Source organism: Lepidochelys kempii, chromosome 16 (genome assembly GCF_965140285.1).
Source record: "Lepidochelys kempii isolate rLepKem1 chromosome 16, rLepKem1.hap1, whole genome shotgun sequence".
NCBI classification, from domain to species: Eukaryota; Metazoa; Chordata; order Testudines; family Cheloniidae; genus Lepidochelys; species Lepidochelys kempii.
Window position 1 is genome coordinate 24,301,649 of NC_136395.1, and position 434,362 is coordinate 24,736,010.

Here is a 434,362-nt window from a genome sequence, read left to right on the forward strand (position 1 = left end):
TGGTTTTGACTTTATGATGCTCGGTCCCGCAATGGAGTGGGCTGTGGTTCCAAGCTACGGCATTTCAACTTATGACGCAATTTTCAGGAACCAATTGTGTCGTAAGTCCGAGGACGCCTGTATTTAGCTGGCTGCAGTTATCCCAGTGATGGGCTGTAAATTCAAAAGAGAAAACAAGCCTGCAGAGTTTTATTATGTACTCTCCATGCTTGTAGTACCACCTCAGGTGCATTTTCTTATCCAGTCTCCCTATAGTCCACAAAAAGAAAGGGAGGACTTGTGGCACCTTAGAGACTAACAAATTTATTTGAGCATAGGCTTTCGTGAGCTACAGCTCACTTCATCGGATGCATACATATAGTCTAGGATACTAGTGCAGAATGCGGGACAAGCTGAAATTCTAGCCAAAGGTTTGAAAGAATCAATGACACTAATGAATTGAAAGAGTGGGTATTTTCCTTCCTTGACTTACAATCTAATTTTTAGAGACAGAGACTCGGTGGGTAATCAGGACCCTGCAATAGTTCTTGGGAAAGAGAAGAGGCCAAAGAGCTAGAGCAGGCAACATATGCATGTCTGAACCCTGATCTACCGGGGTCACAGATGGGTTATGGGAGATTTCGGTATATTTTCCTCCTTTTTTTTTTTTTTAACTTTCTCCCTGCCTTGGAAGAAACTGGACAAGCTCAAATCTTTTCAGCTGTCCAGAGATTGCAAGATAAATCCTTTCCCCTTAAAATTACCTTCTGATATGTCAGGACAAGGAGAAAAATCTCTGTCAGGCAAGGAAACTATTGCAGTTCAAAGGTAGCTTCCTTAATTCCTTCTCATAAATTGGTTAAACTCAATAGGAAGCCTCACCCCAATAATGACGACAGAACCATCTTGGCAACATGTCACACATACTGATGATGAGGAGAGAGGGGATAATGGCTGAAACAAGGAGTAACACAGTTCCAGAGTCTCTGCAGACAAAATCCCAGGAATACTTAATTGACTAGCATGGTGCTGGGCACATTAGAAGTGCACTGAGGAACATATGTGCAGTGCTCCCATGTTCTCTTTGATAATATTGTAGTCAGATGCTTTGGCGTTCTTGGATGGTTAGGATGTGACCCCAGTCTGTAGTACGAGACACCTTTAGCTCATGCTTGGAACCACCTTTAATTCACTTGCTCTACTCTTTTGGTTGCACTGCTCTAGGAAAACTGCCAGTTGGGTTTCTCTCTGCTTCACGTGGCTCTGTTGACAGGAGATAGCCAACATCAGTTGTGTCAGATGGTGTTATCATTCACGCTAGGGCAGTGGCTGCGCAGACCTGAAGCATTTGCTGCTTTTTCCAGTGGAAAAATGTCTCATGACAGGTACGATAAAAAATTAAGAGCACATTCCTGCCCTCTCTGGCCTCTTCTTCAGAGAAGATTCAGAGCAGGCTGCACTGCAGGGACAGGAGGACGGTGAAGAAATTTGGCAGCATGTGACCTCCAGAAGAAGAAAGGGGAGTGTCCATGTACCAGCAATGCAGACACAGGTAAGTAACCGTTTTCATGTTCTCTCCACAGGTACTAATGCAGAGAGTGGACTATATGATACATCTGAGGGAAGGGAACAGAAGGAGACTCTGCCGATTGGAAGGCATAAGATGCACTGTCCTAGGGTTGGGGGTTCCATGACCACTGCTCCCAAGAGAAGGAGGCGGGTGGTGGTGGTCGGGGACTCTCTCCTCAGGGCGACTGAATCATCTATCTGCCGCCCTGACCGGGAAAACCGAGAAGTCTGCTGCTTAACCAGGAACTAGGATTCACAATGTGACGGAGAGACTGCCGAGACTCAACAAGCCCTCAGATCGCTACCCCTTCCTGCTTCTCCACGTGGGCACCAATGATACTGCCAAGAATGACCTTGAGCAGATCACTGCAGACTACATGGCTCTGGGAAGAAGGATAAAGGAGTTTGAGGTGCAAGTGGTGTTCTTGTCCATCCTCCCCATGGAAGGAAAAGGCCTGGGTAGAGACCGTTGAATTGTGGAAGTCAACGAATGGCTACGCAGGTGGTATCGGAGAGAAGGCTTTGGATTCTTTGACCATGGGATGGTGTTCCAAGAAGGAGGAGTGCTAGGCAGAGACGGGCTCTACCTAACGAAGAGAGGGAAGAGCATCTTCGCAAGCAGGCTGGCTAACCTAGTGAGGAGGCTTTAAACTAGGTTCACCGGAGGAAGGAGACCAAAGCTCTGAGGTAAGTGGGGAAGTGGGATACCGGGAGGAAGCATGAGAGGGGAGGGCTTCTGCCTCATACTAAGAAAGCAAGACAAACAGCAAGTTATCTCAAGTGCCTATACACAAATGCAAGAAGCCTGGGAAACAAGCAGGGAGAACTGGAAGTTCTGGCACAGTCAAGGAATTATGATGTGATTGGAATAACAGAGACTTGGTGGGATAATTCACATGACTGGAGTACTGCCATGGATGGATATAAACTGTTCAGGAAGAACAGGCAGGGCAGAAAAGGTGGGGGAGTTGCATTGTATTTAAGGGAGCAGTATGACTGCTCAGAGCTCCGGTATGAAACTGCAGAAAAACCTGAGTCTCTGGATTAAGTTTAGAAGCGTGAGCAACAAGGATGATGTCGTGGTGGGAGTCTGCTATAGACCACCGGCCCACGGAGATGAGGTGTACAAGGCTTTCTTCCAGCAACCCATGGAAGTTACTAGATCGCAGGCCCTGGTTCTCATGGGAGACTTCAATCACCCTGATATCAGCTGGGAGAGCAATACAGCAGTGCACACACAATCCAGAAAGTTTTTGGAAAGTGTAGGAGACAATTTCCTGGTGCAAATGCTGGAGGAACCAACTAGGGGCAGAGCTCTTCTTGACCTGCTGCTCACAAACCGGGAAGAATTAGTAGGGGAAGCAAAAGTGGATGGGTACCTGGGAGGCAGTGACCATGAGATGGTCGAGTTCAGGATCTTGACACAGGGAAGAAAGGAGAGCTGCAGAATACGGACCCTGGACTTCAGAAAAGCAGACTTTGACTCCCTCAGGGAACTGATGGGAAGGATCCCCTGGGAGAATAACATGAGGGGGAAAGGAGTCCAGGAGAGCTAGCTGTATTTTAAAGAATCCTTATTGAGGTTACAGGGACAAACCATCCCGATGTGTAGAAAGAATAGTAAATATGGCAGGCGGCCGGCTTGGCTTAACAGTGAAATCCTTGCTGATCTTAACCACAAAAAAGAAGCTTACAAGAAGTGGAAGATTGGACAAATGACCAGGGAAGAGTATAAAAATATTGCTTGGGCATGCAGGCATGAAATCAGGAAAGCCAAATCACATCTGGAGTTGCAGCTAGCAAGAGATGTTAAGAGTAACAAGAGAGGTTTCTTCAGGTATGTTGGCAACAAGAAGAAAGTCAAGGAAAGTGTGGGCCCATTACCGAATGAGGGAGGCAAATTAGTGACAGAGGATGTGGAAAAAGCTAATGTACTCAATGATTTTTTTGCCTCTGTCTTCACAAACAAGGTCAGCTCCCAGACTACTGCACTGGGCAGCACAGCATGGGGAGGAGGTGACCAGCCTTCTGTGGAGAAAGAAGTGGTTCGGGACTATTTAGAAAAGCTGGACTAGCACAAGTCCATGGGGCCGGATGCGTTGCATCCAAGAGTGCTAAAGGAGTTGGCGGATGTGATTGCAGAGCCATTGGCCATTATCTTTGAAAACTCATGGCAATCGGGGGAAGTCCCGGAGGACTGGAAAAAGGCTAATATAGTGCCCATCTTTAAAAAAGGGAAGAAGGAGGATCCTGGGAACTACAGGCCAGTCAGCCTCACCTCAGTCCATGGAAAAATCATAGAGCAGGTCCTCAAGGAATCAATTCTGAAGCACTTAGAGAAGAGGAAAGTGATCAGGAACAGTCAGCATGGATTCACCAAAGACAAGTCATGCCTGACTAATCTAACTGCCTTCTATGATGAGATAACTGGTTCTGTGGATGAGGGGAAAGCAGTGGACGTGTTGTTCCTTGACTTTAGCAAAGCTTTTGACACAGTCTCCCACAGTATTCTTGCCAGCAAGTTAAAGAAGTATGGGCTGGATGAATGGACTAAAGATGGATAGAAAGTTGGCTAGATTGTCCGGCTCAACGGGTAGTGATCAATGGCTCCATGTCTAGTTGGCAGCCGGTATCAAGTGGAGTGCCCCAAGGGTCGGTCCTGGGGCCGGTTTTGTTCAATATCTTCATAAATGATCTGGAGGATGGTGTGGATTGCACCCTCAGCAAGTTTGCAGATGACACTAAACTGGGAGGAGAGGTAGATACGCTGGAGGGTAGGGATAGGATACAGAGGGACCTAGACAAATTAGAGGATTGGGCCAAAAGAAATCTGATGAGGTTCAACAAGGACAAGTGCAGAGTCCTGCACTTAGGACAGAAGAATCACATGCACCGCAACAGACTAGGGGCCGAATGGCTCGGCAGCAGTTCTGCAGAAAAGGACCTAGGGGTTACAGTGGACAAGAAGCTGGATATGCGTCAACAGTGTGCCCTTGTTGCCAAGAAGGCCAATGGCATTTTGGGATGTAAAAGTAGGGGCATTGCCAGCAGATTGAGGGACGTGATCATCCCCTCTATTCGACATTGGTGAGGCCTCATCTGGAGTACTGTGTCCAGTTTTGGGCCCCACACTACAAGAAGGAAAAATTGGAAAACATCCAGTGGAGGGCAACAAAAATGATTAGGGGACTAGAACACATGACTTAGGAGGAGAGGCTGAGGGAACTGGGATTGTTTAGTCTGCAGAAGAGAAGAATGAGGGGGGATTTGATAGCTGCTTTCAACTACCTGAGAGGTGGTTCCAGAGAGGATGGTTCTAGACTATTCTCAGTGGTGGAAGAGGACAGGACAAGGAGTAATGGTCTCAAGTTGCAGTGAGGGAGGTTTAGGCTGGATATTAGGAAAAACTTTTTCACTAGGAGGGTGGTGAAACACTGGAATGCGTTACCTAGGGAGGTGGTGGAATCTCCTTCCTTAGAAGTTTTTAAGGTCAAGCTTGACAAAGCCCTAGCTGGGATGATTTAGTTGAAGATTGGTCCTGCTTTGAGCAGGGGGTTGGACTAGATGACCTCCTGAGGTCCCTTCCAATCCTGATATTCTATGATTCTTGAGGAGTTGCATAGGATGTCAAAATGTCAGGATTCATTTTTTAAATCTCTGGCCTGTCGTGTGTTGCTGTCTCTGACTAGCCTATATCTGAAGTCTAAAGAAATCTAAATTCCTCCATTTGGGTGAGGATGTACTTCCAATATTCCCATAGCTACTGGATGCTTATATTTGTCTTTCTCTCCCTCTCTTGGTGGCAGCATTGTGATATATCAGCTTTCTGTGTCTCTGCACTGGGTCTGTCTGCAGTAGCAGCTGTCTTCTGTGTGTGGCTTCTTGTGGTGGTTCGACACTGGCTTTACCAGTTAGAGGAGTCCCCCATCCAGTAGTTGGACTCTCTCTGCATCCTGCATGTGTTGCAACTGAGACGCAGACAGATTCCCATGGTATGTAGACAGCAGCAGGATGAGATGAGCAAAAATGGAAACTCCTGTTGTATTTAGGAGGTAGCAATGCTAAGCCCTTCTTTCTTATGCAGTATTTGTGTCCTGACAACCTAATAGTCTCACAACCTTGTATAAACCTAACAGAACATTGCTTATTGATATTTATTGTTTCACCTCCTTCTGGGGCAGCTGGTACTGCTTTGTGTCTGAGTGAAACACATATGTCTATGACCTGCTCCAAAGAGAGGGCAAAGGAGTGTAGACTACTACCAGTTAAAGAAGTTGTCCTATAGCTCATGGTAGCTGAAGGACCAGGGATTTAGGCCCAGCTCCCCAGAGGTGTCTTTGTGATCTCTAGACTAATTGTGACCCTTCTCTGTAATACATTGGCTCATTGCAGTTCGAACAGCATTAACCTCATCTCTTCTGCGACCAGAGCTTGCTTATCTAGCATTCCCCACCGTTGTTCCTTATTCCTGCATTTGGACTTTCAGACTTCAACTGCAAAGTCAAGATCTTCATGGCATGGTTCTTCCAAGTTGCCATTTTGTCAGGCTTTGTCAGGGCTTTATCCAGGCTTCCATGAAAATTCTAATGCTTTAAAAACTTGAACCTCAAAATTCTGCAACCCGTTCTTGCAGCAAATCTAAACTTTAGCAGGAAGAAGCCCCTCTTGGGGTTAGTTACCTTTGACCTGGCACCTCTGCAATAGGAACGGGAAGCTGGTTGAGGATGCAGTGGGGAGCTTACTGTAGGCAGCTGCAGAGTTACAGGTCTCGCCAACACTGAAGGTTAGAGTTAGCTCAAACTGCAGTTCCATTATAGTTGTCACTGCTGAAGTTACTGTTGTTCCAGCCTTATGGTGATTGAAAAGAGATCAACTGTTTTATTATGTAGTGGTCATTTTACAGCATAGGCTACAATTAGGATGGGGAGCAGAGCTTGCCTGTTAAGAGCATTTCCAGCTCCCCACACCCTTTGCATTCTACAGACAGTGCCATAACAAATGGTGGAGAGGATTATAGCCACCATCTACAGCCCCTTCCAGTCTCTTGGGCTTCACTTTATTACACTCTTGTACAACATGCCATTGGATCTGAGGATCTCCCAGCACCATACAAACAGTAATGAATACAGCCTCCCACCTCCCCTGTGACACAGGCTTTATTATACCCGCTCTACAGATGGATAAACAAAACTTGAAGTGATGTACCCAAGTGCAAAGCAAATCAATGCCAAGGCTTTGATTAGAATCCAGTCCCTTGCTCTCACCACTAGCCCACACACTCTTAATGGCCAACATAGTTCCCTAGCCACTAAAACTTTCCCGATAAGTTCTAAAACCTCTCTATCAACTGCAATGAGGTTGAGAAGCTATCACACACACAAACCATATATATATATATTTAACTAGGAGTTGTGGTGATCTGCTTTAATTTTTCAGTTAGAATCTAGACACTACACACCAAATATATAGTGTGTAATGTTGTACTGTGTGTTAAACCAGAACTCAGCAGAACCAAATAAAGTGATATGTTTCTTTATGCTCAGCAATTGTATTATTTGGAGGGCAAATAGAAATGATTATTTCACCAAATGCGGTTGTCTCTGACAACTTGTTTGGTGAACAAAGTAACATTGGCTTGATAACTGGGTAAATTTGGCACAAATTATGATGAAATAACTACATTTCTTGTAAAGGGAACCCTCTTCAAGGGGGATATTGATGTACACTGTAAATCTCACTAATGCAGCACTGCTTCCAAGAGTTTTTAATTGAGTTTTCTTTAAAACTGTCAAGATGGCTCTTTAGTCCATGACGTACATTGCACAAAGGCAAGCAATAAACATTGTGCTTGTATTATCATATAATCAGCTACTTGGCATCCAGTATGCTGCATGAAACAAACGTTGCATCTTATTTCTGTTGCTTCAGTGAGACAATTTAATATCCAGGGCATCTGTTCTCATTATTCCTAGCTGAAGTAACATGAAGACCCCACAAGAAACTGCACCATAAGGGGATTATATCTTGAAGTTCCTTGACAGGTAAATTGCTTTATGGTTTCCCTATAGGGCTAATTTTTTGCCATATTTTCAAACTTGTTGAGCAGGAAGCCTTTATTTTAGGGTTACTACAGCCAAGTGTTTTACTTAAAACAATTAGAGATTCTTTCCTGCTTTACAGTTTTACATAATGACGAGGGGAGTTTGCCAAATGCATAAAATTGAATAATCTGACTGGGGTGCTGTGCTGTTCTCTCTTAGTTGTTTTTTAATCAGTGTATGTCAATCAGGAACTGTTGTTTTATCTATAATGTGCTATCCACGTGACATGTCCCTGAAAGTTGGCTCTTTTTTACCCTCTGATACCCTACCTTGTACTGTAGTCCCATCAGATTTCATACAGTAAGCAGACTTGGGCTGTGTCAGTGTTCGACGGGAGGCCTCCAAGAAACACCCATGGTACTGGGGAAATTCAGTATATGAGAGTTTTCGCTCAGAGTCAATAGTAAACCAATGCCTGATATTATAGGGAATCTGCTGGAGCTGCTGTCTCTTGCAGAAATGTGAAGCGGAGCTCCTGACCTCTCATGCTGCACTTAAAGATCCCATGGCGTTTTCTTGGGACACATTTCCTGTGTCCTGTCTGAATTCCAGTTTGGGTAATTGTGCCAGACTTCTCTAGATTCCTCTGGCGGTATCACTTGAATTCAGTGTCCTCACTCGTCTCCTGCCCTAAAGAGCCGAGATGCTCCTCTGTGCCGTTAAGCAATTGCTACACTTCACCCCAGGTTGGCGAAGTGATTCCTGTATAGCTTGTACTGAATTAAATCTGTAAAGCATTATGGGATCTCCTGGAATGACAGGCACTCTGTCAACGTACTGTACCGTGCTATATTTTCACTTTAGTACCTGTAGCCTGACTGGAGCAGAGGTGTAAATAGCAGTGTGGAATATGGCCAGCCCACTGTCTCCTTCCCTCCCAGGGCAAATCTGCCATTACCCACAATAGACTCCTTTACCTCCAGCAAAACTCCCATGGAGCCAGTGAGTATTTTGGCTGGGCAAGGAGTGTAAGATCCTACCCAAATTGATTACAACCCAGCAGGGCGGCTGGAGAGAGTTGCTGGTGTGTTTCATAAAGGGCTTGATGAGGAACAAATTGTGGAGAAGTGTACCCTCCCTAACATGGAGCCCGGACCTAGGATGAGGGCAGAGGCTGTGTCCCTGCCACACAGACATTCCTCTTGTTGTGTATTGTTTTGTTTGTTAAGCACCCACATTATACAGTGCTGAATTCATTATTCATAGAGCACCTTTTTGCACAGAAATTCATCTTGATCAGCTTTCCCAAGCCATGTATTATCACCTCACAGCCAATCTCCTGCTTTAAATACTGTCAAGGTTCCTCCCCCACTCTGAACTCTAGGGTACGGATGTGGGGACCTGCATGAAAAACCTCCTAAGCTTATCTTTACCAGCTTAGGTCAAAACTTCCCCAAGGTACAAAATATTACACCCGTTGTCTTTGGACTGGCCACTACCACCACCAAACTAATACTGGTTACTGGGGAAGAGCTGTTTGGACGCGTCCTTCCCCCCAAGATACTTCCCAAAACCTTGCACCCCACTTCCTGGGCAAGGTTTGGTAAAAAGCCTCACCAATTTGCCTAGGTGACTACAGACCCAGACCCTTGGATCTTAAGAACAATGAACAATCCTCCCAACACTTGCACCCCCCCTTTCCTGGGAAATGTTGGATAAAAAGCCTCACCCATTTGCATAGGTGACCACAGACCCAAACCCTTGGATCTGAGAACAATGAAAAAGCATTCAGTTTTTTACAAGAAGACTTTTAATAAAAAATAGAAGTAAATAGAAATAAAGAAATCCCCTCTGTAAAATCAGGATGGTAGATATCTTACAGGGTAATTAGATTCAAAAACATAGAGAACCCCTCTAGGCAAAACCTTAAGTTACAAAAAAGATACACAGACAGAAATAGTTATTCTATTCAGCACAATTCTTTTCTCAGCCATTTAAAGAAATCATAATCTAACACATACCTAGCTAGATTACTTACTAAAAGTTTTAAGGCTACATTCCTGGTCTATCCCTGGCAGAAACCAGCATATAGACAGACACACAGACCCTTTGTTTCTCTCCCTCCTCCCAGCTTTTGAAAGTATCTTGTCTCCTCATTGGTCATTTTGGTCAGGTGCCAGCGAGGTTACCTTTAGCTTCTTAACCCTTTACAGGTGAGAGGAGCTTTCCCCTGGCCAGGAGGAATTTCAAAGGGGTTTACCCTTCCCTTTATATTTATGACAAATACCTTTCGGTCTCTTCTATTCCTCTGAAAAAACAGTCTGGCACGTTGGAAGATTTCAGGATATTTTCATTGTTCAAAATAGACTGTGTGTGAAATGTATAAAAGATTCCAGCTTAGTAAAAGGAATTTGCTTCTGTTTAATGAAGCTGAATTTTCCACAGCTGGTTTGAATTTAGTAATGAGACCGATTCTGTGCAGATGAATCTAGAAAGTGATGATTGGCTCAGCCACTTTGGGATAACAGAAGTTCCTCAACAGGTTTCAGAGTAACAGCTGTGTTAGTCTGTATTCGCAAAAAGTTCCTCAACTACTGCCTCCTGTTAAGCTGAAGGAACAGCTATTTTAAGTGGATGCTGCCCTTTTGGTGGCCAGCAGAGGGCACTCTTGTCAAGGACCAGCTGGCCAGCAGCATGATCCTGCATTTTTCCCCCAGACTCAATTCCTGTTGTCTTAACTGGGAGTTTTGCATTGTGTAGAGATTTCAAGATCAAGCCCCTGGGCTGTGACATGCCCAGGATTCGTTTCATTCTGTACACTTTTTGTCAGAAAAGGGCTAAATTTTCTGAGTCCGAACAGAAAATTCTCCATCCACCTGCCTTACCAGATGAACAGATTTGCTTGATGCACAAAAAAGTGGCCAAAAACAGAATAGCTGCCAAACAGGTAGAGACAGAAAAAGTTTGGGTGGGTTATTGCTGGGTGAATTAACACACTGACTCCTTCTCTACCATGTTTCAAGTCTCTATCTGCATGCCACTGATAGCCATCTTCAAATACCATTGCTTCCCTGGTCATGATTACTTCTTTGCATAGCACTTAACAGATGAGACGGTATCCCTGTCCCAAAGACTTCCTGACCTAGGTGAACACCGTGATTGCAATGGAGGAGAGCTAACAGTTACTGAGGGATAAGGAAAAATTATGCTGAGGCAGCAATGAGAACTTGAGATTTTTTTGGCTAGTAACACCTGCAGCCTGTGGAGGTTCCAAAGCAGCGTTGGGTTTGCTGCTGTGTTTTGGTGTGGAGGTGGGATGGGGTTTACAGACCCAGCATTAAAGTAAAAAGAGTGGTGGAGAAGTGTTGGGCCGAGAAGCATGCTGGGCCTGCGCCCTCTGGAGGGCCTGCTTAAAAGGGAGTTCTGGCTGGAGGAGCATGGAGGAGAGACGCTGCCACCGCTGAGGCTGAGGCAGGGGAAGGACCAGGACTGAGCAGGATTCAGCTGGGATCCCCCTAACTAAACGGGGGAACTGAACTCTGAGGGACAGCTGAGAAGCATCCCACCCCCCAGCTGGAGCCCCCTGAACTACAAAGACTGTGTAAGCAGAAGGCTGGGGCCAGACTCCAAACTGAGGGGAAAATAGGAAATGGTCCAGGGGAGTGATCTGGAGTGGCAGCCAGAAGGCACTGGGACCTGGTTAACAGGGAAGGCCCAGGTCCCCCTCTCCTTGCCCTGGCCTCCTGAGAGAGCCTGGACGACTCTGGGGTGTGTGATGGTGGGGGTGACCAACTGTGGCTTGCCCGCCAGGCCCCTGTACTACCGGGAAGAGCTACCTCCAAGGTTTGGGGAGAGAGTTCATCTGTGGCCTGACCACTAGGCCTGCTGGCCTCCAAACAAAGCCATGACAGACGAATTAGGATGTTAATGCCCATTCTCTTACAGCAGATGGCGCTACGTTTCCTCCTCCCTTTCCCCGCCATGCCTAAAACCTATTTTCTCTAATCCACTGGCTCCGTGAAGAACAGTAACCTGCAAAAGTAGTTTGCTTTAGCGGTTTGATCTTGTTCCTCATGAAGTCATCAGTACAACTCCTACTGACTTTAATGTGCGCAGGACTGAGCCAGGATCATACCTGAGATGAAATAGCTCTGCTGTCCTTCCCATATTTCTCTCTTTGAGACTAAATCCTAATGGAAAGGCTTTTTGAACTTTCCTCTGCTAGAGTCCTCATGCATTTGGAAAGAATCCTCTTTTCCATTGCTCAGCATATAGGATCCTTCTTTGGCTCTTTCCTTCAGTAGTTTAAAAATAGCCCCAAAGAGGCCGAACAGACTGAGAGGCCCCAGTGCTGAAGCAGTTAGTATCGTGCCAACACTTCCATTATAAACTGCCTTTCTTGGGGTTTTATTACTCAGCTGCAAGTAGTTTGTTGTTGTAAACAAGGTGTCCACTCAGGAGTAAATTGCTTTGAAACTTGTTTTAAGGACTCCATTTGCCCATTTTTGAGCTATTATAAGGCAGGGGGAGGAAAAGGCCTGAATAGTTTGGCTGAGTTTTAGCCCTCATGTACTGCAGAGAAGCATATTATTTTTCTCTGAAATTATGCTGCTGCCAATATCTAAAGGATCCCGGTACATTTGGCTCCTGTGCTTAATATTTCTTTCTGTTGCAGTTGCACACTAATAAAAAACTAGAAAAACTGCATGCCCCATCTGAATCCAAGCGCCCTTCCTAGTGGTATGTACTAAGATGGACTTTTAAACACCCCTGGACATTGAGCTCCCTGGTGTACTCACCAACCAGTGTGAGGATACATGGATATTCAAGCTAATATCTGGCAAGTGAGAATTTTAATGCAGGAAATACAGCTTAGGGTGCTCCTTGCTGACAGTGTATCAATATTCCAGGCATGTGCAGTGGAATCTTCAAATGGCTTCCTTTGTGCACTCTGCAGAGGGCTTAGGTGACAGAGATGGGGTGAAATTTACCCCTTCCTGAGGGCCAGTACATGGCCTATGAATTACGATATTGCTCTAATTAGGGCATATGAGAGGCATTAGTGGTACACAGGCTTTGTGCTGGCCCTCTGAACAGGAGCAATGCGAGAGTTACTTATTTGGCTACTGACAACTGTGCTCAAACTATTGTTGTGGGTTTCCCTGGGGCGTTATTCTCTTTCTCATACCATTGGCTGCAGGAGGAAACAGCAGCACAGATGTACCTAGTTTTTGCTGAAGCCCCATGTAAATCCTGCGTTAGTCTCTCCTAGCAGTCTAGTTCCTTTCCCTGTGTATATATCCCTGTACTCAGCTTTTACTATAGAGCCCATTGTAGGTGGATGGATGAACTATTCAGTATCTATTCTATCTTGGTTTATTTAGCCAAGGTGCATGGTACCAACTGAGCAGAAATTAGCTTACGAGGCTCTGGTAAATCCTATTGCGTGACATTGACAATCACGCCTATGTTACATTTGCACCTACAGATTTCAACTTCTTGCTATAGCCATTTACATTTAATGTAAAATATTAGCTACATGATACCATCTGCTGTTCACCACTCCACACTTGAACAGTTTACAGGCTTTCATTATTTACACGTTGTCAGATAGGGTTTGCACTAAGAACACCAGTAATCTGCTATTCCCCTGGACTGTATGGTATAATTTCATATTAATTTCCCACATTTCTACTCTACATTAACAGCTTCCCAAGGAGTAACATTGACATTGGCTGGAGCAACATCAAGTGGATACCCCTTTTGGCTGAACTTCTTATGCAGCAAGCAGGAAACTGAAGTAAAAATGTAAGTGCAAAACATGAACAAGAGAAGGAATCCGTTCTTGGAGGAAACTCAGTGGTCTGAACTTTCATGTTGTGGGGAGAGGGGAAAGAGCTCAGAAGACTTTTCGTACTTCTGTTTGTTATAATACTCTCTACATGATCATCTCATCCATTGGAAGGTCTTCATTCTCCTTGTATGTGTCACTTCCTATGTAGCCAGTGACTTCAGGAGGGGAAAGTCAGGAATGATGATCAGTTAGAGCTGGTTGGAAAATAGAAAAACAATTTTTGAACATTTTAAAAGTTGCTTCCCTTGCACATGGATTGCAGCAATTTAATTTTTTGCTATTTTTTGACTGACTCTTCAGAATTTTGAATCTTCATTTTCTCCCACTTCTTCCCCCTTTTTCCCTTAGGATAATAGTGTATAATGTCCAGGGTTTGTTCATTTTTTCACTTTTTCCACTTTGGAAAAGCTACAAAGGGGCAAAGTGATAGCACAAAATCCTGGCCCCATTGAAGTCAATGGGCGTTTTGCCATTGACTTTAATAGGGCCAGGTTTCTACTCTCAGGATTTTATTTTTCATTTTGCTATTCTTTACTTCTTCCAAAGTTGAGAAAGTTTTGAAAAACTGGAGTGGAAAAGGGAAAAAAAGTAGCAAGAAACCTCCCGACCCCAGGGATCATTCTTTTGTGTTCAGTGGCAAAAAAAGGGAGCAGAAAAGAGGAAGGAAAATATCCAAAAACAGATAAAATTTTATAACTGAAATACAAATTTGTATTTCAAATGAAACTTCTCATTTTAAAATTTCTTGTAGAAAAAATTTGAAATAATTTTCAACAAAATGCCAGTTTTCAGCAGGAAAGTTTTTTCAGTTGAAAAACTTCGACTAGCTCCGTTATCGACAATGACATCCTGTTAACAGGATCTCAGGGATCTCAACTTGTGAGTACAAGATCCTTGTAAAATACAATCTAATGCTACTTTCACTCATGTTTAGCCTTAAAAGGTCTTCAGCATAACACATCAAAAGCTATAAACTGAACTAATTGTTTCTGCTTTTTTATTTTATTCTATGCAGAATACTGCACCCACCACCTGGATCTTAATGCCTGTTTATTACACATCTGTCCTTCCTTTGTTTCTCTGCCACTCAGTGGTTGCTTCCTCAATCCCTGACCACTCCTACTGTGAAAATAAAAATGAGCTTTAGGGTAAGATTTTCAAAAGTACTCAGTATTGGCCTACCTCTGCACCCTCCAAAGCCCTTGTTATTGAGTAAAATGCTTTGTGTTCGAAAAGCCAGAAATCATTTTTTCTACCACCCTGTAAAGCAGAATTGCTGTGCTAACTCTGTTTTACTGTATTGCCCAGTGCTACCCAGAACAGACTTAAGCTGCCTAGCTTGTTTTTGTAAACATTCAATTTCCTCTCTCTTAAACAATGGGAGAATCTGGGTTTAATTAGCTAGGGAAGAAGGTCTATCTCATACACTGAATAGATGCCTACCTATAAGAGTAACCAGGGTACTCTGAATGTTACTGAGTTAAATACATTTACCACATTAAAACAACATAAGCGCAGGAGGCATGATTTTCTGATGCTCGCTGAAGGGCTTATTACTGTAAGCAATGGCTTGTAAGTACAAAGAGGAATAATCAAATGAAATGGCCCCCATGTACAGTTCAGTACCTATCATAGGAACAACTGACAATGTTAAAAGGACTTTAATAGTATTCTTGTCAGCAGCAACAACCTACATACATTTGTGGCTATGATCAGATCTCACATATCCCGGATCCTAATAGGAAGTGAAAATTTCTCTCTCAACACTTCACATGCACCATTATTCAAAATGTAGGCAGGAATTGTTCCTGTAAGTAGAACAGCATAAACACCAGGTGTGCAGCTAGCCTCAGGAAGTAGTGGGCATTCCCCTAACATCATGCCCCAGGACAGGTGGAGGACACCTGGCAACACCTCCTGGTAGACCATCAACATCTGCATGAGTGTTGTGCTGACAGCAACAGTGTGAAGTCCACATCGGTCTTTCAGGACCTAGGGAGGAGCCCTAGAGTTCTCACCAGTGGTGAGATTCTGTGCAGCACCCAACACACAGTCCAGGGGGAGGAAGTGCTACAATGGCTTTAAGCCACCTTTTTGCCTTTCTGATTCTGGGCTGCTCTGACGGCTGGAGTGTGACCCCTGGCTTAGCTACAGCAATGTCCCCGGCTACCCTGTGTCTGGTTTACTGCCATGTGCAATAGATTGCCTTAGTAACAAGTTAAAATTCATCTTTGTGGCATGCCTAGTAGAGGGTCAGGGTCACTACCTATCTTCTATGTGGGGGAAAAGAGCAGAAAAGGGGATGTAACAGGAGGTGCAGGACACGGAAAGAGTGAAGAATGTGACTTCAATTAAGTATCAATTTGCCAGTGAATAAGCATAGTATTTTGAAAGGCAACCATATATTTAAAATCAATTGTCATATGAGAAGCAATTATCCCATTAAATCTAAGTGTTTTAAACGCAATATTTTCTTGGTTTTCTAGTAATCAGGTACTTATCACAAAGCTTTAGCAATTAGGTGACAGATGAATATAGTAGCAACACGGAATGCTTTTCCAAGTGCATTTATACTGTCTCCTTTGTACTGTCTCCTTACCCAAGTGTTCTCCTCTCACTTCAGGATATATATTTTGACAGGCGTTTAACCTGTTCTTAAAACTTTCCAGTGATGAAGTTGGGGGGGGGGGGGAGCTTCCTACAACCTCCCTAGGTAACTTGTCACCCACAATTATCCTTAGACTTAGAAAGATTTTCCTAATATGTAACTTAAATCTCCCTTGCTGCAAACTAAGCCAAACACTTTAAAACAATGTCTATTGTCAATGGCTTGTCAGGGCCAAGTGTGTGTACAGAGCTTACAGCTGTGTAACTGAGTGCTGCAGTCACCATTCCCAGATGTTTGTTAGATTAACCCCTTTGGTTGTGTCTAGTGTTTTTTTTAATTAGTTCATTGGGCAGCTTTCATCCTGAAGTGGCAATTGTAAAGCAATATGTAAGGAGGGGCTAGCTGCTCTCCAGACTCCACACACACATCAGCCTAAGAGAGCCAGTGACACATCTGGCCATCTTTTCCCTTCCCTGCTCTTCTTCTCTTAGCCTTTAGAGGGAGTCAGTTGTCCTACTGCTGGACACCCCTGGTGCTCCCCAGCTTAACAGTTCTTCTCATTACTCACTTCTGCAGCTCTGTCAGCCAGATGTCTGAAGCACGTGGAGAAAAATGATGATAAATCTTGGGTGACTGGTATTTCCAGAGGAATCCAAGTGATTCCTTGGCATTTGTACACACACACACACACACACACTCAGTTACGTGGCTCTTTTAAACTCCTTAGCAGGATGATAGAGAGTCTATGTTCTTGTCAGTGTCTTCTCACAAACACTGAAATGGGCACACCTCACTCTCAGTTTCATCATGTTTCAGGAAGAAAATGTAGGAAGTTCATTTAAAGTTTTTACTCTTTCCAGTGTAAATAAGCTCAACTTTGAACAAAAGGTGGCTTTGAAATGAGAGGTTTGACATTTTGAATTTTTGCATGTTCTCATTGCCACAAGAGCCATGATGTCAAATGTCAGCAAACACTGATATTCAAGGGACACAAAATGAAACAGCAAAAACATTTATGCAAAAATTAGTGGATTTTCATCCTCTGCTCCGAAAAATCTTCCTACTCGTTCGCTTTAAACTCATGGAGGAAAAAATATACCATAGAGGAAAGGGACAAAGTGCATGGGCAGTCTGACTGCGTCCTTACATGCACATTCTGTCTGTCAGGGTGAGCATATGTCTCAGTGTCCAGTGATCAAAAAAGAAGCATTTCCTTATGCCACTAAGTACATGAGCAGGTGCTTCCTAAATGATGGCATGAAGCCACCTTGCATGTCCTGAAATTGCTTTGTGATTCAGAGCACAATACAACGTGGGCTTCACCGGGGCGAGGCACTGGCAAGCTTGAATTTGGCCCCCAGCTGGGCCTGGCCAAAAGTAATTTTGAGTCAGGAACAACAGTGTTCACAGCTTGTGCGACAGGAGGTAAGGAGAAAGGACTTAAAAAGAAAAAATAATTTCAGTGGGTGAGTTGTCACAAGCTATAATAATCCGAACAACAAGCACAGCCCAGTTAAACTGATTTGGACAAATTTTCCCAGCAGGTTTATTCCTGCTTTAATGGCCATCATTCACTGTCAGCAAACTCCATCTCCTTAAAACAGATATAATTATTGAGGTGTAATGTCAAATCTGACAAGCAGCATTTCACATCAAGCACCATCTCTAACTCCCATACGCTCCCTTCACCGACTGTCCTTCAACAGCAGGTCCCTAGCAAGCCTTTTCTATTACATGCCTGAGCCCATTTACTCTGTTGCAATTCCATCAACTTCAGTGAAGAGGCTCTGGTGCACCAGGGGCAGAGTTTGGACCACCCATACTGTACTTCCATTACTGGATTTCATGTATGTAATGCCTCCCTAATGGGAACTGCTCCCTCTGGGAAAGTACCACTTCCTGGGCAGCAGTGCTCAGTGTGAAGCAGGAGCACCATGTGGGAGCTCTTCAGAAGAAGTCTGGTTCCAAAATGAAGAATGAGTGACGTGGGGGATCTCTAGGGACAAGCTAATGGTTACAGTCTGTATTGGGGCTAGAGGATTAGGTACATAACTTGGAGATTCAGAAAAGCAGGATTTACGTATATATGGCTGGAATCAGTTTAACCCCAGGATCAGATGTCCATCGCCTCCTTGCCACCATGTTCATCAGCTATATTTTGGAGAGTTTATATCCTAATTTATTGTAAATCGAATACGACATGTTAACTTAAATAACATTCACTTCGTAATTGAGAATTGCTTGACGTACTTAATGTCATAAAGATCCAAGTTAGTGCAGCTTAGCTCTTTTTAATACAGTTTTTAAGAGCTCATTGATTTTTACATAAGTACAAATTCTCCTTCGGCAAGTCACATCGTACTTCATGCAGCTTCAGCCCAGCATCAAGTTGTAACTTGGAGAGGTAACTAATCATCAATTAGTCCCATGCTTGCAGTTTTAAAAAATGTTTCCAGAACTAGGCCCTGACTGGGTAAAGCACTTAAGCATATGCTAAAGTCTCATTGTCCTCAGTGTGATAACAGCATGTGCTTAGCTGAACTGGGGTCCTGATGAGAGGGGAGTGAGAGGCGGATCCTCACTGGTGTAAATTAGCATTGGTCTGCTGGCTTAGGCAGTGACCTTCAGTGTCCCCTTCAGTGATCCCCAGCAAATAGAACCATGGAGTGCTGAACAAGAGCAATGGGAGCAGGATCAAACCATGAATGAATCCTCACCAGCCCACTGTGGGGTTGGGAATTAAATATTGATGTACCCATTTTACGGTTAGGCACAGAGAGGGGAAGGGACACACCCAAGGCTGCGTAGCATGTGACTGTGGAGGCAGAACCCAGGAGTCCTGAATCCCAGCCCTGCCCCCAATCCCTTCTAAATGCTGAAGACATGTAATGAACCCAAATAATGCGTACACAGAATAACATTCTTGCTGCACACAAACAAAGCAAAGAAGGGTGATCTTCTGTTAAAGCCATTAAGCCAACCCTCCTTTTTTTTTTAATGTGTCTCTTTGGGGCTAGGAATTGCCAAACAGGGGTGGTTCTATGCTTCCTAAAAAATATCCTGAGCCCTTAAGGAGAGAGTTAAGCTGGAATTCTCATGCCTTCTGCTCGGTTTAACCACTCTGCTGCAGGATTGTGCTGTGTTAATTATCCAGGTGAAACTTTCAAATCATAGAGCTGAATGAATTGCTTTTGGATGTACTTACTCTTCACAGGGCCCAGTACACCTAGAGCTGGAGGATCTAAGACAGGAAGGTTGTTCCTAGCTGCTAATGGCATGTTTCCACCAGTCAGAACTCATTAGCCGCCTGTTCTGTGTTTGACAGTGTATTTGGGTGCATTAATAGTTTTCAAAATCAGCCTTAATGCTGGGTAATCATTGGAGCTGAAAAGAAAATGCACCATCTCACTGGTTTCAGAGTAACAGCCGTGTTAGTCTGTATTTGCAAAAAGAAAAGGAGTACTTGTGGAACCTTAGAGACTAACCAATTTATTTGAGCATAAGCTTTCGTGAGCTACAGCTCACTTCATCGGCTGCACACTGTGGAAAATACAGAAGATTTTTTTATACGCACAGACCATGAAAAAATGGGTGTAGGAAGAATCTGCCGCTCTCATCTGAGCAGGCCTACATTTTTTCATACTTCCAACACTTGCAACAAGGAAGCTGTACAGTATGTCCTTCCCACTAGGACACAGGCTGTACGAGGATAGTGGGATGTTGTGGGAGCTGCTTTGAAGCAGGGATAAAATGTTGCCTCCGTTGTACCAATGCCTGGCCCCAAAATATTACAGCAAAAGGCATTTTGTTATAGGTGTGTGTAGTCAGCTTCCCTGATGGAGAATTGCAAATAACTGCATCTGTGCTGGGTTTCCTCATCACTGCAACCTAAGCAGCAAGGGATGCCCTCAGTATCGTCTGCATCACACAACTTCAGTTCCAGCTCAGGGATGGGATCCACAGGTAGTTCCCCTCTGAGATTCTCTCTTGAATCACAAGTGAAAGGGAGCTCGGGTGTCTTCCACTGAGGTTCTTTGCAACCTCACTACACAGTTCAGCCCAATGGTGCTTCTCTGCTTTGTGAGGTGCCCAACATTACACTGGAACAAAGCCAGTGTCATTCAGTCCTTTGTTCAAATGACCACTAAATGCACTTACCAAAGAAATTGGGGGTAGGAGTAGGGGGAGAGAGTGTAGGACTCCTGTTATACTGGCAGGCAACATGGAGATCTGCTTGTATCTGGAGAGCATTTTAATGGCTATAACCTTGATCAGCTGAGCCAAACAAAGACTCTGATCCCTGTAGTGCTATGAAACGTCATTATCAGAAAGAACTTGAGATAAAAAGGGCATTAAATGTTTATTTTTATGGATGGTCTTTGGAGCTAGATGTTTTCTGAGCTGTACACTCTGCCTTTGCCTCCTTGTCAGGTCTTCTGTGGCCATCCCCTGCCATCTCGCTGTGTTGGGTAAACCAAGTCAATCAGGATGTACCGTTGTTAGCTTCTTGGCATTGTCTTAATGAGGAGGCAGCGTGCTCCAGTGCATTGAATGCTGGACTGACAGTCAAGACCTGGCTTTTATTCCACTGACTTGCTAGATGTCACAACCTTAAACAAGTAATTTTAACATCTCTGCCTCCAATGTGTATCCCCCTTTGTACAATGCTTTGAGAGCTGTCGGCGGAAAGCACTATGCCAACCGACTGCAATTATTTTATTTCTATATAGTACTGTGCCCGCATATCTATTCAGGGGACACCATCACAGGGCCTAATAACATCAGTCACACTATCAGAGGCTCGTTCACCTGCACATCCACCAATGTGATATATGCCATCATGTGCCAGCAATGCCCCTCTGCCATGTACATTGGTCAAACTGGACAGTCTCTACGTAAAAGAATAAATGGACACAAATCAGATGTCAAGAATTATAACATTCATAAACCAGTCGGAGAACACTTCAATCTCTCTGGTCACGCAATCACCGACATGAAGGTCACTATCTTACAACAAAAAAACTTCAAATCCAGACTCCAGCGAGAAACTGCTGAATTGGAATTCATTTGCAAATTGGATACTATTAATTTAGGCTTAAATAGAGACTGGGAGTGGCTAAGTCATTATGCAAGGTAGCCTATTTCCCCTTGCTTTTTCCTACCCCTCCCCCCAGACATTCTGGTTAAACTTGGATTTAAACTTGGAGAGTGGTCAGTTTGGATGAGCTATTGCCAGCAGGAGAGTGAGTTTGTGTGTGTGTGTTTCGGGGGCAGGGGGGGGAGAAAGCCTGGATCTGTGCTGGAAATGACCCACCTTGATTACCATGCACATTGTAGGGAGAGTGGTCACTTTGGATGAGCTATTACCAGCAGGAGAGTGAGTTTGTGTGTGTATGGGGATGGGGGGGGGGGGGTGAGAAAACCTGGATTTGTGCTCGAAATAGCCCACCTTGATTATCATGCACGTTGTAGGGAGAGTGGTCACTTTGGATAAGCTATTACCAGCAGGAGAGTGAGTTTGTGTGTGTGGTTTTTGGAGGGGGGTGAGGGGGTGAGAGAACCTGGATTTGTGCAGGAAATGGCCCACCTTGATTATCATACACATTGTGAAGAGAGTGGTCACTTTGGATGGGCTATTACCAGCAGGAGAGTGAGTTTGTGGGGGGGCGGAGGGTGAGAAAACCTGGATTTGTGCTGGAAATGGCCCAACTTGATGATCACTTTAGATAAGCTATTATCAGCAGGACAGTGGGGTGGGAGGGGGTATTGTTTCATGGTCTCTATGTGTATATAATGTCTACTGCAGTTTCCACGGTATGCATCCGATGAAGTGAGCTGTAGCTCACGAAAGCTCATGCTCAAATAAATTGGTTAGTCTCTAAGGTGCCACAAGTACTCCTTTTCTTTTTGCAAAGACAGACTAACACGGCTGTTACTCTGAAACCTGTCAGTACTGTAATAAAGATCAGTGGGCAGTGTCACTTGGTTGCACCAAGCTGTTGTGTGGTTCAGTATGGCTGCAATAAACCACAAGTCCTCTTTGTCACTATGTAGGTGCAGATGAGTTTCTACAGTGAATGAATGTGTAGGGGCGTGTTGGATAATAGTTCTTCAGGTGGTGCTGTCAGTGTGATTCAAAATTGACTTCTAGAGACTGCAAAGTGGTTAGTTCTATCTCTATGGTCCATTTCATCCTTAGTCTTTCTTCATGTGATGTGTGGTTGAGTTAGAAATTGGTCTCTTACTATAAACGCTTACCCAAGCATTCCATAGCAATGTCCCCAAACGAGTTGAAGCATACAGTGAGGTCACCTGTGTTTAGAGCCATTGCTGTAGAGTAGTGTAGGGTTCCTGAAATGTTGAGCGTGCACTCTCTTCTGCTCTACTTCTGTTTCCTTCCCACATCCCAGTCAGCCCTCACCTAATCCGCAGTCTGTAAGGTACCCATCAGAAGTACCCGTGCTTCGTCTTTCTATTAAAGGCGTGGGAGTGATGCAAAACTCTGGACAGATTTGGAAACGACTTCCTCTGTTATGAAGAGAGGATTTTCTTCAGATCCCCACAAGAGGGAGTTTAAGCCTTTTCCAGGAAGAAGATAAAGGGATAACATTAATTTAAAGTGTTCCATGTAATGGAGCAGTAATTAATGTCTGCAATACTCTGTTAAAGGGCCAAATGACTGGGTTGTCCATTATCACAAGTCCTAAGCTGACAGTGTCATTAGATGCTCACACAGATGCTGTACATTAGCATGGGGCTCTTTCTGAAATGCTGCCATCCTGGTTTTGCTCACTTTTGGGGGGGCTCCATAATCCCCTCATTGTGCTTGCAGGGCCCCATGAACATTTATAGGGGGCAGTGCACTGTGGGGAGATGTGACCTTCTGGTGTGCACACAGGAGCCTCTTAGGGTGACCAGATAGAAATTATGAAAAATCAGGACAGAGGGTGGGGAATAATAGGTGCCTATATAAGAAAAAGGCCCAAATATCGGAACTGTCCCTATAAAATTGGGACATCTGGTCACCCTAGAGCCTGTTGGAATGTTCTTCCATTGTGCTATAGCTCTGGGAGTGCTGTGGACTGTAGTTTGTGTGGGAAGGACCAAATCACTACTCAGACATCTGCTCATTCACCACTTACTTCATCATGTAGCCGGTAGAGGGAGCCCGGACCTCCTCCTCCTCTTCTCTGAAATAACCACACATTAATTCCTTCACTGTTGGTCCACCACTGCATCGGCTGTGCTGCTGTTCTGTTCCCAGTCCACTGAAGTCAATTGACTTGCCACTTTCCCTTGCAGAGAGCCAAATGAATCATGTCGTAAATGATCTAAAATGGTTCCTGGACGAGACTGGATGGCTGAGGGAATTGTCAGTGGAATAGGATTCCTTTAGATTCTGGGCGGGTAGGGTTAAACCCCACCAAGATTAACAGGGACTGAAATTTTTCACTTGCTAGCTGTTTGGTAGCCTCTGTGTGCAATGAGTTTGGTGGATCTCAGTCCAGAGAAGATGTGTCAATATCATGAAATACGTCATCACACTTGATGCTAATTGGCTTCCTTTGTGGCACGGCGTCAGAGAGGGCAAGGACTGAATGGGCTTGGGGGACTAAACTCCTGTCTCAGGGTAACCAGTCTGCATCAGCAATGAGACATGTCAGCAAGTCAGTGTAAGGGAAGCTTGCCACACAACTTCCTCTGCTGTACCTGTTTTGTGATGAACAGGGGACTTTCATCTCCAGGCCCGTTCATTTGGTAGCTTTTATAAGACTTGCAGCCATTTGTCCACACCGTCAGACAATTTAAAACGCACTCATCTGTTAGGCCAAAATGGGGCTATTGGTTTTGGTCCTGTGTATCAATTTACCCTCGGTAGCATGTTGCCTAGTGGGCCTTGTAAGCACCCTTCCTACAACACGGAGGCTCCTCAGCAGCTAAAATGAGGGAGTAGAGGCATTCCTGGGCTAATGTGAAATCTAACTTTTCTTGATCCTGGCTTTCATCTAACGATGCCTGGCTGGAGTGGAATGCCCAACCAATTCTCCTTGCAAATTACTCTAGCAATCTACTTTCTACCAGCTCTGGCGAAGTGCATTACACAGACTGAGTACATATGTGATATCAGCATCTAGTTCGAAAATAATAATCATGTACCTGAAATGACACCTGGCACCCCAGGCCTGCTGTCATGTGCCAAATCTTTGGTTTTGCACCCACCTGTAGTGTGTGATGCTTAGGGAAATGATCTGGCCTTGTGTGTGAGGAACGGGCAAATATCTAACATAATAGAATATGGGCCCCTCCTCAGGTGCTCCTGGCCGAAATGGTTGGCAAAGCTCCATGGTACTGGAGTTGAAATGGCAGTTCTGAACTTGGCAGTGCTGAAGAGTCATTGCTTCTGGCTATGCCGATTTAGCCTTTTGCATGACCTTTGGACAAGCAATGGGAGGTGGAGAGCAAAGGAGCATGCAACCAAGGCCCCCCCCCATTCCCCACTACTGTAGTAGCAAGTGAGAAATCTGACGCTAGACCAGCTAAATGGTGACCCTTGATAGGTCTGACTCTGAGTAGCTCTGCAGGTGACCCACCAGGAAATACAAGCCTGAGAGGAAAGTGCTCAAACTTGTAATGCTATAGGCGGGGCCTCTCTAAAGTTCTCCTGGTGATAGTCTTGAGCTTCCAAATGCTAAGAAACCTCGCCTAACACCAGCAACTCCTGAACTTGTGCACTGCAGGCAGTTTGCCTATGCCACATGTTGGGCAGGTGTGTGTCTTTCATCTGCAGGCAAGAGGGAATTGTTCCAGCGGCTTGGCTCAGTGAGAGGGAAAACAAGTATGAATATCAGTGACCTTGTGGCCTTGCACTGACAAACCAAGTAAATGATGTTGATTGAGGCTGAAAGGCTCTGCTGTGTAGGAGCCAGCCATGGGCTTACTTTTCACCCTTTACCTGTGGCTGCTCCCTTCTCCTGGGGTTCCCTGTGACTCTTGAAATGCTTGGGAGGGTGAATGGGGCAAGGGCAGGCTCTGAAATTGACTGTGAAAACAGAAGTTACCCCCTCAATTAAAATGTAATTTTTGGAGTCTACAAATAGCGTGGCAGAGTGGGGCATCACGCCAGCTTCTCCATGTTTGAGCTGCAAGTTGCTGAAGTGAAAATAGAAAAATTAAAGAACTGTGACTCTTATTGAAACTGTGAGAGATTTCTCCTGGAGATGAAAGTAAGGAATACAGAGAGAGGCCTGTCTCTATCAAACTTCTCTGAAGCTGTCGATTCAAAAAGGGGGTTGCATTAATAGAAGCTAGCGGCTTTTAATCTATTCTAAGACTGCACTTTTATGAAAAACCTTGTGGCTGAATTATACATTCACTTACCCTTAACCAGAAAATCCATTAGAGGCATATGGGCCATGGAACAGATCTTAATTTAAGATCAGATAAAAGAGAGTCCAAGGCAAAGGCACCCAGAGCATGTGGCAAAAGCTTAGAAAACTAAGTTGGAGGGATCCAATTAAGGGCTTTCAAAAAGATGTGAAATATTGAAGTTAACGATTTAAGGGCTGAAGGAAAGCTGTGATAAAATGATCGTGTTGCTGGTGCCAAGAAGGGGGTAGTTGGGCGGGCTGGGGAAGCTGCCACCTCCAAGAGACCTGCAGCGAAGAGGGGAAATCATCAAATGGACCCTCTGCTGGAACCACATGTGAGTCTGGAAGCAGAGCCCTGTGTTTAGTTATACCCTGAACAGGCATTCCTGCTGCCAAGGGATAATGCTGACTTCTGGGAGCAACGCAGTGATGGGGGCCCTTCTCTTTCCACCTTCAACTCCGGGGTCATGGACAAGGGTTTCTATCCCAAGTAACTGTGCACTGTTTTGGTATACGTGACGGCCTGCAACCTCAGGCTCTGTCACATGGAGACAAATGCTACCACTTGAAACAAAGTGTCCTCACTGTTTAACCCCCTGTTTATTGTCAAGTTAGGCGAATGGCTATTGCATGTCAGCTATGTCCCCAGTAAGGAGCTAAACCATATTGCTTCAAGCCTAAGGATTACGAAAGAGGCTTGCTGCTGTTATATATTGGTAAATCAGGCCCTCATAACATCTGCTGCACTGGAGAAGAGGGGGACCAGATACAGGGAACTCAAGCAAAAGGGTCTGCACACAACACATCTGCACTCCTTGGGACTTTCAGCCTTGCAGGGTAGAATGGTCTTACAGGGAGATCTGCAAGTACGCAGCTCCACAGCGAAGTTGGGGGGTCGGGGGCAGAGCTGCTGCAGAGAGGCCGTGGGGAGGTTCATCAGTTTGAGTTCGTGTCCTCGCTCTGTCTCATTGCTATACTGTTGTGGGGTGTCCGTCTGCTTCATAGCAGCGAGAGGGAAAGATTTCCGCACAGCACACTCGCTCTCCTTGTTGGAATCTCCACAGAGGTTCAAGATCAAATGGGCTGTGGAGACTCTGCTCAGAAGTGGGCTCTTCAGGTAACTACAGACACATGGTAGCAGGGTGACGAAAGGGAGGCTCACCTAGCTTCTGCCCATATTCCCCTCTCTGGGGGTGTCCGTCCAGCCCCTTTCACTAGCAGGAAAACTCACCATCATGAAGTTAAATGAATAGCTGAATTATCCCTATTGTAACTGGTTTCCACTCATTCCTTAGAGGGCTCTGCAAATATCTCCATTTCTTTCTATGCTGGCTGCAAAGCTTGATGCTTTTATTCAACTTCTTATAACTCTAAACCCCAGCGTGGGTGGCATTGTCCATCTCCTCAGCACCTGGAGTTGCACAGAAACCACCCTTTTATCAGGAGGGGGAGTCGAGAATGTATTTTTTTCCCTGTTAACCGTCCAAATAAAAGTGGGGTTTTAAAGGCTCTAAGGGATTGGAATCTAACTCAGTGGGAAGCTACTGTAAGCAGCAGAAAAGAGTCATCTCTGCTTTGAGAACCGATTGTACGACTACAATGGGCAATGCTTAAATGACCACTTCGGAACATTTAGAGAAAGGGAGAAAGGAAATGCCATGGAACTGAAGTTATTAATTAAAAATGTGGAGCGGTGATTTCTTGCTGACTGCTCTCAATTGCCCTTCGCTGGCATTGCAGTAGCTGGACGGCAGTTAAAATGCATTTTAAAATTAAAGGAACTCATTGAATAATTCTTTCCCCTTTGTCTGCATGCCAAAATTGGAGACTGCAAAGGAAGGTGTGTCTGACAGAAAGAGAGAGAATACATGGTGGTGTGGCACGGTCTGAAAGTTTTTCCCATCTGAGTTTGGAATGGTAGCATTACCATGAGTGAGTGATTCAGGGCATGCTGAACAAGTACCGGTACAGCCTTTATAGCACACAACATGGTAAATCACCTGTTCTGTACGAGAGCCATTTTACAGAGGAACCAGGCTGTCTTGAGCCCAACTGGAAATGCTTTGGTTGAAGAGGAAAATTATAGCCAATATATATATTAGAAAACTCAAAGGTGACCTAAAATAGGGTTTCTAAATATAATGTTGCTGTGGTAAAACCCGACACCTGGGGACCTAGCAGGGTTAGAAGTTAGTGCTGTGTATCCGATTAGCAAGCTAGGAGCCTGCCCATACCTCGAGTATAAAGTTCCAACTTCTAGCCTTGCTGGCTCACAAGGTACCTGATCTTAGACCTGGCGCTGGTGCAAGACTCAATGGGTACATTTATGCTGCAAAAACCCCCAACAAACCTGCAGCAGCTAGTTTTAGAGCCCAGGTCAGTTGACTCGGGCTCATGGAGCTCTTGCTATGGGGCTAAAACTAGCAGTGTAGACATTTCCACGCAGGTTGGAGCCGAGACTCCAAGACCCATCCCTCACACAAGGTTTCAGACCCCGGGCTTCAGCCCAAGGTGGAACACTGCTATTTTTAGCCCTGTAGTGCAAGCCCTGCAAGCCCAAGTCAGTTGACCCGGGCTCTGAGACTTGTTGCCATGGGGGGTTTTGCAGTGCAGACATACCCAGTGTTTCCAGGCCAGTCAAACATAAGTTATTGGGCTTAGTACAGGAGTAACTGGATGACATTCTCTGGTCTGTGTTATACAAGGGTGTAACATCCCCCAGGGTACAATCTGGACTGTTGAATCGCTGTGTCCCTTTAACTCTCCGGTCCAAGGTGCCTTTTTCACTGCTTTGCTAGTGAAAAGTAGATCTGTCCAGGCTCTGATCACTCCCAGCCATTAGCATGTAAAGTCACGCCCAGCTAAGTTACATGAATGCTCTCCCAGTCATTCATGAATTACATCTAGGGCAACACCCACAAATTCTTAGTCCCAGCCTTGCACCTGAGAAATGTACATCTTGCACTGTCAAATGCTCTACTGAACAATGTAAGCTTATTAATAGTCCATCCTTTCGTCAGAGGAAATGAATATGCACCACACTTTGTTAACCTGGGCAGAGATTCCCCAAACAGTTCAATCAAACATACTGGTTCTGGTAAAAAAGCAAAACAAGTTTATTAATTAGAGAAAGATAGGTTTTAAATGATGGCAAGTGTTAAGGCATAAATGTCAGCATTGGTTACAAAGGAAATAAAATGATAAAACTGCAATCTAATTCCTAACCTTTACCAAGCTAAATACGATTTGAAAGCAAAAAGATTTATCTCACCCAAAAACTTACAGCAGTCTGTGCTAGCTGGGAAGCATTCCAGACAGGACCCTTCCCCATCGTTTAATGATGCTCCTCTTGTCTTTCAAGTGATCTTGCTGCTGTGAATAGAATAAGGGGAGGGAGAGGTGGCCTTTCCCCCCTTTCTTATATTCTGATGCTTTGTACTGGAAAATCTTTCCTAGGTCATGCGGTCAACAGTTCCATTGCATAAATGCTCTGCCACCAGTCCTTCAGGTGAATTGTAAATACTTTGTTTATAACTCCCCTCCTGGTGAATCTCCAATTAAATGGATAATGGCCTTTAAGCACCTAGCTGGTGTGGCCTTTGTCTTTGAAAAAATGTTCTCCCCAGAACTACAGTATCTTTCAGAAAAAATCATAAGTAAAATCTCCTAGCTCCACATACAATGTGGATACACACATTTTAACAGGACAATGATGTTCAGTAGATTATGAGTGTTTAAATGATACCTCACAAGGCATACTTTGTACAAAATATATCATAACAATATAAAAGAGGTGGACATGGGGTACAGGATGTCACATGGGGTACAGCGTGTCACAAGGGGGTCAGACTAGATAACAAATGGTCCCTTCAGGCCTAAAATCCATTAATGAATCTAGGCCGGGATCTTGAGCTAGGGTAATTGTGGCTAAACAGGGAGTTTAACTTTTCAGTGTGCGCCAAATTGTAAAGCTCAGCTGTGGAGCTGAACTGTCAGTGTTCAGGACATTTTAGAATCCATCCAGGCTTTTGAGTTTGGGCCATCTATAATAGTCTGGTGCTGCCAATCTGGTACCTTACAACAGCATTACGCTTTCTTTCTATAAACAAATCCCAGTTCCCCATGCCTGTTGCTGGCTCTGGTGCCAAGCAGGAGAATGTTCTGAAAGAGCCTTTTAGTCAGCTCTATGAATACAAATATTGAAATCTGAAGCAGTGTGTTCCTTGGGCTTAGAGAACAGCCAGTACATATTTTGTAGTAAGAGTTTCTGAGATTTGTCCAAAGAGTCTGTACCCTAGCAGTCAGTGTAACTCACCATCTTTTCTCATTGTTCAAGAGCAAGCTCCAACCCATGAGTTAATTGAAGCTGAATGAACTCTGATGTATTCATGCCAAATACTATAAAAGGGAATATTGAATGGTTCCATGGAGAGGCCCCTGGGCTCAGTGTTCTTTACGGAGATGCAGATGCACTCCTGCGTGTATCTGCAGCATGGTAACTTCTATCTGAGCTTTGTTCAGCAGGGGGAGAAGTGAGAATGGGGGTAAGGGGATTCCTGAAATTAGTGATCACTATTTGAAAGGTGTGATTGTATTAAATGATGGTATTTATAATGTGCTGTGTGTGTAAGCCTGCTTAGATACCCGCTGACAAAGGTTGGTGTCCTGTGTATGTATTCAGCCTGGTTTATGCTTCATTGTGCTAATCCATTGTGCAACACAGGAGGTGGTGGAGAAAGAAAATGGTATTGTTATGCATGACTCAGACCATAACATGGATGGGGGCAGCCTAGAAGGGTTGAAGCAGCCAGTGCATGTGCTGATTCCTCTCTTGGCATCATAAATGAAGGCTGTTCCCACATTTCATTGGCAAAAACCCCAGGCGAGAGTACGGTAATGCGGCCTGCCTTCCTTTGGAGTGACTCCCCTTTCCAATTCAGGGGACGTGTCTGGTATAAGAGCTGTAATCATCACTATTGGCAGTGGCCCATCATGTGTCATTTCAGACTGTGGAAAGTCCTTGTCTGGGGAATGTTGGAGCTAGATGTTTGGAGATGGATTCAGGGGATGGGGGAAAGTGGCTTGCCCTTTAACCCTCTCATAAATCAGTCCGATGACAGGATTTGCTTCATTACTGTGCTGAAAACCTGCCCTGTTTTGTTTTTTCTGAAGATCTTACTCTGAAACCGTAGAGCCTTGAGAGACCACAGCCCTTATAAAATCAAAATGCCAGAGGATCCCATGGTGATAGCAGGACCCCAGCAGAGTTTAGAACAATTCCCGCAGTACAACTTCATTGTAATTAGCTTTAAAAAGGCATTGCCTAGTCTGGAGAACAGACTGCACCTATTCAATGAAAAACGTATTACAGACTGTACCATGTAAGGCTCCCAAAGGTAAGATGCCTACCCAGAGCCATTTAAACATAGAGAGAAACATATTATTCACTGTAGACCAGAGTTTTCCATGGTAACCACTCCAACTTACTGTTTTCTAAAGATTCATGTAACTTAAGCAGTAATGAGCATTACAGTCCCCTCAATACACTAATATCATTCACATTGGTATTCAATATGTATGAAGAATAAGTAATTATTCATTCACATATACACAGACAGACATATATATCAATGTTATGGGGAGCTGGTAGCAATCCCTATATTTAGATTGCTTAACACTTTTTCCAATCAAAAAGATTTTTGCCCCCTTTTCATGAGAAGTTCTAACACTTCCATTGCGTGCAGCAGGCCTTTGTAATTCAGCAAGGAAAAGGCCCTGGGGCCGGAAAAGTGCCTTTTTTTTGTCCCATGAAATTCTGTTCAGACTTTGCTGAATTGCAGACTGCTGAAAAATGGCTACTTCCCTTTTCTCGCTTGTGTTGCAGTGTGCCCAAATAACCGAAAATAATCCTTCTACTCAAAGGCTGGACCAACACAACTGCCAAAGCAGCAGGAGGTGTAGTAGCACATGCTGCTCTAGGAATCCCATGAGGAGACAGCCCAGCTGCTGCCTGAGCAGCTGTAGCAGGAAGAGGTGGGCCCCGGGCTTTTCCCCAGCAATTCCCCTGAACCCCAGTGGTCCATCCATCTCTCTGGGGGCATCACATGGGGGAAAATACCTCCCATTTCCTGGAGTGGGTCAGAGCAAGACTAGGTTGGGCTTCATCCACCCACCCATCCACAGACCCAGCACATGGCTACATCTCCCCTCTGACGTAACAGCCTGCTCTGGCTGCTGGCTAATGTAGCAAGTCCTGAAACTCAAGTAGTAGAAGACTGCTGAAGCTTCAGGGTTCAAGCCATAATTATGAGGTGGTGGGGAGTTGGGGAGGCTTACAGTTGCATATAGCTGAATTAGTTTTTACCATTTTCCTTTCCTCAGAAAGACAAGGGACACTGTTCTGTGGGTGTCCGGCTTGTGAAGTTAGAAAATGCAAGGAGAGATGAGCACCAACTAGTCTATGGTCTGAGCTTGCTGGTGTTTCTGTGCCACTGGTCACCAGTGATATTTCACTGTGGAGCGATTTCTAATGAGGATGGGGTCAGATTCTTTCACAGCACAGCCATTGTTTGAAATCCAGGTCCAATGATAGCTGAGGCTGAACCTGAGTTCAGCTGAGGCTGAACCAGGAGCCCATGATGGACAACCCTCAGTGACACATAATGAAGCCGGGTGGAAGTGTCATTTGGGGAACTCAAACCAAAGGGACCTATCACAGTTTCATACCCAGTTCAATGACAGCCAGTCATGGCATTGAAATCTCCAAGCCCTAGTAGTGCTTCTAGTGCCCTAGTGTCTTTCTGAGGATCCTGAGGAAGCTGTGAAAAACACACAGGCCATCAAAGATCACATACTTAATCTCGGCACCCTCTTGGATGATGTGGAGATCACTTGGGGTGGTATAAGTAATGCTATATTGCTGGCTGCAACTGAAACAATCAGCTTCAGACAGTTGTACAAGAAACCTTAGCTTTCTGAAGAGGACTTTGATATATTAGCAAAAAAGACGGAAGCATGCAAGCAGGGAGGTGTCGAAGAATGTAAATTGCCGAAAGGCACTTTCCAGGCCATTGCAAAACATAAACATGAGATCTACATCAACTCCCTGGTTGACAAAGCAGAGGATGGCCTAAGGCACAACAATCTGTGTCCTGCCTACAGAGCTATCAAATGTCTGGCTGGCAGCCATAAACAGCCTTCTAACATCCCCATCATGAAACCAGACGACTCCCTGCTCGTCAACAGACAAGGTCCCAATTAGATGGAAAACACATTATGAAAGCATGCTGAACCATGCACCTGTTGACAACTCTCCAGGGTTATATGACCTGGCAGACCACCTGGCTGCAGACCCGGGGATGAATATTGATCCTTCATCACTTGAGGAAGTACAAAAGGCCATCCAAAAGTTACAGAACGGATGTGCTGCTGGACCTGATGGTATTCTACCAAAGCTATTCAAAGGTGCCTTGGAATCAGTGAGCATTGGCCTGCATCAATTGTTCTTAAAAGTGAGGGTATCAGGCAGAATAGCAGCAGAATGGAAAGACGGCATCATAGTGTCCCTGTACAAGGGCAATGGTTCTCAAACTGAGTGTGGCAACTACAGCCAATCTCATTGCTATCAGTCCCTGGAAAAGTCTTCACTCATGTCCTGCTTGGTAGGATGCAGCCACTCCTTAATAGACATCATCTCCACTGCAATCAGGTTCCCTGCTGGGCAGCTGACTACAGACGTTGTCCTTACCCTCCTGACTGGCTGAGCTGCACTGAAATTTAATCTCCAACTTCATGTATTATATACTGACAACAAAGTGGCTTCTGATTCGGTTGACAAGTCAGCATTGTGACTTGAACTGAAAGAAGTTGGTGTCCCAGATGTTCTGTCGAATCTACTGTGTGATCTTCACTCTAGAACCAGTGGAAGAGTGCACATTGGTTCATGGCTTTTGACATGTTTCTACAACATCGTGTGTACAGCTGGGATACATTCTCATTGGGCACTATTCTGTTGAGCTTATTGACTGGATATTAGATCTTGCCACTTCATGTGCTGGAGTCATGTTTGGTCGAGAAGTATTCACTGACCAAGTCTACACCAACAATACCGCCTTGAGAGGGGAGAAGTCAGAGAATTACAGCTCCATCTTCCACGGTCTTGAAGAATCCACCCATCCTATGGGATTGAACCCCTCAGGGCAGAATCCCAGGTTCCAGAACCTTGGAAGTAGGCCACCAGACCCCTGGTGCAGGTGGGGTTGAGTACTGTGGAGAGTGTTGATGAGTTCCTCTATGTAAGCTGTAAGCAGAGTTCAGAAGGCTGCGGCAAACCAGATGTCCCTCAACGAACCGGTCTTGCTGCCTCCTGCACGAAGTCAGTGTCTCATTTATGGATACAAAAGGGTCTTTGCGCTGAGGCAAAGTTCAGAAGCTATCGAACCTGTTTACTGCCTGTAGTGCTATACAGGTCAGAAACCCACACTCTTTGACAGGCAGACTCGGAGCAGCTAGCGTCATTCTGTATGCTCTGTCAGCACCTAATCCTGAGCATAAAGTGGTTCGACTTTGTGAAGAATGCCATAATCTCGCAGAGATCTGAGCTTTCTTCCATAGCTCATCATATTGAAAAGCAGCATTGCATACTCTTCAGCCAGGTTGCTGGGATGGACAAAACACTCCAGCACACTGTGTTCTCAAATTCTCCATTGCTGTGCAAAGGGGTTCCTGATAATGCCTGGGATTACCTGATAATGCCCACAGGGCTGCCCCAGAGATTCCTGTATTCGCAGGATTCAGCCAGATCTAGGAACTGCACTCTACAGTGCCATCAACTGTGGTCATTCTGGCTGGCTCAACGGTCCTCAGTAGGCTATGCGTGTTTGATTCTGCTGCGATTTTCCTTTTATTAAAAAGATCCCTAGGAAACTAAATACAAAAATCTGCATTAAGAGTATTAACTGAGGTTACAAAAAGAAAAGGAGTACTTGTGGCACCTTAGAGACTAACCAATTTATTTGAGCATAAGCTTTCGTGAGCTACAGCTCACTTCATCGGATGCATACTGTGGAAAGTGTAGAAGATCTTATTATATACACACAAAGAATGAAAAAAGAGTTTGTGTGTGGGGTGGGGTGAGAAAAACTGGATTTGTGCTGGAAATGGCCCAACTTGATTATCATACACATTGTAAGGAGAGTGATCACTTTAGATAAGCTATTACCAGCAGGAGAGTGGGGTGGGAGGAGGTATTGTTTCATGGTCTCTGTGTGTATATAATAAGATCTTCTACACTTTCCACAGTATGCATCCGATGAAGTGAGCTGTAGCTCATGAAAGCTTATGCTCAAATAAATTGGTTAATCTCTAAGGTGCCACAAGTACTCCTTTTCTTTTTGTGAATATAGACTAACACAGCTGTTACTCTGAAACCTGAGATTACAAAGTCAATCATTCAAAAGTTAGGAAATACCCGATTTACAGTTGCCTATGTAACCTTAATTTGGCCTCCCACGTGTATATGTATTTGAAATTACATGATCACTTTTTTTTTTCCATGGGACCGCCATCTCATTCACTGCACCACATGGGACCTGCTCTGGGGACAGAGCAGAGTTGTGTACTAAGGAGTCAGTTGTTTATATGACCCCTGTCTCACTTGTTTCAGAAATACGAAGGTGTGTAGTGAATGAGGCAGGATTGCAGAAGGAGAAAGGATGGTCCGTTTTGCACAGGTGCTAAGCACTCACAGCTGCAAATGAAGTCAATAGGGGCTGTGCTTTGAACATAAAGTACTATCAATTGTGAAGTACGCTTAAATTGGGCAGCCGAAATTGCTTGACTTTATTCTCTCTGTGCCTCAGTTCCCCATCTGTAAAATGGGGGTGATTTTCCCCCCACCTCACTTCATGGAGAAGTTGTGAAGATAAATTATTTAATGTTTGCAAAACACTCAGTACTATAATGAGGTGTGCCATATAACAGCCCATGAGGAAATTAAGAATTCTCTATTCAGATCTGGGTTTGAACAGTGTGCAGTAAATGAAACCTGTGTCCTGTGATGGGGTGTGTACCCCACACCTGCAATGATAGGGCTCAGGCGGGCCTGAGAGGCCAATTATGCTACCTGGCTGCACCTGAAGAGTGGACCAGGCTTAATTTAAAGATGAAACCAGTGATGCCTGTAGAGAAAGGAAGCATAGGTTAAAGGAGCTCGCAGGGAGAGAAGGAAATTTCTCTCTGGGTAGTAGAGAGCAGAGGAACTTCAGGAGGGAGTTTAGACCCTGGTTCTGATAGGAGAGGGTAGCAGGGGTGAAAAAGACTCCTGAAGTGGGCTTGAGAGAAGGCCAACCCCCATGCAGATGGCCTAGGGGGTAGATGGGAATTGAGGATCCAGACTAGGGGCAAGATTCCAGGGAGGTAACTCCTGGGAATCAGTGCTCTGCAGAGGACAGAGCTGGGGAGCACCCAGGATGGGCTCAAGTTCAAGCCCAGGGAAGGGGCAGAAGTTGCTTTTGATGTTTAATTTTGCTTTTGAGTTTGGTTGAGAGCCTCCAGGGAGAAGCCCTGAGGCCACTGCTCTGACAGAAAAGCGGAACAGAAGAGGAGCCCTGGAGGATGGATGGATGACGAGTGTTTGTGTGAAACATGTGCTTGGAAGTTTGATACTATGGAAGGGGAGAGCCTTCAAAGTGGCCTGGTTGGAGTGTTGAGTCAAAGGAAGAGGCAGACCCCCCCATAGGCCAGCGTTGGCTGTTCCTAGGAGGTGTTAGAGAAGGTGCCTGTCGTGCTGCACTCAGCCATGCGCGGCTGTGCCGGCAGCGAGTCCATCTTTCTACAATCCATACACTGAACAAGGAGGAGAAAATAAAATATTAAATAGCTGCTCATTAAGTGATCACTGTCCATTCTGTGCACCATATGAAGCATGGTACTGTGGGGGGGGGGAATAGTATGTTGTCATGTAATTAAAGACCTTATCATCATGAATATGCACAAGGGGACCCAATTAAGGTTGTGTAGGCAACCTTAATAATTTTGGTATTTTTTTTACTTTGGGTTTGCAACCTCACTAAGGTTCTTTTAATGCAGGTTTTTGTGAGTGTGTATAATATAGATATATAAAAAACATGGAGCAAATCTATGGCTGCTTAATGCTCCTCAGTGCCTCAGTTGTTCCTATGCTGTTCAAACTTCACCCCAACAGAGCTAGAAATCTGATCTTCCTCCAAAGGAAGAAGCCCTAACAACTAAGTTAAAGGAGATTCTCCTTTATTGGACAGCAGTGTAGAGACTATGGCACAGAGATGGGCAGATTTAATTCCATGTAAGAGTGCACTAGGGTACATACAGAGTTGCTAGTACATTATAGCATTTTATATCACTGTTGTAAGTTACTTTTATAACAAGAAGTATGTCATTTGTTCAAATGTTTTATCAACCTTGTGTGAAATGTGTGCTCCACATATCTCAGATGGTGAGAGGTAGTTTGATATTATAGTTAGAATTGGAAAACATTCTTACCATTAGAGTAGTATCCTTTTTTCCCCCTGTAGCCCTCTTCTCCCTCTTCATCCTGCTTGGAAATTATACGGTACCTCTATATAACTGAGATAACATTTCCGAGCATTTCAATGGGCAATGATGTTATCAAGGGCTGCAGTGCTGCTTCCTACATTACATTGCTAAGCAACATACAGTCTAGCAGCATGTTATCCACCTGCAGTTGGGAAGACGGCAAGCTCTTTTATCTAATCAAATCTCTTTCTAGTGGTGGGCTTCCTTTCCTGTCACATAAGAATCAGTTTGTTTCACAATAGAAGTCAGGATTTGCAGTAACAGTAAAAAAAAAAATCCCAAATAGGTGGTGGGGATTTCATATTTCCTTTTTATTCTTCCGAATGACTTGGTAAATGAAATTCAAATGGCTTTAGATACATTAATAATCCTTCCCCTCAACCCCCATGAAGCTGGTAAGTAGTATTTTCACTTACAGATGGGGCAACTTCCACTGACTTTGATGGGAGCTGTACTTGTTGAAGGCACCAATTCAGCAAAATCCGTAAGCATCTGCATAACTTTAAGCTGATGAGTAGACTCATTAGCTTTAGGTGATCTACTCACATGTTTAAACTTATGCACATGCCTAAGTACCTTGCGGAATTGGTGCCAAACGGAGGGCAGAGATGGGCCCTTGGACTGTATATCCGGAGCAACGTACGTGGTTGTCTACTGTATCTATGTCTATACACACTATTGTATCTGATGAGGTGAATCCTTAATTATCTCATTTATTTCAAATTGCTCAATTTCAAACCATTATAATTGTGAATCTGAAAATATCTGATCTCTGATAGTTTGTGAATCAACATATCATGTTGGATAGCAGAGAGCCTTCTCCCCAGCCTCCCTTATCTCTAAAGGAACATAGATGGCCATTTCAGTGCAATTCCTGTGACCGTCTCTTTGTTCCAATGTTAATTATTTTTCATGCTTCTTTTTAATCTCTGCATTCTAAGAGACACTGTCTGTCCAAACTACTTAAGATGCTTCACTGGATCACAAGAGAGAAATGGTTGTTATCTTTGCAGATCTAATAAGACCTTTCCTATCAGAGGTTTGGCATTGCCTTTTAAACACCATTAATAGCAGCTGTGATTACCATGCCTAGGTACATAAAACCTTCGAATTGCTGCTATCAAGGGCTGTTAAACATTTTTTTTATTACCATTAGCCTCTCCAATGGACATCAAAAGGGGCTTCAAATAATTAATCTCCTATTTTAAGGACCTGGAGAGCAAGGTCGTCATCAGTGTTATTTAGGGTAATAACATCATGTGTGTAAACAACAAGGAGGGAGAGGAACTAGTTCGGGTGTTTCAAAGGTTTACAGCTAAGAACAGCTGTGCTGACCCTAAGCAAAGGAAATATTGGGGCTAACTTGAGATCTGTTTCTCATCAGGGACATCTCTTCAATTGAGGAACAGTCTCTATGGCTAGTTGTGGACACCATGATTGGAGCCATTGTGAATTCTGCTCCTTCAATAGCCAGAGGGATCATGACTGAGTGATGCAGGAGCTCCCTTTCTCTCTGGATGTCACAGTGCTTAATGCCTGGTGGCTAACCAAGGAGTGAGAAGCAAGGTCCAAACCCAGACCTCTGTCCCTTTCCTTTCTCCATTCCCATGTTCTATCTCATTAAAGGAAGAGAGAGGTTTTCTGGAGTTCTAAGCATCTGTAAGAGTTTGAGGATGACTGGCTCTCTAGGAGGCATGAGGCGGAAAACATAGACTTTGTGGATAAATAATAGTGCACATGGGGGTGAAAGAGAGTAGCTCAGTGTGTGATAAATTGGTTTCATTTGAACAGGGAAGGAGATTGGCTGATCATGCTAAATACGAGGCAATTTCCTTTGAAATTAGCAGATGGAGTGGGAAAGGGATACAAAAAGGGAGAAAAGACCGAGAGGCTAATGATGAATGCTGCAGACTGGAAACAAAATGTTGCTAAAACATCATGAGGAAATGAAGACTCAGTGCAGAAGTGGAAATGTGATCGTTGGTCCATGAAGGCAGGGCGAGGCTGCGAAGCTTTGAGCCCATGTGCTGTGTTCCAAGGGTGGACATAATGTACAAGGGTGAGTGAGGGTCACAGACTGGGCAGCAAGTGAGGGAGGATGGGGACTAATCACTGACACAGAAGCATCTCCAAGTGAGGAGCAAAGACGAGCTAGTTTAATATACCTCTGAAATGATGTCAAATGATGGAGCTGAGCTTCGGAAGCCGCTAGGCAGGATAAGAAGGGGAATCCGGGCATTTTTAAAGCAGATAAGAGCTTTCTGCCAAAAAGAAAGGGGGAAAGAAGAATTTAGAGCTCATTTAATGGGGACTTCAGGTTATGTTGTCAAAGCTAGACAAGGAATTCGTGTGTGTGTGTGTGTGCACGGGGGGGCAGTATTGCACTGGGCAGATAATCCAGGACTCTTGCCTTGGAACAGCCAACAGGATTAGGTAGTTGGAGCTAACATCTAGCAATGAGCTGGACTTGATCATTCCAATTCGATACACCACAATTATATCAGATTTGCGGTATTCACAGGAACATGTTTGCATGGACGTGGCATAGAATAGTCAATGACAGAGGTCTATTTGCAAAAATGTAATTTGCTTGTAAGGTGTGTAGTGTGTACCTTTCTAATGGTAAGACTACTGAGGATAACAGCCTACTGCTGCTGGTTAATGGAGGCACTCCTTTAGCTCAAGTAGTAGAAGTCTATGCTTTAGTACAAGAAGTCCCTGGTTCAGAGCCGCCCCCGTGACTTATGGTAAAAAGTGTTTTGTAAGTGTCATGAGGTGAGTATATATGGCACAACCATACAGATACCCTATGTAGGTGTGAGCACACACACACAGAGAATAGTGGCCTGCAGAGCAGACATTGTAACATATATATGCACCATGCATGCTGATCTCTGCATGAAAGTTAGCTATCTGTTTACTACAAGCCTTTGGTACAGTGGAGGTCTAACAAAGAGGATGTGGAAGAATGAATGGGGAGAAGTTGACAAGAATCAACTCAAAAAGAAAATCAGTTTTTGGAAAATGAGGAGGTGTTGCATATAAAACCCTAGATGGGGACAATGCACTCTATTATCATTGAAACAAAATAAAATTATCAAAACAACAAAAGCAGAAGGCACTGTGGTTCACCAGGGACCATAAGGGACAGAAATAAAGAACATGCAAATGAGAGCATTATTAAATAAAAGTGAAGGCAGCTTAAAAATAATTAGAAAAGCCAAAATGCAAAATGAGCATCAAGCAGAGCAAGAATTTCCAGCTAAGGTATATTAGAAAGGGTCCGTAAGCGCAGCTCCTGGGCAGCTAGTGAGCAAGATTTGTCATCGCTGTTGAAGAAAGATATGGGGGAGGCTGGAAATGAAGGCTCAAGAATGACTGGAGGTATTAATTATTTTTTGCATCAGTCTTGCAGTGGAGAGGGAGAGCATTTGCCAGCATCAGGAAGCAGATTTTGGTGAGAATTGAAAGCAATACTGTGCAGATCCCACAGATATTATTTATGCGCTCAGGAGCTTTGAAAACAGATAAGGAAACAGAACTTGAAACCGATAAGGCCAAATTCTGGTCCCACTGACCTCAGTAGCAAAATTCCCATTGGTTTCATCAGGACCAGGCTTTGGCCCCATATCTCAGTGCTGAGTGAAAGGAAGGAGAAACTGGAGAAGTTTCAGTAGCTATTTACTTACCTGTTCACTGAGAAGCCTATTTTTATTGAGCTGTGTAAAGGGCCAGCCCAGCCTAAACCTTACTGTGATTCAACAGGGGCACAGGCCTTTGCTGGTCTTCTGCAGCACATGGATGAATTTCACTCCTAGTTATAGGGCAGATGCAATCCCCACAACCAGATCCAGACTAGGCAGCTGGCCCTCACTCCAAAACGGGCCAAACCAGATCCAGCTAGCCTCACTCTCTGGAGGAGTTTGTACTTAGGGTGGAAATGTGCAGTTGCAGCCCATCTGTCATGGGGTGAGCTGCACCTGGAAGGGGTTAGAGCCCCAAGCTCTGGCTGGTGCCTGAGTCAGGTGACCCAGGGTCACGTGATGACAATTTGAAGATGGTCCCGCCTATAAAATGGGCGGCCCGGTCCCACAGAAAGGGAGAGTTGCAGGCAGTAGAAAAGCTCTCCTGCAGCAGAACCAGGAGGGTGACTGGCTGTGGAAGCTTGCTATGATTTAGGCTGATCCTTGGGGGAGAGAGCTGTGAAGAGGCCTGCAGGGTGTTCTAGGAGGCTATCCATGGTGAGGGTGGCCCAGGGAAAACAGTCTAGGAGAGTCAGGAAGCTTTCAGCTGGAGCCCTGATCCAAGAGCCAAAAGGTTTTGGGGTGAGAAGCCCTGCTGTGAGGGCTAAGGAACTGTCTGAGCCCGGCAAAGGGCTAAGGGATTGTTTGGTTCAGAGAAGAGCCAGCCGGTAGCAGGAAAGGGAGGGAACCTGCAGCCTTGTTCTGCTAAGCCTCATGCTGCAAATCACACAAGCCACCTGTTAAGAGGAACTTGCATAGAATGACATGTGCCTGTAAGGGCCAAAGGAAGCGATTAGATCATGGAACCAAAATGGCTTTAAAAAACAGCCCCCACGAGGGAGAATGTTACTGAAAATGCTGGGTGTGTACAAACCGATTCACTGAAGGAGGAACTGCGGTGCAGATGCCTGTCCTAGCAGATTATGCTGAGCTGACTCTAGACATGGAGGAGGTTACCACAGCGTGTTCGGGCGTGGGAGGATTCAGTGTGCTTTCTGGAGGTGAAATGCCTCCCAGGGCTTCAACTAGGCAGCTTGATTCTGTCCCACTCTCAAAGCAGAGCTGTGGTTAAAAACATAAGAACGGCCTAAGATGATATCCGCCTTTCATCTTAAGCAACCCATTCATAAGAATGGCCCTACTGCATCAGACCAAAGGTCCATCTAGCCCAGTATCCTGTCTTCCGACAGTGGCCAATGCCAGGTGCCCCAGAGGGAATGTACAGAACAGGGAATCATCAAGTCATCCTTCCCCTGTCACCCATTCCCAGCTTCTGGCAAACAGAGGTTAGGGACACCATTCCTGTCCATCCTGGCTAATAGGCATTGATGGACCTATCCTCCATGAACTTATCTAGTTCTTTTTCAACCCTGTTATGGTCTTGGCCTTCACAACATCCTCTGGCAAGGAGTTCCACAGGTTGACTGTGCATTGTGTGAAGAAATACTTCCTTTTGTTTTTTTTAAACCTGCTACCTATTAATTTCATTTGACAACCCCTAGATCTTGTGTTATGAGGAGGAATAAATAACACTTCCTTATTTACTTTCTCCACACCTGTCATGATTTTATAGACCTCTATCATATCCCCCTTAGTCATCTCTTTTCCAGGTTGAAAAGTCCCAGTCTTATTAATTTCTCCTCATATGGCAGCCATTCCATACCCCTAATAATTTTTGTTGCCCTTTTCTGAACCTTTTCCAATTTCAATATATCTTTTTTGAGATGGGGTGACCACATCTCCACACAGTATTCAAGATGTGGGTGTACCAGGGATTTATATAGAGGCAATATGATATTTTCTGTCTTATTATCTATCCCTTTCTTAATGATTCCTAACATTCTCTTTGCATTTTTGACTGCCACTGCTCCATGAGTGGATGTTTAGAGAGAACTATCCACAATGACTCCAAGATCTCTTTCTTGAGTGGTAACAGTTAATTTGGACCCCATCATTTTATATGTATAGTTGGGATTATTTTTTCCAATGTGCATTACTTTGCATTTATAAACATTGAATTTCATCTGCCATTTTGTTACCTAGTCACCTAGTTTTGAGAGGTCCTTTTGTAACTCTTCGCAGAGTCTGCCTGGGACTTAACTATCTTGAGCAATTTTGTATCATCTGCAAATTTTGCCCCCTCACTGTTTATCCCTTTTTCCAGATCATTTATGAATATGCTGAATAGGACTGTACAGTACAGACCCCTGGGGGACACCACTATTTACCTCTCTTCATTCTGATCTATCTTTTAACCAGTTACCAATCCATGAGAGGACCTTCCCTCTGATCCCATGACAGCTTACTTTGCTTAAGAGCCTTGGTGAGGGACCTTGTCAAAGGCTTTCTGAAAATCTAAGTACACTATATTCATTGGATCCCCCTTGTCCAGATGCATGTTGACTACCCTCAAAGAATTTTAGTAGGTTGGTGAGGCATGATTTCCCTTTACAAAAACCATGTTGACTTCCCCAACAAATTATGTTCATTGATGTGTCTGACAATTTTGTTCTTTACTATAGTTTCAACCAGTTTCCTGGTACTGAAGTCAGGCTTACTGGTCTGTAATTGCCAAGATCACCTAAAAATTGGGGTCACATTAGCTATCCTCCAGTCATTTGGTACAGAAACTGATTAAAACAATAGGTTACAGACTACAGTTAGTAGTTCTGGAATTTCACATTTGAGTTAAAAGCTGTAAGAGAGCCCACAGTCTGCGTTGGAGTCTGGAGAAATATCCAGGCTTCGGGGTGACTCTCTGCACCTTTTCTCCTTCGCTAGGTCTGGAGGACAGTCAGCACACAGCATACAAATGGCCAACTCCCCCTCTGTGACATGTTCATTGCCTGGCTCTTACACACTAGCAGCTGGTAAAGGAATGCTGCACTTCAGTGGGGTAGGTTAAAGCCCCCACATAATTGTTTTAAAGATTTTCTCTGTGATTCCTTGCCCCCCTTTTCCCCCTACTGGGTTTAATAGTCGTGATGATTAAGCAATTGTGTGAACTTTTGCAAAATGGCTATGAGGGCATTGTAGAAAGTAATTGCAAAACAGCTGAAAGGCAGGGTCGAGGAAGAGGGCATGCACAACCAGTCAGGGTCATCTCCTGTAAGAGTCCATTCTCAGATGAAGAGAGCTGACAGTCTCAGTCGAAATAAACCCTTCACCCTTGCAAAGGGAAACATCCCATAGGGGGCGCAGGGAGAGTAAAAAATCAGGAATCTGGGTGGGAAAGGGGCAAAACTCCTCCAAGGAATATTTTCTCTCATTGTCCTGCTTTTTGTGCCATCCAAGTTAACTTTCTCTTGATGAGCTGTTCCTGTGTCTCTTTGGCAGCCACGCTCACAGTGAGGTTTTTAAAATCAGAACCACTGGGGTGGGGTGGGGGGGGGGAAGGGAACTAAGTGAGAAATCAAACTTGATTAGGTGCAAAATTCTTGGTATGTAAAGAGACCTGCTTTAATAGAGAAAGGAACCCGAGACACTCTCTGGGATTCACTGTAGGTGACACGCAGACAAAGAGGCCATGGAGAGCTGTTGCAGGCACAAGGAGCAGGAGATGAGAGAGAACTGAATTAATTCTGAGAGGTACAATCAGTGGAGGATTGGTGAGCCCCCAGGCGCTGACAGGGGAAAGAAGGAAGGAAGGAGGAAGAACTGAAGAGCACAAAAGTGCAACTTCCTTGGAAATGGCATGTGCCCCCATGTGCTAGGGTGCTGTGCTGCTCCAGAGGTCGTCTTTTGGATGAACCATAAAACAAAAATCCTGACCGCTTCTGGTCATTAAAGTTCCCAGGACGTTTCTTGTTAGGATTCAAGTGTTAGATACACTCCAGTGTGACTAGTTATATTTTTGCCTTCCTAAATTTCCCCTCTTCTTCAGTTGAGTGTGGGGGTAGTCTTCATTTCCCGGGCTAGGTTGTAGTGTGCTTTTGTGCAAGGAAACAAGCATCTGAAAAGTCCTTTGGAATCCAAAAAGGTGTTATCCATGTCAGACGGTTGGCCAAACCCCGTAGTCCTTACTGAGTCAGTACTCCTACTGGCCTATAGAACTGGATCCAATAGTCTGATTATTCTACTATTCCTAAACTAGAAAGAGCATAGGAAAAGTGACTGTGAAATCAAATGTAACAGACAACAAAGGGAGAGAACGACAGAGGTACATCTGAAAAAAAGGCATTGTAGAACTATTTTGTGTGAAATGATCTGGAAACGTGAGATTTCATCTCTCTCTCCCGCGTGCATTTCTTTCCTTTAGTGCCCAAGCAATAACGAAGCAACAAACAGAAAAGCTATTTTGAGATCTTCGCTTCTTGGTCTGGGGATGTCACATAAAGCGAGACAAATATGGAACCACGTAGCCCAAAAAGGCTACTGAAGTGAAGAGCATCGTTGATCCGGAAGGACAACTGGCCGAATTCCTAAATAAAGAGAGAGGGATCCACAGGAAATGGCAAATGGAGCAGAGAACAGCTCAGTGCAAGCAACAGCAGCCTATGAGGTTTCAGAACACATCTAATTCTAGGTGAGGTGGCATGTCCATAAATATTGTGTTGGATTTTTCCTCCATAAACAATGTGTGTTTGTATATGTGTCTATTGAACTTGCATATGTAAAGCTATATTTCCTTTCATTAGCAAATTCTCTAGCTGTGTGCCCTATCTTGCAGGGACCCAAGACTCCAGATGGGAAGAAATCTAGATGCAAGTTTTCTCTTCCAGTCCCACATCTGAATTGCCAACTCAGCCCCCACTCAAAATGCAAGACCCCAAGTAAGATACTTGCATTGCTTGTATCAAAGGCCCATTTTGGGTGATGTAAGTAATCAGTCGCAAACAAATCAGAAAACCTCTTATGAAGGATATTAGAACAAATCTACACAAATGAATTGTCTGCCCAGAGACCTGGGCACCCTGATGCCAATTGGAGAAACAAAAACAATAATTAGCACTTGCCCCATAACAGGAAACAAACATACAGTTACAATGACAAGCCTATGTCTGGAGGAGGGAAGAGAAGATGAAATGGAAGGGGATTTATATAATATACCCTCCCACAGGGCTATTTCTCCTACATTTGTTGCTCTTATGATGTATGAATTGGCTTGGCTGGACAGTTATTCTAGCCTGAACCTTCACCCAAAACTCAGACTGAACCTCTGCCTAACTTCAAAGAAACTTCAGTTAACTTTCTGTTTCCACTGTTGGATGGAAGCACCAAATCCCAGGCACAGCTGTTCTCATGGCTATTCCAGCCCAATGCAGGCACAAAGTAACCAGCGCTCTTCATCACAGAGCATGCTCTGATGATACCTCTAACCCAGTTCTGGGAGCCCCTTGTGGTTCTGGTAAGTATCCAAATACATGGATGGGTGCCTCTGTGGACTGTGAACCTTCCCTTGCTATTTATTGTTCATGCTTTCATTACCATTATCCCATTACCTCAATGGCTGCTGTGTTTATCTAGTCATCCTGTTGTCAAACAGCAACCCATCCATTAGGGCTGTCTATCCCTCAAGCAAACATGAATTTGTTGCTGATGGATTCTGAGTGTGGGGAAAGCTGCTGCAGATTTTTTTAAATGTCTTCCTGTTCCAAGGAGATAAATGCAGAAAAATAGTTAGGAATCTGTAAAGTCAAGTAAGGTGAAATCTCAACAGACAGCTTACTAAATTGTGCACAGCTCTCTGCATGTTGCAAATCTTTTGTTATCTTTGCCCAGGAGTCCGTTTGGTTTTATTTTCCTCCCTAAAATTGCCACTAGGACTCCGCCAAAGGCATTCAAAGATATTTACGTCAGTATTGATGTGTACAGTATCAAGAGATAACATTTCCCTCCAGCTGTCCTGGCTTTAACTCTGCCCCCACAGCATTATTCATTTCCCCATCTTAGAGATGGAACTTGTTTCTCCTCAGCTACATCCAACTGTTTTGTGGCATCCTGCACAGCATATATTTAATGTCCAGTCCTCCCAAAGCTGTAACGGCATTTCTCACTCATGCTTTCCATGAGCCTGTATCTCTGAGGGATGAGGCTGCCATGAGAATTAGTACTTTGGCACATTAGTACTTGCTCAAAGCTTCTGATGAGAAAATCTGAGTCCCTGACAGAGCCTGGTACTTGATCTCTCGTTGTTTACTCTGTCTCTTGGTCTACCTGAAGTGCACTTCTGAGGTTGAATCATTTCAGGGCCTTCTTTCTCTCCGGACTCGGAAGATGAAAGATGGCGCAGGGAGGTACGTGCCAGTTTGTGGGTGTGATAGATACCAAACCTCTCTGCTCCAAAGGGAATATTTATAAACTACATCTTGCACTGACTAGCAGAAGAAACCTCATAGAACATATAAAGAGTAAGACATGCTAGAGCCTGACTTCTTTCACACAGATGCAGCCATGCTGTCTCTCCACTGCAGGGCTTTCTTCTTTTCACCCACCCAATCAAACAAATGCCTCTATGATGCCATCTTTCCAGGAGAAGATGGACTTGGCTGTGTTCTGGGTGGAGAAATGTCACCTCAGCTCCAGAAGGGGTTCTACCATGGTGTCATCACCCAGCTCAGAGAAATCTAAGTCATGTTACCTTCATCCTCATTTTTGTGCCTCTCACAGCTGTTGATTTAACAGCACCATGCCTTCCATCTCTCTAGCTGAAGGATCCATGCAGGGCAGCTGCTCCTTTGACTATGCAATGCACATTCCCATCAGGGGACCCAGCTGCACAGGATTTCATGGTGGGCTCAGGCACTGCATTGAACAGCCCAGCAGCCACAACGGAGGACCCTTGAGAGCCCTTGACGAGTAACTGTTCCTTCGACACATATGGTCACATTCATACACCTAATACTAAGAGTGAGCACTGCCGGGCTCAGACATTTTGCTGTATGGAGAGACTCAGCAAGCCCTTGCCTCTAAGACTAGGGCTTTCCAAAATTCCTAGGTGTACCTGATCCCAGACACGTGCCTAAGCTGCCATCAGTCCCCACTGGGGCAGCAGGACTCTTCCTCCAGCTAAAGTAACCACAGGCACTTTGTGTCCCAATTTGTCCCCGAGTCATGATCCAAACACTTATAACAGACAGTGATCAGGCAGGAGTCAGCCAAAGTGGGGCTTTGGTGTAAGGATTGCGGGGGGGTGGGGGTGGGGGGTGGGTTGAGATCACCCCTATTCCTCTCACCCAGGGGAAGAGCAGTAGCAGCTTACTGGGAGGAGGCCCTTGCTGTCACCTCTGGCTTTGAGAAGTTGCCAGGTGATGTCAATGCTTTTGCCCACTCAGTTCGGGGAACCCTATAGCTGCTTTCTCTGTGGATTGTTATGCAGCCCTTACAAAAGAGAAGGCTATGATGACACCCCGGTAACCTTGGCAAAGTGTTTTGTTAAGTAGTTCTGTGCTTCGCTGGGTTTTCAGCTCATATGCATTCATCACTCCCTCCTACGTATGAATTTACATTTCTAAGCAAGACTGTGCGGTGGCGGGCAGTGGTAGCATCATGCTGATCTTTTACACTGGCTAATGATTGAATCAAACACCAGGCAAAGAACTGTACTGCGCTCTCACTACAGAAGAGGAGAACCAAATCAGAGCTTTTTCCTCACTCCTTTCTCCTGATCACAGAATCATAGAATCACAGAATATCAGGGTTGGAAGGGACCTCAGGAGCTCATCTAGTCCAACCCCCTGCTCAAAGCAGGACCAATCCCCAATTAAATCATCCCGGCCAGGGCTTTATCAAGCCTGACCTTAAAAACTTCTAAGGAAGGAGATTCCACCACCTCCCTAGGTAACGCATTCCAGTGTTTCACCACCCTCCTAGTGAAAAAGTTTTTCCTAATATCCAACCTAAATCTCCCCCACTGCAACTGAGACCATTACTCCTTGTCCTGTCCTCTTCTACCACCGAGAATAGTCTAGATCCATCCCCTTTGGAACCACCTTTCAGGTAGTTGAAAGCAGCTATCAAATCTCCCCTCATTCTTCTCTTCCGCAGACTAAACAATCCCAGTTCCCTCAGCCTCTCCTCGTAAGTCATGTGTTCCAGTCCCCTAATCATTTTTGTTGCCCTCCGCTGGACTCTCTCCAATTTTTCCACATCCTTCTTGTAGTGTGGGGCCCAAAATTGGACACAGTACTCCAGATGAGGCCTCACCAATGTCAAATAGAGGGGAACGATCACGTCCCTCGATCTGCTCGCTATGCCCCTACTTATACAGCCCAAAATGCCATTGGCCTTCTTGGCAACAAGGGCACACTGTTGACTCATATCCAGCTTCTCGTCCACTGTCACCCCTAGGTCCTTTTCTGCAGAACTGCTGCCGAGCCATTCGGTCCCTAGTCTGTAGTGGCGCATGGGATTCTTCCGTCCTAAGTGCAGGACTCTGCACTTGTCCTTGTTGAACCTGATGCAGCCTGATGTTTTCTCCTTGTTTTCAGTAATAGCGAGCTCTCCATTCCTGCCCTTTTCCTCACACATGCTGCAGCTGGGCATGGGGTGGCACGCTGAGAATAGACTGGCAGCACTCGGTGTCCGTGCATGTACTAACACCGCAAGTGCAATTGCAGCCCAGTACCCAGCACATCAGTTCTCCATGTGGGATTCTTACTGCAGCGGGTCTCAAGGACGAGCACTTAGTTATAGGCTACCTGCTTCAGCAGAAGCACCTGGCTGACATCAGTGTTACCATGGGCAAAACTCACGCGTGGGTAATGGGTCTTAATTCATTACTGCTGGCAAGTGCCTTGGAATCCTTACCTGGCTGGTGCAATAGCTGTGGAAAATAACATTACACTTCACTCTGTTAATGCCTTTCTACCTGGAGTGCTGTCTCTGTAATAGTGCATCTTGTGGTACAGGAATACCTGTTCTAGTCACATAATTGAGCTGAAACAGCAGAACCGCAGCCCCAATTACTCTTCTGTTATAAAAATAGATTGAGAGATTCCAGTGCCAAGAAACAATATTTACATAATGCATCTTTTAATCTATCATCTGGGGACCACTATAAAAGACCCTCTCTCATTATACACCGTAGACCATTACACTTATACTGTACCCAGTGTATACTGCACTTAGGAGTGTCTAGCGATTAAAGCACAGGGACTGGGAGTAAGGATTCCTGGATCTGAAATTAAGGTCATGTGTGTGACCTTGGACAACTCACTTCACTTTTGTGCCTCAGTTCCCCAACTGAAATGGGGATATTTACCCAGCGTGCAGGGGATTTGCGAGGCTTAATTAATGCTTGTAACACATTGTGGGGTCCTTGGATTATTAATTAGACATGTGTACCTCATAATAGTAGAATGATCAGTTACCAGGTGAAATATAAAACTACCACCACCTACCTTGAGGTGTCTGTTCATGTCTGGAGGAGGAGAGGCTGTCACCAGAGCCCTGGTGCCTCTGTGCATTTGTACATACACATGTTCCCTGGTAACCTTTTCCTATAGCTCTTGTAAGAGGCAGGCAGTAAAGAAAAGGCAATTCTCATAGAACTTACCATCTTTTATGTCACAGATCTACCTACTAAATGTGACCTTTAGGGACTCTACATAATATATCGAGCACTGGACCAAATTAATCCCTGCTCTAAATCCACTGAGCGCAAAGGAATTCCACTGGGGTCAGTTTGGTCTCCTATTAGTAATATGCTACTTTACACTTACAGTACATAGTGCTTCTCAACTGTAGAGCTCAAAGTGCCATACCAAGAGGGGCAAGCGCTGTTATCCCATGTGACTGGTGAGGAAACCGAGCCACAGAGGTGAAGTGACCGGCAAGTCAGTGGCAGCTCTGCAAAGGAAACCCATCTCTCTTGATTCCTCGTGCCAGGGCCTTGGTGTGAAATGATGACTAGGAGGAGCAGTGACTTATCCGTTAATGAAGATGTCTGGCTTTGTTATGGAGAGAAATGTGAGTTAACCAGTAAGTGACTACACATTCCTTCTTATTAATCAGTTACAGGGGACTGTCTCATGCTCATATGTGACTGGACTACAATACAAAAAAGGGTGAAAAACCGCATGCAGACATTAGGTGATTATACCTAATTTCCTTCATTCAGGTACTCTGTCTCAAACTGGCCTTCTAGGGAAGGGAACAGATATTCTGATTAGGCCTAGCTGGAATACATTTAATTTCTATTTCTTTCCAACCATTTCAAAACTCTTTCCCTGCCCAGTCAGCTAGCCAAACACCAGGCTGGGTGTTGTACAGAAGCTCCTAGGTATTCCGGAGAATACACTAACTAGGCCTCTGTTCTCGCACTCATTATTACGTGTGTGTGGCTCCTTTCCTAGCATTCAGTCCAGAAAAGCCTCTGACCATGTAGGCTATTTGACTGTGTGAAAATCACTTCCCTTCTTCATTTTTGCAGTTTCTCCATCCACTGCCTGAGTAATTAATCTCCCTGGTGATCAAAGTTCCAGACTTCCAACTGGCACCTTATCTTCAAAATCATGGCATGAGCTCGTTTTCCTAACTGCCCTAGGTCTTTAGCTGTGCTTTAAATTAAGAGCACCTGACAACTGCTCCAAACTGTGTCTGCTGAATTGGCCAAAATATTGACATCATTCCTCTTGGCAGATAGAGGATTAACCCTTGCTAGGACCACCGCTAGGGATGTGTAAAATGAGAATCAACTCAGTTCTCAAATAGAATTTTGCTGGTGTCTAGCTAACCATTACTTTTCACTGTCCCCTTCTCTGCATTGCCATGCTCTGGATCGCAGTGAAAGCAACGACACATGGTGACCGAGGCTCTATTCGAGATACGTCAGGCCTTGCCAGAAGTGGGAAATACTATTGTTAACATCAGTTTTCTGCTTCCAGCCCTCATTTGCTGACTGGTGGGGATCAGCTAAGCAGCCCAACTTTTAGGGTATGTCTCTACAAACAGCTCGACTGCAGCCAGCTGGTATGTGCATGTACCCTGCTCTAGCCTGCTGCACTCTGACTGTCCCTGTGGGCTCCGCTGCTGCACACTAACAGTTCGTTAATGTGCTTTGAGCTAGTTCCATTTCTTATTTGAATCAAACCTGAATTTAGAACTTCTTCATTTTACTTCATATGCACCAATTACTGATGAATTTTGCTTTCCCCTTGCCATAAACCCTGGTATTTTTCTATTCCATGCCCTCCTCCAGGCCTCTGCAATGGCTTTGACGAATGATATGTTCATCCTTGAAAACACACAAGTTCAGTTCAGCAACTAGAAAGCTTCTTTATAATTTTAAGAGAAGAAATTGACTTTTCTCCCAGTCTTCCTTTGCTTTATAGTCACATAACCACCTGCAATGATAACCAATGACTAAATTCCTTAGAAATCTAGGCCAGGACTGGCCAAACCCAGCCCACACCTGTTGGCCAGTGTGGTGTGGGGTGGTGTATCTGCTATACTTTTCTCTTCCCAGCATTAGTGCCTGAAGAGTACTTGGGAACTGTGTGTGAGAAAGCAGGACACGGGGTAATGGCTTTCCCAGCATTCACACTCTCTCCCTGTGGCTTGAGTGCAATGAAAACACATAGGGCACAACAGGACAGAGGGAGAGATTAGATTTTACAGAAGAGGGCACTCCAGTGAAACATAGCGTACGTGACCATTTTTCACACACCAGGTTTGGAGCAGGGCTGAGCCTGTTTGTTCTGCTTTAAACAAAGGGATGGGAACAGTTTCTTGGTCTTGGCCAATCTCATGCTCACAGCTTTCATTGATTCAGGCTGTGCAGCAGCATCCAGATTGGCTGCCATGCTTTTTGATGTCTAATAGCCTCTGGCTACACGTACATGGGCTGCCTTTGGCATTCAAGCTGCAGTGAAAGCACAGAGCAGTCAGGTCCTTAGTCAACAGCCAAGGGGTCTTTTTCCTAGAGAAGTTTGGTCAGTAAGGGTCAGGGCCAAGACTACTCCAGAAATTGATCTTCAGAAGTCATGGTGTCTATTCCCATGGTACCTGCTCAGCTGCCAAAGAAACTCAGGAATCCATATCACTCTATCCTCAGACAAGTTCACAGGCTCCCCATTCATTCCAGGATCCAGTTCAAAATCCCCCTCCTTGTCTTTGCTTTTCCTTTCTATGCTCCACGAACTAACCTAGAACTAGCTTCCTCTCTGTCCATTCCCACGCAACTTTGTCACGGTTGGTGCAATCCCATGCAACTTTGTCACGGTGTGTGCAAGAGTCTTCTCTCCATCTGCTGCCATTTGGTAGCCTCCCTGTATCCCTCTGCCTCATGATCTTTCCATTTGCTTTCATACATCAGCTAAAATCATCTCCCTTGACTTTACCATGTAAGTTCTTGCTACCTCTCTCCTATAAGTTATTGTTTAGTTCTGCCAAACCTGTTGGGGTGAGGTGAATGCAAAACACTCTGCCAAGTAAAGCTGCATTGTATGTGGGGCATTTTACTGGCTGAGCACACCCACTGTGACTACATGGGCAATGGAGAGTGCGACTCCAGGTTCTGCTGCCAGCTCCTGGGCTCTGAGCTCCATGGGGGAGAAGAGACAGGGCATTGCAAGGCTGAATAACTTTTGGATCCTGATGTAGGCGGCAGAGCTGGGAAAGCCCCATAGAAACTTCACAGCCAAAACTCCATAAATCATGCTTTGCTGTAGAGTGGGGCCCTAGATAATTAAAAGCTTTGTTGGGAAATTTCCTCCATGCAGTTAAAGCATCAGTAGATTTTTTTGAAGTCACATCCTTGTCAGAATATCTTGTACCTGTCCTGTTCAAAGCAGGAGTTCGGTGGGTGCTCCAAGGTTGCATTTTGGGGGGTCACCATTGTCTCAGGTACAGTACTTTGCTGCTCATGCAATTTAGGGGAGCGGGGTAGCATGTTGCAGCTGCATTCCTAGAACCTGGGCTGGGTGTAAGGAGAGCATTTGGGTCTGCTCCATTGTGATATTTTCTCAATTACAGTGTGGAGTGGACATTACCCCGGCTTCAGGTAGTTATAGAGGAGAGATGAATCCAAGCTGTGAAGTCCTGATCTTCCCTTATCCAGATTCGGGAGAAAAGGGGGGATGGATCCAGGGGTTTGATTCAGTCTCAATTCCGTAATACATCAAAGAAACTCATCATTAACTAATGGCTCCGGTTCTGCCTTCTTTGCCTTGGCACCGGTCAGCCCTTTGGGTCTTCTTAAATCTCAGTCTGTGGGCTTGGGGCTGGTTTATTCCTGTGTCACTGCAGTGAGAGCAGGGTCTGGGCATGTCCCTTCAAAAAGGGAACAAAATATCTCTGTGTCTCCAAAAAGCAGTTGGGTGCACTGTACATCAGTGCTGCTGCACCATGGACGATCTTGGAGTGGGAGTCGTTCCTCCCTCTGAGCTACGGGCCTGCTCGAGCGCTGCTGAGGGACCCTATGAGCTCCGGGACAGTGCTGGTCACGATGGTCTGAAGAAGAGAGGATTTCACACTGTGACTGTTGTGGGGCTGGACAGAATGTGCTGGTGATTGATGTAGGGACTGTGGAGGGGTCTGTCTGCAGACGCTGGTTAGGGAGAGATGGGGACTCCATGGATCCCCAAGCCTCTCCCAACCCCTTCCCCAAGCCTCTCCCAACCCCTTCCCCAACCAGCCTCAGGATTTGTCAGGGCAGTGTGGAGAGGGCCAACAGACATGTCAGTCGAATTAATACCCCTCTTCTGTCATGGATATGCAGGCCAGGATTTGGTCCTGACGACACACAGCAGGTAGAGGAGAGTTAAGAGGCAGAGTGGCATGTTCCCATAGGTGCAGGGATACTTTCCAGAGGAGGTGGACTGGGGGAAGGTGGAGAGAGGGAGGTTGCGTGGTCTACGTCAGTGAGTGGGAGAAGTAGAAAAGAGTAGTAAGGAGGGAAGCTGTGAGGAACATAGGAAATGTGAGAGGTTGGAGCGAGACTATGGGGTTTGCAGTAACATTATTTAGACCAAGGCAGAGATCATTAGCTAATAGGGACCATATGCTGTGTGAAGCTTATCAACAATAAGTGGGAATGTGAGGGGAGTTTTTGCTAATATGGCATAAGCCATGAGAACAGCAATGAAATGCTTCTCTGCAGGGTACAATTACAGTACAGTCATACCAACCTAGTACATACAGAGCCATGTGTTTTTCTCCCTTCAGCTAGCCATTCATTTGTACGCCTACAGCATCCAACAGGACTCGATAGCTTGGAAGCACTGGTTATATGATTGTACAGCACGTGCTACTGAGGATTGCACCCCACAGAAGCATTCAAACCTAGGGAGCACACAGTATTTATCCAGTTTCAGAGTGCCACAGCTGCAGCCTTACCAATTCCCGAGGGCACTAAATCAACTATAGACATGTAGAGACATCCTTGCCCTAGATGTAGGCAGAAGCCTTAAAACAAGAGGATGCTTGATGTCTCAGTGGGAATTTGAATTCTAGGATCCAAATAAAATGGACCCTGAAACTCTGGGATTACAGAATTGCTCCAGGTCGAATCGCTGCAGGATCCGTTGGCTGAAATTGCAGTGTGGTTTGGGCAGCATGAAATTAGCTCTCTGCCAAGCAGCTTGGTACACACACGTTAGTTTTTTTATGTTAATATCGTTTTTCAGAGGAGGTCTTCAGGGCCAGTGAACCACATGTAACTCCCAAACAGACAGCAGGGTCCACGTAGCCCTTGTACCAAAATAAAAATACTTTGCATTTTCCCTGGCATCATTCATCCAAAGAGCTTGAAGCACTTTACCAACATTACTGTTGAAACTTCCCAGTGTCACTGTGAGATAGGTATTATAGTACCCATATTACTGATTGCCTCTCTGTGCCTCAGTTTTCCAATGTGAAATGTCTGAGGTCTCACAGTGGCTCATTGGTACAGCCAGTATCAGAGAGTTCTGACTTACAGTCCTGTGATCTAACCACTAGACAGCACTGCCTCAGTTGAGACAGGCTGCAGTTGCACTGGACTAGCTTGCTGCATGATTTGAGCATAGCCTCTGCTCACTTCCAATCCTCTTTGCAGAGCCAATTTAGGAGCAGCTGCTGGCTTGCCAGGGGAGGTGAATATAGGTCACTGTAGAAGGTCCCTGCTGCAGCTTGTAGCAACTGCCCAGTGCTGTCGTTTAGTTCCCTCCCTTCTCGACAGTGGCTGCTCTATTCATCCTGCAAACAGCCTCCTTCCTTTCCAAGGCAGCACATGGACACGGGGGAATGGCAGAGTTCATTATAAACGGAGTCAGGGAGCAGGCTATCGCTGGATGAGATCCAGTATTCCAAAAGATTGGAGCGGGGCACTCAATTTGTGTTTGAGTGGCAGGGGCTGGGCGCTGGCATTCCTCAAACCCTGCAGACCTTTCCAGTGGGTTTTGGTGTGATTCTCTGCCGCGCACACAGTCCTGTAGCAAACCCCACTGACTTTTTATTGTATCAGTCGTTTTCTTTATGCAGCAACATGAATTGGAAAACGCTCGCGGGTCCTGGTCTGAACGTGCTCCACTCTCTGCCAGCTCAGCCTAGTGATGCTGCTTTAACTTAGTCCGAGGTGGGGAGGGAGGAAGGGAGGGAGCGAGGGGGGAGAAAAAGGTTACTGCTACTTTAAATATAATGCATTAAGAGAATGCTGGAAAAGGGCCTGCATGCTGTAATACCCAGCCATCTAGTTGGAAAAGCAGCCAGATGTAATACAAAAGAAGAAACACAGCCTCTTATGGATGCAGCACTAATTCATAAATCAGGTGAATCAGCTTAGGCAACTGCTGTGTTTTTATGCCTCTGCTGCATGGAGAACTGCATGTTGGATGCTTTTATTTGAAGTAATGGAGCCAGATAATCCCTTGGACCAAGACAACTCCCGTGGTAAGGAGTAGAAAACATACAAAAGAACAGGGAGGAAGAGTGTCTGAGATACACATCCTACTTCAGGCAGAGGGTTAAGCATGTGTTTTTTACTATCGTCTGCATGGATCAGGTGGAGAGGATGGGGTAATGTACTTCACTTTATCTTAGAAATCACTGTTTATGGGGAGGAAATGTTGGAGATAAACACACAGTCTGCTGAAAAGTGCAGGATACTGTAAGAAGCAATAGATCAAGCATAATCCGTGCTTTTTCTTATCAGCCTGTGTCCTAGACACTTTGCAGATAGAAGAGGAACTTACACACTACATTATGCAGTTTGGAGGAATTTTTGCCAATAAGAAAAGAATGCAACTTTGTACCTTCTGTTCTGTCAAACGGAGCATTCACAAACTCTATCTGCAGGAAGCTTTGCTAAAGGCAGTGCAGTGGGTAATTTAGTTAGGAAGATAAATTTAGATGGAGACCAGAGGAATTTACCCAGGAATTAAAGTCTATGGTTAAAACTGCAACCATTCCCTGGATTTATAGGATCCCACAGGCTGCATGTTATTGTGACTGGTACCTTGGAAGGAAGATGATCTGCGTAACATTGGGGTGAAGTTGTTTGCCACTGCAAACCCTTTTTCTCCTTTTAATAGAATGGATGGGTTGCTTTGAGCACTATGATTTATTTGCCATTTTTTTTAAGTTGTGTTTTTAAGATAGTGATTTTAGAATAAACTCATTGCAGGTTTTTAAATGTGCATTTGGTACCTTTCTGGATACACTTTGAACCCTTCACTCTCTGCTCTTTGCAAAAATATGGTTCAAAGGCTAACTGCAGATTTTTCTGGGTGTGCTCCCTGGGGAAAACTGAGTCCTCGAGAGATACCCAGCTGCAGTATTAATACCACAGTGGCCCTTCAATGCTGTGGAAGGAATGTAGTTAAGGGAATGAGGTAACATTTAAACTATGCAAGCAGTCGGCTGGCCAGATTTGGGTGGGCAGTGGTGCTTTATTTGGGGCTCCGTGCCACACTGAAGTTGGCTGGTCTAAAATAGTCAGGGACTGACTACAGGGATATTTCAAGTGATGATGATTGCACTTAAAAATTAAAAGAGAGAATCATGCTTTTCCCTTTTGATATTCTGGACTCTTTCCTTTCACTTGACTGAGACTCTCTGGTTGCAGGGGTACAACACCTTAATAAACTTAACCTTCCATCCCATTGGGACATAGAACTGAATCCAAGTTTCCTTCCTTATAGTGGGGAGTTTGAAGATTATAGAAATAATACTGCAGATTTTGGTCTGTTACTGAAAGTACCACAAGTCTTCTTGCTTTCCCAATGTTGGAATCTGGGCTTCAAGAACCACAAAGAGAATGTCCCTAATTCTACAGGAAATATGACTTTAGCTCTGCTTTTTCAGATAATGTCAAATATGAATTTCTTACATAATAGCTCCCTAAATATAGAATGAATATAGTGAGATGAACAATATTCTCATTCTTCTTTCTGGAGACATGTAAAGTGTTTTTGTCAAGTTCCAAAGAAACTTGTTTTGCGACTGAATATTTGAACAAGGAAGCAGGCACAGGGAAGTGTTCACAAATTGAGGAATTAGGGACTGTTAAGCATTCATGGCACCATACAAGAATGCCTCCAGAGAGAATCCTAGACTGACAAAAAAAATTAACCACTTCTTTTGCTTAAATTATTTCCAGTTACTGTGACTTAAACTGTCCTGGCTGTAGGATAAAGCCAATGGGGTAAGCCATGGTCTCGGTTATGAGATCAGGGACAGGAGATTGTTGGTTTCCCCAGCTGTGGGAGTGACACACAAACTATTTACCAGGACTTATGGGGTAGTTAGTTATTGTGACATACCATGCATTACTCTGCATGAACTCCATCAATAGCGACTCCTCAAAGGCCTGCTAGCAGAGTGCTTGGGAAGAAAGATTTCTCTCCTTTGAGCAGTTTTTCTTGTAGCCATGGTTTCTTGGAAAGGCTCCTTTATCCCTTTCATTCTCAAAAACCAACTGAGCTGCTATAAATTTACTCAGACTCTGAAAACAAATGTGTTCCCCTTGCTCATGTGACACTTAGTGCCCCAGGAAGCGTCATAATTTGGACCCCTGTCTGCCTCTATCCAGTAAAGAAAAGGAGTACTTGTGGCACCTTAGAGACTAACCAATTTATTTGAGCATTCAGCTTATGCTCAAATAAATTGGTTAGTCTCTAAGGTGCCACAAGTACTCCTTTTCTTTTTGCGAATACAGACTAACACGGCTGTTACTCTGAAACCTATCCAGTAAAGACGTCTCCTTTGGCACCAAAAACGTTAATAGAAAACCCTTTCATCCCTGGAAAAAGGGAAGCTATTTTACTGTTTTTGAACCACCCAGTAGTCTTTATCAGATGAGTGTTAACTGTCTGGAGCACTTTAGAATTCCAGGTGAAGCCAAAGTCACTTCATGATTTAGTCATTTGTTTCCTTCCCAATAAATGGATCATTAATGGCAGGAAAAGCCAATTTGAAGAATACATGGGAAAAATATCTTCTTGAATTGATCTTTCTTTCCTGCAGCCTTGTCGTTCCCTGGCAGTGCTAGGGTGAGTTAATTTAGTAGGGCCTGGTTGGGATTGTTCAGCACTGAGGAGTCTGCTCTCTCTTTCCTCTCCCACAAATCAAAGCTGCTTTTGAACAAATTAGGCTACTGGCTTCTCAATGAAGAGTCATTACAGGTATATCGTTCCTTGTAATTGAAACTTCTGAGAAGGGATTGTCCATTGTGATAATGCCCTCAGAAAGGAGCGTGTTAAGCTGCTCCAGCATAAGAGAGTGAGTGGAATAAAATAGAAACTAGTGAGTAACCCAAGTTACTTATGTCTGAATTTCCTCTACTCTTCTCCATTCAGCTGTAGGACTTGCTGTACTTTGAACATATGGTTGATACCATCTCTGTGGTTTGTGTAGATGGTCATAGAGTGCTGTAACCTGTTTCTTACATTAGCGTCCAAAATCCTACCCGTGTGGCTAGGTGACCTGAAAGTGCAGGTCTCTGAAAAACACACACACACATGCCACACAGACCTGCCTTTTCTCTCTGGAACTTGGGAACCTCAAGGAGGATTTCGTTGTTGTCATTTGCTTTTGGTTGCTAGTTCTAGCTTTTAAACATGCTGAAATGGTTTTCTGCTTCTTATGCAAAGAACTCTGCTTGGAACACACATTGTCCTAGGAATGTGCTGATTCTGAAACCATAACCCTAAATTGTCTGTTTGCCAGAGATGCCAGGTCAGTGTTGCAGCTCCCTCTCTTGGGGAGATTGGCTGCCTGCAGCTACACGCATGAGTTGCTGAAGCTTTCCGTATGTTATAGCGATGCCATTGTTTGCAAAGTATCTGAACCTTGTACATTCATTGCAGCTTCTGATTCTGTGAGTAACAGTTTATGAGGCTACACTGGATAGTGGTACACTGGTTTCATCTCTCTGAATTTGGTGTCTTGTGAGTCTTGGCAGTATTTCTTTGTGTGTTACTAATTGTGTTTTTAAATATGTTACAATTACATATTTTTACAAGTACATTTTAAACAGACTTGTGGGCAAAATTCAGCCATTGGATTCAGTGGAATGAGACCCACTTACACCCTGGATGAATGTGGCCCATAGACTTAAATATAAGCCCACAAAGCCTGGAAAGTCAGACTACCACAATCACTGTTCCTAGGTATTGAAGCACACACTATCTATTGCTTTTCTTAGCCCCCTGAAATACACACGCACCTGGGCGTACTACCTGACTAACAGGCTTGACTGAACTTTTCTGCTATTCTTAATTTAACTTAGACTCTTCAAGCCTTTCATGTATTCCTGTCCCAGGTGACACTCTGTGATGCATCAGTAGAGCTGGAGGTGTGCTCAAAGACTGGAAAAGCAGAGGTTGTTGCTGGTCAGGACCAACATGGAAACCTGTGAAGGACTGGAATAGCAGGGAATCTGGGATACTGTTGGTGAAGACTGAGATGTGTTTGGCAGAGCTGAGTGGGGGATTGAGACTGAAACAGAAGGAGGTGTTGAGTTTTAAGGCTGACGTGTATTTGGCAGAGCATTGGATTTGGGGGAAGTTTGCCCAGTGTCCCCCTACCCAGTGCCAGATGTAAGCCAGCACTCCTGGCCCTTCAACTTTGTGGACGCTGAACTCACTTGCACGTTTTAGAAAAGGTAAATGTGTTATTGACTCTGATGTGATCCGCTGGAGGTGATTGATTTGGAGAGCTGGGGTGAGCTGCCAATGAAGCGAGCACATGTGAGAGCGAAAGGAGGATGGATTGTTCTGATTAAAGCCCTTTTAAAGTGTGTGTGGGAGGATGGCAGAGCAGCAGGTGGGCCCAGGCATCTCCTTCTCAGGGGGAACTTTCTGCTGATGGGCTTCCAAGGACAGAGCAGAGAGGAAGTGAGCAGAACTGGAGATTTCCCCCCAGAATCGCACTGTCAAGCATCTGAGAGTGAGGGAGAAAGAAAGAGGGACCAACACACTCATCCCCAGAACAATACGTTTAAGCCCACACTGGTTTTTGTTCTGTGTGGTGTGTGGGGGGGAGTGATAAAGGTTGGCAGCGTAAACTCCTCCTCATCTACCAGCAACTGAGAATTTGCAAGCCCCAAAATAACTTGTTTAATTTGTATCATTGTGATGAACTAAACTCACTCTGGAGCAACCCTTCCTCAGCTCTGAATTTCCTGGCTCTGGGGAAATTGCATGCAGCCTCTAAATATTATGTTTTTTGTGTTCTATATGCACTTGTCTAGATGTGCTTGTTGTGCTGTTTCCTGTAGGGGCTGCCATCCTGGGATGTTGCATAGGGAAGCAACATTATTGTTGTTATAGAACATTTGTTTATAGCACCCTGAATATGGATGATGGTTTTCAGAGAGAACAAAGACATGCCCCCTGCTCTGAGGAGTAGGTTAGATTTAGATAACGACACAGCGAGAAAGGCCATTAGATGGAGGGGAGGGGAAAGACTACACAGAATAAGGTTGTGAGTTTGTTTTTACACAGCGCACCTTCGTGTTTGGTCCTTTGTTGGCTTTTTTTCTTTCTTCTAAATAATGAGTTAGGAGCCTGGCATTGTCAGAGAATGTGGGCGGAAAGGTGGAGTTAGAAGTTGGATTTGAGGGAGATTATTATATATGCACATGCACGTTCCATGGGATCTATTAACAACGGTGCTATAATTGTCTCTGTGTGGCACAGTATTCAACTTTGTTCTGCATGAAAGCTGGTTTGTTGTTATAGGGTTGCTTATGGGCACTGGACTGTGTATGCTGGTTTGATATGGAGGCTTGTTCACAAATGTGAGGCTGCTGGCTAAGATTTTTTTAAAGGGGATAAAAGCACTGAAATATTGTTCATGGGCAAAACCCCATGTCCAGGACTGTATGCTCTTTTCAAAATGCTATAAGAAAACATAGTTATGTGAAATTTGGGGCTTCTGATCTTTGACCGTGTCCTTTGAACATGCCCTATATAATGAAAGCTTAGGGCTCAGCTTTTGTGTAGAATGGACATTGGAAAGGAACATTCTTAGGAGCTAAATCCCTTTCTTATATATTTTTAGAAGTTCAGTTCTGAGTATTACCTACAGGGCTGAGAGAAAAATGGGAAAAAGAAATGAGGGATGGCAGCTGAAAGAATAAGCATGTTACACTAATATTGAGTGATTAAATAGTGCTGTAATCGACACAGATCATTAACAATTGATCCCCCCTTCCATTTATAATCTCTGCTTCTGTTTGTTTGCAGTGGACTCTTTTTTGCACAAAACATTAAATATTGCAGGAGAGATTTACTGAAGGTATTTCTGGGAAAATTTGTTATCAAAGTGCATGGTTTGCTGATGTTACATTATCAAAAGCATTACAAGATTTAGCTATGTTTTTCTGAAGAGCCATCTTTAAACTATTAAAACATTATAACATCGACGGGTTCACATTTTCAAGGCTGAGGCAAGCAGAGAACAATGAAGAGTTGCGACAGTTATGCACGGTTTCCTTCTGTTCAGGTTCTAATACCGCGTACATCATCTGTTGCCTCTGAGTACTAGGAGAGGTAAAGAATCATATGCATGAGGGTAGGAGAACTGGAGCAGAGGAAGTGAAGACACAGTTTAATACTGGGAAGTCAAATGAGCAGAGATGCCTGGATGGAGGTAGATTAGTGTTATGTGCACAAGGGGAACTGGTATACAACCATTGTTTAGAGAGAGTGAGAGCTGTAATCATCATTACTTCACCTGGCCACAGCCCCAAATTGGTCCATCTGTAGTGTCCCAGTATACTGGTTCCTTCTTAATGTAAGGCCCAATCTTACAAAGTCTTAGTGTCCCCAACTTCCATCCAAGAGAATGGGAGACAAAGGTCCTCAGTGCCCACAGGATCAGGCTCCTCCAGGCACTAAAACACAGCAGTAGCCAAAGTAACTGTTTTACTGAGCAACTCTGCATGGCTGTGAGATTTTTACATGAAAGCAATATCAATTGATTATCATCAGCAGCATGGTGTGTATGGAGAGGAAATACATGTGAAAAAGGCTGGCTTATAGAAATGTCAGGTTTGCACTCAGGGGCAAGATTGAAAGGGTTAAAATAAATCCCACGGAAAAGTATTCTAAATCCTGAAAAGAGGCCAGTACAAGAGAGATGCTGGGTGTTTGCCGACAGAAAAGACTGGTGATAAATTTAAATGCCATCACCATGTCCTGGCTGGGGGAATGTTTGTGATTGTCTGAAATAGCTGCAGCCTGGCCACTAACAGGTGTGTGTTTCTGGACTAATACTAGCCTGCTGTCCTACATTGCTTGCTGAGCAGCCAACAAGTTAACAGGCCAGTTTGGACTTACTCCAAAGAAACAAACCAGGTATGTGGCAAATAATAGAGGCCAGTGAATATTTTGGGAGAGCAATCATAAGTAATTGGTCTGAAATGTCTGTGAGAGTATGAAAAGTAGAACAAAATCCAAGGCATTCAAAAAGACAGGAGGATGTAATTGGAATCCTTTATTGTCCCCAAATTCCAGTTGGCAACAAAGAGAGGGATTTTAAAAAGATATGAGCAATACCTGCTAATTTCAGTATAATTTACAGTATGTGGTAAAACTGAAAGATCCATAGTAGTTTTATCAAAGAAGCAGAGAACTCCTGGGAAGCATAAGAGACCAGGAGTTAGGGAGATTACATAAATAAAACATAGTGTATGTGTGTGTGTATGTATATCTATATATAGCTGTATAGCTCTATATATCTATATCTATATCTAATCTATATCTATATTTATATATATAATGCCTCCAACGCCTTTACAGAATTATAAACAGCAATTAAACAGAGGGATTACTTCCCTTCACACACCACTGAAATGTAGCTACCTAGGAGTGGGATGCAGTAACCATTATAACAGCACCCTTGGCAGATTATGAACAAGAAACAAAGGAACACTACATATGTTAAAGCAATGAGGGAAAATGGGTGGATAGAATATAATCACCCAACTGGGACTGGCTAGCAGCCTTGCTCTTCCTGGAAAAACGCCAATGGATCTTTAGTAACTAGGACTGGTCCAGGCCTCAGTTTTATATGGCATCCAGAAGACAGCCACTCCAGCAGCCTGGGCATTGCTTCAATTCTGACGCAGAGGGAAGAGCACCACTACTGAGGCCCCCACAACAGTTACTACAGCACATGTTTCCTACCCCCGCAGCAGGTGGTGGCCCTGGATTCAAAATCCCAGCATGGAAGAGGAGAGCATCCCCTACTGGCTGTTATGTGGATTATTGATTACTAGAGCCGCACTTATGTGAACAAAACCAACAAAATAAATTCCAGTAATCAAAAGGAAAAACCAATCAGTTGGTCTCCACCATCCAAATCAGCTACTAATGTTAGCTAAGTGTGTGTGTTGTAGGTGGACGTTGAATGGAAAGGCTCCTCCAGAACAATGGTGCAGAGAGTGAGTGAGTGAGTGAAGGCCTGAGATGTCAAACGTTCTTGTTCATGTGTCTTTGCTAAATGAGAGAAGATGGGGATTTTCTGGGAACCAAAGATGCAGAGGAAATAAAAAGCCCACAGCTGACACTCCTAGGTCTTATTTATAGATCAGAAGCTTTTCAACTGATAAGGCACCAGGTGCAGACAACACTGACAGAAACCGGAGAAGCTGCAGTAGAAATTTTTACGAGTCCTCGGTCAGGAGAGAGCCCTGAAGCCTGGCAAAAGGCCAGAAAAGTGTTATTTTTAAGGAAGGGCATGGATATATGAGATGATTAAAGACCTTCAGACCTTTTAATCGAGGGTTATCATCATGTACTGCACATAGCGAAAATATTGGACAACAGCCCCCTTCTCCACAGATGGCCTGAACGGCTGAATGCGGCTGATGGTTTTACTTCCATCTCTGGCAAATGTGCTGTACACCGGGGATATCAAGCAAATAAATACTGCTTAGCTCCAGACAGTGCACCATGAGATTCTTTATCATGTTTGATTAGGGTGTTTGCCAAGGAGGTTTCTGAGCACAGGAGCTGGGTTATCATGTGGGTTGGAATGTTACAGTAACAATGTTTTCCACTTAGCCTTGCTCCCATCCAAGCATCTGCAAGGGCATTAATGGCTTTAGCTGCAAAACACCCCTGGTGAGGAGGAGATTAGCCATATCAGCTTCATGTTACAGATGGGGATCGGAGGCTACTCAAGGGGCTTGCTGAAGGCTGCTCAATGAATCAGTGACAGAAGCAGCAGTCCGTTCTCCTGACTCCCTGTCCTGTATCCTCTCCATGCACCATGCGGCATCTATAGCTAGGCAGCTTTGCAGATAGGGAATCAGACAGAGCAGGTGTTTGCTGGAGCTCCACACAGGTTTAAGGGGCAGGAGGGTGAAATCACAAAGGGGTTTGTTGGAAAATGTGACTAATGGGCAATGAAGACTGGCAGGAATCAGGTGGGATTTGAGGCACAAGTCAACAGCTCTGCATCATACAAGAGATAAAAGGTAAGGCAGGACTAGGCCACAAAGGGCCTTAAAAGTGAAGACAAGTAGCTTGTGTTGGGAGGAGGTGGGAGAGAGACACAAAGTGGGGGTGACATGGAGCAACTAGCCAGGAAGATGTTTGCAGCAGTGTTTTGAATGGATTTAAGTGGGAGAAGGTTTGCTTTTGTTGTGGCTGTGAAAGAAGAGATTGAAATTGTTGACACATCAGAGGGCATGGATGAGCAGTTGCTTTCAGTTGGCTAGAGAAGGGAAGGAAAGTAGACATGAATAAATATGGAGTATATGGGAACTCTCACAGCAAGCAGTGGTCAGAATGGTAGAGCACCAACTGTGAATGGTGAAAAGTTACTGACCAAGGTCTGCAAGGCCCTCTTGCAGTGAATAACTGTACTGCCCAGTAATGTGTGATGACTTACAGAGCAGCTGTGTCCCCAAAGGCTCTGCAGAGTTAGATTGGACTGTTAAGAGTTATATCATCCATAGGTTTCAGAGTAACAGCCATGTTAGTCTGTATTCGCAAAAAGAAAAGGAGTACTTGTGGCACCTTAGAGACTAACCAATTTATTTGAGCATAAGCTTTCGTGAGCTACAGCTCACTTCATTGGATGCACTCATCCATAAGAGTAGATACATGGAGATGAGGTTCAGTGAGTTTTCAGCGGGGAATTGAAATCAGGTGGAGAGTTGATAGGGAAGGGAGATACAAGAGAGCTGTTCATGTGGCAGGGCTGATCACTGGGAAGCTCTCCCACCAGCAGTGGGAAGACTGGAGGGGACAGAGCTGAGGGTTGTGCTAGACAAACGGAGGGGCTAGGGTGGGGGTGGAAGGAGAGCATGGGATGGTCTGGGAGGCAGATGGGAGCAAGCTCAAAAAACAGACCTGGTAGGAGAGGGTGGGTTTTTTTAGCAGAAAACTTTAAGGTTTTGCCAAAAAAATCAAAAAATGAAAATTTTTGGTGGAAAAATTCAGTGTTTGGGTTTTATATTGACAAAAAGTCAAAGACTTCTGCAGGAAGCAGAAACTCCCCATGAAGAATTGCTTCTTGTCAAAATGCAAAACATCTTAGATGGGAAATTTTTGACCAGCCTTATGAAAGATAACAATATCCAACTGGGTCTCGGAAGGAATGGGGAGCCCGCAAGAGGTGCCCCAGGATGGAAGGTGAGGTGGTCTCTTGTCAAGCTGTGTATGAAGCTTGGCGTTGTCATCCTGGAGTTGAGACACTTCATTTATATCTCCCAGTTGGCCATCATTGCGTAATGTGATCAAGTGTCTCCCTTTGAGCCAATGGCCGAGCATGCAGTCTAACCCAAGCCTTGACCTAGAAAAGTGCCCTGCCTGACTATCTGTTACTTACATCATGGTAATAAATGCCTTGTTTTCAAATGTACAAATGATGCTAGAACAGTGATACTCAGACCTCAGTGGTTCAGGATCCAAATTAGCAATCAACATTACCCAAAAGCACCACAGTCGTGTGAATTCATTGTTTCATTGACTGTAGTACTATAGATTCATATTTAAACAGTATGACGGGGAAACATTTAGTTATATATATTTGCACAGCCAAAATGACTGATTGGTTAACAACTTGGATTGCTTGATAATTAAATCACACCATGTTTTAATATCATGTGCTGCAAAGAGTCACAGAAGACAAATTATAGAGCCACTTGCAGCTAAAGAGCCTCAGTCCGAGTATCACTGTGCTAGAACATTAAATAATGAGGAACGGTGCAATCAAAGATGAATTTAAATCCTTTAAGTACCTGGGATAAAAGTACCTGGGCCTCAGGTGTGTGGCGGGGATGCATTCTCATCACAGCACTTTTCTGCTGAGCTATCAATTGGATTGTAGGACTTGCCACTACATATGTTGGAATCAGGGTTGGTGAAGAAATGCTTACCAACCAAAACTACACCGACAATGCCGCTTTGCTTGTGGAGAAGTTAGAGAATTTCAGCCCTGTCCTCCAGGGTCTCTAAGATGTTGTTCGCAAATGGAGTTGAATGCTTCATTGGAGAAGACCAGGGTCCAGAACCTAGGAGCTGGGCCACCAGAACCCCTGAGGTCAAATACCATGGAGGGTGTTGATGAGTTCATCCACCTGGGCTGTAAACCGAGTTCTTTGACTAATACGTCTCATGGCCTCCTGCATGAAGTTCTTGTCTTGCTTATGGATGCAAAAATGTCTTTGTGTTGAAACAAAGTTCAGGATCTATCAAACCTGCGTACCACCTGTATTGCTACATGGGTTAGAAACCTGGACTGTCTTATTGGCAGTGGCCACGGGCATTCCATGTGTGCTGTCGGTACCAAATCCTGGGCTTAAAGTGGTTTGACGAAATGTCACAGTCTTGCAGAGATTTAGCGTCCCTTTAATACTCAGTGTATTCAACAGTGGCATGGCCTGGGTAGGGGTGGGAGTGGAGACAAAATCACTCCAGCACACCGTGCTCTCAAGCTCTCCATTGAAGCGTGAAAGAGTGCACACTCTGACCCTACCTGATGTACCTTTGGGGTTGCCCCAGAGATTTGTGGATTTGCAGAATTGAGCCAGATCAGGGAGCTTCACTACATGACGCCTAGTGCTACGCCATCAATTGTGGTCACTCTGTGGTGGAATGGCCCTCAGCAGACTATGTGCGTTTGGTGTTAATAGATGGCAGAAGTAGTATATTATAGATAAATGGAGGGGTGAGAACCTTGGAGCAAAAGAGGAGAGACTCTGATGAAGGGAGAGGGACCACGCTAACGATTCTGCCCGGGAAGGAGACTACATGCTCGTGGTTTTATATGATGTGGCCAGGAAGCAGCTGACAAGGGGAGAGGCAGGATGTTAGGCTGAATTAATCATGACTTATATTATAAAACAAAAGAGATTGTTGCAGGGCACTGGCTGTTCCTAACCTGGAGTTCTAAATGCTACCATCCTTACTCAGGCAAATGCACCCTGAATTGATCATGTTTGCTAGCTGAGATAATGCAAATGATGAAAGATGGATGGAGAAATCTTTGCTAGAGAGCATAAAATCGGCAAAGGGCAAATTCCCAAAGATGTGAATCTTGCAATGCAGTTCTTTTCTAAACACCTGCTTAGTGAGCCAGGGAATGAATTTCAGGTGACTGTCATTAATAACAGAGACCTTTTTGTCTGGGACAGACGCTGTTGGGGCAGATTTTCAGTGGATCTGCGGAACTGCCCTTGTAAAAAGTCCCCATCGGATTCAATCGTTAGCATTACTTGTCAGCTCCTAATGCCCATGAGACTCCCCATTGAAGTCAGTGGTGAAAGTCAGATTTAATAGGCCACAGACAGACCTGGCATCAGCAAGTTAATCTCCCATGGAAGGCTCTCGTCCAAGTTCAGTGGGGAATTGAATCAAACACTGGTATTAGTCACGCTCCAAGTAGCCATGGTATGCCACTTAATGACACCTGTGATGGCCTATCTGGCTACTTTTTACAGCGACATACGGGACGTATTTACTTTGAAGGAAGTGCAGGAGAAAGGGCATCAGAGGGTTGGAAGGGATCAGAATCTGACCCCATACATCAAATTAACTCCTCCACATCAGGGAGGCATCTCTCTAGAGCCCACAAACCTGCCTTGTCTCAGATCCAGAGTGTGGGACCTTACAATTTTTTTCAGCTAATTTTTGTTACAAGCACATTGTTAACTGCAGCTGAAAACTCTGCTGCTGCAGGCCTTGTGCAGAAGCACATTACACAGCTGAATGGAGGTTGCTAAATGTGTACAAAATACAAGGTCGTGTGTTTTATAGATGAAACAGTCTACAGCCGAGCGCAGTGATTTGTTTGAATTGGTAGCAAAGTGAGTGTGTGTGCTCAGTTAAATCAGGTGGCAGGGTTTGGAGCCTTTTCTTGCTAACTCTTAGTGTCTGTTATTAATCCTTAACCTTTCGCATTATATCACAATTGAAAACATTCTTGATCTAGGTCTGAGATGCTTGTGGATATGCCAGAGCCATTCGTGAGACACAGAGGTCTCGGTGTTAAACTCAGAAAACGAAGATCATCCATTCATTCGAAAATGAAAGATTGGGTGTGTTTGAGGAGTGAGGATGGAAGTGGTTGGTCTGGGGCACTGGGAATGGAAAGCAAGGTCTTTCACCTTACTTGTGAAATCCAGCCTAGACCAGCAGTGATTATCATTTGTCTGACAGTGTGAAATAAGGTGGTACAGTAGGTCAGTCGGTCCCGTTCTCATTGGCCAGGTATGCACAGCAGAAGGAATCCCCACAAAAGACACCTCTCTAGCTAGAATCAACAGGGCCTCAAGCACTGGATGGATGGCCCTCAATACTGTAATCCTTCTGTCCTCTGGCAGTGAGGTCACTGAGTCCTTGTTGATGTACATAGGTGAGATGGTGCATTTAGGAGGCAACCTGTGCTGTACCTGTTTGGTGGACTTCAGACATGCTGGCTGCAAATCCAGGCCCCTTCGCCTGCACTAAATGCACTTTAAAAATATGTAACAATGTAAAGTAGACACAGAAAGTGGACAGCATCCTCCTGCTTTGCTGTGTCAGACAGACTTTACAAGCCATATCTCAAAATCCTTCACAGTGTTAAAATACAAATTACAGCAGAGGGGGTGAGACATGCTGAATCGCAGACATGGGAGATGTTTTCAGCTGAGATTTGCAAACAGCTGTGGAGTCAGTGAAATGCAGAGTGGCAGGGCCCCTGTTCTAGATGCTACAGAGGAGGTGGATCTTACACCATTAGTAGGGAACCTGCATGAAGAGCCTGGGGCAGGAGGAGGGGAGGAGTGAAGAGAGCCAAGGTCTGTGAGGTTGCAAATCCTTGGAGATCTTCGCAAATCCTTGCAAATCTCCTCTGTGTCAGTCTACTGTTTTCTCCATTAATATAGGACACATTCAGCTTGGATTGTTGGGCCAATGCAGCACAGCCATCAGTGAGATGAATTCGCATTTCCTCCAAGTCAGATATCAAGTTGCAATTTTTCTCCTCTTTTAAATTGTGCAGCATTTTACCTTAACAGGCAATACAAGTCCTGGCCAAAGAATGTGTCCATAAAGTATTCACTGCTCAACAGAAACCAGCTGAGCTCTCTGGATGTAATGTGGGTGGACACAAATGACAGTAATCATCCTTAGTGCCTTGATTAGTTTACAGCTTCTGCCTGTTGGATGCACATGTGCCTTTTGTCTGTGGGGCTCTCCACGCAGAGCGGAGGATGCTGCCTTGGGGGTGGGGGCGGTGGCTTTCAGCCGCAGATATTTTCCCTGCAGTTTTTATTGGAGTAGGTCCGATAACTGAAAAATTGATATTCTGGTTCGGCAAAAATTGTTTTTGAAATCTTTAGTTGTAAAGATGCAGCCTACCAATACATGATGGGACAGGAGTATCAAAATTTGTCTGTTCTTCTTCGAGTGCAGGTCCCACATGGTTTAAACCCTTGGCCCCGAGCAATGCCCCAGAGCCGAGGGAAGGAAAGGGATAGGGTAGATCCATGGTCCCTAACCAAAATTGTAACTCTAAACTATGCTGAACTAAGAACTGAAACCTAAACTAAACCTAACAAAAAAGCTCAGGGAAGCACTTGTGAGGCAAGCAAACGCTGTTCCAACAACCGTCACGGGCGGTAAGAAGGAACTGAAGGGGGGCTGGTCGGCAGGGTCATATATTGAGCACCGTAAAGTCGCCACTTGAGGGGGCTCCACGGCCGACCTGACGGGTGCTGCAAAGGGAAAACTTTCTGACGATCATGCATGCAGTGCGCGCATACCTGATTGGAATGGACATGAACAACACATCTCAAAGAGCAACAGTTACAAGAAGGTGAGTAACTGGTTTTTTTTAGGTCTGACCACATTGGTGAGCTGCCCTGGAATGCCACTACTTGCATTCTTCCTCCTAAGCATCCACTGTGGCTCCACGGCTTTTCTATTTAAACATGTTGAGCTTTCCATTTAATTTCTAGAAGAGTTTGTGTGATCTAGAAAGAACTCTGAGCTGCTCTGACTGAATCTTCTTCCCTTGAAGAAGAGAGAGGACCTCATGGCATTAAAACTAAATTATATCAAGGTACCTTTGTTATTAGCAAAATGATTTCATATGATTAGTAGCTATGGCCATGAATCCTCCCTACCAGACCAACTTCAGCTGACTTACTCGAGACAAATAGCTGTACAGGAATTGTGGGCTCATTTAATCACTTCTTTATGGAAAGTGAGTATAGTAATTACATTAATGTTTCAACAAGAAATCACCTCTTGTGATCTTGGACTGAAGTGACCTAAACTTGGAACATGCATTGTGAACATTACCTGGTCTGAAGCACCAAAGCTTCCAAGAGCTGGTTTTGTTGTTTGGCTTTTTACCAAGGACTTGCCACATTCTTCATTTAGTGTGGTGATGAAGTGTGCAAGATAATCACAATCTCCTTACTTTCATTATAAAACTTTACTTGAATTGTCATAATGAAAGCTACAGGAAATTACAAATGCTTGAAGCACATGGCCTTGCACAGTGATTCAGAGAGTAATTTCAAACAGCTTGATATTTTGCTACATAATAAAAAACGCTTTCATGAGGGTATGATTCTCTGTAAACTTCTCTCCCAGCTGATGGGCTTTTGCATAAAGTGTTGTCTGATTAGAGCTCTGCTCCCAGGGTTTGTGTTTCTGAAATAACTGATTCTGCAAGCTGATCCACATGAGACCCTTTTGCTTGTTAAGTTCATGGGTGCTCTGGATGAGCATGTGGGTCTGTGCGTTTTGCATCAACTTGCCAGATAGGGACCTAAGCAGTGATGACACATTTCCTCTATTCCCAGGGCCTGATTGTGCAAGCCTTCATGCACAGCTCTGTAGCTGGAACTTCCACAGTCAGTGAGTATCCATGTCATTTGTTTTAAATTAAAGTTGATATTCTCCCATAATTATCTCACTCCAGGAACTGGGGCTGTAAGAAAAACAGCAAATATCAGAGGTGGCAATGTTGTGTTAAACTTCTGCTCCACTCAAACATCTCTAGAGAAAGCACATAGGTCTGTTACTGGAGAACCCTCTCTATACGAAAGATACACCAGTCCCTGTGTATACAGATCCAGGGAAAGTGCCATGTCCCTAATGTGATCCAGGGCTGCAGCCCCAAAAGTGACAGCATCATCAGCACCAGTGTGTTGGTTATCCTCCTCACTTCCCCTGAATTCATGACGTTTTTGTGCAGAGCTAGGTGGCTGCTCTTTTAGAACTCACTAGTGGGTTGAATGTAGCAGCTGCTGTGAATAGAAATGGTCGGAAGTTCCTTCCAAAATGAAGTTTCACCAAAAAAAGGAGGAAAATGTCCAAGCGATGTCAGTTTTCCTCCAGCTACCATTCTTTTTTCTGTTGCATCTGATGAAGTGAGCTGTAGCTCACGAAAGCTCATGCTCAAATAAATTGGTTAGTCTCTAAGGTGCCACAAGTACTCCTTTTCTTTTTTCTGTGTATTCTTTTTTCTGCATACTGCCCCTTTAAATGCCTGCCCTGGGGCTGTAGGGCAGTTCAAGGCGGCAGTTGCAGAAGGAGTCATGCACACACTGTGCTGTTTCTCATGAAGGCTTGCATTTATTTGGTGTTTGTTTTTTCCTTAACCCAGAGAGAGTGCACACTGTGTGGCGGTTAGGTGGTAAAAGGCTCCTTTGCATGGTTAAAACCCAAACAGCAGCTAAATCTAGATTTGGCCATTTGCAAACATAGAAGTATTTGGGTGTTTTGGAGGAAGGAGACCATTGTTTTATTATTTCCAGAGAGGAAAAAATAGGTATGTGACCTAAAATAAACAAACAAAAAAGCTCACAATATTTTTCTCGCCATGCAAGTGGTCCTGTATTTTACAAAAGTGCTATTACAGCATTACTCATGGCAGAAAGAGAATCCCTAAAGATTTTGCGTGGTTCTTGTGTCAGAAAGGAATGCCCAGGATCAATTTACAGCTATAGCCAGAAATCTGAAAATGTCCAGGGAGATCCTGGGAGGAAGCAGGCTTCCCACCCCAAACAACTTCACTGATTTTTAGCGGATTCCACTCATCGCACTGCAAAAATAGAATTTCTGCAGGGACCTTATACACCTTTATACACCTGTTATTTCCTTGTAACCGCTTCTGCCGTAAGAATCTAGAGAATTTCAATAATGTTTTGGAAGGGTCGTGAGGGTGTTATTGTCTGCAAGGGTGAAACCTGCCTCTAGAGTGGAAGTCTGTTTCCATGAGGAACTTTTTGCTTTGTTTAGCAAGTCATCCTTTACTACTCAGCTGCAGCTGTCAGCACAAGCGAGGAATTTAGTTTCACAGCTGTATCCCAAACTGATCACTGGGTGAGGTAGGGTCTGAGTTGGTTCACAAATGAAACCCTGCAGCTGAGAATATTCTTGAGTCCATTTGTCCTGTTGTTGGGTAGTTGCACCACCAGTTGTGTTCTGCCCTCGTCTGTGTGGCACACAAGATTTTTTTTTGTAGATTGTTCCCAAAGTACTAACTAGAAACTCCTTAAGGAGCTTCAGCTGAATGTTTGTAGTGAGAGCAAGGCTTTGTTAATTCATTAGCTCATCCGTTGTATTTGTTCTTTTATTAGTATTGTATTTTATAATATCTATAGTCAATCTTAAACAAGATTGAAGGAAGCATTGATCTGCCCAAGAGAGACTGTTTTGCAAATAATGCTGCTGCCTTTTCATGTATCTTGTTCTGCTTTGTAAAAATGGAGAGAGAGAGAGTTAAGCCTCAATCCTGCTAACATTTATACTTGTGCCTCATGGTAAACACATGAGTAATCTCACTGAGTTCAAGGGAAGCACTTGTGTGTGCAGTTGAGCATGTGTTTAAGTGTTTGCAGGACTGGGACCGGTAGGAAGCCTCTCTTGCTACTTAAAGCGAGTCTGTGACTTCCCAGGCTTTTTGGAAGTAGTTCCTGAATGCGGTGGGTGGAACAAAATGCACAGGTGATGCACTTACTGTGACTTGACTAACTCAAGAGTCAGTTGAGAAACTACAGCGAAAGCCTGGGGAAATGTGCTGGCTGTTTGGGATTTACAAAAAGAAAACAGGTGCGTTTGTTATCTTGAAGTCTGCACAGAACCCACCCAGCATTGTTGAACTGGCAGCTTGTACCTCTAAACTAGGGAGAAAAGGGGGGGGGTGCTTTTACTTTGCATGCTTATTCACTTTCTGCAGTCATTCATCTGCTCGGTCTCTGATATGGTTTTCAATAGCTAGAGTCTGGGAAGTGCTTGGCTTTTGAGTGCTGCTCTCTGATTGGCCCAGGGAGAGCTGCTGCTGGAGTATAATGTGTGAATACCATCTGCTGTGAGAGGTTGAGAGGCTCAGTGAATTTTGCTTGGAGAGGCACCTTTAGCCAGGAATACAAACAAGGGGAACAAGCTTTTCTTTCTCCTTTCTGATCCAGTCTCTCAGCGGGGGCTGGATTTTTCTTTTCCTCTCACTGCGAAACTTTTCTGCTTCGCTGGAAGAGTGAGGAGCTTGCACCTCTTGTTCCCTGCCTGGGATTCTTGCTCGTCTACGGAGTGGGGGAACCAATACAAGGCTGCATGTCCTTAAAACTTGTTGTTTTTTTGGCTCCAGCTCTCAACATGAAATGGCTGAGTTACTATGGGATGTTAGTTCCAAACATCTGACTTGCTTTTAAAGGTAAGTGATTGGGGACCTCTGTATTTTAATACTAGCACCCCCCTCATGCATGAGATTTTTTCTGTTTGGGGGGGAAAGCCCCCCATATGTAAATGGACAGTTGCCTGTGGCAATGGCTGAGTTGATCAGATAGTGTGTGTTGTCTCAGAACTTGTGTAATCAGCTCTGTGAAATCAGCAGGACTGGAGTGATTGCTAGCTTTGTTTTGCAGTTTTGCTCTCTTGCATAGGAATTATTGTCCTGAAGGTCTTAAAAAAAACCCAAACCTTTCACTAGTGAAACAATAGTGACTGCTGATCATTATGTATGTTCAGTGTCAATGCAAAGAAAAGTGTCTCAAGACTTTGCTTTCCTTATTTTAACAAAAAAATGTTATGATATTTACAAACAAAACATACCAGTAGGCATTAAAAAGGCTGGATTTTCAATAGCCCACGTTTGAAATCAAACAGAATCAACTTTACCCTGACTTGAAGAGGGTGGAATCTGATTTATTTTTTTTAGCCTTTAAAATGCTGAATAATGATGACCTGCTAGTGTGGACTGATAATCGCAAAAGATCAAACTGCAGCCATCTCCCTTTGCCTGAAACCACAGGCTTGACCCTAACCTGGGGGTGGAGGTAATAGCAGTCCAGACAGGCCCCCGGTGTGCTAAGCATGCTGCTTCAGCTCTGCATAGTGCTGCCAGATTTATTGTTTTACACTCTAATTAGTGATCTTTCTTTATGAAGGTAGAGTTCAACCAATCACTTGTGTCAGGCACAAGGCAAGGTCAGCTAAGGGAGTGTTTGAAATATTGACCTTTCATAAAATCCCTACATTCCTCCTGTAACTAGATTATGCAGTGTTACTGTCATCGGTCTCTAGTAAAGGCTTTAAATGGCAACCTGCAAAACACTGATAGCATGTACTTCTAATACATCAGGTTTGCTGCAGGCTTTAGTGTAACTTTTTTCTTCTGACAAAATGCCATTTTCTAACTACTCTTCCTTGCCACTATGTTACACTTTGCCCTGTGTTTTAAGCTGACCTTGTCAGAGTAACGTTCATCCATCGCTATATATTTTAAGAGAAACTCTGAAATAAATATTAAAGCTTATGAGATGGGGGAACAAGGGGTTTATATATTTGAGACTTGCTCCAAACTACACTTTTCGGAGAGTCCCTTTTGTAACAAACAAGGAGGGGGAAATCCCTTACATCCAAGCACCCCCCTTGGACACAAGTCTTTTGAATGCCAAACGTTTTTAATGCAGTGGGTCACAGGCTGCAGTTTCAATTTTGACAGTTTTTAACTTTTACACTAAAAAAATTTTTAATTCTTTGAGTGGCTCTGCATATTCCCACTTACGGGTAATGGTCAAAGGTGCTCTGGTCAGCATATTACTCCAAGGTCAAATCTGCAGGTGAATCTCAGAACTCTGGTTACAAGTGAATGACTTTTTTTATTTTGAAACAAAATTGACCCCAGATCAGTACTGAGGATCTGGATCCTAGGACCCCACTAGGTGGGGTGGGTCCGAGCTCGACCCCTACTGTGACATGGGTCCAAGCCCTGTCGTTTTGCAGTGTGGACGCAACTGAAGATCTGTGTAAGCACAGCTGTGAACCCAGGTCCAGCCACTGTAAGCCCAGGTTTACAGTGCAGTGTGAATGCTCAAGCACACATTTGGAAATAAGCTCAGGTGCCACAGAGCTGGGTCCACAATGCAGGGTAGTCACACCCTGGATGACTTGCCCAAGATCCCACTTGGAGCATGTGCCACGCAGAGGACTTGAACCTGTGTCTCCTGAGTACTAGGCTAATGCCCTAACTACTGCGCCATCATTCTGGCGTCATTGCTGTCCTCTCCTTCTAATTTTTCCCAAAGAAATCTTCCTTCTGGGAGTAAACCTGCCATTTATCTGTATGAAATGCCTGTAAAAATGGTCAATCTCAGAGGGTATTTATTTACTGGTCGATTGATTGCAGACTGACGCTCTTGCCTGGTTGGAGACAAAATTTTGTCAATTTCACCACAGGAAGCCATGTTGTCTGGTTAAAATGACAAGCTTGCCCATGCTCACCAAAATGCACATTTGTCATAGGTGTATGTTCTCAAAGCGAAGCTCAACAACTGTCATATGTACCTACCCCTCCATCACTGTTCTGGCCTGGTTAGTTACCATATCCTCCTGGGGACCTTCTTGTCACTTAAACCACAAAGAACGTGAGTCCCGCTATGCAATGTTTGGGGCCAGGAGCCGGGATCAGTACATGGCACTGATTTGCCGCTTAGGTTTCGATATTTGTAGCCCCAAGCCTGAGTGTTCATACATTTGCCTTGACATGACTACTATCTCTATAGATCTATCACTGCTATTTATATCTGGCTTTTTCTATAATCCAGTATTTTGTTGCCAAGAAGTTAAGAATTTAATAGCTGCTATTTTTGAGGGACTCTCAAAAATGTGTTTATGCTTTTGGGACTTCCTCTGCTCAATCTATATCAGTATGTAACAGGACAGATGCAGTTCCTCATCTCGTAATGTGCATCACCTGTGCTCCTGCTCCAACAATGAAGTTAACAAAAGATGGTCATGTTGCCTCTATTGAAACTCAAAGGTGGGTGCAGAAATCCAGTGTGTTTTCAAAGCAGGAAAAACACAAAATAGGTAGGACGAGAGATGTTGAGAGACAGGGGACACTAGTGGCAAGCACAATGAACTGGGACTCAGAAGAGTCCTGGGTTCTGTTGCCATCTGACTTGGATGAATCACTTCCCCCTTCTGTATCCCTGTTTTCCCTTGCAGCCATTGTCTTATCTTATTAAATAGTATCTCTCCAAAGAGCCTAGAATGTGTAACTATGGCTTTCACAGTGACTAGCACAATGGGGCCTGAATCTTAGCTGGCCCCTCTGGACACAACCAGAAGGATTTATTTATGTTGCTTACAGCCTTCTGAAGGGGTTTCTCCAAACAATGATGGCTTGATGTTTGTTTTTAAGATAAATTATGAAAAGATACCTTTTCTAGCTCTGGGCTGTAAAATAATAATAAAACAGTTTTAATTTAAAGTTGGGCTTTTTTTAGTAAGGTAGGAATAACTTTGATTAAACTTCCCAGAGTAACTTGTTTAGCCGGCTGCATTAAAATCAAACTTGATCCAAACTTGAGAGCTTTTGTCTGCTGTTTTTGGAAGGGTTTTTTGGTACTTTTCAAACCAGAACATAATGCTTTGTTCTGTAGTCTGAGAGCTAGATGGGATTGGTATTGGTTCCAAGGCACTGACCATGTTTGTACTCTGCCTTCTGTTCCTGCCTGGATGCCCTTTGTGATTGGCACTGTCAGAAATGGAAGGCATCTATCTAAGCTCTAAAGGCTGTATCTGGGTGTTGTGCCAAGAGCAACAATGGAAGATTAACCAGCAAACCGTGTTAGTGACCCTCTCGACCATGAACTGGAGACTTACACACCCTTTATGGGGTAGAATTAATTTAGACTCCAGAGTGCTTATTTCTGGGCCTCGCTTAACCAAGATTATCAGTTGCCAGACTAGTGTGATGATGGCCAGGGATGGGAGGTGATGCATAGAAGGGTAATTCCATGAAGGCTGTGGGCTGAACCTGAAGTACAGTGCAGAATGGAAAGCCACTAAATTGCAAAGTGCTTCTCTGAGGATAGGATTTTTAAACTTGTTAAGTAAGACCAGATTGCTCAGGGAAACTGTACTGTGTGCATCAGAACCATCTTTAAGTGGAAGATGTGGAAGGTAGAGTGCAAAGCGTACAAAAATGAGGGTGTTTCAAGGGTTTCTTATTCAAACTCTTTCCAATGTGCTTAGTGCTCCGATCACCATCTGCACAGCTGCAAAACATGATGACGTTCATGAAAAGAGGCTTCCCTGTCTTTAAATTACACAAGTTATACTTTCTGTAACACAGAATTTAAGACAAAACTACCATTCCCTGCAAACAAGATGCATTATGTAACTGCAGTCTTTGTTCATGTATCTACCTGAACTAAGTTGAAATGGTTCTATGACCGTATCGTAGGAGCTAAGCTTATGGAATTAGGTCAAACAACTTGCCGCTGGGCTGCTGCAGAGAGCATGTAGAGGCGAAGTATCTAAAGAGGGCGGCCTTTGAAATACCCCCGTGTCTCAGTGGAGAGGGAGGATATGGGTGTGGGCTAGTCTTATTCTCGAATTGAAATATGCAGTGTGGCTGCTGCCTGTATCTATACCATATGGGTTTTCACAGAGTAGAATTCTCATGATAGTATTAATTGGGGAAAATAGTGGTGATTATTGGATTCAAAATGAAATGGACTGGTGGTGTTGTGCATGACCAGTGGTTTTCCTGTGGTTTAATTGTGGGGGTGGGGAGGGGAAATGCAGGGAACTGAGGAGGCAAGGAATTTGCTTTTAAAGAAAAGCCCCTCCTACGAAAGATCCTTATCTTGGGTAGTATAGTTTCCTCAATTGCGTGTATAATTTGGCACGGTGATTTTATCAAACAACCAGTTTTAGCTCTCAAAGCAAAGGATTGAGAAAAATCTTTGGCAGGTGGCAGAAGACTTAAGTAAATTTCCCTCTGAGATTGCTGAGCAAAGCCATAGTGATGGAAGTTCTAGGTAAGAGGTTGTCTAAACAGTCTGACCTGCAGAGCACTGCTGGCTCTGCAAAGAGATTCCCCCAGGCAGAGAGGGCAGGTTTGTAGCTTCATGGTCTGTCCGCCATAACAGCTTGTTAGAGCTGAGGAGCTCCATCTCAACTGCAGTGAGCAAGTCTCTCTAAAAGTCTCAAGCCTTCAAGTGGACATCGTGAGCTCACTGGGCCTGGAAGAAGAGCAGTCTGAGTTCTGCTAGCAACTACAGGAAGCAGCGGGGTCTGCAAGGGAAGGGGCATCCAATGTGAGCTCGTTATTGTCATGAGCTTATTCCCACAATTTAGGAAAAGCCCATTGGCAATATGAGAGAAGCTTCACATACAACTGTGATAACAACAAAACTGGGAAAGGGACCGAGCAGGGAATGGAGGAAGCATGTGGAGCAAGCCCACAAACAGCTTATTTAAATACTTTTAGTTTTGGTCAAGGAGGGTGATAAATCTTGATGAGCCTCAGTGCTAGTCAGTCATTATATTAAGATTAGATTTGAAGCCCCAGGCTCCCTGTTTGCAGGTGGGAATTACTCTTTTGGTTTTTGTGGCTGCAAAATGACCAAAGTTGAGTAGTTGCCTCTATCTATTGTGCAACCTGTTTTGTGCCTGCGATCAGGAAGTCAGAGGTGCAGCAGAAATGTGAATGCAAATGGTCAATGAGGGCTTCACCCCCTTAAAAATGTTCCCCTTTTGTTTTGATTTTTGGGGAGTTGGGATGGACAAAGAAGGTGCAGGGGTGTTGTGTTTCTGAGTGCTTCCTCACCAAGGACCATGAATAGTTAAGGCACATTAATAAGGCTTTTCCTCAGTGACAGACGCATCTTAACAGATGCGGATAAGCCCTCAAAAGCTGCATAGCAGCTCTGTTCTCCAGACTCTTAGAACTTGTAGAATGATGCTGCTCTCTTGAGCTGTCCTCTCTTTCTGGAGGTCCTTTGGCATTTCTGCTTCATACCTGGCTGGATCCTGGAAGAATAGAAGTGTGAGAGAATTAAACTGGAAAAAGTTGTTGGGTTTTTTTCTTCAAAATTTCAGATTTTCATCTGAACTGAACCAGCTTGAAGCTCCCTCATCTTCATTTCACCCCTGAGATTACTCACTTGCGTGGGTTTGTGGTTGCAATCACAGTCTCTGGGCTTAATTGTGATCATGCTCACTGGTTTTATGTGGACGTAACTCTACTGACCTTAGTGGGGTTCTGCTCATTTTTACACTAGTGTAAATGAGAGAATCGGCGGCTTGGTGTTGTTTATCTTGGTGCTATTCCATCTGCCCAGCAACTGCTCCAAGATGCTAGCCTCAAATATAACACAAACAATAAGAAATCAAAGCATGGAACTTTAATGTTTAAAGCCACCTCTTTGGATTCCACACCTCTGCACAGACATCAATAGCTTATCTGGAGAGGTGTGCTACTTCAGCTCCTCCCTCCGATACAGCTAGGGTTACTGCCACTGGGCAACAGTCCAGCTGAAGAAGACCTCTTGTGAGAGTGTTTAAATGTTCATGCCTGTCTCAGCAGTTACTACTTTATGTTGGGTTGCCAGTCCTACAGCTGTTTTGTACCAGGCCCTACTGGGTTTGGAAAGCATTTGTGTGTGAGGTGAGTTATTAGGGGAAAGCATTTATATTCTCATTGTGTTTGAGGCTCAAAAGGCAAGGGGGGGGAGAAGTGCTGTGAGCTTAATTCAGTAGTCAGTCAGGAGCAGAACTACAAAGCATCTACCCAGATAGTAAAAAAAACCCCAATCTATGTATCCTACTTCAGGGAAAGGAACCATAATTAAAAGCAATTACAGAATCTCAGGATTTAATTATTAAATTCCACACTATAGATGTTGCTTACTTCCCAACTACACACTCTGTATTCTGTGCAAAGCTTTACTTTCCCCTTGGATGTATTCCCAACATGTGCAACCACTCCCCTCTCTTTCCCCACCATCCCTTCCTCTGCGTGTGCACATTTGAATGTGAGACACTGAATCATTTGTAATACGAGGTTTGAAGTTTTGTCTGCATTTCATTTGTCTCCTTTTTGATAGGAGGCATTATCATTCTGAAGGGACATTATTGCCATGTTGACTGTCCCTTGCATTGTGTTGCCATAAATATGAGCGCTGTCTGGAAAAACAGAACCAGTCAGACTCATGCAGACCTCTCCGAAATGCATATTTCCCTTGTTGAGATCTTCAGATACAATTCTAATCTTGTGACTTCTTCAAGCCCTGGGGCACTTTGTCTGTCTGCATGAAGCTTAACATTCCAGCACCTCTCTATAAAGATGGCACCACTTAAGCTAGTATCCCATTTTACAAACGGGAAGCCGTCCCCCTTTTCTTGTATTGTGCTGAGACAGGACTGTGCCTTTCTCACTAAGAAGGGGGGCACATGAAGGACTGCAGAGTTGTGCTTTCTCCTGTTTACTATGAAATAAATGTGGGATGTGTTTTTCCTTGCAGAAACTCAGTTCCTGAGCAGTCCAAAGATTTAGAATACTTTTATCTTTACTCTAGTCTCTTCCTTTTGCTGTGTTTTTAGCTGGGAAAAAGGTCTGCTTGGGTATAATTTTAAAGCCCGACCTGGCACAGCTAGCCCAAACTTGACCAAGAGCGTCGAGGCCTTTTCAGACCCAACCTGATCCGGACCCAATACTTTCCCTGGCCCCACCACCTGATGGGGACTTGGCCTGGTGGGGGCTTCCTGTGCCTTGTGTTGGCATCCATCTCCAGCTGTCTCCTGCTTTTGAGGTCAGTATATCAGCAGCTCTGTGTCCTGCTCACGCTATCTGCCCCCTGCTTCGCTGCACTGTGCATGCTGTGGAGTGAAATGTGCTGCAACTTGTCAGCAAACTTACTCTGCAGTGCATATGGTACAGTGAGGTGGCAGTGGCTGGCAGGAGTGGGGCATGCAGCTGCTGTGCCAACCCCCTGGGCAGGAGGAGGTCATCAGAGACAACCAAATCTGAGCCTGAGCCAGAGCCGGAGAGGATCAGGTTGTTTTCTGACCTGACTCAAACGCGACACTTGTAGTCGGTCCCGATCATGTTGCAAGGCTGTAAGCTGAGATGGTTTCTTACTTTAAGGTCCTCTAAGGCCTTTACACTGATAGCTCCTTTCAGCTAAAGTATAGTTGTTTGCCCAAAAGTACAGCAAGAGATTTTATTTTATGTAATTCACGCTGAAGATTTTCAGAGTACCCTAGGAGAGTTGTGGAACGTTATAAATTACGCAGATCCTTCAGACTGTCTAAGATATGTGTTGAAAATATTGAAACTTTGTCAGTAAATCATTTCTATTCAGTCCTGGTATTTCAGTATCATGCTCCTTGAAATGAGTAGCATCAGGAAATGTCCTTAAATATTTAAAGCTCCTTACATATGTACATATTTTGGTATAGGATGGAGATGAAATATAAATCAAAAACCAACATACAAACATTCCCAGTTGGATAATAATTAGCTTCTTTCCACTGTACAGAACTTAGATCCAAGCAGAAATAACATAAGGGCCATTTGAAAATACTGTAATATTTGAGGGTTAAAAGCCCATCTCCTGATGCTATGATGTATTCATTCTGCTTGATGTTCTGTCCTGATATAGTACTTCTCTCCATCCTGAATACTTTAATAGTTACAATGACATCCATTTTTACAGCCTGACAATAAGGGACTAACTGATAAGTGTCAACTTTTTTTTGGTTAAAAAAAAAGTTGTCATCCATTTGTCAGTTTCTAATCTCTCCCTTGTTCAAGGAGCACTGAAAAGTGTCTAACTCTTCAACCATTTCTTCTTTTATTACCTGTAAATCGCCATGGGAATACTATCGGTCTCTAAATTGTTGAATGTATTTATTCTGAGCCCTCCCTACCATCTTCCTTGCTAGGTGTATGGTTCTAATAATTCACTGCTTTAAGACTGCTCTTGGGGAGGAGGATTTAAATCCCACTTTAGTATCTAAAATTTTGTTGTGAATTTTTTTCACTTCTGTTTGGACTTTTGGTCATGGGAGAATCTCAGATTGTTCAGTAGCTTGCTTGTCTCCTTTTTCAAAGAGATTTTCAGTCTAGCTGATGATTGTTCTAGATGAAATTAAATTGTTTTAAAAAAAAAAAGAGAACAAATAGCAAATCTCCATACGAGCAGAATGTGTCTCGCCTCACGATCTTATGTCTTAACTCCTTTCACAACTTCAACTTCCAACTGACAGACTTCTTACATTTTAGGAGGTGGTTTGCAGGAAACAAACATGGCTCCCTGTAGTTTGGGTAAACATCCCAACTTCTCTACTCAAGATTTACAGAAGAATCTAAACAGGCACAAAAATAATCTGACACTCTCCCCCCCCACCCCGAAGACAGGGAGGAATGGAACAGGGGGTATAAATAGGAGTAATAGGATGACATTAAGAATAGGGAAAATGAGACTTGAGTATCAAATAAAATCCCTGGCATGGAGCAAGTGCTCTTAGTCTAATAGTCTCCTGTGATAAGTGGTGGAGATTTCTCTCCAAGACCAGACAAAGCACTAGAGAAAATATTGCTGAGAATAATCCTGCACTGGCACAGGGTTGTACTAGGTGGCCTACTGGGGCTTTTTCATCCTTAGTTTCTGTGGTCCTACGGGTTTCAAGACACACCTGCAGTATATAGTAAGAGGGACTTAGGAAACTAAAGCAGTGTAGAAGATACCGAAAGCCCTTATCTGACGTTAAAAAGGGAATACATAGGGAATTCTGACTTAATAAAGCCTAGTTGAGCATAGACTATCCCAACAATCTGTTCAGTCATGACTGAGCAATGTTGGAAGATACCTAGGGAGAGGTAATAGACTAGAAGTGTAATAAATCATGGAGTATTGCACAAAACACATGTTGAGTATTTATGATATAAGTAGAGTGACCAGATAGCAAGGGTGAAAAATCAGGACAGGAAGTGGGCAGTAATAGGCATCTATATAAGACACAGCCCCAAATATCAGGACTGTCCTGATAAGATCTGGACATTTGGTCGCCCTAGATATAAGCATAGCCACGGAGTGTGTAAAGAGCAGGCATTGACAGAAGTGAGGGCAGCTCCAAGTGTGTTGACACCAGTGAACACTGAATGTCAATAGTTTTTAGAATACAGATATCTGCACAAGATTTAGTGCCTCTCTGCACCTTTTGATCTTGTGAACCTGGACTGAAACCTGGTCTCCTCAGGCTGTGTTTGAGCTTATCCGTACCTGGTCATGGCTGAGGTATCGCCAGCCCAACTCCCCCCCCCCCCAAAGCAGAAGTCCTTTGGAAGAGGAAAACCCTAAGACTCCCTCTTTGTATTGACCCTACTGTTTGACACCAGTGGGGTGGCAGAGCAGAGGATATTAGTCTCTCCTCCTCCCCCCCCCCTTTCTCCAATTCCCATAAACTTTCCATCTGGTTTTGTCTCCAACCAGCTCAACAAACCCACCTTTCAGTAAAGTTCTTCTTCTAAAAGTGTGCCTGCTGTTTGCAGTACAGATGTTTTCAGATCCAAGATGTGCTTTAAAATCCTTAGGACTGGCTGCTAAAAATTGCTGTTCCCCTGTGGCTGAACTAAGCTTGTTTTTACATGTTAATGGAGTGATGCCATCAATGCACGTGCACACACCTCTCTCCCTCCCCACCCTTTTGAGCCCAATTTTGCAAATGAATGATTTACAGACGTTTTCATTGGCTTAATTTGAAGGGCTGGAGCTGAGTGGTGAGTCGAATTCCTAGTTAACTCCTGATAATCCAGGGTCATTCTTTTGCTCTTGCCCTTTTTTGTCCTTGTGGGGGAACTTGTAGAAACTTTAAAGAAGCAACAGTCCTTAATTAAAGCCAGTTATTTATCTTGGTTGTCAACAGTTTGAAGCCCAAATGTTGGGGACCTCAATATTAGAGCAATGTAATGAGGGCACTCTGTCAGTGTTGTTGGATCAAGATTGAGTCATTTGAGGGCTCAGTATGACTCTAGGGCTTTAATTTGTGACAGGCAGAGTAATAAAAGGGGGCGCAGGGAAATGTATATCTTCAAATAATGGATCTGAAGGCAGACTGAAGCTGAGCTACAAATAATTAAATCTTCTGGGCACAAAAGGACACCAATGGTTAGTCTGTTGGCAGTTTCTAAACAGTTCATAATTGTTGGGCTTTCAGTGTAATTGGCTTTTACCTGTTGGCGACCAGGCAGAAGCCCTGCCAAAGCCTAGTGTGAGACGTGTGCTGTGGCTCTGGAAAATGCACATGGCTTGTGAGTCTTGCAGCTGCTTTGGTTGTCCAAGAGAGAGGCTGCAGGGTGTTCTCGTGGGGAACAGTGTTTGCAATTAACATTCTGAATGAAGTCCTTAGATTAGTGGGGTAACATTGGTGTCTTATTTCCATTAAGATTGTAAGCTCTTTGGGGGCAGGCTCTGTCTCTTCTTTTGCAATTTGTACAGTGCCTAGCACAGTGGGACACCAATTCTGATGAGGGCCTTTGATTGTTACTACAATACAAAGAATGTTGGTGACTCTGATGGGTGCTGAGGTTGCTCAGCACCCTTCTGGAACAGGCCCTCACTTTTTGTTTTTTAAGCTAGTCAGAATGCAGCATGTCAGTAGCGGTGTGAAGCACATCTTGTGCTTCCTTGCTGCCAATGTGCATCAGACCCAGTGATTATATCCACCTTGATCACTGCATCTGATAGAAGTGAAGCCCCTAGGATGAGTTGTCACAGGATTAATGTCATCTGCCTCTTTATTCTCTGTTTCCCATAAATGCCTTGACACTGATCTAGCACCAGGAGACCATTATCATGCCACAAAGGGCTGTTTCGTTGGCATTGCTCATCCTGACTGTTTGAAAATGTTACAGACGTGTCAATAAAGCCAGAGCGATAGCGATGCAGCTTTAGCATTGGGACCAAGATCAAAATTAGAAAGTGGGCTGGTGGAAAGTTTAGTCATGAGAGAGAAACCGAAAACTCTGTTAGCTGAGCCTTTTAAAATTGGTGCAAAACTTGTACGCAGAAGATCATCATCAAGCCCACACTGAAACCCAGGTGTTGTAGGTTTTTTCCCTCCTCTATCTTCTCAAAGTTTATAATCAAACCAAACCAGAATGAAATTCTTTGAGCACATCCATCTTTTGCATGTTGGACTGAACACTCTTTGTTGCTGATCTGTGTTTTTCACAGACCTCCTTTAAGGTGTCTTCATGCTGCATTTGTGAAATATTACATACCTAATGTCCTACCCTCAAATACAAATACTGCATTTCTAATGCACACAAATGACTAGAAAATTACTGAAACTCAGAATGAAGATTCCTTCACGTCACTGCCTGCAGCAAGATGCTTCAATGTGAGAGTTTTTCTTGCATCTAATTGCTGGGGAAAATAAGGGTTTATACCATTACAAAAATACTGTTTTTGTTGAGACTGCAACTCTTCTGGGGTCCCCCATTTTTGATCCTTTAATTTTTTTCTAAAGCAATCTTGGTTTGGGCCAAATAGCAATTCGAGCTTCCTCTGACCTTCACTGTTCTCCACTGCCCAGCATGACACTTTAGGGATTTTGTTCATTCCATATACAGCAGAACCTCAGGGCTACAAATGCCTTGGGAATGGAGATTGTTTGTGATGCTGAAATGTTTGTAACTGAACAAAATGTTATGGTGGTTTGTTCGCACGTTTACAGCTGAACAATGACTGGCTACAGCTTTGAAACTTTACTATGCAGAAAAAAATGCTGCTTTTAACCATCTTAATTTAAATGAAACAAGCACAGAAACACGTTCCTTTCTCTGTCAAATCTTTTTTAACTTTCCCTTTATTTTTTTAGTAGTTTACATTAATATGGTACTGTACTGTATTTGTGTTTTTGTGTGTCTGCTGTTGCCTGATTGGGTACTTCCAGTCCCAAATGAGGGGTGTGGTTGACCAGTCAGTTTGTAGCTCTGGTGCTCATAACTCTGAGGTTCTGCTGTAACAATATGGGGAGGGTGAGTTGAAAGGAGAAACCAGGTGTTAGGGTGCAGGAGGCTGAATGTGTAACCAGCTGTGCGGGTCTAGGACGGTGTGTGGAGATGCAGTGCTATTCTGCTGACTCTTCCTGGTACCCAGACCAGGTCAGTCTCATTAGCTCCATTCAAGAACTGATGTGAGAGAGAGCTTGCTGGAAGGAGAGGAGGAAGCCCAGTCAACTCATTCAGAAGTTGGGGAAGAGGTAAGATATGAGAGGTACAGACCGTCCTATCTTAGGGCTTTATTAGCTCAGGCAATAAAAAAGGCAAATCCCAAGAAGAGGGGATAAGTTTGAACAATATGACTTTTGTGTGCCCTGTGACGGAAATGGGATGGGGACACCACCCCTTTACAGGTGGCATTTCAGCTACTGGGCTTGGTCTGCTTCTGGTTGATGAGTTTATTGGACTCCGCCGAGGTTCCTGATTGGTTTTCTCTCATAGCATTCAGTAGCGGTCGCAGGCTTAGTGCTCGAGAGAAGCAGTATTCCAGCGAAGATGCACTGGTTCAGCCACACTGGAGAAACCTGATTGGTACCTGGCTCTAACTAGTGCTGTCAGTCAGTGCCTCATTTTCATGATCAGTAAAATTCACACCTTCAAATTTAAATCTCCATTTGTCATTGATGCAGACTAGTACATGGCAGATTTTATTTCATTCCCCAGATTTATTCCTTTAATGGTGTCAGATAACCAATCTGCTTTAGTGTTTGAGGTGATGGTTCTTTTATTTTAATTCCTTTAGCAGGAAACTGGCTTTAAACATCCTTGCTATCAAATCCAGCCCAGTGCCCAGCAAATTTATTCCTTTCACGTAATTATTTTTATGTCAAGTGGGCTTCACCGCTTGGTGTGCAAATCAAGATTTGCTTAGAATTTATTCTGTGCTAACTGTGATCTGTGAAGTGATGACAAGAGTGTGTTTTGCAAAGCAGCCTGTCCAGCATGGGCTTGGAAACCTTAAAGTAATTGCTGTTCAGGATCATAAGCCATATGATGCATTTGAGAACAGCTATCAAGTTTTATAGCCATCACTATAATCCCCTTGTTCTTTTCAGGTATTTGCATTGCTTGCTTGTGTTCTATGCAAACGGCAGAGAAAACAAGCACCTAGTTAATGCTGGAGAGCACATCAGCCCTATTGATGTAGTTCTGGGTGGTAAATGTATCTGCTGTTGTGACTAGGGCAAACAATTTTGTGAAAGCCGCAGAGAAACGGCCCATAAAGCGCAATGCCAATGTTCAGGACTGTGTCAGAACTAGCAAGGGCCAAACTTCAAAACATTCAGAGAATCAATCAAAGGTCTGGGTGCTTCGTCCAGCTACTCGCTGGCAGAAACTTGCCACTCAGGTAGATAGTAGTGTCACCACAGCAATGTGGGCGGTGGGATGGGCTAGCTGCCTGAGCAAAATCCATCCAAGACCTTCATTACATACACAAGTGGCTGGCCCAGTGGTTCTCAAACCTTTGTATTGGTGACCCCTTTCACACCACAAGCCTCTGAGTGTGGAACCCCCCCATTATAAAAAAGTGGTTTTTTAATTTATATTTACCATTATAAATGCTGGATGCAAAGTAGGGTTTGGGGTGGAGGCTGACAGCTTGTGACCCCCCCCATGTAATAACCTCGTGACCCCCGAGGGGTCCTGACCCCCCCCAGTTTGAGAACCCCTGGGCTAGCCCATCCTGCTGCCCCTGCCGGTGTGGCTATGCGGCTGGCTTTTAGTGCTGTAGCTTGATCAGAGTTGGAATGTACGTCTGCCCAAGCTGAGAGCACATCTCCAGCTCTAGTAGAGATGTACCCACAGCATAATGATCTGAGTGCGGGCCTTGGAGTCAGGAACTCCTGAACTCTAACAATAGCTCCTTCTCTGGCTTTGGACAAGTCAGTTACCCTTTCCTGCCTCTGATTCCCCGTCTGTAAGGTGACACAAAAAGGTATCTTATTTGGGGGTTGGTTTGTAATGTATTCAGTCCTCCAGGTGCTATAGAAAAGCACAGTATCATTAGAAGTGATGTTTCTGGTTCTTCCTTGCCTACACCCCACGCAGGAACACATGGTGGGATTTTCCATAGCACTCGGCTTTGCCTAGCTCTGCTCCTGTTGAAGTCCTCTCCCTTATTTGTCTAGTACAAGTGGAGTTTTACCATTCTCTTCATCTGAGAGCAGAGTTAAGCCAGTGCGGAGCGCTCTGGAAAATCCCACCCAAAATACCTGAAGTAAAACTTAAATCTGTCATCGAAGCTTAGCCTTTACATTTTAAAAGCAAGCTGTGATTTTTTTTTTTAAAGTTAGAATAAGTCGCACTTGTGGCTAGGGTTGCCAGGTGACTGGGCTGTTAAGTCTGGTTGGCAGTGCAGGCAGGCTCCCTATCTGGCTCAGCGCAGCTCCCAGGAAGCAGCCAGCATGTCCCTCCAGCTCCTAGGCATAGGGGTGGCCATAGGGGCTCCTCATGGTGCCCTCACCCCGAGTCTCTACTCTACAGCTCTGACTGGCTGGGAACCCCTTCCACACTCTGAACCCCTCGGTCCCAGCCCAGAGCCCCCTCCTGCACCCCAAACCTCTCATCCCCAGAGCCCACACTCCCAGCTCGGATCCTCACCCTTTCCCACACCCTGAACCCCCTCATTGCTGACCCTACCCCAGAGCCCACATCCCCAGTTGGAGTCTTCACCCCTCCCCATGTACCAACCCCTTGCCCCAGTCCTGATCTCCCTCCTGCCCTCCAAACCCCTTGGTCCTAGCCTGGAGCACCCTCCTACACCCCAAATCCCTCAGCCCTAGCCAGAGCCCTCACTCTCTTCCAAACCCCAACATCCTGCCCCAGCCTGTAAAAATGAGTGAGTGAAGTTGGGGGAGAGCGGTCAATGGAGGGAGGTGGGATGGAATGAGCGAGGGCAGGGCCTTGGGGAAGTGTTGTGGCAAGGGTGTTCAGTTTTCTGCAATTAGAAAGTTGGCAGCCCTAGTTGCGGCAGTTCATTGACAAAGGTTCTAATCTGGCAAGCTGATCCGCTGCCTCTTCAAGACTGTGCGGGTGGGCGGGATCGCGGCTTAAAGTTGCGCCTATGCATCTCAGGCTATATAGTTACTGTCTGTCCCTTCGGTGCTATCCTGGACTCGCCATGGAGAGTTAGAGGCTGCCAGAATAAAAATAATATTTTAAACCATTTGTAGCTTTTGCTACTGTCACTGTAAGTTATTAAAAGAGAATTTAAAAGCATAACTTTTCATTAGTTTGACTGTCTCATTTTTTTGGGCTCTACACTGTTCAGTTTTCCTTCCTTGCTCTCATAAAACTGTTATTTATTCGTTTGTTTTGTTTTGGGTTCACACCACTATGGAAGGGTTTAAATTCTCCTTTAAAAACTGTTCATTTGTTTTCCATGTAAGGAAAATGTCAGGAGAAGATTAGCTTGTACTGGGCTTCGTAAAAATTGTGTAGCACTTCAGCATTGGGCTGAGGCTCTGAGAGTGATATTCCGTTAAGGACAAATTGGCAGCCTTAAGTCTGAATTTCCTTGCTTTTGCTAGCTCAGTTCTAGTCCAATGTAATGATGATAAAAGCCTTTGAAGGCTGTGGATATGTATCTTTGTACACATCATCTTAACCATTTAGTTAAGCATTTTCCAGACTGCATGTCAATCTTCTATAACCGAGTAAATTTGGCTGCACTTTCCTATTCTCCAGCAGTACTGACTTTTCCCTCCTTAGAATAGTACAAATGGGTTCTGTCTCTTCAATGGCCCATACTGTCTTTGGGAAGACTATGTATTTTTCTTAGGGAATCCATTTAGAATTACTTGATAAATCCCACTTCATCCCCTGGATATCCAGCCTAATTAGTATAATTTGCATCTCGTGGTAAAAAACCGTGATTGCACTGGGTGATTATAACAGTCTGTTGGTTTTAGTTCTATGTCTCAGACTCCTAGCCGAGTTCTCAGTCCCTTCATGAGGTCCACAGCTGCCCCCTTCTATTTCTTCCACTAGTCAAGGCAGAAAAAACACCCTGCTGGGAGTGTTCTGTTTTCAGCGTGCAGCTTGCTTGGCTGCTGAATGATTCTTTTGCTTTCCCAGTTTACCTCTTCTCTGATGCTTTCTTTTTAAGTTCAATCAGTGCTGCTGAAAGGGCTGGACTGATGCCTGGAAGTTTAAATCCCTGATCCACAAACTGGTGGACAGCATTGGCATGGTGTCTGTTTTCATGCAAGAGAATATTGGTGGCTCACCTCCATTCCCTCCCATCCAGACTTCCCCACAGGGGAGGGGAATGCAGCTAGCTTCAGGTCAGGACCCAGCATCTTGCTGCTTTGTGTGTAGTTTAGGGCCGCATTGTAGAATGCATGGAATTACCCCCTTTGTCTTCATGAGACTGGTGCTTATCATGGGAAGAGGTCGGCCACGATCTAAGGTCATGTCTATGCTACAAATATAGTCCGATTTTCCAGAAGTCGATTTTTGGGAACAGATTGTATGAAGTAGAGTGCATGCGTCCACAGTTAGCACATTAATTCGGCGGTGTGCGTCCACAGGACTGGCAAATGTCAACGTTCTGAGCAGTGCACTGTGGGTAGCTATCCCACAGTCCCTGCTGCCCATTGGAATTCTGGGCTGAGCTCCCAATGCCTGATGGGGCCAAAAATTTGTTGCAGGTGGTTATGGGTAAATGTCATCAGTCAACCCTCCTTCCATGAAAGCAACAGCAGACAATCATTTCACACCCCTTTCTCTGGATTGCCTGAGCAGATGCCATAGCACAGCAAGCATGGAGCCCGTTCAGCTCACCGCAGCAGTTATGACCATTGTAAACACTTTGAGCATTATCATTCAGTTTATGCAGAACCAGCCCCTGAAAAACCAGGTGAGGAGGCGACGGAAGCTCAGTGATGAGGACATGAACACAGATTTCTCTAAAACTGCAGTCCCTAGCAATTTGGAGATCACGGTGTTACTGGGGCAGGCTCATGCCGTGGAACGCCGATTCTGGGCCCGGGAAACAAACACAGACTGGTGGGACTGCATAGTGTTGCAGATTTGGGATGATTCCCAGTGGCTCTGGAACTTTCGCATGCGTAAGGGCACGTTCATGGAATTTTGACTTGCTTTCCCCTGCCCTGAAGCGCTAGAATACCAAGATGAGAGCAGCCCTCACAGTTCACAAGCGAGTGGCAATAACCCTGTGGAAGCTTGCAACGCCAGACAGCTACCGGTCAGTCAATCAATTTGGAATGGGCAAATCTACTGCGGGGGCTGCTGTGATGCAAGTAGCCAACGCAATCATTGAGGTGCTAATATCAAGGGTAGTGACCCTGGGAAATGTGCAGGTCATAGTGGATGGGCTTTGTTGGAATGGGATTCCCTAACTGTGGTGGGGCCATAGACGGAACCCATATTCCTATCTTGGGACTGGACCACCAGGGCAGCCAGTACATAAACCGCAAGGGGTACTTTTCAATGGTGCTGCAAGCACTGGTGGATCACAAAGGACGTTTCACCAACATCAACGTGGGATGGCTGGGAAAGGTTCATGACACTTGCATCTTCAGGAACTCTGGTCTGTTTAAATGGCTGCAGGAAAGGATTTACTTCCCAGACCAGAAAATAACTGTTGGATGTTGAAATGCCTATAGTTATCCTTGGGGACCCAGCCTTCCCCTTAATGCCCTGGCTCATGAAGCTGGACACAGGCACCCTGGACAGTAGTAAGGAGCTGTTCAACTATAGGCTGAGCAAGTGCCGAATGGTGGTAGTGTGCATTTGGACGTATAAAGGGTCGCTGGCGCAGTTTACTGACTCGCTCAGACCTCAGTGAAACCAATATTCCCATTGTTATTGCTGCTTGCTGTGTGCTCCACAATCTTTGTGAAAGTAAGGGGGAGACGTTTATGGTGGGGTGGGAGGTTGAGGCAAATAGCTTGGCTGCTGAATACGTGCAGCCAGACACTAGGTTGGTTAGAAGAGCACAGCAGGAAGCGCGGCGCATCAGAGAAGCTTTAAAAACCAGCTTCATGACTGGCCAGGATACTGTGTGACACTTCTGTTTTGTTTCTTCTTGATGAAAACCCGCCCACTTGGTTGCCTTTAAATTTGCTGTAAGCCACCTGCCCTCCCCCCTTCGATCACAGCTTGATTGCAAAGGAAATAACTCACAAGATAGCCCGGGTGGGGTGGGGGAGGAGGGAAGGAAAAGGCCACTTTAAAACTTCTTGAATGACAGCCTTCTGTTGCTTGGGCTGTCCATTGGGGTGGAGTGGTTGGGTGCCCGGAGCTTCCTCCCCTTCCCCCCTCCCCCTGCATTCTTGGGCGTCTGGGTGAGGAGGCAATGGAACTTGAGGAGGAGGGAGGGCGGTTAAACAGGGGCTGCAGCAGCAGTCTGTGATCCTACTGCCGTTCATGAACCTCCACCAGACGCTGAAGGATGTCTGTTTGATCCCGCAGTAGCCCCAGCGTTGCCTCATGCCGCCTCTGATCTTCCTGCCGCCACCTCTCCTCATCGGCCACTTTCCTGTACTCTGCTATTGTGTCCCTCCACACCATTCTGCTGAGCTCTGTCAGTGCCGGACAACTTCATGAGCTCAGAGAACCTGTCGTCACGCGTGCGTTTTTTTTTTTTTTTTTTTTTTTGCCGCCTTATCTGAGATCGCCTTTGGGACAGAGGAGGGAGGCTTGAAACATTTGCAGCTGCTGGAGGAAAATAGGGAGTGAAGTATTTTAAGATACATTTTACAGAACAATGGCTATACTCTTTCACGGTGAACAACACTATTCACATTACATAGCACATGTGATTTTTGGTACAAGGCTGCATTTTGCATCTTATATTGAGAGCCTGCGGCTTTGGTGTTAGATCACACATGCAGTGCTGGGCAACAGAATTTGGCTTGCAGGTAATCCATAGTCTTTTGGCTTCTGCATCCTTCATAATTGCAGCACCCTCCTCTCCCCTACCAGGCAAAGCATGTTGAGTTAGCCATTTAGTGCTGTGGTTTTCCTGTTAACGTGCAGTAGCGGAAATCAAACTAACCCCAGTTCTCTGGGATGATTGCTTTACCCCTCCCCCCACCGCATGGCTGGTATCAGGGAAGATCCCTGCCAGCCAAATGCAAACAGCTCAGCGCCAATGCCCTCCAGCCCCCCCACTGCATGCCTAACTGTGGGGAGGATTTCTTTTTAGCCATAGGCAAACAGCCCAGTAGGAACGGCCACCTCTGAATGTCCCCTTAATTAAATTCCCCTATTTCAACCAGGTTACCATGAACGATATCACTCTCCTGAGGATAACACAAAGAGATAAAGAACGGATGTTGCTTGAATGCCAGCAAATGCCGGGACCATATGCTGCCAGGCTTTGTCATGCAGTGATACCAGATTACTTGCTACTAGCATGGCGTGGTAAAGTGTCCTACCATGGAGGACAGAGTAAGGCTGCTGTCCCCAGAAACCTTCTGCAAAGGTTTTTAGAGTACCTCCAGGAGAGCTTCATGGAGATGTCCCTGGAGGATTTCTGCTCCATCCCCAGACACGTTAACAGACTTTTCCAGTAGCTGTACTGGCCACAAATGCATCCCAAGTCCTCAGGGCTACTTAATCATTAAAAAACGCTTGCTTGTATAATATGTATTGTATTTTAAAAAGGTCCCTTCTCCGGCTTCGTTGGTTTGGGAGGATATTTCAGTCAAGGTGATTAAAAAGATCCTAGCTGTTGAGGAGAACAGTGTGCTGTGTGCTCTCCTCAAGCTCCTTGTTGTCATCCTCTTCCCCACCCGCAAAATCCTCAGGCATGGCAGAGAGTACCCCATCATCGGAGTCCACGGACAGGGGTGGGGTAGTGGTGGCGGCCCCCCACACTCGCAGAATTGCATGCAGCTCAGCATAGAAGCGGCATGTCTGGGGCTCTGTCCTGGAGCGTCCGTTTGATTCTTTGGTTTTCTGGTACGCTTGTCTGAGCTCCTTAAGTTTCATGAGGCACTGCGTTGTGTCCCTGCTGTAGCCTCTGTCCCTCATGGCCTCGGAGTTTTTTTTGAAAAGTTTTGGCATTTCGTCTTTTGGAACGTAGTTCTGATAGCATGGATTCCTCTCCCCATACAGTGATTGGATCCAATACCTCCCGTTTGGCCCATGCTGGAGCTCTTTTTCGATTCTGGGACTGCATGGTCACCTGTGCTGATGAGCTCGCCTGGCCAAACAGGAAATGAGATTCAAAAGTTCCCAGGGCTTTTCCTGTACACCTGGCCAGTGCATCTGAGTTCAGAGCACTGTCCAGAGCGGTCACAATGGTGCACTGTGGGATAGCTCCCAGAGGCCAATACCTTCGAATTGCGTCCACCTTAACCCTAAGTGGAAACAGCGATGTCGATTTCAGCGCTAATCCCCTCTTTGGGGAGGAGTACAAAAATCGGTTTTAAGAGCCCTAAGAGCTGAAGAAATGGCTTCGTTATGTGGACGGGTGCAGGGTTAATTCAATTTAACACTAAATCCGAAATAAACTTGTAGTGTGGACTGGGCCTAAGGTTGTCTAGATTTTTGGTGTTCTCTGGTATGCAATTTGAAGGGGATCTCCCAGGGAAGTGCCTAGGACAAGACATTTCAGCACTGAATTCAGCATGGAGGTTGCGGGGCCTGCTACAGGTTATAAAAGCAAAAGGTCCTGTGAAAGAGTGAGAGTCGGGGAGGGAGGTATGGGACCTTTAATTGGTAGGGTAGGCACCTGGAGAACTTTTCCTCTTGCTGATTCCAGGCTCTCATTAGATTTGCCAGGTTCTTCCTGGCCTGACCAGCAGCAGTGAATACTAGAAACTCCTCTCAGATTACAGCTCTGCAGACTCAAGAGGTTTGGATCAATATCCAGACGTTTGGGCTGCTTTGCTGAACCACCAAACTTGAGTGATTCTCCTGTCACAAATCTGGGGAAGTGACAATTCTTCAGATAGAAATATATATATTTTAGCAACAATTGTTGTTGCAGCCTACAGATCCTGGACAAACACTTCAGACCAGCAGTAGTCCCAGCATGCAGATCAGAGCTGGCACAGTTGATCTTCTCCAGGAGCACTGCTGGCCATTTCTTTGAAGTCATATTCTGGAAAAAAGAGTCTTGATAATAACAGCAGTGTGAATCAGTTGGACATGTTTTCAAGGCTTCCTGTATTTCGAGTAATTAATGCCATGTTTCATTAGTAATGAAAGCAGGGGCTGTTCCTCCTCCCCCCCACGTCCCAATGCTGGAGCAGTAAAGTGTGACTCGGCAGACCATTAAATCCTGCTGTAACATTACTTTTGCAATTTATCACCTGTCGGTATTGCTTATGCAATGTATAAAACAAGTTTATTGGTATTGAGCCAATGGCATTCTAAAGCCCTGTATTCGTTATCTATTGAAGATATGTAGCTTCAGACAAGTAACTGTTTTTTGCAAACAGCCAGCTGGAAATCTCTGCTGTCGCATCTCTCCTTCGATGCGATCTGAATACATGAAGTCCCCTTTCTGCGGGTCTGAACTGCATAAAAGTGATTTTAATGAAGAAACATGTGTGTTTCAGCCTTTCGATCCAGTAACCAAAGGCTTTTATAGCCTTCCAACAAACTTGTAATTACCCAACTATTGCACTTCTTGAATGCAGGGTTTAACCGTTGTACAGGTGGGCTGTTTATCCGTGTGACTGTTATCTCATGTCCTTAGTCAAAGAGAATGCTAACACAAGATTAAACCTGATTTGGAAGAAAATGACTTCGCTTTTGATCTTTGTGCAATTTATCTGACTGCCATTCAGATCCTAGCCTTAGAGGGTCTTTGTTAAGTTAGTTTAGGCACAAATTCAGATTTTGTTAGATGATGGTTGTTTACTTTACAATAGTGATCACTCTGTGATAGGGTCTGTTCAAAGCAGAGACTGCATCTTCCTTTATGTTTGAAGAGTTTGTAGTCTTAAGTGAGACCAAGTAGCCGTCCCATCTGAGAAGGGGCTGCAGGATCAAAGCCTTCATTGAGCCAAATCCTGGAATACTGATTCAAACAAAATTCCCACAAAAGTCAAGGAAGAATTATGTGAATTGGACTATTCTAAATAGAAGTATTTTCATTGATACAAAATAAAAAATCAGTTTTTCCATTACACAGCCCCTTCTTCTTCCCCGGGGGTTTCTCTTATTCACTTGAGTGTTGTAGTCCAGGTTGTGACATTGCACTCTACATGATTTTATAAAAATATGCTAATGAGTATAAATATAATGTAACTGGAATATGCTTCATGCAAAATTTCTCTTGTAAGGTATCAAAGCTTATAATCTACTGAGTGTGGTCATCCTATTTGTATGCATGTATCACTTTTGTATCTGAAACTAGAGATCTGAAATATAACTCTGAGGGCCTATTGTAATTTATGCAAAGTGTGGGCTATTAATGGTGGTTTGGAATCTTAATGGCTCCCATTAACTAGGACAATTACCTGTAGATGGCTCTGTTTTACTTGTAAGTCTTCCTGTATACCTGAGGGCTGGCAAGTAGGTAAAGAACTCTTAGTGACATGTGATCATGTCACCTGAACTGGAATCCATCTTTAAACTGGTGCTTTTCCATTGAGAAGGAGGGGTGGGAACCCAGAGGGACAAAGGATTTCCACCTTATGCAAAAGATAAGTAAGTGGATGGAACGGAACAAAGGGGGCGGCAATCATGAGAAATCCCCTAGCTACCAGCTGAGCTGGAACAAGGGCTGTATCGGGGAAAGGATTGTGCCCAGACTAGGAAGGCATCCAGTCTGTGAAAGAAACTTATTGAAACATCTCTGAGGTTGAGATTTTATCTGTATTCAGATTTATTACTGTACTAGACTTAAACTTGCATGTTCTATTTTATTTTGCTTGGTAATTCACTTTGTTCTGTCTGTTACTACCTGGAACCACTTAAATCCTACTTTCTGTATTTAATAAAATCACTTTTTACTTATTAATTAACCCAGAGTATGTATTAATACCTGTGGGAGGGGGCGGGCAAACAGCTGTGCCTATCTCTCTACCAGTGTTATAGAGGGCGAACAATTTGAGTTTACCCTGTATAAGCTTTATACAGGGTAAAATGGATTTATTTGGGGTTTCGACCCCATTGGGAGTTGGGCATCTGAGTGTCAAAGACAGGAACACTTCTTAAGCTGCTTTTAGTTAAGTCTGCAGCTTTGGGGCATGTGGTTCAGACCCTGGGTCTGTGTTGGAGTAGACTGCTCTGTCTGGCTCAAAAAGACAGGGTGCTGGAGTCCCAAGCTGGCAGGGAAAGCAGGGGCAAAAGTAGTCTCAGCACATCAGTTGGCAGTTTCCCAAGGGGTTTTCTGTGATCCAACACAGGTCTTATTGTGCATTTTCTTCTTTTTAAAATAGATGTTTTGACCTGTATTAATAGTGGCAAGTGACCATCTTGTGCCATATGTTGATGTTAACTGCACCTTTCATTTACTTGGCAATTCTTTCTGTTGGTTTATAGTTGAAATAGGCATTTTATCTCATTGCTCTGGACTGAGCTCTGTAATAGCAGTAGATGATATTCTGTTAGCAGATAGAATCAGTGGTTCTCAAACTTTTTTGTATTGGTGACCCCTTTGACACAGCAGGCTTCTGAGTGAGACAGTCCCTGCCCCCCCGCCCCCCCCCCCCAAAAAAAAGTTTAAAAAGAATTTAACACCATTATAAATTCTGGAGGAGAAGCAGGATTTGGGTGGAGGCTGACAGCTTGCGACCCCCACGTAATAACCTGATGACCTCCAGTTTGACAATCCCTGAGAAAGGAGTGACTTTTACAGTAGCTTATTGCCAATGAAAAGTTACCCTTTTTTGTTCTGTTTTCAGTTTGGTGGTAATTGGAAACCAAATGACAAGAGCCCTGTGCTAGTGCAGGAGAACCATGAAGTTTGGTAAAAATCCCCCACTTTTGAAGGAAACAAGTTTGCCCCACGGTGCCTTACATCTGAGGCCCAAACTGAATTGACTCCCTTCATTTAAAGTCAAACAGTGAGTTGGACTGCTTGTGCCCACTTTCTATTCAAGCCCTTGTTTCCTACTCAAATAGCATACAGATCCTGAATTCAGGTTTCAGAGTAACAGCCGTGTTAGTCTGTATTCGCAAAAAGAAAAGGAGTACTTGTGGCACCTTAGAGACTAACCAATTTATTTGAGCATGAGCTTTCGTGAGCTACAGCTCACTTCATCGGATCCTGAATTGAGGAACTCTTGCCATGGGGAGAGCAAGACTTTCATATCCGCCACTGGTTCCTACAGTAGTGAATGTTTTGAGCTGCATCTTGCATCTGATTAGTGTCCTCTTTATACTAATGAGGGTAGAAACAACAGTGCATAGCCAGGATTGGAGGTGGAGCATAGAATATCACCTGTGTATAGGAATGCTGAGATTGAAGCTGACACTCAGATACCAGCAGTGGTGTGATACTGAGCCTCTGTGCTCATGAAAAGGTCGCCATGATTTTTATTCTTGAGGAGACAGTAGATAAAGAGACTAGAGTACATGGATTCCATGTGCAATTATGATCTATACTTATGGCATTTATCTTCTCATTTTGGTATATCACCATAGTCCAGAACCTTACATTCCCATTGCACCTTTTATTCCAGAGCACTTCACAAACTACATCCAAATCACTCACCCGCTGCTGAAATGTTCAGTTGTTTGCATGAGCAACGACAGCACAGCTTAGGAAAGAAAGTAAAATGAACAACATATCCACCTGAAACTGCAGAGAGAATTAAGGAGGCGGAATGTAAAAGTGGGAGCTGGGTTTTGGCTGGGGTGTTGGAGTTACACGTCCAATTTGTACACAAAGTTCTATGGGATCAGGTGTACAAAAGCTTTTTCTTTTCTTTGTTTCAATTAAGAGTTAAAGATCTCAGATCATTAATGGTATCTATGCACAGGCTTAAATATGACCAGGGACAACAGGGTGAAAACCAAACCCTGTGTATATAATTTCTTCCTTAATTTACCTGCTGGGAGCTGCACTCCAGATGCCCTGTGTTCCTTGACCCAGCTTCCCAAACAGAGCATTTTCCAGCACTCTGTGGGTTGTGGTTTTCCATCTGGGTTCCAGTCAGAGTGAACCTTGAAGCTGTGCACAACTTGTCGGCTTTGATTCCCAGGGTTCTTCCAGACACTTGCATCATATTCCATTTGCATCAGTTTCTGGCTGCAGCTGGTGAAACTGCTGCTTATGTGTTTTTGCTTGAGAATGGACTTGACAAAGCTGGCTCTTTATGTCCAGAGAGTACCATTCAGTTTTGGGAACGTGCGTATTTTAAAATCAGTTATTTACTGAGCTTGTCCTTTCTGTTTTGAGTTTGCCCAAAATACCAGTGCCTGTTGAGATTCATTACAGGTGGCTGGCTGCCTGCAGACCTCGGAGATTTGCCTTCCTCCTGCACTGCCTGGTGAGGACCCTAGCCATGCACACTTGGCTGCACCAAATCACCATTCATCACCGTACTTTTTTACATGGTGGGTTTGGCTCCACAGGCCAAATGCCAAGTGGTAATGAGAAATCCCCTATTAATCAGCATCTGTCTCCTGCTCTATTTCTCAAGGTGCAGATATACCCCATTAGCCTGTTGAGTGTGTGCAGCTGGCCCCCATGGGGCCAAACACAGTTCTAATTGATTATCTGAATTGCTCTGCTGTAAAGGTCCCACAGTTACAGCTCAAGTTCTGCTGAGTTATTGCACAGCTTTCGGCCTCAGGATTTTACTGATTGCAGAGAATAAATTTGCTGTGCTTTATAGAGCACGGAGGAGCATATTTTCTAAATTGTAATTTTCTTAATAAATTGTTTTAAGATTGTGCTCCGGTAAACCCCAGGAAATTAATGAGAGCAATTCCAGTATAGAGATTAGGATTGTACCTTTCTGATAACAGCACAATTTTCTAAATTGGGCTGGGGGAATGTTTTGGGTTTGCAGAGAGCTTGGATGCGGCCATACAGTCATTCACCTCCACCAGTGTTTCTTGGTCACTGGTCCCAGTTGCCTGTGGGATCAGCCCCCTCCCAATGGGAATCAGCAGGGATTTTACTGTTTCTCTACACATCGTTATATGAAAATAAATCCTATGCCCCGATGATCCCCCTTTGCTTGTGTGGGACAATGGAAAGGGAGGGAGTGTTGCTTCTATAGCATCACTGGCTCTCCCTGAAACCTTGTGGATGCACCGTGGGGATCTGACTTCCAGGGTTTTTAGACAGATTCTCCATATGGCTGTCTCCTGCTTCCATGTACATGAGAGTTCCCTTCCCATAATTCTCTAAACCCCTTCTCTGTGAGAGGGTGTTTCCCAGGAGACTGTGAGATGACCCCTTCCCCTCGTGGGTGTGAATGATTCATTATATGTACCTAGAGTCACACTAGCATACATTTAGGTGGATAAGACCTATTGGGTTCAATCTAATCCAAACTCTGCTCTTTTCAGGTTAGGTTTTTTTCCCCATTTGGGGGACACTTTTTTTTTTTCTTTATTGAGTTGAACTTTTAAATGTGCTGAGCATTTTCCTCTCCTTTCCCTTCCCCTGGTAGAGGGGTACAATTGGCGAATTTCCCCCGTCCTCCACTGCAGAGGGAGTAAAATGTTTGCTTCAGTTCAGTGTCTACTTGGCAGTTGCTGCTATCTTGCCCTGTAACATTTGTTACAGCACGTCCCTCTGAAGGGAAAGCAGTGGCAAAATCTGGCCTAAATAGACCAAAGGCAAGAAATAATAACTTGGCATTTCTAGATAAGTGTGTTACTTATACACTTATCTAGAAATAGTGTGTTATATTACTGTCGAGGGATCCCAGGCATAGACCACACCACCAGGGTTCTTAGCCCTTTACAAACACACAACGTAAAAACAGTTCAGCATGCTTTGTATTCAAAACATTTAGTAAACATTCGCTAATGGACCCTCACAACCTACCTGTGCAGTAAACAAAATTATCCCTACATTACACAGAGCAAAATGGAGGCAGGGAGTTTTATCATGTACCTGAGATCAGAGCGAGAGTTGGTTTCAAAGGTGGGGATTCCTGGCTCTCTGTTCTGTGCTCAGAGTAGTAGCTCACCTGGTGGGAGGGGGAGAGAAGGCTAAGTCTGAGGATGTTGTCACATGTGTCTACTGAACCTGAAGGAGTGAGAAAAAGACTGTTACAGAATATCCAGAAATCCTGCTGTATAAGTCTGAGTGGATTTCTTTTCAACTGCTAACTTTCAAGCAAATCAGAGGTGCTTGCTGCATCCGAAAAGAGACTTTATAGTCAGCAGGTGGCTTTTAAATATTCTTTCTAGTTGCCTTCAGTCCTCCAGCTTCCAAACAATTTCAAGTAGGAAATATACTAAAGTGACCCATGCAGAATTCAGTGCTCATCCAGCTGCCAGTGGGGATCTGAGTCCGAGAGAGATGAGAGCTCTTCCCCATGTCTCTATTTTCTTTAAATAAAACTACTCATTCAAAGAAGTTCCTCTCTTGGTTGAAGTGAGGCTTTTATGCCTGATGACAAACTTTGGAATCAAATTTCACAGCGATGAGGAAATACTTACAGAGGAAATTGAATGGCTAAAATGCAGGGATTGAGTAGCGGCATTTTGCATGGAGCATAGTCGGATTATTGCCCTGGCGCAGTTAAGACTAAAATAGGAATAATAGCCACCCGATTCAGCATTTTTTCTCTTAGATGGCTTCCTTGGTGTTCTTTTCAGGGGTGCTATCACACACACGCACACCCCTTTTTGTGTGCTGATTTTTAATTCTCGCATAGTGCTGCATTATTTTTATTTGTTTGTGTGGCCCCAGCAGTGTGCTAGATGACCTGAACATTCACATCACTGTTTTAACTGAAAATAGCACATCAGTCTGCCGTCAGGTACGTTTCAGCTGAATAACTCCTGCATTGTCTGTTTTGGTACTTGGAGTGAATCTTCCAAGGTCACTTCTGTATGATAAAACAATAAGAAAGGAGCTTGTAGGGTAAACTACGCTGTGGTTCATACTGTTCCTTTCATCCATTGCCATTGAAACAGCAGCACAGAAGCAGCATGCAAGTGCTTGTAGAGTAACCGTGAGCGTGTCGTTAAATGCGGAGTGAGGCAGGATAAATGGACCATCTCTGGTTAGCAACACCTTAATAAGGCATTGACCATATCAAGCATCCCATTAAATGGCAGCATCTCCGCATGTTTTAGCCTCTGTACTACGCTTGTCTCTGCAGTAACTGGAGAGAGCATGTCATCCTCGGAGAGGGAATGATACTGGTGTCTATTGGGGCTATCACTTACTGTGAAGACACTGAACAAATGAAGCTGAATGGACTGACTTGGAGGGCTGACTCAGAGATTTTCCTCTGCAACTCATCTGATCTGCTAATCCCAGATCTCATCCTGCCTCAGGTGTGACCTGATTTCTTCATTGTTCTCTAGCCCATTCCTTGTACACCTCAAACGCCGGATTGCTCCACACCCCATTGCCATCTCCTCACAGAGGGTGCTAAATATTTTTCCCACGCTACCCTGCACGATCTCCAACAGCCTTCTCCCACCTCCTGGGATTCTTGATGCTCTTCAGATTCTATCTCCAGACTCTTCTGTGGTCCGACTCCTAACTGCCAATCAGATCCTACTTCTCATGCCTCCCAGCTTCCCCATGTTCAGCCTTTCTCCAAGTTAGTGACTTTTTTTTGTACCCTCTGCCGCTGCCCTCTGGTACCGGTATTTTGCTGTCTAGACTCTAACCAGCTGTGATCATTTGTTGATGTTTTTCTACATGAAAGACTGAATTAGGGAAGGAATCTGCAGCAACGAGACATCTTGCTGGTGGAAGCTCTGAAGGTAGAAATGGTGGGAGAAATAGAGCTGCCCCAGTTGAGACAGCTGTGTTGTTCATGGTTCCAACTGCTTCCCGAAGGAGCAGTTTGCAAGACGTCCAAGTTTATGCTGAGTTGACTTTGATGCTGTTGGGACATAGCATTGCGTGATGATGTAGGTGCTTAATGGCGTAGTGGTGAGCCTGGTGTGAAACCCTAGAGAGGGGAATGTAGTCTGGCTATTCAGCAGCGGGGTTGTTGCGTCCCATAGGATCAAAGAACGGTTACAATTAATGATTGTCACGCTTCCTGAGGCTTGTCATTTGGTTAGCATCCGAATCTTATCAGAAGGATCAAAACATCTTGAAATGAAAGACCCAGACTGCGAGTCTCACCAGACCCAGCCTTTCCTCTGGTATTTTGGCACTCGTGGTTCTGGTCCTGCCTAGAAACCTGAACAGGGAGGGGAACTATCTGAGCCTTCATTTCAGTTCATGGTCAGCGCAGAGCAGGATTGGGGAATGTTAGTTTACTTACTGGGTCCTTACTGATGAGACCCCCTCTGCTGGTCTAACCCGAAACGCTGTATAGAGCGGCTCTGGTGATTGATGAGCTTTCCTAGTGGTAATTACAGATGAGGAACAGCAACCAACTAGTTTTGCCTCACACACGTATGAATTATTGCAAGGCGTCCTCTGTAGGCTGGCCAGCAGATCCCTCTAAAATGGAGAGAAGCTGAGCATGGGGCTGCTTGCCTGTTCTTGCCTTATCCCAGCCTCTGAGCAAGCCGGTCTCTGTCTAAATCAATCCTTGTGTGGGGAATTGAGGCAGTGGAGATATGAAGCCTGCCCATAGCCGCATGAAAGATGTGTCATGGTTACAATTTAGGGGGCTGTGCTCAAGCAGCTCTCCTGAATTCCTCAGTCCCACCAGCCCTTGGGGAGGGGAGTGTGGCGCCCATACTTGGCTATGTGGAACTTCTTGCTGTTAACATCCAGTTGAGCCCTGGTGGTCTGGCTCCGAGCTAAACCGACAGGCTGGGTGTTTATGCTCTCTGCGTGTTGTAAAGGGATTGAACAGTGGCGGGCTTGGCAGATATTTTTGATATGAGACCATTAAAATAATTTGGCTGCCAACCATGCTGAATGTTGCCAGATTGTATAAGAACCTGTGACTTTTCTGGGCTAGACCTACTCTGGGGATGGGAATTTGTCAGAGAGAGTAGGGAGGTCTAGTCCAAACATGGAAGTCAGGAATGCACCATTTCTAATCTGTGCTCTTAATATTTCCTCCTGTATGTGGTTTGGGGGAAAAGCCACTTAGCCTTCCTGCCTCCCTATGCTAAGAGGGGTTAATGGTATGTCACAGAGTGTTTGTGTGGTGAGAATGAAATGTGTCCAGTATTATCATCATCAAATCTCTAGTCTTAAACAAATCCTGTATTTGTTCTCTTTGCTGGGATATCAGTAGTCCTGGGTTATTTTTTTTATGTTCTTCCACATAAGATTTCTCAGAGATATTTTAAAGGGGCTTACCAAGTTTCTGTGTCGTTGAGTGTATATCCAAAGTCCCAGCTACCAGTTCAGCATGCAATCCATTTGATTGGGCTATATTCATGGGGGCCTTTGCATTCCATTGCTTCAGTCCAACACCCTGATTAATTCCTTAACAGGACATGGTCCTGATTCTGGGATCATAAAATCAACCTGCTTTTAATGTTCTAGTTTTGTTCCAACATCCGCATATATAACTTAATTTAATTGATGCATCTGGGACTGAATTATGGGAAAAAAATCTAAACAAATGCAGCTCTTAGCCTCCGTCATACATCTGTGTTAATCTGTGCACATGTGCTGCAAACAAGATAGCACTCTTGGACAGATTTGTTTGTTTCCATGTGAGCCAAATGCTAATTTTTTTTACTTTTTTTTTTTTTGGTTAATTATTCAGTCCTAGAAGAATTGACTTTGAAATCCCACCGGGCTGAGATAAGACTTAAATCCCTGTTATCTGCTGTTCTACAGAGCGGTCAGTTTATGGCCTGAATGTGGTGGTGAGCTTTGATATAAGCCCAGTGTTGTTTTAATAGTTGGCAGTAGTGGTCAGACTCTGGTTCTCCTTAATGATCCTTAGAAAAATCTACAGGCTTCAATTATTGGGTTCTCATGGACTTTTCCCCATCCTTTCACTTTGTACCTCTGGAGTCTGTCTTACAGTTTCGGTTTAATTCAGCCCTAGTATAGCAAAGGCAAAACAAGTGAGTTGCTTTAAGCTCTGTGCATTGCAGAGGCTTTGTCCTCCTGCACTATGTATGGTGCTGTGTGACTCTGCTGTCTAGTGGCTGGCCAGTAAAAAGGATGCCGCTTCCTATGCGAACACCAATCCCAGCTAAGGGAGCTCGCCTGTAGCTAAAGTACTGGGTGCGGGTGGTCTTTAAAATGGAAGGACCTAGGTTCTAGCCCTTGCGCGCTGTGTGTGTGTGTGATTATAACAGAAATTGTGTGCATTTGTCTGATGTACATGCATTCGTTACACTCTCTCCAGGAAACCCAAGTGTCACTTTCTTTATGGAACCAAGAAATTTAGTTTTCGGGGGGAAATGTCCGTGTCCAGAGACCGCATAAAAGAAGAACTCCTGGGGTCCCAAGTGCCGCTCGGCTGGTTTGGTTGCTGTGCTCCAGTGGCCAACCAGCAAAATTTCTCCAGATTTTGGGTTCTGATGTGATTGTGTGGAGGCTCCTAAGAGCCAGAGTGCCATTCATGTGCAGGTGAGGTAAACGGACTTTACTCGAAGGGAATCTTCCCAGCATGCTGGTTTGGATTACTCCATTTCTGGCTGTACACAGCTCCTCGGCCACATTGCAGTGGTGTTGGCATAAACTCCTCTTGCCAGCCTGTAACAACATCACTCGCTAACAGAGACGGCAACAATTAGCATTCTTTTTTCAAAAAGCGAAACAAACAAAACCAAACCCCTGCCCACTCTTGTCTTGGACAGAAGGGAAACCAAATAAATTTAATACTGCAGAAGAAAGGCAAGAAATGTGGTTGCCATGGAAACTCCAGAGTATAAGCAGAAACTTTCCTGCAAAAAGAACTTAAAATGAGAGACTTGAGTGCAAAGCGTTGGTGGGAAGCTATCAGCCTCCCCCGCCCTTCTCCTTCTCCTGGGCCAAGATAGTGAGTCTGTTGCCCCTCTCGGCCGTCTCTGCCATGGTGTGGCTGGGAAAACCGGCTCCGTGCAGCCGGAGTTCGCAGTGAGGACGGCAGCATGGAGCACTAGGGTCTATGCCCCCACAAGCTCTGCGACAAGGCAGCAGCTGCCGAAAGGCGCGCTGTGTACGGATCAGCTTAGTTGCTCTTCTCATCGTGGGGGGGGGAGCTGTCTGCATCCCTGCCGGTTCGGGAGTTAGTCCAGCGGTGGGGGGTGGCGAAGGACTGTCTGCCTGCTGTTCTTCCTAATAATACCGTGCCCTTCTCTAGCACAATCAATCCAAGGTTCTCAAAGTACGTTGCAAACATTTCAGCCCCAGAACGCCCTGTGAACCAGAGTACTGCTGTTGGAGATGGGGAAACTGTGGCACAAAGACTTGCCTAAGGTCCCACTGTGAATCCATATCCGGGTCAAGAGTGGAATTCGGGAGTTTTGGACTTCAAGTCCTGTAATCTCCTCCCCATATCGCACGTCATCCCCTTTTAGTTTGGCCATAGGACTTGGCTGTTTGTCAGGTTGGTGGGGCGCTTGGCGTGCATTTGGAAACACAGGGTACTTTTAACCTTTTTGACCTGTAAGCAATATTGTAGCTAAGTGGTCTGCCTGTAGTTAGTGTGTTACTGTCGGCCATGTGCTGCTAGGGCCTGTAACCTTTGGGTTAGCTATTATCGAGGCTCCAAACATACTTCAGGGAAGATATTTCATATCCCCCCTTTTATTTTGGGGCTACAGTGTGTGCCCAGGTGGTGGTGTGTGGAGGTGAGGAATTGATGTTGGTGAAAAGGTTTTGAGAAGGGAAGCAAATCCTCAGTACTACAAAAACAGGTGGCCAACCATTTGTCACCTATTGGGGTACCCTCAAAGCAGAGGAACCTAGTCCTTGTCTCCTGTAGTTTTCTTCAGCAGCTGTTGGTGTCTGTTCTTAAACTATTTGCTTAGAGGGTACATCTACATAGCAAAGAAAACCCTGCGGCTAGCCTGTGTCAGGCAAGTTGGGCTAGCAGGGCTTGGGCTGAGGGGCTGTTTCATTGCTGTGTAGACTTCCATGCTTGGACGGGAGCCCAGGCTCTGAGAGCCTGGGGTACAGCCTGAGCCCAGAAGTCTATAGAGCAATGAAACAGCCCCTCAGACCAAGTCCTGCTAGCCTGAGTTGGCCGGCACTGACCAGCTGTGGGTTTTTCTTTGCTGTGTAGATATACTCAGACCTGGATGAGGTGAATATATGTTCAATAATAACTTAAATATAGCCCAATCTCCCCCACTCAGCACCCTTCCCCTACCCAACAAGTCAGTCTAGTCACGTGATCCCATTCACAGATCTTGCTCAGAGTCGTCTCTCAGCTGTGCCCTCCAATAATTGCAATATTAGAATATTAGGTCTTTCTGTTTATATGATGAAGTTTTGATTTCTCTGAGGGGAAAGGAACAATGGAACAAATATATTATTAAAAAGCTGTGTGCTGTACTTTGAAAAATGAGTAAATTTATTTCATGGGCTATAAATCACTGGTCTGCAAAACAAAATATCTAAATAAGTTCTGGGCTATTACTTATTCATGTGGTTGGGGAAAAAATCAATATCAATGCCGGTTTTGAAATCTGCTGATGTGTGGATAGCCAAGATCAAATGAAGTAAAAAGGAAAAGTGGGATTAGCCCAGGGTATTGGATTTGGAGACCATTGGTGTGAAGGATGTTTTTGGGAGAGAAATAAATGCAATAAACCTTGTGTAGTCTCTCAGGGGAGCAAGCTGCCTGCCGCAACCCCAATTCAGTAACAGGAGGAACCCCCAAAAGACTCCACAATGCCCTGCTGCTGCTGAAGCTACTTACCTTTGCTGCTGTGCCCTGGAATGCACCATGCTGATAGAATCCCGAGTAAGGAGGAAAAGTTGCCATTGGTGGCAGAGGAACCTGGAAAAGGTTGGTGGTTTTTTCTGGCTCAGCGTCCCTGAATTTGCAGGTTTAGCCAAATGCCACCTCAGTCTTTTTTGGTGCAATGCACCTTATTTCCAGCACCTTCTCAAGTGACTTCTGGTTCCAGCCATGTTAAAAATGCTCTGAGAACACCTTTTTGCTAGGGCTGTTTAGTGAACCAGTGTGCGAATGTGAAAACGAAATACAGTAATAAACGGACAATAAACTTGTAAAAAGAAAAGGAGTACTTGTGGCACCTTAGAGACTAACCAATTTATTTGTATTCGTATGCATCCGATGAAGGGAGCTGTAGCTCACGAAAGCTTATGCTCAAATAAATTGGTTAGTCTCTAAGGTGCCACAAGTACTCCTTTTCTTTTTGCAAATACAGACTAACACGGCTGTTACCCTGAAATAAATTTGTAGGGGTTCACTTAGTTTTAAGGGCATGAGGGGCCATTAGTTTATTCCATTCACGTACAAGTGAAGATGGACACCCTCTTTCGCAGTGTGGTTATAGCTGATAACACAGGCTGCTTCCAAACTCCCTCACTGGTACTACTGTATGACCCTGAAAGCTGTGGAATTGGTGTATGTGCTTCCAGCCTTTACGTTCATTCTACGTTTCTATTCGTCCGTTTACAAGTATTGTTCATCTGTTGTGCAGGTTCCCATCACCTATTTTAATGACTGCACACGGAGTCCCTGTGTCGAACTGTTTGTCCTTAAGACATTGTCGACCAGCCTGTCAGTAGGAACTGGTGTCTTGTTAAATTGGCAAAAAGCTATTGGTCCATATGCAGAATGAGAACCCTTTCCAAAGGGCTGGTTCTGAGGGGGGGTTGAGCATCTGCATCTCCCCTTGCTTCAGCACGAGAAGGGGCAACTGAGGGTCAGGCCAGAAGGGAGGTGATGGGGAAACACGCTGATTTTTCCATTACTAATAAACTTTAAACTTCCAACATTAGAAGACTAAGATTTTAAAATAGAATCTTGGGGGACTAAATGGCTCCAAGAAATGTCCCCCGGATGTAGAACTTTTACCTCTAGGTCTCTGGTTCCAGTTTGAAACTGTAGGCAGTAACCCAAATTCGTGACTGTCTGGGGACTGTTGAAAGGCCTGCTTGGAGCAAGATGGGGACGACGTGTGCCTTTGTGTTCGATGGATTTGGCAATGTCCGCACAGAGGCTGACGCCTGAATGGGTTATGGAACCTCGGCTTTGCCAGTGGTCCCTCTAAGTCAAGGTTGGGGCATGTTGGCCGAGTTGGGTGGGGACAGCTTATGCTGATGCTCTCGTGCTGCGCTTCTGTTCATAGAGACCCTCTGTTCCAGGGCTGTGAATCCACCGTTGTTCATCAGTACGAAATTCAGAGAACCATTAAAATGTCATTTGCTCCGTTGCCGAGGGCTGTCGGAGACCAGTATGCAGCCTGATGTGCTCTACAAACCGTGCAACTGGCTAAAACAATAGCACCCCAGTATTGTGCTAATTCCCCCATTTCTGTAAACCCCAGGCTGAACAAACCTATGTCACTTACTAAATGGAAACCTCCTGTCTAGGGGCAAAGAGACCACACAGCAGCCAGGCCAAAGGAAACCATGCTTATGCAAAAGCCAGTAGCAATTGCTCCTACCTTCTGCTGCCTAAGTTTGGTTTCTGCTCTAAGAAGGAGATGGCTCTAGGAATGAAAATGGTCAGACATTAGAGGCCTGAATGGTGCAGTATCTTTCCTGCATCTGGTCTTCCTGCTTAGTTAGAACAGAAATGAAATGGGACAGACTGTGATCCAATAGCAATGGAGAGTTGAGAAAACCAGCTCCATTTGGGGTTCTGTGACAAAGGACTCGAGCCTGTGAAGCTTGTCAAGGGATGGATTAAAATCAGCATTTCAAGAGCCTCTTTCCTCCAATTTTCTGCACTTTTCAGAGCTGTCTCAGCCATATCCTGGCATATTAGAGCACATCCACTTCGCTGGATAAATACAGGGTAACGTATATTACACATTGAATCGTGTGACAAAACACTGTCAATGTACCTGCCAACCTGGCTACACCTGTACTGCATACAGTGTACCTGGCTGGCACAGCTTTGCTGACACAGCGTTCAGACCAATTATAGTTTGCTGCCATCCCTACGTTTGTGCTACAATGTGAAAATTCAGCATATTGCATTCAGAAATTTAAATGTGGTGGGGAGGGAATGGTCTTCATTTGAAAACAGGCTTGTTTTGAGGGGGAGAGCTTTACATTTTGTACTTTGGCAGGGGGAATATATATATTTAGCCTTGGACTGGATGGCTAAAATGTAAAATTTCTGTGGTTTCCTGATTTTGCTGGGAATGTTTTACACAGTCCTAGTTTATTACTTATTTGTAGTGTGTCTGAAACATGCAGTTATATGATTGGCCTGCTGCACGCATGTCTTTGGCAGATAAATGATATTCTAACCTCTTGGCAAGTTTTGCTGACATGTTACCATGCAATAAAGGCATTTATCATTTGTCTGAGACAATTGAAATGTAGCCATGTGCAGCAGCATCTGTCAAAGTTGCAAACTAGCTCGGTTAGCAGTTTCCTGCTACGTTTTGGTGTGAGCAAGTCAATGGTAAAGATGTAATCAGACGGAGGGAACAAAAAATGAATATGGTGCTGATTTAAAAGGCAAGGTATAGAATTAAATATGGAGAGCAAGTCTTACTGTGTCGGGGGAGACGTTCCCCCACTCGATGGCTGCTCCTCCATGCTCCCACTGGGCTGCATAAGGGAGGGCAAGAGAGCAGCAGTTGCTGATGTCTCAGCCCAGCCCAGGTGTGGAAGTGACCTGGATGCAGGGAGCCCTGGTGTGTGTGTTCGGGGGGGGGGGAGTGCGTGTGAGACAGTTTGTGTCGTGTTGAGGGAAGTGTGTATGAGTATGCTGTCTCTTTAAGAAAGCCCTCAGGGTCAGGGGCCTGAAGGCTTGTGTTCAGACATAAGCCGCCGGCAGCAGCATGCCCAGATTCCCCATCACCCCAGCTCAGTGGAAATCAGGTGCGAGGGGGGAAACAACCCATCAGCGCTCTTCTCCCCCCCCCCCCCCCCCCGCAGTAGACAGGAGGATGCTCCCAGTGACTGTCTGGAGTGGCCAGAGGCGGCTCCGGGGGGCGGGGACAGGAACAACAGTGTCACCTGGTACGGACAGCTGGTTGTCCAACTGCCCCCTGCGGCTCGGGTCTCTTTCTCCCCCCGCCGCCCCTCCCCATGCTGCTGCTCGCCCGCCTACCTGCCTGCCGCCTCCATCAGCCCAGCTGACTCTTGGCAGGTCAGGTGGGAATCCAAACCCTGTGCACCCACCCTCTTTGGCCGGCCTTGCTTAGAGAGCAGTGCATGAACCCTTAGGGCTACATCCTGCAAGATGCTGAGCACCATGGCCCCAGTCCAGTGTGAACTGATTAAAGTGATGCACATGGGTAAGGCCCTACCAAATTCACAGCTGTGAAAAACACATTGCAGACTCTGAAACCTGGTCTCCCCTGTGAAATCTGGCTATTGTAGGAGGGCCTTCTGTGCTGCCTTCAGAGCTGGGCGGCCAGAGAGCAGTGGCTTCTGGCCAGGGGCCCAGCCCTGAAGGCAGTGCCGCGAGAAGCGAGGGTAGCATGGTATGGGGGGCAGGGCTGGCCTTATGGGTGGGTGACAGCCCAGGGCGCTGTGGTCACAACCTAAGTTCCCTCTAAGCTGCGCAGTCGCGCAGCAGGTTATCAAGGGCCGTGCAGTCGCGCAGCAGGGAGAGGCGCCTCTCCTGGCCCTGGGGCTGCTGTGGCGAGAGAGGGCTAGGGGGAGTCCTCTCTCCCCACCACAGCCCTGGGACCGCCTGCACCCAAGCCCCTCATCCCACGCCCACCCCAGAACCTGCACCCCAACCCTCTGCCCCAGTTGTGAATCCCCTCTGCCCCACCCCGCCACACATCAGCTCCATGTTGGTGCACATAACAAAATTCATTACACACATGGATGTAAAAAATTAGAGGGCACATTGGTCACAACTCCCCCACCACCCTTTAGCTCCCGAGCGCTGGGCCCAGAGCCAGGGACAGGCTGGACTGGGGTGCCCCAGCTGGGAACTCCTGTTGTCCACTGGGCTCTAGCTGCTAGTCCTGGCCAGGCTGGGGAGGGATGGGACTTCCTTTTCTCCTGCAAGGGCTGCTACCAGGGCTGGGTCAGACCCACCTCCAGGAACCTCCCCTGGGTGCAGGAAGCTCCACAGCTGCTGGCTGGGAACCCAGCTCTGCTGGTAGCATCATCACCAGCAGCAGCAGGCAGAAGTGAGGGTGGCAATACTGTGACCTCCAATAGCCTTGTGACTATTTGGGGACAGCTCTGGTCTAACAGTGGATTAGATATGCATGCTTGGGACTTGGGAGCTTGCTGATGGCCTTAGGCGGCTCAGCTCCCCTCCCCTCTGTGTGTCTGAGTTTCCCCCTCAGTGAGATTGGGAGAAAGAACAAGGAGTACTTATGGCACCTTAGAGACTAACAAATTTAGTTGAGCATAAGCTTTCGTGGGCTAAAACCCACTTCATTGGATGCATGCAGTGGAAAATACAGTAGGAAGATACACCCCCACACACACACACAACATGAAAAAATGGGTGTTGCCATACACACTATAACAAGTGATCAATTAAGGTGAGCTATTACCAGCAGGAGAAAAAAACCTTTTTTAGTGGAAATTAGGATGGCCCATTTCCAACAGTTGACAAGAAGGTGTGAGTAACGGTGGGGAAGGGGAGAGATAAGCATGGGTGAATAGTTTTACTTTGTGTAATGACCCATCCACTCCCAGTCTTTATTCAAGCCTAATTTAATGGTGTCCAGTTTGCAAATTAATTCCAATTCAGCAGTCTCTCGTTGGAGTCTGTTTTACAGGTTTGTTTTGTTGTAATATTGCGACTTTCAGTCTGTAATCGAGTGACCAGGGAGATTGAAGTGTTCTCCGACTGGTTTTTGAATGTTATAATTCTTGACATCTGATTTGTGTCCATTTATTCTTTTACGTAGAGACTGTCTGGTTTGGCCAATGTACATGGCAGAGGGGCATTGCTGGCACATGATGGCAAATATCACATTGGTGGATGTGCAGGTGAACGAGCCTCTGATAGTGTGGGTGATGTGATTTAATTTATTTAATGTATTTTAAGTCTCTGTAAAGTGCACTGAGATCAGGGCATGGAGGTGGCTATCTACAGCAGTGCGGAGTGTGACCATTTGGTGTTTGCAAAAAGAAAAGGAGTACTTGTGGCACCTTAGAGACTAACAAATTTATTTGAGCATAAGCTTTCGTGAGCATCCGATGAAGTGAGTTGTAGCTCCTTTTCTTTTTACGGATACAGACTAACAGGGCTGCCACTCTGAAACCTGTCATTCGGTGTTTGTTTCTTTAATGCCTCAGGGCATCCTTGATTCAGCTCAAATAAGGAGTGAGAGCTCCACTGCTGGTAGCATTTTCATTCCTGAATTCTGGAATTTTTTAAGGTCCTTCTTTTAGCTCCCCAAAAGGCTCTGAGGCATTTTCTACAAAGGGGAAAAAAGCTCTCAGAAAAATAAACCACTACAAATATTTTGGCTTTATTCAGGTTCTTGCAGAACCCAAATGTGAGTGTGTCTGGAAACCAGATTCTGTGTCTGAGCCAAGCTTTCTGGAAGAAATACATTGCTGCAAACCAGAACAATAGGGAACCCCAGTGTGATTTTTTTTTTTTTATTCGAGCGTTTCAAGGATTAAACACCTGAATATTCCTGCAGGGGGCAGCAGAGCTGCAACAAATGGCCACAGCAAGCTGCAGGGCAGGGGCAGGCAACCTATGGCACGCCTACCAAAGGCGGCACGCACACTGATTGTCAGTGGCACTCTCACTGCCCGGGTCCTGGCCACCGGTCTAGGGGGCTCTGCATTTTAACTTAATTTTAAATGAAGCTTCTTAAACATTTTAAAAACATTTTTACTTTACATACAACAATAGTTTAATTATATATTATAGACTTATAGAAAGAGACCTTCTAAAAATGTTAAAATGTGTTACTGGCACGCGAAACCTTAAATTAGAGTGAATGAATGAAGACTCGGCCCACCACTTCTGAAAGCTTGCTGACCCCTGCTGTAGGGGAAAGAAATCACTGCTGGGCTGAGAGGCAATACAGCTGTCCCCATGTCTCAGCTTGGGATGGCATTCGTCCGCAAGGGCCTGTGTGTTTTTTGTTTTCTCTCCACTGCATATGGAATTTCAAATGAGGCGGCAAACCACGTGGAGGGCTGGTTACGTGAAAGTGTGTGTGCTGCTGACACGGAGCCAGGGCCCACCAAAGAGTACGGCTCGGAAAGACTGCGCCCCTTGACCGTGAGGCCGCAGCTTAGGAACTACGGGGTCGTGCGCCTGGGGGGGTATTAAAGACGCCGTAAAGAATCAGTGGAGCATTAGCAAGAACCTTCTCTGAAGCTGCTTGAAAGCCCCTTGCATGTCCATCTGACCATTCTCTCATTATACATGAGCATCACACAATCATGCTCATAGCATTTTCACTTGGATACAGTCTTCATCACCTCTGTACTTGCCATGGGATCGGCAGTGCCTCTCCTGAGTGCTTGGGACAGGCCAGGACTGTGGGGTTTTCTCCATTGCAAAATGGTAACATAGTTTACAGTCGAGCTCAAAACATCAAGTTAGAGGACACCATGTCAGTCGCAACTTAGCAGTCAGGGTGGAACAGGGCTGATCAAGTTTTTGTACAACTTTGTTTTTAGAGGGCCGAAATCAACTTGGCTGCCATTCGTCAGTGTTTTTTAGGGTTTCCCTGGCAATATTGCAACTCTGTATTTTAAAATCCATTTTAACTTTGTAGGTGCTGTGAAATAAGTTGTCCAGCCATTCCTGGTTGGTGCAGGGTCAGGAATTCTGCAGGAAACATTGGGCACATTGCTTTGAGTTTTGGGGCAAAAGTCTGAGGCTCTTCTTGGTTTTATCTGAATCTGTTTGTCCATTCTTAGTTACAATAGCCAGGTTAATGTGTGGTCTCTGTAAGGGAACCAGCCAAAGAGGGACCCAGGCAGAAGTGGCTGCAGGTTTGAACTTCAGGTTTAACTGTCCTTCACTGCCCCATAATTGCAAAAATCTTCATCGGTTAAGTAGAGTTTTCAAAGGGTCCTTTTTTGTGGCTACCAGGCTGCTCTTTGAAGTGTAGATGCTTTGCCTGAAGTTGTCCTGCTGCTCTGGAGTGCTTAGCAATGTGGATTTTGTGTCACAGGCGGTCACTTGGGCTGGCTAGACAAATTTGGACCCAGGGGGTTGGGGTGGGCTTAGGTGACTAGCCTGAGCCACTGGCAGTGTTGCAGAGTTCACACCACTCGTTTTAGTGCACTAGCTTGAGTGGAACTAGTGTGAGTCTGCCTAGCTGAGCTCAGAGGCATACTCTCACATGGGTATGTGCCACAAAGCTTGGGACACCTGTTTCCATACAGATCCTTCCTTTGCAGGATGACAGCTCAACACCATTTACGTAACAGCTGTCAGGGCAGAGAAATGGGATGAAAGAGAAATTTCCTTGGATTTTCATTCTTTTCTCCCCAAGTGGGGCAGAGCCCCAGTTTCCTCAGAGGTAGCTTCCCTGGATGCACATTTGTCCTTGCATTGCCTACCATTTTGTCTTCTTTGTTGTTGGCATCCTTTCGTCTGCCAGAGACTGTGGGAATTGCAGCCTCTGATGTGGATGGTTTGCAATGTCTCATGTGACTGAATAGTACAGTACTGACGATGAAATCCTTCAGACTCCTCAACTTCTGTGGACAACAGGTTCACATCCACTGGAGAACAATAAATGCAGGGAATCAGTTGAGCAGCACCAAGAAGGGGTAGGTAACCCAAGCTGCAGCTGGAGGAGAGCGCGTTAGCCTCTTTGAGCCTCTTTTATCCAAAGAGCTCGCAGCGCTTTCAGTGTTAGCTGAGGCTGCAGAAAGCCCATAGGGGCAGGGTAAGTATTCTGTCCACTTACCCTTGGACAAACTGAGATACAGAGCATTTAAGTGACTTGCCCGAAGTCAAATGGCAAACCAGCGGCAGACGGGATTCGAACCCAGATGACTCTCATCCCTTCATCTAACCAGCAGACCATGCGCCCTCCATGTAATGTCCTCTCCTACTGTCTAAAGTTAGTGAGAGGCTCCTTCGTGGGAGTTGGGGAAACAGAAGCACTTAGAGCTGTTCCCTTTGCCTGGTGTATTGGAATGTCTGGACTCCGTTGCAGTGAGCAACCTGTTCTTTCAGATTTATCCATGTTGGCTAGACTGCTCCTCCTTTAAACTGAGTTGCTATGCCGTCTGAACTCTTGGCTGGGGAAGAGCTGTACCTCTGACCCTCCAAAGTTCTGTTTGGAGAAAAAGGTCCTTCGTACAAATAGCTGAACGGGAACTTCTTCTTGAGGTGAATGGGGCTTGGAGGGGCTGGTGGTTGTTGCATTTAGCTTGGCACGGTAAGCATGGTTTCTGCTCTCTGTGGGGCTGTCTGGAGAAGGAGGAAGATTTGCTGATTATTAACACTCCTTGATTAGCCGCAAAAGATGAATGCGGTCTGTCTGATCCTCTCCTCTATGGGATACTAGGAGTGTGGCCTTCCTCGTGCTCCCTACCTCTGCTGGACACACCAGCAAGAGCTCCCTGTACTAGTGAGCCTGCATGCTCACTAGCTTCCCATGGTGTAAACCACACTAGCACCAGCTAAGGCACTGGGCTTGCCAGATCAATTTGTTCTAGTGATCTGCACCATCCGAGCCCTATGTGCAGTCTGAGTATAAATGGTTCCTGCGGCTTTCCAAACTGAGTTTCAGAAAGCAGGAGGAGTATTTTTCAGCTTGCATTTTGCACTAGATGCTCAGACTTCAATCTCTTAATCCTAGGGTCTCCCTCAATCTCCTGCATTGTCAGGGAGTTGGAACTGAAAATTTCCGAATGGAAAACGTGGTCTTGTCAGGTACTTCCTTAAACCCCTAACCCCATCATCTGGATGAGCATTATTCTGAGCACTGCTCCAGCTCAGCAGCCACGCTTGTTTAACAGTCTCTGAACAATCCAATAGCTCCAGGCAAAGGTCAAAGTATAAATACTCTCTCGCCCCATCCTCCCCGCAAACTGCTCCTGGAAGGGACCCGGGACTACATTGGGGATTCTTTGACCTTGTGTGGTCTTAGTCCAGGTTTTATCCTCTACTGGTTATGTGGAGGCCTGTGCACAACAGTTTAGTCAGTCTCTGTCCACTTTCCCGCGAGCAGATGCACACATCATAAAAGTCTCCACCAAGAGTAGCACTGTGGCCTTTTCTGCTGTCTACCTCTGGGCACCAGGTAGTGAAACTGGTTCTGAAAGTGGGCTGTGAATAGAAGATCCAGCTGCCCCATTCATACTGGAAGATTTGGCCAGTCTGGCGACTTTTGTCGTCTTGTATTGAGGCTTCCTGCATGTCCTTCCTCATTTCAGAGCAGCTGGTTAGGTCTAGTCTCCAGGCTGTGTTTCTGCACAGCCCCCCCCACCAGGGAGAATTTCAGGGGTTAGCTCAGAGCTACACGGCAGAGCATGACTCTGACATTCTACTCCCTGGATACCCATGCAACTCCTGTGGGAGAAAAAAGGTTGAAATGACCAGTGCTTTTGCAGGGCAAGCTTGCTTGCCTCAGTATTCTCCCTGCATATTCTGTTCCCTCTCTCTTGTGCATGTTCTCCCTTCCGCATGTTCTCCCTTCCATGCTGCTCATGCTTCCCGCATCAACCCCCTTCTTCCCACCATTGGGTGAGGAGACTGTTGGAGTTGAGTAGCATCAGGCATCTCAGAAATAGTTTTACCCTCCTTGTCCTTAGGCCAACAAAATAGGAAGGAAAAGGCTCTGTTTTCTGTGCAGTCTCCTCTTGGCCTGGCATATCGTTCACTTCAATAATAAAGTGTTTCCTTTCATTCTCAAACAGTCAGGCCCTTGCCAGAGTCATAATTGTTCACAGATGACTCATTTTGGCTGCAGGATCAAAACTAGGGAAAAGTGCTGTTTGCACAGTCTTTGAAATGTACGAGATGGGAAGAGATGTTCACGCTTCATATTCGTACCATATGTTGTTTCCACATTTCAGTAGAGCCTTTGCATTTCAAAAGAAATGCCAGTCCTGTCCTGGGGATGACTTAGTAGGAAAGAAATGGCCAGAGCTGTGAGCAAGCCTGCTAAGCAGAGACCAAAATTGCATATGTGCTCTCTCCTATGTGGAACGCTCCAGCATTGGCTGGCTGGGAAGCTGGACTGTAGTGGAGATGATCTAATACAGTAGAACCTCAGTGCTATGAACACCTTGGGAATGTAGGTGGTTCGTAACTGTGAACAACGCATTACGGTGGTTCTTTCAGAAGTTTATAACTGAACATTGACTTAGTACAGCTTTGAAATATTACTATGCAGAAGAAAAATGCTGCTTTTAGCCATCTTAATTTAAATGAAACAAGAACAGAAACCCTTTTTCCTTACCTTGTCAAATCTTTTTTTTAAACTTTATTTTTTTAGTAGTTGGCATTTAATACGGTACAGTACTGTATTTGCTTGTGTGTGTTTGCTGCTGCCTGATTGCGTACTTCCAATTCCAAACGAGGTGTGTGGTTGACCAGTCAGTTTGTAACTCTGTTTATAACTCTGAGGTTCTACTGTAGATTTTTTTTTCTCTCCCTCTCCTTCCCTCTGATGTGAGAGTCGGTCTCTTCCACTGTCTGAAATGCTGCAGGCCCCCAGCTGTGATTTTAATCAAAGCCAAGTTAAACTTTTCTTTCTGTATATTTGTAGAAGCTGTTTTGAAATCTTGAGTCGTAGCAAGTGTTTGCACTTTCTTTTCTGTCATGGAAATAAAATGAACATGTGTAGAACCCTCATTGTGCAGCGGGCACTGGCCAAAAGTGGTTACTAGCTGGCAACTGTTTGGTCCAGGTTAGTGAGTTTCAGCCCCGTTCTTAGTGGACAGGTGCTTGTCTCACACAAATCTATTGGTGCAGTCTCAGTGGAGAGGCTGTGGAGATGGAGTTCTGCTTTCACTCTTGGAAATGGTCACTTAAGTTGAGGTAATGGCATGATGCCCGCACTGTTGCCTGTTGCGCATCTGTTCTGTAGCCAGGGTGATGGGTTGTATGAAGTTGACAGCTGTCCACATGGCAGTGTCCCCAGGCCATCAAACAAGCATCAGACCACTGGCCCCAGCCACTTACAGCTTGGTGTCAGGGAGAAGCCAGTTATCCCATAACTGTCCCCGTAGGGGCTGTGTGGCTCTTTGTGGGTAGCATCCTCTCTTGGAGACAGGATCTTGACATAGATCATTGGTCTGATCCAGTAGGGAAGTCCCTATGTTCTATAGGTACAGACCTGGCTTGGTAGAATTAGTGACCTAGCAGCGGGAGGCTTTATATCTCTCTGCCTGTCCCCTGAGACATCTGCTTCCCACAAGCAAAAAAACGGTTGGATCCTCACTAGTGTCACCCAGCCAATCTTGTGACCTGGTCGATGCTACTTGCCTATTTCCTGTTTGTTGTTCCTTCCCCTCTGCTCTAATGCTTCCCTCTGCGTGCTTCACTCCCTGTTCAAATTGCACTTGGCCATAAGCAGTGCATCAAGGTCAGGCAGTGACCCTTTGGAGCCAGCTTGTAATCATTAGAGTGTAAAGGCTTGTGAGCCTTGCTGAGTCTGCCTGTCGCACTGTTTTTAGTTCATCAAGAATAATTGCAAAAGCTCCCATTTTAAATAATTTTGAATGGACAGCACTTTGCTGAAGGAGTGACTGTACTTGCCTTGTAATAGACCAAAATATTCACCAACATTAAATTTCAGCCCTTTCAGATTAGTGTATCATTTCAACTAATGAATGGTACAAACCATGCAAGGCAGATCACCAATGAGAGCGGTCACACTTAGGCACTAAGAAAAGCGAGATTGGTTGGCAAGCTGTCGTCAGGTGGCTGTTGGCAGGCGGTTGAAGGAAGGAGGTGGCCAGAGGGAGAAATAATGGGACACTACTGAGCAAAGGAAACTGCTGAATACTGGGAACCAGCGAGGCCTGCTGCACTAGGGAGTAGTCATCCCAAGGGCAGTGGTGTGGGGGAAATTGCTTTGGGTGGATGAAAATGGGGCTGGATGTAGCTCTACAGAACACAGTGGAAGAGTTGGTGGGGTAGCTCTTCTCCATCTCTAACTTTTAAGGAGCTATTGAGAAAATCAGTGCAGTGGACATGTGATAGGTGTTCCCTTGCTGCTGTAGGGGGAGGCTTGTATAGGCACCTAGATTAAAAAAAAAAAAAAAAAAGAAAAGAAAAAAAAAAAGCTCTGTCTGGATTTCAGCTGACCGTCTGCTACCAGCTGGGCAAAGCACTGCACTGACACCTGGCAAGAGCAACTTGATGACCTGCCAGGTTTTTTCTATTTATGACTTTTATGACTATATTGGGGGAAATGAATTCGCTCTGTTCACGTCTCCTCAGTGGTGCCCCAGTCTGTGAGAGTTTGTTCTGGTAGCCCTAGCCTTGCGATCACGTGCTGGACCAGAAGAACCCTTATTCTGGGGGAGGTGAGATGTAAATTGTTGCTGTATATTAATTTTAATTTAACATTCTAATGTTTCACCTCTTGTGTTACTGATTAACTGTTCGTTATTCTCTCCAGATTGAGGCTAGCTGTTCAATTTTTGCATTTCGCTGCACTAGGACGGTGAAACAAGATTGATTGCTTTCCCTTTCCACTTCCGCTCTGGCACTGCGCTGTTGTGTTTCCATCGTCCCCACTATCTGGGAAGGCTTTAAATCAAAACAAACAAACCAAGTTTCATTGAAATTTAAAAACTGATGAAAATGTTTCCATTTGGTTTCATAAAACTTTTTAAAATCATGCCTACATTTCAGGTCTAATCTTATTAATGGGGTGCCCCTTTACAAATGTCTGTTTTCCAAGAGACGTGGTCTCATCAGACTGCCGGAGTGTTGGTAGGGTTAAAAGATTTGAGTTTGTTTGCAAAAAAAGATTCCCAGAAGTGTAATGTGATGCCTAGAAGCAAATAAAACCTGGCCCTGAATACAACAGACTCTGTCTGCAGGGTAGCTTGTAAATTATGTGGCAGGGAAGGGGAAAAAGCCATTTATCACATGAAAAATTAAGTTTGTATTGTGTACATAAGCCAATGATTTGTTACATAAATGTGAGATCATTATCAGGCATTTACACATGAATTGGATGTGTCTAATCTATTAATTAATCAGTAAGTAAATTTTACACAGTATATGTAAACAACTTAATCTTTCATTTCACTTTGAAACTGGCATTCATGGTGATGTGTGATGTTAACATGAGATTAAACACGCAGGAGAAGCTGATTCATGTTGCTGTGTGCCCTTTCGCTGTACTTGAGAAACTCTACACAATCAGGAGATGGGTGTGAAAGTGGAGACTTGTATTCCAACACCACTAGCTTCCCTGGATTAATAGAGGTTATTTATGCAGGGAGCAAATCCTTAAACTTCCCCAGAACACCTGTGAACTTTTTTTTTTTAAAACCCTTAGCATTTAAACAGAGTGGATTTCCAAGCAGACAAGGATAGCAATGCCCTGCAGCAACTTGCAGAAAGGTTGATCGTTTTTCCTGATCTTTCATCACACTGTGTGGGGAAACCACTATGGGAGCACTCAGAACTAGCTGAGAGATTTCTGCTAATAACAATGAATACATTTGTCATCTAGTGTCTGTAATGCAGAATTTTAACAAATTGCTCATTCCCTGCAGCAACCTGATAGCAAGGTTAGCACTGAGATACAAAGTAAAAAGACTATTTTTAAGGGACTGTTTTTCATTATTATTTATTACATGATTTTCCACATCAAGGTTAGTGCGGAGAAAACAGTTCTGATTATTAGATTCCTCACCTGGATGGGGCGTGACTGTTGTACTAGGAGTTTGCAGATCACAAAGTTCAGAAGGAAGAGTCGAATTCTTGTCTGAACAGCACTGGCAGGGATTGGCATGTTGACGTGTCACTGGCACGAACACTGATAACTAGCACTGTTGGCATTTAATAGTAGAAGAGGTGTGTGTTTTGTTTTTGTGGGTTTTTTTGTTTTTGTTTTTTTTAATCTACCAGAACGGAAGTTCCTCACACATCCTCTTTCTCTCACTTCTGAATGTTTGTTATTCCTTCGAAAAAAGGGCAGTCCTGCCAGCTCAGTCTCACTGCTGTTTTGGTCTGGTTTGAGCCTAAGCACCCCTGTGCTCAGGAGTCTTGTTCCATTGCTTGTCATTGGGAGTAGCATGATGAAATAAGTGACGATGCATCGTGCAGGCATAAAGGAATCTATTCAGATACAATAGCTGACCCAACCCCGACATGAAATGTACAAACTTTTGTGCTGAACCTTGTTTGATGGTGGGCTTCTAGTGAAATCTGGAACTCAGTGCCTTTCAGCTGCTTCGGAGTTTTATTGTGCATGTTTCACAGCGCTTTGGCTCAGAGGTCTCTGGAGGGAAGCACTGGTGTGTATCCAGCTGACCAAACCTTTTGAGCTTTTTTCCTCTTGTTAACTTCAGGTTTTGTCCTGGCCATTGAGAAACTTTCACTGACTCATTCTTCCACTCGGCCACCCCTCGCGCATACTTATGCTACAGCATCACATCGTTCCACGTTAGGGCTCACTGGGCATCTGAGCAGCACAGCAACCATGTTCCACCTGGATGTCCCCAGAACGCACCCAGGAGGAGGAGGAGGAGGAGACCTGTGAAGTTAGAGGGCCTGCAGAGCCAGGCCTCTGGTGGTGCCTTTGAGAGCTGCTCAGAAAAGAGTGACTATATCTTGTGAAAAATTTCAAATGCAATTATGATTTTTCATTTTGTTTGACAGTTTGAGACATTTTAAAAAAAAATGTTATAAATGAAAATTTTCAGAATTTTGAGCACTTGTTTTGGTGGGAACAAAAGCACTTTCTCCCCCGACCATCTCCCCCCTTTTCTCCCCCAGTGGAAAAGTGGTGGGTGAGAAAGCAAGAAAGTCTGGTTTATTTGATGGTTTTTTTCACTGAAATTAAAACAAAATTTTTAATTGCAAAACAAAAATGTTTGATTAAACCAAAATTGCTTTGGTGAATATTTTTGTTTTGGTTACAAAGGATTTTTCCATCAAAAGAAATTTCAGTGGAAAAATGTTGATCGATTCTAGGCCCCATATGGAGGACATCTGGGTTGATAGTCTCAAAAAGGCTGGGAAAGTTTCTTTGTTGTCCTATTTCTTCCCATAGTTGTAAATAACGTATTTCTGAGCAGCACCATTACAAGAATGAGGAAGTAAGTTGTCTCTGAATACCCCTGGCAACTTTCTTCAGTCTCCTGTTCAGAGTCTCTGGAGTATCCGTCTTTTGCATCGGTAGCAAGCAATATACTCGGTGTGTATTATGGTTTCTTTTGTGCTTAGTGAAAAGTAGGGTTGGTGTCATGTATTAGAAAGAATTCTTTATGCCTGGATCCTTCTGCTTAGAGACAGTCTGTTTTACTATGTTAGCTAGTCACCCCTGTCAATAGCAATGTTAGCTTAGCTGGGCTGCAGGAATGAGTAAGAGTTTCAGTGAATTGAGTGCACTGCAAACCTCTTGGCTCAAATTGCAGAGGTCACAATGGGTTCCTGCTTTAATTTTGTCATGGAGAAGGAAACGGCAGATACCTGGAAGCCCAGAGCTATAGGTTCCCCATTAGCCATTCAAAGGATCATTGTTTTATTTTAGTAATAACTTCTTGGTAGAGAATGATCAGACTTAAATAAAGCCCTAGAGCAGCCACTTGTGGAAACCAAAAGGGCCAGGAAATTGTGCACACAGCAAATCTGCAGACTTTCCACTTTTTGTAATATTGCAAAAAAAATTATTCAATGTTTTCTCTGCAGTAGGATATTTTCTATGGTAGTTTGCTTCAGACCAGAGGTTTATTGTTCTTTGCTTCTGGCAAGAGCTCTACATGAGAAATAAAAACTTCTTGAACGAAATTCTACAATAAGACATTGCACATGTTTCAGCTTCATGAAGGTCGATTGGACTCAAACACACAGATCTTAAGGTAGACATTTTATTCCTGTCAGTAATGGTCAGGATACAAACCACGTTATCTGAGTCCAGCTTCATATGGTGTTAGAAATGCATAGCTAAATTACTCTAGATTTCAATTTTATCATTTAATCCACATCTCTCCTGGCTGGAGTCAGAAGTTGAACAAACCTGTTTGGGACTTTAGCTCTATTGTTTTGTTGGGAAATCGTCAGGAAATATGTCCCTGTTTTGAGGTCAACCTCTGTTGCTCTCCAATTCTTTGGCAGGCACAGAGTTTATTAGGTTGCCAAGGAAATATCTCTGGTTGGGTTCTCAGACACGCTGACTCTCCTCAGTGTTACTGTAACCTGTCTGGTTACTGAGTGACGCTTCCTCTGTGGATCATTGTGGTGGTGTTTACCATGCAGTGAATAACGTTTGTCAACTCTTCTGTTTACCTGTCGCATCAACTTTAATGGAGCTGGTATGTCACATTGATTGAACTCCTTGCTTGGGAAGGAAGTCTGTGAAATACAGAAACAAAAGGTCGCGTTTACAAAATTAACTCTCTGGTGGAGGAGCAAATTGTCAGCTGGTGAGATCAGGCAGCTTGGGCGTCAGGACTCCTGGGTTCCACCTGCAGTCTTGCCACTTCCTTTTTTTGTGGAACATTGATAACTCACTTAGCCACGTCTTTCAAATGTTTGGAGTTGGGGGTGGGTAGGGGGGTTGTGGGTGATCCTGATTTCTGAAAATCAGGCCACTATTACTTAGATGGATGTAGGTGCCTAAATTTAGGCACCTGAGTTTAAAAATATTGGGGTTATAACCTGTCTGGAGAATGGGAAAGATGTTATGAAGCTTAATTAATGTTAAAAAAGCCCTTTGGGGTCGTTGGATGAAAGGCAGTCTGCAAGTGCTTGGCATCATAATGATTTTTTTTTTTCCATTATGAAAGGATTGTCTGGAGAAGAAGGCTCTAGACTAGGACTCAGAAGATCTGGGATCCTGGTGTGACCTTGGTCAAGTCACTTTGTTCCTGAATATTTCACCTGTAAAATGGGGATGATAATTCCTGACTCCCACCATGGACCTGTCTGGTTTAGATAGATTGTAAGCTCTTTAGGGCAGGGACTGTCTGTCTGCATGTACACAGCATAGCGTGACCTTGATCTTGTTCAGGGCCTTTAGGTGCTACCACGCTAACAATAATAAATAATTAATGATAAAACCCGTATAATGAGTGTCAAAGTACAGAACAGCACAACAGGTGCCATGGTTGAAATCCTGCTAGCAATAGCCCCAGTGATTAAACGGTGAGCAATAAATGCTACGTCTGAATTTCAAGTAAAGGATTCAGGTTTTCATGTCCTTTTCTCAACCCTCGTGTAGTATTGCTGTGCAACTATAGACCGGCTGCCATGTTCCACCCTAGAGGTGACTGCATTTCAGTGGGTGTGTGTGTGTGTGTGGCCTGTAAAGGTTTTATTTATCTATTTTTTTTGGTTCTAGAGCTCATAAGAAAATGGTAATTATTTTCCATAAAACATTTCAAAAGAAACAAAAATGATTTTTTTCCCCTCACGGTTTGTTGTGTGGAAACTTTCCTTTTCAGTTTTTCCAACAATATAAAGTCTGAAAAACTGGATGGGGGGAGGAGGTTGGTTGAACAACAAGAACATTTTGAAAGAAAATACGTTCTTCTGCAAAAATGTTTGAGAGACGAGATTGTTTCAGTATCTAATCTATCAGCTGGAAACTTTCACCTGGATGGGGACTGAATAGAGTTGATAGAAAGGCCCTACAGTGCTGTAAGTGTAAGTTGCACCTGCTGTTTTATTATATTTGGCATCTGATGGTTCTAGCCCATCTGCGACATTGGACACATTTTGCAGAACAGCCCTAATTACTTCCTCAGCATTTGGCTTAATATTATGATTTAATTAGCGAGTGTGTTCTGAGATGGGAGAGGGCACAAGAAATTAGTCTGACAAGGCTTTTCTTCTTATGTTATTATATTCCTCTTGAAGCATGGATGTGGATGGGTGAGAGCCCACCATGTAAGCCCAGCAGGCGAACTCTTCACATGGGAACGTCCTTGGGAGATGGGGGCACAGATGCTAAAGTTCAGGGAGTGTATCAGTAAAGGAAACACTGACAGCGTCTCCCGCCAACATAGCGTGGTGTAGACACTGCGTTAAGTTGATGTAAGTTGCATCTCTCTGAAGGGGCGGGGTTCACACCCCTGAGCGATGTAACTTGCATCAACTTAAGAGATAGTGTAGACGAGTCCTAAGGGTGGAACAGAAGCTCATTTTATCACACTCTATTAAACTGGACAAATATAGTCATGGTACGAAATTACTCATTAAAGCATTACTTTTTAAAAACAGGAGTAAAAAGAATGACTTACAAATCTGAAAAAGTTCCAGCTGATGATCTTTGTCCTGGGTTTCTTGAAATAAATTCTTCTTCAACATCTGTAAGTCATCAGTTTTGTCCAGGGGTACATGTAAAATCATATACCTATTGAGCTGTGATTGTCCACACTGGGGATCAAGGCCATTGCTTAATGTGGTGTAGAGCAGTGGCTCTCACCTTTCCAGACTACTGTACACCTTCCAGGAGTCTGATCTGTCTTGCATACCCCCAAGTTACACCTCACTTAAAAACTACTTGCTTTCAAAATCAGACCTAAAAATATAAAAATGCCACAGCACGCTATTTTGAAAAATTGCGAACTTTCTCATTTTTACTGTATAATTATAAAATCAATTGGAATATAAATATTGTACATACATTTCAATGTACAGTATATAGAACAGAATAAACAAGTCATTGTCTGTATGAAATTTTAGTTTGTATGAACTTCGCTAGTGTTTATGTAGCCTGTTGTAAAACTAGACAAATATCTAGATAAGTTGATGTACCCCCCGGAAAGCCCTCTGCATACCCCCAGGGGTATGTGTACCCCTGGTTGAGAACCACTGGTGTAGACCCCTGAAAGTGCTCTCGCTTACAATATTCGTTGCCGATATGACCAAATCATTTTTAGTAACTTTTACCACTTCAGGAAACAGCTGGTGTTCAGTCTGGTTGAATGAACTGAGACTTCTGAATTGACTTCAGTGATCTTTCTGTAAGCTGACAGTTGGCTTGCAACAGATGAAGCTGAATAATCATGGCTGAAATCGATACCATACACTTGAAACACATCTTGAACTTGAGTCTGTGTTATGCTTAGAGTTGTTATGGGAGTTTCAAGATTTTGAATAATGTTGTAGTCTTTCTGTTTAGATCTTTATTGAATACTGGACATTGTAAAAACCAGTGACATCAAAGGAGAGGTATTTATAATATTCCTTTGCTGAATTTGGGTAGCTGGGTTCTATTTCCCTATGTGAAATTCTTGGGAATTTCTCTCTTCCCTGGAAGCCCAGACATTCTGACTATATCCAGCATTGAATTTTTCTGGCAGATTTGCTCCCAGAGTAAATTGTAGCTTTCATCTGATGTCATTTTCATACAAAATTGGCCTTCTGTGGTTGAAATGCCTGAGCCTTGCAGAGTTTTGGATAGATTGTCTACCATGTTTAGGACTTTCAACCTAGTTCAGTACAAAAGAGCTAGTTCAACTCTTCCATTTGAGCTGTTATTCCACCAATGAGAGCTCTCATTTCAGGCTCTTTGGTTGCATCCTTTGGTGTCTCCCAAGTTGCATGTGGTGCAAGGGAGTTTCAGAAATTGAAGCCAATGCTTCTGGATAGAAAGACCATCTTGTTGGACAGAGTACATAGATGCCTGATGCTGTACTGACCACTTCATGTTTTATGTCCTGAAATATAGCCCTTTGTTTGTTTACCAAATGACAAAATTAAATCAACCAGTTTCAAGAGCATCTCTAAGGATAGCATTTTTAAGAGCAGCCTAGCACACCAAATTCAAAGCGTGCCCAAAGCAGTGAGTGTATCTAGCTCATAGTTTCGGTTGTTAGCCTGGTTGCTACACCTGAAATTAAGTCTGTCAAGTTAGTGGTGCCATCATAATATTCTCCATGACAATTGCTGATGCTCAAATTTAGACACAATGCATCTTTAATTAGTGAGTTGGTAGCCCCTGCTGAGGTACAGGCTACATTATACTATCCAATGAATATTCATGTCGTCATCAACATACAGCAGGCATAACACCATTTTCTCCTTGTTGGAGAAGTGTGTTTGTTTAATCTACCAAAATTGCAGACCACTTTCCAGAAATGTTCTCAGATATCTTTCTTGCAGCTTTAAGAACCTTTATCTCATTTTGAAAAACTGGACGTGTAAATTTGTCATGACTCATTTTCATCCACTCTGAAATCAGGATCATATTCTGCCTCCAAACAAAGCAGTTGAATAAAGTTGCAGTGAACCTCTCCACTTCAGGATGTATTTTCAGCTTGTTCAGACTCATAGACGTTAAGGTCAGAAGGGACCCTTATGATCATCTAGTCTGACCTCCTGCATAATGCAGGCCACAGAATCTCGCCCACCCACTCATGCAATAAACCTCTCACCTATGTCTGAGCTTTTGAAGTCCTCAAATCGTGGTTTAAAGACTTCAAGATGCAGAGACTCCTCCAGCAAGTGACCCATGCCCCATGCTGCAGAGGAAGGCAAAAACCCCCCAGGGCCTCTTCCAATCTGCCCTGGAGGAAAATTCCTTCCCAAATATGGTGATAGCTAAACCCTGAGCATGTGGGCAAGACTCACCAGCCAGACACCCAGGAAGGAACTCTCTGTAGTAACTCGGATCCCACCCCATCTAACATCCCATCACAGGCCATTGGGCCTATTTACCATGAGTAGTTAAAGATCAATTAGTTGAGTTAAAGATCCCAAGTCCCTGTCTGGCAAGATAACCTATACATTACTAGAGTTTTCATTAGGAGTTGCCTGCTTTCTTCTCTCTACTGAATGTACTTAAAACTTAGACATGGTCTACATCTAAAACTCAGGTCAACCCAGCTATATTGCTCACCCTTAGTCTTAGTAGGTCACCAACGTTCTTAGTGGCCTTTTGAAGAATATCGGCTACTTCATGGTGAAATGAAGAAGCTTGGTGCCTCAAATTTGTCTCCAGCCTTTTTCTGATTAGAGAATCCAGACTGAGTGGAAACTTCATCCGGGTGCTTAGTCAAAAGTAGTTTGTGCCTAACAGTTGTGTAACAGTAGAAACCAAAAAGAAAAAGAGTACTAGTGGCACCTTAGAGACTAACCAATTTATTTGAGCATAAGCTTTCGTGCGCTACAGCTCACTTGCATCCGATGAAGTGAGCTGTAGCTCACAAAAGCTTATGCTCAAATAAATTGGTTAGTCTCTAAGGTGCCACTAGTACTCCTTTTTACTGGAAAACCAGTTGCTTTGACCTTTTTTTATATGTAACCCCCTGGGTTCTTTTCTCACTCAGATCCTCTGATAAGGAAAAGACTACAAAGAGGTGACCGTTGGAGGGCCTTTGACCCCCCCTTCCCCCCCCCGAACATGATGGTTCTGCCAAAGAATCATGGGCTTCCTGATGTCTGGCCTTCCCCATCCTTTTGTGGGGGGGAAAACGCCCATGGAACTGCGGCAGTGGGAAGAGAAAAGAAAAGACCACCCTATCAGGAGGCTGTGGGAATCAGCCCTAAAGGAGTGGCAGCTAGCTGGCCCTATCTTGGTCTCTGAGAAAGGGACTCAGAAGTCTTTGTGCACAATGGTGAGGCAGAGCAGGATAAGAAGAGCCTCGCAAATGTGCGGGTATTCGCTTTGTATCCGTGTACCATTTCTGCAGATAGCAGCACGGATGCGGATACAAATGTATCCATGCAGGGCTCTGATGATAAGAGCTGGGCGGGCAGCTGTGGAGAACTGCGGCACGGATCCTCCACCTGCCTTGGGTGGGGGGACTGGGGGGCAGGGACACTGGGTGGGGGGCTCCTCCTAATTGCTTCCCTCACCCCCAATTTTTTTGTCCCTGAAAACACAATGATTAATGCTACTGTGGCCATGTAATAGCACAAGAGGCTGAGGCGGAGGTAGGCAGTGTATCTATGTTTTAATGATCCTTGACCTCTAGATTATTGGTTCCACACGGATTGTAACATCACTGAAACTTATCTCGATCTCACAACTATGGACAGTAGTCCAAGAAAAAATTTGTGGGTCTCAGTTCAGTTCTTGGTGGACAGGTGTCAACATAAAAAATGAAGTTCACCACAGTTAGTACTAATTTTCTCTCTATAGGTAGTCTAAGAACTGACTGGGCATGGAATCTGAAGTACTCTCATATCCTTGCCTATAAGGATCCCGCCAACCATGGTTGAGGCACAGTGGCGAGGCACGAAGAATAAAGGTGGAGAGGGCCTTTCCATAGACAGAGAACCAGATGAGAAAGATGATGGCTCTCCCCTGAAGCCCTGTGGGAAAGGAAGAAGGCTAACTGCTGAAGCGGTCTCCAGAGAATAGATTCTGGAGAACAGTGATTATTTTCCAGGCATAAACAAGTAGGCGAATGATAAAAGAAAAACTACAGCCACTGGAGATCGGTGTCTGCCAGCTGCCATGGACATAAGTCTCTCTGAACTGGTAGAAACCTCAGGCAACTGCACGCTGCTCTTGCTCTCAAAACAAACAAACAAATCTTCGTGCTTCTCTGCTTCCATCACAGAACTGACTTTGGTGCTGACCCAACATTTCTGCAGACCCTGTAAGTTTTTTTTGTTTTGTTTTGCAAAGCAGTGAAATAAATCCTGACTTATAAAGCTGTACAGAAAATACGACAGGTCTGATGGAAAATCTCATACACTGCTGAGGCCTAGGCAAATACGGGTGGCCAAATTCTGCTCTAAATTTCATCAGTGTAAACCTAGCTCACGGTTGTACGTGATTGATAGGATGCTACCATTTGATTACAGTTCAGTGGTCTCCATTGCTATGAGTTGGATCTCAGCCCAGTGAACAGGTCTCCATATCACAAATATCCGCACCACATTTGGCCCCAGTTGACACCCCCCCCCATTAGGAGCTTGAGCTTGTCTCTCTTGGAGGTGGTCCCTTCAGATCTGGTTGTGGCACCCTGGCAGAGATCTGGGCAGAAAGCTTGCATTCCCACTGCCTATGTTATTTTGGAGATAAGTAAAAGATTTTTTTCTCCAGGGCTGTTAATCTGGCTGCTTTTGCAAGCACTAGAGTCTTTCACACAATTGAGCACTTGTGTCAGGACATGGCTTTCAAAAGGGAAAAAAGAAATAGCTCTGGAATAATTGGAAATGTCCAAACCAGTCTCTTACCTCCCAGCTGGGTCATTCATTTTGTTACCGGCTGCTCTGTAGCCATCTGTACTTAATGCCTTCAAAACCTTTATTGAAGTGAGTGAGACAGACCGAGAGGCAGGCTGGCTAAACTTTAATAAAACTCCAGGCTATTTATGTTCTTATTATAAGACTCCCTTCTCTTGTCAGGATAGTTTATAGCCCCTCATTAACTCTTCCTATTTTATGGTCACCTGCATGAACATCTTAGGTACTGGAGGGGGAAATAGGAAAAAACTAAATACAGAACAGATGCTTAAGTGCACATGAATGGATGCAGAACCATCACCACACACCACCTGATCACTTCCACCTGTTCAGAGTTTAGCAAGATCACCAAGTATCTCTCCTTCACTCCATCCCAGGTCGATCAAAGATGTCAGCTGGTTCTGGTTAAACAAGAACAAAGTTGCTGAACCTTACCCTTTTGGACCCTCTGAATTTGGGTAAACTTCTTAAAATAATTTCTCACTTTAAATGTTCATTTTCCATCTATGCCTTCTGATTGAGAGATGCCAGAGACATAAATGAGATATGGGAAAGGCTGTTGTGGCATTTTTAGCTTGACCAAAACCTAGGTCCTATTAATCCTGCTGGAGGAGGGTCTCTTCTGAAACGTCCTGCTCACCATATAGAGACCTGAACATTCAGCTGCTGCTCTGAACCAAATCTCCAAACTGAGCCTCCAAATAGTTTGAGATTTCCCCATTGCTAATTTAAATATGTGCCTCTCTCTCCTTTGAATTGAAAACACAAACCAGTCCAAGAGGAGTCGAAGTTCTTGTGGAAAATGTTTTAGTAGTTTGTTTGCCATTCAGATGGGTGAAAACAAACCGTGTCACTCCTGGGTAGCAGGAGTTGGGTAGAAGTAAAGCAACTGTGGCCTTTTTCTTTCTCCTGATCTGCTGTGTGAATTTGGTCAGTGATTGGTGCAGCTGGGTGGAAGCCAGGCAATGGAATGTTGCTCCGTTGTTGCATCTTGCAGAGGGGGGAGAGATTAGAGTCATCTGTTGTCCAGCTGTGACTTTGCCTACTTGACCTAAACTTGTCATTGCCAGGTTGATTGGTTCATTTCAGCACCATCTAAAAGTTAGTATAGAATTCCTTAGGCATGGCCTCAAAACCAGGCCTGGACTTCAGCAAAGACTAAGACGTGCTGTTTGTCATGGACTGGACTGAAGGGCCTTTCTAAACAGAGAAGTAAAATATGCCTTTGCTGCTCAGTATTTAGATAAGATGGATATAAACTATGTAAAATCCTAATGTTTCTCATGCCCAGCTTAATCAGGGAAATTTTGCAAATGTTGGAAGTAGGTGGGCAGGTGGTGGTGGCTGAGACCATCTGGGGTGGAATTAAAGATTTTTGTTTTCTTTAAGTGAATGTAGTGCTAGCGAAAGGTGGTGAATCAAGAGCCCTGCAGAGTGGCAGCCTCTGCCTATCACCAGAACAGGCATGGCACAGGTAAGACAAGCTTCCACGCTTTCCCAGAGATGGCCAAGTCATGGCCAGGGTGGCTTTGTCCCTCTACCTTTTCTCTCCCTGATCTCCTCACTGATATTGCCAATAGGTACATTTCTTGCAAGAGACTGGGAAAGTTAGCAAAGCCAGCCACAGCGCAGGCAGGCCCTCTGAAAATGTCACTAGCCAGTAACCCATCCAGCAGTCAGATTTTTCCGGCTTTTCAATTAGCTTGGAGTGCAAATTCAGGTTTCCATAGAAGAAAGGGCTAGTGTATTAATTCCTTGGCCTACAGCAATTCCATCCTTCTTAAATCCTCCCTGCCACTCTTCTCTCAGAACATTTCCATGCCTGCAGCTGCAGGGGCTTCTCTGGGTGCCTGGATGAGGGGTTCTGGATAACGCACCTCTTAGCTGAGCTTTTTAAACTGGAGACTTGGGAATCCATCCAGTTGGCCTTTTGTGACGAAGCGGGACTGTTCTTAGTGTTTCCTCTGAATATTGTGGGGGTGCCTCAGTTTCCCCTATGCAGTTCTTAAGTATCTAGGTGGTGGGATAAGGGTGTATGATCATTGCAGAGCCCTAGAGGGCAGGTGTGTGCAGGGGTCTGGACACAGAATGGCCGACACCCTGTTTCCTGGCAACTGATGGCCTGGCCCTTCGCCCCTGCAAGGTGAGAGCTAAAGGATTGGAGAACAAAGGAATCAGGTGCCCTCCTGGCCCGGGAAAGGGACAAAGCCCAGAGGAGGAGGGGCTGGAGAGAGTTTCAGTTAGGGGCTGGCTGGGGATGAGGAGTGAAGTGCAGACGTGGTTGTCTGACTCACTGCCTCCCCCAAAATGGACCCAGCTGAGGGGTCCTGTTCTCTGCACCTACAAGCTCTGTGTTAGACCATGTTCCTGTCGTCTAATAAACCTTCTGTTTTACTGGCTGGCTGAGAGTCCTGTCTGACTGCGAAGTTGGGGGGCAGGACCCTCTGGCTTCCCCAAGACCCTGCTTGAGCGGATTGGCTGTGGGACGCGCACGGAGGGGCAGAGGATGCTGAATGCTCCGAGGTCAGACCCAGGAAGGTGGAAGCTGTGTGAGCTGTGTGTCCTGCAGACAGCTTGCTCCCAGAGAGGAGACTTCCCCAGAGTCCTGCCTGGCTTCGTGGGGAGCAGTTCCAGAGCATCGCCCAGGGACTCCTTGACACCTTTATTTTTTTCTCTCGCTGTGATTTAAAGTGTTAATTCTGCCCATTCAGATGTAATTTTTGAGCTCTATGAGCCAGAGACAGAATCTCATGTGCTGCCGGAATCTGAATGGTAACTGGGTCTTTTTCTTTAACTCGTGCGACATGCTATAATTTAGTTTGAATGTTGAAAGGAAAAGGGCCTCCAGGAGAGTCCAGTGCTCTGTTCGCTTGAGTTCTAATTAAAGTGATCCCCTCTCAAGTTTCACTTTGTTTTCTGGGGCTTTCACTCCATGATGATAAACATGTGTCCCATGGCAAGGAACTCATTACACCCTTTCCCGATCTCCTCTTTCACAAAGCCCTAGGAACCTCCTGTTATAGATCCTGCTGGCTGAAGCTTCACCCTCAGAAAGATGTAGTGGCCAGAGGCAGGTACAAGCTTGATTAGCACCCTGGGTTGCGCAGCCATCCCCTAGCAGGAAGCTTTGCTTTTTCCAGTGTGGCTCAGGCAGATATTGCTGTCCAATGAAGACGATCCAGTCCAGGATTTCTTCCAGCCTTTTCTTCATATTTCAAGAGCCCAGGCCAACTCTGGCTTCCTATTCCAACTCCAACAGGCTTATCGTTTTGGGGGCTGGAATTGTTCGTACAGTGCATCTTGCCTGCTGCGAGTTCTGCCTCTGCTCAGACATGTGCTCTGTGCTGGGTTTGGGGTTTTTTTTATTTTAAATGTCAAACTTGAAGAGCTCCCTTTCTTTTTCTCCCCCCTTCTACTCTAAAGAATCGGACTCCTGTTAATTAGACGCTGGAAGTGTTGCTGCTTTGACGGGAGGGGGGAGTGAGTGAGCGTGCGTGTGTGCCTGTGTGACACATATAGATACAAAAATGTCAGTGAACAGCAGGAAAAGTTCTGGGAGACCGTCTTACTACTATCGACTGCTCCGGAGGTCGCGACTTCAGAGACAGCGAAGCAGATCCCGGAGCCGGAACAGGCCACTTAGCAGGGGTAATTGCAACCAAAATTCCATTTAATTGAAAGTGCAAGACCTAAGTCGTATTGCTTAAGAGGCAAGTCTATTACTGTAGATGATAAAGACCAGTGTAAATGCTCCTTAGTGTACCTGTGTGCTGCAAAGTTTACAGTGAACTTTAGAAAGGATCTATTGATTGTTCAATGCTGTGCTCAGGTAAGGGGGGAGAAGACTGTCTAGTGGTGGTATGGATCTGGGAGTCAGGATGCCTGAGTTCTATTCCCTACTTTGATGTTAAAATGCTGTGACTTCCATCAGGCAAGTCCCTTTGACTCTGTCCTCAGTTTCCTTACCTTTAAAATGAGGACAAGAGAACTTCCCCAGCATACTAGGACATTTTGAGGCCTAATTGATGTTGTGAAGCACTTTGATATCCTTAAATGAAAGATGCTATTGAAGTCCAAAGAACTATTGTTATAATTTGCTGCTCTTCATCAGCTGGGCCCCTGGAGGGTCTAAAAAATTGTGATTGGATATAAGGGCTTGTGCTCCCAAGCCCGCTGGTGAAAGGCAGTGGGGCTTGTGTGTTCATAAGCCACTTTGGCGATCTTGAAAAATCGCACTGTAACCGAATGTATTTGTCCTGCGCAGCAGGAGCGGGGCCCGTGGAGCGATGGGTTTTTGGACGTACCCATTCGGGCCGTCCATTCGTTCCACTCCAGGCAGCTACTGACCCAGTTGCGTTTTTTTTAAAAATAAGCTGCTCTGGCTTTTCTCTTGCGAGGTGAAACTAGTATTTGCTGCTGCTCATGCCTAAAGTTAAAGCACTCGGAGAAGTGACTGTCCTTTTTTTTTTAGTGTCTTGGTCATTTTGCAGTTGTAATATCTTTCCGTAAAAGTAGGGAGGGGGTTGTGTGACACCCTTCCCAAAGCATTCCTTAAAAAGAAGGGTAATGTTGTTGTGTGAGTAAGAGGATCTGTCAGAAGCCAGCCACCTAGGGCCAGATCCTGCTCTCTAGGACACCGGTATGAATCCAGACCTATGCTGGCTTCACTGGCATTAGCCCAGATTTACACCAGCATACCTGAGAGCAGAATCTGGCTCCAAAAGCTCTAGCTAGGTTGCAGTGTTGTCTTTCTCCCTTCACTGATAACACACACTGTTCTGTAGGTTTCAGAGTAACAGCCGTGTTAGTCTGTATTCGCAAAAAGAAAAGGAGGACTTGTGGCACCTTAGAGACTAACCAATTTATTAGAGCATAAGCTTTCGTGAGCTACAGCTCACTTCCTCAGATGCATATCGTGGATGATATGCATCTGAGGAAGTGAGCTGTAGCTCACGAAAGCTTATGCTCTAATAAATTGGTTAGTCTCTAAGGTGCCACAAGTCCTCCTTTTCTTTTTGTTCTGTAGGGAGGCTCATTTCAGTGTTTTGAATCATCACTTGGAAATATTAAGGAAGCTAAATCAGTCCCCGAATTTCAGCTTTTCGAATAAGCAGATAGTGTATTTCTCTTTCCACAGTGTTTCTGTTTTGCCTGGCAGGGAAGAGTGTGTGTTTGCAGGCTCACAGGCATGTGGCTGTTCCTTCTTCCCCTTTATCTGTGTCTCATTCACAACCAAAATGTTTTCCTGTCACTTGAGCTGCTGTGACAAATGAGATGTGTTCGTTGCTGTAACTCGTTACAGCATGGACTTACCACCATCACAAGTGTTGGATCCAGACTGAACTATTTACTGGGGACATGTAAGCAGATTGGGTTGAAGTGGGATGATGATAGCATCGAATGGGACTGGGTTAGCTCTTTTCTATAGCACTGCTCATCTGTAGCTCTCCCAGCACATTTCAAAAGTGAGTGAGAATTCTCCTCCTCGCCACACGCAGAAACCCCGGCACAGAGAGGTGCAGTGACTAGCCCCATGTCACACACAGTAGGTCAGCACGAGAGTGGGGACTAGAACTCACAACCCGCGACTCTCCCAGCCAAGTGCCCTGTACGCTGGTCTGGGATGGGTAACAGAAGTGCTAGAATGCCACGGGACAGACGGCTTTCTTGAGACTTCTGGCCTACTTGGTGGACTTCATGATGATGAGCAGGCAACTTCATGAGGCGGGGAGTTCCAGGCTAGCTTTCCTGGACATGAACATGAGGATGAGGTGCTGAGCATTCAGATGCTCGCCATTAGCTGGTGTGAATAGATGCAGCTGCACCATAGGATTGTTCATCAGTTCCCTTTGATTTCTCATTTATAAGAATCCCGGTTGTAGTAAAATTGTGCTGGCTCTCAGCGGTCTGGTCCACCCGAGTTCCCACAAGTCTCAGAAGGAAGACAATGGGTGGGTGACTATGCGGTTTTCTAAAGCATCTGTCGTACAAACTGTGTTTGAACTTTACAGAGTTCAATAATGTATAAATGCGGCTGGGGAGAGCAAGTTTTACCTTCCCCAGTGCTGAGCTGTCATGATGCCGAGTATCTCGTGCTGCAGCGAGTCACCCTGGGGGCAAGGTTGTCATAGGTTCATTAGCACTGTCCTCCTGTTACGGGAAGGAGCTAGCTCCAGCAGCCTGCACAGTTGGCTGTTTATAGAATCATAGACTATCAGGGTTGGGACCTCAGGAGGTCATCTAGTCCAACCCACTGCTCAAAGCAGGACTAATGCCCAATTTTTGGCCCAGATCCCTAAATGGCCACCTCAAGAATTGAACTCACAACCATGGGTTTAGCAGGCCAATGCTCAAACCACTGAACTATAGCTGTTGTGTGTCTGCTGGGCAGCAGGCTTGTGCTTTACCATCTGCATCACCCACAGGCTTTTGTTGTCTCTCTAGATGCCTTAACGGCATCATGGCTGTAGCAAGTAGCTGGATCAGCAATGACACATACACCCTGAAACACTCCAGTGCATCCAGGGAGTCCTTCGGTGGAGCGGGGGTTGGTTTTGCTTTGGACAGGAAGCAGTGGGGATCAGCCAGCTGTTACATGTTCCCCAGGAAGGGGGAGTTCTCTGCGGGCACCAGTTTCCTGCCTTTCCGGCCTGAGTCACTCACCATTGTCCACTTTGCTCCGCTCCTGATGCTGGGCGGGCATAGGTGCTGCCACCTGCTACTGGTTTGGTTCTTATTTCTAAAAAGCCGTAATGGGCGCATGGGAGCAGGACCGTGTTCAGCCACGCACTTCAGAGCAACGGGGTCTCTTGAAATGAAGAAAAGTTTGTATTTGTTTCCCACTTCCCCCCACCAGCTCCCATAGGGCGTTGGCTCTAACACCAGCCCTTTATGCCTTTCCCTCTGCCTTCCTTCCTGATGAGCTGCACTGCTGGGCCCTGGGGCATGGCTGCTGCCTGCCTGCCAGCCATGTGTGTGGAGTTTAACTTCAGACGACTAGTGAGGCTGTGGGCTGGGAACAGTTGTGGTGTGGGCTGGAGGTCTTGCAGCTGAAGGGAGATGGTGGGCACTGGCTGGTGAGGCTGAGATATTAGAAGGTTGCAGAGAACTGAGCCTCTGGTAGGGGTGGAGAGAGAGAGACACCAACACCCCCCACCCAAATGCTCAGCTGCGCTCTATCTCTGAAAGACTACAGGGATGGAGTTTGCATTTTCTAAGAAAGCACTTGAGGAATATGCGGAGCCGGGGGGAAATGACTTCTTCGTGACTAGGAAGGCAGGACGCGGTGCAGCATGGACTCTTGTACTGGCGAAGCAGGGCTGACAGCTGTTTGGAAAGGCAGCCAGCTTTCAGACATCCCGGCCAGATGATAACGTGTGAGAGCAGGTGATCTCTTGCAGCTTCCCACAGGGACGGGGCTGGTAGCGACTTCAGCAAAGGGTGCTGCTGCTGGCCCTGTGTAAGCAGGGCTGGCACTTCTAGATTCTGGGAAGGGTAACCCCTTGCCAAGGCTGGGACGGTCAAGGGAGGAGATGGGCTGTTTAGAGTGGTCCAGGTGGGGTATGGGGATGGCGTTAAGCGATGGACAACTCAAGCCAAACATCTGGAAACGTTTCAGCATGAGTGAGAGATCTGCTAGACTGTGGAATAATCTCCCAAAGCAAGTGGTGGGAGGCCCACAGGCTGGATGGTGCACTAGGCACTGTGCTATAGGGAATAATCCTACGCTAGTCTGGCTGCCGAATGCACTAGATGTAACCCAGGAGGCTATTCCACCTGCATGGTGTCTCCCTGTGCCACCAGTATAGTCACTGTTCCTCTGCCTACCTCAGGAGGGGCTGGAAGCAACTGCCTCTAGAAGTCACTTGAGGAACTGCCCCTTCATCATGCTCCTTTCTCCTCCCCCAGGTCTGAGCAACCCCCACAGTGATGCTGGCACCTGCCTCCTCAAAGGAAATGTCCATTGCAAACAGCAGCATAGAAACGCTGAGCGTAAGGGTATCTCTACACAGTAACTGGGAGCGTGCTTTCCAGCTCGGGTGGACAGACATGTAACTCTGCTTGAGCCAGCAGGCTAAAAACAGCAGTGTAACATTGGCAGCAGCTCTGGCTAGCCTCCAGAGTACAAGCCAGCCCTGATGCCTGGGTATGTACTTACGCTGGCTGGAGCAGAGCTAGTGTCTGTCTATCTCTGTAGCTTGCAGCTGTGGTGTAGTCGTAACCTAAGCATGACCGGGTTAGAATACTCTCCTCCAGAGAACCCAGCCTGGAGTATCTGTTAACGGGGCCAGGCATGCTCTGAAGAGGGCTGCGTCTCATTAAGAATCTGACCTCTCCTTGCATGTGAGAGCATCTGTGGAGGGGCTTTGGGACCAGGTATCTTATCACCGTGAGTAGTTCCTGTATTTGGTGACTCATTAACTTTCAGCCATGGCCGCTCTGAGCTGTGTCATAGAGCCCAGCTTCTCTAAGTCAATAAAGAGAGCTCTCCGGGAATTCCCAGGCTCCCTTCTGCTAGAGCGCTGCTCTCCAGAGTTTGCATCACTCAGCCTGGTGCCTCTGGCTGGGGACTCATCACAAGTGTAGAAGTGGGTGGTTAGAAGGATTCCAGCTGAGCATAGCCCTTCGCCCCAACAAAGCAGCATCCTTGCCACGTTGGGCTAATTTCGTCCCCATCTTCACCCCATGGACCTGACTGAGTTTGGGCTTGTGCGTATCTCGACGTGGCCCTTCTCTTCCGCGTAGACGGCTGCTCCCCGCCCAAAAGGTCTGAACTTGTGGTGCATCGTTTACCTGCCCCATGCCCCCGTCACTGCTAAAATAATGGTAAGTCCAATCAATCAGCAGCACAGAGCTGTCCAAACTGCCCCCCTTGTGTCCTTCCTGCCCTCTTTCGGTCTTGCCACCCAGTGGGATGCGGATTCATGGTGTTGGGATCCTTGGCCTCACTTTGGGCTTCAGTCGTGCACACAAGCCACTCCTCGCCCTGCGGCTTCCCCCCATAAGAACGTTGTTCCTGAAACGTGTGTTGTGTTGTCCATCTTGGCTAGTCGTCCTATAGATTGAGGGAGCCACTTTCTAGATCAGACTGAGGACCGGAAGTGGTGTTGGGTAGGGTGAGAATGTTGCTGCCTCCTGACTCCATGTCTAGCTGATGCCCACTCTCCAACCTCGTAACCTGCAGGATGCACTTCTGTTCCAGAGAAGGGCATTGTTTGCTGTGACGCCAGGCTGTGCCACAGCGGCTAAGAGCTCCGGAACTGCATCCCAGCAGTGGTGAGGTTGCGTTTCATGCTCCAGTGTGCTGCTAACTCCATTCTCTGAGTTTGAGGGTTTCCCCTAGCTCGCCCCTGTGCATATGATACACACATCAGTTTGGTACCATTGGCAAGCTGTGCTTTGGAGAGGCCCAGAGCTGGAATAGCTAGGGGTGTTACGCGCATGGGGCACTATCCGAGCTGGTGGCAGGGGAGCTCAGGCTGCCCTGGAATAGCAGGGGATGCAGTAGGTTGGCATGGGGGAAGCCAGTGCACTTGCGGTCTGCACTGTGCTCAAGCCAGTGCTATTTAATTGCTGCTTAAACCAAAAGGCCGCTTTCTCCCCTGTGATTTAAGCTGAGTTTGAAGGATGATGTCTGAAATCTCCAGGCTCTGTTTACCACAGGGATTCTGGACAAGCTGAACATATATTAGTTAAAAACCTCTGAAATTCTCTTTTCTTCCTTGGGCCATCTGTTCTGTGTGGCGTTGTGGGTAAATATGTGAAGAATCCATCCTGTCATTATTACACCAGGTGATCATGTACCTGTAATGGAAGGTTCTTGAGGGTCTGGGGTAAGGGAGGAAAAACTCCCTACAAAAGCAGCACCTGGTTGTAGCCTCTGGCACTTTGATCTCTAGCATTCTTCCTAGCATGTCTGCGTTTACTTAATTAGGGTCCAGAATAGAGGAACAGGTGTTGTCCAGCAAGTCTTGCAAAAGGATGCAAATTCACTGCCTTCCCATAGTAACTTCATTGTGGAAGCAATGCCTGTGGGTCCAGAGTTGAGGCTGAGCTGAGTTTTACATTTAATGCAGAGATTCAACCGCTTTGTTATGCATGAAGAATACAATGTGTCCTCCCCAAAATTACAGCAGTTATTCCTTGAGTACAGAATTTATTTATTTTGGAGAATTTACAAGCAGTTAATTATTTTGTGGTTTAAAATTCATTTGGTCCCCTAAGAAGTTTGCACCTGGATTGGGGTATTTTTTTTTATCCCAAATGATCTTTAATAACGGAATAACACAGGTATTTCACATTTCCCTTATTGTTAAAACTCACTGAACCCTTGTGCACAGGCTATATTTAAAGACTTTTTTAGAGTTCAGAATAATTTTCCCCATTATTTTTCATAACTGAGTTTCTTCAGCGGGGGCTGCTAAATAATGTTCCAGAATCTAGAACAAAGAGCTCCATGTGCACCTGCCCTCTTTCCTAATGACTTCCATCTCCCATTGTTCTCAGTGGTACTGAGGCCGCAGGCTGCTTAAATTCTCACTGGAAATAGTGAGAGGTAGTGGCCATTTTGAAAGTGGTCACCTTAACTGAGTGCAGGTGCATTAAGAGCAGTGGGAGGGGACAGCCACTTTGACAGGTGATTCTTGGTAGCTCTGACTTCTAGAGGACCCCCTCTCTCATTCCTGCCTCCTGATAGTGGAGGTCACAAACAGGAGGAAAGAATCTGCTCAAACTAGAAGATGGCCTTAAAGAAATGTTTTCAGATGTACCAGAATATTTTGAGATTTAAAACAGAAACAAAAATGCAGGTGCTGCTGCCTCCAGAGGTGGATGGGTGAGAGCAACCGTGGGACTGTATATGCCTCATATGAGGGCTGTGCAAAGCCTTCTCCGTGGTAAGAGATACAAGCAAATTTCCCTTTGCTTAATTTCATTCTGTTTCTCCTAGTTGATCCTTTTTGAAAACATCCCCTGACTTTATTATCCAAGGGCATCCTCTCCTCAGACTTCCTTAGGCAGTTCTGTAACCCCTGTGAGTTGTTCCCTCTGCGTCACCTCTTATGTTACTTTTCCCCGGTGAACTTAATGCGACCTGCATTCTGGATCGTCATAATTTTTGCCTTCTGGTGCCCTTCTCTTCTCTTTGCAAACTGCCCCTTGTCACTGTGGCTTCCTGCTGCAGAACTTGAAACCCTGCCTTCTAAAGTGAGAGCCTAACTTCGTGACCCAGTTGCCACGATGTGATGAAAGGCTTAAAAGTGGGCTGGCATTGGTGGGAGCTCCCAGACATCAAGTTCTTATTTCATCAGTCTCTCTTCCATCCCATCCCTGAGTGCCTTTACAATTGTAAGCTGTCTGTGGGCACTGAAGACTTGGCGGAGTTCTCTCCTCTCTCAGGATTGCAGTAGGTCCCTCACATGAGTCCACTGTGTTGTTTGTTTTCTTTCCTGCTGCTGTTTTCTGCAGATGACCAGTTAGCGCCAAAGCCCCGGGAGTTTCAGAACATTGTTAGTATAACCTTTCTTTTGAAAGGTTGGTGTTCCTGATGCTTCTGCTTGTGTCAGCTCCTTGGTCTAGATGTCTTGTCTGCTATATATATTTATCACAAATGCTTTTCAGGCTGCTTCACAAAAAGACTTTTTTCATTAAATAGGCTCTTTCCCTCCCCCCATCCCCTTCCTTTGAAGACTGCTGTGAAGAGACAACCGTCTGATCTTCAGCAAAGACCTGTACTTGGGCACACCAAACAGTGAGATCTTGGAAGCTACGGCCAGCTTCTCTGCTTTCTGTCTTAGCACAGGCTGTTCAAATAAGTATCACTGTAATGTCATGAAAAGGGCCAGAATTTAAAGCCTCAAAGTGCCCTTCCCCTGAAGGACCCACAGTTTGGAGTCTGGTAAGAAGAATCTGTAAATAGCTTCAAACAGAATCCTAAAGGGAAAAGCCTAAGCGACACAAGAGGTTAGCTGCTGTATGATCACTAGCATATCATAGAGGTTAAAGTTATCTATACTGTCTTCACCAGCCAGTACAGGATTGCTCCTTACAATTTAATTTTCTAGTGCTTTGGTTTAATATTACATGCAAGGTTGCCAACCCTCCAGGAATTAATCTTTGTCATGTGATGGAATCTCCAGGAATTCCTCCAACCGAAGTCGGCAACCCTAATTACATGTCCCAAATGGTGGAACTTCCACAATGTTTTGTAGGAAACTCTGCTGTGGCCTAGGAGATCTCACTGTTAAGAAGTTTTTGATATTTGACCCAAATTTTCCCTGTTAATTTCTTCTGATTATTCCTAGCTAAGCCCATTCGCAATGGCCTGTTAGCAACCAATCTAAGAGTCTAAGAATATTTGGAGCTCTTCATGGATATGACATGATTAGATCACCCTAACTGCAGGAGTTTGTGATCAACTTGAAAATCATCTGTTTTGTGCCATGACTCACATGCTCTAAGATGTAGAATTTCAGAGGAGGAAGTAATGTTTAGTGGTTAGCAGAAGGGCCTTGGTGTCAGAATGTCTGGTAAGTATCTGAGCCTAGCTTTTCTGCTGGGTAAGGTCCGATCGGTACTGGCCTACCTCAGAGGGACATTCCATATATTACTTGATTATGACAAAGAGCTTTGAGATCCACGGATGGAAAGAGTTAGGTGTGTTCAGCGTATGTACCTTCCTGCATATTGCCCCCATGCTCACAACTCCCTCCTGACTCTTGTTGCCGAGCCACAGCCTATTTCTTCATTCAAATCTCTCCTGAAAGCTCCAGGCCTGCTGTGGGGCCCAGGATCAATAAATCATGTGTAGTCCTTCTCGTGCTTGGCTAAAAAATAGCTATCACAACCCTTAATGGTACACTGGTCTATAATGAGCTGCCATATGACTGTGTTACTTTAGTCCTTCCCTCTCCTTATCATTTCCCCCTCTGGAGTGTGTCACCCTTACTCTTTGGGTTGCATCCTGTATTTTAGAGCATAAGCTCCTCAGGGCAGGGACCAAGTCTCTCTGCTAAGCACAGCGCATACTGTAGGTGCTTTGGATTGCTTAAGAATACTCTATTGTCCAAATAAGTTAATTCTACAGCAATGTGTAGGAGCTGGAAATACCCAGTGTGGTCCTTGCAAACTGAAAGGTGCCCCCATGTTTAGCTAACTCGTTGAGACAGGTGAGACCTGGAAACAAAATGTTTGCCACCCTCAGTTCCTGTTTCGCCATTGTTCCCTGATGCATATCCTACTACATTTGAGAAGACAAGAAGTGATCTCTCTGTTCCAGCACATCTTCCTCTATGGATGACTCACTCTTACGAAGTGGCACAGCCCGTGCGGTGGGAGGTCAGGTCTAGAAACAGAGCGAGTGTGATGAGGTACTGCTGCTCAACACTCTGCCTGGATTATATTTACACTCCAAAGCAGCACTAAGCAGATTGTCTCCTTCCTGCAGGACTTTTGGTGGCTCCCAGTAGGAGGTAGATCAGCAAAAGCCAAACTTTGCCCAATCGCAGGCCAGGCCAGCAACCTGCCAGAATGCTGAGAGCTGGACAGACTTGCAAAGAAATTACAAATAGTAGTAAAATGAGGATGGCTGCAACCTGCTCCATCGGGACTATAAAGATGCAGCCTTCAGCAGCTGCAGGGCCCCGCATAAAATGCCCTATCTTGGTCTGAGCAGAAAACCAAGCCAGGAGGGAGTATGGTATACTGGGAGCTGAGGCCTCCATAGGCCACATCCCCATCTTAAAGTGAGGGGGTCTCCTGGCAGTGACCCACAACTCTGTGGGGTGCTGCATTTACCAGCCATCTGTTGATGATTGTGAAACCACAAATTACTATCTGGGGATACAGGGAGAGCTGCAGGGCCTGAAATTACTTTTAACTTCTCTTTTGTTGTAATTGAGTAGAATTCAAGTTGTTGGTGGCCCTTTAAATGATTTGCTCCATGGGCGAGGTAGCAGCAGAGCTGGGAGTACAGGCTGGTAATTGTGACACCCACTGACCATTTCCCCTCTCGCTTTCTTTCACTAAGAGGCCAATCCTGCATCTCAGAACCTTTGTTCAACCTTTTAAAAAAGCTATTAACGAAGCACATTTTGTGCTTGGGGCGGGGAATCTAGATTTCTGGTTTTAGGTGTTAGCGATATGTGTTTTTTTTTTTTTTTTTCCAGAGTAGTGTCCTTAAGTATCAGGAAAAGGAGAACTTCCTCCTCAGCAGATGTTCATAATTTGTGAGAGTGATCTTTGCTTTGCTTTTCAAGTTTGCCTTGTGGCATTTTCCAGCCGAACCCTTTCTCTAGTGGTGTTTTCTTTGGACTTGTTAACAGTGTGGGTGACAGCTGCCCATGCAAAAGACCTGAAAAAGTTTTCAAGCTCTGCTGTTTGCAGAAAATGTCCTCTGGCAGCCCAGGTATTTTTAGTTGTGTTCTTGCTGAGGCTCTGCAATATTTGTTCAATACTTAACTGTCCAATAAAAAATTGGCACGAGTGAATAGATTAGGAAGCAGCATACAACAGTGGCATTTTTGCTCATGGATTGCTTTTAACATGAAAACAATGGGCACAGAAATCTCAATAGATGTCTAACGAACAAAAATTGAGAGTGAATCGAGTGTCCTTGAAGGCAAAGGCTATCTAGAACTGTGCAGAGGCAGGTATTGCTCGAGCTTCCCTTATGTAACTCTGCTGCTGTTCCTCAGCCCGACCTGCAGCCTCCTTCCCTCTCCAGTTCTAGGGTCTCGCATGCAGCTTTGAGGCACCTGTTGCTAACTTGCAGTAACCCCTTCAGAGTGATGTCAGTGATCCAGAAATGTTAAAAATCGGCCCGCGTGTTCTTCTATGTGGCAGTAGATTCCTGCTGATTTGGACTTGTGAGGCCAGCCCTTTGGCTTGGTGACTAGCGAACTCAAAAGCCGGAGTCATTGTGGATACCAAGAATGAGTCTCGAGAGAAGGTTGTGGCCTCTTTGATATATGCATGTCTCCTGTTACTAAGGAGACAACTGTAGCATAATAGGATCTTCCAATGTCCCTGCACATCTCCCTCCCATCACACTGAGCAGCGGTGTCTGTATCCCCTGGGATGGGAACTCCTGACCATCCAGGTGATGAATGGTAACCATAGAGCCACACGGCCACCTACGGTGTCCAGTACCCAAGGAAGTTAAAACATAAAGCTGTGCACAATATGAAACTTTGTGATGTCAGCAGGTTGTGAGGTGTTGGGGCTTTGGGGGCATTTTACTTGCCTTTGACAGGCTGAGTGAACTCCTCAGCTCTCTTTATTTTGCTTTTCTCCCCTTCTCTTAACTGACGAGATCTCACTGTTGTTGGGCTTCATTTATTCCTTCCTGGCTGCCCTTTGGTCCTGATGTGTTGACACGGATGTTAAATTGAAAAGAGAAAGCTGTGAAACTGGTGATTTGAGATTTCCAGGGCATGGGGCTTTGATGGAAAGATAAGAGGGGATGGGAGGGAAAAGGGAGGAAAGGAAAGACAGGAACACTACAGGGAATACTCTGCTTGTAGGAGAGGTTTATGCAGGGCCACACAGCCAGCTTCACTTAGCGTCAGCTGCTGTCTGTGATAGCATGTAAGGGCTGAGCAGGTGATTGCAGGTCAGACCTCTGAGTGCTGGAAGGAAGGAGAATTGGCAGAAGAATCTGGAAATTTGAGGAAGTGGAAAAAACTTGGCTTTTCTGGCACTCTGAGTGTGGGTTATGTGTCCATAAGAGGGTCTGTGGTGCAGCCAACAAATATTAAACCCTGACCAAAATATCTGCATGTGTAACTAAAATGCACTTAAAATAACAGTCCTTTGCTCTTCTGTAGCACCTTTCCTCTGAGGATCACAAAACACTTTACAGGCTCTAATTAATGAGGTCTGACAACAGGTAGGTAGGACTTGGCATTTTACAGTGTGAACCCAGCCAAAGACATTAAGTGACTGGCAAAAAGTCCCACAGGTGGTCAGTGGCAGAGCAAGGTGAATCCATTTAGAATCCAAACCCACCAAATATTATGGGACTTGTGGTAAAATTGCAAGAGTTGGCAACACTATTTAGGAGCATTTCAGGAAATGACTGCTCTGGGCTGCATGCTGGGAGAGTTAGCCACTATGGTGTTAGACACTCATGCTGTGCCATGCCAAAATGTTCAGGAAAGCTGATAGATAGTTACATATCTAAATACCAGGTCTCAGTGCTCTGAGTCAAGAAGCGCCCAATAATTGGGGACACACACTGAACCGCACACTTTCTAAGACTGCCTCTGATCTATTTTTGAGGGGTGTTTTGGTTTTTTTGGGTCCCTTTTGTTCATCTCTTGTAACTTCAGTCAGTTCTGCATAATAATATTGCTAAGACAGGCTGGTAACATCAGGCAGGGAATGACTGGCAGAAGCAGATCCTGTTGTCTTAAAGCCCTTGTTAATAAAGGAGGAGGATAGAGACATGCAGAGAGTCTGGGTTTTCTAAGCAGAATGGTTTCCAGAAGATTGTTACACAGTGTGGACTATGAAGCATCAGCAGCTCTTTAATGATCTTTATTAAACTAGAGTAAGTTCATCTTCTTACAGCTCTGGCAGGCAACACAGCTTACACACAGAGCTGTCTTTAAAGCAACACTGTTTTTTACATTTGTGTTGCTCTTGGAAGCTGTTCTGTGTTCCCAACACCTTAGGTTATTGCACTGAAGGCATTCTGTAATCCTCTAATTTACTCTGGACTCAGCAGAGACCCTGGAACGAGGCTGATCAGTTTTCTTTTGGTTCGTAGTTACTTATGCTTTCAGGCTCTCAGACACTGTCTTGGGGTTGTTGCTTGGCTGCCCAACCTGCAGGGGAAAGTTTTTAAAGGTAGATTTTCATTTAAATCTTACGTTTAAAAAAAGATGATATGACTGCTCATTTCATTGTGTTTTGCAATCTAAATACTGGTCCTAAATTAAGGTGTCTCATGAGCCTTTGAAGATCATCATACTCAGAATGAGGCCAGCTTTTTAAAATGGTGAGTTCACCCCAAGTGTAGCACAAACGAGGACCTGAAAGCCTCTTCTCCATAAGTTCATAGGAACAAAGCCCATGATAGGCCATCCATAGGAAAGTCAGAGCTTTCTTGCCATGTACACAGCGTGGAAGTTACAGACCTGAGTGAATGATACTGGCCAGGTATGTTTTCAAATGCCCTTAGTTTTGTATCCAAGTTTATCTAGAATGACCTACTGGAAGCTTGAACCTGGAATCCAGTTCTGACTGTTGTTTTTCCCCACTGCACGCATGTGCACATTCGTCTATTGTAGGCTTGCTCAGGAGTGCTAAGCTGCATATGCTGCTTTGTTATGGGAGGCTTGCTTGTGAGTGCTGGGCTGCTGGTGCTGGTGTTGGATAATTATTTTTGAATGACTGTGGAAGCATTTATTTTGGAAAAACGTGTCATACGCAGAAGTGTATAGACTTTGTGAGCAGCGAACAGAGTAGAAGATGACAGGTCAAAGTTTAGACTAATTAACACCAAGGATTCTTTTTCAATGTCATTTTATTTTTTTCCAAGTACTTTGTGTTTCTTTTTCTAGAAGCCAGTCTGCTCTAAGTGCTAGTTTCCTATGTACATCATGTTCTTACACATTGGTTTATGACAGTATTCTACATGAGTGCGTTTTTCTTAGCAGCCGAGGTCAAGCCTGAGCTTGTTCTGAAGTATCCAAATGTGGCAGCAGTGGGTGGATTGCTGTAAAAGTCAGTGTCTGAACTGAAATTACAAGATGCTCCCTAAACTTCCAAGTTGCTATGGTAACAAGCAACAGTCATTCTTCATGATTAAGCGGCTTCCGTCCGTGGTAACTGAACTAGCCGTTTTTAATGAAAGATTTTTTCCTTTTGCATCTTTAACAATCAAAGGTTAGATGGGAGAGAGCTGTGGTCTGGCATTTGTGTATAAAATGAGAATGTCTATGTTTCCATTTAAATAATATTTGTGCTTCCGGAGCCATCACCTGAATGTAGGGCGAATGCCAGGGCACTATTTCAAACAGTGAGGGGTGTTAGATTGTGGATTAATCTCCTCCAGGATATTCGTCACTTCACTGAAGGCTCAAGGCGCTAGTCCTAGTTTCCTGTGTGTAATGCTTGTTTGCAACGGATGGATTTTTCCAAAAACAGGAGGCAACTGGCCATGGATGATCTGTTGCAGCAGTACCTGAAGCCACATACCACCTTCTGTATATCTTCCTATAAACCCTCCACCAAACCCCAAATTGTCATTTGTGTCTATGTAGTCAGAGTTCCATTGCTGTAGAAGTAATGATCCATGTGACAAATAGGATTCTGATTTCAGAAAGGGAAAGAAACTCTAAAAAAACAAACAAACAAAAAAAACCCCTGTGTTTTTGTTGGTGTTACACCTTTTTTTGTGCTAAGGAAGTTGTATGAGAAGAGCAAACATACAGAAACAGGGAAATAAATGGCAGTATAAATGTGCAATGAAGTGTAGAAAATTAAGGGAAGCTAGATACATCCAGGAAAAATTCATGGCATGAAGGGCTAAGGACAAATAAAAATTTTGAAAGTATATTTAAGGAGAAAAATACTAGCAATGGAATGGACCCATTACTAGACTGAGAAAATGCCTTACAGTGAGAGACTTAAATAGTTCAATTTGTTTAGCTTATCTAAAAAGATGGAGAGGTGACTTGATTACAGTGTACTGGGTAAAAAAGGACTCTTCAGCTTAGCAGAGAAAGGCCCAACAAAAACGAATGGCAGGAAGCTGAAGCCAGACAAATTGCATATAAAAATAAGGTGTTACTTTTTTTAACAGTGAGGGTGAATAACCATTGGAACAAACTTAGCAGACAAGTGTTGGGTTCCCCATCTCTTGAGGTCTTCAGATCAAAAGTTGATGCCAATCTTGCAGTTGTTTTAGCCAATTACAAATTATTAGGGCTGTCGATTAATAGCAGTTAACTTACGCGATTAACTCAAAAAAAAATGAATTGCGATTAAAAAAAATGAATCACGATTAATCACCGTTTTAATCGCACTGTTAATAGAATACCAACTGAAATTCAATATTTTGGATGTTTTTCTACATTTTTAAATACGTTGATTTCAATTGCAACACAGAATACGAAGTGTACAGTGCTCACTTTATATTATTTTTTATTACAAATATCTGCATTGTAAAAACGGCCAATGGGAGTGCGGAGCTGGTGCTCGGGTTTGCAGACTATTATTAAAGCTGCATGTACTATGTGAGCTTCAGATCTTAATGTTTGGTCTCTTGTGCAGATGGATATGAAGAGAGAGATGTAGTGTGAGTGACCTCATTTACTTCTCTAATGAAGTGCTGTCAATCGAACATCTGTTTCTTTGCTGTTGAAAATCAAATCTGATGAATCCCACTTATAAAATATGCATTTGTTTTATTTATTTAATTAATTTATTTTACATGTTGCCAGCACAGACCTGCTATAGCAGTAGGAGCACGACAGCTAAAAATGGGCCAGTAATTCAACCGTGCAAAGGTTCCTGTCCCTCTCTTGCTGTTACGTCCAGTACAAAGCAAACAATCTGTCCAAACCTCTCAGTAGTTAACCTCTCTGAGCCAGCTGTTTCAAAGGGGTTGGGGGGAGAGGAGGAGGAACGCTTATGGGAGACTGATGAGAATCATGTTCCTTGTTTGGTTTTTTTTTTTTTTTTTTTTGCATCTGCAATCTCATTTGGAGATTCCAATGTGGCACCCAAGCTCAGCAGAATTGCCCCAGCACGGAGGATTAGTTGTAAACAGAGACTTTATAACACTTAATGCAAACACCTTACAAACTGCCTTCTCATTAGAGCTCTGAGTGCCTAGGATCCTGGGGTGGGGCAGGGATGACAAGTGGTTTTAACAATAAATAAGAGCTAGAGAAAAGTTGAAATGAGAACCAGCCTGAACTTCCTCCTGAAACACAATCCTGGACCTATTATAAATTTGAAAAATTTTGATAATTCACATCTCCCTGTTTTTAGTTTTCCACCCGTCTCTGTGCTTGCTGGCTGCAGCTGAGACTGGACGTGAGTAGGTCAAAATACTAAAACTAATACTGAAACAATGGTTCATCCTTGAAATCTTGAGATTCAAGCTCAATTACTTAACTCCAATGGTTGTAATGAATCAGTAGACTTCAGTGTCAGCCATACAGCAGCCACGAGAGAGCAGTTTTGTCACACATGAGCTTCGTCCCCCAGCCACTGTCTCACAATGCTCGGCTAGTTTATAGGTAAAGGCTGGATAAGCATTCAAACTATATCACTGTCTGACTAGTGTATATATGCCACCACTGCCATATACACTTCCGAAGTGTATGAGACTGCAGCCCTCAGAGGATACAAGCCATGCTACTACTGCAGCTCACAGGGATTCCTCGTCAGCTCTGGTGGAAGAGACTTGTTTTTGGTGCCCTGTTCCCGCTGGTGCATGCAGCAGTAAAGCTGATTACCATAATGTCTGTATGCAGCCACGGATTATAGCTACCATAAAGGCTCCTTCTTTGTCTTCTCTTGTGTTTGTGAACACGCAGCTGTGCTAGTTAAGTGCTTTGAGAACGCAGCACGTTCCCAATTTTGAATCTTTACTGAGATGTTAAGAGTGATGGATGACTCTAATTTAAATCTCCCCAGAGCTGACTTCTTGTTCTCCAAACTACGTGTAGCTTGTCTTTATCATCACGTAGGAGAGGGTTGATGTTTCACTTTACTTTACTACCCCTCCCAGTTCAACCAGAATATTAGCAGCCTGCCCTGTTTGGACCCCAATCAGGCTTGAATTTCATAGTGTTCTGATGTATTTTTTAAAGCTGTGCTTCATTCACATTTCAATGTTACCCTGGGGGAAAACGGCCTTTGATGATATGCTGCTAGGAGAAGCTGAATTTGTTCTCTAGGCATTGCATCAGAGCAAGATAAATATACATATTTTACTTTGGCGACTGAGCAATAAAGAGTAAAACACCTCTAATCTCTATAGCTTAAAAACACAAGGCAGAGTAAAAGCAGAGTTCTTCTTAAGCGGTTGTGAATGTGTATTCTGCTCTGGCTCAATCGGAGTGGACAGCATTTCTGTACCCACATCTTGAAGACCAACAGTTACAGAACTGGTAAGTAACAGGTTTTTTCGTATTGATGGCTGTTGAACCAGCCCAATTTGCATATTACTTACTGAAAATTGAACCTTTATTTTTTGGTGTCTCCAACATTCTCTTTCCCTGGTGCAGAATCTGATGCTGAGGTTCGGGCTGGGGACTGTTTCTCTTGTACTCAGATCTGTTTTCCCCATTTTGTACTGCAGGGAAATCAAGTTGTAGGTTTCCTCTCTCCTCCTGCTTGGCTCTGCCTAAGGTCCCACCTCTCTCTCTTGTTTGATTTTTTTCCCCTCTCTCCTCCTCCTCCTGATTGCTCCACAGGGTATTCTTCCCTGATGCATGGGTGTCTGATCCTCTTCTTGTTAAAGTAAGTGGCAAAACTCCCATTGGCTTCAGGTGAGAGCGGAATCTGCCCACAAATGGCTATCAGGAGAGAGGCAGCGCTTCCTCTTGGGCCTTGTGATGGGACAGCGACTCACCGCTGCAGCGCCTCCTGCTGGTTGTCCAGGGAATTAGCTCTTTTCAGCCAGGAGTGCCCTCTCCTGGTCAGTGTCTCGCCTGCTGCTGCTGGCCCCGTGCCCCTCCCAGACCCAGATGCCCTTCTAGATTAGGGTTCTGCCCCCTGGCAATACCCCCTCAGTCTGGAGCTCCCCTCCCAGGGGAGCCCCCTATCCCTCCCTTGCCTCAGTGGCTACTGTCAGTCATCGTCTAGCCCCCGCTCCTTGGGGCAGACTGCAGTCTGTACCACTCATCATCGGGAAGGGGGGTTGGACCAGCTGCCTCTGTCTAGGTCTGGGCTGCTCCTCTGCAGCCTTAGTACCCTTTTGTGGGCCTTTACCTCGGCCTGCAGCCTGGGACTCTGCTAGGCTGGAGCTCCCCAGCTCCCTCTGCTCTTTCCCAGCTCTGCTCTGCCCTCTGCCTCAGCTTCCCAGGCAGCCAGGTCCTCCCTTCTCCATGTAGCTAGAGAGAGTGTCTCCCTCAGCTCCTCGCTAACAGCCCTCTTATAGGGCCAGCTGTGGCCTGATTGGGAGGTGGCCCCACCTGTGACTACTTCCCCCAATCGGCCTAGCTTTCCTCCGCCTATAGCCCTCTCTTAAGGCTGTTTTAAGCCCTTTGAGGCATGGCAGGGTGACCACCCTGCCACAGGCCATCATCCTAGTCAGTATGAGATCATCACGGGTGCAGTACAGCCATGACTATAGGCGGTGTTCCTACCCCTGAGTGGCAGTGGGCAGGGAGAGGGATCCTCAGGGGATGGAAAGGACAGTGCAACAGAATGTCACAAGTCCCCTTTTTAACTTTAGCAAAGCTTAGCTACTTCTTTGAGTGCTTGCACACATCCATGCCACGTTCGGGTTGTTCTCACCCCGCACACACAGTCGCCGAAAATTTCCCCCTCAGTGGTACCCGTTGGGTCAGCTCTAGCGCCCTCTGGGGCCGCATGCTCATGGCTCAGTATAAGGGGACCGGCCAACCCCGCACCCTCACAGTTCCTTCTTACCGACCTGGAACTGCTCCTCTTTGTTTTAACAGGCAATTTTCAGTGATTCTCACAGTTTCTCCATCCCTTTCTTTTCTTTTCCCTTTCACCAGGTTTGGTTAGGCAGCAGGAAGCCATCTACTAGAGCTACCTACCTCGCCAAGTGGAAATGTTTCTCCATTTGGTCATCCTATCAAGGCCTCCCACCTGCTAGGTCACCTCTCCAGACTGTGCTGGAGTATCTGCTTCATCTGAAACAGCAAGGCCTAGCTATTTCGTCTATTAAAGTGCACCTACTGGTCATTTCAGCCTTCCACCTTCCAGTGGATGGTCAGTCAGTTTTTTTGCATGAAATGGCCATTTTGTTCCTCAAGGGCTATACCTACAGATCCAGGAACCCATTCCCTCGTGGGACTTCAACTGCTGGCATCAATGACTTTCTGGTAGCATTTAGTTAGGCCAGGAGGGTCTCAGAAATCAGTGCCCTTACGTTAGGACACCCGTCTCTTCCCCCTCCTTCCCCATGGTGTTCTTTACGGACAAAGTACAACTTTGCCCCCCCCCCCATGTTCCTCGTTTCTCGAAAGGTCGTTTCGCAGTTTCATAGTAATCAAGTTATTTTCCTGCCAGTTTTCTTGTCGAAACCACACAAGAATAGGGAGGAGCAGTGTCTCCACATGCTGGATGTTAGGCATGCCCTAGTTTTCTATATAGAAAGGGTCAAGTTGTTCTGTAAAGCAACACAGCTCTTTGTGGCAGTAGCAGATAGGATGAAAGGTCAGCCCGTTTCGGCTCAGAGAATTTCATCCTGGATCACTTCCTGCATTCGTACTTGCTATGAGCAGGTGGGTGTCATACCACCTGCCATTCTAGGAGAGCACAAGCTTCCTCAGTGGAGTTCTTGGCCAGCTCCCAATCCAGAATATTTGCAGAGCGGCGACCTGGTCATCAGTGCACACTTTTTCTTCCCACTGTGCCATCACCCAGCAAACTAGGAATGATGCAAGGTTTGGTAGGGGAGTTTGCAATCCGCATATTCATGAACTCCAAGCCCACCTCCTAGGGTATTGCTTGGGAAGCACCGAACATGGAATGGATACGTGCAAGCACTCGAAGAAGAAAAGACCGTTATTAACCTTCTGTAACTGTTGTCGTTTGAGATGTGTTGCTCATGTCAATTCCATGACCCACCCTCCTATCCCTTTGTTGGAGTTAGTCCGCAAGAAGGAACTGAGAGTGTAGGGGGTTGGCCGGTCTCCTTTTACTGCATTATGAGTGCGTGGCACCAGAGGGTGTTTAGAGCTGACTTGGTGGGTACCACTGAGGGAAAAAATTCCGGCAACTCTGCATGCGGTGTGCACACACCTTACATGGAATGGATATGTGCAATGTATCTTGCAGAACAACCGTTACAGAAAGGTTAGTGTGTGAGAGCCTGGCTTTTGTGAAGCTTTTCAGTAATGATGTGCCAAATGCAAACTAGAACACAATGTAAATAGGTATAAATAAAATTCTAAGGAACTCCCAAAGCCAATGTGTTTTATATCTCCTTCTTTCTCCTACTACAGAATGCCCTCCTTCTGTTTGCTGATGTCTGCCCCACAGCCACACATCCTCCTGTTCTCTGTTGGAATTTTTTGTTGTGTTCTTGAGCTATCAGTTACTGTGTTCTTGTGTCAGTTAGCAAAGAAGCTTTAGCTCCCTCTTGTGAGACAGCTGAATTACTGCGGTGTCATAGCACTGGTCCCTTTGCCCCATTTTTGGGTGATAGCAGGTATTCGTAGTATTTCCACTTCTGTAGGGTGCTGGGAATCGCAAAACCAATTAGGAAAGAACTCCCTGCCAAAACTGGGCAGCCAGTGCCCAGCAAAGGAGAAGAAATAAGGCAAGCAGGTCCCATCTGTAGGCTGCCTATAATAAGAATCTACATTTGTTGGTGAAAACAGCTCTCCTGCTTGGTGATATTAGAATAGCGGGATAGCTAGTTGTCAAGATTACTGAGCAGTAACATTGCCTATACCTCAGGAGCTATGTGACTAGGGTTGAGAGGCAACTCCATGTTCGAGACAAATCCCAGTATCACACCAGCATACGGAGTTTTGTATACTACACAGATCTTTCCTTGTCTTCAACTGGTATCTTGTTACCTCCAATACCAAGGTAAGGTACACCAGCTGAGTACTCAGAAAGATCTATGAACATGCCCAGGGCACTAGGTGTGTGGGCCAGTGTTACTTCAGTTCCTTGTAACAAAAATAGGCTCCCTTTTCCCAGGGATCCTTCACGTTCAGTGACGAGCTGATGGAAAATAATTTTGCCAAAGAATTTCTGTGAATTTTGTCTTTCCCTTTTCCAGCCAGGTCTAATCAGGGCCTTGTCTTTACACTCCTAACTCAGCTACCGTTCTCCCAGCTGCAGAAAACTGGGCGGGACTCGGGCACCCTTCAATTACACTTTAATAGCCAGCTGGGGACTCCCCCTGCCTAGCTGAATGTGCTGTCTCGTGTAACTCTCTCAGCCACTGCAAGAGGGGACTGAGCTCTGGGTCAGGAATTGAACCTGGAGGTCCTACTAGACCATACAGAGCACGAACTGCTAGTCAACACAGGCAGCTCTTAACTTGTTAATTCTAACTCATTTGTGTCACAGAGCATCATGGACAGTGGGTGAGTGTCTGTATAAATGGGGGTGTCAGACAATGGCCCGACTTTGTTCTTGTCCTATCGGAATGGTTATGTGAAAAGTGTAGTTTTTTAAAAGGCATAGTGCTGCAAAATGCATCATTAATTGTTCTGAAAATTATAGTGAAAGGATGAGAATGTGAAAGATGAAACCTCTATGTGAGTCATTAAATGGACTGGGAGTGAGGTGCCGACTCCAGCAGAGAAGAGAGACAAGATTATAGGATATGAGCTGCTTGTGCTTTACAAAAGCCCATTTTACATCTTAAGATTCCCAGAGGCGAAAAGAAATAATTTTATTCTAATATAAAAAGTGGCAGTGAACTTTCCAGGAAAGGCTTTAATTATCCCTGGGAATATCCATTCTGGATGTTTGTTAGCAGCAACTTCAGCTAAATCTAATTTTCAAGGGGAGTCCTTAACTGATCTAAACCACAATGATTTTCAACAATTTTATATAAAAATCGATATTACTGCCCAATAAAGGGTTCAACTTGTAGCTAATTTTGTGTGGAATGAGGGTTACAATGTTGCTTTAGGGGATCTAGTGGAATACACCAATGGACTGTTAGGGCAATGAGTGGTGTGTGCCCATAGATCTCTAGGGGCTCAGGCAAGGAAGCTCACCTTGCATCCATACAATATTTCTAGTCCTGGAATATGCAGTTTAGAAATTGATTGAAACGGGCAGATCTTGATAACAGCACTTTTGAAATCCTTCATGAGCTCTTAGTTGATCCTTATCCATTAGAGTTCAAACATTTTGAGAGTCTCTGCCTCCCATATGAAATTATTCCCGAATCTTGAAGGAGAGAGTTGACCCAACACATACATACTCATTTCCGTCTTCATTTTACTCCCAGGGCATTCTGTCCATTTTAAAACTTCTCATGCATTTTTCCTCTACTGCCCTAACAACCCTTCTTAGCTATGTCTTTAACATCCATCACCCCCCAGGTCACACTTTAAGCTTATCTGGAGTCCTGGGGACCCTTAAAGCTCTCTGGGAGTCTCTCTGGGTTGTCTCCCAACCCCTCTTCAACTTGTAGATTCTTATTCAGGATCACACTGATGCTAGAGACATCTTCTCTCAAGGGGTCCCTTTCAACCAACAAATGGTTATCTGAGCCACTCTGAGTATATTCATTCTTTCTACGTTTGCTGCCTCCTCTCTCCTGTTGTGGTTGGGTTAAAGAGCCATTAAATGGTGCAGAAATTAGTTGAAGAACATGTGAGTTCATTAAGGTGAAGAGATTAATTCAGCTGCGTGTAATTAAACAGCACGAACAAGAGACAGGTAATTCCAGTTCCCCCTGGTTTCACAGAAACTCCACCCCTTTAAATCTCCAAAGCAGGTCATGGAGTATCAAAACATTCTGCCAAGGGGACAAAATAATGACGCATTGGGTAACCATAACAAACTTTTTCATTGGCTGATCATATCCGGAGGGCAAGAAAGAGGGTGTTTAACTCTTTTTCATGGGCATTGTATAGACTGTATTTCCCATGTCCATTTCCAGTCCTAATGGACTTCAGTAGTTCTTCAGTATTTCCAGGTGACCTGCTGGAGTTTTTTTATCCTCTAAAGTCTCCATTCCTTAAAGCACTTCAGCATTAGAGTCCTGGCAAAGACATCTCTCCGCTCCCTACCTCCTGCTGTGCCTCTCCAGCCAGCATTCCAGTCATATTTCACTTTCTTCCTGTAGAAGATGATGAAGTCATCAGCTCTGCATCTCATCTTATTCCTGACTTGTTCGGAGTGTCATGGCATAGGGATTGCTAACAAGCACCGTTTCCTTTTGGTGAGTTAAGGGAGATGATTCTTATTGCTAACTTTATGGGCGTGCATTCAGATTTTGTGCCTCCTTTTCTTGTTTGAAGTCAGAACAGTTTCATATCAGAAAGTCCAAGTGAGAACTTGCTGGAAGTCTCTGCTGGTCGGTTAGTAATTCCAGCTTTTCCTTTGTTCTTACGATCTGTCTCTTCCATCGGCTGGCTCCTGGAACCTTGTTCAGCATGAATTATATGGGGCTTTCAGGGAAGTGAACTGAGAATGTTACACTTGCTCAAGTAGAAGTAGTCAGTACATTTCATTCCTAACAGTGAGAGGGTAATTCTGATGACCTCTTCTTGGACTAGCTGTGACCTACAGGAACAGGTGATGCTACTGTAAAATAAGACTTGTTAAGTGGAAAGTGAACAGTATTAATATTGGTGCCATGTGTTACACGCGCTGTTTTGAGTAATTTGAATGACCGTTAAGAAAGCAGCCTTCTTGAGTGGGCTGAGCAGGAGCCTGGGACCCCAGAGCTGCTGACATGGTCAGTTTTGCTGCTGACTTCCTGTAAGCCTTGGGTAAATAGTTTAACTACTCTATGGTTTTTTCTCCATCTGAAAATTGGGGATATAAAAACTGTGATGAGGATTAGTTAATTTCCTAATTCAAACACCAGGGATTAACCAATCAAATTAACAGTTAACAAATCAAATCCATTTGTTACAGTCTAGAAATAATCTTCAGACGTAGCCATGTTCCTGACGATCCTAAATTAATTAATGTTTATGAAGTACTAAGTATTTTTAATTATTATTATTTAGAATATTTATTAGCATCATCCTAATACTGTGGGTAGTAAGCTTGGCGTGACAGTAAATGTTCCTACCTCCACTGCTTAGAAAAGTTTCACACACATGGGGAGGCAGATCATTTTATTTATATATATTTAAGAACCTGGGATAAATGTTTTCCAGTCTATTTTTAATGAATTTCAAGGAAGTTAGTTTTATTTTAGATTATCTTCCCCGGCAGTGTTGCAAAGCCAAGCACATCACAGCCTTGGGCTAATGGAGAATGTAGGAGAACCAGAAAGTTGTTGTCCATTTGTATCTGCCTTAACTAGCCCACAAAAGCTTATGCCCAAATACATGCTTCCCCAACATAATGCCACATTGTTTCTCTCTGTTATTAAAAGGCTTTTTGCTACACTCAGACTATATGTGCTTGCGAGAGGGGAAGTATTGCCTCTTGGAGGTGCCCAGCGGGGGTGGTATATATTTGTCCCAGGTCACTGGGTGGGGGCTTGAGCCGGTTTTGCATTGTTATTGGAATGGAACCCCTAGTTATTGAACCCGGCCCTTGTTGCTGCCAATTCTGACAAGCAGAAGGGTTACACGTCTTTCTAAACACTGTGTCACAGGTGGACTGCTCCATTGTGAGGTAGCTAGATAATAAATGTATCCTGAAGTACTGTTTTATCTATGTTACCCTGGGAATTGGAAGAGTTGCCAGTTTATTCCCAAAGTCAAGCTTTTCTCATGCTTGAAAAAAGCCACTGAGTTGGCCAACATAATATTTTTTTACTATTTAAATTTGTCTTGTCTAGATGTGCAGAGATTTACATACTTAATACCTTTTTGTATTGAGGAATTATTGTATTAAAGAATAATTTTAGGAGGTTCTGGAACTGACCAGAAAGGGGAATACTTTTCTTTTGATCTCCTTCAGAGTAATTTTTAAAAACTCCCTAAGTGTTTTCAGTGTAGTACTTTTTGCACTGGCCACTTGAGTAAGTTAATATTTTATATTGCAAAAATACCTTCAGGAGTTTGTTGCTCTGCTTTAGTGTCAACCGTCCCACCCCCACCCCCATTCTGCAGTCCTTCCTCACACTCGTATTACTCTCGGTTGCACAATTGAGTTCTTTGTGGATGTGGATGGATTTGATGCTTGTGGAGAATGGACTCGAGAGAACCCAGGCATATTTGTGTAAACTTCCCTCCCCCTGACTGGATTCCTGCCAATGCACCTTAGTCTATACCTGCAATAATCCTAAATTGCTGCTTTTTTATGCTGGGTCTCTGAGTAGAGCCTTCCAATTGTGCTGAATGGGCCAGATTGGGAGTGGGGTGGGATAGCTCAGTGGTTTGAGCATTGGCCTGTTAAACCCAGGATTGTGAGTTCAGTCCTTGAGGGGGCCATTTAGGGATATGGGGCAAAAATTGGGGATTGGTTCTGCTTTGAGCAGGGGGTTGGACTAGATGATCTCCTGAGGTCCCTTCCAACCCTGATATTCTATGATTCTATGATTTGTTAGTCTGTAAGGTGCCACAAGGACGCCTTGTTGTTTTTGCTGATACAGGCTAACACGGCTGCTACTCTGAAACCTGCCTTCACTATGACAGTCATTATCACTGCTCCATAATTACAGCGGCACATAGCCCCAATCAAAGATCAGGCTCTGACCCAGAGATTTGACAGTATAGGTTTATGACAGGATGTCCCAGGTGGACGGGGAGGGAGGTGAGGGAGAAGGAGCTCAAGGTGACAGCAAAAGGAGCATATTTTTGCATAAGATGCAGTAGAAGTGAAACTGATGATGAGTAAAGTGGTCTCGCTCTCTCTGTTTCTGCTGAGAAACAAGCAGAAAAAAGAAGCAAGGCCATCAGTGGCAAAAAGGAAATTAAATGAATAATCTGAGGTGGGGTAGCAACAAAATTCATTTTTGCCTCCTGTGATTTGTATCCCTCTTCTGATCCATCAAAGCGTTTGTAAGGGAACAGCAATACTGCGTGTTTGTTAAGTCTGGCCCAACTTCCCAAGAGCAAGGGCAGAAAATCCGCCTGCTACTCATTCACATGCTTCCCAGCCACTTTAGCCTGGCTCGTACAAGGAAGGTTGGTGAAAACATGAGGGAACATGGAAGCCATCGCTTTCTTTGCTATCCGTGTTTGTTTTGCCCACTGGCATCTCTGCTGTGTGATAATGTGGCTTTATCAATTACACCTAAGGAGTCGTCGTTCAGATCCAGTTTGCCTGCACGTATAATCCTCCTTTGTAGACTGTTACTTCAGTGATTTCTCAGGTCATGCGTGTCATAAAGGAGAGATTTGGCGGCTTTAAGTTAATAACCTGCTGAAGACTTTTGGACAGCAAATAGTGTCCAGAGATACTGTGTGTCTAAGCCCCCAAATCACCTCGGATCTAGAGCCAATAAATGGTCAAATGAAGGTATAATCCAAGTATTTCTATGAGCTGAAGGCTGATATCCAATTTACATAGAAACTCAGCAGCTAGTGAGGAGCGGGTGGCATTTGATAATACTAAGTACTTCTGTAAATGCCACTCTGGTTAGCTGCCTGTAATAACACACTCCTCTTCCACAGAATCTTTCATTTTAGGACCTAAAACAATTTACAGACTTTAATGAAACCCCATAACACTGCTCTGAGATGGGCAAGTATTAAACCTATTTTACAGACTGAGAACCTAAGCAACAAAGTACTTAAAGGTCCAGGGTCACCCCGTGAGTCTGTGACAGAGCTGAGAATAGGATCTAGGAATCCTCCTTTGTCTTGTGTGCTAAGACTTCACTCCTATAGAAAGGAATAACAGAACTGCTTCATCCCCCCCACCCCCAAGTCAAATCACTAGAACCCAGGCCATCCCTAAGGGCTGTTCCGTTTCCAGATGGGCAGACAAAATAGAAGGAACTTTCAGTAGAAGTAAGAAGGAGAGAGGTAAAGTCAAAGATTGACTCTGTCTTCCTACAGCCTGCCTGTCTTTGCTGTAGGCAGGGAGGCAAATGTAACCATGCACTTCATATGGACAGGTGCTGGTGACAGTGGCTCATTTATGGGCAGAGGTAATAGCCCTGCCAAACACCCGTGGTATGGGTGAGTAAGAAACATGCAAGGCTTTCCTGATCAGTAGTTCTTGGGCTAGCACTGAGGATGGGAGAGGGGCAAATCCAAGCCTTAATTTGTTGTTCCTCTCCACCACATACAATTGGTTTTGCTATAATCTTCTGACAGAAAGAAGGATCCTAATCTGTCTGGGGGCGATTATCTCCTTCCAACAAAACCCCTCCCTCCCATTGCTGTATTTAGCCTCTTCACAGAGATCCAGGGGGTGCATTTGCTGTGATACAAACAGAGCTCTGAATGCGTCAAAACTGGAAACTTGGCTGCAAACCCCTTTTGAAATTGGAGCTGGAGAATAATGTGATCCTAACCCATCTGTATGTTTTGATTCTGGGCTCAGATCAGAAGATGGAAGTGGTCTGTGTTCTGGTTTTGGATTGTATGCAACTGAAATCTTGGGGTAAGATCTTGTGAGAACAGCTCATGAGACTTCAGTGCAAACAAATCTGGCTCCAAACCCTAGTCCTGAATGGACTTCGAGCCTGACTCCCGAGTTCTTGTTTCAACCTACCCCAGATCCAAACACAGTCTTCTTGGCCCACCTCTAATCTGCTTCCTTTACTCCTCAGAATTCTGCCCTGTGCGATTAGAAGATGAAGCAGATTCAGAGGCTATAAAGAAAAAGGCAGACAATTGTGCAACTTGATCTGAAAAGCCACCATGGTGCAAGTCAAAAGTGTTGTGACATTTACATAGAGCAACTGGTGCTATCCCTTTGAGCTATAGGCTCTGGCAGTGTTTGGCTCTGCATTGGACGGGGAGGAGAGGGCAAGGGATTTCTTGCCGCTTTTTTAATTTAGTCGTCCTACTCTTGTTCTCCAGCCATGTACATGAGAAGAATTGTTAATCTGCCTGTTCATAGTTCTGATAATTAAAAATGCAAAGCAGCCTGTTTGTTTCCATGTCATCTTGAACCCACTTTGGAAACCACTATAATCAAGTGGCTTCTTTATGACAATCCAAAAAAGGAGTCTGATCAAAGGAATCATGTGAGAGCTTTCGTGCAAAAGGGGATAACACCAAAAGACTTAAAAAGAAAAGGAGTACTTGTGGCACCTTAGAGACTAACCAGTTTATTTGAGCATGAGCTTTCGTGAGCTACAGCTCACTTCATCGGATGCATGCCGTGGAAACTGTAGCAGACTTTATATATACACAGAGAATATGAAAAAATACCTCCTCCCACCCCACTGTCCAGCTGGTAATAGCTTATCTAAAGTGATCACCAGGTGGGCCATTTCCAGCACAAATCCAGCACAAAACCAAAAGACTTGATTGCTTCCTTGAGAAGCAAGAGGCAACATTCTTCAAAGAAGGCAGCTAGCTAATTGGAAGTCTTGGCTACAGATTCTGAGAGCAGTGAATTAGCTGCTCCTGGGATTTGGCTGAAGACACAGGTTGCATGGCCAAAGCTCAGGAGCTCCATATGGGCACCCCCACCAATGAAGATGTCACTGAGCAGGCATTTTATCCAGTTCAGGAGGAGACTCTCACAATCCTGCAGTAGTTTAATATGCGGCTCAGCGAGTGCCCTCTGGAGTTACGGCCCCAGCTGATGGCAGCCTATGGCAAAAGCAAGGAGAGAATCCTTGCCAAGGCTGAGCCTTTGCCAAGACCTGATTGCAGCAAATTGCAGATCGCAGGTGTGGTAAAAGCTGAGAATTGGCAAACAAAGCACCTCTAAGTTACACTAGTTACACGAGGCACGCTTTTTTCAGACATTCAAAAGTATAGGTTGTCCCAGCTTTAAATTTCTTTGCATGCTAATTTGCAAAGCCCTCCCCATAACACAGTATACCCCAGTAATTTGCCTTTGCAGCAAGTTTAAGCTACCTGTTGTTCCCAACCATGGTCTCAGCAACGTCATCATATTGGTGAGCGGACCTGTTGCTTGTGAAATATGGTATTTGAACAATATTCACAAATGTTTAAGCATTATGATTAGTTTCTTTAGTTTATCTTATGTTGGACGGGGGAGGGGGAAGAGCTGGTTTTCTGTAGATTCTGGAATCTACTTGTTTTTGCATGGATCCTGTGCTTAGGAAATGCCACAAAAACTCATTGAGATCCTCTCCTCTTTCAAAAGTGGTGAAGCACTGGGGGTTTCTCCAGGCCAGTGACATTGATTAGCAGAGTCACACGAAGGACGTTAAGTGGTTCTTTAACGATAAACAATAGGGAGCAATTGGGATAATATACGTTGCAAGCCCCCAAAGGATGTGAATAAATCAGAGCCCTGGAGATCCTAGGTCCTAATAAAATAAGAAGTCTGAGCTTCTAGTTTAGCATCCACTCCCTTGTGCTATTCAGTACCCAATGGACCTTCATTTGAGAGGCACTAGACACTGTCATCGCTGCAATTGGAGGCGTGACTGTCGCCTCGCCCAGGGGCAGCCTGGGAGCTCCCTGGTGTCTCCTGGCAGTTGGAGCCCTGTGTAGGTTTGAAGAGGAGGCTCTGTCCTGCTAGCAGTGGGACACTTGTCTGAGTAGATGTGCAGAAGGGCGGGGAGGCCACTTTGTTCATGATCTGGGACCGTGGAGTTGGGACGTTCGGGTTCTGTGCTCCGGCTGCTTTACTGCAGGCTGCCTGTGTGATTTCAGGCAGGTCCCCTTTATTCTAGTTTCCTGATCTATAAGGTGGAGCTGATGTGTTTTTTCTCATAGATATCTTGCAAGGCTCCACTAGTCAGGCTGTGAGAGCACTGCGAGATCTGCAGGTTAAAGAGAAGGACAGACTATTATTATTGCTCAAAACTAAGAGCCCGGGTGAAAAGGTGTGGAACCAGTGTAAGGAATTGGCCCCATCGTGTGGCACTCTGATAATACGACCACTTCCCTGAATCCCACTGTGCTTTTGGATTATGGATTGTGCATTTAACTGAAAAAACACATTTTGAAACTAACTCTGTGCCCTAATCTGTAGCCTTCCTTCTGAGATTCCCCAAGCGCTTTATAGATACTCATGAATTTAGCCTCCTCACTCCCTGCTCTCCCGCCCCACTTACTGATTTTCAGTTCTGTTCTTTAGCCCTAAGAGCAGGCTTGCTTTCTGCCTTAGGAGTGTCAAAGCAGCATGTGCATGGATCGCTGATTTGTGTACAGTTTGTATTTAGCTGCTCTGCATTTCCTTTTTACGCATCTGCAGAATGGGAATAATGATGGCTCCCTCGTGGGTCTGTTCTGGAGTTTAACGAACGTAGAGAAGGCACTTTGAGATCCTGAAATGGGAAGGTTCTATAGGAAATGCCAGTCATTGTAAGCAGAAAAGCCCTGCTGTTTAACCATGCACCTTGGTGACTGTGAGAAATGCGAGTGGTTAGAGTGGGCTTGTTAAGTCAGCTCATTTGCAAGTGTATCTCAAAGAAGAAAGCTGCACCTGCAGTGGCCTGCCCCCATCCTGCTGCTGCTCTGGCGTTGGGTGTGTGGTTTTAATTGTCCTTTGTTTTCTGTGCCCTTTGCAGAGTCCCCCCCAGAGAGGGCCGGGCAGCGGCGCAGCATGCCCAGCGGGGTCATGGAGAAAAATCCCAGCATGGAGCCCACCACCACAACGCCATTCCGTGTCACGGTAAATGTCTCTCGCCACCTTCATTACCTCTCTGGGGTTTGACCATGTCAGGGTTCCCTCCCCACTCTGAACTCTAGGGTATAGATGTCAGGACCCGCATGAAAAGCCCCCTAAGCTTATTTTTACCAGTTTAGGTTAAAAACTTTCCCAAGGCACAAATTGTGTCTTGTCCTTGAACAGTATGCTGCCACCACCAAGTGATTTAGACAAAAAACAGGGAAAGGACCACTTGGAATGCCGATTTCCCCAAAATATCCCCCCAAGCTCTTAAGCCTCCCCAGGAAAGGGGGTGTGAGAATAAACAAGATGAGCACAGACCAGCCTTGGATTTTTAAGATCCAAAAAACCCAATCAGATTCTTAAAAAACAGAACTTTATTAGAAGAACAAAAAAAGAGAAGAGAACTCCTCTGTAAGATCAGAATAGAAGATAATTTTACAGGCAGTCAGATTCAAAACATAGAGAATTCCTCTAGGCAAAACCTTAAGTTACAAAAGGACCAAAACCAAGAATACTCATTTCCTCCAGCACAGCGAATTTCACAAGCCAAAACAAAAAAAACCTAATGCATTTTCTAGCTAGATTACTTACTAACATTACGGGAGTTGGAGGGCTTGCATCCTTGATTTGTTCCCAGCAAAGATATCACACAGACACACACACACACAAGCCTTTTTCCATCCCCTCCAGATTTGAAAGTATTTTGTCCCCTCATTGGTCGTTTTGGGTCAGGTGCCAGTCAGGTTACCTGAGCTTCTTAACCCTTTACAGGTAAAAGGACTTTATAGCACTGTATACAGAAAGGTGGTTACCCTTCCCTTTATATTTATGACAGACCAAGAGGAGAGTTTATCTGTCGCTGTTTGTGCTTAGAGATGAGGGCCATGTTTGCTTCGATTGCTTATTTTTACATAAAGGTGCAGATGCTAGTAGCTATTATTAGAATACACAGCTGTAAAGACCTTCTCAGTAACCTTCTAAGATTTAATTTAAATCAGGGACTGTCTTTCTTTAGATTTTTATGTTGTTTCCCAGTGACGTCTGTGGAAGCACAGACTCTTGGTGTTGCCTTGAAGATAAGGTCTGAGATCTTCATTTTGTCTTACGTTAGAATTTGCACAGAGGTGTTTGTTACTGCTCCCCTCCTTGTCCTGACTGAGTCAGCTCTTCTCCATAGCATCCCATACATAGGTGTTCTGAACAGATTGCATTATGTTCCGCCTACAGGCTGAGCTTTCTGAAAGAATAATATGAAAGCCCAATAATTATATGGGTCAGGAACAAGCTCTGTTGACAAATGGGAGGTACAACCATGGAAGCAAAATAAACCATTTTAAAACTAGGCTGTAATGATCCAGCCAAGAGAAGCCATTTTTTTAAAAGTATCCTCATCCTGGCCCCATCTGTAGTTAATGAAACAGAGCGTGTATGTTGGGGAATGCAGGATTCATAATCAATTGAGGGCACCAAGGTCTTTGGAGTAACCTTCAATAGCAATAATTTACGAGGAAAATCTCTTCACAGCTCTCTCTGCAGAAAGTGTAAGCTTAAAGTGTAACTAGCTAGAAACTGATACACCAGATCTGTGCACTGGCCAAGGCACTTAAAGGGGCACATTTTCAAGAGTGGGGTGTGTGTTGTGCCCAGAGAATAAAGCTGCACATCGTATTTGTATGTATGAGACAGGCATGTACTCTAGGAGCTGGCTTTCACAGTATGTTTCTGCATTTTCTCTGTGTGGTCACACATACTATACAGGACCAGACACTACGAGCACTCAGATTGTATGCAGGGGCGGGACATGGTAAGCCCAGATATGCAGGGCCAGAATTTCAAAGGAAGTACAATGGGTACAATCTCAAAAATGCGAGCACACCCAGTTCACTTTCAGAAATCCCCACTGATTCATAGCAATTATCTTTGAGAACTCCTGGAGGACAAGTGAGGTCCCATGGACTGGAGAACAATAAACATAGTACCTCTCTTTAAAAAGGGGAAGAAAGAGAACCCAGAGAATTACAGACCAATCAACCTAACTTCAATATCTGGGAAGATACTGGAACAAACTATGAAACAATCAGTTTGTAAGCACCTAGAGCAGGGGTCAGCAACCTATGGCACGCGAGCCAATTTTTAATGGCATGCTGCTGTTTGCCAGACCTGGGCAGACAGCAGCGTGCCACTAAAAATCCGGCCTGGCCCGGCCCGCTCTTTTCCGCCCACCGCTCTCTCCTTGCAGGGCAGGCAAGCTTCCCTCTCCCCCGGCCTCTTCTCCTCCCCCCCCCCCCCCCCGGCCGCTGGATTCCTGTCTCTCCTTCTCTCCCTCCCTGCGGCCGATCAGCTGACAGTCCTTGCTAGGAGGGGGAGAGGTAAAAGCGGAGCTGCAGCGTGCTCTCTGTTCCGGGGACCTTGGGGAAGGGGGTGGAATCAGGGCATATCCCCTCCAGGCCCCTGCTGTGAGCTGCTCAGGGCGGGGTCTGGGAGCACCCCCACGACCCCAGCCCTCTGCCCTGACTACTGCACCCCCCACACGTACCCAGCCCCCCTACACCCCATGTCCTGACTCTTGTACCCCCCACATCCCCACTCCCACCCCTTGCACCAAATGGGAGCTCCTGCACCCCTCGCACCAAATGGGAGCTGCCCAGGTAAGCGCTCCACACCCAAACCTCCTGCCCAACTCTGAGCCCCCTCCCTCATTCTAGCTCCTGGCCAGACCCTGCACCCCAACCCCCAGCCTGCTCCTTCACCCCCAGCCCTGTTCTCAGCACACTCCCACCCTCATCTCAGTGCAGAGAGGAAGAGAATGGCTAGAACCAGGGAGAAGGTAGGTACCTACTCTATGTGGACAGGGCCGGGACTCCAGACCGGCAGCAGGCTGAGCGGGGCCAGCAGCCGGGACCTTGGCTGGCAGGAGCTGGGGAACAGAACCCCAGACCGACAGTGGGCTGAGCCACTCAGCCCACTGCCGGTCTGGGGTCCTGGCCGCCGGCCCCCTCAGCCCACTGCCGGCCAAGGTGAACGGAACCCCAGGCCAGCAACCGGCTGAGCGGGCTGGCGGCATAAGATCAGCATTTTAATTTAATTTTAAATGAAGCTTCTTAAACATTTTGAAAACCTTGTTTACATACAACAGTAGTTTAGTTATATAATATACAGACTTATAGAGAGAGACCTTCTAAAAAATGTTAAAATGTATGACTGGCACGCGAAACCTTAAATTTAAGTGAATAAATGAAGACTCGGCCCACCACTGTTGAAAGGTTGCCGACCCCGACCTAGAGGATAATAGGGTTATAAAGAATAGCCAGCATGGATTTGTCAAGAACAAATCATGCCAACCCACCCTAATTTAGTTTGACAGGTTCCTGGCCTAGTGAATGGGGGGAAGCCATAGATGTGAAATACCTTGATTTTTAAGTAAAGCTTTTGACACAGTCCCACATGACATTCTCATAAGTAAACTAGGGAAATGTGGTCTAGGTGAAACTACTATAAGATGGGTGCACAATTGGGTGAAAGATATTACTCAGAATAGTTACCAATGATTTACTGTCAAACTGGGAGGGCACAACTGGTGGATCCCACAGGTGTCAATCCTGGGTCCAGTACTATTCAATACAATGGAGTGGAGAGTATGCTTCTAAAAAATTTAGATGATGCTAAGCTAGGAGGAGTTACAAGCACTTTGGAGGACAAAATTAGAACTTGACAAATTTACCACAAGGACAAAATTACCTTGACGAATTAGAGAATTGGTCTGAACTTAAGATGAAATTCAATAAAGACAAGTACAAAGTACTTCACTTAGGAAGGCAAAAATCAAATGCACAATTACAAAATGGGGTCTAACTGGCCATGTGGTCATACTGCTGGAAAGGATCTGGGGGTTGTAGTGGATCACAAATTGAATGAGTCAACAATGTGACACGATTGTGAAAATGGTCAATATTTTGCTGGGTGTATTAACAGGTGTGTCGTCACGTAAGATGCGGGAGATAATTGTCCCGCTCTACGTGGCACAGGTTGGGCCTCTGCTGGAGCACTGTGTCCAGTTCTGGCACCACATGTTAAGAAAGATGTGGATAAACTGGAGAGCCCAGAGGAGAGGAACAAATTTTATCAAAGGTTTAGAAAACCTGGGCTCTGAGGAAAGGTTTAAAAAAATTGGGAAGTTCAGTCTTGAGAAAAGAAGACTGAGGGGAACCTGGTGATGCTCTCCATGCATGTTAAAGGCTGTTGTAAAGAGGACGTCCTCAATTATTCTCCATGTGCAGTGAAGGGAGGACAAGAAGTAATTGGCTTAATCTGCAACAGTGGAGATTTAGGTTCGATATTGGCAAAAGCTTTCTAACTCTAAGGCTAGTTCAGCTCTGGAATAGGCTTCCAAAGGAGGTTATGGAATCTCCATCATTGGAGGCTTTGAAGAACAGGTTAGAAAAAACCCCTGTCAGGGTGATCTAGGTTTACTTGGTCCTGCCTCAGTGCAGGTGACTGGACTTCTCGAGGTCTCTTCCAGTCCTACATTTCTATGATTCTGTGCTGCACTGGAAGCTGTTTGTCTATGGAGCCCATTTTGCACGTGTAAATCATAGTTGTGTGAGCGCATGTGGACCTTTTTGGGTCTGCATACTCTAGAGTTGTCATTTATGTTAGTACATAAATATGCATGGCCATGTTCATCTGTACTGTGCTATTTATAAACTAGTTACTCACGGGAGTAAGGAGTGGTGATAAGAGCAGCAATTAGGAGACAGGAGAACTGGGTTCACTTTCCTAGCATTGCCACTGACTTGCTCTGTAACTTTTTGGGCCAGTCACTTAACCTCATTGTGTTAGGTTCTCTGACTGTAAAATTAGAACAATGGGGCAGACAGTTGTTAAGCTCTTTAAGATCCTCCTGTCAGATGAAAGGCATTCGGTAAGGGGACAATCCTATTCATGCATGTGTGCAATGTTGTGCATATCCGCAAACTGCATAAGACACAGTGACGTATATTATTTAGTTGTGTATTCACACACGGCAGTATAAAATATCCAAAGCAATGCATGTTAATGCCAGTGGCACCATTAAGTCATTTATATTTCATCTGTCTGTAACCAAATTCAGCTGCTGCAAATTCCTCAAGTTTATCAAACTCATTAAAAAAATTCCATTTACAAAGTATCTTCCTTCTAAATGGCCAAGAAAGCCTGAAAACAACAAAAAAATGAGAGAACGTTCCAGACTTCAAATACCAAATTTAAACTAATTGATTCTAATCTCTTTAGAGTCATACTGCCTTAGTAACTGATCTGTACATAGCCCTGAATCCAGAGTGTAAAACTGCCTCCTCTCTGGAGGAGATCCCGCAAAGACAGGTCCTAAATCTAAACCAGTCAATCCTTTCTACGTCATGGATACATTGGAACAAGTAAACAGAGCTAGAGGAATCTCAGGATATGTCTTCACTGTACCCGGGAGGTATGATTACAACACCTGTAGACATACTTTGATCTAACTAGATCAAAGCTAGCTTGAAGAATAATAGCAGTGAAGCTGTAGAAGCACGGGCGTTGGCCACACAAGTCTGTACCTGGGTCCTGGGAGGGTGGGGCTAGTAGATCAAAGCTAACTTGGGTATGTCTACACTTACTACACTTCCTGGTTTGTAGCGTAAACATAACCTTAGACACCAGCTAATTTATGTTAATGTTAAAATCTGAAGCAAAATCAGTAACCACCAGGCTGCCGCATCTAAACGCTCTTTTTCTTCGGGGGGCGGGGGGGGAGTTCTCAATTTGCTGATCTGATCTCTTATTAGGAGTAGAGCCTAATTTTGTCTGTTCTGATGCTGGACTTCTAAATAAATGTTTAGACTTTGGGTGTTGTGCAAAATGCTTTTGCCACAAATCCCTACAGCACTGCAGAGGCCTCATAGGAAAGTCTTGGGGAAACTCAAAGATTTTGCCGATTCCATAGATTGTGTTTCTCTTTTGCTCTTTTGTTACTTGTATTATTGGAAGCAAACAGAACCTCTTGTTGCTGCTCCTACTGCCTCTACCCCAGCTGAAGCCCTAATCTTTGATTTGTAGCACCCATTGGGCACAGTAAAGATCACTTATTGTCACACCCAGGAGGATGAGCTCAGGTGAAGGGGGAATGAGCCCATTGGGAGCAGAACTCCTGTGCAGAAATTCTGCTTCCATCTGCATGTCCTTACGCTCAGGCTCATCATCCTCCCCTTCAAGGCTCTGCACGACTCCGCCCCTGTCTACATCTCTTCTTTCATCTTTTCCTACATCCCACTTCTCTCCTTACGCTCCTCGGCATCCTCTCTGCTAATTGCTCCCTTTGTCTTCATCTCCTTAGGCCATTTATTTTATCCCTTCCTTCTTTCAAATTCTTCTTTAAAACCTAGTACTTGCAAAGCCACCTACGTTGTTTCCCTTGCCCACTGTATCCCTGCACTATACTGCTGGCCTGGTTATCGCTGGGCGGGAGCTCTTGGAAACCTGGACCTTGTCTTTTTGTGTATTCTGTAAAGTACTGTGTTCTACATAATTAATTAACGGCAAATAATGAGGAGTGTGAAATACTAAACAACAGGGTGTGGGATGTTTGTTAGCATTTGCTAGGAGGCATGAGCAATTGTTAGCATCTGTGAAAATTATATTGTTAAAGGCACCAGGATGGTGTGTTCCATACTCTATCAGTGTCTGTGTACAGAGAGATTGCCATGTGTGAAAACACTCACTCTCTCTAGATCTGGTTCTCTCTGCAGTAACTTTTGGCATAAGTGATGTCCATCTTGCTTCTGTGCCACGAGGAGAACTAATTTCTTCTCAAAGACCTGCAAATCCATTCCTCTAATCATCCACCTTCTTGCTGGATGCAGGCTGCACTGGCAAAAAGTAAGGCTTATTAATCAACTTGCTGAACCATCTCTGTAAACTTGGGACATGTCCTGCAGAAGAAGGAAATAGTGTTCCCAAGAAATGGGAAGACCAGCCAGATAACCAGGTTTCTTCTTCTTTTTTTATTCTAGAGTTTTTAAAATGGCATTGATGAGTTTTATGCGCTTGTACCTGCTCTGCATTAAGGAAGCTGAGGGAGAGAATCTGAATCCATTAGGATATTTGTAGCCAAACCCAGCAACCTCCTCTGTCAGCATTGGTCTGATTTCAGCAGCTTTTTTTGGAATGGACATTATTAGGGTGGACATATTTATCAAGGGATGCTTCTACATGATTGATGATCATGTGGGTGCCAAAAGCATCAGTGGTGTGATGATGTGACCAAGGATGGACATAGACTCATAGACTGAACATCCAGCTTGACCATCTTAAGGCCCTGGCTAGAGATCAATCTTGGTGGTGTTTGATCTGCAAAGATGCTAAGTCCCTCTGGGTTTTGCCTTGATGAATATGATGATGTAGGAGAAATCTTTTCACTTATTCATGGTTGGTAGAAGTAAAGCTCTATTTCTCCTCTTTCTTGTTCAAATGGAGTACATCTACTGTATGTTTCCAGAGGAGTGACTGCAGTCTTTAGCCGATGCGATTGCCTGTATGAGATGTGGTGGCTTGCTACCAAAACCAACCTGTGCTCCAAAGTCCATATGAAATTTTAAAAAGCGTAGTCGGTAAATACCCCCTTGCTAGCGAGAAGTTTGGCATTTGTCTTCTGCATTACACAGTACACTATCATCTAACTTCTGTTTCTTCTCAGCCCTTGGAATGTGACTTCCATTAATATGAATGGCTTCATTACCTGCATAGTTTTTCTGACTTCCCAGATTTTAGAAGATATGAGAGAGGAGAAATATATTCTTCCTCATCTTCCTTCATTAACCAGAAGAGGAGCATTAGCAGTCAGTCCACTCCTGCCACTGGGAATAGTAATTAGTGCTTTAGTTTAGTGGTAATGGGATTATTACTTTTGAGTCTGCTGCTGTAGGTTTTGATGTTGTAAGCTTTTCATATTTTACAGCCGATTGTTCTTCCCTGACATCTCCATCATTGTGCTCTGGAGTCTCCAAGGGCCCAATGGGCTCAGGAGCCATTAAATTCAGAGGCTTGGGCTCTGTTGCATTTTCTGTTGCTTGTGTTCATTTGCAATGCGAAGCGATGCAGCATGGAAATGCCCCCTCTCAATGTAAAGATCTGCCAACCTGCCTGAGATTGGAAGTGGTGGAGGCTCTGTTGTGGCTCGTGCAACGTGTGATGAATGAAAGGCTGGGGGAAGCTGGTTCGAGTCTTGGAAGTTCTGAGCACCCACAGCGCCTATTGATGTTGGGGACCTTTTGAAAATCAAGCCTGTAATGTCTCCTCCATGTGTCCGTTTTCCCAACTGTCTCAGAGAGAAAAAAACTAGTTGACCTAATGGATCTCTTTCATCCCTGGTCTTTATGCTTGTCTGAGTCTGTGCATATATGTCTGCAGCATCCACAGAGTTAACTGCACCCAAAATCATAGCAAAATCCTGTACTGCACAGTGACATTTTTCTTTCCACCTTATAATGTCAATATGATTTTAATAGAGCATCTCAAATGTGAAAAACCCTCTCACCCAGGACGATCCATATGCTGCAAAACTCTTAATTTCCTTCTTTGTTACTCATCTCCCCAACACTGTGTGCTATGGGAGCAGAGGGCAATCTGATGTCGTCTTACGAACCATGATCTGAAAAGCTTTGCCTTATCTAAGGCTCATTTGCTGCACATTGGTGTGTCCCTCAGAACTAATGCAATTCCAAATCTGTCAGGGCAGATTTGTGCAGTGTAGGCTGTAGAGATGAGTACAAACCTCTCCCCCAGGACTGTTGAGTTCCCAAAGTACATCTAGTATGTTAAAAATAGTCTTACTGCTTGCATCTGATTCCTTGGAGACTGGAGCTTGGATGGCTCTTAATGGCCAAGAGTCTCCTGAATACTCCAGTGAAGCCAGTGAGAAATGCAGTCTGCAGTGTCCTAATGATTGAAAGTGGCATGTGGTTACAGAAATAAGATCACAGAATTTGTTACACTGGGTATACTCTTGAACCAAGTCCCGCATCCTATCTCTGGCCAGCATCTGATTTTAAAAACCAACCAACCATCATGTACATTACCCAGCCAATTACGCAGTGCCGTATGTGGAGTTGGGGATTCCTTCTTGTCCACTGCAGTGATTAGCTAATGCCCAGAAGCATGAGATTTGATTGCATTATCTCAGCATACAAAGGGTGAATCCAGGCCCTGCTGAAGTCACTGGGAGTTTTTTGCATTATCTGACATGCTCAGGTACCCATGGAGGTTACAGACTCTGATAGCTCCCCCAATTAGCTGAAGAAAACCACAAAGTTGAATGGTGTTGATGAACCCTTCTCTGTTTAGTGTGTGGGTGGTGACAACAGACTCCTAGGAGGAGGAATTGTAACCAGCATGTCCACCATGAAAAAACCGTCTAAGGACAGGTCTGTTGTGCTCATGTGCAGGTGCTCCTTTATCAGCCAGTTGACAAAACAAAATAATAGGGGCTGAAGGGATTGGTCATTATTTAGTCGTCATTTCAAATCCAACCCAGCTTTGTAGTGACCAAGAGTTGTTCCCATCTGATGGCAGGTTGGTAGTGGGCAGGGGTTGATATTACAGAGCCTCTTGCCACAGTTGGCAGGAACTGCTGCTGCTTTTGACAGCCCCAGCAAACGAGCCGAGGGCTGAAGAGAGACAGACTAGACTCCTCCTTCCTCCCTAGATTGGGTTTTTGGAGTCACTGCTTAGATGAGTTATCAGGCAGGAGGTGAGTGAAGCCTGCGGTTGCCTTCAATGTACCTGTTCTGTGGCTAGAGAGAGGCCTTGGCCAAAGTCAAATTTTCCTGCATAGAATCCAGACAGCTTAGCGGGTGGAGGGTTTGACACTGAAACCTGTGGTGGTGTTTAATAAACCAGCCAAGCAAAGGACCTGGAACCCGAGGAACTCCACTAGAAATGAGATACTCTGCTTCTGCAGGGACATTGTGAGTCAGGGCAGAATAAGTCAGAGTGTAATTACATCAATCCCATCTCATTAGGATACTGCCATCTATTGGTCACTTTTATTAGAGCTTGGTTTTATTAAATTCTCTCTCTGCCTGCCTGCGTGTTCCTGGACAGGCAGCTGCCCTGGTGGGGAGAAGGTCTGACCTGCTGAATAGTTTCTGTGGCAGTGAGAGAGTGGGCCAAGGAATTGGAATGATTTCTCACTGCTCAGTGACTTTGTGCTGAGGCTCACTTTCTGACAGGGTAAATTAATAGGTCAGATATGTAATCTGGGAAGCTTTCAAAAGGGGTTTGAAAGCAACTCCATTAAAGTACATACTCTGCTTCCCTGATGGGGCTGGATGAAGGGTCCTCTCTCCTCTAGGCTGAATATCCTGCATCTCTATAGACACTCTCACCCTGTGCCCTCCTCTACACTCCCCCACACCTCAAAACCCTGCTGTTGGATTTAGGTTTCCCTCAACATTCACTGTGCTGTTCCCCCATTCAGAACTGTGCCTGAATGTGATTCTCTGATATGAGAAGTCTGACTTGGAGTCAGTTCTTGTAGACTCTGCTGAAAGGAAAAATATCAGGCAGCATCTTCGAGGCAAAGAGCTGCTCCTAAATCACAAGCCCAAATGAAGCCTCATTGGTTGTAGAAACAAAATATTTAGTCTGCAGGCCAGGAGCTTGGTGGAACATCCTCAGGGCGTGAAGAGGTTGGAAATGGACAGGGATCTCTTAGCAGAGCTCACTGGTGTAAGTGCAGCTTGTGCTAATGACTGTGTGCTGACCAGTACTGTCTCATTGTTTTCTTGTGCTCTCCGCCTGCTTGTATCCATCTGTTGTTGTTTTGTCCTATACTTAGATTGCAAACTTTTGGGGGCAGGGACAGTCTTTAGTTCTGTGTCTGTACAGTGCCTAACACAGCAGGGTCCTGGTCTGTGACTGGAGCTCCTACCTGCTACCGTAATACAAATAAATAACATTCAATTAATGACTTTTAAATTTGGGGTTGACTGAACGGGAACTCCAGTTACTCTAAAGATCCCCCTGTGAAGTTTTTCTGAATCCCCGTAGGAGCTGTTCGGAGAGCCCAGTTTGAGGTGCTTTGCCCTAAGAGGACATCTTGCTCTTCCCATTTTGAATTTCATTCAAAAAGGGGCTCCAGCAGTTCAAACTTTCTGTGCCACTCAGATCCCTTTGCAATGAAGTAATTGCAGTCACAAATAAACCTCCCCAGGATTCTTTGCTTTTTGACCTGTTCACATCTTTAACCTGTCTCTTTATGCTGATTGGGTCCAGATGAGCTGGACGTGCAGCAGCATCTGAAATGCATTGTGGTAGGAGTAGTTTAAAATTTTTACTTCCTCCTAGCTGGCTTAATACCCCGTGATAAATGAAATATTTCATTAAGTGCTAATGGCAGCGTTCCACTAAATAGAAACTCTTGGGGAGATGAAATAAGCTCTCACCTATCCTTCTCCTCCCTTCAACATAATCTTAAATGTCGGGTCCTGATTCAAGCTGGCTGCTATTGACTAGATATTAAAGAATTTTTTAAAGTTTTTTCCAATGCATAATGTACACTATTTGCCATTTAGTTTCTATTAATTTTTCAAAATGCACTCAGGTAAATTATACTTCAATAGCTCAACTTTCTTTGGAGAATTTTCCTTCTGATATTGTGAGGCGAGCTGACTGGAATGAACTGGTGCTTCCCTCTGCATGAGCACCCTATCTCTAATTGAAATGTAATTGTTTACTAAACCATTCCAACTAGAAGGGAAAATTACTATCATTTTGGTCTGTGGCTGCATACATTAGAGCACCCCTTTTACTGGGGATAGAATTTAAGGAGAATAGGAACATTATCACAGATGATATATAAACAGAAAGCTATTATCATTAAACTGTCAACTGCAACTGAATTTGGATAACGAGTGTTAGCAGCGGCAAGAAATTATATGTAAATTACTTTGAGGATTTATCTGTGGATTCAGTCACAGTTTTCTGGAATGGGACACACTCTGAGGCTGTGGCTTTTGCGGCATCTCTGGGTTGGGAAGCAAAAGTGTGGTCATCCTGATGACCATTTGTGGTCATTTAAAGTCCAAGTGACACTGTTTTGCAAGAGTTAGGTGTGTTAAACTTGCTATCTGAATCCTCCTTAGGTGATTATAACAATATTATGCATTGCACTTAAATGGCATCTTTCATCACAGGTTCTGCAAGCTGTCTACAGAGTAGATATGTATCATCATCCATGATTTACAGTTGGGGAAACTGAGGCCGCATGCAGTTAAGGAATTTGGCCACGGTCACCCAGAAAAGTCAGAAATAGGTCTCCTGAATTTAATTTCCTAATGTCTAACTTCCAGTCCCAGACTAACCACTAGTTTTAGCTGCTTCTAATTATATCTTGCTTCTCTGAATTCCAGCTACAGTTTCTAGAGGATTTAGTATTCTTCTCAAACTCCGTACTGGCCTGTGAAAATGAATGAGTGGAAAATCTGGCCTCCCAGTTGTTGTTCCCAGACCAGACATGCCCCAGCTTCCTTCACCTCTCTTCTGGTGGCCGGTGTCTTCAAACTTTCCGACTTGTTAATAAACCCTGAACTCTTCTCCTTATCTCTTGAAATCTACTCCATTCATATAAATCTGTAGGCATATTGCACAGCTACTGCTCATCACCTGGTGTGTGTGTGTGTGCACTTTTACAATATACAGGTCAAAGGCAAAAGTTAGGTTTTGTTTCAAAACTTACAAAAATTGATATTAAATAGAAGTTAAGACATTTTCCTCATTTAATGCTGGCATGAGAATCAGAAAATGCAACAGACCAGTCTAGAAACACCGTCCTTTGAGTGAAGTGCAAAACCGCCTCCAACTGAAGAACTAACTAGGTAATTTTACTTTTTATCATCTGTGGTGTAAGTAACAGGGAAAGAATCTTATTAAAAAATGCATCAGGTGATTGATTTGAATCTTGCCACGTACCTGTAAAATTCTAGAAAGTAAACTTCTGGTTTCTTGCAGCTCTGGGAGCACTGGCCTCCAGCAGGGTTCAGGGTATGTGGAACTGTCAGATTTCAGCACCGGGCTGCTGCTGAATCCACTGTGGATTTATTCTGTGCATCAAACAGGAGACAGCAATGACAGGATAAAAGACATTGTGTTATGACCTGTTTCACTGGAAGGATGTTGCATGGCAGAGTGTGGATTTTTTTTTCCTCCTGTTTGAACTGACTGTGTTCCAGGGAGGTCTCCTCATCGGGGCTTGCAGTTGTCCAAAGGAAGCTTTCACAGAAAGGAAAAGACCCTAGGGCATACTGATGGAGCCAGCTTAATTCACAGAACAGGGCCTATATTTTTAAAACATTAGTAACCCCTTGTTGTGGGGGGCCGGAGATGTATGTATGTTGATTTGGGGATGACATCCCTGGAGTCTGGCTTGTGGGGATTGAAAGTGGCTCAGCACTGTTAGCATCTAGTGGCTCTTTGGTGGTCTACATCAAATGAGTTAACAGTCTCGGGTCAGTGCCTGCTGGATAGGGATCCACATCACATGCTAACAGACCTGTAGGCTGGCTTATTTATCTGCAGCCCTGGAAGCCTCAGCCCTGAGGCTAAAAGGAGAAAGGTCATGCTCACCAATCTGCCCGCTCCCACCCACGAGTTGGGGTTGAAACTCATTGCGGAGGACAACGTGTGACTCTTGGTTTGCTGCTTTCTCTGCTGTTTGGTTGATGGATTCACAGGGCTTCAGTCACATTTGTCTGTTTAAATTTTTTCTCACAACTGATTTGGCTTGAAAGTATCATGTGTGTATATATTACTGGTTTGGACTTTATTTTGTTTGACCATAACAAATGGAATCAAAGCAATCACTCTCTATCTAACCTATGAGCCCGCATCCTCAAAGGAAAGCTGCACAACGCTTTCAAAAGACAAGCCTGGGAGCTTAAATACGTAACTCTGCTGGACACTAACAATCATGGTTTGAACAGACACTGAGTTTGATTTATTACAATAATCTGGAACCCACTAGCCCCCTCTTCTTGTCCTGTGACTGCAGAGGTGTTAACGGACCACTCTACCTTGAATGGTTTCAGAGTAGCAGCTGTGTTCATCTGTATCTGCAAGAAGAAAAGGAGTACTTGTGGCACCTTAGATGCTCAAATAAATTGGTTAGTCTCTAAGGTGCCACAAGTACTCCTTTTTCTTTCTAGCTTGAATGGTTCCTTACAATATATGTTAACTACTTATGCTAAACAATCTGTTCCACCTTGCATTTTGCTGGGACTCTGGGAGTTCCTTTCCCAGACCTGCCGGAGAGCTCTGTGTGTCTCGAAAGTCTGCCACTCTCCCCAGCAGAAGTTGGTCTGATAAAAGATGTTACCTCCCCCTCTTCCCCTTTTCTCTCTAAATGTCATCTAGTCATGTGCACTTGTACCTCCGCTGCCACTGATTGTTAGTTCTGTGATCAATTCCTCTTTATCTGTCAAGACGAGGTCTCCTATGGTATTCCTCTGTGTTGAATGCATCACTGTTTGAGTTCGGAAATTGTCATCTATAATGTTAAGAAATTCCAAGGATGTTTTAATACTGGCCGCATGAGACCTGCAGCATGTGTCATGCAGACTGAGTCTCTCCCCTTCCCCCCCCCCCCCGATTACACAGCTTTTCCCCCCTACACATTATAGATATTGCTGTAGCTCACGAAAGCTCATGCTCAAATAAATTGGTTAGTCTCTAAGGTGCCACAAGTACTCCTTTAGATATTCACTGAAGAAGCTCATCGTCCTGTTCCCTAGTGTGATTTGGTGGTCTGTAGCAGACACCAACCAGTGCCCTGTCTTGTGCTTGTTTTCTATTGTTCCATGATTTAAGGTACGACATTGATCCGTCTATTACACCCCCGGTCCTGCTGAGATGGATTGTTCAGACAAATCGGAGGTGTGTGGACTGCGAGACTGTGGCTGGGCAGCAGCCCCCATCTGCAGAAGTTTGAACTTTTGGAACGGCAGCAAAAGATCGATGAATGGACGTGGCTGATCCAGGCCAGTGGGGCTATAAAACTGCAGTGTGGATGTTTCAGGTTCAGGCTACAGCCTAGGCTCTGAAACCCTGCAAGGAGAGAGGGTCTCAGATCCCTGACTCTAGTCTGAGCCCAAATGTCTTCATTGCTATTTTAGCCCCGCAGCCTGAGCCAAAAAGCCTCGACCACCAAGGTGATGCCCACACAAAAGCCTGGGGCAACTGACCTTTGTGTGGGCATTACCTTTGGGGTTGAATGTTTGTTTTGTCTCCTGCAGGGAGATCAAAGGCTGGAATCCATCCAGAAGAACTCAGTAGAAGAACTCAGTAGCCTGCACTCTGCTCTCTCCTGGAAAGTCATCGGCTATGGGCAGATGCCGGGGAGAGGATCTTGTGCTGCTCCGATGACATTTGTCCATCCGCCTTCAAACACCTCCCCTCCCCCACCCCCTTGTCAAAACTGTTACAGCCATGCCAGAAATACCAGCTGTTGCTGATAAATTACCTTTCAATGGAAAGAGTCCATGGGGAGAGTATTTCAAAGTTAGGGTATCAGTAGGGCTAATAGGAAGTGTTAGTTCACATTTCACTCTTTTGATCAGTGTATATTGAATCATAATCCACAATAATATTATTTGGCACTTCTGTGGCACCTTTCATCCAAGGCTCTCAAAGTGCTTTGGAAGACGAATGAATTCAGCCTTACCACCCTGATGAGATTGTTAAACAAAGTTATATGTATTTTACAGATGGGGAAACTGAGGCACAGAGACTTTCCCCACGGTCATGCAAACTGTCTGTGGAAGAGCTGGGACTCGATATCAAGGCTTGCAGATGCCTGTTTTAACCAGGAGAACTAATTTACACAGTGATTTGAAAATTAATTAAAACGGGAAAAACTCTCCCAGAGAATAGGATTTTTTTTTTATTTTTGTGATGGTTCTCGGTTTATTATGCGCTTCATTTGTATCCGGTCTGATATTCTTTTTGACTTCCAAAGCTGCAGGGGATGTTTAATTCCCCTCCAAACCATACCAACCCCCTCCCCCAAATACCAATTCATGGACATGTTTTTAAATGTCCTAACAATAATTTGATTCATATCCGGGTTTTTTTAAAACGTGTGGTTTCATTTCCAAACTATAATTTAAGTGGTTTTGTTCTCTCTTGCTCTTTCTTTCTCTCTCTCTCTCTCTCTCTTTCCATTCAAACTTGAAAGAAAGAAAAATGAAACCTTTCTTTCTATATTGATGGGATTTTACACTTTCCCCTGCAGTCCTGGAAACCCAAAAGCAACCACTTTAAGTAATGCATGAGAACCAGAAAGTGAAACTGCCCAGGCTAGTTTCATTTCTATAAGGTAAATGAAGTGCAAAAAGTAAACAAATAGTATGAATGTTGATTTCTTCAAACTGAAAGCGTTTGAATATCCTATAATATCAACTGGATATTGTCCCTTTACCAATAATCAAGAAATAAAGTTTAAAGAATTATTCAGAAAACATCAGCGGCACAGTAAGGTCATCCGCTTCCTCGGCAACACTTTATAGCAGTGACATGTTTTCTGAAGACCTTTTTGAAGTCCTGTTGGATGGATTCGGTAACTTGCGAAGCCCTCAGTCTCTGAACTTTTCCCATTAGGAAAGAGTTTATTTTTCCCTCACGTTCCTATTAGTTGGGGCGTACGCTGAACTGCCGCCTTTGCTACAGCAGTCACTGGTAGTTCTGGCTGAGGACACCGCTTGGCTGTACTTTTCATGCTGAATCTAAAGATGATGCCTGTTGTCTGTATCTAAATTCTAAACCTGTTCCTGCCGTACTAAGACTGAACACTTGTCTTTCTAACAGCAGCAATTGCATCATGTCATAGGCTGTGATCTCTTTGACTTTCATTGGGTAAGGTGGCTAATGCTGGGTCTGTCCGCTCTCAGGAAAGTCCGGGCTCTGCAGCAAACGATAGTGAAAGGGGAGCTCTTCCCTTGAAGGGCATGTCTACGCTGTGATTGCAGCAGGCATAGGCATGCCTGAGTTAGCTTTGATCTAGCTAGCTTGCTAAAAATAACAGGGAAGCCCTGATGGAATTGGCTGCCTCTCCGAATACATACCAAGTATCCCATGCTACCACCCATGCAGCTGCACTGATATTTTGAGAGAGCTAGCCCAAGCAAAGCTAGCTCAGATGTGTCTACGCGTGTTGCAATCACACCTCCTGACTGCAGTGAAGACATACCTTGAGTCAGTACTGATCCAGGGTCCTAGCTCTAGGCCACTGTGATGCTGGAAGTGTCATAAAACTTGACCCACTTCCTAAGCATTCATGATCACGTCAGGCCCTGCAGCACTTTCCCCATGTCTAGGGCTGCAAAGTTAAAGCATCACCAGCACGTCTTTTTCTGGTCTTTTTCCCTCCAGATCCCAATGGAACTGGTGCTCCTTAGCTTGGGAGATGTGGGGAGACCTTATCTCCAAGTGGTGACACTGCTGAGCCAAACCCAGCACATTTATTTGAGGCAGTGGGCCCAGTTCTGATCACTTACCCAGGTTTTGCACTAGTGTAACTCTAATGACTTCAATGGTGTTACTCCAGATTTACATGGGAATTGGGCCCCGTGTCTCCTGAACACCAAGGAAAGGCCAGACAGATCCTTTTCACTCAGTTCCTTTAGCACTCCCAGTCGAGTAACTTTTTATTGCGCCTTCGTGTGTGTGTATGCATTAAAGTGACATTGATTTCTGCATACTATTTCGAACTCCAGTTGCCATGGGAACAGGATTCACTTTCCCCTTTATATTGTGTCTTTCCCCAGCTCTGCCCTCTGAAGATGCGAGCTGTATTTCTCCTCCTCTCCCTTTTTTCTAGAGAGCACAGATAATGGTGGCTGAGACCTCAGGGATAATTTGACAAAATGATGATACGAGCCGTAATGCCTTTGGTGATGCACTTGTGTGGGCCCTGGAGCTCTGCCAGCAGTCAGCCTGTCTGTATCTTGCTCCATAATTACACTGGGTCATATCTTACCTGTGACATTCTTCACAACATGAAGGAAATTAGTTCAGACACTAATCACGTCTTTATTTCCCAAATATCTCTGAAGTGATGTATGCCACCTATTGTGCTAAATGCAACCCTGCAGCCCAGATCTCTGGATTGCATCTGTCTGTCTCTAGCCATAGGAGAGGCACTTGGCCTTTCCCATTGCTAGAGCCAACCACGTCCTAAAGCCTTTACTTGCAATCCTTGGGAGCTGTGACCAGATTAAGACTTCAGGCTGCAGTGGTTATGGTTAGGGAAAACCTGTGCAGGTCCATGTCAAACTCCAGAGAGCCTCCGGAGGTTCTTAGTGACTGTCCCTTCACCTTGCCGCTTTGGGAGAGCGATTAGAGCCTGCGGTACTTGACAGCCTGCTCATGCCACAGGTTGTTTTTTTAGGGACAACAGGTACTCTAGTGGCAGGCAGTGCCCAGGGCCAGTTTGTATGGACATGGGGGGCTGTGGGCATGGGCGGAGACCAGGGCCAGGTTTATTTCTTCGTAGTGTTAGATGATAATAGATTATACAGTTTAGATTGTAAACTCTTTAGGTAGAGACCTTGTGTTCTGACCTGGCTGGGAAGCAGCATATGCACCTGTGGTCAGCGCGCTAGCTTGGGAGTTGGTAGACCCAGGGTCAATTTCCTGCTCTATCACAGACTTCCTTTATGACCTCGTGCCTCAGTTTCCCCTCTGTAAACTGAGGATGATCGTACTTGGACACTATAGTACAGGGGCCATATTTAGACAGTGATAATTCACACTTCATCCTAGAATCTCAAAGTTCTTTACAAGTATTAATTAAACCTCCCACTAATCCTGTGAAGTAGCAGAAGTAGCATCCCTATTTTACAGAGCGGGAAAACCAAGGTATAACGAAAGCCTTCTAATCAGTAAGGTAGCCAGCTCTCACTGATGACAGCGAGGGCCATTTTCCCATGGTGGTTTTCTGATTGCAGCCTGACTTTAAATGCAGCTCTCTTTGATAATTAGCCAGTGAGTCGAGAACAGTTAAGATAAAAATAAATGAAAGGTAAATCACCTTGACAGATTTGAGTTTCCTGCTGGGTAACAAAATCCTGCTTTAAATGTATCAAATCCACTGCTAATGATTAGGTAGAATATAATCACTGCCGAAACCTAACAGTCTCTGCATCTCCTCCTACCCCTCTCAAAATCTCTGCTGTTGTTTTGCAGAGATTAAAAAGAGCAATAACTCCATTTCGGTTTTCTAATATTTTGGGAGCTAGTGGGAAAATCTGGTCAGTGTGTGTAGTGGATCTTCCTTATACCACTTGCAAGCTTTCAAAGTGAATGTCTTGGATAACATAATTAATTGAAAAGAAAATTGTAGTTATTATGGCTTATTGTTGACTCACAGTACACTCGTCCTTACCCTAACCAGGAGGAGGTGATAGAGGAGACGATACAAGGGTCAAACACAGAGCAAAGTTAGGAGAAAAGCAGGTAGAATGCAGGGTCGGAGTTAGTTTTTATTTGCATTTAAATGACTTATTAGATTTAAATATTTGTGGTTCAAGTGTGAAAGTGTATCATGAGATTTCCTATATTAATTTGTGTGTGTGTATCTCTAGATCTGATATGTATGGTAATGTGCATATATGTTGTCCATACATATTTCTTGTTCCCTACCCTTGTTTTAACTATGGCTGGAGCTATCTATTTTATGGATTTGCAAAACCACTTGGAGCTTTTGCACTTTTTATTCCTATCATTTAAAACCAATAGGTTTCCCCCCTGCCCCCAGATTGGGGTTTTTGTTTTGTTTTTTAATTTAAAAAACCCAAACTTCCCTACCCAGTCAGTAGCCTGTGCTGTGTGGTGTAAAAGCTAGGAGGCTAGCATACCCTGTATGTGTTATATGTACTATGTTTGTTCTTTCATTGGAATTTTTCTTTCCCCTTCTCTGCTCTTTTTTTCAAAGTCTCTTCTAAGCAGAATGTGACTTAACTGACATTTGGATTGAACTATTCAGTGATTTTTAGTATTGCCTTGAAATCACTCCTCTGAGTTCTCCATGCCTAATAAGTATTTTCATGATGTCTGGCCAGGATTAAGTGCCGGGAAAGGTAGATAGTTGGAGATGTACAGGGCTGGTATTCTGTCTGAATTACATGGAGTTCACCTTACCTTTGCGACAGTTAACATTTTTGTTTGATTGGAAATTAGCTGAAACACTAATATTGCAATTCGATTTTCATAAATCTGGCAAATGTGTTTGGAGCCACCAGCATCTGTCTGAGAATTGAGCTTCCCATTTGAATGAGGAACTTTTACTGCAAAATTGCATAACCATGATCCCTTGCATACAAAGGATGACAATACTGCTTTCTAAAATGTACGGTCCTAGCAGCTGCTTTTGTACCAATCGTGTTACTAAAAAGCACAGAGGATTTGTCAATAAAAGTCAAACAATTAAAGTGCTGGTGCTGCCCTATAAACTTGAAATCAGTTGGCAAGACCGTAAAAGCGTGGGTCCCAGTCCCACTCTTACATTTTCAAGACAGAACTGGGCAGGAAGTAGCCTGATGACTAGATATAGCATGAAATCTGCATGCTGTTCAGACCATAAATCAAGACAGAGGAAGAGCCTATAAAATGTGCTCCTGAAACGTTTTCTTTTTTTCTCATACAGTGAAAGTGGACTTTAAAGGAGAACATTCATGTAAACAGATTTATGGAGACAGTCCTCTTGTCTCCCGTATGGGTTTTATTGCACAGTTTGTGGAGTTCCGTGTATCCAGGCTTGGAAAGATTAGATTTTTATCAGTAAATGTTGATAAACATCGATACACGGATAGACCATGCCTAAAATGCTGCAGCTGCACCATTGTCATATTTTAGTATAGACACTACAGGAATGGGAGGGGTTTCCCGTCGCTGGAGGTAATCCACCTCCCCAAGAGACAGTAGCTAGGTCAACGGAAGAATTCTTCCATCAACCTAGCACTATCTATACCAGGAGTGAGGTCGGCTTAACTGTGTCGCTCAGGGGTGTGGAGTTTTCACTGCCCGAGAGACGTAGCTCTTGGTGTAGACCACCCTCAGAATAGTGCTGCTTGAGAACTTCTTAGAGTCAAAATCTAGTGATTTAGTCTTGAATTAGGCTTGTTACAAATGCACTAACAAAAGCATTGTAGAAACAGGTACGATTGTTGATTTAAAGATATTTACTATGTACACTTTGACATGTGGTGTTGACAATTGGTGCTAACTGTCTATAAAGCTTTAACTTTTTGGATTAGATCTTTAAATAATTGCTCCCCTCCGCAATTTCGTGCACCTGTGGAAATATAAATAGAGAAAAAAATCTAAAAAAGACTTACCAACGAATGTTGATGTTATCCATCAAAATATAAAAATTGAATTCTGCCAAGGCTATGTAGATAACGTCTGGTGACCATTTTTGTAAGTGGCGGTGTTGTCTAGTTAATAGTGCCCCAGACTGAGAACCAAGCAGTCATGAGTTATAAAGCTGGCTCTGCTGCCAACCTGCTGTGTAGCCTTGGGAAAGTCATTTAACCTCTGTATGATTCAGTTACGCAGGGATAATATTTATCCACCACACAAGGTTATTGTGAGCCTTGATTAGCTTACATTGGCACATTGCTTTGAGAGGTGCATTGCTACATGAGTGCAACATATTTGTTGTTGAATCCTAGAACTATAAATACAGGAAGAACCTAGTAACTCACCCAGCCCATTCCCCTGGGGCCAGCACAGGGCTGTTCTTCACAGTGCTTTGCCAATCTCAGTTTAAATGTCCCAAACGATGGGACGTCCCTTGGGAGACTGTCCCACAGCTTCATACGTTGTGACTCTGTTTGTTTTAGAGGAGATGGCACACTCTCCATGGCTTGCTACCACAGGTTTGACAATGACCTTGAGTGTCTTGCAGCTGCACGTCTTTGATATTAGAGGTTGCTTCCATCTAAGGAAAGTGTGAAGACAAAGAATTTCTCTTTGATGCTTTGGGTCTCTCTGTCTGATAAGCAGAGATGGCTGCCCTAACTGAAAGCCAAAGCTTCATTCACAAACTGCAAATGTATCCGTGCTATCAGAGATCATCACCTGTAGTGTCAGAGAAGAATTGCCCTCCCCCTAATGCAAGACATTGCATTCCAGGTACTTTCTGGATAGAGGTTCCCTCTCCTTTCTCTGAAGGGTTGTTTTTTGACCACTGCCAGAAGCAGGACCCAAGGCTAGATGGCCCAGTGGTCTGTTTCAGTATGGCAGTTCAGATTTCATTATGCTAAATAAAGATTAGGAGGCGGTACGATCCTGTGCTAGAAATGGACTCCCAATTTTTGTCCCCCTCTCCCAAAAATCCTGCCTCTCCTCGTTCAAACCCAGTTTCTTTCACTCCACCGTCCTAGAGTGATCACCTCTAAAACGCTGTCTGTGCACCCGCCCATGCTTGACCTCTCTCGTTTCCATCTTTGTTAGATGGAAAGCTTGCTGTGGGGTGGATCTGTTCATTGTCTTTTGAAAAGCATGTGCATTTCTGGCATTAAGAATTCAGCTGGTTTTGTTGTGTTGGAAAGAAAACATATTTTTTTTGTTTCAGTAAAGATGATGAAGGGAGGAATTCTTCATTTGGAAGGGACAGTGTATCTGACTGTTGATGGTCTTGACCCTGCGGTGAGGGGTCTGGTGTACCTGGAGAGGGTTCAGGGTTCATTAGCCAACTGTAACCAAGAATATGTTATAACAGCACAACTTTTGAAAGGCTCTGTGCTGCTTAGTCTTGAGTGGGCACCTGCGCGGTGGGGGTCAGGCTGTCTGTAGCCACATGCCTGGGTTGAGTTACTTATCACAGCAAGCAAGACAGTTTAAATGGTTAGATCATGGAAACTTGTGCACTAGCTTTAAGTATTAGGAGCAGATAGATGGTTTCCCTTGGATGCCCTCTATAAAGAGTCTGAGTGATAGAAACCATTAATCTTCGTAGAGTTTGGTTGCTGGTCATGTCTGAGAGGGATCACCAAGAATCCAAATACACTTTGCTACCATGTCCTATAAATTCTTTATTTTATCTTCAGTGAAATCACAACTACATTTTAAAAGCAGAACGGACGTAATGATTTACAGCTGATATCAAGTGCTTAAGTCATTATTATGCTACAGAAAGTATTGTAGAAGTTTAGATTTATAGGAGTGTGAATAATTTTCTGTCAGATGGGGATTATCCCTTTTAATCTAAAAGGCACTCATTCTCTCTTTGAGGTTTCAAAGACATTTGTCTGATTGGAATCTATTGCTCTCCATTGTAAAATCTCTTGTGTATACAGGGCATAGGATACTGTAAATGTGAACTTATTAGATTTATTGAAAGTCAAATACTCCAAACTCTTAATGTCATAAACAGTTGAATCCTGTGAACACTATGGGGTATGTTTTAGCTGCGTATCTCTTGGATTTGAGGGCTTTAGCTGAAGGTCTGTAGTTATAAAGGTCTTGTGGGGCTAATCCTTTGAGGACATTTCTTGAAAACGCGGATGGAAAATTGTAGAATTTCTTAGGAGTCAAGTAATTGGTTTTCTCCCTGTTGCCTTTTATCCTGGGCTGGATGTTTGCTTGAAAAAAACCCATGCCTTTCCCAGTGATATGATGTAGAATAGGCCTATAACGGAGCTAAAACCTTTGAGATGCTGAGTCAGTGCAGCTATTCTTTACACAAAGCCAGATTTTCAGTGGGCCTTTACAACGGTCTCCAAATAATTTGGAGGCACATGTACTTTTACAAGAACATGAATCCCCTTTTATGAACGCAACCCAGGTAATTTCACAGCCCATGTGGTTCCCCCTTGCGGGAATAAACGCAGAGTTTTATGCAGGCTGCGGTCTCTCTTTTAGAGGCACAGGTGATCTAAACTGTGGTATCAAGAGTGTATGTCAGGAAGATGCTGATGGAATGCTAGCTGGGAATATTGGCTTGGAAATGTTTTGATTTCTGCATGGCACATAAGAGACCATCCACCCCATCCTATTTCTTGGTCTCTCAGTTGTAAGTTCCAGTAGGGCTGACTTATAAATTTAATATAAATTGTTAAAGTTAGTGCTTGAGGGAAAACCACTGTGAGCCCAACAAGGGTGAACTCCTGAGCTTCATGTAATAGTGCTCTCTCTGCCTGGTCGAAAAGGGACCTAAGTGGCTCTGATTGGCACCACTGACCGGGCCGTTAAAAGTCCGGTTGGCGGCGCAGCGGGGGCCCAGGGCTAAGGCAAGCTCCCTGCCTGCCCTAGCTCCATGTAGCTCCCAGAAACGGCCACCAGATCCCTGCGGCCCCTAGATGCTGGGTGGGCAGTGAAGTGCCACGCGCTGCCCTTGCCCCGGGTACCGACTCCACAGCTCCCAATGGGAGCTCCAGTGGGCAGTGCCTGCGGGTGCGAAGGCAACAAGCACTGCTCAGAGCCACCTGGCCACCCATTCACCCAGAGGCCACAGGGACCTGGCAGCCGCTTCCTCAGAGCCGGGGTAAGCACTGCTGGGATCCTGCACCCCAAACCCCTGGAGCTGCCTCCTGCACCCCAAACCCCTCATCTCTGGCCCCAGCCCAGAGCCCCTACCCCCTCCCACACCCCAACCTCCTGCCCCAGCCCAGTGAAAGTGAGTGAGGGTGGGAAAGAGTGAGCGACTGGGGGGTGGGAGGCGGCAGAGGGGGGAATGGAGTGAGTGGCGGGTGGGACCTCAGAGAAAGGGCAGGGCCTCGGAGAAGGGGCAGGGAAGGGGTGTTCTGTTTTGTGTGGTTAGAAAGTTGGCAACCCTACTTGCTGATCTTTATTGTTTCTTTGTATGTCTCTTGCCTTATACATAGATTATAAGCTCCTTGGGACAGGGGCTGCCTTTTTGTTGTGTGTCTGTACAGTGCCTAGCACAGTGGTTCATGATCCATGATTCAGGCTCCTTGGAGTTGTAGTCCTACAAATAAAGCCTGCTTCAGTCACTAAGGAGCTTCACGCCTCACTCCTTTGGCTTTCTCTTCGCAGACAGTGGGGAAGAATGACCTTTTTCAGAGCCCTGGGTGTGCTCAGCACTGCGTGTGGGCAGCCGTTGGCAGTGGCACCTGTCCCAACAGCGCCCGTTACTGGGCACTGCAGAGGAAGGTGTGAGCTGCCACAGCATGTGTGACTGCGTGACTCTGTGCTAGGGTAAGGGCAGATTCCTTTTGGCGGGGTGCTGACCGATTAATACCATGTAGCATGAGGATGGTGAACTCTGTCTAATCTGTCTCTGGTAGTTCTAACATACCTGTTACCATGATCACTCCACCTAGCCAGTGTACTGGTAGGTGCTGTCCTTATTCATAGTTTACTAATCTGTTTGCTTCCATCTCCTGCCGCAGCAAATTCCATAGACTGTTACTGTGTGTGTGTTTTCTGATTATCCTTTTTAAACAGCTGCCCCTTTTTCTTGCATTAGCGTGGAGGCTTCATAGCCAGGTTGTATCTTTTTTTTTTTTAAACGTTAAACTTTGTATTAAAGAAACTGAGTAGCACCAGCTAGAACCGAGCATCGTTTCAGCAGGATCAGGATCTATCCAGCTTCCCCTAACAGATTTCTGCCAAGGCGCCTCACTCCTGACCTTCAGCATCTCCTGGTGTTCTGTTTCTGAGCCCCTACATTCTCCCATAATGTACATGAAACTTCTGCTTTTCCAGTCTTAACCGTCAATCATGCGAGACTGCGCAGCGCTTTCTGCGAGGTGACCAAATGTCTGTTGGGGGCTACAACGAAACCATGACGCTCACTCTTAGCCTGTGACTCAAGCCAAGGTATTAATCTCTATGGGCCACATTCATTGTTGGCGTAAGCAGGCACAACTCCACTTGCTTCAGTGGAGTTTCTTTGAGTCATAAATTCTAAGACTGGAAGGGACCCCTATGATCAGTCTGACCTGCATAATACAGGCCACAGAACGTCTCCAAAATAATTCCTCTTTGAACTAGTGCATGCAGCTGCTTAAGTCCGATGCTTTGCCTAACCAGCAAGAGCAGTAACTGCATCCTCTGTCTCCTCCATTCATGGCTCTTATACAAGTGCTGTTTTCTAGTAACAACGACCTGTCTCAATCAAATGCGTCTCAGTGACCTATCTGATTCCAGCCACGTAAGGCAGCTCACCAATCCTTTGGTAGCTTTTTTCAGGCATTCCTTTACCACAGCCCATGGCAATCTGTTCCACAGAGCGTCACTGCTGCCATCTGTGTGCCCCAAGAATGGGCAGTGGTGCGGGCGTGGCACTTTGGCATGATGGACCTTTGCAACTCCCCTCTTACACCTTGCTTTCTGCATTGTCCATTTGCAATTGAAATTGAAAGTCTAGTAATTGGATCCCTGTACGGTGCTTCCTTTTGGGCTGAAGACAATTTCATCTGAAGAGATGTCTGGCTACATGTAATAGACCAAATCTCCTGGAGGAAATGTTCCCTTACTGCTTATTTACTATTCTGCTCGAACATGTTCTGTCTCCTGGTGTTTTGTTTGTATCGGGAGAAGCCTGGGAATTGTGACTGGTCAGTTTCAGTGTGCCAAACTTTACCTCATAGTAAGGGAATATCCTGATTCTTGGGAAAAGTTGTAAGATTGTCATTTGGAATCAACACTTGCTGATTGACAGCTCCAGGCTTGCGGTGCAGGAAAGGAAGCTGTTTTGTTTGCATTTTGTGCCTGCTTTCCCCTTTTGGAAGGAACTGTGTGGCTCTAGGGGGCAGGAAAAGTCCCAGGTTAAGAGGCCTGTGGTCTGTTTTTTCCCACATGATGGAGACACCAGCCTGCTTCTCCCTGCCAGTTAACTGCAGCTCTAATCTAGAGGGACCCATCTGGAGGGATGAGAGGTTTATTTGGTCTCCTACTTAGAATCTCAAACTCCACTCAATAACAGTTGGATTAGTAACCGCTTTTAGGGTGCGTCTGCACGGCAGTCAGAGGCGTTACTGCAGCGTGTGTAGACATACCCGAGTTAGCTTTGATCTAGCTCGCTCCAAGAGTGACGGCAGCAAAGCTGCTGCAGCGTGGGCTGCACAAGCCTGTTGGGGACCTTGTGAGCTGCTGCTGCTGCAGGTATTATTTGAGCCGGCTAGATCAGAGCTAGCTGGGGGATGTCTGCAGTCCTACCTCGCCCTGCAGCGGAGACAGACCCTCAGGGGCTCCTGACGTGGCCTGGCTTGGAGGGGTACGTCTACAACGTCTTTATTATTTCCATAGCACCAGCTGCTGTCGGTGCCTTATAGACGAGTAAGAAGAGCAAGCTCCTGCCTCAAATAGATACAAAGAGAACCTGGACCAAGGGCAGAGACAAGGATACCAGCGCGATCAAGGGGCAGCGATAGCAGAGGTGGGATGAAGTTCAGCACCTGTCGTGGCCATGCCATTGCTTTGCTTGGATTTCTGTTTGTTGGCGATGATTTGTTTTTAAAGGAGTAAAAATATTCAGGGCCCTGATTTCATGCCAGTTCGCCAAGGAAAGCGCTAAGGAGTGCAGTGCTCTTCCGTTCCACAGAGCCAGCAGAGTGGGGATTCAGAAGAGACCCAAAGCTGCTAACGTGGGCCTGATTGTGAAAGGTGATCTGCATGCTCCTTTTGACTTTGGGGTGGGGGAGATGGAGCTCAGCACCTCAGAAGAGGCACTCAGCATCTCACCAGGATCAAGCCCCTGTAGTCACCAGAAAGTGACGTGATGTGCGTGTTGAGAGCTCAGCTCATCTAGCACCAAAGATGATGAGTCACAGCAGCAAAAAGTTTGACAAAGGAGTTTCTTCTTTGTGAGAACCAGCACACTGTGTCTGTGAAGAGGCTGTTTCGCCCTGGCATGGTACTTTCCTGGGCGATGCCTTCTCTGATTGCTCTTCATTTCTGTTCTTCAAGGTCACTCTCAGTAGTTCCTGCATCGTTCATTGCTGATTGCCCAATTACCCTGCTCCTACCTTCCTTGGGAATATTTCTCTGCCTTGTGCGGCTGTGAAATGTTGGCAGTATGCTAATCGTGGACCAGAGAACAAACAGTGCAGGGCAGGGTTGTTTTTGTTTCAACAGAAGAACAGAAGAGGCCAAATTGAAGACCCAGGTGATCCCTCCCTAGTGAGTGCCTCAGGATGCAGTCCGCACTCTGTCTGCTCCCGGCAGGATCTTTCTCTGTCGATCCAGATTCTTGTATTGCCACCGCTCCTCAGAGTGTGTGAACACCTCCGCTGTGTAACTGAGCAGCCCTTCAGCACTACCCAAGGAGTGCAGCCATGGACTTGATTGCTCCAGTATAGGGCCTTGGCTTGCCTGAACTTTTCACAGTGACCCGCACCTTCCTGGAGGAAAGATGAAGAGCACAGAGCACACTTAGCTTGTCCAATCCATGACTAGTATGAGGTGTGACAGCTGAGTGTGAGTACTTAGGAGGTGGCCAGGCCAAGGCAAGAGGGGCATTATTTCACAATGCAGAGGGAAAGGTGCAATGGAATGAAATTGAGCAGAGGAACGTTTAGGCTGAGGATCAAGAAAAGTCCCTGGGGGAGGGTGAATGTACTGGCAGGAATATATTTTATTTATTTGGTGAATGCAGTCAGTCAAGCCAAGCCACAGTGTTCTTATCTATGATGTTCAAGGCACGAAGACCTCCGGGAAGTGGAGTCATTTTGGAGTCCTCAACAATGTGTGTCATGGTTTGTGGCAGGGAGAGCCTGTTAAAGGGGAGTCCTCTCCCTAAGGTGCAGTGGAACACCTAGGCCTGGGACACTTAAAGCAGGATGGAGCAGAGCACTGGAGAATAGGCTGTAAACCGCAATCATGCCTTAGCTGGAGGTGGACAGGGACAAAATGTGACCTGCTAGAGTTTTTCTTTCTCTTTCCTGTGTGATTGAATGATACTTGCCTGCATTAAAATCCCCAGCCTCCTGATTAACCCCTGCTTGTTCTCGCTAAATGTTCCCAGTCTTGTGGTCCTGGCTAGACCCAAGCTGGCTCCTAGGTGCCTTTTCCTCCAATTTTTCCAATGGACTGATCTAAGTATTTCAATGACGGTGCAAATTGTATTAGTCTCTTGTCATACAAGGGCATTGTTGCTAGGCAACCTTTAACAAGCTGCACTGTTTCTTGCATTCTGTGACTGCTTTGTGGCCTGACTCACAAATATACACGTCTGTGCACTCCCATGTTGTGTGTCAATGTCTGCCCAGGTGCTCTGCATGCCAGGGCCCACGCCTGGCAAGAGTGTGGAGTGATGGGTCTTTGACCTGCCATGATAAGCATCTGTCACTGGACACATGGAATGTTCCTGGAAATATTTTCTCATGCTATTGGCTTTCATCCTAAGCCCTCGTGTGTATGGGGGAGAGAGAGAGAGGCTTTCCTGGTCCCCTTTGGACACAGATATATTAACATTCCAGGGATCATTGCAACCTGGTTCTGCATGGATGGACTCTGCTTGCCCTAGTCACCTGGCATAAGTGCCCCTCACTTCACATCAGATGGACATTCCTCTATGGGTTTACAGCGTGGCTGGGAATAGCAGCTGAGGTAGGTATATGAAAGCATGAAAAGATAAATCTGAGATCTTGCCACCCTCTTGCATGTGTACAGGTTTTCTGCTAGGGTTGTGCATATGGCTGTCTTAATAGATACACTAGTCATTTGACCAGGAGAAGTGTGTATTTTTCTCCTTTTGAGCTCTGATCCCTAATGCTCTGTTGACTTGTGAAGGGTTCTCCCCAGGACCCAGTGCCATACATGCTAGGCAGGCTCTCTCGATCAGCACGAGCCGGGCATTGTGATGCAATCTGAATCTGAGAGGTCCTCACCTGAGAAGTTTGCAAAGATAACTTGTAAGGTTAACTTCGTGGGAATTTTCATGTAGCTGATGACACCTGGATTTCTCAGGTGAGGCTATGACTGATGTTTCTCTCTACACTATTCATTAATATGCCTATGCAAAAATGGCATATACAGAGAATGCACACTCTCAGGCAGGTGACTCGACAGAGGCTGTCTGCTTTTTAAATTCATGAATTGAGCCCTTTGTCACTTCTGACAGGAATAGAATTGGATGACAGTGACAGGGGAACAGCTTTAACTTAAAAGTTTAAATCAAAAGAGCCAACAGTAATAAATGATATATGATCTATTCAAAAGAGCATCCCCCAGATTCTAAACAAATATAAAGGCACTTGATCTCTGAAGGTTACTTCTATACATGAAATTCACTTGCTTACTTGTATCAATTAAAGGAGTCTGCTTTATGGCTTGCTTTTCCCCCCTCAGACTTGCAGGATAAACTTTTCACTCTTGAACTTTCTGTTGGTTTTATCTTTTATCTTTGTGCTCACTGGTGGAGTTGAATACAGACATGTTCTACAAGGCAATGGTGGAGTTGTACACTGGGTATCTTTGTCATGGTAACGAGGAAATACTGAATACTGCCCAGGAAAAAGCTTTCATTTTATTTCAAATTCTGAAGATCACAAAGATAACTCACTTGTTTGTCCATTGAAACTAATAATACTTTGCATTTCTCTAGCATCTTCCATCTGAGAATCTCCAGCTGCTTCACAACACAGATATTAATGAACTTGTCTTTGCAGCATCCAGACAGTTCTCCATAGTGCTGATTTTGTTTCCGTCTCGCTTTATAATACCAATATCCAGCACTAGAGGTTGGATGGTGTCATGTCAGTGAGTCACTGGTATCTCATGAAGGCTGCCATCTTCTGTTTCAGAAAATAAGATTTAACTTAAAAAGCAAACAAAACAGTTAAGTCTTTGGTCCTTATGCTTGTGAAGAAAACATTGTGATTCAAGCATAAACTGGAATGTTCACCTGAGTCTCCAGACAGCAACACGATAGCTCTAAAAAGTGTGAACTGCCTATATTCATTTCACATGCATGTTAACTCTGAAGTATAATGATGGCAATTACATGTCAGTATTTCATGGTTGATTGGTGTGCCAGAAAAGTGAAAGGAAATAATAATTTGAAGTTCTGTTGTGAGTGAGGTCTTGTTTTGGTGTCTCATGTGGGTGGAACTTGGTTTGAGCATGGAGCTTTTTTTTCCTCAGTAGAGTTTAGAAGAGTATCACCATTTTTTAGCTGTAATTTGATCGCTTCCTATCATGTATTTCAGTACCTTTTGTAAACATCATCCACTAATTTAGCTTCAAAGTAGGTTGTAAGAATACTTATTCCTATTTTATTATCATTTTGTATTGTGGTAGTACCAAGAGTCCCAGCCATGCCCCGAACCCTATTGTGCTAGGTGATGTACAAACCCAGAACAAAAAGATGGTCTACGCCCCAAACAACTTAAATCTTTGCAAGGAGCTGAGATACTCAGAGACCAAAGTGCCTGAACATAATATCAGGTTTCAGAGTAACAGCCGTGTTAGTCTGTATTCGCAAAAAGAAAAGGAGTACTTGTGGCACCTTAGAGACTAACCAATTTATTTGAGCATAAGCTTTCGTGAGCATCTGATGAAGTGAGCTGTAGCTCACGAAAGCTTATGCTCAAATAAATTGGTTAGTCTCTAAGTTGCCACAGGTACTCCTTTTCTTTTTTTGAACATAATATAAGTCTCCAGAATAAAATGAGACCCAGCCAGACTGAGAGTTGCCCATGGTCATACAAGAAGTCTGGCATTTCAAGGACTAGACCTTGGGCTCATTCTCTACCTTAACCACCAGATCATCCATTTTCCCTAGAAACTGGACATCATGAGGTACAAAATAATAATGACAGGTAATCATTTATTTAAGACTGGGATTTTTCTATTTGCATGTGACACTTCAGCTGTGGTTGGCAATTTTATTACTGTGAGTAGCTAACACATTACAGAAGATCTTTGAAAAATACGTAGCGAGGTTTTACTTGAAGTCAACCATGAAACTAACACCAAACTAGGAAAAAATAAATCCAGTGGTTTCTCTGAACATGTCAGTTTATTGTTTACTGTGTGTGTGGCTTTTGGATGGGATAGAGGTCCTGTGTGCTGTCGTAACGTTTGTGAGAGACAAGACGGGCTCCTGCCTGGAGTAGACAGCAGGTGTTGGCTCTCCTGGGCCTGTGGGGAGAAGAGGCTGTGTAGGCCCAGCTACGGACCAGCTGTAGAAATGTGGGAATCTACAAAAAAACTGCAGGGGCGATGCAGGCAAAGAGATATCACGTCCGTCAGCAGCAGGGCTGTGTGAAAGCCAAGGAACTGTGGCAGGTGTACCACAAGGCTAGGGAGGCCAACAGTTGATCTGATGGTGAGCTGCAGACCAGCCTTTCTTAGCATGAGCTGCATGCCATGTTTTGTGGAGATCCCACCAGCACTCCGCAGACTGCTGTGGATACCTGGGAGGAGCCCTAGACCAAGATCCCTGCCTGAAGAGTGAGAAACAGGAGAAAGGGGGCTAGGGAGTCCAGCTATGCCACAAGCCAGGACCAGTTTGAGACTCCTCCATGGTCTACCCAGTCATACCAGCTGAGCATGGAGGTGTTCAATGAAGGGGAAGGAAGCTCGGGTCAGAGTGTGCATGTGTTTTCCCTAACAAACTTTAAATTTAAAGATGGCGCCCAGCCCAACATGACACAGGTATCAACTTCTCATTGTTTTGGGGTTTTTTGGATGAGAAGAGGTTGCAGTACAAAAATGGAGGTAGAGTTGGTATCTACTTTCTGTTCCCCTTTAGGGTTAGGTGGGGTTTGGGGGAGCGGGTGGGCCTGTGTAGCCGTTCACATACATAGGGATGTCCCTTGTATCCTCCTGAGAGGTGTTGAAACTTTTACGGAGATATTCTACAATCCTCTCTTGAAGACGTCTAGGGGTAGCTGCCTTATTTCTTCCTCTGCAGTAGGATGCTTTCCCATGCCACACTGCGATGACATACAGGCCCGGCCGGTTTCGGGATGCTGGTAGCAGTTATGCACTCTGTGCCTTTTGTTACACTCAGGAGTGAGATTTCAGCTAAAAACACCACTGCCTGGGCAAAACAGTCAATATTCAGTGACTCCCATCCCTTGTGAAAGGAGAGCTCGGACTTCATGCTTGTCTTCCTAAATTTCTTCTCCTGCCTGTGGGGTCTTAACTGCTTATGAATAAGCTTTGTCCAAAGGTGTAGGGAGAAGGAACCCAGATCACATCCAGATTAACTGTCCTGTTTTGAAGTTTGCCTGTCTTGTTTTCAGAGGCGGGGCGGTGGATTCAGCAGCAGATAAGGGTAGCAGCCATTCCTCAAAGGAAACGTTTGTTTCTTTTTTCTCCTGTGTCGTCTTATCATTTCAATCTCCTGTCTGGATTAGGGCAGTTGTGTTCCAGAAGTGAGTCTGTGTTTAGGGAGACAAACCAAGAACAGCCAAGCCCCTTCCACTTGCAAAAGTTGAATTGCTTAGCTGCAGAGCAGGGAACCTGGACATCTTTTTATTTCTAGGCAATGGAGCACTGTGCCTGAGCTCCCTGTACAGGTGTTGGAACAGAGCAGCTCTCCGGGCAGCTTTGAGGTGGCGCTGCAGACTACATCTGGCCAGAGTGGCTGCCTCTGCCCCGAAAAAAGATCACTTCTTGAGTGGAGGGAGTGTCCACAAGCGCTTAACCCTTTCACTGCTGCTTTGCAGGTCAAGCTGATGGAACTAGTTCATCTGGCAGCATTGGAAAGGTATTTCTTTGCTGTACCCGCTCATGTCCATCACCATTAAAGAGATTATTTATACACTAAATGCTGCTTTTTTCCATCCTGACAAGGCCTGATAAGAGTCTAGGGCAGCAGCTGTGTTGGCCATGGAGGAAGTACTGTTCTGTCATGTGCTGAGCACTCTCAGCGCAGTGCAGGATAGGGCCCTGAGTTTGGCCATATGTACATCTTAAACAGAGCTTTCCATCCAGTTAAGAATTCCTCTAATAAAAGACCAGAAAGAGCATACCTAGGTGTCACGCAAGGGCAAGAAGCTTGGTGGTTTGGTGTGTGTGTTGGGGAAAGCTGGTTGGTATGTCATTATGGAAGGGGCTTGTTGGCACATCAGGCTAGTGCACTTGCCATTTGTCACTGGAGACATATGTTCAAATCCTGGCATACGTTTCTAGCAAATTGTCTCCTTGGGTCGGGGTGTGTGTGTCTGTCTCTCTCTTCCACTCTCTCCCTCCCTCTCCCTACCTCCCTCCCTCCTGGAAGCCCCTCCTAACATCAGTGTAGCAGGTAATCTCCCTTCTGGAATAGCAGGAGTGTGCCACCAGGCTTGAGATGCATTGGCAGAGTGGTTGTGTGGGGAAATCCCTCTTTGCATAGCCCGTGCCAGGCTCTAGCTATGTCACCTGCCTGAAGTGCCAAGGAGGGAGACCAAGTCTTGGTTGTGCTGGAATTCTGCTGTCGATTTGTAAAGGGAAACTGCCAAAGAGGTGCACTGGCAGTTTTATGAAAACACTGAGCTCCTCTGGCCTTTCTGTAACATCGGAGCTCAAGGAGTGCAAGTTGAGTTATGTTGAGGAGGGGACTTATACAGGTTGTCGTTTCTGATGACTTTCTAGTGTGGCTGTTTCTGGAGGAATCCTTTGTTCTCCTTCAGCTTTCTGTGGATTGTCATTTGTATTATAGCCCATTAAACTGTCTTTGTGCTTCTGAATATTTAATCTATTTAAGATAATAGCACAGTGTTTCCTATAATTTATTTATTAGTACTAAATGCTGCCCACACTGAGGTAGAAATAGACCCTGCTCCAAAATACTCTCAATCTAAGATTTATAAACCACATACAGAGGCCAGCAGAATACTCTATTCTAACCACTAGGGACTCTCAAGGAGATTGTAGCAAGACTGGAGTAGAGGAGTAGTGGTGCTGGAAGATGCAACTAGCATCCCCTGTAGAGAGCAGAGTTCAAATCTTGTCTATGGTCACCAGTGAAGATGAGATGGGTAGTCTTATTCTACTTGTTGTTATACCACAAAAGCATGGCAGACATGCCCAAGAAACCAATTCCTGTTTGTTCTCTCTTTTTTTTTTTTCCTGGGGCAAGCCAGTTCCCCACTGTGGGTCTGTGTTACCCCATCTATAAAAATCAGAAATAATAGTTTCCCACTCTTGTGAAGTTCCTTATGTACGAACAACACACACTACGTAAGTTTACTGTGTTGTTATAATTTACCGGCATTAAAATCTCTGACATCTAATTCTCCCACTGAAGCTGGCAATGAAAACTGAAAATGGCACAGTGTGTTCTCCTGCTGGTGGCGATGAATGTTAAAACAATGGGGAACAGAAGGAATGTAATGTCTTATTGCAATCTTCAATTTTAATTTCCAAGCCCTGCTCGAATCATCTAGCAATTGTCAAGATGTGAAATGTAAGATAGTGTGAGATGGCTGTGATCATTTGTTACAGAAAAATGTTTGTTGCATTCTCAGTTCCCTGTCCAGAGTTAAAAGCTGTCACTGGATTTTAAAGAAGTGGCTTGATAAAGTTACGACATATAATATTTGTAGCTAGGCCTGCAGAGATAAAGGCAGTACAATCTCTTGCTTCTGGATTGAAGCCGGTTTGCCACAGGGGTTAGGGAAGAATGCAGAATTAGCCAGTTGCATTTTTCCCCTTTGACCTTCCTCCAAAGCATCACATATTGGCTATTGCCCATACTAGGAGACCAGACTTGATGGACTGAGGGTCTGATCTGGTATGGCAGAAACTACAGTATGTCCAAGAGAAGGTTACTGGATCTTTCGGTTGCCTTGGAGGAAATAATGGTATGGAGAGGCTATGTTGGTGTAGCGAAATGCTTCTCCCTCCCTTTCAGAGCCCAGATACCCCACTCAGGCCAGTGATTATACAACTAGATTTAGACTGCTGTGTGGGCTAACTTCCCTTGGCTTTTCTCTGAGGTGAATTTCACTCTGTTTGTGTTTAAAGTTGGGTAACACACAAAAAGTCTGTTTCTCTGTGTGCTGGACAGGCAAGAGACTGTAGAGTGACATAGCAAATATGGGGATGTCTAAGGCATGCATGAAAGGATAAGTGGTCTGGCAAGGCTGAGGCAATAGATGAGGATATAACCTTTGAGACTTATTGTTTCGGGTTTTTTTAAAAAGACCCCCAGATTTGCTAGTGGGCTTCCTCTCGCTTCCCTGTTCCATAGAGAGGAAAATGCTATATTTTCCACAGCTACAGTGCTTTTTGAAAGGGCCCTTACTGTCTTGTACATTTCTCTTGTAGCATGACCTGGTGACATGTTCTGCTATGGATGGTCTAGATAATACTTAGTCCTGAGTGAAGGGGACTGGACTAGATGACCTCTCGAGATTGCTTCCAGTTGATTCTATCCCCATTCCAATGAAACAAGTGGTTCTGAAAAAATGACTTGGCCTGTGAATACAGGTTACATGCCTCATTCATGGGTGAAATGGCCTTTGGGTGAATCTGAGTCACCTTTACCTGTCTGAATGTCTCTTTTTTTATACAGTTGCAAACTAGGTAGTTGCTTGTGAATCAGAAGCCTGCACACACTGCTCCAGGCAGTCCTGATACCCCAGGAACATCTTATCTGACCCATTGACACTGTTTGGGAAGGGGTGTTTTTCTGAGAATGGACAAATTGAAGGTCTGTGTTTCATTTAGCTATACTTGGTTCTTCTCACAAGTCTCTTCTTGAGAGAGAGACTATTTACACTATGCAGGAGTGCATTTGTTTATATTCAGGAGTCACCCAGAGAGACCTAGAACCGGTTCCCAGGATTGGTTGGAAAAGTGTAATAGGCTCGAGCCTGGCATGGCTGAACATGCTCCATGGGCCCCAGGTGGGGGTACTGCCCCAATTTACTTGCAAGTGAGGTTCCACTCTCTCGTATGTCAGAATACTGGTTTGGGCTAAGCATGTCACCACCACCTCAGTGAGGATAGGACTGAGAAGAGGCACATGCTAGATCTCAGCTTGTGAAATAACTGGCTATGACCATGTGTCCCAAAGAGTGGAATTGCTCTCTGGGCTCCTATGACCATGGTTTTGTTACTTTTAAATGTGTTGTTACCTTATGGCCACTATGCCAGTCCCCTCAGCCCTTCTCCCCTCCTGTAAGGGCTGGGCACCATAGCAGCATGATTCTTTTATTGCCTTACATTGCTCCAAGAGTAAATGTAACGTTCAGATTATGTTGGCCATTAACTCATAGCAATAAGCAAATAACACATTAGAAGCTTTGCTATTAAAATATTTAATGCTAGAGTTAAAGCACTGCGGTGACTGCTACTTATATTTCATAGGGGAGAGGGGAGGCACAGTGTATTTGCTCTCTGTCCAGCATAGGTCTGTCCTCTCTCTATGCAGGTACTGCCTGTAGGATGTGTATTTAGGTTACTCTAAAGCTGCACATTGTAGGAGTGGGGTGGGGGGAAGATATTTGGTGATACATTTAAAACAGCCTTGTCCAGTTCCACTCACCTGAAGCAAGCAATTGGGGTTTTTTGGACAGGTGAGTGAATTATTGTCAATCTCTTATTCCAATCGCGGTGGCATGGAGTGAGCGAGTCCTTGTGCCTGGCAGAGAGTCCTGGCAGCGGTGCCAGGCTGAGTCAAACAGAACCCCGAGTCCGAATGTTTCCTCTCGTTGGGAGTTGCAATATGCTAGTCTTGTCTCTCAGACAGTATTTTTATGTGAGCTGATGGTTGCCAAGGTAACAGAGGCTTAGGGGAGTCTCGCATCTACGTAGCTTGCTGGCCTCTGCAAGCGCTGGGAGCAGATGTTGGATGGAATCCTTGGAGTCGGGGCTGACAGCACGAACAATGCTTCCAGCAGTTGCAGCTGAAGGGTGCTGAAGAGACCAGTTTGCCTAGTCGTGCTTGGGTGCAAGGGAGCAGGTTAAGGGCTCGCTCTTTTTTTTTTTTTTTTTTTTTTTTGGGGGGGGGTTATAATTTAGTATTCTTGTCTCACCCCACAGGGGTTTCTCAGCCGTCGGCTTAAAGGCTCCATCAAAAGGACAAAGAGCCAGCCCAAGCTTGATAGGAACAGCAGCTTCCGGCACATTTTACCTGGCTTCAGGAGTGTGGACAATGAAAGGTAAGGGAACGCGTCGTGTGTGGGTGTGGGTGTGTGTGTGCGCGGGGGGAGAGAGAATGAGGTTATTGATTTCCCTGGGCTTGCTAATACACTGCTCATCTCACTTGGAGCATAGGGCTAAATGTGCAGTAGAAGTGGGCTCATTTAATCACAGTGAGAGGAGATTTTAATTTGCAGGCGAGCATGCAATGCAAATCCACCCTTTTTAGGCTATCAGGATTAGAAACCCATCTAGTCTACTTTTTTTAATTTGATGATAAACTCTAAGCCCCTGCCCTGGCATGCAAATAGCTCATAAATGCAGCTGCAGAAGCATAGAGATGAGGCTGAGGGAGGGAGGTGCTGACAGGCTGTACTACATTGAGTATTACAGGGTCACACAACACTCTGCAGACAGCAATGTTTAACCATATCAACTTATCACGTCCACAAATCCCTCCTGCCTCTGGCCATCGACCCCCCTCAGTTACTGGGCTGGATCCATCGGATGCTTCTTCCTCCTGAGCCGTGACAGGAGCTTTCATTCGGAAGAGGGTTGTGCGGAATGTGCAGATGGATCAGAGGAAGCATTTGACATGGGATGGGTCGCAGGAGAGACCGATTAAAAACAAAATCAAAGGGGGGTGAAATCCAGTTTTTATTCATTCTGAGCTGGAATGAGATGAGCCAGTGAGAGAGCTCTTTATCTGCTTTATAGATGTACATATGTGCGTGTTCATGTCTCTTTCTCACACACACACACACACACACACACACAGAGTGATGCATATTTCTATATGAACATATTTGTTTACTGACTCTCGCAGATCGAGGTCAGAGTTGGCTAACTCTGACTCTATGACCAATCATGGAAATGAACCAAACGTTTGCTTGCAAAAGAGGAACCTTTCAGCTTTAACGTGAATCTCAATAGAGAGTGACACAATAGGAAAAGAGAGCCAAGAAAACTCCATGTATGAAAAATAGCAATGACCAGATGCTAAGGATGATGTAGATCAACTGTTGGGAACATGTTGTAGCAATAGTGGCTTAAAATGTGGTGTAGTCTTTGCTTTGGAATCCGCTTTGTACTTCTGTTTTAAAAGCAATGACAACATTTTATTTTTGGCTTTATTTATTTGGGTAGGGAAACGGGTGTTAATTTTTGAAGTCCCATAAATGACAACAAGTGGTCTGTATTTTTCTTTGGTGCTGCCTACAGGCATCTCTCCTTCTAGAATCTGAAAGTGAAAGGGTTTTGCTGACCAGTGCAGTGCTGTATTCCGGAGGTTAGCATATGGAGAAGATGAGCAGATTTGATGCCTCTGCTGAGATTTTCTCATGGACTCTAAGTAGGGCAGTGTGTTCTGCATGGAAGCCAAGGGAATCTAGTTAGGCATCAGGGGACGTGCTTGTGTTTCTGCTGCTCTCAGAGGAAGAGCTGGCTGCATTAGACACAGTTTTCTCTAAAATATACATCAAAAGTCTAGCTAGAAGGTTTGTTTCTCTGTGTGAATTAGTGACATGGGGGTGGGGACTTTACTGTTTGTCACCCCTGCAGGGCAGGTCAAGGACCCCAGAGTAATCACCACAAATTAGGACTTGTAACTTCCTTTCCCGTTCCCTTTTGTGGATAAGTCTCTCTCCCAGGGTGAGAGTCTTAGAGCTCTTGGGTTGTTAGTCTGCTGTCAGATACAAGCAGACCTTCCACAGCCTTCATATTGGCGGGTTCTTTGAGTGGCTGTTGTAGGTTTTCAGTGTAAGTCTTAAGGGATGGGGAGGAGTAGAAGTGACATTCACTAGCAGTGAACACAGCCACAGGTAGTTGTGCATAGGAGAGTGAAGGAACTGAAAATGCAAGGGTTTCTGTTAGTGCAGGCGTTGCCTCATAAACTTCACCTCCGGCCACATGCACTCGGGTTTGACTTGTAGGGGACCAGGCAGTGCTTTTTTTCCCTCTCGAATGCAAGTGCCCAGCCCGTTGGGCTTTGATAGTTAGGTCAGATCCACAATACTTGCTAATATCGTTTTGCATAGGCCTAGGTTGCCAAGCCTCCAGGATTGTCCTGGCATATCCAGAAATTGCAGATTAATCTTTAATTAAAGATTATGTCCTGTGATGAAACCTCCAGGAATACATCCAGCCAAAAATGGCAACCCTATGTAGGGTTTCAGAGTAGCAGCCGTGTTGGTCTGTATTCGCAAAAAGAAAAGGACTTGTGGCACCTTAGAGACTAACCAATTTATTTGAGCATAAGCTTTCGTGAGCTACAGCTCACTTAATCGGATGCATATTCCTTTTCTATGTAGGGTTGTCTTTGTCGACAGCTGTTCTCCTAGAGGTGAAAGAAATCTCTCGGCTGCATCTGCTGAGCCTCTCGGAGCCACACCCCAAGTTTTCTGTTATGACTGTTAACTTAATACTCTTGAAAGTTCCCATGTCTACAAAAAGCACAATATACTGAATTCTGTATATAACAAGACATGAAGGTTTCACACCATTCTTGCTCATTTTCCACACTGCTTCCTTGTGTTCCCTGTGACCTAAGAAGTGTTTCAGAGGAAGCAGCTTGGATCAGAACATTTTGCCTTTTAAACATTTTGTTGGTGACTCCATCTTGTATTCCAGGCTGATTCTCCTTCCTATCTGGTGTGAGAAGCTGAATAACCATACATTATTTGTGCCTACCAGGGCTTCATAGAATTTTGCTGGGAAAGAGATGCCATGGCAAAAGTGAGCAAAGCAATGGATACAGTCGAAATGTGTGTGTCTTAAATATTAGCCCTGGCAGATTGTAGTTGAGTCTGTGTGTCAGCATCTCTGTTATGTATCATGAACCTTAGTTGCTTTTTTCCTTTGATTCTCACACATCTTGTCTATCCAGCTGTATATGGTACAAGTGAATAAATAGATAGTGTGTGCATGCACACACTCTGAGGTTCAGCTAGCCAGAATACGATAGAAGCATGACACACACACGGATAGTGCATACAGAGTCTGGATGTAAACGAATGAACCATATGTTTTCCTTTATATAAACAGACATATGCATATGAACTTGAATACATTATTTAAATTGCAAAAAGCAAGTGGTTACCTACCACAATAGGGAGAAAGTCTGTGTGATGGGAGTTTTGTTACAAAACAAAACCAGGAACCATTATTAAACATGGGAAATGTTGGCAGAATGTCTCACTGGCACCGGTGCAGAACTGCCTTGTTAATTTTACAACAGTCTGGCTTTCATACTTTATATTGGCACAAAGAGAGAGGCCATGTTCTCCTGGACTGTCAGAGAGCTGGTCTTAGAGGAGGGATGACAGTTCTGACATGCCGGTTCTCTTCTTGGCTGGAGTTGAAATGGCATCTGCAAAGGTTCCACTTCCATATCCAGGTGTTTATTTGTGAAGTTGGACAGAGGGGGGGGGGTGTGTGCGCACAGAGCAATTGATCCTCAGGGAAATAAATTTTAATGAACTCTCAGCTGACCCCTTTTGATTGTTTTTTTTCGTGCAGAATGTCTGAGGAATCCTTCAAAGTGCTGTGTAAAATATACCACAGACAGCCCATCAATTGTAGCAAAGATTTCCCATGTGCCTCGCTCTGTTGGGTTTTATGCTGTCTGGAGAGAGACGTGAATCAGTACCGGTCTGCCATTCTGTAGATCCGGACAAGGCACACTTCGGTCTTACACTGAATTGAGTAAGTTGCGGCGGATAAAATCCGAGTTTTGCGTGGTAGGTGCCAGCTCTTGCCATCCTTGCTCATGCTGAAAATCCCCCCCTGATTTCTACTCCGCGTAAGAGTGGCAGAATCTGACCCAGTATGAGCAACTATTCATCAGGAGATGTGCATTAATCTGGTGCAATCAGATGCAAGGTATAAATGAGGGCTGTGGAATGAGCTCTCCTGTCCATTTGTTGGCTAGTCAAATTGCTCGTTAGCGGTAAAAGAGGGTTCAGTAAAAGCGGCTGCGGCTTGATTTATTACAGTGATGGACAAAGTTCTTATTGTGGAGTGCTGAATGTTTGTCTTTGTATCGGCCACTTTGGAATCTGCCACAAATCAAGCATTTGGCTAACATGTTCTCCTTAATTGGACCCCCCTTCTTCCTTTAAAATACGTGATGAGTTAGTGCTTAGGACAGGTCTGAGTCACAGAGAGTGGAGTTGGGTAGCTAAGGGGGAGGGGGATTGCTCTGCGGTAGTCATTAATTACTGTTAGTTTATTTCCAATTGATTTTTATTATACTGACCTTTTGAAAAATATATTTGAAGAGAAGAAGAGTCCCAGGAGTTGAGCCCTTTTACATGGGATTTCTTTTTGTTTTGTTTTTTTAGACTTAAGTTTATAAGCAATGTACCTGATCCTCATTCCTCTGAAATCAATGGGAAACCACCCTTGATCTCAGTGGGATCGGGCTGGGGCCCTCATTTAGAAGGGAAAACTGTGTGTCTGTGTTTTTTCTCTGATCTCTGCTGTAATGACTGTTGACAGTGTCCTGAAGTCTAAGTGCTCTAACTCTCAGAAATGTATTGACAGGGTCTGACTTCAGGAGCAAATGATAGTCCCTAGCTGTAGGGTTTCCTTTTAATTGAGGATTTTCAGGAGGATGAAGGAATGGATTTGCTGGTTTGGCCATCGAGAAATGGAGGACAAGAGTGCCCTCCGATAACTGGTGAGGCAGCCAAACTTGCTAACACAAGTGCTGGCCCACTCGGTCGGTCTTGGAGCTAAATCACAATAAAATTGAGATAATTAACCATCTGTTGGCATGTGACATGCCTATGGCTTTCAACCTGACTCAAATGGACTGCCACGTCTCCCGTTTGGGATCTGTGCAAGACCCTTGTTCAGTCTCTCTAGTGTTCTTGGGAAACATCCCGTGAATGGCAAAGATCCTGTGTTGGGGTTTTGTCACAACAACAAAGGGTATTTTAAAAATATCCTCTGAATTCAGTGCTGTCCAGCATGCTGGATTCTCAGCCTGGCAGAAGGAAGTTCCCTTCCTTAGGAAGGGTGTAGCATGAGCAGCCGTGCTACATGTCTCTCAACCGCACACCTCAACCTTAATTGGAAGGAGCCATGTCTAGAGTCCGGAGGTCTCCATGTTTTGTCCCAACTTTGTCTTCTCTGCTGAATTAACAAGGAAGCTGGCTGTGGCAGCTCTTTTCTTTGACGTGCCAACCCGTCCCCTGGAAGCTAGACTGAGCCCCAAACGCATTGCTTTGAGGCCCCCGGAGAGCCATCAGATGGTGATAACTTTCAGTCTCTCCCAAGCTAGGGTGGATTTGAACTGGCAGCCTACAAATGAAACAGTCCAGTTTTTCTTTATGAACTCAACTCCAACTCCACGTTATCCTTTTACTTCAGTAAATTAAGTTTAATTCCTTTTAAAAAGAATAAACAAAAATCAAATTTAATTTATTGAATTAACAGACTAGCATAGAATCATAGAATATCAGGGTTGGAAGGGACCTCAGGAGGTCATCTAGTCCAACCCCCTGCTCAAAGCAGGACCAGTCCCCAACTAAACCATCCCAGCCAGGGTTTTGTCAAGCCTGACCTTAAAAATATCTAAGGAAGGAGATTCCACCACCTCCCTAGGTAACCCATTCCTGTGTTTCACCACCCTCCTAGTGAAAAAGTTTTTCTTAATATCCAACCTAAACCTCCCCCACTGCAACTTGAGACCATTACTCCTTGTACTGTCATCAGCTACTACTGAGAACAGTATAGATCCATCCTCTTTGGAACTCCCTTTCAGGTAGTTGAAAGCAGCTATCAAATCCCCCCTCATTCTTCTCTTCCGCAGACTAAACAATCCCAGTTCCCTCAGCCTCTCCTCCTAAGTCATGTGTTCCAGTCCCCTAATCATTTTTGTTGCCCTCCGCTGGACTCTTTCCAATTTTTCCACATCCTTCTTGTAGTGTGGGGCCCAAAACTGGACACAGTACTCCAGATGAAGCCTCACCAATGTCAAATAGAGGGGAAGGATCACTTTCCTCGATCTGCTGGCAATGCCCCTACATATACATCCCAAAATGCCGTTGGCCTTCTTGGCAACAAGGGTACACTGACTCATATCCAGCTTCTCGTCCACTGTAACCCTTAGGTCCTTTTCTGCAGAACTGCTGCCGAGCCATTCGGTCCCTAGTCTGTAGTGGTGCATGGGATTCTTCCGTCCTAAGTGCAGGACTCTGCGCTTGTCCTTGTTGAACCTCATCAGATTTCTTTTGGCCCAATCCTCTAATTTGTCTAGGGCCCTCTGTATCCTATCCCTACCCTCCAGCATATCTACCTCTCTCCTCCCAGTTTATGTCATCTGCAAACTTGCTGAGAGTGCAATCCACACCATCCTCTAGATCATTAATGAAGATATTGAACAAAACCGGCCCGAGGACCTACCCTTGGGGCACTCCACTTGATACCGGCTGCCAACTAGACATGGAGCCATTGATCCGGACAATGTAGCCGGACAATCTAGCCAACTTTCTATCCACCTTATAGTCCATTCGTCCAGCCCATACTTCTTTAACTTGCTGGCAAGAATACTGTGGGAGACTGTGTCAAAAGCTTTGCTAAAGTCAAGGAACAACCCGTCCACCACTTTCCCCTCATCCACAGAGCCAGTTATCTCGTCATAGAAGGCAATTAGATTAGTCAGGCATGACTTGCCCTTGGGGAATCCATGCTGACTGTTCCTTATCACTTTCCTCTCCTCTAAGTGCTTCAGAATTGATTCCTTGAGGACCTGCTCCATGATTTTTCCAGGGACTGAGCATGGAGTGGTTCTTTCCTTCACAACTGATTGTTTAGCACAGGATGGGTTATTTGGCTCTGGGTGTCTTAGTTGTAAGGTTTTCGTTGCTGGAGATTGGGTTTCTTTTTCTTTGGGGTTTTCATTTTTGCAGTTATGGATCTTGGTGATTACATTGCAGCTGCAGCTAGTGCTCCACACAAGGTTAAGGGCCTGGACTTCTCATTTCTCATATCTAAGGCTTTGATTTATACCTGTCTTGTTAGAAATCATTATATAAACTAGAGAAGAGTTAGACTAGGCAGTTGTACAGTATACTTTTCATTGCATGAATACCCTCAGATTACAGAGACTTGATGAAATGTCATTCCTTTACTTTTTCCACTTTTATTTCCCTGTGCTTGTTAATCAGGTATAAACCCACTGAAATTAATGGGGTTTTGGGTGTTAGCAATGCAACATCCCATAAATGTTTGTATGGTGTGAAAGGGGAAAATCCCATCAACTCCTTCTGTATATAAACAACCACTGTTGTTGCCTGTTAAAATGATCATATGGTACTTCTATGTAAAGATGTAAGTTCATCAAGCACTTGGGACCTTTTGTACCTTCTATTATGAACAAATACAGAAGTAAATCAGCAAAATAAATAACCCTCCAAATTGTTTAATTCCAATATTGATCTTTTCTGAGTATACTTTTCTGTGCATACCTAGAACTCATTTAAAATTAAGAGACACTCAATTACAAAGGTTTGTGGTTATTTTGTAAGTTTTCTACATAATTCCAGGAGATAACATTCCATTTAAGCTTTTTTGTGTCTCTACAAAAGTCTGAACATATGGCCAATTGTTAAATGAGCCTCAGTCTTGGAAGGGATGCAGCGGTGAATTTAATGAATAGCACTGAGGACTTACAGTAGCATTCCCCCCTCCCCAAAATCTTTTCTCTATCATAGATTCTTATGTACAGCCCCCAGGGGGGAGAGAGTATGCGCAACCACCAAACTATGACACGTTTAATTCCTGGTGCTGTGCTGAAGCTGTCAGTTCTGTGGGTTTTCAAGCACTTGAAAGACTTCTTTTGGCACCACAGTAGAGCATCTATCACTTTAAAAAGCTGCACCGTGCTAGTAAAGTACATTTGAGAATGAAATCTTTTTTAGATTTAAATGGCAATTGTTTATTCTCCAGGAATCGGATCGGGTACATTTCTATCATAGTGAAGGTGGTTGGGCCTGATGAGAATACGGTAGCCTCTGAACCTCCAGGGTGAAGTCTGAGAAAGTCACTTTATTTCCTGTATGAGGAAAGATGACTCACATTGCAGAACTAGGCCACTGGCTGGCCCTGGAATGCATGAATGCCTTTCAGAGCTGCGTTAGGAGTGCCATACTGCTCTCTCCTCCTGCTACTTACTTGAATAGCATGAGGCAGTGAGGGTTTTCAGGCAGGTTCAGTTATTTAAAGCAGGGTGTTCAGTCAAAAGTGAACTAATAGGTGCGCTGAACACTGCAAACGGGCCCCATGACAAGCCTGCTTTCCGAATGCACTGTTCAGGTTGTCAAACTTGATGACACCGTGTATGAAAACCATTTAGCTCCATCAACAATCAGGGATTGAAACGCAAAACACAACATCCTAGGACAGAGAGAAGCATGGAGCATTTGGCAGATAATTGGGTCCGTTTTATCACGCACTAGATGGTGCCTGCTCCCACCCCCAGTCCGTGAACAATAACAGGTGGCTAAGATTTAAGGACAATCATAGGGTTGCTGGCCTCCTGTATTACCTGCACTTATTTCCAGGCCACCTTGTCTAGGAATATGCAAATCAGCCTGTTAATGGGATTCCTTTGCACAATATTTCATGAACCAGAAAATTAATTACTGGTCTCTAATTAATGGCTATCTTGGAAGACTATGGTAAAATGAAAGAGGGAGCTGCTTTGCAGGAAGAGAATATCTGTTCTCCACTGAAAGGTAGTGTTCATTCTCTTTTATCACAGCATTAAATAAACAGAGTCCGGGTACTCAAACATTAAAGAAGGGAAGCTGTTCTTAATAGCAAGAGGTTGTTTGTAGTTTGATTCACAGGAAGCACTGAATCAGAAGCGAAGGTTCTCCTTTAGAAACTGAAGTATTCAACCATGTAAAATAACTTCCCTTATACAGGTGGCTTAGGTTTACACCATGTTGACAATAGTATTTATTCCCCTTTGGAATCAAGTTGATGCTGCAGTTAACGACAGATGACGGGGGCGGTATTTGCTTGAGTCAGTTGCCTGGCTGGGGATTCGCTGAAGGAATGCTGGGAGTGGAATTAGCAGTTTTGTTCTTATGTGTAATGGTGATGGGAGCATTTACTCTCGGGGTGATGGGGGGCTCACACCTTGTCTCAGTATTGTTTGCCTTGAATTTTTTGTCTAAGGAAACCCAGTGAAGGCTCTTAATGAGTGTGAATGGAATGAAGATTGGCCTATTGTCAATCCTTCTACAGAGACAGGCAGGGCTGAGTTGTTTCCGTGTGGAGGGGTGGGGAGTGTGGGGTGCATTTTGTGCCTCTGAGGCTATCCGACATAGACATGTTTGACCTTCACAAGGAAACAGGTAGGGACTTTCCTTATGTTACTTACCCAAGCTGACTTCCAAGTTTGACAGGGAATTTGTACTGGGTGCCTTTGAAGAAAAGGCTGATCTTCTCCTTTGACGTTTTTAAGCCAAGATTAACTGTCCCAGTGAATGAAGAAAAAAAATAAAGGAAGTGGGGTCAGTTGGAATTTGGGATTTGTAGTGATTCTAATTTTCTCCCCTTGTGGGTTTGTATGCTTCCCAGTTTCCCAGCAGCCCAAACAAAACAGAGCACTGTGGCCCCATGGGGAGCTCTGCTGACACTTTGACTTGTCTCGAAGGCATCTAACAAAATTATAAAATCCTTCCTACTTAGCCATATGTGGTGCTACTGTGATAATTGGTTTCATGAATCTTACAATTAGCTTGCAAAAAATATGGCTTTCGTTCCTGACCTTTTCTGCATAAGCAAGGCTGTTGTTTCTGGGCAGTCTTAATTACAAAATATAGCGTTGTGTGAGGATAGAGACAACACCCTTGTATCGTTGGCTCTAATTTGACGAGACATCATAATGGGGAGCTCTCATACCAGGAGCACCGAATTAGTGTAGCATGAAGCTACATTTCTCTCTGCCCACTGAATAAGGGGAAGTTAATTTCATGCTCTATCTTTTTGACATTGGTAATCAAAGCATTGTATTGCAGCTGCAGCTGGTTAGCCTTTGAAGAATGTTTGGTAAATAAATATAACTGGAATTCATTGTTCCTGTAGAGAGGTATCAGTTTGATCAACAGACTGAAGGAAGCTTTCCTCTCATTTTACTAATCTTGAGTGAAATTGTGGTTCAGGGTATTGGATTGATGTTCCGGGGTCACGATTCATCCATCGACTGGCAGGGACGGTGCAAGCCCCTTCACCACCACTGTTGTGTTTTACCCTTTTTCGGGTGTGTTAAAAGAGGATGACCCATTCGGTCCTTGTCTTTCCTGCTAAGACTCAGATCCTGGGTGCCAATTAGTTCCCATTGCAGCTGATTGCGAGGTGATTGTTTGGAGCCAGAAATATTTGTAAATCTATATGAGTCTTTGTCATGGCATTGTTCTGTACATTGATAAATGTTGCCACTGATTGTGTTGAATTCTTCTTTAAAATCTATTGATATTGAACCAGAGTATAGTGTTTTTATTGCTTATTAATCCCTTTGTGTTCCCAAACACGCCATTTATTCTCACTTTACCTGGTGAGATTTTCTTATGCAATAAACAAGTCTACTCTAATTTATGTTACGCCTCCATATAGCAGCCAGTCAGTGGCATTAATATTTTCTAATAAATCCAAAGACTGCAGAAGAGAAGTTAATGTGAGAAATAAGAGTCTTGATAAATGACTCCACCATGGCTCTTGCACAAGAAAGTCTTTTTATAAGTCTAGTGTTTTTCTGTTTATTTTTACTTATTTCACATTAAACAACTAAAAGACACAGGAGAACTCTATCCCAGGCCTAAGCATCCAGACCCAGAATGAAAACCCCACAGGCCATGAAGAAAATATTACTTCCAAAACTATCTCTCTATATTACATCCACCACTGCAAAGTCCAAAGAATTAAGTGTCCTTAAAATTGTATGCAGTGATATTGAGCACTTTAAATCTTCAAAGCACTGGAGTTACTACTCAGGAGTCCCTGGTATCCAAACCCATGTGCATCCCACTAGGCCATACTGCTACCTTCTCACTGTGTTGTCATTCCAGCTGCCTGAAGAACAAAGGGTTTGCTCATTCCAAGTCCTGTTTATAAAGCAGTCGTCTTGTAGAAAGGGAGAGTTTTGTTCACACTGAATTCTGACAAACAAATCCTTTGGTAGTTTACATTCTGCGTGGGCTTAACGATGTGAAATTATTTCTTGCATAGTATATGAGAAGCAGAAGGAGGCTTTTGGGGACTTCTGTTACATCAACTGATTCCTGCATATGCCGTGTATCTACAGCTGGGCCTTGTAAATAATTCTCTGCTGGCATCTTTTAAATGCTCTGGTGTTAAAATAGTGCTGTATAAAGAAGGTAGTTAAGGGGAGAAAAGAAACAGATTGGGAAGAATGGACTTTTGCCCTGGTGTCTATAACTCATCGTGGCAGGACTGCATATTGAGAACTGCATTTGTCAGGCAAGTGTTTGACTGTGCCTAAAAGTGTTTGTATAAGTAGTAGGTCCATTGTCTGATCATTATTTTAGCAGTGACGACATGGGGCCTTCATTATAATAAATGGATATTGTGTGTAAAGTTATAACAGTTTAGTTACAGCCATCTGGAGATGTGGTCTAGTGGTTGGAACTTGGGGTCTCAGCATTTGGTCCACGTACATGCCCTGTGTCTTGGATAGGATTGTACTCGAGGTGGCCAGCCCCTCCTTCCTCTTGCGCCATTGTGGCTGTACTCAATTTTTAGTGCACTAGATCAATCAGTGGTAAAGCGACTGTCTCCTCAAGCTAGAATTTACACCTCCAGCTCTAAGTGTAGATGTAACCCGTGTAACCTTAGGTGCATGAGTCACTGAAGTTTTCTCTGCTTTAGTTCTCCATCTGTAAAATGGGTTGCGTACCTCACTGGAGATTCATACAGTTTAATGGATCGGATTTTGCCCTGACTTTCCCCACATTCACACCATTTGAAATACTGTGGTTGCATGGCATTTCTGAAGAGAAAATTCACCACATTATTTGTGTGGTGCCTCACGATTAAATTTGCTATAGAAGTATAAAGTGTGCATTAGGAATGATCATAATCTTTGGAAATCAATTAATAAATCAGCAATCCCACCAGAATTTGTAAACACAGTGCCTGTATGTTGCAATCATACTTTTTAATGTGGTGTATTGTTTTAAACAAATACACATTCCTTCCCTGCTTTTTATAGCTGTCTAGCTATCTTGGCCTCACTATGCTTTTTGTAGCAGTATCTAACGGATGATACTTCAAAAGAAGGCAAACCAGGTAATATTTTATAATACCAGTAATTACCGAGTTGTGCAGCGCCTGAAGTGTGGGTAAGGGGCAAATCCCTTCCTGACCCCTGTCCGTGATCAGCATGCATGTACACCCTGGCACATGACAAGTGATCACTTTCATGTAACTGGGGTTGGGAAGAGTGGCAGTTTTCGGGTTCTGTCCACACTCCCAGAGTAGCTGGAGGATTTCGTTAACACAGTCTGCAGGAAAAAACTTAACCATGCTGGTAAGTTAATTTTTGTTGTTAGGCTTCAGAGTCATCAATTCGCGAAGATGTGCTCATTCACACCTGCCAGCGAGGTATTATTTCTGGTCGTTTACCTGCGGACTCAGTAAAAGAACACTGCATAGGGTCACATTCTGTGGGGCTTTCTGTTATGTGCCCCTCCCACATCCCAAACCTGATAGCTAGAAACCATTTTGTCGTTTTAAAAATTAAACCTTTAAATTCTGCAGAAATTGACAGAACGGTAATTGATTGTACGTAGCATTTTGGGGGGCTTCCACAGACATCCTGGCTTGGCGTAGCCCCATTCCTCATACCATTTATAGCTTGTATACTGCAAAGGTTATTATTTGTTATAAAATTATCCAGCCCTTGTTTCAATGAATATGGTTCTAAATCTTGCTTTAGTCCTCTGTGAATTCAGCCATAGCAAATACCTTTCTCTTTTGGTGGAAGGGAATGTTTAAGGTAAAGTTTAGTTCGAGTTCTTTTCTCTTCTGTTTTAAATTCCGCAATACCTTAATTTGCAGCTTTCTGTGCAGGGGGACAGGAAGAGTTGCATATGGAAGTATAACGACAGAGCCTGGGCAACGTTTACAAGCCTTTGTTTGAAGTTCTTCCAAAAGATACAGATGTTTGACATGTATATCTTGTTATCCAATTTCGTATTGCAGTGACCATGCACAGAAATTCATTGATTGTGGCTGGAGGCAACCTGTGCACTGAGCTCACTGCTGGCTGCTCGCTCTACAGAGCACTGGATATGATGATGATCTAGACTTGTGAATACAAAATAACTGTGTCAAGTACATCCATCAATTAGAAGAAAAAGCTAGGCAAGAATGTACCACTCTCCCCCTTCATTACCCCACATGTTAACAGAGCCTTGTGCATATTATAGGGGACCTCTGTGTTGAAATTATCATAATCATTAGGGAGCTCTCACCGATTGTTCTGCAGTGCATATATATTGTTCCTGTAGTAATATTACAGGCTTGTTTTACTAGCTACAATATTTGTGGATTTGATTTTTGGTACATTTACTGTCTCAGTCGCATTCTCTGCAGCAAAATTCAGACCTGTGATTTTTTTGAACGACAGAAAGAAGCAAGAATTTAATTTAACCACTTCCATGTTCAGTGCATTTGAGCAGAAAAAATAGCAGTGTGTGAAAATACCTTCCAATTGCCTTGAATCAAGAAATAAATTATGGTGCACTTGGCTTTGACCCACATGGTTTATACTTGTGGAGTAACGTGATAGAGGGATTTAGCAATTCATTTTATGTAGAGGGCAAGTGGCATTAATTCAGAAAACAATGTAAATGTATTAGTAGTGCAAAAGCCATAGATTTTACATCAGGCTATCCCCTTTCATATAGATTTACAAATATTTCTGGCTCCATGCAATCACCCCAGTGCTCTGTTGCCGGTGCATGAGGGAATACACACGAGTGCTGCTTCCCCATAGGAATCCTTCTGAAAACTAGTCCTGCAACAGTCATCATGTGATTTTCATAACTCTGTTGTACCCTGAATAATTAATATTGTGCTGCCCTTGCTGTGAAAAAGCTTTGTTCCATTATATATGTGTTTTTCACTGGACTCTAAACTGTCTGGTGATATTTTGCTGCTTTGGAGATTTTTTTTTAAGCTTTTTTTCCTGCATCCCTTTGAGAATTAAGAGCAAGAGGTTGGGGGGTCATCAGCTTGTATTAGCTCATTCCTGTCAGCTGAATGGGCTCACATCTGATCATGGCATCCATTGTCCTCTCTGTGCATGCGAGTAATCCTCATGAGCATTAATGAAGGCCAAAGGCTGTCCCTGTCATGTGTTGAGTACATGCCTGAGGGTAGGTTTGTTCTTTCCGAGCCCAAATGCGACACTTCCCTGATGAGGAGTAACATGACTCCCATACTGCTACCTTACCAGGCCATTCTGCTGCCAGCTGCAGGCGCTGGCAGACCAATTCTGCCATTAGCTTAGGATGAAACTTGGAGGCTTTTCTGATCTATCCACATCTCTTGAGTCTGCAAAACTGGGCTGGAGATGTCATAAGAAGAGACTCTTTTGTGAGCCTCCTGGCATTTCCAGTCATAGCTGGAAATAAGATGAGACCAGCTTTTCTTGTGACATTTCAGCAATTCCTGTCTTGGCTATGGCCAGAAACCAAAAGGGAGAGAAGACAGTAACTTGGGTCCACGTTTCCAGCACCCTGAAGCTTGGAGGTATCGGGATCTAGGGTGTTAGTTGTGGCCTGCAATATGTGACTATTCCTCTGTGCTTAGATTTGGAATGGGCAGAAAGTACAAGGGCATTCAGACTCTGGGCACTGGTTTGGACCCATTTCTAATGTTGACTCTTTGAGAGATCTTAGAAGATGGGTCAGTAAGTCCAGGGCCAGGTTGCTCCAGTTTCTCTCAGGACTGGAATATTGATATTGAGGGATAGCGTTAGTTCAGGAAGGACATGCAGGATAAAAAGGGAGGAGGCGTTGTATTATACGTCAAGAATATATATGCTTGTTCTGAAGTCCAGAAGGAGGTGAGAGGCAGGTAAAGATAAAAGGGATAAAAAATAGGGATGATGTCTAGGTGTGGGGGTCTACAATAGATCACCAAATCAGAAAGAGGGTGTGAATAAGGCATTTCAAGAACAAATAACAGAAATATATCTAAAACACAAGACCTGGTAATAACGGGGAACTTAAACTACCCAGACTTCTGTTGGAAAAATAATACAGCAAACATAAAATTTCCAGTAAGTTCTTTGACTGTATTGGAGACAACTTTGTGTTTCAGAAAGTGGAGGAAGAAACCAGGGGACAACCGTTTTAGATTTGATTCTGACCAGCAGGAAGGACTTGGTAGTAACTCTGAAGGTGGAAGGCAATTTGGGTGAAAGTGATTATAAAATTGTCATGATTGGGACGTGGACTTCAAAAAAGCAGAGTTTAACATATTCAGAGAACTGGTACCTAAGATCTCATAGGAAGAAAATCTAAGGGGAAAAGGAGTTCAGGAATGCTGCCAGTTTCTCAAGGAGACATATTAAAGGCACAACTGCAAACTATCCTGATGTGAAGCAAAGACAGGAAGAATAGTAAGAGGCCACTATGGCGCCATCAGGAAGTCTTTAATGACCTGAAAATCAAAAAAGAATTCCACAAAAAACTGGAAAAATGGATGAATTGCTAAAGACAAATACAAAAGAATAGCATGAGCATGTAAAGACAAAATCAGAAGACTAAGGCACAAAATGAGTTACACCTAGAACGGGACATAAAAGGTATATGGATAATGGAGTGGAGAGTATGCTTATAAAATTTGCAGATGACACCAAGCTGAAGGGCTATAAGAACTTTAGAGGACGGGATTAGAATTCAAAACAAATTGGAGAATTGGTCTCAATTCAGCAAGATGAAATTCAGTAAAGATAAGTGCTAAGTACTTCATTTAGGAAGGCAAGATCAAATGCATAATTACAAAATGGGAATAACTGGTTAGGTGGTAGTCCTGCTGAAAAGCATCTGGGGGTTATAGTGGATCACAAATTGAATGGGAGTCAACAATGAGATACAGTTGCAAGAAAAGACCAATATAATTCTGGGGTGCATTAACAGGCGTGGTGTATGAGAGACACAGGAGGTAATTGACCTGCTCTTGCCACTACTGATGAGTATGCAGCTGGAGTACTGTGTCTAATTCTGAGGACCACGCTTTAGGAAAGATGTGAACAAATTGGTGGCAGTCCAGAGGAGAGCAACAAAAATTATCAAAGGTTTAGAAAACCTGATCTTTAAGGAAAAGTTAATAAAACTGGGCATGTTTAGTCTTGAGAAAAGACTAAGGGGGGACCTGGTAAGTCTCCAAGTATGTTAAGGGCTGTTATAAAGAGGATAGTGATCAATTTGAAGGTAGGACAAGAAGTAATGGGCTTAATCTGCATCAAGTAAGATATAGGTTAGCTATTAGGAAAAGCTTTCTAACTCTAAGGATAGTTAAGTACGGGAATAGGCTTCCAAGGGAGGTTGTGGAATCTCTGTTGTTGGAGGTTTTAAAGAGGATTAGACAAACACCTGTCGTGGATGGTCTAGGTTTGCTTGGTCCTGCCTCAGTAAAGAGGCTGGATTTGATGATTTCTTGCGGTCCCTTCCAGCCCTACATTTCTATGATTCAGTATCCTGCTGAGCCACTACCCTTCCTCGGAAGATTAAAGGGACAGTCAGGACCACAGTAGACCTAGAAGTCTTGTTAGGCAAGTAGAATTCTACCTAAATACATGAGCCCTCCCCAAGTGGGATGAATTTAAAGACTCGCAGAGCGTGCAGGGTTTTCTGTTTCAGTCTAGTAGCTACAAAAATGTTAGCCAACAGTTTATAATCTGCTTAACCAGTGAGACTGTGTGTAACATTGAATCCTTGGAGGCTTTTCTTGATTATACCAGTAACTGCAGCCTGGGTCACACTTTGAGATAATTACCCTGATGTTTGAAAGTTAGCAAGTTCATAAAGGAAAAGGCCCAGCTGCATTCAAAAGGATTTATAGGAGTATGCTAGCAAACCCTCAATGCTTGGGGATTTATTTAAATTAGCTCTTTTAATTGCTTTCACACCTTCCTCCTCTGATATCAGTTTCAGAAGCCATCTCGGGAAGACAGTCTGCTAATGTTCACCACCACCAGTCATCTCTCTTCCTTTAACTCGTTATCCCTAATTGTGTTTTCAAAGAGATTCGAGCCCAATATAGTGGGTAAGGCAGAGGACTGGGTGCCAAGGTTCTCTTGTTCTTAGTTCTGTCACCAACTCACTGTGTGACTTGGGGCAAATCGTTGACTTGAGCTTTCCACTTGATCTTCCCCATCTGTGAAACAGGGCTGGTAATCCCCACATAATTGACCTATCTCACTGGTCTGTCGGGAAGCATCCTTAATTACAGTTGGAAAAACACTCTGAGATCCTACAATGAAAGGTGCTAGTAAAGGGCAATTTGCTCTTCAGATAACCTGGCTCTCCCTTTTGATTCCTAAGAACTAGCACCTTCCCCTCAACCGTGGCCAGCTTTTCATAGCGTGGCGCTGAGAAGTAGGAATTGCCAGACTGAATCAAACCAGTGACCCACCTACTCCTGTATCCTTTGTCTGGTAACAGCCAGTATCAGATGGCTCATAGGACTCTGAGCATCCGCTGGGATGCAAGAGGGCCTAAAATAGATAATTATGGAATAAGCCACTTATAGAAAAAATGCCTTCCTGACCCCTGCCAGATAGTGGTTGGCAAGGACCCCCCTCCTCCCAATCTTTCATAACTGCAGAAGTTCTCATTACCTATATAAATCTAATTTTGAATCCTATAAAGCTCTAGACCTCAGTGACATCTTGTGGCAGTGGCTTCCACAGGTTAATTATGCAATGTGACAAACAGTATTTCCCTTTATCAGTTTTAAATTTGCAGTCTTTCAGTCTGTTCTCTCATTCTTTTATTAGGCGATGGTAGAAGCACCCAGTTTATCTATGTCCTCTATGCCATTCATTATTTGATAACTCTCTGTTATGTCCCCTCTTATTCCTCTCCTCTTTAAACTAAACATCCCCCTTCTTTACACACTTCTCTTGCATGGAAAGCTTGCCTTGGCTCACATTGTATTTATTGCTTTTCCTAATAAGTGCCTTGCACGTATCCCTCAGTGCTGGCTTCAGAGATAGCATCTTTTCTACACCAGTTGTTTTGAAAGCAGTGACATATTTTTGTTCCTGTGTGTGGAAGTCAGGTGTCTTGGCTGGAGCTAAGCATGTTGGTTTGCACTGGTAGTGCAGACTAGGGCACTGTGGAAAGAAAACTGGGCCTGGTGTGGGTTTGGCTTGGTGACGAGGATGACAACAGCTCTCAGGAAATGCCTGCGGAGCTGTAATGCTTGATTGGCTGCAGCCTGGCTGAGGAAGGTATGGTCTGATTGCAGCTAGTGATGGGCCCTGCTGCAAAGTTGGGTTCCAAACTTCTCCCCAGCTCTGAGTGGTTTGAATCTGGTTTTGAAGTAGGGCCTGGAAACAAAATTCAAAGCCAGATCTGAACATGGCCAAAAAGCTGGGGAATTCAGATTCAGAAGCTCTAACAGGAGAGTTTTGGAGTCCCATGTTTTGCTAGATGCTGTTTTAGTCTCTTATGCTAAAGAGAGGATCAAAGGGAGAATTACGTGGAGGTGAACTGAGAAGTCTTATTACAAAAGAGAACGTACCTCTCCCTAGGGAACCTGGACACCCATTACCCCCCATGTCGTGGTCTCCCCCAGCATTTGGGTGCTTGCTTAGTGCTGGTCTGCTGCTGCCAGCAAACTGTGACTGTCTTGCCTGGATTTTAATTTGGATGGAGACAAGTAGCCAGTGGTGCCTTGATGCTGGCATGAATCCTGATAACAGCCAATAATAGATGTTCGCTTGGTGGCACCCAGCCCCAAGGCCTCTGATGCCTTAAGAGAAATGAGTAAAAACAAGAGGACAGCAAACAGACGGAAGCCATTTGCCTGCAGAAGGGCCTTCAACAACCAGCCTGCTAAATGGGCAATGAAACAAGACACTGGTTAACCCATGCTAGGAGCAGTGCTTAGTCTATTGAGTCATGAACCCCTATATCCACAATCTTTCTCCTGGTCAGTGCTGTCAGGCTGCGGCCATGGATTGTGCCAGTGAATGGGAGCAAAGCAGGTGAGGAAGCCCTGTGCCTGGGTAGTAGCAGTTGGGATTGGAGATTGTGCAAAGCCATAGTGCTTGAGTGGGATCTCCAAGTGGTGATGACTCAGGCAAGCAGGATGCCTCCCAGGGCAGGACAGTGCACCAGCGTTGAGAGGGGGCAGCGTGGACTGGACAGCTTTGCTGGCCAATGCAGAGGAGGGGAGGGCTCTAGCTCCCCCTGGAAGCACTAGCAAGGAGCAGTCCTTGCATGCAGGGAAATCTCAGAACAGTAGCCCCCAGCATGAGGTTCCTTGTACCTTCCCGAGGTCCGGCACAATATGGCCCTTAGATGGGGGGCAGTGTTAGCCTCTCGCGTGTCCGTTCTCTCTCTCTCTCCATCTCGAGGAATCCGCAGCCCTGCTCGTTTCAGAGAGGTACAAACCTTTTCATTAGAGGGAAGTGATATGGAGCTGACATTATGCAGAGGGATGAGTTATAAAATAATGGGACTAATAAGCATGTAAAATAATCTGACTGCACAAGAGTGCAGTCTATGGAATAGCAGCTGCAGCAAATGTATTCAGGTTATCAGTGTGGGGCTATTCTGTGCTGAAAGGGCTTAGGCGTAATGAGAATTACTGCTTCGTGGGAATTTCTGGCAATGAATAATGATATTTCCCAATAACAGCTTAGAAACCAGCATGAATGTAGTGCTGATTGACAGCCCTGGAGATGTCCCTCTGCTTCCCATCAGAACAGGTACCAACCACATGGGCAGTGACAATGGTAGCTTCCCCCACATCACCCAGTCAACGTGCCTTCACCCGGCCTTGCAGAGACCACCTCTTATGGTGAGAAGAAAGTCCCCATGACCTCCCTGGGGAGAATGTGCCAATGTTCGTTGTGCTGGTGAGTCCGTGTCTTAGACATGTGCCACAGAGAATGGGACTGAGATCATCCCCTTATTTCATACAGGCAACCAAGGAGCAATCAGATTGTAACTTTTAACTACTGTTGATCTAATCCGGTGACCTGTAGAGCCCCGGCCCTACAACCCATTGCTAATTTCCTGGGCCAAGTGGCCCTGGCCTCAGTTATTTGAAATTCAGGTACATTAGGCTTCTGTGATTAAAGTACAAAGCAGCCCATGGCAAGGCCGCTCCCACCAATGTCAGACATCTATCTTCTAGCTTTGGAAGAGTCAAGTTTTTTCTCTGTAAGTTATTTCTCTAAATTAAACCCTTAGAATAATTCCGCTTCTTCCCCCACATCCCACTTTGTTCTGAATCATCATGTGGCATCCTCTCGTGATCTTGACTCTGTGCTATGAAACAGGCTAGGGTAATGAATCAATACCTACAGAGATCCTGAAGTACACTGTGCCACCTGGCTGTCTGGCATTTTTATATTCTCATCTGTGATGTGTTAAAACTACAGACCTTGTTGCTGAGAGACTGTAAAACTATCATTTGGCAGCTTGAGTAGTTTTTCCGGATGCTTTCCTTCATGCTGTATTTTTTTTTCTTCCTCTAAAGTCCAGCTCATAACATTTCCAGGATTAAACCAGCGTTAGCGAATGCACTCCTTTACAGTTAGCATCTGCTATTTGTGCTCCCCACTCTGAGGAACAGGGACAGTCAGTAAAATACATTGGAGAAATTGCCAATTGCATTCATCTTTGTAAATAAATTCTATTAAATCTATACAAGCCATTGTGCGCGTCTCTGCCAATGTGTTACATGTACGGGAACTATAGCTGGGTAAATAGTACAAAAATTATTAGCAAATATTTATACTAATAAACATGGTGCATTGGCTCTGCTGCTAGTCATGTTTATTCGCAAGTATTCTGACAGTCACCAGTATATTTGTGAAACTCAAACTCAAAAGTTGCACAGATTTTAGCACCAATGCTTGTTTGTCTAAAAATCTGTAAAGGGAAGTGTTCAGTGTTCACCATTTTCCTGTTTAAAAATGTATAGTCCATTCAGGAAACAGAAACAGCGGTGTGACTTGTGACCAATTACGCACCACGAATAACAAATAATCAATAGTTAAACTGAACTGTTTGCAACGGTCCCTCAGGCTGACATTTGCTGTCACAAACTAACCACCTAATACATAAAAAAAAAAAAAAATTGCAAAAATTCACACCGGCTGAGGAACTGCCTTCAGGTGCTTTTTTGGCCTGTTTGATCTGAACCTGTGCTGCTGTAGTTCATTTAGATGCCAAAGCATCCTGCTCATGTAGCTCCTCATCATAGACCCAAACTGACCTGCACCGTGCAAACCCAGCTTTATGTTAACTAGTGAGTGGCCCAAACCAAAAGTCACTCAAATAGGAGTTTAAATTCAGGGGTGATTCAGGGGAACCACGGCCAATGGGAGCTGCGCGGGGCAGTGCCTGCAGATGGGGACAGTGCGCAGAGTCCCCTGGCCGCCCCTGCGCATGGGAACCAGGGAGACATAACAGCCGCTTCTGGGAGCAGCCTGAACTAAACACTGTCAGGAGCCCGCACCCTCTCCTGCACCCCAACCCCTTGCCCCAGTCCTGAGCCCCCTCCTACACCCAAACTCCCTCCCAGAGCCCACCCCCTCTTCCCCATCCCTGAGCCTCCTCCTGCACCAAAACTCCTTCTTAGAACCCGCACACACCCCCGCACTCTGAGCCCCTTGTCCCCAGCTTGGAGCCCCCTCCTGCACCCCAAACCCTTCATTCCCCAGCCCCACCCTAGAGCCCGCACTCTGACCCCCTCTGGCACCCCAATTCCCTGCCCCAGCCTGGTGAAAATGAGCGAGCGAGGATGGGGGCAGGACCTCAGGGAGAGGGCAGGGCAGGAGTGTTCAGTTTTCTGCAATCAGAAAGTTGGCAACCCTACAGAATTAGTGCATTTGTGTGTGAACAAACATGCACACTTCACAGCTTTCCTCTTTTGTGCTCCATAGTGTGATCTAAAACATATGCTATGGTCACAATTTTCTAAGAGGAGCCAGGAGGGGATATAGTTGTTGGCGCTATGAAGGCGGGGACCTCTAAAATTACCATTCTATCTAAAGGCTTGGAAAGGTGGCTGTCCTCAGTGAGTCCACATTGTGCCCTGCTGTTCCCTCACTGCATTCATGGGGCCAGTTTTCCACCACAATAATCAGCAGTTATGGCTCTTATCTTAAATAACACGAAAATAAGCCAGTCTGCCTCCAAATGCACTCCGACTTCGGAGTGTGCAGACAGGCGATATTGTTGAATCCTGTTGCAGTAATCACTGATGCTAAATATAGAAGCTAGTGGAAATGGTGGGGGCGCTGCTATTTTCCCTGCTGGGGCTTGGGTGTTTCAGCAAGTGACGTAGTCTCCTAATCCAAATCCAAACCATGGCAAATCGGAATGATTTCTCCACTATGGATTCTGTGGTTTGCTTTCTCTCTGCTTTGCTTCCCTGTTCCTCTTTGCTCTCACAAATACAATACTGGAGCTTATAACTGCAATGTGGGAAGCATCTGAATGGCTAGAAAATCCCTTTGCAGCAGTGGAGATGAGATTATTTTTTATTTTATTTTATTTTATTTTTGGTTAGTGTGTCTGGAATGCAAACTGGGCTTTCATGCCTAAAGGCTTTGCATTCTTAAAGTAATTCCTTATGACATGTGTCAGGCTCTGTTTTATTCAGGTGGATGGGATGATATTAAACAATAAAGCAAGCTTGCATTTCTCTGTAACTGTATTTATATGCACACGGGCAGAGAGGTGCTTATTAGTAGAATGTCATAACCGCATGGCTATACCCAGTCTAAGGCATTTTGCAAATCCCAAGTGAGCATTAAGAGAGATCATCTTAAATCAACTGGATAACCTCACCCTCCTTCCCCCACTGTCCTCTCTGTCTCCATTCTTTGTCCAAACAAAGAGGAGGCTGCAAGTTGTGTTCATTAAATAATGCTCTACGTAAAACAATGTTTGAGTCCAAATTTCTCTCACCTAGAATACCAATATTTTGTGGCCTGCCTAATTGCCTTGCTTCAGAGAAATGAGTCATTACTGGGGGGCTGGGAAGAGACCAAGTGGAAAACCATTGCAAGACAGACAGAAGTAGCTGGCGAATTACTTTGGTTTGTCTCCTAAACATACCAAGGGCATTAATGTGTGACATTCCAAGAATGACTTAAGGTGATATTCTCTTCCATGACACAAACAAGGTGTACGGGCACTTGACTGAGCAAATGGGAGCTGCCAGCATGACAGGCCCATGCCACTGGCTGAGCATCAAACAGCCATCCGGCTTGAAATATTAATAACGTTGCAGCTAGGAACAAAAAGCAGCTAGCAAAGTGATGCCATGTTATGTAATTGACCCTTGCAAAGTGGTGAATCATTCTGAATAGTTTTTAGTTGGCCTGAATGAGCACCTTCCAGAGCTTAAAGGCGTTGTCTGTTCCTGCAGACCCCGGTGGTAAAAAGGGCTTTTTGTTTTTATGATGAGTGGTGGGTGCCTGCTGAAAGCAGCCAGATGGACTCTCCTCAGATTATCCCTGGAGAAGGCACACAATGACCAGTGGAGGGTAAGTTTTCCCGCACCAACCTGCCAGTGTGCTCCCACAACCTCTTGGGCTGAGAGGAGAGTTCTCTCTCCATGGATCAGTCAGTCTTTGGCCTTGCTGCAGAGACTATTCACCAGGGGACCAGTTGGTGCCACAGATCACGGTGGGCTTGGGTGATTGCATGGGCACACATCTACTAAGAACAGGACTGAGATCCACCAATTAAATTCACACAGACTGCTGAACAGCTGTCAGATGTGACCCATCATTCTGTTGCTGTCAACCAGGGTCAGGATGAGAATTGGTGACCTAGATCTTAAACACTCAATGTCCCTTTAGCGATCTCCAGGAGCCATCCAGCCCCTGGGAAGGAAATTTTAATTGCCTGACTTTTCAAAAAGCATTAGCGATGTGCTTGGATTTGGACAGTAAAACACAGTACAGTTAGTGAAGTCTTTATCGTGACGAAGCTTATAGAAACTGTGGAGATAACTATCTGCTCTCCCATATCTAGCCAATAAATAACGTTTTCTAATAACAATTCCAGAAAGTATAGCCTCAAACACATCCTCTTAGCAGAAACTTCTTTAATTTTCTGAAGATTAAAATACCAAATCAACTAATTACTTTTCTTTGAAAAGCTTCACCACTTAAAACACATATTCTCTCAGTGAAGTAAATTGATTTATATTCAGTCATTAATTCTTTATAGCCCATAATTTGCAGAACAACAAAGCTTATTGGAAAATAAACACTGTTCAGGGAAGAGGCAGCTTTCTGAATAAGAAGGAAACATCTTGGCACAAAAAAGGAAATGTGGCATGCGCAGACCCTGCTGGCAGTGTGCAAAGGGAACCAGTTCTGCACCAAGGCTCTCACACAATAGAGCCAACAGAGACAACCACAAGAGGCATCGCACAAGCATCTTTAGCTGGCTGACCCAACTATTGAGATTATTTAGTGTACAGAGAAAGGCCAAGTACTTGTACTTAACGTAGGGGCTCACGCACTACCGTAGTGAGAGCACAGTAACTGCTTAGGCAGTTAGACATTTTCATGATGTGTCCGTTACTGTGGATTTTTCCCAACCCTTTGGATTCTCTTTGGTGTTACTACAGTTCAGGTGTGTCTGTGTACCTCATTCAGGGGCCATGATATGACTTTTTGAGAGACATTCCTAGCAGCTGAAGCATATTTGAAATTTCTGAACCCATTTTTCTTTAGCATCATCACTGGAAAACTTTTTTTAAAAAAGGAGAATTGGAAATAACTTTAAAAAAAACCCTGATTAGGCCTTGGTCGGTACCTGCCTCATTGACTAGCATTCAAACCCTAGCGTTGTGATTTGAATTTCATGGCTTCGGCTATTTCAGCCTAGTTATGAGATGGCAGTGGAATTAGCTGGTCAACAGCTAACAGAAACTGCCAGGTCTGTGGCTGGTGGCTATAATGCTCTATAAGTGTGCCTTAAACAGACAGGGAGGATGTTTCTGAGACTGTGTCTTCAGTTGGAGGGATGTTAGAGCAGCTTCAACAGATCCCTATCTGACTGGCTGGAGTTTATAAAAATACCTGGTTTTGCAGCTAGAGTTCTGTGTGTGGAAATTCCATGTTTTCATATTTTTTGTGAACTTGATCTGGTCTGAAACGGTCTGATTTTTGCACGAGGGGACACACTGTTTTCATAGGAAGGAAAAAAAAGAGTTTCAAGAAAGTCTTCCCTCTGAGCCAAATTTTGAATGTTGGGAGAATTGCTCCTCTAAAAATGTGTATCTATGCCTATACAACACATAGATTGTATGTGTAATAGTGGGAATATTAAACCATTCCAAGAAAAAAGATACAGGTTACATCTGAGTTAGAATCAATGTATGTTGCTTGGCTCTGATATAAAGTGATTTGTTGTCATACACGACCTTTGTCAAAGTTTCCATATATATTTTCCCTCCACAGGAGCCCACTCTTATTTTACAAGCAGTTATAAGGGACTTGAGTCCTCTCTCACTTGGCTGGTGTAAATCAGGAGTTATTCCCCATGAATCCAATGGTATTACATTGGTGTAAAAGTAAGAAAGATCAAAATTTGGGCCAAAGCATTGAGCCACAGGTAGACAGATGGTCCTGTGTGCTTTTATAATGCCATCTCTACATTCATTGAAAAAGTTGGAGATATGCAGATTGCTTTGTCGGATAGCGAGTTATATTGGGAATTTCTCTCTCTTCAGTAAATAAATGAATTCTGAAACTGATCAACCTAAAATTAAATCAATTAAAAATTAAAAACCCTACCTCCAACAGAGTTTTTAGCTCAGAAAGGGAGAAGTACCAGGGTCTCCATGAAGTCCACTAGAGACTCTCCTATGGCAATTGATTTTCTTAGGACTTGCTGTTTGTTTGGTCCCAGGATATTTTACAACACACCAGTTACCTCTCTGGTGTGTGTGTGTGTGTGTGTTTTTTTTTTAAGAATTCTTTTTACTAAAATCCCAGATGCAATGGATATCACTTATAATTGTTTTATTAATGCAATAGCAAGGTACACATCCTAAAGAAATAATAGAAATAGGCAAATATAGAACATGTGTGTATTGTAGTGTGTGTAATTGAATATATGAATAGACAAAAATATAAACTTTGTATATATGCATAATAAAAGTGTGTGTGTGTTTAAATATATACATATTTAACCAAGAAGGAACTTGCACGTTCCATGTATATTGCCTCCACTCCTACTTTCCCTTCTTGTGTGACAGGTATTTTCACTACCTGTGGGAGCCCATACTTCTCTCATGGATAATGTTTGTGGCAGCAGCAGCTGTCTTCTTGTTGGTGACCCTTGTAATAATCCAGATCTTTACAGCTTGCCCTTCAGTTTGACATCAGGCTAGTGGAGTGTGTGTGGGGAGCGGGGGTCTCGGCTGCCTTTCTTTTCCAAGATGAGTTTCTTTTTAATTTATCTTTGCCGTTTTGTTCACGTGTAAATAAGGTTCCTTGTCGTTCCACCATGAAATCTCTCTGCAGCTTCATTTGCTGGATCAAGGGGAATGGAGCAGGGGAAAGGGAGAAAGAGACTTTCATGCCCCATTGTCAATCCGTGCATTGGCCTTTCAGCTGTCCAGCTGCCAGCACACTGCCCATCTGGATACAAATCCTGGTGAATAAGGAGTCAAATTCCCAGCCTATCTGCTGTGCAAGGACTCTTCCCTTTTTTACTTGGCAAGACTTATTTGTTGTTGTTTGAACTTGCAGCCTCTGAGCACTGATGAATCAATACCCCTGCGAGGTAGCATGTTCAGCAACTGTGCTGACATGCCGTTTAGTTTTCGTTTTCCTTTTAAAAGAAATTCTCTCTCTTTAATGTCTGAAGGGTGCACACACTGTGCATGTGGCGTGTCATGGCAGGGATGGGATTTTGCTAAGTGCATTTAAAGGTACCGTGTGAAATCAGACTGCACTTACCCTGTTCCCAATGGAGACTGCTTACACAGAGATGGCTCATTTAAAAAAAATCAATTTTTAATAATGCTGCTTTTAGTAGCCCTTCCACGTATCCCACAGTGTGTTTGTTTTCCCTTCTCTGTGCTTGTGGGATAATTGAATATTATTGTTTTTAAACGGCTGATTCTTTGCAGTCATTTGCAAATTCTCAAGAACAGGCTTTTGCTGGGCTACCTGTGACAGCGTTATCACTTCGCTCCTCTCCACTCATTGTAATATACAGGTGAGAGTGTGTGTGTGTTTTTTCATTCTAAAGGGAGTTATGATGTGTATGCTGAGGCCAGGTCTACATCACAAACTGAAATAGGTATAACTTTGTCGCTCAGGGGTGTGAAAAATCCACACCTTTGAGTGACGTAGTTGTACTGACCTAACTCTCAGTGTAGATAGCGCTATGTCGGAAGGAGAGCTTCTCCCGTTGATATAGCTACAGCCTCTCGGGGAGGTGAATTGACTATGCCAATAGGGAAAGCTCTCCCATTGGCATAGTAGCATCTTCACTAAATCTGTAGACAAGCCCTGAGAAAGGACTACATCCAACAGGACAGGGTGCGGACTCGCATAATAGTTACACAGTGTCTTTATGCAGAGTTGCTGATGGCCACATCAAGCAGTATTTGTGCCATGGGTTCTTTGCTACACTGTCTCCAACAAAGAAGTAAAATGGGAGACCTCCCTTGCTCCACTCGTTACTATCTCTGTTGTTATCCATATTGTTATGAATGCACCTAATAAAATATGAATTTGAATGGCATTTATCTCTCATGTTGTGTTTTAGCCTAGCCCCAGGAGTCAGTGTTGAGTCTGGTTTTATAGACCATCTCCACTCATTCCCCTTAAGAGGCTATGATGAAGTCCATCAAATAAATGTGCTGATAATACTCAGCAGGAAGGTGTTAACAACAGAGGGGAAATTCGCATGGACCTAAAGAAATTAAAAAGCAATGTAGTAATTAACTAAACGAAATTCAGCCTGGGAAGAATGCAGCTGAATACGCTTTGGAGGGAAACAATCCTAGACACTGAACAATGCTTGGAAATCAGTAAAGGCAAAAAAGACCCTACTTGTGGGAGTGGTTAATAGGCTATATAGGAAGCAGCAAAATAAATTTTACATAGGGAGCAAATAAATAAGTCAGTGCTGTTTGAGTTTGTATCCGCAAAGGTTATATGCCCCCTTTAGACTGTGTGTGTGTGTGATCACACTTGGAATATTGGAAGCACCTCCAGGCAAACCAGATTTTGACATCATTGAGGGCACATGGAAGACAGTATCAGAGATTAAGGTTTTGTTCTCTATCTTGGCTGAAAGGAAAACGACTGGTGAATTTCATAATCATCTACAGTTATTAAGAGGTGTCAACATTGAGGAGGTGCTGGAAATTGTTTAGGGTGGATCGTGGGCAGATAAATAGGAGGCTAAGATGATAAGGTTGGGAAGGAAATATGTAAGCAGCTGGACATCAGGAAGATTTCCTAATGCTCTGATTTATTAGCCTGTGAAACAGACTCCCCAAGGAAGCAGTGAAATCTCCATTGCTGCTGGAGTGAAAAAAATCCCTGGGAATGTGCTGGAGAGGAGACTCTTACGTTGGAGAAGGATATGGCCACCTCACAGGTCTTTTCTCGCTCTATTTTCTATGATTCGTTAGTTAGTTGTATTGCCAGAGCACCTAGAATCAGGGTCTTGGGGCACAATGGGTTAGTTTCTTTTTTTGTCATTGCACACTTCTTTGCCTGTGTGTGGTGCTCAGTCACACTAGCTTGTTGCATTGTATTGTTTTGTTTTTCTTGTGTTGACATTAGTTGTATTTACGGCTGTCTAATATAAGCAGGCATCCTACACGTTCTACCCCATAACAAGCCAGACAAAACTAGAGATGGGTCTGAGCCACAAAATTTGGATCCAGACCAAGACTTCAAACCCACTGCACTGCTTGAATTTGGGTGTTGGGACTCCTCTCTTATCAAGGTTGGGCCTCCTGATCTTTCAGCGTGGGAAGCATCTCGGGAGAAGGCTGAGCAGAGAGAAACCTGCCTGTGTGTCTTTCCAGGATGGTATGTGAATTATTCCTCTGGATTCAGTCCATGTAAAGCTTGCAACCCTTGAACTTCTTTAGGAGAGTGTTGTTGTGTTTTTTTTTGTTTTTTTTTTTTAAATGCCAAAATCAAAAAGCCAAACTCATTCTGAACTTCAGAGTCTCACTTGGATGCCTGTCTAACCTCCCCAAACGGCAACTGTCACAGGATTTGGGTGCAAAAGCATGTGGTGACCAAGGTTCTGTCAAAAGGTCCATGAGCCTGATCCTATGCGGCTGCTGTGAATTGCATGTTTGTAGAAAACTCAGGTGAAGTTTGTGTGTTTTGGAATGTTGCTGTGAGCATCCTGCACAGCTCTAGTATCTGGTCATTTCCCAGTCTGACTGGAACTTCCTACGCCTGGTTCAACTCATCCTCTTGCTATCTGTCCTGACTTTCCTTTCTTTGATTGTGCCTTGTGCAGCCTGGATGAACAGATGCACTTTTCCTGTTCAATATGGATAAATATTATTTATTTTACCTAGAAAAATATTCTTCCATCTGATTGCAGTGTGTGTGTGGTTTGATGTCCGGTCACATGTTAAATGCCTTACGCTTCGTGTTGGTCTCATTTACTGTTCTGGGATTAAGAGTGGATGGACGGACACTGGAGTTAGGCAACTCATTTTACTCTCCTTCAAAATACCCACAGAGATGATAGATGATCCTGGAAACCCTGTAAGGTTGACCTTGGAGGAGGTGTGTCTGTGGTAGGAAGGGGCAAAGAACTCCAGCCTCGCAGAAAGTCTTCCCTCAGGCTGCTTCACTTACACCCTCGCATGGGAAAGGGCAGCTCCTGCAGCCCCTTATGCCTCACCCGTAGAGCCATATCTGTGAATTGCCTTGAAAGCTACCATTCTAGGCATTAGTAATGGACCTGAGATCTTGTACTACTGCATATAAGGGGGTTTCTATTAACTTAATACTTCAACATGTCAGACTGCTCTTAGCTGGAATTTATTTGCATGTAATAAAATGTGTGAAAACCGAATTACAAAGAAAACTCCAATAGAAATGGTCACATAAATGTATAACATGTTATAATATCTAATAACTTCAGTATATTTTCAAGGAGACTTAAAATAATATATATTATGCTGTAAGAATGACCCAAAACTTAAGTGTTTCATTGGAAACCTGCAGCTCTAACTCTGCACCACCTAAATTTATGACGAAGTCCTACAGTTTGTCTGCTTAAGGGCTTTATTATAGACTGCTCTTGCTTAACAACAGGGAGTTATTGATTTTAAGAAGCAAATGGCCAACTCTCTCCTGCTCCATTTGCTTGTAGGCTTGACAGCAACACTGGTAGGAAATGAATGCATGGTAAGGGCTGCCAGTTTCTAGTTTGGGCAGCAACCATACGGTTATTTCTCTAGTACCACACTTTGTCATGGGACCTAGTTGCTATTTTCAGAGCCTTTTTGAGTCCTGGGCTCCCCATGGCTCCCTTGGGGAGTGTCAAAAGGGGACGGTGTCTAGTGCCGCATGCTATATGGTACAGCATTAGATCTGGGCTATAATATGGCTAGTGACATGGAGGAGGAAGTGAACAGCACCTTCATTGAACATGCAGATGACTCTGAATTAGAATCATAGAATCATAGAATATCAGGGTTGGAAGGGACCCCAGAAGGTCATCTAGTCCAACCCCCTGCTCAAAGCAGGACCAATTCCCAGTTAAATCATCCCAGCCAGGGCTTTGTCAAGCCTGACCTTAAAAACCTCTAAGGAAGGAGATTCTACCACCTCCCTAGGTAACGCATTCCAGTGTTTCACCACCCTCTTAGTGAAAAAGTTTTTCCTAATATCCAATCTAAACCTCCCCCACTGCAACTTGAGACCATTACTCCTCGTTCGGTCATCTGCTACCATTGAGAACAGTCTAGAGCCATCCTCTTTGGAACCCCCTTTCAGGTAGTTGAAAGCAGCTATCAAATCCCCCCTCATTCTTCTCTTCTGCAGGCTAAACAATCCCAGCTCCCTCAGCCTCTCCTCATAACTCATGTGTTCCAGTCCCCTAATCATTTTTGTTGCCCTTCGCTGGACTCTTTCCAATTTATCCACATCCTTCTTGAAGTGTGGGGCCCAAAACTGGACACAGTACTCCAGATGAGGCCTCACCAATGTCGAATTGGGTGGTCCTGCAAAAGCCAGTGAGGACAGAGAAAAGATAGCAAGGGATGGGTGGGGATAGAAACACGGGGAAGGAAATAACATGAGATCCAGCTTGGGAAAATACAGCTAATGCTCCACAGAGTACTCCAATGGGATGGAGGATCTTGTATAGCCATAATAATATTTATAATTTCTTCTCCTCCTCTCAGCTACTGACCAGGATCAAAAGGCTACAGTAAGCCCAATAGCCCAAAACCCCCAAATTTAATTTCCAAATGAATCAGAGTCCCGTGTTCTTCAAAATAAACAAAAAAAAAAATCTCCCGTCTATATTCACAGCACACCACAGCTCCCAACCTTCCTTTATAGAAATGGTTTTTATTCTAGCCTATGTTTTCTTTCCCCTGCTAATTATATTCAGTTTCAAGTTGGTGCTCTAGATTAACAAATCTATATATTGCAAGTCAAAGTAATGAAGAAAAAATGATTTCATGTGAACCCTCGGTGACCCTGAAATGTAGCAGATATTTTTCTTTAAAAATAAATTGTTTAACTTCTTCAAACAAGGACCTCTGGGACCCTTCTGGAATAGAACCATCTCTATAATGCAGTCATTAGAGATACAGTGGCACCTTTTAAGTCCATGTTAGAAAATTCAAATTTTTCAATTTAGTGAAGTTCTCTCTCTCTCTTTAAAGTGCTGTAAAACTTGGAAGGTTTTGCAGAATTTCTGATGGCTTCTCACAAAAAAAGATTGATGTTGTGTTGTTTTGTTCTAAAATCTCATTGAGACAATACTGCACATGCTCCATGAGCCAAACTTGTTGCTAAGGTGAAAAATGTTGTGAACTGTGTCCACATATCTGTTCAAGGGACACCATCATAGGACCTAATCACATCAGCCACACTGTCAGAGGCTCACTCACCTGCACATCCACCAATGTGATATATGCCATCGTGTGCCAGCAATGCCCCTCTGCCATGTACATTGGCCAAACTGGACAGTCTCTACGTAAAAGAATAAATGGACACAAATCAGATGTCAAGAATTATACATTCAAAAACCAGTTGGAGAACACTTCAATCTCTTTGGTCACTCGATTAGAGACCTAAAAGTGGCAATTCTTCAACAAAAAAACTTCAAAAACAGACTCCAACGAGAGACTGCTGAATTGGAATTGATTTGCAAACTGGATACAATTGACTTAAGCTTGAATAAAGACTGGGAGTGGATGGGTCATTACACAAAGTATAACTATTTCCCCATGTTTATTCCTCTCCCCTTCTCCCCCTACCCCCCCCCCCCCGATGTTCTTGTCAACTGCTGGAAATGGCACACCTTGATTATCACTACAAAAGGTTTTCCCCCCCACCCCGCTCTCCTGCTGGTAATAGCTCACATTAACTGATCACTCTCGGTACAGTGTGTATGGTAACACCCATTGTTTCATGTTCTCTGTGTATATAAATCTCCCCACTGTATTTTCCACTGAATGCATCCGATGAAGTGAGCTGTAGCTCACGAAAGTTTATGCTCAAATAAATTTGTTAGTCTCTAAGGTGCCACAAGTCTTCCTTTTCTTTGTGCTGGTTAAAATGACTCTTCCAAGACTGGGGAGCATGCAGGGTAACTGTTCTTTCTTCTGGCAAAGTCCTTGTTGTGTGCCGGGGGTTTGTGGCTTTGTTTATTTTATATTTAGAGATGGGACCATAACCACCCCCAAATCCAAACCCTCCTACAGCGGGGAAGTTCAGGGGTGAACTTTGCAGTTATAACAGGCTGAACCAACACTGTGGTGTGTTTGAAATCTGGGTCAAGATCTGAACTTTCAGACTTAGCCCTGCTTCTGTTTAAAGTTAGAAAAGACAAAAGCCTTACACCCTCAGTGTATTCATAGTTGTGTTATAATGAATTGTATTTTTAACAGCACACTCCCAACATCTCTTTGAAAAAAAAGTGATGCTCCTCCCCTGAAATTTGCAGCTGCCACAACAGAAGAATAAATTCCTAGGGAACATCCCCAGCCAATAAACAGGCCCATCCATAATGTCATAACACCCCTCCCTGGAAACCTGGCTCAATTAAACTGATGAAAAACAGATTTCTTCCCCCCCCCCACTCTCTCCCAAACAAATACATTCCACTTTCTTAACGGAACTGAATGCCTGCAGCAGCACACTGCAGGACCCCCCACGTTAACAAACGAGTGTGTGCAGGTGATGGAAAGAAGAGCAGTTTGGCAAGGAAACTGATTTCAGTTTTGAGCTTCCCGAAGGTTTATTCCAAACAATGAGGGATGAGGTCAGGATTCTGAGCAGTGTCTTGGAAATGTCTGTCACATTTTGGAATCCATCATAGGCTGTTCCAGGCTAAGAAAAGTAGTGGTGGTTTTAAGCATGGGGGTGAAAATACTTTGCCTTTTTTGCAGAAGTTGGACTGTGCATTTAAAGTGTACTACTTATTTACAATAATGGGTGTAATCAAACTCAAAGAGGTTGAAATTTCCAGAGGGATAGAGAGGGGAGAAATGCTAAAATCCACATTCTAGCTGTGGAAACCTGAATCCTGCTCAATTTAATGAATGATCAGGAAACAAAAATCACCCCACTTTCTTCCAAGGTGCTGTGCCTGGATCGGCACTTGGGAAAGAAACATTAACTTGGTAAATTAGCGATCCAGTTTTCTCCAATTGGTGGGGAGTGTTTGTCTTGCTTATATTTTTGTTTTGCTTTCGCAGTTAAATCTCAGGCTGGTGTTTTGATAACAGCTTATTGCTGTTTGTTTTTCTCTTAGCTGCTTGTTTTCTTTGATAATTCAGCCTCTCGCTTATTTTCCTTTGGAAATCCTGGGCTCAATCCTGCAAGCTGTGGAGCACACCCTACAGGCGCTGAGCATCCTTCACTCCCAACAGGCCCTGGGCGAGACTAGGAAACCCAAGCTCAAGAGTGAGCATTTAGCTTTCAAAATCGATCCCCTCCCTTTGTGCAGGGGCTGGGTTTGTTCCTGGGGACCTTTGTATGTGCTCTCGCTGGAGTCTCCTCCCCTTTGTTCCAAGGCAGCTGTGGGTTTTGTGTTTACAGCAGTGTCTGATGTACCTTTTGCCCTTTTCCATCCTAACTGCAGCTTTTGCGCCTTCCCTCTGTTCTGGGCTCTGTGTAACATCTGCTGATGGAGCCAGCGGAAGGCTTTGCAGTGCGTCTGGATCCCGGATCATTAAGAAGCTGCAGAGTAGCTTCCACCGTTCTTTCAAGTCTTTGGCTCTCCCTAGCCACTAACCGGGTCCAAGTGACATCCCCCCGCCACCCTCCCACCCCCCCCTGGCTAATGGAGGCCCAGCATCTGCCATGGCTATTGATCCCAATCAGGGCAGGGGAAGAGGGAGGGCTGGAAACACAACCTCAGGCCTTTGGTGGCTCCCTGTCAGCCGGAGGAACACAGTGCTTCTGACCGCTGTCATTTGGTTTCTGTCTGGAATGGCAACCGCACAGGGCCCAGGACTGTGTGAGAGTCTGATGGTGGCGGCTCTGTGGAGGACAGCCAGTCCGCGCAAGGCCAGCAGGCTGAACCATGGCTCGGTCCTTACGCCAGCGTGGCAAGGGCTGGGTAAGCGGAGCCACATGGCACTTCCTGGCCTGAGCGTGGGGCAGGGTGGGCATAAAACAGAGCCCGAGATAGCAAGGCAGGGGAGATGAGGGGGCGAGGGATTGTGGCATAAACAGAGGCTCAGGTGCCCGGTGTTACTTAGGTTTCAGTCTGAAAGAGCTTCGCTCCAGAGGGGGATCTGGGTGCCCTGGAAACGTACTTACCCACAGGAACATAGCGGTCACCAAACCTCCACTGCCCAAAGCAGCAGCAGCTCTTCTCCTTCCTCCCACCCCGCAGCACGCTCCCCCCCCAGGTCCCACCCCCGACTGCCTCAAAGAGATGGGCCTGGCCCTGTGCCAAGACGGGCAGCGAGTCTGGACCTCCTGGGGGCTCGGGGCCCAGAACCTTCCAAAGGGAAGTCATTCCCCTCCTCCCCCCGCTCAGCCCGTAGCCCCCTCCCTTTCCAATGAAGGGGAGCTGTGTGCTCGCAGTCGGGCATATCTTGCCTTTGGCGCTTGGCACAGACTAGCAATATTGGAGCGCTACGAATTTGCCCTTTGCTAGCACCTTTCACCCCGGGTCTCTGTGCACCACAAACATTGCTGAAGGCTCAGCAGATGCCTTGAAGAGCTGGGTGAATACTGATATCCTCCTTTCGCAGTGGGAAGCCGATGTTACGTGCTGAGCCAGTGACAGCTGAAAACAGGACCCAGCCCTCCTGTGCTCTAACCACTGGGAACTGCTTTTTCCTTCTTTCCCTGTCTTTAGAGCATTTCACCTCAAAGAAAAGGAGGACTTGTGGCACCTTGGAGACTAACCAATTTATTTGAGCATGAGCTGTAGCTCACGAAAGCTCGCGCTCAAATAAATCTGCGGAATCACCTCAAAGAGCTTCACAAAGCAGCTACGAACAGTACCACAGAAACGCAGCCACCTCCGGGGTGTGGAGAGGGTAGCAACCAACCAGTACAGTACCCTGGGAAGGGGGAAATTTTGGCCTCACAATTCAGGACACACCCATTACCAAAAGCACCAAGGGATCTTTAGTGGCCAGGCCGAGCAGATAAAAACCTAATGAGGCCAAGTGGCCACTTGTTGAAATAAGTCCTCATTCCCCCTCCAATACTGTAAAACTTCCATCTTCTCTGTGCCCTGCTCCTATAGAGGGTCCCATTGGGAGTTAAGTTTCTTGTCCGAGAGCTCTGCGGAGGCCTAGGATTGTCCTCAGACTGGGCCTTAGATTTTAAGGTCTGCTCTGAAAAGCTCCCGCACAGAAAACTGCAGGTTACTCCGATTTATCTGCTTCAGAAGGATTGAAGGGCTGAGCTGCCCCCGCTGGGATTCAAACCTGTGTATCCAAGGAGCAGAAGCCCCTAACCTTGGTCTGTACACCACTGCCCTCTGTCTATAACACTAACACTGAGTATGTTGGGGGGGCTGACTCGCAGGTGGAAGAGATGGCACTGGGGGTCGAAAGCAGGCTGGGCTTGCTCTATGAGCTGGGATAGCTTGTGATGCAGGGATTTCCCCAAGAGCTGATGGCAAGGTGTCAGTGGCTCGAGAGCAGTGCACTGTGGGTACCTGGCAGTAGGTGGAGTTGGAAAACTTGTTCCTCAAGTATGCTGATACTGAAGGATGGCTGGCATTGCTATGGGCGAAGAAGGCCAGAGAATCTGCTGTGGCTTCCAGAGAGGCAGCTGGGATATAATGAATGGGATACGCCAGCTTTGGAACTAGGGGCAGGGTAAGAAGGCAACCAAGCCAAGAGTGAAGGGCTGAGTGACTGGGCTGGAGTTGAACTGAGCACAGTGCTTTGCAAGGCCCCTAAAGGCCGGCAGCCTAGGAACAGGTTCCAAAGCAACCTTATTAAGCCTTGCACCTGATCCCCCGTCACGATGATCCTTCAGTTGCCAACCAAGCGGTTCTGTGCAACCCAGGGAAGAGCATATTTCTTCCCTGCTCTTGGCTGCCTTTGATTTCTGCTGTCGGTTATGCACCTGCCTAGCCTGTATTCCCACAGCATGCTACACAGCTGCACAGAATTGCCCTTCTCCTACAGCCACCAGGTGAAAGCGCCCCAGGAAAATCTCGCGCTGCTCCACCAGGGTTTCTTTTCATTTAGTTTTCTTTCCTCCTTAATGAATCAGATCATAAATCTGAGGGCAGGTTGCCAAGCCTGACAAATAATGGAGAAGGGAGGGTGTGTTTAGGATAGGGTGATCATATATCATAAGGTCTGAAATGCTTTCAAGGGCAGGAGGGCAACGGGCAGCTATAGACCAGTGGAGCTGTAATATAGAGACAGGAAAAATACCTTATTTATATGAAAGGGACAAGGTGCCTCTGACAGGAGTGTATTATGGTGTGCCAAGGCATACTTGTTTCCTTGCTTGCATCCAGGGAAAGAAATAGAACAAAAGCAGAAGGCAAGCCTGCTTCAGACGAAAGCACGACTGGCACAGAGAGGGAGTCAGGCATGGTCATGCCAAACCCTTCCTGTGCTCCATCCACTGCTGTTCAGCTCCCATCAACGCCATTCTGGCCCACGCTGCTGTCACACCAATGGGCAGGGAGCTGCCTGGCTTAAAAGCAGTAGTGAGAGGTGTCAGTGCTTCCAGGAGTTGCCACGGGTGTGAAAAGCCAGGGGAAGGAGGGAAGCTAAATTAGGATCAAGCGGCACCATTAGCAGAGCCGTGTGCTGCTGGATGGGTTTGGGGACTGTCTGGCCTGAACTCTGGCAGTGTTCATTAGTACAATTAATGGCTCAGGGAAAGATGGAGATGGTTTGTCTTGTATTTTTTTTTTTTTTAAATTTCACCCTCACCCCGTGTAGCCCTGGGGAGGACAAGCTGGGATGAAACTTCCTTGCCCATTATAAACCAAAGCCCCACGTTTTAACTGCACACCTCTCTCCCCTCCCTTTCTGGAATTCTTTCTCGAGTCATTAGTGACAGGAATGTGAGCAGATCTGGACAGTTTCTGTGTGGGGCTGGCAGCTCGGTCCATGCCTCCTGCTCTGAGAGTCCCTTTCATGCACTCCACAAATTGGTGGTAAGGGGCGAAGGGGGCCTGCTGGGGGCAGAAAATACTTAGGATGGAGTAAGGAAGGAATAAGGGACGGGGGACTGGGAGCTATCAAGGCCAGGTTGTGGGGAAGAATCTGCCAGCGCACTGATTGTAATGAGAGAGGCATTGCCATTGTCAGGGCTGTGCACAGGACTGATCTCTCCAGGACTTTCCCTGGGGCTCCAACCACATTAAGGCAGTATTAAGAGACATCCCCATCCCTGTGAAAGCACCCCGACCTTCAGCGGCCGAGTGCTGGGACTGTCATTGTCATGTGTCGCTCAGCTCCCTGTTTGGATGGGGTGCCTGGGAAGTGATTCCCCAGCTCTTTCAGCATGAGAAGACATGTCCTTTTCACTGGCCATGCGGTAGGTGTTGGGGTTTGTGGCTTGTTTTGCACACCTGATGGCAGCCCAAGAACGCTGCCTTCGCTCACAGGTTCATCGGTTCTTTCTATCTGTCCCTGTGACATTGAAAAGGTCCCCAGGGCTTGACCTGTCAGACTTTTTCTTTTGTGCTTGTTACGGCCACTTGCCTCTCGACCTGCTCCCAAATATCTGATGTATATATTTTCCCCTCCCTCTTTCTGGCTGGCTTCATTTATTATTTACTGATGACATCCAGAGGACACACTGGCAATGGATTCGGTTATGATGACTGCAGTAAAATCACTTGCTTACACTAAATTACTGGGAAGATAATACATTAATTAGACTGGCTGTGGGATTAATTCTTCGGAGCTGCTGGTGGTCTCGTGTTACAGAGTTACAGCTACATGAGTGTTTAAAAAATATCATTGAATAATGTTTAGGTTGGGAGACCCAAGGACAAAGGCTGGGATCTTCTGAGCACAAGGTGTCTTCGTTCAGCTCAAGAGGGACCAGGGCAGAGCTTGGTCTCTCTGGCTCATGCACTCCTTGGCCTCTCTTCTGAGGCTGCCATGGCAGACCATTAGTGCTGATGAAAAGGCTCCCTACCCCCAGGGCTGTGGGACCTCCCTCTCACTGCAGACAGGCCACTAATGGCAGCTTCCAGTTGCTAACATCTGGGACTGAATTTGAACCCACTGCCTCACGTTACAAGGCGCCCTCATCCCATCCCCACTCCCCATGGCCCTCAGTGGTGCCTGCAGCCTGTAAGTGAGCTTAGCTCTGGGGAAGCTGGGCTAACAGGAAAGTAAAAGCCGCCTTCTCTTCTGATCAGGTCCAGTCACAGGCAGCTTCCTCTTTGCACCCACCCGCACCCACACTCAGACCTTCCATTACTGCTTCTAGTAGCTACATGCACCATTGTGGAGTCACAAATGCCCATGGGCCACACTGGCTGCCAGAACTCCCTGCCAGTAAAGCATCTCTGGCATATGAGGGGGGATGGCCTTTAATGAGAGCTCACAGAGCAACCTGTGGACAGACGGTGTGGGGACAGCAGCAGGCCTGGGAGACCTCAGTCTAACTGGGGCCTGGGCCTTTACCATGGAGGTCAGTGAGATCTTTGCCATTGAGTTACATGGAAGCAGGATTGAACCGCTGATTTCCGAGTGCCCTAAGAGTTCTCCCGCTGTTGTTGGGATGCTGTTGAAGGGCCTTTGAGCCTTGGCTTGGGAACGTACCTGAGAGATTATTCGTCCGCACAATGGGCACAGGTCTTTCCTTGGGGTGCCCAGGCTCCAGTTTGCCAAACAGACTATCCAGCTTGTTTCCCTTTCTTCTGGAATGTCGTTCCCCTGCAGCATTAGCCTCATCCCCAGTGGCATGGGAGTGTCACATGTGGGATCGTGTAAGGGCTAGTTTTCCAAACTGGCTACGTGAATTGTACCGGCTGTATTTGCAGGGAGTGGTGCGTATAAAGCCAACGTTTGTGAATGTAAACATGGATTTGACTTGGGTGACCATCTGCTTTATATATGTTCTAGTAATGATTACCCTAACTCCTGCCCATCCATGTGTCTCCAAGGGGGATAACAAGAACTGGGTGAAAGTTTTGTTCAAACAAATTTTTGATGAAAAAGTGGCCCTTATCTCTCTCCCCCCCCCTTATGAAAAAAAGATCGTTAATTTTGAAATTTTCTGAGTTATTTTTCATTGGAAAACTAAAGTCTTTGGGTTTTAGCCTTTATATTCTCCCCTCCCTTTCTCTATTTTCCCATCTTTCTCTTTTTCCCTGTGGCAAAATGGGAAAAGGCTTTTAAAAAAAATGGGGTGAGAGGGGAGTGGAGAGAGAAATCTGAGAATTTCCTGAATTTCATGGAAATTCAAAGACCAAACCCTTCCTTTTTTTCAAACTGCTCTGTGGATAAGCATCTGTACCCTCCCTTTTACAGATGGAGACACATTTACAGAGGGGTTCAGTTACTTCCCCATTACAGCCAATCAGTGGTGGCTGAGATTAAAACTCCGGTCTCTTGATTCCCAGTAGGAGGTATTCCTGACCCCCAGTTCAGAGAGGTGCCCACTTTTTGCCCAATATTTTGATTCTAAATATCATTTTGAGGTAAGCCTCCAGGTCTGAATATTCTGACTGTAGAGTGATGTTTCTAGCTTGTAATTATTGTTTCTTTTAATTGTCTGATCTTTATGATGCAGTAAAAATAGTGTCAAACAAAAAGGTGTGCTGTGCTATGCTTTTGCTTACACAAAAAACATCCATCTTCTTTGCGTGGTAATCACTTTTATGCTGCAAGAGTAACAAATGAAGGCCTTCTCTCTGCTGGCTGCAGTGGGTAGGGTACAGGCACTACACATGTAGCGACTGTAATGGAATGCTAAACTGCATTCTGCTGTTCAGGCATTAGTTGGCACTGTGTATAAAATACCTTATTAAGAAACCTCAGCCATACCTAGAAAAGCATGGTGTGTGTAAGCAAGCTCTGTGACCAGTTCATATCTGGTCCAGGAACATGACATAGTGTCAGAAGTAAACTAAGAACAGAAACAGAAGAAAAATAGTAACAAGTAAAAAGGCTACAAACCGAAGGAACAAAGCAACAAAAGTTGCAGGATCTCAGCAACTTGCCACTTTTCAATGCCCCACAGAATTTCAGCTTTGACGAACCTGGACAGACTGGAAACAGTATTTTCCAAGATTTTGCATTGCTACCAAGCTCCACAAAGAAACTAGAGATACCCAGGTATCTTCTTTAATTTATGCTGTGGGGATGGAGGAAGCGCATATTTTAAAATCCTTTGACTTTACTGACAGTCACATAGATGGCTATGAAAGTGTTCTGGCTATGTTTGAGGCATACTTTATACCTTAGAGAAATGTGGTTTAAGAAAGACCATGTTTCCACCAGAGATTTCAAGAGAGAGGGGCAAATATTGAATGTTTTATAAGAGCTCTGCATACATTGGCTGAAAACTCTGATTTTGGGGGAATACAAAATATGAAAATAGCAGAGATAAGGTGGTTATTGGGTTGAGAGAACCTTTCACAGCAGCTACAACTAAAGAGAGATTTAACCCTAGTTATGGCTATGCAGAATGCAAAGCAGTCTGAGTTGGAGAGACTTGAAAAACAAGAGGCTATCTTGAAGTTGTTAACAGATGCAGTGTGAGTGCTAAGAGACACTACCGTAAGAGCCCTGAGGCAAGGAGAGAGAACTCTCAGGCTAAGAGGGACAAATTCCAGCCTATGTGGAATCAAGATGTGGAAAAAGTTATACCTGAAGAGATGATGCATATCCGTCCAGAAACATGAAATATGGAAGTTTTGCAGCTGTTTGCTGCACCAAAGCAGTCAGGGAGTTGATTCATATTACAGACAATCAAAAGTCATTGTTGCTGGGATCTATCACTTGTGACAAGATGGAGCCTGCCTGGAGAGTGAAATTGAATGTTCATGACACAACTGTTGATTCTAAAATTGAGTCAGGAACTGATGTCACAATCATCTCAGAAGGGACTTACAATCACGTTTAACCCCTCTCAAAGCAAAAGTCACCGGACATGGCTCTGACTAGCCCTGAAGGTAGGTATTCTGAACTGTATGGGCCAGGTCGCCACAGAAATAACTTACACTCTGAATGCATAGCTTTTGTCTTGGGTATGTGATAAAAGGACCACAGACCAAGAGACTTCGTAGCTGCAGCTTGGCAGCCAGGGTAGGCCTAATGAGAGAGATCAAAGAAATCAATGGAATAATTGCTGATATTGGACTTTTGAAAGGACATCCAGTACAAATAACCTTAAGAGACCATGCTGAACCATATAATGTACATATACCTCACAGGATTCCAATCTCATTACTTCATGAAGTGGAAAATGAGTTAGAGAATGGAGCAGATTGGCAAACTGAGAAAATCTCTGAGCAAACAGCACGGTGTGCCCCAATGGTACCAGTCATAAAGAAAAATGGAAAAATACCAATCTGTGTGGCTTTTAAGAGTTAATGAAGCAGTTGTGAAAGAAAAATATAACTTCCCAACATTGGGTGACTTCCTTCTCAAAGTGAAAGGTGCTACAGTATTCTCCAAGCTGGATGCATTGAGTGGATTCTGGCAAATTCCTTTAGCTAAAAAAAGTGCTAAACTGACCACATTTATCACAACCTTTTGGGAGATTTTGCTTTTGAAGATTACCTTTTTGGGATTACCAGTGCACCTGAATTTTCCAAAGAAAAATGATAAAACTGTTAACAAACGCAAATGGAGCTGTAGTTTTCATGGACAATATTTTGATATATGCATCTTCAATGGAAGAACATAGCAAAACCCTCAACAAAGACTTAAGCCTAATCAGTCATTCTGGACTGAAGCTAAACAAGGAAAAATGTGTTTTCCACCTACCACAGATCAAGTTTTTGGGACAGACATTAAACAAAGATGGAATCAATTCTAGCCCCGAGAAAGTAAAAGCAATTGAACAATTGAATGCACCAACTAGTGTACCAGAGCTGAGATGTATACTGGGGATGGTAAATTACCTTGGTCGGTACCTACAATATCTTCCTACAGTGACAAAATCATGAAATGAACTGTCCAACACACCTTGGCTAGGGGGCCATATTAAGAAATTGTCTTCAAAGGGTAAAAGAAATTATCTTAACAGCTCAAATTCTACAATGTGAATAAACCCACAATGGTCAGTGTGGATGCAAGACTAAAGCTCATCCATGAAGGATCTCAAGCATTGACTAAATTCCATGAACAGGCCAATGGTGGCTTGGCATCAGCAAGGACACAAAGTATAATGTATCTGCATGTGAACATTGCAGAATTAACAAACCAACACAACACAAAGAAACTTTAGTAACAACACTTCTACAAGAAAGATCTTAGAATAGATTAACTGTGGATTTATGTGAATTCAGAGGACATCATTACCTGGTCATTGTGGACTTTTTTCCTGATATATAGAAATAATGTACTTATTTAAAGATATAAATATAAAGATATAATCTAGTGATGGACAATGGACCACAATTCACTACAACAGAATTTGTCATTTCTGAACAAAATATTATTTTGATCACATTACTGACTGCCCCCGTTACCCACAAGTGAATGGAGAGGCTGAGAGCTGTACGGAAAACCAAGGAAATCCCACAGCAGGCAGATACATTCCTGTTTCTGAGTTACAGATCAAAACCTATAGCAGCTCCTGGATATGGTCCAACACAACTCCTGATGGGAAGACAACTCATAACTCCTGTTCCAACTTTGGAAAAGAACCTATCTCCAAAGTGGCCAGACACGAAGAGAGTAGCCCAATCAGGTAAAGCCTTAAATGAGCTCATAAACACTTTTACAACAGACATCGCTCAGAAAACTGCCGAGTCTAGAACCTGGTGACTATGCTTGTGTCAAATTTGATGGAGAAAAGGGATGGACTACTCCAGCTGTTGTCAAGAAAAGGAATTCAGTACTGAGATCATATGTGATCTAGACTGACAGTGGAGAATTCAACAGAAACCGTCAATGTCTACAGTTTGTTCCTCCCAGAGCACACTCTAGAGATGGTGGATGCGGAAGAAGACTCAAGGATTCTGGCCCAGCTACAGCCAGTTGTTCCAACTAATGGACAACCAGATGACCAAGTTGTTAAGCTTTCAGGTTGTGTAATTAGGAAACCAGTATAATTCAGACACACTTACCAGGCTGATACACCCTGAACTTCAAAGACACTGTGGTACATTAAACATTGTAAATGGTCGGAATGTAGAACTTAAAGCAGGGGAGATGTAATGGAATGCTAAGTTGTATTATACTGTTCAGCCTCTATGTGGCACTGTGTTAAAATACCTTAAAGCATTAAAGGGGTAGCCGTGTTCGTCTGTATCCACAAAAACAATGAGGAGTCGGGTGGCACCTTAAAGACTAAAGATGCATCCGAAGAAGTGGGTTTTTTTTACCCATGAAAGCTTATACCCAAATAAATCTGTTAGTCATTAAGGTGACACCGGACTCCTTGTTGGTTTTTAAAGCATTAAAGGATCTTGCTTATACACACCAGTTGTGTTCATCACAAGTTCTGCCACCAGTCCGTACATGACATGACAGCTGCATGTGGCAGTGACAGGCAGGCTGCGTCCACACCCAGATGAATAGCTATATGTGTCAGTGAAATGCTCTGTAGGGGGGAGGCAGCTGGACATGACACTGCTAAAACTAGCCGTGTGGATGGAGGAGGCACTGCTTGGGCATGTAGAGAGCCGTGTAGGGTGTACATAACCTAAGGTTCTGGCATGTCTATACTTTGCTCACCTAAGGAGTGCCTCACTGTCTACACTGGTATTTATACCCATAATAGGGAGGTGTGCAGTGCATGTACTCTACACACTGCCGAAAGATTTTTGCGGTGTAGACGTACTCCAAGAGACGATAGCGAAGTCTCCTTGTGGGAAGATGGGTGACACCTGGGGGCGGACGTTATTATTGGCGTCAGTGGGCCAGAATTTCGCCTGTTGTGTACATCTCCTCGAGCAGTCTGCATCAGAACACAAAATGGCAGTTGTCTCTGCAGCGCAAAGGAGGGACCTCTCTCCATGTAGAGGTGCATTATGCAGAAGGCAAGTCATAATGGATATAAACAAAGGCCATGAACATCAGGGAGTGAAGGGAGTTGGGATAAAAGTGTCATCTGTGGAGAGGGAGGGATTCACGTTACTATACATGGTACCAGCAAAGCCCTTGGGCTATTACCAACCTATATATGCTCCTCCTTGTTTTCTCCCATGAAATGCTGGTCTCCTGTATCTAACTTCTCATGCACTTAGAAACATTTGCAGACTTTTAATATTTCAAATGGAGTGTGAAACCTTGGATTCCTCAGTGTGTGTATGTATACATATATAAACCATTTGACTTTCAGAAACTTGCTTTGCTTCTTTTAATTAATTCTGACTTGTTTAAAAGTAGGAGGCTTTTTTGTTCTATTTTTGGGATGAAGGGTTGTGTTTGGGTTTGTTTTTTTTGTTTTGTTTTGTTTTTTACTTTGTTTACTGGTGCCAGTTACACTTTTTTAAAATTAGTCTTCTTGTTGGATGAGATCTTCCCCTCTGAGTTTCAGCGCTGGCAGTGTCCGCTCCCATTAGAAATATAAAGTCTGGCAAGCGGCATGTTCCCTCAAACGGCTTTACATTCAAAGGCATTGCTGGGAGCAGGTATACCTGCCTTGTTATATGTTCTGTACTTGGGTTTGTTCAGAGGAAGTGAAATTTGCGCTGTGCGGAGGGCCAGAACGAGGCCATGCATTCGGTAAGTCCTGCTTAAGCCCAGTGAGGTGAGAGGATGAGATTAAAGGGTCAGTTGTGGGTTTAAGTAGGGTATAAGCAGTGCATGGGGCTTGTGTAGGCCCTCTGCACAGGCGTGAATTTCACCCTGGTGGTCTTTCTAGGAATTTGCTTGTTTGTTTCCTGCTGTAGCTGTTTAAACATTTCCTAGCCTTTGGCCCGGGTGTCCCTACAGAGTTCTATGAAAAAGCTGGCCAGTGTACTTAGTTTTTACTCCATCTTTCCCAAGCAAAACTCCCACATCTCTACCACTTTTTTTGCATTACATTTTTTCAGTCTTCTACCAAAACCATTCTCTCTCCACTCCCACCTGATAAACTGTTTCCACAAATTGTGTAATTTCTCCTACAATGTCTCCTGGGCCCAATATATGAGAATTTCCCATTCCCAAGTTGGGAAAACTTTGCCATCTTTCAGCATAAAAATCAGACTTTACTTGTGGAAGTGGTTAAAATTCTGGTCCTTTCCTTGAAGTCATGAAGCTCTGCCTTTACGGAATGAGTCTTAACATGCGGGACAGTTGTGCCTTCCAGCACCCACCCCACCCAAGGTAAGAGCATTTGCTCCGCCTCGGGAGGGACTGCATGGAAAGCAATCTTGCTGTGCTTCAGGGATTGCCCAGGAACACAGCCAAGTTAGTGCTATATTGGCTCAGACTATTGAGCCTCTGTGAGTAAAACCTCCCCACAATGACCTTATCAATTGTGTTGCACCTACAGTCTGACCTACAACGGGGAAATCCTTCCCAATAATGTGTCTGATCATTAGTTTCTGTCAGGCCCCAATTGCCATTTAATCTGAGCCACTGGGCAAGACCACCAGAGAATCAACCCAATCAATCTTGTAAACGGTGTTCTCTTCCACCAGGGGTAAGCTGCTTCCTGTCTACCAGACCCTCTTTTCTAAAGAGAGAGAGAGATGACGGGGAGCTTGTCTGAAAGCTCTTTATTTAACGAGGCGTATTGTAGCTCCATGGCAGTGCTTTCTGGGTTCATAAGGATTGACTACAATTATCTACTTGACGCACTTAGTAAGCAGAATATACTGTGCAGAGTGGGAAACTACAGCCATTGCCTCTGCTCGTGTGTGCTCTGCTACTTCAGTCATGCTGTCAGTGGGGTATGCTTTGAATAATCCAGGCTCTGAGCTACTACCAGTAAGTAAAGGAATATTTTAAAAAGTGCCTGCAGCGATCTACAGTGGCAGGAACTGTTTCTACCAAACTTCAATAACCAGTTACTACCCAGATGCCCCTCTTTAGATCCATGTTGGTTGTGCTGCTGAATTTCTGTGTTCTCTGTGTGTGTGTGTGTGTGTGTGTATACACACACACACACACCCCTCTGCTGTCCTCATTCATCCATTCTGTAATTCTTTTCCCCCATCACTTCTCTTCAAGAGCTTGTTTACTGGCATTTGATCTTGTGCAAAGGAGTACTTGTGGCACCTTAGAGACTAACCAATTTATTTGAGCGTGAGCTTTCGTGAGCTACAGCTCACTTCATCGGATGCATCCGATGAAGTGAGCTGTAGCTCACGAAAGCTCACGCTCAAATAAATTGGTTAGTCTCTAAGGTGCCACAAGTACTCCTTTTCTTTTTACTGGCATTGCTATATTCCTTTTAGAGCCCACTAATATTAAAGCCACATAAATACGAGGGGTGAATGAATATGAACTGAACTCTTCCATATCTGCTGTTACTCTTCTTCAGGGATTTTGTAAAATAATGGAAACTCTGAGATACCCTGGTGATGCGTGGTATAAAGATCTGGCTAGATGGATGGACAAACAGGTGGACAGACAAATGGATGACTGGTTTTTAAAATGAAGGTTGGTGATTAGAGGGAGGCAGATATATCACCATCACTTGTTATATAGCAGTTGAATCTATGGGCACCCATCACAATATTTTGCTGAGTGGTGTTTTATTAAATTACTTTATGTTGTTGAGTTAGCTGCAGAAAGTCCTCTCCATTTATAGCTATTATTCCCCCACACATTCTTCATATAAAGCAATCATATAAACTGTCCTTAAACGTCCAGGTGCCAATCCATACACTATGATGGCCATTGAGTTGCATGATGCGATACAAGATAAATTATAGGGTAAAATAATTGATTGATGGCCTCTTAATTTTTTCTGCTTTCTTGCTTAGTCCCAGAAGGGAAAGTCTTGTCTAATCTTAGTGTGGGAGCCCACCACATAATCAGACCAGTAAATCTTGAAAGAGACACTCATTTCCCAATAGAAGTTTTCATAACTTCAGCCCTATGTAACAATGCCAGCTTGGAATTCTCCTGCAAGCCCCAATGGTCAGCACTGAGAATTGAGTTTACCTTAGATAACAACACATATCTCGTACTGCTATTCTTGCAGTGGCTGCATAAGATGGAAATACTGCTAAGGATGCCGCTAGAGGTCCAAAGTGGGATGCATAGCCAATCTCTCTTGTCAAATCATCTTAAAATAGCAGATCTGTAGTGCACAAACTGTACACCAGAGCATTCAAAGCATGAATCTGATAACTATTTGGCAGATAAATCAGATTTGTGGATCTTTCCTGTATGTAGAGGATTCAGAACATCAGTTTTGTCCTCATCTCAGTCTCCAGGGAATGTCTTTATTGAGGCTTCATTGTATTACCATCCTGTTAATTTCTCTGGCTTTCCTTAGTAAGTCTGTTGATTGGTTCTACGCTGACCCGCTGGAAACATGAACTCATTGCTTGGTATTAGATCAAGAAGCCCCTGTTGTTCCAGGATTTGTATAGAATCTTCAGACTGATGGAGAAATATTTTTTCCATGTTAACTTCCCTTGCAAGTTAGGTTCTATGTTGCTCATCCTGTTTCAACACCTGCATGTTTATGGTTCTCTCAGATTGGCCATTTGATTCCCTCTCTGAGGTGCTCTAAGTGAATACTGTCCATCACTTATTAGCCTTTAGACTTGCAGACAACAGTTCTCACCTCAAATCTCTGTCCTAATTCTCAAGTCATTGTCTAATAGGCATTTTTATTCTGGAGCAGGATTAGACCTGCTGCTCATTGTGGCCCCATGCTGCAAGATGATGGGCATCTTCGACTACCCTGGATAGAGGGAGTCTAGGGTGCTTGGCACGTGGCAGGATCAGGCCCACATTGGATCTGCATTTGCAAACAGTGTAGGAGGTTGAATCATTGTTCAGGTGAATGGTTCTTGTGTGTCATTCCTGTGCGGTCTGGTGAGCAGAGTGATGAAGCCTCTGGCTCATTCATGAGCCTCATGTGGTGGAGAAGGCCTCCAGACCTCCTTCCCCACTACCACCACCTTGCCTTTCTGGTGACCTTAACTTGGAAAGGTGGCTTACTGTCTTTAGAAGTCAGAGGTCATCCACATTCCACTCTCCATTGGCACCTTTCATAGCCTGTGGCCTTTCTGAATTTAGAGTCCATTCTAGTGAATTAAGATCAGCCTAGACTGGCATATCTACAGCCCTGGTTGATGGCTCATTTTTAGTTTCGAGTCCAACATGGCTTAACAGCTTCCCTCTGACAGTTTTGTGATCAGGCCACAAAATAGGTTTCCCTTTAAAAAGCAAATCTGTGTTTCCATTGCATTCTTCAGGGTGACTGACAAGGACTCCACTGTCCTCTGTCTTCCTGTTAATTCTCCTTCAGAGGGAGGTGAGGTCTGAGCACAGGGCTGGGATCCAGGGATTCTGGTTCCCTAATCCATTTTCTGTGACACTGAGCAGGTCATTTAGCCTCCCTGCCTCAGTTTCCCCAACTGTCAAATGGGGATAGTAATACTTAACTTGCAACAGTATTGATCAGGCTAATCAGGTGGTGGTTTTACAGCACTGAGCATTATTATAATTATGAACCTCTCTGTATTATCACTTATTTCTATAAATTATTATTCGTCTGTATATGAATTGCAGGAGCAATGAGGGGACCCAGTCAGGCCACATTGTGCTCGGCACTATCCATACACGGAACACAAAGACTGTCTCTGTTCCCAAGAGCTTGGAGTCCAATACTCATTTTCTTGTAGGCAGGAGGCCCTTCGTATTGCAATGCTTGCTCTTTAAAGAGCAATGAGATACATTTCTGTGCCTAGAAAAATGTACTGCTGCAAGGGCTCCCCTACGTACACTGGATGACAGATCTGTGTCCTGTGACATAGGGATTGTAGGTAGGGTGGGAATGGGAGAAGTGCCCCACTTGCCTTTTGCATTGTTTCCCAGCTGCTTGCTTTTTATTTTCACTTTTTAAAACTCTGAACTGGAGATTTTCCATGCAGCTTTGGTGCCAGCTGCTCAGCGTCATGATCACACCAGTTAAAGCTGGGAACAATACAGGCAAGCATTTTGCTCTGCTGGTGCACCTCAACCCTGACCTGCGGCATCACTGCTAGGCCACACTCAGCAGAGACTCGCTCTTCCATCCCCTGTAAATCCTGAAATATCCTCACCAGAAACCAATCCCAAACCAGCTGGAAGTAGAACATAGAAACATGTCCCCCTGCTAGAGTCGCACAACCAAGAGAGCTAGAGCTGCTTGGAAAATGGGAACTTTTTTTTTCTTGCAAAAATTTAAAAAATGAAAATTTCTTATCAGTTTTTGAAAAGCAATGCGTCTTCTTTCATGTGAATCTTTTTGTGAAAATTGTAATCTAAAATGTTTGCTTGTCATTTGTTGCCTCTTTCCCTCCCATTTTCTTTTTTCCATTTTGCCACTGAAAAATCAGGGAAGAATAGAAGGGGGAGAAAAAGGGCAAAATGAAAAACGAACGTGATCCTGAAAAGAAACAAGACAGAATTTTTTTTTATTTTGTTTTTGGGGTTTTATTTTAAAAAATTGAAAAAATGATTTTTGAGAATGAAAATGTTGATTTCCCCCCGCTCCCGCCACCCCACCCCCAAAAGATCATTTTATAATGAGGATATGTCCTTCAAAACTTTTGACCAGCTCTAAGCACAGCAGTCCTACGCAGATGGCCCATGACTGAAACAAAGCCATTCTCCCCTTGACTTAGGCTATGTCTACACTACAGCCAGGATCAAAGCCCTGAGATCGATCCACTGGCGGTCGATTTAGCAGGTCTAGTAAAGACCCGCCAAATCAACAGCCAATCACTCCCCAGTCGACCCCTGTACTCTACCCCCGATGAGAAGAGTAAGATAAGTTGACCCCGTGGTAACTCGAACTAAAGCATGTCGATTCCAGCTACATTATTCACGTAGCTGGAGTTGCGTAGTGTAGGTCGACTTACCGCGGTAATGTAGACTCCATAGCCTTAGAGAGCAAGTTTGTCCAGTTTCTGTAGATCATTATTACCAGACTCCCCAGTAGGACACCTGGCATTGGGGGACCTGGGGACATTTTGCTGTCTTTAACCCTTTAATGTTTCTTGACTTGAGGGAAACTATAACTGTTGAAGGTGAGGGCCAGCTTCTGTTGCTGGTGTTTGTATTGGTAGTTGGTTTCAGATAGGGTGAGAAGATGCTGGAGCTGTCCTAAATCAGTTCTTGTGCATACTTGCCAAATGACTGTGCTCCAGACTACTCCTTGCTGTGTCCTCTTTGCTGTCTCTTCACCCACACTTCTGTGGACACATGTCAGAGTGCTCCAAAATACTGAGTACAGCAAAATTTGAAGCCAGCCTTCCAGTGTTTTTGGCCTTATTATGGTTTGAAAAATGAAATACTGTAGGCTACTGCTGTATATTCCTTAGGGTACGATTGTGAGAAGCAGAAGCAAGCTTCAACACTGCTGAGCAGCTCACCTGGGGATCAGAACCTCTCTCTCTTTGGAGACAAAGACTCTGCCCGTGATAGGAGAAAACTAGCAGGCTCCAGTTCAGGAAAGCACTGAGCATGTGCCCAAGTGCCTTGCTGAACAGGGACCTTATTCTGGAAACCAGGAGCGCTGACAGCTTAGATTTAGTTCTCAAATGTAAGCTTTGTGCAAATAGTAGTAAGCGGGGGCTGCAAACTCTGATGTGAGTAGAAATGTTTTCTTGAGTTTTCAAAACTTAAGGCCATCGTTTCCAAGCTTTGATGCTTAGAGTTAGGCACCTTAATCCAAATTTAGCCACTTATTTAAGTGGCCTGCTTTTCAAGTGTGCTGAGTCTATTGAAATCAAATGGAGTTATGGGTGCTCTGCACCTCTGAATATCACACCATTTATTTAGGTGGTAATTGTCACATTTGGCTACCCAGTTTTAGGGACTGAAATTTGGTCTAACTGAAAAAAGATTTTAAAAGCTCACTGGCGTCCTCCCCATGCAGTTCTGGGAAGCCAAAACCATCTGCATTAGGTTGGGGCCTGGAATCCAGAAAATGAAACAAGGCTGGATTCTGGCTGTGCAGAATTACTCTGGAATCCCCCACACACAGTGCAACGTGGCCCGCAGACTATAAACTTCCCGTGAAACTGACCACTCTGCTGCCAAGTGTGTTGCTGCTGTTCTTAACACGTCACATATGTCCCCCCTTTCATCCTTTCTCAAGCTACATAACTGATTCAGTGTCAAGTTCAAACTCTCTTTTTACTTCTCTCCAAGGCCCCAATCTGCATGTCTGTTCTCACGTCCCCCTTTTTCCTCTCTAGTCCCCTAGGACCATTCCCATTCAGTTGTCTCTCTTAATTGCTTCCTTTGTGTCCTTCTTTCATTCTCAGCTTCATGCCCCCTTTGTGCCTGCTTTCATGGTGCCCCCTGTGCTTGGAAGCTGGAACAGCCTGGGCCTCTTCCTGTCCACTACAATGCAATACCCTCCCATTTTGCAAATGCTGGTCATTCCCCTTCTCTTCCTTCAAATCCATCCTTAATATCCATTTCTTGCCTGAAGTCCCCAAACTCTGATCTTCTCCCCAGTGCTGTCTCCATTCCTCCCCGCTGCTGTTTTGTTCCTTTTGGGTATTACATGGGTCCCAGCTAGAGTGAAATCCTCTGGCATAGCACCTTGGTTTTTTTCCTGTTTGCAAAACACTCTCTGTAAATGGCAAAGGCCATTAGCACCATATTATAATGCTCTATTTTGTCTGCTGCCATGTGAAAAACTTCCGCTCAATGAAACACTCCACTGGCATCAGCAGTAAAATTTTCAATAAACTCTTAGTTTACTAAACTACTTCTTTGGGGAGGGCGTGGAGACCCGGAATGGCTTACACACACAAAATGTTTAAAGGCCAGAGGGATCATGCAAAATGTATTAATTTAAATTCAATTATTTTTCAAGAAAAAAAAATATATATATATAATTTTTTTTTTGAATTGGGTCACCATTCTACCTCTGCAGCGCTCAGCCATTTTACATGTGACACAGTCACCCACTCTGTTTATCTTGAGGCAATATGCTTTTGCAAACTGCCAATTAATTGCAGATTGGTGCCTGCTCTCTGGATAAACGTGCGGAAGCAAGAAATGGAAGGAGCCTGGTTCTGACTACTTGGGGAATTAAATCTGTCATTGTCTTAGCCTTGTTATCTGCTATGAAGCCAGACTTTTAACAGAGTGTACTTCTCGTAAACGCTCTTTTCAAGCACCTTCCAAATTTACATCACTAGTGTGTCAGGCATTGTTGATTGCTAGGCATCAGTGTTTTCAAGTAACCGCTTTCCAAAACATTAAACGGATACTGTCCCTGCTACAAGACAGGGATAACCATTACCAGGGGTGATGTGCTCTGAACCAAGGTCCTTCAAAGAAAAGGTAAAACCAAGACCTAATAAGATCATATGCTGGCATGTGTTTTGTTCTAGTTTAATTCTACTCTGTGGATTATAAATCCAGATAGTCAGTTGAGGAGTTTCTGGGGACTGGTCTGATCCGCAGACCTGTTAGGGAGGGTCATAGGCCCAGATCAGATCTGTTGATGACTTGTTAGGACAGCCTGCATCGTTCTCCAGGGCTAACTGATCTGAGAGTTCTTTTCCATCTCTTAAAAAATCCCCAGAGAATACACCAGAGGGGACAATCCTTCATCAGTGGGGGGATGCACTGAATAGAACTGAGTAGGTCTTGTCTGTTTCTAATTCAATGATGCTCTGCTGCTGAGTGCCTTAAAAGTAAGAAGAGGCTCAGCTGAATCAGTAGTGGCACCAGAGAGCCAGGACAAAATCCCCTCCCAAGGCAATCCTCAAAAGGACTTTAAACAGCCATCTTGACACTGACTTACTGTAAATTAACTGTTCCCTCTAAGTAAAGAGTAATGAACTATTTGAAATGAAGAGATAAGTGTGCATATGGATACATTCTCCCAGCCTCTTATGGACCTTCAGTTGGTTCCAAAACCAGGGAGTACCTGGTGATGGGGCAGTTTCTGCTCTATTACAGTGTAAATATGGAGTAAATCAGTGGAATTATGCCAGATTTATACCAGTGCAGCAGAGTAGAATGTGGTTCATTATTACCCATTTTTATGACCGCATCAGTGCACATAGTGATTAACAAGGCACACTGTTTCTTTATTATTAAATATTTGTATTGAGTGAGCAGCTTGAGGCCACAATGGGATTGTGCTAAGCACTGTACAATGAGTTCATGGTCTATCCAGAATAGACACAAACTGAACACTTAAGAGAAGAGGCTCAAGGATGGAAGCAGAGAGGACCATAGTAGAACAGGAGAAGTCAATCTATGATGATTGTTCCCAGTGGAATTCTCAAATTTGCTATGTGCTTTTATCTCTGGTGCTAGAGGCTGAATTTGGTAACTGCAACTCCCAAATGCTTGCTTAGTTACCATATGCCTTCATTATCCATTGCCAATGTGTTAATTAGGGTATTTTACAGCATATATTACCCCCCATTTCTCTCTGTCTGCTCTGATGTTGATCTGTATTTTAGGAGGGGCAGAGAGAGTACCCAATGTCTACACAATATTTTGGAGCCCAGGGCAGCAAGCCTCCCAGCCCGAGTACACGCTTGCGTTAGCAAGGCTCATGCAGCTCTCTAAAAATAGGTGTATAGACAGCACATTGAAATTGCAGCTCAGGCTCTGAAGTCCACCCTCCAGCCTGAGCTCCGGCCCAAGCTGCAACTTCAAAGTACTGTCTTTACAGCTGTTTTTAGAGCACTAGTGTGAGCCCAAGTCTGTTGACCTGAACTGGGAGGCTCACTCCGAAATGCTGTGTAGACATTTCCTCATGTGGCTCAGAAATGACCCTTTCTGGATAGAAAGGAAACCAAGCTGATAGGCTCCAAAGGGAGTTCCATCCAGTTGTCTCTAGCACAGAATCTTGGAGATGTAGGGTATAAAGTGATTAGCAGGGGGAAGAGGGTGGAATCCTCAAGACTGAGAAGTACATGAATGATTCCTAAGAGTTTAGGGACAGATACCGTTCAAGTAAGGAGAACTTTCTGAGAAATACAGTAGTATAGAAAATGTCTTCGATTCTCTTGGCCTGTTAGACCCAGGAACACTACTGAAGAGTGGAGCTGCCTAACCCCTGTTGAGCCCAAGAACATTGAAAAGCTGATGGGGGGGGAGGGAGAGCTCAGTGGTTTGAGCATTGGCCTGCTAAACCCAGCGTTGTGAGTTCAATCCTTGAGGGAGCCATTTAGGGATCTGTGGCAAAAATTGGGGATTGGTCCTGCTTTGAGCAGGGCGTTGGACTAGATGACCTCCTGTGGTACCTTCCAACCCTGATATTCTGTGATTCTATGGTGGAATCATGTGCAGGTGACTTGAAGAACATACGATAATCCAGTTACTACCAGAGACTGTTAAATAGATGGTAAAGCAGAAGCTTTGAACTCATGGAACTTGGCTTGTTTAGCCTAATCAAACAAAGGCTGAGGGGAGATATAATTGCTCTCTATAAATTCATCAGAGGGATAAATAGCAGGGCTGGAGCTGAGTTATTTAAAAGTTAGTTATTTAAGAGGTTCTGTGGCCTGATCTTAAAGTCTATGAACTGGAATACAGTCTCGTGAAGAAAATGCCACTATTTAGTCAGTTGATTCAAGACACACCTGGGTGCAGGAAGGAAGTTTCTGGCTTTGTAAGATCATGTGCCCTGTGGTCAGACTCAGGAGGAATATGTTCTGTATTGAACTGGTACTTCACTAGCAGGCAGAAGTTTGATGAGTCATATGAGCGATCAGGAATAACTGTGGGAATATGTCTATGAACGTTTCCCTGAAAGACCTTCGGGAATCATGGATGTTGTGCCTTCCCTACATTTTTAAGGCACCTGAAAAGCTTCAAATTATGCCCTTTGCATGTGTTTGTACCGGGAACAGTAGCTATCTTTTTGTACATGCTGCCCCTGAGTCAAATAATTATAATTTATACCTGTTCTTTATGGCTCCAGGAAGTTTTCCTGCTCTTCCGGCTAAAAGGAAATTGTTACTTCCCTCTCCACAGCAAATGCCATGTTGGTAGCACTCCAGATATATGCCAGTCCACATTAACAACAATGAATGGCTGACAAAGGGCCTAATCCAGCCCTCACTGAAGTCAATGGGAATTTTGCCATTGAGTTCAATAAGCATGGGCTCTGGCCTGTAAACACCTACATAGCAGTATGAGCCTAATACCCTTTTCCCACTTAATGTCCTCCTGTCCAGTCCTACTGTAAATGGATCCTCAGGAATGTTGTTTCCTTTTCAGTTGATCTCTTGCTGTCCTAAGTCACCTCGTTGTGGGTATTGCACACAGCCATTTTGATTTCTTGTCTATCAGCTTACAACATGCCAGGCCTCTGGTACAAGAGAAGCTGAACTCAAGGTAAACATGGTTAGGATGTGAAGGCCTGCACACCAATGTGACTACAGAGCAAGCTCTGTGAATTGCACTCCATACATTAGAAGGCTACCATGTTTAAATTGGAGTGACCGTGGAGCACATGTGGTCATTCACTAGTATTAGCCAGGCTGCTGGAATAAGATCAAGACATTGTATGGGGTTGCAATAGAAAACATTGCTGCTGTTCTGTCCTACTCCTTCCAACTACTTCCCCCCCAAAATAGGAGTTTTCAGAAACACAGTGGATCTGCTTAGTGTTCTTTTCCTTGTGCCAGGATGCATCCTGATTTTTGTAGCAAGAACTCTGTGCTTCCCTTCCCTGTGCACGATGCAAGCAACCAAAGTAGACAAGTCTAAGTATTCATAGTCTAAGGCCAGAAGGGACTACTGTGATCATGTAATCTGACCACCTGTATAACACAAGCCAGAGAACCTCCCACAATAATTCCTAGAGCAGAGCTTTTAGAAAAACATCATCTTGATTTAAAAAATGGTAAATTGTTCCAATTACTCACCATTAAATATTTACACCTTATTTCCAGTCTGAATTTGTCTAGCTTCAACTTCCCGTCTTTCGATTGTTATACCTGTCCCTGCTAGATTGAAGAGCCCATTATTAAATAGTTGTTCCCCATATCGGCATTTATAGGCTGTGATCAAATCACGCCCCCAACTTTCTCTTTGCTAAGCTAAATAGATTGAACTGTTATAATGATCGCCCCAAAGGCATGTTTTCTGATCCATTAATCATTCTCATGGCTCTTCTCTAAACCACCTCCGATTTATCAATGTCCTCCTTGAACTGTGGTCACCAGAACTGGAAACAGGATTCCAGCTGCAGTCACACTAGTGCCAGACAGAGAGGTAAAATAACCTCTCTTCTCCTATTTGAGATTCCCAGTTATGCATCTTGGGTCTCATTAGCTCTTTTGGCCACAGCATCATTTATGCAAGGTCAACATCAAGGCAATGATCATAAACACTCCAGATGAGAAGTATGAAAATTACTGCTTTGGCATTGTAGGACATCAACCAAACTAGTCATGTTTTCACTTGTGTTTTTGTCACTGGCTGGAATTTCCAAATTGATAAAGGGGAACTAAAATCTGCTGAGCTGAGGCTGCCTATCAGGTCATTGTATCATACTAGAAAATTAAAATAGAAGCACGGCCCTACTGGGTCAGACCAAAGATCCATCTCACCCAGTATCCTGTCTGCCAACAGTGGCCAGTGCCAGGTGCCTCCGAGGGAATGAACAGAACAGGGAATCATCCAGTGATCCATCCCCTTCCCATTCCCAGCTTCTGGCAAACAGAGGCTAGGGACATCATCTCTGTCCACCCTGGCTAATAGCCATTGATGGATCTATCCTCCATGATCTTATCTAGTTCTTTTTTTAACTCTGTTATAGTCTTGGCCTTCACAACATCCTCTGGCAAGGAGTTCCACTGGTTGACTGTGTGTTGTGTGAAAAATACTTCTTTTTGTTCGTTTTAAATCTGCTGCCTATTAATTTCCTATGATGGATATGAGGGCCCTGTCTTGCTATCAAAAACCACGATTTATTACCACATTAGGCTTCAGTGGAGTTTCCGTAGAGGAGGGAAATTACTGCTACCACTACATACCCCTTCACAAGAACTGAGTAATGAATCTCCTTAGCACTTATTTTTCCTTACCAAATTCCCATGCTAGAGTTGGAGAAGCTGAGGCAGGAAATGGAAGTGGAGTTTCAAGCTGCTCTCTGCTAATATCTCTGGTTGCCGAGCCTTAGGCACCAACATTGGTTATTGTTTTTCATTTGTATTGCAGTAGTGCCTAGGGGCTGCAGTGCACCCGTGCTATGGAAATACTCAGTCCCTACCTCCACAGTGTGCTCTGATCAGACAGAGCTGAGAGCAAGGAGGTAGTAGCGCTCATTACACTGAGGCTCAGAGAAATTAATAGTCATGGGGAGTCTGCTGTAGAGTAGGGAATTGGACCTAGAGCCCCAAGCCTGTGCCTTACCCATAAGTCCATCCTTCCCCTCTCAACAGGGGATGAGACTCTTGGGTTTGGGGGGAGGCATTTTGTGATGCCCTTTAGTTCATGCTTAATGCTTTGTAGCTGGAATCTCTCTCTCTCTCTGTCCATAATTTAAAATGTGATTTATAAACAGCAAGGCAGGGGGCAAAAAAACCAATCCGCCTGACAGCATTGTTATGGTTTTGCTTTAAAAGGTTAACTGTCTTAAGGAACTAATAAAGACCATGGCTGTAATTCCAGATGCAAATGTGTGTGAAACAGGCTTGACATTTTAATGATACATTTCAGGCCCAGACCCCCCTATCTCAGGGAGAGTTTGGAAACATTTATTCCTTTCACCTGAACACATTCTCCCTGCCCAGCCACATCCCTCTTTAGTGTTGGTCATCCCTCAGTTAGCGCGGGCAGCGATGGAGATTTCCACTTGGCAGTGGATGGGTGTCTAGTTAAGGGATTTATAGGCAATCTTTAGCTGGGGGGACGGGCGTGTGCATAGGGCTGGGCGCACAGGCAGACCCGTGGGCCTTGTCGCTCCCTACCCACCGGTTTGCTGAACCACACCAGACAGGGACGATGAAGAAATGGGCTAGGTTCTGCTTAATTCGCAGTGAGTTCCTTTGCCATGTAAACCAGCTTTGCAGCGCAGTTGCTCCGCCCTGGATGGGAGCCAGTCCCTGAGCGAGCTGCCGGGCGCCGGAGCCAATGCCGCTCCTTGCTCCCCGGAGGAGCGAGCCCTCGGGAAGGGGCTTGAATTACAAACGCGGGGCAGGCGCTGGGTTCCCCAAGGGCAGGAGGCAGCGAGCTGCGCCCGGCGGCAGAGGAAGGGGGGTGGCCTCGGCCTCCGCTCCCAGTAACCCCCGCCTGGGCCGGGCGCCCCTCGCGGCGTCATTCCTCCGGCCGGAGCAGCGGCGCCAGGTGAGTGCCCCGCGGGAGCCCCTGGCTCTCCCGCCCCGGCTCCTTTGACAGAGGGGCCGGGGGAGCCCGCCTGGCCCCGCGGCGCTCGGAGCGGGCGGCCCCCGGGGGGCGTCCCTGCTGCTCCTCCAGCCGGGCCGCGGGCGGGGCAGTCAGACCCCCCGGCCGGCAGCCTGCGGGCTCTTAACGGCGCCCGGGCAGCGGGAGATGGGAATAAACCCTGGGCAGTGCCCGGCGTCCATCCTGGGAGCGGGGGTGTCGGAGCAGATTCGTGCCTAAGCCCCGCGTGTGCCCTCGCCCCCCCCCGACGTGCCCACAACGAGAGCACACTGGTACCAGCGCTTGGAAAGCGGCTGGTGCGTGTGACTTTGTGTCTGCACTGAGGAGTGGGGGTGCCCGCAGGAGGCTGCAATTGCCATCTTTAAAGGGAGACACTCAAACTTAAACCCCCGTCATATAAGAATGCGACTGTCCTTCCCTAATGGGCTAATGGCAGCTGAGAATTAACCCTGAGGAAGTGGGTAAAGCCTGGCAGCCCTAGTTCATTTCCCCACCCCCCCATTTATGCAATTTGTCTGCTTTTTGCATTTCATTCCGACTGGGGCAGTGAAACTAGGTAGAGCAGTTTCACTCCCCTCCCTCCCAGTTTAACACTGGTCAGTTCCGCTCTCTGGATCCCCTTTCACTTGTCTGGTGCCTGCTTGATCCTAACACTGCAGGGAAGGTTCAAATTGAAAAGCAAAGTGACAACAACAAAAAAACTGGTGTCTTTGAAATTAAATTAAATAATCAAATAACCCCTGGCAAATGTTTCCCTTCATATTAGGTTTCGTACAAACCTTTTTAAAAAAAATTAAATTCAGTTAAAAACATATCACGATAGTGGATGCGGCTTGAAAAATCTTAACCAGTTACTTTATCTGATCTGGTCTTTGCTTGAACGATGAATAATGCAATGTAACAAATAATCACCAAGTGAAGATTGTCATGTTTGCTATAGTGCTTTACATTAAAAAAACAAAAACAGCAAATCCTTCTGGTAACTAGAGCCCCAGGGGGATGGGTGCTGGAACAATTTCTAGTGGGGGTGCTGATGATGGAAACTATGTATTTGATGTTTGTTATTACTGCTTCAGGCCAGGGGGTGAGGCAGCACCGCTGCACACGGGAGAGTCTGACACAGCTTTCTGATGGGGTCTTACCGAGGCCAGGGACTAGACGACGGCTCCCCATGGGGGGTGAAGGCAATGCACCAAGCAGGACCCGGCTACGAGGTAGCACGCCAGGCAGGAGGAGGAGGATGGGGAGGGAGTATGAGGAGACGAGGAAGGTCACAGCTGTACTTGAATATGTTCCTGTTAAATTGTAGCCTGGCATTTACAGTGGTTCATTTTCACAGGCCAAGTGGTTATTAATAGTCAAGTTAATGTTCGAAGGCAAATTGATTTGACTCCACTTACTTCCTTTTATTTCTCAGCCATCAGTTGTTCAGTTACTTTTCTTGTGTGGGTGCACAGGGGGTGGGAGTGGGGCCATGGCCCCTTTGAAAGGCCAGTCCCTACAGCAGCGTTAGCTCTGCCGAGTGCTCGTACAGCATCCCTTTTTGCTGAGCCCCTGGTTGGGAGGCTGGGGCAGGCTCTTTGCCTCTTTCCTCTGTACCCCCATGCAGGAGCCAGGCAACCTCTGGCCCTTAGCAATTAGTACTTGATGTCACCAGGAATGACTGCAGTGCTTGAAGGAGACGCAATCACTGTGGTTAGGCCTGAAAACACAGCCCAAGCAAACTCCTAAGAGACTGAACTGCCTCTCATGGCCTCATTAGTTGACAGTATTAAAATGAGGAGACGCCAGAGCAGTGAGTGCAAAAGCTGTTTAAACAAAAGAGAATTCTCAGCTCACTGGGAAAGTGTCTCCTTGCTTTCTCCCAGTGAACCATGCATGCTGTGCTCCGTTCTGTTCCCAATAGGGCTGAGCTGTGTGTGTCTGTCTGTCTGTTTTAGCAGAGCAGCTTAGTAGGATTTTGTGGCCCTAGGGTGCATATTTGAGAGGCTGGAAAGATTGTGCACAGAGAGAGAAAGCAATAAGTAATTTCATAGGATCTCAGCTGCTGTAAGAGTGATAGGAATAACACCTTTTCTTATTCAAAATGCTCCCCATAGCTCCACTGGGGTTTTATGCATCAGAACCGCCCTCCTCCTCTGCTCCTCTTTGACTCTCATAGTGTTAGACATCTGTAATTTTGATGACAGACTTAATAATATAAGCTACAATTGTCTTTTATGTTGCAAAGAGCTTTCAAAGAGCCTGTAACATTATCAGCTGGGATAATGGAAGGCAAGGCCAATATTTTCAAAAGAAACCACTGATTTTTGGGTGACTCGGTTTCTGGGGGCACAGCTTGAGACACTTGGGACGTGTTTTTTTAGAGGTGCTGGGCATTGCCTTCTGCTGGTATTGTGCATGCTCAGCACCTTTTTGAAAATCAGGCCTAGGGTGTTTCAGGTTGGATACTCACAGTCAGTGACCACTTCTGAACAGGTGGGCATCCACATTTCTGGAAAGATTTTTTTTTTCCCTTGGTAACTAAGGGCATGTCTACACTACAATCTTAAGTCAACCGAGGCTAGGTTGACTTACAGGCACCGTGGTAATTATTAGAGTGGCTGATGCCCACACTACCCTCCTTCTGTTGGTGGTGCGCATCCTCACCAGGAGCACTTGCTGGTAGAGGAGGGACGGTGTGGGGAGTTGAAAGCCAGGGTTCTCAGCTCCACACAGCTCCCCACCAGGAGCCCAACTGTCCCCCAGGCTACTCGCCTCCCTGCTTCCAGCCAGTTGGCTGCCACGCTCCCAGCAGGGAGTCGAGAGCCACAGGAGTGTGTGTGGCGGGGTGGCAGCCAAGGGACAGTAGGGAGCCCAGGCGGCAGCCCAAGTTGGGAGCCTGGGTGGTAGCCTGGCTTGGAGTGGAGACCTGGCAGTAGCCGGCTGGAGAGCCAGGATCCCGGCATTCTTGTCAATTTCAGGGCTTCAGCTGATCCCTGAAATTGACAAGACAGCCAACAGCTGATGTAAGGAACACAGTGTCTACAGAGGCACTGCATCAGGCTAACTACACCGACATAAGCCCTGAGCCTCTCCGGGAGGTGCAGTAATTATGTTGGTGTAGCAGGACACCTACATCAGCGGGAGCAAGGCTGTAGGACAGACACTGGCATAATTAGGTTGACGTAAGCTGCCTTATGTCAACCTAACTCTTTAGTATAGATCAGGCCTCAAAGACGCTTGGTCGTCTCCAGGGATCCTCTTCCACAGCTTGCTCGCGCGCGCTCTCTCTCTCTCTCTCTCTCCTTTCCCCTTGTAAGGATTTTCTGTGTTTTCCTGACTAAACTGAGAGCCTCCAGCCACAACGCAGCCGCGTCATGTGCCCTGCTTATTATGAACTGAGAAGTCCAGTCCATGATTCCATTTGCACTCTGTGGCTGTTGCTCTCTTTAGGTGTGTGGTGCATATTCTCACTCCAGCCCTTGGAGATGACTCATGTGAGGGATGTTGCCTTCCGGAGCAGATTGGCACTAAATCCCAGCACAGGAGATGCCCATGGCAGCTGGATAATATGGTGACGGTGATTTAGAAATGCTTATAACAACCCTGGCTCGCAGTTCCATAAAGAGTCTCCTCTCCCTTGTCCTCACTCTGTAGCCAGTTCTTTCAAATGAAACACCTCCCCACAACTTGCCCAGTGCCCAGCTGGCTTAGCAGATGCCCTGTCAATAGCCAGAACTTTTGCATCTGAGCAGGAAATGAGCAGGAGCTTAGTCAAAGCTGCAGAACTTCTCCAGAGACGCAGAAAAGAAGTTTCCCTTGCCCAGCTGGGAACTGTTGTTTCAGCCATATGTTTTGGCCTGGAGTGAGTCAGGTGGGATCAGAAGTCCTGGGGAAAGCGCATTGGTGTCAGTGGGTGTCCTCATGCCGGTGCAATTCTGGCAATGGTAGGTCCAGATCTCTGCACTGCTGTGATGGGCGGAGTTCACCCACTTGACTCCCAGCCAGTGAACAGGACGCAGTGAAGCTGGGCTGCAGCCAGTAGATGTATGGCAAAGACTTGGGAATAAGAATTAGGGTGATAAAACCAAGAATTTTAGCAAAAGCCTTTAAGCAGTTTGTCACACACACAATCTGATAGGCTAATGTACTGGCTCTTAATTCTTTCAAAGTGATTGTGCAACATGGTACGTGCACTGGTGCCATCCCATGCATAACAGAGCTGAAAATTCCAGAGGTAATTTAAACCAGTTCTTCCACCAGCAGGGCATTTCCTGGGAGCCGCTGTCCCTTGAGTGCACCTCAGACTTCAGGTCCTCCCAGTCCCTCATGAAATGTCTGGCACTGGGGAGTCTGTGCTCCTGAGGGCCTTCTTAGGAAGATCCCGCCCCATATGTCATGAAAGATCATATCCCACATTTTTTGGGAGTAAGGGTATTAATTCTGGGGTGCTGGGCAAATTCCAGCTCAGGAAATTCCTTTCTGTTTCCAAAAATTGCCCCTGCAGTGTCCAGTGAATACAGTGTGCTTTGCTTTCTGACCTAAAAGCCGTTGTGTAATCTCGCTGTGTGCTGTCAAACTCTTACTTGTTCCACACTAGCAGTGGCAGCATTTGTGTGTGTGTGTGTGCGAGTGCGAAGTGATTCCTATGGACCTTTACCTAGAGGGATTGTGAAGCTTAAGAAAGCCTGTAAAGTGCTTAGTGATCTGCAGATGGAGGCACTAGAGAAAGACAAAGTACGTATCGTTATTATTATTGGTATTAAACAATACCACCACCCTTTCTGTGCTACCCATGGGTCTGTGCAGTCTGGGTTTCTAGGGGATGTCTGCCCCGGGCTTGGGCACGTGGTGGCAAAAGCTCAATCTGCTGAATGTCAAGTGAAATGAGCAAGCATCTTAGAGAGGTAATTAAGAAAAAGCAGAAAGCATATAGGGAGTGGAAGAAGGGAGGGATCAGTAAGGAAAGCTACCTTATTGAGGTCAGAATATGTAGGGATAAAGTGAGACAGGCTAAAAGTCAAGTAGAGTTGGACCTTGCAAAGGGAATTAAAACCAATAGTAAAAGGTTCTATAGTCATATAAATAGGAAGAAAACAAAGAAAGAAGAAGTGGGACCGCTAAAAACTGAGGATGGAGTGGAGGTCAAGGATAATCTAGGCATGGCCCAATATCTAAACAAATACTTTGCCTCAGTCTTTAATAAGACTAAAGAGGATCTTAGGGATAATGGTAGCATGATAAATGGGAATGAGGATATGGAGGTAGACATCACCATATCTGAGGTAGAAGCGAAACTCAAACAGCATAATGGGACTAAATCGGGGGGCCCAGATAATCTTCATCCAAGAATATTAAAAGAATTGGCACAAGAAATTGCAAGCCCATTAGCAAGAATTTTTAATGAATCTGTAAACTCAGGGGTTGTACCGTATGATTGGAGAATTGCTAACATAGTTCCTATTTTTAAGAAAGGGAAAAAAAGTGATCCAAGTAATTATAGGCCTGTTAGTTTGACATCTGTAGTATGCAAGGTCTTGGAAAAAATTTTGAAGGAGAAGGTAGTTAAGGACATTGAAGTCAATGGTAAATGGGACAAAATACAACATGGTTTTACAAAAGGTAGATCGTGCCAAACCAACCTGATCTCCTTCTTTGAGAGAGTAACAGATTTTTTAGATAAAGGAAACGCAGTGGATCTAATTTACTTAGATTTTAGTAAGGCGTTTGATACTGTGCCACATGGGGAATTATTCGTTAAATTGGATAAGATGGGCATCAATAGGAAAATTGAAAGGTGGATAGGGAATTGGTTAAAGGGGAGACTACAACGGGTCCTACTGAAAGGTGAACTGTCAAGTTGGAGGGAGGTTACCAGTGGAGTTCCTCAAGGATCAGTTTTGGGACCAATCTTATTTAATCTTTTTATTACTGACCTGGGCACAAAAAGTGGGAGTGTGCTAATAAAGTTTGCAGATGATACAAAGCTGGGAGGTATTGCTAATTTAGAGAAGGACAGGGATACCCTACAGGAGGATCTGGATGACCTTGTAAACTGGAGTAATAGGAATAGGATGAAATTTAATAGTGAGAAGTGTAAGGTCATGCATTTAGGGATTAATAACAAGAATTTTAGTTATAAGCTAGGGACGCATCAACTAGAAGTAACGGAGGAGGAAAAGGACCTTGGAGTATTGGTTGATCATAGGATGACTATGAGCTGCCAATGTGATATGGCTGTGAAAAAAGCTAATGTCGTCTTGGGATGCATCAGGAGAGGTATTTCCAGTAGGGATAAGGAGGTTTTAGTACCGTTATATAAGGCACTGGTGAGACCTCACCTGGAATACTGTGTGCAGTTCTGGTCTCCCATGTTTAAGAAGGATGAATTCAAACTGGAACAGGTACAGAGAAGGGCTACTAGGATGATCCGAGGAATGGAAAACTTGTCTTATGAAAGGAGACTCAGGGAGCTTGGCTTGTTTAGCCTAACTAAAAGAAGGTTGAGGGGAGATATGATTACTCTCTATAAATATATCAGAGGGATAAATACCAGAGAGGGAGAGGAATTATTTAAACTCAGTACCAATGTGGACACAAGAACAAATGGATATAAACTGGCCACTAGGAAATTTAGATTAGAAATTAGACGAAGGTTTCTAACCATCAGAGGAGTGAAGTTTTGGAATAGCCTTCCGAGGGAAGTAGTGGGGGCAAAAGATCTATCTTGCTTTAAGATTAAACTTGATAAGTTTATGGAGAAGATGGCATGATGGGATAACATGGTTTTGGTAATTAAATATTCATGGTAAATAGGCCCAATGGCCTGTGATGGGTTTTTAGATGGGGTAAGATCCAAGTTACCCGGGAAAGAATTTTCTGTAGTATCTGGCTGATGAATCTTGCCCATATGCTCAGGGTTTAGCTGATCGCCATATTTGGGGTCGGGAAGGAATTTTCCTCCAGGGCAGATTGGAAGGCCCTGGAGGTTTTTCGCCTTCCTCTGTAGCATGGGGCACGGGTCACTTGCTGGAGGATTCTCTGCTCCTTGAGGTCTTCAAACTACAATTTGAGGACTTCAATAGCACAGATATAGGTGTGAGGTCTTTTTTAGGAGTGGTGGGTGAAATTCTGTGGCCTGCATTGTGCAGGAGGTCAGACTAGATGATCATAATGGTCCCTTCTGGCCTAAATATCTATGAATCTATGAATCTATGAAATTGAATAGTGCTGAGTGCATTCTCACAAGAGAAACCCAGCTCCTTCCAGATGATCCGTGGGCAGTGGGTTCCACAGCCAGAGTGAATCTGGAGCCTTCACCAGAGACTTGCAACCCAAGAGAGGAACAAAAAGGAGAAAGGGGGAAGTCTGGAAAAGAGTGGCTGACGGCCAGGCTTTTAGAGAGACTCCGACCATTCCCACTTCTGACAGTGACGACAAGGGACATGGACCCATCCTGCAAACCCCTCCCCTCTAAACCAGAATTGACTGTAAGCACCAGCATCGCCGTTCCTTGTGTCAGTGGCAGAGTGGTGATTGGTTTTGGAGCCAGCATATTATTTGCCACACTTGAATGATGGCGCAGATGTGGGAAGGAAGCGTTTAGACCTAGGAGCTTAGCTGTGGTTTGTGTGCATGCATAAGTCTTGTCCTTCGGCTGGCTTAGTGACGGAACGGACGGGAATACTGCTTTGGAGCCTCTCAGAGAACCGATTTCTTGTCTATTTCAGTGCTTGCCCTTTCACAAGAGTGAAGGAGCTATTAAGGGCAGAGGGCTGTCATCGTTTAACAGCACCCAGCAGCACCATACAACAGTTTAAGACACAGAATGACGGAAGAAGAATTCTGATCCCGTTGAAAGTGTGAAGGGAATTTAAATGAGCAGAATGATCACTAAGATGGCTTTTGGCCAGGACACAGGGTTATCATCTTGACTCTTACAAAAAGTGCCCTGAGAATTATGACTACAAGTGCCAATGACCTCTGCATCAACTTGTCCATTAATATGAGGGGCCACTCGTTCAGTGCAGACTTACAAGGGGAAACTCTAGGCACAGAACTGCCCAGCACCCCTTCCTATAGCATCAGGGTATTCCATGCATGTCTGCCATGGTCCTTCTTAACTTGGCAAAGATCACAGCACAAGGTAATATCACTCGGGTGAAGTGACTTGCCCCAGATCAGGTGGTGAGGCAGTTGTGAAGCCCTGACACTCTAAATCTAAAGACAGGTTTCAGAGTAACAGCCGTGTTAGTCTGTATTTGCAAAAGGAAAAGGAGTACTTGTGGCACCTTAGAGACTAACCAATTTATTTGAGCATGAGCTTTCGTGAGCTACAGCTCACTTCATCGGATGCATACCGCCCCCTGCTCTAAATCACTAGGCAACGCTCCCAGCACCATAGCAAGTGCAGGAGAAATCTCTGGGAAATTCCTGCACCCTTATCTGTGTTGCTTATTTGTTACTGGTGTCCTAAGCACTTTCCTGTCTCCCTGATTCTGAGAACAGAACTCTCATCCACTCCAATCTGTTACTCCATGGCCAATTGCAGGAGGTGGAAGAACCCTGGGAAGAGCTAGTCACAGCATTTACGGGGATACGTGTTTCCTTCCCAGTGCTATAGAAATGGCCTTCCCAGAGCTTGGCAGGTTAATGTTAACGTAGGCTCACTTTTGACCACGAGCCCCCTGAGCGGCAGGAGAATGCTTAACCGTGGCAGCTTTCATGTAGTAAGATGAAGGTGTGCTGTTGCTTTAAAGACTTAGCTTGCTACTTAATGTACACATGAGCTGCTGCGCAGAGTAAACAGTAAGCAGTGTGTGTCCATGTCTGTCCCGCTCCATCAGTCCCTGATCCTGTTCTCTGGGCCGGGGGAGTCAGATACCAAGCTGGTGTCCTTGCGAAATTGGGGTTCACCCCAGCCAGATGGTGCTGAGAGCTTGGCTTGTACGCACTCCGTGACCGTCCCCGGGTGGCTACCCGGAATGCTGTAGCACATGCCAGCCTCTTGCAAGTTTGCCCCCTCAGCCAGACTGACAAGTAACCATGGGAATGTCCGAGCTTTGTCACATTTAGCAAGTAAAGTGGTTCACGACACATTAATCACTGATGGCCACGCTGCCTGGGTGCTTTTCAGTTCACTCGTGGCAGCCTGCTGTGTTGCAAAAGAAAAGAAAAAAAAGAAGTCTGATAAAGGGACCTTTGAACCCCAGCATTTGTGTCTCCGCTGTTGCCTGGGCACTGAGCTAGAGAGATCACTAGCATCAAAGGAACTTGTTTGCCACCCCGGATGCTCATGCTTTCAGTCATGGGCTTCAGTAGCATTAACGCTTCTCTGTGTTTGTCATCTGCTTTCTGCCTGCTGACTGTGGGGTCACTTCAGAAACCACTCAATAATGCCTGGTGGTGGGAGCTGGAAACCAGAACCCCGCAGAAACCTCACTTGGAATGTCAGCAAGTTGGTTCCTGGTCCATGCTTCCACCACAGCTGTGGAGATCAGCTCAGCCCCGTCCCAAATTGGTACATCAGGGCGTTCTCAGTGGAGGGGCTGCAGCCCTGCTTGTTAGTTGTGTTGTGGTATCCCCTAGGAGCTGCAGACAGGGACTAAGTCTCCACTGGGCTCGGTGCCGTACAAACCCAGAGCAAAGAGATGGTTCTTGTCCCAAGGAGCTTACATTCTCCAGCTGTCTCCCGCAATAGCCAGCCCCAAGTTTTCAAAAGTCTCCCTCCACCCATAGAATTTGATTGGCTTGAAAATCATGAAATTTAAACAACAAATAAATCTGGGGTTCCTTTCATTTCCCTTCTGGATTGTGAGTCTTTAGGGGTCATGTTTTCAAGCTTTTGTTTGCAACCATGGGGGCTAGAAAGTTACTTTTTTAAAAAAGCAAAAGCTGAGATTCTGGTATGTTCCCATGACTCCAGGAGCTGGGCCTGCATGAAAAACACCAAATACCACGAGACTCGCAATACGATCACAAGAATTGGCGCAATACAATCACCAGAGTTGGCTACACTGCATCTCTTCCTCGCACTTGGTTCAACCGAGCACGAATGTGTTGATCTCTAGGGCACTCTCCAAAGCCTTTGCCTGCGTTGAGTGGGGAAGACCTTATTTGTTGTAGGTTCGGGCATTTGATCTTCCAGCTGATGTTGTGCACGCTGTGGTTTGGATTGGGAGGTGTGTAGTAGCTGTCATCAAGGTCTAGGTGCATGAACCATGGATGTGTACATTGTATAAATCAAATAAATAACTCTGTTCTGAATCATGGGGAACCCACCTCCCCAGCCCGATTCCACACTTCAAATCAGCCAGCACCAGCCCTGTCTGTACAGAACAGCCATTTCCTCTCCTTCTGGAAGTAATCTTTAGGGTAGTTTATGTGAGCGGGGCAGCAAGCAAAGAAAGAATCCATGTTTCTGAAGTAAATGCTGCCATCTGTCATGCAAAATAACAGATTAGGACTCTACGTGCGTGAGGGAGTGCGTGAAACCAAATCTCAAGGGTTGCATGGATACTGTGCCACTCATTGCCCTTTGCAGACCAGCACACGTTAAAGGGGCTACGCTCCAACAAAGTTCCTATAAAGCTGGTTTGCATTCGCAGCTCCTGCACGTGGCCCCTTTCACAATGATTAAATTGTCATGCCAGCTGCCGTTCTCTTCATTGCACTCTAGAATGTGTTCCTGTAACCTTCATAGAAATCAAGTGGTACTGTGTTTGTGTCTTAGATTGTACGTGTATGAAATATATCCTCATACAGAGAGAGAGAGACACTCATGTAATGAAAATTTAGAACCGTACCAGTAATAATAGCTAGCTGTTATATAGAGCTTTCTGCTGTAGGTCTCAAAGTACTTTACAAGGGAGGTCAGTATCATTATCCCCATTTTACAAAAGGGGAAACTGAGGCCCCATCATACCCTAATTTGGGCAGATGATAGTTTATCTTTTAATTCCACATCTCCTGCCCCCAATTGCTGGTGCTAGCAAATGCTAAAGCATTTCTATATAGAGATACTTGTTTTGTTTTCTTATGGGCTTTGTGCTGTGCAGTTTTTGTGGCTGCAGTGTTTTTATTTTTCCCAGACTGAGCCTAGACCTTTGTTTCCTATTGACTCATGCCACCTTTCGCCTGCCCCTTCCTGTCCTGCACATAAACACAATGTGGGAGTGGGAAGTGGGCACGACAGCTGGGCCCCCATTTTGATAGATGCATGTGAATTACACCACTTGAGAGCCAGCCCGCTGAGGAAGGAAGCGATAGAGCTGTAATGGAGGAGTTGCACACTCTGAAAGCTCTCGGGAAAGGTAAGAGAACCACAGCAGGGTGGGATTTCAACAGAGAACATGGCTATATGTTCAGAGCAGTTAGGTTGTTGTGGCAAGCTTTAGCCTGGCTGTGATTAGCTGGCTCATCTGTGCCTGGCTGTTCTGTCCTGCATCATGTGAGGACCTTACGAACATGTCGTGCTTATAACGAGAGTCTTAGTACTTTTGAGGGACACTTCATTTTCAAGGCTCTGCCTGCCTGAATTTCTGATGGTGCCATGGAACCAAAAGTTGCCAGCAGGTCTGTTCTATCTACACAGATCCAAAGAATCAAGTTGATTTCTCAGGCCGGCTTTCTGTCTTTTCTTTTTAGCATTTAGCAACTGAGTCTTTACCAGGCAAATAGTGGAAGTCCTTGAGCTGTCCTGCAGCAGCAGCAACATGAGAGAGCCTGCGTCAGTGTGTGGGCTTATTTTGCCATTGCTCCCAACCTCTAGTGTCAAAGGGGTGGCTAGTCTCCCCTTCATGCATGTGTACCACTCTTCACTCCTGTTACCACTAATGGAAATTACCCATACGTACGGAGAGGGAGGAGAGAGTCCTAAATCTTAGCACAACATCAACGTGCATTTTCATCACCCAGGTTTCAGCAATAATGAACTGTGTCTGGGTTTAAAACAAAGGGGTGAGAGGGTGAGCGTGTTAGGGCCATTCAGAATATCTGCAGATGAGCTGATGAAATATAAGCAGTAAAAATAAATTGAATATTTCAGGGTCTAAGCAGCCTGTCTGTAGGCACCAGGAATGCCATTTTCCCTCAGTATACAAGATTACCTTCCTTTGAAACATCCACTATTAGCTGCTGCTGGGGGCAGGATACCGTATCAGATGGCCTAGGGGTCAGATCTGGGATACTGTGCTAGAGGGATACGTAAAAGCACAAAGACGATAAGTGTCTTGCCAAAGGCCATCGAGTGAGTCAGACCTGACCACAGCTCCCAGGGTTCTCAGACTGCTCTTTCTGTAATGATAATGCTTAGTTCATACTTAATACTTATTAAATACTAATCAGTCAGTCCTTCCAACAGCTCTGCGAGGTAGGTACCATTGATGATATTCCCATTTCATAAAGGGGAAACCTGAGGCAGAAATTAAATCACTTGCCTAACACAGCAGAGGCTCTGAGTCAGAATAACTGGAAGCTGTTGGGGGCAGGGACTGTCTCATTATATGTTTGTACAGCACCTGCACAGTAGGGCCCAATCTCAATTGGTGCTACTGTAATACCCCTAACAGTTGGCCATGCTTTTCTCAGTAAATACTGTGTGGCCTCCCTAAGATTGCTGCTGGAAGCCAAGGACCGAGGGGTGTTACTCTGAAATGGGCTGTGTTTATGAAGAGGGAATTTACCATGTACTGCTACCAGAGGTGACACTTACCAGCTGTTTCTTTGAATTGTTTTACCACCACCATTCTCCGGGGGCATTTTCACACTTGTCTTCATTTGCTGGTTAGTCGTGAACTAATGAAACCAGAATGCCTGCCCTCCCCTCTGCCCTAGTGATCAGCTGACAGAAGGGGCTCATGCATGGACATCTGAACCACATGAGAATCCCTATAAAGTCAAACTGCTGGGTCCCAGAGACCCTCTTAAGCACACAGCTGTGATGCATAGTAAATCTAGCTCTTAAATAGGGTTATTCCCTGATCAAGCACCCTGGAGGCCCCTTAGCCTTCACGGACACTCAACCTGGTGTTAATTATAGGGCTGAGCCTATGAAGGTCAGGTCTTATGCTATTCATATTGGAATCAGATTTCTAACCAAGTTTATTATTTTAATATGAGGGATGAACCATAATGCACAATAATATGCCAGGTCCAGGGCTCTTAGGAACAGACCTGAAACTGTACATATTTATGGGCAGTGTTTGTGCGAGAACATGACAAAAATGATCACATTCTCTAGTATAATCACTATAAGAAACAATGGTTGTGACTGAAGGCAAGTAAAAAAATTATACACAGAAGAAAATGTACTACCAGGTTCCATGTTATAGACTGGCGAGATATAACTGTCTCTTTCTCTGTGAGTGTGTATAATACACATGTGTGTCCAAACCATTTAAAGGACACTTAGGCCCCCAAGATACCTTTGCTCATGAAAGAGAAGCTTCATGCAGCAGCCCTGGAAAAATATCTGTTGTATTTTTATAAGACTTACAGTGTGAAGAATCCTAGAAATGCTGGGCTAGAGGTGACCTCGAGAGGTCATCTAGTCCATCCCCCTGCATTGAGGCAGGACCAAGTATTATGTAGAGACCATTCCTGACCGGTGTTTGTCCAACCTGTTCTTAAAAACCTCCAGTGGTGACCGGGATTCCACAACCTCCCTTGATAACCTGTTCCAGAAGTTAACTACCCGTAGAGTTAGAAACCTTTTCCTAATATCTAACTGAAATCTCCTTTGCTGCAGATTAAGCTGATTCCTTCTTGTTCTGCTGTTAGTAGATGTTTGGTTCCTCACCAGTGCAATGCTGTGGAGAAGGCATAGCTGCATCCTTGCCAAATGTTCTTATTTAAAAGGGACAATCTCAATATTTTAGCAGATTATTTGGCATTTTCCATCATTCTGTCCTCCCAGAAAGTTCTCTGTAGACGATGGCATTTCTGTGGAGTTCAAAGGAGTGTCCCTATTTATCTGCCAAGTGCTGCCAATTGTATTTTGGCGCCTAAGCTGGTTGCATCCTTTTAAAGATTACATAAAGCACATAATTTTAAGAAGGCAAAGGGCCAATTCTTCTGGTTTATTTACTGCTACGGTTATGAGACTAGGCAGTGGTAACTGGAGTTACTCAGCTGTGGAAAGCACTTACGTGTGTTAAAGCAGAGGACATCTGTGCCCATTAACACCAATGTTCAGAGAAGCTCTACTGGGTGGGGAGCCCATTTATTTCTAGTCCCACAGCTGGGTTCTGGTAGAAGGCCTGGACTGGCAGACAGAGATGAAATGGCTGCTAGGAATATTTGGCAATGCGACCATGACAGTAAGTGTATTCAGACTCATTATTAAGAGAGTGACATAGATTCAGGGCATATTTTATTGTTATCATAGTAGGAAAATAGATACCCATCCCTTCCAGAATGAATGCAAACGAATTTGCAGACTGCATCAATTGATTTAAAAGAAAAATACAGGGATGGCAGGTGTTGGGAGAATGTGCTTGAAATAGAGTTTGGATTAACAGGAATCCAAATAAGCCCCCAGATTTGTGCCTTTGTTTTTGTGTTTTATGATTGTTTTTTCTTTTTCCCATCTGGGATCAAAATACCACAAGATTTGCTCTGCTCGCTTTTATTCGTCATACAGGAACTGAACTACCAGACCCCAGTTATTTCAGCCCAGTAAACAGCTCCCTGAGGCATTGACAGAGCATTCACAAACACAGATAAGCATAAGTAGTTGAAACACAAATACCAGAGCCTGCTCATGCCCCTGATTGTCATTGCAGAGGCCTTGAAATGAGCCCCACTCCACTGCACAGTGTGAGAGCAGAAGTTTAATGGAGGCAAAGTTATCTAATGGTTAAAGCAGTGGGCCAGCAGCCAAAACGCCTCGGTTCTGTTCCCATATCTGTCATTGTCTTTCTGTATGACCCTGAGCAATTGACTTCTTTGTGCCTCAGTTTCACCATCCATAAAATAAGAAATATACCAATCTGATGTGGTGTGACAGTTACAGGGATACAACTTAAAAATCATATCTGACTTTTTATGATCCCTGTGACCTGATGATTTTAGTTTGTTTGCCTCTGGGCATTTGACAGCACTTTGTGTGTAGTCAACTTTATTTCTCTTTCCCCGGTGTCGCTGTTTGTGTGAGTATTTCGCATAGCAACTGGAGGGATAAGAATGTGGGTAGAGAGTCTGAGTCCCCACACCTGCCCCCAACTACTTCTGACTCAGGGGTTTTAATGAACTAGATTTCCAGCTGACAGCATCCCTTTAGTAACAAATTATTATTGATTTATTGGTTATTTTTCTGAATTGCCCTAGGGCCTAGAGGCTCAGCCCGTTTGTGCCAGCTGCTTTACAAATTCAGAATAAAAAGGCCACTGTTAATAAAGCCCGTCTAGGGCCTCAGACAGAGGTAATAGAGAAATGCCAAATGTGTGTTTGTTTCAAATAAAAGTATTGTCATTTTATTTGAACACCACAGGCCTGATGCTGCATTCAGGACATGCCCTAAACTAGTTCTGAAACACATATGAGCTTGGGGTTCTCCAGAAAGGCAGGATTGGGCCCAACAACACAGGGGCTAGAAAAACCGCTGTTAATTCCTCCATTATAATCTCTGGATTTAGGGGCACTGTTAATTTTTTTAAAAATTATATTTAAAGTTTGAAAATAAGTGTATTTAAATTTCTTCTACTGTCTGTGAGCTTAAAAAGAAGCTCTGTGCCTTTAAATTTGGAATAGCTGGGAGTTGGAGCACTGTCCCTTTAAAAGCACATTACATAGAGTTAGAATATAGCCTTTGTTTAACTAGTGATGATTGTTCCCAGTGGACTGCACTGGAATGGTTTACGGAGACCAGAGGGGGCTAAGGCTTGGGGCCAACAGTCAGCTTACAGATCGTAGCTGTTCAGACCATACAAGGAGGAAAAGAGAGGAACAGGGTGATCTCTGCACTTCCTGCAGTGGATTTGGGAGTTTACATTAAATAGTTCTTCCTGGTTCTGGAAAGTGGGCAAGGAAGGGTTGAACTATGGTAAGTTCTTCCATCTTAAGTGTGTGTGTGTGTGTGTGTGTGTTACAAGGGGAGGCTGCAAGCATGCTGTTCTTTGTGAACATGAGGAGAAATAGCAGCTCCTCGCTTCTGTCAATGCGTTTTCTTTAACCATCTTTGACATCCTTTAAATCTCTGCTTTTCCTGACTCTCTTTTTTTCTCAAAACTCAGGGCCTCTTGTCTTTCATTTAATTTTTCATTTAATGAAACAGCCCCTTAATTAAATTTAGTTTAACAAATCCCAGGAAAGATTATTGCATGACAAAAAGCAATCTGATTTTTATTATTATTTTTATTATGGTGAAGTAATGAAATCTGTGAATTTTTATCATTCCTCTCCCCCCTCCCACAAGTATGTGTAATTCACAGGGTTAATGATTTAAGATGAATGGAAATGTCAGATTTGCCACTTACGCTGAACTGATCCGATTAATGTCCTATTCATGTTCTTTACTTCTAGTTTTTTTTTTAGTTCCTGGAATTGTGTTATTCTGGGTTAGATCATACAGTGTATGCAATTGCCTGTAAGTTCTTGCTGGTTTCTGTGCATTTGCCTGGTATGGTGAGGATATTTGATTTCACAGCTATCAATGAATATCGGAGAACAAAAAATAATAATACAAAGGTTGTTTGGGAGTAGGAAAAGTAAAGAGAAATAACAGATCTCTAGGGAAAAGTCTATGAAGTAACAACTAGTTTGACAGCCCTGCTGAGCTCATAGCTAAGAGAAAACAGGCTGAACCCTGAAAATATCTCTAATTTTCTAAAATTTCCTCATTCGGGAACATTTTGCTTCTTCAACTTGTGCCACAAACAATTGCAGTTACCGTAAGTCAGGTCAGACAATACTGGATTTCCTACTGAATTTGACTCGCTTATCGGCGCTCTCTCTCTCTTTGCCTTTCCTGGCCTGAACTGTGTTAAATTATTTCCAGACCTACTCATAAATCCTGGTTGAAGGCGAAGGAAGTGATTTGGACAGATATTGGCAGGCTGGGTTCTGGGAACAAGATTTCCCAAGCTCTGAACACATTCAGGCTCCAGAACCAGGGCTTAAATATTTGGAACAACTGTCAAAAACTAGGTCACTTGAACATCAAAAATCTGTGTAAGGAGGAATATCCTGTCCAGGGGATTTGAAACTGTGCAAGTGTCTGGCAATTGTGGCCTGTCAGGATATCGAAACATGGCTTCGTAAGACACATCCCTTTCCCATTGCTGTCAATACCGCACCAGTTCAGCCAACAGAAAAAAAAATCCTCCAGGAAATTAGTAAATAACGTAAAGGTTAAAGGAGGAGTCACTGTTCCTTATTCAGAGGCTGGCTGTTCAAAATTGTACCTCTTTGGCAAAGGACATATGCAGCAGATCTTGACAGTAGGAGAACACTGGATAGCAGTCTACAGGATGGGAAACATAACTTATGGAAGTGAGATGCATACTGGAAGTGCAAACAACTGCAGCTCTGGGCCAAAATGACGAGGGAAGCAATATTAAAAGCAAAGAATAATATAAGAATAATATAAAATAGTTATTCAAGAGAAGGATTTCCAAGCAGTGGGGTTCTGGATCAGGCTCATCTCAGTACAAAACACACAGGATATTTCAGGATAACGCCTCTGAGATGCTCACCGTTCAGCAGAAGCTGCAGTAAAGTGCATATTCCCCCCTCCCCCCCCTGCCGCCTTCCCTCCCACAGCTGCATCCATCTCTGTCCCAACCCCCAGCTTGCTGACCTCCATCACTGAGACTGACTGGCAGCATTTGTCTTTCAGACATCTTTCCAGCAGGATCACCCCGCCTGCTGATTGTTATTTGAGCCGCACGCCGCCTGCTGGCTGAGGTTCCTTTCCAGAAGGCAGTACCAGCTCCAATCGCCAGGGTACGGAATTCCTGCCATGGTCACAATAGGTCCCCTGCAGCAGCTGGAGTTAAACTCACTCCCACGAGTCCGGCTAAATGGCCGGGCATGCTGTGCTCATCCCCAGGCTGGTAAAAAGAATGTTGGCCTTAATTAAAATATGAGGAGCCCAACTGCACAGGGAGAGCATCTCACGTTTTCGTGACTAACAGCTAGTGGATCTGAGGATGTGGAAGCTGAGGGTTTAGCTGGGAGGAGTGGGGGCAGGGAGAGGGAAGGAGGGAGATTTGGACATACTGCTGTGCTCGTGGCCAAAAATGTTCCATTCCTCCGAGCACCCTCCGTTCTGCTTTGTGAGCTGAGTGGGGCTTTTTCCCGGTGGGTTTCTTCCCTTCCTGACAGAGCCACGAAGCTCCCCTGATTTCCCCTGCTTGACCTACATCCCTCAGATGAGGAAGGCTGCTAGGTTGACTGATGGGGCGGGGCAGCAGGACATTGTGTGAACTCCGTGCTGGTGAGGGGTGTTGGACCAGGCTGGGGGCGGCTGGCCCGCCGCCACCCCGGAACAAGTACAGCACAGCTGGAGCAGCACCACTCCCTCCCCCGTCCCTTCTGGCCCCCTCAGTGTGACTCGGTCCTGACCTGCTGGCTTAGAGGTGAGTTCGCTGCCCACGGCCTGGTCACACTCTGCCCAAGAAATTGGGGGCTGTCAGTTGTGGTGCTGGATTTCTGTGGTGTGAACGCTTGTCCGCCTGGAACTAGACTGAGGCCTCTAGTGTCACATGGGTCCCCAGACAAACCTCAGAGGTTCAGTCCCACCTCCCTAGCTGTATTGTTGGGTTTAACCATAAGCGTTGGTCACGAAAACGCGAGACGCTCTCCCTGTGCAGTTGGGTTCCTCACATTTTAATGAAGGCCGATATTTTTTGCACCAGTTTTATGCTGCCGCTAGTGTGGGTTGTTATTAACTGAACGCTGAGGACAGCGCCACATGTACATCCGTTGGTGAGCCGGTCCCGAGCAGGCTCCACCCTGTGGTGGATACAGACTGCATCTCCCATGATGCCGGTTTAGTGTGTGTGTGCAGGGCACGATGTGTCCCCACCACCAGGCCTGGTGTGCAGCAGCAGAGTGGAGGATGCCTGCAGCACCATCCACACCAGGACACTGGAATGCTAGGTTCATGACAGTCGCTGTCTGCAATGGGTCACATGGGACTGGTGGTGTAGAGGGGCCGAAACCCTTTTCAGCAAGTAATTTAGACTGTACCTTCTTGAAATTAATTAAATCATCTAGGAGATGCTGCAAGTTTTCCCACCACAACCTGATTGATGAGAAACACAAATTTAAGATATTTGGTGTGATAATATAATATACATGGCATCTAAGCAAAGCTTCCTGCAATCAGGAAACGGATGACTCCATTCACCTTGCTATACAGACCCATTTTCCCTGGGAAGTGCTTACATACCCGAGTGATGGTAGCTCTAGAGAACCCTGCAATAGCTAGCTAGAAAATGATGTTTCTTGAAGGACAACAGAAGAGTGTGCGGCCTCCTACCCCTGAGCTGAAGAAGAAAGGGTTCCTTTCCCTGCTGTGGAGTGGGTGACTTTCTTTCCTACAGGCAGTGGGCGCCTGACACTGGATAAGTAGCTTTGATGTGATTCATAAAAAGCTAATTTATAATTTGCCAGAATATAATCCTGTTTGATCAGTGTTATTCAGTTCTTCTTTCTTTTAAAATTCAGTGCACTTAACTACTCTACGAGGGTTTATGAATGTTTAAAAATTGCTTTGTGCTCCCTAAAGTAATTTGACAAGTCTGACAGCTATTGATTAAAAACCTGAAATTATTCAGGCTGAAGGATGACTTGGGGGATTAGATAGAAAGTTTTTTCAAATGTGAAAGGAAATAAGATGTTGGAAAGTAAATATGTTCTTGAATATTTTTGAAAAATCCATTACAACTGTGAAATTAAATTGAAATTAGATATTTGGGGTGGGGATGAAGGAACTAAATGCTGGCTTTGCTATGTAGGTATCAGGGAGCAATCCACCAGCCCAGGTCCGTAAATCTCAATTGTACCCTGCAAAGTGCTAGCAGAAGGACTCTGTGATGAAAAATCCATTCCAGGTCTTGATTAGGAGGCATCCTTAGAGGAACTGTTGATGGTCCCTGGTGCCAGCCACTGGAGTAGATGCAGCCATGTGACAGCCCCCATCCTGAGGCCAGATGCACAGCAGGGCTGATTCCTTCAGAGCTCAGGGACTGAGAGGGAGGTGCAAAGATGGGTTTGTGTTGGAGTTGCTGGGGCCTAGTTCAGCCCCATACTGAATTAGAGAAACTTCAAGGCTGCCCTAACAGGTACACCACATGCAACTGGTAGGTGGCATCCAGGAATAGCCAGGGTATTAAATGGCCCCAGCATACCCCGTCCCTCCCCGGCTCAGCTTCTGCATCTGGAGCCCTATGCAAGAGTGCCAGAAAACTGGCTATGCTCTTTCTTCCCCTGTCAGGGATGCCTTGTTTCAGGGCAATCTCCCAACAGGCCCGTAAAACAGCTGTTGGGCCACTTTATCCATGCCTCACCTGCACAAATCGGATTTGGCTCTGGGCGTGTCCTGCTTCTTGCTGTAGCTGAATCCAAACTGGGATCCTTGTGTCCTCGGCAGCAAGTCTATCCAGTAACATCTATCGGCTGAGCCAAAAGGAAGCCTCTTCCCCTGGCCTAGCTGCCAGGTGCTGCACTAAACTGAATCCTAGCCTGAGATCAGTCAGCAGATTTGACTGTCTCCTTGCAGAGCAAGATACCTCCAGTACCCTGAGAAGCATCTACCCCACCTATCAGAGCTCTCCATTAGGAGGAGCTGAAATCCAGCGATGGCAGCTGGGATTGTGGAGTGTAGAGTTGTTTATCTGCTGCCTGCGTTGAGAGGGTGAAGTCTCTCCTCTCCTTGCACCCAGAGAGGGGAAACAGCCCCAGATCCTCAGATTCCCTTTTGAAATCAATGGGAATTAGGCACCTCAGAACCTTTGAGGACCTGGGCCAGAGCCCCCGCTGAATCTGACATTCTCCTGGGAGGCAGTGACAGTGTGTTCCATGTTCTCGAGTCTCAAGAAAGATTTCCATTAACGGGGTGGGTTATTGTTAATATCAATGAGGAAAAATGAATATTTATAAACCGGGAAGAAACGAACCATGATGTGAGATACTGTAGGCTAGTATGAGAGATGTGGCCACTCTTGGTAGGGTGTGACTATTTGGAAAATGAGAAGAATTCACTAACATCTAGCCCCTGTTGTTTAACTGTGTGATTAGTGGTTGCTGCTTTCTCATTGGTTGTATTTATTCTGGTTTTTGCTGTTGATATTGTATTTTGGAATGTATTCTGTACATTATGCCTCTGTCTATGTAGATAATACAGCGGGATCTGGTATTGCTGGCCATGGCGTGCAGTGATGATTCATATCTGTGGATCAGAAATTGCTTTGCAAAAGCCATTTCCCACTGGTGCTGCTGTGCCTGCAATAATCATAAATATCCTGTGCTTCTTTAGCACCCTCCATTTCATGCTCTCAACACACTTTACAAACATCAATTCATTTAGCCTCACAGCTCCCCTGGGTGGAAGGTGTATATTTTACAGATGAAGAAACTGAGGCACAGGGAAATGAAGTGACTTGCTCTGAGTCACACAGTGAGTCAGTGGCAGGGCTAAGATTAGAACTAGATCTTGAGGCTCTCAAACCTCATGCCGTTAACCTCTCACTTCCAACTTTTGTACTCTGGTTTATCAGTGGGGAACCAGAAGTCAGTGCACAGAATCTCTGTGATGGTTTTGCAGGGAAGGAAGAATTTTACCCCTTTCCGAGGGCCACTCTGCTGCAGGTAGGAATGCTAAGACTTACGACAGGTATCAGAGTGGTAGCCATGTTAGTCTGTATCAGCAAAAACAACGAAGTGGGTTCTAGCCCATGAAAGCTGGTGCCCAAATAAATTTGTTAAGATGTATGAGAGTCAGTTGTGACCTACTGACACGCCTTGGCGTTCCAATGTCTTCCAGAAATGGATCTGTTCTTGCAAGATTGAGATTTTGCTTCTGTGGGCGGGGAGAGGGCATGGGGGAGTTCATGTATGATGTGGGATGTTGTGAATATAATGACAAAGCAGCATGGCAGGGTTACCCAAGTTGATTGATTTTGCACCCACAGAAGTCAATGGCAAACATGAAAAACTAAAGGCCTACGAAAGAGTTGCCTGTGTAATTGGCATATCGCCATTGCCTTCTGCTCTAACTCAGCTTTGTTTTCAACTGGATCATTCTGTTGAGGTGACTAGAACCCCTTTTGACCAAAGGCACTTAGATAGAAATCCAGTGGACGTTGCTGTCTGGTTCAGTGATCATGCCTGCGCTGGTTGGTAGCCACATACCACTCACTGAACTCTGGAGGTCCTGTCCCTGCAGTGCACTGGGCTCAGTGTAAAACCCAGGATGGGTTCACTGGGGTCTGATTTCTGCTTTAGTTGGTAAGGACAGCCCTCAGGGTGTTACATGGCATGTTCAGTGTCATTTGACTGTGAACGATGTTCTAATACTGTTCACTGTGCATGGCCCTTGGTTGCATGTCAACAGCAGAAAATAAGCTGAAAAATGAGGGAAGAGAAAGCAGAACTTAAAACCTAGTTACTGCTGAAAAAGATCCATGCCACACTCAAGACCAGCTATCTGTCATTCCTGCAGCAAGCCTGGATTATGCTTCAATGCTCTACCTCCAAAGCAAAAGTTAGTAATAATACTGACCCTGGGTGCACTTTGAATTTAGCTATCTCTGATTAAGTGAGTTTTTCTTGCCTCAAGCATGATTTAGTTCTTATCTTCAGAATGAAGGATTTATGGTAAGAAAGTGTAGAGAAATTGAAGGAAAATCTCCCCCCCCCCCCATTCCCCCAGTTATAATCTAGGACCTGATGAGGCAGCTCAAAGATCAGTCTGTCTTGGAATTCTCTTCTTTCCGCCTGCATCAGAAGGACTTTCCCCCCTGCTCTACTGGTAATGAGTGTGGAATGCAGAACTCTTTGCTAATAATGTCCCTGCGCCTCAAGGTGAGGTGGCGAGCGTCATAGGGACCCTGCGGTTGTACGTATAGTGGAAAGTCTCCCAAGCATGGGATGAATGTCATTAATGGATTCATCCATCAGTGGAATGTTCTGAGATGTTTAAAGCAGAAGGACAATGCCAGGGTTGGTGCTCAGTACTGAGACTGGGGCTGTGTTTGGAGACTTTGCCTGGCACTGCCTAGACTACCAGAGTCTGCGTGTGGCAGTGACAGATTCCTGGTGGAAGGGACTCTGAGGCACTCTGCAGCATCTCCTGCCGCTGCCTACCAAAAGGAAGTCCCACCCAGGCCTCCTCAGCTAGAAGTTCAGTGGCCACAACTAGAACTCAGCCTCTTTACGGGCAGATGAATGTTGTGTAAAACCCTCTGCCAAATGCATCTACGCTCCATGGGGAAGCTGTTGAGGGGCAGTGTGACAGCAGTAGGTTTGTGGTTTCTTGCTTGTCCTTGCAATGGTTTCGCGAATCCAGAGGACAACGCAGTTCTGAGCAGAACTGTTCACAGACATGCACAGTGCGCCACAGAGCCTGTACCAGTGGGACACATCTAATCCATGGTGGCCCGCCCCACCCCAGAGGCAAGGCACTGCATGTGTCAGGGGATCAGCTGCAGCATTCATAATGTCCCATCCACAACAGAAAGCCCCCACTGTACGTGGCACAATTAACCTGGACCTACACAGAAGACCTTACTCCAGGCACTGAAACTAGCCCATACCACCAATACCTGTAAAACACACAGGGCAGCAGCATCCATGCTGTGCAAGCCCTAAGGCATCATTTGCTACACTATTTCCCTCTGGCGGCAAACAGGCCATTAATATATATCTCAAAGCCAAGGCTGCCAGCGTTTTGTTTTAGGCTCACCTGCCTAAGCAGGGAAAGCCTGTATTCTGGCCTGGAGAGCCAGGTGGAGAAATACACATCATGGGCAGGGTCTCACTAGGTAGCAGTCCGTGCCTGTTATCTAATTGATTTGTTTCACAAGGAGCTGTGCAAATCCACTGCTAGGAATAGGTTTGCCGCTACTGGCCAGTTGAATCTGCTCATTTCCTGGAAAGTCATCCAACCACTACTTTCCTAATTTGATTGCTGCTGTTCTAGTGTTCCTGTGCCATGCTAGCATGGCATCCTGACAAATGCTTAAGGATTCTGTGCGGGCGTTAAGATTACTTCTGTGTACGGATCTAGCAAAACTTGTCAGAAATGATTCTGCTGATCTCTTAATTAGGGTTTTGTGGGGAGTTTTTCAAAGACTTGGTCGAGTAGAAGTGAGTAGCACAGGGTAGGAAGGGAGTAAGACTTGACTGAGGGATGTACAACAATCTGCTCTGAGTCTGCTGTACTGTGTTGGACTGAATGCACTGGATGGCTTTACATTTCTTCTGGTTCAAACCCCAAACAATACTTTAATATTTTTGTTTTCTTTTCCCCCCATGTAAATGCACAGCCTGTTTGCCAATCGCAGATCAGCTGGAACGATGATCATTACTCGGCAGTTGGGGAATGATCATTACATATTTAATATCACCATCAATATAATTACGTGGGTCTGCTGTCAGTTCTGGTGGAAGCGTATAGCTTTCTCCTAACGCTTTGGTTATGCAGTATGTTCATGTTTTCATCTGATGACAGCAGAGGTCTCTTCCCATGGTAAAGAGAGGTCTGAGCTGCAAGTTTACTCGACACATTGTTCCTCATGGGCAGTAAATGTCAGTCTTCCCAAGCCATTGCCAATGTACCATTTGTTTAAGGAAAATAGTTTATGGTTGACAAGAATGTTCAACGACTTCTAATGTGTGACAAAGTAAATACCGTGTGGAATACAGTAGATTTCTTTAAAGGGACATTGGCTAGATGGATAGGGCCAATGTTTTAGTTACCTTTAAAATTTTATTTCCATTTTGTTGTTTTGATCCCTTAAAAATTATCCTGCAAGTCGAGCTGGATGAATAGAGGATTGTAAGACGAGGGGAAAAAATTCAGGTTGAACCATAAACTAAAATTTTCAAAAAATTTAATGAATTGAAGAGTCAGGAAAAAATCATTTGGTGTTGAACAAAATGTTTAGTTTCAAAAACATTTTAAAATAGTCAAAATAGAAATTTTTAAGACTAAAACTAAGGAAATTTTGAAGTGAAAAGGGTTTTCAAACTAAAAAATTGAATGTTTTTGTTTTGAAAATGCTGCAACAAAAACATTTTGATTTGGATTCGTGAAACATTTTGATGTCATCGAATCTGCGTTTTCATCCGGAAAAAAGTGTGAGCTGAAAAATTGTGCCCAGTTCTGTCTGTAAGTACCTACCGTGCTAAATCCCAGGCACGACAGCTTATAGGGGTGTTCCTGCAGTACAGTGAACTGTTGCCCTAAGGTGCCATAATGTTTTCCAAAGGGGGTGGAGGGAGTATTTCAGCATCCTACAGTAATGGGCCCAAACACTCCAGTTGATGTGAGTATTTTTGCAGTGTTTGGAGGCCATTCTTGTAGTGCATATATTCTTTGAATAGGACACCCTTCAGAGTTCTGGCTGCAGCATTGTGACTGATCCATGCCCTGCCCCCATCTTCTGCTCCCTGTGGGCTGGTAGCTTATTGAAATTCTTAAGAATTTATGCCAGGTGCTGAGAGAAATGGAATCCTTGTAAATTTCAACTAAAATATCTGCAGGAATAAAGCAGGCGGGCAGAGCTGAGCCGCAAGGGGAAGGGAGAGAGCAACATTCATGGGACACTTGTTAGCCAAGACATACCCAGCTAGGTCACGTCTTTGTCCTCCCAGCCTTGGCACACCTTCCCTTTTATTAACAGAGAGCCCAGTGTTCAAACATTTCCAAGATGCTTTTAATGATTTTAGCAAGCTGGGTTGTTCTCTGAGAAACAGTTTGTCTGTATCTCATTTGAATCAAACCAGGGTTGTTGTATTGCAAATCTGGAAGGTCACTGGATGACAGGAAAACAACTGTGAATTAAATGGGTGCGATTCTGCTCCCCTGGCACCAACATAAGGGCCCAATCTGGAAACTCTTAGGCATGTATGTAGTCCTCTGGGAATAATGGGATTACTCATGGGAGTAAAGTAGCTCACAGGCTTCCGTGTTTGCAGGATCTGGCCCTCAGTCGGGGTAACTCAGACTCCCTTGATGTGACGGGTACTGCACCAGTATAAAGCAGGTGTGAGAGAGAGGAGACTCTTTACTGGAGCGCGACCATTTTGTTTGTTTAATATTCTAAAAGCAGAGCTAATAGCTATTTTTATCTTTCTCCCTTACCACGTACACAGTCTCTGGTGATGTTTAGCTTGACAGGCTGGGCTGCAGTTATGATGCCCAAAATCTTGAAACTGTCATGGAGTGAGGAGAGAATAAAAACCCTGTCTTAAATAAAAGAGCCAGGGAGTCGGAAATGCTGCGTGCGGCACACTTCTCAGTTCTCCGAGAGGCTTATTAAATTGCATTGTGGAAGCCTTTACGGTGCACAACTAAAATGGCTTTCAGGTTCCACTCTGGATCTCACTGGATTGCATAGCTGTGATGAAGCTACTTGCACAGCTCTGCAATCAAAGGCGTTAAAGCTTTTTTTTCTCTTTCAAGCTGGAAGTGAGGCATGGTGTTAAAGATAGGCCAGGACTAGTTTGACCACATATATAAAGTACCTCTTGTCCAGAGGCATCAGAGCACTTTCCAAGCATTCATTCCTTCTCACAGCCCTCCTGTGAGATAGGCCTGTGAAATTAGACCCATTTTACCCAGTGGGGAAACTGAGGCAGATAAAGGTTAGTGATTAGTCGGGGTCACAGAGCAAGTCAATGGCAGAGCTGAAAATAGACCTCAGAAGTCCTGGCTCCCCTGTACATTGGAGCCTGCATCCTCAACCTTGCAGTTTCCTCTCATTACTTTCTTTGGTCTTGACACTAGCATTTAACACTGAAGTAATTTGCTCTTGTGTCTGAGATTTGTCTGTGTGTGTATATCAAGGGCTGTGGGGTTCCCAAAGCCTCCACAGAGCATTGCTAACATTTTGGTTAAAATGCACCTGAAATTCACCACCTTTGAGTTTCACTATAAACCCAGGTCCGGATTGCTACGTTTTGTAAACCTCGCCAGCAGTGCTGTGTCCAGAAATGTGCTGTGGTTTCATTGGGATTTGATGCAAAACCCCGTCATTTCGTTGAGTTTTTGAGTTTGTTTAAAATTCAGAATGAAACAGGGACGGGCGTGGAAGAGTGACTGAGAACCAGCAGGCTCAGAACAGGAGCAACTATTTGTCCAACCTCCTGTGAAACAAAATACTGACTTCCACCAGAGCTGCAGGCAGTAGCCCCTATAAACTCAGGGCAGGGCTGGTGTGGTGAGCCGTGGGTATCGGCCCGAGCACAGACACCTCTTTTTATTTGGCATGTTCTGAGTGATGTGGTTTGGAACCAGTTTTAACACCAAGCCTTTTCCCCATCTCAGTCAGCAGCCTGAGTTTTATTAGAGTGCTCTCTCCAAGCAGGATCCAAACGCTAGGTCGTATGCAGACACTTGGAGTTGGGGGCCCCTCTGTGAATTTCTGTACTGGTCTGTTTTCCTTTTGATAAGAGGAGAACCTTGTTCATTATTGACAAAAACAGATGGGGAGTGAAATGAATCATCTTTCCCAATCGCTTTGCTGATTGTTAATTAAACATCAGCAGGGATGTGTGTGCTTAGCAGAATGTGCTCCACCCTGGAGAGTACACTGCTTAGGGGGTTGGGAATAGGGGTGCAGCGTCTCCCCGGCTACGTCAGATCTCAGGTGCCCTGGATGCTCCGTGACCAGTGTATGTGTCTGCAGTGTTAAAGCCATTGCTGGAAGCCTCAGCTAGCACGCCGGCTAACGGTCACGGAGAGGCCAGGGACTGAATTGGACCAGGAGGCTGGCCCAGATGATCTCGCCCCATCTGATTGGCAGTGCAGTGCCGGGGAAGCTTGCTCTGCTGCCTGCCTTGTACCTGTTCTGGGCAGAAACAGAAGCTGTTGCTCTCCCGAGGGCTGGTGTTAACGCTTTTCACCAGCTCTAAGCTCATTTAGAAAACAAAACAAAAACCTGCATTAGCATCCGCTCATTTGTAAAACATGGACTTGCTCGTTGTGGGCCCTTCCGAGAGAAGGCACTTGGCAGATCCTCTGAAGTTCTATATATGCTGCATGGCAACTGTTGGGTTTTTTTAGCAGAATCACGTGGGCTGGACCGGAGCAGGGCGTCTTCTCCATTGCACTGCACTGGGGCAGGATTGATTTCAGTGTCCTTGTGCTGTCCCAAATCATCAGCAGTTCAAATCCCCATAAATTGTCACCTTCTCCGCTGCCTGAAGATGCTAATCAGCCATAACCCTTTTTCTCAGTTGCTGGTTTTTATTATTATGACGCTTGCAGGGTAATGATACCGTGACTGCTCCTCCCCTCTCTAACTGCCTTCATCCCTGTGGGACGCGATTGGTCCTCCTCCTGCTGTGTAAATGAGATGTGAGCCGAGGTTATGCACTGACTCAGCCACAGGAAGTAGTAAGTTACTCAGGATTCTTTCATGTAATTCCCACGGAGGAGGTGATGATTTCCTAACGGAGAGAGTTCTGAGAGCAGAGGCATGAGCTCTGCCATCCCGCCGGGGACTGGAGTGAGTCAGGCTCCCATGTGAGGCGTCCGGAGAGACCTTTCCTTTCTGTGTGTTTCTTTTCAAAGCTAGCAACAATGGAAGGAGTCTGGAGAATGAAGCCCAGTAGCCACCAGTAGAGCACAGACAGTACCATGGGGAGCTGGGTGGCTCAGGGGATTGATAACTGGCAATGGAGCCTTTCCCCTCCAGGTCACCAGTTTGAACCCTGCACAGGCTGAGCGTGACAGCACGTCGGGTGCCCCTGAGAGCTCCTTCGGGGCTTGTATCAATGACCTGATCCCAGGCCATTTCTAGAGGCTCACACCATAAAACCTCCATTACTTCTGTCAACCTGGTTAGCAGCTCCAGCAGCATCCCAAGCTGGAATGGAGGGGGTGCTGCTTTCCCCCGTCAGTGGTGGAGGTCAGGAGGGCTCATTGGCAGGCCGAGCTGTGGCTAAAGAGAGCCTGCTAGCCTCTAGGTCTGACAGTCCAGCCCTTACCATCAGCACTAAACTCATGGAGTGTTGGCTGGTCAGGGTGCTCCCGATGGGCCTTCAGTGTTCTGTGAGCCCTGCTCGCCCTGGGGAGGAACCTCGCTTTGCTGGGTCCCTGTAGGTGTAGACCGGATAGACGGCTAACGCCTGCCCCGCTCTGCCTGTTCAGAGGGGCCAGCGCGGCATGTGCCCACACAACACACTCTTCAGACTGTGCTCCCACAGGTTTATGGAGCCACGTTGGCATGCTAGGGGCACAGCTTCAGAGTCGGCTCTGATTCCTGGCTCCTGCCACCGGGAGATTAGGCCAGTTTCACCCTTGAGTTTCCCTCTGGGTGGGGCAGCGCTGGATGGTGGCTTTGAGCTCTTGTTTGTGCTGGCAGGCGAAGGCGGTTCTGACTCCAGTTGTGGGCGGGCTGGACTTTGCTTCGTGGTGTTTATGGCGCAGTGGCATGTATGTTTGGCAACTCACCTGCTGTTTTTATTTCCGATCCACTGAAGTGGTATGGAAAGCCCTGCAGTCCCTGCCTGCTGGGTTGTGAGGATGGGAGGGTCAACACACAACTAACCAGCCCCGCGCTGCAGGAGGGAGGTGAGTCATGCTGACATTCGAGGGGCGATTGCTTAGACCATGGCCAGCCTGGGCCCACCAGCGAGACTGCCCGCCCCAAGCCACCGTCAGTAACAAAGGCTCTTCCCGCTGGCTTCCTGTCCATGCTTCGCCTGCTGGTGCACTGCCTGCCCCGCTAGTTGCATCGGCTACTTCAGCAAAGGGCGTAAGGGCAGGGAGAGATGCCCCCTGTGAGCTTTCTCTGCCATCTGCTCTCACTGCCCCACCTTCCAGCTGGCTTTCGTGTATGCAGGGCTCCCCTCCTTTTGGGCGCCTGTGTGTTTCTAGTGGGACCTTTCCTTTCTTCAACCCATGTGCTGCTTTAACCCCTGGGCAGGGAGTGAGGGGCGTGTGTAATGGGGAAGGGTGCTTTCGGGGGCGGGGGGAAATGGGGTCTGAAGAACAGACTGAGTGGATCTGATGTGAAGGGACGAGTTTGTCTGTAACTGGACCCCAGTGTCTCAGAGACCTTGACGCTTGGGGAACTGTGCCCCGTTTGGTCTTGAGCCCCCTGAAAAGCCGTTATTCCACCTAGTCCTGGCTTGTCAGTGTTGGGAAAGCTCTTCTGGACCTGTCCTACACAGGAGAGAGCCCGGTTGTGGTGGGACAACACAAGGGGCCTGTCTGCAAGGAACGCAGCAAGGCAGATGCTGCAGTGCAAACGGGGGTGGGCGTCTGTGGCCTCTTCCTTGCTGGCATCTCTGGTGCCTTGGGGCAACCTGGCAACACACACTGCAAAATAGGATGATTGTTAAAGGCACTTGAACCTACAAATCTGCCAGCTGCCTCCCCCAGTGGAGTGGATCCTGATTTACCATTTGCATTGCCCGAGTAAATCTCCCTGCTAACAGCTGACTGAGGGGACTTCAGCATCCTCTGAGCACTCTGCTAGCTACACCTCCCCAGCCTGGCCTAAAATCAGAGCGGGTGCAGCCTCGGGAGAGGCTGCAGCCCTTTGAACACCTGCCTTCTGTCTTATCTGACCTTATTGCTCAGCATAGAAAGGTATGCTGCACTTCAAAGGCCCTCTGCTAAGTATACAGTGGAGGGCCAGATTCTGATTTCAGCTCTGCTGGTGTAAATCCAGAACATCCCTTCAGCAGGGTTACCTGGGGATTCCTCCCATGTAAGAGAGCAGAATATGGCCCTTCATATTCAAATGGAGATTGGTGCCCTGGCTCTTCCCTCCTGAGGAAGGAATTCACATCCAAGCTCTGGAGTGAAAGTGGTTTGTTGCTTACTTCCTTTGTTGGCCTCAGTAATTTCATACAGTAAAACACCCACCTTTGTGGTAACTTCGTTCTCAGGGTCAAAACCTGTGTGGAATAAAAATGGTTTGGACGTGTAACAAAAAATAGAACAAAGAATTTGTTGGTTTTTTTCCCAAAGGGATTTTAACCCTTCCCCTGCAAACCTAACAAAGGAGCCTTGGGCCACAGCTGGGGAGCCAGCAAGGAAGGGAATAGAATGGAAAGCTCCCACGTTTCCCCCAGGGATCCGTCCCCATGTAAGCTTAATACAATGGACTCAGGATTGGCCTCTGGAGAAGTAGAGGCAAAACAATGCCCTGTGGAAGCTCTGCAGCAATTATGACGTAGCCAGAACTGAATCCAGAGGAGGCTAGAGTCCGCAGCTCACTGACTCAATGGTTGGCAGCTGAAATTTACACAGCTCTATTTTTTTATTACTATTTTTTAATCAAAGTGTCTCCAACCAGATACAGGGAAGGTTCTGTCGCACGACACACGCTGCAGGTTCCACATTCTCACCACATTCCTGAACGCATCCAAAGTCTTCAGTGTACTTGTCTCTGCCTTGGAGAGAGTTGGGCAAGGGGCCAGTGGCCCCTGATTCTTACAAGGTCCTTCTCACTTACATGCTGAACTCATGACCCATGACTCATGTTAAGAAAAAAACTGTGTTGTAATGATTAGGAAGTGAGTCTTCTCAGCTCTTGTAATATGACACCGAGTTCGGAGGGGCACTTGGAATTCTAAAACATGTCAGCAACATCAACTAATCCTGTGATATGAAGGGTCATGACCCTCCTCTTTCAGAAGAGGAAAAGGAAGCACAGACGGGTGAAGAGACATGACCCAGTTTATAGAGAGCTGGGATAAGGGTGCAACATTTCCTCTCTGTCCTTGCTTAATCTGCTAGATCCCGATGCCGTTTCCGTATTGTTACGTAGAGATTTGAATAGAACTCCTCAACCCTCTGGCTTTGAGATCCTTCTCGATGATTAATTTTTCGACAACATTTAGCACTGATTTCCTTTCCTCCTCTTTTGAATGCATTTCTCCACCACATTCCCTTGCCCCTGGCAACCTGTTCCCAGCAGGGCTGCATCCTTTGGACTGAAGGTGGGCTATCCTATCCTTCCTTACTTTGAAGTACAGTGATTTAGTCTTATAATGTGACTGTCATCTATGAACCCTGCTCAATCTGTGCCTCACTTCTGGGTCTGCAGTCTAACCTTTTCAGTGTCTTGCAGCCTCCTATCCATAAATTGTGTTCATTAGTCAGACTTTCCAAGGGTAGCAGCAGGTGTGGATTATGGATAAGGCCTGCATGCAAGCATGACTATGTCCTTATCCACGTTCCCCTCACAGGCATGTACAGTAATTTCATTTAAGGCTGTGCCAGGATTTGACTTTTCAACAGTTTCTGCATTTCATAAGTTTTAATATATTTTTTTAGCTCCAGTGTAGAAAGTAGTTGCCCCTGGACTTGCAGGGGGGGTTGCCGAAATGATGCCTGCAGGCTACTGAAAGACACCAGCGTTCTTGCACTGTGAAATCTACCACTGTATTTTCTGATTGGGGGGCATGGAGTAGTGGCATTCAGCCTTGAAAACTGAAATCACTATTCCAAAGCAAATGCCTGGGCTCTGAACAACACTCGCTCAATCCTCCTTTGAATATTATACAGCGCTCATCTCCCAGGCTACCTTGATCAGTAGGAAAATCATCCATCAAGAATGGACTGTTAGTGAAAGTCAGTAAAGAAAAATGGAGATGTCAGTGAAAAATAGCAAGGTGATTTATAAAAATAGGTTTCCTTTGCCCGTGTGTGTTTCTGGGCTCTGTGGGCATTTTTTAATCAGGATTTACGGCCTTTTGTGCGATGGTGGAAATGTGGTTTCTGTAAAAACTGACATGTATGACTGCAGATAAGCCTGTCTGGATCCAAAAGTCAGACCCATGCAGCTTCCAAGGGGCAGGTTTTACAATGGAACTTGGATAGATGTAGAAGTGCTCTGGGTGTTGTCAGTAAGACATTGAACTGTCAGTGGAAAATGAGTTTTGTCAGTAGGTAGATGTGGAAAGGGAGGAAGAGGGGATTGCTGCTGGCTGGAGTGAAGAGCGGCTGTGTCAGACCCTGGCCTGTAAACCCGGGAACTGAATCCAGAAGGCAAAATTAGAGAGCTAAGTGTATTTATCCAATCAAGCACTTTGGCTTAAATGTTTCTTAATGCTTTATAATCTCCTTTTAATGTCTCTGCGTACACTGTCCAGATTATAAGGCACAAAAATGCAACAAATCTACTGAATATCACAAAAGCTTGTGTGATATAGAGTTTTAGTATGAGGAAAGCAGGGGATGTGGCAACCAGAATCTCCCTGTTATAGCTGTGAAAATAATGTTGAAAATAACAAACTTAATAGACCTGAATCTTCTCCTTCCATTTGAAGGGAAGAACTTCAGAATTCATATAAGGAGGGGGGTGTCCTTTACACCCATAAAAGGCACAAGCGGTCTATCTGGCTATGATGCAGACAGGCAATTGGAAGAAATTAGCTGTATCTGCTAGTGCTGGCTTTGTGGTGTGTGGGCCTGCATGGATAAGATGCTTACAGTCAAATAAACTCCTCACTTTTTATTTCCCTTTAGAAGATGGTTTCATTAAAAACATAATAATGAAAAAGATCAGAAGTGAGTCTTGGAGAATGTAAGCATCATAGTCCCAGCACAAATGTCATGGGGAATAACTGATGGATTGCTTTTCATTTCTGATGAAAAGGCATTGTTCTCCATATATAGCAACTGATGAGTGGAGCAAATGATTATCTTTTGTAATGGAACCATCAGAAGTGTCAAATAGGATAACTCATACATTTCCTTTTACTTATTTATTTTGGTTTTTAAAGATTTTTGTATTTTTTTAAGGAACAAAGGAGAGGTGGAAATACATTGAGTTTCATGGAACAATCTCCAAGTTCAGCTGCTGCCTGTAAAACCCTGGGTTTTATATATGCAAATATTTTCATTAAGAAAGATAAAGCAGTGTAAAATGCTGTTTAGATGCTAATAAGTTCATTTGTATTTGCTGTACCCAAATCATATGATTTTAAAAGGCTACTGTTAAGTGCTTTAGACCTAAAATCGATACGATGGATCCTTCAATTGATCCTAAAATCGATACGATGGATCCAGCTTGAACTGTGCTTCTCTGTGCCTCGGATCACTGAAGCCATGGTAAGCAACACTGCATGGTAGCACGTATTTGCAAGTTCAGGCTCTGGGTTTAGGAGAAAAAGAGAGATTTACAAAACCTGATGGAAGTAAAAAATATTAATGATTAACAAATGAAATTGCGCTGAAAGAAGGTTTCTTGTTCATTTCAGTTTCCCTTTGTTTGCTGGAGACCCAACACAAAAGCTGAGTGCTTCTGAATGAGGTAGTGCAGTTTAACCGAAAGTGAAATTGTTTAGAAACAGAAAGAGAAACTTACCAGTCTAGTTCCACATTCCATGCGGAACAAGTGCAGAGAGTAAAGCGGCATCAGTCGCAGGCTAAAGATAGTTTCAGATTAAATATACTTTGATTCAGGGCCTGATTTTCAGAATGGCGGACAACCACAGGCACTGACTTCTATTTTTCCCAGTGGGTGCTCCTCCCCTGCTCCATCCCCTGCCTGCACCCCCCCATCCTCTGCTTTCCGCCTTTGCCCGAGCGCCTCCCGCCAGCCACTGGATAGCTGATCAGAGGCCCTGCCGAACGGATGTGGCTGGTGGGTGCTGAGCACCCCCTGTTTTTTTTCTGTGTGTGCTTGAGCCCCAGAGCACCCACAGAGTAGGCGCCTATGCCCATGACTCTGCAGCTGAAGTCAACTGTGTTCAAGGTGTGGCTCCCCAACATCTCTACAAATCAGGCACATTTTTAATAACGCTAGGGAGTGAAATCTTTTTAAAAAATCTATAATTTTTATCTTGCTGTTGTTCCCCTAATCTTCAAGGCCTGGGTGGTTTTCTGTGCCCTTCACCTCTGGATTAACTATTTATCTGAAACTGAATGGGAGATAAAAATAAACAAATGTAGCACAGTCAAGGTCATTTTGCCATTTGCTGGCATTTCTCTAGCACTGTGACTTTGCAGGTGAGGTTCCACAGTGGGCTGCTCGGAGCTCATCCCAATGGCATCTGTCCCCCCTGTACTGGGCAGTGCCAGGCCAAGCGTGGTGTGTTGGTTTATTGTCTGCCAGGTGTTGAATATATGTCATGGGTTGTGAGATGCAAAGCTGTAAACTGCCAGGTGGGGAGATCAAACAGCTCAGCCTCCAACTTTGTATCCGACTTGAACAGATTGCAGTAAGTAGCCCAGATTAATTAGATGAACTGAACTGACGATGACAAGATGTGAGTGCTGGCGAGGCCTGACTGGAGGAGCTTCTGCCTTCAGCCAGCTGCACTGGGCAGAAGTGGCAGCAACAGAAATAGTCTTGTTTTCCCCCGAGCATTGTTTCGGGGTCTGTGTCTTTGAGCCAGTCCCACCTCAGTGTTCAGGAGTCAGGGCTGCTTCTCATCTGAACTTTTCGGAATGTAGGACCAAGGTAGTTTTCCCCTCTCAGTCTGTCCTTGGGACTTTCAAACCAAACTAGAAACCAGGGGGAAATATCCTCCCCCCAGGCTACACTCCCACAGGGCTCTGTCTGATTTCAGAGGGGGTAGCATATGCACATTCCTGGTCAGAAGTTGGCCTAACGCCAATAGCACAGATGTCTGAAGTGACCCTGTAGTAATACATGCTTTTAGAGCTTTGCATCAGGGGATCTCAAAGCGCTGTACAACAAAAGGGCAGTATCATTATCCCCGTTGTATCGCTGGCGAAGCTGAGGAACACAGAGGGAATGTGACTGGCCCAAGATCACCCTGCAGACCAGTGGCAGAGATGGGAATAGAACCCAGCTCTCCTGAGTCCCAGTCTGGTGCTCTGGACACTAGGTCACAGCACCTGCCTTAACACACCAGTGTGTTCCACCCAACACGCTTGAAAAATGTCCCTGTGATAATGCAGCTCAGAACTCATGAGCCAACCCTATAACTGCAGCATAATGCATACGGCCCTAGTACTTGTGATCAGCCCTACAGTGCCAAGAGTACACAGCCTGACACCTCAATAAAACACGGCTGTACTCAGCCCTGCAAATGTGAGAAACTCTACTGGTTTGCATTATACTGACGAGCACAGGATTGGTTGAGCTTTTTAAAAAGAATGTTGTGTTTTTCCTGGCTTTTGGCAAGAGTTTAGTCTGAACTCCTGAAAAGGAATGGAAGTAACTTGAGTAACCCCCCTCTCCCAGCTTTAACCACTCAGGTCAGGTGATTGAGCTTCCTCTGTGAATGGATGGAGTCATCATAAAGCCCAGACATCACAGCCAATACAGAATGAGTGGACTCTGGCTTTAATGACCTGGAGAAAAGTAAACACAGGAGCAGCTGGAAAGGTCACTCAGAAGAGATGGAATGGTTCTCAGAAGAGATGGAACTCTCTGTAATCATGAGCTATGTGACGAATACCTGTTAATGGTGAACAAGGGCAAAACTTTGGTCTTAGGGCACTTTTAAACAATAAGAAGATTAGTGGATGACTAATGGAAGTCTTTAAGTAATTTGGATGGTGCAAGTGCTAAGGAAGAGTGGGGTTTAATTAGCAGCAGCAGTAATAATAATAGCTGCCAGAGTATTTTACAACTGCATCTAACCCTGCTGAAATGGGTGGCGATGGCCCTCTACAGCACCCATCATGATTAACAACAGGGAGGTGACGTGAAAATTTAGCGGTAGGATATTGAGATAAATCCTGGCTCGAGGATCTTTATGACTAATAGCTCTGCGTATAGCTTTCCTATAATGCCCATCACAGTAGTATGTAAGCACTGGGTCTCTTGAGTGTAGCTTCTTCAAAGCACGGTGCCTGGCAGTAATTACTGGAACAGAGGTAATGGCCCACTGACCAAACAGGATCCCGGTTCTTAAGGTTTCAGCTGAAAGACACCCGTCATCGTAGTGCTCTCTAGAAGACGAAGGGTTAAGTTAGCTTTGCTTGAGCTGGAACCTGTAATTCTAAGCCAGAGGTCCCCAAACTGGGGACGCACCCCTCTAGGGGGGAGTGGAGGAACTTTCGGCGGTGCAGAGGGGCCTCTGGCCCAGGAGTTGCGGCCCCACTCCCAGCCGGAGTGGGAGGGGTGGACAGGGATAAGGCGGGTGTGACCCTGAAAAGTTTGGGGATCACCTTTCTAAGCAGTCTGCTTGTTTCAAAATTTAGGCCCATAAATCACACCCAGCTAAGTGGAGGAAATAAGGAAAATGTGGGATAAGTATCAGGAAAACATTCCTGAGTCTAGGATGTGTTAGAGGGCCCTGGTTGCATCTACACTATAACACCCCCCTCACCTCCCACCCCCCTGCAGGGCACCAAGTCTCAGAGCCTGGCTCAACTGACTCAAGCTACTGGACAGTCCCTCTGAGTAGCATGCAGGGAACAGCCCTGCGTTTGTGGAGCGGGGAGGACTAGCCAGGGCCTAACTGGCCTTTTCCAACTCTACTATCTATGGGCCAGATCCTAGGCTGGTGTGAATCCGCAGACTTCAGTGGACTTGTGCTGATTTACACCATCTGGGGATCTGCTGCATCTCGATGAATTGTAATGACAAGCGAGATACCAGGCGTATCTGGCGCCGGCTGCTACACAGGGCGAGAAGCATGTGCTTGCTCAGACCCGCTTCTGGGTCGGCTGATATCGCATACAAGCGCACAAAAGGAATAGTGCGAGCGGTGGCCTGCTAGAGCAGCCTGGCTGCTCGCTGCCTCTCTCCGCTGACCCAAGTCGCTATGGCTCTCCGCTTGTGGGGGGTGCCAGAGTTGTTCCAAAGTCCAGGTCTTGTATTTTAGTGCCATGCCAAAATGATAACGAGTTAGTAAAAGTGTAACTTAACCTTAGCAAGCAGGAGATAAGGAGCGGAAGGAAACAAGGTGAGCAAAGCCCCTGGCTCTCCCATACTAACCGCCACGCTTTATTGCAGCTTTATGAGAGTGGGGACGGTTGGACACGGGCTCCCTTTGGAGCACTTTAGTGACGTTATTCAGAAGCTCTGCAGAGAGCCTTTCTTCCAGGCGAGAGTGACTCCAGGATGCCAGGGACCTCCCAGGCTCAAACCAGCACTTAGCACGCTCCTCTGAGGATCCTAGGGTTGCTGCTGGGGCTGGAATGATTGATTGGAGCTGCCTTTTTGTTATTTTTGGCTACCCCAATAATGTATCCAAACCTGGGAAGAAGGCTGACCCTGGTGCCCTTCTTTATAGGAACTATGAAACCCAGATCGAGGACTCCAAAACCACCTCTGCATGCCACGGCTGCTTGCAAAGGGTGAGGCTGCTGCAGAGCACCCTGCGGGGAGGCCAGACCCCCAGATCCTGCTAAATCCTGTGCAGACTGCGAGAAGAAACAGGCCTCTGTCTGTCCAGTTAGCAATGTGAAATCCGTTGACTGGAGGTGTTCTGCTAAGCGTGCTGCTTGTCCCTGCATGGCTGGTAGGATGGGGTGAGGGGCCATTTACTTTGGAAGGAAGGAAAGGGCCCAACTAGAATTTATTAGCAGCAAAGACTGAAGGACGACAGGACTTTTTTGTGCGAGTCCCACACTAATGCTGTGTCCTTCACTAGTGTCCACCACCCAGTGATCTCAAAGCCTGTAGCACACATTAATTAAAGCTGGCATCCAGCCCCCTGAGGTAGGGGAGAGTCATTTCCCCTCTTTTCCAGGAGTGGAAATTGGGGGGACATAAGTGACTTGCCTAATGTCCCAGAATGAGTAGTGTCATAGCAGGGGGCAGGAGTCAGGAGTCCTGGTTCCCAGTCCACAGCTGGCACCGTCAGATTGCTTGCTTCCTTTTTCAGAAGAACGAACCCAACTTCTTGGTTGCTGCGGGAGGAGAAGTCTGGGGATCTGACTCCTCGGTCACTGGGCAGGAACAAGAAGTACCTGCTGCCAGGGAGGTGGAGCTGTGCCCCTTCTCAGAGATCTGCCAGCTTCCAGCCTGCTTTCTCGAAGTGCAAAGTATTAATTATTATTGACCCTCCCCTTGGCTCGGAGATGCCCTTCTAGTGCTGAGCAGCAGGTGCGGCTGGATGCTGGGATTGTCCCCGATCGAGGGCAGCCCTGCTTCTGGCTGTGGGATTTATGGTTTGCTGCAGACATGGACTGTAGTCTTGGAAAGGTGGGAAAGGAAACCCCCATAAATAACCCTCGGGACAGTGCCATGAAGTGGTTTTTCGTTCTGTAAATAGGCTCACTTTGTTCTCGATGAGTAATGGAGGGGTCTGTCTACACCGGTATGACGGCAGCGGTCTGGCTGTGGAAATGTGTTGCTGTGGGCTGGAGAAGGGGGACTGAAACCAGGGCATTGTACCAAACTGTGTCACCTCTCTCCCCTCGTCTTTGCTTGCTCTCCTCTCCTGCTCCAGCACTCTTCCGTCACTGACTTACCCGCTGCTTGTTTTAGGCCAGCCCTTATTTTCTGCAGTGCCTGGATTTGGCAGTTTTAGATGCATAACTGAAAAGGAGTGGGAGTGGCTGGTAGCAGCTACTTCCATCTATTCCAGTCTGAAGGGAACCAAGAAGTACTGTGTAACCCACGAGTGTGCCTGTTCTTCTCGAACCCCGAGCCTGGCTCACCGAACCAGGAGAGCCAGAGACAACCAGAGCACTCACCTGAGCGTCCCCTGCTGCTGGCTGACATTCTGCTCTTAAGTGGGGAGGATTCTTAGGTGGGCGCAGCAGATTCTGATCTTGTCAGGCTCAGGTGGGTTTGGTGGCCTCTGCGGACACCAGCCTTTGCTATTGAAGGGGCTGGCACGGAGGTCAGTCACTTGGTTGCATGCATCCCCTAGAGCTGGAAGATACTGGGCAACCTCATCTTTGGGGAGGCTGCTGGATTTCCCCCCTTCTCCAGTATATTTTAATATAAAGTGGAGCTTTCAAAATGAGCATAAAGGGGCGTGATCAGGGAGGAGTTGACACTGCGTAGCTTTTGCAAAAGTAAAAGGTCGTACAGAATCGGTCGTGAATAGAAATGTTCTCATGAGGTTTATTGCAAAGAAAACACCGAAAATCTTTCCCGGGGTGTCGTGAATCCAAACACAACGGTCGTGTGGCTCTGAGTACATGGTGGTGACTTGATATCAGGTATATTAAAAATACGTGCCGCAGGGAGATCAGATAGGTTGCACAATGAGGTGAAAGGCCCTGAGCCGGTTTTGCTGGCTAGGCTGTATAGGAGCAGCAAATGAAGAGCACGAATGGCAGGAAGCAAATTAGGTTTCTAAACTAGTTTTCAGCGGTAATCATCCGAAGTGGTGTTAGCACCTCTGTAAGGAGAATATATTTTTCAAACAGCTGATTGTGTTGCAACACAGCCTTGGTGTGCCCTGACTCCTCTGGGAAACTCTCTGATTTACTCTGAAATCTCTGATTTTTCTGCAGGAGATGTTGTTAATGGTCACAATGCCATCTCTGAATTACAGGGGCCTCATTTCAGAGGGTGGGTGTGTGGCCAGCATGTCTCTTGGCTGGCTGGCTGCATTATTTCTCATGGAGCTAATTCTGTGTGGGGGAAGCTACAGGCAGCTCTTGCTCTATAGCTGCTTTTCTACCACAGCTAACTGCTGGAACAGATGCCCTGGACCCTACAGCCCTCTCCGGCACTGAGCAGAGAGAATCTGAGCCGGCCAGCTGGAAGCAGAAGCTGATAGAGGCCCCAATGGAGTACAGTCACCCCAGCCCTTCCCAATCACTAGATCTGTTCCCATTCGCTTCCAGAGCTGCAAGAGCTCCCAGGATATTGTCCAAATGTTTTCCTTGATTTAAACCGAATGCGTCAGAGCATGGTGCCATTAGGCCATTGCCCAGCTGTTTAATTGCTTCCCCTGGAGGATGGGGGAGCTGCCTTCTCCAGGGTGCATTAGTTAGTATATTTTGTCCTCACATGCCTGTGCTCTGAACAGCAGGCCAGGCCAGCACAGCAATGCTCACCAGTAACTGTACTAATGTTGACATTTATGGTGATTGTAGCTCTCCTACCCAGCTACAGAACAGCCAATCGGATGGCATCAGGAGCTGAGCTGAAGCTTGAACTGCTTTTGCATATCCAGTTCAGCTATGCCTATGGAAGGGATAGGACGAGAAAGGGGGACAGGAAAAAACCTCCAGGAGGTTTGTATGGTGGGGAGTTCCTTTTATGGAGGGTGGATTTTTATAAGCTTTCTGCAAAGCCAGACAACTGGCCTGGTGGACAGAGGAGCTGTGGCAGAGTTAAGAAGAGTTGAAAATCTGGGCCTTTTGGTAAGGAATTGAGAGACCTCTCTCTGTGCGTGGGTGTGTCCATGTGCACACATGGGGGGGAGTGTGAAAGCAGCCTTTGGCTGGATGGGTGTCAGCGTAGAATGGGTTGGGAAGTGGGGAAGCTTTTACTTTTCTGTGCACTGAACAGAAATAGTGAAGGATGGAGAGCCTGCAGAAAGCGGTGTCCGTAGAGGTGTCCGTACAGTCCTGAGCAGGCAGCAGCTCCGAGAGGGTGGGGCTTCTCAGAACAAGGAATAGCTAAAGATTCAGGACTGGTTCCTGCAAACTTCCGGGTGCCTTTCATTCCCCTCCTGTGCTCAGCCCCATGCAGGATGGGCTCTGGGTCCGGATGGGGAGCAGACCTTTGTGAGGGTGGCTAATCAATGCCCGCTTAGAATGTGTTGGTTTGTTACAAAAGGAGGTATTCGAGTGAGCAGCAGTTTAGCCTTTCGTTGATTCAGAAATCCCCAGGCCGATTAAGGAAACATCTGAGTTGGTTAGCACATCACTGGCGCGAGTGAACTGCCCGGTGACTGACGGGACGTGTCGTGTGCTAACACGGAGGCACGTCCTGGGGATGTACTGTCCATGGCGGGAGCTGGAAGTGGGAATGAAGCAACCTCACCCAGAGTGATACCACTACAGTGGTTGATATTGTTTGACGCAAGCCTGCAATTTGCTTTTAGTCAATTTCTCCCCACCAAGTAGCTTATTTTTAGAAGAGTCCCAGCTGTGGTCCCCATGTTTGTTCTTTTTTAAAAACGTCATCATTGTCTTCAGCAGCCAGCCGTGCTCTGGCGCCTGGAGCTGACACCTTAGCATTAAAGGGAAGTGTGGTTTGCCAGCCTCCTCTCCTCATGGGCAATCTGGAAGGAAAGAGACCTGGCTTGCTTTTTCCACCTCATCCTGCTGCTGCCTCTTGCATCAAGTTGCAGCAAAATAATGTTAGTGAGTAAGGGGGATATTTATGGCAAAACCTTCATCCTCCCCTCCATGGCAACTTCTGACCCTAGTGAATAGCTAGGGGGGTGGGGCCGTTTATGCCTGCCCCGGGTCCTGTCCCCGTCACCTCCAGAGCAGGCTGGCAATGCAATGGAATATCCTAAGTCTGTGTGATTGATTCTGCTTTCACATCAGCATTATACCTGGAGTTTGTCCTGAACATTCTGGTGTCAATGTGATCAGAATTTCACCCTGTAACTTTTGGCAATTTGAGACTTGTTAGTTCTTCATGCCTTGCTGTGCCACTCTGAAGAATGGTGGGCCTGATTCTTCTCTCACTTACATCAGTTGTACACAGGGATAATACCATTAACTTCACTGGAGATACTCCTGCTTTATACTGGCGTGAGAAGAGAATGAGGCCTGGTGTTTCTATATGTCGTTGTTGAGACCCTTAGTTTCTTTCAAAGGGATATTGCCAGTCTCAAGTCCTGTACTGTCAAGAAAGCCGTTGATTTCCCTAGGTTGCTGATAACATTTTACATTATGGAAACCGAACGAATTTTTTGAATTCCCTTTTATTCTTCTCTCTCGGTGCTCTTTCTTGGCTTTTTGCAATTTCTCTCACCTTGCAGAATACAAACCAATCAAGTTAGCTTCTCCACTGTTTATAATGAGTTTCACTTTCAGGTTCTTGACAACCGTCCTTCCCAAGGAATATTTTGTTAAGCAAATAAACAGGCATTCCCAGATAATTTAAAAGATTTTTTAAAATGGCATCGTCGCTCGGGTTTTGAGAAGCTTTGTTTGTACAAAATCAAAATGTGGAGCCTTGTTTGAATTGATAGAGTCCCTCTGGTTGTAATTATTTTCCCTGTTGGTTAAAATTGAGGCTCACCTCAAAATGAGGGCAGGACCTATTGAATGTAATTTATGTGTTCATTATGTGACTGACCGTTAACTGATGCCCCATGCAGAGGACATAAGTCGTGCTACTACTGCCGATAAAGCAGATTCTCCAGTAGCAGGGGGTCTGTTCCAGGAGCAGAAAAGCCTGACTTCATTCCCGCTGTTGCTGGAAGGTCCCATACAACTACTGAGCCAGTCAAAGAGGATAAGGTTTGATTTATTTTCAGCTGCAAAGGGACAAAATCCTTCTCTTGTTTTATGATGCAAATTAATTCCACAGAGTGGTCCACTTTGCTCTCAGTCATAACAAACATTCCCTAATCCCCAGGCTGGAGGCAGCTAGAGTCTCCTCTCCATTTGGCACAGCAGATCCCTTCCTGGCGGCTCTGCTTCTCTGGTGTATGCAGGGCGCCCCACAGGAGTAGTGTGCACGTAGGGGACAGCAGAACAGCCTCAGAGATTCCCCCGTGTGGGTGGGAGGGGAGAAGTGTTAGACCTTGATAAGTGATTTGGAATTGAGGTAATGAATTTTCCCTGTGTTTACCAGTTACCTGGCCGGGAGGTGTAGTAAAATCTGGGGGAACCGGATGGCTCCAAGCACTGGTAATGGGATGCAGAACCTTTTACCTCCAGGTCACCAGACTGGATCCCACTAGATCCCAGCAGGGAGATAACCAAAACATGTTACCCTCTGATGGCAGTGGGATGGCCTGTGTGAACTAAGTCTGACAGTCTCAGCCTCACTCTGTGTCCAGCACTGCTCCTAGTGTTAAAGGGGAACCTTCATCTTAGAAATCACACTTCTCTCTGGACCTTTCTTACCTGCTGCTGTTCCAAGGGACACTGAAGAGCGGAACTGGAAGATATTCGAGAAGCCATCTTCTTCTCCATTTGTTTACTTAGTGCAGTTAACAGGACTTTGTGGCTCCTCCCCTTTATCTGTACTCAGTCAGTTTCCCCTGTTGGGTGCCTTTCAGCAACAGAGGAGAGGGAAATATTTTAAAAACCAGGAAAATTATCATTGTAAACACACACAAATCAGCAGGTGGATTAGGCAGGTGAGGCTTGAAACTAAAACTGTGGAGATAGTATGTGGATGTTTCCCCTTTAAGAGCTTGTCTACATGTGGAAGATAATATTCCAGAATAAGACAGAATGTGGATTTAAAGCAGATTAACTACAGCAGAATAACTCCATGTGAACACTCAAATTCCATAATGAGAGTGTCACACATCGAACCGGAATGACTCCATGTGTGGACGAGGCCTAAACCCTGTCCTTGTTTGGAGCCTCAGCAGAGGGCCGAGTTCTGGAATTGAGCACAGAGACTCAGCTCTGCTGATGGTCCCTCATGTGTACAGCTGAGCTGTGCCAGCAGACATTAACCTGCTAGGCTTAGATTCACCTCATGACGTGGAAGTGAAAGGCTCCATACCCCATTACCGATCCCTGGCACATTGTCAGTCAGGTTAGCTGTCCTGCTGACGGTTGACCCTTGCAGTTTCTCAGAGCTCAGGGTCTAGCCCAAATATCCACACGGCAATTTTTTGGCCCCGCAAGCCCAAGCCAGCTGACCCGGACCATCCGTGGGTTTTTTTATCCCTATGTAAACTTACTCACAAAGCGTCAGTAGCTTGGAGTATCGCTGCAATCTAAATAATAATGTTCAGCATCCCTAATTCTGGCTGTTTATTAAAGAGTCACGCCAAGAGCATTAGAATCTCTTAATGCTGAAATGTTCCATTAGGTTTATTATTTAGAAAAACAATCCTGTCTCTCTGGTCTTGGGCAGTAAACATTTTTTCTTTAATAACTAGCTTTTGGCTGCCTCTCTGTTGGACCCTCCAGGACAGTGCCAGGAGGGGTAATGCTGTTATTTCTCTTTAAAGCTGCTGTGATATTTTATGAGATTTCCCCCCCTTCCATTTAAACTGAACCTTGGAGACACAGAAGAGGATTAAAATAAGGCACGTGGCAAAACAAACCCAATGTGCTGTTCGGAGACACAGTTCCTCCAATGAGAAGTCTGTGACCTGGTGGATTTATCTGCTGCACTTATAAAAGCCCAGCAACCTAATTTGATTTGCTCATGTAAACCAAGATGGGAGCCAGAATACATCGTGTGTTGTTAAAGAAAGAAATTGGCTGTGTGCCCATGTTATTTTTTAAAATGTAACTGTAGGGAGATGGATTTGAAGGAAACACCTCCCAGTCCTGGAAGTGTGTATATACAGCAAATGAACACTCTCTCTACTGCTTGGTTAGGTGGCTGGGGGCTATCGTGGTCTCAGTTTCTGAAAATGAGGAAGGGAAGAGGATGAATTTACAGATGCTCTGGTCATTTCATGGGTTGCTCTGACAACAAGAAGTTCTGTACCTGTTTTACATAGCTGTTCGTAGATTCCAGAGCCAGAGGGCACCGTTGTGATCATCTAGACTGACCTCCTGTATAACATATGCCACAGAACTTCCCCCAAATAATTCCCAGAGCATCACTTTTAGAGAAACGTCCAATCTTGATTTTAAAATGGCCAGTGATAGATAATCCACCTTGACCTTTGGTAAATTGTTTCAATGGTTAATTACCTTCACTGGCAAAAATTTACACCCTATTTCCAGTGTAAATTTGTCTAGCTTCAACTACCAGCCACTGGATTGCATTATACCTTTCTCTGCTAGATTGACGGGCCTATTGTTAAATGTTTGTGCCCCATGTAGAGACACATAGGCTGTTGTCAAGGCACCCCTTGACCTTCTCTTTGTTAATCTAATAGATCTCTTTGACTATCACTAGAGGTAAGCTAAATAGGTAGATTTGAAGAACTCTGTCACTATAAAGGCATGATTTCTAATTCTTTAATCATTCTCATGCCTCTTCTCTGAACCCTCTCCAATTTATCAACATCCTTCTTGAGTTGTGGACACCAGAACTGGACACAGAATTCCAGCAGTAGTCGCATCAGTGCCAAGTACAGAAGTAAAATAATCTTTCTGTTCCGAGCTGAGATTCCCCGAGTTATGCATCCCCGGATCGCATTAGCTCTTCTGGCCACAGCATCGCACTGGGAGCTCGTGTTCACTGGATTCTCCACGACGACCCCCCAAATCTTTGTCAGAGTCACTGCTTCCCTGGGTAGAGTCCCCCATTCTGTAAGTGTGGCCTGCATTCTTTGTCCTGAGATGGATACATTTGCATTTAGCTGTATTAAAACACACATTGTTTGCTTGTACCCCGTTTACCAAATGATCACATTGCTTTGAATCAGGGACCTGACTGTCTCTTGATTTTTAGTAACCTCTGTAAACGTTATCAGTGATGATTTTTTGTTTTCTTCCAGGCTGTAGATAAAAATGTTAAATAATGTAGGGCCAAGAACTGATACCTGAGGGACCCCACTGGAAAAGACCCACTCTGTGACTATTCCCCATTTGCAGTTACATTTTGAGACCTATTAGCTAGCCAATTTTTAATCCATTTAACTTGTGCCATGTTAATTGTGTATCATTCTAGTTTTTTAATCAAAATGTCATGCAGCACCAATTCAAATGCCTTAGAGAAGTCTAAGTATATTACGTCAACCCTATTACCTTTATCAGCCAAATTTATAATCTCATCAAAAAAAATATCAAGTTAGTTTGACAGGATCTAGTGTATGTAAACTCACGTTAATTGGCATTAATTAATCCTCCTCCTTTAATTCTTTATTAATTGAGTCTAGTATCAGCCGCTCCATTATCTTGCCCGGGAGCAATGTCAGGCTGACAGACCTATAATTGCCCAGGTCATCCCATTTACCCTTTTTAAATATTGGCACACCATGAGCTTTCCTGCAGTCTCCTGGAACTTCCCCAGTGATCCAAGACTTATTGAAAATCAGCATTAACGGTCCAGCAAGCTCCTCAGCCAGCTCTTTCCAAACTATCTAAAATATTGGAGACGTGCTAGGAATATCTGCATTGCAATTGTCCCTCCGAACTGGCAGCACGTTGTATGATCACGTGCCCATTGTGAGACGACTTTGCTCACACGTGGTTCCTCTGCAGGGAGCTGGCGACAGAGCTGTCCCTTCAGGCTAGAGGTAGGTGTCTCCTAGGCCCAGGGCAGAGCAGTAAGTGCAGAAGGCTCACACAGATGCTACCCCTGCTGCACCAGCTCTCTGATTAGAGTGGCCTTCACACCGCACCATTGTTAATCCTGCACTTTTCCCAACCTCCGAAGTCAGAATTATTTTTTTGTTCTCAAATTGCTGCCCCTCTTCAGTTAGAGCAGGCTCAGCCCAAGCATTCCAGGTCTCTTGTGCGTTAGCTGTGAAAACATTATACCTCTCAGCTGCTTCATCTTTAATGTGCATGTGGCTGACTTTTATTCTCTCTCCCAAGTGACCAGGACAGCAGAATTATTGTTTCAGTAAGAATAATAGTGCCCTCTCCGCAGTGAGTCAGCCAGGCAATTCATGGCATTAGCGGGAATTTCTTATTACTGTTCACACAGAAGGGAAGCCTGCACAACCATGGGCACTAAGACAGGGAGTTACAAACAGCTGCCAGTAAATGGATCCCTGCAGCAAATGTCATGTCACCCACTAAAGGACATGACAAATTTTCCTTCACTAGAAGAGGGTATTAAAATGAAAGGGTACTGTGCCCTTTGCAGACATCCAGTATATGTCCACATTCTACAAAGCATTCATTGCTTGTAGCAGGCAGTCTGGACAGCGGCAAGTTTCAGAGGGTTACGGGAAGCATGGGGAGTAGCCTTTATTGATTTTTAATTGTGTGTGTGTGTGTGTGTGTGAGACTTTTGTGCTGGTGAATGGTGTCAGACTGTCCTGGGAGATCCTGCCCAAGCAGTGTTCATGCCTGTCCTGGAGGGGTTGCTTCAATGGTGAGGTAACTTTCCCCAGTGCAATCTGACCCCCGGCCACTTTTATTTTTATGAAAAAATCCCAATGACTGTACAGTTTCTTAATGTATGACGGTGCCGTAAACTATGGGTATAATGTGAACGCTGTTGAAGTTGATAATGACATAACATAGTCCTATTGTAGTGTCCTTCATTGCTTAAATATATGTAGATGATATTCTGAAGCAAACCACTGTTAAATAACAATGTAACATGAAAAGTTCTCCCCCCTCAGGTTCCCTCCACTACACACGTGCACTTCTACACACATGCCCACACCTGCAACTTCTGACTGATTTTGTTGCAATGTTTGCTAAACTGGGAGAACAGCAATACAGATTCATGGCTTGGTAATGTGTGTGTATATATACATACAATATGTGCTTATTGAATTCTGAGTTCATATTGCCGGAACTTTACACACACTAAGAATTTGAGCCTCAGTCTGATTGCTTAGATTTCCTAGATTTTTCCCTAAATTATAGAAAGTAAGACTTAATATAAATGTTACCGTGGTTAGTTCTTTAGCAGTTGGTTAATGGTTTATGCTATCAGCTCCACAGTTTCCAGATATTTCTCTCTAGCACTCGCAGCCGGGGTTAACTTGATCGATCTAGGTGCATTAGAGTTACTTTGCAGAATCATTCAGGGAATAAGGATGTGGGCCCCTTTTCTTCTAAAATAGTATTAAATTGCCACAAACTACTGGAAAATCACAGTGAGACTTGGCTCAGTTCCTAAAGATCAGTTTTACTTGCAAGAGTGCTCCAGGTTGAGTGGACAGTTTAGAGGATTGCTAATGGGATTTACAGCCTTTTGTTTCTAAATCGCTGGTTCTAATCCGGCCCAAATCAGTAAGGACCAAAGATTATTAGCTTCTGAGGGCTGCTTGATGTCCTGTGTGAAATGTGTTTGATGGTCATCTTAGTGCAGTTCCCAGTGGACACATTATTAGATACCACCACAATTGGTCTTGGCTGTCAGCCTCAATAGAGAGCACAAAAGACTGAACAGCCCATGGAGACTGAGCTGTCTATTAACCCTCAGATACTGTCCCTCCCCTTTGGTTAATGTTGTCTGTGTTGCATCGGTTCTGCAGAAAAATAGGGGGCTTCACTTCGCAGGGCTGTCAGTCTGGCACTTTTAACTAGACAAACCAGATGAAGTCTGAACCTTTATCACCTCAGGGCCTGCTCGTGGAATGAACCTTTATGGCTAAGCTCGCAAAGTACCTGGTTTATTTTTGGCACTACTGTTGGCTGTTTTCTCGTCTCCGTGTGGCATCTGACTGAAAATGGTGAATTTTGTATACGTGGCCGGCATTTCTTAGTGTTTCTTTCAGCTTTGTTCCTGAGAATGGCAAAACTGAATTCACACAGATGAAGCAATCTGAAACAATGCATGTGAATTGCATCACTTTGTGTGTTGAGGACAGTGTTAAAAATAAAGGCTAAAATCCCTTCACTTTGCAAAGTCCTGTCCTTTGAAGCAGCCTAAATGCTGTCCCTTACAGACAGACCACACACACTCACAGCTTCTCTGAGAGACACTGAGACTGTTGCCATGGGTTCTAAAGGTCAAAGTTATTAGAGTCAGTTTCTCAGATCTGGCCTCAGTAGAAGTGTTTTATATTGTGTAGACTTGAGATAATGACCGTTTCATTTGCCCTCATGTTTCTTTTCCTGCTGCCCTTTTATATTTTTTTAATTTTTCCTCCAAAGCCTCATATTTTCCCCATGCCCTCTCTGATTCCTCATTAACAGTTACTTGCACCATTGTCTGTACTGATCCTTGCTGAAAATTGTGCATTGTTCACCACCTGCAGACTTCCCTGCTGTTAAATGCTGCCCATGCACCTCCAGGGCATTGAAATGAGTCTGTAGGGCTCTCAGGTCCTGTTTTCCACCTCTCTCCTTCACGTGGATGTGTCTGTAACAGTCAGGATGGGCACATCAGCTGCAAAGTGTTAATCCAGCCACTGGCTCCGCCCATGATAGGAATTTGTGCTTTCCTTGCAAATGAAGATGGAGGTGCAATGCTGTGTCTCGGGGTACCTGGGGTCCTGCATGCTTCCCACGTGTTAGCATTCTCCCTGCAGCACTCCGTCCGCAGCTCTGTATTCCCAAGTGGGAGACCCAATCTGAATAAAATCCAAATCTTTTGGGGCTTTGAAGAAAGCACCGTTAGTACAACTTTCTACTGTCACCTGGGGCTGGTGGCTGTGAAATAGCGTGAGATGAAACCCCATGTGAGGGGGATCTCCCGTCCAAGTGTGGACCAGGCCCAACCCTGTTTAAATCTGCAGTCCCTGCTACGATCACAGCATATGGCAGTAGAGATATAGTCCATACAGATCACCTCATGGCGTGGGGCATATGGCACGTGCACCGTGTATCCTAGTGTTGGTGAGTGTGTTAAAGCGGGACTGGTGACTGTTCTGTCCTGCAGTGCCAACCTACCAAACTGACCTCATTTAACTCTGAGGGCTGAATTTGCAAAGTCTGATGCAACAGGGGTTGTGTACCTGCAAAAAAACACAGACATCTTTGCAGGGAGACGTGTTGTGTGCATCTACAAACATGGACTCCTGCTGCACTTCCTTCTCCTACAGCATCAGAGTGAAGTAAACCAACATTTTATTATAAACCTCTTCATAATGCAGCCTCTGTACCAAATTACAAAGGGGGTTGCAGAGCAGTCCCCAACGGGCCTGTTATCTCATGCAAAAAAATTCCCAGTGGTTTTGTAGATTGACTTGAAACACATGCACCTAATCAGCTCTCTGCGGAGAACAGATGCGACTGATGTCATTGTGTTCTTCCTCTAGATCCCATCTAATGCCGAGGCTGAAAGAATCACGCTCCCACGAGTCTTTGCTCAGCCCCAGTAGTGCTGTTGAGGCTCTGGATCTCAGTATGGAGGAAGAAGTGGTCATCAAGCCAGTTCACAGTAGCATTCTGGGGCAGGACTATTGTTTTGAGGTAAGAGGCTTTTGTGTCCATCCTACAACATGGTGTTGGAAGGTATCTGTTTGATGAGTAGTGTGGGGGAATCTTCTTGCCTTATAAACATCTCTGGTGTGATCTTTCGTTTATCAGAGCAATGTCTAATGGAGACAGTTGTTTCAATGAGAGTTTGTGTGTGCTCTGTAAAAAAAAATTCTGTTGGGAAAAATATACCAATAAAATGAGAGCTCTGACCCCATTTTACAGTGGTAGCAGGACCTGCTGCTTGGAGAGCTACCCAGCAGTCCTAAACACAGTCCATGCCCTCATAGAACATAGATAAATAATCCATAGTCATATAGACAACATAACCTGCAGTTCTCTATTCTGTGGCTGCATGGGCTTCGTACACTGTTGTCCATGGAGATAGAATTCAGGACCTTATTATCCAAAAACATCAGGCTTCTGTTGCTTGAGTAAAAGGGAGATCTCTGTGAGCTGGAGTATTATTGGGTTTTATATCCTAGCAGGCGATAGCTAAGGGTATGTCTACGCTACGAAATTAGGTCGAATTTATAGAAGTCATTTTTTTAGAAATCAGTTTTATATATTCAAGTGTGTGTGTCCCCACAGAAAATGCTCTAAGTGCATTAACTCGGCGGAGTGCTTCCACAGGACCGAGGCAAGCGTCGACTTCCGGAGTGTTGCACTGTGGGTAGCTATCCCACAGTTCCCGCAGTGTCCGCTGCCCACTGGAATTCTGGGTTGAGATCCCAATGCCTGATGGGGCTAAAACATTGTCACGGGTGGTTCTGGGTACATATCGTCAGGCCCCCCCTTCCCTCCCTCCCTCCGTGAAAACAGCAGCAGACAATCGTTTCGCACCTTTTTTCTTGAGTTACCTGTGCAGACGCCATACCACGGCAAGCATGGAGCCCACTCAGGTAACCGTCACCGTATGTCTCCTGGGTGCTGGCAGACGTGGTACTGCATTGCTACACAGAAGCATCAACCCATTGCCTTGTGGCAGCAGACGGTGCAATAGGACTGGTAGCCGTCATCGTCATGTCCGAGGTGCGGCCAGGAGCGCCTGGGCAGAATTGGGCACAGGGACTAAATCTGGAGTGACTTGACCGGGTCATTCTCTTTAGTCCTGCAGTCAGTCCTATTGAACCATCTTATGGTGAGCAGGCAGGCGATACGGATTGCTAGCAGTCCTACTCTACCATCTTCTGCAAGGCAGGCAACAGATGAGGATGGCTAGCAGTTCTACTGCACCAACTTCTGCCGAGCAGCCATGAGATGTGGATGGCTTGCAGTCCTTCTGCACCGTCTGCTGCCAGCCAAAGATGTAAAAGATAGATGGAGTGGATCAAAACAAGAAATAAACCAGATTTGTTTTGTACCCATTTGCTTCCCCCCCCTCCCCCATCTAGGGGACTCATTCCTCTAGGTCACACTGCAGTCACTCACAGAGAAGGTGCAGCTAGGTAAATCTAGCCATGTATCAATCAGAGGCCAGACCAACCTGCTTGTTCCAATAAGAACAATTACTTAGGTGCACCATTTCTTATTGGAACCCTCTGTGAAGTCCTGCCTGAAATACTCCTTGATGTAAAGCCACCCCCTTTGTTGATTTTAATTCCCTGTAAGCCAACCCTGTAAGCCATGTTGTCAGTCGCCCCTCCCTCCATCAGAGCAACGGCAGACAATCGTTCCGCGCCTTTTTTCTGTGCGGACGCCATACCAAGGCAAGCATGGAGGCCGCTCAGCTCACTTTGGCAATTAGGAGCACATTAAACACCACACGCATTATCCAGCAGTATATGCAGCACCAGAACCTGGCAGAGTGAAACCGGGCGAGTAGGCGACGTCAGTGTGGTGACGAGAGTGATGAGGACATGGACACGGACACAGACTTGTCTCAAAGCACAGGCCCTGGCAATGTGGGTATCATGGTGCTAATGGGGCAGGTTCATGCGGTGGAACGCTGATTCTGGGCTTGGGAAACAAGCACAGACTGGTGGGACCACATAGTGTTGCAGGTCTGGGATGATTCCCAGTGGCTGCGAAACTTTCGCATGCGTAAGGGCACTTCCATGGAACTTTGTGACTTGCTTTCCCCTACCCTGAAGCGCATGAATACCAGGATGAGAGCAGCCCTCACAGTTGAGAAGCGAGTGGCGATAGCCCTGTGGACGCTTGCAACGCCAGACAGCTACCGGTCAGTTGGGAATCAATTTGGAGTGGGCAAATCTACTGTGGGGGCTGCTGTGATGCAAGTAGCCCACGCAATCAAAGATCTGCTGATATCAAGGATAGTGACCCTGGGAAATGTGCAGGTCATAGTGGATGGCTTTGCTGGAATGGGATTCCCTAACTGTGGTGGGGCCATAGACGGAACCCATATCCCTATCTTGACACCGGAGCACCAAGCCGGCGAGTACATAAACCGCAAGGGGTACTTTACAATAGTGCTGCAAGCACTGGTGGATCACAAGGGACGTTTCACCAACATCAATGTGGGATGGCCGGGCAAGGTACATGACGCTCGCATCTTCAGGAACTCTGGTCTGTTTCAAAAGCTGCAGGAAGGGACTTTATTCCCAGACCAGAAAATAACTGTTGGGGATGTTGAAATGCCTATAGTTATCCTTGGGGACCCAGCCTACCCCTTAATGCCCTGGCTCATGAAGCCGTACACAGGCAGCCTGGACAGTAGTAAGGAGCTGTTCAACTATAGGCTGAGCAAGTGCAGAATGGTGGTAGAATGTGCATTTGGACGTTTAAAGGCGCGCTGGCGCAGTTTACTGACTCGCTTAGATCTCAGCGAAACCAATATTCCCACTGTTATTACTGCTTGCTGTGTGCTCCACAATATCTGTGAGAGTAAGGGGGAGACGTTTATGGCGGGGTGTGAGGTTGAGGCAAATCGCCTGGCTGCCGGTTACGCGCAGCCAGACACCAGGGTGGTTAGAAGAACACAGGAGGGCGCGGTACACATCAGAGAAGCTTTGAAAACCAGTTTCATGACTGGCCAGGCTGCGGTGTGAAAGTTCTGTTTGTTTCTCCTTGATGAAACCCCCCAGCCCTTGGTTCACTCTACTTCCCTGTAAGCTAACCACGCTCCCCTCCTCCCTTCGATCATCGCTTGCAGAGGCAATGAAGTCATTGTTGCTTCACATTCATGCATTCTTTATTCATTCATCACACAAATAGGGGGATGACTACCAAGGTAGCCCAGGAGGGGTGGTGGAGGAGGGAAGGAAAATGCCACACAGCACTTTGAAAGTTTACAACTTTAAAATTTATTGAATGCCAGCCTTCTGTTTTTTGGGCAATCCTCTGTGGTAGAGTGGCTGGTTGGCCGAAGGCCCCCCACCATGTTCTTGGGCGTCTGGGTGTGGAGGCTATGGAACTTGGGGAGGAGGTGGTTGGTTACACAGGGGCTGTAGTGACAGTCTGTGCTCCAGTTGCCTTTGCTGCAGCTCAACCATACACTGGAGCATACTGGTTTGATCCTCCAGCAGCCTCAGCATTGAATCCTGCCTCCTCTCGTCACGCTGCCGCCACATTTGAGCTTCAGCCCGCCACTTACTCTCTTCAGCCCGCCACTTACTCTCTTCAGCCTGCCACCTCTCCTCCCGGTCATTTTGTGCTTTCCTGCACTCTGACATTATTTGCCTCCACGCATTCGTCTGTGCTCTGTCAGTGTGGGAGGACAGCATGAGCTCAGAGAACATTTCATCACGAGTGTGTTTTTTTTCTTTCTAATCTTCACTAGCCTCTGGGAAGGAGAAGATCCTGTGATCATTGAAACACATGCAGCTGGTGGAGGAAAAAAAAGGGACAGCGGTATTTAAAAAGACACATTTTATAAAACAGTGGCTACACTCCTTTCAGGGTAAACCTTGCTGTTAACATTACATACATAGCACATGTGCTTTCGTTACGAGGTCACATTTTGCCTCCCCCCTCCCCATGGCTACCCCCTCAACGCTCCCCCCTCCCCGTGGCTAACAGCGGGGAACATTTCTGTTCAGCCACAGGCAAACAGCCCAGCAGGAACGGGCACCTCTGAGTGTCCCCTGAAGAAAAGCACCCTATTTCAAGCAGGTGACTATGAATGATATCTCACTCTCCTGAGGATAACACAGAGAGATAAAGAACGGATGTTGTTTGAACGCCAGCAAACATACACTGCAATGCTTTGTTGTACAATGATTCCCGAGTACGTGTTACTGGCCTGGAGTGGTAGTGTCCTACCATGGAGGACTGAATAAGGCTGCCCTCCCCAGAAACCTTTTGCAAAGGCTTTGGGAGTACATCCAGGAGAGCCGCAAATGCCAGGGCAAATTAATCCTTTCACATGCTTGCTTTTAAACCATGTATAGTATTTTAAAAGGTACACTCACCGGAGGTCCCTTCTCCGCCTGCCGGGTCCAGGAGGCAGCCTTGGGTGGGTTCGGGGGGTACTGGCTCCAGGTCCAGAATCAGAAACAGTTCCTGGCTGTCGGGAAAACTGGTTTCTCCGCTTGCTTGCTGTGAGCTATCTACAACCTCCTCATCATCATCATCTTCTTCGTCCCCAAAACCTGCTTCCATGTTGCCTCCATCTCCATTGAAGGAGTCAAACAACATGGCTGGAGTAGTGGTGGCTGAACCCCCTAAAATGGCATGCAGCTCATCAGAGAAGCGGCATGTTTGGGGCTCTGACCCGGAGTGGCCGTTCGCCTCTCTAGTTTTCTGGTAGGCTTGCCTCAGCTCCTTAAGTTTCACACGGCACTGCTTCGGGTCCCTGTTATGGCCTCTGTCCTTCATGCCCTGGGAGATTTTGACAAAGGTTTTGGCATTTTGAAAACTGGAACGGAGTTCTGATAGCACAGATTCCTCTCCCCATACAGCGATCAGATCCTGTACCTCCCGTTCAGTCCATGCAGGAGCTCTTTTGCGATTCTGGGACTCCATCATGGTCACCTCTGCTGATGAGCTCTGCATGGTCACCTGCAGCTTGCCACGCTGGCCAAACAGGAAATGAGATTCAAAAGTTTGCGGTTCTTTTCCCGTCTACCTGGCCAGTGCATCTAAGTTGAGAGTGCTGTCCAGAGTGGTCACAATGGAGCACTCTGGGATAGCTCCCGGAGGCCAATACCATCGAATTGTGTCCACAGTACCCCAAATTCGACCCGGGAAGGCCGATTTGAGCACTAATCCACTTGTCAGGGGTGGAGTAAGGAAATCGATTTTAAGAGCCCTTTAATTCGAAATAAAGGGCTTCATCGTGTGGACGGGTGCAGGTTTACATCGATTTAATGCTGCTAAATTCGACCTAAAGTGCTAGTGTAGACCAGGGCTCAGAGAGGGCAACGTAGTTACTGGTACTTCAGTAGGTCTCCATCTTGCAGAGGGCAGTGGTGCGCACACAAACCAGCATGTGAGTCAGTAATGCAACATGCCATTAGGGAACCTATTATCCTGTGGTGTGGAGGGCAGCTCATTATTGTGCACCACAGCAGCTGGTTATAGAGCAGGGAAGCCATCTCCTTCCAGCAAGAGGGTTGTCATCGCTGCTGCTGCTCTGAAAGATGGGCACCGCGTTTTTATTCAGGGGTGGAAGGGAAGACAATGGCGAAAGCCCGTACTTGGGTCACGCCTTAGATTATGTCTGCACTGCTGTTAGAGATGTGAGCAGGCATACCTGCACTAGCTTTAACCTACCTAGCTCGCTAAAAGTAGCAGTGAAGACACAGTGGTGCAGGCTTTGGGAGAGGATGGACAAGCCCGCCTGTCCCCTTGGTACATACCCTTTTTGCTAACCTGCACTGAAGCCTGCCCTGCTGCATCTTCACTGCTGTTTTTAGCAAGCTAGCTAAATTAAACCTAATGCAGGTATGCCTACCCGAGCCCCGGTCACCCCTTCAACTGCAATGTAGACATACTTGAGAGTGTAGTGATGGGGAGAGGGAAGTGTTCCTTTGGCAGATTGCGCTAGATAGGGACAACCTGGTGTTTATTAATGGTGAACCAGCAGCTGAGGTTGGTTTAATTTTTGTTGTTGTAGAAATTAGCAGCAAGTTGAAATTTAAAAATAATTTCTTAAAATGTAAAGAGGCAAAATGGAAAATACTTTTTAAAAGAAGATTATCCCCAAACATAAGCCCTAAAGCAAGAAGAAGGCATAAATTTTCCAGTGTGATTTGCTCTCTGGAGGATTGAGCAAGTGCAGTAGGTCAGGAGGAGAACAGTTTTGTAAATTATACAGCCTCTATTACATTCCACTCAAGAAAGATAAAATAAAGCTAGATGGAAAATAGATGTGACATCCATAATATAAGAATTGTTTACCAATTCTGCTCAGCACACAAGAGCAGAGCAAGGGATATGAACAGTACTTGTAGAAAGTTGACTGAGAGGGGAATTATACAAATCATGTACTTGTAAGGGGGAAGCACGTTTTATTTTTAAGTGAGTTTGATCAAGAAGAGTTGTATAGGAAAACAGAACATAGTAATGGTACTTCTGAGGGCATTCTGCACCAAAAAAATAAAAATTCTATGCACAATATTTTAAAATTCTGCAAATTTTATTTGTCAGATAAATGTGGAGGCTCCAGCATGGCATTGGGAAGCACAGGCCACTGGCTATAAGAATGTGGGAGATCACTGTGCAGCTCTCCCCCTCTGGGGGACACAGATTCAGCAGTGAAGCTGCACCCAATCCTGACACAGTGCAAGGACCAGTTCTGCCCCAGAAACACCCAAGGGCCCTGCCCCTCCATGCCATGTGCATCAGGTGTGGGCAGGCAGGCTCACCAAGGCAGGATCCAAGTGTGGAGGGGCTTAGTGGGGGGGGGGGGAGATCCAGGTGTGGGTTGAGAGAGTTCTGTGTTGGGCAATCTGCATATGGGCAGCTCAGTGGGGGATCTGGATGCGCAGAGGCTTGTTGGGGTATTTGAATGCAATGGGACTCTGCAGGGGGATCCAGGTGAAGGTGGTTGGGGCTCAGCAGGGAGGGATCGGGGTGTGGGGAGCTCCATGGGGGGTCCAGATGCTGGGGGAGTGGGGCTCATCGGGGGAGTTCTGGGTAGAGTGGGCTTAGGCTTGGTGAGGGGGTCTGGCTGCATGGGGGTTGGGTGGATAGGGGAGCAGCTCCCTGTACAGTGATCCCTCCCCCTGCAGCTGAGGAGTGATGGGTGCAGGAAGCGCAGGTGGGGGAGTTTGCAGAGCTTCCTTCAGCTGGGAAAGAAATCTGGGGGTGGGTCTAACTCAGGCCCAAATGCCGTGCAGGGGAAGAGGAAGTCCCGTCCTTCCCCAGCCCAGTCAGGACTAGCAGCTGAGCCTGGTACACAGTAGGAGCCACCAGCTGGGTCTTCCCCAGTTCCGCCCCTTGCCCCACAGTGATTTCCTTCTCTGTCGGCTGCCCTGGGTGCCCAAAACATACTGCTGTGGAGGTCCTTTTGCTTCTCCATCAGAAAGTCACATTTTCTGCGGGGAAGCAAAGAAATCTGTGGGGGACGTAAATTCTGTGCATGCACAGTGGCGCAGAATTCCCTTACAAGTATAGTGGCTGTTTAGAAATCCTGTGGAGGAAGGAAAGAATGCCAGAAAACAAAAAGACAGGTTTCAGAGTAACAGCCGTGTTAGTCTGTCTTTGCAAAAAGAAAAGGAGTACTTGTGGCACCTTAGAGACTAACCAATTTATTTGAGCATGAGCTTTCGTGAGCTACAGCTCACTTCATCGGATGCATACCGTGGAAACTGCAGAAGACATTATATACACAGAGAGACCATGAAACAATACCTCCTCCCACCCCACTGTCCTGCTGGTAATAGCTTATCTAAAGTGATCATCAAGTTGGGCCATTTCCAGCACAAATCCAGGTTTTCTCACCCTCCGCCCCCCCCCCCCCCACACACACACACAAACTCACTCTCCTGCTGGTAATAGCCCATCCAAAGTGACCACTCTCTTCACAATGTGTATGATAATCAAGGTGGGCCATTTCCTGCACAAATCCAGGTTCTCTCACCCCCTCACACCCCTCCAAAAACCACACACACAAACTCACTCTCCTGCTGGTAATAGCTTATCCAAAGTGACCACTCTCCCTACAATGTGCATGGTAATCAAGGTGGGCTATTTCCAGTACAAATCCAGGTTTTCTCACCCTCCCACCCCCATACACACACACAGTCACTCTCCTGCTGGTAATAGCTCATCCAAAGTGACCACTCTCCCTACAATGTGCATGGTAATCAAGGTGGGCCATTTCCAGCACAAATCCAGGCTTTCTCCCCCCCCTCCCCCCCGAAACACACACACACACACAAACTCACTCTCCTGCTGGCAATAGCTCATCCAAACTGACCACTCTCCAAGTTTAAATCCAAGTTTAACCAGAACATCTGGAGGGGGGGGTTAGGAAAAAACAAGGGGAAATAGGCTACCTTGCATAATGACTTAGCCACTCCCAGTCTCTATTTAAGCCTAAATTAATAGTATCCAATTTGCAAATGAATTCCAATTCAGCAGTTTCTCGCTGGAGTCTGGATTTGAAGTTTTTTTGTTGTAAGATAGCGACCTTCATGTCTGTGATTGCGTGACCAGAGAGATTGAAGTGTTCTCCGACTGGTTTATGAACGTTATAATTCTTGACATCTGATTTGTGTCCATTTATTCTTTTACGTAGAGACTGTCTCCAGCAGGAGAGTGAGTTTGTGGGGGGGGAGGGGAACGGAGGGTGAGAAAACCTGGATTTGTGCTGGAAATGGCCCAACTTGATGTTCACTTTAGATAAGCTATTACCAGCAGGAGAGTGAGTTTGTGTGTGTGGTTTTTGGAGGGGGGTGAGGGAGTGAGAGAACTTGGATTTGTGCAGGAAATGGCCCACCTTGATTATCATACACATTGTGAAGAGAGTGGTCACTTTGGATGGGCTATTACCAGCAGGAGAGTGAGTTTGTGTGGGGGGGGCGGAGGGTGAGAAAACCTGGATTTGTGCTGGAAATGGCCCAACTTGATGATCACTTTAGATAAGCTATTACCAGCAGGACAGTAGGGTGGGAGGAGGTATTGTTTCATGGTCTCTGTGTGTATATAATGTCTTCTGCAATTTCCACGGTATGCATCCGATGAAGTGAGCTGTAGCTCACGAAAGCTCATGCTCAAATAAATTGGTTAGTCTCTAAGGTGCCACAAGTACTCCTTTTCTTTTTGAGAAAACAAAAAGGACAGTGTTTTATGACTGATGGGTACTCATCAGCCAGCCTCTATAGGGAAATGCTGAAGGTGAAAGCTAAATGGTGTGTTGTGTTCCTGCCCTCCTCTAACATCTCTGGAGACCCTCGTTCAAATACTGGCTTCAGAAGTGAAAGGAGTTTGCAGGTCTCACCTTAATCCCTAATGGGCATTAGTCTGCCTCTCAAGACCACTACGCCACTGTGTGATGTGTAGAGGCAGAGGATTTGAATTAGCACAGGCAGAGTGGAGGAACACACAGTGACTGTCTTGCGGGGGCTAGGACTAGACTAGCAGGGGGTGCTGATAGAACTGAGGTGCGCTGCAGATCCACTCATTCATCAGACCACCACATTTCCACCCTTGTTTTAAAAGAGATGAACAACAATGTATGTTTGGTTCCAAGCATCTGTCTTACTGCCGATGTGAAAATTGGAAAACGAAACCATAATTGTCTTTAGTTATTTTGTTACTGGGGCACAGATTTTGTTTAAGTTATTGGAAAGACAGAGTCCCCTAATGTCCCCTAGAATAAATCTCATCCCCCGAAGGTCCTCCCTTCAGCCTCTGAGCTTAGCTACTGTAGGTGTCCTGTTATCTGAGGGCTCAGGTCTGATTTAACAAAGGATGTTGGCCTCAGCAGAGGTCAGTGAGAACAGCAACGGCTTCCATGGATTAGAATTTTGAAAGCTTGGGTTCAAGTCTGCAGATGGCAGAGAGAAGAACTGAAGGTGGCTGAGACAGTGGTTGAAAGCCACGACACCGTTCTGCACATGAGAATACTAATGAGGAAAATGTGAACTGATGTCCCAGAAAACGAGCTCCGAGCAAGAAATGTCAAGGCAGAAGGGGCTGCCAAAGTCAGAGGCCAGGGTAACCAAGACATTTTCTGTACAGTGGATTATGAAGATGCTGCGGGATGATAATGCTACACTGGGGGGGGATGTGGTGGAGCTAATCCTTGAAGATTCGAGTCAGGAAACAGCCAATTTTGTTCCCTTGGAACGAGGAGGTGACTGTTGACGCTGGAGATAAATGCCCATCTGGTGCCATTCAGAGGGTTCCTCTTAATAATTCCCTCCTTGCAGAGCTGTGCGTGGGGGTGGACAGAGCTTCCTCCGCCAGCCAGTTGGTGTCTGTTAGGTCTCTCTTGGGAATGGTTGTGGTTGCATTGCCCTGTACGGCTCCAGAACTCTCCCATCTGGGCTCTTGCCAGCCACAGTGGGTGGCAGCTTTTCCAGAAGCTGCCTGCAGTCCGGGCTGCCTGGCATGCCTCGCGTGGGACGCAGCACACGACAACCCCGAACACCATGGAGCAGCAGCGAGTGCGTGGTTCAGGAGATCAAACCAGCAGGATTTGACAAGGCTGCAGATGGAGTTACACTGGAGGATTATGATGGAGAAGAGAACTGGCAGCAGAGCTAAACTGAGCGGAAACCAAACCGTGCCAGGGCCATCGGCAGTGGAAAAAGCCCAACTGCCTTGATCTGAAGCAGCTGGCTGTTTAAAGGTACAGTACATTATTTCTCTCTTGGCCGAACGCGTGTATTGAGACATTATGTGACTGATTGCCCAGTTATATTCATCTGCAGTGGGGCCAAATTCAGATCAGGTATAAGCGGATGCATGCCCTTTGAAGTCAATAGTAATGCACCTGCTTCCACTAGGTCCAAATTTGGCTCACTGTGTCTTAGGATTTTCTTTCTATTTGTTCTTGTGGAACTTCCCCGTCTTTCTAAATCTCGTCCTCCTGCAAAATGTGGGGATCGATATTTATTTGGGGTTTTTTTTATTATTTTTATCCTTCCAAATAACTTATTGAACATCTGATTTTTCTCTCTCCTAAACAAACGGAAGAAAGGTTTCCGAGCCAATATAATGATCTCGTTCTGATGCGTGTGCTGTGTTTGCTAAATCCGTATTAGGCAGTGTAGTCTCCTGAAGGAGATTGGACATCAGGGTTCCTGGAGCCTGTTCCTGGCTCTGCCAGTTGAGGAGTTCAGTGATTAGAACCAGGAGTGGGAATCAGAACTCTGGGATTCTGTTTTCTGCCTCTGCTGCTTACCCACTGCAGGCCAAATGCGAGTCCCAGCACACAGCCCCAGTGTCTGGGCCATGTGCTAGAGATTCTTCCAGGGGATGGGAGGAAGGATGTGCAACAGCTACAACAACGTTTCCTGATTGCTATTCTAGCCTCAGGGCTGCAATTGCTCCTACCCACCCGACCTTCTCGTTCTCCTTCACCCCCAACCTGCACAAGGGGATGTCAGCTGGATTGGCGTAGTTGCCGTTCCAATTAGCCCTAGCCCTCAGATAACCTTCCAAACACTCTGCATGCCAGCCGTAGGCATGGTTCTTAGTGTGTGTGTGTGGTACCCCTGCAGTCCAGGCACAGGTCACGTAACTTCTCTGTAACGTGGGTATGAGAATGCTCACCATTCCTGCTACAATGTAGGCTTAACTCTCCTTCATAAAGTCAGTTCAGACTCTTGGCTGAAATAGCTGATGGAATTGCAAAGTTGTTGTTGTTGTTATACAAAGGATGAGCCAATTGCAAATGCACGTTATGTAACCCAATTCTGTTTTTCAGATAGTAGCAAAAGTCACAAGGCAGTTTGGTTTAACTAGAGGAACGGTCCATTCAGGGAATGGGGATAATGAGAGTAAATAAGTGTTAGCAATTAACAAGTACTACTAATTGAGTACTTGAGTCCATTAACACTGTTTTAGCAAATCTAAAAATCCTGAAGTGAACAGAATACTGTCTTCATGGAGATCATTAATAGCTCATGAAGATCATTTATATCGCATGACATTTAGGTCACAGGTCAAAGTCTAGGCATTCTTGCAAATCTGGGGAAAATTGCCTTTCCAGGCGCATATGCTGGGCATGGCCTTCAACTCCTAATGGGCCAGGAGACTTTCTGGTCTGACACATGCAGAATGCCCCAGTTATGAAGGGTTATTATGAGAGGAAACCTTAGAATATAACTTTTGAATAATTATCCAGTGATCCATTGAGTTGGGATTTAATAGAATATTTGTTTGTTAAATTAATGCCAATTTATTGATGGGTAGTTATAAAATATAGTAGATGTACATCTTATTAAACAATGGTAAACCATAAACAGTTGGCATTGAATTAACAGACGTTAGGGTAGAACAAGGGCTAAATTCTACTCTGATTTATATGGGAGTAAATCCTATTGGTTTTAGTGGGAGTTACCTAGGTCACAGAGCAGAATTTGGCCCTAAAGAGAATTTCAGCCAATAGCAATCCGAAAATTTCTGATCCCCCAGGGATTAAATGGTGCAGCCTCATGGAATTCTGTTGTCCTTAATCACAATTCCCCAGAATTTAAATGGGAGTTTTGCTTCATTTAGGATTGCAGAATTTGGCCCCTGACAATTGCCATTAAATGACATGGTCATAGCATTAGAGTACAAGACCTCTGTCCTCCAGATTTGAGTATAGGGTACGTTACCTGGTGATTACTTTGGATCTTCCAAAGTCTAATCACTAGGGTAAAAAGAGAAGAGACCCTCAAATTCCTCCACATTTTGGATTCCTATCTGAATTGAAGTTCTGCACATTCAAAATTCACCCCTCTATAGCAGTTACTGAGCAATCTGTAGGGGCATTTGATGCTATGTTCTTCCATGTTATTTAGCTGTAAACCCTATTGTTAAGTAACTCCGGAAGTAACAGAGTCTACCTTGCTCTTTGTGCCTTTAACTCAGTGTTAGCCATACTTTTTTGTATGCAAAAGTGATGCAGTTTTGCACTCTCTGTTTTTAGGGAAAGTTATCATTCAGGTGCCGTGGCTAGACTGACCAAGAGTGCAGCTCCAGGGTATCTTCTGTGCAAATGGTCAAGATATTCTGACAAGCCCAGCAAAAATGCCATAGCAGGAAGAGGAGGAAGTGGGATCATGCAGTCTGGATAAAGCAGACCAGATTTGTTGCAGGAAAACCATGAGGAATGTAGCAGTCATACAGAAGCATGTAAAGATGCCAAAAAGAAAAGTGGGCAGAGATGATACAAGCAATCCTGTTAATGTGGAGTCTTCCATTCTCAACAGTAATAAAAGATAACTCCATCATGCCCAGAGGAATCCTTTAGATTTACAGTACAGTGCATGGATGCATGGCAATCTAATAGAAAAGGTTGCTCTTAGCCATTAGCAGTGGTTTGAACAGCTCATGAAGCAGAAGCTACCTGAAATTGGCTGGAATATCAAGAGGTGGAAGGGCTATTGGATCCACTCAGCGAAGGTAACGTTGGACCTCTTCTCTTTTGTCCCATTTGGAAAATACCATAGAGGCACATGAAATCTCTGTTCAAAGGCATAATATGTGTTAACCTCAGCGACGATGGTAGCCAATGAGAAATGATGGCCTGATGCTGATTGCACTGAAGGAACAGATTAAACTTCACGGAGCATTTACAAAGCAAAAGAAGATTGCATCCCGTGAAAGTGGTGAACCCAGCCTGCCAGGTGGGAAAACAAATGCAGCTGAGGTAAAAGATGAAAATTCAAGGAACTCTGCAAGTAGGGAGCAGAGGAAATAATACTCCAAGGGGGCTTATTTGAAGTGTGAGTAAGATACCTTCAGTCTGCAAACAAGGACGTTCAGAAAGAATATTATTGGATGTGGACAGATGCAATGAATACAAAGGAGGTCAAAGCAGCCGAATGAAGTTTTTATGAATAATACAGAATTCCTAATGCCAAATCATAGTCTATTGATTTGCCAGCAGGGTTTCAAGGAGAGTTGTTTGAGGAATATACATATTTAATAGGCGCATGATACTTCAGAGCTGCAGCTAGCTGGAAAGAAGCTGCTTAGGAATCTTACTGGCCTTTGTAGACCCCTGTACAGTAATTAATCCTGTGAAAACTCAGTGAGGTGAATAGGAAAATGGTTGGCACCTGAGGACTCTTGCTAAGTGTTGCGTCCCTCCTATCCCTGGCCATCAGGCAGCATATGCGGAGGCGGATTTGCTCATGCTGAATTTCTGTGCAGTGTGGGGGGAAGCTTGCTGGAGGCTAGGGAACGTTGTGGAAATGTCATTGATCTCAAGCCATTCCTGGATGGCAATGTCATGGTGGCCAAGCGGAGTCTCAGAAATGTTATTAAACTCTTTCTTTCCTAGTGCAGCTACTTCCAGCGAGTAGAGGTGGAGTCAAAGGGGCAGGATGTGGTGGGAGGGGCTCAGATTCCCTGTTGGGGAAAGGAAAGAGGTTTGACTAATTGCAGAGTATGGGCTGAATCCTGAGAGATGCTGAGCACTAGAAACTTGCATCACTCAGCCCCTCTCGGGATCGGGCCTTGAGTTGCTCTCACTCGCTTGATGGCTTAATGAAGCTCAGGCTCGGAGGGGCAGGTGGTCCCTGGGGTAACTCCCAGCTCTGGTGCCATCACTCCAGGTTGGCACCAATGTGAGGGAGGGGAAGTGGGCTCAATGTGCCTCCAGGATTTACCCCTTGTGATGCTCAACATTGTGCTTGAGGTCTCAGCCCGACGTGTGCACCAGCCTTAGAGGCGACTCCCTGGCAAAAGCTGTTGTCTTGTGTTAATAAAAGCACCAGCCAGCCCCTTTTTATAATTTACCCAAAGCCAGGTCTGTAATGTGCTTGTTGAGAAATAACCCCCGTTCCTTTCCATGCAGGTGACGACTTCATCAGGAAGTAAATGCTTCTCCTGTCGCTCTGCAGCAGAACGAGATAAATGGATGGAGAACCTGCGGCGTGCCGTGCACCCAAATAAGGTAGCGGCTTTGAGGAATTGCCTCTGTAATAGTTCTGCTCCTCGTTATTACATTTTATAAGCCAGTGCATGGTAGCAGCAGGGGACATAGTGTCATTTTAGTGACTAAGTGTAATTGGAGGTCAGCTTTTTTCCGTATTACTTTCTGCCACAATTATATTTACGGGAAAGTGCCAATTATTTCCTGCCCTCTCTTCCCCAGTACGTGCCTCTTGGGCTGTCGCTGAGAAACAATCAAACCTCAAGAACCTGCAGTCTTGTTTTAGTACTAATGATACTTGCTACTTATCTAGGGCTTCCGGTCCTCAGAGCGCTTTACCAGGCGGCCCCCAGACAAACGGTGACGTCAGGGGTAGAATACAACCCTAGATATTCAGTCCTCGCAGCAGCCCCTCTGGCACTGGTGGGGTTTGCGAGCCACATTTGGGGTTTGCGAGCCACAAAGAGATGGGGAAATGGAGGCACAGAATCTCAGTGAGTTGCATGTGGCCATGGAGGAATTTGGGCTTGGACATGGCTCCCATTCCTGTACGCAGGCTACCAGGCCATCCTGTTCCCTATATCTGCTGAATTTAAAACTGCAGCAACAAACTCTTTTCTGTGAGTTGAGCATGGGTGGTGGGGGCTGAAAATGTGCCCTTAGAGCTAGTCGAAGCTAAAGGCACCTTAAAAGGGAGCCTAGAGCTGCCCCCTTCTCTGTGTGCCAGGGTAAGGACAAAGCAGATCACCTGTAGGGTTTCACAGCTGACACACTCAACCAATAAGCTGTTTTTGTTGCTGAAGGGGCTCTGTGCATTCATTCTTGCTAGCAGCAGCAGGTAACTGTGTATGCTGGTTAGGCACAGGTCTGGGCCCCCTGCAAAGCTTCTAATGCAGCCCTTACTGTCACTAAGTTTGGTGCCCCAGTTCAGCACCAAATTTTGTACCCTAACTAATGAGCCCTCCATAATACAGGAGGGGAAACAGCAGCATGGAGAGACTAACTTATCCCTCAGGGCACATTTTACTGTGTGTTGAATTCAGCCCCTGTGCTGTGGTTGCTTTCAGAGCATGGCAGCTGTTGCTGTAGCCACCTGCAGAGAGCTCTGGGAGACTGGGACGACGTGTCTCCCACCAGCATCTCTAGAACAGTTATTAGGAGGGGTTATTCTGTGTCGATGTAGCTGAACGTGGCCCAGAGCAGCTCTGTTCAATGGGCACTCATTTGGAAACTTGCCACCATCTTGAAAAGTGCCCTGCACTGACTCTGCTAACTTTCCTCCTTTTGTCTGAGTTTCTAGACACAGACTCTCAGTATCTGATTGGATATTTTTATCCCAGGATTTTAGTAGTATTGTATAATTTCCTGCATGTGCACTTCCTGAGCCCACATCACCCCATTGTGTACTTCCACCAACTGTGCTCTCCACTCTCCTAAGTGAAGCTGGGTCAGGCCTGGTCGTTACTGTTATAGGAGACACCCAAGGAAAGCTGAGGGTGCTGCAGAATCTGTTGTTGGTGATTTACTATGGGGTGCTCTTTCCTTGAAGTCATCACTGAAACTAGTACCCCTGGAGCTACCTCATCGGGATGAGTTCATGACCATTTGGGGGTCATTAAAGATTCCATGGTATCGTTCACAGCATTAGTGTTAAAAGTGGCACCCAGGCCAAAGTTTTACTTCTGACTAATAATAATGCTTAGCTCATAGGTAACTCATTCCGTCTTCCTTAATCCCCCTAGTGTTTCAGTTGAATTAAATAGTCTTCGTTCTCGTCCTAAAATATGTAGGCAGTGATGCAACAGCTGCTGCTTTCCACCCCAGAAGTGGTTGCATTCCAGTCACAAATGAAGTGATCCATGTGTGGACTTGAGGATGCTTCTATTCCTGCCATGCTACAGAAAAGGAAATATACTGTTCCAGTGCTGCCACATAACAACAATGGAACAAACAGGGGAAAACACCTGTGCAATAGCTTCTGTTTTACAAAACGTCATTAATTATTGGTAGGGCTCCTTCCTGTTTCTTGTGAGGCCTTCCTGGCAGTAGAACTGGAAATGGTACATTTTTAATTTGGAGGGATTTTATCTGCCTTGTTCCTTTATATTAATTGGCACCAACAGACATGGAGAGCACAGTGATATTTGGAAAATTAACATAAGTAGTGTTGTTATGCAAATTCCTGAGAGCCAGTATTTCCTTAAAATAAAATGTAATTAAGCCTCTGCTCGTTTAGCACATCAGAAATAATTAACTCATTTCTCTGGTTTGTGTACCTTTTTTTTTTTCACTTGACCTTTTCCTTTGTGTCTCTTTTCCAGGACAACAGCAGAAGGGTAGAGAATATGTTAAAGTTATGGATTATTGAAGCCAAGGACCTGCCAGCCAAGAAGAAGTACTTGTGTGAATTATGCCTGGATGACGTTCTTTACGCACGAACTACCTGTAAATTGAAAACTGACAACGTCTTTTGGGGGGAGCACTTTGAATTTAATAACCTCCCATCGCTCAAAACCATTACGGTGCACTTATACAAAGAGACTGACAAGAAAAAAAAGAAAGACAAGACCAACTTCATCGGGCAGGTGAATATCCCCGTGGGCTCCGTAACAGGGCGGCAGTTTGTGGAGAAGTGGTACCCTGTCATCAGCCCCAACCCCAGCAAGGGCAAGTCCGCAGGGCCTATGATCCGCATCAAGTCACGCTACCAGAGCATGAGCATCCTCCCCATGGAGATGTACAAGGAGTTTGCCGAGTACATCACTAACAATTACATGGTGCTCTGCTCAGTGCTGGAGCCTGCGTTGAGTGTGAAGAACAAAGAGGAGATGGCCTCTGCACTGGTCCATATTCTGCAAAGCACTGGGAAGGCCAAGGTAAGATCCCCACATCACCTGTACAATCCCCTTATAGACAGACCTGATGCAGAACCTCAGATCCAAATACCCCCCCAGCTACACATGGATCTGAACTTTGGCTCGGCCCTTCCCCACTGACCATGTTTATAATTCTTCTTTTACCATAGACAAGTTAGCAGCACGTGTAGTGGGCTTACTGGGTCCTGGTCTATTTAAGCAGACTGTTTTTATTTATTGTCAGTAAATTGCTTCTCGCTCAGTCCATTCACTGGCACTTGTCCCAGTGGGATGTGTGCCTCATTGGTCAGGGCCATGGAAGAAATTGTGTAGTATGTGGGAGGTGTTAGAGAGGAGCCCACCTCAGGCACATGCAAATGGGTCCATTAGCACTGCAGTGTCTCTTGTCCCTGCTTTCGGATTGGTGAGGAACTCACAGGATACTGGTATTTCCAGGTGAGGGGGACTGATGTGGCAGAGCTGCAAACTCTGGAAGACCAGCTGTTTGAGCTCAGCTGGATGAACTGCTAACATCCCTGTGAATCCCCCACCACCGGGCTTTGGGCGGCCGGCCTGGGGGAGTCTGAGATTTCTGCGAGTAGTTTCAATTTTTCTGTGTGAGGATGCAGGGAGGGGAAGAGAGGCGGAGTGACTGACTTAGTGAACATCACTTCACAGACAGCCTAGCCAAGCACGGAGCATTTAGGTCCAGACAAGGGAGTATGCACAGAGCATGCTGCGGAGTGTACGTCCCCATGCAACATCAGTATAACTTGAATGGGCAATGGTAGCCCAGCAGCTGTAGTGGGAGGGCGAGGTGTGAATGGGACAAATGGCCAGTTTTCATTTTGTCCATTAATTTCTCCTTGAACTTACCAGCTAGGGAGTGGGGGCCTTGGCTTGATGGCTCAGCAAGATTTTCAAAGCCTCTGCGGTGCTAAGGAGTCTTGCAGCCTGCTTGAGAACTGGAATTGGGGCTTCCCCTCCTGACTGCTCTTCACCTCCTGTGTGCGGAGATGAACTAGACCAATAGACTGGGTCAAGGCAGCAAAACTTCACCAAGGGGATTAACTGTCAGGGAGCCGGGAGCTGCTCCCAGGGGCACCAGGCGTACGTTGTGCCCTGTTTCAGGGTATGTCTGGGCTGTCTTCAAAGCCTCAGGAGACATACTCCTGCCAGCTCTCACTGAGGCAGCGCAAGCGGCAGGACGGGCTAGCACCCCGAGTACTGGCCTAGGCTCTCTGACAGCCGTGGACTTGGGGGGTGTCTAGCTCATCCCACCCCTCGCACTGCTGAGGCTAAGTTCCGCTTTTAGCCCGCTAGCTCAACGAGAGCTGGCACGAGTACGTCTCCTGGGGCTGGGAATCACACCCAGCTCCAAACGTAGACGTCGCCACTGTCTTCTTGGTCACAGGGAGGAACATCAAACCCAGACGTGGTCCAGCGGCCCGTGGTATCATTGCCTTCAGTGGGTGCAGGATCAGCTCGGCCAGTGACTTTCTGCGATTGCTCCATCAGAAAGCACCTGAGGCCACCTCTGCCCTGGCTGATTCTGCCGCTGACTTGGACCTAGTCTGCACTAGCAAAGGTTTGCTGGGACAGCTGCACGCACAAGCCCTCCTAGTGGAGATGTAGCTGATACCAGCAGGAGCGTACGTATACATTTCCCCAAATGAAATGAGCGATACCAGCCAACGCACTATTTTGGCTGGTATAGCTGTGTCTACACTAGGGCTTTTGCTGGTATAAAACGGTCATAAAAAACCTACCCCCCAGACCAGCATGACCATATGGACCAATGTTCTACGTGTAGGCCTGGCCTTGGTAGCTGTGTCTGTCTGTGAGCGCTGTCACGCTGCTCCTTGCCCGAGCCCCTCCTGTGGCCGGACCCAGAGAGGCTCAGGAAGGAGCAAGTGTGTTTCCACGTGTCTGTGCATTGCTGCTCGAGAGCCCAGGGATACTCCACTGGGGAAATAGCAAACAGTAAACAGGTTGGATAAATGTCCCCCTACAGTGGAGCTTCTGCTTTCGCTGCCTGTCATTTGCCGTCAGCGTTTAGCACAAGGGTTAGAGAGTTGTCAGAGCAACAGGAATTATTGGAGCATGGGAGCCGGTTGCTGCATCTTGTGTAGAGGAGCTGGACAAGCAAAGAGAAATAAAAACAGCAGCACAGTGAAAGGGATACTCACTGGGAGACAACGCCCCCTCCTCCTTCTGCCTTGGTCGCCCCCTCCTCCCACTGCCTCGGGGCGACAAACGGGGCGCTGCAGCACGGCAAACCCTCTGCGCCGCCGATCGAGTGACGAGACGCAGTGAGGAGACACGTGCGCATGAGAGCTTCGCGGGCAACAACAAGCTCGTGCCTGGGCTGGGCTGTGCTGGGGGTCTTGCGGGACATGGCAAAGCCAAGCACAACCCCCTCCCGCTCCCATGTGACTTAGCCACAGGCAGGCACGGAGCTGAAGAAGGCCAAGAATGGGCTTGTTGAGTGGGGTGGGGTGCTGGGCTGGGGAGGCTGCTCCCTGGTCATCACTAGCAAACAGCAATGATACGGGGCGGTGGTTGGCTTTCTACAGGAAAGACCTGATGCCACAAACCCTGCTCACATGAGTCATCCCCTCTGGGATCCACAGGGCTACTCACGTGGGTAGGCAAGGCTGGGCGCCGACTCATGGATTTGCATTAAAGTTATTTTATTTTTAGTACATTGGGGCTAGTGAGACGTCAGTGGCCACTCCGGGAGTCCAAAGGCTGCAGAGCAAGCTTCTCTCACTGCTCTGGAAAGGGAGCAGCTCCAGGTGCGAGGGGGAATTTCGGCTATGGCCCAGCCTGTCCCCAGCCTCTCTGCTGAGCCTGCTGACAAAGGGCTTAGTGGGGGGCATTGGTCTGGGGATGAGGGAACTAGACTGAGTCTCAAATACTGATTGTTAACAAAACGCTGGTACTTCGGGAGGAAGAGAATGTCTCTCTATTATTTAGTGTTTGTCCTGCAGAAGCTGCGTTCTGCTTGCCATGCCTAGCACTTCAGTGACCAGTGGGAGTGCAGACAGGCAGGGCTTTCAGCTCAGATAACGGCCTTACCCCATTCTCTCCCTCGTCCGCTCCTGGAAGCTTGTCAGGGGTTCGCAAGTGAATCGTCCAGCAGCAAATGCTCCCATTTTACCTCAGCTCAGATTTGTGTGTCTGTTTCGAATGGAGCTGGGAGGCTGTTTAATGTGAGGGCCCTGGCACGCACAGAGAGATGAACCCGGATCCCTGCTGGAAGCTGGAGCAGAGGGAGATAGCATTTAAAAAGCTCAAATTTTAGAAAAGCCTGATTGCTGTATTGCCATGTTGTCTCCTCGCTCTGTAGCTGTCTGTCTGGCCCTAATCAGTGGTATTGGAGCATCTCCCATGCATCCAAAAATAGAAACGGTCTCTCTCTCCCTTCCTTCCCAACCTGTAGGAGACCTAGCTGAGTTTGTTGTTTGTTTGTTTGCCCTTAGTGTGGCTGTTGTGTTTCTGAGGGGTGGGCATCTGGAGAGCTCTGAACTGTACCTGGTTTGGAGCTGGCCGGCAGCAGCTCCTTCAGACCCAAATTCCCCCCAGCTGTAAGCCCGCTGGCTGGCCCGCCTCTGGAGTAAGCCATGTTAGCCCAGGGCGGCTCCAGCCGGGGGTGCGTTAGCATTAGAAATTATTGACACCAGAGACTCCAAGCCCTGAAAATTAGGCAGTGGAAATGATGCCCCATTTGCAGCCTCTGCTGCTTCATCCATCACAGTGGAGTTTGTGAGTCCAGTGGAAGTGCCAGGGGCCAGGCTGAGGGGGAAGCTTGAGAGTTGGCTCCTTAGTGTCTGAGCTGGAGGATTATTAGGGATGAGCCGGTGAGGCCATTTTCAGATCCCACATCGGGCTAGGCTCAGGTTCAAGTTCGTGGCTGCACTGGGTGCAGTGCTGTGCAGGGAATGCATTAGAGGGCAAATCAGAACCAGGGCATGGGGAGCCGTGTTTGCATTTGAATCAGGGATCTGGTTTAAGTCTGAATGGCGGCCAAAACACAGAAGTGGGATGGAGCAGAATTGGGATTGAGGGTGCGGGGCCTAAGGCCAAATGGGATTTGAGGGCATGGGGATGCAGGCAGGGGGCTGAGTCAGGTCTGAGAGTGCAGGATACACAGCTAAATGAGATTGAAGGGCACAGAGCCCAGCTGGGTTCGAGGGCACAGTGATCAAGGCCTGAGGGTATGGGGACTGGGTTTGAGTTGGGGCTAGTTTACATGCTGCCCTTGCGAGGTTTGCACTACACACGGTGGGCGTACGCGCTGGAGAGTCAGCTGACAACAACCCCTCTCCCAGCCCGCTGTAGTCTCCACTAGCCCAGGGAGCCACTCTCATGCCTGCACTTTCTGAGGAGCTATTTCCACAAACCTCAGCAGTGCTCCAGTCCCTTTCTCCTGCCCTCACTCAGCTGTAGAGCACAGACACCGTAATAAATGGCTGGTCATTAATTTTGCTGATAAAGGTTTTTTGGTGGTTGTTGGCTGCAGTTGCGATGCTAAAGCAGCAATTAAAGGTGAAGTGAGAGCTAAGTGTCCAGTGGATTATCATCTATCTGTGCAGACTCGTTAGCTGCTAATTGCTCCTGCTCCCGCGCTGTTTCAGGCCCTGATTTCCATCACTGATTTGCTGTAAATATGGCTTAATCCTTCAATGAAGCATGTAGGTATTGGGCAGATGTGTTCATCCAGTGCAGCTCTCGCAGATGGGCAGAACCTCTATTGAACATGACCCTGTTGCCCTGCAGACAGTGCGCAGCGTGGCTGCCTGCCGCGTCCAGCCATCTCTCTGGGATTAACGGTCACTCTTCAGAGGCCTGCCGGGCGACAGGAGGACGATTGTTCTCAATCCGCACAGTGATCTTTTCAAAACCATGAGCCACGCCCCCCTATGGGGCTTTGGCATCTGCAATGGAGTGTTTCTGAGCCAGGCTCTGTGCTCCTTCCCTCCCAGGTGACTGATAGAGATTAGACCCAGAGGCAGGGAGGGCATATGCACGGACTGCTGTACAGAGATCAGCAGATCCCCCAGAAAGACTGTCCAGCCCCAGCAACATTTCTCTTGTCTGTTCATTGCAGCATAGTTCCGGATTCTGTTTCCTGCTCCATCACTGACTTTCTGGTTGATCTTGTCCAAGTCACATCATGGCTCTGTGCCTCAATTTCCCCAATTTTTGTAAAATGTGGGATTTGACGTCAGAGCCGTTATAGCAGTGAAAGAACAACCGGGATTCTGCTCTGCCTCATCCAGTAGCCTGGCACTACCCCCCCCCCTTTGTTGGCCCAGGCATAATGAGAAGAGCAGAAAGAGCCTCCCCTGCTTTGCTGATGTCAGGGTAATGTCAGGCAGTTGTTGAAATCTCGTGATGGTGTGGAAGCCAAGTGCAAGTAAGAGGGAGGAATAAATCTGACTCTTGAAGATGTCTTTCTGAGAGCCACTTTCCTGATTGTAACCACATGCTGAGACTCAGTTAGCTGGGGAAGGAGGGAGAGGAGACGGAAGGAAAACATCTAATGTCAGTAGAGAATTTATACCTGAATGAGGATTTATCGACACACAGTTATACTGGTACAAAGTTATACACCTTTATCCCAATACGGCTCTCACTCTGGGGGTTGTGTCGCTTAGTTAAATTAGTACAGTGTATAGACAAGTGCTAAGAAAGAGAAGACGCCTAGGTCGAGGGGCGGGGTGGGGGGGGGTAAAGTGCGTGGGTGCCATGCAACATTGCTGGCTGGGGTGGGGATCGAGCAGGACAGTGGGGGCTGCACTGAGCCAAGTGTTAGGGAGAGAATGTGAGCCTCTGGAAGCAGGGCAAACAGCTGCTGAGCTGCACGGCTGACCTTAGCAGTGCAGAGGGGCTGCAAAATCATTCTTGTCTCCCCCTTCCCTCATCAACTCCTGTGCACCATGAGGCACTATGCTACCCCTCCCACTGTCAGAAACGTGGCGTTACAGCAGAGTCAGAGCTATATTGTAAGCACAGTACCTTTACTCTCTGTAAAGCAGCATGGTGCCATATGTAAATGGTCAATAACACCATGGGGTCCAATTCTGCCCCCAGATCCATGCACACCAATCCCTTGGAAATCAGTGGGCATTGCACACCCATGTCAGAAGGCAAAGTCTGGCCCACCACCTTTCAGGCTGGTACAACGCAGTAGTGGTTTATTAAAATAAGAAATGGGCAGGAATGCCAGAAATACCAGCTCGGTGCTATTTTCCCTTCACTTGGTTAAAGGAGACTTCTGGCGTGATTAGCAATAAGACCATCCAGCCTATAATGGGTATGTCAACTACTTTAACTAGTGAAGCAGGTGGCTCAGTCCGAGGGCATGTCTTCACTGCAAAGAAAGCTGAGCTTTTAATTTGGTTTAATTTACCCGAGTTAAAACAGGAGTGAAGATACAGCAGCTCAGTTTAGCAGCTCGTGTTACAACCTGTGGGGAGCCTCAGGGTGAATTTGAGCCAGTAACCCAAGTTAAAAGCCAGGTTGCTGTGTCTTCATTGTTACTTTAACCTGGGCTAAGGAAACAACGTCCTTTCTGCAGTGAAGATGTACCGCCTCGTTCTAAAGGGCCCTCCACCTGGTGTTGAGGTGCGGGTGCCACTCCCGAGAGAGGCTCCCGGCACGAGTTCTGCTGTCAGTGCCAGCTGGTGTTTCTGGGTACGAGAGTTTAGCTGCTTCTCTTTGCTGTATCATCCTGGTGCTTAAACTCCCTTCAGGGATATCGACGCAGCAGCTGGGAGGGCGCCTCCTAGCGTGGCTAGCCAGACATGCGCTAGACCTGCTCAAGCTGCCACAGACAGCGCTGTGGCTCTGGCAGCAAAGGCGGCAGCTCAGGCTGGCCACCCGAGGTCACACCCAGAGGTTGGGCGGGATTGTATTCGGGCGACTAGCTCAAGCCACCATGACCGCACTGCTGTTTTTAGGTGCTAGCCTGAGCAGCACTAGGGCGTATAGGTTTACCTGAGCTGGGAATTGCACCTCCCCGCTGCTGTGTAGACCTACCCCTTATTGGAGAGAGAGCAGCGTGGTGTGAAACAGCAAAGGTCCAAAGTACTGCAGGTCCTGCAGGTCCTCAGGGAAAGCTGTAGCATTTTGGACCATTCCTATAGACACTGCAGCACTGTTTCATCAGAGGCTCTGGGTTGAGGTGGGGTGGGATTGTTAGCATTCAGGCCTGAGAACCACCAGGACAAGCTGTAGTGGCAAAGATTCCTCATCTCATCCTCTTTTTGTTCCTGCCTTTCCTCTCGCTCCGTTTTCTCTTTGTGTCTGACTGGGCCTGGCCGCACAGCTGTGCCCATGCTGCAGATTAGCCTGTGGAAAATATAGATAACAAGCCCGCACCTAACTCAAGGACAGTGCTATTTTGGGTGGGTGTTTGAGGAGGAAGAAAAGTGTCTCCCGCAGGGCTTCGAAGCTGTGCTCCGGCTCTGCTCCAGCTCCAGGCAAAAACCTGCAGCTCCACTGCTCCAGAGCTGCTCCGCACTCCAGCTCCGGGCTCTGCTCCAAAGCCCTGGACTCTCCCACAGGCGGTTGGAGAGTTCAACATGCCTGCAAAACCCTGACCAGTAGCCAAGGCAGAAGATAGCTGGGGAGAAAAGGGAAAGGCATTTGATAAAGTTAAAAGCAAAGGATCTAGGTTTATGGAGCTGCTCCAGCCCACTGGAAAGTCTGAAAAATATCCAGACCTAAATGTGCTCCGGTGCTGGGTGCAGTTTTCTTGGCTCTTTTTATATTTGTGAAAAGATTAGCCTGAAAGTGGCACGGTTGTTTCTTTGAAGAGGAGGCATGGGCTTGTGGTTACACAGGGTTGGGAGTTGGGGCTCCTGGATTTGGTTATTGGCTGCCCTATTGACTTGCTATGTACCTCAGTTTCCCCATCTGTAAAGCAATATAATGTCTCCTAATGTGATGTTGTGAGACGTAATCTTTGTAATGTGCTTCGAGATCCTCAGAGGAAAGGCATTATAGAAAGGAGCATCGTCGTGATTAGAAATGCAGCTGTTACTCTCTGAGTTTTGTAAACCTGCAGCACAGTAGTCTCAATGCCTAAATTCATTCCTGGCCCATCTTAAAAATATGTGAGCCAGTATTATAAACATGTAAACAGATCAAAACTCTCTTCCCCAGATGGATGGTAGAACAAAACCCACCTCCGACTAAGCTCTAACTAACTGGCTGTTTATGTGCAATCTATATTTCCCAGGCAATGAAGTAATGAGGAGTAACACTTGGCTCCGTATTTGTTTGTTCTGTGAGGATTTGCCTCTCCGAAGCAGAAGTATTTACTTCCCTCCTGTACCAGCCTGCTGGAAGCTCCCTGCTCTCTCCCTCAGTTTTTGGCCATGGAAATGCTGGGGTGAAAGAAAACATTCTGCAACTCGTGCCCCATCCTCTCCCCTCCTGGCCCACATGGGTTTGGCCAGAGCCACCCAGCAGTGTGGCTAGTTTGGACCTCATGTAGCTTTGCTGAACAGTGAATGACATGGAGGGCTGCAGGAGCCTGTGTCTCCTAAATGAAACTCAGCAGCCCAGGGAAGAGCTGGGATCCCAGGACAGAGCCCTGCGGTGCAGGCAGTTCAGGAGGGTAGGACATATTGCACAGAGCTGTTTCTCTTGGAACATGCCCTGGGGCAAGGGTGCCCCACCTGCGCCTGAGAAGGAGCCAGCATTTACCAATGTACATTGCCAAAGAGCCACAGGAATACGCCAGCAGCCCCCATCCGCTCCCCCCTGCCCCAGGCACATTGGAAAGTTGGCACCTGCAGCTCCAGTCCAGAGTCGGTGCCTGTGCAAGAAGCCGCATATTAACCTCTGAAGAGCCGCAGGCAGCTCCGGAGCCACAGGTTGGCCCCCCCCTGCCCTGCGGTCCTCTTTGTAGAGAAGGCTGTTCAGATTGCAAAGCAGCGGTGCTGTTCCCTGCCCTAGGATGCCATTTCACTCGCGTGTATGTAACTGGCAGCAGCCATATAATTGCCCCCACGAAGAGCTTATCTATCTGATAATACTTTTATAGCAGCCATAGTCAAGCTAATTATGCCTTTAATTGCCTTTCTCAGCCCCAACCCCGTCCCCCCCCCCCCCCGTTTTCTCCAGCAAGGGAGGCGAGATGGTGCGTGGCAGCTCCAGAGAGCAGTACTGGGTTTCCCAGCGTTGTGTGTTACAAGCGTAGGCATTTCCAAACCATTCCTGTAAGAGCCATTCCCCTCTTACCCATCAGTTCTGTTCATGCACTCCTGCCTCCTGCCTGAGGGGTTGTTTTAGGCGCCACACAGTAAGCGCCTGTGGGTTTGGTAGTTATTCAACGTACTAACGCAATATTCCTTCAATTAGTCTCTTCATTGCCTTAAACGAGGTCATTGCTAGAGTTGCCCACACACTGATCCTTTCAATGCCATGGAAGGACGTTACAAACACCCACTCCCCGGAGAGACCTGGAAGCTGTGGAGACTCTGGTTTTAAAGTCTTCACTGGACGACCCCTAAAGTCTCAGTGGAAAAGGGGTCAGCTACCTGGCTTGTGTGAAATGACCACCGTCAGTGCAGATCCCGAGAAGTTAGAAGCAGGGATTAGGAGTCAGGACTCCTGGGTTCCATACATTGTCCTCTTCCCAGAGCTCTACACAGCTCTGCACCCGCCTTTGTCTCCTCACCTGTCACTCACTATTGTTTATATGTATTGTGGTAGTGCGTGGGCGCACCAGGCATGGGTCTGGGCCCCGTTGTGTTGGGTGCTGTACAAACTCAGAACAGGTCAGTCCCTGCCCCAAACAGCTTACCTGTCTTCTTGCCTTGTTGCTCTCTTTGTCCCTTGTATTGTACTGCTCCTTGTGTCTAGAACAGTGGCTCACAACCTTTCCAGACTGCTGAACCTCTTTTAGGAATCCATATGCCTCAGTTTCTCACCACGTGCCCTCTGTGCTGCCTGCTCCTCCCCTGTGCCTGACCTTCATCTCCCTTTGGAAATTCCCCAGCTCCCACGATTGACTTGTGAGCTCACCAGACATGCTGTTGGCTTTATCTTTTTCCTGTTGCCTCCCTTTGTCTGTCTCTGTGTCCTAGGCTTGTCTAACTTAGACTGAAAGCTCTCTGGGGCAGGGACTGGGGCAGCTATTGCTGTAAAGGTCTGTGCCCAGTGCTGGTGTTACTTCAGCGTATAGGAGTAATAATACGCCTCTTCCAAGTGACTGTACAAAGACTAGCCTGCTAACACAGGCCAAATGCATTGTGTAACGGTCATTCCAGTGAAGGCCTGAGAAAACAGCCAGGCCTTGAATGTGTCCTAAAGGTCATAGACTCTGGCTGTGCCGGGCCTTTAGATAAGCACGTAACCCGTCCAAGCGTAGAGTAATACACCCATAATAATACCCCCAGGTGTCTGTTCCATATGCAAAGCATAGTAGGGCGCTGCAGTCTAATAAACCCACACAGCAATGCAACTGCTGCTTCCGACTGAAAGATCGCCTTCCAATACACGTGCATTTTGCAGGGAGCCTATTAAGCTATGTAATGAAGCAATTACCAACGTGACCTTTTTAATTGCCACTTGCCTTGCAGGGAGCTGTGCAGTAAATGAGATGAGCCTAGTGAGCGGGCAGTGACTGCAAAGGTAGCGGGGACTGGATCTTTCATGGATGGGGGACACCCTGAGGGGTGGTAGAGCTGCTTTGCATGTGTTTGATGAGAGGGCCAGGTGGGTAATCCGCTTCTTCCACTGGCACCAGATGGGAGCCCCTGTGCACTGCGTCTCCTTGTGGTGTTCACTGAGGGGAGGCATTGGTTCATTGATCTTTATAGGGCTGCACTAGCTGCAAGTCGAGTTGGATTCCCCACGCAGTCATCTGGAGATGCCAGTAGTTGATCCCACCAGACTCGTAGGCAGATGAGACTTGGTCATGCCAGAACCAAGGAGTCCCCCTGCTTCACTGCTGACCGCTGCTGCCTATCTCCCATTCTGCTGTGGCTGCTCTAACCCACGACAGAGATTGCTGTGCTCTCGGTCTCAGGCTTGGGTTGTGGAGCAGTTCTACCCCCTGGAAGGCTAGAGCGTATACAGCTGATGGGAAGAAGGTAGGCATGTCCCAAGGCAATTTCTTAATCTGAGACACTGCCCCAGGTGCCCCAGAAGATTGTGAATCTGTCCAGAGTGTTCATGCAGGTTTCCTGCGGTGAGGATTTTTTTGCTGCAACTGGGCTCCTATTTGTTCTGCGTTTTTATCCTGCCTTTATAGTCTTCTGGCGCATGGCTTCTGACAGCACAAACAATGAATTTGATGTTGAGTCAGTGATGAAGCCACTCTATGATGGCCACATCATCTGGAGACGTCAGCACCTCCATCCATCATCCTGAGGAGAAAGAGGGCAGTCCGTGACCAGATGGCACGCTCTTTGTTCTTGAGTTCCGCAGGGCAGGGCAAGGCGCTCAAGAAACCCCAACAGTGAAGATGTAAATTAAAACCCAATGTACCCTGTTGTAACAAGGAAGGATCTTTTGGTGCATGTGGTTGTTCAGAGGGGCACATGAGAACTGAGCTGGAGAGACTAAGGGACCTAGATCTGCTTTGCCTATCTGCAAAGAAATGAGCCATCGATCCAAAATTTAGTCCCACATCACCTGCTGCTGCTGTTCCTTAGAAAGACTGTGTCTGACGTGCTGTCTGACAGGGTCAGCTATTTCAGAAAAGGGATATCTTGACTTTCGCTGGCATTGTTGACATGGCTTTGAGATGAAATTGTGAAGTACGCTGTCGTGATCGTTGGCTGTGCACAGTAATGCAGCCAGGACCCTGCCTTCACGCCTAATCACCAGGGGACCAATGACAGCCAGGACTGGAAGATTGGAGACTGGAGTTGTCCAGATCACGCCATGATGTGAAGGGCAGAGCTGATCACTGAGTCCAACTTGCCACAATGGCGACTGGAGCCCCATTCTGCCGCACAGTAATCAGCCAGTGGATCATCAAGGATGTACAACCTATCTTGAAGGACGACCCATCACTCTCACAGATCTTGGGAGACAGGCCAATCCTTGCTTACAGACAGCCCCCCAACCTGAAGCAAATACTCACCAGCAACCACACACCACACAACAGAAACACTAACCCAGGAACCTATCCTTGCAACAAAGCCCGTTGCCAACTCTGTCCACATATCTATTCAGGGGACACCATCCTAGGGCCTAATCACATCAGCCACACTATCAGAGGCTCGTTCACCTGCACATCTACCAATGTGATATATGCCATCATGTGCCAGCAATGCCCCTCTGCCATGTACATTGGCCAAACTGGACAGTCTCTACGTAAAAGAATCAATGGACACAAATCAGTCGTCAAGAATTATAACATTCAAAAACCAGTCAGAGAACACTTCAATCTCTTTGGTCACTCGATTACAGAACTAAAAGTGGCAATTCTTCAACAAAAAACTTCAAAAACAGACTCCAACGAGAGACTGCTGAATTGGAATTGATTTGCAAACTGGATACAATTGACTTAGGCTTGAATAAAGACTGGGAGTGGATGGGTCATTGCACAAAGTAAAACTATTTCACCCCATCACCACCCCCCCACCCCATTCCTCACATGTTCTTGTCAACTGCCGGAAATGGCCCACCTTGATTATCACTACAAAAGGTCCGTCCCCGTCCCTGTCCCCCCTTTCTCCCCCCGCTCTCCTGCTGGTAATAGCTCACCTTACCTGATCACTCTTGTTACAATGTGTATGGTAACACCCATTGTTTCATGTTCTCTGTGTATATAAAATCTCCCCACTGTATTTTCCACTACGTGCATCCGATGAAGTGAGCTGTAGCTCACGAAAGCTCATGCTCAAATAAATTGGTTAGTCTCTAAGGTGCCACAAGTCCTCCTTTTCTTTTTGTGGAAAAATTAAGGCATTGATAGATGTCCATAGGGTTGCAGCACTAGCATCCAGTACATTGCTGGCAAACCTTCAGAGGAGTGCGACTCTCAGCTAGATTGTGGCTCGTCTTCTCAGTGTGTTGTTGAAAGGACAGAGAGCTGTCAAGCTTTATCCCAAAATAAGTAGGGTGCAATTCAAAAACGATTGGCTGGTTGCTCAGAACGACATGCCGCTCTCAATGAGCTAACCAGTTGGCAAGATGGATGACACTGTCTTTAATATGTATAGGGTAAGTTGACACTTTGAAAAGTACTTGGCAAAGGTATCACAGTCAGGCAGGTCTCCAGCTCCTCATAGCTATTGCCAGGCAGAGATCATCAGCATATACAAACTTTGTTGCCAAGGTCGGAGGTAGGTCATCTGGGTATGTGTTAAGGAGCATTGGAGCAAGTACAGATCCCTGGGGAAGTCCACTGTTCATTCAACGTGGGCCTTGATGGGGTAGGAGAAACAGGTATTTACCTCACAAATTCAATCTACAGGTAGGAATGAGACCAGAGGCAGTCTGAGGATCTGTATCCATATTAAGTTTAGACTAAGGCTCAGGGTTGGGTTGTGAGGCTGAATCAAAAGCACCAAAATCTCATGAGCATTGGCCAAGACAGCAGAACTCTTAAGAGATCAGCTGTTCTTATGAGATAGCCACCATCATTTCACAAGACACTGGCCACATTGAAACAGAAGCTGGAAAATTAGCCCCTATCAGCTTGGAATGAAACATGGAACCAAAATCATGGGCCTGCCGCCTTCCCCCCAGTTCCAATATATGAAGGGCTTCCTAGGTGAGGTTCTGGTTTTGGCGGTTATCTAGCCCCCCAAAGACACGTCAGGGAGCAGCGTTCTTTCCTCTGCTGGTGCTCTGTAGCATTGTAGGCCAGGGTATGTCCCTTCCGAGACGTTGATGTTGGAACATTTCTACCTCTGTTCATTTTCCTTGTCTGTTTTCCCAGAACTGTCACTTGAGGGACAGTCTCTGACACAGTCAGGGGGAGTCACTGGCCTCAGGTAGGCCACTGGCACAACACAGGCCATTATTTCATGGCTATTGCATATATGGAGCTTTAACAAGGTATTACTGGCTCCATGTTGTGCTGCGAGAAAAATTTACATTCTACTTAATTGTGTTCTCAGGGCTGTTCATTGCTTGAGAGCCCAGCGGCTGCCAGAACATCTCCGTCGGCCTTTGTCTTGTACATGTTTTATAGTTTACGGTCTCAGCTGGCTGCTTTAGTTTACATGGTGTTTTAAAATGTATTTAAGGGACGTTCATTGAGCTGCCAATATGTTTTAAAAATCAACTGTTTTGCTGTTGTGTAGTGTAAGCCTAGAACTGAACAGGAATATGTTTTCCTCCTCCAAACTCGGCTTCTTCCACTGCACACAAATCCAATTTTGTATGTGTGATCATGAATGTCAGGAGACTCAGTACTTTGCTCAGAAGTGCTGGACTCCACACTGTTTAATTTGAAAATATACCCTGACAGCAAGTGTATTCCTTGAACAATGAATGACGGGGGCTTGCAGTGTTACTCAACCTTTTGGATATCAGGGACCAGCGCAGGTCCACGGACCAGTCCTGGAGAAACACAGGGTAAGAGAATGTGAGGGGCCCTAACCAGATAGGTGGGGCGTTGCCTTCACACCTGGTAATAGTGAGCATGCCAATGTCCAGCCACGGGCATTTCCCTGTGGAGGGGCTGGCACTGATTCCACAGATGCAACTACACACCCTCCCCCAACCGCAAAATCTGCCATTTGCCTTTTGTACCTTCTTATTTTTGACGTATTTTTTATTTGTGCAATACTGCGTTGGTGGTGGTTGGGTTTTTTCAGGCAGTTCTTCCTTGGCACAGTTGTTTCCCAAACATGCATCTGTAATCAAAGAGCATCTTGTTATCCTGCTAATAAAACACTGAAGTTCAGGGACTTCTGACAGGAGTATACATACATAGGTCCCTTTCCCAGACCTGACAAGGAGCTCCATGTAAACTCGAAGGCTTGTCTCTCTCACCAACAGAACTGGGTCCAATAAAAGATATTACCTCCGCTGCCTTGTCTCTCTCATTAGTACACATGCAATCCAGCCCCGCCAATCCTTAGCACAACACCTGACCCACCCTCCTCTGCCCCCCACAAAGAGTGTAGCCAGACTCTGGTGCCAGTCTTTGGGATAACTAGTAATCTTATTACCTTTATCAGTTCAATCCTCTTAAGGTTAAGTCAGTCCTATTAATCAGGCTTGTGATGTGCGGAACCTTGTCATTTCAAAATCAATCTGCCTAACAGTCAGTGATGATATTCGCTACAGTAAACTCCAGCACAAAAGGGAGTGCATTTCAGAGCAGCAGGTGTGTGGGGCATAGCTCTGCAGCTCTCATTAACACTGCTAGCTAAATAAACCCCTTGCATGTCCAGTTGTGAATATATCCCTTAAAGGTGCAGGTTAGATCTTGTGTAAACATTCCCCAGGTTGGCAAGGTTATAAAATGCTCCAAGTACAATCTGAGCAGGACTTGTCGTCCCAAACCTTTTCTGCCTGTTACGCCTCTGGAAAGACCTTTCCTTGCTAGGAAACGTTGCTGCTCTTTACTCTTTCGCTCATTGCCTCTCCCAAAGAAACTTCCCTTTTGTCTCCTTGTGCTTTCCTTATGGCAAAGTGCCGGCTGGCTGTGTGTTTACATCCAGAGGGTTGCAGCAGACATGGAAACGTGCCCCAGGAAGCATAGAAGGATGTATATCTACAAACAGACATGTCAGAGCTCAGATGTGGGCTGTTCCTTATGGAAACAGCCCACGGAATTGAGTAGGGAATGACATTCCGCTACAGAATTCTATAGACTGGCTCCAGAACCATTTAGAAATGGTCTTATTCCCTGTTAACATCTATAGACTTCCAGAGAAATGTCTATAGAACCCTATTGGTTTCATCCCTATTAAATCCTACTGGGACTTTTCCAGAGGACTGGCACCTTACCGATCCATGCAGGCAGGAGTACACCTGTCAGCACAGGTTGGAGGGAAGAGCATCCATGCATGGGGGGTGCGGGGGGGACGAGGGGGTAGGGGGCCACAAAGGCATGTGGGAGAGCATGTACCCAGGCTTATTAAATCATATGGAAAGACTTCCTGACCCTTTGCAGTGTGGGTGGGGCATTGGTCGGTTTGTTTGTTTGTTTTGTTTTGTTTGTTTTCTTGAGTGATTTTCATTACAGAGTTTTATTCAAGTTTGACATTGGCAGATCTGTTGATTAAAATTACGAGCTGTCTGTCACGGCGCTCAGTCCAATACTTGAAACACAGCTAATGCAGGATGGGCTTGTCTCTTAATACTTTTTACATTCTCCAGAGGCAGGTTTAAGCATAACCATTGTGGTGCAGAAAGAAAACCTGGAGGCAAAGAATGTCAGAATTATTGATTGAGTGAAGGAGTGAATTAGCTGCCTGCTCCTCTTCTGGTTAGTCTCTAGTGAAGAAGCTTTTTCTTCCCATTATTTTGTGTGTCTTTGTTTGAGCTTAGTAATTAATATGCTTTCTCATGCCTATTGACATCCGTAATGAAGGGTTGCTTTTCTGAGGGGTGTTGGTTTTTTTACACGGTGGACTTTTCAATCAGTTCTCCAAAGTTCAGGGACGATAGTTAGCTGCTGGCCCTGTTACATGTAATGGGACCTGTGGGCCCAGCCTGTCTGTTATCAAGGAGCAACTGGCCTCTTGAGTTTGGATTTCCAGATAGATCATGTTGCCCCCTCTCTGCCCCAGTCCAGGGGCGTGGAGACCAGAGGCATTGGGAGGAAGAGGGGGGAGAATGGGCAGCAGCTTTTTGAAATTAGGGCCAGCAAACTGGTTCAGATAAAACAAGACATTGTGAACTCTTTCTGACCAATGTTCTAAAGCAGTGGTTCTCAACTTACCACCTTGTGTTACATGGGCTGAAGGGGCTGGGTAGCAGGGCAGTGGCAGCCCAGACCCTCTCCGTGCGGGGCTGGCCGGCTGCTCGCCCATCCCAAACCACTGCTGCGCCCCAGTCCTCATAACGTGGGGCTGGCTGGCAGCCCTGTCCCCACCATGCTGGGCTGCAGGGCAACCCAGATCCCTCCATGCCAGCTTGCGGGCCGGCCTTTAGCATGCAGCTGAGCTGGGCTGCAGCTGTGTGCTAAGGTGGCTGCATGTGGCCCGCGGGTTGAGAACCGCTGTTCTAAAGCCACAGAGGTGTGTGCCGCATTTGCCTGTAGACTTGCTTGTTATTTATGACCAGAGTTTTATTTTGGGGTTCGCAGCCTCCCGCCTGTGGCAGGTGGTACCCGACTCTCATGCCTAGGTTAGAACATAGGGCCCACACGCTGTCACAAGTCCACTGTCACAAGGTCTCACCAGGCCGCTCGCTCCGCTCTATCTCCTGTCTCATGTACTCTCTCAGGCTCTTTCCCTGGGAAGCGGCTCCTTGCATCCCATCCTGGTGAACCACACTACAGAACCACATGGCTACCTGCCGGGGAACAGCATTGTACAACCTAGGGCTGCTGGTGCCTCTCTCCCGAGAAGATCTCTCTGTGCTTTACATGTAATTTCCTAGTCCCCTTCCCCCCACCGGTCTCCCTGCCCTGACTAAGCTTTTGGGTGAGCCCTATGGAAGGGTAAAACAGCCATGGGACTGAATGTCAGACAACTGTATCTGTTGAAACACTCTGCACTGCAGGTTTCAGAGTAGCAGCCGTGTTAGTCTGTATTCGCAAAAAGAAAAGGAGGACTTGTGGCACCTTAGAGACTAACCAATTTATTTGAGCATGAGCTTTCGTGAGCTACAGCTCACTTCATCGGATGCATACAGTGGAAAATACAGTGAGGAGATTTATATACACACAGACCATGAAAAAATGGGTGTTATCATACACACTGTAAGGAGAGTGATCACTTAAGATGAGCTACTACCAGCAGGAGAGCGGGGGGGGGGGGGGGGGGGGGAAGCCTTTTGTAGTGATAATCAAGGTGGGCCATTTCCAGCAGTTAACAGAATGCACTGAGCCTGAGGTGGGGCAGAGAATGTATTTACTAACCTTCAAAAAGAAGTTATGGCCTTTTTATTTATTTATTTTTTTTAAACAGGCCTGGACTGAGGCAGATGGGGCCAGGGAGGCCGTGTTTGAAATTCACCAGGCAAGGCTTTTGGGGGGATAAGTAGGGAAACCCTGTGTGACTCCAGTGAAGTCCACTTGCCTAGGATAAGCCTTTCAAGAGGCAGAATGAGGACCATGATAAGGGTACAGAAATGCAGGCATGGTTGGTGGCTGTGTGCGTTCCACAGTCCGGGGCCACCGCAGCAACAGCTGAGCCAGCTGCTGACTTCAGTCAGGCTAGTGGTAGTTGTGAGAGTGTGCAGGTAGCCAGGAGAAGGCTCAGGGAGGCAGTCTGGAAGGTAGGTAGCAAGGTCCTTCCCCGTGAACTGAAGCCTGCAGCACCAGAAGGGATTTTTCCTGACATCCCAAAGCATGTCACAATCCTAGAGAAGTGGAGGTGGGGCCAGCCTGTTCTCTCCTTAGTGAAGCACTTGTGGAAGCCCATTAAGGCGGTCAAAGGGAGAAGGAACCCAGAGTTTCTAATTGCCACTAAGCCAGTTTAACTCCTGTATCGGGGGTAGTCGTGTTAGTCTGTATCCACAAAAACAACGACTACCTCCTGGGCATAAGCTTTCGTGGGTAAAAAACCCACTTCTTTATGAAGCTTAGGCCCAAATAAATCTGTTAGTCTTTAAGGTGCCACCGGACTCCTTGTTGTTTAACTCCTGTGTGTGTTTTCTTCAGAGATCTGTTTTGGAAGGACTGTCGGAGTCATTATTAGGACAGGGCGCACGGCACTTGGGGATAGGTAGGCCAGGCTTGGTTTGTCTAAATGGTTTTCCTGGTAACCAGCCTTGCAGCGCTGCTGTCAGACCCTGGATTTATTCCGCTGGATCTTTGTTCTTTATCATATCAAGGTTTGTGAAGCGACTGGGCTTGTACAGGTTTGTCTGTGTCCAATCTGAAGCAAATACCATTAAACAAACACTTAAGGAGGTCTGGAGAACCTCAGTAGAGCCCTTCTACTACCCCTCTGGACACTGACGGAATGAAATAACAAATGCTATTTTCTTCCATAGCCAGGGGCTCAAACTAAAAACAACCCCCTGCTGATCTCTGCTGCTCAGAACCACGGAGCTTTATTGGCTTTAGTTATTGCATTTGATTCAGCCTCTTTTCGGTGGGTGAGTAAGGCCTCGGGAGGAGTTCTGCAGGCATTCCGTTGTGTGTAAAGAAGACATTCTGGTTATGTAACCCAGCACTGATCTGCCCCTTTGTATGGGGAAGAGCTGAGTTCTGGCCAACAACACTGTGAGTACAATGGCAGGGTACCAGGATAACGGACCCAGTGACATGCCCTAGCTGGAAAGCTGGGATCCAGATCCAAAGTTCGGGGTGTTCTGTTCTGGAGGTTTGTCTTTGATGGTAATGCAAACGTTTGGGGCCTTCTCAGTCCTCGGAGTTGAGCTAGACAGCTAGAAACCAGCTGCTGTGAGATTCTCCAAACAGCCCTTTCTCAGGGCATTTTCTAGCCCAAACTAGGCCAGGCAGAGGCACATGAATGGTTAGAAGACTGTGCCTGCGGACATAAGGTTCTGTGTTTTAGTCCCACGGCTGCAGGGGTGTGGCTTAGCTGTTAAATAACAATGTCAGGATTCCCCATTCAGCTCCCCACTGTCACTGCCTGAACTCCTGACTTAAAATGTATTTGCCATACTCAAGGACTTTGACTTCTCGTGTCTCTGTACCGGGCCAAGCTGCAGGAGGGCAGGGTATAATAATGACCAGAGCAGGCATGTCAGGGTGTCACGTTATTGACTTGAACTGGGACCATATAGAAGAACATGATTGCAACCAAGGCCCTGTAGTGGCACCAAATCTTGTATAAAGGGGGGTCAAATAAGGTGTCTAAGACAAGGTTATGGTTTGCTGGTTATGATTTTGCTGTCTATATGCGTGTATCATTTTTGTAGTTGAAGTTATGAATACTGGATCTATACTGTCTGTATTTCAAACTTATGCTCTGCTTCTGGGTAACACCCCAGAGAAGTTGGTGTCAGCTCTGTACAATCGACTCATTGAGAGACGACAGACACGCCTTGTGACTCAGCAAGGTATGCAGGGACCTGCCTATGGACAGAACTCTGAGGTTTTTCCCGGCCATGGGATGGGCAGCTTGTCTTTGGAACAAAGAAAAAAGACCACATGGCAAGAGACTATAAAAAGCTGCTGCAGCTCCTCCATCTTGTCTTCAATCCTGCTTCATACCTCTGGGGGGACTTTGCTGCACTGAAGCTTTGAACAAAGGACTGATGACCTATCCTAGCTGTGGATGTTCTCCAGAGACTTGATTTGAACCTGCAGTTTATTCCATCACTACTACAAGCCTGAACCAAGAACTTTGCCATTCCTGTATGTCACTGATTCCATTTAACCAATTCTAGCTCTCATCTATATCTTTTTCCTTTTATGAATAAACCTTTAGATTTTAGATTCTAAAGGATTGGCAACAGCATGATTTGTGGGGAAGATCTGATTTGTATATTGACCTGGGTCTGGGGCTTGGTCCTTTGGGTTCGAGAGAACCTTTTTTCTTTACTGGGGTATTGGTTTTCACAGCCATTTGTCCCCATAACGAGTGGCACTGGTGGTGATACTAGGAAACTGGAGTGCCTAAGGGAATTGCTTGTGTGACTTGTGGTTAGCCAGTGGGGTAAAACCAAAGTCCTCTCTGGCTGGCTGGTTTGGTTTGCCTTAGAGGTGGAAAAACCCCAACCTTGGGCTGTAACTCCCCTGCTTGAAGCAATTTGTCCTGAAATGACACTCTCAGTTGGATCCTGCCAGAACCAGCATCGTTACACATGGGGATCTCTTCTCAGCTTGCTTTATGTTGGGTCACTCATACCCAGAGTTTTGCATTAAGTTGTAGATTCTGAGGAGCCCTATAACTGGGCTGAAGCCACCAAAATTCACTTGATTTTTCTGGCCAGCCCTTCGGTCCATATATCTCAGCACCCTGGCCCAAGTTTTGCTTTTGTATCAAAACTCTGAGCTCAGCCTGGATTTGGGTCTCGCTGCCCTGCGGCCAGGAGTTGTTCCAGCTCCCAACCAAGTCCTCAATTGACAAAAAAAAAAAAAAAAAAATACAAAATGCAAACACTTGGCTAAGAGAAGCTCTAAAACTCCATGGTCCTGAGATAATTAGTATGTTGGGAAAGTGACAGGAAAGAGAATCAGGCAAAGCCAAGGTCAGCGGCTGCTAATTAAGAATCAGCACTTTGTGTCAGTCTGTGCTGCTGCTTGGAACTGAAACATACACAGGGAGAAACCCAGGAAGATAAAGGTGATAGAGTTACACAGACAGCAGCTAAAGGGATCTGAACAGGGGGTTTAAAGTTACTTTCCAGCTCCTCTGATAAAAGGGGAAGAAGGCAGAGAAAACAGCAAGGGGAGGGAAATTCACGCCTGCTTGGTGGCCAGAGAAATATGGAGCTTACTGGGCCCACAAGGTGAGAGATTGTCTGTCTAGAGAAATAATCAGAATGACTTTTTTTTTTTTAAAAGCTTGTCTTTTATTATCGAGGTTCCTGTGCAGGGAAGGCTCTGCTGGCGCGTCGGTCCCAGCCCTGTGAACACAAGGCCTGTGGAAGTCACCTGTGGCCTGCTGTTGCCATCCAGCTGGCTGTGAAATTGGCCAGGGTCCTTGGGCACAGCTATGCAGCAGCCGTGCATGCCCCTGTGTGTACAATGAAGCCCTCCCCATTACAGACTGCCCTTCAACTTGCCCTGATGACTTTGCTTTCCCATTACATGTGCCTGGTGATGCCTCTCTGTAACCTTTATAGGAAAGTCCTACAGGAGTTTTAAACCCACCTACAGAATTATCTGGCAGGGACATTGTTCTTTGTTACATTCTCCAGGATGGTTTCAACATTCTAAAGGAAGGCTCTCATTCTCCGTTGATTTCTGTCAGTCTCCAGAGTTTCTGTAGAGCCCACTTGGTTGCATCCCTATCAAATCCTATCAGACTTTCCCAGAAAGGGAAGTGGTTAGGAGCCTCAGTTGATTACACCCACATTCATAAATTAAACTGCCAATGCTACTAAGATCTTTCCCATTCTGGCACTAGAGCTGTGTCAGCCTGCCCTGTAATTCAACAAGCACAGCTGCAGATTCATACTCCAAAGACTGTATGTTTGAATCATGTTGATGCCTCTACTGAAATGTTAGGGAAAAGTAAATGGAACGTATCAAGTGCCTATGTCAATGCATTACTTAGCGGAATGGGATCTGAAAGCCTTCTGACAGAATGGGTAGGAAGGAGGGACGGGGAATCTACGTGATGAATGGCCATACCAGAACATTGATTCTATGCCTGCACGGCTCATACCCTACACAGCTGTACCGAGACTGGGATATGATTCAGTGCCACATGTTCTCTTCATGCACCCTATTGTGTGTTTATGTCCTGCTGGGCTGTTGTTTTTATTTCAATGAAATGTTCGTTCATTTTTAAAAGGAGTCAGCAGCTGCAGGAATTGAAGAGATACCTGCCAAGCACCTAGAAGATGCAAAGGAGTATTATTGTTATTGTAGCTGCTCATATTATTGCTTTAATGCAGGGCAGGCCGCTTAGGCATTCGGACGATCTGGTACTGTCCCAGCTGGAGCTATGCGGACCCCTGGATTCAGTGTTTTTCTCTTGTGGGGCACTGACTCTGCATCTCACATACAATGGAAGACTGGCATTTACTTCTGTTCACAGGCATCACTAAAGACCAGTTAGACTAATCCATGAGATGCAGTCAGGACTAGCAGTAGTATTGGCCTTACGTGCTGATCAGAATTGCTGCTCCTATTGATCACGGTTGGCACATGAGCCTTGCCTTTGGACAAGGTGTTTGGAAGGATGGAGGCGGATGTTAAAATACAACTGGGTATCGCTTTATTTCCACTTACTGTAAATATATGCGTAGGGGAGAGCAAATATACTGTAAATACTGTAAATATAACAAGGGGAGAGCAAAGCAGTGGCCATCAGTCATGTCAGTGAGCTGCACTACAGCTGTCAGTCTTTGCTGAGGAATTGGACCTCGCAGTGCTTCACAGTCCCTATCAATCTTTCTTCCAGGTTTTTTTTTTGTTGTTTGTTTGTTTTTAGTGCAGAATGTACTGTGAGCAGTCTGGATTTTTCTTTGTTTTCATGAAAGAGACATGACAATACAGTCTTGGTAAAGAATGAAGTTGCTTGGGGCTGGAATGGGCAGTGTATCACTTTAATAGTCCCTTTGCTTGTAGGTCATGTGACAGGGTCGGGCCAGATGGCTATAGGAGAGTAATCCTATTGGGATCCGGGTCTGTAGGAGAGTAATAGAAGGCAGATATATTAGCCCCAGACTCAGTAGGTCCCTTTTCCCTGGGTAAGGTAACAGGGAAGGTTCCAGAACAATCAGGAACCTTCTGGAGACAATTAAGACAGGCTGATTAGAACACCTGCAGCCAATCAAGAAGCTGCTAGAATCAATTAAGGCAGGCTAATCAGGGCACCTGGGTTTTAAAAAGGAGCTCACTTCAGTTTGTGGTGTGCGTGTGAGGAGCTGGGAGCAAGAGGCAATAGGAGCTGAGAGTGAGAACGCGGACTGTTAGAGGACTGAGGTGTACAAGCATTTTCAGACACCAGGAGGAAGGTCCTATGGTGAGGATAAAGAAGGTGTTGGGAGGAGGCCATGGGGAAGTAGCCCAGGGAGTTGTCGTTGTCACACAGCTGTTCCAGGGGGCACTGTAGACAGCTGCATTCCACAGGGCCCTGGGCTGGAACCTGGAGTAGAGGGTGGGCCCGGGTTCCCCCCAAATCCTCCCAACTCCTGGTCAGACACAGGAGGAGTTGACCTGGACTGTAGGTTCAGAAAAACGGCAAAGCTGAGGGCTGCCATGAAGCTTCAAGGCAAGCAAATCCGCCAATAAGCGCAAGACCCACCAAGGTAGAGCAGGAACTTTGTCACAGTCACCAGTTCAAATTCAACACAGATTGGAAAGTGACTGAAATTTATCCCCATTTGGCCTACGTGAGATGAGTTAATGTGTCTTAATTCAGCTCCTCGTTGACAGGTGTCTACATCCAAAATAAACTCTTCCAGGACTAGAACTAACTTCCCCCCTTGAAGGCAACCTGGGGAGCCACGGCCAAGGAGTGGAACCTGAATGACTGTCTCAGCCGCAGGCCTTGGGTGAGGCACATTTGGCAGGAAAGCGGACGGGGGAAGCTTGTTCTGTTATGCCTGTGAGTGTCCTTTGTGTGGATGGAGGATGACAGGCTCCAAGGCTGTCAATCTGGCATCACTATATTACTTAATTATCTTGAAGGGTAGGTCCTTCCTCCCCTGTCTGGATGTCAGTGATGTCTTACTGGAAAGTATGCGGGGATGGGATCAGACCAAACCTCCAAACTCTCCAGAGACGGATTCTGAGACCCCAGTCAGATTATCTGGCCTGAGACTTGGAGTATCAAGTGTTACACTCTGCACACTCAGATAATCAGAAACACCTCCTTCTCGCTAATGGAAAACTGATTCCCAGGGACCACCCCTCTCCCAATACCAATGCTACCTTGGTCTTGGAGTCAGATGGCTGGTGTTAGGGCTTGATTGGATTTCATGGGTCCCCAAAGTGAAGAAAATCTGTTCAGATCCCATCTCTTTGGACATCTTGAGACTCAAGACTGGAGGTCTTCCTGGAATGTGCTGCTTATTAGTTTAATCATGTGATACCCCAGCATATCTGTCTGCAGTGTTTGGTTTCTGTAAAAGGGGAAGGTGAATGAGTCGTTACTTTGTTGAAGGGGAGAAAACATTGCGGCCCGGGCTCATTTGCCTTTCTTAACATCGTTCTGCTGTGCTTATGATAGTCGGGTGGGGCAGATTCATGGACATGAGAAACCATGAGGTTCTTCCAAGCTATGCATGTATCTTGCTGGCCCACTGACTGCACAGTATTTATTTGGGGAATGCCATAACAAGGCTTGGAGATGGGCACTGCATTCTACAATTCATGCCCCAGCCAACGGGTTGTGTGTTTTACGGATACTTATGGAAGCCGAAGGAAGAAGAATTTCATTATCTCTGTGAAGTTACCACCAAGCACAAGATTTTGTTTTAGTGGAAGGCGGTTTAAAAAAATGTCTTCAGCTGTATAAGTAAATTTACTTGTCAGCATTTCTGTCTCTCTTTCTCTCCTGCACGAGGCAACAGTCAAAGGTTTAATGTGGGTAATTCACACAGTATCTGGCAACTGATTTCCCTTCTGCCCTCCAAATGAATGTCAAAGCTCTGGGAAGGGGCAGGATACCTTTCAGTACCCAGAGCAGTCCAGAATTCCAGAGCAAACATGTTATTAGCAATGCAGATAACAGCATGTGCAGGTGTTCTTAGCATTTAAAACTGTGCAATATTTAACCTGCATTCACATCTCCTGCCAACTGAATACCAGCGGCTTTTCAGCTGGGCACATGGGGAATCAGGTGAGCCTCCCGCCTTCCCCTGTTAACCCCTTCATTCCAGCAAACACAGTGGTGCTCTCTGGAGTGTGGAAGTGCTATTAGACTTGGCAAGTCAAGGTCAGCCTTCACTAATGCAGAGGGCATGGCTGGCAGCGTGTTTGGCCCCCACTCACCAGGCACATGGCTGTGCAGCACAAAGATTAACGAGCAGTTGGATTCCATGTACATCAAACTGGAAATGAGTCCGTCAGCGGGCATGCGGCAGTACTGTTTACTTGCCTGAACACTAGAGTAAATATGACATTGAAGTATCCTGGTGCATATTATGGGCTTGATTTTCAGCTATTATCTGGGGGCACAGCAAATGGCTGTTTTGCTGGCACTGTAGTTAGATGTCTAAATGTAGCTGCAGTTAACAGGGTGGACAAAATTGTGCCCAAAAGAACAGGCGGCCAGGTAGAGAGCCCTTTAAAAATCAGGCCCACAGTGAAGACGGTGGTGGTGGTAATGTTGAAGCTGCATAAGGGCTAGAATGGCTTATTTTCCAGATGGCTACGTAATAACTCTTCAGAGATGTATTGTACTACTTGTCTCCATCGTTAGGAGTTGCAGGGGAGCCAGAAAAGGGGCAGGGTTGGTAAAGAAGTGACTGATACATGCAGGAGAAACTAGGGGATTTCATGGACCGCAACACCTACAATGCACTGGCCCCCTGTGAATGTGATAGCCCCATGGAGAAGGGGGATCGGTGTGTTCTCTGCTAAATGACGCACGTGTCGTAAGTGATAACCCACAATGGACTTTCCTTTCCAGGATTTCTTGACCGACCTGATGATGTCTGAAGTTGACCGCTGTGGAGAAAATGAGCACCTCATTTTCCGAGAGAACACACTGGCCACGAAAGCCATCGAGGAGTACCTGAAGCTGGTGGGGCAGAAGTACTTACAGGATGCCTTAGGTATGTGCAAGCAGGAGCAGCAGTGGGGAGGTTGGATCTACCCCACGAAGTGCCTTAATCTCTGCAGTCCCTTGTGTTCTCCATTATGGAAGGAACATTAACTCAGCACTACCTGCCTTCAGTTCTATCAGGGGCGTCGTAACTTTACCCAGCCCAGGGCTGCTCTGGCACTTCGTCAGGAGCTTATGGTCCGTGTGTATACTGCATAAAATGGAGCAGATTGCAGATTAGTGTGGGGGTGCAGCCTGTGGGAATACAAATCCCAGCATGCAATGCAGTCAGGCCACTTGGATCCAGATGGAGCACCACATGCTGGAGCATGTAGTCTGTGTGGGCTGCCCCGAAGTGACTGCAGAGGGCCATACTTTACAGCTCTGTGGGGCCTCCTTGAGGTCACTGCTGAGTTATCTAATTTTAGCTCTTTAATCTACTTTCAGAGGAGAAAGCAAATTAATACTTTAAATTATGTTATGCACCAGGTCTTCTGCCATAGCATCCCGGCTCCCCATACATGCATTCGCAGTGTCACACAGGCCTTATTGGTTCCTTCCGCCTGAAGAGCAAATCAAGTGATCACAGTGTGATTTTCCCTAATCACTAATGGATCTGATGAGAGCTCACAAATTTGAGTGACGACTGTTGCATTCCACATGGTCAGAAACCCTTCATGCTGGTTTTAAGAAGGGCTGGATAACTTTGTGACCCAAACAACAGCTGTTCTGCCACAAATCAAGATAATTATGGCTTCTGCTTCAGGGCAAAAGCTGATCAACTTTGGAAGGTCAGGGAGAAGTCCCACATGGGCAGCACTGCACAATGGTCAGGTGCTGTTGGGGGAAGGGTGGGGACTGAATTGCTTTCCTCTGAAGCATAATCTACTAGACTCAGCCAGAGACACAATAGAGGGCTTGCTGGATCCATTGTCTGATCTGATGCACATTCGTACATTATTGCTGTTTATCTAGCTATTAATTTCCTTCTCGTTCATACTAAATTCATAGCAAGATCCTGGCAAGAGGGTTATGTAACATTAGAAGGGAGGTGATTGTTAATGCCTAAAAGTGGAAGTACCAGATTAAAAATAGTAGGGATGGAGACCTGGGGTTATCAGGCAAATTCAGTCAAACCAGCAGACCTCAGGAGAGTTTTTAAAAAGGGATATTATTTGTTTCTACTTTCTAATGATTTCTGGCTGAAGGTAAGTCTGTAAGCAGATTGCCTTTGAAAATGCTAAGAAGTCAGAAGATTAATGAAGGGCTAGAATTTCCAGGGCTAGATCGCAAATATCCCCACTGCTCCAGGCTGATGCAGGGGAAGGCTGCAGCAGTTGTTCACTGTTTGGGGCGCAAATTGTCGGTAGATATTTTATGAAGGAAACAATTCATCTTTGTGTGGCAGGGTAACACAATAGTGCATATTGCCTGCTTTAAGCATAGGAAGGAATGGGGCAGGATAAACCCTGCAGGCATCACCTGGAGCAAACAGAGAGGTTCCAAAAGCTGGCCGGCTGAGTGGAAAATACATTGGACAGGCTGTCTTGTAAATCACTAAAACCTGTTTCAGGCAATAGAAGGGGGAAAACACAGAAGGGAACTGACCAAGGAAGGGCCCGTGGTCAGTAATTGTTGATGGGCAAATGGATCAGGGTGAAAAGGGAAACTGAACCTCTTCCCAGAACTCAAACAGATTCTTTTTGCAAACCCATCTGCACTGCCTGGGAGCAGAACCTGAAGCAGCGCAGCCTGCTGGGGAAGGTTGTTCTCCTGCAATATCCAGCCCAACTGGTCACCTTCCCAGGGAGCTTTGTTCTGTCCAGGTTGGCAGCCTGGTCCTGCACCTCCTGGAGATGCAGAGAGGCAGCTAAATCCTGCCTGTATTCCCATTAATGTCCCTCCACTGTGTCTCCACCACTTCCCTTGGAGCCTGTCCTACGTCTGACTCTCCCACTGCCTTGGTCGGTCAGCTACTCCTGTGTAGAAGTTGGTGGGGGTGGGGTAAAACACTCCCCAGTCCGAATGGCGATAGTTCTGCCCACTGTGCACAGGTAGAAATGGTGGTGCAAGTGTGAGGGAGGGGTGAGTCAGACCCATAACGCGTAACACAGGGAGTGTGATGAATGATCAACTGGCAAATGGGAGTGAAGGGGATCGAGGAGAATGACCTTGAGGTGACGCTGCCTGGTGGTTTAGCTCCAAATCAACCAACCAGTAAATTCCTTCTGGGATCTCCCCCTCTGACTGCCCATTTCTCCTGTGGCCCGTGACCGTGTTGCGACATGTCACCGGCACAATCTCCAGCATCGGGACACTGTCAGCTGAGATCATAATGACACGATGCAAGTCCTGACCTCACAAGTCGCCATGGCATGTGTGGACTCTTTCTGCTAGGGGAGTGATCTGTCCAAACTGGCACCATCCTGGGGCAAATCCAGGCCAGTAGCACCCTAGGAAAGTTGTGTTTTGGCAAAGCAGCATTACGGCAGAATTTCAGTGTAACTGCCTCTGGACACATCACTAGAACTGCCAGCCGGGGGAAGAGAATAACACTCACCAGCTAGGGTTTCAGTCCCTTTCCTCCAGGTTTTCCTGAATTGATCTATAAACAAAGGATACCAGACAAAAATAAGCCACCCAGAACAGTGGGTCCAAATCCCCAGACCCCTTGCAGGCTCTTAGCCAGCTGGGAGGAGAAAGGCCTCACCCTTCCCCCTAGGTATCTTCTCTTGCCTTATAGTCCCACGTGACAGGCAAGGGTCGGGGTTAACCCCTTATACACTGGGGCTTGTGGAATGCATATCTACCTTGCCACCAAAGACCATCTCTGTCTGTCTGTTTTGTAGGGGAGTTCATCAAAGCTCTGTACGAATCAGATGAAAATTGCGAGGTGGACCCCAGTAAGTGCTCATCCTCGGACCTTCCTGAACATCAGAGCAACCTGAAAATGTGCTGTGAGCTGGCCTTCTGTAAAATCATCAATTCTTACTGGTCAGTATCCCTACAACCCTCATTTCCCTCCACCTGCTTTTCCACTGTTGCAGACATGGTACTGCTGTAGGTGTGAGATGTACCATCCCAGCACTCAGTCTGTTTTGCATTGTCCTGTCTTCTAGTGGCGAAAGACAGCTATTCAGAGCCCTATAGGTTGCAGATGCCCTCAGTAGCTGCTGAGAGTTCTCACTTTCAGCTGGGGGGCTGCCCCGGGACACCAACCCATCAGGGGGTGGGGAATCGAAATGAGCAGAAGCAGGACCCTTAGGGTGCTGTGTAGGGAAGCAGGAGGCAATGTCAATGTGCACGCATGGTCTACAAACACTCACAGCTTCTTATTGGGCACCCTTGGGGTCTTGCCTGGGAAGAGAATGAGGGTGGTCATGGCTGCAGAAATGTGCCATTTTCGCAGTGAAAAGTGTTTTGCAAAAACTGACTTTATTTTGGAAAACATCACTTTTTTTCTACAAAAAGTGATCACAGTGACAATCAGTTTGTGCCCAGCTCTGTGTGTCCATTGTCTGCAAGGGGCGAGACTCTGCCCTTCTCCACAGTGTCGTTAGTGAGAGAACAAGGCAAGTGTGGTGTTAGCCGAAGTGTGGCTGCAGCATGGCTTTGCTTTTACATTGCTTTTCGGTGGGTAGATGAGTGGGATTGCTTGACTCAGTGATTCTTCTTTAGCATTCTTTGTGGCAATGAGGACTGACGCCAAGGGTGGTGTGTGTACACGCATGCACACAAAACTGGGCAAGGGCAGTGGAGCAAGAGACCAAGATACGCCTTCCCCAGCGAGACCTGAGGTTAGCAGGCAGAACTCCACTGCTGTCAATCAGACCTGAATTTGGCCCAGTGTGTGCACTGATTCCCACCTGAACCCCCCTAAGAACCCATTCAGACAGGGATTGCAAGCATTGCAGTGTGACAGGCTTGAGCAAAGTGTAGAAATCAGTGCCATGAGTGCCACTGGGAATCAGGTGAGACTCTGCACACTCCCCCAGACTCATGCACACACGCACACTGTTCACTCTTGCACACGTTGCGATGCAATTGAAGAATCTTGGCCTTTTGGCTACAACCAAGTGCAGCATCACGTTACTCTTTGCTATGTCCTCCCTTGGGCTCTCTCCTGCTCTTGCAGGGGTTGGAGATCGCCTCAGTCTTTTCCATCTCTGCCACCTCTGATCTTGCACTTCTCTAACATCAGGTGAGGTTTGGAATTTCTGTGTAGCAGGTGGTGCCTAAGTTTCTAACCACGCCTTTGAGGAAGCAGCACTGAAGATCGAAGGCACTTGGGCTGCAGGATGCCGAGTTCCCCAGCGGGCGGGGCAGAGCTGACGCTGTTAATTTCCTCATTTCTCTCTCTCTCTCTCTCTCTCAAGCACCCTTTGGCTCCGTGCTGTGCATGACTGTGGAGGAGCCTGTCTCTCTACATCAGAAGCATCCTGTGTCAGCGATAATGGGGAATTCCTCACTTCACTTGCACAGGGCTCTTGCCTGGAATCATAGTTTCTCTGCTGTGAAGTGATGGAGGCTGGGGCTGTTGGAGGTCTGGCTGGAGCTGGCTTGGGTAGACAAACGCTAATGGCATATGTGTATCACAGCTGGCTTAGCTGCTCTTTGTGGATTCAGTTTGTGGTGGTGCTTATCTATACAGAGTGTTTTCAAGTATTCAGGGCACTAGGAGCCACAACTCCTTGGCGCCTGTCCCCAGTGCTCCCTTTAAAGATGCCCTGCAAAGGGAAAAAGTTAGGCTTGTGCCCTTTTAAGCTTCTTTGGTGGGTAAAGAAGGGCCTGAAAGAGTTCCCTCCTTCCTTTTTTGTCATCCTGCTTTTTTTTTTTACATTAGAGATTCGGGTCCGGATGACATCACCAGACTGACAAATGAAAGCTGAGCAAATGGATGGGCTTTTTATCAGACTGCTTAAGTCTCTGGCTTTAGTTTTTCTTAATGCCGGTTTAACATTAATGTTCATGATCGTTTTGGAGAAAGGAAGTCTCCACTAAAGATTCATCCCCCAGCCCTTCCATGAAAACTCTCACTGGATAATCTCCCAAGACGTCCAATAGGTCCTTCGGCAAACCTGGGAAGGAATAGAGTTGATATTTCTCAGGGAGAGAACAGTCAGTCAAATAAATCCTCACTTCAGACCTTCTGTATCCACCACAAAGAAGCAAAAAGGGCAGCTTCTTTTCCTGGTAGCCTAGAACTTACTGTGGGCCAGTTAATTGCTCTCTTGGCCTCAGGAATTGAACTTCTCTTTCCCATGAGTGACACCTGATGTCTTCAGACATTGGCAAATTATAGATGGAAAAAGACAGAGATGCAAATTATTGTTGTTTGAATTCATTTCTGGCTAAAAATAACAGAGGTGCCATTAAAAGGTCAAGGTAAAAATAGCCTAGAAAAGAGACGCGGGGGAAGTCAAAGATGCAATGGGGAGATGTGTTCCTCCGGCCCTCCCTTTAGGAAGAGTCTGAAGCAGCCGGGATGCTGTTCTCAGGGCCTTGTTGTTCACTGATTCTGGAGGAATAATTGGGCTGACGATGAGTGTTTTGGATTGGCCGAGGCACCCTGACAATTACAGATCTTGCTTGAAAAACAGAGTGGCAGAGTCTGCAGGCGGAGCTGCTGGAGAGAGGAAAGAGGTTCACAATAACTGAAAATTCTTACAATTATGGCATGATTTGGACATCTGGAAAGTTTCACTGTAAGCAGAATTTCAGCATGCGGAAGCTCGTTACAGGACAGTTGGATAATGAATTATGGACCCCTCCATCGCATAAAGCCCTGCTAACCAAATTCCATCCCTCATTATACAATTAAATGTTTATGGTCTCTCTGACTCCCATCCTGCATTAGCAAAGAGCACTTCACGTTACTGCGTGTGCCGCTGTCACATACATTTTAAAGGGGTATTTTTCAGTAACTCTTCAACCTGTCCAGATTGTTCCACCCTTAAATTGCTTAAAGGATCCCAGTTTTACTGGGCAAGTAGCATGAAGTAAAGGGGTTTTGCCCATTTATATGGATTGAGCCAGAGGAGGAGGATTTAGCCGGTGTGACTTGGAAGGCTTGGGGTAGAGAATCTGTAATGGCCCTGGGCTTTTATGGGGGATACTGGGAGCAGATCTCTGTCGTGCGCAGCTTTCTGCGGAGACCATTCATTTTTTTTAAATGTCCCCCTCCATCAAGTCCACGTGGCTATAAATTAACTATTTTTCTCGTTCAGGGGACCTTTAGCATTTCAGAGTCGGAAAAACAGAGCAGCGTTAAGAAAGGGGAAAGAGAAATGAGCTGGGGACAGAGAGCTGGGGAGGGAAGAAACGTAGAGATGAAACGGACAGAGTGAGGAGAGAGGCGCATCCGGTGACATTTAAAGAGATCAGCATGTGCCGCCTGTTCCCACGCAGTGAGTTCCTGCTTCAGAGCTAAGGGTGATGACGGGACTCTCCAGTTTCTCCATGGGTAACTGCTGAACTGTCAATGGTGACAGGTCTAGAAGGAAGGGGCAGGGGGTACAGGTGACCTCAGTAGTGACTGGGGGGATGTACAGGGTGGGGAGACAAACATGGGAGAGACAGGCAGGACCCTGAGCACAGAGGAAAACGACACACCCAAAAACGTGCTGAACAGGCAGGTCCCTGCCACGTGGCCAGAGCACTCCACCAGGATCGGAAGGGGAAGCCAAAGCTACCCGTCCAACAGGAACTACCGACCGGGACAGCACGTCGACTCGGAGTATCCCCCTCACCGAGAGGCATGGCGCTCTGACCTGCCCGGAAACCCGCCAGGAGGGCTGAGGAAGGACATATCGGGATTTCCAGGCACTAATGTATTGATGAGCGCACGCTCTGTGTAGCAGAACAGAGCAGTGGAGATGCTAAAAGCCAGGCCAATTAGTAGCCAGGGAAGGAAAGAAGCCATAACAAGCCATTCAGCCGCAGGGCGTACCTGACTGTGATGGAACACATGCCCCAGTAGGTCCTGAGCTGTGTCACTGGGGAGGAGAACGTGCCATTGGACCGGATGGGCCCACTGACCTCAGCCTGGGGCGTGCGGGGCGCATGGCATAGAGCACGGGCACCAGGAGGAGTGCTCTTCCATTAACATCCTGGCCGCCTGCCACGCTGTGCAGGGAGGAGCAGACCCAGGAGGGTGGTTTTCCCTGGCTGTGCTTCCACTTCAGCGCACCACTGCTGGTGGAGAAGAGCCACCCAGGCTCCTTGTAACGGGCACGGTATGTTCACGCCGCAGGCAGTCAGGCCCAGCGCAAGAGGGGGATGGCAGGAGATAAGTCTGCGCGGGTTGCCTCTCACTGTCACATAGCTCGTCCCCCGTTCTCGGCAGAGGAGCTGGGACGCTCTCCGCTGAGCTGGCTGCTCACTAACGTGGGCCGGGCTGCGGTGACCCCAGTCTGCGCGTGCTTATTCCATCAGGGTCTCTGGATCTGTTTGCTTTTAGACAAAGAGCCTGCTCCACGGGCAGGGCAGCTTCCGGGGGGAGTGGCCAGGGCATTCTGTGCCACTGAGCTGCTGGCAGCTGGCCAGGCTGCTCAGACCCATCGTCCAGCCTCCCTTCTGGGAGTGGCTGGATCCAGCTGAGTCAATAAAACATGCTGGGAACAGGATAGTGGGAGGCTGGGAATGGGGAGGGGAAACAGGCAAGAGGCTCTCTGGTGAGACGCACCCTCAGGAGCCAGAACCCACGGGTTAAACCCAAGTGAATTTGGGGTCTGGGATTCAGGGTAAATGGGCTGGATGCTGGCCTGAGTTACACTGGTGTAAACCAGGAATAACTTCAGTGGCTTCAAAGCAGTTACTCTGGCTTTACACCAGTCTCCGAGAGCAGAATTTGACACACATGCCTGTACAACACTAACTTCCTGTTCCCTGCCCCAGTATAGGAGCATTTTAACTTTGTGTGATCTACTAGACTGGGTGTGCGCCCAAGAGACAAAAAGCCCCAAGTTCTAATGGCGGCCCCGTTACTGACTCCCTGTGTCCCCTTGGTAAAGTCACGTCAGCTCTGTGCCTCAGTTTCCCACCTGCAGAATAGGGTTGTTAACATTTCCCAACCTTGCCGGGAGGGGGTGGGAAAGAATCAGTTCATGTCTGGACAGGGCTTTGTTGTCACTCTCCGTGCAGTTGACATTTCCCATCTCTCTCCCTTTGGGCAGCGACACGAGCCTGGCCGGTTACATGCGCGGTTCCGTTCCCGGGTCTCGGGCACTAGCACAAGGCTGTTGTTTGGGTTCACGGCACAGCTGAGAAAGTTTCAATCCCAGGACAAACTGTTCTCTTGCTGAAACTTAAAAAGCCAGGATGATTTTTTTTCCTATTAAGACTTTTGTAAATCCCTTCTTAATGAAGCCTGGGTGGGGGCCTCGATCCAGCTGATAGGAGCCCATTAAGCACCAAACGTGAAGGCTGTTGTGAGCCTGCTTTTCTGCACATTCAGCTCCCAGCATCTTCAGTGGAAACAGACAGTGGGGCTAGTTCTGCCTGGTGGATTAAGTTGCTTCTCTTGCAAGTTTCAGAGGCAATCAAAACTCTTCCTATGTAGCCCACTGGTTCAGTGTGGCTTCCTATCCCCTTCTAGTGATAGCTCCACAAAAGAGGATAAGAGCCTATTATTGCTACTGGCTAATGGAGTTACTCTTTCAGCTCAGGGAATGGAGGCCTCTACTTTTGGTGCTGGAGGAGCAGAGTTCATGCCCCATGGATGACTTCTGGGGAAGGGGGTTGTTACGCTTGGTTGTCGTACTTGCCAGCCAGAACTATGAAATAGGCTCAGGTTCCTAGCCCTGAATTTACAAACCCTGAATTTTCATTGCAGTGTCTTCCCAAGGGAACTCAAAGAGGTTTTTGCTTCGTGGAGACAAGAGTGCAGTAACCGTGGCCGGCCAGACATCAGCGAGCGGCTCATCAGTGCCTCCTTATTCCTCCGGTTCCTCTGTCCAGCCATCATGTCCCCCTCCCTCTTTAACCTGCTCCAGGAATACCCTGATGACCGCACTGCACGCACTTTGACCCTCATCGCCAAGGTCACACAGAACCTCGCCAACTTTGCCAAGTAAGTTGGGGGAAGGAGTTGGGTTTGTTCTCGACGAGCATGAAGGAGTCTGCAGTGTCAGTTAATTGTGTTCAGTGAATATTCAGTGCTAGCCTGACAGCCTGCAAGGCAGCCATCCTCCGTGGGATGCAGCCAGAACTGCAGTCACCCAGGTGCCATGGAAGTCAATGGCAGTGACTTCAAGGGAAGCAGGAGCAGGGTCTGGTGAGAACGCGGTCCTCGGCCTGTCTGCTGAAACTAGCTGCAAAGGGGGCAGTTAGTGCCAGGTGTGATGTCAGGAGCAGGACTGAGATCCAACTCATTGAGATTGGCCACTGAACAGCAGCAGATAAGAAACCATTGCTCAGAGAGATTTGGTGACCATTTTTATTCCCACTAAGGAACAGTCAGTCAGCAAAGGCAATTTTGTCCCTGCTGCTACCTTCAGCCACCCTCTAGAAAGACAGACTTACAGAAGTGCCTGCTGTTTCCTCTGTTTTCCACGTTCCCCCCATGGGAAACACCTTGCCTTTCCCGTTCCCACTAGGTCAGTGCCTCCAGCCGTACCTCGACTGGGAGAGAGACCATTTTATTCTCCAAACCGACCTGCTGCTAGGCCTTTTCTGAGCAGAATGGCCCATTCTCAACCCAGGGAGAGGCAGATAGGGCAGAAGTTGAAACGCCCAGTTTTGAAGTACACCAGGGTTGGTAAGAAAGGTGCCGTCCACCATTCTGTCCCACAGTTACCCAGCTGGATGTGACTGAAGTGCGTGAGCTCTTCACAGTCCCAGCGGAGGCACTGCACAGCCCAGACCCCGAATGAATGATGCTGCCAGAGCCTATGGAATCTGTAGCTCTGGGGGAATCTGCTCCCTCAAACTGAGCTCAGGGATCACCCCAGTTATTAAAATGAATGTCTCTGAACTTGGAGGATGGGGGAAGAAATTGGGGAAGCTGTCAATCTCTATCTAAGCCCAGAGGGTTGGTGGAAACAAAGGAAGAGATTTCTGAACATCTTTCCACTGGCTGCAGTGGAAGCTCTGAGCTACTTATCCTGAGCTCTGACAACAGAACCATGAGCTCTTGGAAATGTGAATGGACAACCTCAGTCAAAAGCTTCTTAGAATTGCAAACTAATTTAATTCACATGCCCACAGCCAGACACAGACATAAGATGTACAAGTGTGTTACTCTAAGTGACAGAAAGTATCCATCTTTCTGACCCGTCCTTAACTAAAAGTTAAAAGTTTCACGTTTCTGGACCTTGCAAGAAAGGCTCTTTAACTAAGCTGGCATTACTCAAGCCTGAGCAATCAAGCTGAGCTCTCCTGCAGCCAACGTCACTGCCGACCTCCTCCCCCAGCAAGTCTCCTCGTACCAGCCGGTAGAAGGGGATCTGTCATGCTTTAAATAAGACATTTTCAGTAGAACGAAGATTGGATGACATGGGGCGGAGCAGGGGGTGGCGCAGAGAATCCAATGAAAATAAACTGGCTCCAAAAGAGAATTGGGCAAATGTTGGACAGAAGCCCCAAGGTCCCTGATGATCTGGTGTTCCAGGTCCACGAACGGCATTCAGAGGGTGAATTTAACTTAGTGCTTAGGAACATGACGGGCAGCTAGTGCCAGCGGGAGCGAGGTCTAGTGTAGATGGCCAGTTTCCCCATATATGAGCTGCAGCCTCGTCGGTTATCCTGCTAGTGTTTTCTCACACATGAATCCAGTTTGTGTCGCCCCACACTTCCCCCTCCGCATTCCCCTGGCTACACCTGCCCTGTCTGTACGTTTCAAGTTAAATCCACTAATTGTGCCAAATTGTTACGTGACTTTGAACTTGGGACCTGGCTAAGACCATCAGATTTATTCCATTTATGACCTCTGTTTAAGCCACGTGATGCAAAAGACGTGAATTTAAGCCGGATCAGGCCCTAATTCCCTTGTGGAACTGTTTGAAGGCGCTTGGCCCTGCTCTTAATGTAACTGGAGCACAATGACAAAGTGCCTCTCAGCCAAAGAACCCAAAGCACTTACACTTTTCAGACCATTCAGAGAGGTCACTTTTCCCACCACTGAAATGCAACCACCTCTGAGTGGGCGGAACAGAGTAGCACCAGTCAGTGGTTCGGAATCAGTAAAAGCTACCTTGCCTGAAATTGCCAGATTTCAGTGAGGTGTTGTGGGAGTTAGCCAAGACGAGGGGATTAATGGAACGTGCTCGTACAAAGAGCACCCCCCCCGGGGGGTTTAAATGAGCAAAACAATAGGTTGTCAGATGAGGTCTTATTCCAAACCTTGTACCTCCAGTGGTACAGTACCCGGTACTAGCTCCCTGGGACGTGGTTCAGAGGGAAGAGTCCCACCTATGCCACTGCTCGCGGTGCCCTGGCTTTGCCTGTCAAGGTCTCACCGCCACTACTTAGGCTTGAACCTACTGAGCGTACAAGATCCCAGCATAAGGGGCTATGGCTGAAGATTTCTACTCCCACTTTGAAAACTAAACTGCACTTAGCAGCTCTGTAGAGGAGTGCACTGATAGCAGGAGGTCTTGCCTGCCTTCTCCCTTTTGCATGCGATGCTGGGCAGTAACAGCCCCACGTGGGGGATGATTTTTCTTAGGCTCCACCATCCCAAATGAGCCAAGCAGACAACATGGAGGGGAGGGGCTGGTCCTGAGGCTGCTGGACCCCGATGCAAATACACGTACGCTGGCCCCAGTGAAGTCAGTGGGAGTTTTGCCTAATCTGTAGCCTTCATCCCTGTCCTGTCTCCCTTTCATCTTTCAGTGAGCATATTTGGAGCTTGACACCCAGCACATTCTCATGCCAGACACATCCTCGCCTTGCAAGCCTTCACACGTAGGAACAGACGCTGTCTCTGACACAGACAGCAGAGACTGTGGCAGACGGGCTACTAGAAATGACATTATTAATGCACTGGGGTGGCAGCATTCAGGAGCTCTGCCACGGGCTGTCACTCCACACATCGCAGAGAGCGGCAGAGGGCAGGAGAAGGGATTCGGGTGCTGGGCAATGATCATTGGGAGAAAGAGGACTGCATGTTAGCAGTGACTTGGTAGCGATACTTCCAGTGGCTGTATCAGGCCAGATCCCAGGCTAGCTGCTGGAGGGACAGGCCCTTCCGTGAACGTTGGGTCCAGGGTATTTGCTAGACATAGGTAGACCCAGGGGAGGCTTTTGTTTAGCATCGATCAGGAATTGTATTTGCACAGAGATGGCTCAAAGCAGCAAGATCAGCGACTGCTTCTAGATTGCAAAGACACATCAGTATGGAAGGGTGGGTTGGGTCAAATGCCCCACTTCATCTCAGTCCCCAAAGCGGGAGGCAAAGGAGTTGGACAAATGGCGGTGGTTCCTGGCACAGGAAAGGGTGCAGAGGGCTGGAAGAAAGGCTCAGCATGGCGCTAATTAGCTCTGTTCCTCCCTGTGCTGTTTACAGCTGGTTACTTGTGCGCCGTTACTCACAAGTTCTAGCTGAGATTCATGTGCCTGTCTTGGCAGGTTTGGCAGCAAAGAGGAGTATATGTCCTTCATGAATCAGTTTCTGGAACACGAATGGACTAACATGCAGCGATTTCTATTGGAGATTTCCAATCCAGAAACCATCTCGAACACAGCTGGCTTTGAAGGCTACATCGACCTGGGCCGGGAATTGTCCACTTTGCACTCTCTACTGTGGGAGGTCATTTCTCAGCTCGAGCAGGTACCCATGGGGAGATGGGGAGCTGGAGGGGCAAGCTCTACGGGGGTCACACCTCAGTCAGACACTTCCTGGGATTGCGGGGAGTGACTGGGAGTTTAGCATGCACCACACTACACGGCGGTTCCTTGCAAACCATCCACAAGAAAGACGTCTGTTGGTTATCAGGAAGGGATAACTGAGTAGCAGGATCTCTGTAGTCTAGCAATGGTTAGCACTTCTGTAGCCTCGCACACATTGTCTGTCTAACCCTCACAACTCCCCTATGAGGCAGGTGAGTATAATTATCCCCTTATCCAGCGGGGAAACCGAGGCAGGGGGGATCAGAACTTAGGTGCTGCTGGTTCCCAGTCCTGTGCTCAGAGCACTAGACCTCACCTCTGTCTCAGCAAGTGTCGTGCAGTAGGAAGGAACAGAACTTGCCTCCTGACTTCAGCTAGTTTCACTTTAAAAAAGAAATGTTTTTAATTAATGGGTCTCCATCAAGACCGGTTGGACCAGACTTACACACACCTGCTTTTTTCTGTGTACAGACTCTGTTGATCCACACACGAGTTAAGGAGGGGTACCCCTACTACTACAAAGAAGTGTGGCTGACCGACTGAGGAAACTAATGTTGCTAAGAAAGAGTTCCTTGAGAGACTTTACAGATCCTGGGACAGCTGGCCAGGGTTCTCTTTGTGTAGGAAGCAAGCAGCCTATAACGTTTCTGTACCCATTTCTCCTCAGGGCACTGTAACAAAACTTGGGCCCCTGCCTCGGATTCTGAGGGACGTCAACGCTGCGCTCAGTAACCCAGCGTGTGTGCAGGTCTCCGTCACAGCTGACCATACTGCATCGACTCCAAATGCTGGCAACAGCATCTCTGCTGGGCTACAGAAAATGGTGATAGAGAATGACTTATCTGGGTAAGAGAGCGAGCATCACCTCAGGAGGAAATCTTCACGGACGCTCCTGGCCATTGACCAGGGAAATAGCAAATACTCTGTGAGTGTCAGCCTGTGGTACCCGGCTGGCTGCATGCAGAGCCGGGCAAAGCGAGGTGTGGCTGGGAGTTTGCCAGACTTAATCTGGGGAATAGAATACTCTCCTCCTTCCCACCCGTGAGTGTGAGGATGGGAGAAGGCCCAATCCGAAAACTCTGTGTGCGCGTGTGTGTGTGCACACACGCACACGTGCAAGTGCAGCAGGACGGGAGGATTTATCAATAAATTCGGTGGGAATTCTGTACATGGCAATTAGGCAGGATTGGGCCCATCCTGCTTGTAAAGCACTGGATCGGTCCTGAGTACATTTAGATCCAAATCACTGGTTGTTTCCCTAACAGTCACTCACCCTTTGGTAGTTTGCTTATTGGGGTTTTCAGCCTGCTCTGCCTAATTTTTATTATATATGTAAAACCACTGAGCAATAGCCCACAGGCCCAGTCCCTGAACACACTCTTCTTGGCTTTCTCATTGAGGAATTTCGGTCCCGGTGGTCGAACAGCGGATCGTGTTGCAGAGTTATAATGCTAGTTTTATTCCTATTTGCTGAAGATGCAGGAACTCACACAAATGAAAAGCCTCCACTAGTAAAATAGGTTCTAAATGGGAGCTAGAAATTATTGAACAATCTAATTAGGAGTGAGGGACCCAGCAAGAGGAAGCCGGACTTGCTCTGTAATCAGAGCTTTCATCTCTGATGTTTCCCTGCATGGGGTAAAGCTCTTCACATTTTGTGCAAGGGAGAATTTCTCTGAACAAAATACTCTGGCCCAAATACTTCCTACGTAAATGTAAATGCAGCATCTTTGATCTGACGTATTCACATGAAACTACTGCAAAGCCCTTGCCTTATCCACCGCAAATCAATGGTGCACAACTCTGTCAGTTTACTGTAGGAGGAATGGGTGACGAGGCCTCTGCCTTTCCTTGGAAAGCAGCAGTCAACGTTGGTGCTAGTTATTATCGTCATTATTGCTGGGTTTTTTTATTTGTATTATCCTAGTGCCTAGGACCCCACCGTGCTATGCGCTGTACAAACAGAACCAAAAGATGATCCTTGTGCAAAGAGTTTACAATCTCAGGATAAGACAAGAGACAGCAGACAGATGCAGACAGACAGGGGAGCACAAGGAAACAATGAGACAGTATTGGTCAGCATGGTTGTAACTGGTGATACAAAGCATCCAAGGATCACATCGGGACGATGCCTCTCACTCACACAAGTAGACCCATCTTCCCAGACCTCTCAGCCACTCCCACATACAACATGCCCACGCAGACACTCTCATTCGCTCATACACAACTAACACCCATCCATCCCCAACCCCACACCCCTCCCTCATGTACATGTGTGTCTGTGCATTCACACGCTTACACACACACGCTCAGTGCACTGACAAATCCAACCTCACTGCCTCTTCTTGACAGAGAGGATCTGATGAGAGCTGGCCATGAATTTTTCCACTAAACATTCTTTCATCAGAAAATGCTGATTTGTTGAAACCAAACATGTTTGGCAGGAAAAGGCCAATGTCAACAGATTTCCTGGCTCGAAACGTTTTCAGAAAAAACAAGTTTTGAAATTAGTAAAACATCCTGTTTTGACATTTTCAAAATGAAAAGTTCCTGTTTGTCCGTTCTTAACAACTTTTCATTTTGAAATGTAAATTACATGATAATTTAAAAGAAGTCAAAATCAAAAAATTGAAAGGAAACATTGCACCAATTTTTTTCCATGAAATTTTGGCTTTTTGCCGTCAATCTGGACCGTTTTTAATCTCTCAACGTTTCCCAGCACAGAATCTCTATTTTCTGCCCAGCTCTAGCCCTAATCCATTCTTCCCAGGGGAACAGTACTGTGACCGAGTTTTGCACCCCCCTCACATGCATCCTGGGGGGTTGGCTTGTTTGCTTAGCTGTACACTGCTGGGCTATATTGATTTTCCTGCTAGTTTCATTTTGCTGATTACTTTTGCCTGCTGCAGTGTAGCATTCACAGCTCTTCTTTCTTCTTCTCCTCTCCCCCCCCTTTATGCGTTTATGTCCCCGCAGTCTGATAGATTTCACACGGTTACCGTCTCCGACCCCTGAAAACAAGGACTTGTTTTTTGTCACAAGGTCTGCTGGGGCTCAGCCCTCTCCCGCCCGGAGCTCCAGCTACTCGGAGGCCAATGAGCCTGATGTGCAGATGTCCAATGGCAGCAAGAGTTTGTCCATGGTGGACTTGCAGGACAATCGGATTTTGGACAGTGGGGCAAATGCACCTGGGGCCGCGGATTCCCTCAATGACAGTCAGTCGTCTGTCGGGCAGTTACAGGGCATATGGACCGCACGAACTCAGCAGAACAACGTGACTAGCATGGCCACGGTGCGCAGGGTAGGCCAGACCCCCACCACGCCCAATTCTGAGAGCGCGCCTGGCAGGCCCCAGCTTTTAGCACCTTTATCATTCCAGAACCCGGTGTACCAGATGGCGGCCGGGCTCCCGCTGTCCCCCCGGGGCTTGGGGGACTCTGGCTCTGAGTGCCACAGCTCCCTGAGCTCCCACAGCAACAGCGAAGAGCTGACGGCCAACAAGCATGGCTTCGTCAACCCTGCTGGGAGCGAGGACTTCACCCGGCGGACGGGGGAGCTGGCCCGCCGGCAGCTCTCTCTGACAGAAAAAGGTGGCCAGCCCACCATGCCCCGGCAGAACAGCGCCGGCCCCCAGAGGCGGATAGACCAACCGCCACCTCCCCCGCCGCCGGTCACCAGGGGCAGGACGCCGCCCTCCCTGCTGAACACGGTTCAGTACCAGAGACCTTCCAGCGGGAGCATGATGTCCTCCTCACCCGACTGGCCGGGCAGCGGGGCCCGCCTCCGGCAGCAGTCGTCCTCCTCTAAGGGCGACAGTCCAGAGATGAAGCCGCGCACCATGCAGAAACAGGTTAGTGCCAGGAGGTCATGCCGAGCAAAGCTGGCCTTGTGGGTGGAAGGGATGTGGGTGGGGATCAGGCCCCAAATGGTTGGAGGGAATTGGGAGATTAGGCCATGACTTTCCTCCCCTTCCAGTCTGGCAGCAGAATGGGGAGGTGGGGCTGGCTCCAAGCCGCTGAGTCAGTGCAAGGCCGCACTGGCCCATGTGGGGGGCCATGTGTTGGCTCCTGCCCGAAGCCTGGCCTGAGACAGAGCCCATCCTGAAAAGGTGACGTTTACATTTTTGCTCTCGGAGTTTGCTGCGTCCGTTTCCTCTGCTAGAGTGCGACTGCCTCGGGGCTGCAGGCGGCGATGGGGTTAGAGCCTCTCCTCCATTCCGCTCCACCATCCTCTCACTGCTTTGCCTGCACGTGCCAACTGCTCATCCCATGCCACAGTCAGTCAAGTTCCATCTCACAGACTCGGATCAGGACCTGATCTCCGCTCAGGAAGAGGTTCCGTCCTGCTGCTGTTTCGCTGGGGACGTGGTGCGACTGGACACTCCCAATCCTGTTAGTTTTGCCTTTTAGAATCTCCCATGGATGCATTTTTGGGGAGGGGAAGCAAAGGGAGGGGTGGAAAAAAGGGGAAAGAGCCGTCATTCCAGCAAAATCAGCAACACTGAAATTCCCTCCTGTGCACAAAGACTGTGCGCCAGCTGAAGTCCACCTTTGCCTGAGGGTGAATTTCACTGCATGTAGCCCTGATAATAAAAGTAGCAGGTCACTCTGCTTTGTCCCCATGCCTGGGACATATCCCGTTTGGCTGGCACGTGGAAATAGTTTTCCTAGCACTTATCTTTTTTCTCAGAACTAATCCCATAGGGAAAGAAACACACCGAGGATTTATGATACTTCAAATGAAGATTTCTTTTAAAAAAAACAAAAAAACACCCCGAAAAAAGATGTGGCTAGCTAACGACTATCCCCTCCATCTCAATCCAGAAACAGTGGAACAGCTCCCCGGAGGCAGCCCACTTGAAAGCAAGAGACAGACAGGTGTGCACAATTACTCTTCTTTTTCAAGGACTCTACAGAGCCCTTTACCAGCGCTGGCCATTAAAAGACATTTTGTCAATCAGCTGTGGACAGCGGAGCTGTCTGTCGGCGTAGGCATTAGCAAGCTGGGCATATAGCAGCATTTATATAATAAGGATCGATACTCATTATGTGGGGAAGGCAGAGAGGTTGGCAAAGCACTTGGGGGCCTGTTCGGGAATGGGGGCTGCTCCAGAGTTGTTATGCTGAGTGGAATGAATGTGTGATGACCCTTCACAGAGCTCTGGTCAATTTGTGTTCACACTCCTTGTCTCCGCAAAAGGTTCTCCTCGGGGGAGCAGGAGTCCCTGCCACGCCGCTCCTGCCTCTTTATCTGTGTATCTGAGTGGTATAGTAACAGTCCATGCCAATCATAATGAAACTGCTTGATCCCACTCAACGGGGCTTAGTGCTGTTTGAGAGGAAATACATCCCATTCAGTGGCCATGTCATTTGGATTCCCGAGTCCCTTACTGCTGCTGATTGGAAGAGCTTCCGACCGCCTCTTTCCTCATTTTATTTCACATGGTGGATCCAATTTTGAATCCACTTAACTCGGGGTTTTCGGTCATGTTCAGAGGAAGAAGCCCAGCGAGGGAGGAGGCACCATTCATGCAGGGCTGACCCCCATTTTGTCAGCACTCACGGGGCTGGAAAACCCCAAACATCTTCTACAGGGCTGAAAGGAACAATAGGGACAATTTCCTCCACCTCTTGTGGCCATGCACTTTTGAGAGACCTGCATTCTTTGCTTCTGCCGTGGTCACAATTCCCAGTCCAGAGGCGCCCCAAATGGCAGGAAGCTAAGGGCCCATCTATGGCAGGGAGATAATCCAAGAGCTGAGTCTGAAACTTCAGGTTCAAAGTCTGAGATTCAGAGGGCAAGATTTACTTGGAGGGGCAGGAGAGGGAGGGGTAGTAACATCAGTGTAATTGTTTCCATTCCCACTGAGCCATCATGGAATCATCTGACTTGAGCTGGGAGGACTTTCCCCAAATGCTCCTATGAAGAATTCTCCATCCAGGGCTTTCCACCTCAGAGCGAGGGATCTGCTCTCATGCTGATACTGCTGGTGATTGACTAAAAGGACGAGGGAGCTGGAGGTGTGAACAAGTCTCTGACATGTCTGGGTTTTCAGCCTGGATCCTCTTAGCACATTCACTCTAACCCACAACGTTCAGCCTGAGACATCATTGACTGCAATTTGTAGCCAGCTCCAATGGAGGAAAAATAGCTGGAAATCCACTTCCTGGAGTTTATAATGTGGTTGGAAAATCTCTAGCCAATTTTGTTTGCCTTTGGGTTTACAGAGACACTGCCCAGGGCAATAGGTGGGCAGGTGTCTTTAATTTGCTGATGGTAGAGTACTGCTTACAGTAGCATTTCTGTAGTGCAGATGGCTAGAGAGCATTCTCCTCGAAAGGAAACTTACAAGAATCCCATTCTCTGAGCCACTGTAGCATTAAGAAACGCAGAGCCCCAAGGTTTGTTGTTGTAGGGTCCCTCATGTGACTACCTGCCTTTGAAGAACCGTAGATTTTTCAGGAGGCCCCAGTGTGATCAAAAATCGCATTTCACTTTGTAAATTTGTTTGTGGCTATAGTGAAATCTCCGCAGCAGGTGAAGAGGCATCTCAATGGAGGAGGAGCTCAAGAGTTAAGCAACAGCTCTACCCAGAGGCTGAGCAGACACAACCTGTCTGCCTGCAGCATGAACCCTGACAGGCCACGTGGCATGAGACAATAGCAAGAGCTGCCCAGGAACTAGGGCCTCTTGATCTTGAGCAGATCCCTTTGAAGCCCAATTAACAGCAGTGGATTTGTAGGGTGGCAGAATTGGGCCTATAAAGGCAAGCTGACATTAATAAGCTCAAATAAATAAGGTGCATTAACAGGCAGTGTCCTTGCTCTCTCCCAGACCCCTTCGGGCACTCTAATCCATTCCTTTCCATCGGAGCAGTACTGGGGCCTTGGGCTTGGTTGGAAGGAAACTCTCTTGCTCTCTAGCTTCACATCCATTTTTGTTACCGATTTTTCTTTTGTTATGGTTGTATGTTTCATTGTAGGCCCCTTCTCCTGTGAACCCCAATGCCCTGGACCGCACTGCCGCATGGCTTTTGAATATGAACATGCACTTTTTAGAAGATGAAAGCATTGACCCAGATTCCAAGCACAGGGATAAGCTCAGGAATAAGGACGAGCTCAGCCAAGCAGAAAAGGTAAAACCTGACTGGATTGAAACAAGTGTCTAACTAGAGAGAGTTTCCTTAAACGTCATTTAACTGAGCTGCACGGGGTGAGGCGGGGTCTCCAGGGGACTCAGCAGCCCTGGGAGAAACCCCACTGTTCCCCTGCCGCACGTCAGGGGCAGAATGCTGGGGATCCTGCTCAGGCTTCACGAACTGGGTTGTCCCTCTTCTCAGGGCAAGAGAGGAACAGAGGGGACAGGAGCGAGTATGAGAAGCTAGAGCATCAGGGCACAGCAGAGCCAGCATAAGCAGTGCATGTCAGTGCCCCTGCTCCCCCACTGCAGAGAACAGGGCTTACCAAGTGAACTAAAGAACGGAACGAAATGAACAAGGCAGGAAGTAGCAGGCAGCTCTCCTGGCTTGCTCAGGGGAGGTGGGGCAAGATGAGCTCCAGCATTCAGGCTTACAAAAGCCATTAGCACATTCCAAGGAGAGGGGCCAGGTTCTGATCCCAGTTACAGGAGTGTTAGGCTGGCGTGACTCCATTTGCTGCCGGTTGAGGCCATGTAACCAAGTCCAGAGACCCGTCGCGCTCCAAGAACGTCTCAAAGGCTGTGTCTTGTGCTCAGGGGGTGATGCCCAGCTTGAGTGGGTGTACGTGCTCGTGCTCATCGGGCTAGCGCGCCGACAGGAGTGTAGCCACAGTAGGCAAGTGGGCGGCGGCAAGTGGCAGCACAGGCGAGCGGTCCTGAGCGCAGATCTGCCGGGTACCCATGGGGGTGTGTTCAGAGCGACGAGCCCCTGCCGACACCCGCTGCTGCCTCTACTACCACCGCTACGCCGTGGTCGGTGGCGCGCTGGCTCGGGGAGACCGAGCCCAGGAATGTCCACGCGCGCTGGGACTCGCACCTCCGGCTCCCAGGGCAGGCGCAGCCTCTAGCTGCTGTGTGAAATCTGAGCACCCCACGCCAGGGAGTAGCTCTGCATTAGAGTTGCACAGAATATGTTCAGCAAATAGTAAATTCACCACAAAATGCGTTTTTTCCAGGCACTGAAGCTATTGGTGAATTTCAGGTGAGATGTCAGGAATATCCAAAAACAAAATCAAGTGTCAAAATGTTTTGCCTTGACGTTTTCTTAACAAACTCTCTGGAGGTTTCATTTCAAAACGGTTGTAAGCAGCGTTGGTGGAGGCATGTTGGTCCCAGGATATTAGAGAGACAAGGTAGGTGAATCTCTTTTATCAGACCAACTTCTGTTGGTGAGAGAGAAGCTTGGAGCTTCACAGAGCTCTGCTTCAGATCAAGAAGAGGAAGAGCTCTGTGTAAGCTTGAACGTTTCTTCCCCCTCCCTCCCCGAAGTTGGTCCAATAAAAGATATTCCCTCCCCCACCTTGTCTCTCTCTCATTTCACAGCAATCTTCTCCAAATGAAACATCGAGTTGAATCGCCATTTGAAACATTTTGTGTGACTCGAATGAACATTTGGGTTGTGGATTTTTTTTTTGTTTCGGCAAGAAAAACCACCCAAAAAGATTCAGTTTTGGTTTGAAATGAACCAGATTTTTTCAGCTTTTTCCATTCGGCCACTAAGTCCATTATTTGCTCAGCACTACTCGGCCCTCGCTGTAGGAAGAGTGATGGATTGGCTGGGTTCCCCAGCTCCCAGCCCAGTCTGAGGAGGAGACCAGCGTGCCTGGTGAGCAAGTGGAGCTAGAAATCAAGATGTTACAGTCAGAGTTTGCGGAAGATACTGCAACTCAAACCAGATCACTAGGGGAAGGTTTCATCAGGCACTAGGGAAAAGCAAAGAGCTTATGTCATATCTGACCAGGATTACATCACTTTTGTCTGTGACAGGTTAGCCCGTTGGTGACACCAGCAGCTTCATGCCCAGCACAACAAGACCAGTCAGAGTGCAAATCACATACACTGGGGAAGGGGGGGGATCTTTTTCTTTTTAATTTGCAAGAAGCTCTCCCAGCAGCCAGACATTGGAGGCACTTTGGTAGTGGAGCTCACAAACTGTAATTCTTCCTCCCATTAGCCATTCATTATCACCTGAAACTTGGAGCGCTAGTCCTTCGTGTATTATTCTGAGGGACAGGGATGTTTCTAGTTTTGTAACACTGACTTTCTCTGTCTAATTTCTCTGGTGCTGCACCATTCTCTGGGCTGTCATCTGTTAAACTTGAGTGACATGCCAAAGCCTTTGTCAGGCAGGGACTGAGACGCACAAGGAGAAATCTCCCACCTTTCAAATAAAAGAAAAAAGTCCCTGGGTAGTTTTTAAAAGTTTATCCCAGTTTATTAATGGATTTTCCCCCATTTTGGCATCTTTATAACATGAAAAGAAATGGGCGGAGGAAAGCATCTGGTGTGGGGAAAGGTCAGCCAGCTAGCTGCCTTCATTTTTAGGCTATAAAAATCTCGACTGCTAAATGAGAGTAGAGTAGAATCCGTGTAATTAGCACAGAGTCCAGCAGGGGTCTCAAAAGTCACCAGTGAAACCGGTGCTCACTGGGGTGTAGCATGGAGCACGGGAGATCAGCATGGCTGGTGTAGTTGCTGCAAGAGAGCTGGGCAGCAGAGTAACGTGAGTGAGGAACCACTTGGAAGGCTTATGCTCTAATTTACACCTGCAAACTACTCTGACAAGGCAGAAGGTACCCCAGTTAGCAGACTCCGTGTGCCACTTCCCCACTGGTAGTCACTAAACTCCTTCTCACCAAACCAACTCTGTGGCAACCTTGGCTCATCTTTCAACAGATGGCCTCTCAAGTGAATTCCACTCTCTGCAGCTTCTGGCACTGGCTTTCTGCCCTGCCAGAGAGATCTCCACCATGTTTTCACCCACAGGCTGAGGGAGGGACAGGATGCTGCAGGCTCTCCTCCAGTATGTACTCCGCCTGGGTAGAGACAGACCACGTCAGGATTACGAGGTCTGACGGTATTTCAATAAATTCTGCTCCCTGCCAAAATATCAAAACGCAAACCCCACCAGAGCCTGGTGTCTCATTCCCATGAAGCATCCTTTGTTACTTCGTTGTCATATCAGTCACTGGCATTAAAGTTCTTCATTAGCATAATCTCTCTCCCCATTACTGTAAGACTTGAATGGTAACCAACAATGAGACAAGTGTTCTAGAGACAGGAGCGACTCCCACGCTCTCCTGAGGCTTCTCCTGCTATCCCTGGAGCTCCCTTACGCTGCTCCTATTTTAAGTGTAGGGTAGGTATGGAATCTCTCCGTGTCTGAGTGACTCCACTCTGTGCACTGTCTGGGCGTTGGTGTCTCCCCCTCTTCACCAGGTGGTGTGCGTGAACTGTGTTGTCTCAGGGACTCTGTAAAAACCTGATTAAAGGAAAACCACAGTGATTTGTCACAGCTGTCTTCTGCCGTGGCCGAAGGATCTACTAGGGCTTTCCCATCTCTGCCTGCCATCATTCGAATACTCCAGCTGCTCACAAAATTATTCAGCATCATGAATTCCTAGCTGTGTGGGTCGCGGTTGTAGTCGCTTCTCAGCCAATGGAAATGACTGTAGCAATTTGCCATCACTGGAGCTGCACTGATTGACACAGCTAGAATCTGGCCCTTGCCATCTCCAATCAGTGAATGGGGCTCGCGTCTCCCACTCCGAGAGAGCTGCCATTCTACTAATGGTCCCCGGAAGGAGGCCCTGTGTGAGGGCGTACATTGGAACACAAATGCAGCCTGCCGTTTGAATGCTCAGCAGAGGCAGGAGACTTGCAGAGCTGTTGTTGAGTACCTTCTGTTCATTTAGGTTTAAAAACAAAAGGTTAGATTACCAGCTATGTAGCCACTATTTACTAAATCAATAGCAAAAGCAACCAGAGCCCTCTTCATTTATTATAACCAGTAATATACTCGATAAGTTGCCTTAGCTCAGATTTGAAAGTCTTCTGCGTTTAGTCAGGTATTTACAACGTCTCAAACTCCTTAAACTGCTCATCAAAATGGCAGGTTCCTGTTTGCTTATTAATCATTGGTAATTTGTTAGAGCGAGGGCACTTTTAAGCAATTGAGAAAAGTCACTCCTTCCAAAGTAAAAATCTCTTCTCTGTTGCACATTTGTACACTGGAGTTTTCCTTTGTCTCAGTAAGTTGTACCGAATGCTGAGCTACCACAGCTCAATCCAATGTTACTGAGTAAAAAAAATCCCCCGTGTTTTGAACTTGTTCATTTGTTTTCTGTGAGTCTTGCCACTATTTACTTTTATTTTACCAAAAACTTTTCAGAGTTTTTTTTACATGAAAAGCACAATAGGTGGAGTCTTGGCTTCATGCACTACCTCCTCTCCCATTGAGCCCTGGGTTGAAATTCTGACCCTGTGGGTTAAGCGAAAGTCAGTTTTCTGCACTGATCATCTAAAACTGCACTGGTGTACAACTGACCGTCTCCGATCAGTCGTGCCCAGTGCGAGCCCTTGCTCCGAGCTCAGTCCAGCTCCCACTGACTTCAGTGGGAGTTGGCTCTAAGCCATGTGTTTGGCTTCAGAAGCACCAGCTTCCTAGGGAAAATGCACATTAATAAAAGCTTGGCCATGGACAATGGGGCATCCGTGCCCTGTGGGGGCATCTGATGGTTGTTTATTAGAGCAAATCCCATAGGAGTGTTTGGGCCCAATTAGAGTAACTCCCGTGGTATGTGACCAAATGTGGTTATCATTTGCTGGCTGCGTGATGGCCCATGTGCGCTGAGTTTGATGGCCGCAGCGGACAGGTATCAGCCTCCCAAGACCTACCCCGAAAGCGGCTGGCAACGGGGGCAGTCTCCAAGGAGGATGATTGAATTGGCTGCAGAGAGGTGGTTTGGCGGAGGCCAGTGTGATGAATCTTGCATTGGCACTGTCTGTGCTGAGACCTTCAGTCTCTAGGGTGGCCAGACCAGCATCTTTCATTACAACGCTTCGACGCTTCCTTTAAAAAAGCAAATAACCATTCAGCATCGAAAGTGCTACTCGCTGAGCTCATGTGATCCGCGTGGTCTCTGCTGTTCTCAGTCACCCTGGGGTCCAGCTGTGTTTAATGGTGATGCCCGCCATAGCTTCAGCTCCACGTAGCCCCCCAGAGCTGGGTTCGCTCCTTTTGAAAAGGTCTCCAAGCTGGGTGCATCTGTGCAGAAAACCCAGCAGGGTAACAAAATGTAACACATTCCGGAACTAAGCACATCCCACCAAAACCCAGCCCAGCCCCTGCTCCTGTAGCGTGGCCTGGATTTAGTGGGATCGGTGCCGGATTCATGCTGGGTTTGGCCCTAGGCTTGGAAGAGTGGCTCCTTGATGAGCATTTTCACTGTCCTTTGACTACAGGGGCTGTGAGCTCCAAGGCTGTAGCTGCCCCGGTGCCCAGTCAGGCAGGGATCGCTCTGAATGAGCTGTTGCTTGGCCTGCAAGGCTTTCACTTCCAGACAGTCAGGTCTCAAATGTTGTCCCTAAACTCGGGCCGTATGAACCCTAGGAAGGCAGCTTTTCCTAGAATGCCAACTGACTGGATTCAGATGCAAGCGTGTGCAGAATTCAGTGCCACCCCTTGATTTACACAGACCTGACGAGCAGATGCCTGAAGCCAGAACCCCACCAGTGCTGCCTCACCTGGCTGTGTCTAACCCTGTACTGCTGTTCAGCTTGAGCAGCTGCCCGCATACATATGCCAGTCAGTCGAGCTAACTTGCATCCTCATTTTAAGTTCCAAACTATGCTAACCAACCATTCTCTGCACCTGCTAGTGACCTGTCATCCCAGCAGAAGGGCAGCCCCACTCCTCGTGCAGTCTGGAGGAGAAGATGGAAGAGGAGAAGGTTTTGAGCAGCTATTCAGGGTTGCTCCTATGTGGGTTTGCAGCTAGTCTAATGCGAGGAGACGGTCATGGCTGGGTTACTGGAGAGTCTTGGTGAGGGAAAAGCCCTAGCAATAAAAATGCCTTGTGCTTTCTCCTTAAATGCTGCAGTACCAGCAGGACCTGGTGGTGCTGCAGGACAAGCTCCGCATCTCCAACAAGAAGCTGGAGGAGTATGAAAACAGGTTCAAATGCCAGGAAGAGACAACCCAGAAACTGATGCTGGAGTACCAGGCCAGGCTGGAGGAGAGCGAGGAGAGGCTCCGCAGACAGCAGGAAGATAAAGAGATCCAGATGAAGGGGATCATCAGCAGGTATGGTGGGGGACGGAGAGAGAGAGCAAAACCCCAACATCTAAATGATTGTAGCAAGGAGGTGGCTGCATGTAGACAACTGGGAGCCTGGGAGCTTTAGCTCTCCTTCACCCCCCAAAAATAATTAGGGATTGTGTTGTTAAAGGAAACAATGAGTCTGGAACAGAAGCTGGTTTATGTCATTGTTAATAAAATGGATACATTTAGTTGTGATAGAAACTACACATTAAAGCAATAGGCAGCCACTAGTACCTCATTGTGTTTTAACTCTAGCCCCACCCCGCATTAGCAGTAAGCAAGCAGGATGCTGTAGCTCAGCTGAAGGGGAGCAGCAAGCTTTCCTGGAACCCATGAGGGCCAGTTTAACTCTTCTGAGGTAGCGAAATGGAGGCAGGTCATTGTGTGGGTGTCTCAAATGAAATCTTACAAACAAGGTTCATCACAAGTCTTCAGCACAGCGCTCTGCCTCTTAAGCAAGGAATAACCTTCTGTTAGCTGGTTGCAACAGTAGGTTGTTATCCTCTATTGATGAGCCTTTAGAGGAAGGCCTACCACATAGTGAATATGTTCAATCTGTGTGAACAGTCAAGATTATAGGGGTGGGGGATTGTAAGAGTAGAGCATAATTACTGTTTGTAGCAACTAGGAGCCCTTGTGATGGAGCAGAACTCCATTGTGCTAGGTGCTGCCAGGCACACAACAACACGACAGTCCCTGCTAAACGTTCTTTGCCATAATTCCTCTCCTGGCACTGGTGTGCAGTACACTATGGACTACTGTGTGCTGCCCTCTGTCGCCCTAGTCGTAGCGGGACTGGCGTCTCTAGCTGTAGATTGCAGAGTGCTTTAGGACGGACAGTGCTGTCTAACACTATTTGTTACACACTCAAAATGGCCACATCCAAGCCTGGCAATAGGATATCCTGGAAATGGTGCCCTGAAACCTCTCGTTCTATAGTCCCATCTCACGTGCAGGAGTGGTGCAGTGCCCAAGGCCTTTAATGTCCAAAGATGAACAACTGGCCCTGTGCCCAGTAGTGAAGGGTGTGAATCCGGGATGGATCCAGCCACCTGGAAATTTGTGCCTTCTTTTAGACTGGAAATAAGACATACATTTTTAATGGTGAAGTAATTGCCTATTGGAACAAGTCTGCCGGGGTCATGGTGGGTTCTCCATCGGTGACACTCTAAATCAGGATTGGCTGGTTTTCTAATAGATCTGCTCTAGGAAGTATTGGGGGATGTTCTATGGCCTGTGTCTGACGAGGTGATCACAATGGTCACTTCTGGCCTTAGAATCTATGGATCCAGGAAACCTTCAAATTCAGAGCGGGTTGTGGGTTTAGAGGCTAAACCTGGAACCAGGTGTGAAATTTCCAGCTAGCTCCTTTCTCAGTAATGGGCTGAATCAAAACTCTCTAAGCTTCCAGGGGCTTGGGCTATCTGAATGTAGCTCCTGGTGCAGGGCTGTAAAAGTACTTTGGTATTTACATAGCACTGTCAGCTCTGAAGCACTTCAGACACTGGGCCAGATTAACCCTTAGCATAACCCATGGTCGTCGGTGGCGTTACACTGTTGTATGCAAAATACACAGTCACCAAAGCACTACATTTTCAGTCAATCTGTGTTTCTTGGGCTGGGGGAGGGAAGTAGTTCTGAAATCAGCACTGACCCCAAGCTACAAGAGAATCAAACTTCTTCTGAGGTGCAGGCAAGTCTGGGCAACTTTTAGCTTTTCACTGTTTTTCATTTCCTGGGATCCAGCTGGAAATGGAGGGGCCCTCACCTGCTCCCATGTTCTTTCCAACCTCAGGTTTGCAAACGTCAGCTATTTCACTCCAGCGACCCTCTGCCCCTTTGGAGGGGCACCTGTCTCTGTTAAAGCTCGGGGTGACGGAATCCATAGATTTGCTTGGTTCATGGAATGGTAGAATTCAGAGATGGTTGAGACCTCTGAACCCAGCCCAGCTCTCTGGGCTCAGGGTAGGATTTTTCCTTTCAGTATATTATTTTGTCCTGTTTTCTATACCCAAAGCAATGGGGCTTCTGCCTCTCCCCTTTGGAGATTATGTCTCCAGCAGACATCTCTCACTGTCAGGAAGGTCTGAGTGTTCCTCTCCATCTCATTACTCCGAGCTGACATCCCAAGTAACCCTCTGCCTCCATGGTGTTTACATACATATAGGCTGTTATGGCCCAATGTCATAGTCTTTAGCCAAGCTAGACCCGTTCCTTTCTTTTAAGCTGCTCTCCTAAATCAGCTGCTCTAAAGCTCCCTCCCTTCCCACCTCATCCTTTGCTTGCTCATGTCTAGAGTAGTTTAACAGTCAGACAGCAAACAGCAGGGTTTTGAACGATTGGAGCAGAGAGTTTTGGTTGGTTTGTTTTTTAACCAATAAGACTCTCAGGGCCAGCCATTTTCCACGGCCCCAGCCCTATTCTGATCTTAACTGCAGAAATTCCACGTTCTCTGAAAGTGGGATGCTGTGTGTGCGAATGCCGGCAATGTCACGTGAAAAAACCGGTTTTTGTGCTCCCTGAAGGCGGGGATACGATGTGAGAGCTTCCCATTGGTTTGGCCTGCTGTTTCACCCCTTGCTCTGAGCTTTCGAGATGTAAATCAACCCTTTGCCTCCTCTGCTGTCAAGGAGTAAGGGAAGAAATAGTCTGTATCATCCATCCCAGGAGACTGATTTAAAAGTCTACCAAACTAATGGCGTGGTGGCTGCAGGTGACAGAGCCGGTATAGATCCTAGCACGTGTAATTAATGGACTCCTGCACCTGGATGCTCTCTGCAGAGGGGCACTGCCTTTCAGGGTGTTGGATCCCACAAACAGGTGATCAGAGCAATCTCACCCCCCTGCTAGGGCAGCCTCCTAGGTCACCAGAGAGCTGGCAGCTGTGCAGGGCTGACCCACTCTGCAAGTTGAAGAACTGAAATGAGCATGAAAGGGATGAAGGACGAGCAGGGGAACTAGCACTGCACTTTAACTAGTGCTGGCCTGGCGGGCTCCATGGCTTTCTAACAGGGTGCCTGATGCCTTTCTGCTTCAGGCCAGCACTCACAGCGAACCTGCAATGGCCAGGGGTAAGCCAAAGTCATTCCCGGCTGCTGGCTGGGTGCTGGGCATTGGTGGGTCTGAGCATAGTTTCTAATAGACAGGTGTCCCTATCACAAAACCCACTACGCAGCCGGCAGCCTCAGCAAGAGCAGCCAAGGAGCTGGAATGGGCCAGTCTGTCCTTCCAGGCAGGGCCAGGGCAGGCTGGCAGCGGGAGGGAAGAGGTTACCGCTGCTGCCTATGCTCTACTTGTTCTGGGCACAGAGAGGAGATTTTGGTCTCCCAGGCGAGCTCCTTGCAGCAGCAGAATGCACTGTTTAATAACAGCAGCTAGACTCTCTGCTTCTCGGAAGCTAAACGTTTGCTTCTGGGTTCTCTTGCCAGATTGATGTCGGTCGAGGAGGAATTAAAGAAAGATCATGCAGAAATGCAGGCGGCAGTGGATTCCAAACAGAAGATTATTGATGCCCAGGTCAGTACCCTTTTAATGTCAGGATGTACAGCAGCCCTGGGGGAATGAGCCCCACTGATGTGCAGATCCCATTGTTACTGTCCCAGAGGGCATAGCAAGCATTGCACTAAACCGATGACAATCCAGACCACAGTTAAGGTTGTAGCCTGTTGTTATTACCATCATGGTGTTTGCACGGCTACAGCACCATCCATCCGAGGGGCTCAGACCTTTGCCTCCCTGGCAGAAGACAGTGAGGGTATGGGGAGGCTGAAATGGAGCTGGGGGATTCTAGGACTCTCTCAACTTCAGTGTAGCCTTAGAAGGGGCTGATTTAAACCCAAAGCAAAAGGAGTCCGAGTTAATGGTGGAAGCCTGTCTCTTTCTAGCCTCCCTTGAGTGCAGCAGTTACGCTGCACAAACAGGATAACATCACCACCTGCTGCTCAGATGCTTCTATATCCCATGCCCACTGGTAACTGCAGGGAGATCTCTAGGGGAGACATTACCATGACAGGCTTATAAGTCACTCCTTCCCTTTATGTACCAGGAATCTCTCCGATGTTTGTGCTTACTGGCCATGGGTGTTGCAGGATGGAGAGAGGTGTCCTGGAAAGCCACCATAGAGGGGAAGGGAAGATGGAGGAAAAGGGAAGCAAGCAGGTGTAGGTCAGAAAGTCACCTACCATGCACTAGTGATGAAGGCGGAGGACATCAGGGCTTTCCCCATGAAATGCCAGGAGCAGTATAAAAAAGTACCATCCAAAGAACATGTACCCTTGAGTAGGGTAGCATAGCCTGTTCCTTCTCAGGGCTGCACGCCCCATCGGATGACTAAGAGCCCTGATAAAGAGTTCAGAGCATGAGCAGGTACTCACCTGTAGGAAGATGGTACAAACTATTCCAACATCGCTCACAGCTCCCCTTTCCATTGAGCAGCTGGGTGGCAGGAGATGCGCAGAAAGAGTCTTCTCCTCCTTCTCTAGGCATTTGGCATAAAGGCAGCTGTTTCCATTAGCAGGTCATGTGTAGGACCCAGCTGCTCTCTCCTGCATGGGACAGCAGAGAGACTCCTCTAGTCGCTGTTGGAAATCTGCCTCAGCTGAGCTTTTACCTCAGCCCCCTGACAAACGATCAACCTCCCGCCCAACAGTTGCAAAGGCTCCCATTAGCCGATAAGGAGAGAATTCCAGGGTTGGCTTCCATTTGTTCAGGCACAAATATTTGAAGCTAGTTTCCTAGCTAACTGTAGCACCCACAACTCAGCTCATTAAATAGACATGGCCACAATTAGCGACGGGTGCAGAGGTGGGGGCAAAGGTCTGTGGGTGTGAAACAATGCCTGAGAGAGGCGCTGTGGTTGCTGACATTCTGCTCCAGTTTGAACACAGGAAAAGAAGATCAGTGTCTTGGCCACCATCTGCAGCCAGGTCCCACTATTCTAGACTACATGCTTAATGACCCTGTTTATCATAGACTGAGTCACCATTCTTGAGTAATGATTTACTGGGTAGCAAATGGGAAAGGAGCAAGGAGAACCTGGCGAAAAGGAATCAGTTTATCTTTACAGTCATTTGGTCAGTGCTAGTAAATCAGCACATCCACCTCTCTAGTGTTCAAGCTGAGCCTAGGAGAGAGCGGGGAGTCCGTTAACAGACAGCTATTGACAGCGTGCCTTCCGTAGCCTGCAAATTGTGCTTGACTCTCAGCCTCGCCTTGGCCCTCACGCACTACCTGTTTCTCCTCCTTTCAGAGCTAGCCTCCAGGGCTGTCCGGCAAGCTTTTTTAACTGGATTTTAGGAACGTTCCCTGGGGCACAGGTAGAGCTCAGAGGAGGGCACCTGATCCCGTCCACTAAGGAGCATTGCTTGCTTCAGAATCTCGCACAGCCAGGCCAGGCACCAATCATTCCCCGCATCGTCCAGACACGGCCACCTAAGAACCCTGCTGATCAACCAGCATAAGAGGCTCCCTCCTTGCTGGGCAGGGGCCTGAACAGGTCCCAGGAAAGCAGAACTGAACAGAAAGTTACTACTTTCTCCCTTGTGAAATTTCATCCGTTCAGGTGGGTTCGCCACCAAACTTCACACTTTTGTCCTTCCTCCTTGCTGCTGCCCACAGAGCTCCAGGCAGAAAAATAGATATCAGCATGGTCTCAACTCTGCCAAAATGCCCTTTGATGCTCTAACTTTTCGTGTACAACTCAGACAGATCCATGGCCCATACACTGCTATGGATCAGGCTGAAGGCGACGGCTCACTCGTTTCTTGACATCGGTGATGCTTTAAATATGAGTGAGAGCAGTGGTTACAACACAGGCCTGCCATAGTTATCCATGTCCAGCTCTGTTGGGCAGTGCTTTAAAGATTCTAACCCCCTAAGTAGACACAGCCCATTCGCTGGAGTTTCCTTTTGGACTCTTTTCCTACATGGATGTGCTACCATTGGAGCAATGAGTGGAAACAAAGTTTTACTTTGATTTTCTAGTTTAAATTGGCCAAATCCTGATCTCCATGAGCACTACTCCTGAGCAAAGACTGCACGCAGCCTCCCATTGTGAGGTGCACGTCCCGGAGAGCGAGCACAATTCAGTGTCAACAAGGTCTGCTTGCTCTTCTAAAGGAACTAGTGCTGGATCTGCTCAGAGTTGGAGCATTAAAGCCGGAATTGCACACATTCCTCAGCCTAGCACCTACACCCTAAATCCAAAGTGTTACAGCCCACAGGTGACTAGACTGCGACAGGCCACAGGCTGACAATAAGCACTGGTGGCCCTCCGTCCCTCCTGAGGCCCCAGCCATGGCAGGGAAATGATGAAGTGAGATATGCCCAGTGACCTGCACCCACGCGCTGCAGAGGAAGGCAAAAAGCCCCAAGGTCCCTACCAGTCTAACTCGGGGGGGGGATTCCTTCCCCACCCCCACACATGGGGATCGGTGAGATCCTGAGCATGTGAGCAAGAACCAGGCGGCCAAGCGCCTGGAAGAGAAAATGCTCAGGGCTACCTCCGAGCCCTGGTGCTCCCTGCTCAGTGTCTCATCATTGGCCGTGGCCAGCCCCGATGCTTCAGAGGAAGAAAAAAACCTCAAACCCAGAACATCCTGGAGGTCCCTTCCGGACCCTGCAGCTGCAACCCTAGAGCATGAGCGTCACCTTTCCATTTGTAACCAGTTTCTGTGCCTCTGGGTTCCACCCCACCCTAAGATTAGCCTCAGTGCTAGAATCGTGTGTGGGGAAGAACGGTTTTCAAAGCCGTGTACACACAAACCGTCACCAGTCCAACCTCTGAGCATCCCTCAGGTAAGTATTTCTATCCCCAGGCTGCAGCTGGGGGAACTGACGACAGAGGGAGGGCTCAGTGACTTACCCAAGTTCACAGAGAGAGATGGTGTCAGAACCAGATGGCAGCACAGGACTGCTTGGCACCCATCCTTGTCGTCATAACGCTGGACTCTGCCCCCTCTGTATTCAGCGCGAAATGGGACCCGGCCGTCGCAGCTCTCCGGGCAGGCTACGAGGCGTTTGAACGATCAACATCCATTAAAACAAAATCAATTAAACATGGATATGAATAACCATTGAAGGAGAGAATTGGGTTTTAGAACATGAACCTTCTCCTCATTCTAACTGCTGCTGGGTGGGAGGAAAAAAACCGCGTGTGGCACATGCCTGTATAATTGGGAGAATAATAGAAGCCATTTTATCTCTGTTTTGTTCAGGGTCAATTAGAACATGATGAAATGAATTTAGCTCTGATTCCACTAGCCTGAAAGCCTGACATGTTGGAGTTTGTGTGAGCCGAACTGTTATCTGCAGAGAGGCTGGCCCAGGGAGGGCAGGGCTGGCAGTGGTATCTGTTAACATTGTCCTTTCGGACAGAGATATCCCAATACCTCTGGCTCTGAACTGGTACCGTTTTCTCAAATTGTCCAACCCCCAACAACTGCAAGCTCCTGTAGAACAGGACCTGCATCCAAATCCTCCCTGGGTTTGCTAAACCAAAGCTGACCCTGCCTTTGCACACCTGTGCCAAGAGATGAGGTCTCATGGAGGCAGTTTCTACAGGCACGCTCACTGAAAGTGCCCCACTTTCTGTTTGGTTGCAGGAGAAACGTATTGCTTCATTGGATGCGGCCAACGCACGGTTAATGAGTGCCCTTACTCAGCTGAAAGAGAGGTACAGCATGCAGACACGTAACGGGATCTCCCCCACAAACCCAACTAAATTACAGATTACAGAGAACGGAGAATTCAGAAACAGCAGCAATTGTTAACCCGCGGAGGGAGCTGCTGCAGGAGAGGAGGCCTGGCCTGAAAGACTGCGCAGCAGCAGGGGTGAGCCGTGCTTCAGAGAATGGCTGCTGTCTTTCCCCCCCCACTCCCCAAGGAACCAGCTCCTTACTGCAGACGGCGCACTTGACTGCTCCGTGGTGGGAGACGCCAACGCCAGCAAGTTGAGGGGACCAAAAGACCGAGTTGTGTGAAATGTGTGGCAAAAGGAGAGCTCCGTATGCGGGGGGGATTGCTGTCACTGGTGGATTTAAGTCAGTGTTTAATGTTTAACCTTTTCCTTCTCCAACTGCCCCAAGGACATACCTCACACTCCTCCTGGCCCATGATAATGGCCTTGGCGTGCCAGTAAGCAAAATAAAGGAGTCTGGGAAAGCCTGAGCCAGGCCCACTCAGGCTAGTTAAAGTGTGTTCAGTGGTGGGTTCCTGCGGGTAAATGCTCAGTGGAGGAGGAGAACGTATCGGTCTGAAACCCACTTAGTCTAATTCCAGCCCTGGTCAGGAAATGCTCTGCCATGGCACTTGGTTTGCTCGGTGGGTCATTCTGTGTAGCTTCAGGTCGGGGTGGCCGCAGCACATGGCTCCTGTGCCCCGCTTGGAGCATGCTCCATGCACTGGTCCCTGCACAAGCACCTTTCCCCCGGCGTTGTGCAGTAAGAGAGGGTTCCTGGGCCACTCTCAGTTTGACGCTCACCCAAGGGAACTGGTGTTTGAATGAAATCCGAGTGACTCAGGAGAGGAGGGTCTGAAGAGCAAGGACAAAGCTCGCTATGTGTGCGGGGTGGGAGCCAAAGGAATGCTGGCACAGATAGACAACAGGGCAGGTCACCTGGGAGGGGAGTAAATAGCACTTCAGCAGGAATTGCTGGGCTAAGCAGTGTCGCAGCGAGTGTTACCTCTGTAGGAGTCCGGCGCTCCCGGGAGAGTCCATGCATATTACACCTACGATGGCACCTTGCAGCAAGAGAACAGCTCTCTGTCTTTGCTTTACTTTTTGCCAACCTACCAGTCAGACGCCAAGCCCAGTGCAGCTGGTGCAGGCTTGTGTCCAAGGCAGCGGGACTGTTATACGCCAGCAGAGAAGGGGAGCTGGTGTTCTAGGGATGGTGTCTTTATTTCTAGGTGCAGTTTCTTCTTGGCAATCTAAGGAGGGGAGGGAGGGGCATGTTACCTTGTCACAAATCTAACACAGTGAAACGTTCCACATGAGTAGCATCCCACTAAACTTCCTGCTATTGAACACAGCAAATATCACGTCCACTCAGCTCACCCAGCTGCTTAGCGGTTGGGTTGTGAAGTGTGGGTTACTAGCCAAAAATCACGCCGAAAAATGTCTTGAAGCCCCATCACGATTCAGGGAGTGGAATCAGTTTTACACCAGCATTTGTTTAGGATGTGGCTGCTTGCTCAGAAAAGGAAGGGTTATTTGTGCGGAGGGGGTGGGGGTGCTATATGCAAAGGTGTGTGCTAAACATTCAAGAAAAAGAAAAACCCTGAAGAAGCATGAAGATTGGTAATTATATTTCTTTTCTTTCACAGTATGCATTAGAAAAAAATACAGCCCATTTTCTGGAATACTGTCCTCTTTAAATTGGGAATGAGCACTGCACGGAAATTAACAGCCTCGAAGAATGTAAAACATGGTCATAAGGGAATAATCAACAAGAACAGCAGCAGCCACCGAAATTCCCATGGTCAGGAGGCACTGTGCAGACATAAGCCAGGATTAGACTTTCCTAACTGCTGAAAGAAGTAGATTCGGCACATTCAGACGTGTGTTGCTCAGCGGAAGGGCCATCTCCTTAGAGGGGGATTATGCCACTGACCTGCTGCCAGTGCAGGTTTTTTTGTTTTTGTTTTTTAAAGTTAGTCCTTGATTCCCAGTCTCAGAACAGGTCATTAATACGGAGACCCAGAGAGATGGTTTCTCTGAGACATGGATGCCACTGTACAGTGTATAGGACATCTGCCTATTCCGCCCATTAGGAGCACATACTTGCTGTATGCTTATCCTAGTTTGCCCAGTGCCATGTTTAAATGTACAGTCAGAAGGGACTAGGATACTGAATTGTGCTAGGCTTAGGTCCCAACTCCACAGTATCTAGTCTGTGCTAGCAGGACACTGTTTGCATTTCTCTGTTGTCCTGCCACCGCAAATCCTAAAAAGATTCACTGTGGAGGGGATTATTTTAAAGTTAAAGCTGCTTTTTTCTAAAAGCTTCTCTTCCACGGAAGCCCCAGCCCAGGTCACATAGGGCTGCAACTTCTGCAGCTCCGGATCTTGGATGGTTGACGGCCTGTCTGCGCTCGAAGCTCTCCACACGCAAGGAATGCCGTCCCATCTCTTGATTTAAATTCACAGTGTGGCGTGAACGTAAGACCAAAAAGAGGAGCTCCTCAGAGCCAAGTGACCACTGAATATTGGAGAATTAGCACAAGTGGCTTTGAAGAAGCTCACAAAACTGACAGCCCCTGGAGAAAGACCCAGACAGGTTAGGCGTATACAGGGTACTATGAACAATTTGGTACATACGCTTACACCCGCCTTTGTCTCAGTGTCAAATACCTTTACAGAACCCTGCAAAAAAAGACTCTTTTTAAGCAGCTGGTGCCTGGAGATGTACTTTTAGCTCTGGTTATTTTTTTAGGGTCTGAAATATTCCTCCTATGAAAGATGGAAGCTGTTTCACTTAGAATGCTAGGAAGGAGTGGTGGAAGGGTGCCCTAGCAGGGACTGATTTCCATTCTTACACGGAAACTTCAGGGAACTGTTTTTGGATGCAAATTCAGTGCTTGCCCTAAGAACTGGCAGGGGAATCCCCGAAACAATTGTCTATTTAGTACTGAAGCTAAGTACCATACATCTTAACCTACTCCTCAGCCCTGAGCCAATCCATTGCTACCAAAACTTTTTAGGGACTACATTACAAACTCTTGGTTAATACCAAAATCTCAGTTAAAGCATGCACAGTGTGCTGCTGGTGTAGCAGAAAAACCTAAACCCTTCCACAGGGAGTTATTTAAAAACTAACATTTCCGGATCTGACACCTTCTGATCTGTAGTTTCCTGAGCCAGTATGAAAAGGAACTCAGTCCCAGAAGAAATCTCTTCTTTGTAGAGATGTCCCCTAAAACATGGGATCCAGATCTGGAGGTTTGGTTCAGGCCCATCTCTTAGTGTGTTACTTCAGTTTGTGGTTTTGTTATTTATGAGCTGCACACCAGTGGGGGGGTGTGAGTGCAATTCCTGTCCTCAAGCCTGGTGTTTCGCATAGCAATACCAGAGACAATTTGCAGAGGTGTTCCCAGCAACAGAGAGTAAAACAACCACTCTACTGACCATCATGCGACCTGCTGTTTTCATTCTCGTGCTTTCTGTGACAAGAGCCTATTCTAGTGCAAAAACTGTAACTGTGTAAACAAAACAAACATTCACAGATTTTTATCTTAATGCAAGTCTTACAATTTTTTGTATATGTTCTTGGTGTTTGACTGTAATGTACCTATTCACCTAACAGTTGTATATAGTAATTTACTTCTGGTGCTGCTTATTTGGTCAGGAGTTGAGTGTCTCTACCGCTGGTTTGTTTGGGTTTTTTTGTTTTGTTTTTAAACAGAGGTGGGCTCAAGTAAGCAAATTCAGATCTGGGTTCAGATTTCAGCTGCCCCTTGGGGGCTGGGATGGATCCAGGGTTTTGATTTGGGGTGATGGAGAGAAAACGTGCGAGGCGTTGGGGTGTGAAATATCCCATGGTTGCTGCACGCTATAAATCTAATACAGTGGGGGTTGTGCTTTAAGTTCAGAGCCAGAAGCTCCAGGGAGACTTCCTACCAACTACAATAGTTTAGGAACCAACCGCTTCCCCCCTCCCCCCCCCAATCTATTAAGCAGAAATGCCCTCCACCCAAACAGGTCCTTGGAAGTCTGCACTCTGTCCCTTCAGCATTGTGGTTTTTGCTTGTCCCTGTTAGAGCATTCCTGGAATTGTGAGCAGTGTCTTGGCTCCCCGCTTTAGGACAGCTGTGTAACGTACTGCCAGATGCAGGACACACCGAGTTATGCTGGAATCCATAGACTGGAGGTTTCCCCAGGCACACTGTAGGGATTTGCTGGACCTGGGTGACAATAGCTGTGCTTTGTCAGTTCCACCAAGCTCATTACCCTCCACTGAGAAAGCACCAAGCAAATGTACAGGGGGGGACAACCCTGCACTGATCTCCAGGGCCTGGCCTCCCCCCAGGTCACCTCTGGGTCTCTTCCATCCCTGTTCTGGCATGCTGCAGCCCTGCCCCAAAAGGGGCTGTATTCAGGGTGAGCTGGGACTCCAACTCCGCCTGTCTAGTCCTGGCCTCTAAAGTGAGTGCGGCTGCTGCTGTTCCCTAGTTCCCAAGCGATTCCTTGAACTGCCCCAGAAGGGAGACCGTTCACTTCTAGCCAGATACTGTGTCTGCGCGAATGGCCCCCCACCTGATGGGTCAGCTACGGGCCCCCTTGTGTGACTGCTGGGCAGAGAAGCGTTGTCATTTTCTGTTCTTGGAGGGGGAGTATGTAATTTGGGCCAGAGAGGAACCTGTTCGTCTGCTGAGCAGAGGCTTTACAGCCCATGGACACTCCACAACAATCCTCAAATGCTGGCGCTTTGGAGCAGGGTTTTGGTTTCGCTACTTGACTTTCACAGGTAACGTGAGGTGTGACATTGCTGTAAATTTTATGTGGTTCTGCATCAACTATCGGTACCCAAAGTGCAGTCTCCATGGTCCCATATTCCTTTATCATCCATCACTGTGTCTTAAGATATACCTCTCTCTGTATATCTGCTTAGGCTGATACTTGTTCCTGATGAGCAGTCGCTATGTTTTATATCCTCTTATGACGAAAAAAAACAAACAAAAAACCTTTTTTGTAAGTATGTTTAAAAAACAAAGCGAAGTGGAAGTGTTTGCTGAAACTCCTTCAGCCTCTTTTAAACTATGTAATAATGTACAGAGAAAGTTGTTGGTGTTCAAAGAGATGATGTGGACGTGCAATTTCTGTACATTTGCAATTAGAAATATTAAAGATTTATTTAGCTATTTTATGTAAGGTCTCCCATAGCTTTAATCAGTCAGATCCTACCCTGTTTGGCCCTGGGTGGCAACCTGACCTGGCTTCTGCTGTCTGAGTCATTCGTCTTCTATGGGAGTAAATACTCCAACACAACTAGAGGTCTCTTCAAGACCTCCCGCTTAGTGGGAGGGAGGATGTTCCTAGACAGAAACAAAAAGATCTCAGGGAAGCAGAAGGGGAGATACTGGAAACCACCATATTAGGGTCAAGGTCTCAAGGGGGAGGATTGGCAGAAGCCTGATCTCCAGTGAAACTTAGAACAGCACCAAGGCATCAGAGGACATTCACGCTGCACCTTGCACCCACCCCTACTCTTCGGGACACAGCCGTGTTAGACTGATGCCAGACATGGGGCACAGATCTTGGAACCTCCCCCTCCACCAGGAGAACAGTTGAACAAGATACAAAAGAAAGTTCCAAGGTGCATAGACGCAGGAGAAGGGAATTTTTTAAAGCAGAGCAGGCGGTCTAGGGTTTACTAAGATAATGGCAGCACCAAGGTGTGTGCCAGGGAAGCAAGTTAGTCCTGGAAGTAGGGGATGACTGATCAGACATGCTCCCCCTAGCACCAGCCCCCTCCCCCGTAGGACCCCAGAGACAGTGATACCCTTTGGCTACAGCATGCACACCGAGAAACTAGATCCCAGAGACACTGTGTGCGGCTGGGATCCGCCCCTAGGCCGGGCAAACCTGCCCCCCTGCAGGGGAGAAGTACAGCAACCACGGGCACTCCAACAGGCCCAAGGCGGGCACTCTACAGCCCAGGGGCGAGGGGAGACTCCAGCAGTAGGCCCCTGCACCCAGGGCACAGACACAGCCTGGGTGCCAGTCCTGGCACAGAATCCCTGCTCTGACACGCTGGATGCTCAGCCTTCTGGATGCCTCCTGACAGGCTCACTAAAATATTGTCACAATTAAAGTGGGGAACGAGGGGCCCACACCTGGGCTGGGGGGTTTCTCAGCAGGGGGAGGCAGTTAAAGAAACCACTTTCCTCAGATTTTCCAATTTGCAGCCCCATAAAAGGGAAGGCATGAGAAATCAAAGTGCCTTCCTGGCGCTGGCTGTTAGGGGAGGCATGTGAATAAATCAGCCCAGAGGGGAGCTGCCACGCTGGAAATAAGAGTCTGGAACAAATGCTTCCTGTGCAGAGCGCCCCTACCCTGTACTCACAGCTAGGCCGCTGATCCCATTCCCTCCACTCACACCTAGTTGCATGTTCCTAATAGCTGACATTGCCTTAGTATTTGGCATCCCCCAGGACCCCAAGTGCATGAAAGCTGAATTGCAGCCACCTCTAGGGTGGGAAGCAGGAGTTTAAAGCACAGCAACATGACCATTTAGGTTAGGCACAGACACATACTTTAGCCACTTGACACACCAGGGAGAATTTAGGAGGCAGACTCCAGTTATCCCAACAAAGACTAGCCAGGGCCTTCGAGGTAGCAGCTCTTTAACGGATATGCATGGGCAGAGATTTAGCTATTGCCTTTACCATGCCCCTGGGGCAGAAGGTAATACTGGCCCCAGGGGATTTCCTTAGAGGGCTCCAGTCTGACATGGATTTGCTTGATGAGCTGTCCCATGATTATAGCCCCAAGGTGGCCTATGGCTGCAGCCAGCCAGGGCACATGGAGGTAAAGCGATGCAATGCCACACCAAAGCAGAGCGACTGCCGCAAGGGGCTGCAAGCTAGTGAGAGCACAGAGGAGAGGCCCTCCTGCACTACCTGCATTGGAAGGGGGTTGCTCAGGGGGACACACACCTCACCAGGCTTCTCCCCCTTTTCCCTCAATGGCCCAAGCTAGCCCATTTTGTCATGCAAGCAAGCGTGGCAGTGGGGAGGGGCGGGGAGGGCACAGTAGGCCCATTCCTTGCTTAGCCCCCCGCACCTCCATGCTCCCCTGCCCCAGGGCTCCCCTCTGTTGCTGAGCCCAGCATGGCTGCTGCATCCGTGTCACTCACAGGAACATGGCCGCTGCGCCACGCAGCGGGCAGGGCCCAGCCGAGCTCCACGCCCGCAGCGCTGCATTGCCGGGGCAGTTAGTTATTGTTAGAAACAAGCGGCCTCGGCAAGGAGCCAAAATGCAGTGAGAAGTTTGTGCCAAATGCAGACGTGTCGCCATTTAACACGTGGCTGAACCCCAAACCCATTTACACAGCAACGCGCAGCAGAAATCGTTCACTCGCTCGCGCCAGGCGGCAGCGTGTTCTCCAGGGCAATTTCTTCTGCGAAGCCAGGCCCTTTTTCAGCCAGTTTGCTTGCAGGCGTCACTCTGGGCCCCTGAACGGCAGCCAAGCAGCTCGGGAGCCTTTCTCACTGGAAACATGCAGTCACATTCCCTCCCCACACACCCCCTTGTTAGACAGCTCAGCTTCCCCGCCCGCCTGGCAGGGGAGCCTGTAGGCTTATGTCTCCACTGCACCGGGGTGGGGGGGGTCAGGCTCATGCTCCCTTGAGGCAACCTGCTGAGAGGAGCAAGAGCAGCATGGCTGTGGTAGCAGAGGCTGGGCTGAACTTCGAGCCCCCAGAGCTGCCTGCGTGCAGCGGGTACGACCTCCCACGGCTGCCCAGCTTGAGCTGCCAGCAGTACACGCGTGACCCACCCACCCACCTTCTGGGGGTGGTGCTCGGGCCCATCCAGTGGCCCGGAGACCACTTCAACTGAGTCTGCGCTACAGTCTTAGCTAACAGCCAGCTGGCTTTTAGCTTGTGTGGTAGAGGCTCCTGCACTAAGCTCCAGCGGTCCCCAGTTCAAGCCCACCCACCACCCCCCGGGGTCTGTCGACGGTTACAAGCAGGAGCACCCCACCTCTGGCCCCGAGCGTAGGCATAGCCACCGCCAGAGTGCTGTCGGCTAGAGCCTCAGCTGTAGGATGCGCTGCAAGGCCAAGGTTTGGCACCTGGTGTGGAGATTCCCCATGGCTCTGTGTGTGGTGACCCCTCGCTTGGGATACACCCAGCAGCGGGGACCGGCTGTTAGAGAGAATTCACCAGCAAGCAGCTGGGCCCCGTTGGATTGACCACGGCCCAGGTGTCACAGAGCAGAACTGAGCTTGCTGTTTGGCCAGGGCTACAAGATCCCTTTGGGAAGGGATCCCAGGCCTCACTCCCAGAGAAGCCACCCACACAACACGGGTACTTCTTGCAGCAGCGCCAGGTATCCGACTGGCTAGCCGGCTGCGATCACTGCCCAAAGCACCATGCAGGATCAACTTGCTCACAGTCCCTCTTCAAACCTGGCCTTTATACCAGGGGCCGAATTGGCTTCCTGCCCCTCAACCTGCTCACCCCCTTGCTTTGGGGAGAAGAGCGCTGTCCCTGAGCTCGAGCCAGCAGATCTGGGAGCCAGGCACGGCCCCAACACCCTAAGCCTGGCTGGCAGCATTAGCATTGTCTGAGTCCCACTGAACAGCTGCAGGGCTTCAGACAAAGACCCAGCCCTGGGCCAGGAATTATTTCACTTCCTCTCTCTTATGGCAACCAAGTAATATTTGTCTAACTATTTGCAGCCTGAAGCCCTCTCTCTTAGCCTGCAATGGGTATCTGCAGAGTCACTAACTCTGAGGCCCTGGTTTCTCCACACCTGGGCCCAGAGCTGAGTTGCTTAATTGCCCAGTCATGAGAACTGGACAGGTCTTGTGATGGCTATGCTTGGAGAGCATGAGGAAGCAGCTTTGTGTCCGACTTCTCCACACTTCAGAGCACCTGGGCTCCCGGGCAGTGACCTGGGGCCCCTGGAGGCTCACTGCAGTCAGGCGTCAACACATTTCACCTGAAAAGTGAAACCAGGCCACGCTGCAAAGGGTGAAGAGGGGGAGAGAGGCAGGCTTCTTGTGAATAAGCAGTCTTAGCTTTGGAGGTTTGTGCTGATACACTGGGACAATCAATGTACAATTACAGAACTACGTTGCTATCAATGCCGTCATGTTATTAGTAACTACATGTATTACTGTAGGGCCCAGGAGCCCGCGTCGTGTCAGGGGACCCCACGGCGCTAGGCACTGTACAGACACAACAAAAAGATGGTCCCTCCCTCACTGGCCGGCTGGGAGGCTCAGGCAGGGCGGTCTGTCTGTGAAAGTGTGCGGCATGTCAGAATGCCGGGGGGGTGCACATGGGGCAAGACAGACATGTAGGTCCCTTCCAACCCTGATATTCTATGAAAGATGCTGGATGTGGCGCTGTGAAGGAGACGCATGCGAGCGACATGACGCCCAGACACACATGGGGGGATGGAGTGATTGCAGGTGTGTGGGGGACACACCCTCACAGGCTGATAGCAGCTGGGGAGGGGGTCCATAGAAAGCACGCTGCACCCACCCCGAGCGGCTCTCAACGCTCTAACTACTCCCGAGTCCCAGGAGGGCTGTGAGTTCCCCAGTGTTTACCGAGATGGTCAGAGCGCTGGAAGTGCCAGGCACCTACAGGGACAGGCCAGAACCTCTTATTCCTGCAGCAAACCCTTTGTTTCCCCTAGGTTTATGTTTTGAGACCCTGCGGGGAAGGGGCAGCCGTAGGGCTTGTTTTGCCATTGCGTGGGATGGGCCCTTTCCTCCTGAGCCTATTTGGCATGATTTTGAGAGTGGAGAGCTGTGCACACTGGGGAGATGTTAGAGCTGCAGAGGACGCTGCTCAACCCTGTGGGAAACCGCTCTGCCTGGAAACGCAGGACAAGCCTGGCCCAGAGCACCCTCGTCCCACGACGACAGTGGGAGATAAAAGAGATGTCACAGCTCTGCCTGGGCACAAAGCTGCATTTGCTGGCTGTGTTGTTCTGATGCTGCCCAGACACAGCCAGGGAGCTGGTCCCAGGAAGGAAAGCAGATGAGTGGAGGGAAGGAAAAAAAAACCTGCACACACAAGATTTTACCCAGCAGCTGGAATCATTAAGGCTGCAAGCAGCACTGATCTAATGCTGGCCAAATCTCAGCTTATGACAGCTGATGAACTGGCTTCATTAAAGAACTCCCTGGCATCCTTGCAATCGCATTTCAAACCTGGCCATTATAACCAGAGGCCTAATTGGTTCCTTGCACCTCAAATCACTTGCCGCCTTGCTTTTGGGGAGACCAGCACTTTCGCTGAGAGGAAACAGGCCAGATTCTGGGGGGCTGGCCCACCCCAAAGTTCAGTCATGGCAGTGCTGAGGCACAGATCCCTACAGGGTCAGCCACAGTGGGGGTACTGCTCATGGGGCATTAGGGGGGCAGGGCAGGGCATGCTGGAGGGGTGGCAGAGAACAGACTCAGCTGGGCTTTGCAGGCTGTCACCCACTGTCTGCCCCCTTGCACAAGCCTCAGGTTTGCTAGCTCTGGCGTGGGGGGTATTAGTTCATGGTGGCAAGTGGTGCATGAGAGAGGCAGGTCACCCGACCCCAGACAACACACCACCAAAGACTTCTTTCCTCCCTAAAGGGTGTTTGCCAACTCCAGAAAACGTCTCCGTTCCAGCACCAGAGCAGGGAATTGCCGTCTCAATCCCACGTTTACGCTAAGGCCTGGTCTCAACTGGCCCCAACCCGGCAGGAAATGCCCAGCACAGGCCACACGCTGACCCTTGGCTCTAAAACCCAGGCCTTTCCCTTGGATTTTTATCCCCTCACCCAGGGTTTGTACTAGTTTACTTGGGGATGCAAGTTCTATGGTGGGAGTGAGACGATGGGCCACTGGGCGGGGCACTAATTGGGGACTTAGGAGACACGGATTCAATTCCCTGCTCTGCCACAAACTTCCTGTATGACCATGGACAAGACAATTCATTCATCGTGCCTCAGTTTCCCCATCTGTACAATGAGGAGAATAGCCTTGCCGTACACCTCCCCCCTGGGAATAAATACACTGCAGAATGTGAGGTGCTCAGATACTAGGATAACTGTGGGCTTGCTAGCACCACAGGTGGATATCGCAGCCCCCCCTACAGTGGGCACAGCTATACGCAGTGTGGCCAACTGCATCCAGCCTAGGAGGTTGCACTGATCAGATTCCATTTCCCACCCCTTACAGTTACAGCTGTGGCAATAGCGGGTGCTGCAGCCCAGCCCCCAGGCAGCCCCCATGCCCTTGCTTCCTGCCTCCCTCTGGCTGAGACACAACCTTAGCCTTAGTCCCACTGCAGCTCCCACTTCGCCCCACCCTTTCCAAATAATCCCCTTGGTTTGGCCTTTCGAAAAGTAGACTGAAAACTTGTAGCTGATGCATTAAAACACTGGGAAGAATGAGCACCTGTGCCTCATTAACATCAGCATAATTAGCTCCTCAGAGAACTGAGGGAAAGAGCTTGGCTGGATCAAAATGGCTAAAGATGCAGAGAATGCCCGTGGCAAAGCTGAGCGCACAGGTGCTGGCTCCGAAGCAAATGGGGCTCAGAGGTTTTCTAGCACTTTCCACCACCACCCTTCTAGGTTTGTCCTGGGCCAGCAGCAGGAGGGCTCATGCCCTCCCAAAGTCTGTGCAGTAGCTTCTCCCTTCCCTACGTCGGTGTGTTGCAGGCCGCTGAGAGAGGACGGCCCAAAACCCAACCAGCCAAAAAATGCTCAAGTGGATCTGGCTTCCAAGGCTTGCCCCCACCCCAGCTTGGAGTGCCTGGAGCCAGGGCTTCCGCCTGGACCCTGCTCCTGGGTTCTTGGCATTTCACTCTGCTTGGGCGAGGAAGAGCAGCCTGTCAGTTCCACGGTTGAGTTCTCCTGCAGGAGCACAGATGTTGCAATGTCTACCTTGCAAAACACTGCACGGGAGGTGGATTTGTTCACTGGGATCCATTCTAATTTAATATTGGTACAGGAGATTCTTGAATTTTGGCCCAAACTTGCCCTGCCTCCAAGGAAGGTGGTTCAATCTCTGAAGCCCTGGATTTCCAGTGACTCTTAGATCTCCATTTCCCGACTCACCGTCTAGCTGTGACCCAGCAGGAGAGTTCATCAATCTGCTCCATGACTCCCCCACATCCTAGCCAGGGAACAGGTGGGACAGTGACTCAGTGCTTTAATCATGGTGGGGGGCTCCTACAAGGAATGGGGCCAGAGCAGTGACTCAGGCAGAGCTGAGATGGCACTGGGGGACCCAGGTGTAATTCTTTTAGGGTTGCCTGAAGAAAGTGTCTTCAAGGACAACAGCTTCAACTGTGTAAAGTGACACCTGTCCATGTAAGGACTAGAAATGCTAGAGAATTCCTTCCCCCACCGTAATCTCTAGCCTGGTGCCCTGGAGTGCTGCAGGGAACTAACTTCACTCCCACCTTCCCTGCAATCCCCGCATTTACAGGCCCCCACTACAGTTGAGGTTCTCCCCAACTAGGTCTCTGTTGAGGATTTAATTTATGTAAGAGAAAATGCTCCTTCCCCTCCCTCCACACAACAAAACACCATTCACCTATGACAATAGTAGACTGTTATCCTCATCTATGTACCAATCACTTGAGGGAACACACCACACGCTTTCCAAGCCCATTGCACTGTGGTTAAAGACGAGAGCCCAGGGCTCCCTCCTGAAAGAACTGCGTGGGTGAAGCTGTTGCTTGCAGGAGGGTTTCCCCTTGGAGCACTTTGGACTCGGCCTGCAACCCAGTGCAGGCCACTCCCTGAGCCAGCCTGCCACAGGATGTAGGCTGGAGCGAGGTGCTCGGACGCCACTGCACTTCACTACCAAGCAGCAGGGGTCTCAGGGTGAGAGCCCCAGTTCCAGCACTCTGTAAACTTGAGTTCCCACCTGTCTCAATTCTCCCCAAAACAGCTCAGGAGCCCAATTCTCAAGGCTCCAACTGGCGTTAAAGAGCCAGGCCCAGGAGCGGCTGTGTCTTTGCTTTTACCTTCCTTGGTTTTGAAGGTTGTGAGAAACTCGAGCTGGGCAAAGCAAAAGCAATCCAAGAAACAAGGCATTTTAGCGACTGCAGCAAGCAGGGATTAGTCACTAATACCTGGATTGGAATAAAACCCTCTTCAGAGGTCTCTGTTATCGCTTCATTAGAGCCGTGCTGAAAAGACCGAGAACATCTCTGTGCACTTGACGGCTTTCAGCATCTGAGGCTCCTAGAGTCTCGTGGCGGCATTTCCCAGACGCCTGTTGTCAGAAGGGCAAGGCTGGGAGGAGTGAGATTCTGCATTGCAAATCAGCAGGACAGAACAACATGGGGCACATGGGGCTGGTTTGTATTTTATCTGGAGAGTGGTTCTAGTCCAAATGTCATCAGAGTTAATAACGGTTTAGTAATTATACCCAGAAAGGATTTGAATCTAATTTAGCATGCAAGCCAGAGCGCGATTAGTGTCTGGGGAGTTAGAAATGCAGTTCACTTCCCTTCCCTTCCCACCCAAGTCCTTACAAGGAGGGGGATGTTCTGTGGGAAACCGAAGAGCGGATGGAGCCAAGGCTGGGCTCCAAACACTCCCCACAAAGCTGGGAGCTGACTGCAAGGGAGCAGCAGCTATAGCTGATGCAACAGACCACGTGGGACCAAGCCCGCCTTCCCAGGCCAGTTAGATGGCTTTTACTTGTGTATCAGAGCAGTGCCCTCGTGGGGAGAACTCACACATCTGGCAAATGAACCAGATGGGGCCCATTTAGGTGAGTGAGTGAGGCAGGGGGTGGAATACAGCGGATGAACAGCGTTGCCAATTCTTTAGATTTTTATGGCGAGCATCTCCATATTTGGAGTTTTTCCTGAAAGCCCCATCTCCCGGAGTCATATGCTGATGAGAGAATCTCAGCTTTCATGGGGCAAAGGGTCCATTTCCAGGGTGGAGAAGAAGCTGGAGACCAGGGCTCCTTAAGGTTCAAAACCCAGAAGGCAAATGTACAGAGAACCCAAACTTATGTTTAACTCTCGTGCTTTTGGAACCTGACTCCTGGTTTTTGAAGACTCGGGGCTGGAAATTCTAGGACAGATTGGAAAACAGAGCTCTGACTGTGGGAAATCAGGACAGATGCAGGTGTGGGGCCTGGAAGGGTCCTGTGAGCAGCTCTGGGTGGACATTGAGGCCATTATTTTAAAAGGCTTTAGCCAGAGAGATAGAAATCACCACAGGATGGCTCTTAAAAACCAGCCCCTTTTTGTGCTGGGAACAGAAAATCCCAAAGTAGCAAGTTAGTGCCCAATAGCCAGGAAGCTGCTCAGGCCAGTCTAGCTCCCCAGTGCCATGTAGAGAGCCCCTCCCTCGTTAATTACCACCAGGCCATCTCGCTATTGTTGGAAATGCAAATGTGAGCAGAGAAGATGGGCCTTGTTCCACCCCCACCAGAGCACGCGCTGCCATGTCTCCCTAAAGGGGGCTGCTGCTGCTGGCACTTAGATGTGTACTGCCCATGCATGTGTCGTGGGGCCTTCATGCAAAGCCTGTTCCATGGACAGTCACACTTTCTTCCTCAAACACCCTGTGGAGGTTCAGAGCTGCCATGAAGCTGTTTCCACAGATGTCAAGATTTCAATAACTTCTCACTTGATTTTTGTTTTCAGCTGGTCAGGCCAGAATTCAAACACTGGGCTGTAGCCAGCCGCGGGTGAGAGCAAGCATCACCGGAGAACCCTATCTCTCTGTGCAGCGCCACCAGGGCTGGCTTCCTCCACAGCTGACCGCCTGGAACAAGCCTCTACATCACCTCAAACACAGTACATTTCCCCTCCATGTTAGAGTAGATCTCATCACTACAGACCTCCCCAGTTAGGATCCTCCTCACTGCTGAAGGAGCGGAGTGCCCTTCCCAGCAAGGAGCCATCAGGCCTACTTTGCAGAAGGAACTTGCCTGCTAGACTCCATCACATCCCTCTGCTGCTATCCCTGCTGCCTGTCCTGTTGAAGAGCTCAGCGATCTTACCAACAAGCAGCAGCAGCCTGCAGCAAAGGGAGTCACCTGCCCACACCACAGCCCGGTGATTCTTGCAGTGGGTGCATGCCCCCTCTTGTTTTTGGAGCAAGAAGCCTTCGCTCTCTGGCCCCGTGTTTTCAGTTGTGGGCTGACCTTCTCCCATCTCAACATGGCGGTGTCACATTCCAAGTCTCAGTTCGACGTTGGTTTGTGCCTCTCCATTAGGCCCGTGAGGGATTTCCTGAGCCTCAACGGCCAGTGGCTCTCCAGAGGCACTAGAGAGCATCTAAGGCCCTTCGCCACGTGAAGGCCTGATCTGCAACGCCCACCAGTCCCGGTGAAATCAGCGAGGGCAGCAGGCCCTCAGCACCTTTGAAAGCCGGCCAAGCAGCAGGTAGCTGGCGCGTTTTCCAACACTATGCTGGGGTCCCGCTGGTGCAGCAGAAGGATGATGCAGTCACCAATAGGAAGGCACCACCTGCCACAGACAACATCTTGCTAGAGGCCCAGTGCAGCTGACCGCAGGCTGAGGGGCTGCAGAGAGATGCCTTCCTTTAATGGTCCGTTTGAACGGGAGACAGCGCTGTTCAGTCTGATGTACGGCCAGGACGGGTACACTGGGGAATGGTTTAGTCTTTCCTTCACACACTGGCCCATCTGTTACTGACAGGCCTTTGCCCCTCTCTAGCACCTTCGCTCGAGCTCCCAAAGCCCCAGCTGATGTAGGCAGGTGCCACCAGCCCCATTTCACAGGGCTGCCCATGGTTGCAGTCAGTCAGTCAGTCAGCGGCAGAGTGGGAAACAGAACCTGATAGCCTCACTGCATTCCCCTGCACAACCAGGAGCAAACCCTCCTCTCCTTCAGACCTGAGCAGGGAGGTGGGATGAAATTCACTGTCTCGTGGCCAGCCAGATGCACTGCGAGTGGTGGCGGGGGAGGATTCGGTTTTGTCCAAAGCAGCTGGTGCGAGCCACTGTTGGAGACCAAAGCCAGTCTGGATGGGTGAATGCCTGGATCTGGAATGGCACCAGCTACCTTAATAAAGCAGAGGATGTTTCGGCAGCACACTGGGATGTGGTATTAATGGCAGGTAGACAAGTCGCTCATCCCAGAGACCTGTTTATTGTTAGCCGCTTGGTTGCATTAGCTCTCGACCTCTCCCTTCCTTCTCTGAATGCAGCTTGCATCCCATGCATGCATCAGCCCCAAAGACTGGGCTAAATCCCAGAGCAAACATCCTGGTGGCAAAGCAATTCTTCGCAACTGAGGGTGGGTGGGAAAGAAGGGGGCTGGAAGAGCAAGAGATGGTCATTAGTGGAAACTCATTGTTTTCTCTAATTGGATGATTATCTGGGAACTGCTATTGATGTTACAAGCTTCAGCTCCTCTAGATCTGCAGAACTTAATTTCTCTTCTCTACGGACTCTCTGCTCCCTTTCTCTTCGCGGTTAATGCACAGGAGTGTGCCACACAACTCCTGCAGCCCCAACACAGGATTGCATTACCTGTCCAGGTTCCTCAGACTCCTCCGCCAGGAGCTCTGCCGTATTCAGACTCTTCAAGTCATGTTTTTTAGTGTCTCCTTGCTCAGGGCGAGTGTGCAGGAAGAAAGCACTCATTCTCTCAGAATGGCGCTCTCTCCCCCTTTAATCCTGGAGGGGCTGACCACTGGCCCCTTCAAAGAGAGCTACTCAGCCCCTTGCAGGGTTTGGCCTCTCGTTGATAGAGCCCCAGTGCAGTGGCCTGGAAGAGGCGGTGGCTGCAGACTGAGTTACCGAAGAGGAGTATCACACAGGTGGACAAGCTGTCCTGGCCTAGGACACATTCAGCAATGTTCAGGAGATGCCAGGCTGTAATGCCCCCCCCCCCCCCCCAGCAACAAGCTCTGCTTTGCTTCCACAACTCCTAGTGCTGCCCTTGCCGCCTGAGGGCACTCACAAGGTTTCCAGGACGCAGCTTTGTCTGTCTTTAAGCAATGCCGTTTTCGGCGAGCAATTTGGTTCACTATCCATTGTCAGCTCCAAGCCGGCATGCCAGCTAATGAGCCTCTTTCACCTGCAGGCTTGTGCAGTGGGGCTGCGCACTGTGAAGCGGATGCCCCCTTTCCCGACAGAGGAAATTCTGTGCATGTTTCTGTGAAGTGGTGCTTGAGTCGATTTGTGTAGCACTTTTGGGGGAGGAAGGCCAGAGAGAAATGGAAGAGGAGGAGTTTGTAACACAGGGAATGAACACTGCTTGATACAGAAGTGAGACATGCACATCGTCCGTTCCCCAGCCTGGCACAGGACGGTGACCCTTTGTGGTGGACGCTGTTGAGACCCACTGCCGATTCCAGCTCAGTCTTTGCACCATGCCATGTGGTGCTCCCTGCTTTCAAAGCCCCCACCCACTGTAATCATTGCATTAGAGGCCTGATTTGCCAACAGGAGGGAAGCAGCTGCATGCACCCAATGCACACAATATTCAGCACCTGACAGACAAGCCTGACCACCCAACAGCACGCCTACATTACTGAAGAAAGCTATTTGCATGCAGAATAACCCACCCTGCATGCGCAGCTGCACTAATGGTACAGATTCGACATGAAGTTGTGCCCAGGGGAAACTGGCCCTGATACTGTTCCTGGGGATGCACATTACCATGCATGTACATCTACGGCTGCTGAAGTTCTTAAAGGCCCCACGTCAGCACCGTATCTATGCATCCGTCTCACAGGAAGCACCTGAACTGTCCCATTGGCTTCAGTAGACAACTCAGGTGCTTAACATTAGACGTGCTCAAGCACATCACAGGCCATGCTCACCACAAACCTTAGCCATATGCTCCTGTTAAGTTTGGTAAGGGACCACTCAGTGCAACACAAATAACCCTCCTCACAAGCCTGCAGGCTGGGAACTTGCTGCTTTATTTAACTGCATGCATCTGGCCAGGGGGTTGAGTGGGTGGGAAGAGTGACTCAACAGGGAGGGGTGGAGCATAGCTCCAATCCATAATACTCTGAATAACCCAGTTAACCCCTTGATGGCCACTTTATACAGTCAGCAACACAATCAGCATGCCGGTTAGTAAATCCCCTTCCATACGCTTATTTCACCAGCTCATAAAAACCCAAGCACAGACCAGTGCATCCCATCCCTTCCGTTAGAGTGCAAATGCCCAGACAAGACAATGGAGACAGGCCTGTCACACAGAGGGAGTTGGATCAGCACCACAAGGCTCAGGGGGCCTGAGGAAGGGACTCACTCCACCAGCAAAGGCCACGCCAGCCCGTGGGATGAGAAGCACATCCTCCCGCATGCCAGCGGCGGATACCTTCAGTGAACACAGGAGGCGGCTTCCCAGGGAGGAGGACATCGTCAGCTTTCCGAGCCTGCTGAACGCAGAGGAGACTGATGAGGCAATAAGGGCTTTCAAGGCTCCCGCGCCACACTGAGGCACCAGGATCCAGTTTCTCTTCACTAGCGTCCCCATTCTAATTAACCAATATTTTATACTGAGATCCCTTCCAGAAGGGAATGGGGCTGGCACCTAAGATACTGAATATTCATCTTCGTCAGCTGAATGGAACACATATTGCTGCTTCCCAAGTGCTGTTTTGCGGGACAAAAGTATCAGCCTCTCCGTGGTCTCTCTGTACAGCCTACGTGCTCCAAGAGCCAAAGCACCTCACACTATGTCTGTGCCCCTGCTGCTCTCTGTGCCCTCCAACCCTCCATCCCAGATCTTGCACCGCCTTTCCTGTAGCTCTGTAGACCCAGAGCCCCGCCCAAGGCGTGTCTGCTATGCACTTCCTTTCCCTCTCTTAAAGAATGCTCCAGCCCCGGGCACAGCCGCGCTCCAGCTGAGGTGGGGTCAGGTTTAGCTGTGGCCACGGACGCAGATGGGAGAGCCCCTGATTTTCAGCAATGAAATCACGCACGTGCATGACCTGCCGAGTGCACAGAAACGGTCGTGCTCTCTGTCACACTGTGCTGGATCTGCTCAGCTCTTCAGACGCTCTCCCCTCCCCGTGAGGCCTTTTCTCCTGGGCACGGCCACCGAGAGCACAGCGCTGGGTCCTCTTTTGGTGCAATCTTTATATGCACACTGATACATTGTCAGCACGTAGCCTCTATGACAGAGGCATGCGCCGTCCCTGAATCTGTGCACGGAAATTGGGAAACCAGGGAGTGGAGTCACTGCGTGTGTCATATGGCTTTGCAGTTTCAGATTATTTTGAAATACGGCCCAGTATGTCTGTGTGTGCAGAGCAGGCCAGCCAGCTGGCTTTCTGCTATGCCGGTGAAGGTGGTCGCAGCTTGCGGGGGAAGGGGAGTCTAGTGCGGAGGTGCACAGGAGCAGCACTGACGCAGGACGAAGCTACCTGGCCCCCAGCCCTCTAAGAATGTGCCGGCTTCCAGCGCACCTGTGCACTGCTCCCCCAAATACCAGACTCAGTCAACTGAGTGTGAGAATCATAGAACCATAGAATATCAGGGTTGGAAGGGACCCCAGAAGGTCATCTAGTCCAACCCCCTGCTCAAAGCAGGACCAATCCCCAATTAAATCATCCCAGCCAGGGCTTTGTCAAGCCTGACCTTAAAAACTTCTAAGGAAGGAGATTCTACCACCTCCCTAGGTAACTCATTCCAGTGTTTCACCACCCTCCTAGTGAAAAAGTTTTTCCTAACATCCAACCTAAACCTCCCCCACTGCAACTTGAGACCATTACTCCTTGTCCTGTCCTCTTCTACCACCGAGAATAGTCTAGAACCATCCTCTCTGGAACCACCTCTCAGGTAGTTGAAAGCAGCTATCAAATCCCCCCCTCATTCTTCTCTTCTGCAGACTAAACAATCCCAGTTCCCTCAGCCTCTCCTCATAAGTCATGTGTTCCAGACCCCTAATCATTTTTGTTGCCCTTCGCTGGACTCTCTCCAATTTATCCACATCCTTCTTGTGGTGTGGGGCCCAAAACTGGACACAGTACTCCAGATGAGGCCTCACCAATGTCCAATAGAGGGGGACGATCACGTCCCTCGATCTGCTCGCTATGCCCCTACTTATACAATGCGGCTGGAGCAGCTAAAAGGCCACATGGCATAAGCCCCAATGCCACTCCCATATGTTTTTGGTCATGGGTGCAATTAGCCGGGGATGGCAGCACCCGTTTTATTACTGCACGTGGAAGTACACTCAGCCACCGCCAGGGAAACCAGGCCCAGGTCCAAACATATCTGTCAGATGCTAATTAGAAAGAACAATGTTAACAGAGAAAGAGAAGATTGCAATTACCGAGTGAGCGGCATGGGGGGGAGGGGATTGGGCTCCATGCTGCTTTCATTTAACGTGCCAGGCCACTGGTGTCCAACTCAATTAAGATCAAAACCTCTCTCAGGTTGGATTTTAAGACACGTTCCCTTCACTTGGGGGAAAAGCGTTTTGCAGTTTCTCGCTACACACCCATGCTGTCATCGATCCAAGAGACGCTCCAGATCAGGTTAGCTGGCTATGTAAAAACAACAACTCCCCACCCCCAAAAAAACAGAAGGATGTAGACCCCTTTAACAATTTCTGTGTTCTTCTCTCATCTGCTGCTGGGCGATTCATCCTCACAGAGCACATATTGATGCTGGCCCTTTACATTATAGGATTTTCCCATTGTTGGTATAAGCTGTAACAGAATAACCTCAGCCATTTGATTTTTGTGCCATATCTTGAAGGAATGAAGCCTGAATAACTGAGGTCCCATGTTGTGGTCTTTGATTTAGGACAGTGACATATTTTTCAGCCTGGAATCCGTATTTCCCCCTCATCATTAGGAGCTAGAATCATTCAATGAGACCAACCCACCTAGGCAGCCTGCACAGGAAAGAAGGAAAACCCAGTATTAATGACCAGACCTAGGGACAGCAAACCAAGGAGCTGGGGTTTGTGTGTCACAAGCATCCCCACTCCCCCTGTCCATTACTGCAGCGAAGCAGGATTATTATACAGTGACATTCTGACCTGCTTCACGCTGGCTTTGGAGCTCTGTCAGCTGCAGCCATTCTCTTGGTTCTAAAGCCATGCGACGGCCGGTAACTGCAGGGTACAGACTGCAACATGACTTGGCTAGTGAGAGCCTAAGGAAAAAAAATACCCCTGGGTACGATGATCAGGGAAACTCTACTCACCTCCTGCTAGTCCCATAGCCAAGATCATACGCAAACACCACTGACAGCATGGGCTTTGTTTGTAAAAAAAGGAAAGTTCAGGCCAATTTTATCCCCCTTGTAATTCCACTTGCTTCAGTGGAGCTGCAGGAGTGAGGAGTTCAGTCCCATCATTCTGCACCGTGCCATGAAAACACTGGGAAAAGGGGTGGAAGTTTGGCAATGGGGACTGGAAGTTATCGCTATGTGACTGCAGCCCAGTGACCTATAAGCAGGAATCAGTGGTGCCAGGCTAGCAGACGGGGACCACAAGCAAGATTAAGACTGGCTGCTTTGCTGGAGGAGGAAGACAGGCCATAGAGCTGGGAGCATTTCCCCAGAGTGGATCATCTGAATTCCTGTGTATTATTATGCTCCCCGGACACGTGTCCGGCACAGAAAAGAGCTCACCACTTACAACCTAAAGCCCTGATCCTGCTTCCACTGGAGTCAGTGGGAGCTTTCCCTAAATAAAGACAAGCTTTGGCCTCCAGCCCCTTAGATCCAAATCGGTCAAGAAGCCAAGCAGGCCTGCAGAAGTTGAATTTCTTCAGGATCTGCGTCGCACAGTACAGTCCCGCCCTGCGCCATGAGGGTGATAGGTAACTATTTGCATGTCTCCCACTCTCCAGTGCAAGCATCAGATCTGGCACCCTCCACGCAGCAGGTGATCCAGGAACGCTGTGCCTGGTGCCTGGCTGCACGCTGAATTCCCACAGCGCCCCTGCTAGCAGGGGCCTACCTCCATTCACCAGGACCATTGTGTTCTCGCAGCGCTTTCCTACCTTTCTCCACATTTTCCGGCTCTAGCTAAAGCCTGTCCCTTTTCCTTACAACAATGCCACTGACGACCGTCAATATTCCTTGTGCTCTTGCTCCTGGTCAGCCTGCCTCCTCGCTCAGCTCGGTCACGGACCCTCCCTAGAGACATGTTACTGGGCTGCAGGCATTGCTGACGAAGACTCAAGCCGATTGGAGAGAGAAAAGGGAAAGAGGCAAACTAACCTCAAGCATCTCTTCCAAAACCATCTCATGAACCTCAGCCAGAGACTCATTGCTATTGCTGAGCTTCCCCAGGGCAGACGTGCCTAGCACAGCTCCCACTCCCAGGACATCTACACAAGAAATGCTGGAGCAGCAATGGAAGAGGTTCTTTGGTTGCTGCAGTGCATCCGCCTCTCTGAAAGGCCGTAGCTAGGTCAAGGGAGAATCCTTCTGTCGTCTAGCAGAACGCCCACTGGGGCATACGTCGACAAAACTACATCTCTCTGGGGGGTGAATTTTTCGTGCCCTGAGGGAATGTAGCTAGGTTGACCTACATTTTTGGTGTAGGCCAGGAGCAGGGACCCAGCAGGGTCCCGCTATTTCTTCAGCGGTGTGACAAGAGCTGCACACAGGACTTTCATGCTGATGATTACGAAGAGGAAGCCTTGGCACTCCTGTGGACCTTTGACTGCGTCCTCTGCAGCAATTTCACATCATTTCCTCACGGCACTACATCAAATCGGCAGCAAGTGGGGGCAGTCTGACTTCTCCCATTACAACTGGAACACTAACGGTCTCCTGCAGAGACCCTTCTGGGAAGAAGTAAGGAACTTCCCCTCCCCAGGAGACTGGAGCAAGCCACACACAACCCACACCCGTTTCCTTGCGGTTACAGATTACCACTATGTGCTAGCTGCTCTCCAAACACCCACCAACTTGTCCCTGCTCTGAAGTTTGCAGTCCAAGGACAGACAAGCAGGCTGAGGCTAGGAGGAAGGGGAGTGAACTGGACAAATTATACACAAGCCAACTCGATTCTCCTTGAGCAGCATGGCAGGCGCAGGTCTCTGTCTGGGGCAGGCAGCAGGGAGAGGACAGAAAGGTCAGTGCCTTGCGCTCAGGAGTTGTGAAGTGAGCCACTCTCCCGACCTTTTTGCCACAGCCCTTCCACTTGCCATCACCGAGCTCTGTTAAAAAAAAACCAACCCCCGCTGCACCAAGAAATTAAAGTGCATTCTAATAAATCACCACACACTTAGACAATGCCATTAGCTATTAGCAAACACTCCTATGGATCAAGATAATTCAGTATGATATGCTTGGGCATGCAAGGTAATAGGCTTCAGCTGAATACCATGTGACACAGTCTCTGCTAGGGGAGGTGAAATGAAGCTGAGAAGGAGACCAGATGTATTTAGCTGAGCATTTCTGATTTATTTATTTTTTTTTTGCCAGTGCACTTAAGGTGAAATGAAGGAGCGAAGGTAAGGCAGGCCGAAAGAAGCGAACAGAAGAGCATGCAGCTATATTAGACTGTCTGGGTGGGGCTGCTGCAGGCTCTGGCTGGCTCTGTTCGGGCTTGGAAAGTTTTTCATGGTTTTAAATAAATAAATAAATAAATAAATAAATAAATCCCCCAAAAAAGCCAGCAGCAGAATTTTCACAAGATTCCACAACAACAAAAATTGTCTCTCTCTCTCAGGTGGGCTCGCATGTGTGCGCACGCACACACAACACACCCACCCACCCACCAGGCTGCATGGGGTCAGACTTCTCAGAGATGTGGGGGTTTATCCCTGCACAGCTCTAGGCAGAGGCCTGCTGAACTCTCCCTTTCCTGCTGCAGTGGCTTGGCACCAGGCCTGGGTGATTACGGAGCTGCCCCCAGAGCAGCGGGGAGGGAGAGCAGGTGTAAAAGGCCAGCCTCCAAAAGGTGCCAAATGCTGGAGGAGTCGAGGATTTGCTCATCCCCTCACCCGATACCACAGACCCAACATCGTCCATCTCCCGAGGGAGGCGCCCTGGGACAGCACAGAGCCAGGGCAACCCTGGGCACATCTCTGCCTCAGGGACCCATCTGGGCCCACCCCTGTAGCATCTGTGTGCCTCACAATCTTTACTGTAGTTTAGCTCACTTGCCATACCCCTGTGGGGCAGGGCTGGGCTATTTATCCCCATTGGACAGAAGGGGAACTGGAGGGCAGACACACCGTGAACTAGCCTCCCCAGGGTACTTCGGTGTTTGGAGAGGAAGGAGGCACTCCCTCCTAGCCTTCGGCCCAGTGGTTAGGGTACTCACCCGGGAGGTAGGAGAGCCCAGTTCAGGTTCCCCCTCTGCCTGAGGCAGGAGAAAGGACCCGGGCTGGGCTCTGCCCCCTCCCAGGTGAGGGCCCTAGGGATTGGGCTCATGGATATTCCGACACGCTCCTGATGCGACTCTTCCACTTTGGATAAATCATCCCGTTGTCACTGAGGGGGGAGAGCCCAAGCGCGCACACACGAGCATGACTCTAGCCTCGCCCTTAGAGCACGACCCCAGGACACGGGGTCCTCTTGCTCCAATGACTCCTTAACTAGCTACCGATAGGAGAGACCAAGGGAGCCCCACCCCAGAGCATCCCAGTGGTTAGAGGACACACGCGAGAGGTGGCAGGTACCTTGTGAACCGATGGGCCTGATCCAGTAGCGGTGCCCCGAGCGCACCTACCGGCTTGGGCGCTGCACGCCAGCTAGGCAGCCGCCGGCCTCTCTTCCCTGCTGTGCGAATCGCTCGAGGACGGAGGTGCTGGGACCCCCTCGCAAGACGACAGTGCGCCCCAGAGGCGGGAACATCGGCACCGAGGGGGTGAGAGAGTTCATGTGCTGACCGGTTTCAGAGAGTCACAGTGAAGCCAAAACTGGGGTTTAGGCCCCGAAAGCCCTTTGTGACTCCAGGCATAGACTTGCCCCAGGTCACAGGGAGTCCGGGGTGGAGCCAGGAGCTGGTCTCCCAAGTCTCTACCCACTGCACCCTTCTCCCTCTGTACACGGAACGTTCCAGCATTCCTCACCAGAGCCGGGGCGGGGGGCAGTTTGCACACAACCCCCTTCCAAAATAGCAAGGGCCTGGCAGTCTTCACTTGTGCCCAGAGCCACCAGGGGCAGGTTTGCTCGGCAATGAGTGTCTGAAACAGAGCATCCTCCATTGGTAAGGACAGGCCGGGTGGCAGGAGCACGGGGGATGGGACACCACATGCACCAGGTCGCTGCCCTGCCTATACCCGCAGCAGGACCTGGGGGGCAACCCAGATAGCACTGCTCAGTCTGGTGGTGACCAAAGGAACCACCTTCCAGCTCACCACAGGCACCAGGCAGATCAGGGGCATCGTTATCATGTTTGCTCTGTTAGTTCTTCTTGCTGCCCGGCCCGGCCCTGGGTGCTTGTCTGCATGTGCTGGGAGTTACAATTCCCATGATCCATGCTGCTCCCAGGGCTGGCTCTGCGGGGTGCACCCAGCTGCATGAGCCTGAATGGCTACCCTGCTAGTTTTAGCCCCACAGAACCGAGTCAATTGACCTGGGCTGGGAGACCCGGCGCCATGGGCTTTTGTTGGCAGTGCAGATGCACCCTGGCGGCCGAGGAACAGAGAGGTGCAGTGCCCGGGACATGATCAAACAGGGAGCCAGTGGCAGAGCTGGGAATAGAACCCAGGAGCCCCAATGGCCAGGTCAGGCCCCCTTCCCCCCTAGATCCTGTAGCGAAGTACTGGAGGCGTGGGAGGGGAGGGGTTACTGTTCAAGCCAAGCCGACCATCACCAAGGCCCACTCCCGAGGCTGGCTCTCAACATTTAGGAGTCTAGTCCAGCTTCGTATCATTGACCTGTTCCAAAGCCCACAAAGTCCAATGGAAAAAACTCCCATCGACTTCGGTGGGCTCTGGGCCAGGCCCTTAGCAAAGAAGAGACACAACAATGCCTTGCCTCCCCTGTCGCCTTCCACTGGGAGGTGCCACACCAAAACTGCAGCAGAGGGAGGCCCAAGCCAGCAGCAAAGCTCAGAATAGTGCCTCTTAGCCTGCGGCCCCAGCTCCCTGCGCTAACCCGGGGGCCACGTGAGCTGCTGCTGAGCGCTCCGTTGTGAGCTGCTGCTGAGCGCTCCGTTGTTAGAAAGTGCAGGACTCTGTGCTGCTCAGGAGTATGACCCAGTAACGATTTTCTAGGCAGAGACTGCAGGGTGGATAGGTCCAATATGCAGAATTTTAGGCATATTTGCACTATTTTATGCTATTTACGAGTAGACTAATGGCTGCAACATTTAGCTCTTGAGAATCAATAAAGTTAAGAGTCATCGTGGTATTAAAAGGTGGAGCACACAGCTGCTGGGACCAGCTTTTCAAGGTTTGCTGGGCATTCCTCTTCCCGTTCCCCCAATAATTGCTGCCCGCTGACTGCCACAGTGAGCGGAAAGATTATGTCACAGGAGGGCATGGCACATTACGTAGGCCACTGAAGCGTGTTCATTGCAGAAACAATGCAGTGCAGGGACTGCAGCTGTGCAAAGGGGTGTTCAACACCAGGTTATGGGTAACCCAGGGAATCCCCATTTCCCAGCCAGTGAGACAGGTCAGGTTTTAAATCAAAAAACAAAACTCCCCTCTCATCCCACCCCACCCCACATATCAAGAAAATTCAATTTCCAGCAACAAAAATCCACAAATTTCTGCTGGGCAGGTGAAAATTTTCATTCAAGCCAACATTGTTTTGTCCAACAAGCTAAAATTAAAAACAAACAAACAAAACAAAAACAAAAACAAATGGAGGGCAGGGGCCAAGTCAGTTTTCAGCTTTTTGGTGAAATCCCTAAAAAATTCATCAAGAACAGACGTTTCCTGGGGAAATTTCTGATTCTACAAATTGGCCACTCTCTAAAAAAACCCTTCACAAGCTGGATGAAAAGCTCCACAAAACTGGATCAGCTCTAGCCATCGGCACCGCACATGAGGGAAGGCACACACAAAACGAGCTTTAATGCTTCTCCAGTGCCATCCTAATTCTCCATTATTTGTCTGTATTACAGTCGGGTCCCATCGTGCGGGGGGCTGACAAACGTGCTGAGTGACAGGCCATCTCCCAAGAAGTTTACAAGCCAAGTAGACACGAGCGGGAGAAAGCAGCAGCTCTACCGCTGTTGCACAGAGGGATTAAGGGACTTGCCCAAGGGACGCTGGAAGGCAGTAGCAGGACTGGGAACTGAACCTAGATGTCATGCGTTCTACGCCACTGCCTTACTCACAAGACCATCTTTCCCACCGAGGGCAGAGCATATTTAAGTGCAAGGGGAACACACACTTTTAAAAAGTCCTTTCACAATAAACTGTTTCACCACACACACACAGCTTGAAATATGCCTGATGCAAACAGGCCGGACAAAGTGCCAAACACGTGAGGGGAGAGAGGCAACCCACCCCGCAGTGATGACTTGGGGAATCCAGCCCCACCTTGCTCTCCCTGACATACAAGAGATGGCCAGGGCCAAGGAATAAAGACCAGTCCACTCTATCCCACACCCCTACCAGGAGGTGGCCGGCTGCTGGGATGCTACACCCGCCCCATGCTCCATCACCACATCAGCCTCTAGATGTGGTATGTGATTGGTCTGTGGGAGGGCTTGAACCTGGGACCCCTCCGTCTAAGATCAGGAGCCTCCATGGCTAAAGCTAACAGGCGAGGTGCCCCAGCTGGGAGCTGTAGCCAATTCATTAACCACTCAGATGGACCAGCCCCACACTGTGGCCAGGGGGGCTAGAGGTGGCTCTCCGGTTGCATCCCCCAACCCACATGCATCCTGTGATTTTAAAGAAGGTGAACCCAGCTCTTGGCTCCGAGGGGCTGTCAAACAGGGAGCCAGACAAGGCCAAAGAGCCGGCATGCAGCCCCCGGCACACTCCTGGGCCCTGCCCCGTTTAATATTCCGAGCCAATGCGGACTCGGACATTTTGTAAACAAGGGAAATTATAACGTAAGTTAAATCCTGCACCTGACTGGGTTCCACTAGAAAGAACGACTCCTCGTCGTTAAAATGCTAAAGCGCTCTAATAGATTTAATGAGTTACAATGACAGCTCTGGGGCCAGAGAGACTCCTTCCCAGAACACACCCCACTGGGGCTCTTTGGAGTTTGCTTCTGTTCTGCCCTTGTAGGCAAGCCAAGGCTCTAAGGTCCTTCTGTGCTATGGCCAGACGCTGGTCGGTGCCTTCGGTTCTACCCACCTTTGCCCCCCATTTTAGCCTTCTCTGACTATCATTCCTAGCCGGGTGCTCTGGAGCCGTCCTTTCCCTCTGCAGAGGCTTGCAAGAGGAGGAAGAAATTAAGAGGACTAATTGCCAAAATAACAGTGCAGACTCCAAAGGGAAATAACGCAACCATTGCGGAGAAGGTTTCTGCGATGAGTAATGTGGCATGGCAAGCTAACTGGAATCACATTTCTTGCTGGGCTAATGTCAAACACATGAGCGCCTTTCTCCATCTACAAAGTCTAGATGCACCTTTATTAGGCTCCTTTGGCCACAGTTTCCTTAGGCTCAAAGCAGGAAACCTGCCAAACCAGAATGGGGCTTGATCTGGTTACCTTAGGGGCTCTTGACCTTCCCTGAGTCTTTAGGGGGCAGGTCATGCTCAGTCTTCAGACAGAAGCAGCTCACAGGGCTCAGAGCTGCCCATCCAAACTTCACTGTAACGTGCTAATGCTGGATCACATAGACCACCCTACGCAGACAGCAGGCTCCAAATCAGAGTGTTTGCCAACATGCCTGTAATTCTGAAATTAAAGCCATGTGTGGTTATAAGGCACTCAGTTACCTGTACTCAGCACCTGAAATAAGGTGGGAACAAGCCATCCAGGGACCAGAGGTGGGATCCAGCAACCAAATTTTACTGTCAGACACCAGTGCCCTCCCAAGGAAGCTGGTGGGAGTAACAGCAGAATTTAGCACAATGGAGCAAACTTCTTGGGGGTTACTCCCTGCTGAGGAGCTGGTTCCATGGAGCACCTGAGATTATAGAAGTGGATGTGTCCACCTACAGCAGGCTTGGCAAATCCACAGACTCTCCACGTGCTCAGCATTTCCTTGGAGGGGAGTGAACACAACACATCTGGAGGTGCCCGAATCAGACAATTAATTCAGTGCTGGGAACTCAAACTCCTCACCAGGTTCTTGGAAGCAAAACCAGTTAGTTATTTACAAGGAACTAAATGATCCTACTAAAGCACCAGCAATCATATTTCTCAGCCACAATACACAGGCCTCCCTGGCCTCCTAATTTACATAATCTCCACATTTATATTCCTACTGTGAACCTCACAGAAAACCGGGGGAGGCTCGGGGAGAGAGCTGGGGAGCCTGAAACAGAATGATCAGGAGCACGGGTTGGAGAGGAAGGAGCCCTATGCTGAGACTGTAGCAAGGACTTGCTTCCATGGCATGGCTCTGGGACTGTATGTTTCCAATGGATTCGTCTGAACTGGAGTGCTTGGAAGAAAGATGGAGGAGGGTTTGCTTCCGAACCTGGAAGCAGGAGAGCTACAGCACAGCAGCATCTGAGTAACTGGTCACCTTCAGCTCTTTTATAGACGGTTGTCAGAAGCTCAATAAAAAAGGTGAATGGGGTGGGGAGAGGGGACAACAGGTGGTGCTCAGCTGGGATTTCCCATAAATCACTGAAGAGCATGAGCATCAAAAAATTATAATGGTCAGAACTGATCATAGCGTCTCTTCCCTTGCAATTCAAGAGCAGATGCAAGACTGAACAAGGGCCATTATGGAAAAAGTAGATGGCAATAAATACGTTTTAATTTAAACTCCTCGAAACGTAGTGGTGCTGCGTAAACACCATGGCAGGATTTATGGGGCCACATCTGGCAATCAGGGCTTTTACAGCTCATGTGCAGCCGCCACATGCCCTGGACTGGAACGTGCCCGTTGCTGAGGTGCATGGGAGAGAGGGCAATTGTTCCTTTTACGTGCCTATAACACAGAATTAATGCCACTGCTCCAGCAGGGCTTTGACAGAAAAATGAGGCGCCCAATGGCAGAGAAACTTGTTACAAAGTGAAATCTCAGCTTGTAGGTGCCTTCTAGGATGGAAGTGGAGATGTGGCTTAGCTCAGGTGGGCAAAGGGCAGACATCTGCCAGTCTGCCCAGGCTAGGGTGGAACAAATCCAGAGCTGGGGCTGGGTAAAAATGGCCGTACGCATTCCCCCATTTTAACTGTAGAGCCACATGTCTCCTGGGGCTCTCAGTGAATTCCCCCTCTCTGCTGCGTGCCTGGATTTGTATTTATTCTATGGCTTGGGTTGGTGTCACATCTCTTCGCCCCGATGCCCTCTTTCCTTGGGAGCTGTTGATATAGGTTCTGGAAGCACTGTCTGCCTCACCCCTTCCATGAAGGGCCTCACCAGCAGTGAGGGCGAGGGTCTGTCTGGCACGAGTATGGGAAGTCTGCTTCCCCGCAAATCATTGTACGAAGGATCCTCTTGGAGGTTTGTAGTAGATGTTAGGTCTGGATAACGGATAGCCCAGCTGACCTAGGGGATAAATTTCCCCAGGTATCAGGCAAGCTGATATGGCCATCACGGCTGGGTTCACAGTCAGGAGATAATTTTAACTCCTGCCAGAAACAGAACCACAAGGAAAGGCAGTGCTGCCCACCCAGAGCTGAGCAATGGCTCTGGATGGGACACAGCAGATCGCATTGCTTTACAGTGGTTAGCTGCTAACCAAAGGTTTGTTAAACGTCTCTCTCAAATGCGCCATGCTTATTCCTGCAGCCAGAGAGGTGGGGACTAGTGCTGGTCCCTGCCCCACCTGGAAAATTCTCTGCTGTCCATAGGCTAAGTCCTAGAAATGCTGCTGACTCCAACGGAGGAAGGGGGAAAGGCTGCAGCATGGCTTGGAGCATAGAGCACGTACAGCTGGTTGGCAGAGGCTGCCTCTCAGCACAGCATGCTCGGACTGTACGGAGGGCGGGTCCATACAGCATGTGCAGACTGAGCCGCGGGTGCCGATTACAATGGGGTGCAAAGCAGGCTGGGCCTGTGTCACCAGGCTCTCTTTGATGTTCCGCCACAGTCCCAGGGCTGGCTCTCCCCTCAGTAGCTCAGGGGCCCTGCCGGCAAAGCCAGCACCGGCACCAGGATCTGGATGAGAACGCTAAGGAAAGGTGGGGTGAATCTGGCCATTGGGGTTTCTCACCGGGTCTTGCCTTCTACAGCCAATGGTAACAAGGTGCAGGGAAAGTGGGCTGGGGGAGCACTACCAGGCCATCCAGCCCATCTTCTGCCAGCATAGGAAAAGGAACTCAGGGATCTCACTCCTCTCCGGGTCCGGCACTATTAGAGGATTTCAAGGCACCTGACAGACTCCACATCCCTGTGGTGAGGAAACTGAAGCACAAGAGGTTGACTCCCCCAAAGTCAAGTCAATGCCAGGACTTCTAACCACTAGGACACGCTGCCTCCAAGAGTCAGAATTCAACCCAGGAGTCCTGGCTCCCAACTCCTGGCTCTAACAACTAAACTACATTCCCAGCTGGAGATGGCGTGAGCTGCTTTATACTGCCTTTGAGAGGCATTCCCTAAGCCGGACATGTGGAGAGCCTAGACAGGCCGTGCCTGGGAGACGTGGAGACAGGCAAAGATGGACACAACTTGTCCATTTACAGGACCATCCTGTTGCAGTCTGAGGCACCTGCACCCCTCCTCTGCCTATCCCCACGCCAGAGCAATGGCAAAGGAAGTGCTGGAGGCTGAGCAGTCTCCCAAGGGAAGTCTCACATTTTTAGGACATGTTTCTCAATACCAAGCTTGCTATAGGGCTTGCTTGCCACTGCAGGCTGGAGCGCCATGGGGCAGTCGTGCCAATCAGTGTCTGCGAAAGGAAGTGACCAGTGTACACACAGTCCCTAGCAGTGAAAGTGTTTGCTCTGTGCCCTAACGTGATTTGTGCTTCCTCTCGTGGTCAGGAAGAGCATGTGGTAAGCATGTTAGGGAACCAGGTTTGAGCCCTGCTGGAGACCTTGCCTACAATGAGAATTTGCCCTTGTTCCAGCCAGGGGTGACCAGTCACTTGCTTAACTGGACCAGTGCAAACCCCCAGTGTAGACAGGAAAAGCTGTGAGCCACTTTGCATTGGTGCTGCCCCAGTGTAGGTAAAGCAATACATGGTTCTCTGATACAGTTATAACCACACTAGCAAGGGAAAAACTCATGTGACAACATGGCTGGGCCACAAGCATGTTGGAGCAGTGGGGTTAGCAGTCTGATCCAGCTCCCATTGAAACTGAGGGCAGTGAGGCAGAATCAGGCCTTAGCTGTGTAGTGCAGATGGGGTGTGAGATCTACACAGCCCATGGCCCCAGCAGCCATGGAGGGGACTGCATGGGCCCCTCTCCTACTATTGCCATCAGACCCGAGATGAAGCGCTCGCTACAGGAGAGGGAAGCTGCAGAGAAGCATGTAACCTGGCAATCTCAGCTGACCTGCTCAGGGTTTGTTTTGACAGGTGGCTGGGCGAGGGGCAGCTGCCCAGGAATTCGTCCTCCACAGCAAGCTGGCACAAGCTGCATGTTTGTGAAGCAGAAGGATCTGAACGAGGCCTGGTTCCGGCAGCAAGCTGGCACTGGCGGTCTGCTGCAGAGACATCAGGGGAAGGGGGAAGAGTGGTGTTGCAGGAAGTGTGGCCATGCCAGCGAGGAAAGCAGCTACTGCTGAGCCGGTTTGTCAGGCTATTTACCAGGCATCCAGCATTCGACACAGCCTTGCTTTAAAGCTTGACTCTTCCTAGTGTGGAGTGTCAGTCAATACCCTGTCTAAAAACAGCCATGCCAAGGGACCCCTAAACCCACCCATTTTTAGCCTCTGTTTTCTCAGGAGGCTTAGCTCCCTATGCAGAGAACATGCTGATTGCCTGGAGGTCAGTCATCAGCTGCCCAGTGGAGATCAGAACTGGGAAGAGTCACCCAGCAAGCCAGCTCCCTCATGCCCTATTTGTCATTTTTAGTTCAAAACGGGGCAGAGCGCAACCAGAGGGCAGGATGAGGAGGCGAGAGCTCTGGGCTCTATTCCCAGCCCTGCTGCTGGCTCAGCAGGGCCTCACCTAGGTTAGCGGAATTCAGATCTGCACCCACCTCTGGCAGTAGCAACAGCTCTAGTGTAAACTGGGCTGGTGCTTTTTTACCATCCTGCCATGGGAACCTGCCCCAAGCAGGGCTAGATGACTCAGTGGCAGCAATGCACTGGGGAGGAACTGCGGGAAGGATTCTGCTAGTGCGACCTGAACAAATCTCAGCTCCCATCTGCATCCCTTTGTGCATCTATGAAACGTGGATGTTACTTACTCTGTTCACAGGGGCTGGCTGGGAAGCTGAATTAATATTTGGCAAAAGACTTTGAGATCCCAGGGTGAAATGTATTCATATAAACCGCTGTGCCGTTTTACCCATGTTGGGTAGGTGCTACCAGTGGGTTAGGACACCAGCATTGCACCTCCCCTGACCTGCATGCAGACTCTGCAACAGACACAAGGGGACCTCTCACTCCAGCCCACAGCAGAGCAGCCCCTGAGAACAGTCTGGGCTTTGTGAATTAGGCCCTTACAGTTACCCACAAAGATCTTCATTGTTGCTGCTATTGATCCTTGCCTGCCCCCTGTAGCCTGCTGGCTACACGCTGGGAGGTATCAACCTGCTGTTCTTTGAATATGATGCTCCTTAGAGTTCGGGCTGAGATTTAAACACACACTTTAGTTCACTTTTGGCCTGGTGAGTGCCTGTCAACACAGACCTTCCCAGGTTTTGCCATTGCTTTACACAGCGCGGACACAACGCAAGCTCTCTGGGATTAGATATATCCACCCACACCAAGAGCAGAGTGTATTTGTGACTTAGACCCAACTGAGCAGTGGCTCCCTAGCTATGCTCCTGGAGGGCTACACCGCAGGAGGGCAACTGGAAGGCAGCTCTGCAAGGGAGTGGGGAGGATTGCTGATTCAGCACATCCTCCCACCCATCATCCTCATATTATCTCCCAACCTGGACAGTCTGGAGTCACTGGGTCAACCCTGAGCCCCTGCAGCAGCTGGGCTGTTGGGGAAAGTTGGTTAAAACTCTTGGAACAACTTTGCTCATTGAAAAATGGCCCTTTTCCAAACAGAAAAACACTTTTTTTTCATGAAAATGTTCAAAATCCTGTTCTTAGTGAAACCCACCGAAGTGAAAATGTTTGTTTCAGCTTTCCCTCGCCTTTTCTTTCCCTCCCCCACATGCTTTAGTGGCAAAATGGAAAAAGGTGGGGAAGACGAGTGAGAAAAAATAACAAGGAAACAAAGGAGAGGATGGAGGAAAGACCGATAAACCGAAAACCCTTAAAACCCCAAAATTTCAAAACCAAAAATTTCCCATGAAAATTCTTTGAAAAAAAATTGAATAAAGGGGAAACAAAAGTTACAAACAAAACTTATTTCAAAATATTCCATAGAAAAATGGTGGTGATTTTTTTCCATCAGCTCTAATTGTGCCTTATGCCTATGACCTCCATCCATCCCTCCCTCCCTCCCCTGCGCTCATGTGGGAAGCGAGCACCCCCAAATCGAGTCCAGAGTTTTCACTCACTGCCTACTGCTACATAAACTCCTGCAGCATCATTTGTCAAGAGTTGATTACAAATTTATTTCCTAACAGCATTTACAAGGCAACGGTGAACTTCGCTTCATTTAATAATCACTTGAACAATATTAATAAAGCCAGCACTAAACACAGCCCTCATTTAAAATGCTCCCAAGGAATTCACAGGCAGTGTGTAAAGTCAGAAGCAGCCCCTTTGGGAAGATACTACATTAATCCAGGATATCACACCACCCCGACAACTTCCATAATCTCCTTGCGTTGATCAGATACACAGACAGCTCCATGTTTTACAAGGTTTTGATCAACTAATGCACATGATGGAGATCAGAGCAAAAAACCAGCATAGAACAGATGTACCAATTGCTTCAAAACCATCTTTCTGTTCCCAATTAATGAACTGCATAGTGGCACGCTCATGGAGCTATCAGACAGCTGTTAATAATGTCAAGATCCAAACAGGGCTACTACAGTCTCTGCCTTCCCCACTGATGAAAGAACAAGGAAGATCATCAGGAAAAAGGCAGGTTAGTTTAGGACAAGTTGACAAAACCCATCCAAAAACAAATACTATTCTGACAGGATTACTGAGCTCTGATACCAATAAATCCGCAATTTGTATCTTTCTGGTAACAACAGTGCTCGATGAGTCAGCCCCTCTGAGTATGCTAACACATGCTTTGCACAGGCCTAGAGCAGTGCAGCACAGATGTTGTTCTGAAGAATTCCTTTTTGGGCCCAGATTCTGCCACCCCGTACACAGAGCCACCAGAGGCTCAGGGGGATGCAAGATCTTGTGCTGACTTTCTGCACGCTGCTGATTTTCCCCACATCTGTGATTGCTTCCACCCCATAAGAATGGCCATGCTGGATCAGACCAAAGTTCCATCTAGCCATATATCCTGTCTTCCGGCAGTGGCCAAGGCCAGGTGCCTCGGAGGGAATGAACAGAACAGGTAATCGTCAAGTGATCCATCCCCTGTCGCCCATTCCCAGCTTCCATTGGTGGACCTATCCTCCATGAATTTATCGAATTCTTTTTTGAACCCTGTTATAATCTTGGCCTTCACAACATCCTCTGTCAACGAGTTCCACAGGTTGACTGTGCGTTATATAAAAAAAAAAACTTCAGTTTGTTTTAAATCTGCTGCTTATTAATTTCATTTGGTGATGCCCTAGTGCTTGTGTTATGAGAAGGAGTAAATAACACTTCGTCATTTACTGTCTCCATATGAGTCATGATTTTATAGACCTCTATCATATCCACCTCATGATGGCCTCTTGACATCAGTGGGAATTGCACACATTTAGCAGGACAGACTTTAGCTCTTGGATTCCCTGTTAATTAAGACACATCTTTGCATTAACAGAATGGCTTCCAGTCCTGATTCTACCACAGATTTCCTGTGTGACCTGGGGAATGTCAGGTCATCAGATACTACAGTGGTGAGTGCAGAGTAAGAACCTAGCTGGAATAGAATCCAATTCAGCTTTTAAAGACGTCACTAAATACAGATTTGCTAGGTAAGACCATAGAAAAGTTTTCAAAAAAATTCAATCTATTGGATTTAAAAATAAGATGCATTTAAAAATACTTCTAATAGATATTTACAGAATAGGCTTTCATGGCTGCAAAGAAACCATAAAAGTCTATTGGTTAAGTTAAGAATTTTTACAGAGGATCTTCAGTGCACATCTACATGGCAGGCTGCACCTAGTATATACTGATTTAATAAGCTCCATTTAAAAGCTCCCTAAGTGGTGTGTTTTAACAGCACTTGCATAAGTATCCCTGTGATCAGTTCATTAAGATCAACTGGTTACAGTCTGTGTTTTATAAAAACTCCTAAAATGGTACTTAAAAATCGGCCTTACACAACCAAGGGGTTCTTCTTTTATGACTTGTTTACATTTTTAAGATGAAATCAACCAAAAAGTTAGGGAATTCAGTGATCGCGAATGCTGCATGGCCAGAACCAGGCTGGCTCCCAGGGCCTCAGGCTGGGAGGAGGTTGCCAGGGGCTGAGGACAGTGGCCACAGTCACACTGAAATAGGGACAGACAAATGGCTTTACAGGAGATTTCTCTGTCAGTCACTGCCACTGTTTCAAGTTCATTTCAGTCGCACTCCTCTCTATACAGTTTCAAAGTGTGTTTTGTACAGAAGAAAACTGGTGCAACAGTGAATAAACATCTGTTAACGAAAGAGGACTTTAATTCATTTAAAAGGTACATTCGTTCACTTCCATATTGCTGTTCAAAACCTACTCAAGGAGGCTATGTAGTTGCTTTCACCTTCGGATAATACACCCAGACCCGTCTTGGCAATGGGGCCAATAGACCAGATTTGCCTTACTCTAAACACTCATGGCACAGTCCCCAGCCAAAAATTACATTCAATCCACCTGCTCCTCTGAATTCAGCAGCATCACAGCAGAGAGGAGAACGTTCTGGGATGTCTCTTTCCTCACTGCCAAGCACATGGTCACAGCTGATCAAGGCAAGTTAATTTCCAGCTGATAAACACCTGACTTCAATGAGCAATGCACTAATACCCTGAAATTCTTCAATCCCTGGCTCAGCAACTAAAAGGAATCAAACCCCAGCAACATTACAGTTCTCTTTGCATAACAAGCGCTTCTTTCTAATGTTGCCTCACTATTCAAACACCATTGGATCTGGAGCCCCACTCTGGGACAGCAGTCTTATCAAATGTCTTTCTTGAATATACAGCAGCAAATATAGAAGTTAAAAGCATGCATGGAGCTCATTATGTTTGTAAATGAAGAATCCATTCTTATTTGAAAAAAGCATCAACAGATTGTTTGCCTCACAATCAACAAAATGAGTGATTGTATTTAAGTGATTAGGGTTTGAGTGAGTGTTTGCCATACAAGCAGCCCAGTGCTACACACAGGTTGGTAAGGGGATGCACAAAGCACAGGGGGTCTGGTGGCTGGGTTGCAGACAACACAGCTACTAAGCAGCCTTCTTACTGTGGATGAGAGGACACAGAGCCAGTCTGAATTGGGGAATCCCAAGGCCTTCCTACTAGTATTGTTTTACTGGGTGGCCCTAACTTGTGTAAAGGGCTGTTTCCAACTCCCATGTCTGTTTAGTTTACCTATTTAAACTTGTTACTGATTTTGACAAAGTCCTATTTGCCCAGCACCCCCAATATTAAAATAGGCTATCACCCCCAACAAGGGTAGCAATGGATGATGGTTACTTAGTTATATGATATGGTAGGAGAGCAGCAAAGCCATGGCCACGCAAATACAAACATGTAAATACAGCATATGCGGCTACTTACTGGTTTGCGAGCTCCTATGCTATTGCTCTGGGCAGGGTAATTGGAAGAAATCAGCTACTCACAGACACGCATCCTGGTGGAAGGCTTGTGGCCTCTGTTTGGCTCGGAAGCAAATCCACTGACACAGCAAGAGATGCAGAAGGAAGGGAGTACCCAGGTGTTTGTTATATAGGTAATTTTATCCCTTGGACAGATAGGAATTGTTGCTCACTTGCAAAGCATGCTGGGGTTTGTAGTTCTCTAGCACAGTACACGCACCAGAAGAATTGTCACTCCCTTGTGTGGTGAAAGTGAAACACAGCTGAATGGAGATAGCATGGCCTGGGATTATATGTTACTCACCTCTTTTCTTCCCACTTTGGTATGGGACCTTGAAGGGAAGAAACTAAACAGAAGCAACTTTGGAGTTGAGAATCTGAAATCCACTTTTTCTGCTATTGATTCTTCTTGTGGGTCTATTTTGTTTAGTGGTTTAAAGGGCTTTAGTGATCTTTAACCTTTACATTAGGAGATTGAATAAATAACTGCTTAAACCTATGTCACGTCTCTCTCTCTCTGATATGGCCTCATTTCCCACCCTCCCTCTCCCCCCATCCACACTGAAATATGCACATGACGACATGCGTGCTGCTGTTATAGCTGGCTACCTTGTACCAGGCATTCTAAAAGATGGCTCCTAAATATTTAATATATAGATCATTACCCAGAAATGTATCTTATCAATGATTCATAATCTATGTATATTACACAAAGCCTGTTTTCCTACTTCAGAAAAATTAAAGCACTAAACATTCAATGATTCATTCATATCAAGGATAAAATATAGCACAACTCTCTATGCAATAACAGAATCAATATCTTAAATAGATCAAAATATCCACAGCAATAAAGTGCAACATTTTACAAACACAGTGGTACAAACAATAATGACATTTATTGTTTCAGGACCAAGTGAGGAGAGCAAATAGCACTTTAGTTTTGAATTGGTAAGTGATCATTTTGAGTTGATTCAGGTCCCTGTAGTTTACACTTGGGTTAATAAATGCAAACATTTTAGTATGTGTCATTGGCAGTGCCAACATGACAACTGCAAAGGCGGAGAGGGTTCTGGCCCTCTTCTGTTTTCTGCCTGGCATCCTGAACCATAAAGGAGTAGGCTCAGCACAACTTCAGTGCCAGGTTGTGCCCTTTTGATTTTAAGCCCCTACTGCTTTGAACTGCTGCGTACAGACACTCTGCCTCCTGTCAGCCAGAGACTGGAACTACTGACTTGGTGGGAAGAAGCTATGAACAGTTAACAGAGGCACAAGGGCTGCAGCACTCTTAAGAAATTCCCCTCTCCTTCCATATCATGCAACGATCTTTCTGGGTATTGTTGCCCTCAGACCCACCTGTAAAACCACAGCCTGCAATCGTGTTCAGAGACACATTCTGAGTTGTCTCCACTCCACACTACACTGATATGTCAATTATTTTAATCTCTGCTGATGACCTTAAGATGACACAAATATTTGCATTCATTACGAGAGGCCCATTGCTGCAGCATCTGGACCGATTGAAGATTAACTCAGTGAAGCCAAACATTTGGCTGAATTCTATTTCTATTACAGTATTTGCAATAGAATTACTTCAGCGATTAGTCTGTAAAATCGGGGGGGCATGTACCTTGGCCTCATGTGTTTGATGAAGCGTCCTGGATGTGTCGTGCTCCAGAAGCAATAACTATTTGGTGGTGTCTCCGTCGGACGGAGCAGAACACCTCTTTTTGGTTTCACTTCCTATCAAGTGGTTCTCAGTGTTAGAAACGTAAATGAAAGACAGAATTG

General features: G+C 46.3%; 1 protein-coding gene and 2 long non-coding RNA genes across 17 annotated transcripts; all 3 read left to right on the forward strand.

Moving 5' to 3' along the window:
• Positions 1–1,367: 1,367 nt before the first annotated feature.
• LOC144929507 (uncharacterized) lies at positions 1,368–46,077 on the forward strand. Of its 2 annotated transcripts, XR_013634767.1 has the most exons (4): positions 1,368–1,531; positions 13,298–13,397; positions 44,995–45,261; positions 45,406–46,077. It is a non-coding gene; the product is annotated as an uncharacterized LOC144929507 (long non-coding RNA). The 2 variants fall into 2 exon arrangements; XR_013634768.1 differs by lacking the exons at positions 44,995–45,261; positions 45,406–46,077 and adding an exon at positions 14,459–14,595.
• Positions 46,078–124,640: 78,563 nt separating this feature from the next.
• DAB2IP (DAB2 interacting protein) lies at positions 124,641–399,786 on the forward strand. Of its 14 annotated transcripts, none has more exons than XR_012155308.1 (17): positions 136,623–136,912; positions 167,700–167,803; positions 205,760–205,878; positions 316,382–316,535; positions 331,411–331,509; positions 333,810–334,364; positions 360,674–360,818; positions 363,658–363,802; positions 369,642–369,878; positions 373,376–373,577; positions 374,304–374,482; positions 376,613–377,486; positions 380,619–380,771; positions 386,715–386,917; positions 390,364–390,451; positions 392,184–392,495; positions 394,537–394,621. XR_012155308.1 is itself a non-coding variant. In XM_073314874.2 (17 exons), the coding sequence occupies exons 1-17, from the start codon at positions 136,792–136,794 to the stop codon at positions 396,267–396,269; spliced, it is 3,459 nt and encodes a 1,152-aa protein (XP_073170975.1). In that variant the 5' UTR covers positions 136,624–136,791; the 3' UTR covers positions 396,270–399,786. The 14 variants fall into 14 exon arrangements, 12 of the variants coding, with proteins under 12 accessions (XP_073170977.1, XP_073170975.1, XP_073170974.1 ...); XR_013634766.1 differs by lacking the exon at positions 392,184–392,495 and adding an exon at positions 396,260–399,786 and having other exon boundaries at positions 136,624–136,912; positions 394,537–394,765; XM_073314874.2 differs by lacking the exon at positions 392,184–392,495 and adding an exon at positions 396,260–399,786 and having other exon boundaries at positions 136,624–136,912; positions 394,537–394,607.
• LOC144929500 (uncharacterized) lies at positions 126,376–136,129 on the forward strand. The gene is made up of 4 exons (XR_013634756.1): positions 126,376–126,432; positions 132,210–132,672; positions 133,642–133,722; positions 134,654–136,129. It is a non-coding gene; the product is annotated as an uncharacterized LOC144929500 (long non-coding RNA).
• Positions 399,787–434,362: the final 34,576 nt, after the last annotated feature.

Bases quoted from the DNA above. Each gene is read 5' to 3' on its own strand.
- DAB2IP (XM_073314868.2), top strand. From the start codon at position 136,792: ATGTCAGTGAACAGCAGGAAAAGTTCTGGGAGACCGTCTTACTACTAT. The intron at 167,804-205,759 runs GTAAATGTCTCT...CTCACCCCACAG, and splicing joins CAACGCCATTCCGTGTCACG to GGGTTTCTCAGCCGTCGGCT. The intron at 334,365-360,673 runs GTAAGATCCCCA...TTTCCTTTCCAG, and splicing joins AAAGCACTGGGAAGGCCAAG to GATTTCTTGACCGACCTGAT.